At 32.7% G+C, this 547,994-nt stretch overlaps 16 protein-coding genes across 27 annotated transcripts; 8 read left to right on the forward strand and 8 right to left on the reverse strand.

Moving 5' to 3' along the window:
- Window positions 1–8,141: 8,141 nt before the first annotated feature.
- On the reverse strand, window positions 8,142–9,881 carry LOC143920245 (uncharacterized). 2 transcript variants are annotated; one of them, XM_077443042.1, is made up of 5 exons: window positions 9,793–9,881; window positions 9,332–9,534; window positions 9,064–9,248; window positions 8,572–8,720; window positions 8,142–8,483 (listed from the first exon to the last, which is right to left on the reverse strand). In XM_077443042.1, exons 2-5 carry the CDS (start codon window positions 9,522–9,524, stop codon window positions 8,291–8,293), a joined length of 720 nt encoding a protein of 239 aa, XP_077299168.1. In that variant the 5' UTR covers window positions 9,525–9,534; window positions 9,793–9,881; the 3' UTR covers window positions 8,142–8,290. The 2 variants fall into 2 exon arrangements, with proteins under 2 accessions (XP_077299168.1, XP_077299160.1); XM_077443034.1 differs by having other exon boundaries at window positions 8,974–9,248.
- LOC143920257 (uncharacterized) lies at window positions 9,663–12,184 on the reverse strand. 4 transcript variants are annotated; one of them, XM_077443053.1, is made up of 5 exons: window positions 11,419–11,705; window positions 11,049–11,252; window positions 10,789–10,973; window positions 10,475–10,644; window positions 9,663–10,347 (listed from the first exon to the last, which is right to left on the reverse strand). In XM_077443053.1, exons 1-5 carry the CDS (start codon window positions 11,444–11,446, stop codon window positions 10,155–10,157), a joined length of 780 nt encoding a protein of 259 aa, XP_077299179.1. In that variant the 5' UTR covers window positions 11,447–11,705; the 3' UTR covers window positions 9,663–10,154. The 4 variants fall into 4 exon arrangements, with proteins under 4 accessions (XP_077299179.1, XP_077299197.1, XP_077299189.1 ...); XM_077443071.1 differs by having other exon boundaries at window positions 11,049–11,314; window positions 11,640–11,691; XM_077443063.1 differs by lacking the exon at window positions 11,419–11,705 and adding an exon at window positions 12,009–12,184 and having other exon boundaries at window positions 9,664–10,347.
- A 2,721-nt stretch (window positions 12,185–14,905) lies between these two features.
- LOC143920220 (uncharacterized) lies at window positions 14,906–16,785 on the reverse strand. 3 transcript variants are annotated; one of them, XM_077442993.1, is made up of 5 exons: window positions 16,692–16,785; window positions 16,118–16,316; window positions 15,602–15,783; window positions 15,336–15,505; window positions 14,906–15,231 (listed from the first exon to the last, which is right to left on the reverse strand). In XM_077442993.1, exons 2-5 carry the CDS (start codon window positions 16,308–16,310, stop codon window positions 15,039–15,041), a joined length of 738 nt encoding a protein of 245 aa, XP_077299119.1. In that variant the 5' UTR covers window positions 16,311–16,316; window positions 16,692–16,785; the 3' UTR covers window positions 14,906–15,038. The 3 variants fall into 3 exon arrangements, with proteins under 3 accessions (XP_077299119.1, XP_077299137.1, XP_077299128.1); XM_077443011.1 differs by having other exon boundaries at window positions 14,909–15,231; window positions 16,656–16,761; XM_077443002.1 differs by having other exon boundaries at window positions 14,909–15,231; window positions 16,568–16,761.
- A 13,305-nt stretch (window positions 16,786–30,090) lies between these two features.
- LOC143920236 (uncharacterized) lies at window positions 30,091–35,642 on the reverse strand. Its single transcript, XM_077443023.1, has 4 exons — window positions 35,116–35,642; window positions 32,706–32,896; window positions 32,472–32,638; window positions 30,091–32,380 (listed from the first exon to the last, which is right to left on the reverse strand). The coding sequence occupies exons 1-4, from the start codon at window positions 35,297–35,299 to the stop codon at window positions 32,185–32,187; spliced, it is 738 nt and encodes a 245-aa protein (XP_077299149.1). The 5' UTR covers window positions 35,300–35,642; the 3' UTR covers window positions 30,091–32,184.
- A 1,419-nt stretch (window positions 35,643–37,061) lies between these two features.
- Window positions 37,062–139,207, forward strand: LOC143916663 (uncharacterized). The gene is made up of 14 exons (XM_077437866.1): window positions 37,062–37,087; window positions 37,444–37,636; window positions 99,335–99,396; window positions 99,604–99,771; window positions 101,729–102,522; window positions 105,755–105,926; window positions 130,205–131,561; window positions 132,039–132,172; window positions 136,068–136,215; window positions 136,705–136,834; window positions 136,904–137,070; window positions 137,156–137,275; window positions 137,766–137,836; window positions 137,914–139,207. Exons 1-14 carry the CDS (start codon window positions 37,062–37,064, stop codon window positions 139,205–139,207), a joined length of 4,836 nt encoding a protein of 1,611 aa, XP_077293992.1.
- Window positions 139,208–149,256: 10,049 nt separating this feature from the next.
- Rab3 (RAS oncogene family member Rab3) lies at window positions 149,257–157,932 on the reverse strand. The gene is made up of 5 exons (XM_077434294.1): window positions 157,826–157,932; window positions 153,131–153,248; window positions 151,068–151,186; window positions 150,822–150,993; window positions 149,257–149,820 (listed from the first exon to the last, which is right to left on the reverse strand). Exons 1-5 carry the CDS (start codon window positions 157,930–157,932, stop codon window positions 149,674–149,676), a joined length of 663 nt encoding a protein of 220 aa, XP_077290420.1. The 3' UTR covers window positions 149,257–149,673.
- Window positions 157,933–167,245: 9,313 nt separating this feature from the next.
- On the forward strand, window positions 167,246–351,852 carry LOC143915436 (uncharacterized). Of its 2 annotated transcripts, XM_077436094.1 has the most exons (17): window positions 167,246–167,362; window positions 167,796–167,895; window positions 195,856–196,863; window positions 197,596–197,778; window positions 266,435–266,543; window positions 274,587–274,809; window positions 276,743–276,907; window positions 284,770–284,850; window positions 290,702–290,899; window positions 293,233–293,361; window positions 293,454–293,531; window positions 294,803–294,871; window positions 338,166–338,326; window positions 342,166–342,281; window positions 342,529–342,696; window positions 343,264–343,341; window positions 351,379–351,702. In XM_077436094.1, exons 3-17 carry the CDS (start codon window positions 196,134–196,136, stop codon window positions 351,501–351,503), a joined length of 2,613 nt encoding a protein of 870 aa, XP_077292220.1. In that variant the 5' UTR covers window positions 167,246–167,362; window positions 167,796–167,895; window positions 195,856–196,133; the 3' UTR covers window positions 351,504–351,702. The 2 variants fall into 2 exon arrangements, with proteins under 2 accessions (XP_077292220.1, XP_077292227.1); XM_077436101.1 differs by lacking the exons at window positions 167,796–167,895; window positions 343,264–343,341 and having other exon boundaries at window positions 167,309–167,362; window positions 351,379–351,852.
- Window positions 252,604–253,809, forward strand: LOC143909258 (sodium channel protein Nach-like). Its single transcript, XM_077427167.1, has one exon. It carries the CDS (start codon window positions 252,604–252,606, stop codon window positions 253,807–253,809), a length of 1,206 nt encoding a protein of 401 aa, XP_077283293.1.
- Window positions 351,853–357,462: 5,610 nt separating the features above from the next.
- LOC143915463 (SH3 and cysteine-rich domain-containing protein 3-like) lies at window positions 357,463–358,718 on the forward strand. The gene is made up of 3 exons (XM_077436135.1): window positions 357,463–357,649; window positions 357,799–358,029; window positions 358,100–358,718. The coding sequence occupies exons 1-3, from the start codon at window positions 357,560–357,562 to the stop codon at window positions 358,241–358,243; spliced, it is 465 nt and encodes a 154-aa protein (XP_077292261.1). The 5' UTR covers window positions 357,463–357,559; the 3' UTR covers window positions 358,244–358,718.
- Window positions 358,719–388,190: 29,472 nt separating this feature from the next.
- On the forward strand, window positions 388,191–456,922 carry LOC143915450 (uncharacterized). Of its 2 annotated transcripts, none has more exons than XM_077436122.1 (6): window positions 388,191–388,585; window positions 406,605–406,716; window positions 454,018–454,186; window positions 454,378–454,592; window positions 454,663–454,851; window positions 454,961–456,922. In XM_077436122.1, exons 2-6 carry the CDS (start codon window positions 406,617–406,619, stop codon window positions 455,446–455,448), a joined length of 1,161 nt encoding a protein of 386 aa, XP_077292248.1. In that variant the 5' UTR covers window positions 388,191–388,585; window positions 406,605–406,616; the 3' UTR covers window positions 455,449–456,922. The 2 variants fall into 2 exon arrangements, with proteins under 2 accessions (XP_077292248.1, XP_077292240.1); XM_077436114.1 differs by having other exon boundaries at window positions 388,193–388,585; window positions 454,663–454,866; window positions 454,961–456,916.
- A 20,902-nt stretch (window positions 456,923–477,824) lies between these two features.
- On the forward strand, window positions 477,825–479,070 carry Gem2 (Gemin 2). Its single transcript, XM_077439807.1, has 4 exons — window positions 477,825–478,224; window positions 478,298–478,616; window positions 478,694–478,793; window positions 478,872–479,070. The coding sequence occupies exons 1-4, from the start codon at window positions 478,024–478,026 to the stop codon at window positions 478,978–478,980; spliced, it is 729 nt and encodes a 242-aa protein (XP_077295933.1). The 5' UTR covers window positions 477,825–478,023; the 3' UTR covers window positions 478,981–479,070.
- On the reverse strand, window positions 478,908–488,641 carry Cth (Cystathionine gamma-lyase). 2 transcript variants are annotated; one of them, XM_077439785.1, is made up of 8 exons: window positions 488,364–488,641; window positions 481,355–481,509; window positions 480,934–481,130; window positions 480,765–480,855; window positions 480,425–480,692; window positions 480,205–480,357; window positions 479,320–479,494; window positions 478,908–479,250 (listed from the first exon to the last, which is right to left on the reverse strand). In XM_077439785.1, exons 2-8 carry the CDS (start codon window positions 481,505–481,507, stop codon window positions 479,082–479,084), a joined length of 1,206 nt encoding a protein of 401 aa, XP_077295911.1. In that variant the 5' UTR covers window positions 481,508–481,509; window positions 488,364–488,641; the 3' UTR covers window positions 478,908–479,081. The 2 variants fall into 2 exon arrangements, with proteins under 2 accessions (XP_077295911.1, XP_077295919.1); XM_077439793.1 differs by lacking the exon at window positions 488,364–488,641 and adding an exon at window positions 487,419–487,679 and having other exon boundaries at window positions 478,915–479,250.
- Window positions 488,642–494,807: 6,166 nt separating this feature from the next.
- CaMKII (Calcium/calmodulin-dependent protein kinase II) lies at window positions 494,808–501,866 on the forward strand. The gene is made up of 2 exons (XM_077439818.1): window positions 494,808–494,988; window positions 499,946–501,866. The coding sequence occupies exon 2, from the start codon at window positions 500,043–500,045 to the stop codon at window positions 501,582–501,584; it is 1,542 nt and encodes a 513-aa protein (XP_077295944.1). The 5' UTR covers window positions 494,808–494,988; window positions 499,946–500,042; the 3' UTR covers window positions 501,585–501,866.
- A 4,566-nt stretch (window positions 501,867–506,432) lies between these two features.
- LOC143916823 (uncharacterized) lies at window positions 506,433–508,482 on the reverse strand. Of its 3 annotated transcripts, none has more exons than XM_077438106.1 (7): window positions 508,107–508,482; window positions 507,869–508,043; window positions 507,683–507,783; window positions 507,459–507,612; window positions 507,324–507,385; window positions 507,108–507,250; window positions 506,433–507,038 (listed from the first exon to the last, which is right to left on the reverse strand). In XM_077438106.1, the coding sequence occupies exons 1-7, from the start codon at window positions 508,218–508,220 to the stop codon at window positions 506,786–506,788; spliced, it is 1,002 nt and encodes a 333-aa protein (XP_077294232.1). In that variant the 5' UTR covers window positions 508,221–508,482; the 3' UTR covers window positions 506,433–506,785. The 3 variants fall into 3 exon arrangements, with proteins under 3 accessions (XP_077294232.1, XP_077294315.1, XP_077294394.1); XM_077438189.1 differs by having other exon boundaries at window positions 507,737–507,783; window positions 508,107–508,472; XM_077438268.1 differs by having other exon boundaries at window positions 508,253–508,436.
- A 13,893-nt stretch (window positions 508,483–522,375) lies between these two features.
- On the forward strand, window positions 522,376–528,854 carry LOC143918952 (putative cytochrome P450 49a1). Its single transcript, XM_077441117.1, has 12 exons — window positions 522,376–522,840; window positions 524,435–524,600; window positions 525,629–525,709; window positions 525,791–525,907; window positions 526,022–526,098; window positions 526,170–526,365; window positions 527,252–527,414; window positions 527,891–528,057; window positions 528,226–528,304; window positions 528,381–528,483; window positions 528,556–528,659; window positions 528,744–528,854. The coding sequence occupies exons 1-12, from the start codon at window positions 522,603–522,605 to the stop codon at window positions 528,852–528,854; spliced, it is 1,602 nt and encodes a 533-aa protein (XP_077297243.1). The 5' UTR covers window positions 522,376–522,602.
- A 535-nt stretch (window positions 528,855–529,389) lies between these two features.
- Window positions 529,390–535,060, reverse strand: LOC143916674 (putative cytochrome P450 301a1, mitochondrial). The gene is made up of 8 exons (XM_077437876.1): window positions 534,441–535,060; window positions 532,134–532,327; window positions 530,831–531,032; window positions 530,537–530,699; window positions 530,192–530,361; window positions 529,978–530,056; window positions 529,633–529,833; window positions 529,390–529,558 (listed from the first exon to the last, which is right to left on the reverse strand). The coding sequence occupies exons 1-8, from the start codon at window positions 535,058–535,060 to the stop codon at window positions 529,451–529,453; spliced, it is 1,737 nt and encodes a 578-aa protein (XP_077294002.1). The 3' UTR covers window positions 529,390–529,450.
- Window positions 535,061–547,994: the final 12,934 nt, after the last annotated feature.

Below are 547,994 nucleotides of genomic sequence, written 5' to 3' on the forward strand. Positions count from 1 at the left end.
ACGCAACTATCATTTTAATACACAAAAAAGGCGACAAAAGCGATATCAAGAACTACCGACCCATTAGTCTACTTTCAGCGGTCTACAAGCTCTTCACGAAGGTTATTACAGAAAGGCTGAAAAATATCCTCGACGAGAACCAACCTATAGAGCAGGCAGGGTTTAGGGCAAATTTCAGCACAATGGACCACCTCCAAGTAGTTGGCGAACTAATCGAGCGCGCCAACGAATATCAACGGCCATTGTGCCTAGGTTTCGTCGATTATGAGAAAGCCTTCGATACAGTTAGTCATAATGCAGTACTTAACGCTCTAAAAACACAGGGAGTGCCGGAACCCTATGTGGGACTGTTAGCTGCAATATATAAGAATGCCACAGCTTCGGTTAAAATTTTTTCAGGTACAGATAGATTTAGCATAGGAAAAGGAGTAAGACAAGGAGATACAATCTCGCCCAAGTTATTCAATGCGGTGCTTGAGGGAGTTTTCAGGAAATTGGATTGGGATACAGCCGGAGTAAGCATCAATGGTCGCTTTTTGAGTCACCTTCGGTTCGCAGACGATATAGTTTTAGTAGCTCGTGATTCAGCTGACCTACTTATCAGACTAACACAGCTGGACAGGGAAAGTAGAAAAGTAGGATTAAAAATTAACGTAGATAAGACTAAACTAATGTTCAATAGTTATTGCATGCCTGATAGCATCCCCTTAGATGATAAACCAGTAGAAGTAGTAAATAATTATTTATATTTAGGTCAAATAATTGACATGTCTGGTAGTAAAAATGAAGAGATAAAGAGACGTATGAAATTAGGGTGGAGTGCATTTGGACGGATGAATGCTGTTTTTAAATCAAAAATGCCACTCTGCCTGAAGAAAAGGATCTTTGATCAATGCGTTTTGCCAGTGATGACGTATGGATGTGAAACTTGGACACTGAACGCCAAGATGCAAAATAAAATCCAATGCACTCAAAGAAGTATGGAACGCTGTATGCTTGGCATAACGAGGAAAGACAGGAAGCGGAACACGTGGGTGAGAAATATGACAAGGGTAGTGGACATAGTGGATAGAGTGAAGAGATTGAAATGGCAATGGGCGGGTCACGTAGCTAGGAGGATGGACGAAAGGTGGACAAAAGAAGTGCTTGAATGGTACCCGAGAGAAGGCAAAAGAGTAAAAGGAAGACCGCAAGGAAGATGGGTGAACGAAATTAGGAAAATGTGCGGAATGAGATGGATGAGTGTTGCGCAAAACAGAGACGAGTGGAAGCGTGTTGGAGAGGCCTTCATCCAGCAGTGGATGGCGAATGGCTGTAAATGATGATGATGATGATGATATATATATATATATATATATATATATATATATATATATATATATATATATATATATATATTTACATATTTATTTTTTAACATGAATTCGTAGATTATAAAATTGTGGTGACAAATAGTAGGTAGGTGGATTGTCCATTTGGTAATGGATCGTTTCAAAAATGAAATCCCATAAATTGGTAGCTCTGACAGGTAATGATCGTCTTGAACAAATCTGCAAGTCTGACCAGCGGAACTGCAGAAATAGTCGGAATAAAATCTTTTCAACCGAGATCAAATCAGAACTTGAACTGGCTATATAACTTTTAAGTGCCTTAATTTTGCAAGCGAATTAATTAAATTTTCAGTATTTCTTGACAATAAAGTAAAGAAAATTAAATACTTACTATTTGATATTCAATAATTACTATGGCGATTTTTTTAAAAGCGTTCTAATGTCCATATACATAATAATAATAAAAATAATAACTTTATTCCAGACGTAAGGAGAATAGTATCCCATCGTCTATACAAATATACATATGTATGTTGATAATAGATAATGGATATTATGTTCACAATACATCTGGTCTATTATATTATAATTATTTTCTGCATTTTTTATTTGTACCTTTTTTTAATTTTATTTTTATTAGAATTTTAATATATTCTCTTTTTAATGTTAGTGTTTAAGTCATAATGGGAAAAAAGTAAAAAAACCTATTTGTTGTTTAGTTAGTTTTGTGACTGCGATAGCCATTTTTACTTTTTATTTTAATTTCAGCCCTCTTAATTTGACATTTTCAAAATATAACTAATTATTGTGATTTTCAAGTGATACCATGTTCTTAAAACGTTTTTACTTTATCTATGTATGTACGTACTAACAACAGAGGAATTTTTTTTGATCATTGGAAAATTCGAACTCGAGATTTTGGCTGATTCGAACACATAATCAATCACTGATCACGTTTTCATGATCTGTGTGTGCGTCTGTGTTTCTTTGTATTTTGGGAATTTTTTGAACACCGTTAGTTCTATCGAACTGAAATTTAGTATTGGTTACTGAATTTCTTATCGAGACAACTTAAATTTTTAAGTTGACGAGAAATGGTACCTCCCCTTATAGGTATCCTCTTTTTTAAGTTTTAGAATTCAATTATCTCCCAAACTGCTGATAAAATCGGACTGAAAGTTTTCACATGTAATATAAATTATAAATTTTATACGCCAATATTTTTAAAATATTTTTTTACTAAACTGGAAATAGTACTTTTACTCTAGAGAATCGAGGTTTTTTATATTTTTTTCTCAGAAACCTTTTGGTTTATTGAACTGACATCATATCTAAAAGTTTAAGCTGAATACTAAGCTGTGTATAAAATTTGGTGAGCATTAGTCAACCGGAAGTACCAGTTTACTGTTGTTCGATTTTTCTTCTACTATTTTTTTCGACCTCTTAAACAAGTGTGCTCTTCACCAAAAAATTCACTTATTATTCTTGTATCAATGTGATAGAATTAAAAAAAAAAAATTATAAAACGGAAGGGGGATTTTTTCCTCTTAGAAAGGTCAAAAAAGAGCGTATTAAGCGGAAAAATTATATTTTTATTCTTTATGTACTAACTTAGAGCTGATAAGGTTTTGGTTAGAATTTGTAAGCAGAAAGTAGTTTTTTTTTTTTTAATTATTTCATTATTTTATTTTGAACCTTTAAATTATTTTCTTAAAAATATTAAAGTTAGTCAAAGAGGTAAGGAAAAGGATAAATTAAATACTGAGTGACTAGATGAAGTAAAAATATAGGGGAAAAGACCTATAAAATTATTAAGAAGTAAAATTATAAATAATACTATAAATTTAAGGGAAATTCCTTTGGAAGAATTTGATAAATTTACAATATAAATTTAAATGTAAAGTATAAATTTCATTATTTAGAATTTTAAATAAATTGATTATTAATATAATTGACCGATTAGGAATTAATCAGAATATTAATGTGTATAATAATTATAGTGATTTTAAGTAATAATAAAATTTGGAACCCGACATTTATCCGACAACCCGAAGTAGAAATTTTTGTTTGTGTAAGTTTCTCTACATTTGCGGTCAATCTGTATCGAAAACTCTCCTATAACCGGTATGTGTGAACGTGTATGTATTTTTAATTATCAAATTTTGATTTGTGACCTTCTTATTTTCCTCAAATACATAAATAAAGTCAAGGGTTGATCACATCCAAATTTTTTTGTTAATCCAACTTGATTAAATAAAAAGAAGCATGTGTATTATAATATACACAGATATATACATGTATTTACTATTATAAAGCCTTTATTCTTTTCTTTTTCATTTGTTTTCCTTATATTTATCTTTTTCATTTTTTTTATAATCTTTGTAAAAATCTGTTATTGGACTCGGATGTTACATATATTATATATTTACTATTTGTTTTTTATACATATCTACATCCTGTTGTCTGTTGATTTTTCAATAAATAGAATAAAATAAAATAAATATTAAAATAAATTGTTTCAACTTCAGTCAATTTGTGTTATGCCGACGACGTAATAAATCTCAAATTTTCAACTTTGCATAATTACATTTTTGGAGATGTACATACATATCTATTATAAAAACTGTCTGGAGTGTATATATAAATTTATATGACATTCCAGTTAAAAAAATACCAAATTGATTCATACTTAGGTATAATGTAAATTCTCATTGAAATATTTCAGTGTTCTCATAAATCCTTATTATCGACGCACAGAAAATTCCCTTTCATTTCGTGGTTTTGTGGTCTTGTTAAATTGCATTATTCCTTTACATATTTTTGTTGTAAATTTTTCACAATTTCATTATGATTCGGCGGATTCGGAAAAAATGGATATTATAAACCGGGGAGCAAAATAAAATATATACAACTTAATTTTATATTATAACGGGATTTTTTTACTGCTTGTACTTACTTATTCATACATCCTAGATTTTGATCGCAAATTGCGATAATAACTCAACGGTTGCGTCACCCGATCCATTGAAAATGGGAAAATTTATCGAGTAGTCATTATCGTGGTTTTTTCAACTTTATTTTCTTAGTGTATAAAAGTTGTGCGTGAAAAGGGGGCTGGTCAATGTTTAGGGCAAACTTGATCTATCTTAGCACAGTTGTGGCATATTTATGACAGAGAAAAGAAAAATAGCGGGAGGCTGTTTGTTCTATGGCAACAAAGAACCACCCGCTGAGGTCACGAAAACAATTATGTTCAACATGCCTTAGGAGCAAACACATAAACCCAACAAATGATCACTTATTTATGAACCGTATAAAGCCTTTTTGGCCCTAATGAGCACGCTACCCATCGTGCAAGAGGAAAATTTTAACTTACGGCCATTCAGCTTTAAATACGCGCCTTAATCCCTCGTTTTCCTTTACACGGTGGAAAATCTGTGACTTTGTTTCGTTCTGTACTTTAATGCGAGGCTTTACGAGTACATATGTAATTTACAAATTTTAGATAAAATAATTAGGTGGAAATTTAAAACGTGGATATTAAAAAACTGATTTTTGTATAATACTTACTCTATTATTCTGTTTCAATTAATTACTTTTTGCTATATATTTGATTAATCTAAATATACTGTGAACTGGTGCTCAAACCTGTAAAATTCTTTTCTATCTATGTAATGCGTTACAATAAATTAATTTATTCAAAATTTTTGTTGTCTTAAATTTTTCATAGTAATTTTTACAAACTTTCATTTTACTAAGAATACATAAATTGTTTGAAGATTTTGTTTAAATAACTTTTTTTTAATATAATTTTTCAATGAGTGACATATGCATGTATGCATTAGGTAACCATACGTCTCGTTTTGAACGGGACCGTCCCTTTTTTAGGTAGCCTGTCCCGTTGTCCCCAAGCATAGCTTCGGGACGTCAAAATGTCTCGTTTTCAAAAATAGAGTATATTTATTGAATTATTATATATATATATATATATATATATATATATATATATATATATATATATATATATATATATATATACATATGTATCGCTGTGAAGTAACCAAAATCAATTTCGAATCATAGTCTTAAACACGAAAGAGCGCACACCCGTGCGCTTATGGCAATTACGTGGTTAAATAACACTGTTCGACAAATGACGAATTTTTTTGGTTCAGAGACGAGATATGACTTTTCTTATAGATCTATGCCCAGTAAACACGAATCTGGTAATAAAAAATGTTGATTGGCTCGAGATTCGGAGATATATGTGTATTTTAAATCGCGCGATTTTTCTATATCTTGGTTTTGTTCGGTCGATGTCTCAAAATCTGTCAATTTCCTGTTCAAAATGAATATTGGAATCTATAGTCGGGTATTTTACCTTTCATTTTTAGTACTTTTTAGCTTTCAAATCTCTAAGTAGTCGTCCAGTTCAAATCAAAAGTGAAAATTACGTATTTTCACTTGGGATTTTTTCCCACTGTTAATACTATTTTATATTGAGTTTTTTCTATTGAAACATGTTTATTGAAATAGTGTTCTGGTCAAACTATTTTTTGTTTTCGTTTAAAAGGGTTTATTGGAATTTTTTGTTAATAAATAAAAACTATGAAAAAACACACATTTTCTTGAATACACATACTATTACGTAAAAATTGGTAGACGTCCCGTTTTGAGGACAAAAATAAATGGTTACATTATGTATGCAGGCCCAGGATTCAGTGGTATTTTATATAGAATACAATTCCAAATTACCATTTGTAACGACGACAGTTTGCTGTTTTACAAGTTTTATTCTTGAGTCGTTGATATTTGACAGTCAACTTCTTGCGTTCTTCGTAAATTTATTTATCAGTATTGTCACTTCGAGTAGAAAAATTAAGTTGCATATAGAATGTTTTTTAAGTTCGAAGAAAGCCAAATTATCTTTTTTTATTTTTTCAATTTAATAATCAAAAAAAGAAAAATGGGGGTGCCTCACAGCGCCCATTGTCTATGGCGCCCTAGGCACGTGCCTAGTCTGCTGCACCTTTGAGCTGGCCCTGTATGTATGTATACTCGTACATATGTATGGATTATTTCAAGCATGAAGAATGAAATTCGTTTGTTAGAGAAATTTAAAGTCAATGATAACCTTTTAACATATGTTTGAGTATTTTAATATAATAATAAGATACTTATTTTAACCAGAAGATTAAGCAGTTTTAAATTATAAACATGGAAAAACGATACCGCTAGCTTAATGAGTATTTTCAATTTTCACATGTTTTCATTTGGAACGGAAGCAATGCAGGGGCCTTTTTGCGTGTTTTCATTTTTTTCTTTACCATTTTGCGGTATTTTTTTCCAGCGAAATGATATGAAAAATATTTACCCTTACGCCCAGTCACACTCACCCTTATTTTCCTCCTTTATCTCCCTGCTCAATGTCTATCTTTCGCGTCGCTCAAACGTAAGCGCGAGTTTCGCCAATTTTTCACGTCGTCCCTTTTTATTGCCGAAAAGTTTGATAAAATGGGGATGAAAAGTTAAGCGGAAAAATTTAACGGAAATACGCGTTCGTTTTTTGTACGTACGCCTACATTTAATATAAGTATAGTCATATACCTACCTCTCTCCCCGTGACGTTTGTTTGAAGACTTGATTTCAAAGTCGTCGTCTAAAGAAACAACTTTAATACTTATTAGAAACGATCGCTTATTTTTGCTTCTTCAGATTGTAAAATATTTATGTTAAATTTCAATTTTTTTTTTTGGACTTTTTTCTGCCCAGAGATTTGAAGATTTGATTTAATTAATAATGAAGATATGTACATATACATATGTACATTTAACACTGAGAGGCGCCGAGTTCGATCCCTTGAGCTGACCTCGATTGAAAAGAATTTTCTGAGTATATCTGTAATGCTGCTGGTCAGACCAGGATTTGTGACTCCTGGTTGATCGTTTCCTATCAGAGTTTGCCAATTTTCTCTGATTTCATTGTTGAAACGATTCCCGATTAAAAATTGGCTAAAAATCCTTCCTACCCACTATGTGACCACTATTTGAGTATGATTAATGTAAATATTACAATAAAAATGTATGTACAATTCATAGATGTCTCGTTAATTGTCGAGTTTAAGTCAGTGTCTCGTAATTAAGCGACTTATATAATAAAAAATGCTGTATTGTTTGTAATTTGGCCAGGAAGGCGCATTGGGGTTGACCTGTAATGCCTTCCTGGTATGAAATAAAAAAAAATAAATAAATAATAATATATATATATATATATATATATATATATATATATATATATATATATATATATATATATATATATATATATATATATATATATATATATATATATATATATATATATATATATATATATATATATATATATATATATATATATATATATATATATATATATATATATATGTAAGCGGAGTTTCCACGTACTATTAATTAATTTTAGATCGAATTCTACGAATACCAAAATAATTAATAATAATCAACACATTGACATTTTGTACTCGGAATTTTGAAGTAGATTTTGTGTTATCTGTAGGTATTTAGGAATTTCTTATATAAAATTAACAAAAATTTTAATTGTCTTCTTACTTTTTCAAAAATTTGTAAAAAATTAAATATTACCGACGTAAGTTAAGAGATATTTTAATTCAAATAATATTAATATGCAAAACAAAATGCCTAAAATTCTTTCGCCGCGACTTACCTACATATGTATGTATTATTTAACTTATTAAATACAATATGATATGTAAAATTACATATAATACAGTAATGAAACAATCTGAACTATCGATATGATTAAATTTGTATTTTTGGGGAAAGTAAAACTTAAGATATAATATTTTTAGTGTGCTAGTTTAATAAATTTCTTTCTCATACAGACATACATACATATGTATGTATGTATGTATGTATGTATATAATAGTCATAAATATGTATTATTCAAGTTTTAAAGTCATCATTTCACAGTTAACGCAGTTTTTGAATGGAAGTCCGGTCGCATGTCGAATTTTGTCATATGAAACAGACACATCGACTTTAAAACCAGCTTTATATGCTGCTTTTTGAGCAGCTAATCCAGTAAAATCAGTATTTGATATAGTTAATCCGAGCGATTTCATTATTGGCAATCTGGAAAATAAACATGTGGCGGTCAGATATATTATATTATTTTTTAATAAATAAAATATAACGAATATTTCATCTTATTTTTTAATACCTTGTTCTTAATATTTCAGAAGCTATGTTCATTCTGCGATATTCTGTACGTACACATAGTCCGTACGCTCCTAAATATTCTCCCACATTATACTTCTCAAAAACATCTGGACAGTGTTTAATGTATTCGTTAAATATTGCTAACAAGTCCTGAAAATTTAATTAATACCGTTGGAAATTTTAAGATAGTAATAATAATAATATTAATAATTCCACAAATTAACCATCAATGGATTGTCACTTTTGAATGCGTCTGAATATCAAATATTAAATTCATATTTGATTAAATTCAAATTTTACTTAGAATAATGGTTCCCAAACTTTAAGATATCACGAAATATTATCAAGAAATATAAGCATGTCTAAGAAACGAGTTACATATTTTCAAAATTAAAGTGTTTACGATTTCCGATTTAGCCACTTGACGTCTTTTAAATCGAGTCTCCAAATTTGGGAACCGTTTTGTCGGTATTGAATAAAGATGTGCTTTTACAAGTTGGTTGTATACTCCGACTTCAACTTTTCTCTTGACTCCCAATAAATTACATCCGATTAATTCGCCTGGTGAGTTTGCATTGTCGTCGTCCAAAACACAGATGATAGACAGTTTTTGTGGAAAAACATACTTTTGGACATATTCTTCAAACATTTGTATTGCAACTGAGTCGTTCGCCGTACCTATTTAAATATATCTCTAATAGTATTATACAACAATATATGTACATATTATATTATATTTTGTTTGTACATATTAATGTTACCGGCGTTAGCGCTCCACGGTTCATCTTTCATGTAATATTTCTTCATGAATTCTAACACCTCATAATGCATGTCTTCTGTAAGATCTTGCACTTTAAATTTTAACTTTTTTCCGTTTTTAATTGTTTTTTCAAAACGTCTCCAGACTTGGGGATATGGTATGCAAGAAGGACGTCTCCATTTGATCGAAAACATCGTTTGTCGGCTTAAATTTTTAAGATTGAAGTTTGAACTGTTAAAATAAATCTAATTATGTACATAAGTATGTTGAAATGTTCATATTATTTTTATTACAATATTATGCACGTATAATTGAATAGGCGGACGATTTTTTGGTATTATATTTAATTTGATATTTATGTTACAACTGAATATTAAATTTATTTATTACAAAAAGCGGTTGATTTATTTCAAAATAAACAAAATTCTTATAAAATGTGTTTCAATCAATAATTCTACGTACCTATGATTTTTTTTCGTTAATACTTATTAGCAATTGAGAACTCAATATTGTCACTTATGATTTAACTAGAGGTACACGTGTAATATTCATAGAGACACAGTGAAACTAAAATACTATGTATCGATATTGTTACATTTAATGTATAATGAATTTACAATATATTTATTTAATAATTTATTTCTACTTGGTGTTTCAAAGCAAAGTTATGAAAAAAAAGTATTTAAATCAAATGTTTTGATGTTGAAATGAAGAGGTTGATAAATGGGACTAAAATTCAGTTATTTTTTATTTACTTTAGTGTTTCGAGAAATTAAAATAGATTATAATAAAATTGGTATATGTATTTTGCTAAAATTTGCTATCTATTCAATCACCAGTGTCATCATTTTACAATATATGCAATTTTTGAATTGAAATCCGGTCGCCTTTCGAATATCTTCGTAAGACACTGAAGCATCCACTTTGAAACCGGCTTTGTATGCAGATTTTTGAGATGCTATTGCAGTAAAATCTGTGCTTGAAACCGATAGTCTGAACGCTTTTAATAAAGGTATTCTGAAATTTTAATATATTAATATTTATCAAAAAAAAGTCAAAGTATTCTAATTAAATTTAAATCGTAATTATGTACATAACGTAATTAATCACATACTCGTGATTGAATGCATGTACATATATTTACCTCGCTCGTAGTATTTCAGTTGATATATTAAGTCCTCTAAAATCTGGATGTACACACAATCCAAAAGCTCCCAAATATTCTTCTACGTTATATTTCTCAAAGGGGTCTGGACAGTATTTTTTAAATTCGCTGTATATTAACAAAAGGTCGGCAGTTTGTTTCGATTTTATCTGAAAATATAAACATAACAATAACATTTTGATTTGAATAAAATACATATGTACATACATATGCAGATCTAGATTTGATGGAGAAAAAAAGACAGACAGGACATAAAATGCCTTGAAATATTATACATGAAATATTAATCTTACAAATTGGCTGTAATCTGCTTCATCCTTCTTACAGCTGACTCCAAGTAAATTACATCCGATTATATCAGACGATGAATTCCCATCATCTTCATCCAATAGGCAAATCACTGTTGCTTTTTGTGGAAATACATATTGTCTCACATATCCTCGATACACTTCCAACGAAATTGGATCTTTCGATACGCCTGTTTTCATATTTTTCTCATGAGTATAATACTGATCAAATCACTGTAATATATAATCAAATGGATCAGCATTACCGGCATTGGAACTCCAAGGCTCTTCTTTCATATAATATTTCAACATGAAATCCAATACATCGTCGTGTCGATCGTCGGTCACGTCTTGCACTTTAAATTTCAATAGTTTGCCGTCTTTTGTTGTTCTTTCGAATCGTAGCCATACTTGAGGATGCGAAACTGATTCTGGACGCCGCCAGTTGATTGAAAACATTTTATTTTCAGCTGAAATTTATGCAAAAACACTCGATATATGTATGAGGACGGTCTCCGTGACGGGCCGGAATGTGAAATGCCGGAAAACGCAAATATCGGAAGGCAAAGATCGAAAATCGAAAGATCTTAAGTCGAAAGATAAAAAAAGGGTGCATGGTAAACGGTACATACTCACTTAATTTGCGTATTCTGCGCGTGCACATTAATACGGGAGGAAAAGCCTGTTCCTCTTGTTCCTGTTGTATCCTGCTCGCGCAAATTAAGCGAGTATGTACCGTTTACCATGCACCCTTTTTTTTGATCTTTCGACTAAAGATCTTTCGATTTTCGATCTTTGCCTTCCGATATTTGCGTTTTCCGGCATTTCACATTCCGGCCCGTGAGGTAGACCCGTATGATGAATAGCATGAATGCCGTCTGTGCATAGACGTTTGACACGACTGTGCTTGATTTTATAAATAGTTGGAAAGGAGATTAAAAATAGTCTTATCTAAAATTATCATTCGATAGCGTTCACAGCTACAAATGCAAGTGATAACATACATTTGTATATGTATATATATATATATATGTAGGTTCGTTTAAAAACAGCGTACTTTAGTGTATGTTTTTTAAATTAATGCTCAATATACAATGCACAATAGTTAATTCTATGTATATTCCTTCTACAATCTGTCAATCTATGTACATATTTTGAAAAACTAGTCTGAGAATCATAATACATATATCACATTGAAATAATGAATTGATTGAAATAATACTTACATTTATTGTGCACTCAGTTAAAGATTTATTTGATGTCAGATTAATTTTATTTTTAACTGTATCATGTCAATCGACGTGTTTTCATCCATTAAATGAGAGTGTGACTGAATCAATGTGACCCGGATGAGACCGATAACTGTGAAATCAGCTTGCTAACGTACTACATATGTATGTATGTACTAGGGCTTCCAAACCGGTTTAAACCGAAACCGAAAAGCCAGCTTTTTGACCATTTTTCAAAAAACCGAAAACCGGCTTTTTGGCTCGATCAACCGGCTCTTTAAGGTTTTCTTTAATTAATGTTTTTTTCCTCAAAATTAACAATTATGAATTTTAAATTTCTATGAAAGATCAAAATAAATGTGTATAAACGCTCTTAGGTATAGGCGTATATTTCTTTGAACAAAAAAAAGCTACACTTCTTTCTTTCTTGAGCGGTTTCTTTGAGATTTAGTAATGGACCAGGTCATAAACCAATAAAATATTATTGAAAGTATGTAGTTTCAATGGCCTACCCAACTTCAGGTATAGAAAGCATCCTTATCTATCGCAAATCCTTGTACTTGAAAACATCAAAAAAAGTAGTCAAATGATTTATGGCAAAATGCATAGGAATTTCCGAAATATAATTGATTTTTCTTCGAAGGAATTGCCCTTTAAATATTGAGGCCACATACCTACTTTTATTATGGATTTAAAGTGTTCGTGATCAAATGAATTTTCCGTTTCAAATGAATTTGTTTCCGAAATTTGCAACGGTTGCTTTTGGATTTTTTAAGCTAAAACAGATGCGTAAAAACAACTTTGAAATCTTTTTATCTATAATATATCTAGCTTATTTAAATCATTTAATTATATGTGCGTATTTAGGATCTGCCATTTTACGACTGTGATATATGTACATATAATACAAATTTTATTATTTGTAATATTTGTAATAATAATATAAAGTAATGATCTTATGAAAGTTCATAATGTTTATAACTTAATTTAATTTATAAAAAACTATTTTTTTTGCATAATATAGATATATATTATGCAAATATATACATATTTACATTTTTTTTTTCGATATAAAAATTTTAAACTTAAAAAAATCGTATTTTTCTAAAACTGGTGAAAGCCGGCCAACCGGCTTTTTATTTGTAAAAAAACCGAAAACCGGCTTTTTATTTCGGGCGGTTTTTTGGAACCCCTATGTATGTACATACATTTGTATCATATGTACATCAGCACCAAACCTGAAGTACAGAATACGTACCTCAAAATAATGTGCATGTGTATTCGTAGTGCTACTGGGTGTTACGGAAAATGTTCAAAGCAAGCATAAATTTCAGTATTGGAATATTCAAATTTCAAAACGATATTGTGATATTTTGCTTTTGAACTCGAACACTAACTGTATGCTTTCATAATGCAATATATAGTTTAAAATAATAATAGTGTACCTATTCAATAGAATTGTATTTGGTGTTTGTGGAAAGTTAAATCAATTTAAATTAAGGCCTTCATCCAGCGGTGAATGGATAGGGGCTGTAGAAGATAATATTCCCATTGACTTACTAAAATGTGGCGCCCCCCCCTCCTAATTAATATCTTAGCTAGGCTTTTCAGCAAATGTATCCAGAACCAAGCTATACCAGAAGGATGGAATAACGTAACTATCATTTAAATACACAAAAAAGGCGACAAAAGTGATATCAAGAACTACCGACCCATTAGTTTACTTTCAGCGGTCTACTAGCTCTTCACGAAGGTTATTACAGAAAGGCTGAAGATTATCATCGACGAGAACCAACCTATAGAGCAGGCAGGGTTTAGGGCAAATTTCAGCACAATGGACCACCTCCAAGTAATTGGCGAACTAATCGAGCGCGCCAACGAATATCAACGGCCATTGTGCCTAGGTTTCGTCGATTATGAGAAAGCCTTCGATACAGTTAGTCATGATGCAGTACTTAACGCTCTACAAACACAGGGAGTGCCGGAACCCAATGTGGGACTGTTAGCTGCAATATATAAGAATGCCACAGCTTCGGTTAAAATTTTTTCAGGTACAGATAGATTTAGGATAGGAAAAGGAGTAAGACAAGGAGATACAATCTCGCCCAAGTTATTCAATGTGGTGCTTGAGGGAGTTTTCAGGAATTTGGATTGGGACACAGCCGGAGTAACCTCACCTTCGGTTCACAGACGATATAGTTTTAGTAGCTCGTGATTCAGCTGACCTACTTATCAGACTAACACAGCTGGACAGGGAAAGTAGAAAAGTAGGATTAAAAATTAACGAAGATAAGACTAAACTAATGTTCAATAGTTATTGCATGCCTGATAGCATCCCCTTAGATGATAAACCAGTAGAAGTAGTAAATAATTATTTATATTTAGGTAAAATAATTGACATGTCTGGTAGTAAAGATGAAGAGATAAAGAGACGTATGAAATTAGGATGGAGTGCATTTGGACGGATGAATGCTGTTTTTAAATCAAAAATGCCACTCTGCCTGAAGAAAAGGATATTTGATCAAATGCGTTATATATATAAATATATATATATATATATATATATATATATATATATATATATATATATATATATATATATATACATATATACATATATATAAATATATATATATATATATATATATATATATATATATATATATATATATATATATATATATATATATATATATATATATATATATATATATATATATATATATATATTAAACCATAAGCCATACTGCTGGCTATATATATATATATATATATATATATATATATATATATATATATATATATATATATACATAAATACGGAATCGAATTTACCTTCGTATCAATCAGGGTACGACTAAGGGTTACCGATCCCGAATGAAATAAATTAGTATTTTAGAAATAGTTTTATTTGATATATACAAATATTTACAGTATCTCTACAATGTGTTATAAATTATCAAGATTTTTTTTATTTGAACGTAAAAAAAGAAATTTCATCAACTTGGTGATTTATATGTAGACAATTTATTTGATAATCAAGGTCATTTGCTCACAGTTGAGACAATTTTTAAACTCAAGTCCTGTAGCCTTACGAAGGATGTCGTATGATACGACAGCGTCAACTTCGAAACCAGCTTTCCTTGCACTTTTTTGCGATGCGATTGCAGTGAATATAGTATTCGATATGCCGATACCTATAGCTTTACACAATGGCAGCCTATAAAATATATTTAAATTTAAAAAGTATCAAATAATGAGTAAAAAGACACTTAAAGTGAAAATTAAATCAAAATAATTTCTTAATAAGAGCACTGGTATTACCTCGCTTTTAGTATTTCAGTTGAGATGCGAAGCCCTCTGTATTCACGTTTGACGAATAATCCCATTGCTCCTAAATAACTTTCAACGTTATATTTATCAAATATATTAGGGCTTTCCGCTTTATATGCTTCATACAGTATTAAAAGAGTTGTAGTTGCTTGGGTTTTTATCTATATGTACAATGAATAAAATGACGGATATTACCATATAACGTCTCTGAAATTCAAATAATATTTATTCGAATAATTTGAGTAATATTTTCATACAAATTCACCAACGTCTTCGATGTCATTTTTGCAACAAATTCCCAAATAGTTGAATCCTACTATTTTTAGCTTAGATCCATCTTCATCTTCTAATAAGCAAACTACGGAAACTTTTTGGGGAAATACAACCTTCATCATGTACTCCCTTACTATTGCAACAGATGCTGAATCGTCTGGAAATCCTAAAAATTCAAAATAAATTCGTAATGCCCTGTTCGGTTATTAAAAATCTGCGATAGCCAAAACAACTCCAGATAACAACACTTTAATAATGTAACCGAATCCGAAGCACACAATGTTAATCAATTTATTAATTCATCGTTAATGATTGATTCAATTTTCACATAATTATCGATAACAATTGATTGATTCTAAATACAGATTCACAGGATTGGATTAATAGTTGATTATGGAATGATTTTAATCTCGAAATTTTTGTACTTAAATAGATAGTTTTTTTTTCGTATAAACAAAATATGTATTTATATGTACATATGTATGTATATATGTACTTGCCTGTATTGGAATACCATGGTTCATCTCTGATGAATTCTGTTGTTGCTAGTTCTAAAATACCTTCGTAATGATCTTCAGTGACGTCTTGAATCTTCAACTGTAGCACTTTTCCATCATTTGTGGTTTTTTCAAAACGACTCCAAACTTGAGGATATTCAACTGACAAAGGGCGAGTCCAGGTCGGTGAAAACATAGTTATCTAAAATGCGTCATCGAAAACACTTTATCTCCATATAATTATGTATCTTACAGTGTATTTGAATTTGAACTTGTATTTTAAAGTTTTTATAAAATTAATTGTATTGCAAAACGAAGCTATGAAATATTTTCATCTAATGATCGTTTTGGAACAACTCTAATATAATTAAAAATTTATACAGAATAAATCCCAATTCAATGTCACTTTAAATTGAAACTTAAATTTATTTTGAAAACCGGAATTTGACGTACATATAATAGGTATGTATGTACATATGTAGTTCAGATTGTTAATGCTAATTTAAAATTTTGGCTGTTTTTCAAATAAACTGAATTTTACATTTTATACAAGGTTACAAAAATTCAATATTAATACGGTTTGATTTTGAAAATAATGCTCTCCAAAACAATGAATGTCAGCGGATGAGGCACTTGATGATAATGACGAGTAATTTTGACCTACCAGATCTATATATAACTCTGCATATGTATGTATGAGTATATGTAGTGGCGAAATTCAGATTACTCTTCGCTGATAATAGTGGGAATTGTTATTCAATTCCAATAAAATACGACTAGGTTTAGAATCAGAGCTTGACTCAATTATAACTTTTGACTGTGAAATATATAACATATCATATATATATAAAGACGGTAATCTGTGTGTGTGTGTGTGTGTGTGTGTGTGTGTGTGTGTGTGTGTGTGTGTGTGTGTGTGTGTGTGTGTGTGTCCTAACTCTCGCCGAACATAATGAATCAACCAGTATGGGGAACAGTTTTTTTCATTTTTTTCATTTTTTCAGTTTTTTCATTTTTTTCATTTTTTCAGTTTTTCAGTTTCCCAGTTTTTTCAGGCCCCGGGGTGCCGGAGGCATCGGCGGCGCTGGGGGTGAAGCCCCCGGGGTGCCGGAGGCATCGAGGGCGCTGGGGGCGAAGCCCCCGGAGTGCCGAAAGCATTGGGGGCGCTGGGTGCGGTGCGGCCGCCGGAGGTGTCGGCGGTGATGGGGCCGAAGGCCCCGGAGCGACGGAAGCACCGGGGGCGAAGGCCCCGGGGTGCCGGAGGCGTCGGCGATGCATAAAATGTAATTCGTAATTCGTAATCACTTCGTAATTTGTCATTCGTAATTCGTGCATCAATCTCTTTCCGAAACCAGTCGATTCAATACCTTTATTTTTATTCGAGTTTCAATTCCTTTTCGAAACCACCCGTTGAAATCAACGGGTCCAACACTAGTACATACATATGTACAAATGTATATTATATATTTTTTATTCCTTATATAAAATGGGTTTCAATTTATGGTTACAGATTATATAATATTTTAAGTTAGATCATCTGTTAATTCTGAAAGCATTTTTAACTTTTATCTGTACATTTTCCAGTGAATGTTGCGATGTTCATTTATTTTAGACATTATATTATATGCACATACAATGTCTTAAAATACCCGGTAGAAACATTGATAAGATAATCAATTCGGTTGATAAATCCGTATAATGATACAATTTTGTATAAATCCGCTATTGATAATAGCCGGCTGATACTGAAAACAGATATCCAGGATTAAAAGATACATTTTATCTCAAAAATCGATGAAAATTTTTTACGACTTAATAATTTATAATTTATATTTAATTAAAAATTTATATTTTTGGTATTGGTTTTTTGAGGTATCATGTTTTTTTTTTAAAAATGGGTATTTCATTTTAGGTATATTCAGTTATTTACAATGGTTACCGGATAAATGCACTCGAACAAACTTTCAAAGATGCTCAAGGAGAACTGACGCATTAGAATTCCACAAAAAAGCGTCAAGGGGTATCCGTTATCCGTGTGTGCTAACTTTTTTTTTTGTAGATTTCTATTGCGCAAGTTCTTTTGGAGTGCCTTTAAAAATTAGGACTTCTCGAAACTGCGCCACTAATCAGTGCAATGTTCCGGGAACCATTTACAATAAGATGGAAAATATGTTTCCAAAGTTAGATACCTAGCAACGTACGCCGATGATACAGCATTCCTAACAAGTAGTAGCGACCCCATGCTCGCATCGGAAGTGCTACAGGATCAATTAAATGGCTTCCAAGAGTGGATGAAAAAAATGGCGAGTGAAGGCTAGCACTGGCAAATCTGTTCATGTCACATTCACACTTCGACGAGGGAACTGCCCAGTAGTCAGACTGAAAAACGATGAACTGACTGAAAGTACCGCAGCAAAATACCTGGGTTTCACCATTGACAGGAGACTGACATGGAAAGATCACATCAAAAATAAAAGACAGGAACTCACCCAGCGGCTATACAAAATGAACTGGTTGATAGGAAGAAAATCCAGTCTAACATTAGAGAATAAAATTTTAGTATATAAGTCAATCCTAAAGCCAGTCTGGACATATGGTATCCAACTATGGGGAACGAGTAGTAACTCTAACGTGGAAATCTTACAACGATTCCAAAATAAAGCCCTTAGAATAATAACAAATGCCCCATGGTTTGCGAGAAACACTGAAATTCATGAGCATGTATCTATACCATCAATTAAAACGGAAATAGAAAGTTATACAAAAAACTACAAGCGTAGACTCGAAACCCACTCAAACAAGCTGGCAAAAGCTCTTATAAAGTCTAGTGCAAAAGACACTAGACTAAAGCGCCGCAGAGTGCTCGAGTAATGGATAAAAAGTTGGCAATTAATGAATTGCCAAATCTTCTGATAAATTAAATTGTTATAAAATCTGCTTATGACCGACGGGTCGATTGCAAATAACTTAAAAAAAAAAGTTATATACCTGTTTATCAAAAATTTGACAATACATGTACATTGTATGTATGTATGTACATATATAAACTCAAAAATCTTTTAAGTCCGTCTCAATAACCGTTGGTTCTTGTTTATAGTAAACATATTTACATAAATCTTTGAGTAAATAGTAAACATATTTATATAGAGATTTGAGTCAAAATCTAAAAAATTAAATTACTGATTTATTTCATTTAAAACTATTTTTATAGCTGCAAGTCAAATTATAAACAACTCCGTACATATAATATAATTAATTTTGAGTAATTGCATTGTCTTAAAATATCTCCCCATCTAGCGGTAAAACAGAAAATTTAAAGAAGAGTAAAATTGTATTTAGATACATATTTGTATATATCGGCTCGCAATTTTGTACACACAAACATACAAATATTATATAATTTTTAAAATTTTACCGCCATCTTACTTACAATGTATGTACATGTATTGTCAATTTTTTTTATTAACGGGGATATATATATATATATATATATATATATATATATATATATATATAATATAATCATATCATAATAATAATAAGCAAGAATACAATCTAGTAAATAAGGAAATTAAAAAGAGAATAGTCAGGGATTTTAACAGCAAGCTAATAGAAAATACCATTAAGAATAACCGTAGCCTGAAAAAGTGCTAACAAGATCTTTTCTTAGGCAAAAACCAAATGATCTCAATCAGACCAGAGAGCGGAGTAATAATTAGGAATAGATAAGAGATCATAGACAGAGTTTATACGTTCTATGCAAAACTTTACGAGAACAACAACGGTCAATTTCCCGCTCCGGTATCGACACACGCCCAAAGGGTTCCTGCAGTATTGCCTAGCGAAGTAGAGGCCGCGCTAAAAATTGCAAAGAACGGTAAAACCCCAGGGGAAGATAATATTCCCATTGACTTACTAAAATGTGGCGCCCCCCCCCCTAATTAATATCATAGCTAGGCTTTTCAGCAAATGCATCCAGAACCAAGCTATACCAGAAGGATGGAATAACGTAACTATCATTTTAATACACAAAAAAGGCGACAAAAGTGATATCAAGAACTACCGACCCATTAGTTTACTTTCAGCAGTCTACAAGCTCTTCACGAAGGTTATTACAGAAAGGCTGAAGAATATCCTCGACGAGAACCAACCTATAGAGCAGGCAGGGTTTAGGGCAAATTTCAGCACAATGGACCACCTCCAAGTAATTGGCGAACTAATCGAGCGCGCCAACGAATATTAACGGCCATTGTGCCTAGGTTTCGTCGATTATGAGAAAGCCTTCGATACAGTTAGTCATGATGCAGTACTTAACGCTCTACAAACACAGGGAGTGCCGGAACCCTATGTGGGACTGTTAGCTGCAATATATAAGAATGCCACAGCTTCGGTTAAATTTTTTTCAGGTACAGATAGATTTAGCATAGGAAAAGGAGTAAGACAAGGAGATACAATCCCGCCCAAGTTATTCAATGTGGTGCTTGAGGGAGTTTTCAGGAATTTGGTTTGGGACACAGCCGGAGTAAGCATCAATGGTCGCTTCTTGAGTCACCTTCGGTTCACAGACGATATAGTTTTAGTAGCTCGTGATTCAGCTGACCTACTTATCAGACTAACACAGCTGGACAGGGAAAGTAGAAAAGTAGGATTAAAAATTAACGAAGATATATATATATATATATATATATATATATATATATATATATATATATATATATATATATATATATATATATATATATATATATATATATATATATATATATAATATATATATATATATATATATATATATATATATATATATATATATAAATATAAATATATATATATATATATATATATATATATATATATATATATATATATATATATATATATATATATATATATATATATATATATATATATATATATATATGTATGTGACAGCAGGTAGGATGATTTTTTCCAAATTGAGGAACCGTTTCAACAATGAAGATAAATTGGCAAACTCTGATAAGAAACGATCGACTTGGAGTCACAAATATCGAACATAAACGCAACTACCGAGCCGTACTGCTGGCGAATCATTAATAAATGTACATACTTAAAATGAAAAAAGCCATATATTAAAATAGTACATTTTAAGATGTGTACATACTCATGTATGTATATGTACGTACGTACATATGTACATAGATACATAGATCCATATGTAAATAGCCATATATTTTCATTTTGCCAAATAAAATTTGATTGGCAGAGCCATTACGTTCACATCTTGAAAGCTTTTGTACTCAAGTACCCTTCCGAATTCGATTGATTAAAACCAATCAATTTATTATTTATATAAAGCAAAGACATAACGTCGGTTCGCTCCATTTTGCGTCTAACGTTTAGTTTTATTACTTACCTCTTATTTCCGTTTCCGCCTCAACTTAATCGATAGTCTGTGGCAGGAACATCTTTTTTGAATTGAAAAGTATCGATATCACTGAAACTAATACCATTATGACGAAGACGCCTCTGTAATGAAATTCCGTACTTTGCCTTTTTTCATTTTTATTTATTTTTTGCGTCTACCTGAATCAACAAATTTAGACACTGTAGCGTGATTTGCGTTACGTATTAAGTTGTCAAGTACATAGTATTCATATATGTATAGCTCGTGTTAAGGAAAAACGAAATATTGAAACGAAATTTTGTCGAAAGAAAGAAAAACTAATAATAAATCATCTGTTGTATTATTAATCCCTTATGTGGCAAAATTAAAACAGTATAAAATTATTAATTTCGTTTACGTCACGTATGTACATGTGTTGTATTCTAGTCCTAGGGCTATCTGCCGAGTATCGTTTTATTTTGTTTTGTATATTTTCATGTCATATTATTATAGCCCGGAAAGCTTTGAAGTTAGTATAAGTCACCTTTGCAAAATTAAATGTTACTTTCAGCTTTGCACACAAAGGAAGGTCTAAAAATGTAAAAAAGTCTGTCTCTCTATAATAAACCGATCTCGGTTTTTGCTCTGCCATTTCTTCGCTACATGTTTTTAAAAAACGTTCACTTTTATAAAAAACTAGTGTTGGGCCCGTTGATTTCAACGGGTGGTTTCGAAAAGGAATTGAAACTCGAATAAAAATAAAGTTAAAGATATTGAATCGACTGGTTTCGGAAAGAAATTGATGCACGAATTAGAATTGATTACGAATTACGAATTACGTTTTGTGCATCGCCGACGCCCCGACGCCTTTGCCCCCAGCGCTCCCGATGCCTTCGGCACCCCGGGGCCTTCACCCCCAGCACCACCGACGCCTTTGGCGCCTCCAGCGCCCACGATGCCTCCGGCACCCTGGGGCCTTCACCCCCAGCGCCTCCGTCGCTCCGGGGCCTTCGTCCCCAGCACCGCCGACGCCTCCGATGCCTTCGGCACCCCGGGGCCTTCGCCCCCAAAACCGCCGACGCCTCTGCCGACGCCTCCGCCGACGCCTCCGCCGACGCCTCCGCCGACGCCTCCGCCGACGCCTCCGCCGACGCTTCCGCCGACGCCTCCGCCGACGCCTCCGCCGACGCCTCCGGCGCCTTTGGCGCCCCCGATGCCTCCGGCACCCCGGGGCCTTCGCCCCCGGCGCCTCCGTCACTCCGGGGCCTTCGGCCCCAGCGCCGCCAACGCCTCCGGCGCCCGGAGCACAAACATGAAAAATATGAAAAAAATGAAAATAAAAAAATTTGTTCCCCATACTGGTTGACGGTTGATCGTCCGTCAAATACAAATATATATATTTAGCGACAGTCCGTTTCTATATATAGTATAATACATCTATTATGATTATTTTAAAATTGCCCAATTTAATATATGTATGTAATGCTGCGTACGGACCAAACCAACGACGATTTTGGGCCAAATTTTAAAACCAGTAGCGTAAAAAATATCGAAATAAAAATTAAATTAAAAAATTGAAATTAAATATCAAAATTAAGCTAAAGAGCGAGATTGAGCTAAAATTAGATCATCGTTGATGTTTTGAATTATGCTGCGTACGGACCAAACCAACGACGATTTTGGTCCAACGTTTTAACCAGCAGGATAAAACCAGTAGCGTACAAAATATCGAAATAAAAATTAAATTTAAAAATTGAAATTAAATATCAAAATTAAAACTATTATTATTATATTAAAATTAAATTCAAATATCAAAATAAAATTATAATCAATATATTAAAATTAAAATAAAATATTGAAAGTTAAAACAGAACATGCCCAATTTTAATAATTTTTCGAGATTGACCTAAAATTAGATCATCAACAATCACATACAGGTAATCCTCGACTTGTGTTTGTCGAAGATGTTTTGACTTACGAAGATACGCACTAAGATCGAAAAAAAAATCAAAGAATTATTATTTTTACTTCCCCATAATGCGCAGTTACTGAGAGTATCTCATGTGTAAGTATGGGTGACCGAGCGATGGTCCCAATCCGGTACGTTGTCGATTTATCAAACGAAATTTTTTTAGTATTCAATTGTTTCTCTCGTCGAAATAAATCAAATAATTAAATCCATCTCAGAGGTAAAATTTATCGGATAATGTGTGATTATTAATTTTATTTCGACGAAAGAAAAAAAAACCCTTTGACAAATCACCGACAGTTTTTTTGTTTAATGTCTCATCGGCGGCGGAAACACAGTAGTATATCGTGACGACTTTTAACCCATTTGAACCCACGCGGTCAGTTATGAACTTACACGATGTATGCCAGCGCGGTCGTTCACGGCATTTTACAATTTTGCGTCGTAAAATAAAGGGATCACTCAGGCCGGCCGTAAAACCTTTCGTTACGCTTGGTTAGATATTGGTTATGAATTTTAAGAAAGTCACACGAAATTAAATCAGTTCCTTTTGGAGTTTTGAGGGAATAACATCGAGCGCTTTTCGACTTGCAGATATGTCGAAGAGAAAACATACGTAAGTTTTTTATTTTTACATATTTTTTATTTATCTTTATGTTTCTAATACAATATGACTTATTGTATAATATGCATAAGAGAAATTGCGTTTACATACATATCTCATATTCCTGAAAAAAAAAAAAATCAAAGTCGACGGAGTCGTATATGACTCCTTGGGATAATGACACATATTTTTTTCCAGAGAATGCAATTTTACTACTGCAGAGATACGGGAAGAAATTGATAATTGGGACGAGTCTCAACTTCCGGATTCCATATACATACATACATATTACCACCCCTGGAAACTGATATTCGGTTAAAGAAAAAAGTAGGGTGGAAATCAATCAACCATTTAGTATAAATATGTATAATAAATATATGGGTGGGGTTGATCAAATGGATAACCATATTTCTAAGTATTAGAGGGAAAACATGGTACATGCCTATTCTGTTCTGGAACATCGATGTAGCTGTGAATAACGCTTGGATTCTTAGCAAAAGTTTTGGTTGCAAACTTGATAAATTAGGATTTATCAGACAGGTAACAGAGACGTTGTGCAAGTGTTATGGTCAAAAACGAAAACAATTGGTCTCATTCAGACCCGGCAAAGTTAATCAAAATCAATAGGAAGTTGGAAGACATTTGATATTGGTCAAACAGAAAAGGAGAAATTGTGGACACTGTAAAAATAAAATGTTTTCCGCTTGTGATAACTGTGTAATTCCATTGCATGACAAATGTTTTGTACCGTATCATAATAATTAATTATTTTGTCTTCATGTATTTTGTTTTTACGACTTTTGAACCCAAAATCTCGTTTATGACATTTCTTCTTTTAAAAGGGTGCACCCTTTTTTTTGTTGACGATGTGTATATGTCACAATATATGTACCTACGTGTGTTATGTTATGCGATTTGAAAATATCATTTTAGCGAAGAGATGCGTGTTTGTTATTTTTAAAATTAATTTTATAAATTTCATAACAATAAAATTACAAATAACCAGTGAGAAAATATTATAACTGATTATGTGACTCAATTATGATTTTTGTATTATTTTAAAAAACATGTTTCATTAGCCCCAAAGGTCGTTCACGACACCACCTTGAAAAAAATTAAAAATATTGAAAAATCAATTAATTATCCATCCCTATCCTATAAAAAATATTTCCCATGAAATAACTCAAAGATTTTGGAAAATAAACGAAAAAATAGTCCTGGGCACATGGGACATGTGTTTTCACGCGAGCTCTGGGTTCAAATGGGTTAATAAGAAATAACAACAAGGTTTTTTTCGCTCGTAGTCAGAGAAATTATAATATTTCTCTGGTTGTAATGCGTATCGTCGTAATTCAAAACATTGTTGTAATTCAAAACATCAACGATGATCTAATTTTAGCTCAATCTCGCTCGTTAGCTTAATTTTGATATTTAATTTCAATTTTTTAATTTAATTTTTATTTCGATATTTTGTACGCTACTGGTTTCAAAAGTTGGCCCAAAATCGTCGTTGGTTAAATTTATTTATTTATTTAATTTAATTTATTATTTTAAAATAATAACAACAATAAAATGACCAGTGTGACCTGACAGGTTGCCCCAAAGCGTCACACCGGTCTTACAAAAAAAAAGATAAATATAAAGAAAATAACAAAGAAAAAGCAATAAAAATTCCAATCATTCATCTCATTCAAATAGTCTCGTATTGAATCTCAAGAAACTAACCAGCTCATCAACATGACAGTTGAACAGGTCAAAATGCTCATCAATCACATTAAGGAACCGGCTAGCTTCCACCAGTGACGAGTTCTTGAAAGTAGACGTTCTTGCAAAGATAGGTTGAAAGAGTCGTCGATTACGCAGCGCTCTACCGGTCTCAGGAGCCCAAAACTTAAGCTCTGATAAAATCGAAGGATTGTCAACAACTCCATTTAAAACTCCAAAGAAGTATTTGGAAATGGCAACAATCCTTCTAGAAGCCAAAGAATTAAAGCCCAAGGTACCTTGCAGAAACGCTGTGGGAAATAAATACGGATAATACTCATACTTTTCCAAGTATAGGTATCGTAGAAATTTCTTCTGGACTCTTTCTATCAATAGAGATAATTTAATTTCAGTAGGACTCCAAATTACAGACCCAAACTCCAATATGCTCCGGACAAGCGAACAATAAAGTAATACCATTATATTCAGATCTTGGAAGTAGTGAGAATTGCGCAGAACAAATCCAAGCATTTTGGTAGCCCTACAGCACATATCTGAAATATGAGTCGAAAATTCGAAGTCACTCCTAAACAGTATACCAAAATCAACAGTTGAGTCAGTTCGTGTTAATTGATAGTTCCAAAGACTATAAGCGAACTCAATAGGGGAAAGAGACCTTGAGAAGGAAATAACATGGCACTTAGTAAGGCTGAATGGTAGATTATTATTTATAGACCATTCAGATAGTAATTCTAAGTCATCCTGCAATCCCACACAGTCGGAATGACAACTGATCGTTCTAAAAATCTTCAAGTCATCAGCAAAAAGGAGAAATCCAGAGTAATCAATCGACACACCAATATCATTAATAAACAAAAGAAATAATAATGGACCAAGGTTGGACCCTTGTGGTACACCAGATGAAGCGTGGTATTCATCCGATCTATGAATACCGCAAGAAACATATTGCTTTCTGTTCGCCAAATAATCTGTGAAAAAATGCACTAAATTACCAGATAACCCAAAATTAGAAAGTTTTCTAATGAGAATGCCATGGTCAACCTTATCAAAGGCCTTTTCAAAATCAGTATAGACAACATCTACCTGAAGTGAAGAATCAAGAGATTTTCCTATTATTTTGGAAAAGCATAATAAATTCGATACAACAGAACGAGTAGGACGAAAGCCGTGCTGTTGATCAATCAAATATTGGCTACAATGATTAAATATATATCTATGAAGTATTATTTCAAATACCTTTGCTGGTGCAGAAAGAACAGAGATAGGTCTATAATTTTCAACCAGATACTTATCGCCTTTTTTGAAAATTGGTGTTACTTTTGTAATTTTCCACATTTCAGGGAAGGAACAGGTTTTCAAAGAAAGGTTAAATATGAACTTGAGTGGGTTTATGAGGCCCCTCTGACATCCCTTCAACACAAAGTCAGGGAGAAGATCAGGACCACACGAAGTTTTACACTTTAGACGATCAAGTCCATACTTAATATCTGCATCAAAAAATTCTCCGATAATCAGCATAGGGCACGAAATATTGCTAGCGTCAGCATCCTGAACATACGACGATGATGAGTGAAAAACAGATCCAAAATATTCTGCAAATGCTTGAGAAATTTCATATTCTCCTTCAAAATTAATATCATCATTATTACGGATGGTGGAAAATTTGTTGGAAGCATCTTTTCGTGATGAAATATAATTCCAGAAGCTCTTTGGATTAGCAGAAATATTTTTTCCACAATTGTCAATATATCGACGATGACAGGATGCCGTCAGATACTTTATTTTGGTGCGCAAAATGGAAAATATATTAAAATCAATGGGGTTCCTTCCAAAGTGCCCAGAACATGCCCAATTTAAATAAATTTTTGAGATTGACCTAAAATTAGATCATCAACAATCACATACAGGTAATCCTCGACTTTTGTTTGTCGAAGATGTTTTGACTTACGAAGATATGCACTAAGATCGAAAAAAAAAATTTGTAAAAACATAATTTTTACAAATTATACACACAATAAATACAGAAGATTTGTGACAACAGGAAAGATGATTTTTTGCCAATTTTGAGGAACCGTTTCAACCATGATCGTTAAATAGGTACAAGTAATTATTTATTTGGTACTAGTTAGACATAATTACTTTTGATAGAACTGCCTATCTAGTGACTACATACATATACATACATATATGTAGGTATAATTACTTGCTAGCCATAGATTTTATATTTTAAACCCGCTACGTTAACGATCGACTATAGTCTAGATTTTGAATCAGACCCGTTTCATAATATACATATACATATATATGTATATACATATGAGCCGCTATAATTCAAAGTCCACTAAGTCCACTTTTCTTCATTTTGAGAAATATCTCTCACAACATTAAACATAAACATATGTTTTCTGTTTTACAATATTTAAAAATACTGGCGGCCTATAATATGTTTATTCTGCTTTTACAAGTTTTGGACATATCGAATTAAAATACGTAATAGCAATTAGTGAATCAAATCAAACAGAAATCTTATTTTTGGAATTGAAAATTTCCGTCATTTTCAAACATAACGGTTCATATGTACATACATATGTATGTACATATGTACATATGTACATATGTACTACGAAACGATAATAAAAAAGGATAGTTCTTTGAGATTATCAGTTTTTGTTGTTTCTACACAATTCTTAACATTCTTCATGGTTCAATCCTGTCATATGTAGTATATGTATATAGGGTGACCATACGTCCCGTTTTGGCCGGGACAGTACCGTTTTTTAAGTGCTTTTTTTGCGTTCTTCCCGTCATTTTCGTAAAATTGTTTGACTTGTCCCGTTTTGTCCATCCACTGATGCATAGAAGAATATATTTTTATTTATTCGATATTTTTTTTATTTCCATATTTTCCCTTCTTTTTCAAAATCAGTTTGTTACACAAAAACAAAAAAAATATTATATAAATATACATTTAAATACAGTATATTTATTTTAAAGTAACATTTAAATTATTTTTTTATGTTATACATTTTAAATTTTTCTGCAAAAAAATCGCTTTGCACTATTATTTTCATCATAATTATTTTTAAATAATTGTAAAATATAATATTAAACTAAGTATTCTTAATTATTTTAATCTTGTTTCATTTTCTTATTAAAAAGATATGTACGGTCTGGTAAAATATTATAATCGTATATAATAATTAATTGTCTAATGCGTGCGTGCGTGCGTGTGTACGAAGTACTCACTGTCCATTAACATGCTCCGTCTCACTTTCTCCCCTTGGAATCGTATATCATGGATATAAAGAAATATTCAGTTCCATAAAATTTTTGCATTTAAAAGAAACCGAGAATATCTTTTTGGGAAAATTTGTAGTGATTTTTGTTTATTAATTTTACACGTTCAAAAAAAAAATCAGCCTGCGGTGCATGAACGTTAGTGACTATATTAATTTTTTGTATCGTGTTTCTATTATATGTATACCAATATTGTACATTCTGAAAAAAATTATAATTCCTTGACAATATTATTGGTTATTTGAGGGAACACATTTTTTTATATTGGGGGGACGGGGACAAGCACATTTTTCTTGCGGTGCGTCCCGTTTTGAGTCCTGGGAAATATGGTCACAACAAGTGTGTACCATGTGTTCCGAATGTGCGAATGTGAGCCGTTAAGCATTTTCGAGTGCGTGGAACAATACCTCCAGTCGTTCCGGTGATACTTTCCACTTTGAGATAATTTATGGGACCATCACCGATCTTGGCACTAGGAGACGCTATCGGATAATTTGATTTATGCCTAGTGCTTCTGAAGCAAATTGAAGTACAAAGCCGGCGACGACCCATAACTTGGAGATAGTACGTGTCTGAAATCCAAACTCCATTTCGGTGACACCGCTTGATAAATATCCACGATTCGCTCCTTTTTCTTCGCTTTCCTCACAACGGTCTGAAAAATGTGTATTTATGTGATTATTTCGTCTTCGGGTTGTTCAACGCAAACATACATTCACGTATATTTGTCTAAAAAATTCCATTAGAACACAAACATCCATGCCTGATAATAAAGTACCAGCGGAGTGGAATAAATGGGACCGATTGAATCAATGAATATATTCACAAGTAGATTTTACACAGTTTTATTAATAAAATTTCACTCTAATGTAATATTTGTAATGCTATAATACAGGGTTGCCCAAACTTTTTCTGCAATGGAACACTTCGCAAACTCACACATTTTAACGGAATACTTGGCTTATTTTTTAGGTTGGGAAATTCCTACTAGTAAAAATTAAAAAAAAAATGTTATTAAAACATATTCTTTATTTAGTATTTTTTTTTAAATATAAACCTATAATATAATATAAACATAAAACTATGAATAAACAAAACATCTAATGACTTTGATGCATATCTTTTTGATATTAGGCATTAATTAGGCACAAAGTTGCATTCTGCACTTTGACTTCGTTGCAGAATTGTATTTTTTTTTATCAAAAGATGCAATTTCTTTTCTCTCGTATTAAAATTATAATACTTTTTTTCCTTGTAATGATAAGTTAACTTCATTACAGTCTTATATACCCATATGGTTTTCCGCCTGTACCTACATATGTACATATGTATGTAGGTACTTGACGCCATAAACATTAGTTGATGTTAATCATCACTCGCCTTTCAATATGAAGTAGAAGATCTTTAATTGTGTTGTAGTGTATAAAACCTTTCCAAATTGTCGCGGAACACCTAATCAGTTTCAGCGGAACAGGGGTGTTCCGCGGAACATAGTCTGGGAAACCCTGCTATAATACGTTGAGTGTACTCCGTTTCACCGACTTGAAATTTCTCGACGTTTTTGGTGTATTTCATCGTGTTTGTACATATAAAAAATAAACTAAATTTGTTTTACGTCGTGAAATATTTATTTTACGATGTAAACATTAACTATTAAAAATATAAAGTAAGAATTGATTTGTAAACGTTTTAAATATTTTAACGGTGTGTTTATAGCTTAAAAATCTATGAATAATCACAATATGTCTCGCATATTAAAGATATTACATACATTTTTGTATACAATATAAAAATTCCTATTCAAGCAGACGAAAAGTCGAAAAAACGAGACTCCAGAAATTTCAAGTCAGTGGAACGGAGCGCACCGAATACATTGTATGTAGGGTACATATGTACATATGAGCCGTTATATTTGAAAGTGGAGAAGTTCTAATTTTTAGTTCCAAAAACACTATTTATGTTTGACTTCATAAATTGTTACCACTTATTTTAATTCGATATGTCCAGAATCTCGGAAAAGCAGAATAAACGTATCACAGGTCATCAGTAATTTTTAATATTTTTAAACGCAAAACATTATATAAATATATATTTAACGGTTTGAGAGATATTTCTCGAAATAAAGAAAAGTGGACTTACTCCGATTTGAAATATAACGGCTCCAGTGGCGTGCCATCCATGGATGCTGTGGATGCTGCGCATCCCTTAAAATTTACGTCAAAAATATTTTCATACCGTTTGTTTTCTGAATTTCTTAGATTTATTTCTCTTACATTTATTTTTCATTACGTGATTATGATATATACGATCTTTTGTCTGATCCAAAATTGATATAAACGAGCATCCCCGTTGAAAGGCCGTAGTCGTCTGCGTGACCGATGCTTGTTTCACATCAAGTCCGTATCGCCATATGTATATGCTGAAGTTCTCTACAAATCCTTTGCGCAAGCGCATAAGTGAGCTGTCACTCTTGCCTATGCGCATGAGTGGGACAACTCTACAGTCGTCTCGCTCGCACGACACTTGCTCTGGAAGCAAAATCTCCTTTGCATGTATAGACTTTATTCGCATTTTTATTTATGGACTTTCGCTTGATTCGTTGATTGATATTTCGTACGTTGCGTCCCAAGTTATTTACTTTTATTATTTTATTGTAATTTATTACGTCCTAAATTATGGTTGAAAAGTCACCGCACGCCATTGAACGGCTCATATGTACATACATATGTATATGCTTTGTCCTAATATGGAAATAGAAAAATATCAGCCAAGTATTTGTGTTTTGGGATAAATTCACAACAGTCATTCAGATGACGGAAACCGATACAATAACGTGACGAAAAATTGAGGTACACAAAAATTTTATGCTAACCATATATTTTGTTCAGATGTTCCCATAGTAAATTACTTAAACATTTTTCAACAAAAAATATTTTTTATTCTTATTTGCCGTAATTTGAATGAAGACTGGGACTTTAATACTGTCTTTACTATTTGTTTAGTATTATATTTTTATTTTTTATAAAATACATAAAATCATAAATTATTAAAAACATTATGATTGGATACTGATAGACTTTGACGTTTAATGACACCTAGTGATCAACGTGTTACTTGACTACATAAGCCATTAGTTTTAAATGTTCCGCAGAGCTATTATATTTGGTTTTGGTGATTTCTTCTAACTTGTAAAACGGCACTTTTTGATATGTGTCGTAACCACATTTTTCAGCAGCTCTTTGTGATGGTAGACCAGTAAAAGACGCAGCTGAAACTTTAAAGCCAGCCGCTTTGCATAGTTCATTCCTGAAATTTAAATTTTGTTGGTATTCTATACGTATTTTTTGTATTTTCATTTTTTTATTTTTGTGGTGATTTTCTATAGAAAAATTCACACCTGGCTTTGAGTAGCTCGTGCCCGATTCCCAATCCTCTAAAATCGGGACGTACGGATAGTCCAGCGTCTCCCAAATATTCATCTACTTTGTATCTCTCGAAAACGTCATCTACGGCGTCCATTTCTGAGAAAACTTTAAAGAGTGTTTGCATAGCTTCAGATTTGACCTGTAAAAATAATTAAAAATAAATTATGATCAAGATTGAATATTATCGGTACGATTTTATTTGCGACCTTTTTAGGAAAATGTGCAGCATCTTTTCTAACTACGAACATTAAATTGAATCCGATTATTGGAGGCCTATTTGTGATCATATCGTACTCCACATTATCGTCAGGCAAACATAAAATCATCAAATTTTGATCGAAATATGATGATTGTAATTCATGAAATTCTTTTATAGCCAACTCATCGTATTCGATGCCTGGAATTAAATTAAAATCATTGTTAAATGTAAAGTACAAAAAATATTAACGGTTCGTAAGATAAATTTTGCTATATTACAGTTGGGAGGAAAGTTTTTCTTAATGTTTTTGTGTGTTTATTGTATTTATTATTCAAAACGGTGGCAAAATATGAAATTTTTGTATAAAAAAGTGAGGAATTTTACGACCGGATATTAAAGGATAAGGAAAAGGTCAAAGTATGCGACAGAGATATAGTGTATTAAATAAATATTATATGTAAAGAAAGTAGGTATTATATACTGTCGTTCGATATATTTGATTATTTCGAATCGAAAGGCGTCGCTAAACGCCATAAAATTATTTTCGTCCCAAAAAGGAAAAACGATAAAAATGGATCAAGAAGAAAAGTTTTGATTGAAGCATTACAGAGCTAGGGAAACACCAGGGAAATTTCACGATATACATTTCTTTAGCATTAAATAAATATACTTTTACGAGTCTTCAATTTGCCGCTTCTCTCTCCTATTTCCTATTGGAAATAAAACATCAGTTCATGCTTTTTTTTGAGTTCTGTGACAGTCTTATAATGGCCGTTCCGCATAACAACAACACAAGAAGAGAAAAATTGGCGAAAATTAAGAATATATTATTGTACGACCTTCAAAATATGCGATACGAAACATTGTACATATGTATGTATGTATATATGTAAATAACCGGTATTTTGTTTACATATCGACATTGTTATGATACACAGCACATCGCTTATTAAATTACGTAAAAGTTTAACGAGTAGTATAGTGAAAATGTGTATGTTTGTAATACATATTATGTGCATACAAGCATTTGGTTGTGTTTGGAAACGAATAAAATAAAAACAAATTGTGAGATTACAAATACATATAAAAGTAACTATGTAGATTAAATAAATTGTCGCCTATTACATATTATCGCCTATTACATATATTTTCTATGTTTTATTTATTTGATTGGGTCATAGAAATATTACAGGTGTCCTTAAATTCGTCATCATGAATCTATGTATCATACATTAAACTATAACGTGTGTATATATTTATTTATTACTAGCTGAACCCGGCATGCGTTGCAATGCCACAATAACGCATGCAATTCCCGTTCCCGTTCCCGTTCCCGTTCCCGTTGCGTTCCCGTTCCCGTTTCAAGTGATGGTTGGAGCTAAACGCCGTAGAGTAACGTCTCTTTAACGCCGTGCCGTCATAAACCAACCTGTTATCTTGGTTACCAACAAACACATTTCCTTGACTACACAATGGCGCTTCATACTTTCGCGTCGGTAAAACCGTAATAACGAATATTATTATTGAGAGATTTTTTCCCATTTTTTTTCACAGTAATCTTCCCGGACATGCATACAACAAATCCTGAAAGTTCCATCGTAATCGGTTCAGTGGTTTAGGAGCCTATTCGAGACAGACAGAAAGACAAACATTCAATTTATATATAAATAACGCAAAAATATAAAAATATCACAATAATTGAAAAAGAAAATATCAATATGATGATAAGATTAATAGAGATTACATTAATGCGTTAATATCAAATTCATAATTTGAATTACGTATCACAAACCACAGGAAATAAAGTCCGACCAATTGGAAAAGAAAATATCAATATGATGATAAGATTAATAGAGATTACATTAATGCGTTAATATTAAATACATAATTTGAATTACGTATCACAAACCACAGGAAATAAAGTCCGACTATTACACCGATAACATTAAATGTGTCATACGTGTGCAAATTTTGAATGTCCCAAGTTGGACCTACATAGTATAAAATCTCATCAAAATATGAAATTTTGTCGTGCTAATATTTAATACAATTTATGTATTTTTTTAAATTGAAAATTGTAAGTAAAACGGGATCATGAAAAAAAATGACGAATTTTTAAAGAGAGTGCTTCCGTCAAACAAATACTCGACTTGCATGGAGACTTTGAACTCCCGTTAAACAGTCAAAACTACTCACTTAAACTGATATTGATAACTGGAACGATTGTTAAAAAAAATGATCCAATCAAATGTCTCGAGTATGCATGTACCGGGAATTCCGAGTATTCACATATAATCCCTATATGTATATGTATATATGGTATTATTCCGTTTATACTATACTATTATGCGTATTATATAATACAATTCAGAAGCGGTTATGGGTAAATTTCAAAGAATGTAATTTCTTGTAATTACCAATGGCCTTGTTCAAGGTTTCGTCCCTCATAAAATATTTAACCATGAATTCCATGAGGTCTTCCTGCATCTCTTTCGACCCGTCCTGTATTTTCAATTTGACGACGGTGCCATCGGGTCGCTTCCTTTCGAACCTCTTCCAAACTACCGGAAAGGGCATGCCCTCGGGCCTTTTCCAGACCATTTTCGACGCGAAATTTGTCACTTATTCAGACGATACTATGGCATGTGCAAAATCCCAATCGGAACACTCGAATTTTTGCACTCTATCTACGTATAAAGCGTAGTGTTTGCAGGTCACTTGTACACTATTCGTTCGTTCTTGCTGATCGGCCACATCGTTTTTTAATCGTGTTCACTGTTGCTGCGTAACATTGCACGAGGTCAGCGATTTCCAAACTGTGATCGTCAACCGGGCCTTTTACGTGTGGTTACGAAATCGATTACAATCACCTCCAGAGACGTTTCGAAATGTGCCCGTAAACAGTCAGTTGTTCCGATGGATCGATGGGTAATTTGAAGTGACTATTTCTAATTATGTTGCGAATTGTTTTATAGCTTCGTTGGTATGGTGGGGGAAGCTTCTTATCTATAGATTTATAAAGGCTCACCCCCACTTCCCCGAAAAGCTGCGCATGAGCAACGGTCTGTATATGATCTTATCGTGCGAATTTTTCCGTGGAGTGGGGGTGGGACTTAATAAAAAGTGGAATGATTTCTGCTTACTTAATCAATCATATCACTACTAAGAATTTTTGATATATAGAATATATTGTTTAAAATTTTTATTCAACATCTAACTGGTGTTTTTTTATTATTGATGCAGCGTGTTGCATAAGCTTGTAATATTAGGTATACATTTTAAAACATGAATTATGTAGTACCGCGACAGACAAAAGCGCCCTGACATAAAGGCCCCGACAGCACCGCAAGGCGATAAAACCGTGAAACATAACCACTCGGCGACAAAACCGCGAGACAAAACCATTCGGCGACAAAACCACCCCAGCAAAAGCGCGCGTTGATAAAACTGCGCCAGAATTAATGATAAAATTAAAATATCAATTTCAACCGAGTTTTGTGGGAATGTCCAAAATAAAATCTTTCTTCGCGCGGTGAAGTCGGGGCGGTTATGTCGGGGCACTTACGTACCGAGCGATTTTGACTGGACACCGAATTATGTACGTATTTATATTTAAAATTAATTTTAAGAAATGAGATTCAGTAATTTTTAACTGCATTAAGATTTGACTCGTTTATTTTTTTGTATAATTTTAATAGCAACGTTTGCTTAAGGTATTCATTTCCTTATTTTCAGTGAGATCAAATTTTCATAAAAAAAAAACTTTATCGTGAATGAATATAAAATAAACCAAATGGTTAAAATTTTATTATAATCATTTAAATGTATGGCGAGTAATTCTTTATTTTTATTGAGCTAAGGAATTAACTTTCTAATGACGATTACCAGTCATGGCCGCCGAAGAGTTTATGGGATTTTCATTTATATACGATTATGCAAAAATATATTTACTATATTTACTTTCTTAATTTCCTCTTTTTGTAAATAATGAATCTATTATTATATATTTAAGAATAGATTTTCCATTAAATACCCAAAAAAAATTTCAATATGCTATGCATTAATTTTTTAACAGATAGAATCACTATATAAATATAATACAATATATGTATATATACAATATACATACATATGTACTTAAACAAACATATTTGAAATTTGACTAAATATATAAAAATCAACTTATAGATATTTAAGATACGTTGGTATGAACATTCATTAATATTCAATACGTGAAAAATCCTTGAATCCTCGTACATACATACATCATATGTACGTGATGTTAGTAGAAAGCATTTTCATTTAATGTAAATAACACAAAATAATTAATCTTTAAAGGCCAATTTGAAAATCAGCACAAATAATGATTGAGAACGAGTATGATAGATGGTAATTGATATGATTATTGAGTTCGTCTACTAGTCAATTGTACGATATAGCGCATACTTGTAAGAAATTGTCCATGTTTCAACATGGATGCGTAAAATAAATGCATTATATTTGCGCAAAGCTTGAATGCCGTTGGTATATTCGTGGCACAAGAGGCATATTAATAATATCCATTTGGCTTTACGACTCTTCTCCATCTGACGCAAAGACTTGTTTAGTGTATAAATAATAACTTTTAAGACGGAACACATAATATAATATACATATGTCTGGATGTGAATTTTTTACTTTATCTATGTATGTACAATGTACGTAGTAACAATATATGAAGTTTTGTTTTTTTATTATTGTTTCAGGTTCAGTGGAGAGTTGCTGGTTAGCGTCTGCAGCGGCTTGCAAGGGCGAAGGGCGGCTGCCCTTCTCGTCGGCGGCAGAAGTTCTGCTGCTGCTACAGCTGCCCTGGCTGCTGCTAGAGCTGGTCTACCTGTCCTTAGAGCTCCCCCAACCAACTATGCAGCAGCTAACAACTTCAAAGATACTCTACCCCCTGTGAGTAAAAATTCCATTCCTCAAATATTTTACTATAGGTGTAGAAAATAAGATAAAGTTCGATAGCCTAGTGTATTTTTACTCAGATTCTGGTAATCGGCCAACTTACGTACATACATATATATGCTCGTATGTTATGAAAAGGACTAAAAATAAATGTATTGAGGATCATTTAACAGAAGCTTCAATGGAATTCAAACACTGCCGTATACAATTTTTTTTATGTATAGCAGATATAAAATGAGATGAAAAATTCAATTATCTCAAGTAATATGACTAAGCAATGTATTAAAGGTAAAAATTAAAAAAAAATGCTGTCAAGATCTTGCTGATTAAACAATCTAGATAGACCGTCTCCTATCAAAATTGTACGGTTTTATCTTATACATATGTATGTACATATATTGACGCTGTGCTATATAAAATAGGCGTCACCAAAATCTATCCACCGAAAACATAATTAATTTCCACTTTCCATTGAAACGTGGTAAAGTGAAAAATTAGTGAAACTACATATGTAGCTCATAGTATTACGGGAGAAAATACGTAAAAAAATATATTTTTAACTTTTAAAATTCACTAGATAATTAATTATACGTATTTTAAAGAAATAAAACATCAAAATCTATAGAAAAAAATATCTGAATATTGATTCCAACACTTATTTTTGGCACGGCAATAATACATTTTGAATTAAAGACTGCAAAAGCCAAAAATCTGTAAAAAACGCACATATTTTAAAACGCTCATATCTCTTAAACGAGCATTATTGTCATATTCGAATTCAGTGGGTCAAACTTAGTAAATATTGATGTCTCCGCTCCGGTGTGTAGAAAACGTGATTTTTTTTGCTCAGTGTTATCAAACCCCTTGGGGTTCATCGGGTTTGCCACCGTTTTTTACTAACCTCTTATACGTTTCACATGGTTTTCGTGTAAGCGGTCATTTTTATATCCCTTATCTCTTATCCGATCGTTTTCATACTTTGCCATATTGCTCATTTTGGTCATCAATATAAGCTAAGGTATCATCCGCAATTACGATCGTGAAAAAATATCGTATTAGACACGTTTGAAAATACTGCATCGTATTACACGGTGACGTTTATCTGTCACATTCATCATTCACATCGGTAGTTTCATTACTTTTTCGGGGCCCCACGGGGCTGCGCCCCTTGTGGCGCCCCCTTTTGAGCCCCATGGGGCTGCGCCCCATGAGGCTGGGGCCCCACGGGGCTGCGCCCCTTGTGGCGCCCCTGGCGGGGCCCCATGAAGCTACTCGCCTTGCGCCCCCGCGGGGGTGAATCCATTGAAACGAAAAAAACAAATCGGCGCCCATGGATCGAAAAAAAAAAAATCGAATCACGTGTTCGATGACGTCACCGATCTACGGACGAAAACGACGAAAACGACGACCAAGGATACATACAAAGTCTCTTTCCAAATTATAGATTAGATACTAGCACAAATTGATGTTTAGCTAATATTAATTGACGATACGTTTGACTTATGATTTATCTTCACCGCAATTGCAATTCCTTTCAACGAATATATGTACATATAATATATTGAATTGAATAAATGCACTTCGCATGTATTCAATTGCCTCTAATTGCAACTATGTTCAGTTAAGAGGCAATTAGGATATGAGTGATTTATTTGCAATATATGTATGTATGTATGTACATAATGTTGGGTAGGGGTGAGTGAAAAAGAACGGCTGGAACACTTAGTGAACTGAGTGTGGATGAGCATGAGTTTCATTTTAGTATGGTTAGTAGTTATCCATGTACATTTCTTAATTTATGTTATTGCTATGAGTATATCAGATCTAGCGTTTGTATGCATTTTTATTAAATGTCAGGTAACAAAGCTCCATTTTCCGTACTCCAACTTCTTTGGTGTGTTCGGCAAGTTAACGGCTTGGGCACAGGACTGAAGTGAGAATACATATGTATATCTGTATGTCTGTACAAGTATTCTTGAGTATGTATGGTTGAGAAGGTGCACGTTATAAACATGCAGTGTGTATACAGCATGTCGATAAGTGTGGCTCGGAGGAACTCCAATAATAATATCGTTTGAAATTGAGCTGTCAAGATTGCTCGCGAGGTTTTGAATTGGACAAATTAAATCCGAGAGGTGAATCGGGGCTTTTTCACAATTGAATTGAATTAAATTTAAATTATCCTTCCCGCGTTGGGCGCAGCATTAAGCGGAGTTGTCTTAATTCCACACCGTGGGGGCCTTTTCCTAATTATAAAAATTAAATAAATTATTTTTCATTATGGCTCGACCTCGGAGAGTGCCAATTAGAATGTTACGTGCAAAAAATTAGTACCTTCTGAGAAAATCCTGGAAAAATGATGACATTGATGATATGATACATATGTATGTATCTATACATATGTACACCGTAGTGCACTGGTAAAGGTATTGCATACTAGTAGATAGATCGTGGGTTCAAATCCTAGCCAGATACGCCGTTGGCGAGTTCCTGTGGTTATTAAAAAAAACACGTATCGACCGTCTCCTTTTAGAATTTTTTTTACAAAGCTTTTATATGATACACTTTCTTAATAGTTCAGGCAATATTCCTACATTCTTCCGATTGGTTTGAAACTTTGCTATTTTGCGCGGTTTGGTCACCGATAGAAATTTAAATCGCTTCCGATATTTTATGGCACATATGATGTAAGTACAGGTATTCCTCGACTTACGACGGAGATACGTTCCTGAACCTCGGTCGTAAGTCGACTCCGTCTTAAGTCGAGGAATATATTTATATAGTTTTTTCGGTGATTTTACTTACTTTTATTAATGCAGTAATTCAAATGAATTCATATTTAAATTTAAAAAAAATTAAACATCTACATCATCTGTACTTATTAATTATAAATTATACATCCTCATCACTTATCACATAAGTACAATCCATTTCTTCATCTTCAGTTTGAGATACAGTCGTATGAGTTTTTTTGAAAAATGTGTCTAATTTTGTTTTTATAGTATCCTGTTTTTTTTCTCTATATATTTCTTGGTAGCATGCGAGATTTTCTTGAATCCTGCGGTTCACATTTGAAAATCTTTCACTGTCTGGGTCCATCATTTCAAACTTTTGTATTCCTTGATTAATTAAATTAAAAGCATTAGTCATTTCTTTCAATAAAAATTTTTTCAGCGGTTCCGCAGATGTGATTGATTCATTTTCAGCAATATTCTGCAACCATTTGAGTTTCAAGATCTAATAATTCTGCATTGGTTAGATCTTCTGAATCATTTTCAAGAAGTTAATTGATGTCTTCGTTATCTACTTCAAATTGTAGACGTTCACTAAATTGTACGATTAGGTTAGTAACATACTCGACATTTTTTTCTTTTTCGTATATGGAAAGAGAAACGGGTTCAAATCGATTGGTGAGTTTTTTCCATATTCCGTACATACATACATGCTGAAGTAACTTCTTTCCATCCCTTATCTATATTTCTTATAGCATGAAGGATATTATAATTTTTCCAAAATTCTTGAAAAGTTTTTCCTTCTTTTATTGCTTCAATGCCTTGCGCAAATGTAATGTTTAAATAATGAGCTTTAAGAGACGCAATGGAATTCGCTTTTCAATCTTGTCATCGATCCAAATCACTAGTAATTTTTCCATTTGTCGAATGGGTCCGAGTCTTTTTTTATTTATTATTTTAGATTTGATTGACAAGGACCCTTTAACGACTTTACGATTTTTTTCTTTATCTTTTAAAATATTGGAGACCGTTGAATGTGACAATTTCAAATAATTTTCCAATAATTTTCCATCACTTTTTTACCACTACCATATTGTTTTATCACTTCAAGTTTCATTTCTAAGTCTATCACCTTTCTCTTTTTTTTAACAAGAGTTTCTTTATCAGTCATTATCTCGTTTCTTGATCACACATTATAAATAAAAATTTGAGCACTAATCAACACGAAATTGAGAAAATAAACATCCTAAAACTATAACGAACAGTTATGTAACAAACGGTAACGACCGTATGAGTTTGCGACTGGTGACGAATCCCAAAGGAATGAGTGATAACTTAATATTTAAAACTACTGCGATGTTTCATTTCTTCCGAAAGAGAATTCCCCGTTTTCATAACTCACATCCGCTTGAGATTTATCAATCAATTTTTGAAAAATAATTAATTAATAAAAAATTTTTTTTTTCGGTCGTAAGTCAAGGACTACCTGTATGTATATATGTATGTATGTAAAAAATAAGAAAATTATTTGTTTATTCGTTTGAAAATATTATTTTAAGGTTTTTATAATATTAAAAATACTATTTTATTTATAAGATTAAATATAATTTAAAAACGAATATTCAAATATCAAACAAATACATGCCACACACGTACCTACATACATAAATAAGTGTGTAAATATAAATATATGGGTGGGTTTACCAAAATTTTACCAGTAATGACGCATGGATACGAAATTTGAGCCGGTATACTAGACAAAGTCCAATGCTCTCAGAAAAGTATGGAATGGCATGAAGAAGTGAAAAACACATACTACATATGTACATATGAAAAATACATAAGGTCAGCTCACATAGTGGAGCGAGTTCAGTGATTGATATATCAATGGTGAGTCACGGAATGACCTAACTATTAGAAAGGATGATAGGTGAATAAAAAAGTGATTGAAGTGTACTTGAGAGAATGTATAAGAAATATAATGGCCACAAGTGTGACGAGTGAACTAAATAAGAAAAATGTGTGGGGTTAGATGTAAGAGTTCCTCAATATAGAAGAAGAGCGTTAAAGAGGCTTTCACCCAGCGGTGGATGGTGAATGGCTGTGGATGACGATGATGATATAATAGTCAATTGAACAATTGAAGAAGATGATTTTTGCTGGCAGAAACGATTGCTATTCGGATTAATAAGCAGTCATTCGATGAAGTATTTGTTTGGCTGCAAATGCTGTTTATTATATTCGATACTTTTATAGCCAAAAGTCAGTAGGAAATACGGAGAAGAGGACATAAAGTGGTTTTATATATTTTTTCGGGTCGAGTGGCAAGAGAACGAGAGGAGAGGAAGGGTCTGTGAGGACAGTAAAAACCAAAAAAGCGACAGTTCGGTCGTACGTTTCTCGGACGATATCTTTTATAACCAAAGGGGGAAGAATTCTGATTTCCCTTGCGGTTCTTTCGCTTCGAACCGATTGTGTACTATTCGGTATAGTGTAGTGCTACACCCAAGCGACGATATGAAAAATTAAAGAGAACTCGAGGGAGAGAAATGTCGGTGGAAATCTATCCAATCTAGCTGTCCGAGATAAGATCACCCGGAGAGGGCGAAAAAAATAATACCCGTCGGTATCGGGAAGCACTTTAAAAGTGTCGGTAATTTATTTTTTCTATGCACGGAATGTATGAGTTTGAATGTATTTAACGAAGGAGTTTGCGGGGTTAATTGACCGGTTAAATGATGTGAGAAATTGCTTGTTACTCGACCAAAATGGACTACATACATATATCTATGTACATGCTTTATGCTTCAGCTTCGTAAGTATGCGCGTGAAAGGGGTTAATCTTTTTTAGAAACTTAATGGATGTACACGGTCGAACGATAAGCTATCTTAAGTGCTGGTACATCGATGGTGTTTCAGATTCACCCGGGAAATTAAATTTTGCCGTAAATTTCACAACAGCTGAAGGTGTACGTCATTTATTTTCAAAACTTTATAATAAAGGCTATGCATTATAATAAAAGTCAAAGCCATTTAAGATATGACATGTAATTAGATCTTATAATTTCATGTACATTGTACATACATATATGTACATATTTAGTTATAATCATTAGGTTGCTTTTGTACTCGTAGATATTTGGTTACAAATTAGTCTGTATAATATATATACTACGTTGAATATACGAATAGAGTAATTAATTAGAGTGTAACGACAGTTTCGTTCAATGGACAATTATAAGGTTTCCATTTGTTATATTTACTAATCATAGTTAGAGACATGAATTTTTAGCATCTATTTTTGCCAATTTTAGCATTTTGATTTTGTATTTTGGCGTTTTAGAACATTTAAAAATGTTTAATTTTAGCATCTATTTTTATTAGAATTTATGTAATTTCGAATAAAAGACAATTTCGAAGAATTTTTCATGCATATGTAAATACAATTTAAAGATAGCACAATTAAAAAATAATAGAAACTTACAAAAATGATTTCTAATTAAAATATAAGAAGAAAAATACAAAGACAAAAAAACTATATAAAACTATAAAAAAAATATCTTCCAGTATCCACATTATTAAATAGACACCAAATTGATCTTAGAGCAGCACTACAAAACTCTTCATATTGAATTTGTATTGCCATCAATAAGTGTAATATGTAAATATGTATGTATATCTGGGGTGGATCCGTTTTTTATATTATTTAATAAATTTTTGAAAAAAGGCTCATATCTTTTCAAACGTTGAGCCTCTGTTAATGCGTTAAATAACGGTAAGTTTTTAAAAATCAAAATCCTTTATTTAATATTAACGTTTGATTTTGAACCTGCTTATGTTTGGAATTATAAATTTTGGAAATGTTTGGAAATATCTATAAATTTTGTGATTTTAGCATATATTCGGCAATATTTCCCAATATTCGCCAATATTCATTAAATATTTATGATTTTAACATCTTTAATTAAGCAAGCACCTATGTATTGTTTCAACTTTAAACATCTATGTCAAAGATGGTAAAACTGCAAATCCTACCCGCTAAAATGAAACATGTAAGTTCTAAGGAGGGGGAGTTGCCATTTTTATAAAATCCTTAATTAAACATTGTCGCGTAATAACTCCGCCACTAAAAAATTTAGAACTAACCGCCATCGAACTAACAATTAACAACACCCGTCACATAGTAGCATCCGCTTACAATCCTCCCCAAAAACGATTATTGGCATCCGATCTTAACAAAATATTTAACATTGGTAGTTCGGTAGTGGTAGCTGGTGACTTTAATGCCAAACATCCGTTATGGAGTTGCGTAAACACTGACCAACAAGGCACAACTCTTTTTAAATACATTCAACTACCAGATACAATCTTACTTCATCCGGATACATACACACACTATCCCACAAATAACTCACAACCATCCACACTAGATCTTGTCCTCGTCAAGAACTGCCCAAAAATATCGACACCAAATGCCCTTCAAACCCTGTCATCTGATCATCTCCCGATAATCTTCTCAATCGACGGGAAACCCGAGGAAATCATCAAGCATAGTTGGGATTACGGGAGAGCTAACTGGCGAGAGTTCAAGTCGTACATAAATGACCAAACTATTCTAACTTCTACCACACTCACAAACAAAACAGAAATCGACAGCTCCATAATACACCTGACGGAATCAATAACTCGATCCAAACACCTTCACATACCTAAGACACAATACATTGAACACAAACTAGAGATAACTGACTTTGTTGCAAATCTAATTAAAAGTAAAAATAAACTCCGTAAAATTTGGCAAACATCAAAAAATCCAGCATTGAAAACATTAATAAATAAGCTCACATATCAAATTAAAATTAGAATCAAAGAAATCAAAAATGAAGCTTGGTCTAAAAAAATAGAAAAATTAAGCTCAGTTGATTAGCTAAAGCGATTCGCAAGACAAAAAACTCGATTCCTCCATTAGATGATGATGACTGCTTACTTTGAGGCTAATTTTGTATTTTTGAGATATTTATTTGTTTATCAATACGTATATAACTATGTATATATTTTGTTAATATTACAATTTCTCCTCTGGATAATGGTATTACGCCAGTTTTGACGCTCGTTCGGCAAAATTGTATTGGGGTTGGTTTGTTTTAGCGAAAGCTGGCTAATGGTAGACCCGATTTTAAGCCCGAGATAACATTCAAGGGTCCCAAAAGGAGCTTCATCAGTTCAAAACCGGCGCAAATACTTAATCCTCTGAATGGGGTTCAACTTAACCTCGTCGAGACTAGTCGAATGGAAGTAATTCCTAATTAATAATTAATAGAGACGTCTAGTGTGAAGGGGTGGACTTTCAGCCACTCTCCCGGGGAGCGCCAAGCGTTATTACGTTGAGATGGGGTCGACCGATTGGCTACCGATATACGAAATCTGTCCGGAGGATTAGCCCGTTTAACCCCCCCATACATCCATCATAACTTTAACCATAAATTTAAGTTTATAAAATTTCATCGATCCATTTACGAATATATTATAATATTATACATACATAAATTGAAATTTACATCTCAATATAATTAAAAACGAAATTAATTATTTGCGTTCTCGTACTTTGGTGTGGAAACACGAGTTTTTCTTGAAAGGTTTTAATGGTGGCTGTAACATTTTACGTCTGATAAAGCTGTAAATTTGCCACGTAGTACTAACTGTCTTGTTTTAACCCGACGTTCACGTTTTTACGCTTTTGCTGTCGCAGACAACGGCAAGATTAAATCGGAAACGTTTGCAACTCTGTTTGAAGGAAATGTTAATAAGAATCTGAATTTGATAGAAACTGTTAGTGCTTGAAAAAATATACAAGTTGACATTTTCATTTTTTTAAATTATTTATACAGAATTGGATTATTTACGATTGTAACTTTTGTATGACCTTGAATTATAGAAATTTACTATAATTTTCATTGCCGTTAACAAATATCTAAAGCCATTTTTATGTCAATAAAATATTATATTATATGATGATAATATATGTTTTCTATGTAATTACATATGTATTAATTACATAGATGAGCAAAAAAATTATAAAAATATATACACAAGCTTTTATTCTATAAATAAATACATACATTAAAATGTAAACATATAAAATTTCAAATGTTAATCATATAAAATATTTTAGGATCGAATATTTTTGGAATAGATTTGTGTAATGTTTTGTATGTATCGACAAGCGCGTACATATGTATGTATATATCGATGGTTTAGTGCACAGGTAATTTATGTGGTATATATAAATTACTTTGAAACGAAAAAGCTGAATTATTCCAGCATCTACAAACTTAAAATTCAATACAAATTCAAAAATGGATATACAATATCTGTGAACTAAGACATCGATATGAACCACTCGTTGATATATCAACGGGCAAAATACTAGTTACATAATACAAATTGACATTATATTAGCACTGTCCCTATCCGGAAGTAATCGATCTGACTCAATGACGGCAATGAGCTAAGGTCATCTTTTGTGTCTCAGCTATGTATGTATACATAACATGTATTCGAAAATGTGATGCTTATTAATTCGTGAAATTTGTCATACAGGCATATATTAGTGTTACGGTATTGGGTATTTATTTTTCCAAATGTTAACTGAATTATTAGACTCGGAGTGGGGATGGCATTAATTTAATTATCGTGTCACTTTTAGTTGCGTTGTTTTGTAACGTCACGTGACACTTTTCCGCGTGACGTCATGTGTGACGTTAACGCGAACGGACTATCATGGTGACAAAGGGGTCGCTTTACGTACAATGGAAATCCGGAAAATGAGACTACAGACTAGTGTTTCTTTTTTGAAATCTCATTAAGTGACTTGATGCGGGAGTGTTCTCGATATCAACGTCTAGAATACGATTTTTCCTCTGGAAATATTGAATATTGTCCAATTAAATTCCTAATTGCGACAATAATAGCTGCCATGTTCAAATATGTAGTATGTTATAAGTCATGAAAATGTCTTTAATGACACTGGAAATATAATATATTATTTAATTTGGATCAACATATGATGAAATATATTTTTAACAACATGGATTTTAAGGAATTATATATGGTTTGTTGAAACTTTTAGTTTGTGTTTTGTGTTTTAGCGATATGTTTAATTAATTAAAAAATGTAGAGGCTTGTCCGTGATAAAAAAATACTGTTCTTCCAATGAAAGGTGATAACTTAGAAATTGATAATTATGGAATTTTGAGATATTTTTTTAAACGTCCGTTCAATTTAATAACTTGTTCAAATATTTGTGCATACAACGTATCATATGTACACGCGTTGAAATATTGGACTTGATGTTACATAGCTCGATGGTTAGCTTGTATTGCTTTCAACTGAGTGGTCACAGATTCATCCTCTGGCCCGGTGCTGTTGGCCAGACCTAGGATATGTGACCAAGTGGATTGTTTTCTATCAGAATTAACATTTATTTTATTTTATTAAAAGTATAAATAAATATCAGTCACGTCCAGGGTTTTTTCATGCGAACTTTTTATTATTCAGTCCGATTTTTTTACGGCCGGCTTTCTTAGAGTTTTTCGGGTCCTTTCCCTTGGGAACTGTGCATGTTCAATGCACAATGTATTGGTCCAGAAATGTTCGTCCGAGTCAAGCCTGTTCCATATGTAGCAATGTGTAGTCTCACAGCAGTTTCAAGTGCGAACATGTCCTTTTTGTTCCTTTTATTCTACTATAGTGCTTTGTAGTTTTCAGTATTCGCTCGGAAAACTTTGTGCAAAAAAATTGTTTCGCTTATGATCGTTTGTACGTTTTTCTACGGCGAAAATTTAAACAGTCGTTTTAGATATCTGATAAACAGCGCTATTTTCTTTAATCCTGTGCATTCATCTGTAGTATAAAGAGAAATGTGTACACACATATGTATATTTAAGTCTAAATAAATCTTTGAATTATTTTATATTGAATTTTATTAATAATAACAGGTTTCCAACGGTAATTGGATTATTAGTCACATTGCGGTGGTCACAAAGACAATTTTTGCTATGAAAACTGCGAATGCGGAATATTTGGCACTCGAGTTTTTGTTAGTATGATAGTTATCGTTAGTATGATGGAATTTTCGGCTGCCAGATGTTCCGTTATAGAGATTTTAGTGACTTTTGTGACCAATGATAGCCGAACCGTTTCCAACAGGTCTCTTTTCAGGAGAACATGTCCTCATTTATGACACATATTTTTTTTGGTGTCTCTCTATTTCAATATGCTCAAAATGTTTTTTTGATTTAGCCAACTTTTTAATATTTTCTAATGATTAAATAAGCATTTACGTTTTTTTATAATAAAATTAGCATTCATAATAGTTTTTAATTTGGAGCATTCGAATTGCATAGTTCTTAGACTATTCAAAATTAATGAATGCGTTATTTCAATGTTTTCAAATTTTAAAAATTAATTTTAATTGATTACTTTTAATCTATGAATTTTAGCCTTTTTATAATGGTAAAGTGAAAGTGAATGCACTTACAATAAGGTTTTAAGAATAAATAAAAAAAAATTAGCCGTTTCGAATTTTTCGTATATTTTGAAAGTTACACTCATGATTTCAAATCACAATTCAATAATGATAATTAACCTCATTTTATCTAAATAATCAATAAAAATTAATTACCTACGAATAATTTAAAATGGGCTTAATTTATTATTATATTTCAAAAAAATTAGGGATGGGCACAAATTTCGTGCTTTGCATAAGGGTCCACACTGTTGTTGATAAGCCACTGAGTGCATTTCATATATGTACATACATAAATAAAATAGAAGTTTTTATTATTTTACAAATGTATCTTTATTTTTTATATATCTTTTTCAAAAGCTCATATTAGTAATCCACGGGATGTGAAATTAGGAATTTAGTGGTCTGTGAAGTCCAAAAGTGTGGCGACCGCTATTCTAAACAATCTTGTGCTAAATTTTGAAGTAAATAGTAATAGTAAGTTTTATTATGAATTTTTAATAAAATGATATATATAAAAATGGACACGATGTGTGTATGTATGCGGATATGTTCCAGACCGTGGACATACTTCCAATCAAAGCCAAGTAGTTGAGGAGACGTGGAAAAGTGAGGAGAGGGGGGGGGAGGGGGAGCGTCATGTGACTTCAGGCCGAGCGACGACAGGCATGTGTGATGGGTGACACACACACACACACACATTCATAATTTCAAATGGGTTGGATTGGTAAACGTGTAATACGCGCGCTTTTTATTACGATTAATATTACGTTTAATATTTATATATAACATAACTTTATTTTAATTCATGTATCAATTCCTTTCCGAAATCACCTGTTGAAATAAACGGGCACAACACTAGTTTTATATATGTTTGAAATATGTCCTCTTTTTTTACTTCCCCGTTGGCATCTCTATTTTAGGTTAAGTTGATTGAATTATTTTTATTATGTACCTGCATATAATTTGTATATACATGTCTAAAAGTTAGAATACAATGCGAGTTTGGCGGTTCTTGAAAATAAAAAGTTATTTTTTATATAATAGATAATAGTAAATGTAAGAATATATTAAAACGTGAAAATTTTTGTTGAAGGAAAAGTTGAACAGTATTTAAATAAATAGTTTTATCTATAATACATATTTGATGTTCAATGCGAAAGTTTTGATTTTTGATTTTTAAATGCTTTTTATTATTACTAAATTATGTTCAAAAGACATCTTATATCTATTTTAATAGCTACCGATCTACTGATAATTTTTTTTACTATTTTAAATTAATTTTGTTAGTAATCATAGTATTATATTATTATTATGCGAAAGTTTGCTTTTCATGAGGAAGTCCCGCGGTGTGAGATAATTTGCACCTAGCAGTAATGGAATTAAGCACATAGTTAATACACAACTAGAACTCAATTTGCTCAAACAAGCATTTGATTATAGACGATCTTGTCACACGTCGAAATAAACGAGGCTTAACGTTTCGTTCGGCTCATATGAGCAATTCATATCAATTGATTTGCGGAATGGGGAAATTGCTTTATCCCAGAGAGGATGAGTACGGGGAGGCACGCCCATATCGGTTTCTTTTCGCAAAAGGGTTAAGTGCTATCTAATATCGGGGGGTCTGAAAGCTTCCCACTTCACAAGATGATAAGATTCTTCTTTTTGCAGGTGCTAAAAGAAGATTCGCCCGGCCGGAGAGAAATGGGGGTGGTCGATGATATCTTAGGGGACGTCTCAGAACGACATCTGGCTAGACAGCTACGCGCTCTGAGAGATCGTATCTGTATTGTAAATGAGAAAGGGGAAGTGATCGCCCACCGAGAGTACGGTTTTAATGTATCCTATCGTTAGACAGAAATTTGTGAGGTCGACAGTCGATATTATTATTGCGAGACGAACCTATGTTGGTCGGTTGCTTAAGTGCTTTCCATAAGGGTCAATATTTGTTTTAGCACTTGACATACATATGTATCTATGTATGTACAGGGTCGCCGAGAGGAATCCCGGGCCCTGGAAAAAAAATTCCATACCCCATGGCAAACAGAAAAAAAATCTTATAGATATATTTTTAATATGCGAAAAATCTATCAGAACTATTAGAAAAATACCCATATATATTAAATTATATTTTTTCAAATAATCGAATAAGAAAGTATGTATGATATAACAGGTATGATTTCACATGGACACAAAGAATGCGCGGATAGAAAGATAATAAACATTTAGCATTAAAGAAATATATGTATTTGTATGTATAATAATAATCTATATAAAAACGGACGCGATGTGTTTATATTTGTGGGTATCTATATAGGCGTGACGATCGATCGTGTTGAGGAGACGTGGGGTATCGTGGAAGTGGGGGTTTGTGGAGCGTCTGACATGTGCTCCTGATATTGAGCGCCTGATTTGGAAAGGGTGGGGTCAGCGTCAGATGCGCGGGAGCGTATAAAAGTGAACACACATTCACACATCCACGAAGACACACACACACACATTCATCATTTCGATGTTGGCGAACGGATCGGCGAGCGTATAATGAGTACACTCGACTTCTTTTACTATTAATACGCACGCGCGCCTACAAATAATCTTACAATATATTTATATTTAACAAATATCTTTATTTTAATTCATGTATCAATTCCTTTCCGAATGTAGCCGTTGAAATCAACGGGCAAAACACTAGTATGACATATCAATATCGATCAGTCAATCGTCCCAAAACGGGGCCCTTCAAGTAGTCCGGGCCCTGGAACTTTAACTAACTTTCCCCCCCTCTCGGCGACCCTGACAATATATTTCCGATAGGCTATATTTAGATGAAAATACTTTAAATAAATTACAATAAGTACTTGTAAAACTTCACACTTATTTCTTTTTTAATATGTTTTTTGACAATGACGGTGGGTGTAATTATTTATTACAGAATTTGATTAAGTTGAATTATTAATATTGTTGTAATTGTTCCTGTTTTCATATTCTGTCAGAACACATTGATAACTTTTCAAAATAGCATCCCAAGTTTTAGCAACAATTTCAAATTATGTACGAATCAATTTAACATGAAATTTCTACACTTAACTTAATTTGTAAGTGTATCAAAATGCGTACAAAGAACTGAAAATATCATATCCAATTATTTATTTAAGTATTACGTTTGGACTATTGTGGCATTACAGAAATCCCCAATGCCCCACAAACGTCGAAAAACAATACAGAGATGAAAAAAATAAAAAAAATATATATACACACACAAACAAAAAGACATTCAAACACAATCATAAAAAAACCTAAAATAATTATATTGTTCTAATGTTAATGTAGAGCATAATAGGAAAAAGAGCTCAAGACCAATTTAAAATTCTTGAACTAATTTTTTGAACTATTATTTTATCAGCCTTCAAAAGCAAGAAAAATAAAGTTAAATAAGTTGCTGTTCCGGGTTTTAATTCCTTTTTCAGTTCCAGAAGGTTTTGAAATTTTGAATTTAAATTTCCTGTTCCATTCAAAACATTTTATTTTTAATTAAATGAAATAAAATACAATATTTAAACTAAAAATTTAATAAATTAAATTAAATACGGAGCGTTTTAACCTAATGTATTTTAAGGCTAATTTTAAAAGTATATCGTTCCATTAAAAGGCTCAATTACTGATCTCCAGGAGCGAAAAGAATATCGAAAAATTCTTTTGAGGAACTACGCTAAGAATTCTCTCGAAACGGTGTTTTTTACGCTTTAATACTTTAATACGCAACCCTGAACTCATATAACTATATATGTTTGTATATTATAAGTAGGTATAAATGGTATAGGTATAAAAGGATGTATGTAGTATGTATTTTTTTTGTTTTTTGTCGAGACATCAAACTTAAGTATGGAGATTTCAAAAAATAAATATAACATTTCATAAAGATTATAAGAATGCAGGTAAACATTATGTCTCATTATCGTTTTGTCGGGGACGATGTATCATTCAAGGTTTGGCCGGGGACGTTTCGTCGTGACACCGAAGCCACTAGCATGACAAAAACATTGGGTGTAGTTGACAATTCCTTTCCAAAACTTTAAACCGTTAAAATATCAACGGGCATGACACTAATATTTGTCATATTTGTAATAAATTATATGTTGATTATATAGGTATTATATTATATAGGTATCTCTTTACATTAAATTGACAGTCAAATATATGAAAACTCTTAGTAGATGTATGTATGTAGATATATGTATATGTATATTATACATACATACTTTTGTAAAATTGACAATTCTTTCGTATAATATTTTATAGAAAAAAAGTAAAAACCATGTGTCTTTGCAAGGGGCTAGAAGGACGATTTTTATCATTCATATTCCAAAATTGCCACGTGTGTAATATGCGTTAGGGTCGGTTTTACATTCGAGAGGTGCGATGTTTAACCCCCCCGGTCACGTTTCGCATTTGGCCAACGCTACATATTTGACGCGGTGTTACCGCAGGCGAATAATGGCCGAAATTTCGCAACACAAAGACCCAATGGCGAAGGAGACATCGTAAGATGGCTCTGTGGGGCCATTAGAGGATTTTTTTTTGCACTTTCCAGTCCCGTCGCTAAAATAATAAATATTTTAAGCGGGAAAATCGGCCAAGACGCGCGCACGCTAAAACCCAACCCCTTTTCCTCGATTATGTGGATGAGGCTTTCGTTCGTTAAACGTACCCTTTCCATTTCCCTTCACGTTCACTCCCCCCATTCCCCTCTCACTCCAATGATTAAGTGGCCACTTTAAATAATCTCCTCTGACAGGAAATTTATTTTTTGGCATACATTACTTTAAAATTTCCATATATTCGTTTTAAGAATAAAGTTGATTAATACATACAACAGCGTCTCGGATTAAATTTTGAAGAGTTTTATATTCATATTATACAATCACTACACTATCTGAATTAATAATTTAATAATATACATAGAATATGTGCTTGTGATGAAAAATAAAATATTTTAATAAAAATTAGATATGTATATTATGATAAAATTCACTAAAAGTTTTTGATAACACTTGCATTATCAAAAACATGTGAAAGATGGAAAAGGCGCCGAATTGGTAAAGTCAATGACTTTAAAAATTAAAATTTGATGAAAAAATCTATTTCATTTTCGAAAAAAAAATTACAAGAAGGCCCAAATCTTGGTTAGCACCTACATAATATATTTAAGTATTTTTTGTGAGTGTGATTATCGGCACGTTTGAGTAGCAATAATTGGCTTTAGAAATGGAAATATATACATAATTAGGAAATACTCTTTAATATGTGTACCTACTGTAAAATAAAATGTATAAATATAAATTTTTCAAGTTAGATGATCTATCATAACTTGATGAAGATTTGAAAAACTGTATGACTTTTGCATGCAAGATTTTGAAGATACAGATACATATGTAATATATAAGATACATATCATTAAATCGAATGCGTTTGACTATACACAGTGTGTATTTAAATTCTAAAGGTGCCGAAATTTTCTGTAATATGTATTTGGTAATGAAGATAGTATTGGGGATATTATTTCATTCAGATTAAATTCTTTTTTTATTGTAGTGACGCACAAGTCATTCACGCAATTTGCAGATAATTATGTGGTAATTATTATGTTATACACAATAATTGTTTTCATATTTTTTATAGCTTGTTCGTTACGGTTTTATTTTCGCCTGTTAATAATTTTATTTTCCAATTTAATTAAAATGTTTTCTCGGTCGTATTCATCTTACCAAACGACCGTTGTGCGCCACGTATTCAGGATTAAAACGGCAAGCTGCGATTACAAAATCCAAAACTATTTTATATGTTAAATAACCTTAACGCTTTAAGCGGTCCATTTCATCTCCCTTGGCGAGGTAGTTCCAACCCTATTTCACGAGTGGGGGTAATCCTAGATTTAATATACGAATTTTTCTTTCCAAATTTAACACTTTGTACAGCGACTTAACTCGGAATGAAATATTTCAACGGAATTGCTCTCAAACATCAAATGGTTTTACGCGTAAGTGATTGTTTGTTAAGTGATTTTGTGAATTTTTAATAAAAAGGTACGGTTGAGTATAATTTAATTCGGAATTAAGTGGAGGCGTTGAACGTAGGTAGTAGTTTAGTTATTTTTTTTATTTTTAATGGAAAAGTAGGAATGAAAAAGTTTTTTTCACTCGTTGAAGTGGATGCATGGAAGAGGAGACTGTGCGGAAGCTCGTAGTCGTTTCATTGTAAGTCTACAAAAGCTTTTGTATCACCAAACGGCAATTGTTCCATTCAAAGGAAAAAGGTCAGAATAAGCGTGCCAATAACTGAAAAAAGGACAAAATTAAGTTTTTCTATTTAACGACACGAAAATGTTTGTAGTCCGTTTTACAAACACTATGTAGGTATGCAAGACGATGGAAAAAGTTATAGCTAAAACACCGCTGCACAACTTGGGATAATATTGATGTATGCTAGATTTGTTTTAAAAATAAACTTTTACACGTGGTGGCTTTCCTACGGTGCTTGGAGAGTAATGTACGTTTTGAAACGTGTGACGAAAAACCGAACCCTTTTTATATTCATGGTGGCGGCTTGCTTTTCTGGCTTGTCGCAAACAAGGGTTGTTTTTGTTCTTGCTCGATTTGAATTGGGTCTGAAAGTTTCGAGTCACGTACACCTCCAAAGGCGTATTATAGTCTCGATTCCCTGAGGATTTTATACATCTTTATGTTTTGCTCTCATTCGGCAAAGTCACTTTTAAACAGACATGATTTGTCCAGACGTATTATAGACATCAAGTACATCACATGTCTGTGACAGTAAGGTAACTGTCACTCATCAAATCAAATAGTATAAATTTCCTCTCTTAAAATTCATGAATACACATTAAATTTAATCAATTTGTAAAAATTAATTTGATTTCCGGTACAATAAATCAACGACTGTGTGTATCAAATTCTCGTCAGTGTGAAATTACAATCTGAAATAAGATTAATCACAATATTCCAAATAAAATTCGAAGACAAATTCATTATTTAATCCGATATTTATTAGATCAGTAATTTGATATCAATGAAATATTTTGTATTTCGATAAATTTTGCTAAATATTGTATTTTGTATTTTCAATTTTATTTCCTTAGTCAAAAATATGAAATATAATTTGATAAAGGTATAATTGCTTTCATTGAATGAAGATCGATTGATTTTGTAAAATTTACGTGCTATCGCATTCACCCCCCACTCGACCCGCGATGGCCGACTACATTTCGTTTCAGTTTCGCATTGCATTTTGGTCAAGAAATACAACATTGTTCGTGGTGTATAGCAGTCGGTAGAATTTGACTTTTAATTTTTTTTTTGTAAGTTTTGAGTTCGTGTTTCGTATTTTGAAATATGTTATTTAATTAATAAGGTTGATATTATTCATTTATTTATGGAATACGTATATATATATATTATATATAAAAACGGACTGTCGCTAAATATATATATTTGTATATTTGTATATTTGTATATTTGTACATATGTATATATGTGACGGAAGATCAACCATCAACCAGTATGGGGAACAAATTTTTTTTTTTTTTATATTTTTCATTTTTTTCATATTTTTCACTTATTTCATTTTTTCAGTTTTTTCATTTTTTTCATTTTTTCAGTTTTTTCATTTTTTTCACTTTTTCAGTTTTTTCATTTTTTTCATTTTTTCAGTTTTTTCATTTTTTTCATTTTTTCAGTTTTTTTATTTTTTTCATTTTTTTCATTTTTTTAGTTTTTTCATTTTTTTCATATTTTTCATATTTTTCATTTTTTTCATTTTTGTGCGTCGGTGGCGCCGGGGGCGCTGGGGGCGAAGCCCCCGGGGTGCTGAAGGCATCGGGGGTGCTGGGGGCGCCGGAGGCGCCGGAGGCGTCGGCGGCGCTGGGGGCGAAGCCCCCGGAATGCCAAAGGCATCGGGGGTGCTGGGGGCGCCGGGATGCCGAAGGCATCAGAGGCGCTGGGGGCGAAGCCCCCGGGGTGCCGAAGGCATCGGGGGTGCTGGGGGCGCCGGAGGCGTCGGCGGCGCTGGGGGCAAAGCCCCCGGGGTGCCGAAGGCATCGGGGGCGCTGGAGGCGCCGGAGGCGTCGGCGGCGCTGGAACCGAAGGCCCCGGAGCGACGGAGGCATCGGGGGCGCTGGGGGCAAAGGCGTCGGGGGGTCGGCGATGCACAAAACGTAATTCGTAATTCGTAATCACTTCGTAATTTGTCATTCGTGCATCAATTTCTTTCCGAAACCAGTCGATTCAATATCTTTAACTTTATTTTAATTTAAGTTTCAATTCCTTTTCGAAACCACCCGTTGAAATCAACGGGTCCAACACTAGTATTTCATATTAATGGAAGTTTATATTTTATAGACGGTAAAAGTAATTGTCAACGTCATGTTATGGACAGCAATTTGAAATGTAACAATATTGAATAAATGTACATACCTATACATATGTATTAAATAATTTTTTGAATTAATATATTATAAGGTATTAATTTTAAATTAATTTTGGTTTATTGATAAGTTAATAAATTTTGCATGGTACGTTACGTTATAACAAACGGAACAAAAGAAAAAGGAAAACGAAAAGCACAATAAAGAATTTTCGCCAGTGGTTGTTTGTTTGATCGAAAAAGTGTTTGCTTTTGCCCTTTCCCCGTTTTCGCGAAAAAGTGGTCGGTTTTCCCAAAGCGTCGTCGCAGCATCATATCTAATTGGGGCGTTGGTTTTTCATCCGAGCATCACTATACTTATTCGTTTCTTTGTCGTATACACAATTTTGTGCGCAAATGCGGACCCCTGTCGTTCCTCTAATGACGAAACGCCATGTGACATCCGCACTTGAATTTTCCCACATAAAATGGACGCCCGTGAGGAAATTTCGAGTGACGACACTTCGCGCTATGTCGAAACGCATAATATTGCGACACTCTCTTTCCTTTTTTCATGTTCCATTACAATGTCAGAATCTTTGAGTATTTTATCTGTATTGAAAATGTTTTGACATATGTTTGTATGATGTTAACATACAGCGAAAAGTATTTCATAAACGATTCAGAAGTTATAATCTTAACTCGCGTAAATATGGGCCAAATTTCAAATTGGATCATTCAAGAAGATCTAAAACATGTACATATATATAATATGTATCAAGTGAATGCTTTTTAACGAAAAAACATATTTTGGCCGTCTGTCGACGTTTTTCCTTATTTTTTTTAAAAACATGATAGTGATGGCTATATATGTATATGTGGAATTGGGATGACGATTCAATATGCACAATGCACATCCGGTTAATCTCTATGGCTCATTACGGCTCTTCACAACATAATTCCCTCACATATCGATCATCTTATTGTAAGCATTTTTAATATAGTGGGAATTGTCTGACAATATATATATATATATATATATATATATATATATATATATATATATATATATATATATATATATATATATATATATATATATTTATATATATATATATATATATATATATATATATATATATATATATATATATATATATATTTATATATATATTTTATTTATTTTTATTTTATTGTTACAAATTAATACACACTCGACATTACAGATTTGCTCCAATGCGACGGGTGTACGTTAACGAAATACAGAATACATAAACAATCAGAATTCAGAAATACAGTAATACATACATATACAATCAGAATATATAGCATATAACAATTAATCAGAAATAATAATTATAGAGACATTTATGGATTATTTTTAGATTTTTTTTGTATACAATTTTTATAAAAATAATAAATACGAAATTATAGAGATGTCTATAGAGATATCTATAGATTTCAGATTACTGTGTATAATTATTACAAATTATACACAGGCAGATTTTGTGACAACAGGATTAGATCTAATACCAATTTTCAGGAACCGTTTCAGCAATGATCAGATAAAATTGGCAAACTCTGATAGAGAAACGATCGATTTGGAGTCACAAAACCCCCAAATCTAACCAGCAGTGGCGAGGACTCGAACCTTTGACCTTGTATATATATATATATATATATATATATATATATATATATATATATATATATACATATGTATGTATATGTATGGAAAGGTAAAATCCAATGCGCCTTACTGGGCAATTAAAAATATCGATAAACAATTTATAGAGTAAATTTTATAGAGCATCATCTATGGATACATTTTATAAATTTGCAGCATTCTTTATAAATCGCCGAATTTCGAGATGCTAAAAAAATGAAAGTTTGCGAAACAGCTATGTACAAATGTGCAGAATTTTATAAATCAGTGAATTCGAGATGCTGTAAGCTCGAATTTTGCGAGAAATAGAACAGGGTTTTCAATTTGTTGGAACCGTTTCAAAGAAATTAGATATATTGGCAAACTATGATAGGAAATGATCGACCTTGGGATTTGTGTTATTGTATTATTTTTAGTACAATATTTTAAGATATATTTTTTTAATGTATCTTGTTTACATGTTTCCGGTCATATTGGCGCTGTGTGGCAACCTGTAAAGTCACTATGGTCTAAATTTAATTTTAAATAAATAAATTTCATGATGAAAATGATGAGCTCAGCAAGTGGCAAAAATATCACTTCCACACGTACATTTTACAGCGGAATTCATACATTTCTCCGCTACTCGCGGTGTTTCAATTTATCATTTTTCAACGTGAAAATTTAAAACCTCCTATATGGCATATCGTTAAAGCGTACAGAAATGAACAGCACGTTGGACAAACCTCGAATTATTGGACATTTATAATTCAGACAGATGGGCACAATTTAATTATAGAGGATACCGAGCTTACGTCATCACAGTTTCCCGTTCGCTAAATAAACACGAATTAGTTTGCAGACACACACACACATATAGGGCCACATTCACATACACACACCCATATATCTGGAAAATTCGTATCAATAAACAACCGTTATTACGCTATCGTACGCTGGCACAGCCTTAAGTCTTAGGAACTTCTCGATTCGGTTAATTTAACAAGCAATTGATTAACTTGCGACGGTAAATCCGACTGAGAAAGTTATCGTCGCTGTGCGCGATTTTGCCTGAATTTTCACGATGATGTGTATATAATATTGTATGTTAAAAAATAGGTATGTAAATAGACTTTAGATGAAGTTATAGTATTTGCGCATGAGAGAAGTTTCTGTAGTTCAATTTCTCGCTGTTTTAATTTTGAAAGTTTAACAACGGGTGATTAAAGTTAACTGTGCTTTAAAAGGAAACGGGAATTGACAACTTCTACGTTCAAAACTCAGTCTATTCAAAACGCTACAAATGTTATCCATATCTAAGATTAAAACAACAATAACCATTTTAATAACCATTAATAAGCATTTTCCCTTTATGTAATATCAATCAAATCAATTATTTATGTAAATAATTGATTTAAATCAGCGTTTTCCAAACTGGGAGGCGCAAACTATTGATAGGGGAGGCTGTCTATTGTAGTGTTCAGTATTTTTTTTTAAATAGAGGTTTATTATTTAAAACGTGTCTATATTATTATATCTACTAAAAAATAAAAGGTAGGGAGGTGCGGAAAAAAAAATTTTTTTAGGGAGGCGTAGTAGCAAAAAGTTTGGAAACCGCTGATTTAAATGATATTGACTAAAATCATTCCTTCCAAGTCCACGATTTGTATTTGTGACTTTCAAACAAATCGGGCTCAATCGTGGAGATTTTCTTATTGATTCGATCTCTTATACTGCTTGAAATCATGACGTAGCATTGTATCATAGTTGAATATGCAGAATCGTTTTTTTTAAATAATAAATATGTATTTGTTCGTATATATCGCATACTAGTTGTTTTACACGGCTTCGCTCAGTATTTGTAATGTAAACAGCGTAAATATGCCAATCTAATAGTAAATATTCATTTGTTTTTTTATTAAATTTATTTGAATCGAAAAAAAAATCGACTCGTCATAGAAAACTTGTTTACGAAATTCTCAACCAAAGATACAAACTTACATACAAAGTCTCTTTCGAAATTATGTAGATATTATCCAGTAGCATAGCTCAGCGGTTAGCGTATAATGCTATCAACTGAAGGATCATAGGTTCAATCCCTGGCCCAGTCTTACTGGCCAGACCTTGGTTATATGTGACTCCAGGTCGATTGTTTCCTATCAGAGTTTGCTAATTTATCTTACATTTATTGTTGAAATTGGCAACCTATCCTTATTTGTCATCATTATTTAAAAGTTAAAATTTAAAATTTAAAATTAGAATGTTATACATTTTTATATGTAAAGTTGCATATGTATATACATATTTCACCATAAATATAAATTTTAAAAATAATAAAATAAAACACTGTCTGTATACTAGATGTATGAAAAAAAATCTAGAAACAGTTGATTGGGAATGCATTTGTATATTAATTTTTTTTTGTTTCTATTGAGGGAGGGCATGTTATTCGATAAAATTTACGCGTCGGCCATACCCATTTTTTTACTTAAGTTTTGTTCAATAAATATAGATATCCCTGTATTGGAAAATTTTATCTGCAAACTCAACAACATGTATACAATGCTTTCGGTCATAAATTTGAAAGAATTGCCAAGATTATACTATCAAACGAAACGTTTGTTTTGCTAGTGAAAGCGAACCTAAGCGAATTTTCAACACAGAGAGGAAAGAGAAGAAGAGAGACGAAACTGAAAACAACAAAATCAAACAAGAGTAGGATTTACTTTTAGGTTCTACCCATGCAAAAAGGCGAATAATATGAATTGAGTTTCAGTAAATTGGTAAATATAAACTTTCAGAATTTTTCAAAAATTGAATTATGTTTACACGTGTGATGAAAATTTACGTTATTGTTTGTACGCGTGTGTATAATATATACATATACATATGATAACTTCGCATGTTTTGTGGTTCTTAAGCGATTCGGTTCAGTGCTTCTTTAGTTAAAGGTAATCCCTTTATTTATTCTCCAAGCTGTTCTCTTCTCAAATTTCCTCTTTTATGATGTCGTGTTAGTAGAAAGCTTGTTTTTCGTTGCCCTGATACAAAGCGCGTGTAACACACAGCACACGTTAAACATCTCATATTAAAAGTTCAGCTGAAGAACTTTTAGATACAACGAGTGCGTTAGATTCCCTTCTAATTTTAGCCGACGCGACGCGACGTAGTGCTTTTTTTGCGCCTTTATAAAATTGTCGAAAATATTCGAACAAGAAAGGTCGCGTTCTCGCGAGGCTTTCATGCTACCACAGGGGATAAAAAAATGACAGACGGGGTTTTGGCTCACATAATATCCTCTTGAGGCGATCTATCACACCTGACAAATGATGGCGAAGCGTTACGCCACGTTTTTCTTTCCAGAAGCTGCAAACCGTGGTTCGCGTTAAACCTTTGATGTTGGCTGACGGCGATGAGATTGTGAATCGCCCCTGCTAGTTGTGAAAGAAAAACTAACGATTTTCTATTTAGTAAACGTTAGAAATTTATTTCAAAAGAAATTATGAGTGCTTTAACATAACTAGCGACAAATTACACTGTTCGAGACCAGATATGACTTTTCTTATAGATCTATGCCCAGTAATCTCCGATTCACAATCGGAGATTCGGAGATATGTGTTTTTTAAATCGCACGGTTTTTCTATGTCATCGTGTTGTTGTCGATGTCTCTAAATCTGTCAATTTCCTGTTCAAAATGAATATTGGAATCTATAGTCGGGTATTTTATTTTTCATTTGTAGTACTTTTCAGCTTTCAAATCTCTCTAAGTAGACGTCCAGTTCAAATCAAAAGTCAAAAGTACGTATTTTTACTTGGGATTTTTTCTCACTGTTAATACTATTTTATATTGGGTATTTTCTATTGAAATATGTTTATTGGGATAGTGTTCTATTTTTTGTTTTCGTTTAAAAGGGTTAATTGGAAGTGTGCTGTATTTTAAAATGTTAAAACTTCGAGCTCAAAGCTCGTACTAGTATTTACTCGTATTTACTTGAATTTGAATTCAATTAATAGGGATAATATATTAAATTGTCTTTATATGAGATATAGAATTAAATAAAATTTCATTTAGAAAAATCATATTTCGACTATTCTTGTGGATTAATAACAAAAATTCGTTTATTTTATCGAGGTAAGCCAGTTATCAATAGAATTTTTGTATATACATATATATATATATATATATATATATATATACATATATATATATATATATATATATATATATATATATATATATATATATATATATATATATATATATATGTATATATGTATATATATATATGTATATACATATACATATATACATATATATATATATATATATATATATATATATATATATATATATATATATATATATATATATATATATATATATATATATATATATATATATATATATATATATGTATATATGTATAATACCAACCCTAACAATCTCATCTTAAATGAATAAAACCAACCCTGAAAATGTAACTGGTAATGATTTCACTGAAACGTCAGTGAAAATATATTTTCGCTTGAAATATAATTTCACTGTGACATGTATACATTATTGATATATATATATATATATATATATATATATATATATATATATATATATACATATATATATATATATATCAATAATGTATACATGTCACAGTGAAATTATATTTCAAGCGAAAATATATTTTCACTGACGTTTCAGTGAAATCATTACCAGTTACATTTTCAGGGTTGGTTTTATTCATTTAAGATGAGATTGTTAGGGTTGGTATTATTTAAGGGTTAGGATAGGTTAGGCTAAGTATGGGTTGGCCCTATTCATATAAAATTGGGTTGTTAGGGCTAATTTTATAGAGTTAAAGGTTGTAAATTAATTTTTTGATTCATTTTCACTGCTGAATTGGTGAAAATATATTTTCACTACTAAAAATATATTTTCACTTGAAATATGCTATCACTGTAACATGTGTAACCGAATGAATACGTAATGAATTTATATCGAAAATTTTCGTCATTTATCGAAACCCTTGGCTTAGAAGTATTAGTAAAAATAGTATCGTGGGGGCAATGCTCAATTTTTTCGTAACGTATGCGTATCCCAAATGGATTCTTGAGAAATAGAGTACGGATAAAAAATGTGCAATACATCCACATTACTATTGTTATGATTATTGTTATTATTCATTTATTCGCATACGAAATGCGATACACAATGGATAAAATTGCGCAACGTTATTCAAAAACAAACTCGTACATATGTATGTACGTATGTACGTCCGGAAGTAAGAGTCGATATTATGGCGACTTTATACATATGATATACACGACATTAAGATAATATACAATTTTATTTGTAGTGAAGCTTCGTGGCTATACATCCATCCGAATATTAAGAAAATATTTTTATTTTGATGTTATATTCGCTGCTTAAAAGAAAAATGTTATACAATATAAATTTAATTCAACTTGATTTCAATCGTTTCTTCGGGTTGTCGGAACAGTGTGTTGCCATTTGCGTGAAACCTTCTCTGTGCGGCGAATTCTTGAAAATTCAAAGCGTGTGTATACATTTTACATAAGCTACCACTTTGACATTCGTCGAGCACTAATTCTGCGGTGGTGAAAATCGCCGTCTAATTTGGCGTGACACAGGAATCCGTAGATTCCGCTGATGAAATTGGTTGTTTCTCTATCGAGTGTTACAGCATGCGCGACAGGATAGGAGAAAATTCGGTTTGGAGTGTCGGGGTATGAGGGTATGTCGTGGGGTTTTCCGCGACCTCCCGCTTTTCCTCCTTCCCGTTGAATTTCCCGGCCGCCCCTATTCCGGTGAAATTAAACTAATGTGCGTTCACGGCACTCCGAACACCATTATTTATGACCGCCGAGAAACATATATTTTGTGAAGTGAGATAAGCATTTAGGTACGCGTAAATCCTCAATTCGATGACGGGATAAATTGTTTCGTTCTGTGAAATTTGACGCTAAGAAGTGACGTTAGTATTAAATGAAAATCGTGGAACTTGAACGACTTTATACATTTATTTTATGTACCTACGTACAGTTTGATTTTTTTTTTTACATATTTTGCCTCAGTGACTTTACATAATACTCTAAACGCGTTACTGTGACCAGACATATAAGTATTATATAAATACTATATATAATAATACAGACATATAAGCATAATACAAATACTATACATATATAAGAATTAGTGCGACATCTATCTTATACATAGATAATACATTTTTGGAATCATTCATATAGCGGTGATATACAGGGTAGGATGGCCTTTGCCAATTTGATGGAGGAACCGCTTCAACAATGAAATCAGATAAATTGGCAAACTCTGATAGGAAACGATCAACTTGGAGTCACAAATATCTAAGTCTGGCCAGCAGCATTTGGGTTATACTCAGAATAAATTCTTTTCAATGAGGGTCAGCTCACGGGATCGAACCCTCCGTGCTTTAGTATCGACCTCTTTAGTATTTAGTAAGCGACCTCTTTGTGCTTTAGTATCAACGCAACAACCGAAATTTTTATTTTAAAAACTATGCATGCACATATGTACATAGTTATTACATTAATGGAAAGTACATAATTAGTATTATATTATATTATATTAGTACATCATTAGTAATTATGTGCGTGGTAGACATCATCATTTGATGGTTGTACCTCCTGCTCGTACAGTTATTTTTCGAATGGCTCCTATTCCAATACTTATTTGACTTCTTAATGAAATCGTTGCTGCTGAGTCTGAATGTGATATTTTCCACCTTAGTGAGCGTAAATTGTCAGATATTATTCTAACCTATTTGTCTGGAAGTCAGGGCTTATCATTGCTTTTATAATTGATTGTGATTTACGAGTGGAATTTTGATTTACTCTCTTTCATTTGGGCCTCACAGAGATGTTTTGTATTTGCAGTTGGTTCTTATTTATTGGAACTGGCTGTAGGTGAAATACTTTCCTTATGTTATATTTTATATTTGATATTTTTACGTTATCTGCTATTATCAATTGCTTTTGTTTTTTTATGATTATGTATAAATGTATTTTTATCTGTGTACATATGTATATATTTATTTTTCTTTCTCCTTTTTATTTTATAATACATTCTCTTCTTTGTTGTTTTTTTTATAATTTTTAATTATTATAATAATTATCCGCTATTAATAGCTTATTATTTTTATGACTGTGTTAAATGTGTTGTTTGTGTATATGTATATACTATGTATTTTTTTTTTGTCATGTCTAATTTCTTTCATTATTATTTTGTTTCTTTTCTGTTATAGTTTTGACCATTGTGGTGCATTACGAATTCCTGTAATGCTACAATGGTCCAAACTTTAAATACATAGTAAATTATTATCATATAAAATTTTGTTTGACCAGCACAAATCTGGCAATGCGATGTTGATCAAATTACACAAATTTTTCTTCTTGAAATTTCGAACACATTTGGATTTTCGATGACGGAACAAAAAAGTATTTGAATCGTCAGCGGGAGAATAGAACTGTGATTGAATGGTGGTACTTAATTTTTTTACTAACAAAAAGTCCAAGTAAACAGTTAGGAATCTTCACCATATCATCATTTGTACTATTTGGCGCACAGCGAAGTTGTCCCCGGAAAGTTTTTTTTAACTTAAACGGTTTCCCGTTAATAATAGAAAGTGAGAAATAATAGAGAATGGGACTGGATTATGATTTCCGGGGGCTAGTAGGAATTTTGGTGGTGTCAAGTTTGGATGGGACTCTCAATAATTCTCGTGGGATAAAATCAGCAACGGGAGACAATTGATGTTAACTATATAATCATCCAGATATTACCAGCAACGATATATTATACATGTACATACATACATATATACTTGCTATCATCGAGATAAACTATTAAAATTTTTGATTTGGGTCGGAATTTGAACTTATGGACCACCTTTTAGCAGTTAAACAATTGCTTAACCAGTGAGCTACGTTGGAACTATTTCCATACCATATTGTGGCTGTATCCAAGGTACTTAGTGTGTACCTATGTGTATTTTTTTGATTTTTATCTTACGTTTTAAAATACTAAATTATGTCCACAATACATTTTATGTATATTTTAATAGCTACTGATCTACTGATCATTTTCTATTTTACAATTTTAATTTAATTTTGTTAGTAATCATAGTATTATATTATTATAATATTAATGTACATCATAATAGGAAAAAGAGCTCATATAATACATCATAATAGGAAAAATATTTACAATTCTTATAAACGCTCATAATACATATCCAAAGTGTATGATATGTGAGATATACTTAGAAAAACATTATGAATTAGGGAGGGAATTACATAGATAGCTATAGCTAAATATTGATATCGTATACATATTCATGAAACATATTTGAACCGTGTGATAGGTATTGTTTTATAAAATGTTAGCCTCGTTTATAAAAAGATTAAATATTAAATTTATATTTAATAGCATTATGAATATTCTCATCATGCATAACGAGAATTAAGATGCCTATATAAGTACATGTAGAACGAACGTGTTTATGATTTCCCGTCGAAATGAATTGCATACTGATGAGTCCCGTTTGGTGGAAACTTTGCGGAAATCGACCGTTCTAGTTTCTACGCCCTCAAACCAACTAGGCAGATAAACAGACTCTTCAAAAAGTCACATTCGTGGTACGGATTCGCGAAAGTGGAAGTTTTGCTCGTAAAATTGCAATTTTACGTGCGAATGAAAGCGATAATCCGTTTGTGCAGATTTGCCGAATCAAGAATAAATACGAAAGTGGGCGAGATTGCTTCGATGGGAAACGGAAATGATAAATTTTCCACCCTGCGCTGAAATCCGTACCCTGATTTTTCGTTGTCTGTTTTTAATTTCGAGACTTTGTTTATACTTGAATTTATAGCTAGGCCGCGTGCGGGTAACAAAGTACAAAGAGCGCACGTTTTGCAAAGATACGAATTTCCCCCGCGGACATTTTCCTCCGAATAAATCACCTTTTTGGGCTTTTCCTACTTTTCGCTCGGATTCTGTGCTCCGTCGTGAAATATTACCGTTTTATTAAGTTGGTCGCGATAAACTCGAACTTGAAGAAAAAAGCGCTCGTTGTGATGAAAACGAACCCATAATCAAGCTCTAATTTCGTAAAAATTCGTCAATGGCACAGAGTCGGCACAAAAGATCCACTAGGCTAATGTAATCATTTTCTTTACTCTGTACTTAAAATTTATATACAGAAACAATTAACATGTCTTTTATTACATTGAGCAACAAAAAAATAACATTTTTTTACTTACCGGAGCAGAGACATGATCCACTGAATTTGAATACGACATTGAATAAAACGCTTATATTCCATTTATGAGATACTAGTTTTATGCCCGTTAAAGTTTCAACGGGTGCTTTCCGATTGATACATGATTTAAAATAAAGTTACAATATGAATAGTAATAATTAATCGGAATCGAAACTGAAACAGAAATCGGGAATCGGTTATGCTATTTAAATTATGCAATAAAAAATAATAATAAAATTATAAAATCCGAAGTCGAAATCCAAAACTGGAATTGGATAATGTGAAAAGTACGTATTTTTACATCGCGTGACGTAAGCAAAAATGTATGTTTAATTTACAAAACCCAATACCCACATTACGTATAAACAAACCCCGGTCATTGACCTCGCAACCCTGAATATTATATATATATATATATATATATATATATATATATATATATATATATATATATATATATACATATATATATATATATTTATATATATATATATATATATATATATATATATATATATATATATACATATATATATATATATTTATATATATATATATATATATATATATATATATATATATATATATATATATATATACATATATATATATATATATATATATATATATATATATATATATATATATATATATATATATATACATATACATATATACATATATACATATATATATATATATACATATATACATATATACATATATATATATATACATATATATATATACATTTATATATATATATATATATATATATATATATATATATATATATATATATATATATATATATATATATTGTTGCGTAGGGGTGGGTGGAGGATCCAAGTAAAAGGCCAACAGTCGTTTCACAGCATTTATTGATGATTCAGGAGATACACGCACTGTCACTGCTCCGTCCAGAATGAATTATATCGCCTACGTACCGCCTTATAAAGGGTAGATCTCTCAGGACGCCTAATCTGTTTACCTGTTGTATAGTCACGTATTCGGATATGTATTTCCAAGACATTGGGTCTTCCCGTACCGATTCTGAGAACTAACTAATAACGGTCATTGTTTAGCCTAAATGCACTTAGAGTCCAGATATAATCTTTGGAAGTAAGTGCATGCATTTAGTTAACCGATAACTTCAGCGGAAACAAAAAACCTAATTAAGCATAAAAGGAATTTAGATAGGGATAATAATAAGCAAGAATACAATCTAGTAAATAAGGAAATTAAAAAGAGAATAGTCAGGGATGTCAGGGATTTTAACAGCAAGCTAATAGAAAATACCATTAAGAATAACCGTAGCCTGAAAAAGTGCAAACAGGATCTTTTCTTAGGCAAAAACCACATGATCGCAATCAGATCAGAGAGCGGAGTAATAATTAGGAATAGAGAAGAAATCATAGACAGAGTTTACACGTTCTATGCAAAACTATACGAGAACGACAACGGCCAATTCCCCGCTCTGGAATCGACAAACGGCCAAAGGGTTCCTGCAGTATTGCCTAGCGAAGTAGAGGCCGCGCTAAAAACTGCAAAGAACGGTAAAACCCCAGGGGAAGATAATATTCCCATTGACTTACTAAAATGTGGCGGCTCCCCCCTAAATAATATCTTAGCTAGGCTTTTCAGCAAATGCATCCAGAACCAAGCTATACCAGAAGGATGGAATAACGCAACTATCATCTTAATACACAAAAAAGGTGATAAAAGCGATATCAAGAACTACCGACCCATTAGTTTACTTTCAGCGGTTTACAAGCTCTTCACGAAGGTTATTACAGAAAGGCTGAAGAATATCCTCGACGAGAACCAACCTATAGAACAGGCAGGATTTAGGGCAAATTTCAGCACAATGGACCACCTCCAAGTAGTTGGCGAACTAATCGAACGCGCCAACGAATATCAACAGCCATTGTGTTTAGGTTTCGTCGATTATGAGAAAGCCTTCGATACAGTTAGCCACAATGCAGCACTTAACGCTCTACAAACACAGGGAGTACCGAAACCCTATGTGGGGCTGTTAGCTGCAATATATAAGAATGCCACATCTTCGGTTAAATTTTTTTCAGGTTCAGATAGATTTAGCATAGGAAAAGGAGTAAGACAAGGAGATACAATCTCGCCCAAGTTATTCAATGCGGTGCTTGAGGGAGTTTTCAGGAACTTGGAGTGGGACTCAGCCGGAGAAAGCATCAACGGACGTTTCTCGAGTCACCTTCGGTTCGCAGACGATATAGTTTTAATAGCTCGTGATGCAGCTGAACTACTTAACAGACTAACACAGCTGGACAGGGAAAGTAGAAAAGTAGGATTAAAAATTAACGTAGATAAGACCAAACTAATGTTCAATAGTTATTGCATGCCTGATAGCATCCCATTAGATGATAAACCAGTAGAAGTAGTAAATAATTATTTATATTTAGGTCAAATAATTGACATGTCTGGTAGTAAAGATGAAGAGATAAAGAGACGTATAAAGTTAGGATGGAGTGCATTTGGACGGATGAATGCTGTTTTTAAATAAAAAATGCCACTCTGCCTGAAGAAAAAGATCTTTGATCAATGCGTTTTGCCAGTGATGACGTATGGATGTGAAACTTGGACACTGAACACCAAGATGCTACATAAAATCCAATGCACTCAAAGAAGTATGGAGCGCTGTATGCTTGGCATAACGAGGAAAGACAGAAAGCGGAACACGTGGGTGAGAAGTATGACAAGAGTAGTGGACATAGTGGATAGAGTGAAGAGATTGAAATGGCAATGTGCGGGTCACGTAGCTAGGAGGATGGACGAAAGGTGGACAAAAGAAGTGCTTGAATGGTACCCGAGAGAATGCAAAAGGGTAAAAGGAAGACCGCAAGGAAGATGGGTGAACGAAATTAGGAAAATGTGCGGGGTGAGATGGATGAGTGTTGCGCAAAACAGAGACGGGTGGAAGCGTGTTGGAGAGGCCTTCATCCAGCAGTGGATGGCGAGTGGCTGTAAATGATGATGATGATGATATATTTATATATATGTATATGAAATATAATTTCACTGCGACATATATATATATATATACATATGTATATACAGTCTGGAATTTCTAATTTTACTTTTCAAATATCGTTAAATTATAAATATAAATTAATTTCAATTTCAATTTATATTAAATATATTTAATTGTTTAATATGAAAACAAAAAAAATGGTTCAAAACCTCGCTAAAAAAAATTATTATAATTACGTATTTTTTAATGGCGAGAACGAAAATTTTCAATTAACGTTTTAAAAAAAAAGCCATTTGAATAATCTACGATGGTTTCATCGCTAACTCATATAAAGTTTAAACTTTTTATCGATTCATTCATTATGTCCGGCTAGCGTTAGGACACACACATACACACACAGATTACCGTCTTTATATATATAATAAGCGTTTAAAAAATGCGCAATTGTTCCAGATATTTGGCTTTTACAGTTTTTAACTGAAAATCTAGTATTTGTGTCCAAAAAAAAATATTCAAATTAATAGTCAGATGTTTTTTTTATTGATTGTGATTTTTTATTACTTTCAAATACGCATAATTAATTATCTAGCGAATTTTAAATGTCAAAATGTATTTTTTGTTTTTAAAATTTTTGTCGAGCTATCATGAATTTCTTGGAGCAGTTCTACATTTCACGACGTTTAGGTGGTTTTTAATCTCAATATTTTTTTTATTTTATCTGAAAGTATTTGAGTGATAAATGATTTAAAATAACAATATAAATTGTTCTCGATGGGGCCGTTCATCACGTTAGCGTGAGATCGAATGGTTAGCTCTTCATTGTTCATCTTGCTCTTGTATCATGTATACGGTCATCTACAACAGCAATTTTAAAACAATTTATAATCATTATCATTTTTTTTCATGTTCCCGTGATTATTTTGGAAATAAATGTCTTTGATAGCTTCCAGTTTAATCATTAACCTTTAATCTGAACACAAAAAACTTCGATATTTTGCGTCAAAATGGGTTATTTTGACTTCTTGATATTTCAGCAAATTCTGTAATTTTTGTGTTAATATAATAGGTAAATCCAAGAAAGCTTTCAATGAGTTATATTTTAAAATAATCACCGGAACATAAAAAATGACGATTGTCTGAAAATAACGCTTCTTTGAGGGACTTTTTAACGAAACGGTGACTTTAAATTCTCGTTAATCCGTCAAAACTTATTATAATCGACATGATTAAACTTCATTGATTTTATCAACAAATCAAAGAATTGATGACATATACGAAAAAACATGATGTTAACATTATAATGGGAGATTTCAACGCCAAAGTTGGAGACGAAGAAACAATGGGTATAACTGGTCGCTTCGGACTTGGAGAAAGAAATGAGAGAGGAGACAGACTAGTTCAGTTTTGCCAGGAAGAGCAGTATGTTATCTTGAATACTTTCTTTAAGCTACCTAAAAGAAGATTATACACATGGAAATCCCCAATGGACTGTCCTGATAATATTGTGCGAAACCAAATTGACTTTATTTTGATAAACAGTAGATTTAAAAATAGTATAAAATCGGTGAAAACCTACCCTGGTGCAGACGTGGCATCCGATCATAATCTACTTTGTGGGAAATTGAAGATAAGACTGAAAAAGATTTTAAGAGCATCAAAACCTAAACCAAGATTGGATTTAGAGCTGCTTAAAAATCTTACGATCCACGAACAATTTACAAAAGATCTCAATAAAAATTTTAAACAAAAATGTATTGAAGAAAATAGTAATGTAAACTTAAAGTGGGAAGGTATGAAATCAGCAATGACCCAATCTGGGAAAAAGTTTCTTGAAACAAATCAAATAATTAATAAAAAACAACCTTGGATGACGGATGAAATTATACATTTAATGGAAGAACGTAGAAAACACAAACATAATAATCCAACACAATATAAAAATATTCACCGCCAAATTCAAAGGAAAATTAAAGAAATCAAAGAAAAATGGATGGAAAATAAATGTAACGAAATTGAAAAATTACAAGAAAAACACGACGAATTTAACGTACATAAAAAACTAAAAGAAGCAACAGGATCATTCAGAAAAAAAAATTTCATACTCCTTAGGAATAAAGATGGAAAAATCATTTTAAATATGGATGAGAAGAAATCAGAATGGACCGAGTACACAAAATTGCTCTTTAAAGACAATAGAGAAACCGGAGAGCATATTGAAGATCCAGAAACGGGACCATATATATTGAAATCCGAAGTGGAACATGCTATAAAACTAGCAAAGAGTCGGAAAGCTACTGGACCGGATCTGATTCCTGCCGAATTTCTCAAGTTATTGGACGACGATAACATAGAAAATCTAACAAAACTCTATAATAAAATATATTTATCAGGCGAAGTACCTAGCGATTGGTTACAATCCATATTTATCCCGTTGCCCAAAAAGAGTAACGCGAGGACGTGTAGCGACTTCAGAATAATTAGCCTAATGAGTCACACATTGAAGATAAATAGGATTAACTCCTACTAAAGATAATACAGGGCAGAATTTACTCACGGTGTGAAGAGGCGATTAGCAGAGAGCAGTTTGGGTTCAGACAAGGCTTGGGTACCCGAGAGGCCCTTTTCTGTATGAAAACACTACTCCAAAGATGCAGAGAAGTCCGTAAACCTGTGTACATCTGCTTTATAGACTTTGAAAAGGCCTTTGACCGTGTCCAACACGCTCGCCTGATGGAAACATTAAAAAATATTGGCCTGGATGACAGAGATGTCAGATTGCTACGAAATATTTATTGGAATCAGACTGCAGTAGTACGTGTCGATGATCAATTCACTGATGAGATTCCTATAGAACGGGGCGTCAGGCAAGGATGCATCCTATCACCTACTCTTTTTAACACCTACACCGAATCCATCTTCCACGATGCTCTCCAAGAGGCGGAGGGCATCAAGGTGGGCGGCGAGACGATCACCAATATAAGATATGCTGATGACACGGCACTAGTCGCTGAAAATTTAGCAGACCTGCAAAGATCTCTAGACCGTGTACATCAAGAAAGCAATCGAAGAGGTCTGCGCATAAATCTAAAGAAAACAAAATTTATGATAGTAGATAGAATGCAAACAGACACCGGGAATCTAACCTTGGATGGAGAGGTGATAGAAAGAGTAAAAAGATTCAAATACCTGGGTACCTGGCTGAATGAAGAGATGGACCCAGATGAAGATCTAAAAATCCGCATCGAGATGGCTAGAACAGCATTTGTACAAATGAAGGCGGCCCTTACAAACAAGCATCTCAATCTTCATACGCGGTTGAGATTCGCGAAGAGCTACGTCTGGACAGTATTACTACACGGATGTGAGACGTGGACTCTGAAAACCAAGATGATCAGCCGCATTGAAGCTTTTGAGATGTGGGTCTATAGGCGTATGCTGAAGATTCCGTGGACCAAAAAGATATCAAACGAAGCTGTCCTCGGCATGATGGGGAGAGGCAGGGAACTTGTTTCTGTCATCAAGCGGAGAAAGATGGAGTACCTCGGACACATGATACGGGGTCCAAAATACGAATTTCTCCGTTTGATAACCATGGGAAAAATAGAAGGAAAAAAATGGATTGGCAGGAAAAAGTTATCTTGGCTTCGAAACATGCGCATGTGGACCGATATGAGCGCCGAAGAGCTGTTCCGAGCCGCTGAAGACCGATGCGGATATATTCAAATAATCGACGAGGTGGTCGCCAACGTCCGGATGCGGACAAGGCATTAACAAGAAGAAGAAACTTCATTGAGTGAGTATTAAGTGTATATTTTTTTTTAATAATAAAACAATCATAACGATTCTAGAAAAATTGATGAAAAAAACCTACTTTTTCGAAAATTTTGTCGGGATAAGTCGGTTGGTTGGTAGCACAGGTCAATGTTTAAATTAACGTTCCTTTGACGACGAAAGTTGTCCACTAGGTCCATTGATGAAAATCCAAAATTTGCGTTGATCGTTAAGGCCTAATGTACATATGTACATATATCTTACATCACTGATTGGAATTTATCTACATATGTTTATACCCATTAACCTGATATCTTAACACTTTACTGTCCACTCACGCGTATATGCGTGAATAAAAACTTTGCATAGACGTCCGCTCACGCGTATATACGTGAATAAAATTAGCTTGCGCTTTGTGTACATACACGCACACAAAAGCAAATTCCCATACATATATGTATGCATACATATCTATATGTGTGTATGTATATCTATATGTATTTATTTTAACGCTGAGATGATCTGATCATCGGTAAAAGGTCATCTGAAAATCTTGATTTACTTTTTTTATATAATAAAATTTTTGAATTGAGAAAAAAAAATTTAAAATATTCTCATCATCTTAACGATATAATTAATTAAAAATTTTTGTTTAAAAAGCCTGGTTACCCTAGTCAAAAAATTATCATATTTTTAATTTTGAAATAATTTATATCACAGAGATGATGGTAATATTTTTAGATGTTTTCTAGCTTTAAAAAAAATGTTATATAAAAAGTTTGGTTACCCTACTCCAAAAAACTATTTTATTTTAAATGTTGTCATCATTTATGGCATTTAAACTATAGGAATATTTTTAACTTTTATTTTCAACTTGAAGAAATTTTTTGAATAAAAAAAGGCTGGTTACCCTAGTCAAAATATTATTATATTTAAAATTTTGCAATCATTTATAGCCCAAAAATGATTTTAATATTTTTTCTTTTTTTTCTGACTTCATCTGATTTTGTTGTATAAAAAAAGTTTGGTCACCCCAGTCCAAAAAATTATTTTATTTTAAATTTTGTCATCATTCATAGGCCATAGCATAAAAGCAATGAGAATATTTTTAGATTTTATTTACAACTTGAAAATATTGTTGCGTAGGGGTGGGTGGAGGATCCAAGTAAAAGGTCAAAGTCGTTTCACAGCATTTATTGGTGATTAAGGAGATACACGGACTGGCAGTGCTCCGTCCAGAATGTCTTGATATCGCCTAAGTACCGCCTTATAACGGATAGGTCTCTCAGGGCATCTTCAACGTCCGATTTGCTTGCCTATTGTTATGGTCACGTACTAGATGTCCCACGCTACCGCTGTGGGTTCTGAGAACTCTACCGGAATGCGACCCCGAGTTACCGCTACTCTCGCTAAGTGCATTCGGGGGAGATAATGCTCGAAACCAATTATAACGGTCACACAGTCTCTGGGATGCTACTCGGCCTAATCCGATTGCACTTACTCGGCCTAATCCGAGCGTACGTAACAATATTTTTTGTATAAAAAAAGGCTGGTTACCCTAGTCAATATTTAATCATATTTTAAATATTGCAACTTCTTCAGTGGGATTCATCATTGGTGAGTATGAATGTAAGTAATTAAAAATATGGTTTGTACGTTCAACCAGCTCACTCACTTCTGGGGTATGCTGGTATCACTTCTGGGGTATGGTGGATGCTGGTGTTGTCTAACACTAACCATACATTTTCAAGATTAATACTTAATCTTTGAGAAACACCGAGTTTAACATTATTATTTTGACATCTTGGTCTTGAACTTTCGCAATTTACAAAAAAAAAAATTTCGTCTCGTAATTATTAATGGCTAAAGAGTATTTTTTAAATAAAAAAATTAGAGAATCACCGAATCAAAATTGTTAATGTATTTACATAAAAAATACAGTTTGAGAATAATTCTTGGAAAATAAATTTTATGACCTCTTAAAAATAGGTGCCTTTTTTAAAACCTAAATATCGCTTTACAAAAATGCAAGTTAAAGAAACACTGGATCTTAAAAAAAATTAAAACACAGATGATACTGTTCTCAAGGATTCACTAGTTGATTTTGGATACTAAAAAAATATACTTATACTTTACAGTTAATTTAAATTAAACCCAAATATCCTATTTAAACATTATCCTAAGCAACTATTATTCCGAAGTTATCACAAATTGTCTCATTTTCAAATGTGTGAAAAATGATTTTATTCTTCACATTTTTGGAATTTTGATTTACCATGGTCTGTCTATTACTGTCCACTACTACAAACTTCAGTTTTATACTGTTTTTATATTCAAAGGCTATTCGGATGACATTTACGTAATTTATTATTTTTTAACATTAATTCGCGTACTCCAGTTTAAAATCCCTGGTTTTAATTTTTAGATGTTTGCAGAGTGATATAATGAACACTGTTTCAAAATATCACTACAATACGATCATTATTCTAGAAGTAATCAAATGCACAAAAAAGGCTTTTTTTCTATTGAAACTGAAATCGGCCCGGATTCTGGTGAAAATAGTCGCGCACATTTCCGGACATGGGTGAAAACAATCCACGCGTCAAAGCGGGCGGTAAGGTGTTAATTAAAAGCATTTAAATTTAAAATTATTTTTTTTGAGCGAAAATTAAATCCGTTGTATCGACAATGTATATAATTTATCACACTTTTTTACGTTATTTTTCGGGTTCTGGTATAAGATTTTACATAAAGGTGGATAATATCAAAAAATAACATGAAAAATATTGTTTTCGATCAAAACTGGATTTACTCGTCTTACAAGCTTTGATCACGACCTTTATGTTTCTAAAAAAATATTCTGGGGATCTAATAAGAAAAAATATTTTAACAAATAAATATCCATCCATTTTAGAAAATTAGAATACGATTATAATACACTAGTTGTTTTACCCGGCTTTGCTCAGTATTTGTAATATTAACAGCTTAGACATGGCGAATCTAATAGTTAATATTCATTTAATTTATTTGAATCGAAAAAATAATGATATTCAACCATATCGAATCGTCGTCATAGAAACTTTGATTTGTTTTCAATTACCAACAAACCTTACATATGTCTCTTTCAAAATTATATATTAAATATAGCCTATTTACAAAAATTTTCTATTTAACAATTTTTTTGTTGATATTTTGAAATTCAATATAATACGTTTTTTTGTATTATACTCGTAATATCTCATAACCATTAATTGAATAAGTAAAAGCACAATCTTTAAAAGCTCTTACCAGATTTCAATCCGAAAATAGCCAGTCACATGTAAATAAAATAAGGCGAGGAATCCGTTTGCCAAACTTAAATATTCAAAGCTGGCTACTTGTTTTCCCCAAATGACATTTCAAACCAAAATGTACCGTATTGTGTATGTATGTATGTATGTATTTACATACGTACCTATTTGTTCTGAACTCGTTCGAAGTCCCTATTTATATGACGGGACACACAATGCCAATTTTATAAGCCCCGGTCCGGTTTTGGGAACCCGCATTCGTCGCACAGTTGAACTAACCCTTAGGCCGCCATTCGCATCGAGTCTACCCGTATTGACCACATACACACACACACACACACACGTGCGCGCGCCTATTCCCGAAGTGTGAGGGGTAGGTTAAAACTTTTCCTGCAAACCCGTCGGAGAAAATACCGGAAGTGACGCGCTTAGCTATGACGTCACCGAAGATGGACGTGACGTCACGTGGCGTTTCCATGGTTACGGAGATAAGGAGAGAGCTAACCCTTGGCGCGCGAGGTCTACGACTAATGGCAGCGTCGGATAAGTGTGCCCGATTTGCCACTAGTGCAAAAAAATACCACGGTATTGAATATCGCCGGTATCAATCACGTCTTTCGCTTCTTCTTTCGTAACGATCTAATTTTTTTCGCTCCTGGGTAGTATCGTTATTGGGAACTCGCACGGTCGTAGGATGAGGCTTTCTATGAATTTACTTTTATACAATTTAAATTAACGTTTAAACAAATGTTTATATATATATATATATATATATATATATATATATATATATATATATATATATATATATATATATATATATATATATATATATATATATATATATATATATATATATATATATATATATATATATATATATAGTTTGTAGCTTTGGGAAGTTATGATCGTTAACGACCGGGATATTTTGTGACTGCACCACTAGGGTTGACTTTGACAATTGATGCTTGATTCTTCCTCGATTCCAGCATTTTCAGATAGCTCAGTCTTTGAAGTTAGCGGGGTGAAATCCTGTACAGCCTGAGCAGACAGCAGGGGTAACTATCCCTTGAATGCATTGTGCGGTGAGGTGAGCGCCGGCACATTTGACACACTTCGACTGCCGATTGCAGTTTTTCGCAGCGTGTCCATATTCTTGGCATCTGAAACATTGAGTAATATTTTGTGATTTACTAGTATATTTAACGACACTGACCTTTGTGTAACAGATGTACCGGATTTCTTTAATCTTCTTTGCCGATACCGATGGCTCGAAGAACACCAAGTATAGCTCGGTGGCGTTGCTCCTAGGCTCCTTCGTCTTCATCTGTATGACTTTGGTTACAGGGAATCCCTGTCTGATGATGTCATCTTTAATATCAGCTTCCGGCAATTTCGGCAAGCCACGTACGACACTTTTTATTTCCTTTTCCTCCTTCCTGGAAAAGGTATGGAATTGTCGGTCCGGTGTCAATCCATCCCGAAGTTTTTTAAAGTCTTCAAGACTTTTACATTGTATCTTGACATTATTTTGACCAATGTAAGTCATTGTGAAGTCTTTTAAAAACTTCTTGATCGACTCGATCATGCTGCCGTGAGTGCCAGTAGCTGTCATGATGATGGGCGGGATTCTTCCACCGCTTCTGGGGACATCGGAAACTTCCGAGAGCCCTTCAAATTTGTTTTACTCCTGAATTTTAAATTTAAATTAAATTAAATTTAAATTCAGGAGCAACATCTTTCACGTTCTTTGCCGTATGTTTTGGAAACTGCCACTCGGTCTCCACCTGAGCGGTCTGAGAGCAACCCGGTTGAGGAGCTTCAGTTGTAGCTATCAGTGTCTTCTTCAGTCGTTTTTTTAGGTTGGATCCTCGCATGGTGTCAACATGTTTTCTTTTGGTGTTCTTTTTGTGGGAGGTGTTTGTTGTGTATGTTAAAAGGTGTGGGTTTTTTGACGGTATGGCGTATCGCTGTATTATGAGCGCTCGCACAGAGAGTACGTCTTCGATACGTCCGTTCGCACGGAGCGTCGAGAGACGAGTGACAATAACTTATGAGTTGTGTGCATGTCCGTGATAATTTCTGTAAAAAAATAATCGCCCATAAACGGGAACGGGAAAAAAGGCACGAGTGGCATTGCAACGCAATAATTTCAAATGTGTTCGCGTCGCCACCTGCATTGTTAGGGTAAAATAAACAAACAATTGAATAATTTCAAATGTGTTTCGCCACCTGCGTTTTTCCGGCAAATTAGCATTACTGTAATTTAATTTGATTATTAAGTATTAATTTGAAACTGAAACATAGATACGGAAACGGGAACGGGAATTGCATGCGTTATTGTGGCATTGCAAATTGGGATCCCAAATATTCGAATATAATCGAATATCGAATATCGAATAGTAGCTTTAAATTTTTTAATTAAAACTTTAAGAGAATCATTATATGTAACATCAAATAGAACTAAATGTGCTGTAGGTTGAAAATAAAAAAATAAGTCCGTATAAAAAGTATTCGAATATTCAGATTTGGGATCCCTAATTGCTAGTTATAAATAAATATTATATTCGATATGCTAGTTTCTTTTTGATTTACGGCTATTTATTGTTGTCGAGTTTTTATACCGCATTCTGCATAGATAAAATAATTTTTGAACATTGTCACGTTCAGGCATGTTGCATTAGGAGCAGCGCGTACGAATTTCGGTTATTTATATGTACTTTAGTGTTTGAAATATTTCACCAATTTTTTACGTCACGCACGAGATTTAGTCACAAATGGCACTAGTGCGAGAAGAAAAGATTGCTTTTTAAGTCTCCATTAATCAACGCGAACGGTTCATAACGGACAAAGGGAAATCTCCTGTAAACAACGTAATAATTTACGAAAAGAAAACTTAAAGAAAATTAGAGCACACTTAGCGTTATGAAAATTGCTCATTGCCGGGGTCGGGTCCATCCCACCATCCACAATAAAATCCTCATTTATCCATTCATCTCATGCGAATGATAAATGTCCCTTTTGCTTAATCCATAATTCTGCTTGATATTTTTGAAGCTATGTCGTCGCCTCTTTCGAAGTGGTTTTTTACAGTGTGTCATGTGAAAAGTAATTTCGATAATTTTTTAAAAATATAATTAGAAATAGCTGATGCCGTTTCGGAGTCAGATAATCAGAAATCAAAACATCCCATTTATTTAGTAAAATAGCCGCATTGGTGACTTGATCGTTAACACTGTTAGTAACAGTCGATAAAACGGAAGACGTGACCATAACATCCATTTCATATCATTAGACAGATTTACTCTAAATCGTAAATTGGCTTGTTAGATTTCGCAGCGGTTAATCGAGCATCACCAAATGTTAGAACTTATTTGGGTAATTGCATATATAAAAACGGAGGACATTTAACAGAATCCTAAATTAAATTATTTAATGTCAGGAAAACCGAGATTTTCTCAGTAAAGGGGTATGAAGATATGTATGTACATATATTGTATATACATACATACATATATATTCTTCTAAAGTCAAATCTGTTTTCGGACGTAGGCGAATAACATGGACAGACATTACTTATAGCCCGTGCGAATTCTGCTCTATCATGGGAAAAGTTGAAAGAATTTCTCGAGTCCCAACCATGACCTGACGTTCCGGAGTCAAGAGAGTCTCTTTCTCCCAAGCCACAGTTTGCCTTCTACTCTCCTCTCAATGATTGTTTGTTTAAGGCGATAATTGGGGTCAAAATATTTCATTTTACGGCAGTTTACGGTGTCAACAAGCTCTCTTTTTACGAAGAAACTGGAGGATAACGTCACGTGCTTCTATACAGAGGCCCGCATGCTAATGTTAGTAAAAGGCCCCCCGTTAGTATTTTTTTCATTAAAATGGAATTGATAATTAACTCACATTTAAATGTTTTTCTTTGTTGATTTTTCACTAAAAATTGGTCAAGTTTTGATATTTTTTTTTTTATTCTTCAAGTTGTTTTTTCCATGTAATAACTATCTGAAAATCTTGAACGATATCAAAAGCGAGAATGTGTTTATAGCATTTCTGAAAGAAAACTGAAGACACAAATGAAACGAAAATGTTTTACTAACTATCATTTTTATAGATCACTAGTGGTTTTACCCGGCTTCACTCGGTATTTGTAATATAAACTGCTTAAACATGACTAATCTAATAGTAAACATTTTATTAAATTTATTTGAATAGTTTTATTTTATATAAATTTATTTGAATACTCATTTGTTTTTTTTCATTAAATTGACTGTCACGAAAAAACAAACATATATACTGTCTCTTTCGAAATTATATGTATACCAGAATCCGGCGCCTGCGTCCCTGGAGCCTGCGCCCCGGGCGGCGGCTGTGCCCCCGGAGTCTTCGCCCCCGGTGGTGGCTGCGTCCCCGGAGCCTTCTCCCCCAGAGGCTTCGCCTTCGGCGGCGCCTGCGCCCCCGGTGATACCTGCAACCCCTAGGGCTTCGCCCTTGGAGGTTGCGCCACTGGCGTCTGCGCCCCCGGGGACTTCGAATCCCTTGAATCGAAAAAAATTGAATCGGCGCCTATGAATCGAAAAATAAATAAACCGAATTTGTCTACGAACTACGAACCAACGAACGAAGGTTACATACATATGTACATACATACAAAGTCTCTTTCTAAATTATATATTAGATTGCAAACAATTATTATTACTGTACTATAACGGAAAACTATTAAATATCGTGAGTAGGAGTACAAAATCGTGAAAATTCGACACGCAATGTGTTGCGTATAAAATTTGCATTGTAAACTTTTAACAAGTGCTTCCTATTAGTCATATGAATAATTTTAAGAAAATTTTTACCTCTTCCAAGGTTTTTAATTTATTTTTTGAGCCCTTAAATCTAAAAGGCCCACATGTACCGTATGCCCTTGCGGCATAGTAGTTACGGGCCTGCTTTCATGCGATCTTCCTCCGACATCCTCCGGTAACACCACATTTCAAAGGACTCTATGTATATTGTTCAAGCTTTGCCACTAATAGCATCCACGTTTTGCATCCGTACAGCAACTGACCATAGGTAGCAATATACATGAGTTGTTATAATTGAAAAATGTCTCGAAAAACATAAAATATAATGTTTTGTATTTAACAATATTTAAAAAATACTTTTGGAATGTAATACGTTCATTCTGCTTTTCCGAAATTCTAGACATCAAATTAAAAGAAGTGATAGCAATTTGTTATTTAAGTCAGACAGAAATAGTGTCTTTGGGACTGAAAATTGGACTACTGCTACTTTTAAATATAACGGCTCATATAATAATATAACAATCAAAAAATCCCATGCATTTGAAATCAAAATAACGATTTCCATTTAGGTGGCCGATAACCGATGCCGTTACTCCATTTCCAATTTATGTTTATAAAGGGATGCTGCGGCACATTAAATGTATATGTACAGTCGATTGTAAAGCAAACACTACAAATATTTAGTTCAAATACGTTGGCACACATGTGTATATACATAGGTACATATAATATTATAAGCTGAGTAAACCACGTACCCATCATTGACACAAACAATGAATACGATTTCATATTGCGGCTAATTAATCGGTGCGATTGTGCTATGGGACCGGTTGCTAATACAAATGTGTTAACCATGGATTTATTAATGAAGTGGAAGATTATCGACATGTCATCAATAACTCTCATTTCGGTTGATCGAAAGGTTACTTTGGGAAAATAATGAATAAAAAACGCGTATAAACTTTCGACATACATATCGAATATAAACTTTTGCCAATATCAGCGGTTGCTGGTTTGATTTATGCTCACGCATCCTTCACTATTCATCTTATTTTGTGTACGCATAATTTGTATATACATATATGTACATAAATAGTACTGATAAAATATACATCGATGTTTGTACTACGTACTTGATATTGGTACTTTTTCAAATAAAACGGTTAAGTTTTTCTTCGCTCGCAGCGCATTGTTGGGTATTGTAAAGCTTTTAACGTAAAATAAGCTTCCAATATTTTTTTGCATTGTTTTTTTTTATGTATTATATACATATGTATGTGTGTATATACTATTTCATTTCTTTCATGAAATTTATTCATAGCCATAACGGCATTGTATATGCATATTTTATTTATATAATAGTGGCTAGTATTTTAGAATAATTCTGACATTAATTGGTGTTGGCGAAAGGATAATCCACACATATGTATGTATGTAAGTTAATAAACTGTTTTGTTTATTTCGCACTACTATGAACATTCGAGTTATAAACGAGTTTGTATAAAGTATTGTTTTATCAGTTTGGATGCCTACATGAATATTTACTTTATTTGTATATCTACATATATGTAAATATTTATATATGTTTGTAGTATCAACTGATGATGTATAATGATGGTAAGAAAATTTTAAACCAATTGACATATAAGGGGAGGTACCATTTCCGGCTAACTTTAAAATTTGAAAAAAGAAAATTGACATCGTATCGATAAGAATTTCAATAACCGATACTAAGTTTCAGTTCGATAGAATTAACGGTGTTCAAAAAATCCTCAAAATACACAGCCACACACACACACACACACACACACACATTTTTTTCTAGATCATGAAAACATAATTAGTGATCGATTCTGTGTTTGATTCAGTCAAAATCTCGAGTTCGAATTTTCGCATGATCACAAAACTTCACCTATTATTACTACGTACATATGTATGTACATACATACATAGATAAAGTAAAAATAGGTAGCATATCATATATGTACGTATGTACATATATTTTATTTATTTTGCAAAAGTGTCGTATGTTAGCAAGCCGTACACGGAAAATCGTTTTCCCGGGGCCAGATAAGAGTTTCAATGGGAAAAGCTTTCACCGAAAGAGTAATGAACCGTCATTAATTCTTTAGAACGTTGATTGATGAAAGTATTATGATTACGCGAGCAGAATCTGTCTTCGGCGAGCTCGCAGGTTTTCTTCTACGTAGTATATCTTGCAAATTCAAAACCACCATTTAGTATTTTTATATCTCCGGAAAACGAGGCTAAAATAAAATCAAACGTAATATTTTTAGCAGATTGGCAGATTATCGATACAAGGTGTGTTGATTTTAGCAATAAGATTGTCCTTCTTTTTATTTCTTGCTTTTAGATGAAATGGCTGACTTCCTGTAAAGAAATAAAATCGGTTATATTTTCAAAGGGATTCAAAGAATAGATTTATTGCTAAGATACACACGGCAGCTTCTTTGTTCGCGGCCCCGTTCCGAATGACGTTAGGTGGATAGATCGTCGTTGAATTTTAGACCTTACATACGTGTGGCGTAGGTTCTATTTTTGCATACATCGACTGACGTCGATCTCCCACGCCATATTGAAAAGTACCTTATACAGATTTTGCACGAACAACGATTTACGCTTTTCAAGAGAACTCGCGCAGCTTTGCAACTTCTTATAAATTCATTTTTATTTTTGTTATTGAGTATCAAGAAAACGTACTCGAAAATGTGCTTCGTTATTATTTATTTCTATTCATTGGATTCGTGTCTATCATTATTGCCGATTTGATAGATCTTCCAAATATATTTTCTACATATGTACCATATGTTCATAAATACATACATACATACAAATGTTTCTTTAATTTTTTCATTGCTGTAAAAATATATTTTTAATTTCACTTTATACATGTACAATAAAAATGAAATTCATTATTGAAATATAGAGAAAATGTGCGAAAGGACGAGAGTATTGTTATTTTTTTGGGTTAACGGTGCGTGAAATACATTTTTGTTGTGTAAAACTCGCGTTAGTGTGGAGAAATTTTTTTTAAAGCGAATGAGAACTAAAGAAAATTCATAAATCCTTGAAAAGGCAAGGCCTAGTTTTTTCCTTTGTTTTCTTTTATTTTTTCTGCACTAATCCGTAAGAATTTCATTCGATGTCGCTTATTGTTTTATATTATGTTATGAGTAATACTTACATACTTATCTATGAATCATTCTATACAGTTGGCAAGAAAAACTACATTTATCGTTTGAATGTTTTTATCTGTTAAACTAAGTATACTATTATAATGAAACAAATCAAAGTTTACGCATTTATATAATTTTCTACAAATATTAAGTAATATTATAAATATAACACTGGACTTTTTATTCTATCATATAAAAACCATGTGAACTGTATAAGAGGTATGTAAAAATATACGACATTCTCAATTCTACCTACATATACATATATGTATGTATGTCATTCTATATAAACATATAACCATGACTGTGAATTCAGAGTCGTTAAAAGTTCAATCGGCTGATTTCGTGCTTAAATCGCATTCATTTTTTTACTCAATAATGTATTGAATATTGAATTTATAGCTAAGAATGACTCACCAAATACCCAGACTCACCAAAATTTACAGACCTTACAGTCAGGATTCTCAATTATTCTTAGTTTTCAAATATTCGAATATCAAAATTTAATAGAAAATTGTTCCATTTTATACACTATAGCTATCTGCAGAAAAAACTATATGCAATAGTCAAAATTGATAAAATTCGATAATATTATATATATTATATATAAAAACGGACTGTCGCTAAATATATTTGTACTAGTGTTGGGCCCGTTGATTTCAACGGGTGGTTTCGAAAAGGAATTGAAACTCGAATAAAAATAAAGTTAAAGATATTGAATCGACTGGTTTCGGAAAGAAATTGATGCACGAATTATGAATGACAAATTACGAAGTGATTACGAATTACGAATTACGTTTTGTGCATCGCCGACCCCACGACGCCTTTGCCCCCAGCGCCCCCGATGCCTCCGTCGCTCCGGGGCCTTCGCCCCCCAGCGCCCCCGATGCCTTCGGCATCCCGGGGGATTCGCCCCCAGCGCCGCCGACGCCTCCGGCGCCTCCGGCGCCTCCGGCGCCCCCAGCGCCCCGATGCCTTCGGCACCCCGGGGGCTTCGCCCCCAGCGCCGCCGACGCCTCCGGCGCCCCCAGCACCCCCGATGCCTTCGGCACCGCGGGGGCTTCGCCCCCAGGGCCCCTGGCGCCTCCGGCGCCCCCAGCGCCCCCAAATCCTTCGGCACCCTGGGGGCTTCGCCCCCAGCGCCCCTGTTGCCACTATGAAAATATGAAAAATATGAAAAAAAAAAATGAAAAAATGAAAAAAATGAAAAAACTGAAAAAATTAAAAATATGAAAAAAACTGAAAAAATGAAAAAAATGAATGCATCGGGGGTGCTGGGGGCGCCGGAGGCGTCGGAGGCGCTGGGGGCGAAGCCCCCGGGGTGCCGAAGGCATCGGGGGTGCTGGGGGCGCCGGAGGCATCGGGGGCGCTGGGGACAAAGGCGTCGGGGGGTCGGCGATGCACAAAACGTAATTCGTAATTCGTAATCACTTCGTAATTTGTCATTCGTGCATCAATTTCTTTCCGAAACCAGTCGATTCAATATATTTAACTTTATTTTTATTCGAGTTTCAATTCCTTTTCGAAACCACCCGTTGAAATCAACGGGTCCAACACTAGTATTGAATATTATTCGTTCTCTGTAACATTCTTATAGCGGGAAATAGGCGTATGTGAAAATTGTATTTATGCTTAATTATGTGCATATTTAGATAAACGAACTTCCAGGAAAGCAAAACTTGGGGTAACCGTAGAAACAGACTTGTACCGTGATTTAGATATGTGACCTAATTCCAGAGCAGTATACATATGTACATACATATGTCGTCAATTGTTACCTAACAATATGAACAATGAATACACTCGTAGATTTGAATTGACGCCGACCTCATTAAATGCTTAAATATGTATGTATGTATTTACATACATATGAAAACTAGTACTCACTATTATGCTGGTGTGCTTCATGTGTCGCCAGTGGCGTAGCTAGGAATTTTGGGCCTCTAGTACTTTAAACTCTATTTTTGGTGTTTATTTGTGTTCAATAACCAGCAATGTGAGATTATTTAGTTTGGATTGTCTGATTGAGTTTCATTTGTAGTCTTTTATATTTTTAAATACACACTGTCGAAGTCATAGAGACTATGAACTAGTCTTCTGATTTGTCTACTGACAATTTCCAAGTGATTGGCTACATTTACGACGGTCATAATTTAAGCTGAAAGTCTTTAGTCATAAGTTATATTGAAAGGAAAAGTCGTCAAGAAGCACTTTATTCTGTCTTGATAACTCCAGATGTACCGACCTCGTGCCAAAAAATGCACTTTGAGTCCTGTAAATACATCCCACAAAAACGCCTTATCTCTCGATTTAAGATTAACAAAATCACTAATAAGTTCTTTAAGCTCCATTTTCGATCTTGTTTGGGTTCAAAGGCCAGAAATGCGAGACTATTTAGTATGGATTGTTATAAAGTGTATATATGTATATATGTATCTTAATATATAATTTCGAAGGAGGCTATGTATGTATGTAATTATTGTTGGTTCGTAGAAAAACAAATGATTATTCAAATATATTTAAATAAAATAAAACTATTCAAATATATTTAAATAAAATAAAACTATTCAAATAAATTTAATAAAATATTTACCATAAGATTGACCATCTTTAAGCGGTTAGTATTACAAATACCTTTTTTTTTTTTAAAACATATAGGTACATACATATAATGTATGGATATATTTGCTGTCGAGGCCTCTGTCAAGTTGGGCTTCTCATCTTGCTATGAGGTAGCTACCCCACTGTGTCGTATCTATGTAGCTGTCGATGATGTTTCACATGAGGCTTGGCATGGGTTAGAATATCAGAAATAATGCGTGTATGTAGGTTAAATAGTCACACATGCACTTTTTGAATACGAGTCATGAAATGGAACTGAATGTATTGAATGAATGAATTGTTACTGGGGCTTAGGAAAATCATGATGAATCCATCAATGAGTGCAAATAATGGATTTAATTTTCAAACGGCCAATGTACTTGTATGAGATATCGGGATATGACTTAAAATTTTTACACATTACAATGGGAAATCGTTTTGAAATGTGGTTTCAAAAGAATAGGACTCCTGTACACAAAACCAAGGCCACAACGAAGCAACTGTTCGGCGAACCGAAATTTTCCAGTTTGATTGATCGCCACGCATGTTCAACCCTTTAGCTTTTGAATTTTTCTAGTGAGAATATCGGAATGAACAGATTTGTATATTTATATTTTAAGTGACCAGCTCTAACAGTACGTTTATGTTAAAATTCAAGAGGCCTCAAAATTGTACTACTATTATTAAAAATTCAGTCGAAAGAGCCTGATTTTTTGAGATAGCAAACTTATTTAAAATATGACATATGCTATATTTAAAAGTAACAAAAATACATCAATGTGTATATTATTGATTGTAAAACACATAATCGAAATTGGTTAATTAATAAAAAATCGTAAATACAAAGTTAGATCAGTACGAGCTGTCAGAATGTAGCTTTTAAAATTTAATATCAGCATTATAATATAAACATTTTAACACTCATTATATAACCTATTAGTGAAGTAAAAATATATGTATATATGAGAGCCTATAATGATAATTTTATAAGATATAGTGTGAAACAGATAAATTTATATATATAAACGAGTGGGGGAGGGCAAGTCAAACAAATAAGGCTTTCTGGCCATGAGCTGTCATCGTCTCCAAATTTTTTGGATTCTTAAACGTGAAAGAAGGAATTTAAATTTCTATTGGTGACCAAAGTGGGCAAAATGGCAAAGTTTCAAATCGATCGGAAGAATGTAGGAAATGATATCACAGCAGAAGTCGAAGAAAAGCTAAAAAAAGCCTCGTAAAAAGTTATTGATTCAACTAATTCAACTTTGACATTTGGCTAATTCTGCATATTTATTTATTTTTATTTAATTTATACCAGGAAGGCCTAACAGGTATACCCAATGCGGCTTCCTGGCCAAAGAATATAGGTACATATGTATGTATGTAAAGTTCAGAATGGCTACTTATTTCAGTGAATTTTCAGGGAATAGTGATTGATGATTGTAAAACGCGAAAATAGTTTTATTAAAAAATTTGACAGAATTTATTATTTTTTTTACTGTTTTAATTTAAGCGAACCCTAGTCAAGTATCTGCAGTATTATTTGAACGTTCAAAGAGGAATGAAAAAAATAAATAATATAAGATTTTCCGGGAAATTTTTCATTGGACAGGCGCTGAAAAAGCAATTTATCTCAATCTTTTCCTGAATTTAGCGCCCGGCGAAACTTTTTAAATGGCGATCGAAATGAATTCGCGCACACATTAACTCCAGAGCTGATGAAACGTAACCGATTTCTCTTTCAGCTCCTTCTTTATTTTATTTATTATTAAAAAGGGAGTTTCCACTTACGCTGTCAAAGGACACAAACTTCGAAAAGGGGCGATAAACCTTACGTGACGTAATAAAAAGTAATCGCGATACCAGAAAAGATTGGACGTGTTAACTGCTTTCGTGAAACCCCTAATTAAGGTCATCCAAAAAAGTTAGCTTTCGGGAATTTGGAAAGTTTTAATCTGCACGAAAGAACTTGCCCTTACTTCGCCAGCAACTTTGTCTTTGGTACTCAACGACCGCGAAGGGTTAAAAACATTGAAAGCTTCGACCATTCGCAGTCGAACCTAATTTAAAGCAATACAATGCTAATTTTTCCACTCCACGAAATTGGATCAATTGGAAGGCATTCTTTTAAGCTGCGAGAAAACATTCTATGGATGTTTACGGATGAATTTATTATTCGTATTAATTTTTATTCGATGAATCCTTTTTCCTCTTGGTCCGAAGCGGGATAATCGGTTTTGAAAGTTGACGTTGAACTTTTCGCCGCTTAATTTCGCCGACGTAAGGCCCAATTGTCAGCCCATCCGGACTTTAATCTAGTTTTTGAAGTATCCGGTTAAAACGTGGACGTTGTTTAAACTTCCGTATAATTAAAAAACTTCAGCTAGACGTGCTCGACGTGCAGTCTGTATTGCTTTTATTGTACATATGTATATTCGATATATTTATATACATACTAGCTGAACCCCGGCATGCGTTGCAATGCTATAATAACGCATGAAATTCCCATTTCCGTTCCCATTTGTCGGAAAAACGCAGGTAGCGAACACATTTGAAATTATTGCGTTGCAATGACACTCCATTCCCGTTTTTTCCGTTTCCGTTCCCGTTTTTCCCGTTTTTTTTTCACAGTAATCTTCTCGGACATGCACACAACAAATCCTGAGAGTTTCATCGTAATCGGCTTAGTGGTTTAGCAGCCTATTCGAGACACACACACAGACATTCATTTTTATATATATAGATTATATAATATTCCTAATTATATGACAAAGCATACATATAAACATATACATTCCTATATAGATAAGCAGCTTCCCGAATAATTAAATTTTAATATTACAATAAAATATTGTTGAATCAAAATTATTTGTCAATTAAACATGTGTATGACATACACGTTCACACATGCCGGCTATGAGAGCATTTTCGATACAAATTGAGCGCAAATGTAAGGAAACTTACATAAGACAAAAGTTTCACTTCCGGTTGTCTGATTTTGTTCACATTTTTTTTATTACTTAAAATCGCTATAAATATTATACACATAAATATCAAGAAAATTAAAATAATTTAAAAGGTCAAATTAAAATAATGAAATATTGTTTTAAAAAAGTGACTACTTCTGGCTTACGAATTCCGACCAAAACATTATCAACTCTAAGTTAGTACGTAGAGAATACAATTATAAATTTTCTGCTTTATACGTTCTGGGGTGTGGAAAAAATCGTGTGGTCACAACATTTTTGATTTAAGAGGAAAAAACCCCACTTCTGGTTTATTAAATATTAGATAATTGAATTCAAAAACTTAAAAAATAGGGCACCTATAAGGGGAGGTACGATTTCCGGTCAACTTAAAAATTTGAAAAAAATTGAGGTATCGATAAGAATTTCAGTAACTGATACTAAGTTTTAAAAAACCGATAAGGTGTTCAAAAAATCCCCAAAATACACAGCACACATACTGACCCACACGCAGTGATCGATTCCGAGTTCGAATCAGTCAAAATATTGAGTTTGAATTTTTGAATGATCACAAAACTTAATCTATTGTTACTACGTACACAGATAAAGTAAAAAAAGTATATTGTACATATGCACAACATACGAGTAATTATATTGATCCTATGTCTCTTTTCTTCTATCGTCTCCTTAGTAAATTCTGATTTTTATTATATACCTCCTGTTACTTCGTCTTACGATAACGATTCAGTAAAACTGTTGGCTCTTATCCGATCGTTTTCATACATTGCCATTTTGCTCGGTTTGGTCATCAATATATATAAGTGGAAGTATCATCCGCCATTACGATGGTGAAAAATAATCGTAATAGACATGTTTGAAAATACTGCATCCTATTACACGGTGACGTTTATCTGTCACATTCATCATTCACATCGGTAGTTTCAGCTTCTTCTGATTACTTTTCGCCCGCCATCTCGCTGTCAGATTTTAATTGTTTAAACGCCTATAACTTTTTCTTTTTTCACTCTAAATTTTATAAAATTTGCTTTATAGGTTCTCATTATCTCTCATATATATTTTTAGTTCACTCAAGGTGTTAATAATGAATGTTATCGATATTGTTGTCGATCGAAATATCGATCGATATCGCTCTTATGGCCAAACGTCACTTTGACATTTCAAGCCTGACTGGCGAATGCATAGCTTTTGCGTTTACATAATTACTCCCACATTTCGCATTGATTTATCGTGTATGAAATTCATACACATACGCTATGAATGTACTTACTTTTTATTTATACCTATTTAATTACCAATAATTCAATAAATTGGGTTATATGGAAATTTTTTATGATTTTTTAATTCCTTTATGTATTTTCTTTTTTTTCGAAATCTATAATTTTTATTACTAATAATTTTATAAAAAATCGTTCAAGTCGGAAGCAAATCATAAAGAAAGTCGGAGTCGGAGCCGGAAAATTATAATCCGACTTCACAGCCTTGGTGCATACATCATTTTATTGTTTATAAATCATGTTCATTATACAAAATTATTAAGTAGCGTAAAAATATGGGAGTGGGATTTCTAGCCCATTCTAAAATGCATGAAAAAGTTACACTGCTAGAGTAGCATTGCTCTAGCCTATTTGTTACCAATAATCACTTTATATCAAACCCCCACGTCTCCCTCAGGATGCGTACAACACTAATGGGCGACTTCAAACGTAATATCGACATTGCACCGACCTGCAATTTCGTTCGATGATTTGTTAATTTGGATTGTACATATGTACATACATACATACATTATGGACCAGTGTCAATAATTTGTTATCATCCAGAAATTAATAAATTTAAGATTTTTCAATTTTATATGAAAATACTGATTTTGCCAATTTGCGTACTTCAAAATACCTACATACATATGTAGATACTAAAATTATGATTTAATACATTCGAATATCAAGGCTTAGAATGTTTTCCGATGTAGATGATCTTCGGTGACGGTTATATAATAATAGAAAATAGTAAAACTTTGTCTTCTGTATCGCCTACTGTTAAACAGACCCACCCTTCATCCAATCCCTCCACTCTTCGGAGGGCTTCGTTTGTGAGCAACTCCAGCCACTCGAATTTTTTTGACATCATAAATGCAACGTCGTATAAAAACAACACCACTAGGGGCACTTCGTTTGGAAGCATGAGTTCACAGAGTTGGCCCGCGGACCGAGCCCTTTATAATATTATGTTTATTTCAACAAATTTGCAAATTAAATTAATTTTTATAAAGAATTTTGTCTATTAATTTGTAATTTGCAATTATTCTTTTATTGAATAAATTAATATTCCATAACCCATGCGATGATACTTCATCGGGCTTATCCTTAGTATTGTTGCGTAGGTGGGTGTAGGATCCAAGTAAAAGGCCAAAGTCGTGTCACAGCATTTATTGATGATTAAGGAGATACACACACTGGCAGTGCTCAGTCCAGAATGTCCTGATATCGCCTAAGTACCGCCTTATAAGGGGCAGGTCTCTCAGGACATCTTCGACTTCCGATTCGTTTACCTATTGTTATGGTCACGTACTCGGATATGTATTCCCAGTTTCAAGATACCCTGTTCAGAAACTGATGTTCCATCGGCACAATAAGTATCTCAGAGAGAATTGGCCAACTTCGTCGTGCTTCTCGCTACGTTCTAATACTGGAAAGAACCTAATTGGAGCTTCCGGGGTAGCCATGGCGGCTGCTAGGGCGATGAGAGCGAAAACTGCGACCTAAAAATAAATGATTAATTTGATATATCAATCGCAATTTCCTTTAGTATTTTCAAAACGAGCGGAAATAGAGAAAAAAATACAAAGCCGAAAAACATATTTATCGGTGGACACGTCTATCGCAATTAGCTTCGAAAATTGTACTCTCCACCCTACACCCTACGGCCCACGGAAACCGTTTTTCATGAACGTTTTATATCCTATTGCGTCATTAAATGCAATTATAGTGGTATAATATGATTTCCTGTAGTACCACGATGGTCTAGAATCTAAATAAAAAATCACAAAGCGTATGGTGAAAATGTTTTGTGCTTTTAATATCCGGTCCATTATTTACTCGATACACCATTACGAATAGTATTTCAAATCTAAATAATGCTTTATCTGTTGGGAGACAAGATCCTCGTCGCTGAAGGTCTCACCGCACTAGGCGACACTGTGCGGCAATGTTAGGTAATCCGCATTTGAACTGTAGCGACGCGACATTACGCAACAAATTATGTCAATCATTCGCTTGGTAATCTCTGAGCAAGATGCACGAAATGGACACAATTGTAGTGTCTTTGCTATGCGAGGAAGACGAGACGAAGAAACAAGAAAAAACAGAAAATATGGCTATATGCAATTTCAAATTCACGACGCGAAGTGGCAAATATGAATTGAAGTATACGAATTAAATACGAATGAAGTGAAGTGAATATGAATTACCGATGTTATTATACCCTTTTGCCACGGCTTAAAAAGGTTCTGCACAGACACTGACATTTAATAACACAATACTGACCATTTTGTCAATAAAATACTGGCCATTTAATTTGTTGCCGTTGTTTAATTGTTGCGTCACTGCAGTGCAGTGACGCGAAAAATTCGGGTGTGACTAACCCATGACTTTATCTATGTATTTGAGGAATATAAGAAAGTCACAAAACAAAATTCAATATTGAACCTTACAGAAACATTCACACATACTGGCAGCATTATGAAATGTTAATAGCTATGACAGCATTTTCGATACAAATTGAGCGCAAATGTATGGAAACTTGCACAAGACAAAAGTTCTACTTCCGGCTGTCGGATTTTGTTCAATTTTTTATGTTACTTAAAATCATTATCAGTACACAATAAATATAAATAATATTAAAATAATTTAAAACGTCAAAATAAAATAATGAAATATTGTTTTAAAAAAAATACTGCTTCCGGTTTACGAATTCTGACCAAAACCTTATCAGCTCTAAGTTAGTACATAAATAATACAAATGTAAATTTTCAGCTTAATACGTTCAGGAGTGGACAGAATCGAGGCGACGACATTTTTACAAACCTCTTTTACGTTTTTGACCTTTCTAAGAGGATAATATTAAATTTAGTGATCACATTGATACAAGAATTATATTTGAAGTTTTTCGTGAAGAACACACATGTTTAAGGGGTCGAAAAAAATAGTGAAAGAAAAATCGTACAAGAGTAAACTGCCACTTCCGGTTGAGGGATGCTTACCAAATGTTATACATAACTTGTTATTACGCTTAAACTTCTAGATAAAACAAAACATTTCTGAGAAAAACATAAAAAGCCTCGATTCTCTAGAGTAAAAGTACTACTTCTGGTTCAGATAAAAATATTTAAAAAATATAAGGTTATAAAGATTATTATTACATGCAAAAAAAATCAGTCCGATTCAGTTAGTGGTTTGGGATATAATTGAATTCAAAAACTTAAAAAAAGAGGACACCTTTGTATAAAGGGATGTACCATTTTTGGTCAACTTAAAAATTTACATCGTATCGATAAGAATTTCAGTAACCGATACTAAGTTTTAGTTCGATAGGACTAACGGTGACATAGAGACATCTATGGATTTAGACTTGTATATATTTTTTTAAATACTGTAAATATGAATGTCAGTTTCCTTTCAGTCAAAACATTTATATTCCTAGACATTGATTTACTGTGAACTAAAGTTAGACATGTTTAAACTTACCCTCACGTTCTCGTAATGTATTCACCTGTCCAGTTCTGAAATATGTAGTCGTTTCACACCCCTCCCTCTTATTTCAGTCAGAAAGATGTATGTAAGGTCAGTTCCTTAAATTTTGACGGCGGCAATATATTATTCGGTTGATGCGAGTTAGAAACGAGTTGAAAATTCTGATCATTTGCCATTAACCATTCTCCAGCGATGGTTTTGGCTAGCGAGGGAATCATCATTTGAAGAAATTGGACTTCTGCCGATTATCCGAGGGCGAGCTTTCGGTTTCTTCTCGTGTTTGTATCCTTTTTCTCTGTAAACTTGTCCCGCGAGTGCCGTACATCGAGAATGGCCGTAACGACCGTTTCTATTTTACGAACTATGTATGTATGTATAATATGTAGGATCGCTCTATCGTGGTAGAAGAAACGTATAAGCGACCATTTAATAAATACGAAACAAACGAGCGACTGGGTTATAAATTTAAAAGGAGAGATTTCTTCTTCGAAATCGGGTTTTATTGGCAAGAGTCCCCGGAGCGTCACTATGGGAGCGTGCGAATTCGCATTAACGATCCAAGTTTGAGGCTTCAAAAGACTACGTATAGGCTTTGTTTGATTTCTTTTTTTTCTCGTGCTTATTTTCAAGATGGCCCTCGTTAAAAATGAGGGTTGCGAATAAAATAGTAGAATGTGCCGCTTTAAGTTCGAAGACAACGCTCAACAAATACTCATTGTCTACACAAAACATTTGGGATGAGATGTAAATCTGTTTTAAGATATTGTATGTATATGTATTCATGAGAAAACGAAGAGATTAAAAGTATCGAAAGGCTACGTATAACATTCTGGGATATTCCCAGGATGTATACCGGGAATGCCTAACAGGTAAACCCCAACGCCTTCCCAGATAATTAATTACAAACATTGCAGCATTTTTATAGCACAAATCGCTTTATTTCGAGAGGCTGACGAACATAAATTTAAATTTAATTAATTAATTAATTAATCCATAGAGACATCTATGGATTTAGACTTGTATATATATTTTTAAATACTGTAAATAAATCAAATTCAGATATTTGTGACACAGCGGGTAGTATGATTTTTGCCAATTTGATGGAGGAACCATTTCAACAATGAAATCAGATACATTGGTAAACTCTGATAAGAAACGATCGAATGAGAGTCACAAATATCCAAGTCTGACCAGCAGTATTAAAGATTAGCACGGGATCGAATCCGTTAACCTCTCGGTGCTAAACATAAACGCAACTACCGAGCCATACTGCTGGCTACATGTATCAATTTTGGAAATACTTATTAATTTACTGAGGTATGTAACGTTTTTTTACAAGTAAGATTTTTATTATTATTTAGCAAAATCTTCTATATACATATATTTATGATTCGATTTTAGAGCAGTTTTAAGCAGTTTAGTGGTAGGTGCTTGAGCGTAAGATTTAGTCCACTTTTGTACGCATATTGCGATTTCCGCTATTATACACGAATCGTGACGCGAATACTTACGAACAAGGGCGAGCGTTTCAATCTCAGAAATTTCCTTTTTCCGCAAAATCTCGAGGTTAAACGAAAACTCTCGCCTCTCCCTTGGAACTATCTTCAAGATTAATTGTCGTCGTTTTAACAAAGTCTCGGCGGACCAGTTTCTCCCGATTGATACATTGTCGCCGGGTCTATTGTTGCAGAATTCCATCAGACACTATTTTTGTGCGATGACCGAATCTATGACATTGTTCGAAGCGCTGTATTAATATGTACATATATGTATATTTCAAGCGGTTGATTGATCAACGCAAAAATAATTAGAAGAAGTGTCGTATTTTTTCTCTGAAAATTGTCGACGTACCGTGAAAAATCCCTCTTTATTTAATCATCTTTCGAAATAGCCGGCAGAGGAAAAGCCGGTGATGTATGTCTCTGTCGGCTAATTAATTTTGAGCGGGACAACGGGCCGTCATTGCTCGTAAAAAAGAAGAGCAAAAACGGTCAGAAAACGCTGAAAAAATATTGAACATTCGTTGAGCCTCGAAAAAATTCGTTAAAAAACGCACAGTACACGAAATGGACAATTCTGCTATGTAAAGCGTCCTTTACACGCGATGAAATGCGTATACATAATATAATTTAATACCATTTATGTACATAAGTATGATGGCGTATGGATGCAAAACTTGGACATCGAACGCCAAGATGTTACATAAATTCCAATACACTCAAAGAAGTATGGAACGCTGTATGCTTGGCATAACGATAACAGATAGGAAACGTAATACGTGGGTGAGAAATATGACAAGAGTAGTAGACATAGTGGATAGAGTAAAGAGAATGAAGATAGAATAAATAAATGGCAATGGGCGGGCCACGTGGCTAGAAGAATGGAAGAAAGGTGGGCAAAAGAAGTGCTTGAATGGTACCCGAGAGAATGCAAAAGATTAAAAGGAAGACCGTAGGGAAGATTGGTAGACGAAATAAGGAAAATGTGTGGAATGAGATGGATGAGTGTTGCACAAAACAGAGACGAGTGGAAGCGTTTTGGAGAGGCCTTCGTCCAGCAGTGATGGTGAGCGGCTGTAGATGATGATGATGATGTACGTACATACATAAGTGTAATAAATTTACTCATTCTTTTGTTGTCGTTGTTACAGGACATTCATCCGTTGGAAGTGCGTCTCGAAACAACCGCCAGAGAAACGTTTCACGCTTTAAGGTAAATTACACGCGTAGATTATTTGTGCCCTCTAATATGACAATGATCCAAGTCACAAAATAGGAAATAATGTAAATGTATCAAATCTCATGGATATTTCATCATTGCGAAACATTTTTTTTATGTTCATCCTAATTATCTTATTAGGTAGCTTAGACCACTGTCATATTTATCGTTTAATAATTAAGTAATGTTTATTTTGTTTAGATCGCTGCTCTTACATACACATTGGCATTCATTCACCGTTCTGGCCGAGGCTGAAGTCGCATCGAGTTTGGCGCTACGGAAGGACCTTTCATATATTATCAGTTCTTCACCCCTTTTACCGAAAATTTTGGCCTTACCACCAGCAAATATCGAACATGCCTTATTTAGGTAAGTGTGCTTCGTTTGTTGAGTAAAAAGAAAAATTGTCGACGAAAAAAAAATTCGACCTCTTTTTTTTTCTTTTGGCTTTGTTTATTTTACTCGAAACGTCGGCGAATCGCAATCTGCGCTCGAATTTCCCTCGTTTCAATTCAAAGTCAAAGAAAAAGCAAGAATATTCGAGGGGTGACTCGAGTGTCAAAGACATGTGCGCAAAAAAACCGATCGAACTGTTCGCCAACTGGGAAAAAGCCTATATTACAATTGAATATCACAATATTGTATCATATCGGTAATGTGACTGGGTGATTGTTTCGTAATTTATTTATTTATTAGTAGCTTCTGGATGTGACAAGAAAGAGTCGATTTGTGTATTTATTAAACTATACACTTGCATACATACATACTTACATTGAAATAAAAGAATATTCGCAACAAAATAAATGAATTATAAATAGAAAAAAAATGAATAAGATTAAAAAATAAAATAAAGGCGAAAAATAAATAAAAAACATACTTCTTTAAGAGATTATTATTATTATACATATGTATATTTATACATAAACATATTAATATAAATACAAATTTTATATTATATTTTACATAATATAAGCCTTTCATCTGATTTTCAAGGAGGCAATTTATACTAATCAAAAGATCGTTAATTGTCTTATTTCCCGTTATGAAAATTTATGAGGATTTAGATTTCAACGGCGAATTCATCGGTTTTATCGAGCAATCAACTAATGGAACGGATTGTTAAATTATTATTGTTCCATTTATTATGTGATGAAATATACAATGAAATGGCCTCTAATTAATCGAATCATAAAAATATACATAATTTTTTGAAGGTAACGAAACGATTTATATGAGCTTCCTTTTGAGATATTTTCACTCAAAACCAACTGGAAAATTTAGCTTTGAGAAGAACATATCATCATTATCATTATCTACAGCCATTCACCATCCACTGCTAGATGAAGGCCTCTCCAACACGCTTCCACTCGTCTCTGTTTTCTCATCTCATCTCACCCCATTCTCTCTGGTGCCATTATAGCACTTCTTTTGTCCATTCTTCTAGCCACGTGGCTCACCCATTGCCATTTAAATCTCTTCACTCTCCACTACATACATATATCCACTATCCTTGTCATACTTTGCACCCACGTATTCCGTTTCCTGTCTTTCCTCGTTATGCCAAGCATACAACGTTCCGTACGTCTTTGAGTACGTTGTACTTAGTGTAGCAACTGTTTCACATCCATATGTCATCACTGGCAAAATACATTGATCGAAGATCTTTTTCTTTAGGCAAAGTGGCATTTTTGATTTAATAATCGCATTCATTCGTCCAAATTAATACCTTCCTAATTTCGTACGTTTATTTATTTATTCTTTATTACTAATGGACATGTCAATTATTTGTCCAAAATATAAATAACTATCGACTACTTCTACTATTTTAGAATCTATTGTGATGCTATGAAGCATGCAATAGTTATTGAATTTTAGTTTAGTCTTATCTACGTTCATTTTTAATCCTATTCATATTCATACTTTCTGTGTCCAGCTGTGTTAGTCTGTTCAGTAAGTCAGCTGGATCGCGAGCTACTAAAACTATGTATATCGTCTGCGAATCGAAGATGACTCAAGAAGCGATATATAACACAGAAAATGATTATATGTATATATATATATATATATATATATATATATATATATATATATATACATATAATCATTTTCTGTGTTATATATCGCTTCTTGAGTCATCTTCGATATATTTGGCAAATATATAGTTAATTACAGTCAAAAAGCCTGTAGCGGAGATCGATAAAATTAATCATCAAAATCTAGAATGCAATAAAATGTGATTAAATTAAATATAGCATATGAAATTAATCCATATTATAGTGTACATGTACGAATTAAGGAAATCTTAACCAGGTTTTTATGTTTTTAGACGCCTTGCAGACGTGTCACGCTCAACGAGAGGAGTTATAGTCTTGATCAGCGATGCTGAAACGGCTCAGAGGGTCCTGCAGCAGGCCAAGAGATTGAACATGTTGGACGGACACTTCGTGTGGCTTTGGATAGATACAACATCGACAATGAACCAGGTGAAGCAATCCAATCAGCTGCCCAATGGAACGATGTCCCAAACGCCCCAAGGGCCAGACACCCTGATAGAGATGGAAATAGAGAGGAGGGCCAAGGGAGAGCGTCATGCCGCCGACCACAGGGAAAGGCACGGCTTGGGTAGAAGACCCGATGACTTCGACAGATACAAAAGGGACGAATCCGCCGAAACAGGCCACCGTGATATTAATCATAGTTTTAATGCTAGCGTTAATAGTGTTGTTAATAAGCGAAGCGATTTTATATATAGCAAAATAAAAAATGAAGGCGTTGAAAGTTCTAAAATGATGCATAATTCAAAATATACGACATCCGCGATAAACGATACGTATAATAATATTATTATAGCAAGTAATAGCGACGAGCACAATAATTATAACGAGAGCAGTGTGTATATAGGGGACGGTGTTAAGTTTGTCGATAGTACCTACAGTAGCGTAAGCGAGATGAATAGGTTAAGTCGCGGGGGGCTAAGAGTTGCTGAGAAGAGGGCGGAGCGACTTTGGGCGTACAACCGCCCTTCCAAGGACGATGCCCCATCTGACGCCCCCAACACCACCGTCCTGGACGCCTTTCCTGTGGGCCTGCTGGCTCTCAGACCGGTCCCCATGAAAACAGGTAATACACATACGGGTCTACATCACGGCATCGAAAGGTCAAAAGATCGAAAAAGCAAACATCGAAAATCGAAAGATCAAAAATAATGTATGCATGGTAAACGGTACTATGTATATATAATATATATATATATATATATATATATATATATATATATATATATATATATATATATATATATATATATATATATATATATATATATATATATATATATTAATATACAAGTATACCACAGAGTCTTTACAGGTCACCCCAATATATATATATATATATATATATATATATATATATATATATATATATATATATATATATATATATATATATATATATATATATATATATATATTATCTCTCTTTTCGTCGTACAGCCTTGCTTAATGTGCGCGGGCAGTATACGGGATGAAAAGCCTGTTCCTCTTGTTCCTTGTTCGATTTTAATACCCATTTATGAATTTCGATTGTTATGCGTTTACAAATATTATATTTTTTGTTAATTTGTAATCGTGTTTAAAATATGTATAATATTTGTAATTGTCACTTCAAGTGAGAATGAATAGGCTGTTTGCATTTAACGGCCCGTTTCTGTTTCTATTTTAATTTAAATTTTACTTAGAAGCGTTGGTATAATTTCGTTTCTAACCTCGGATTTGCGGTCATGACTGTAAAAACAAATATGTTTCAAAAGTTTAGCAATTAATCAACATTTGTGTCAGAAACGGTTATGAAAGTGAACCTCAAACGAGAAACTTCAAGGTTTAAGCTCAGAATTATACTGCTTTCGACAAGTAACCGCACTACTTTATGTTACACTTCCATTCGATCGTCGATTACACTCGGAAAAGTGAAAAAACATTAAATTAATATTTAAAAATGCGATATATTTACATGCATATATGAACATGTGTATGTTTGTGTATATCCTGGTGACTATTTGAAAGTTTTAATAGCAGCATCCCACGCTCTCGTCGTATCTGTCTCTGATACGGGTACAACATTTAGCATGTCACTTTCGAGCAACCATTTCAACTTTGCTCGTTTCGTTGATTGTAAACAAGATATATCGCTATGTAAATTCGCTATTTACTCTCAAAAGGATGCTTGTTATACAATACACAAACGAAATATTCTGAATAAAAAATAGGCCTCCATAATAGCGGCTAATTATTATAGAAATAATTCTGTGTAAACCTACATACAAATGTAATTATGTATGTACATACATATGTATTTATGTACATAATTACATAATTACCAATAGAGTTTGTGAAAACCGCAATTTTCTTTCGTGTATTTTTTTAAATTTACATCAGCTCCATTTTAGTAGTTTATAAAATTCACTTCATCATATATGTATATAAATGTAATAATTCTACATTAGAAAAACTTCACATGTGATATTTCTTCGGATTACTAAGGTATGAAAAAAAATCTGAAAGGCTTAACAGGTAAACCCCAATGCGCCTTACTGGCCAATTACAAACAATGCAGCATTTTTATTACACAAGTCGCTGAATTGCAAGATACTGAAAAATTCGAAATTAACGAGACGTCTATGAATTTTCAAACCTGTACATAAATTTGATTGTACATTAATCATACTCAAATAGTGGTGACATAATAAGTAGGATGGTTTTTAGCCAATTTAGGGCAGGAAACGTGTCAACAATGAAATCAGAAAAATTGGTAAATATCGACCTGGAGCACAAATATTCAAGTCTGACCAGCAAAACTACAGACATATTCCGAATAAATTCTTTTCAATGGAGGTCAACTCACGGGATTGAACCCAGCGCTTCTCAGTGCTAGACAAAGGCTCAACCATTGATCCATGCTGCGGGCTATATATTTACATATGTATATATTCTTATTTGGTTTAAAAATTATTTGAGCATATCTGTAAGATTTTCGCTGCTTCCAATTAACAAATACGTAGTAATGAAATTGAGTATTTTCTATGTCTTCATGACTATGTATATAACTATGTATTGTATCGGTGGCCGTCACCGCATCGAAAGTCGAAAAATCGAAATCTTTATTCTTGTCCATTTACCATGCATACATATGAAAAGCGGGTAGTATATATGTATGTATATCAGTGGTGTGCGGTAAAATTCTCTCTCTTTTTGTCATACAGCCTTATTTAATGTACAAGATGTATCCTGCCCGTGCACATTAAGTAAGGCTGTACGCAGTGGTGTAGTGCTAAATAAAAAAAACCAGGTCGGTGTTTAATTTTAACACCCCCCCCCCCCCGCTTTTTTCCCTACTAAAAAAATGTTGTATCCTAATATTGGTAGTTGAAATATTTATAACAAAAAAATCAAATAATAATTAACAAATATTCTTACTTGTTGAAATTATGTTGTATATTTTTATATTTTATAAAAACTTCCATAATGCACCCTCTTCAACATCTTTGATTTTGCAAAACTCTTGTTTGTGTGTCAACAGCAATATTTGCTTTTGGCAATGCTAAAACCATGAAGATACATATGTATGTATGTCAAAAAACTATCAAATTTTAACATGTGACTTTAGAGATGACTATTCATTTAAGCTGAGTTCCCTCATTTTATTTATCCTCAAATTCCGTCATTTTATTTATGATGAATAGTTCAAAGCATGTTTTCTTTAGAAGTTTTGGGTGGTTTTAGATAAAAAAATCCAATAAACTTCATTAAACGTCTTTTAAGTTTTGAATATACTCAGATTACTATTCGATTGTGGTCATCGAGTGTCAGAACGAGAGACTGCTCACAATATTTGGAATACAACAATTTATATGAAATTTTAGTCAAAATATGTTTTAATTGTACTCGAAAAACAATGTTTATATCAATCAAAGTGCCAGGGCGGCGACCTGGCTCAAAAAGAAGTACCAGGGCGGCGACCTGCCCCGACCTGGCCCGACTACACCACTGGCTGTACGACAAAAAGGGATAGAATTTCACCACACGCCACTGATATATATTATACATATATACATACATAGTACCGTTTACCATGCATACATTCTTTTCGATCTTTCGATTTAAGATCTTTCGATTTTTGATCTTTGCTTTCAGATATTTGATTTTCGATCTTTCGTCTTTCGATGCAGTGAATCAGACCCGTATTGTGTATGTGTGTTTGACTATGACATGTTTCATTCGGAAGACTTTTAGCCATGTCGTACTTATCCTACCCTTAAGTATACATTTAAAAATATTTTCATTTGGGTTTTCAGATCGACAATTGGTGAGGGGCGCCGTTCGTACTATGGGCGCAGCTTTGAGAAGGGTCTTGTCCTACCAAGACGACAGACCAGCACGAGCCCTTTTCAAAGACACGACCTTTGCCAGTTGCTGGACCGACCATCCGCCCCCGCAGTTCGACGATTTTTCAGACGCATTCGTCAGGTGAGGTCCCCCAATATATGCACATACATATGTATGTATGTATGTATAAGTATGGCATTTAACCCATTTGAACCCAGAGCTCGCGTGAAAACACATGTCCCATGTGCCCAGGACTATTTTTTCGTTTATTTTCCAAAATCTTTGAGTTATTTCATGGGAAATATTTTTTATAGGATAGGGATGGATAGTTCATTGATTTTTCAACATTTTTAATTTTTTTCAAGGTGGTGTCGTGAATGACCTTTGGGGCTAATGAAACATGTTTTTTAAAATAAAACAAAAATCACAATGGAGTCACATAATCAGTTATAATACTTTCTCACTGGTTATTTGTAATTTTATTGTTAAGAAATTTATAAAATTAATTTTAAAAATAACAAACTCGCATCTCTTCGATAAAATGATATTTTCAAATCGCATAACATAACACACGTAGGTACATATATTGTGACATATACACATCGTCAACAAAAAAAAGGGTGCACCCTTTTAAAAGAAGAAATGTCATAAACGAGATTTTGGGTTCAAAAGTCGTAAAAACAAAATACATGAAGACAAAATAATTAATTATTATGATACGGTACAAAACATTTGTCATGCAATGGAATTTCACAGTTATCACAAGCGGAAAACGTTTTATTTTTACAGTGTCCACAATTTCTCCTTTTCTGTTTGACCAATATCAAATGTCTTCCAACTTCCTTTTGATTTTGATTAACTTTGCCGGGTCTGAATGGGACCAATTGTTTTCGTTTTTGACCACAACCATTGCACAACGTCTCTGTTACCTGTCTGATAAATCCTAATTTATCAAATTTACAACCAAAACTTTTGCTTATAATCCAAGCGTTATTCACAGCTACATCGATGTTCCAAAACAGAATAGGCATGTACCATTTTTTCCCTCTAATACTTATATTATAGTTAGAAATATGGTTATCCATTTGATCAACCCCACCCATATATTTATTATACATATTTGTACTAAATGGTTGATTGATTTCCACCCTACTTTTTTCTTTAACCGAATATCAGTTTCCAGGGGTGGTAATATGTATGTATGTGGAATCCGGAAGTTGAGACTCGTCCCAATTATCAATTTCTTCCCGTATCTCTGCAGTAGTAAAATTGCATTCTCTGGAAAAAAATATGTGTCATTATCCCAAGGAGTCATATACGACTCCGTCGACTTTTGATTTTTTTTTTCAGGAATATGAGATATATAAACGCAATTTCTCTTATTTATATTATACAATAAGTCCTACTGTATTAGAAACATAAAGATAAATAAAAAATATGTAAAAATAAAAAACTTACGTATGTTTTCTCTTCGACATATCTGCAAGTCGAAAAGCGCTCGATGTTATTCCCTCAAAACTCCAAAAGGAACTGATTTAATTTCGTGTGACTTTCTTAAAATTCATCACCAACATCTAAGCAAGCGTAACGAAAGGTTTTACGGCCGGCCTGAGTGATCCCTTTATTTTACAAAATTGTAAAATGCCGTGAATGACTGCGCTGGCATACATCGTGTAAGTTCATAACTGACCGCGTGGGTTCAAATGGGTTAATATGTAATAGCTGATTTCGGATGGAACGAAAGGTGTTTTCTCGTCGCGTCGGGACAATCTCCCTTGACGTAGATCGGTGCCTATTTTTCTCGTCTAAATTGATCCATTATATATAGCTGAAGTGGTGCTGAAAGTGAAATGTGCTTGCTGTGTGTTCGACTTGACCTTATTTCGCCGGTAATGTTCTCCGCTGAGCTCTCCGGGTCGCACTGAAAGGTTCGTCCATTGGCGTCCGCCTGCGTGCATATATGTATTCTACATATGTGCAAATATGTATTCTATCATAATAATAAACCGAACATACATTTAACGAGGGACGATTAGGATGTGATTTATTGTGCAAATTATATACTTTTGGATAATTTAATTTAATATAAAAATCATAAAAATAATCACAAAAATATAAACGATCGAGTCGTTACAGCGCTGGGGGCGAAAGCCCCGGAGCGTCGGAGGCGCCGGGGGCGAAGGTCCCGGGGTGCTGAAGGCATCGGGGGCGTCGGCGATGCACAAGACGTAATTCGTGCATCAATTTCTTTTCTTTATTCTTTAACTGTATTTTTATTCGAATTTCAATTACTTTTCGAAACCACCCGTTGAAATCAACGGGCCCTAAACTAGTGTTATATATTGAAGAACAAGGTACGTAATGGTAAAATGTAGGTACTGTTTAAGCATAAGCCATACGATCAATAATATTTGAGTAACTATCGAAATTCCACTTTGATAATGATTTGATTTTAATATTTACACAATTAAATGTTTTATCACAAAAATTGATGTCAGTGTTCCATTAACTCCGTTTTCCGGCTATGCGACTGATGCTAAAATTGGACATTTATTTTTCAACGTTGTAGCAATTTTCCTTTATGTTATCAGTTATTGAGTTTCAAACACACACATACATATGTATATATGTACATAGTACTTTATTTGTAACGTTTGAATATTTAAAAATAAATAAAGCAAAATCTTTGTTTTTAAATTTAATTGAAATAAATGTCGTATACTCATACACACACATATATATATATATATATATATATATATATATATATATATATATATATATATATATATATAATTGCATAATATTACATTAAAAATCGATGCAAACGGCGTATTGTAGATTATCTTGACTGGAATTTGAATATTTTCAGTATTAAATGTGGCTATTTCAAACTGATAAATTCACCGGCAACACAGACTAATTAAATTGTTATAAGTGTGATCAGATGGTTGTTTTAATTATAATGGAAACTTTCAAATGGTTCAAACTTTAAATAAATAAATATGATTGCTTAAAAATAAACTGATTTATTATTATGAATTTATTTTAATACATTTATATGAAATTATTCACCTGAGATTTACATGTATTTAATTACTTACGATTCAATCTAGGTTAACGTTTTTAGGAAAAGTAACCAAAAAGTTATCTAACAAGGGTAAATACCGGTATACCGGTAGTAGGAAAAATCATTTACCGTTTACCGGTTTATGAAATTTGACGGAAAATTGCAATCCCTAGTCGAATGTCATAGGTCGAAGAAAGGTTTTATTTTATTCGAGTAAAACCATTATTATTTAGTTCATTATAATTGTTGGACTCCGCCGCTGTACTAGTTAAGTTCCGTATAAGCGTTAGAGATTATGAAGCAATGATAGCGGCTGAAAAGGCGTCTTTAATATTCAAGAATGACCTTGGCCCTTCTTCAAGCGTCTGAATATTGCCTATGGAGTACGTAAGTATGCTAGACATTGTTCTAAATTGCCAGTCACTTGATTTTGTTGTTATCTTAGAATTCCCTTAATATTAGCATCATATTTGGAGAACGAATTTTTTGTATTTTTTTGTGTGCGTTCGACGTGAATACAAAATTTTATTTCGCATGTTTGGAAATAATATGTACATACATATATTATGTTAGCGTTACGGAAAAAATGTGAAGAAGAAATTTAAGATTCCGGTAGATCAAAGTATTTGAGCTTAATTCCCGCGGTTTTCCCGTATTTTCAACTTTCTCCGCGCGGCGGGATTTTACTCTGAGTAAAATTTTCCCGACTGCGATGCTGCGGTTCGTACGTCATTTTTTTGGCAATGGATGTTTTTCAGTTTTTGTGGAACGACAAAAAAAATTTAAGCAAATATTTGCGAATTTTATCCAATCGCGTAAGAGATGTCGTTCTCCGAGGAAAAAAGATCAATCACTCTTCCCGTTCGTCCGTAAAACGATTTTCCGAAACGCTCGGCGCCATATATCTAAAGAGAAAAGTGGAAAATATTTTAAAAAGTAATGGCATGTATTAAGTATACGAAATTATTTTTATCTTTTGCACCAAATATCACCACCCTCGCTGTCGAACATTCTTATCCCAAGCACTTCTCCCTTGACGATAAAATTGATCTTCATTAGTATAATATACATTTATAAAATATGCCATTTTAAAATATTCATCGTTTTTAATTATCTTAAAAACATATTTAGCATTATTTTATATGTATAAGGTAAACGTACGTAGCTCCGTCAGTGACCTACTCCTTGTCACTTGTTTTATTTCACAATCTTTATTAATAATTTTAAAAATTATTTAAAATATCAAATCTTTAATTCCTGTGTTTCATCCCATTTTTCTAACTCAATTACAATAAATATTGGGTTGTCTGATAATAGTACAGATTTTAACCACGTATATCAGTACTCTGAGATCAACACACGTATTTAAAATATCAAAATACATTTAACACTTCAAATTGAGTAAAATACTATAGTTTACATATTTATAGCAATGTTCTAGTAAGACGTTTTCATAAACATCTTACTAGAACATTTTCCAAATTAATGTTCTCCGACGCTAATTTTCCTTAAAATAACTGAGACTGGGACATTTTAAATACATATATGTACAAATATACAAATATAATAAATAAAAAAATGACAATACTATCAAAGAAAGCGACTTATCTTATCAAATTTTCGAGATTTGTACAGATTTCATACACGAAAAGTGTATTTCATCAGAGAACGAAAACATCAACACGTGTATCAGTGGTTGTCTTCAAAGCTGAGAATCTGACAGTAAGCCAGTCCCGGGGCTGTGCAGTGTATCCTGGGAGATAAGACGATGTGCATTATTGAAATGGTACAAGTAAGGTCGAATCGGAAAATACCTTACAAGGGAAAATACCGAAGTCAAAGCTGCTGTACGATACACGATGCAGAAAATGTGAGGCTTGAATCAAATACAAAAACGAATCACTTATTCAACATCTGATAGTATTACATATATTTATTCGTACGAGACCTTTGACGAATATCATCGCAATGTTATTTAATATTTAAAAGAGTTTGTATCAAGCATCGAGCTCGGATTGAAGTATACATTTGTATGTATATTGAGTGAATATTTTATCGGATAACTTTTGGCAACATACCGGGGGGATAGACAAAAGATGTCCTGGTTCTCATTCGTAGACAATGGGACCAGTTTCTGTGTTCGAGTTTGGGTACTGCTAATTTCTCGGGACCCACAAAGCACTGATTAATTATCTGACTAATAGATCTGGCAAATTGGTCGTTTTGCTCTAGTGGTGTGAACGGATCCAGCTCTCGAGTTTATTCTGAGCAAATCCATCTCCTTGACTTATCAGTTCCTAACAGGCGTATCTCGAAAATATGTAGTTAATCGACACATTTATACAAATGTACTTATATTATACATACAATGTTGTTTTTTATTGGACTATTTCTGTGACAAAGCAGCCATGATTTGCCAAAAGTAAAGAAGTAAAGAAAATCATTTTTTTTCAAATATTAATCAATATGATTCGTTAGTTGCGAGGTTTGGATGCAGTTTTATAGTTAAATATATGTATATACATTGATTCATATATTGAATTTTATCTTCCTTAATCGAGATGATTCCACGAAAAATTTCATTATATTTACGTTCCTTCTACTGTCTTCTTCTTGTTAATGCCTTGTCCGCATCCGGACGTTGGCGACCACTTCGTCGATTATTTGAATATATCCGCATCGGTCTTCAGCGGCTCGGAACAGCTCTTCGGCGCTCATATCGGTCCACATGCGCATGTTTCGAAGCCAAGATAACTTTTTCCTGCCAATCCATTTTTTTCCTTCTATTTTCCCCATGGTTATCAAACGGAGAAATTCGTATTTTGGACCCCGTATCATGTGTCCGAGGTACTCCATCTTTCTCCGCTTGATGACAGAAACAAGTTCCCTGCCTCTCCCCATCATGCCGAGGACAGCTTCGTTTGATATCTTTTTGGTCCACGGAATCTTCAGCATACGCTTATAGACCCACATCTCAAAAGCCTCAATGCGGCTGATCATCTTGGTTTCCAGAGTCCACGTCTCACATCCGTGTAGTAATACTGTCCAGACGTAGCTCTTTGCGAATCTCAACCGCGTATGAAGATTGAGATGCTTGTTTGTAAGCGCCGCCTTCATTTTTACAAATGCTGTTCTAGCCATCTCGATGCGGATTCTTAGATCTTCATCTGGGTCCATCTCTTCATTCAGCCAGGTACCCAGGTATTTGAATCTTTTTACTCTTTCTATCACCTCTCCATCCAAGGTTAGATTCCCTGTTTGCATTCTATCTACTATCATAAATTTTGTCTTCTTTAGATTTATGCGCAGACCTCTTCGATTGCTTTCTTGATGTACACGGTCTAGAGATCTTTGCAGGTCTGCTAAATTTTCAGTGACTAGTGCCGTGTCATCAGCATATCTTATATTGGAGATCGTCTCGCCACCCACCTTGATGCCCTCCGCCTCTTGGAGAGCATCATGGAAGATGGATTCGGTGTAGGTGTTAAAAAGAGTAGGTGATAGGATGCATCCTTGCCTGACGCCTCGTTCTATAGGAATCTCATCAGTGAATTGATCATCGACACGTACTACTGCAGTCTGATTCCAATAACTGTCTTCAGTGCATGACAAATGTATTTATAGACCTAAATGAACACAAAACAAAATGTAGTATGTATGTTACGTACAGGTATATAAATTTCAACGGGCACAACACTAGTAATAATATATATAAAAATGGTGTGTCGGTATGTATATTTGTATGTGGCAGAACGTGGGAACAGTATCGAGAGCCAATCACAGTCGAGTATTCAAGACGCCGGGAAGCGGGAAGTGGGGAAGTGGGGGAGGGAGGGTGTAGAGCGTCACTCGCATTTGCGATGTTCCTGGGGGGCCGGGATGAGGAGCGGCGGCCCGGGGGCGCCAGAAACGCCGGGGGGGCGGGGGGGGGGGGCGCCGGGGACGCCGGGGGCGCTAGGGACGCCGGGGCGATTACTGTTTCAGTTCCATTTCCGATTAATTATGACTATACGTATTGTAACTTTATTTTAAATCACGTATCAATTTGTCTCCGAAATCACCCGTTTAAATTTCAACGGGCACAACACTAGTTATATGTATATAATAGTCAACTCTTCTATATCGCGTTGGTTTAGTTAAGCAAAAGGGGGTGAACATATTTTTTTTAATCTTTTATTGATGTAAAAAAAACTAGCGCGTTATAGAAGGGTGGACTTTATTAATTTAATATGTTATAAAATGTATTACGAGCGATGCGATAATGCAAAAGCCCACATTTCCCATTATTTAATTATGATTTAAACGAAGTGATACATATTCATGAAAAATTCAAATCAGTCTCACTTTGAAACCTTATTTGTATGTACAATATAAACAGAGTTAAATTCAAACGTTATATTTAAACCTTTGCGGTTCGGCAACTTTGACTCGCCTAAGTCGATATGATTAATTTAGATATTCTATTACTTATTTTAACTATTTATAAGAATAAATTTTGATGAATCGAGTGATTTTAATATACTATATCAACGGGATGAAAATTCGGATTTATTATTATTGATTGTGGCGAAAGCTTTTTTGAGTGTGAAGTAATGAGTATGTGTACTTTTTTTCGGTATAGTTTATAAAATTTGATGCCAATGAAAACCTTGACTTTTCAATTCGAATAAAATACGCGGAGTGAATTAAACATGAAATAACTGAGAAAAGTGTAATCGAGATGTTACGAATTTTCTCAAGCTGTTTTTGCCGTCGTTAAACACACCTGTTCTTCGCTAATGACCTTCATTCACAATAGTAAAATTTACGTAACATAACGTTCGTTTTCTTTTGTGCCGAAATTGTAATCACTACACAGAGAAAAATGCTATGGAATTACCATTGGATGCAAAAGTTTATAGAGACCTTTTACGTGACGCCACAAAGAAAACGATGAAAAGCGCTTTACGGACGACTAACGAATTTTCACACAAACGAGAAAATGCATAGCTATACTCAATCTGTCTTCAAGAAAAAAAACCCCCATTTGGGACAATCATTTCGTGAAACGCTTTATGTCATATTGGAAAAAAAGTTTTTCCCATCTTTGAGCGTACTTAATTATTTATACAATACATTGAAAAACTTGTGTGATTATACATATGAGTCATTATATTTGAAAGTGGCGGTAGTCCAATTTTCATAGTCGTTAGAAAATTCGTTAGTCGTCCGCGTGCTTACGGTCTATTTAAAAAAAAATACGTGCATAGTTGCACAGAAAATATCTTTCTCATAACGATGATGAATTTTTTTTAAAAATTGGTCTAGTTTCGGAGGAGAAAATAGGAGAATACGAAACCTCGATTTTGTCAATTTAAAATACGTTTTATCTGGTCGAAGCGCAACTGTCGCATTCACTCAATATATATATATTGATATATATTGTCGCATTCACTCAATATATACATCGAAGAAAGGAACGGCAACAAAATTAAGGTTACGGGTGTACAGCCCTCTTAAACGCCAAAAATTATACATACATATTTACGTTTTGTGAGATATTTCTCGAAATGAAGAAAAGTGGAATTATGCCACTTTCAATTATAACGGTTAATAATATTACATTCTAAATTATACATTGTATTATTTGTTATTAGAATTGTTTTGCATTATTGCATACTCAAATCTATACGTATTATATTTAGAAGCCTTACGCACATTTACATACAATACGAATTAATTATTTTTCTTTGATTAAACATGGGTGCAAATAGAAATCTAATTAAGTTTGGCAATACTGCTGCGTCATACGACATACATATGTATATATGTATGTATGTACATATGTATATACATAAAGGGTTGTGTCTTGGTCACACAAAAACACTAATTCAACACGAATCCTACATTTTACACGAAAATGGGTATTCGATCTGTGTATAGGTAACGGTTTTTGGGAATATAATGTGAAGTTATGGTTGTGTGAACCTTTTTCGATGACCCTTTTCAAACCGTATATTTATTTAGTATTACGTTTTTCTTCCATTTTACAGAATAATAACACGCATCCTTCAAGTACCCATTGCAATAGTGGGTCAAGTCGGTGCGGTTTTTTACTTCGCTCACTTTTGTTTTTATTACGATAAACCGGTCATTTATTTAAAGCTTCCGAGGGTAAAATTCCAGCTCAATTAAGTGGCGAGCTTTCGCGTGGTAAAGAATGAGAGGTGGCACACAGGTAATCGGGTGGGATTATGTTTAATTTTGCGCGCTGAAAACAATGGGATTATAATATGAAAGGTTTTTCTGCAATTACTTACGTACATTCAGTTCTGCTTTGATCTTCATATAAATATATCAAACTTTTCTAATTAAACGGAAGGAAAATCTAATCCTACCAACATTTATCAATCAGTGTTCTACAGACAAGCATATGTACATATTTACATAAACTTATTAAATATATAAAAGTTTTTTCAATAGACGGATAAAAATATTTACCCGTATTTTTATCTAATAAATAGATAAAAAAATATTTCAGATGCAGATTTCAAATGCGTCTTACACGATATTTTTGCACCATCGTAATGGTGGAGGATCCATTTACTTACGTATATTGATGACCAAATTAGCAATATGGCAAAGTATGAAAACGATCGGATAAGAGGCAAACTTTTTCCTGAATTGTAATCGTACGTGAAACGTAAAGGAGGTTTGTAAAAATGTTGATTGGCTTGAGATTCGGATATATACATACATATATGTATGTGTTTTTTAAATCGCGCGATTTTTCTATGGTCGGTGTCTCAAAATCTGTCAATTTCCTGTTCAAAATGAATACTGGAATCTAAGTCGGGTTTTTATCTTTCATTTGTAGTACTTTTCAGCTTTCAAATCTCTCTAAGTAGTCGTCCAGTTCAAATCAAAAGTCAAAAGAACGTATTTTCACTTGAGATTTTTTCCCACCGTTAATACTATTTTGTATTGAGTATTTTCTATTGAAACATGTTTATTGGGATAGTGTTCTGGCCACACTATTTTTTGATTCCGTTTAAAAGGGTTAATTGGAAGTGTGCTGAATTTTAAATCGGTAAAATTTCGAGCTAAAAACTCGTACTAGTATTTACTCGTATTTACACGAATCTGAATTGAATTAATAGGGATATTATATTATATACAAAATGCTAAAATGATGCATAAAAATGTTGAAATTGGAAAATATATATATAGTATCTTGCTCGCGCACACGTAAGTGAAGCTGTGCGATAAAAACGTAGAGATTTCCACGACACGCCACTGATTCATACATATGTACAAATAATGCTTAAACATGGGTTTCTAATCGTAATCATCAATAGTCGTCATTTTGACAAAGTGAAAAAATAGTTGCACTATAGGAATTTATAAGAAATTCGATGTACCTATTTGAGATTTTTCCTTTCATTGGATTTGTGTGTGTATACCTACATATACAATATAGTAAGAACCTCATTATATTCACACCAATTACTCATTTTATTCAAAAACTTTTAATCACATTAACTACATACATTCAAATTTCATCCAAATAAAAGAGTCCTTTGATGTATCGTTGTATGTATGTATGTATGTACATTTATTATAATATTTTTTGTATATGCTTATAAGATTGTTTTTTGTATTTGAAACATAAATTAAAATATAAACTACACTAGAACTCACAGCATCCCTATGGTGACGTTCGCGCACATACACATAGTAGGTACTATGCCACTCGGTACTTTGTGGTGCATGCCTTTCAGACACTAACTAACATGTACTCCTTATTATCATTCTGCATGCTCCTTCGAGAGCTTTCTAACCACTATTATTTCAAGTTTCCTTGAAACCCTTTCTGTAACCTCCTTGTATAATGACCGACTTGGTCGCTTATTTAACAATATATTTTTTGACTCCCTGGAATATGAAACTGAATAAATTTATACAGAAAAATTTCCTGCTCTTAATAAGATTCACATACAAAGTTCATATAAAGTTTCAAATTCATAAATATTATAGACTTTTTTCAGATACGTACATATGTACGTATCTGAAATTTTTCCTATGTTAACTTTTCCTATGTTAAATCTACATATGTAGATTTAACATAGGAAAAGGAGTAAGGCAAGGAGACACCATCTTGCCCAAGTTATGCAATGCGGCACTCAAAGAAATATGGAATGTTATATGATTGGCATAACGAGGAAAGACAGGAAACTTAATACGTGGGTGAGAAGTATGACAAGGGATATAGTGAAGAGATTGAAATGACAGTGGGCGCGCAACGTGGCTAGAAGAATGGACGAAAGGTAGACAAAAAAAAAATGCTAGAATGGTACCCGAGAAAATGCAAAAGGTAAAACAAAGATCGCAAAGAAGATGGGTAGACGAAACTAGAAAAACGTGTGGGGTGAGATGGGATGAGAAAACAGAGTTGAGTTGAAGCGTTTTGGAGAGACCTTCATCCAGCAGTGGACTGTGAATAGCTGTTGATTATGATAATGATGATATGTTATAGGTTTTTGTAAAAAAATAAAAGTAATTTTAAAGCTCTATATCGCTTAAACCACGAACCGCCAATGGGTAAGAATTGAGGTAAAACTTGTTAAATAAATTTAAATAATAAATTTAACGCTACTCAACCATAACTGAAACAAAGTGCATAAAATGAACGTTTGGGGTCGAATCTTCTTCTCAGCTTGCGATTTATTTAAAAATCCGAATCCCCTTCCCCTCTGAGCATGTTCTACAAACAGCAATTATACATCGAAAGTAAACACACTGGGGAGTTAAATCGCCAAAAATTCAAAATGCTCGTTCATTCGTTAACCGCGCACTTAAGTATTGCTCGTTTCAAAAGACAAATAATAATTTGTGTTGCTCGTGTTGGGTAAAGTTTCACCGAAAAGTCGAGCGTTACGCTAATACGTTTAGTCGGGAACTTTTGCGTGATTCGAATTAATATTTATTACTGCGCGCTACTGACATACAGTGGTGTGCGGCCAACTCGGGAATGTAACAAAATTTCGCATGCGGAAATAATGGTCAGTTCACGGAGATGGGATAATAATCTCATTATCATGTGACGCAGTGTAATAATAATTTGAAATTTGATCATTTTTCAATCGAATATCTGCAATTTGACAGACATTCCTGCGATGGTTCATTGTTCGGTGTCAGAAGAAAAAGGGAAACGGTTTATAGACGTATTTTTAATGTGCGTATCATACACTCGAGAGGTCGGTGAGTTCGATAACCTTTTTTTGGGTCATAGGACTAAACGTATTTTATTAAGATGACAATTTTATTTGTGTAAACGTAAAAAAATCACCCATATGAGTATATTGCCATATAATAAAGAGTATAGCGTATTTAGAGGGTATTTAAATGATAGATTTATATGTATTCATTATTAAACATATTACAGTTTGGTATACAAATTTTATATCGTCTGTCTTTTAGTGGATTTTTCGTTTCATCGTTTCGACATTATCATACATGATGATGATAATGTTGAAACGATGTTTACACTCTGAAGTCTTAGAATAAGTAGTCTAAGGCAACGTTCTAAAAATATGTACACTGTATATGGGTGAAATTCTAAATTTAACCAAATTTCAGTACGCCGTGTTGTTTTTGGTATTTATTTTCAGTATTTACAAAATCCGTTCCATTGTTCGCAGTTTTCTCTGAACTCAAAAGTCGTAAAATCAAGTTCTCGAACAGATAATGACATATATGAATCATGTACACGCAGAATCTATAAATAACACATACATATTTGGATATTTTCAATGTATCGACTGAAAATCATTTTGAATTTTTACGTTAATACTTGAAATTTGAAATACCCGGATCCGATGGGTTTTGGCGGAGAAATACCCGAATCCGGGTTTTAAGTCATTACCCCGCCGGGTTGAGTCCAGAAACCCTATCTGTGAGGTCCGAATTGTTGGCCACCGCTGATCTAATGACATTTGATTACTTCTAAAAACAGTACCAGGGCGCTGCTGTCTATTGGCCGATTCCGTGCAATGAGCAAATATTTTTTGCCAATACACGTAAAAGGTAATTTCACGGATTCGGCGTAACATATATAAATACATACATACATATGTGGACATACAAGTGGATCACAGCTATGTATGTACATAGATATACAGTGTATCTGCAACAGCCATTTGATAGACCGACCGGTTTGATATGTGGACTTCCGATAATTGAATTCGATTAACTGAAATCGATTATCAACTAGGTCACAAAGCGTACACGTGCAGCAACCCATCTTACACGCGATTTATCCGTAAAAGTTTACCAAATATATCAATTGTTGTGACGGTTAACGCCGTGTCGTTGGACTTCAACGGGTTAAATGCAAGAAGTAAATTCGCTTATTCTCGCCCTCTAGGAGAGGCTTTATAAATTGCCGGCTCCCTACCATAGAATTACTTTATAAATTGAGCCATTTATAGTTTTATTGCTGAATCCATTAGAGACAGGACCTCGCTTAAGCTTTGGACTTAAGCAAGACCGACACTCTTAAAAAACCAGAAGTACTATAGGTATAATGCTTTCACGCTAAAGGTTCCCAAATATGGTTTATAGTAGATATTTTTATAAAAAAATATCTACTGTAATTGTAGGTAAAAACTAATTAACAGTAGGTATATAAAAGCGGAAGGCAGGTTGAAAATTTTTTAAGTTTCAGTTGGAAAATGGTCTCATGAGTTGGTATACCAAACTTATTATCTCTTGATACTCTAACTCAGATTATACATAGATGGGTTTGTCAACTATGCAAATCTACGGTTTAAATTTAAAACAACCAAATTTTACAATTCCGCACCGGCTAGTCAAAGTTTGTTCAAGTGACAAAAATGTTCCTTTGAACGATTGCAATTTTTTTTGCTGTATAAAAATTCACAAAATTCAGATGTGAATTTTTCCGATGTGTCGTTTGTGTGTGTGCGTTTAATGCGAGAATTTAAAGGCTTTGAAAGTCTTACGATGAAGCCTAAGAAGTTTACCCACTTAAAGCTCCGGAATAATTCATCAAAGTTTGTCCATACTTTTCTTTGTCGAAAGAGTTACGGCGTCTGGGAGCTTTTGGTTCCGTTTTCGACGAGCTTTCTATCCTTGTCGTGTTCAATAACAGAGTTTAATATACAATTTAGTATACCTACTACTAGCAGAACTATTTCGGAAGTCTATACTCGAATATATGTATGTACATACATAGGAATACATTGTTTCAATATACATATGTATTATAAAATATGAAATTATACTAGTGTAATGTTTTACTGCATACTGGTTTATCGTGTTTTCGACGGCGCACAAAGGGGCCAAATACCCGATTCTTTGGAATAAATTATTTTATTGAACTTTTAATAAGGAAAGTTTAATCTAGAAGAATATTTATTTATTTAATTATTCATTTATTAAGGCCAGATTATTTTTTCATACTGTCGAATAAGATAAATTAAGTTATAAAAACTTTATTTGAACTTGATTCTAAAAGAAAAATAACAAAAAATATATTTTTTTATAAATTTACTTCATTTTTCTCACTTTTAGTAATGAGTTTTTAAGCATCACTAAAGAAGTATCTTGAAGCATGGTATTCAACTATCAATTTCAATAAATATTGGTACCAAATTGCATTTTTTTATTTAATTTTTTTTTATAAAACAAAGTTTTAATATATATTTTTTTGTAATTTTCTGTGAATCCTACATGTTATCAATATAACGACGTGATGCGTGAAGGTGACGACGTGAAGGATATGATGTAGGGATGTATGTACTATGAGTATAATTGAATAATATGAGGGAATCCTCTAAATTCCACGTTCGGGGAATGTGCTATAATAACTGCTAAACAACAAACCTTTGAGAATATTTTACGATTCTTTTTTTTTTATTTGATTTTTTATTTAGCCTTAGTACATATGTATATAAAATAAATATTCAAACATCTTTGATCGATTCATCTTGCATGAACTTCTATCAGTGAAATGTTTTGTTTGAAACCTCAACAATGAAATGTGGAATTAAGAATATTTTAGATATCCTTAATTCCACATTCCCCGTCACATTTCCCGTTACATTCCCCGTTACATTTATATACAAGAAATATAAAATAGCCACTGTCAATTAGGTTTTTTTTGACATTTATTACGAAAAGTTTCATCTTCCGAATATCTTTTTTTGTAATATTTAAAATCGTTCGCAATGGTTGCTTGGAGCAAAAAGCTTTTTGTCCTGTGCTGAATTACATTGGGTTTCGATCGTTTTCAGAGAATCCATTATTTACGAGGGGCCAGTCGCAGACCCTCAGGCTCCAATCCTGGAGCTGGGGTTGTGTCGCAGCCAGAGGGTTTTCTATAAAAGCCTCCCGGGGAGATAGCGAGACATTTGAGCGCACAGAGGGAAAAAACTTATTTCGAAGGGTAATAAATCATTGTTTCCATTGATCAAGCGGATGCGAACCGAAATATACGATGGAAACTTCAACCGCAAAAAGAACTGTGTAAAATATGTAAAACTATAAAAATACCTCACAAAGAATATATATATATATATATATATATATATATATATATATATATATATATATATATATATATATATATATATATATATATATATATATACATATATGTATATACGCATAATAGCATGAAAAAAACATATTTTTTTGACTTTTAAAATTTGCTAGATAATTAATTATAAGTATTTTAAAGCAATGAAATATCACAATTAATAGGAAAAAATTTGACTATTGATTTTCAATACTCATTTTGAACACAAAACTACTAGGTTTTGATTTACTGACCACAAAAGCCAAAAAATGGAAGTTTTTTTACATTTTTTAAATTGCTTATATCTCATAAACGAGAGCGAACCAACAAAAATCATTTTTTAGTGGGTCAAACTTAGTAAAGATTGATGTCTCGGCTCTGGTAATTTTTTTTGTTGCTCAGTGTTATTTAACAATGAAAATGCCACACTACTGAAACCTTAATCAAACTCTGATACAATCAACTTGGAGTCACAAATATCCAAGTCTGAAATACTTGGAATAAACTCTTTTCAATTGATGACAAACCAGGAATTGAACCCGGCAACCTCTCGGTGGTTGGCATTAACGCAACCACCTTCTATACTTCTGGCTAAATTCGTATTGAAAAATTGTGAAATTTTTAAATTCTAAACATTTATATATGATTCGCATGTACAAATCTGCTAATGAAAATGATTATAAAATGAGTATAAAATAGAATTTGTATAAAAATAGAAATATGTTATCCAATATTATGAATGAAATTCAACACCAGAATGAATATTCAATAAAAATATAATTCAATATCATTTTCGGATTCGGTGGATATTGTCTCATTATTTAAAAACCAAATTAACAAATTTATATGGAATTTATACATATATGTAAAATTTCAATTTTTACTTTTTTTGAGTAGGTACAAATCGCAGTAGTTGTAAATCTATTTATCAATATTCCTGTTTTCATCTTCTGTTAGAACAAAATTGCACATATTCCAATCACCGCTCGATTTGAATATACATACATACATACATATAGCTGATCAGACGGACATCGAGATATTTATATAATGTTACTTTTGGTCGGTTTATAAGATCCATTAAAAATATTGTTTTTCCTTAATATACTATTATCATTTAACTATTTTTTAATTTCTATGTTATATGTATTTTGTCATATACATAAGTATGACATGTGATAAACCGCATATTATTGTTTTCATTACCTTTTCTATTGATATTGTTTTCTTTTATTGTTAATTTTTATATTATTTGATTTATATTATCTTTTATATTTTATGATTTACTTAAATGGGTTTTTACCTGTACAAATAAATAAAGCATAACTTTATTTTCCAATCACGTATCAATTCTTATCCTAACCTAACGAACCTAACCGACCTAACGTCGAAATGTCAACGGGCAAAACACTACATACTACATATTTTTTATTTCATAGAACATGAAAAATCGCCCTCACAGATCACTCCAAATCGACGAGTGCACAGATACAATACAATCAATATACATACATACGTAATCATTTTTATACAATGCGAATTCATACAAACATTCACAGTGACATACATACAATGGAGAAATGTTTGCAGCATTTTATAATCAAATTGGCGGATCTTAAGATGCTGAATAACTTGAAATTAGCAAGAGAGATAGGAAAGGAAATTAAAGGAAATTTCAATTTTACAGGAACCGTTTCAATGAAAAACACAATAATTGGCAAACTCTGATAAGAAACGATCGACTTGAGGTAACAAACCAAGGTCTGGCCAGCAGCGGGACTCTAGTGGGACTCGAACCCGTGACCACTCTGCTCGAAAGCATAATATGCTAACCACTAGTATATGCTGCTGGTTAAATAATAATAATAATTGCCTTTTTATTCGATATACATATATGACGATATATGTGTGTAGAGTGTAGACATAACAAAAATGAATTAATCCGGATTGAATTTATTGTCTGTGTATATATTTTTTAATATTTACAAAATGTCGCTCGTTGCCGAATGTGGCGACAGCTGGAGATATATTGTTCGCCGATTTCTCGCCTCAGTGATGGCCAACTGTGTGCGTATTTGATGCGTGCGCGTACAACGGAAACGCGATATATCGCACATCATATGTATACCAGAGATTGTAGGGGTCTGGAAGGAGGAAGGGGAGGGGGGAAAGGGTGGAATAAACGGGGATGAGGAGATATTTTTTTGTAATGTTATCCCGGCGTTAGAATTATGACAGGATACCGCCGAGCAAGCGGCGGCTCGTGATTAATTAATCTCCGTTTTTAATTAAATTATCGAATTCGTCCACGGAGCCATAACGATGCGATTTTATCGCCTGATAAAAACGTATAACCCTTTATATCTCACTTAATTACAGCTCGGACAACGGGAGGGAGGGATCCACAATCTTTATTACGTCGGTACGTATGTACAATGTACGAGTATGTACATATGTACATATATGTATGTATGTATGTATGAACGAAGCGCGTGCGCGCACTTAAGAGGGTTAACCGCGAAAGTAATGCTAGGTCAAGTGCGAAATTACGAGAAAGTGATTTAATTATTACGTATTTAAATATATTGAAATGCTCTCACGCTTGAAGATAATACGAAATTAAGGCCTGAAGAGAAACTGATTGAAATACTCTTTATCTGCGAGTTTGATTATATTAGGGCGAAAACACACTGAGTGGGACGTGGTAAGTGTTTTTTTAGATGCTTTTAAAAAACGCAGCACCATGTCGGCTGCATATTCATAAGGGCGAAAACACACTGATTTGTATGGGACGTCACGTTTCCCTGGCTTCCCATTGTGCACGTGCAGAATACATTTGATTGGGAGTATGCATATATATGTATGTAGTGTTGTAAGTCGAGAATATTCTCAGAGAATATTCTCCAAAAGATTATTCGCCGAGAATTTTCTTTTTTCTTGGTTATAAAAAATCTCTAGATAGTTTATTAGCTTTTTAGATTATTTTTTAGAATATTTTTGGAACCTAATAGGAGTAATAGGACTTTCAAGAATGTCTGGAATGACATTTTTTTATTCTGACGACACAGAACGTGTAATTTTATTGACTCTGGAAGCAACATTGTACACATTTTATTGCTTTGGTGAATATATTCCAATGAAATTGTTCCAACTTACTGATTTAATCATTCTTTTAAACTTAATTACTGTTATTCATTTCCTCCCTCATCTTTAACGTTCACATGGATTTAACAATTTACTTTCATAGTTTTCGACGAAATTTTTTAAGACGAATTTTGTATGGGTTTGTGTATTTTAATTGTTATTTCACATCAGTGCGTACTTTTAAAACACATTACATAATATGAAATCGTAAATTTATTAAGTTTAGAAACGATAAAAATTGGTAAATAAACAATGCGAGTTACCATTAACACTAAAATATCAGTTGGTTTTTTTTTTGCTTCCAGATCTATAAATAAGTTGCTTTGAGTTTTTCTCGGAAATCGTTAAATTGTTAAAACACAAACTACATAATAGGCGTAACATTTCTGTTGTGTTTCGCCACCTGCTCAAAAGTTACATTTGCTTACCCTCTCTCTGTACATATATGAAATGCAAAATATTAAAAATTATTTTTAATTAATTTTTTGCATTAGTTAATTAATATTATTCGTGTCTTCCTTCGTCTTATTGTTCACATGAATTTATCCATTTTTTTGAAATTAACGGAATATTATAAAAGCCCTCCAGATGCTCTAAAACAGAATATTCTTGAAAATTTTACAACACTATGCATATCCTAATGTGACCGACAAGTTTCTACTACATTTCTTCAAATTTGAGATTCACCGTTATCGATCACTGTCAAGCAAGGATAAATACAAGTATAGAATATCACCGAAAATACTCCTGGGGGTGACATTTGGGACTGTGTACCATGATTCGGTGATTATTCCGCATAAAGTAATCTCGCGCACGTCACTAAAATCTTGATCACGGAACATCTGGAACCTCAAAACTCGAAATATTGTACCAACCGGAACTCGAGTGCCAGATATTCCGTATTCGCGATTTTTGTGGCAACTATTGTCGTGCGCGCGATCGCAATTTGCGCAATAATCCGTTTACCGTTTACCATGTATTTGGGCTAGGGGTGCTTCGTTTTTTTCACATGTTTAAAATTATCTAAAAAAAAAACACGTACCACGTAACACTCAGTGTGTTTTCGCCCCAGTATTGTACAGGTTGCAGTAACTCTCCAGATTTCGCTCAACTAAGGTCTAGGAAAAAGGAATTCGAACTCGAACTTGGAAATCGATACGGGAAATTAAACCCAGAAGCAGACATCGAGGAATTGAACACTGTAATTAGTTCGGTTCTAACCTCAACAGATAAGAAATTAGTTGGACTCAGGAAACAGATTAAGCTAAGCAAAATTTCAGAGGAAACCAAAAATCTAATTAAGCATAAAAGGAAGTTAGATAGGGATAATAATAAGCAAGAATACAATCTAGTAAATAAGGAAATTAAGAAGAGAATAGTCAGGGATGTCAGGGATTTTAACAGCAAGCTAATAGAAAATACCATTAAGAATAACCGTAGCCTGAAAAAGTGCAAACAAGATCTTTTCTTAGGCAAAAACCAAATGATCGCAATCAGATCAGAGAGCGGAGTAATAATTAGGAATAGAGAAGAGATCATAGACAGAGTTTATACGTTCTATGCAAAACTTTACGAGAACAACAACGGTCAATTTCCCGTTCCGGAATCGACACACGGCCAAAGGGTTCCTGCAGTATTGCCTAGCGAAGTAGAGGCCGCGCTAAAAACTGCAAAGAACGGTAAAACCCCAGGGGAAGATAATATTCCCATTGACTTACTAAAATGTGGCGGCCCCCCCCTAATTAATATCTTAGCTAGGCTTTTCAGCAAATGCATCCAGAACCAAGCTATACCAGAAGGATGGAATAACGCAACTATCATTTTAATACACAAAAAAGGCGACAACAGCGATATCAAGAACTACCGACCCATTAGTCTACTTTCAGCGGTCTACAAGCTCTTCACGAAGGTTATTACAGAAAGGCTGAAGAATATCCTCGACGAGAACCAACCTATAGAGCAGGCAGGGTTTAGGGCAAACTTCAGCACAATGGACCACCTCCAAGTAGTTGGCGAACTAATCGAGCGCGCCAACGAATATCAACGGCCATTGTGCCTAGGTTTCGTCGATTATGAGAAAGCCTTCGATACAGTTAGTCATAATGCAGTACTTAACGCTCTAAAAACACAGGGAGTGCCGGAACCCTATGTGGGACTGTTAGCTGCAATATATAAGAATGCCACAGCTTCGGTTAAAATTTTTTCAGGTACAGATAGATTTAGCATAGGAAAAGGAGTAAGACAAGGAGATACAATCTCGCCCAAGTTATTCAATGCAGTGCTTGAGGGAGTTTTCAGGAAATTGGATTGGGATACAGCCGGAGTAAGCATCAATGGTCGCTTTTTGAGTCACCTTCGGTTCGCAGACGATATAGTTTTAGTAGCTCGTGATTCAGCTGACCTACTTATCAGACTAACACAGCTGGACAGGGAAAGTAGAAAAGTAGGATTAAAAATTAACGTAGATAAGACTAAACTAATGTTCAATAGTTATTGCATGCCTGATAGCATCCCCTTAGATGATAAACCAGTAGAAGTAGTAAATAATTATTTATATTTAGGTCAAATAATTGACAAGTCTGGTAGTAAAAATGAAGAGATAGAGAGACGTATGAAATTAGGATGGAGTGCATTTGGACGTATGAATGCTGTTTTTAAATCAAGAGTGCCACTCTGCCTGAAGAAAAGGATCTTTGATCAATGCGTTTTGCCAGTGATGACGTATGGATGTGAAACTTGGACACTGAACGCCAAGATGCAAAATAAAATCCAATGCACTCAAAGAAGTATGGAACGCTGTATGCTTGGCATAACGAGGAAAGACAGGAAGCGGAACACGTGGGTGAGAAATATGACAAGGATAGTGGACATAGTGGATAGAGTGAAGAGATTGAAATGGCAATGGGCGGGTCACGTAGCTAGGAGGATGGACGAAAGGTGGACAAAATAAGTGCTTGAATGGTACCCGAGAGAAGGCAAAAGAGTAAAAGGAAGACCGCAAGGAAGTTGGGTGAACGAAATTAGGAAAATGTGCGGAATGAGATGGATGAGTGTTGCGCAAAACAGAGACGGGTGGAAGCGTGTTGGAGAGGCCTTCATCCAGCAGTGGATTTCGAATGGCTGTAAATGATAATGATGATTGTACATGCGTGACCTCTCAAGCATACGCATTCTGCACGTGCAAGTACACCCAGATTCGATTTTGGGAACAGCCACTGTTTACGGTCACAGCGGGAAGTTGAAGCAAAAAAGGATTTGACGTCCCATACTAATCGATGTGTTTTCGCCCTTATTCATAGCCGATGAACTCCTCATTGGGCTCGCTTGATATTGGAAATACATACACGTCATTAAACAATAATATCAATTGCATATCAAAATATGTATGTATGTATGTATAACAAAACCAATAAATAAAATTGTATCATGTATGTATACATATATTAGGGAGTTCAATTTACTGTAATATCCGTTGATTTTTTAATCCAAAAAATAAAGATTATTTATTATTAATACTAAGATATACAAGTGGCAATGAATTCTTTATTAATTAATATTTTATAAAAGATTATGAAAATATGTATTTTTTTGTTTGTCGTTTAAGAAAATAGCAGCGAAGAAAACATAATTTATATAGTTGTGTTTTTTCAGTTTTTTTTAATTTCATCGAAATGATCATTTCCTTCCTCAAAATTTCTTTATTTTTTTTCTTCTGTGTAAGGTCCCTTTCCCAAACTTAATTCAGTTTTATTTCTTGTATAGAGTATATATTTCACCCTGTTATATTATATTTTGGCGAAAATTTCAGAAAAAATTTAGTAGGTAGTTATTTTTGTTTTTCGTTCTTCGTTATCTTTGTTCTTCGTTATTATGAAATTTATAAATCAATTTGGAAATTCATAAGCAAATAAATATGTATTCAACCAGAATGGTACATTGAAGCAATCTGTTAAGTCATTGTGGCATTAATTTTGTATAAAGTGAAATAATACGATTGTAGCTTTTAAATTTATTGAATTTTACGAATTAGAACCGTGATTTTTATAATAGACACGCAAAATAATGTTAAATCTAATTTGATCAGAACGGATAATTTATATCGCTCGCCTGGTAATGTCTATATAAGTTTGTTATACGATCGATGGAAACCGTAATGTTTTATCTAGTTTTGTTTGATTATCATCAGCTGAAAGTTATTCTCGAATAACGAAACCCGATCCCTTACGACTTCGGCAGTGTTGACTTACGTGTGGATGATATCGACCCATTCCCATCCTGTGACATCAATCAAATTCACTTTAACTTATGTTATATCTATCCCTCGCAAGCTGTTTCGAAATATATCTACATATGTATATACCTACGTATAATATATTATCCTATACATCCATATATACACATGGAGTCCAGTTTCGGTAGCGACTTGGGAAGGACGCGTTTCTCGTTTTTAACCCGAATTTTGTACGAATTTAAATCTTTAACTTAACCAACCACTTGCATACTATACTAACTGCCCCCCAGTGTATTTTTAGAGTATAAATAAACAACAGATCGATTGTTAAAAGTATTTATATACATACAAGTGACTTTGTAAAAGTGATGTTAAAATCGAGTTCGTAAACTATCGTTCATGGACCATATTATACCTGAATCTGTGTTTCTTGCCCTAAAATAACAAAAAAATGACTATAAATTAAATTCTTCAGGGCGAAATACCAAAACTTGCATTCATCAATGGTAACACACAGTAAAAATTTCCATAAATTTTGTACTTAACGCCTCTTATACAAATTACATATTAACGAACTTCGCGTAATAGTACACATGTACTTTGTTTCTCAACTATTATTTAGTTTTTTTGCATATTTAATTAATTCTCGAAGTTTTATACTTTAAATAAAGTATTAAATTTCAAATTACATTTCTTCCTTGTTTTCAAAGAGGCGTTTTTCGATAAAAGGCGATAAATGTCTGAAAAAAGTAGCATATTAATTGTTAAGCTATTATTAACAAAGTAATCCCATTAAGTGGCATGTTATAACTAAAGAGCGGACCCAGAGCGCGGTGTTCATTGTTCACTGTTAAAGGTTTGCCGAACCTTTTTTACAAAACATTTACAATAATGGAACAATAGACGGCGCGCTTCCGGTCCTACCTCTAGTTATAACTCATATGTATGTAAGTGCATATCTAAACCCAGAGAAAGGGTATGGCCTATGTCTCGACTGGGCTCAAATTTCAAACACCATCCATTTATAATTATTGTTTTGTTATTATAATATAATTTTTATATTTCTTTAGTTATTAAGTTTTCATTTTAGTTATTATAATATAATTTTTGTTCTGGCAGAATATAATAATTATACACTAGTTGTTTTATCCGGCTTCGCTCAGTATTTGTAATATAAACAGCTTAAACATGGCGAATCTAATAGTAAATATTCATTTGTTTTTTTATTAAATTTATTTGAATCGAAAAAAATATATATCGAATCATCGTCATAGAAACTTTTTTTGTTTTTGATGTTCCCAACCAAAAATACTTACATAATTATATACATACAAAATTTGTATTAGTACGATTCTATGGTCGATTTTAATAAATGCATTTTTCTATTGTTACAGTGAACTGCACGATCTTATTGAAGACTCTATGGCCGGCAAGCGGACGTCGCAGGATGGTAATGAAAAATTAGAAAAATCTCTTGTATCCTCGTTCGAAATTCTCAATTTAGTGCCTGACTCTGACAAGTCAAAAGAGTCACCCAAAGAAAGCGTCCAGTTCGGGGATCAAGACAAGTTGAAGTGGCGGTCGGTAGGACACATAATCGGCAGGGGCGTGCAACTGGATACAATCGTCTGGCCTGGAGGGGACATTGTTGTATCTGGACTATCAGCGCAAGCCAGGAGCGTCTTTAGAATTGTAACAGCCCTGGCACCACCTTTCGTGATGGAGAGCGAGCTGGATGAAGACGGCCAGTGTCTCAGAGGATTACCCTGTCACCGTGTCCTCACCTCGGACAAAGACAACTTGACTCTAGTCTTCAATGAGATGGATACTCAGGAGAGGATGGAGGAGGAGGCCGAAACAGACGAACACCACCAAGGCTCATTCTTTCCACATCTAAAATACGAGCCTTTTGAAAAGTTAAATCCATTTCAAAACAAATACAAGTACAGGACCAACTGCTGCTACGGACTCACCATGGACCTGCTTGAGAATATCGCTCAAGAGCTGGAGTTCGATTTTCATCTTTACATAGTGAGTGATGGATTGTTCGGAACTCGGAAAATGTCTCGTAAATATACAAGGAATAGAGAGTACAGTACGACTTTCAGAGAAAGTAATGGAGGCAAGCCAGACTATCGGCAAGAGTTTCGCGGCAAGTTTCCGACCATCTCCACGAAGAATTTGCTTAACGATGTTGGAGAGCAGGTCTCAAACGCTGAAGAGGACATGAAGTGGAACGGTTTGGTTGGAGATTTGGTTTCAGGAGCGGCTCACATGTCCTTTGCCGCTTTGAGTGTGTCCAGTGCTCGTTCTGAAGTGATCGACTTCAGCGCGCCGTACTTCTTCAGCGGAGTGTCCTTCCTGGCGGCTCCTCAGCAGAAGTCCGAAATTCCACTTCTGGCCTTCCTCCTTCCCTTTTCTCCGGAGTTGTGGATTGCAATTTTCACATCTTTGAACGTGACCGCCATAGCAGTGGCTATTTACGAGTGGCTCTCGCCGTTTGGGTTGAATCCGTGGGGAAGGCAACGTTCGAAGAACTTCAGCATGTCGAGCGCATTGTGGGTGATGTGGGGTTTGCTCTGCGGCCACTTGGTAGCTTTCAAAGCACCCAAAAGTTGGCCCAACAAGTTTCTCATAAACGTCTGGGGTGGATTTTCCGTTATATTTGTAGCCAGCTATACTGCAAACATCGCAGCTCTCATCGCCGGACTGTTTTTCCACAACGCGGTCGATAACTATCACGATCGAAGTGTAAGTATCTATATACATACATATCTACATATTTAATTTTAAATTAGGTGTATACTTCTATACAGCATGTTTTAAAATATAAACGATCAAGTTTTTGTCAAATTCATCATAAAGTATTGCTGATTATAAAATGCTATTCTTACAAGAGTCTTATATACATATATGTACATACATATCATGCGTTATTGCATAAAAGTGTCGCACAACTTCAGAACGAGGCAAATTAAGAATTGTTCTCTTAGTGTGGTTTTTGCGAGTTTGCGAATAATATTTATAAGTAGAAGCAGGCGTATAAAACTTTTTTTACTTGGAAAAAGTTAAGAAACTTCCCCACTAAACGTCCTTTCCTACGTTTAATAAGCCTTTACATCCACACAAAAACGAACCTTGTTAGTGCTTGAATTGTTCGTACTAAGATTGCAAAATGCGAAATGTGTTGCATTTTACTTACATACATGTTCCCTTTTATGTTTACAGTTATTATCTCAACGTGTAGGAGCACCGAAAGCATCTGCTTCCGAATATTATGTTCAGAGAGCAAACGACCATTTGTGGGATCACATGAAGAGATATGCTCTCGCCGATGTTGAAGATGGCATAAGGCGATTGAGGTTTGTTACAAGCAGAGGCTTGTTGCTAAATTGTTATCTACCGACTTGATTTTTAAAAGCTAGATTTCAGTGGTTGTTATTCCATAATTTTCTACCCTCCCTCCCTCCCACTCACGTAAAAAAATTAAATGTATTAAAGATATACGGAAAAATTGAACCACTATAAAAGGAAAGTACGTGCATTTTAAAGATTTAGGTGTTATACACGATTCTAGAATGCTTTTTGATATGCATGTTGATCAAATCGCTGCGAAGGCATCTAAAGCATTAAAGGTTTTATTATCCGATGCTCTAAGGAATTTAGATCAATTAAAACCATCAAAATTTTATACTGTGCGCTAGTTAGAAGCCATCTTGAGTATGCCAGCCAAATTTGGAACCCTCATTACATTATTTATATTGATCGTATTGAAGCTATTCAAAAACGTTTTCTTAGGTATATATCATTAAAATTGAATATAAAAGAAATGAATTACGAATCCCGATGTCGTAGGCTTCATATCCTTCCCTTGTATTATCGATGCAACGTAGCTGATATAACTTTTCTTTCACGGATACTACGAGGTGACATCGACTGCTCTGCTATCCTAAGTTTTATTTATATGTACCAAATCGGTACCTACGCAAATGGCCCCTTTTGCGTGCTTCCATTGCCTCCACTAATTATCGTCGAAACTCTTATATCGTCAGAGTGTGCAATTTTTACAATGCCTTAGATGTGAATATTGACCTATTTCATGATAGTTCAATTACTATTAGGAACTTATTTGCAAGATTGTTTTTTTTAACCCGTTATTTCTTTTTTTTGTTTTGTTTTTTTTTACCTTAATCCTTTTTGATTAATTTTCTACTGTTATTCACCATAATCTATTATTACTTTCTACTATTATTTACAAATTTGTCACTATTTTCTTTTTGTATTGTTATTTTTTTTCTTTTTTATTGGCCTTCATAGCAAGTTCATTTTTCATTTTTCATTTTTATGCTATTTGAAGAAACTTTTAATTGGCTTATGTTTAACTATTTATTTTATTATCTTGGTTTTAGCTGTAAGTTTCTCTCTGTTTATTAAATAAATAAAAAATAAATTAAGTATTTTCGCCAATATCTTACATGGAAATTTTCAAAATATAATATGAAAAATGTTAATATGAATTATTTTCGATAAAAGAAGTATTACACTATCAAATAAAATGTAAGACGTAAAGCTACAGCAAAATGTGTGTATAAAAATAAATAAAATATACTAACTTCACTGCAACCTAAAAAAGTAAACATTATATTTGAAATTACCATATATCATCTCATACATATATATAATATCGCTATTCTGTCGGTCTATCTGTCTGTCTGTCTGTCTGAGATAACGCTCGCCGTACAATAATAGTCGTTTTGATTCGACATATGTACGTCATAGCTAAACCACTGCCAAAACGTATACGAAGATATAATAACAAAAAAAAACTTCTAGATATACTGATCGCTACTACTGATCCTCTAGGCTGAGATTTTACCGCCATCTATTGAAAATACATTTAATTAATTTTTGTATCGATGTTTTATACTGATTATATTTATTTAGGTAGATAGTTTTTACCATTTTTTTTCATATTAAATAATTAAATATAAATATATTTAAAAGGTATTTGAAAAAAATTCGACCCCGTGTTTGGATTGAACACAGAACCGACACATGTCTTTTAATTTTTTTTTAATTCATAGCTTAATATGCCATGACCCATGTGTTGATATTCCATTGGGTACAACACTAGTTATTCAATAAAGTTATATAGCAATATAAAACAACGTGGAAATTCACCGGCTGTATTATGTCTCCATAGCAATAGTTTAAGCGCCTTTTGTAATCATCTTCTTCAATACACATTTAAAAATATAACACTTTTTTTAACAAAACACTGATACTTATGATTTTTGATATCATTTAGAATTATTTCAAACATTTTTAAAGTTTAAATTCACTTTTCACAAAAAAAAAGTTTAATTGTTTAATTGAAAATATTAAAACAACTATATAATTAAAATTATCATTGAAAATATGCACTTAAATCACTTTGTAACACAATACTCAGCTAATAATCACTAGTAGTCGGTGGGAATGATGATTTATGTGAACAAAATACGCAGATGCTGCATACGAAGTATGGATTCGCAGACGATAGTATTCAATTAAACTATAGTCGACACTCGAATTGTAATTAGTATTCTTGAAATTTTTAAGACTTTTAGATAACATTGAATATTCGCGTACATCTAATATATAATTTGGAAAGAGACTTTGTATGTATGTATGTATGTATATATGTATGCATATATGTATCCTTCGTTCGTCGTCCGTATATCGGTGACGTCATCGAACACGTGATTCGATTTATTTTTTTTTCGATCCATAGGCGCCGATTTGATTTTTTTTAGATTCAATGGATTCACCCCCGCGGGGGCGCAAGGGGTGTAGTTTCATGGGGCCCCGCCAGGGGCGCCACAAGGGGCGCAGCCCCGTGGGGTCCCGATGGGGCCGCAGCCGCATGGGGCGCAGACTTATGGGGCGCAGCCTTATGGGGCGCTGCCTTATGGGGCGCAGCCTTATGGGGCGCAGCCTTATGGAGCTCAGCCGCATGGGGTCCCGAAGGGGGCGCAGTCTTATGGGGCTCAGCCACATGGGGCCCCGAAGGGGGCGCAGCCTTATGGGGTGCAGCCTTATAGAGCTCAGCCGAATGGGGCCCCGAAGGGGGCGCAGTCTTATGGGGCTCAGCCGCATGGGGCCCCGAAGGGGGCGCAGGAGGGCGCAGCCTTATGGGGCGAAGCCCTAAATAGCAACTGATCATGGGGGCGAAGCCCTAGACGGCATTTAATCTTGGGGGCGCGGAGGGGCGAAGCCCTAAAAGGCATTAGCTAAGGGGGGCGAAGCCCTAAACGGCATTTAATCATGGGGGCGTGGAGGGGCGAAGCTCTAAAAGGCATTAACTAAGGGGGGGCGAAGCCCTAGACGGCATTTAATCATGGGGGTGCGGAGGGGCGAAGCCCTAAAAGGCAACTGATCATGGGGGCAAAGCCCTAGATGGCATTTAATCATGGGGGCGCGGTGGGGCGAAGCCCTAAAAGGCATTTTTTTCATCATGGAATTTTTTTTTTGATTTTTTTTAAATTTTTTTAAATTTTTTTTTTAATTTTTTTTTTAATTTTTTTTTTATTTTAAATTTTTTTTTTTAATTTTTTTAATAAAATGTTAACTATTAGATTAGTCATGTTTAAGCGGTTTATATTATAAATACTGAGCGAAGTCGGGTAATACAGCTAGTATTAAATATTTTTAAATATTCGTGTACAATTTTTGCAAAGTGTGAAGCTCGTCCGTTATTCGTCGACTGAAATTGAATAAAAATAAATAAGTGAATTACATTTATTTATTTCAAATTCACGTATTGGTGTGTATTTATTTTAATGCTTTATTTTTCTTTAGATTATATTTGACAAAAACACAGTGAGACTGCTTCTTACTGTTATAACTACTATATTAATTAAGTTGAAACGTCTTTCAGTTTCTGAACAACTAATTATAATTGTTCTTGCAATTATTTAAGCCCTTAAAATTATATGAGGCTACTGAATATTTTTTGGTGGTACGTTAGCATCAAGATGAACATGAAAGTAATTCATATCAATTTTAAATTTTAAAACTTTGCCTAGTATCCAAAATGGCAAATGGCTCGCCGATTTTCGAAGATCCTTAGTCTTAGTAGTTGGTTTAAGCAAGACCGCTCCGGCACACTCCTGTTTACAAGTCATAGCATATAAAAACAAAAAAAATAAATGTTTTATTTTGAAAATTCTCTATCTATACAAATACATTCATATGTTGTGATTTACCTTTTTTCAGGAATGGTTCGTTGGATTTGTTGATAGCAGACACACCTGTTTTAGATTACTATAGAGCTACAGATCACGGATGTAAACTACAACGAATTGGTGACACAATTAATGAAGATACATATGCAATAGGAATGGCAAAAGGCTTCCCACTAAAAGTAATATAAATACATTTATTATATATGTACATATATAACATCACTTATAACTATGAGCTATTTTTTACAACCTATGTATATACATACATATGTATGAAATGATTATTAATTACATACATTAAATATGATTTTATAAATATGTATTACATAAAATATAAATTACATACATGTTTCAAAATTCCATTTAAATTTAAAGTTGAAATTAAAAAAAATGTATTTGAAACAGTTCTATTATATAATATATTTTATATGTACATATGTAAACTAGGAGTGTATGATTTAAATACATGCAATTAATCGTATATTTGTAATATAAATACACGTATGTATGGAAATACATATATGTAGATATGACTTAAACTAACTATAATAAGTTTTGATACTTACATATGTATATAATTGTACAATAATAAAATATATTATAGATATTTTCCCTTATAGTCTAAATTTATTGAATCGCTGTCATTAAATTTTATATTGAAATTATAGGATAGCATATCAGCTTTAATATCTAAATATTCAGCTAATGGATATATGGATATTCTTCAAGAGAAATGGTATGGAGGTTTACCATGTTTTAAATTGGCCACAGATTATGGCATTCAGCCAAGACCTTTAGGTAATGTTCAATACGCCCAATGGTTTTAATTGTGATATAAATATAAAACCAAATTATAATTTTGTTCAGGTGTTGCTGCCGTAGCCGGAGTTTTTATTTTGTTGGGTGTTGGGATGGCAGTGGGTTGTTTAATACTTTTGGTTGAGCATCTATTTTATCGATACACATTGCCATTGTTGAGGCACAAGCCTAAAGGAACAATTTGGAGAAGTAGAAACATTATGTTTTTCAGTCAGGTAATCGTATAATATACAATTTAAAGAATATTAATACATTTTACATACCGTTGGATTTGACTTAATGAAATATTTTGATTTATAGAAGCTGTATAGATTTATCAATTGTGTGGAATTAGTGTCTCCACATCACGCCGCAAGAGAATTGGTACACACTTTACGCCAAGGACAAATCACTTCACTATTTCAAAAAAGTGTAAAACGGGTATGATTTTTTTTTTGTTTGTTTCAATTATGTTTGCAGATTGACTTACATATTACATATTACATATGTATGTTCTTCTCTATTTGAACATAGCAAAAGTCTCAGAATTTTGATAAATTTCTTATATTTTATGTGAATATAAAATGTAGTGTTAGGAACACAATGTCTTTGAATATTTTGAGAATTAAGATGAGAAATATAAATAGTGAATGAATGACAGAATTAAGAAATTAAAAACAATCCATATTGGTAATTGGTATATGTTGTCAATTTGAACACAAAGAAGTTATACGATTAAATGTAAATATTTGAAATACAGATTTTGAATTCAGTTTTGAATATGCATATAGTAAAAATGACTAGAATTTAAATTAAAGATAGTAGGTTAGATAGATATTTGGGTTTCTGGTTTATATTGTTGGTACAAGTTTTTTATTATTATTATCTAGTGTTATCATTGGGTTTCTGCTATGTTGCACCTTTGTTTCAGAAGGAACATGAACAGCGCAGACGGAGAAAAAGTAAAGCACAGTTTTTTGAAATGATCCAAGAAATCAGAAGGTAATTATAATTTAGTTAGTATATGTGCTTAGAGTATGTATTTTTAATTTGCCTAATATAAATTTGATTTAATTTAGGGTGCAACAAGAAGAACGTGATCAACCGTTGGAATCCGTCACCGAAATAGATTCTGAACCACCGTCACCTCCAGAAAATAACTCTGTATCTTCACCTCCGAAAAAGCAAAATTTCCTTTCATTTTCTGGACACGAGTCAAAAGTTAAATCACCTCTGAAGTCGAAACTGTTTAGCAAAGACATTTTCAAAAGTCCGCGAGCCAAAAACAAAAAACGAAAACAAAGTGCGAGTGGACTAAACGTGCGAAGGTTTAGTACTGACAGTGTCTTTAGTTCTAACTCCATGTTGAGGTTCGAAACCACGAGTGTCGCTATTGGAAGAAGACTTAGCAAGGATACATCATGTCTGACGAACAGTCCGCCGGACATAAACAGCAGACGATCCAGTTATATGGATTTTTCAAATTTTGGATCCCGAAGTCCGAATGTGTCGAGCGATAGCCTTGAAATTGGAAAAAAACTGGCAACTATTCCTAAATACAAAGGCAAGCAATTCCTGGATTCGTCACCCAATGAATTTTCTAAACATTCTAGAAGCAGGCCTCCTATAGGATGGTTATTTGGAGCGAACAACGACGGAAACTTCAATTTGGAAGCGAGATCATTTCAAAATGTGTCTGGGCACGGTTCCGTAGATTGCGAGCTGGAAACATCTAATAGTGCTGGAGATTTACATTCAAAGCCAGACTGTCCACAGTTGGATCTACAAAAGAAGCACAAGAAAACCTTTGAAGAATTACAAGAGCATTTAAATTCAAGGGGTGATTCCAAAAAGTCGGCAAAAGTTCCTGTAAGACGATGTTTCAGCCAACAGACTGAAGGGAATGGGATAAAAGGACATCACCAAATTAAAATACAAATAGAAGATCACTCTTCGCCGTCATCTAAAGAAAGATACCTAAGACAGAGGCATAGAAGTTTGGAATCTGAAGACAGTAAGGAGGACAAAAAATATAGGCCGAGAACGCCCGAATGCTTTCCAAAAGATACCAATAGAAAAACTTTAGAGAGAACATTCTGTGAAACTGCCGAAGGTGGTAGGGATCTTTCAATTCCGACTATAAGATCTCGCAGCGGATCAAATAGCGACCAGAGTTGCAGGTCTGTTTTCGAAGATCATTTGCCTCCAGCACCACCATATCCAAATGTAGCTCCGAGGAACTCAGACGGTAAATCACCATTGGAGAGATTAACCAAAGACGAACTAGTTTTACTTTGGCGAAGCTCAGAATCTGAGTTGAGGAGTCACCTATTGACGGCTTTGAGGGAGAAGGAAAATTCGGAACCACCTTGAAATTTAATTTTCACAAAGTTGAAAAGCTTTATTGGAAAATTTGTTGACTCGAAAATGGTATTTTTGAGCATGGTCAGATGTTGTTATTTATAACAGTCAGTAAGATGAGATTTTCCAAATATTTTCGGCATCGAATAGTGCATGCTTTTAAAATGCTTATTCATATTTAGAATTGTCAAACAATTGACTGAATTAGATGATGATTTTTGGTATTAGTCTGTCGATGACTTTCCTAGAACGTATTTTATATTAATTTGATCGATTGTTCATCTTTTACTATTTAACAAATTATATGATAAATGATCAGTTTAAATGTAAACCTTGTCACTGGAACGAATTCATCGTTCCATTGTCTTTGAAATTTGAACTTTTACTTTGAAATTTGTAGATGATAAATAACAAAAGGTAATGTACAATTATGTATATTATTTAGTTATGTATGTATGTATATTAAAAATCATTGCCTCTATGCAAAGTTAAACTGAGAAAGATTTCTATTATAAACAGATTTTTTTGAAATATGTTCATTCGTATAATGATTAAAAATAAAGTTATATTTAGGAAAATTAGCGAAGTTGTAAATTTCTGGAATTTTAATTTTTTTAAATATATTGATTTATTTCGTAATTAATAATTATGTATTAACTTTTATAAAAAGGATTGTAATTTTGCTTGGTTTTCATTTGAACTGATCATCGTATTTGATATTACATACATATATACATATGTATGTATGTATATTGTTTACAAAATGTCAACGTCAAATATTTGTTGATTAAAGTTGTATAATAATTGGGGTGACCATATTTCCCAGGACTAAAAACGGGACGCTCCGCAAAAATAGTGCCCCCCTTTTTTTTCAAAAAATGTGTTGCACGTTCAAAAATATTATAATTTTTCCCTAAAATAACCATTAATATTGTTAAGGAATTATAATATTTTTTTCAGAATTTACAATTCTTGTGCAGAAGCAAAATAGAAAGAAGATAAAAAATGTTTTATTATATTACATGATGTTCATGGCCCGCAGGCAGATTTTTTTCTGAATCGTAAAATTAATCACTAAAATACTACAAATTTTCCAAAAAGAAATTCTCGGTTTCTTTTAATTGCAAAAATTAAGTGAAACTGAAAATTTTGATTTCTTCTTTTGTTAAGTAGTATAATTTTTACAGAACGTACAAAACTTTAACAACAGAACTTTAAATGAAGAAATTGAATATAATATAATAATGCATTTTACAGTTATTTAAAAATAATTATGATGAAAATAATAGCACAAAGCGATTTTCTTCTTCAAAAAAATTATTTTGTGGATCAAAACGGGACAAATCAAACAATTTTACGTAAACGACAGGACGAACGCAAAGAAAAGTCCTGCTTTAGCTATCCCGGCTAAAGCGGGACGTATGGTCATCCTAATAATAATATGCATATATGTACAATATCCTATTCTAATCATTTTGAAAACGTTGGTTTCAAATGTATTTTTCTGACGATTAAAAAGTAAACTGCATAGACTTAACTAGAAGTGCTTTCAAAATCTTCGAAATTTATATATGAGTAAATAATTCGTTATGACCTTACGAAGTAACACTCATAAAATATATTATACATACATATATAGTCGTGAATTGTTGTTAGTAAAAAGAAAACATTAAATAAATAAAATTTTATCAATATTATTTTAAAAACATAGAGAACTGTAACGTTAATTTTAAATAAAATAAAAAAATTGAAACTGCCATTTTAAAATGCTTATTATTTAAAAGTGTTAAGCAGACAAAAGCAAACACTTAAAAATCATTAAATTTAATTATAGCAAATGATACTCTAAGTAGACAATTTAATGTCCAACAGTATGTGAATATTGGACCAAAACATACGAAGAAGTATGTGCGATAAATACTTGTTGAATATTTTATGAATGTGTTGTTGGAAAGAGTAATAAATAAATTGTCTAGTGATACTTGAAGTCTTATGCACCATTTTCCGATTATATCTAGTTAGAAATACAGAAATGTTAAAAAAATATGAAATATTTATATACATATGTATACATATGTATATATATATATATATATATATATATATATATATATATATATATATATATATATATATATATATATATATATATATATATATTTCTATACATATATGTATATATATATATATATATATATATATATATATATATATATATATATATATATATATATATATTTATATATATATATATATATATATATATATATATATATATATATATATATATATATATATATATATATATATGTATATATTTATATATATAAAGTAGATTAATTATAATAAAATAAAACCTGAAATTATCATGGTTGAAGATAAATATGTAATTGTTCTGGAAAGTTCTCATAAAAATAATCAAATTCTTGATAATTAATTAATATTTTATATTGTGTGGAATTTCTTTGATCACAGACCATAAATCATGAACTCAGGATAAAGTCATATCGATATCAAACTAGGAAGATTTTATTACAGCAAATTTTCGATCATTCTATATGTTTCATATTTTATCATATTTCACAAACACAGTTTTTGGGAATTTTTGATTTAATAGAGAAAATTTTCTCTCAGACACAAGTTCCAAAAATATAATTACTTCAATATTATATTAAAATATGTATGTTTAATTTATTACATTTAATTGTAATTAGTTACTGTCAGACTACACATGTTACACACAGATTACAAAACTTTTATTGGAATCATTTTCAAAATATTTCATTTATGTTTCTTTCATTTTATAAACACACTAAATAGTACCACAAGTTATAGAAAACAATAAAAAATATATACTTATAATGATTAATGATTAATGAAGAATTTCTTCGATCTCATTTCACTGAAATACCTACTCCGGTACGTGTGTAACGCTGTAAAGTTGAATGCTGTTTACTTTTTTTAAAGTAAGCTTAATAGGAATTTATAATATGTATTTATACTTTAATCAAATTATATTATTTTTATGAATTTAAAAAGGAAAACACGATATTACATGTTGTAAAGTACATATTGAAAATTTTACCACAAAATGCATAATATTTATATTAAATGTTATGATTGATTAGATGTATTTATTATTGCGGATATCTTTGTGAATCTTAAATGAGCGAAATTCACTTTTTGCATATATGAAAACTTATATCTTTACAAGTCAATGCACAATTTTGAATTTATTCCTTCCATGAACATTATAATGATTGCAATTTTATTTTTAATTGGGCTTTGTGCTTAATTTAATGGTGCTCTCATGTTTTCTATTTAGATTTTAATGTTAGGAGCCGGTCTCAAACAAATATATGTACATGTCTCTACATAGATTTATATACATACTATGTACTCTCAAAGTAAAAAAAGTTTGTTTTTTATCGATTGCCACATTTAAAATTGAAAAAATGATCATTTTTTGGCAAAGCATAAATTTCCAAAAAACAATTTTTGTTTTTATTGTATGTATATACATGTTGAAAATTACAAATTTTTATGAAAAACAATTATATTATATACATATGTATATTCTTTTAAAATAGAAATTTGTTTCAAAAACGGTATAATGCATATAAATATTACTGTAATTTATTTCAGAGATATTAATTATTGAAAGTCTGTTATTACCTTATATTATGTAATAAGGCATTTCAAGATTAATGTTCTTAAACTCATTTCTTTGATTATTTGACATTGAGATGCACTAGGATTATACAAATATTGTGTTTAGTATTTTTATTTCAATTACATATATTACATACATAATTAGTAAGTGCCTTTTATATTGTATTATTTTTTTTTTCTCTGATCTCAAATCATATTTTTTTACACATATGTACATACATACATATGTATATGGTATATGGAAATAAAAATTGTTTATGATTGAATATCATTTTAACCCACAGTGTTGCACAATCCATGGCTCAATAAAATATTTGACTAAAACAAAAATTGTAGACAATATTGCATCGGAACTTTGGGACATTTTCAACAAATTCGTATAATTATCCTTTTATGTTACTAGTTTAAAAAAATAACCACTAGAAAACTGAAGAACTTTGGCATTTTGTTTACCTTTTTTATAAAAAAATTTGGATATTTTAGTTTAAACGTATCAAAAAAATAAATACATACAATTCGAAAATATTTAAACTTGTTTTTTTTTAACTGATATCTGATATTTCCATAACTTCAATTGCACCCAATATCATTAAAGACATATGTATGTATAATGATGTCATAATGTAATTATTTTCTTCTAAAAAATAAACAGGCACAAAAATCGAACGTTGCACTGGATCTGTAAAAAACTAGTGATGGCACTGATTAATCTTCTTGTGGCTTCTGAACAATTAGAAATTGGATAAATCGGCTCTAATGATAAAAATGTTGTGACAATGCTTTTGAATATCTTTCACTCTGGTATGAAAGTATAGACAAGAAATGAAAAGTATTCAAAATTTGGCACTAAAATTTATAAAGTGATTATTACAATCAAAGGAATGAATTTATACAAGCGGATATGTCATTTAATTTTTATGCTCTTTCAATGTCTTTAACAGATAAAATAAAATAAAAATATATTTTAGTTTTACATGCATATCAATAATCATGTTAGGTCATATAATACTTTTGTGCCAGAAATACTTGCATAATATGCATTTTGTTTGCCCTTTGATACAAACAGCTTTTTACTTTTTATACACATATGATATTTTGAAAACTAACTTATTAGTGTGTATTGATTTCTGATTCAACAAAAATTCATTATGTAGGTGTCATAGAAATCTATAAACATAAATGTATATAATATTTTAAACACGATTTCATTCATCACATTCATTTATTATTATAAAAAAATATGTAAATTCAAATAAAAAAATTCTTACTGTGAGATATTATTAAATTAGTAGACATTATAGATTTATTTCGAAATAAAAGTACATTCACAGATATATATATATATATATATATATATATATATATATATATATATATATATATATATATATATATATATATATATATATATATATATATAAAAGTAAAAGTTATATGTGTTTGTTGAAACAAAACCGAAGAGGAGTAATAAAAGCAATAGACTATTTATGGTTTTATTTTCCCTGTAATTTCGTAAAAATAAAATGCAAAAATTAAATTATAATTGATTTATTTCAGATATTTGACAGTATATTTAGTATTCTACTTAATCGATACTATAACATTATTATTAATGCTCATATTATACAGTGTATTTTTAATTAATATTCATTCAAAGTTAAACAATGCAACACTTACAATTATGACATTAATTAAAAATCATCAAATTAATCCAATTATCTGGCGCGTGTCAACTATTAAATTAAAAATAAATATCAAATATCATTGATGTGCGCAACGAATATGTAATAAGATATTAATAAAAACCAAAATTAGAGATGAATTTTAACTATAAATGAAAAAAATTATTACATTAATTATATGGCAAAATATATATTTATTTATGGGCTAAATTGAAACTGGAAATTATCTACATTAAAGAATTACACTTATTAAGGTCTATTCATATAAGCAAAGCACAGAGCAGCAACTGCGTGTATCGAGCAAGGTCTGTACTGTGCTAATATGAATAGAATTTTAAAAGTAGTAATACAATAAAATAATGGTTGTGGGTATTTGCAGGTACTTTGTCTGCAAATTATTGGGTATTTGCAGGTACTATATCTGCGACAGGCGCAAAGCCTTCTGCGCATGCGCGTGAACTTAAAATCCGATTATAATTTCTTACATTTAATGAATGCTAGACTTGTTTAATCAATCGTTCATTATACATGAGGCAAATAAATTCGCACGTTATTATAATAGATTTATATCATTTAGCTAGTTCGCGGCTTTTACTTGTATGTATGTAGGTATTATACGTTGTATATGATAATAATTTTCTAACAATTAATAATATTACATAATTTGAATTATATTTTTTACTCTACGTCACTTTACGAGTTGGAACTAAATTTTAAGAAGTTTAAAACAAAATTTTAGCAGTAAACACTCTGACGGTGACAATTCACGCGCATGCGCAGAAGGCTTTGTGCCTGTCGCATATATAGTACCTGCACATAGCCAATAATTAGCAGATATAGTACCTGCAAATAGCCACAACCTAAAATAATATGAATTGGTGAATTTAGATTTAAAACATTTTTTTTATTTCAATAGACAAAGTAATAACCTATTTGTTACTTACATAATGATGGTGAGTCCAGACAACATTTTCCAAATGAATTACTATTATTGAAATTTATTTTGACACTAAATTTAAATACATACATACATTCACTTGTATTAATAGTATTCGTTTTTAGTTTTAACCATTGGATTAAAATAATGAAATCAACGTAAAAAATATAAAGCACATTTCAACTCAGACATAATACATATATAAATAAGTAAAAATACATTTTTATACAAATACATTATGACTTCAAGACTAGAACAATTCTTATGTGACCTATCCGATATGCCAACACATTATTTGAATGTTACACATTCATTTTCTAATACATTATAATCCGACTAAAATCTATTGTTTTTGATTTCTCATGACCATAACAATTAATCTATGTACACACACACACACATATATGTATATATATATATATATACATATGTGTGTGTGTGTGTATGTATATATGCATATATATGTACACACGTATACATATGTTCGTGCATAGCACTGTAAAAACTCAATAATTGGTAAACACTAAGTTTTGCCCGTAAATCAGAGTAAATCATAGTGAAGTAATAAAATCATAAAATACTCGTAAGTACTTGCATTTCAGGCTATTACCGAAGCATTTTAGTAAATGATCGTTAAAAATATATATCCACTCGGTATATATTATTTGTTCCCAGTACAACATATGTACATACTGTGTTTCTGTGGAAATAATGCCAATAAGTAAAAATTGAATTTATAAAATTAGGCAAGATAAATTAATGACTGTTAGAATATTTAAAAAAATAAAAGCTCTAAGAATAAATACATATTAAAATTAAACCTGTGCTCCCTTAAAACTCACTAATAGGAGTCATTAAATATTCCTTTGTAATGAAACATTTTCTTAAAAATCCGAAATGGAAGCGTTTACAATTAACTAAAGACTTCCACCTCACTGACAAATACTAGCATTTACCAAAGAGCTTTACAGCATTATATAATATGTATGTATGTATATAATTCAAACATGAATATGTGATAAAAATCCATCAAAATACCTAATGTTACAATTTAAAACACCCAAAAGCTTAAGTATTTATTTGCAAATAATCGAATATACTCTGTTTATGACATTGATTATGTACAGTAAAAAAAGTAATTAGGAAATTACAAATACGTTGACTATATATCAAAATATTCCTGTTAATATGTACAAGGTAAGAGGCTACTCAATTTTGTTTTAAATTGAGAAACAAGGAACAAGGCATCGTTATATTATCTTCTTATTGTGTTTGTGAAATATTTTATTTTCCATACATAAGTACTAATTTCAGCACGGATAGCATTAAATAGCCAACATAGAAGATTTAAAGTCTTCAGATGAAAACTTCTTTCATTCGGTGAATTGTTATACATATATAAGTTTAGTGCAAAATTACTTGGGCCATCTAAAAATCTACGAAAAAAGAAAAATAAATAAATATGAATTAGTGAATTATCTAAAAAAATTAAATAATGACCTATGGAATTTTACATACATTTAATTGACACGAGTGTATATTTAAATAAGAAAATATTTATAAGAATAAAAAATACTTAAATTAATCCTTGAAAACTGTGTATTATAACATTTCAATCTATGTATGGTCACTTTTTATAATACATACAATTAACATTGTGAAATGGGATAATTTACAATATTACATAAAAAAATGTTTGAAAATAAGTATGTAATAAGCGATTGCATCCCATAGTCCGTATTTCATTACACAAACATATGTATACTGAAGCAGTTTTATAAGTTGTAATATTAAATCTAGGAAGAAAATATGGATGCAGGTATATTTGAATAATAATAATAATCAAACACTTATGAAATGTACAAATTATGTGATAAAATAGTTCATTGATAGTCTCACAAGTGAAGTGATTTGTAAATTGTATAAATATATGTACAATTGTTTCTGACAAATAAAATATATAGATACACACAGCATATTTATATGCACATATATATATATTTAGATATTTTTGTATTTGATATTGTCTAATCCCATAAGTGAGAGTTTACTATCTAAGTGAAAATGCTAGAAGCAATATAACCAGAACGTAATATAATAAAAATATACATATATTATATATATTTTTTGTTACACATTCACAATACCAACATTTATTCTTTGGAATAATTAATTGGTTTACAATAAATCTATTTTTCATTGGCGTGTGTTAGTTATATTTATAAAGCAGCAATTACATCTTGCATTAATTTTTATACACATACTAGTCATTTGTTAAAATTAACTAACATATAATAAAATTTAATGACAAATGCTCGTTTAGTACGATTAACTTTTTTTCAAAACTATTTTATACTCAATATGAAATAACGAATAGTGGTAGATTATACAGAAAGCATATTTTAAATATTTTTTATACATATGTTTTAAAAGTCGTGCATTGAAGTATTTATGAAAGGCATAATTGTTTACTCAAATAAAGTCATGTGGGTCGTATCAGATACTGTAATAGTACATGCATTTAATTTCTATAATAAGTCAGACACATCCATAAACGATTACCCTTATGATCCTACATATATAACTCGACTTTTGGAACATCTGTATATGATCCTAAAAATACTTTTGGACATGCAAACATTTGTAACTTATATTCAATGAAAATTAAGTGATTTTTTAAAATTTGCATGTGCAAATTAAACTCAAAAAATAAATGTACATAAATATTATATCGAGTATGATTACAAATACTTTAGAAAAATTTTCAACTGCACATAAACTAACACACATATTTTAAATCTAAAACAAGTTTTGTTAATTCAAAGAAAATAATTACATCAAGTTTTTTATATATAAAAAATAAGCTGCCTCAAAATGAATGAATACGATTATTTAAAAATAATACATAAGTTTTGAAATGGTTGAAAAGGTCTGATATCAGAACAAATTGGTATACACAGGGATGTGCTGCTATATGTAGGTTCGCACCAGCCCATTAGTGCAGGTTGCTAAAATAATTTGAGTTGGTAAAATTGGTTCCTAAATTCTGGAGCAGAATAAATGTGTGTGTTCCTTTGACAATTAATTGAAGAGGCTACCTTATTACACATTTTTTAATAATTTATTCATAAAAATCGCCACAGCAACAATGAAAAGACAAACAAAAATTTTCGTGTCTAAATTCTTATTGAAAAAAAATAAAAATTGATGAAAATTTAAGTCGTTATGAACAACAGTTAACAACACCAAGCGCCAGTATAATAGTCACCGAAGCTCAACTTAAGCTAAAAGAGAGCAATGAAAATATTGTAACGCTTTCACAATCTGAGATAAATGATTTGAGAGATTATTTTGTTAATATCCTAAGAAATAATCGCAATAAACTTCCTGAAACGGTCAGAAAACCTAAAAATATTATTAATACAATTTCAATAAGTTCTGCAGAGGCGGAACGAAGATTTTCGCTCATAAATACCATTCATATTACAGAAAAAAGAGTTAATTTAAATACCAGGCACATATATCGGACTAAATGAACATAAATTTGATAGGTTTGCCACAGACTACATGGGATCATACACCACTCGCTAAATCATAGTTCAGAAATCACCATCATATGGTAGATGATAAACGAGTGAGACCCGTCACGGCGAAATTAAAATACTATTTGGAATGAATATATATATATATATATATATATATATATATATATATATATATATATATATATATATATATATGCAATGTAAATAAAAAATTTTGAGGGTGGGGGAGGGGAATTTTTTCCAGCTGGTAAATCGAATTTTAGCAGCACATCACTGTGTATACATATATTATGTTATAAAATATATGTGTATTTATATGCTCAATATGTATAACAGAAGCCTTGTAATGCTTATAGAAAAACAGTATTTAAAGCTCAATGAACGAAGCTGAAGCTTCTAATGAAACATTAAGTAAATTTGGTCTCAAGTTTGCAACGCACCAACGGTAACATGATGATACTCAACTTGAAGTTCCGTAACAATAAGCGTGTTCAATTCTTCGATATTTGTAATTCCAGAAGCATATATCAATGACATCCATCAAGTGATTCAAGGAAATCATATTATTGTGTATAATACGTGTTTAGTGATTTTTTGCCAGCCATATCGGAGCGTTTGAATTCTATGTCTGGGACATGAATATTAGCAGTTGCAATTGGCGTTCTGTGGACCCTGCGGTGGTTCGGTAAGACGTTGTCCTTTTGCACCACCAGCCATCAAGTTTGGATCTGAGTCGAGACTCTCAGACATTTTGTCGCATATTATGTCCACTAACCTTTCGAATACAGCCTGAAAAAAGAAAATACAATGTAAAATATAATTATGAAAGAAGTTATATGATATGTATGGGTCTACGTGACGAGCCAGAATGTTAAATTACAGAAAACACAAATATCGGAAGGCAAAGATCGAAAATCGAAAGGTTTTAAGTCGAAAGATAAAAAAAGGGTGCATGGTAAACGGTACATACTCACTTAATTTGCGCGAGCAGGGTACAACAGGAACAAGAGGAACAGGCTTTACCTCCCGTATTCTGCGCGCGCACATTAATACAGGAGGAAAAGCCTGTTCGTTTTGTTCCTGTTGTATCCTGCTCGCGCAAATTAAGTGAGTATGTACCGTTTACCATGCACCCTTTTTTTTTGATCTTTCGACTTAAGATCTTTCGATTTTCAATCTTTGCCTTCCGATATTTGTGTTTTCTGTAATTTAACATTCTGGCTCATCACGGAGACCGGATATGTATGTACATATAAATTATTCTAACGTTGCATTTGAAATGTTTTTCCACTGATTTAAGACATTTTGATATTTATTACACAATGGACTACTGCTTGACAACTGGACCCATCTCGGAGACAACAAAGATTACAAAGCTTTTACTTGAAATTTTACTAGCACATAAAAAAGAAGATTTTAAACAATTTTAAAATATATAAAACAGATAACAAAACTCCTTGACTATTATACTAATGACGATTTGTAGCTGTTTTGATGGAAATGAAAAAAAAACAAGCTTTGGACTTCTTGCGACTTAAAAATACGGGATTTATACCAATTAAAAGTGTTAATAACACTTTTATTTAAATAAATTAGAATTAACTTATTTGACAAACTAGATACATGTTGTACTAATTTCATATATGTATGTACATAAAAGTTAATGAAAATCATTAAACCAAAAAAATTGATGAAATAAATATCGATGAGCTTTTGTGATTTTATTTATAATTTAAGTTTATGACCGTAATAATTTATAAAGAATAAAAGTGAATATGTATGTACATTACCTTAACATTAACATTTTCTTTTGCACTTGTTTCAAAGAATTCTACGCCGAGCTGATCGGCCAACTGCTTACCTCTTTCGAAGCTAATAACTCTCTCCTCTTCCATATCACACTTATTTCCCACCAGTATTACTTGAGCATTATCCCACGAATATGTTTTTATTTGAGTAACCCTGAAATGAGTGTAACGTTGAATCTTCAAGACATATTGTTAGATTAAAAACTTCAAAATGACATATGTAATTACCAATCTTGAACACTGTTGAAACTTTCTTCATTTGTGATATCATACATAAGAATAAAGCCCATTGCACCTCTGTAATACGCGGTAGTGATAGTACGGTAACGCTCTTGTCCGGCAGTATCCTTAGATATTAATTAATATTAATCAAATATGTAATATATTAATATACATATAAATATTTAAAATTTATATTTTTTTATCATATATGTATAATACATACATATAAACGTTGAAGTTGAAATTTTGTATTTAAAATAAACATAATTGCACATCTCGTAAGCCTGACATATGTACATACAAAAATGAAATATGTATGTCAAGAATATGTCATTGTCAGATTAACCACCACGTTTGCTGACGATTTGTCTTGAATACGATAATAGATATTCATTTCAATTGTCAACAAAAATGTCAGCAGAGTTTCTATGTATATTTCTCATGAAAGCTTTGATAATATTATTCAATCACAGTCTAATTGCTCAAAATATTGTAATTTTCAAATATCTTGAGCAATTTAATATATGTATATACATACATATACTATATAGTATACAGATGCAGGCAAATTCATGCTATTTTTTTTCAATATACATATAAATGTATGTCATTACTATGTAGGTGTACTAATATTATTGAAAAATTAAAAAACTTCATTAACACTATGTAAACATGTATGTATATATGTACATATAAGCATCGTTCAAAATTACAAAATATACATATAAAAACTCTTTTTTTACACATTGCCAAAATAACAGTTTCGGCGTTGTGTATATAAATTTAAACCTTTATATATGAAATGAATATAAATTTAAACCTTTATATATGATATAAATATATACACACATATTTATGTATTTAAATATTTACATATTTAAAGAAGCTAATATTTTAATAATATTATATTTATCATCATCAACATCTATAGCTCTTCACCATCCTCAGTTGAATGAATGCCTCTCCAACACACTTCCATTTGTCTCTATTTTGTGAATATCCAACTAACCCCCACAATTTTTTCTTTTGCTTTTAATTAAGTCATCTCACTCGTTCCACTATCCTTGTCATATTTCTCACTCATATGTTCCGTTTCCTTTTTTTCCTCATTATTCCTAGCATTCACATTCCATACGTCTTTGAATGCATAGAATTTTGTACATTTCTGACATTCAATGTCCAAGTTTCGCATTCATACGTAATTATTGGTAAAACACGTTGATCTAAAACTTCCTCCTTAAGGCCACTTTTTCAAAGAGAAGGAAGTTTTACAATTATTATTATATAATATTTATCTACAAATAACAATTTTATATATGAATTACAATAAAGAATATAATTTGATATATCAATTACAATAAAGAATATAAATTGATATATGAATTACAATAAAGAATATAATTTGATATATAAATTACTTTCTAAGATTACAATAAAGAACTTTCACCTTTTCCCAAAATGGAAAGCATTACAGAATGTGTACTTCAAAAAGATGTACGGGTGAGGGAGCTACGTTGACGATAAAATTGACAGATAATGAAAAAGCAAATTAGTTCACGACCTCTTGCTTATGTATTATTCATGCCAAAAGCGATCCTAGGAGATTCGCATAAAAGTATTGTATGGTGATGGAAACTCGGTCGGAAAATTTAACCATTAGGTAAGTATTAACCACACCGAAAGGATGTTTTCCGAAGTAAGTGGAAAGAAGCGTGGTTAGGTGAGATTATATGTAATATAAATATGCATACAAATGATTTAATTTAATTATCCAAAGAATATGTACATTGATTTACATAATCTTATTTTGTTTTAAGTATTTGGCAAAAATGGATATCCTTCACTTTCACTTAAATAAATTAAATCCAGTAGTGCAAAATAAAAACCATTTTATGTATAAAAATACAGTCTACATATCTAAGAATATGAAAAAAATAAATCAAATAAAAAAAATTGGTTGCCTGTTGCTAAATTGTGCCATATTTTAATTATTAGAGTAATTAGGTAGTTTTGTAGTTTAATAGAATACATTAAATATTGCCAATATATTAAAATTGATTTTAAATTACCCATATTTGAAGTTTCACTCTCTTGTCATGGCGAAAAACAGTTTTGACTTTGAAATCTATACCGACAGTTGACACGAAGGCTGATGTGAAGGAGTCGTCAGCGTAGCGGAATAAAAAACTGAAAAAAGCATACAAAAACCAATTTATAATTTAAATTAATTTATTTATTGAACATTACAAATTAATACCATGCATATGTATATATGGTTGTGTACATATATTACAAATCATGAAACTATCACAAAATGCTTAATTTATGAATGGTGCAATTTCATGAAATGAGGAGTTTCACAAATTTAATATAAGAAATAAATTTAAATATTATTATGTTCATATGTACATACATATGTACAATGTATATGAAGTAAAGGCATAATAAATTCAATTTCGCAGAACACCAAGATATTTGAAATTAAAGGTCGAATATTTTCGAAAACTTATATTATATCTGAAGCTGAAGTATTAAGCTCATCATCAAAAAAAAAAAAAATTTAAAGCTTCATCAAAAACGTTTAAATTAACAATAAATATTTTCCCAGGATAATATATTTTATATAATGTTAAAGTTAGCTTTTATTTTATTTTATTCTTATGCCGTTATCAATATATTTTATTTACGTATTGTATCAGTGTTTATTTCAAAAATATAAAACATTTGTAAATATATGTATTCTGTAATATTATTTTGTATAAATTAAAATATTATTTTATATATTTCTATCGCACAACTTTACTTTGCATGTGTGCCAGCGGGACGCATGGCCATGTAGTCAGATGATTCAGTATTATCGAAAGTAAAAGCTTTAAAAAACGCAATCTCTACATATTTAATATAGTTGTAATATACATAAATTTCAGTTAGTAGTGAAACATTTAATGTTATATTACATCCATACATATGATCATATTATGTAGAATTTAAAATGTACCATAAACTATCCAGAGTCTAGATAGTATTATACATACATATATGATTTAATACATTTGATATGAAGTATTATTGCGTGTATTATTTTGTGAATTGAGTTGTTTATATATATACTTTAAAATATGTGTACCCGTTTGAAAAAGTTTATAAACCTCTGACTTTGAGAGTATATGTATGTATATTTTTGAGATGTTCCCTGACAAAATACTCGACAAGATCAAAGTAATTTCCATAGAATTTCTCTCGCTTGCTTCAAAAGCTGCTTGACATAAGAGGAAGTTTGTTCAACGATAGGGGTGAATTTTCCCAGAATACAAAGCTTGTAAATTTTCCTCAAAGTCAAAAATAAGCAAAATGAAAATCCAAACTTCCCCCCCCCCCTTTCGCTAACTCTACATTAAAAAATATTGCTTTTGTTTAAGAGCATCATTAGTCTCGAAAACTTAAGTCGCCCTAGTATATGTACAGAGAGTATATATGTATGTAACTTGTGGCTTTTGAACCTTAAGAACACGGGCACCCAACCTATGTATATGGGTCGTGATCCCATTCAGTAGGGTTTTAAGTAGAGTCGCCAACTAAATCAGTAGACTAAAAAATCTTTAGTAAAAAAAGGTTTTTTAAAAACATACCTCTTTTTGGTTTTGTATATAATTTTAAGATATATAAAAAAACTCAAGTAAAAAAAAATAAATGTTTATAAAAAACTTTAGTAAAAAAACTCATGTAACAAAATAAATGTATATAAAAAGTAATGTACTAAAATATAAAAAAATAAATGTATATAAAAAACTTTAGTAAAAATACTATATTAAACAAAAGTCAAGTAAAATAAATGTATATAAACAAATAATGTACTAAAATATAATAAATTAAATACAATCAATTTATTAAAATAAAAAGGCAATTTAAACAATATTTCAACAACAAATGTACAAATGTGTGGGATTAAAATTTCAATCAAAATGATTTCAATGATTGGGGTTTCAATCAAAAAGATTTCAATGATTGGGGTTTCAATCAAAATTATGATCCCGGCTTAAACTAATGTAATTAAATATATTACTAAGAGGTATGGGCCGCCTTGGTATGTATGTGATGATCTAAAAGGGTTCCCGGAAAGGTTGCTCGAAAGCGGTACCCACACGGGAAAATTTGGCTATTGTCGCAACCCACTATGGACAACTCGCCACTGCGATCCGCACAGAAACCGGGTTGACTTCTCGCCCGTCCCCACAAACTCTCGTACGCGTAGGTAGCAAATTTGACTGAAATACTATTGTCCCAATCGCCCATCCCCACCTATCGCCATATACACACCATTGAAAGTTCAACTGAAATACTTTTCGCACTCGCCGAAATTTTTCCCTAACGCATACATATATAAACGCGTGAATTTTTGTTTGTTTTCTCGTCACTAGTTTGTGTGGTTTATAGTTAGCCGAGTATTTTTATGGTAGGATACTATAATATTAACATATGTACTTACTACTTTTTTATATTTTTTATTCGATTTTACATTCTAGTTGATTTTCAATTTTGTATTTTAAACAACAATTAGCGGTGAAATTAATATCAGCCAAATATCATCGTATCCTGTCCAGTGGCTCGGCATTTGGGGTGTCTGGAAGTAACCAGACTGATTAAAATATAATATATTACATTGGAATTCGATTATTTTTGTTTTTTCTTGTTGATTTCTCAGTGGTGCATTTTTTTTATACCTGCTATGACCGATAATCGTTCATCGTACGGCGGCCCATTTTTTTTTTGTTTGCAAAAGCTTATCTCAAGACAGATCTTTAAGGATGCAAACACAAACTTTATTTTAATTGAAATATGAATGTGCTTTTTCACACTACCATAGTGTGAAATAACCAAAGTTGAAGTACATAGTATATTTAAGGGCTATTGGCAAATGATAATAAATTCGGGTGATGCTTTTAAAATTATAAATTTGTATAAATTTTATTATTTACAAATTTTCGAAGCAAAATTTGGTTCAAAATACAATAGTATTTCAGTCAAATTTGCTACCTGCGCGTACGAGAGTTTGTGGGGACGGGCGAGAAGTCAAACCGGTTTCTGTGCGGATCGCAGTGGTGAGTTGTCCATAGTGGGTTGCGACAATAGCCAAATTTTCCCGTGTGGGTACCGCTTTCGAGCAACCTTTCCGGTCACCGTTTAAGTGTTCAAATAATATTAAAAAAAATATTTTCCAAATGTATTGGGGTTGCGGATCACTTGGCTCTTCTAAAATGGGGTCGCCACCCAAATAAGGTTGAGAGCCTGTACTTTAGAGAGTTCACAGACGAGATTTATGAGATCTTAAGATCCTTGAAATCCAATGTTTATATATATATATATATATATATATATATATATATATATATATATATATATATATATATATATATATATACATATATATATATATATATACATACATAAATATTTCAAAGTGAAAATTAAATCAGATTTTTAGATTTATTTTGATGATCTCATTAGAAATTTTACCATTTAATAAGACTAAGCCAATACAATAAAATCGTATTGGCCTTATTGTAGGGCCAATACAATTTTATTGTATTGGCTTATGGTATATTTAATATTTTAATAAAGAGGAAAGTTTGATTAAGACATGAGATATTTTTTATAATATTTGAGTAATCATCGAATAAAGCTTTTCGAGCTTTAATCAGGATGTGACTGATTTGAGAATGAATTTTAATTAAATGGATTTTGTTTTCTTTTGAGCTATTAAATTTACATATAATGATGTCGTAATAGTTGGTTTGATGTTGTTTAATAGACTTTTCTTTCGTATAGATCAGAGCATCGTAACCTTTGGATATTTGCGGCACCCATTGTTTACGACTCGTAGAGTTTGTCAGCTACGTACATACATATGGACTTCATCGGCAGTCGCTATTTATTCTGTATATGCATAGGGACAAAACACTAACTAACATCGGTTTTCTCCCTCACACGTGATCTCACTCGCACGCATTAGACCAAAGTGCTGTTCGGAGAACACATATTACCGCGGTGCACAGGTTACGATGCTCTGGTATAGATCTACATATGTACATATGTACCTCGGTCCTCGATATGTATTTATATTATACTAAGGAGTGAAAAACGTGAATTTTGAATTTTCATCGATGGACCTAGTGGAAAACTTTCGTCCTAATATGGATGACCTTATAATGTACATATGTATATACTCGTATATATACATCTAAAAATCATTAAAACTATAAATTATGACAAACAAAATTACAATTTTTAATACGGTTTCGCAATGGTATTCCTCTGTGAATAATATATTATGTATTTATAGGTATATTAAATATTATGTATTCTAGACCTGGAAAGTAATTACTTTATAAAATATATGTATAAATATTATGCTATGTATTGTAATCGTAACTTTATATGTACTTATAATCTTTGCATGTTACATACATACATGTGTCGTTAATATTTTCAGAATTTAGTTCTGAAATAGTAATATGAAAATGAAACGTCCAATATATTGTGACATTTCAGTATAATTATGTAATTGGATATAATTAATGTGATATTTAAGTTGTCGTCGTACTTCCGTGAATTTAAAATGAAATATGTATGTACATATGTAGTAAAGATAATAATAAATAATATTCTACAATGTATGCTTCGAGACTGAAGTTTTAACGGCAAATTAATCAGTGTTGTTGAAAACTTGAAATATTGACACTTGACATATTTTATGTATATCTTACCTTGTTTTACCGACCGAACTGTTTCCGATGATTAGCAATTTGAACATGTAGTCGAAGTTTTGATCTGCGGCATCTTTCTGCCATTTCGGATCTGCTCCACCAGCCATCTGTCAAAAATAGCAAAAATTAATAAAAAATGGTAAAATAAATGCAGTTAATAGTTTATACAACTTTAATACTTCTTCTTCGTCTTCTGAGCTTTTGTCAATCATGGGTATTTCGCTGATTGATATGAGTCTATCGAACTGTCTTTCCACGGCATAAACTTCGTCTGACATTCTCGATATTTTAGCGAAATTTATGCAAAAAAAGTGTTACTCCTAATTTTAAGTGCACGTCATTTTAAACTCGCGGTTGCAATTATACTGAATTACAAGTAAGCCGGTATCGCTTTTGGTTTTCCGCATCCTGAATTAGTCAAAGTCTCGCGTTCTAATTTTATACAATAAATTACATTTATAAATATCCATGACCATGTCATATATATGTATATATATATATATATATATATATATATATATATATATATATATATATATATATATATATATATATATATATATGTATATATATATATATATATATATATATATATATATATATATATATATATATATTTATATATATTTATATGTGAATTATGAATAAAATAAAATGCCTATATATGTATATAGGCATTTTATTATTTCAATTTTGAATTATAGTACATACCATTGCGGATTCGGAAACCGGAACACTTGTGATTTTCCGATTTTTGGGCAATAAAAATATTGTCCGTTTAGATGTGTGGTTTTTAACGATCGGGTCTTTTAAATATGATTGTTTTCTACGATTTGAGTTCAGTTTAGTGTGAGTTTTCAAGGTGTACGGATCAAAATCGTTGAAAATAAAAATACCATGCAACAATACACTCAACTATAATTGGAGGAGAATATAAAAATCGCGGCTTTGGCAGATTCTGGATGTTGCGATCTATTTCTCAACAAATGGGACGTTCTGTATCTACTGTGTCAAGAATAGTGAAAAAGAAAAAGGAATCTGGAACTTTTGCACGTTAGAAGGGGACAGGACCGAAAAGATGCACATCCGAGAGACAAGATCGCCTGATAACTCTATTATCTTTACGGCAACGGTTAAAAACTAAAAAACGAAATTAGTGATGTAACCTTAAGAAAATGACTCAGAGAAGCTGGACTGCACGCTCGGAAACCTGCGAAAAAACCATTACTTACGAAGAAAATAATGAAAACCCGATTAGAGTGGTCGAAATATCACGAAAATAGGACGAAATCGGATTGGCGACAAGTCATATTTTCTGATGAGTCGAAATTTAACCTCTTCAGCTCCGATGGTTTTCCGTATGTTCGAAGAAAAATTGGAGAAAGATTCGACCAAAAATGTACCCTGAAGACAGTGAAGCATCCCCCAAGCCACATGGTTTGGGGATGTTTTTCTTATTATGGAATTGGTCGAATACAGTTTGTGCAAGTTTCCATTAACGGAATAGCATATAAAAAAATTCTAGAAGAAAGTTTTATCCCATCAATGGAATACCATCTTTCAAATTCTGATGATGTCATATTCCAAGATGACTCTGCCCCTTGTCATCGAGCTAAATTAGCGAGTATTGTTTTTATTTAATGATATTGAATGTAATTAATAATATTTCGATCAAAAAACTGAAATATTTTTGTTACTTTTGTTTAGGTTCGGATTTATTTGCAGGAATTGGGTGTAAAGACATTAACATGGCCTGGGAATAGTCCCGATTTAAATATTTTGTAATGATAAGCATTTACGTTTTTTTTTGGAATAAAATATGCATAATATATTTTTTTATTTTATTCAATCAATCAAAGTACACTCGTCAGTACAGATCGCTCCAATGCGACGAGTGTACTATACACATCAAGAAATTATATATATATTTTTTTTTAATACATAATCATTACATAATTCCAAACCATACATGAAATATACGGCCAGACATTTTTATTTTACATTCGGCCACAAGGACCATTTAATTAATTTTAACAATTAATTAAGTACAAAATTAATCCATTGCGACATCTATGGATTTTAGAGTGTGTGCACAATTATTACAATTTATACACAGAATAAATACAGATGATTATTGAGACATCTATAGATTTAGATTTTGTGCATAATTTTTACAAATTATACACAATAATATTTTTTGTGACAACAGGAAAGGATTTATTTGCCAATTTGAGGAACCGTTTCAACAATGATCACATAAAATTGGCAAAGTCTGATAGAGAAACGATCAATTTGGAGTCACAAAACCCCCAAATCTAACGAGCAGTTTTGGCGGATCGCATGGTGCTAAACATATACGCTACCATTAAGCCAAACTGCTGGCTATATATAAATAAAGACTGACGCGATGTATGTTTCTGGGTATGTACAGTGCATCGACAAGTATGTAGATTTCAAAAAAACAAATTTTAGAATTTTAGGGTGTGGCGTGACGCTCGATCGTGTCGAGGAAACGCAGGGTAGTGGGGTAGCGGGATAGTGGGTGGGGTGTAGAGTGTCTGACATGTGCTCCTGATATTGAGTGAGTTGGAACGGGTGAGGTCAGCGTCAGATGCGCGGGAGCGTACACACATAAACACATCCACGAAGACACACACACATTCATTCAACATTTCGACGCGGGCGAACGACGCATTATGTAATACGCGCGCGTGCCTATAAATTACCTTACACTATATTTATATATAACATATAATTATATTTTAATTCCTGTATAAATTCCTTTCCAAAGCCACCCGTTGAAATCAATGAGCGCAACACTAGTATATAATAGTGTTCAATTTAGAGTGGAATTTGGATTATTGAAAATCAATGAGCGTATTATTTTGATATAATATACATACATAAGTACATAAACATTTACATGCATATGTACATATATTAAGGGTATTAAAATAAAATAAGAAAAATTAAAATCTTACTTAATTAATATTTCTTTTTATTGATTAATTAATTTTTAAAGTGTGTTAAAACTATATACATAATTCACCTTACACTATTTTGTAAAACAAAACGCTTTTTAGTAAATATAGATAATTTTTTTTCTAATGTTTGAGTGAAAGTGAATACACCAGCAAATATGCAATGACATTTCAAGAATTAGTAAAAACTTATAATTTTATTTTGCTAATCATATTTTTTGTAAATTTGAGTTTATATTTATTTAACTCGCACCTACTTTTATTATGAGATTGGTCCACAGTTTTTAAAATAATGAATTTAGTGGTTCGTGAGGTCCGAAAAGTTGGCGACCACTGTTTTTAATGATCGTATGCTAAATTTTGAACTAGTTCTTAAGAGGGCTGGATCCCAGCGCCTTGTCCATACAAACGTATTAGACTTCTCCCTTCCTCAATTATGGCACTAGAGAAATTATTTTTTAATATGCTATTTATATCCACCATTATTTTTTTGATTAATAAAAAAAAAAAATTGAAACATGCTTATGGTTGATATCCATAGCGTATTAAAAAATAAAGTCTGTAATGCCATAATTGAGGAAGGGAGAAGTCTAATACGTTTGTATGGACAAGGCGCTGGGGTCCAGCCCTCTTAATGTCCAGGCTTTATTGTGATTTATTAATAAAATTGAATATTTTTTACTTCCCAGTTGGCAACCTACTGTATGTATTACATTTAAGTATAGATTTATAAAATTTGTTCATGAAACTATTTAGCATTTCGAATAAGTGGGGGTTGGCTCGACAACTCGATAACATTTTAACGCACTTCAAATATATATGTACATCTATATGTACTTATGTATGTATGTATATACATACATACTTGTGTACATGTATCTGAATGATGTGAAAGACAGGTTGTCATGCAGGAGGGTAGATAAGCGTACAATGGCTGTGGCCCATCGGAATAATTGCACGTGACAGTAAAGTAATGCACCTCATGCAGAAACGCAAAAAAAAAAACCCACTAACATATACATACAAACATAAATATAATATATACAGTTTTGACCCAAAAAGCGGTTCGTTACCGTGTGAAATAGTTACCGAGCAATCAAACGCACCGGATGTGTTAAATATGCGATAGTGGACGATGATTACCATTCCCTATCTCGAGTATTGTTTAACGTTTTAATTTTTAATGTATGTACATACATACATACATATGTGTGTAAAATAATTGTTCATTTACTTCGCTGATCGGTCAGACAATATTCATACATTCCTCCAATCGTTTTAAAACTTTGCCATTTTGCGAGGTTTGGCCAAAAATATAGATTCAAATTGCTTACGCTATTTCGGTGGTGAAATATAATCGTAATAAACACGTTTAAGATTCCAAAAATTTTGGAGACGATGACAACTAGTCATTTTCCATTAGCCTTATATGTTTGACTTTCCGCCCTCCACTGGTTTTATCGGACTTTAAAAAACCTATAACTATAACTTTTTCACACCATATCTTATAAAATTTCGATTAAAGGCTCTCATTATCTCTCATATATATTTTTACTTCACTAATAGGTTATATAATGAATGATAAAAATATGTTTTTATAAAATTAATATGGCCGTGGGATGTTTTTATGAATTGATGATGTAATATTTCATATAAATTTGTATGTCCATAAATATACAAATACGTATATTGTATGTATAAGGACGATATTGTGTAAATTTGAATAGTGGGCTATGTGAATAGTATTTTTGTGAAAAAGGCTTTTGTTTGGATTCGAGACAAAGTTAAGTACTCTCAATTTTATAACGATTTCATACAAGTAAAATGTATTGTACAAATGTTTGTAATAATGTAGAATAATAGAAGTAAAATAGTTGTTTGGCATGTAATGTGACAATTATGTACATATGTATGTATATTGTTAGTGTTTTTATTTGTATTCAATAAGTAATTTCGTTATGGGAAAACTTATTATATTTATATGTATGTACATACATACATATTTACATCTATGTGTATAGGTAAAATAAAATTCGATAAAATTTTTTGTCAACGCGTTGAGATTTTGACGAATAATTGCGATCGCTTTTTCGTTATATTCTTCTTTGCTACGAAGAGGAAAAATACTTTTCATTTTGGCATTTTTTTTCGTCCTTTACGTTCATTGTAGACGGCCATTGTGTTCGTCTTCCTTTCGATCAAGGTTTTATTCATCATTTTTCATTCCTTTCTTAATAAGATTCGCTTACATATGTATGTACGTAAGTACTGTTTATGTAAACAAATCAGTTATTAATTTATCGAATAAATATTTATTCAATTTTTGGCTCGTGACAACTAATTCGTTTTGGTGTATGTAAAATATTATAAAAAAAAACATATGCATGATATTTGTATACATGTATGCATGTATAAGTGTTGAGTATGAGTATCGCTGTTGCTGTTCATAATAAAACTTGTCAAGATGAAGAATAAGGTATTTTTTTCAAGTGTTTGAATAACATTACGGCAGCATAAATAAATTAAGGCAGTGTAAAAATATATATTTTTGTACATAAAGAATTCTATTATGAACATATATAAGCTTTTGTGATATTCAGTGGCAGTGAAACCCGCAATCTGAGATAAATCGATTTTGAAGTAGACAAAGTAAAGCGTTAATTGTTTCACAACTTACAAAAATATAATATAATAATTTTCAAAGTGGAATAATTAAAATATTTTCGTGTGGTGATAAAGTTAATAAAAAAAATAATCAAATATGCTAAACGTCTGTTTTATTACTAATAAATTTACTTAAGCTTACGTAAGTAAAAAGCATATGTAAAAAAAAAGTTACAGCAACGTTTGAATTATTGGATCGTTTTTTCAACGTTAACTGTGGCAATTAATATTGATTTTATCAAGTGAACAATATATAATTGAGTTTTTAATTAATTAATTAATTGTTTAGATAGACATAAAAATATTTACCGAAGTATAATATATAAATTATCTAATTATCCACATTATTCATAAATTTTTTTTATGAATTCATTATTATACAATCAATGTATTTGTATTGAAAATAATATTTATGAATTTGCGAACACATAATAAGTTACATACATATGTATGTATACATATATAGAGGCTAAAAATTTTTACGGAAATATACTGAAGCACATGAGGGTACTATTTTCATATTTTAAATTGAACCATGTTTGCAAATATGAATATATTACGGTGGATATTTGTTTTGGAATTTCTAGTACTGTTTAATGCAAATTCTTTTTTCATTTACATTGCTGGAATCGATAATTTCATATACCTACATGATATTTTTAATGAATAAAAATAAATCAAGACCAATTTTGATTTTATGTAAATTTACACATGGTTTATTATTTTAAATTTAAACAAAATTCATGATATATTGTAAAAGGTAAAAGCCATTCTACGTTGATACATTTAAAAAGTCATTCTAAAAATACACATCGTATGTACACAGATATATATATATATATATATATATATATATATATATATATATATATATATATATATATATATATATATATATATATATATATATATATATCTGTGTATATACGATAACTAGATTTTCGAGTGAATTGTATATACAAATTTACGAATATCGATTTTATGCCATATGGGCATGCACTGTATTTGTACTGGCGAACGCACAGTGCGCCGTTTGACAGACGCACGTTTCGCCTAAGAAATTGATTTTTGATTTTACAAACAGACTTAAATTTTAAATTCACCGTCAAATAAAGAATATGATTTTGGAAATCGTCAAATCGTTTCACCGACCTTTCAGGGTTGCGTAAATGGTGCCTATATATATATATAGAGCTGCGATGTGTCCGTCGCTCTACGGCGTTCAGGCCACTGACTAAAATTCAACAGTATTAGTCGCTCCACGATATCGATTTTACCACAATCCAATCCCCGCATCGAAGAAGTCATGCAAAAATCGGAAAATTTCATTGAAAAGTCGGAAAATAAGGCAAAGTCACCTTTTATTGAAGCTGTCGGACGATCGAGCAGGTTGTTCACTTGAGGTGTTAGTTTCTCCGAATGGTTTTTACGATTGTCGAAGCGATCGATCGTTGCTAATCGATATGCGTGTTTATCTGCGAATTTCCTGATGTGTAAGCTGCTCGGTTGCGTCGGATACTGTCCGAGGAAAATTCAACATGGATCCCAGTGCGCGCGTGCGCTCAGTGGATTTTCCGCCGGTCTCGGAAAAAGCTTCCGTCTCCCTCAGTCTGGATGTATCCGTGTTTAGGTGCGATAGGGACACTAGATTCGTTCCTGAGAAGGTTTCGAGGGGTTCTTGGGGTTATTTTTATTCGCGCGTAGGTTGCTCCTCGCTACATTCCCAATTGTCGACAATATTCCACGCCATGTTCTGGCTGGAGTGCAAAACACCAATTTTAGATTTTACATTGATGGACCTAGTGGAAAACTTTGGTCATAATCAAATTAAATAAATCATTGATTTTAAACAGTGTCCTGTGCCTATAACCAATCGATTTATCTCGACAAAAATTAAAAAATTTTTACCTCTTTTAGAGAATATATTTGATTTTTTTACCATTTAAAAAAAACGCTGATTTTGATAAGTCTTGACTAATTAACGAGAATTCAAAGTCGCCGTTATACTAGAAAGTCTCCATATAAAGAGCGCCGAGCTCGCAATGGGTATTTGTTCGATATGGGGATGTACATACATTATTACAATATATAATATTGAGAAAATAAATATGAAATTTCTAATATATTTTCCCCGAAACTTATGTTATTACATTGGATTTTTTTACTGAAAAAGGATATATCATATTCTTCAAAAAGTCTTTATCTTAAAATTATTATTAAATTTTCAAATTTCAATACAAAAGCCAAAGTATACATTATTAAATATATAAATATATAAACATCATAAATTTAATTTATTAAATTATATTAATCTATCAAAACATGTGACCTTACCTACCTGGTTCCATGTTCTTCTACGTATGTACATCCGTATAATCCTCAAAAAATGCATCGGTAGGCTACCAATGCATTTTCTACTTGGAAGCAAGTGGGTAATATCACTTTTATTTGGGTTAAAATTATCCTAAGATACGTATAAGTTTAATTCCGATATCAAACGTAAATATATATTGCCGTATTTTTTGATGTTTCATTATTGCCTCATTTCATATTGTACAGACGGTATTGTGCATATCATGTGTACAATACACATCTCAAGAATGATTATATCTGAGAAAAGCAATTTTTTTAAAGATAATAATATGATTGAATGAGTTTTCATCTCCATTACACTCTCATTACTGATGCGGAAGCTATCATCCGAAACCGATATTTATGCATTGTAGGGGTACATCTAATAAATTATAAATACCTATATATAACTAATGATGAAAGTTTCCAACATAATATGCCAAGATCAGTTTTAATAAACATCATACAACAGTATTGAATATTTCAATATTGTGATCAAAATGCCCAATATAAATTCAAATTACTGCAGATTGGACTAGTGCCATTTTCAAAGTAAATGTCTCAATAAATAGAGATGAAATAGTTTGAATAATAATGGTTGGACTTCAGTGAAAGTACATTGTATATATGTATGTGTGTATGTATTGGGGCTGTGGTATGTATGTATGTATGTCTCAGTCGGGGTGGGTTTGTCTGACCCATTTTACGAGACGACTACCCTTGCTGGGTCAACCAATCTCGGGACGAGCCCCAGAGAGAGTCTGACCTAAATATATGTACACATGTGCCGAATTTCTCGCAGTACTTTGAATTATTAAACCACGCCTGACATCTATATCTACATCTACGAATACATTGGCGAAAATGTACGTTCTGGTTATCGAATAGGTCGTTAGTTAGCGGCAGCACCGAATGTTGCCGGTAATTAAAAAAATGAAAATAATATAAAAATACATTTTTTAATCTAATTTTTATTTATCACAACTGATATTTATTTAAATTGATTTTTAGCTTTTTGATAAATTTTATTTTACTAGTGACATCTATGATAGAATTTTCTTATTAAATTTACGAATTAAGTATGTAAATTAATGGAAAATAATTCAAAATGAATTTTAAAATAAAATTTATTTTGATTAATTATGTAGTTTAAAATTATATTTAAAAATGATTAATTTCATATATATATATAGTTATAAATATGTATGTATAAACATGTATGTATGAATGGACGTACATACATTGTATTATCAATACGTTGAATGTGTGCGAAATTTCTTTTTCAGTAGGTTTGATGTGTAATCAAGTGCGATTACAGTTTCATCAATAATATGTTAACATCGAGCGTTCATGATGTTATAGGTTTTTTTTTTTTATTTGTGTACTTTTTTGCCTAAGCGTGTTGCTAGGTCGTGTAGATAAGGACAGTCGCTAGGCGTCTCTTTCGGAAAAGCTACACTAATTTTCCCCCGCTTTTCCGACGCTCAGTCGCCAGCGAGACGAGCTCGGTCGCGGACCGTCACCCGGGAAATCTATTTCCGTACGAAAACTCGACAACCAAAACGAACGATTCTGAAAAGCAGTTTTTAACCTTTAATTTCACACGAAGGCCATCTTTTTCAAATTTTTCATTAATTCAAAATCTAATCTTTCAACAGTATCATATTGTGTGAATTAAAAAATAATAGAAAAACACATATTTCATCTCATCAAAAATGTGATTGTCCAGAAAATTTTCGTCGATTTTGACTATTTTTATACACATACGTGTTGGAATCAAAATATAAATATACATACTAAACGACACTAATAAGATCAATATTTTTCCAATTGAAACTATTTTTTTTAAATGTACACAAACAACACGTTTCAAGCACATACAACCTATTTACTAACTTTAACTATATACAAATATATATAAAATATCTTGCTGTTCATAATAATTGTATTAAAAAATAAAAATAAAATCAAAGTATACGGTGTGCTGCGAGTAACTCTATTTTGTTTTAAAACATATTTAATAATCTTTCGTGTCCCAGACAAGTTTGTGTTTGTGTGTTGCAAATTAAAACAGTAAGTTAATCGTTTTGTATTTTTCACTTTTTATATAATAATTATTTATATTTGTACATATATATATATATATATATATATATATATATATATATATATATATATATATATATATATATATATATATATATATATTTGTATGCAAATTTTAAATGTATTATTCATATTCATTGTATTTTCAATGTTCGATGTTGTATCATCTCTATATAGTGTTGTAGTTTGCGGGCGTGGGTGCTGAAGCACGATCTTGCACGCACGAAATTATCTCAGGTTATGAATAGACACTCAGTATAAGAGACACTGTCCAACCAGAAAATCTCAAGGCAATGCATCCAGCTTAAACTTCTCCCCTGCTGATCAAAATATAGCCATTAAGTCATGTTTTGTCATCGCAAAAGTTAAAAATTCGCTGTGATTATTAGAGCGCTTTCACTATAAGGTGAATATATGTATTTATTGAATGATCATAAAAATGAGAATTGAATTTGACACACTTTTATTTCATTTTTATCATTTTTACTATAAAAATGGGTATTTGATTAAAAATATACAAAAAAAAACACAATGAAATAAAAATGTATCACAAAGTTCTTGGGAAATTTTTTTCGGATTTATTTATCTTACGAATTATGAGAAAATAATACAGTCTTCTGAAACGATATATATTTAAAATACGGCAACCTCGAATTTTTATAAAAAAAACTACATTTATCTTCCATAAAAAATCAGAAAATATTTTCTAAATAAATTCCGCATGAAATTTTAGTATTTTATCGATAAATTGTTTTGTTGATATTAATTCTGTGTACAATTATAATATCGAAAATCATTATTTTATACATATGTATATGTATTAAATATATCATATTAAGTATATATATATATATATATATATATATATATATATATATATATATATATATATATATATATATATATATATATATATATATATATATATGTATATATATATATATATATATATATATATATATATATATATATATATATATATATATATATATATATATATATCAATACATATGTATATGGATATATCCACCTCGTTTCAATTAATTTGGCAGAGCGAAGAAAAACTATGCGATTCTTATTGGTCTCTAGATCTCGATTCTTATTGAGAATCGAGATCTAGAGTTTGGCGGCTGCCAAGTTATATGAAATGTATTATATCTAACGTTAACGACATCGATAAGTTTGATAGCTCGTTAAAATCTAGTGCAAACTTTTACTACCCACTTATTTATTAAGGGCATTTTCCGGGTCCATTTTCGAAAGTAGAAATTTCGAACTTTACAAAGTCAATTATGATGCTTGGTTTAACAATAGTAACACGAATGTGCATCGCCAAAAATTTAAATGGCCAGTATTTAAATCAATTTCGATAAGTATATAAATCAGTTTTCGTCCAGTATTTTCTTACAAAAATGGTCAGTATTATATTATTAAATTTCAGTACAAATAACAAATGGACAATAAAAAAATATGACGTACATTCGGTAGAACAAATAGCAATTTCAGTTGGATGGAATTGTCTATCAATATCGTACCAATCTTATGTTGATACCAATCAAAAAGTAATACTAGCGATTCGTCAAAATAAAACATAAATACTGACCATTTATATTTAAAAACTGACTTTTTATTATTTATATTGAGCACTTGTATACTGAATGATGGATACTGGCCGTTTAATATAAATAGTGACGGTTCATATTCAAATACTGTCAAAAATAGACTAAAATACTTACCAGTAAAATACAAGCCTTAAACATCAAACTCATGAATACTGTTGTGATAGTATATAAAGGTATAATGTAATAGCTTTTCGATTAATTTCTCCGGTCAATTAAAGTGAACTGCGACAAACGAGGCGTGGAAGTATTCCGGAACCGCTGGGTCGGTTGCTTCTTGTTCGTTTTCAATTATATAATATATTCGTTATGTTTTTGCAAGTAGGCTTTCACATAATCGAATTACAAATCCCATTATATTTACTAAGGCATGCATTAAATCGTAATTTGTTTTACCCTTCCGCGCGTAGGGGAGCGCACGATACGATTCCCACGAGGATTCTATACGCAAGTTTCGAGCAATAAATATAATATAAGGCTAAGTTACGATTCACACTGTTCATTTTTACTACAAGGTGTTGTTATTAATTGTATATTGTATTTATTGTTGTTAGTAGGTATACGTTGCCTTTTATTGCGAGAAAACTTTGAAATAAAATGAATTCGAATGCGTTGAGTCGGCGGAGTATTCAGAATAAAAATGAGGTGAACCGGCCTTTTTTTGGTAGAGATAAAAATAAATGTAATAATACATTTACATATATATGAAAGCTGATTCTATGTGTAAAAAAATCGTTATAATTTGAAAAATATTTGAAAAATATTGAAAACTCTCAATAAATAACGATGAATCCGATTACAGAAACCTTTCATCATAATTACAGCATTACGTTCACCGCAAATACCTATGTTTATACAAAGGTATACATACTTATGTATTAAATATAAATACATACATAAACGAACCAAAAAAAAATCTTTTCAAAGAAAAATTCTCCATCAAATACATACATCCATCATAAAAATTAGAACATTCTTCTTTTAATTCATAATATTCTATTAAGAGAATATTTTTTTTATATTTCAGACCGCTTTTAAAATAAACATATTTTATAAAAATATTAACCAGAAAGATGGTTTTTACAAATACTCTTTTTGCTAATATAAGTGAAAAGATAATATTCAAAAATAGTTTTCGTAAGGTATATTTAAACAAATTGATTAAATAGCTTATTGTATTGGGATTTGTTCCATAATCGCACAATGAAATTATTTAGTATTTGAATATATCCGATTATTTAATTTTGTTGAAAAGTTGGGTAAATTTCGTTATATTTACGCTAGCCGTTTGACGACACGTATGAAAAATCTCATAAAGAACTTTATTATGATAAGGACAGTTTTGGTAAATACATAGCTATTAAAGTCAACGCGAGATTAAAAAGAAACCTCTGAGAATTACAACCAACCTATTGAGTATACATACATAAATACATATGTATGTATATATATGAAAAGCAGCGATATTTAATACGAGGCACGTGCACCCACACGAACTTGAAGAATATTACCGATAAAGTGAAACAGGGTATAAAAAATTGGAATTTTGTCTCTTGAAAAATTGGAAAATCAACTATTGAATTTTGAAATTGATAATATATAGTATATTTACAAAAATAGCAATAATAATACTACGTTCATTCTAAAATGAGGTACATATGTATGTACATATATTATATATATATATATATATATATATATATATATATATATATATATATATATATATATATATATATATATATATATATATCATCATCATCATCATTTACAGCCATTCGCCATCCACTGCTGGATGAAGGCCTCTCCAACACGCTTCCACTCGTCTCTGTTTTGCGCAACACTCATCCATCTCATTCCGCACATTTTCCTAATTTCGTTCAAACATTTTCCTTGCGGTCTTCCTTTTACTCTTTTGCCTTCTCTCGGGTACCATTCAAGCACTTCTTTTGTCCACCTTTCGTCCATCCTCCTAGCTACGTGACCCGCCCATTGCCATTTCAATCTCTTCACTCTATCCACTATGTCCACTACCCTTGTCATATTTCTCACCCACGTGTTCCGCTTCCTGTCTTTCCTCGTTATGCCAAGCATACAGCGTTCCATACTTCTTTGAGTGCATTGGATTTTATTTTGCATCTTGGCGTTCAGTGTCCAAGTTTCACATCCATACGTCATCACTGGCAAAACGCATTGATCAAAGATCCTTTTCTTCAGGCAGAGTGGCATTTTTGATTTAAAAACAGCATTCATCCGTCCAAATGCACTCCACCCTAATTTCATACGTCTCTTTATCTCTTCATTTTTACTACCAGACATGTCAATTATTTGACCTAAATATAAATAATTATTTACTACTTCTACTGGTTTATCATCTAAGGGGATGCTATCAGGCATGCAATAACTATTGAACATTAGTTTAGTCTTATCTACGTTAATTTTTAATCCTACTTTTCTACTTTCCCTGTCCAGCTGTGTTAGTCTGATAAGTAGGTCAGCTGAATCACGAGCTACTAAAACTATATCGTCTGCGAACCGAAGGTGACTCAAAAAGCGACCATTGATGCTTACTCCGGCTGTATCCCAATCCAATTTCCTGAAAACTCCCTCAAGCACCGCATTGAATAACTTGGGCGAGATTGTATCTCCTTGTCTTACTCCTTTTCCTATGCTAAATCTATCTGTACCTGAAAAAATTTTAACCGAAGCTGTGGCATTCTTATATATTGCAGCTAACAGTCCCACATAGGTTTCCGGCACTCCCTGTGTTTTTAGAGCGTTAAGTACTGCATTATGACTAACTGTATCGAAGGCTTTCTCATAATCGACGAAACCTAGGCACAATGGCCGTTGATATTCGTTGGCGCGCTCGATTAGTTCGCCAACTACTTGGAGGTGGTCCATTGTGCTGAAATTTGCCCTAAACCCTGCCTGCTCTACAGGTTGGTTCTCGTCGAGGATATTCTTCAGCCTTTCTGTAATAACCTTCGTGAAGAGCTTGTAGACCGCTGAAAGTAGACTAATGGGTCGGTAGTTCTTGATATCGCTTTTGTCGCCTTTTTTGTGTATTAAAATGATAGTTGCGTTATTCCATCCTTCTGGTATAGCTTGGTTCTGGATGCATTTGCTGAAAAGCCTAGCTAAGATATTAATTAGGGGGGGGCCGCCACATTTTAGTAAGTCAATGGGAATATTATCTTCCCCTGGGGATTTACCGTTCTTTGCAGTTTTTAGCGCGGCCTCTACTTCGCTAGGCAATACTGCAGGAACCCTTTGGCCGTGTGTCGATTCCAGAGCGGGGAATTGGCCGTTGTCGTTCTCGTATAGTTTTGCATAGAACGTGTAAACTCTGTCTATGATTTCTTCTCTATTCCTAATTATTACTCCGCTCTCTGATCTGATTGCGATCATTTGGTTTTTGCCTAAGAAAAGATCCTGTTTGCACTTTTTCAGGCTACGGTTATTCTTAATGGTATTTTCTATTAGCTTGCTGTTAAAATCCCTGACATCCCTGACTATTCTCTTTTTAATTTCCTTATTTACTAGATTGTATTCTTGCTTATTATTATCCCTATCTAAATTCATTTTATGCTTAATTAGGTTTTTTGTTTCCGCTGAAATTTTGCTTAATTTAATCTGTTTCCTGAATCCACCTAATTTCTTACCTGTTGAGGTTAGAACCGAACTAATTACAGTGTTCAATTCCTCGATGTCTGCTTCTGGGTTTAATTTCCCGTATCGATTTCCAAGTTCGAGTTCGAATTCCTTTTTCCTAGACCTTAGTTGAGCGAAATCTGGAGAGTTACTGCATCCTTTTATTAATTTCCTACGTTCGCAATTTATATTAATGGCCATCTTGGCACGGACTAATCTGTGATCGCTACCTATATCTACTTTACTTAAAACACTAACGTCTTTAACGGAGTGCAGGGCATTTGTTAGGATGAAATCGATCTCGTTTCTGTCTCCTTTAGGACTCTCCCAAGTCCACTTATATATATATATATATATTTTCAGGAAAAATATATATATATATATATATATATATATATATATATATATATATATATATATATATATATATATATATATATATGTATATGGGTGACCGAAAAAATACCACCACTCGAGATAGTTGCACTCTCGAGACATCCAAACTTTCAAAGATGCTCAAGGAAAATTAACGCAATATAATTCCACAAAAAAGCGTCAAATGGTAGTTGTATGCGGTCTCCGTGCAGGCTTTTCCTCCCGTATTAATGTGCGTGCGCAGAATACGGGAGGAAAAGCATGTTCTTCTTGTTCCTGTTGTATCCTGCTCGCGCAAATTAAGTGAGTATGTACCGTTTACCATCCACCATTTTTTTTTTGATCTTTCGACTTAAGATCTTTCGATTTTCAATCTTTGCCTTCCGATATTTGTGTTTTCTGTAATTTAACATTCTGTCTCGTCACGTAGACCCGAACCAAAAAGTGCAGATAAAATGTGTATATGCTTTCTTCAATAACATTACAATTTTTATTATGGACTAGCTGAACCCGGTATGCATTTCAATGCCACAACAACGCATGCAATTCCCGTTCCTATTCCCGTTCTCGTTCCCGTTCCCGTTCCCGTTCCCGTTCCCGTTCCCGTTCCCGTTCCCGTTCCCGTTCCCGTTCCCGTTCCCGTTCCCGTTCCCGTTCCCGTTCCCGTTCCCGTTCCCGTTCCCGTTCCCGTTCCCGTTCCCGTTCCCGTTCCCGTTCCCGTTCCCGTTCCCGTTCCCGTTCCCGTTCCCGTTCCCGTTCCCGTTCCCGTTCCCGTTCCCGTTCCCGTTCCCGTTCCCGTTCCCGTTCCCGTTCCCGTTCCCGTTCCCGTTCTCGTTCTCGTTCCCATTTGTCGGAAAAACGCAGACGGCGAACACATTTGAAATTATTCGATTATTTGTTTATTTTACCCTAACAGCACATGTCGCGACGCGAAAAAATATTCGAAATTATTGCGTTGCAATGCCACTCATTCCCGTTATTCCCGTTTCCATTCCTGTTTTTGGCCGATTTTTTTCACAGTAGACTTCCCGGACATGCTGAAAGTTCTATAAATCTTGAAAGTTCCATCGTTCCATCGTACAAAGGCCCATGCAATTCCCGTTCCCGTTTCCGCTTCTTGATGCGTTTCGATAAGTGAATGTTTCAGTTTCAAATTAATACTTAATAATCAAATTAAATTGCAGTAAAGTATAGGAACGCATACATGACAGACAGACACACATTGATTTATATACATATGTAGGATTGTTATGAGTGGTACGTAATGTCAGGTTGGTATGAGTGGTACGCAATATTAAAATATAAACTTTTTTTGGTAAGGAAAAAAGTGGGGGGGGGGGGGTGGGGTCGTAAAAATTAAACACCGACCTGGTTCTTTTGTATTTAGCACTACACCACTGGTTATAACATACTTTCTTATTCGATTATTTCAAAAAATAGCATTTAACATATAGGTATTTTTCTAATAGTTCTGATAGATTTTTCGCATGTTAAAAATATATCTTTTAAATATTTTTTTGGTCCATAGGGTATGGAGCTATTTTTCCAGGGCCCGGGATTTTTCTCGGCGGGTCTGATAACAGATACGACTTCATATGGACACAAAGAGTGCGTAGGTCGAAAAATAATAAACATTTAGCATTAAATAAATACATATATGTATTTTTTTGTAGACTAATATAAAATATCAATGTCGCACAGGGGACCCTTCGAGTGGACCGTGCCCTGGAAATTTGACCCCGCTCCCCCCCCCTCTCTGTATATACAATATAATTTTAGCCATGTGATCCAAAACGCTGTTGTAAAAAATAAAATAAAAATCCGTATTGTATTGTATTGTATAAAATGTTGTATATTTGTAGTGCATATATATATATATATATATATATATATATATATATATATATATATATATATATATATATATATATATATATATATATATGTATATATCTACGTAAATACTATGTATGTACATATGTACAATGAGCCGCGATGCGTGTGTAAACAAATGTAGAGTTGGGATGGAGTCGGCGCGCGTTTCGATTTATCCCATTCGGTCAATGTCAATGCTCTGTCAGCGGTCGTGTCTTCAGCATGGAGCATCATCAGGGAGTTGGTTACATTTTTCGGTCACTTAAATACATCACTGAGTCAGTGTCGCCTGATCAAACGGTTTGGCACACGGTCAAACGCGCCGCTAAACGTTACTAGGGACTGCCGTTAACAATTCATCATGTCCAAACGTCTGCTTCGATAAATGATTTCTTCGAAACAGATGGATATCGATGTGGAGTCGTACTCAGTGACCCCCAAACGACTTTCTCCGTGTATTTAGTTTAATTTGAACCCGATATTGATGATCAATGTACAGTGTATACTCGATTATCCGGGCTAATGCTGTGGAGTACGAGACCGGATAATTGAAACACACGGATAATCCGAAGTATTAATTTTTGATATCGTTTCTATTGTTATATACCTGCACCAATAGAAACAATATCCAATATCATTATTATGTATTGAAAAACCCGGATTGTTTGAATTGCGATCAAACTATGTACTTCCTCGATGTTTTTCCGATCAACATTTTCCATTATTCTGTATATTTCACATACATACGTGTCTTGCTTATTTTAAAGATCACTTGACTGGATATCTTTACAATCCGATAAATTCATTTCTTATTGTTAAGAATCTTTCTCTATGATCAAACTATCGATCAAGATTTTGCTCTTCCGTGTTTAGCGCCCATTAGAGTTTCGAATCCAAGTACTCGAATACTCGGATTTCTTAGGCTAATCGATAATATTTCAGCCAAATACTAGGATAATACGCAGTAATTGATTTTGCACAAAAAATCGTAGACAAAATGTGTTTAAATATCATCTATTGCGACGTGCGAAAGTACAATAAAACAAAATGATATAAATATCAAAAAAGATTTTATGATACTAAAAATATCAAAAAAGATTTTAAGAATTTGGAAACTCTCAAAATAAGACCAAAAGTGTTGGACATTCTACATATTTAAAAAAAAACTTTTAACTATAAAACCGAAGTCAACGGACGAGGAAAGATTCCACAGAGAGAAACATCAAAACTAAATATTAAAGCGTTTTTATTATTTTTTTTGTATATATATATATATATATATATACATATATATATATATATTTTTTTTTAATTGAAATAAATTTAGTTTTAGGCCGATTTTATTTTTTGTATAATTTTAATGTTCTAAATTAAAATAAATTTTATTTTAAACTTAACTAATAATTCTGCTCATTTCAGTTGCAAAAAAAAAATAATTCGGATAGTTGATAAAGTTGAGTATTTGGAAACTCTAGGGCCCATACACCAGAAATTTATCAAGTTATCTTCTCAGCAAGAGTTTTGAATTTCAAGACTTTCATTGATGAATTAGACTTGTAACACTAGGCGGGAAAAATTGTCTTTGTTTTTAATATAATTTTATTCAGATGAATAGGAGCGTTATCTATTAACAATACAATGCGATTTTATGAGGCAGCCCTTTCAGTAAGGTATATTTAATAAAAACAATTATATGAAAATATTTCACTTCAAAAACCCATTTAGTCTTGAACCAATCTTCGAAGATCTCTCGTTGCGTTGAAGTTGCTTTCTAACTTTAATGGAAAAACTTACCTTGGTAACTAAATAAATAACTGAACATACATACGTACATATCTAACCAAAAAATACCACTGATCAACCAATGCTTCAAATTTACGCACTTGCAATTTGACAACAGACGAGTATTCTTATTCAAAAACAATGAAATTTAAAAAATACACATTGAATTTATGTATTTCAATCATGAATAATCAGCAAACCGGATAATCTGCTCCCGGGTAATCGAGAGTACACTCTATAATGAAACATACTATGCTAGAAGTCAAAATTCACCAAAAAAGCCATAGTTTTGATTATAACTGCCATAAAACTTTATCAACGTAAAAATATGTGATCGTTTCTTGAACGGTTTCGAACAAATGCATATTTTATCATTGTTTTATTTTAATTATCCATGCGTTCTGCTTACGAATGAAAGGTTTAAAGGTTAATCTCATATCAACGTCCTTAATATAAGCCCTTAGCCCTTTTAATCCCACAGGGCCGATTAATTGGCCCCTGTTTTCGAACAAATTTTGACGCTATATTCATATATGTATATTGTTTATTTAGTATCGGCGAAAATTATTAAATTTAAAGCTATTTCTCTGCTGCAAATATTGAACATGTGAAAATAACCAGATATCAGTTTTCAAATAATTTTATTGTATATGTACATATATATGTATGTCCAAAAAAGCATTTTGCAGAAATTTGTTGCGCTGCATTAGAATTTTTGACCTTCCTTGTACTTCGTATTTACAAATAATATTCAGTATTACTTCAAAAGTCGTTCAAAATTCAAACTTAAAAATACCTATTTTATAAATATATTTTTCTATTCATCCATTTTAATTTTTATTTATTTGCTTTACAACATATACATACATATATAAATATTGATTATTACACAATACATATTGGAGATGACATCACAAAAACATTAATACTGAGATGAGTAATAAAATAAAGAAATTTTTTTTCGAGAAAATGCCTTGGGATTCATGTATTCTTTGTTTGACCACTTACTGAGCCGCGTTAACCTAATCCGGGGTCTATATTGTTCACCCACGAATCCACTTAGTGTATATTGTCTCTCATGTTCCCACGTTACAGTACTATTTACAGCTGCTAAATCATACTTTGGCAATTTTACTTGTTCCATCAAATACTTCGAAGCTTAATACTTCCACCACGTCGCCATCCCTTACTTAAATATTTTCTATTCTCTCCATTAAGAATTAGAACATCCACTGCAGAAGTACCCTCCCTAAGACACTTCATGACATTAAACATGGTTGTCATGGTGAAGCAACTATGTACATAGTACATTCGAATTTGACCATGTATGTACATACATACATACATACATATTATCAAGAAAAAAATTCAATAATTATTTTTTTTTAATTCAAATAAGAATTTCATTCCATTTAGTCTATTCATTCAATTTTAGAATATTTTTACATATTGTTGTAAAGTTTCTATAAAATTTGTTTTCTTTTCTATCAAATGGAATGGAAATTAAATGGATATATGTATGTATGTACATACATTTTATATATACATATACATATGTATGCATATGCCTTTTTACAAAAATGTTTTAACCCAACTTCAATGGTTACATGGAATGAATTGTGTTTGAATTCAGAGGTCACCCCTTTTTTGCCGATATGTCGGGTATGAAATTATTTCAATATAATATTTTGGTACGATTGCAAAAATTTGTTCTGCAGGGCGTATTAAACTTATGGAGAGAGGTAAAGAGAAAATCAAAAAAAAAATAGGCAAAATCTCGTAGTTCAATGATTTATTCATTTTTTGCGGCCAACTCGGCACATACGTAATAACTTATTTATTTTTCAGCATATGTATAATATGCGTGTTTAGCGTGCCATGTGATTTGTGGCAGTATAATACTTTGTATTCGCTCGTTTACCAAATGAAAACATTATTTATGAGCCGTGTGAGGAAAATGTGTGATCGATTTTTTTTTAATCCAATTTTCGTTAATCGCATTGTTAAGGTGTGAAGAAGATGTGCAAATATACGACGAACGTGTATGTACATGACATAATTGGATGATTGAGTCAATGATCAATTTTGATTTTTATTCCCCTCTTTTCTTATCTGGAATGTACAGAATAAAAAGTAATCTAAAAGTAAACTAATACCGTATAAATGTTGGCCAAGTTGCGTCGTAAATCAATTGTTTCGATAAATTGCTTATTATTAATAAAGTTATGCGAGCGAGATTTGTGTAATAAAATGACACGTTTCGTTTCAACGACGATACGTTTTACGTTGCGAGGATTTACGAGGCTTCATAAATGGACGACATCGATTCAATTAATTGCCGTCTTATAATAAATATTTCATATTTATAATGACTGATTTATATAGCAATTTTATGATAATCTAATACTAGCCGAAAAAAATAATACATAACTCAACCGTGCCACTTGAATATATCTATAGATAAATAATCCAAGTACATACATACAATTTTCTTCATGATGAGTACTATTTTCATATTTTATTGTATTATATCGTTTCATTTCCAATTAATAATCAACTCGATCTCTTTTATTATAAATTGGTGGATTTAAAATTCAGCACACTTCTAATTAACCCTTTTAAACGAAAACAAAAAATAGTGTGGCCAGAACACATGTTTCAATAGAAAATACTCAATATAAAATAATATTAACAGTGGGAAAAAATCCCAAGTAAAAATATGTACTTTTGACTTTTGATTTGAACTGGACGACTATTTAGAGAGATTTGAAAGCTGAAAAGTACTAATAATGAAAGATAAAATACCCAACTATAGACTCCAATATTCATTTTGAACGGGAAATTGACTGATTTTGAGATATAGAAAAATCGCGCGATTTAAAAATAACATATATCGCCGAATCTCGAGCCAATCAACATTTTTTATTACCAGATTCGTGTTCACTGGACATAGATCTATAAGAAAAGTCATATCTCGTCTCTGAACCAAAAAAAAAGTCGTCATTTGTCGAACAGTGAAATCTCTTTTCAATCTACAGCACATTTGATTCTATTTGATGTACCGGAATGGGATTCTTTTAAAATTTTAATAATACCTTTACCTTTCTAGAACTTAATCTTAATAATTTAAAGTGCTGTTCGACATTCGATATTCTAATATTTGATAACCCTGGTAGTTTAACATCATTTAAACTCATGCTGTATTCAATCAATGGACATATTTACCGGCATATGCACAAATATGTATATTCTATGTATTTTAACTGACAGACAGAATAATTCAAATCTTGAATACAGCATCGGAATAACAAATTTCATGTACAGTTACTTTTATATACATACATACATATTTATTTGGATGGACCATTAAAATGTACAGCATATTTGATGGAACAGACATATCTAAAAACGTAAATCTTGTTGCAATAATATTAAGTTAAAATATATTGCGAGTATAAAATATAATCATGGAGATTAATTAATAATATTGAGTCCTCATCAAAGTCATTACAAAAGCATCATCCGACTGATGTTATTGTGTTAAAAGTAATTTTAAAAGCATTATATTTTGGCGAACAAGCTGATTATTGCTGACGACAGACATATCGCTACCAATATTTGCAGTGGTGTAGTGGGGCGGGTGTAGAACTTTTTTTTGAGCCGGAACGTGCCCCTCTTCTTTTAAATGTAAAACTTATATTTTTAAATAAAAACTTTTATTTGCTGCAAATTCATTTTTTTTACGCATTGCATACACGCATATGATTTCTATTTTCACATATGTGCGACTAGTGAATCCAATCCTGAGCCAAAATTTAAAACCCGGGATTTTGGAATTACAATTAGGTGGAAAACACACTGAGTGGTACGGGACGTCACTTCCTTTGGCTCACCGCTGTAACTGTTTCACAGTGGAGGTTCCCCAAACCGAATTCGGGTGAAGTTGCACGTGCAGAATGCATATGTTTGGGAGCTCAGACAAGTTTTTTTAACATTTGTTCTAAACTGTTATCGATCACTGTCAAGCAAGCATAAATACAAGGATAAAAATATCACTAAAAACGCTCCAGGGGGATAAACATATCAGTAAAAACTGTGTACCATGTACATGGACTAAGGGTGCTGCGTTTTTTTCGCATGTTTAAAAGTACCTAAAAAAACACATAGCACATACAACTCTGTGTTTTCGACCTTAGTCGATCCCGAGATGACTAATATAGTTTGGTCCATGATTTTATTATTTTATTTTTATACAAATATGTATAAACCAGGAAAGGCCTAACAGGTAAACCCCAATTGTGCCTTCCTGGCCAATTATAAACATCGATAAGAAATTTTACAAAGCATCATAGAGGATAAATTTGACAAACATTTTTGCATAAATCAGCAAATTCGATATGCTGAAAACTCGAATTTTGCGAGAAATAGGACAAGGTTGCCAATTGCATGAAATTAGGATGGAGTGCATTTGGAAAACGAAAAACAACTAGGATCCTGGATTTGGATTTTCTATGTGCGACCACTTTTGCGAAATTTTAGGAAATCATCATTCATCAATCGACTTTCGAACGGCTTCGACACGTCCGAAAATGACCAAGTGCAACAAGTGTCCCACAAAAAATGTAGAACAATAGACAACCCTTGCACGTGCCACAACAACCCCTACGCACCAGATGTTTATCGTCTACACACCTACACTTCACATAGACGCGCATACAACTAATGGAATTTCAGCATCAATTCGAGGTTTTTGTTAATATTTAGGCGGAGAGGCGGGGGGGGGGGGGGAGGGTTATACTTGAGACACTTCTACACCACTGAATATTTATATCCAAATATATATATAGACAAATCTTTCCACCAGTGGTTGACGTAGTATTGGTCTTGAGTTTTGGTTTAATTTATAAAATTTGTTTGAAGATTTCATTTCAGTGAAAAAGATTAAAGGCAGAGTTTTCATTGTCTATGTGAGATGAACTCTTTATAATATCACTTTTCTGTTTATCTGAGTCAAATTCGATAATTCTAAAATGCCAAAAAAGTGGGTGGAAGAAAAGATCGTGGGGTGGATCAATTTCGTGGGGTAGATCTAAAGCCCGGACCCAGAGGGTGCCGCGTATTGTTCAAATGTTGTAAATGCATTGTTAAAGGTTTGCCGAACCTTTTTTACAAAGGATTTCCAACAATGGAACAATGAGTGGCACCTTGGATATCCTACCTCTAGGTAGATCAAGTAGACCAATCTTATAAACTAAGCTATTGCAGAGATATCTTTGTACTATGAAATTTAAAAAAATCATAATACATTATACAAGTTCGACTAGCTCATCTATCAGGTAGACCGATCCAATCGGACCAATTAACCAGAGCAAGCATCGTCTCGGTCCAATGTCATATCGTCAGCACCAACATGCTACCAATTGGCATTTACGTTGGTTTTAAATGCCAAAATATTGCCATCATCGTGACGCATCTCTCAGCGCATCCCAGAGGATGATTTCCGTGACGTCACAACACTAGCGATCGTAAAGTTTATTTTTTTCAGCTCAAGTTCACTTCCAAGTGTTGTTTTTTTGCGAAATCTCTTCGACCGCTTTAATCCGCTAAGCTGTCGTAGTGTTATTATTGGATGACCACGTTTTTAATTTTACGCAAGCTGTCATCCAGATATAACGCGAGCGCGCGCGTGAAGAATCTCTCGCCGCTGAAATAGATTAAAATTTTTACTGGGGTTTCAGGGACAACTCTTGCGACATCGTTACGTACAAACTTGGCCAATTCCAAAAAAAAAAAAACGATAACAAAAGACATCCATCACAGTCAATCACAATTCCGACTCCGTACTTACATGTATACATATAGGTACAATATAGGGTTGCATTCTAAAGGAATACAAATTAAATATACATACTACATATATATGCAAGTACATTCTTTCATAAGAAAATATTTACAATCCACCAACTCTCTCTTTAAGGGATCACATATTATACAAACATACATATGTATGTATGTACCTGCACGTGTACCACTGAAATTTATTAATGTGGATTTGACAAATGTTTTAGCGGATAATTAACATTGTCTTTGATTAAAATGAGATGTGAAATTTTATGATATATTATTCAATCAATGTACACTCGTCATTACAGATCGCTCCAATGCGATAGTATTTTTGGTTCTTGAAAGACGGAAAACGTTACAACTAAAATCTTTAGATTGTAACGTTTAATTTTTAGTTGTAAAATACTTTACAACTAAAAATCTTTAGTTGTAACCCCACAATTTCTTCTAATTTCGACTATCCACCTTCCATGTGGTCCTCCTTTTATCGTTTTGCATTTTCTTGGGTACCATTCTAGCACTTATTTTGTCCACCTTTCGTCCATTCTTCTAGCCACTTGGCCCGCCCGTCATTTCAATCCCTTCACTATATCCACTACCCTTGCCATACTTCTCACACACGTATTTCGTTTCCTGTCTTTCCTCGTTGTGCCAAGCATACAATGCTCCATACTTCTTTGATTGCATTGGGTTTTGTATAGTAACATGGCGTTTAATATCCAAGTTTCACATCCATACGTCATCACTAGTAAAATAAAATTGATCGAAGATTTTTTTTTTCAGGCAAAGTGGTATTTTTGAATTAAAAACTCCATTCATTCGTCTAAACTCTAAATGCACTCCATCCTAATTTAATACGCCTTTTTATTTCCTCTTCATTACTACCGGACATGTCTATTATTTGTCCTAAATACATACATATGTTTTTACATATATCTTGAACCACTTTTTGTCTAATTGAATGGATATTGGATAGTATTTGTTATCAATGTCGATGTCGAAGGTCGTCGATGCGAAAGTGTTGTCTGTAAGCCTTGCCAACAATATGCGACATTGGCAAGAGGGTTGTTCGAGTCTTCGGCCAAGTATTCCTAATCATATGTAGATGTTAAGGCCGGTCATCCCAGGAAATGAGTCGCTAAGGTCGGATAGAATCTAGTAGCCTCCACTCAGCTCAAATGAAATATAAAAGCGTTATTTTTTATATGAAAAAAGCATTTAAGACGATAATTTCAATGTGACGCCGCAAATTTATCTATGATATATGAGTTCGCTTATTTCGCTGGTTATGTAAGTCGCCTTTTTCTCGTTTTTATGTGTTATATATGATATCAAAGTTTCATTTGAGATTTATTTAAAAAATAAATTGCTCATTCATTTATTTTTTAAAATCAAATTTGGTATTATTAGGAATGATTACAATTTCGTAGTGTAGTAAATGTATTATTCGTATTTATTGAGGCTCTGAATTATTTTATTATTACGTATATATTATATACATATTTATATTTGATATGCCTATCTCTAAGCATGACATTTCAAATGATTTATCAGCCCAGTAGTTGTCGCTCCTTTGCATCCAATGCTTTTACCACATTTATTACATACGGTGAGGGGTGAATTGTGTTCCTTTCTTTTAAAATAAGCCCGAAATTCTGATCGCTTTGACATGGCTAAAATACATTAATTAGTTTTCTATTATTTTTATGAAAGTAAATATCTTCAGAAAATCATTAATTACGGCTATTGCAGAGAGGAATTCAAAATTACAACTCTGAGTGTCACAATTGCATCGATTTTTAGAAATTTTCACGTAAATAAGTAAATAAAAATGAAATATACATAATACGTCAGTCATCATATCAAATTAGTTTTTATTCGTCTCACGTATTATAATTATCAAAAAACCCAAAAATTTTCACATAACACCTTCAATCTCGATGATTCGCAATTTTTATTTTTAATTCATATATTTGAATGCCTTTAAAGATATATACATATATGAATGTAGATGCTTTGATTTATAATTTCCATTGATGGATAAGTACAAATAATTTTCAAGTTCTACAAAAGTTTACGCCACAGCTGCATATCCATTAGTCGGCAAATCCAAAATATATTTTTTTGATATTTCATATTGTTTGTTGCTGTTAATAAGATAAGTCGGGGAACACGAAGACACAAAAGAAATTTATCCGTCGAATCCCATTAACATAGCCAACGACCAAAGTTATGCAAAAAAATCATTACTTGATAGTACCGCTCTAAGCTACATTGTATATTTAGGGTATAAACGCCGAAAGCAATTATTTTTGTTTTTGAAATATTTTACTATTTTTGATTTTCGAGTATTAATCGAGAAATTTTCAAAACATTCGATTATCGAGAGCTTAAAAATGGACGAATATACTCAGTATCGAGTATTCAAATTGGAGACCCAACTGTCTATATCAGACTGATTAGCAAAAATATCACTGAAACATCGAATATTTTTCGTAATAACTTGATTGATTCGAATTTGGATCACTTCCTGCACAGGCGCCATTATTATTTGAATTTCATAACAATCAACATCATCGGCTTAAAATCAATTTTTAGAATTGCACTGGTATACATATGTATGTATGTTTGTATGTTTTCCAACGAATGAGTGGTCGGATCGAAATAAATTCCCGGAAAAATTTCACACGCACGTACTCGTAAGCTTTTCAACTAAATATTCGATTTTTAAATTAAAAATTCAACACAGCAATCAGCGGTCACAGTCGATCACGTCTATTTTGTACCACTAACGTTACCCAGACGCTCTTGGCAGTTTTTTTTTTTAGATAATAAATTAAAAAAGTAAAGAACGCATTTCATTAGCGGGAGAGCTTCGATTCAAATGCTGACCTTTTTTCCGAATTGGATTAGTCAACTTTTTTTGCGAAAGGTTGTGTAAATAAAACAAACTTAACGGCCCCCAAATAGTAGTATACGTTTCACGTGTATTTTAAAGCATGTACATAAAATTGGAAACGTTTTAAGGCGTATCGTAAATTGATTACGGTCGCATTGAATTTAAATCAGAGTTTGATTATTGTTGCTGCGGTAAATTTCAAAGAGATTTATGGGTTTTCACATAGTCAAAAATACGTAGATACAACAATAGTAGGAAATCTGCAAACATTTCATCCATTGAACGAACACGAAAATTTACAAGCAGAAGAATAAATGTATTGAAAATATATTGAATATAAATAAATAAGCCTGATTAGTATGATTTGAAAGTCTGCCTTAAACTCAAAATTCATCAACCTAATGTGCTATTATTCACTTTTTCAATTCAATTTGGAAAGATACTTTGTATGTATGTATGTATGTATGTAGCCTTCGTTCGTTGGGTCGTAAATCCGTGACGTCATCGAACAAATAATTCGATTATTTTCGATTCAAAGGATTCGAAGTCCCAGGGGGCAAAGGCGCCGAGGGCGAATCCGCCTTCGCGCTGGGGGCGAGCCCTGGGTGGCGCAGGCACTGGATTCTGGTATACATATAATTTCGTATACATATAATTTTTTATAAGAGACTTACTATATATGTTTGTTTGTTCGTGACAGTCAATTTATTAAAAAAAAAGTATTCAAATAAATTTATATAAAATAAAACTATTCAAATAAATTTATATAAAATAAAACTATTCAAATAAATTTATATAAAATAAAACTATTCAAATAAATTTATATAATATAAAACTATTCAAATAAATTTAATAACATGTTTACTATTAGATTTGTCATGTTTAAACGGTTTATATTACAAATACCGAGGGAAGCCGGGTAATACAGCTAGTTTATAATAAATAGGAATCTTTGATCAGTTGAGAATATTGTTTACGTTGAAAATGCCACGGTTTTATTTTAATTTTTAAATCTACATACAAAGATGATGTATTTTGCGTTATCGTATAATTGTTTCATGTCGTGTGGACTAGTGGACTAGTGGTTTCAACCAGTAGCGTGGAGTAGTGGTTAGCAAATACATATGTTTTCGAACATGGTGGTCACGCGTTCGAGTCCCACTGGTTACTGCTGGCCAGATCTTCGTTTATGATTCCAGGTCGATCGATCTATCTGATTTTCATTGAAATGATTCCAACAAATTGCCAACCTTTACCCATTTATCGCAATTTTCGAGTTTTCAGCATCTCGAATTTCTCTCAGTCGTATAAAAATGCTGCAAGTTTGTCCATAAGTGTCTCGCAAATTTTCGAGTTTTTCAGCATCTCAAAATTTGATGATTTTCATTAAAAAAAATGTTCCAAAAATGTAAGTTTAAGTTCAAAAAATTATCCATAGATATCTGTCTCTATGTTGCTGTATTAAAATTATTCTAAAAATTGTATATCGTTATATGTAATTGACCAGGAAGGTGCATTGGGGTTTACCTGTTAGGCTTTCCTGGTATATACGTGTATATAAAATTAAAAATAAAATGCGTTATCCATTAAAAAATATAGTTAAAAAAAGAAAAACAAAAAAAGGTTATAATTAGGTTGAATTAGATTCATTTCAAGTTTTCCAGCAGCCCAAGAGCTATTTTTAGTCGATACTTATCATTTAGTAGCTACTTATCATTATTCCCACCTGCACTCTTAATGTTTCTATCTAAAACTGATATTTAAACATTACTTGTGTTATATTTTACTTGAAATAATCAAATCAGCAGCATGGACTAATGTTTACCATATAATAGCTTTTGAGAGGAGTGGTCACGGCTCGAATTCCACTGGTGGCTGCTGTCCAGACCTTGGTTTGTGACTCCAGGTCGATCGTTTCCTATCAGAGTTCCTGCGAACTCTTCTTTCCAATCTCTCTTGCAAATCTCAAGTTATTCAGCGTCTCGAGGTTGCCGATTTGTATAATAAAATTCTGCAAAATTTCTCCAGAGATATCTCTGTGGATGATGATCGTATAAAATCGAATTGTATAAATGCTTGTATTGATCTTATTGTATAAATGTTTCCAGTGGTACTTTGAAATGTTTGACCAAACGTATATGTCTTAAATAATAATATGTGATTTATTTATTTTACATATATGTATGTATACCAGGAAGGCCTTCCTGGCCAATTACAAACAATGCAGCATTTTTATTACAAGTCGTTGAATTACGAGACACTGAAAAACCCGCAAATTAACGAGACATCTATGAATTGTATATAAATTATATTGTACATTAATCATAGTCAAATAGTGGTGACATAGTAGGTAGGAAGGATTTTTAGCCAATTTTAAACTGGAACCGTTTCAACAATGAAATCAGATAAAATTGGCAAACTCTGATAGGAAACGATCGACCTGGAGTCACAAATATCCAAGTCTGACCAGCAGCACTACAGATGTACTCTTATTATTTTATTACTAAAATTATTTTCAATCGAGGTCAGCTCATGGGATCGAAACCGGCGCTTCTCGGTGCTAAGCAGAAGCTTAACGACCGAGCTATGCTGCTGGCATAATAATTAAATATGTATTATTCAAAATGAAAATTCTGCATTGAATTTCAAACACACACATACATACGTCAGATGAACCTCATCAATGCAACTGATAAATTCAAAAATAGCTTTAGCTAGTTAACTTTAACCATATGGCGAATGGCTACCACGCAAACCGGAACCGAACAACACACCCGGGCCGAAGTTTCATCGTGCCAATCATCACACCCGGGGCATTAAAGTTCAAGACTTGAACCTTGGGCTTATGGACCAACATCGGCGAGGTTCTTCGACTTGAACTTGGTGCGGTCGAAAATAATCGACGGTGATAATGACACGTTTTTTTCTCGGCAAGGCCGGCTGGGCTGGCAGCGAGAGTGGCGCCCAAACTGCTCTCCGAAAAATAGAACGACGACCCCGGGACCGTTTTATTTTCATGCCATTATCTAATTTTTTGCCGCGGTCGCCGATCTATTTTGCGCCAAAAGGGTTGAGAGCGGGCCGAGCCTAATTGGCCGTGCATAATTAATTAGAGGGTTCGTTCTCCCGGCAACCCTTCATAAATTGTACAATTTGAAAATACTGAGTGTACTGTTTGTCAATCACAAATACGTAGAATTGGTGTTGGAGGATTTTTCAATTTGGCTTGCGTTCGGATGCTGGGCGGGCCAGCGTCCTGTTATATGTTTGTATACGCACGATGATTTAACTTTCCGTGAAAGCGAAGTGAAAGTGTAATATATGTATGCACATACATACGCTTCCTTATGGTACAATTGAGGTTAGTTCATAAGCAATGGTGTCATCTAATTTACTCAGAAGCTTATGTACAAAAGTCTAAAATAATTAATAAAAATTACATATTGTTAGAAATCCCTGACAACTCCGTTTTTTTCTCATAATATCCAATTTGTTATAAAATTTATCAATGGTAATTATAGCAGTACTAGTATTGTACCCGATGAAATATCATCGAATGGGTGTTGGCATATTAAATTATTAAAAAAAAAAAGTAAAAATAAAAAATAAAAATTTCAAATACCTTTTAAATATAATATTTATATTTAATTGTTTAATATGAAAAAAAATACCTACGTACCTATATATAAATAATATAAAACACCAATAATTTATTAATAAAATTTTCAATACATGGCAGTAAACGCTCGGAGACTTAGCGTATATATAGAAGTTTTTTTCTTTTGTTATTATATTTTTATACGTTTTGTTGGCAGTGGTTTAGCTGTGACGTATGCACATACATATGTATGTCTAATCGAAACGACTATTATATTACGGCGAATGCTATCTTACACAGACAGACAGAATAGCGACATTATACACATATGTATATGATGGAAATGTCTATTGCACAGGCTGTTTTGGGGGTTATAATTGAACAAGTGAATGTTTGAGACCCGCATATCTAGACCCAAGAACTCGCTACTGTTTTCTTCTTCTATTTGTCTTTTCTTAAATTAATTTAATTTACAATCAGTCAAAAACAAGTTGTTTGAAAGCATATTTATATTTATGAAAAAAATAAGTTTCTGGAATTATTTAATTTTAAACAAAGAATTTTGAGAAAATCCAATGGATCACAGAATGAATATTAAAATTGCGATTTTTCATATTCACTCCAGTTCAGTTTTCTTTAATTCCATTGACTTACGTTTTCTGACAGTGTTTTTCCGGTGGTTTTGAAAAGGAATAAATAATAATAATACTTTGAAAGTGTTGATGTATGTAGCTTTAGCATCTAACAAATACGAAATTAAAAATAAATACTAATTTATGTTTGTGTTATTCATGGAAATAACGATATTTTAATTAGTAATTCAAATTTTATATTTCACAAACTTATGAATTTATAAACGCAAAAAGTAATCCGGTGTATTTTCACTTCAATTATTTTATATCCATACAAATTTAAATTGCTTTTGAACTTTTCAAATGTAACGAATAACCTATACACGTATAATGTATAGGTATAAGTGAAGTTTGGAAAAAAATGTTTTAGTATGTATATGTATTATTAAAGAAATGAATTTCGGAAAAGATATTCTAATGAGTAATTTGAGTAAGAAAAAGTCGATTAATTCTCGCTGAACTTGACAGCACAGGAGTAATTTGATATTTGACACTGGGGGGTTTTGTACGTGCAAAAAGGATAATGGCAATCGCCGGTAGAAATTGGGCTGTGAAACTTTCGAGACGAGGCTGAAAATGAATCTATTCAGGTCAAAATATCCGCTCGTTAAAATTTTGCATCTATGTATAAAATATTCATTTCCGAAAGTCCCAAAATAAAGTTTTCATTTGAAATAGTTAGGGAACAATGAACCATTTAATATATAATGGAATATAAATGGCTGTGAATACATATGTACATACAGAGTTACTTGGAATGTTTGTTCAAATTTCAAACGAGTAAACAAAGCTGGGGCCACAATGAAGTGAGACGCGCTGAATTTCCTGCCAAGTGTGTTTTAATAATGGACACTAGATGTGATCTTGGACTGTTTGAATAAACAGAATATCTTGATTGTTTATAATCAGATATGCTTTATTCGTATAACGTTCAAAGGCAAAAGAGATCGTGATAATCTAGACATGTCGAATTAAATGAATAAATCCTTTCATCGAAAATATGGAGTTCATTGCCTTAAATTCTTAATTACTGGTAAATTAGTAATTAACCCAAAAAAGTGCCAGTGTGTTTATCGGCCAATCATTGCTTGTCGATAAAATACTATGAAAAATTCATGTTTTTCAAAAAATATATGAATTTTGAACAAATATTCAAAATAAAATTTTTATTGTAATCCAATTTGTGAAACAAAAAGAGGTAAGCGAAAATTAAAAAAAAATTTAATGAAAATTTCTATTGAATAAATAAAAAAAATAATAATAACTGAAAATCAAATTTCAACAAATCCGAAATTCTGGTAAATGGAAGTGACGATAACTTTGAACTTCCTGATATAGGGAGTACCCTAGAACACATTATATGTAAAATATTGGTAGGACGGCGAGTACCACCTATGTTTTTAAAGCAAATTTATAGTTGGACACAGATAATAAATAGTACACAAAAAAATAATTTTAAAATATATAAATTATTGTTTATATTCTTATGTAAAATTAACGTCATGGTTGCACCTAGTGATTCTGATTTCTCGATGATTTTCATTTCTCGAGAAATTGGAATTCTCAATTTAACTTCTTAAATTTCTCGAGAATTCTCAAGAAATTTTGATAAATAAGAAAAATTTTATAACACAGTAAAGTGTCGTTTATTCGACATTATTATTATTTTAATTATAAAATATATTTTTTATAATTAAAATAATAAAATATATTTTTTATAATTAAAATAATAGCTCAATTTCAAATCATTTAGCTCCAGTAGGAAAACCTAATACTCACTTCATAGCAAACATCATAAATAAAATCCGATGCGCTTGGAATTGGTTATTTATTAAAAAATGTAAATTATCTGAATTTATAATATTAAAAATAATTTTCGTTCAATTTTCCGTCGCGTCAGCTCTTTTGCATGAATATTGGCAGACGATTATTATCAAAGTTGAATGCGACTATAGCCTCATTCCATTATCGCTTGATGAAATTTTATATTGCATTTATTATACATGTATACATATATACAGTATGTACACAGCGTGAAGCTATTTCGATAACGTTAGCCGAGCTCTATAATCAAATTTGATAGCGTCAGAGTGGGTTATCTCGCCGGAAAAGTTTGAGATATCCTGTTTGTGACGGGTGATCCAGCGTCGGTTACAAGTGTGACGTGCGCCCCAGGTCAAACGTCAATACACTTCATAAATTATTTTTATCTCGAATTTGAATTTTCGCAAATACGGAGTGAAATATTCACTCCAAGTATATGGAAAATAGGTGGATGGAAAATAATAGAAAATGTTTCCTAGGATTTTCGCGCCTTCAACACCATAAATATGTATTAACATGAACTACGACGACCCAAATGTGGAAATATTTACTCGTACTTAATGAGAAATGTGTCATGTACATATGTTTTCACGTCTGTCAGACATATTTCTATTGAATATATGTACATACATATATGTATATATATATATACATATATATATATATATATATATATATATATATATATATATATATATATATATATATATATATATATATATATATATATATATATATATATATATATATATATATATATATATCGGTCTCCGTGACGAGACAGAATGTTAAGAGGGCTGTACACCCGAAACCTTAATTTTGTTACCGTTCCTTTCTTCGATATATATATTGAGTGTATGTATAAATTGAGTGAATGCGACAATATATATATTGAGTGAATGCGACAGTTGCGCTTCGACCAGATAAAATTCTACTATTTTCTCCTCCAAAACTGGACCAATTTTTAAAAAAATTTCATCATCGGTATGAGAAAGATATTTTTTGTGCATCTATTGGCGTATTTTTTTTTAAATCGACCGTTAAATAACCACGCTAGACTCTTTTCGTGGGTGTAAAAAAGAGGCGATTTTATAGATGTTTGGCGGCTCCTAGCTCCTATAAAAAATAATTAATCAAAAAAATAAAACGATAGATGCACCCCAATGGTGGATATCCATAGCATATTAAAAAATAATTTCTCTAGTGCCATAATTGAGGTAGGGAGAAGTATAGTACGTTTGTATGGACAAGGCGCTGCTGTCCAGCCCTCTTAAACGACAGAAAACGCAAATATCGGAAGGCAAAGATCGAAAATCGAAAGATCTTAAGTATCGATCCCGGGACATATGTAAAAAAACATATTTTTTTCAATTTAATATATTTTTTATTAATTAAAAGTATAAAATATAAAAAAAGTAAACAATACATAATATATCCATTAACTGGAAAAATGTATATAAAATTAAACTTATTTAAAGTAGCTTCTTAAGAATACTAAAATATTTAAATTAGAACCGTTTCGCCTATTTCTAGATTTGATACAAAAATGCTCAGCAATGGAAAAAACTCTTCCAGTTTCAGTCGGTTGGTTTTATTGGTAAAAGGGACGAAAAATTTTTTTTTCAATTATCGGTTTATTCTCCTGATAGCCTGTATATTTTAATTTATTTTTTAAAGTCGAGGTTATTTTTATTTACGTTATTTTGTATACATATTTGTCTTTGATAACTTCCATTGTGGAATCTTTGTGTTTCTTCCATTGTGGAATCGGCAATACAAGAAGGATATACTCGCTTCATAATAGTTTCACCGTAGAATATACATTCGCTTTTATTACAAAATTTAAATAATGTTTTGTTCGGTATTAAATTATAATTATTTAAAATTTGTGTTAAAAAAATCAGTTTTAGGCTTCTCCTTTCTTCGATTTTAATTTTAAATTCTCGGAATGATTCATCGGTAAGTTGAAGTCCTTCGCTATTGAGATTTTTCAAAAATAGAATTACAAGAAACGATTTTGGCCAAACGCACAGAACCATTATGCTCATAAAACTTCCACGTTCGGGAAATGCGCTGTACTTATGAACTGCTAAACAACAAACCTTTGAGAATATTTTACGATTCTTTGTGTATTTGATTTATTATTTCCCTTCGTGCAGTCGTGAAAATTTTGTATATTTTCAAGACTTTTTAAAATCCAATTGCAGGGATTTGAGATAAGAATTCTCGGGACACGGGACAACAAAATTTCCGTGAATTCCCGGGAATGTCTATCCCGGGTGGACCCGGGTCAGAAACCCTAGTACCTACTCTTATAGGTCCCCTCTTTTTTTTAGTTCTTGGATTTAGGTGAAACTTTTTTACATGTAATTATTATGATAAATTATATAAACTAGTTTAATTTTACTCCGAAAATTTCTTACTTCTGAATTTATTATTCGATATTCGAATAATTGAACTTGATGAATATTTAGGAACCTACGTAAAAGATAAGCCTCAGCGTATAGGCATCCTATGTACATACATACATATGTATGTATGTGTCTGTATATCCAAACTACGTATGGAGTTTAATCTGAGTAAACATAAAAAACCACAATCCCTTTTTTTGATCATTAATTTCATATCAAGATACGAGAATATTTATTTATACCATGGCGTAATTTCAACGTCACATTTATTTCCATTTATGGCGGGCTCTTAAAGCGATATCAGTTTAAGAGCCTTCAAAGTGAACTTCACTTGCGTCTTGTTTTCACATATATTTATCAATTAAAACAATAATTTCTTCGTAGTGAATGAAAGCACTCAAAAGTTTAATTAGCCACTCCGCACTTTATACATGACAACGATTTATGACTATGTTTATATTATTGGATGAATTTGATAATGGACAGATTTTAATAATTAAATGTGGTTCATATAAATATAAATTTTGAATTTATTTAAAATGTACAATATAAGCAATGATTTTAGTGCGCCAAGCGATGCTTCAACACCTAACCGCAAATTTGCATGATTTCTGTTTTATATAAAATATATATTATATTATTACACGTGTGCAATCTTTCAATAACAAGCATTGGATTTTGATAATTATATGAAAAACACTCTAAATTTCAAGATGCACACGTTGAATCAAACTTCATATATGTACATATATGTATAGTCAGAAGTCGTATATCGAACAAGATTTACCTGAAATATTTTTCCATTTGAAAATATGTCTTTACTATCGAATATGTACATATACTTATACATAGATCCTTATTCTATGTGTAAAAAAGAATATTTCATCTTTTCGAATATACGAAAATTGTCTATACATTTTTGACGAAAAAACTTGAGATTTGACCAAAAATGACAAGTACAGTATACATCCAGAGTAAAGTGAGTTAATGTATAGGCTTTTTACGTGTTGGCTGTGAACAGATATAAATATTTTAATCGATTGACATTATTTATACTTCCACCTATTTATGTATTTATAAAATAGCTCTACATAATGTCATTTTCTCAAATTTAAGTAATTTAATACAAATATCTTTTCAAAATAAAGAACCACTAATTTTGATATTATATATTATTATTTAATATGATATATTTTTAATAAAATAATACCTTAACAATAATTCCACACAAAATTTAATTTTCCTCTACTTTTTGAATAAGTTTTTCTGAAAATATTATTTTATGTGTTAAATTTATATATGTATGTATTTTGGGAATAAAATAAATCACCGTTTATACATTATGAATCAGAACCCATTTCATTATTATTTTTATTATGAAATTTTATGTTTTTCGTATTATTATTTCTCACAGTTCAACATCAGTAATGGAGGTGTACAGGGACAAAAAGCAATTTTCGACGAACACGCAACACTGAAACAACAATGATCCTATACGAGTGCATAGCTAACCGGTCGAAGCTCAGTGCAAACTTAATAATCTAAAATAAATATATCACACGCGAACCGACACATATAATTCGGTAGAATCGACCGAGGGGAGTGTATCCGATATAAATAATTTAAATATAGTGAGGGGTACAGAGCAAGGAGGCGAGCTGGCCACATTGGCGCGATGCCGTCTCCCCAGGAATGTATGTGATATTCCCTGCAGACGAAGTAGTATATTTCACATACGGCACCCAATCGCCCCTAGTGAGGCCTCGCCCCACTCTGGACCACCTGCACGAACCCCGCGTCCCCCTGAGACCCCCAACCCCCGATTCATCCCCAACGTCCACCACGGACTCCTTCAAGGATAGAGACTACTATTACACCGGCCCGGATGTGAGCGCCAACAGGACTTCAGCCTCCTCCCCACCCCTCTCCAGACCCCCATCAGCAGCCTTCAACCGTCAGTCCCAACAATTGGACAAGCCGAAGGAGAAGAAGCACCGTTTCCTCAGACTCAAAAAATCCGAAGATCCCAATTTTGGTAGGACTCAACGTTCGCCCAACATATACAACTATGAGCAGCCTATGCCCCTGCCTACCCCGGCTTTCTCTAAAAAGAACATCTTTGATCATAACTTCGATGCCCTCTTTGAAGTGTCCAATGCTCCGGAATTTACCGAAAATATTCGCGTGGTCACGCCAGAGCCGCCGAGGCCGAATTCGTTCCAGGATCTGTTGTTGGAGGAGGCGACCACGCCCGAAGATATCGAAGACGACTGGAGATTGAGCGATGAAGTTACACCCATCCCTTATAAAGACTGCCTTAAACCTCCACCTTTGTCAGCACCCTCCACTCCGAGATCAGAAAGAAAAAATGCAAGAAACTCCAGGAAAACTCCAGCCATTGACAAATCTTCCTCGCTTGAAGGTTCCCATATTACATATAATATATCAAAGTGTGAATTTTTACCGCCTTTCAGATTTAACATAGAAGAGTGTTGGTTTTCTTTTAACATTCGACTATAATTTCAGCCCCGTCGCTCATACGTATGTTTTATCGCTAGAAAACAAAAAACACATACATACATAGAAGCATAGGTTTGTTTTGTTTTTATTTTATACGCATGATTTTCGCTTTGTTTTTTGTATGTTGTTTGTTAATTAATTTAGACAGGAGCGCTGTTCGGTCACATACAATCAATTGGCTAAAATATTTAATTCGTTTTGCGTTTGCTATTTGAAACAAGATACGTTTCTAATAAGTCAAAGTTGCAAACGAGGCCAACATGCAAATGATGGCAAACAAACTTTCGTGCGTCATTTGTTTGTCGATTTTATTTGGCTACAGTCATCAAATATCAATTAGAATTGAAGCAAAAATATTAGTCGTTAAACTATGTATGTTTTAACATTACAATGATAATTTTTATAATGAAAGATAGGAATAATATTTTTTTTTTTAATTTACTGTATTTTATTTATCTTCTATTGTACATATGTACATACATATGTAGTATTTTGACTTGATGACGTGATCGATTTTTAGAAAAGATTCATATGTTTATTTAGTCTGGTGTGACTGAAAAGCCTAAACTTTTATTATGTCATTAGATACTCATGATTTCATGAATCTTAATGGTAATTTTTTTGTGATACACAGAGCATTCACCACGCAAGAAGAGCGGATTTCTGTCCCGCATCAGGCGCGTGTCTTCGGAAGGGCGTACAGCAAACAGGATGGCCTCAGGGCAGGGAGAGGCTGTACTTAGAGAACTCACCCATCCTAATTTGAACGAGCATCTCAAAAACCACAATGCCGTCAGCTTTAAGCTCGTCAAAACAGGTAATCCCGGTTGAAAGTTGCAACAATCTCGATTTATCCCTCAGGCATGTCACGACCACTACAGTAAATAATCTTGAACCTAAATCGAATTTGCCCGACCTTGTATTTCCGAAGCTGCTAGAACACATACATATGTATATGTATGTGTATACATACATAAATACATGTAATATAGTTGGTGTATGTCTCTATAGATATGTATCTGATATTATTCAATGCTTTTCATTAGTTATTCAATACTTTTCTTCTTTCTTTTTATTTTTTTTCTATAGTTGTAATTTCGAAATATTTTGGTGGTTTCTGGTTTTTAAAATAAATATCACTATGGTATAAAATACTTTTTATGTTAGGTCATTCAAAAGTTAACATCCAAGTCGAATACATTCAGTTACATTTAAAGATGTTGATTGCATTCAAGATTTTAATTGCCTACGACCAATCTGTTCATTAAACTAGACTAGTTATTCGACTGAAATATCGAATGGAATCACTCTATGGTTCAATATTGTGTGATTTTCAGTTTGATTTTGATTTTTAAATGCTTTTTATTATTACTAAATTATGTTCAAAATACATCTTATATCTATTTTAATAGCGACTGATCTACTGATCATTTTCTATTTGACAATTTTTAATTAATTTTGGTAGTAATCATAGTATTATATTATAATAATGTTAATATGTACATCGCAATAGGAAAAAGAGCTCAAAAACATATTTACAATTCTTATAAATGCTCACAATACATCTAATACATAATATTAATTAAACACTCTCTAAAGTCGATGACCTAAAGCAGATTGTGATTAGGTAATCTGTGTTTATACCCGAAGGGTATAGATATTTTGTTTTAATCACCGAGACTCTTCACTAGTGTGTTAGTATGGTTATTAGTGACTCTGTCATAGAATCTACTGGTTAGTTTGTTAGTAATGTGTGTAACAAACGGAATACTATATATGGCATGCAGTTTTTTCATGTTAGTATATATGGGTGTATTATAAATTATTTTTAGGGATTTATTTTGGATTACTTGGAGCTTGGAAAGGTTAGAATTCGAGGCTTTATTTCATATAGGTGAAGCATAGATTAATAATGGTAATATGAGCGCGCGATATAATTTTATTTTATTTTGAGTTGATAAAGAACTATGTCGATTAAATATTGGGTATATTGAGGATAAACCCCGCATCGCCTTGCATTTCGCTGCCTCAATGTGAGGTGCCCATCTCATTCTTTTATCGAACGTTACTCCTAAATATTTTATTAGTGACTGCCATTTCAAACTTTCTTCTTCTTCTTCTTCTTCCTTATTCCTCTCCTCGTAGGAGGTTGGATATCATGACATATATCTTCTCTCTATCCATGGTTGCCCTGAAAAGTGTTGTGGAGTCACATTGGTACCATCCACGGAGATTGCCCATCCATGAGATGCGTCTTCTACCAACGCTTCTTTTCCCTTGTACTTTCCCCTGCAATATGAGCTGTATGATTTCATATTTCGGAATTCTCATCACATGACCCAGGTATTCGAGTTTTCTGCGCTTTACGACGCTTAATAACTCTCGTTTTCTTTTTATTCATTTCAATACTTCATCATTTAGGACTCTGTCCACCCAGGGGATCCTCAACATTCTCCTGAAACACCACATTTCAAATGCTGCCAGCTTTTTCTCTGTAGCTTGAGTCATGGTCCAGGATTCGACCCCATAAAGAAGTACTGATAAAACGTAGCAGTGAAAAATTCTCATCCTTAGGTCAAGATTGAAATCTCTATTGCAGAGGAGATCACGCATCTTGAAGAAAGCGTTTCGCGCCATCTCTATTCTGATTTTAATCTCTTGTGAATGGTCCCATTGGTCGTTCAACCAGCATCCTAAATATTTATATTGATGCACTAGTTCAATGTTTTTGTCATTTATTTTTAGTGGCGTGGGAGGCATTTCCAGTTTTTTTTTTATTTTTGGTAATAATCATAAATTTTGTCATCGCTGCGTTCATTCTTAACCCACTGTTATTACTAGCCACTGTTATTACACTTTCTTCAGAGGGGATTTTTAGATCTGAACTTGGCTTATGCTTTCTAACACTTAAGAATATATGTAGTGTCTGTTTTGGTTCGATTGATTTGAATTTTCCAATTAGTTGTGTTCCATCATTGTTTTAATTGCAAATTTAAGATTTTTACGAATAGTGTCTGGTTTTTTACTACTTGTGAAGCAAGCGGTATCATCTGCATAAAGGGCTATGTGACAGTTTTTTGGAATAGGTATGTCATTTTTATATATATGGAGAATAATAGTGGGCCATGCAAGCTCCCCTGCGGAACGCCAGCTGCGATTATTTTTGGAGACGATAATTCATTATTTACACTAACCACTAGCTTTCTACGAGTTAGGTACGATTTGATGATGAGAATTAGGTAGTTTGGTATTTTGTTAATAAGGAGCTTATGAATGAGTCCTTCATGCCAGGCCGTATCGAAAGCCTTTTCTATGTGGAGACATATCATTCCGGTACTTCTCTTCATATTAAAGTTTTTCGTCACGTGTTCAGTTTTGTTAGTTGTTGGGTCGTGGAATGTCCAGTGCGAAATCCAAATTGTTCATTTAGTAATTTCTTATTTACGACTTTGAGTAAACGAGTGTAGATTATTTTTTCTATAATTTTGGAAAGCGTGCAAAGGTATGCGAATTACGTTGGCTGTTTCCAGTATTCTGGGAAATACCCGGTGAGTAAACATGCGTTGAATATTTGAGATAATGAGGCTAGGGCTTTAAATGAAAGTTGTTTGATTATGATATTATATGTATATTGAATCTCGCGCAGGTGCCTTTTTATTTTTTAAATTACGTATTATATTTTGGATTTTACACGGATGCACCAATTTTATATTTTTAGTACTGTTAGTAGAAGTTTTTGTGATGATTTGGACCGGTTGACATTATTATGCGTTTGTATATGATTGTAATGTTGTGTGAGTGTGTGATGTTTTTGGAAAGATTTTGATATTAGTTCTGCTTTGTCGCAATCACGCGTCACTGTGATTCTTTCATCGTCTTAGTAGAGGAATCGAGTTTGTTGTCCTGCGAATCGCTTTAGCTAATTTCCATAGAGAGCCATCAACTGGGCTTAATTTTTCTATTTTTTTTAAACCAAGCTTCATTTTTGATTTGTTTGATTTTCAGTTTAAATTCGATTAAAATTTGAGGATATATGTATGTATATCCACGATGAAAAATGAACTGACGAATTTGACTAAAAACCGACGAGCGTAAAATGATTTATTTCACCAAAAATATATTTTTGATATTTAATACATAAATAAGTAGGCTTAACTTTTAGCGTAAGGTAAAAAAAAACAAATCGGTATACATCTTTCAGTAGTAATTTTATCTACACTTTTAGAACAAAATTGTGCGAATTAAAAGACATCATTCTCAACATAATTTAAAAATAAAATATCAAAGTATTTAATAAAAATATCAGGCAGATGCGCTTAATTTTGTGATTTTATTAATATGCATGTATCTCGAACTTTACTCGTGGAAATTTTCCAATAATGGAAAGTTACCCATACCTGTTTCCAAAGTGTGTCCAACTCAATGTAGTCAAAAATTAAATATTCAGCTGAAATTATATTAAATTATAAATGTACATACATATGTATGTATTGAATTCCACTTTACGAAAGATAAGAGGCAACATTGATTAGAACCTTATTTAGCACATCCAATTAATTTCAGAGGGGGGATGGACAAGCGAAGCTCCACGTTGGCAAAGTATCGTATTTTCATTGTATAGGTATTTCAAGGTATTCGTTGTATGTATGTACATGCATAGATGTGCCTGGTCCAAAACGAGGTTTGAGATAAGACACGATCCCTTTATCAAAGGGAAGCTACAAGTATGCGCCAGTTGTGAAGGTATGTAGACACTTTGTGTTCACAGGTACGCATATATGTATGTATGTATATACACATATCTTTGTACATATATACAATATATCCTTCATGTGGAATTTACACAGCGCGCACGTGTATGAATGATCTAATTGGTCATTAGATCATTCATACACGTGCACGTGTATGAGTGAACTAATCTCTTGCTGTACACAGCGTGTACTAGTTAACAAGTTACGAAATTAACTAGCAAGAGCTAGTTAATTTTAACTTTTGTCGTAGATTGAAGCTTTTGGATACGGATAAATTGGGCCGGAAAAATAGTTTGAGTTATTTAAATTGATGCTCGTTATCGGTTATCGCTGCGCATGCTTTATAACGTGAAGCCTTACTTATTGTTAGCTGGATTTGGTTTGTTTGTAGTATCATCAAGAGAATAAATTTTCCCGTCACTGGATTCTTTGTTTTCAGACGGCTAATGAACTCGGTGGACACTTCGTCGGAAAATTTTACGTATTTTCATTTACATTTCATTTGTCATAAAATTATATAATTTACAATATGCTATCTACAAGAAATATAACAAAGATTATAAACTACATATATGCAGGGGGGGAGGGTATGCAAATAGCCCGGGACCCGGCTTTCAAAGGGGGCTTGGGGCCCCCGCAAATAATATGTACATTTTTAGCAAAAGTATAAAAGCATTATTTGGCCTTTATACTCTTAGAGTGTTTTGGACACTAAGTAAAATGGTAAAACTGTTTTCGAGTAACGGATTTTACCCACATAAGTAAGTAAAGTATTTCCCTAAATTTTATTATGCCATAAGACATAATAAAATTTAAGAAAAGATCCGTTCTGGTGTTCAGAATGGTCAGTTCCCTCGTCACAATATCCAAAACAAATTAGCAAAATAATCCTTGGCCGATTCAAGCAGGTAAAAGGCAGATGGTTAAAAGTACTAGATTAGTGAATTTTTACATCGATAATAAATATAAAATCTTTCACATTTACCTATTTGCAAATTTGCTATGAAACTTTTAACTTAAAATAAATTGCAAATGTGATGTACGTGCTATTCCTAGAATAATTCAACAGAAATATACTAATAAATCATTGATTTTAATCTTTAAAAGTATCCGTTTATCTTTCGACTTTAGGAAAATAGGTTATTAAATTTTTTTTAAATTTTGCTGTATAATTGCGAACGGTAGACTGGATTTAGAATATTTCGAATCAAAGTTAGTTTTAAAATTAATAATATTTGTCGTTAACAAATTCTTTTTTATTATTCAACTGTTTTCTATGTTGATTATTTTAACCCATAATGAACATGTATAAATCTGAAGTATGTACATATATAGAGACATTTTAAAAAGCTGTCACAGAAAAAAATATCCAAAATTCAAAACATTATTACCTGTTTTTCCATAAATAAAATAAATTGATATTTTACGGTTTTTTTATGTTATATGTTTAATTTTTATTTTATTTATGACGGCATTATTTTTTTAAAATGAAACTACTTTTTAACGTGTGTATACATTGTTTTAATTATTTTATTTTTCATTTTATGTGCTGTTATACATAGTTTATTGTTGTATTTAATTAATTTAATTTGTTTCTCTGTATTGTATTTATGTATATAAATTAATATGAAATATATATTAATTAATTGAAATACCCACATAATTTTATTTTTTACTAAAATGGTTCAAGTGGGGAGCCTGATTTTCAAATTTGCAACGGGGCCCGGATTTTCTCTCTACGGCCCTGCATACATACATATATGTAGTACATACATACATATGTATTTGTTGAATATTGCAACAAGTTATACATATAATGTTAAACTAATAAGTTATACACTAATGTTAAACTAATAAGTTATACACTAATGTTAAACTAATAAGTTATACACTAATGTTAAGACTTTTTCAATACATGCCAAAAAATTTTTGAGGAAAAACGTTGTTGGGTAGGTAAAAAAGTAAGTTAGGTATATCGAAAAAACGTTGATAAAAATCACATGGGAGCTCTAGGGTATCACGATTTTTCTACAGTTTGGGAATAGTTCGGGTCATATCATCATCATCATTTACAGCCATTCGCCATCCACTGCTGGATGAAGGCCTCTCCAACACGCTTCCACTCGTCTCTGTTTTGCGCAACACTCATCCATCTCATTCCGCACATTTTCCTAATTTCGTTCACCCATCTTCCTTGCGGTCTTCCTTTTACTCTTTTGCCTTCTCTCGGGTACCATTCAAGCACTTCTTTTGTCCACCTTTCGTCCATCCTCCTAGCTACGTGACCCGCCCATTGCCATTTCAATCTCTTCACTCTATCCACTATGTCCACTACCCTTGTCATATTTCTCACCCACGTGTTCCGCTTCCTGTCTTTCCTCGTTATGCCAAGCATACAGCGTTCCATACTTCTTTGAGTGCATTGGATTTTATTTTGCATCTTGGCGTTCAGTGTCCAAGTTTCACATCCATACGTCATCACTGGCAAAACGCATTGATCAAAGATCCTTTTCTTCAGGCAGAGTGGCATTTTTGATTTAAAAACAGCATTCATCCGTCCAAATGCACTCCACCCCAATTTCATACGTCTCTTTATCTCTTCATTTTTACTACCAGACATGTCAATTATTTGACCTAAATATAAATAATTATTTACTACTTCTACTGGTTTATCATCTAAGGGGATGCTATCAGGCATGCAATAACTATTGAACATTAGTTTAGTCTTATCTACGTTAATTTTTAATCCTACTTTTCTACTTTCCCTGTCCAGCTGTGTTAGTCTGATAAGTAGGTCAGCTGAATCACGAGCTACTAAAACTATATCGTCTGCGAACCGAAGGTGACTCAAAAAGCGACCATTGATGCTTACTCCGGCTGTATCCCAATCCAATTTCCTGAAAACTCCCTCAAGCACCGCATTGAATAACTTGGGCGAGATTGTATCTCCTTGTCTTACTCCTTTTCCTATGCTAAATCTATCTGTACCTGAAAAAATTTTAACTGAAGCTGTGGCATTCTTATATATTGTAGCTAACAGTCCCACATAGGGTTCCGGCACTCCCTGTGTTTTTAGAGCGTTAAGTACTGCATTATGACTAACTGTATCGAAGGCTTTCTCATAATCGACGAAACCTAGGCACAGTGGCCGTTGATATTCGTTGGCGCGCTCGATTAGTTCGCCAACTACTTGGAGGTGGTCCATTGTGCTGAAATTTGCCCTAAACCCTGCCTGCTCTATAGGTTGGTTCTCGTCGAGGATATTCTTCAGCCTTTCTGTAATAACCTTCGTGAAGAGCTTGTAGACCGCTGAAAGTAGACTAATGGGTCGGTAGTTCTTGATATCGCTTTTGTCGCCTTTTTTGTGTATTAAAATGATAGTTGCGTTATTCCATCCTTCTGGTATAGCTTGGTTCTGGATGCATTTGCTGAAAAGCCTAGCTAAGATATTAATTAGGGGGGGGCCGCCACATTTTAGTAAGTCGATGGGAATATTATCTTCCCCTGGGGTTTTACCATTCTTTGCAGTTTTTAGCGCGGCCTCTACTTCGCTAGGCAATACTGCAGGAACCCTTTGGCCGTGTGTCGATTCCAGAGTGGGGAATTGGCCGTTGTCGTTCTCGTATAGTTTTGCATAGAACGTGTAAACTCTGTCTATGATTTCTTCTCTATTCCTAATTATTACTCCGCTCTCTGATCTGATTGCGATCATTTGGTTTTTGCCTAAGAAAAGATCCTGTTTGCACTTTTTCAGGCTACGGTTATTCTTAATGGTATTTTCTATTAGCTTGCTGTTAAAATCCCTGACATCCCTGACTATTCTCTTCTTAATTTCCTTATTTACTAGATTGTATTCTTGCTTATTATTATCCCTATCTAAATTCCTTTTATGCTTAATTAGGTTTTTTGTTTCCGCTGAAATTTTGCTTAATTTAATCTGTTTCCTGAAACCACCTAATTTCTTACCTGTTGAGGTTAGAACCGAACTAATTACAGTGTTCAATTCCTCGATGTCTGCTTCTGGGTTTAATTTCCCGTATCGATTTCCAAGTTCGAGTTCGAATTCCTTTTTCCTAGACCTTAGTTGAGCGAAATCTGGAGAGTTACTGCATCCTTTTATTAATTTCCTACGTTCGCAATTTATATTAATGGCCATCTTGGCACGGACTAATCTGTGATCGCTGCCTATATCTACTTTACTTAAAACACTAACGTCTTTAACGGAGTGCAGGGCATTTGTTAGGATGAAATCGATCTCGTTTCTGTCTCCTTTAGGACTCTCCCAAGTCCACTTATTGTTGGTGTTTTTCCTGAAAAATGAATTAGTGATGAAGAGCCTGTTGTGTTCTGCGAATTCTATGAGGCGATCGCCTCTGTCGTTTCTTTGGCCGGTACCAAAATTGCCTACTGCTCTTTCTGTGTTTGCCTTTTGTCCTATTTTTGCGTTAAAGTCGCCCATGATTATTTTAAAGTGGTGGCGGCTATTATCGTATGCGCCCTGTAGTTTTTCGTAGAAGTCTTCTATTTCCTCGTCTGGGTGGCTAGATGTGGGGGCGTACACTTGGAAGATTTGACAAGTGTACCTGCTCGAGATTCTTAATACTACATAGCATATACGTTCCGATATGTCGTTTATTTCTATAATATTTCTTTCTATTCTCTTATTGATAAGAAACCCTACTCCTCCTATTCTACCATTTGGTAGCCCTCTCCAGTAGAGACAGTTACCACTTTTTAGGATTATTTGGTTTCCCTGTTTTCGTCTTACTTCGCTAAGTCCTACTAAATCCCATTTGATACTTTCTAGTTCATTCTCTAATGCAAGCACACTTCCTTCACTCGATAACGTTCTTACATTGTACGTGGCTAAATACAGGTTTCTATTAGCTAAGCTATCATCCATCGTCACTCTTACCTTGTTGGAGGTTTGGATATTATTTTTCTCGCATTTATCCAAGATGTGTTGAGAAAAAGGCGGTACTTGAGAGAGATTTCCATTCAAGGAGTGAGTTCTTACCGCCATAAACTCTTCTCTGTGGTCAGCTTTGACAGATAGTCATCCTAGGTATCACTTGGATCACTTATGAGTTATTACATGCCATTTAACAGGGTTACTTTGTAAGTGAAAGTAGTTAGTTATGATAATAATAGATTAGCAATTGTTATACTACTTTTTTACAGATCTTTATCGTGAGACGCCTCTTTGGAGACAACGGATTTATATATGTGAGTGCGGTTTGCAATTTAATATTTTAATAATAACTTTAGTAAAGTATATAAAATTACACGAATTACTTTAATATAATTTAAATATGAAAAAGAACTGATAGACAGTTGGGAAACACCGTTTCTGTTTGCTATTATTCTATTAAGTAAAGTTCGTTAAAGATTTTTGGCTGGAAGCAATTATGTGGAAGATTTATTGCTTCTGTGGGACCGACTTGGCTGGCGAAGGACCCTTTTTTTGTATTCAGGTAGGGAGATGTATCTCGTTTGACACCGATTTGACACAAAAATTAGCACAAAATTTTTCGAAATAACTGATATAAAACCGCTTTTTACGACCGATTTGCTGTTTATTTTTACACTTAAATTATACTAGGATGCAATTAGTAAAATAAGTGATTAGATGGTTAAGTTAAATTTCGTGCAATAGCCGGGTTTAAGCGAGTAATAGCGGGAGGAACGCAGAAGCACGTCCTCCTCACATGACACGAAAGACCGAACTCCCTCGGGTCATATATTGATTTATAACTAACTGTTCACAATGAGAAGTTTCGTCACCCTCCGATTATTTTGAAAACATTTTTTTCATGTTATATTTGAAAGGGCGGAAGGCCAATTTTCAGTTCCAATCACACTATTTCTGTTTGACTTAATTCACAAATTGTTATCACTTATTCGATATGTCCAGAATCCCGGAATGGCAGAATTGATATATTACAGGTCACCAGTATTTTTAAATATTGTTAAAAGCAAAATATTATATTTAATGTTATGCGAGATATTTCCCGAAATGAAGAAAAGTGGACTTTTGCCACTTCCATTTATAACGGCTAATATGGACATACATATATTGATTTTATTGTTATTGTTCTCTTCAACGCCCACAGTATTTTGGGCAGTTCGTTGTTTGAGTTCATGTTTACGTCTTTGTTTATAAGAAGAGACAGCGGGTAAATTGACTTTGATATGATTAACTCCAGGTGATTGATCTTTTAACTCCGTGGATTTAAAAAAAGGTACTAGGCAAAAGGCACCAGACCACTCACTAGTTTAAAATAGTTGAATAAAAATTGTCGAGAATTGGGTCGTGTCGGTGAATGTTACCGTTACTTTACGTTGGCCATCAACGTGGCTTGGTGTTTGCGTTAATACTAAGCACCGAAAGGCCGCAGGGTTCGATCCCGTGGGCTGATCTCGATTGAAAAGAATCGAGAATAAAGAAGAATTATTCTGAATATAATTTTAAATGCTGCTGGTCAGACTTGGATATTTGTGACCTCAAGTCGATCGTTTCTTATCAGAGAATGTCAATTTATCTGATTTCATTGTTGAAGCGGTTCTTCCATAAAATCGGAAAAAAGCATCCTACTCACTATGTCACCACTATTTGAATATGATTTCAAAATTATATTATCTATATTATAGATTCTATAACATACATGTTTCGCTAATTCTTATTTTATTTTTTCATAGATATATACCAGAAAGGCCTAACAGGTAAACCCCAATGCGCTTTTCTATACAATTAATTACAAACATTGCAGCATTTTTTATTACATAAACCGCTGTATTTCGAGAGGCTGAAGAATACGAAATTAACAATTAATTAATCCATAGAGACATTTATGGATTTAGACTTGTACATACATTTTTACATATTGTACATGAATCAAATTCAGATATTTGTGACATAGCGGGTAGGATGGTTTTTTCCAATTTGATGGAGGAACTGTTTCATCAATGAAATCAGATAAATTTGCAAACTCTGATAGGAAACTCTGAACTCTGAGTCACAAATAGCCAAGTCTGACCAGCAGTATTAAAGATGGAACCCGGTAACCTCGCAGTGCTAAGCATAAACGAGCCATACTGCTGGCTGTAGTATTTGTATTAAGCTTATATATCTGTATTCTTGTATATAGTATTTGTATTATGCTATTATGTCTGGTCATAGTAACGCGTTAGAGTATTCTGTAATGTCACTGTGGCAAATATGTTAAAAAAAATAAAAATAATAATAATACATATGTACACATGCAGGTACGTACTAGGGCTCCCAAGCCGGTTTAAACCGAAGCCGAAAAGCCGGCTTTTTGACCATTTTTCAAAAAACCGAAAACCGGCTTTTTGGCTTGATCAACCGGCTTTTTAAGGTTTTCTTTTATTAATGCTTTTTTCCTCAAAATTAACAATTATGGATTTCAAATTTCTATAAAAGATCAAAATAAATGTATATATCTACATAAACTCTCTTAGGTAAAAGGCGTATATTTCTTTGAACATCAAGTACTTAGCGGTTTCTTTGAGATTTGTAATGGACGAAGATAAAATATTATTGAAAGTATGTAGTTTCAATGACCTACCCAACTTCAGGTAGAAAACATTATTATCCTGTTTGTGATGAATTTGTTTCCGAAATTTGCAACGGTTTGTAAAGCTTTTGGATTTTTAAGTAAGTTAAAAACAACGAAAGATTCCACAATTATAGTTTTTCTGCGAGGTTACACATTATTTTTTTAATAATATATTCTTGATAGTAGCTTATTTAAATCATTTAATTATTTGTGCGTATTTAGGATCTGCCATTTTACGGCTGTGATATACATATAATACAAATTGTATTATTTGTAATATTTGTAATAATAATATATAATAATGATCTTATGAAAGTTCATAATGTTTATAACTCAATTTAATTTATAAAAAACTATTTTTTTGCATAATATAATACAAATATTTACATTTTTTTTTCGATATAAAATTTTAAACTTAAAAAAATCTTAATTTTCTAAAACCGGCGAGAGCCGGCCAATCGGCTCTTTATTTATAAAAAAACCAAAAATCGGCTTTTTTTTCGGACGGTTTTTTGAAACTATTGAAGTATTCTATATGTATGCATTTGGTGGACGATTTTATTGCACATGTACATACGTATGTATTTATTTTATAGAACGTTTCCGGGTGGAAAAATCCTCGTTGTCACGTGGATTGAGCCTATATATACATATGTAGGTATAGGAACAGTGCGATATGAAAAAGTCAATTGGTGGAGACTTAGCGCTGGTATTCGCATACATCATTCAGAGGCTGGGTTGGTGCGGGGAACGAAAGCCGAATAAAGCCACATCGCCACCCCCCTGCGCAACGACCCACGGGGCACTCATCCCTTTCGGTGAATAATAAAAACGAGTGTGGGACGGGGCTATACGTTTGTGTAAAAGTCCCTTATTACGAGCGACTTCGAATTTTACGCGCCGACAGCGAATGAATATTCAAGTCGTCGCGTAGCTTCGCCTCGTCTTTTGCTTTCCCGTTTAGTTTGTATGTATAATATCATATATACATACATATGTACGTTTGTATTTGGACAAGTCTCTCACATTTAATGCCTTGTGTAGGGGCACCATATCACTATTCAATTTGACGAATACATTGATGTTTAAAATTTGTAAAATTTCAGGCAGACCGCGATCGACGGAATCGCAAAATTTCGTTTTAAATTTTATGGAAGATGGAAAGCCGAAATAAAAATTTTGAATTTTGGATTTCCCACGATCGATCTTCATATGTTTGGTGAAATATTGAAATATCATGATAGTGTATACCTACATATACATATAATATCGCTATTCTGTGTAGCTGTGTAAGATAACGCTCGCCGTACTATAGTCGTTTCGATTCGACTTACATATGTACCTATACATATGTATGTACGTCGCAACTAAACCACCGCGAACAAAACTTTTTTATTCGCAGTGGTTTAGCATTTGGTTTAGAAACATTTGCATTTGGATTTGTATATAAAAAATATACATGTAAAATTTCTGTATATATAACAGCAAAAATATAAACGTAGATGTAATTATATTTACTCATTTAATTAGCAGGCTTTTCAAAAAAAAAAATCCAGTACAAAGCATACCATTTTATTAATTAAGTTATTTTTAAGGGCTAATTCATTGAAGTCCGAAAAATGTTTCAAATGAATAAACATAATATTTCGTCATGTATTTTCCAAGTATTTTCTTTCTCAAATTACGTTATTAAATAATGTATTATTATAATTATTATTATTTTTACGTCGTTAGAAGTTCCTTTTGTCCATTTTAATTGGACTAAAACGTTCACTATCGATAAATACCAATCGATCAGAAGTTACATTTGACACGTAACGTGTGTTCCCAAAGTACAATATAAATAATTAAATTAAATTGGAGTTTCAACAATTATAATATACATACATACATATGCTGTTTCAGACTTAAAAATCAATATCCCATATTTTTTTGAAGAAACTTTTCGGAAGAAATAATTAACATTAACACACTATCTCGTCGTAAACGTATTGACGTATTATTCTGTGATTGCTTTTGAATTTCAATAAACACACACAAACACACATTATGTGTACATATATATGTATATACACATTATGTGTACATATATATGTATATACACATTATGTGTGCATATATATGTATATACACATTATGTGTGTGTGTGTGTGTGTTTATTGAAATTCAAAAGCAATCACAGAATATTTGATGAATAATACTTATGTACATTAATAAGTTATAATTAATAAAGTTAATAAGTACATTTATAAGTTAAGTTAAGTAAAAAAATAATATACATTTTATTTTATTTTAAGCTCGGTATTAACATCGGATGATTAATTTATTCGCTTGCAAAGTGGGTGTATTTAAAATGAGAGATTTCTTCCGAAAAGATGAGGGTTAATGTACAAAAATTTATCACGATTTTTCGTCCATCAATCATGTTCTCATTTTATCTCTGACCGCTCTTCTTTTTCCATTGCCGAAATTAATAAAGTGATTGTTGGAAGTGGGATGGAGAGAAAAATAACACTGGTTTTCGACCACAATCGAGCCTTTTAATTTAACGGTTGGTCGGAAAACGCGGACAACACTCGATTTTTCATACTTTTTCGAAAATACTTTTTTGGATAAATTTAATGACTAAGAACAGTGGTGTGCCCCTCTACTTTTAAAGTTAAATTTTGGATTTCACGTTTCCAATATATTTATAACAACAGTATAAAAAATATACATATACAATAGCTCTTATTTGTTGTAAATTTATTTATTTTTTGCAAAAGTTGTACGATCGCTTTGTTTTATTTAACATATGTATGTATGGGCGTCCACTGTTGTGAAATTTTTTCTTCCTCCATTCCATTTTTATTGCAGTTCATGACATTTTACCCTGGAACCGAGATTGGTACAAAAAAAGCGTTTCGTTTTACATTATTTCAAATGCTGTACACGTGTTTAAGAATCCCTACTTTAGACTATTCATATGAAACTCTCAGGTTACAACAATAATTAGTTTTGTTTATAAATTTTTCATGGAATTTCAGCATGAATTGGACGCTTTCATTATAAATACCTTTTTTGTACCTAGCTATCACTTTACGAAACGTTTCTTAATTCGTGACCTTTTAATTCTCAAAATTGAAAAACTGATAAATTTATGTTTTTATTTAAAAAAAAAATCCGCCAACGGTGCCAAATTTTCCTTGCATTATAAAATAATACATTAATTAAGAAAATGCACCTTTAAATTATCTAATATACATATATGTAGGTATATTTTTTTTCACAAAACATTTATGATAATAAAAATTTTCGAAACATTATAAGGGGGAGATAAGTTCAGCCCTCCAGTACTTATTTTGTAGCACTACACCCAGGGCCGCTGAGAGGAGTTCCGGGCCCTGGAAAAATAATTCTACACCCTAGGACAAACCAAAAAAATCGTATAGATACCTATATATTTTTAATATGCGAAAAATGTATTACAACTATTAGAAAAATACCTATATGTTAAAGGCTATTTTTTGAAATAATTGAATAAGAAAGTATGATTTAACAGGTAGGATTTCACATGGACATAAAAATGCGCGGATCGAAAAATAATAAACATTTATCATTAAAGAAATGTATGTATTTTTATGTAGAATAATATAAAATATCAATGTCGATCAGTCGAACTTCACAACACGGGGCCCCTCAAGTAGTCTGGGTCCTGGAACTTTAACCCCAGCTTTCCGCCCTCCCGGCGGCTCTGACTACACCACTGGCTACGACAGACTTGAACGATTAAAGTAGAATGTTTTACGAATCACAATATTAATTCTTTTTTTTTTCAAATTGCGTATGTTGATATATTTCGTCAAAGGTAAAGGTCATACTAAAGTTAAATGTAATATTAATTTTAAGGGAATTTAAAATTGAATTACCAAGTTTATTTTTACTTTGATCGTTCGTATGCAAAGTTCATTATTTGTTTGTCTGGTCGTGACTCTCGTTATGAAGAGGAAAATAATATTTTGATTATGCATATGACAAATATAGTGCTATCTCGAGTAACTCACATTTTATAAAGTAAAACATATAACAAAGCCAAACAATAAGCGACTATAGGTACAATAGACCATAATAAGGTACAAAATTAAATTAGTATCTACTATACATATGTGTGTATATAATTTTTTTATTTTATTTTATTCCACTTCTTGTTTGTACAGACGTTACACCTACGTTGTATTCAGTGACGGAACTTCAAATTTTGGGCCCCCCCGCAAAAAAAATATCGGCACCCCCCTCATATAAAAAAAAGATTCTCATATTATACAAAAGTTTTGTATAATATGAGACTCGTCTGAATTTGGTTTTTTTAAAAATGTGGTTAGTTTTGGTTGTTTAGAAGTAGCTTCCTTTTTTTTTTTGCCGCACCACTGGTCGTACTTAGTGTTTTATCCATTATACATAGTATGTTTTCTAAAAATATTTTTAATCATTGTATTGCAATAATTACGAAATAAATACGTTATAGGTGATATGAATTAAACAGAGTATTAGCTCATGCTCTGTGTGTCTCGAATAGGCTCCTGTGTGTCTGCCTGTGTGTCTCGAATAGGCTCCTAAGCCACGAAACCGATTTTGATGGAACTTTCAAGATTAGCTGTCCGGGAAGATTACTGTGAAAAAAAATCGCCCTAAAACGGGAACGGAAACGGGAAAAACGGGAATGAGTGTCATTGCAACCCAATAATTTCAAATGTGTTCGTTATCTGCGTTTTTCCGACAAATGGGAACGGGAACAGGAATGGGAATGGGAACGAGAACGGGAACGGGAACGGGAATGCCGGGTTCAGCTAGTGTAATAATAAAATGCTACATTGTTTGTAATGAATTGTCCAGGAAGGCGCATTGGGTTCTTCCTATCAAGCCTTTCTGGTATATATATATGTAAAATAAAAAAAATAAAAAATAAATAAAATACCTCAAGTCCTCAATAATTGAAACAATCACCACTGTCTTTCAACAAAATAATCCACAACAATCACGATACTTACGTTGGAAAGATTTGAACACAACTAAGAACTTTTTGGGGTAAATTTTGTACGTCGGGTCTTCGGGGTGTGGCATAAACCTTTCATAATTACAGGCTCTCCCAGGAATTGTTGAATTTTTGTTCAACGCAAGACGGGAAAATCGACAAGCGGCTATATGTACATACATACATATGTAGTGTCAAAGGCGACGCTGCGTGGTCTAGCTAGCCGGCATGGCCTTTTAGTCACCGTTAGGCGTTACTCGCAATTATCTGTTTTCAACACATGTTTTAACAAGTGGTCACAGAATAATGTACCTAGATAGAATTTAGAATACGTTTATTTTCAAAAAAAAAAATATGTTTCACTGAAAATGGACTCCCTCTGGGGACCGGGCCCCCGCACTGCGGGGTCTGCTACCTCCAAGTTCCGCCACTGGTTTTATGTATATGTACAATGCGCATGCGCAGTCTGTCAACTGAGAACACACGTTCGAACACATATTCCAATGACAATACGCAGTTTTATTTTATACGGGCTTCGAATTTAGCATTTAGCATACTTGGGGCAGGCGGCAAAGCCGATAGACAAAAATACATTTTACTCTGAACACTCAAAAAACACCCTATTATTTGTGTGTGCGTGTGTACATGTACATACGCTAATACTTGTATGTGGAGGAAGATAAAGATACGTTTGTATTTTCCTTTCAAAATGAAGAAATGTTGCACAGTTGCACCCTTTTAGTCCTCAAGTACATTTGTCGACAAAGTACAACAGAACTATTGATTTTTCACTCGTGACCAAGTTAATATTTGTGTTGTTCTATTTAAAAAGAAACCAACTTTGAAATAGTTATACCTACATACATATAATCTTGATCGTTTCGAAAAAAAAAACATTAACTGTTCTTTTAAAGACATATATGATACGTGTATGTATTTCTATTTCAATCTATTTTTTTCGTAACTGATAATCTAGAAGAAAAATAGATTATTGGCAATAAAAGTATAATATAATTTTTTTTGGTTACATACTTGTATTACAATAGAAAAACAACTCGGAAACTTAAAAGTTTGTTCATTGTTGAACGTAGCGTAGTGATCATGTTTTCCCAAAAACTTTTCTAATAATGAGAATAGTCTTTGTAATCCCATGCGTATCTTTTATATACATAAATCAAATTTTGAATAAACTTTATTCAAAATCAAAGTTATCTCAAATTAAATTAACATTGTAAGGTTGTAGAGCAGAAATTGATCAAAGTGTATATAAAAATTTTTAAAATTGAAATCATTCGTTCTAAGAAAATATTCATCTAAAAATGAAGAAATACGACGAATATGTAAATACATACATATGTTATTGTACATTATGTATTTAGAGAAAATTTCATTCACACAATATTCCAATGCTTTAATTGAAAACTGCTACAACTGAACGGATTTATCTATAGCTATAAATTAAATGGATTTTGACAGTTCAATAGCTTCAAAATCAATTAAGAAACATGGGAGGCAATGTAGTTCAATTATTAAATATAAATATATGACAACCGATTGCATTTCAATCAGAAAATCCTTAAAATCAATCATGTCTGTAAATTCTACAATATTAAAACTTAATCGGACGATCGACGATGCTATAAATTTTCCCCCCAAGCTTCAAATATGAATTAATGAAATTGGCAAGCTTAACCCAATTTAAAAGATGTGATCCTTTATAACCAAATAAATAAAACATTCGTTGTAACTATATACATACATACATACATACGTATGAAATATATTATACGTTTGTTAAATACTACAAAATTTGCAGACACTATAGTAATACATATGTACATACGTATTTAGCAACCAAACCTTAAACTAGATCAACTGGTACGATTTATTGGCAACCATCGAGAATATTGAAGTTTTGTAGGCATTAATTTGAACCCTAGAAATTGTAAATTTTATAGTTCTAAATTGTAAATTTCATAGTTAGTCTGTAAATTTCACAGTTCCAGTATCACTTACCATCTACATATTACACGCAAAATGCCAACTTTGTATTAACGCTTATCTTCCAATACTAATTACCTATATAATCAGCTCAACAATAAGAGCCTATCTTCTGTCATATTTCGAAATGAAATTATTGAAGATCAATGATTTTTGGCGTTACTGTTGCGGGTCTATTGGTGTAACATTTTCATTTTTCGCCCCGGTCTTTGTAATATAATATTATATATGTATGTATGTAGGTACGTATATATGTATGTACCTATATGTAAACATTTTCGTTTAACATTCGATTGAATCATGGAACGAATTAATCAAAGCCTCGAATTTGCGTCAAAATTTTAGGTCTGAACTGATGAAACCCGAAACATGAAGATCCCGAGACCAGTGTATTTTACGTAGTTCCCATGTAGAGATGTACATACATATGTACATATGTTCATAGAGTGAATGTTTGTCATTGAAACATCAAACAAAGCATCGACGCCGCAATTGAGAGAAAACTTGGAACAGTCCGACAGTGGACTTGGTTCACTTTTTGAGGGACACTTTGTGGACGCGTGTGTGGTATATACACCAGGGAAACAATGGGGTTCGGTAACCTGGTGGCGCAGCGCACCGCAAGGGTCGCAGTATCGATTGTGGGGCGACAGCAACAGGTACTGGCCGCAGCGCTACGCCCCCCGGGACTCCACCCCCATCCTGACCCCTTAATTATTATACACACAGACATTGCCTCGCGTCCCCTCACCCCCATGTCAGCATTTATTAACAAGTGCAGCAGAGTTGATGCAATTACCGACGGATTGTGAGTGTTGCGACGTTAGGGTGGCCAACACGAGTATCCGATATCCAGTATATCGGAAATTAATTACTGTTTTCGATATGTCAACTATTCAGTGTTGGTTTTAGGGGGAAGGGGTCGGGTGGCACCGAGTAAGTTAGGGCGCCAAGTAAGTGAGGGCACCAAGTGAGTTAGGGCGCCACTTGATGCGCCAAAGTAGCTCAAAATTTAAAATTAGAGTGCCGAAGGCGCTACAAAATTTTAAATCAGAGCGCTAAAGGCGTTCTTAGTTCAAACATAACATATTCATGTTCAAACATTGGGATCTACGTTCTTAGTTCAATATTCTATTATGCTTATCAAAAAAATTAGTTTCACATTTCACTGTGGCATTCACAATTTAAATTTTGTGCTATATGATGGTGAGAAATCTTTTATAACATTAGCCAGCAGCATAGCTCGGTCGTTAAGCTTCTGCTTAGCGTCAAGAGGCGCCGGGTTCGATCCCATGAGCTGACCTCGATTGAAAAGATTTTTTCTGAGTATATCTGTAGTGCTGCTGGTCAGAACTGGATATTTGTGACTCCAGGTCAATCATTTCCTTTCAGAGTTTGCTAATTTTCTCTGATTTCATTGTTGAAACGGTTCCCGGTAAAATTGGCTAAATATCAATAAAGTACAATAAAATGTATGTACAATTCATAGATGTCTCGTTAATTTGCGAGTTTTTCAGTATCTCGTAATTCAGCGACTTGTATAATAATAAAAATACTGCAATATTTGTAACTAGTGTTGTGCTCGTTGATTTCAATGGGTGGTTTCGAAAATGAATTGAAACTCGAATAAAAATAAAGTTAAAGATATTGAATCGACTGGTTTCGGAAAGAAATTGATGCACGAATTAGAAATTACGAAGTGATTACGAATTACGTTTTGTGCATCGCCGATGCTCCAACGCCTTCGCCCCCAACGCCGTCGCCCCCAACGTTTGTTTTTTATCTTTCTCATATTCCTCAAATTCACGGATAAAATCGTAGGTGGTCACATCCGAATTTTTTTTTACCGTGAAAATATACAGCTATGTATCGTATCAAATTGGTATGTGCAAGATAAATACACTTTTATAATGGGACTTAATAGAAATATAATATAAGTTAAATTTCGTATTATTGTGTTTTTATTATGTTAAAGATTGAGTATGTATATGCATACGTATTGTTGCGTACGGGTGGGTGGAGGATCCAAGTAAAAGGCCAACAGTCGTTTCACAGCATTTATTGATGATTAAGGAGATACACGCAGTGTCACTGCTAAGTCCAGAATGAATTATATCGCCTACGTACCGCCTTATAAAGGGTAGATCTCTCAGGACGCCTAATCTGTTTACCTGTTGTATAGTCACGTATTCGGATATGTATTTCCAAGACATTGGGTCTTCCCGTACCGATTCTGAGAACTAACTAATAACGGTCATTGTTTAGCCTAAATGCACTTAGAGTCCAGATATAATCTTTGGAAGTAAGTGCATGCATTTAGTTAACCGATAACAGATATCCGTTGGTCCAAGTACAATTCGCTCAATCCACGGCGTACGTAACAGTATGTATATGAATTCATAGCATAGATTTTATGGAATCGACGGGGTTATCTGGTTTCTTAACAAGCTGTGTCATTATTTCTTGAAAATATTTCAAAACTCTGAAGGGAGGCCGTATAAAGAAAGCACTTGAATGTTCTTGAGAATTTAAAAATACTTTAAGAATTTCTTAATAAGCGAACGACATTTTCTTCCACTTCGCTGTTGACCTTCTCTTTCGAAACATCAACACGTAAAATGAATTTATCTGATTCAAGCGTATTTGAATAGAGTTTAGAGTGCTTTGAATTAAATTTATTGATAAATTGAACCGTTTCTCTTCTCTGAAATTCCTTTTTTTTTACTTTGATGACTTAATTTTAATTACATAAGCTCGCTCTCAAGAATCTGATTCTGAAAAAAACTAACCTAACCTAAAGACACCACTAAATTTATTTGTCACCACTATCTGATTGAGTATATATTTGTAGCTGCATATTTATATGCACATATATGTACAGTTTTGGGCATAAATGTCAATTTGGGGCGACCCATCAAGGCACTAATGAAATAAATAAATGAGCATTGCAACTTTATCTATATTTTTGTGTGACGTCAAAGGAAAATTGAAGAATTTTATAATCGCAAGCTTTGTACGAGTAGAAAAAAATTTAGATGTATTTGAAATATTTTTTTTTTATGTATTTGAGGAATGTAATAAGTTTAACAAAACAAAATTTGATAATTAAACATACATACACGTTCACACATACCGGCTATGAGAGCATTTTCGATACAAATTGAGCGCAAATATAGAGAAACTTACACAAGACAAAAGTATACACGTTTCACGTTTTCGACCTTTAATTGTTGTTGAATATTTTTTTTTGTAATAAATCGATTCTTGGGAACAAGCCTGGCGATTTTTCGATCCACACGAGGGCCAAATTTTTTTTTAGTACCACTATTAGCTCGCCGCTTGAGTGTGGGGTCACAATCAGTCTCCAGATTTTGTTTTATTTTTCTAATAGACGCCCTACTAACACCCTCCATTGTCGCGATTTTGTTTTGATAAAACTTTCCTGTATTTAATAATGATGTAATGCTTGCAATTTTTTCTATAGAAAGATCTGATTTTCTACCCATCTAAAAAAATCCAATAAAAGTTTTACAAGCAATTTAAATCATAAAAAAAAGTTAAATTTCGAGATATTAAATACCAACTTACCTTAGAAATATGATAAAGTTGCAGTAAAAGAGAAAAAAACACAGTGCTTTTCACAAAATAATGAATGATTTTAACGGAAACGCACGTCAATATTGAACAAAATTCAGACGCAAACCGATTTCAAACATCTTTCTTTTGTTTTTGAAGACCTTATGAGGGATAATCCACCGATATTTTTTGCTAGTGAATAGAGTTGCATTTAAGGATAAGATCACAAAAAAAATGAGGCCAAAAGCTCCCATAATGAGTTATTTACGACCGTGACAAATTTACCCAAACGCATCTCGAGAGGGGTGGCGTAATATTCTGGTAAGGGACTGTATATATATATATATATATATTTTTTTTTTTTGATTTTTAAATGCTTTTTATTATTACGAAATTACGTTCACAATACACCTTATATATATTTTAATAGCTACTGATCTACTGATCATTTTTTATTTTACAATTTTAATTTAATTTGGTAAGTAATCCTAGTATTATATAATTCTAATGTTAATGTACAGCATAATAGGAAAAAGAGCTCAATAACCTATTTACAATTCTTATATCACATTGATACAAGGACTATACTTAATTTTTTTCGTGAAGAGATCACATTTTTTATTGAAAGGGGTCGAAAAAAATAGTGGAAGAAAAATAGAATAAGAGTAAACTGTCACTTCCGGTTTTTTTTTCTAGATAATGATCAATTCTAAGTTCGAATCACTCAAAATCTCTAGTTAAAATTTTCGCATGATCATAAAAATTCATCTATTGTTACTATATTAAATAGATAAAGTGAAAAGAACCCGTATGTATGTATGTAAAGCTACATACATATATGAGTTTCATAATTTTATTTCTCTATGTTTTGAAAAATATTTGAATAATATGTATAAAAATTTAATAAAAAAGTTGGATATAAAATTTAAAACGAAACGAATTAAAATTCTTGATGCTATTGCAACATTTATTTGAAACCGTGAAACTATTTTTTGATTATTTAATGAATTGAGTCAAAATTCACTTATTTATTAATTACAGATTAAATTTGGGGCGTGTGCAATTCTATTTTTACATCTTATGTAATTTACGTTGATAAAGGATTTGCGAGCACAATAGTTACTAAGGTTTTCTCAAATAAAATTACTCTAGTTTTACAATGAAAAACTTCGTTAGAGGCATTCATTGTTTGTTTCAATTGGAAACCCGAAGGAAACACATTAATAAATTAAAATTTATGAAAATGCGAAATTCGAACGAGACCATTAAAAAATTCTGTCACTTTCGTCACGCAATTAACTTTGGAACAAAAATAATAATAATTGTACAAAAAAGCACGCAAACATAATTACACACACACGAACAATTCTCATTGTTTTTCCATTATCCACCGAATGTGTTAGTATAATACGTATATACTAACACATTCGGTGGATATGTACACATAGGTATGTACAGTAATAAAGTTCGTGTTTTCGTTTTTCAAACGATCCTTCGTAGTAACGTAAATGCACCAACGTATTCAATACATTTCCCTCGATGAGATTCTAGTACAGGTTTCTAAATATTGATCAATTTAGAGATCTAGAAATAGCCGAGCAAACATCTACATACATAATTAGTTGCCCATGTATTTATTTTAAATCATTAAGTGTTGATAAATGAGTACTTTCACATACGAAACATTTATTTAAAATTAAATTATGTACTATTAAAATGCGTTTTTTTCCATGCGGTTTTTTTCTGTTTTACCATCTTGAAATTGATATTAATATATAGGTAATAATGGTTGAAATGAAACAGTAAAATACGAAGAAGATATTGGATATTGATCCATCTCATCCATTTATTTCCTTTGGGAAATCAACTTATCTTGAAACTTCTATAATTAAACTGTAAGTGGTTTGGTGAGTTCCAGTATTATATTGATTGTATTTTATATAATTGAAAAATTATGATGTTGAAAACAATTCAATGAAATAACTGTTTATACATAATCATTTGTAATTTCATTTACAATTTTAGAATTTTTTTTACGACAAATTTCATGTAGAGATGTATGAATTTATGATCGATTGAATACTTATTATATTATTATTGCTACTTAATATGCATTAGTTTATGTGTACGTGTACATTTTTTGACTACATGATATTCATCGAAAATATAAAAAAAAACATGGCATACATTGTTGTCAGTGAATAATATTATCAAGGAAAAAATGAATGCCAAAAGAGAATATAAAATGATAAGAGACGTTGCTGTATTTTGAAATATACAAATTGTTCCAAGAGGGAAAACTGATATATTATACATAAATTTATCTGATTATGTAGCGATTCCTTTTTTCTTGTGAAGCTTACGCTTACGTCTCTAAAAATAAAAAAAATATGTATTTCACGAAATAAAAGGGTATACATCAAGATTTGGTAAATTTTTACGGAAGATGTATGTAGTACATGTATTTATGAGTCAATTTTTTTTTGAAAAATCTCAACAACTTGATAGGACGTTTTAATTAATATTTAAAAATATACGCGACCCTCGACGTGATTAAAAACGATTGTGTTTTGAACTCGAGCCAGTTTTTTCATCGATTTATTCGACGTCTTTTATTTCACACCGTGTGAAAGCGCTGTGAAAATCTTGAGAAAAATTGACACGAAACACGCTATTAATATAATCTGTTTATAATAATATATTGATTTACTCTATATACGTATACATCTATAAATGTATAACAAATATAGATAAAAAGTCTATGAACTGTATTGAATTTCCGCATTCGACGGCGGCATTGATACTGAAATTGCATTTCTCAGTCACTATTGATACTGAAATTGCATTTCTATTACGATATAGAAAGTTTATTTATGTTTTTGCTCAAACTCGGTGTTTCCTTTGTACACATTTACTGATGGTAACATTTTAATGTTGTAAATATTTACTGAAGTACAATACCGCAAATTTTGCAAGCGATCGTTTAAGCGCTTTCGTTTGTTGAATTGCTATTGAAATAGCAAGTGCTTTGAACTTTTTCAGTGTGATTATTTTGACAAAATGTAACGGCTCCTGAATTTTATTAGGTACAATTAATAAAATATTGATAGAATACGTCTAAACTAAGCTGCCTACAAAATATGATTGTTAACTACTGCGTAGTTAAAAGAAATTCTCGTTTCGATGCCCGAGTAAAATTATATTATACTCCAAATTAAATGTAAAAGCGTGAAAATATTCAAACTTAAATGTAATATTATAAAATAATTTAATAATCTATCTGGAAAGACCTGACGGACATAATATTTCGAGTTCAACCCCTCGTATAAAGTCTGTAGACATTTCGTGCCATCATACTGAAGTGACAACTTCGTCCGGTCCGAATAGACAAATTTTTATACAGATTTTATGAAAGCTCAACAATGAATTACTTAGAAGTAAGTGTATATGTATATGTACATGTACATACATACGATATTTATATATTAGACCTGAGCAAAAAACGCGAATTTTGGATTTTCATCGATAGACCTAATCGAAAACTTCACAATTAAAAATTACATCGATTACACTGAACAACAAAAAAAATTACCAGAGCGGAGACTAACAAATCTTTACTAACTTTGACCCACTGAATTCGAATATGATAATGATTTTTGTTGGTTAGTGATCATTTACGAGATATGAGCGTTTAAAAAAATGCGCGATTTTTACAGTTTTTTGGTTTTTGCGGTCTTTAACTCAAAATCTAGTATTGTTGTGCTCAAAGTGAGTATTGGAATCAATAGTCAAATGTTTTTCTTATTGATTGTGATATTTCATTGCTTTAAAAATTGGATGCAAGCGAGACGGCATGTAATCCACCTCACAGAGTACAGCGGTCGGACTACATGCCATCTCGCTTGCACCCAACACATTTCGCGTAACAACCGTATACACAACGAAAGCATTTAAATTGCAATTACCGCTTGAGTTAGTACGTTTAGATAAAAAATAAAAATATTGAGATAAAAAACCAATTCTTATAAACGTGGTGAAGTAAAAAATTTGCCAAATAATTGAAAAATAGCACGAAAAAAATATATATTTTTGACTTTTAAAATTCGCTAGACAATTAATTAGAAGTATTTTAAAGCAATAAAATATCACAATCAATAGGAAAAGCATCTGACTAATGATTCCAATACTCACTTTGCGCACAGCAATACTAGATTTTGAGTTAAAAACCGCAAAAGCCAAAAAACTGTAAAAATCGCGCATTTTATAAAAGCTCATATCTCGTAAAACGATCACCAACCAACAAAAATCATTATCACATTAGAATTTAGTGGGTCAAAGTTAGTACAGATTGGTTAGTCTCCGCTCTGGTAACTCAAAAACGTGATTTTTTGTTGCTCAGTGTTATTAGCAGTATTCTGTGAATACAAATAATCGATTTATGTATCTCGATGAAATTTTTTTTGATTTATCTATTTTCAGAATAGTTTAAATTTTTTTATTATTTAAAATAAAATAAAATGCTCAATATTGCATTTTAATTGAGTTGATTCTATATTAAGTTTTGACTGATTAAATTGAATTCAAAGTTGCCGTTTTTCCAGAAACTCACAGTCGAAGTGTGCCACGCATACAACGGCTTTAGCCATACAAATTTGTATGGCTGAAGCGTTCTTTTCAGATTATTTTTTATGTTCTCGTCATTATTTTGAAAATAATAGTCATCGAAAGCTTCCTTGAGTATACCTTTAATTTGAACCAAAAATGCCGAAAAAGATTATGAAATTTTAAAAATAGGTATGTGTATAAGCAGGCCAAAATGTCATATTTTAAATCATAATAGTTCATTTTGGTCTCCTTGAAAGATGCAGCCTGCCTAAATTATCATCAATCTTTCAAACCATGTCAAGGTTCACATTAATAAAATTTTATGTGATAAAAACATAAGTAATGCATTTTATATTCATTAAATTAATTTAATTGTTTTAAAGTCATATAACATATCTTTTTTTGGGTTACGTATCTGTAAATAAAATGAAATTAAAAGCATTGCATACAATAGACGTGGGTATTTTAATACTTTTAACACTAACGGAGATGATCGTGATAAAACTCTTGTTTAAAAGTTTCCGAACAAGTCTTAAAGAGTCCGAATCAAAAGTTTCCCTAGTTAAATGAGAACAACCCACTTTTGTGTACGTAGTCTTGGAATGCTATTGTTAAATTTAATATTTAATATTTATATAAAATTGGAATGTTAGTAGCAAAATATTCAACAATTATGAAAGTAAAATATGTGCCGCAGTCAAAATAATATAAGCACCTATATAATTATGTTTATAAATGTATAATTTATAAAAAGTTTGGGTTTTTTTATGTTAATTTGTGCTTAACTAGGTCGAGTGTGATGCACTTCGTTAGATCTCATTCTCTTCCTTTTATTTTATTTTAGATAATTACATTAATAGATAATTGTAGTACAACCAGCAGAATAGACTAGTGGTTAGCATATAATGCTTAGAATAGGGTGTTCACGGGTTCAAATCTCACTGGTTTCTGCTGACCAGACCTTGGATTTGTGACTCCAGGTCGATCGTTTCCTATCAGAGTTTACCAATTTATCCGATTTTCATTGAAACGGTTCCAAACAAATTGGCAATTTTATCCATTTTCTCGCAAAATCTTGAGTTTTCAGCACTCTCGAATTTCGCTGAATTGTATAAAATACTGCAAATTCACAAATTTGACCATAGATGTCTCTTTGGATATTAATTGATATGTATTATGTATGATACTTTGTATAATTTTTAATTATAATATTTCTATCAAATGTACAATGTTTCTGGCCAGGAAGGCGCATTGGGGTTACCTGTTAGGCCTTCCTGGTATAAATTAAAGATAAAATAAAATATGAACGTAGTAACAATAGATGAAGTATATATGTTAGTATATTATTTTGTAAGTACATATACATATGTGTGTGTGTATTTTGAAGATATTTTAAACAACGTTAGTCCAAATCAAACTGAAACTTGGTATTGGTTACTAAAATGCTTATTGATACGACATAATTTTATTTAGTTGAACGGAAAGGATACCTACTCTTACAGGCGTCCTCTTTTTTTAATTTTTGGCTTCAATTATCTCCTACACTACTAAATGGATCAGACTGAATTTTTATATGTAATAAGTATGATACATTACTTAACCGGAAGTATGATACATTACTTAATCCTTTTACTCAAGAGAGTCCAGACTTAATATTTTTCTCAGAAACCTTTCAGTGTATTGAACTAAAATTTCACATCTAGAAGTTTAAGTTTATTAACTGTAACGAAGATCCGTCAACCTGAAGTATGTAGTAGTTATCTCTTGTTCGATTTTTCTTCCACTACTTTTTTAACCCTTTAAATATGTGTGCTCTTCACGACAAAATTCCAGTATAGTCCTTGTATTAATGTCATTTAAATAAATAAAAAAATAACACATGTGGTAAGCCGGGACCGGTGTTTTACCTCTTAGTAAAGTCAAAAATGTTGCGACACACAACTGAATGTATTGAGCTGAAAATTTCTATTTGTATTCTTTGTCTACTAGCTTAGAGTTAATAAGGTTATGGTTAGAATTCGTAAACCGGAAGTAGTAATAATATTTATAATATTTATGGTGATATTTTAACTAGCAAAAATTTTTTAAACAAAATCCGATAGCCAGAAGTAGAATTTTAGACTCGTGTGAGTTTCCCAATATTAGCGCTCAAACTTGCATCGAAAATGCTTTCATAGCCGGTTCTGTGTACGTTTACAGTGTGTGTCATTATCAAATTTTGTTTTTTATATTCCTCAAATACATAGATAGAGTCATGGTATATGGTGTGGCACTGATATAAATGGTGTGGTTACACTGTTAACTTACCAGTGCAAAGTTCGCAATGAAAAGGACGTTGAACTCGCTTCGGAAGATGTAAAATGGCGATTCGGCTATCGCCAAATTTTCCAGTTTGGCAACCAAGTCGACTTGTCGCATATCGTTCGCTTGGCACCCACCAATACACTACACAGGAAAAGTTTGAGAGGCCCTGAGTGTGTCTGAATACGTAACGTGATCTCGATTGTTGTTTGCCGGTTATTATTAGAGGGTTATTGCGGCAGGCTACCGGTACGAAAGTAGCGCTTTCTTCGGCAGCTGAGAGTACGCAGAGCTCACTCCAAATGCGATGGCCCATAGATATATGTATATAAGCATTTCAGGGTCTTTTTATAAAACTGGGTAACTTACGTACTTCAACTAGTTTCACCGCAAACGAAGATGAACCTCGACAAATAGTTTCAACTCGTGACAAATGTAGTAAACAACTCGTGGAAATGCTCCGTTTGGGTTCAAATTATGAAATAAATATAGATCGGGGCTTAGCTCCTTACATTGGCAGTAAATACGCTTCAATAAAATGGAAACTTCAAAGACGAATTTGTAATTTCAACATCAAATGAAACCGTTATCTACATACGTTGATATTGATTCGCCTACTTACCTTGGTTGAGTTATTCAATTCGGAGAAATTTTTGTTTGTGAAATTTTCACTGAGTGTGGGTAACAAAAAAGGTTTGAGCATTATACAGTTAGATTATCTGGTTTAATGGTACATACATATATTGCTTTTGCCATTGCTTTTAATAGTACGTATGTATATTGAGTCACTGAAAGACTCTTGTTTGTTGTTATCTACTACGAAAAATCGGTAAAGTAATGACGATTTAAAAGCTGTGTGTGGTTTTAGAAGTAAGATGATCCTTTCTGATGAATTTAATTAAGATGATCCTTTCTGATAATTTAGCTCGTATTAAAAAAATAAAGGATTTGAATGGACGAACTGACAGTTTTGAAATTTGTTCGTTTGACAGCTTCCATTTTTGAACTTGTGTTTAATGAAAAATAAAATCATTTTTATGTTAAAATCAGATGATTTACTTCCCTGCCAATGCCAGTGGGATATCATAGGAGTGTCTTTCCAAAGAAAATTTCGCCGGAAAGTTTTACTATCCTTATCGTCGAAGGAAACCGCCATAAATATTATTTTATGTTCGCCATTAGAACAGCTTGAAAATGTGTGACCAACACACAACATTTTTCATTTTACATATTATATGTAGGTATACATACATACATACGTATATACATACATATGTAGGTGTAAATTTAATCAGACGGTCTCGTACCATCCATTAAATGTACGTATGTTTACAAATGTATATAATATATCGTATACGTATGAAGAGAGATTTTCTGGAGTCTAGACTAGACATTTCGCAATGATGAATGACAAAAATATGTATTTGTCGAAAGATAAAGAGAAAACGTTGAAAAAGAAGCACGTCACTTTCAGAAGCCGCTTTCAAAAACTTTTCTCTTTTTTTTTTTATTTAATTTGTTTCATCTAGTAACACTCGTAAGTTCACACACACATACACACACAAACACACGCGAAGATATTACGATAAACTTAAAATTAAGTACTCTGCCAAAATAAAGTTTACATATTGAAATTAGTAAAGTTTAAAAACGTGAGGGTAGATGTATGTATACTTGATTTTTTACTATTTCAGCTTGTCCAGCAAACCGAAGTGAGTGCTTCTTCAGTTTTTATTTTTTTTTATTATTCGTATTGTTATTATTCGTAAAAAATATTATCGATACAGATGTACAATATAGAAAATACCAATAGATTTTATAATACTTACGAGAAGTACAGGGGTTTTTAGTCATTTCTCGGCCCGTTAAATTAAATCGAAGACTCGAGAGATGGACTCCCAATAATTTTAATTTCCCAAATTTATAAAAAATTTTTACAAAAAGGTCGTTTAAAAATTTAGTCAGGGTGTCGCGGTGAACATATGCATGTACATACAAATTGTTTGTATGAATAATATCTATGAAGGCTAGCCAAGATGCTCGCAACATTGTGTGATAGTATGAAAACCCGACGTCCCCTGTGGATTTTCCTTCTTTATTTGTATTTTACATTCTCCAAGTTGATGTGAGTTGATCAAGAGAAATGATTATTTCATGACATGTCGAGTTGGCAAGAAGCAAAGCAGTTCCTGTCATTTCATCGCCGTTAATTTCATCATTCACTATTAATTATATCACCGGTCAGGTTAATTAAAGAACCCATTTCCTAAAAACGTAACATAAGTTCACTAATGTTTGTTATCCGTTTCTTATAGTATGTATAGTGATATATTAATGATGGACTTAATAATATAAGGATATAATTGCACTATTTTTATGTTGTCTCTTCGTGAAATAGCGTATTATAAAAAATAAAGTAAAATTGGTTGAAAGCTACTGTATGAAATGATGCAGAAGCCAAAATTTTCGAATATGAAACATTAATAATGGTGCAAATCCTTCAGCATCTAATTTGTGACTTTTAGTAGGTTCATTTTACTTATTTATTTGTATGCCTGCAACGACGAAGCCTTAAAGCCTCTGTTGGACATCTGATGTCTCCACGGATCGGTGATTAAGAATCCCTGAAATTGTATGTATTACATAGTACTACATACATACATATGTACATATCGATCGAGAGGGTCGCCTATCAAGTGAGAGGGTTGACGAGCCGTAATTGAAGTAGACGTCCTGAAAATTGGGTCGCAGAAGTCCTACGATAAAAGCGGGACTGATTTTATCGACACGGTCATATTATGTACCCCCTGGTTCTCTCATCCCTCATCCCAGTTCTCTCGGGTGGGTGTCCTGAACGATCGAAACTATGCCGTAGGCCGCAAATGTACCGTTAATGACATCTTGATACCTCAGTAATTGCAACCGTGCATTTACTATATTCACATTTTGCTGGGGTTCTATTACAGGAGAGGTCGCACTTTGAATTAAATTTTGGTATTTGTGTATATTTTTTGGCGTTTGGAAAATTTAATTTTCTTATAAATAAAGAGCAGCTGGTCTCTAAATTGGTCTACGACCTTGATAGCCGAACGACACTCCTGCCAAGTGCACGGTTCTTGTGACCATTGTCCGGTTCTGATTTCCATTAATTTCTTTTCCTTTTCCCATATAAGAATCATGATTTTTTTGTGTTTTCTGTATTTCTCTGCAATATTATTATTTTTTTTATATCTAATACATACAATGTATGTATGTATATGTACAAAGTCGATGTATACGTATTTGTTTGACTACAATGCGATTCTACAATGTTTAATTTAAACCATCAAATTTGGTATAATATAACACTGTATTCTCAGTCGTTTCGATCCTTTTAAATCCAACAAACATAAAATCGTATATAATAATTTTCTATTGCTTGCGTGTCGAGTGTGTATGAATGTAGTCGATATGCGCCGTCTCTCGTTCTCCCCTTGGAATTGCATATCGTGGAAAGAGACGCGGCATAGTATGGGCTTTGCGCATTCGCGATGCGATGCGATGCACTCACTCACCATGCTCCGTCTCTCTTTCTCCCCTTGGAATCGTGGAAACAGATGTGGCATATAATAATATTAATAATAAATAAATTAATACTTTTTTATAACAGACATGTTTTTACGCGACTATCCCAAAAAACAGTTCCTCAACAGTAACCGCACGTCTACATGAAGAAGTGGATGTTGAAAATATTCAATATCATTCATAGTTCATATTTTGCCCACAACATTCTTTAGTATATATCTTGACGAGGAAACTAATTTATAGTTTATTCAATTTTTATTACTGCAAACTGTGGAAAAGCTCTGCGGGCTGGTGGTTGAAAGCTACTGTCTTAACTTATGTAAAATGCAGATGGTTTTCGCCTCAGGGTCAAAAGGTCTCCATACAAAGTTTTGTGAAACGTTCCATTTTCTTTCAACTCTCACTCGCTCAAGCAACACCGTGAAATTTGGCTATATGTACATACATACATACATACATGTATATATACAGAAAAATATTCAGTTGAATATCTGTTTAGATATTGTATTATATTTATAAAGTAAATTATTATGTATTGTATTTATAAAGTATATTTATTATATTTATAAAGTAAAATATTAATTTTGGAAATGTTAAATCTCCGTATAATATAAATACATTTTAATATGATATGTTTTTTTAATATGATTAAAATTTAATTTTAATATAATTATATTTTTATTGATAAGCATGTGTATTATTATTGAATAAGTTTCTTTTATAATTTTTTATAGCATTATTACTTTATTGTTGTTATAAATTAACAATTGATCCATTTTTTAAAATAAATATAATACATAATATGTATATCCTTTTATCATCTACGTATTTATTTATTACATACAAAACTTATTGTATCAACATACACACATACATGTTAAATTATATTCGCAAAATATATTCTAAAGTTAACAATGGAGAATCGCATATAGGACACGTAAGATTTTTTTCTAATGTTCGAAGATATTTTTGCTCCTCCTTGTGAGAGTTTATAAAGACGTCAAAACGGTCACAAAATTTTCTCAGACGTACATACATACAATATAATCAAAATATTTTTGGACACATTCCAAAGTTGTACTGATCTGAAAAATTTTACTACGCTCTTTTCTGAACGACTTTATTGTTTTTCAAAGACTATTCATGTCGATGGAATATTGAATTTATATTGAACAGTAATGCAACTTCTCGTTCATCGTGAGAAAAAGTGTTTTGATTTTTTCCAAAATAAATTCCCATATTATAAATATTTAGTATATGTATGTATGTATGTATATATTATATATTGACCCACCCCGTATGACTTATGTAATTGTATACATTTACATTTTATAATGTTTACCGTCAAATAAAAATATTAACTCTCTATCTTATGGCTATAAAACCAGATTTTAAAATTAGCAACGAAAATATACATAAAAACGAACATACACCATAAAAACGTATCCGGGTTTACTAGGGCCGAAAAATCGAATCAATGAATTAAATTTACCAAAAGAGTAGAAAAATTCGTTCCAAAGTCACAAATTTCCGACGTGTGAAACAATTTGGTATTAATTAAAATAATGATTGATTTGAAAATATTACACGATGGATTCAGCTTTAACAATTGGGCTAAATTTTCGTACATGTCATACAGTTCAATTTTTGATAATTCAACGCATATATGTGCTGAAATAAAATAGTAAAATAATTCGATGTAGACTTGGTATATACATTTTATACTGATTGGATATATGTATGTGTTTATATCTGTATCTGTATAATTTGCATAAGGGATGTTGCGATATAAAATTTGAAACATAAATTTGAAGCTAAACCGAACCTCTGTTTCTAATTGTATTGGCTATTGAATACGGTCAGCGAATAGACGGACTCTTGGGAAAATTTAGCTAAATCCACTTAAGGCATATTTATAGAACCACTAGTGGTGCTGCCCGGCTTAGCTAGGTAAATGGATATTAAATGAAAATCGTGAAAATAATCTTCATTTGTTTTTACTTTATCTATGTTTTACTCAATTTATTAGAATAGAAAAAAAATAATATTATTAACGACCGACCAATCACAAACGTTTTTGACTAATCCAGCCAATCAGAAACGACTTTGACGACAGTCAATCAGAAGCGGTTTACAGACAACGTTTACGTTTTTTATTTCCACACAAAGTTATACTCTCGCAGTACATTGAAAATACTTTTTAACATTTAGTTTTTGTGCTTAAATAAAAAAAAGCAATCATTATATGTAATAAATAAAAAGGTCTATTATCCAAGTGCTGAATATTTTACATAATTTCAACATTTGAAATGGACTTAATTGCCGATCAAACGCAACGATCTTTGCAAAACGGACCGTTTCTTTTAATGATATTCGTTACGTTTAGCATAACGAGTCAGTGCAAGAATAAAATACGCGAGTTTTCAACTTGAAGCATTTCAATAAAGTGTTAAAGTGAAAAGAATTTTCTTTACACAATATCAAAGCAAAAATTCATAGAAGAAAAGAGAATAAAATGAAATAAATTGTATCTGTTTACGTCAAAGACTGAAAATATTAGATGTACGTAGAGATAAGATAAAACACATCAGCGTCTTTTTTTACACGAGTGCAAAATTATCTTACTGCATAGCGAAAGAAGCTTTTAAATCCTCACAAATTGATGCGTCCATTACGTTTGCAACTACATAGAAACATTTACATGTCAAAGTGCTAGAAACTCGTGTCGAAGGCGCTCAAAATGTGCCGGAAAGCACGCTGCCAAAGCTCGAATTCGCAATTTACGGTGCGATTTCGCCAAGTCTCTCGTCCTGATCCCTTGACTGCCGTCGAGAAATCGAGAAAAAACCCTTTTACGCCTTGAGTTTTGGATTTCCGCTTTGGTGCATTTTAAATGCCGCCTAAGCAGCTTTCGTCTTGCTAGGCATCGGTACACAAAGAAAAATTCTGAATTTTTACGTACCAGTTTAATTTTATATGATCCGTTGAATAAATATTTCGTCACCATATATATCTATGAAATTTTTATTTTTTATACATATTCCGGTTCACAGGGAGTAAAACCATATTTGGGTCAATTGAGTTTTGTGAATGTATGTACATATATGTATGTATGTATATATATTAAAACAACACTGATTCCAATTATTGTAAAGATTTCATATGAAATAAGATTATTAAATTAAAATGGAACGTTATTGGATTGACATATGTACAAATATGTGATGTAATTAATTTTTAGTCTAATTATAATATTTGTCAGTAGATGCATACATACATTTGTATAATATGCCGTACTAATACATACATATTATATATATACATATATTAAAAATATACTCCCATTCCAACTTGAACGATTTTAGAAAGATCGGCTTTTCTTACCAACTTTTAAAATTGTTAGTAATAAAATAATAGTGATTTTCAATATAAAAAAAATTAAAGGAATTTAAAAAATCACTTAAAATTGACATTTAACCCAATTTATTGAATTATTGCTGATAAAATAGGTATAAATAAAAACTAAGTACATTCATAGTGTACATATGTGTATAAATTTCATACACAAACAAATCAATTTGAGACGGCGGAAATAGACGGTTTTTTGCCATACCACAAAATACGTTTTTAATAGAGAAATTATTATATTCAAATTTATTAGTAGATTTACTACAGTAAAATTAGAGACTATAAGTTGACACATGCCGTTATAATATTAATTAAAGAAAATAGTAAAAATTTGTCGGAGTCTGTTGATTTTTTACGACCCCGATTCAGGACTCCACATCCATGGTTCTAATATACATACATATATATATATATATATATATATATATATATATATATATATATATATATATATATATATATATATATATATATATATATATATATATATATTATTTTATTTTATTTTATTTTTTTTACATATATACCAGGAAGGCCTTACAGGTAAATCCCAATGCGCCTTCCTGGCCAATTACAAATACAAATGCAGCATTTTTATTATAAGTCGTTGAATTGCGAGACACTGAAAAAACTCGCAAATTAACGAGACATCTATGAATTGTACATAAATTTTTATTGTACATCAATCAAATTTCAAATAGTGGTGACATAGTAGGTAGGAAGGATTTTTAGCCAATTTTTTTTTCCGGGAACCGTTTCAACAATGAAATCAGAGAAAATTGGCAAACTCTGATAGGAAACGATCAACCTGGAGTCACAAATCCAGGTCTGACCAACAGCATACTCTGAAAAATTCATTTTCATTCAGGGATAGAACCCGGCACCTTCTTGACGGTAAGCAGAAGCTTAACGTCCGAGCTATGCTGCTATATATATATATATATATATATATATATATATATATATATATATATATATATATATATATATATATATATATATATATATATACATATATATATATATGTATATATATATATATATATATATATATATATATATATATATATATATATATGTGTATATATATATATATATATATATATATATATATATATATATATATATATATATATACATGTTTACTTTAAATGAACTTTAAATGAATTATTAAGTGTGTTGTTTTATCGATTTATTTCGTTATTGCAAAGCTTAATAGCGCTAATTGTGCAATTATTCACCGTTAATAGCGTCGGGCTCTTAAGCTATGCTCTAATACCCGGTTGAATATTCCACTCTTCCTGGAATAAGCACATCATTAAAGAAGCTTAGAGCAATAATACAAATCTCGATGAAAACGACGGCGATTTCATTGATTTGATATTTAATATTATAGGTATTCGTGTATATCTCAAGTCTACCAAACTAAATCTTTGGTAGTACATTATATGTATGTACCTGCTTGTATAGTACTTGAAAGACGTACGTACTATTAACATTTTATATAATAAATAAATTTGAAGATAATTTAATTTTACATCATTCTGAAGCGATTAAATATACGTATATATACAATGTATGTATATACACTCGAATTATTAACTTATATTATTTAATACAAAAACAATACATTACTTTCAAAATAATAGTATTTTAAATCTATACTGTAGCAAATCTACAGTATTTTCAAGTGCAATTAAATTTTACTCTTAAGATAATAACAGTATGTAATGACTATCTGAAAAATGAATAATACACCATATTTTTAATTTACAGTTAAAAGAGGTGTCAACGTAGTTTTTTTTTTCATTTTGAAGTCATTAATTGTAATACTATTCGACATCTTGCGTGAGTCCAAAACCTAAAGCTTGTACTTATAAATCTGCATCGAGTGTTAGAGAACTTTGTTTGAATATAAAGGGCCCACTTAGGCCTTAACCGTGTTGTTATGTCGCAAGAGGAGATTAAGGTGACAGGTGACGCGAAACGAAAGTTTATACCAAGATATCCAACGAATTTTAATGCAATCAAAAGGGCTACATTTGTATTATGCAATGATCCTTTTGTTATTATAATGAAGCACGTACATATGAACATACAAAATTTTTATAATTTTATTTTTAATTTTCTTTTTTAAATGGTATAATTTATTATATAACCGCTGTGGCGAATTGGGGTAACTTGTCAGGTCACAGCGGTATTTAATTATTGTTATTATTATTATTGTAATTGTAATAATTTTAATAAATATATAAATAAATTTACATATGTTTGTATATGCCAAGCCAGGGGCGTTTAAATTAGAGCTTATTTTACCAATATTTACCAGAATTTAACATACATTCTGGCTGAGGTAACAATGATTTATGTATGTCCAATGTATAACGATATGTAAAATTATTGAGTCATACGCCTAAGGGGAAAGTGGACGCGGCGAAAATAATGTTTGGCGATGCGGTATGAATAAGGGCTGATTGCATCAGTGTGACTTGAGATATGAAAGCGAACAATACCTTGTTATATAGCTTAAGGGCAATAAATCAGATCGGTGGATTATTATATCAGTTTGTAAGGGTGGCAGTTAAAACCTAAAACATTCAGTTCAAGGATTCAAAAAAGGTATTTTCAGATATGCTGGAACCCGAACGGAAACAAAATACAGGTCCGGTTAAAGAAAACGAAAGTTTTCTATGAATGTGTTTTGCCAGTAATGATGTATGAATATAAAACTTGAGCATTAAATGCCAGAATGATGCAGTCCAATGATTCTTTGCACTCAAAGAATCATATAAATTTGTACAAACATAAATATTTTATTATATGCGGATTTTATTATATGTCATTTCAAGATTCTCTTCTTCTTGCCTTATCACAGATATCCACATTGGGAATTTCTGTGATAGGGCAAAAAAAATCTTGGATTCGTAATCCGTAATTCGTCAGATCAAGGGCTTACTACCTCTTATATTATACATTAGTTCGCAGTGTGCTTGAGTCTGGCTCTATTATATGGTCACCATATCAAGGTCGATACTATCTGATGTTGTAACAAGTTCAAAGAAAGTCCCTCAGATTTTTATATCTGAAGGCATTTGGATTTTATCCGTATCTGTAATCTAGTGCCTTTATCTTGAGATCTTTGGGGTTCAACTCCTTGGCAAAGAGAAGAGATTTATTTCTTGGTGAACTTTTCGTAAAATTATTAAGAGGAGAGATTTATAATCCCGTTATCCCGCTAACTAAAATTTTTGGCCCCGGAAAATCATAGGGTTTTACGAAAGCATGATATCTTGTTGTCAATTAGGACTAAAACAAACGTGCTCACGAACTCAACCCTCTCGAGAGCTGTTCGACTCCTTAACTTACTGGCACATTCCTTAGATATCTTCAATGCCAGTTATGTTGAGTTGGTCAAGAAAGGTCAAGCAAGTTGGTAAATATCCTACATATAATTATCAATATTATTTATTTGTTTTTTTACTATACATATTTCTTACTTTTTGACATGCTTTTTATTTTTTTACTATGTTTGTGTTATAGCCACGGTGGCACTTTGGGCTACCTCTCAAATCTATGTAGTATTGATTTTTTTAAATAAAATAAAATATACGTATGTACATATTTGGGATAGCGAAGATAGTTGTAAAATATGTATGTACATCACAGATTAAAATATGTTGAAAATGGGTCACAATGACTGAAAAAATGGACGAAAGATGTACAAAATAATTACACGGATGGTACACAAGATAATTGAAAAGGGTGCAATACATTAAGTGAGGTGGTTGGATAAAACAATAAAAATGTATGTAGTCAGATAGACAAGTACTACTCAGAATATGAATGAAAGCGTGTTAGAGAGGCCTCCATCTAGCAGTGGGTGTTGAATGAGGATGACATACTCACGACTAGGGATTGCAATTTACCGTCAAATTTCAAAAACCAGTATACCGGTATTTACCGGTAAATGAAAAAAACTATTTTTGGTTACTTTTCCTAATAACTTTAACCTAGATTGAAGTAATTAAATATATGTAAATCTCAGGTGAATAATTTCATATATGTAAATGTATAATATTAAAACAAATTGGTAATAATAAATCAGTTTATTTTTATCCTATCATATCTATTTATTTAATGTTTGGACCATTTGAAAGTTTCGGTCACAATTAAAACAACCATCTGATCTCATTTATTATGATTTGGTTAGTCTATGTTGCCAGCGAATTTATCAATTTGAAATTGCCACATTTAATACTGAAAATAAACAAATTCCAGACAACCTAATTCACAATACGCAGTTTGAATCAAATTTTAATGTAATATTATGCAATAATATGCCTGTATATGTACTTAATTCGCGATAAAATAGTTAACGGTAAATTTTTAAATTTAGAACTTACCAGTATATACCGATGGCAAAATTTTGTCGATTTACTGGAAAACCAGGAAACCGGTATACTGGTATTAAAACTCGGTCCGCTCTATAGTATAGTCGATCGTTTATAGCAGATTTTAAAACATGAGATCGTTTGCTCATGTTTTACTAATGTAGTTAGGCAGTTCGATCACAAGCAATTTATGTAGTACTAATTAGATAGCTTGTGAACAAACTGCCTATCTAGTAGCAACATAAATATTTACTTTTTAATAATCGATCTCATGTTTTTAAACCTCCTAGCAAACGACCTATGTAGTATATTCTGGAGCAGACCTTCATTTACTACTTAAACTAAACGAGTAGGTATATGTATATTCAATGGTTGAATTTTATAGCCACTGTCATAGCTAAAAGTTCGACAGCCCATGTGTAAAATTTTTTCATCATTTCATTAAACACTGTGATCGTGTTGTGACGCAATAACCGGCCAAATATCCGTTCAGTGTTTGAACCGCAGCATTTTATAGACCTACATATACATACATATGTACATTCACACACATTAATTTATACGCAAAGGGGGAGCCATGTGCTATACTTCGCCTACAGGCCAATAAATAACCGATTGACAAGAAATTGCCTGTAGGCTATTTGCAACCGTTTTCGCGAAAAACAGCTTTCGAATTTGACGTTGAGCAGAAAGTGTTTTTCCTGCGGTTTTCCGCGTGCAAAATAAACAGCTGGCCCGCGAGCCTCGCGTCGTAAACACATTTCTATTTCATTTATCACGAAAAAATTCAAAAGAGAAAGTTCGTAAATAAATGTGAAATAAGTTCAAGAGAAATTTCCGTTTTTTTCTGTTCACTTTTTCGTTTATATATGTAAATGAACGCTTTCGTTTTCCTCGCGTTTGAATTAACGCGTTCGCAATATAGGAGAGGCTCGAAAAGCTTCTTAATTAACAGCTTTGAAATTTAAATATGCAAATTCGCGACCCCTCGTGGATGAATTGACTCAAAATGGATTTTGATGATATTTCAGGTCAAGTCATAGACCAGCGGCTTTTAATTTGATAAACTCCACCTCTTATAAGCCAATCATGCGAGATAATTAAATTTTAGATAATTGGCGAAAATCAATTTACGATTTCATTTTAAAACGAATTACATAATAGAGTACTTATTATGATATCATGTGTATATATCAATGCTTAATAATAGCATTTTGTAGATAAAATCTGTATAATTGATATACATATATACATATATGAATAAAAAGAGCTCGCCCACGCAAGTAACATAATTCTACTAATGTTCGAGAATTTTTTGTACCATGATTATTATTATATTTTCTTTTAGTATTAAATTTTATTATCCAGTTATATACAAGTTTTATTAGTATTAAATCATTGAAACATATGCATAATTCCATATATTGATATTAGTTGTATATACAACTGGTATCTACAATTCAAAAATACCTGACCAACTTCAAAAACACTTGAAGAAAATATAAGGAATTTGAAGTCCACTCAATCATTATAAGACAAAATAATTGGTTTGTTCGCTTAAGTGTTTTCAGAAAATCTGGAATAGAAATTTCACAAACTTTCGACAAATCACTTCAAATTTTGGATTTTTACGTCGAATAAGGACGATGCGACGAGGCGTTATCGATCGGTTGCGAGAAAGTTGACCAAATCCACACGAGTATAAAAAGTATCCACACTTTTTCTTGCAATTCAAAACACCCATTTTGGCTTAAATATGGTTTACTGTCGTGAGAGCTCGAAGCACCACCCGAAGAACTGAAGTCCTGGCCTCGTCATTTTAATGTGTGACTCTAATGAGGCGTTAATTCGTCAGAGGTAACAATGGACCAGACCCCCTCCTACAGGGTCGGAACCCTATCTCGAAGAGCCGAGAGTAAAAGCCCTCGGCGCACTTAACTATTTCCACGCGGAGCCGTAATTAAGACCCACCTCTTATTGCGATGAAAATTACATGGTAATTGGGGTTAAGACTGAGGGTACATTCTTGCAAATTGATTTACTGCAAATTTTCCTCGATGTATTGTTTCTTTTTTACATATACATATGTATAATCAAATTCTATGACTTGAATTGTTTTCTTGCTTATTCTACACACACTTTGAATTTTAATATGTATATCCTCGTATATACTTTTTTTGTAAAAAGTTACCATTGAGAGTTCCACAACGTTCTGATTTAGGTTTCTATTATTTCTCATTTATTTTTATACTAGCTGTATTACCCGGCTTCGCTCAGTGTTTATAATATAAACCGCTTAAACATGACTAAGCTAATAGTAAACATTTAATTAAAAAAAAAAAAAATTAAAAATAAATTTTAAAAATTTAAAAAAAAAATCAAAAAAAAAAATAAAAAAAAAAAAAAAATCAAATCAAATAAAAATTTTTAAAAAAAAAAATTTTTTTTTTGCCTTCTAGGGCTTCGCCCTCGGCGCCCCCCTGAGCCTTTGCCTTCTAGGGCTTCGCCCCTCCACGCCCCCATGAGCAATTGCCGTTTAGGGCTTCGCCCCCATGATCAGTTGCCTTTTAGGGCTTCGCCCCTCCGCGCCCCCATGATTAAATGCCATCTAGGGCTTCGCCCCCCTTAGTTAATGCCTTTTAGGGCTTCGCCCCTCCACGTCCCCATGGTTAATTGCCGTCTAGGGCTTCGCCCCCCTTAGTAAATGCCTATTAGGGCTTCGCCCCTCCGCGCCCCCATGATTAAATGCCGTCTAGGGCTTCGCCCCCCTTAGTTAATGCCTTTTAGGGCTTCGCCCCTTCCGCGCCCCCATGATTAAATGCCGTCTAGGGCTTCGCCCCCCTTAGTTAATGCCTTTTAGGGCTTCGCCCCTCCGCGCCCCCATGATTAAATGCCGTCTAGGGCTTCGCCCCCCTTAGTAAATGCCTATTAGGGCTTCGCCCCTCCGCGCCCCCATGATTAAATGCCGTCTAGGGCTTCGCCCCCCTTGGTTAATGCCTTTTAGGGCTTCGCCCCTCCACGCCCCCATGATTGAATGCCGTCTAGGGCTTCGCCCCCCTTAGTAAATGCCTATTAGGGCTTCGCCCCTCCGCGCCCCCATGATTAAATGCCGTCTAGGGCTTCGCCCCCCTTAGTTAATGCCTTTTAGGGCTTCGCCCCTCCGCGCCCCCATGATTAAATGCCGTCTAGGGCTTCGCCCCCCTTAGTAAATGCCTATTAGGGCTTCGCCCCTCCGCGCCCCCATGATTGAATGCCGTCTAGGGCTTCGCCCCCCTTGGTTAATGCCTTTTAGGGCTTCGCCCCTCCACGCCCCCATGATTGAATGCCGTCTAGGGCTTCACAATACTTTCAAGTGAGTGAAAAGGATACGTGTTCGTAGTCTAGTTCAAAGAGATAGGTCCACACGTAGAGGTCAGGTTCGCATTCATCCAACGATCAATTGATCTGACAGCCTACGGGGCCATTGTTAGAGATTTTCACATGGATTCTGAGGCTTCGTCGGTTACCCCACCCACGATAACACTGATCGACACGAAGAATGGTTCAGAGACGAGATATGACTTTTCTTATAGATCTATGCCCAGTAAACACGAATATGGTAATAAAAAATGTTGATTGGCTTGATATTCGGAGATATATGTGTTTTTTAAATCGCGTGATTTTTCTATATCTTGGTGTTGTCCGGTTGATTTCTCAAAATTTGTAAATTTCCTGTTCAAAATGAATATTGGAATCTATAGTCGGGTATTTTATCTTTAATTTGAAGTACTTTTCAGCTTTCAAATCTCTCTAAGTAGTCGTCCAGTTCAAATCAAAAGTCAAAAGTACGTATTTTCTATAGAGAATTTAATATAGAGTACTATATAGAGTATTTTACATATATAGAGTAAAAATACTATTTTATATAATTTTATAGTATACTAGCTGTATTACCCGGCTTCGCTCAGTATTTATAATATAAACCGCTTAAACATGACTAAGCTAATAGTAAACATTTAATTAAAAAAAAAAAAAAAAATTTAAAATTTATAAAATTTAAAAAAAAAATCAAAAAAATAAATAAAAAAAAACAAAAAAAAAATCCTGCACCCCCTTCGGGGCCCCATGGGGCTGCGCCCCCCTGCGCCCCCTTCGGGGCCCCATGCGGCTGAGCTCCATAAGGCGGCGCCCCATAAAGCTGCGCCCCATAAGGCAGCGCCCCATAAGGCTGCGCCCCATAAGACTGCGCCCCATTAGACTGCGCCCCATAAGGCTGCGCCCGATAAGGCTGCGCCCCATAAAGCTGCGCCCCATAAAGCTGCGCCCCCCTGCACCCCCTTCGGGGCCCCATGGGGCTGCGCCGAAAAAAATCGATCGAAAAAAAAAATTCGAATCACGTGTTCGATGACGTCACCGATCTACGGACGACGAAGGATACATTCATACATACATATATACAAAGTCTCTTTCCAAATTATAGATTAGATATATAAAATATAATATATAAAATACTATTTTATACTATTTTATATTTTCTATTGAAACATGTTTATTGGGATAGTGTTCTGGCCACACTATTTTTTTTTTTCGTTTAAAAGGGTTCATTGGAAGTGTGCTGAATTTGAAATCGGTAGAATTGCGAGCTAAAAACTCGTACTAGTATTTACTCATATTTACACGAATTTGAATTGAATAAATAGGGATGATATATTAAATTGAATTAATTTTACCGATTAAATAACTGACTATAGATTTCGGTATTCATTTTAAACAGGAAATTGACAGATTTTGAGACATAAACCGGACAACACCAAGATATAGAAAAATCGCGCGATTTAAAAAACACATATATCTCCGAATCTCGGCCAATAAACATTTTTTATTACCAGATTCGTGTTCACTGGACATAGATATATAAGAAAAGTCATATCTCGTCTCTGAACCAAAAAAAAAGGCATCATCTGTCGAACAGTGTAATTATTTACCTTTTGCCCGAAGTCGTTCTTTTTTTGCTCCTCCCAAAAATTAAGAAATTTGCAGGTCGAGAATGATATACTTCATTAGATCTCATTTTCTTTCTTTTATTTTGTTTTTATTTTAGTGTACTAAATCCACAAGACAAAACATAAACTCGACTTGACAGATAGCGAGGGATTGTTTCATCAAATTGTGTTGTGTTGGTCGAACGTTTTTCCGAATCGATTTTTTGCTTTTTATTATTTTTTTGTTCACATTAGATTGAATGACAATATTTTGTTTTTGACATTGGCAGTCCATTTTCATGAATTTTATCTTTCGCACTGGGAAAATTATTGTAATACATAAAACCGTGTAAAAACACTTCAGCTTTTATTTTTTAACTGTTTTATTTTTTATTTTTTATATATTTATTCTTTGTTTTTATGAATTTCTACATCTGAGGCCTGTTGATTTTTCAATAAATAAATCTTTTCATTATTGGAAAACATGACATATTCGCAAGCAAACTCTGAATTTCGATTACTTGATATAGTAGGCAAGTAAAAAGGTGCCACTTTTCAATATAGCTTCTTTCACTCTCGCTAACGATTCAATGACTCTGTACATGAGTTTTTTGAGAAGAGTTTAGCTCTGATGGAAAATTGAATTACTATTGGAAATAATTAAACAAAGAGATACATATATGAAAAAGCCTACTTTTTCTAAATTTTTGTCGAGATAAATCGATTGGTTGGAGGCACAGAATATTGTTTAAAATCAATAAAAAAATTTTAACGTTTCTTTGATACGATGAATGTTTTCAACTCCGGCTTAATGTACATATTATAGAAACTTATATTATTTATAAATTTATACACATTTACGCGTATATATAGGTACATGTGTAGTCTGAATGACGTTCACAAAAAGTTTGCCTTATTAACCTATGTTTCATACAAACCTTTTTAGAATTATCTGGGTTTGGCTGAAAAAAAATTTCTTCAAGTGAGAATATAAGTACCGCGACAAATGGTACTTTTTCAACCTTCCATTTCTGAATACATTGTTGGATTTTGTATAAAGCTAGCAATAAAGGCTCTGCACAAAAAGTACCAACGGCGAGCGCACTCTTGAGTTATAGCCTGCGGCTTGCCTCGACTCTTATCTGAATTTTATGCTATTTGCAAACGAGAGCCATATTTCATTCCATTATTTGGTATTATAAACTTACCGTTCCTAATAATCAATAAATATCATTATTACAAACAAAAACATCATGGCATATGCTGCTTTTACTATATTTTCAATGCGGAATAGGCTGAAAGACATAATATATGTATGCATTTATATATAGGTACATTTGTAAATATACAGTTGCAGTAAAAAAAATGTATCTACTTAAAAGTGCGTATTTTTTTAAACGAAATTCGAAATTTTTACTTTATCTATGTACATACATACATACGTAGTAACAATAGATGAACTTTTGTGATCATTAAGATAAATATGTGTGCTCTTCACAAAAAAATTCCAGTATACTCTTTGTATTATTGTCATACCTACATATGTAAATGTGATGAAAATAAAAAAAAATAATTAAATTGATAAGCCGGAAGTGGGATTTTTCCTCTTAGAAAAGTTAAAGCTGAAAATTCATATTAGTATTCTTTATGTACTAGCCTAGGGCGAAATAACACAACGGTGAATGTGGCACGTGGTTTTTTTTTAGATATTTTTAAACATGCGAAAAGAAATCCCTAGGACGGGCAGCACGTGTCGTCCCAAAATGATCCTCTGGACCTTTTTCGTTCAAATTGTATGCTTGTATTTATCCTTGCTTGACAGTGATCGACGTGGTATCCCATATTTGAAGAAATGTAGGAGAACTTGTCGATATAATAAGATTGTACGAAATAAAAATGACATTAAGGATTTCAAGCTTTAATTCTTTAATAATTCAGTTTTAAACTTAGGTTTAAAAATACTCATTTGAAACGCCATTCATAAATAAACGGAAAAGATGTGTTCTGCATAAAGGGTTCTAAACAAAACTGACAACGGGATGTAAAACTTTTGTCTTGTGAGAATTTCCTACATTAGCGCTCAAACTTGTATCAAAAATGAATCATTATTGAATTTTGTTTATCATTCTTATATTCCTCAAATACATAGATAAAGTCATAGATTAATACATAGATAATTTTTTTTCTTTATACAATATTGAAATAGAATTTAAATATGAATAGGTATATTTGAAATGTTTTGACATCGCTTGATGTTTAATTTAATGAAAATTTAAGGCTTAATCCAAATAAATGCAATTTTCACTCTCAAAGTTTAACTTTGATTTTTTTGACTAAATTATATTAACATATGTATGTATATACATACATATATGTAACATCGAATTAAAACACATTATTTAATATTTTGTCATCATATCAATCCCTTATTGATTTGATTTGAATCGAAAGCATTGATTATATCAATTCTTTCATGTAATCTTGAGTTATTTTGTAATACATACCACATGTTTTCCGATGAATTTTTGAGTTATTTTCATTGATTTATAATACACATAGATGGGCCCTGACTTGTGATTTTGGTCGGAGATCTTGTCTTCTCTAACTGAGGGGTGCGGGGGGTTTAACTAGCGGAGAAGTTGGGAAAAAAATGTTTTTTTTCCCTACGACGCAGCGGTACCTACCTACCTAATAAGAGAAACTGTGCATGCGCCATGTATTTTGCATGCGCCAAAAGGGAGACCAGTATAAGACGTGAGGGCGGATCTAGTGTATTATACATCAATGGTTATTATTTATTGGAAGGCTTTTTTTAATTAATTGGTATCAAAAAACTAATATATACCTTGTAAAAATAGCAGTGTTCACGGATTATGAATGGTGTTGAATCATCCTGGAAAATTCACTCCGTTTTATGTGCAAAATGCATTTTTAACGATGGGCTCAAACTCTTTTTTAAAATGTCTATATATATATGTATATATACGTATGTTTTTGCGTTGACCGTTCCATAGATAAATGCCTGATGTATGGATTTTCAGCCAAATTGGTCTGTCTCAGTTTCCTGATCCTTTCTTTCGTTTTATAGGTGAAAATTTTGATCTCCCTTTATCCAATTAAGTACCAACATCCTAATGAATCCCACCTGACTAGCGACGGTCCACGAACTGGCGTTTTTTGATGCTATAGTCAAAATATCGACCTTTTGCACCTAATTCAATTTTGTTTGGCATTTTTTCGGAAGAAAATAATGGTACCGAGCCAGAAAGTGCTCAAAACTGATAAATGGATCCCAAATATGTATGTATGTACATATATACATATTGCGCATTTTTCCAAGTTTTACTCTCAATAAAGATTTATTTTTATTCAGACTTCAGATATTTTTTATATTATTTTGTATGGAAAGTATAAACATAGCTTATGGAAAATAATATGAAAATATAATTATTTTAATAATTTATTTTGAGAGGAAATTTTAACAAAGATTTTTTAAGGCAATAAGTTTTTTATCACACAGACGGTCGGTTCCTTGCTAAAAATGAAATAAACAAGTTTATTTGTTGGACTTCGGTAAAATCGATATTTTCAGACTGTTGTCAAAAAGTTTTGCGCGAAACTTTTCACCCCTCGTTTCTACGGTATTAAATATTTATTTAGTGGACGAGAACCGCCTGACTAAAAGATCAAAACACTACCTTAATAAAACTTGGAAAACCAGATTGATGAATAAACATTTTTTCAATCAATCTGCTTCTAACTAACTAATACAATTCGAATTGGTGTGTGTATGCACGTCATACATAGTAAAGATCTCCAGAAAAATGCTCGCACGTAAAAATTTCAAGCTTCCTAATCAAAACCAATTTGTCTTCATGAAATTACCTGCCACTTTTGCATACTCATTTTTCTTAATTAACCCGGTGGTGTTGTATTGGAGGGGACGATGACTGGGTACGAATATCTCACGAGACTAACTTCCCTTAGGGATACCAATAACATTAAATTTCCACGCAAAAAAATACTCAATCCAAACATTAAAAAAATATATGAACAGGTATGTGGAGTAAAATTACAAAAATATTTCTATGTATGTATGTATTTGTACGAAGTTTTTTTTATTTAATTTTGATGATTTGATGGATTGCATTGGAAAAAACAATTCTCAGTTCGTATCAGTCAAAATCTCAAGTTCGAATCTTGTCATGATCAAAAAACTTCATATATCTATTGTTACTAAGTCCATAGATAAAGTAAAATCAAATTATATCCTATGGAAAAATTCGACTCGAATGTCCTCTACTATTTATTGTATTTAACTTACTAATGGATTTTTTTCATTAAATACGGTAATCACTCAACTTTTAAAATTCTAAAAATTCGATATTTCGAAAATACTCAACGAAATATTCTCCAATAGATTATCCTCGAGGATTTTACAACACAGGATGTGAATATAATAAATACTATGCAAGCTTTCGTACTTTAACGAACGGGAGCTGCAAACGCGAATAATAAAGGCTAGAGAGGATTTCTTCAGTGATTCACTAATGATATACTACTTTGTAACGTCATACCATCTTCTTATACGTACATATGTCTCAATGCAATCTCTAATGATCGTATATGTGTATGTATACATGTAAATGTTTATATAAGTATGTACATACAATATGTGCAAATACCTGTCTATGTATCTAGGTCGACATTTGATGCTTTAGATTTCACAGTTTCTGTTAGAAACGAGTTAAATTGCCAGCATTCGCGCTAAGTGCTCGAATCACTGAACCACGAAAGCTTGTATATACGTGTGTATATTTATGTATATATATATATATATATATATATATATATATATATATATATATATATATATATATATATATATATATATAAATATATATATATATACATATATATATATATATATATATATATATATATATATATATATATATATATATATATATATATATATATGTATATATATATATATATATATATATTTATATATATATATATATATATATATATATATATATATATATATATATATATATATATATATATATATATATATAATATATATTTTTTATTTTTTTATTTTTTCAATTTAATAATCAAAAAAGGAAAATGGCGGTGCCTTGTAGTGCCCCTTGTCTATGGCGCCCCTATACAGTTGCTTAGTCTGCCGCACCTTTGAGCCAGTCCTGATAGAAGAAAAATGAAACGATTTAGAACATATGTATGTATGTATGCAAAATATGGTAAAGCCCCCGGAAATTTGATTCCTGGGATTTTTATAGTTTATATAAAATAAATTGATTTTTATAAGTACAAAAGTATATTAGATGATTGCATAAGTTTGTGCAGTAAACCGTTAAAAATGTTTTAATGTAATAAAATCGGACGTGAACTTATGGATAACGTACACATCTTATATATTACATGTGTAGTTTTTCCCTTTTTACATAATTTTAGAATATATGTATGTACAATTTACATATATGTACATACATATATTTATAAAAATATGTATGTACAATTTACATATACATACATATATTTATAAAAATATGTATGTACACATATGTATGTATAAAGTAAAAAAAAAACTTTTCAAATAGATGAAAAGCTAGCTTTGAATTTGATTTTTACAACTGCGATTCAAAATTGATAATAGAGAAAACAGTTCATTAAATGGCATGAAAAATTTTACTGTTGCAATTTGTTCCCATCCGTCCCATTTCCTGTTAAATAAGCGGAAATGGAAGAAAACGCCGACGTTGGTAGATGATAAGAACGAACGATATAATTTCAAGAGACATTCATAAATTTCATTATTCAGTGCTGGTTCTGTGTCCGATCATGGTGTTAAAATTAAATCAGTAGAGCTTTTCCGACAGATAATTAGTGACATCTACAAATCTGTTAAACGCCAAAAAAAGAAAGTGATTCGCTTCAATGGGAATACGATTTGACATTTTCAATAGTGAAATATTTCATTTTATAAATTAAAATTTAAACATTCTAGAATATATGTATGTGTGTATAAAAAACCTTTAAAAATAATAAAATGCTTGTAAAAATACAACATGAAAAAATAGTTGAAACGCCTTAGAGTTCGTGAAAATGTATAAATCGTCTAAATTATTAATCGACTCACTCAATACCCTTCTCTCATTCAAATTTCATGTCGATCTCGAAATGGGATCTCGCATGATGAAAACGTAATCAAACGTATGGATGTCGACAAAGCCGTATCAATGTAACAAAATATAATATCAAATAGGCACCCTTTTAATTTTTTTTAATAGCTAAATGTTAAAAACATAAATTTTTTTTTTTTATTTTTTTTTTATTTTACATATATGTATACCAGGAAGGCCTTACAGGTAAATCCCAATGCGCCTTCCTGGCCAATTACAAATACAAATACAGCATTTTTATTATAAGTCGTTGAATTGCGAGACACTGAAAAACTCGCAAATTAACGAGACATCTATGAATTGTACATAAATTTTTATTGTACATCAATCAAATCTTTCAAATAGTGGTGACATAGTAGGTAGGAAGGATTTTTAGCCAATTTTTTTTTCCGGGAACTGTTTCAACAATGAAATCAGAGAAAATTGGCAAACTCTGATAGGAAACGATCAACCTGGAGTCACAAATCCAGGTCTGACCAACAGCATACTCTGAAAAATTCATTTTCATTCAGGGATAGAACCCGGCACCTTCTTGACGGTAAGCAGAAGCTTAACGTCCGAGCTATGCTGCTGGCACTTTTTGTAATAAAATTAAATAAATAATTTTATTACAAAAACTATTTTTTGTATTAAAATAACGTTATACAAAATTATTTACTCGCAATACTAATTTAACTATTCATACTTAAAAATTTAAATACAAAAACGCAAATATAGTTTTATTTTTCTCGCATTTAAATTAGAAATATCGTAAAATTTTAAATCATTCACTATTTTTTTGTTCTATTAACAAAGGCTTAGATCTGTAATTTTTGATTATTCCGAATTTTTTGAAAGTTCTTTCAGGCGTGGTTTTGTCAGAAATATGTGTGTATGTTGTATATGTATAATACTTTAATAATAGTCTTGTAAATCCCACTCGCTCAGTAAATTCAAAATACATGTTTGAGAGATAATGCTCGGATCTTTATCTATATACATATATATATAAAAATCAATGGTTATCTGTCTGTCTGTCTGTCTTGAATAGGCTCCTAAACCAAAGACCCGATTACGATGGAACTTTTAGGATTTGTTGTATGCATGTCCGGAAAGATTACTGTGAAAAAAAAGGGAAATAACCTCTTAATAATAATATTCGTAATTACGATTTTATCGAAGCGAAAGTATGAAGCGCTAGTATGTAGTTAAGGAAATGTTAATGTTGGTAACTAACTTGCGCGCACGCATTGCCAACGTACAAATACATTATGCACCACTCATACCAACCTGACATTACGTACCACTCATAACAATCCTACATATCTATATAAATCAATGTTTGTCTGTCTGTCACGTATGCGTTCCTATACTTTACTATAATTTAATTTGATTATTAAGTATTAATTTGAAACTAAAACATTCACTTATCAAAACGCATTGAGATACGGAAACGGGAACGGGAATTGCATGCGTTATTGCACGATGGAACGATGGAACTTTCAGGATTTATTGTATATATGTCCGGGAAGCTTACTATGAAAAAAATCGGCCAAAAACAGGAACGGAAACGGGAATGAGTGGCATTGCAACGCAATAGTTTCAAATGTTTTTAGGGTAAAATAAACAAATAATTGAATAATTTCAAATGTGTTCGCTGCCTGCGTTTTCCCGACAAATGGGAACGGGAACGGGAACGGTAATGGGAACGGGAACGGGAACGGGAATGGTAACGGAAACGGGAATTGTATGCGTTGCCACGAATGCCGGGTTCATCTAGTTTTCTAATAAAAAAATATCTGCTTGAATGATTACCTACTAACTAACGGTCTTTAGTGAATGCATTTTTCATATTGTATTTTTCATCGTAAGAAAGTTTTGTTTCACGCTCCGAGCGCCCTTCAAATTTTTGAGCCCTTGGAAAATATGCCGTTGCCAATGCCTTGGTATGGTTCTCGATGTCTAATGTACACATTTTCTATGGGTGATTTTTCCACATTGAAGAAATCAAAAATTTTCAAGAATGATTGAGTCATACATGTAAATACATATACTATCTTCATACTACAGACATATATTGCGTGTATTCCCCTTTTTATTATTATCATGGTTTTTCTATTTCTATTAGTAGATTAGCCTACATATATAATCTGTATTAGTCCTTATCAGTTCAGATAAAACATTTTATATATAATATATAAGCAATTGGTTGATTAATTCCGGTACTAAAATTTACTATTTCTTTGGGCGTTGCTATTATCTCAAAACATTATATTCACTATATATTTTCTAGAAATCAAAATTATTTTAATATACATATTATGTAAAGACACACTAATCACATGAATATATAAAACGATTTTGGTTTGTCACTAATGGACAAAATCTATTACGTACAAATTTATATGTATGATATCATCTGTGTATCATTTGAATCTAAATTGATATAATTGAGATCAGTGGTTGACAACTATTTTTAAATTATAATACCTTAATATTTTTTATAACATACGTACAAATATTTTTTCCGATATTATTTCATACATATTTCAATACTAGAGATCTATGTTCATATGTAGTTGTATTTTTCTTCTCAACATAATTGAAATAGTAACCCAACTAGAGATGATTTAAACTTGAGCTTAAATTTTCCTTGTATAAAGTTTAATTCGTTTTAATTTTTTCGGTGCTGTTTTTAATATAATATATACATATTAAGCAATCTAATATATAATTTCGAAAGAGACTTTGTAACTTTGTAGGTATGTAAGGTTTGTTGGGAACATCAAAAATTAAATCAAAGTTTCTAAGACGATGATATCGACATCGTTGAATATTATTTTTTTCGATTCAAATAAATTTAATAAAAAAACAAATGAATGTTTACTATTAGATTTTTTTGCCATGTTTAAGCCGTTTATATTACTAATACCGAGCGAAGCCGGGTAAAAACACTCGTATTATATGTATATAAGCAATACTTATTATTTATTAGTTATTTGTACATACATAAATGAGTTTTATTTTAATTTCTCAGCGGACTTATGACACAATTGTTTGTTGTTTACCCCTGAATGTACATGTACGTTTCGATGATTTCCGAATTAAAGCAAAAATTTAGTATTCAATAGAGATTGGTATAAGCTACACGTAAACTCAAGGATAAAATGTCGAAAGAATCAAGGAGATTGAAGAAGTTGAAACGCAAACTGAAAAGTATATTCACAAGAGTGAAGTTCATCTGCGAAAACAGTACCATACATGGTCTCCATTTTTTGGTGAAAGATCGTAGCTTTACTTACAAGATGTTTTGGTTGACTGTAATCGTTATATCTTGCATGTGTATGTTTTGGATCCTGCTGACAACCTTGGAGTCCTTCTCCGATCGAGTCTTGAGCTTTACTGTACAGACGACTTACTTGGGCTGGAACACTACATTTCCTGCCATCACACTTTGCGAACTGTTCAACAGTGAAAAAGTTTGGGATACAAGCTCAGACTTACACGATGGAAACATGAATAACTATAACGATTTCATCGGAGATATTGCCTTTTTCTACGGCACATGTTTCACATGCGAACACTGCATCGCTGAAGATAACTGTCCTAAGAATTTTACCGAAATTTCTCTTAACATTAGATCCAAATGCAACAACTTCTTCGATCAATGCAAATGGAATAATGAAACGATCGATTGCTGTTCAAATTTCTTACCACTTGAGACTGAATTTGGAATATGCTATTCAATAAATTCGCTACATACTGTAAAGCTGCCAGAATCACTGCCAACTCTCATATCAAACGAAAAAGTAGGATTGGGTAGGCTTTATATCAAAGCCAAAGAAGATTATCAAGCGTTCATACATCCCCAAGAAGACGTACCTTACGGGAACGTAGAATCCGACATGAAATTAACAGTCTTAGAAAGCAACAGAGCATCAATGACTTTTACAATAGTTGAAGTAACGAACGACCCAGAAGTTGATGCGATTCCTATCAATACAAGATTATGTCGATTTCCTTACGAGAAGCCTGACAATTTATACGCCTATTCTATCTATAGTTATTCAGGTTGTATCGCTCAATGTCATATTGATGCGCAGCTTGAAAGGTGCAATTGCACTCATCATTTGATGCCGTCTTATTACAAGGATTTCTTCTGTGATATAAAGGGTTTGCAGTGTCTCACTGAGTACTATACAATTTTGGCTTCGTTAAAAGTACCAGGTTCAGATGCGTTAGGGTTAGAATGTCAATGTTTGCCTACGTGCACCGAGCCCGAATATAGTGTTGTCGATGTTCAACTAATTCCCGCTAATGAAGATGATGATGTGAATATTGCTGAATTCAAGCTCTGCAGTCTGCCCAGTCTCAGGTATAATAGGCAGGTTGTGAGGACTTCGTTGGATTTGGTTGTCGCCGTTGGAAATGCTATAGGACTCTTTTTCGGTGCTTCTATATTAAGTATTGTTGAAATTTTTTACTATTTAGTGTTTAGAAAATGGAATTAATAGTTGAGACAAAAACACATTGAGATAGAAAACCAATCCTAAATACGGTGAAACAAAAAGGCGAAATAAACTCATGGAAAAAAATGTGTAAAAGAGATTTTTTTTTGATTTTTTAAATTTAAATTTAAATTTAAAAAAAACGTATTTCAAAGCAATAAAAATTCACAATCAATATAAAAATATCTGACTATTGTTCCAATACTCACTTTGAGCACAGCAACACAAAATTTTGTGTTAAAGTTATCTCATAAAAAAGAGCGAACCAATAAAAATCACTATCATATTCGAATTAAGTAGGTTAAAATTAGTAAAGATTGGTTATCTTCGCTCTGTTAAACACGTGACTTTTGTTGCTAAGTAATGAGTATATTTCTTAAATTAATGTAAGTAAGAATTAAATATGTAACTGGACAATAATTCGGCCTAATAATGTTCATTGTATCGTAGCATAATATAATTTCATTGTTTCGAGAAAATCGAGTTTGAGGTTTTGAAGATTTTTGAAATATTTATTAATCTTAAATTGTAGTGTGAAATTTTCTTTTTATTTTTATAGCGAAAATAAAGATTGTTTTACATATTTTTTATTAAAAAAAATAGCAAAAAAACGTCGTTAAACCTTATTTCAGCACTAGTGGTATTTTTACAGATGTTTCGATTTTGCACCGCAAAGATTTGAAATATGTACATATACGGTTATTTTTGCGTGCTTAACTCAAAATTGCCATTATTATACGGTACATTAGTATGTATGTATGTACATAAATATGATGAAAAAAATGTTTTTAACTGTATCCTTGTATGTTTGTATATACATATATGTACATATGTATGTGTAGTATCGATATATTTTTCTTTATAACAAGCATAAAAATAGCTTTCTTTCTTATTCTCTGTCAGTTTTCATTACGTAAATATGTATATGTGTATGTATGTTCATACAATACTATGATACATACGATAATATGTCTTGTATTTTCCAATGTGTTGGTATTATTATTCTGCGGTGTGTGAGCTTGAAATATTCGTGTAAAGGATACCAAAATAAATATTTTATAAAAAAATTCTATATTGTTTTAATAAACGAAATTCGTTTAGGCTAGATATATACGCATCTCACGTTTCACCAAAGAAGAGTTATGGGAAAAAAATATTTCATTTACAAGGAAATTTTCATAAAGTGATTACTGCTCGCCTCTGGCTTTGTACGCTTTTGTCGTTTGCGACGAAATTTTTCAGCGTTTTAATTTGATACCAAAATGGCACTAAAGCGAAAATTTTTAACTAACTATGTAATTGTACGTGATGAGAATTTATTAAATGATTTCTTTTCTCCGTAAAATATATTTTTGTCCATCAATCTACATTTTATTTGTTTAAAATAATTGGAAAAGACAGCATATCCTAAAGGGTTTCCAACATGTCTCTTTTCAAGAGAACATGTTCTCTTTTTTGGAAAAATTATTTTGTTCTCAAATGAAAATTTGTCCAATATGTGTGCTTAAATGTTCTCTTTTTTATCTAGCCGACTTTTAAATATTTTATTATGATTAAATAAGCATTCATGGTTTTTTTTAATAAAATAAGTATTTAAAATTTTGTTGTATTGCAAATTTTGTTGTATTTTGTTTTGTTGCAAATGAATGCAATTGCATTCATTTGCGTATTATTTTTGGTGCAGGGTGGTTCAATCTAACCCACGAATATTTGAATTATTGCGACTTTTTTAATTTAATAATTTATGTAAAACAAAACACTTTTCTAATGGAAAAGCGAAAGTAGATGCACAAGGAAATAACCAATGAAATTTAAAAATATTAGTAAAACAAATTAACTTACATATATTGCCAAGTACAATATTATTTTGTGATCATAATATTTGTAAATTTGAGTTTGTATTAAGTTAAACTGGAACTTTATTTTAATACCTGAATTATCCGTATGTTTCGAAAGCTACAATACCCCATGATTTCAAGTTACGATCTGTGATGATGTTTTTATTTTTATGTGTACATGAAAATATTTACATATGCTAAAAACATTTAATCTTAAATTTTGAACTACATATGTAAGTATTTCTTAATATTAAGACTTAATTGTTAATTTTTTTAAAAATTCAATATTTTTGAAGAAATTTCCTCTTTTCTTTAATTTTCCAGTTGGCAACATAGCCCACACTACATATCTCGCATTTACCCATTTAAGATTAAAAAAAAATCATTTAAAATGTGCTGTTGATTCCACGGTGTTCTTATTACTACTTTTTGTTCAAACCGATTACCTAACTTTATGTTGGCATGAAACGCAGATGACTGGCAAAGCATATCAACGAGACGTTTTTATGGCATCATGTATTCATGTTCCCTGAAGTATTCATCGGTATCACCATTAGATAAAAATGTACAAGGTGTCCCGATTTTCATCTTATAGAGTAAACAATGTGTGCCAAAAAAAGGGATGGAATAAAAAGAGATGCGTCCCTCACGTTTGTATATTTCACTGAAAAGACACCCTGGGGTTTTCGCCAAATTGGAATTTATGTACGTGTTGAGAGAGAGAAAAAATTAAATTCATATTAAGGGGCAGAGCGAAAATCTCATGATTGCTTTGTAATGTCAACCCATTGCGAACTGTGACCTTTTCCACTGATATTAATTATCGAAATAACCCTACCTTTTTCATCGATGAGATCCGGGCCTCGATGCCGTGAAATTTCCGAAAGCATTATAGTAATGAATATGTTGAAAGCAATTTGTTTCGCGTTATCGGAACAAAAAAAATGTAGACAATATGTAAATGATACAAAAGCACAAACACGATTATAAAATTGATTCCTTTATATATGTATATGTACATATGTATGTATGTATGTATGTACATAAAAAATTATGTTTTAGTCCAATGTTCAGTAGTTGTCAAATATTCATCTCCTTTTATTGAAATTGTCCACAAAGTGGATAAACAAATCTATTTACAGATGTATGTATACCTTGATACAAAATAGAAATTTATAATTTATTCCGCTTAAATATTCAATGCTATTTTCAAAAATTATTATTTTAAAAGAGGCATTTATGTCGTTGCCATTTTATACCATCATATTGTAAATAATTCTATTAAGTATTATTAAATATTATCATATAAGAAAAAAATGGTAAAAACTACCTACCTACATACATATAAAAAATATAAAACACCAATAGAAAAATTAATTAAATAAATAAAATTTCAAAAGATGACTCAATAGATGCCCAGAGACTTTTTGTCCTAGAGGAAACATTGGTAGCAAATAGTGTATATTTTATTTTATTTTATTTTAATATACACATATATACCAGGAAGGCTTAACAGGTATACCTCAATGCGCCTTCCTGGCCAAAGTAGAAGTATTTTTTTGATCTGTTATTATGTACTGTTACATTCGTGGGTGATGTGTATTTTGTTGTTATTAATATTTCCGCTGCCACCAAGCGTTTTTGCGGAACGCTACTCCGTAAATAAAACTCACTTTATTTTATAAGATGATTATCTTCTTTAATAGTAGTAAGTATACACGAGATTAGTTAGTATTACACGTTACTAGTTAGTAGTTTACTAGTTAAGTCGTCTAATCGCGAGTCACTAGTTAGACGGTTCAATTGTAAGTCAGTGATTAGTAAGAGACGGTTCGGTTGTAAGTCAGACGGTTCGATCGCAAGTGATAAGTAAGAGACGGCTCGATCGCAAGTGACGTTCCATATGTTTAACATCAGTATATATTTAATAGACGTAAAAATTTGGACCAATCATAGTTCGTGATAAAATAGGGGGGAACTCGAGTTAAGTAAAACAATATCTTAAGACTTTAATACTTTGACCCTTGAGTGTATCGAGAAATGGTTTTCACACAATTAGTTACGCAGCTTTAAAAGGGTTTTTGAGGGAATACGATTCGAGTCGAGTCGTGTGAAAAATGCTGGTAAACTAATTAAAGACAATATTTTTAGTGTTTGCATATGTATCCCTTGAGGGTAGATTTCACGCAATTCGTTGTGCGGATTAAGAGTCGTGAGAATAATGCAGAAAAGCGATAAAGTTAGTTGAAAAACGATATTTTTAGTGTTAACATATGTGTCTTGAATGTATCGAGAAATGGCTGAGTAGATGCATGCAATTTGTTATGCAGGCTTAAGAAGGGCTTTGATATTTTTGGGGGAAACAATTCGTCTCGCAGATTGATTTAAAGGTCGTGGGAGTAGAATACAGCTAACATAAAACAAATAAAGACTTATGGAGATATAACAGTACGTACGTTTTGTTGGCAGTGTTTTTACATATGCCGAATCAAAACGACTATTATAGTACGGCGAGCGTTATCTCACACAGACACATACAAAGAATAGCGCTATTACATATACATATATATGAATATGATAAATATGAAATAAACATTGACAATTTTAATTTAAAGTCGTTGATGTATGTTTGATATCACATATTTTGTTGGTAATACATATGTAAGTTTGTGATTATTTTAATAAAATAAACACTGAAGTAATGAATTACTAGCCGTTAATATATTTCGTCAGATAAATTGAAAGGGTCTGTGTAGTTTGACCAAAGCAAAAGATAAACTTCAAACTAATGTATATTTTATAATACACCTACCTGTTTATGTATGTGAGTTCGGTTATTATGTGAAAGGCTATTCAAACATATGTACTACGTAGATTGACAGTGAGACTTTCTGCATCCTTTTTAGCTAACTTTGAATAGGAATTCAAAATAACCCGTCTACATATGTATATATATGTATATATATATGTATATATATATATATATATATATATATATATATATATATATATATATATATATATATACATATATATATATACATATATATATATATATATATATATATATATATATATATATATATATATATATAAATATATATACATATATATATATATATATATATATATATATATATATATATATATATATATATATATATATATATATATATATATATATATATACATATATATATACATATATATACATATGTAGACGTATATATATATATATATATATATATATATATATATATATATATATATATATATATATATATATATATATATATATATATATATATATATATATATATATATATGTATATATATATATGTATATATATGTATGTATATATGTATATATATGTATGTATATATATATATATATATATATATATATATATGTATATATATATGTATATATATGTATGTATATATGTATATATATGTATGTATATATATATATATATATATATATATATATATATATATATATATATATATATATATATATAATTTTTTTATTTTTATTTATCATGTTTACCATTACGGATTTTGCTGATTTAATATATGTGGCCACTTCAAGCGGTAATTCAAGAATAGATATTACAAAATAATGTGAGACCAAATTTTACTAGCAAGGAGCTATTTAACGTTAACGAACAATACGATTATAATGAACAATACGATTATGACAAACAATACGATTATGACGAACAATACGATTATAACGAACAATACGATTATGTCGATGGAAATTACTTTTATGATAATGGACCCAACGACGGGTTCATAGATAATCTTACAGAACCTAATATTCATACTAATTTAGAGCACTTCGTAGACAATGAATTCGGAGATGAGGATTTTCAAATAAGAGCCTTAAAGGAGCAATCGGGTACTTGAAATCTAATAATCATGACGATCGAATACTTCCACACATTAATATCGCAAAAATGAAATATCCACCATTAAAATTTCTAATCGATACAGGAAGTAGTGTAATACATATGTATGTATATATACATATACATACATGTATATATATATATATATATATATATATATATATATATATATATATATATATATATATATATATTCAACACAAGATATTTCAACACAGCTCATCAAAATCGTTGCACTAATATACGGTAGGGCATATAGACATATGCACACAGCACTGAACCGTAATCACTGAACACACACAAACACAATGATGCTTTGTAGGTGATCAGCTCTCGATGAAATCATCAGTCATCAGGATCGTCTTAGAAAGTCATTTGCTAATGTGGTGATGGTCATCGGTCATCAGTCATCTTGGTAGTCACCACGTCACTGCGGTTCTCAGGATCGTCGTAGCTAATCGTCCGTAGCTACCGGGCTGCAATGACGCGTCCGTTAATACCAATGGAATATTCTCCTTCTGTCAGATCGTTGGCGTCGTCTCCGCAATCTTAATCTCTATCCCGGACGAGCCCCCATTTTATAGGAAGTCCGCTGGGTAGTAGAGAGGATTGCAGGAGAGAGAGACAAGTTAAAGCGATCTCAATTCAATCTTATACGTTTATTTGAGAAGATTACTCGATGCGCATACGCATCCGGTCGCGTCAATGCGCGACTCTACTACTGTCGCTCCCGGACCAGGCTCGGGAGTACCAACCTTAACATTAATACATATGTGTATAATACCAACTGTTCGGCATGAGCCACATCATTATACATAATTATAATCATTTTATATTAATATCCTACACACAAGTCTTAAACTTAAAGAGGTTTTAAACAAAATTTTAACAGTTAAACAAATTTGACAGTTCACGTTCAAGTGCACGCGCATGCGCAGAAGGCTTTGCGCCTGTTGCAGATATAGTACCTGCAAATAGCCAATAATTTGCAGATACAGTACCTGTAAATAGCCAATTATTCACAGATACAGTACCTGCAAATAGCCGATTATTCGCAGATACAGTACCTGCAAATAGCCACAACCTTAAAGAAAACCTAATAAAGCCGGTTGACCGCGCTAAAAAAGCCGGTTTTCGGTTTTTTTGAGAAATGGTCAAAAAGCCGGCTTTTCGGTTTCGGTTTAAACCGGCCTGGAAGCCCTAGTTTCTAGGTAACCGAGTAACTCCCGTTTGTAAGAATGTAACCGTTTGTGGACTTTTTTAAATTAAATTTATGAAGCTGACTGACTTTTTGAGAAAACTGACTAGTTAGTAAATTGACATTCTAATGACAGTATGAAAAGATTATGAATAATATTTACTTAAACGATGTTATCTCTAATTATAATTGTACTGTATTCAGTATAAATGCAGGTGTTTCGTTCGAATTACAAGAAGACGACATCGGATGCTGGATGTTCGGTTCGCAATGGCGGACATCCGTCAACGCGATTAATTCCCTCAAATAAACAGAGATTACGTAATGACAAACGGACTGTCATTTGTCAGGCTTGTCCCACGTGCCCGCTTAATTTGCCCCAAGGTTTGTGAAAAGTTGTGGAAAAATTCCCAATGTAAAAAAGTGAGAGATTTTACGTCCGTGGTCTGAAAATTCGACTGACTCGAAAAATAATCTGCGAGTTTAGGGTTAACCGTAGAGTTTTAGCCAAGTTTTTACGGAAGTAAACTGAGACACATTATTCACGGTTTCGCTATGCGTATTATATATACATACATTTGTACATAGATAATACTTAGTTACGACATTTTCGTTAATTTCGGCAATTCGAATAAAAGACGAGACACAAGACCAAAAAGTAGTCACCATAAGTGTTTTTGTATGTTGTAATTTTTGACTGATGTGACCTTTTCATTACTAATAATATACATATACATACATACATATAATATATAGAGTTTTGAAAGAATATCATAATTTGACACAAATAAATCTTCGCAAAATAAAAACACTTAGACTTAACTGTTTGAGACACAGCTTTCAATTATATTGAACCGAAAATAATTTTAATAACATTCGTGTAAGACATCGCAGTCGACAAGATTTTGCTCAGAATCTCCTTTGGGAAATTAGTGAGTTTGTTCTTCCACCAAATTTAATTTTAAATTTCGTTTTCGTTCTCAAATTACGACGCAATCAGTCAATGTAATATTGTATATGTATGTATGTAAATCATATCAAATTAAATCGATACAATTTAAACACAACATTATTTTGCTTATACACATCAAAATCCTAATATACATATGTACATATGTACATATGTAGGATACAATGGACGGCTTCTATGTAATTATTTTAATTATTCGAATATTAAAGCTGAGTTGAGGGTTTGACGGATATCGTATACCCTTCAAAGTCGAAAGGTCAATCCATCTACGGTGGAATTGTGCGTGAAATGTTCTTCTATTATTGAAGTTCCTTCTTTGCATGCCTCTGCGCTCAGACCACAATGAAAATTCCACGACTTAACTGCCTGCTGAATTTGCCTTCGGAATTTTCCGGATGGATGGGAAAAATCTCTTCCGCCAAACATCGTCTGCCGTTCATTGCATTAGCTTGGCAAAGCTTCTGTACAGGATTTCAATTAATACAGTAAGGAAGATCCAATTTCTACTCACGTTTGGTTAAAATGAGCTTTTGCAATGTGTGTACATAGACTAGAGCAGCGTTTCCCAAACTATTTTTTCCGCGACCCGGTTATTTTAACATTTCTCCTTCGTGACCCATTAAATTTGCTATCGCCTATACTTCCAACCTATAGGTAAAATAAAACAGTATATTATCATTTACAGCCATTCACCATCCACTGCTGGATTTAGACCTCTCCAACACGCTTCCACTCGTCTCTGTTTTGCGCAACTCTCATCCATCTCACCTCGCAAATTTTCCTAATTTCTTCCAGCCATCTTCCCTGCGGTCTTCTTTTTACCGGTCATTGTCTCGGGTACCATTCAAGCCCTTCTTTTGTCCACCTTTCGTCCATTCTTCTAGCCACGTGGCCCGCCCATTGCCATTTCAATCTCTTTACTCTATCCACTATGTCTACTACCCTTGTCATGCTTCTCACCCATGTGTTCCGCTTCCTGTCTTTCCTCGTTATGCCAAGCATACATACATACGTCTCTTTATCTCTTCATCTTTTCTACCAGATATGTCAATTATTTGATCTAAATATAAATAATTATTTACTACTTCTACTGGTTTATCATCTAATGGGATGCTATCAGGCATGCAATAACTATTGAACATTAGTTTGGTCTTATCTACGTTAATTTTTAATCCTACTTTTCTACTTTCCCTGTCCAGCTGTGTTAGTCTGTTAAGTAGGTCAGCTGAATCACGAGCTATTAAAACTATATCGTCTGTGAACCGAAGGTGACTCAAGAAGCAACCATTGATGCTTACTCCGGCTGTGTCCCATTCCAAGTTCCTGAAAACTGCCTCAAGCATCGCATTGAATAACTTGGGCGAGATTTTATCTCCTTGTCTTACTCCTTTTCCTATGCTAAATCTATCTGTACCTGAAAAAATTTTAACCGAAGCTGTGGCATTCTTATATATTGCAGCTAACAGCCCCACATAGGGTTCCGGCACTCCCTGTGTTTTTAGAGCGTTAAGTACTGCATTATGACTAACTGTATCGAAGGCTTTCTCATAATCGACGAAACCTAGGCACAATGGCCGTTGATATTCGTTGGCGCGCTCGATTAGTTTGCCAACTACTTGGAGGTGGTCCATTGTGCTGAAATTTGCCCTAAACCCTGCCTGTTATATAGGTTGGTTCTCGTCGAGGATATTAGAGGATAGAAGAGCTTGTAAACCGCTGAAAGTAGACTAATGGGTCGGTAGTTCTTGATATTGCTTTTATCACCTTTTTTTCGTATTAAAATGATAGTTCCTTGTTCCATCCTACTGGTATAGCTTGGTTGCCATTTGCCGAAAATCCTAGCTAAGATATTATTTAGGGGGAGCCGCCACATTTGAGTCACAAGTCAATGGGAATATTATCTTCCACCTGGGGTTTTACCATTCTTTGCAGTTTTTAGCGCGGCCTCTACTTCGCTAGGCAATACTGCAGGAATCCTTTGGCCGTGTGTCGATTTCGGAGCGGGAAATTGTCCGCTAATGTTCTCGTATAGTTTTGCATAGAACGTGTAAACTCTATCTATGATCTCTTCTCTATTCCTAATTATTACTCCGCTCTCTGATCTGATTGCGATCATCTGGTTTTTGCCTAAGAGAAGATCCTGTTTGCACTTTTTCAGGCCACGGTTATTCTTAATGGTATTTTCTATTAGCTTATTGCTAAAATCTCTGACATCCCTGACTATTCTCTGTTGAATTTCCTTATTTAATAGATTGTATTCTTGCTTATTTATTGTTATTATTGTCCCTATCTAATTTTTCTAAACCTTATTTGAGCGAAATCTAGAGTGTTACTGCTCCTTTTATTAATTTTCTACGTTCGAAATTTATATTAATGGCCATCCGGGCCCGGAATAGTTTGTGATCGCTACCTATATCTACTTTACTTAAAACACTAACGTCTTTAACTGAGTGCAGGGTATTTGTTAGGATGAAATCGATTTCGTTTCTGTCTCCTTTGGGACTCTCCCAAGTCCACTTATTGTTTGTGTTTTTCCTGAAAAATGAATTAGTGTGTAATTTTTTTTCAAATTTACAAGTTGACCAGAAATGATATAGGTGTCCTCTTCTTTTTAAGTTTTTGAATTCAATTATCTCCCAAGCTACTAACTGAATTGGACTAAATTTTTTTTTACATGTAATGGAAATTATAAATTTTATAACCTAATACTTTTTGAATATTTTTACCTGAACCGGAAGTAGTACTTTGACTTTAGAGTAAAAGTAGTACTTCCACTTTATTTTTATTCCACTATACTTTTACTCTAGAGTAAAAGTAGTACTTTACTTTACTAGTAGTAAAATAGTACTTTCACTCTTTTTTTATGTGTACCTTTTGGTTTATTGAATTGAGATTTCATATCTAGAAATCTTTTTAAGCTTAATACCAAGTTATGTATAAAATTTGGTAAGCATCCGTCAACTGGAAGTGGCAGTTTACTCTTGTTTTAGTATATATTTGTATATTTTTTAATTGAAATAAATATAATTGTAGGATGATTTAATTTTTTTTATTATTTTTATATTCTGTAGGCAATATATATAAATTTGATTTTTCGATAATTTTATTATTTTTTTATTACTTTTAATATAATTCTACTCATTTCAGTTATAAAAAAAATTAATTAGTCGAATATACATAACTGGATATTCGGTTATTTTCAATTTTTACTACTGATACTTAGTTGATAGTTGATGAAGTCGAGTGTTTGGAAACTCTAATGTATATGCATATGTAGACGTATAGGTATAATATGCATGCATTTTCTTAGAGATTTTGAATATTTCCCTCAATTGTCCTAATTTGAGACTCTGTGTACTTCTCTTCACTGAATTTCACTCGCGATCAAATATTAACATATGTATGTAAACTTCGAACGTTGACGCATAACGTCGAATTCGAAATTGATGCACATACATATATCTACTTCGACTTGTGTGTGCGTGTATGTATAAATGGGGCTTAGGGAACGAAACGTTGTATAATTTGCACAAGGCGATTGTGTTTGTCTAAGATTGAGAGAGCAGACTAGATTATCCCAAAATTCATATCACCCAATTTGATAATCTCCGTCACAACATTTTGTTCAATAACATTTAATCCGATTATCTCCCTTAAACATCTAAATATGTACGTATGTACATATGTACATATGTACATACATACATATATATATATATATATATATATATATATATATATATATATATATATACATATATATATATATATATATATATATATATATATATATATAAGCCAGCAGCATAGCTCGGGCGTTAAGCTTCTGCTTACCGTCATGAAGGTGCCGGGTTCTATCCCTGAATGAAAATGAATTTTTCAGAGTATGCTGTTGGTCAGACCTGGATTTGTGACTCCAGGTTGATCGTTTCCTATCAGAGTTTGCCAATTTTCTCTGATTTCATTGTTGAAACGGTTCCCGGAAAAAAAATTGGCTAAAAATCCTTCCTACCTACTATGTCACCACTATTTGAAATTTGATGAATGTACAATAAAAATTTATGTACAATTCATAGATGTCTCGTTAATTTGCGAGTTTTTTCAGTGTCTCGCAATTCAACGACTTATAATAAAAAATGCTGCATTTGTATTTGTAATTGGCCAGGAAGGCGCATTGGGATTTACCTGTAAGGCCTTCCTGGTATATATGTAAAATAAAAATAAAATAAAATATATATACAAATATGGCAAGGGAATTGGCTCGCGAAACGATTCCCTCAGAACAAATCAGTGCGGAGCGCGCGCAAACAAATACATAACGAGGCCTTAGAATTTGGCATTCTCGATCGATTATTCTACGTTTTGAAGACAAACAATGTGTTATTTAGAAAAGTAGACTAGTGAGAATATACGAGTACCTGTTATCACAAAAATGAAAAATTATACTCAACACTTCAAGGCAGATTTTTATATTTCAGAAATTAAAAATATTCTTTTTTATATATATTTTTTTGTCTATACCTAGTCCCTGTTTTAAAAGTCACGGCACCCCACTGACAGGTACATGCATATGTAAAAAATACTTACTTATGTATAAATAAGAAATGTTTTCTGTAATAGAAATAACCTTTATAAATTGCATTTTATTATAAGCTCTTTGAGTATTGGTTTTATCATTGTATCTAAAAATATATTTATTTCTTTCCAGTTTCCGATTTTACATCACAGTTGTCCCAAATGTACGAGCAGCAAGCGGGAGAGCTCCAGATGCTTGTGGCTACATATAGAAAAAAGAACAACGAGCTCAGAAAGGAAAGGTGAAAAACACATTTGTTTTGTCTTCCGTGTCGTTCCAAAATTTATACGGTTATTATCATACCGTTTAGGATCTAGGTCGTGGGAAAAGGGACGGGTGGGTAGCAAAAGTTGTCACATGTAAAATGTTGCTTTACGTATGTACATTTTATGTACATATGTATGTATGTACATATATGTATACAAACATACATATTTATTACATGTTTACCCAGGATAATCTTATAAATCCTTAAATGCGGATGCTGACGAATGCGGCGCTTCCTGCACCTTTACCATATATTAAAAAAATAAAAATAAATATTTATATAAATTGTTCATCCTTTGGGCAGTCGGGCTTATCGTAGTAATTTCCTTTAGCTACACTATTACTTCCTTCTGACATCAATTCCACTTATTACGCCCCGCATTTATGTATATATGTATGTACGTAATGGTGTATTCTAATTTATTATTATACATTTATCTACATAAGAGTGATTCATTTCGTTTACAGAATTTTATACAAGTACACAGCAAAATAACAATTACAGTAATTGGATATGTACATATATACCATAATATAAATAAGGTTAATAATTAACTTTAATTTTAACTTTAATTTTGACTAATCATCAATTTCATAGAAATAATGTACACTCAAAACAAACATATCGCACGGAAAACAAATTATTCAACTATAGTTAAATGTATTCAACATTAGTCAAATATATTCAACATTAAATACATTATGTAATGAAAAAAATTATTATCACTGAAATCAATTTATTTACACCCAAAAGTGGATACTTTTCACTTTAAAACTTCTTAATCACAGGGACCTCTTTTTAACTGGCAACGTTGTTTTAAAAATAAAGTAGAAAAATATATAAATGTTTTAAATGAAAATGTTTTAAAAAAACAACAAACTGGATGTAAAATCACATATCTATGGACAGCTGGTCAAAATAAAATCAAGGCTTATCTATGATGGCAAGAGAAATTATGTACTGACTGTTCCTGTTCGTTGTGTTCCGCTCTATTGGAAATATAGTTGTGCCAAGTGAATAATATCTAATTTTAAGTGTAAAGTAGACGAATTAAAGTTCAATGTATGTACTTAGTGATTACTATTTAAAATAAAGTTCGATTATATATTCCCCTATAAATAATTATTATATATTTATCTTTTTCATTTTTGTAAAAATCTATTATTGGACTCGGATGTTACATATATTATTTATTTACTTTTTGTTTTTTTTTATACCTATCTCTGTACATCCTGTCTGTTGATTTTTCAATTAATAAAATAAAATAAAATATATTTCACTCCTTAAAACATTTAAAAAATGTAAAGATAATATCATATATGTATATATATATAAAACCGAACGCGATGTTTGTAAGTATGTATGTATGTTTGTATGTACATACATATGTATGTGCGAGGGCATCGACAAGTATGGAGATTTAAAAAAAATAAATTTTGACTTGTGCTCTTGACATTGAGCACTTGCGTTGAAACGGATGACGTCAGCGTTAGATGGGCGGGAGCGTACACACATACACCACGAAAACACACACACGGGAGTGCTCACTTTTTACGATTAATACGCGCGCGCCTATTAATTACCTTACACTATATTTATATACATATAACTTTATTGTAATTTGTGTATCAATTCCTTTCCCAAGCCACCCGTTGAAATCAACGGGCACAACACTAGTACATAATATTTTATATAACAATTGGAATCAAAATCCATTTCCATGTGACATGTGTATGTATGTTTATACTTAATTGTATAATTAGTGTTTTAACCCGGCTTCGCTCGATATTTGTAATATAAACCGCTTTAATTATTTCTAAAATTCTTTTTCCAGAATTTTTTTTTTTGATAATAAAACCTAACTCGATATTCAAATTTTTAATTTTCACAATAGCATAGTCAAAATTTGATTTTAAATATTAGCAAGTGAATTAATTTAATTTAAAATTAAAGGTCTTTAAATTACACTCTAATACAGCGGTTTCCAAACTTTATGCTACTACGCCTCCCTAAAAAAAATTTTTTTTCCGCGCTTCCCTACCTTTTATTTTTTAATAGATATAATTATATAGACACGTTTTAAATAATAAACCTTTATTTAAAAAAAAAATACTGAACACTACAATAGACAGAATAATAAAAAGGTTTTGCTATATCATAAATTTATACGAACACGTATATTTATTTTTATATTAAATTACTAATTAAACTACATCTAACACATGTTGTTTAATGACACAAAGTTTATCAAATCTTGGGGGCAATATGGAGAGTGCCACTCGTAACTCCTTTTCGACTATTAACCTGGTTCGATATTTGGTTTCCATTGCGGCTAGTGCCGAAAAGCCCGTTTCGCATAAATAACACGTTACAAACAGTGCCGGCCTTATACCCAATGGCCCCCTCGGTCAATTTTTTCTAAACACCCTTAGAAAAAAATTTCGCCTTTGGCGCTCTAATCTAAAATTTTGTATGGCTTTTGGCACTCTAATTTTAAAATTTAAAGCGCCTTTTACGCAACGATCAGCGCCCTAACTTATTTGGCGCCCTCGGGCGACGCCTGACCCAGCCCCCTCCTAAAACCGGCACTGGTTACAAACGGTAGAAGCACTTGCATTGCTTTGCAATACAAAGATTCATACTCTCCACTAAGATTCATCCAAAATTTAATTATGGATTGATTTTGCAACTTTTGTTTTAGTGAGCTATCGCATGATAATTCTATCAATTTTTCTTTTTCGATGGTTGTCAGTTCAAATTCATCTTCTTCATTGTAGTTAAATGGATTCTGTATACACAAAAACTTTGAGAAATCAAGGTCTTTGAAATAATTGGAAAAAGGCAGCACTTAACCATCCAAGTGCTCAGTAAAAAGATTTTTACTTGCTTCAATATTGGCTGTGGCCCAGAAATATTTGGAAAGTGAAAACATATCCAACTCATTATTTTGTAAATTTGATTTCCATAACTTCAACTTTTTAATGAAAGCTTTTACTTTGTCTTTTTGAACAAGTGGATGTATTTGTAATACCTGCATTGATTTATTTAAACCGCTCAATTTTCCAAAAATTTAAACCAAATAGGCAAGTTTAACAATAAAATTATCGTTCGTCCAAAAATGTGCCTTTTTTGTTAGTTTTCTTCGAGAAAGGTTGCAAATTAAATGTGTATATAGAAATGAAAGAAAAATAAAAATAAACATTCATGCATTGAATTTTTACTGTTAAGCTACGATATGAAGTTTTATTTATTTGTAGATATTATGGTATGAAAATTATTTTTTTATTAAAAAGTTTTGGCGCCTCCCCAGGGAGGCGCGCCTCCTAGAAATAGTCCGCAAAATCAACCGTCACAATACGTTCTAAATGACTTAACTTCTACATTACTTACTAAACATACCATCGAGTGTTTTCCTTCGAGCCAAGCCTTTGAATAAGATATGAAATTTTCTCCGCTATTTGCGGAATTATTGCGCCATTTTGTAGCTATAGAATGCGTACCGCAAACCAAATTGCCTTACCAACCTCACAAAATATTCTACCGTTTTCTATTCCCATTCCGCGAATATTCGGTTACTCTACACTGGATCTTATTCTTTCTATTTCACCGGAATGAGATACGTGAAGCTAAGAAGAAAAGGTGTAATTGCTATGAAAAGAAACGCATCTCGAATTTCTAAGTACCAATCGCCAAATCGACGAACCCTTAACCGGGGAAGGGTAAAGTCCGCGTCCCACTTTATTTAATTTACGTGTCGAGTTGGTCGCAGACCGCATTAACTCGTCGGGTGAACGATCGATTCCTGAATAATAAATAGCGAATCGAATACATTCAAATTTTAATACCCAACATCGACCTAGTCATTCAAGTATTTAAGGCATAGGTACATATATATGGTCGTGATTTCCGTTGAGTTGTGTGACGACAAGGCTATTATTAATTTTAGCTGCCTGGAGATTTAAATTACTCGTTTGACGAAGGCGTTCTCCGCGTTTGGCAATTAATAAAAAATTAATTCGACGGATAAAAATTTATCCGTGTCGTTTGTTCGGTGATTTGCGCTGAAAATCTGTGGTGTTTTAATTGAAAAATGCGCCGACTATGCGACTGATGTGAAATTGGATGGACATAGAGAGATTCGTAATTAACGGTTCGTGGAGTCTAAATGGATAAATTTAGACATAATTTGTTATTTTTTTCGACTGCGAAAGACTGAGTTCGAAAAGCTGTTTTTATTTTTGAAAAAAAAAATTAACCCTTTTTTTGTTCCTGATAAATTTGGGTTATGAAATGAAAAACGCCTAGTGGATAATTATCATCGTATCAAGAGAACGTGACATAAAAAAATCACCGATTTTAAACAACGTCCCGTGCCTCCAACCAATCGATTTATTTCAAAAAAGTGGGTTTTTTTCATATATCTCTTTTTCTAAATCTCTTTATTTTTCAAAAAAATAAAGAGTTAACACAATTTATTTAAATAACACAAGTTATTTAAGTTCAAACGAGCTATTTCTGATCAGTTTTGGCTGATAGATGAGAATTCAAAGTCACCGTTTTGCCCGGCGTAATGGGAGTTTGTATAGAGGAACCGTTATTTTCAGATAATCGTTTTTTTTTTGTTCCCGTGATTATTTTGAAAATAAATGTCTAAGAAAGACTTTTGTCTTGTAAGAGGGGTAATTGCTAAGAAAGACTTTCGTTCGGTTTCCGTGAGCGTACACCAGAAACGTTGGTGCAAATCACAATCAATAGAAAATCATCTGACTATTGATTCCAATACTCACTTTGAGCACAGCAATACTAGATTTTGAATTAAAAACCGCAAAAGCCAAAAATCTGTAAAAAGCGTGCATTTTTTTAAACGCTTATATCCCGTAAAGGAGACCCAAACAACAAAAATCATTATCACATTCGAATTCAGTGGGTCAAAATTAGTAAAGATTGGTTAGTCTCTGCTCTAGTAACTCAAAAACGTGATTTTTTGTTGCTCAGTGTTATTAATCAGCGAACTAATCTAACTAATAATCACTATATATGAGTCGTTAAATTTGAAAGTACAGAAGTCCACTTTTCTTCATTTCGAGAAATATTTAGCAAAACATTGAATATAATATTTTGCATTTAACAATATTTAAAAATACTGGTGGCCTGTAATACTTTTATTCTGCTTTTCCGAAATTTTTGAACATATCGAATTAAAATAAGTGATAACAATTAATAAATTAAGTCAAACAGAAATAGTGTTTTTGGAACTGAAAATTGGACCGCTAGTTTCAAATATAACGGCTCATATGTAGTACATATGTACATATAATATCTTTTATTATATAATCACAGGCAAATTGATCTCAATAACTGGAACTTTGATTGAATTTTCCTGAATATACGGATAGACAGCATAACATTTTTTTTTTATTTGGTCCATTTTTGATCCCGTAATTGCAATAAATTTTGTGGATTTTTAATCAACAAATGTTATTTAACTATATTTATGAACTTTTATCAAATTATCGATTTTACAAAAACATAATACATATACTGTTCTGTAATTTTGAGTATTTCTAAGTGTTCATATTTTAAATGTTTTCTTAAAAACTTGTACACATTAAAAAATAATCAAAAACTTTTAATATATATTTTGTTGAAATTTTTAATTTTTAATTTTTACATATTATATTACATTAAATATGTAAATCTCAAGAAATTTTATTAATAATCTCAATTTTCACAATCTAATTGGGCCTCTCAAGTTTCCTCGCCTCATTATTTACAGATTATGTTTATCGTATGTTTAACGGAGAGCTGAATGAGGTTGATCTATTTGGTATTTCCCTAGATCAATTCAGGTCTAACATCAAGAGAATCTTGACCGATTGATTAATTTCTTCTCCTATTCTATTTTATAACCTTTTTCCAATATTTCCAATATTTTTATACTTTAGTTTAGTTATGTAATGTGCTATTTAATCATATTATAGCTTTCATTCTTTTCCTTTTCATTTGTTTATTTTGTATTTACCTTTTTCATTTGTTTTATATTTTTAAATTTCAATTTCTTCTTATATTCTATTTTATAACCTTTTTCCAATATTTTAATACTATAGTTTAATTATGCAATGTTCTAGATATTTTGTCATTTGTTCTTTTTCATTTGTTTTCCTTATATTTATCTTTTTCATTTTTTTTATAATTTTTGTAAAAATCTGTTATTGGACTCGGATGTTACATATATTATATATTTACTATTTGTTTTTTTATACATATCTATGTACATCCTGTTGTCTGTTGATTTTTCTATAAATAAAATAAAATAAAATAAAAATAAAAAATTATACATATACATATATATGTAGGTATTTAAACAAAAAGAAGTATGTGCATATATGTATTGAGGTTTCTTAACACGATCATGCCATTCAAACTCAAGGTTGTATCCTTTCTATCAGACGACTTCAAACAAGTCGCCGAGAAACCTTTTAAGGCTCGCCTTTGCGTGATAATGAGGCTTACATAAGTGTCAACCCGGAATAACCATCAATGTCAACTCTACGAATATTACAATCAAAACAAACCCCTACAGGCTCGTCGAAGCTGAAAATAAATATTCTGCCAGTGAATCGTCGAATAAAATAACACTTTTGGTGTTGCAAATGGCCCCATACGTTTTTCGCGTAACGGCCGTTAGTTTACGCGCCGTTTCAATATAATATATCGTACATTTCGCGTATCGTTTGGCCGGCTAGCACGCGTTATAAAAAGTATAAATAATAAAGATATAATGTAAACGTTGACGAAATCGCCGTACTTATTTCATTTTGTTTTGATAACCCTGTCGTATTGTGCGCGTTCTAATAACAAAAGGTTTTCCCATAAAAAGGGAACGAACCGTCACTCTGTCGCGGAAAATACGTGTATTTTGGGGCAGTCGGGTCATATGACGTTAGTATTTATTTTATCTTTTCTTACTTCACGCACACGCAGCCTCTCGATTGTATCAGTATGTGTGTATGTGCGGTATGTATTTCTGGTGTGATGTTTTCATCAATTCACAAGGTAAAATTTGTGTATGAAAACATCTCATATCCGGATTAACGGACTTATTTCTCTCCTCTTTTGTAATATTTTGTTTGAATTTTTCTATACACAGAATAAAACTTAAGTAAAAAAAAATGCACACGAGTTTTATAAAAAGCATAAAAAATAAATCAAGGATTGATTCTGGACATGTATCATTCAAAATCTCAAAGGTTGAATTTTCTCGCGAACACAATAAATCTATCAATATTTCGTATACATTATATTACATATATCATCATCGTCATTTACAACCAATCACCATCTACATACTACTGGATGAAAGCCTCTCCAACACGCTTCCAATAGTCTCTGTTTTGCGCAACTCTCATCCATCTTACCCTGCAGATTATCCTAAATCCTGTTACCCTTTTGCATTCTTTCGGGTACTATTCTAGCACTTATTTTATCCACCTTTCGTCCATTCTTCTAGTCACGAGGCCCACCCATTGCCATTTCAATATCTTCATTCTATCCACTATATCCACTACCCTTGTTATACTTCTCACCCATGTATTCCGCTTCCTGTCTTTTATCATTATAAAAATCATGCAGCATACAATAATATCGAGAAAAGGGACGTTGATTGAACCGTATTAGTGACAATAATTGTAAACTTTTTATGTATTAATTACATATTTTATAAGTTTTTTTCTTTGAGTGAAGAAAATATGCCCCTTTTGTATAGCTAAAAACAATATATCGTGTGTTTTACCAATATCAATAAACAAAATACTTAAGGACACTTTTGTTGTCCCATTGACGTAAAGTCGTCGAATCATGCGAAAAGCTCGTTATATATTAAAGTTGTAGATTTTAGCCCGCACAAGCTTTTGCACTTCCGCCTCTAAGCTTCGCGGTTTTTTTTTTTTTTTCACCTCGTCTTCTCGAGGGAAATTCAATCATTCCTTTTTGGTGATGTTTGTGTGGATTTTTCAGACCGGCTTGTCCCAGTTCGCTGTTTCACACATGGGAAACGCTCCTGCAGGAAGTGGAGACCGATTCGCAAGCGCACAGTGATGTAGCTTTGGCTCTCAATCGCCAGGTGTCCAGGCCCATGGTCGAGAGGACGTTTTACCGGAAGCTGCAATCTAGAAAAGTGTTCGCGCACAGGGAAAGCTACGAAACCATTATATCAAAAACCGAAGAAAAGCTAACCAAGGTAAATTTTATTTGTATAATATAAAAATATTTACTATCTTAAATACCTTGTTTTACTAATAGAACTTCGTGCTGTTTGGATTCTGCGGTTCTTTAAAAACCATCCATGGCAAAATTTATGAACATGTTTTTAGCAAAGTGCATACATTTGTCGATAATACAATTTGAGTACTCCGTGAAAAATGTAAAATAATAAACCAAATTCATTGCATATAAATTACACACAAATCCATAGTAAATTTATTCGAAAATAGATCTTGTGATGGATTTACTTGCGGATTCGTCACTTTTTCCGCACCGATGATTTTTTACGGGACAGAACGTCTTATCCGATTTTCTCAACAGTGGCGTCGAAAGTTTTCTCGCGCCGAATGAGGGGTATTTTAATTTTTCCAACAGGAATTCCATCCGAAGAGAATAAAATAATTTGATATGTCAACCGTCGACCGTTGTGGCATAATTTTATGGCACATTTGCATTTATATTGTCCTTGTGCCATTTTTTGTCTGTTTTTTTCTTTTGCTCCGCATACGCTCTTTTCTATATACATATACATACATACATATTTATGCGTTATACATAAGATGCGTTCGGAAAATTCGATATTTTTATCGACTTTGACTCCCAAATCGGTACATTAATCTGCTTGAACTCCCATCTGGATCCACTAAAAATAAAGCAATATAAAATAATCGAGTTTGATTTTACATTTTTGTAATTGATGTACTAGCGTCATTGCATAGATATACGAATATGCTAATTAAGGATTGAAATTCACCGTCAAATTTCAATAACCGATAAACGGAAAATTATTTATCTTAATACCGGTATACCGATAGTTACAGGTAAATATAAAAAACTATTTTTTCGTGGATTAAATGACTGTTTGTAACTTAACTTTTCATAAAAACCTTAACCTAGATTGAATCGTAAATAATGAAAAATAAATATCGGGTGAATAATTTCATATAAATTAATTAAAGTAAGTTGGTAATAAATAAATAAAAAATAAATAAATCATTAATTTTAATTTATTTAAAATTTGGACCATTTGAAAGTTTTGATCATAATTTAAACAACTGTCTATTTATGTAAATCTCAGGTGAATAATTTCATATAAATGTATAATATTAAAACAAATTGATAATAATAAATCAGTTTATTTTTATCCAATCATATCTATTTATTTTATGTTTAGACCATTTGAAAATATCGGTCACAATTAAAACAACCGTCTGATCTTATTTATTACGATTTGGTTGGTCTGTGTTGCCAGTGAATTTAGCAATTTGAAATTTCCACTATTAATACTGAAAATAAACAAATTCCAAACAGCCTAATCCACAATAGACCATTTGCATCGATTTTTAATGTATTTGCAATATATAATGTGCAATAATATGTCTGTATATGTACTTCATACGCGATAAAATAGTTTACGGCAAATACCGGTAAATTTTAAATTTCCGGTATCTACAGATGGTGACATTTCACCGATTTACCGGTAAACCGGTATTGCAAATCCCTAATGCTAATAAATTAATTATTTAAAGTTTATATCTTGATTTTATTAATCAAACCAATCAAGGAATGTTTATAACGAATGAAAATCAAGAACTTTTCTCACCAATAAATGAACATTATCAGACAGTTTTAAGAATTTATATAAAAAATTCAACTAATCAAATAAATTTTATAATAATTACCAAATCCTAATTTTTAAAAGTTATAAAATAAACCGAATACAAAAAATTAATGTTAATGCTTCGTCCATAGTGTATGTCTATCTGAATGTGTACAAGTGTATAGATATCCTAATTAAGCATGATTGATTGGCATTTCATTTACGCAACGGGATCAAATCTTTCGGAGTATAGTCAGCGTGGAATTTCCGGTAATTTTTTTTTTATCATCGAATCTTTTTTCCATTTCAGTGTCGTCAGGAGTACAAATCAGCTCATCAGGCATACGTTCAATCGCCATCTCAGGCTACTCTAGTGGGTTACATGGACGGACACAATGCGTACGTCCAACAATTGCATGCTACTAACGGCATGCTTGACGAGTACAACCAGGAAACGCTGCCTCAATTACTACAGGTAAAATATCTATAAACTTATATTTTGAATACAAATATATCTATGTGTGTAGAGTCTATCTACAATAGGTCCTATTATAAAGGCTAATTACGTTCGAAAGCCGAGTACAATAAGTGGATATCCATTTCATAGACGTTAAATTTTAAAGACAGCTATTGTTTTTTACTACAGCAATATGTATTTTTAAGTACAATAAATATTGATGTAGTCTGATCCGAACAGCAGTCAATAGATTGGCTGCCAAATTTCATATATAATATGTAGTTGGAGAATAGATATGTAGTTCAATATCATAAAATGATAATTAAGAAATATGTAGAAGTAACGTATCCGCCCGTTCGTGAATAGGTCATAGTTAAGGGTGCTGCATATTTATGCAATGGGGTCAAGGATGCACAAAGATGCATTCAAAGAGATGCAAACGGCAACAGACTGCACTCACGTGGAGTGCTATGGTATATGTAGGTACATCTAATACATACATAAATAGAGGGTGTGTTGTTACCATTTAGAATTATAATAATTATTTTTAAAATATGAATTCACAAAAACAAATGAATTTATTTTCCACCCGCGATGGAAAATTTCAACGCAAGTTCTTCTTCTTCTTTTAATGCCTTTTCCGCATCTGGATGTTGGCGACCACCTCGTCAATTGTTTGTAGATATCCGCATCGGTCTTTAGCGGCTCGGAATAGCTCTTCGGCGCTCATATCGGTCCACATGCGTATGTTTCGAAGCCAAGACAACTTCTTTCAGCCAATCCATTTCCTACCTTGAGAGAAATTCGTATTTTGGACCGAGGTACTCCATCTTCGGAGAATGGTTTACTCCAGAGGTGTTCGAAGAAAGATTTATTTAAATGCGCACATACTAAATGAAGATTATTCGGTGTAGTGTGTTTTCATCATCAAAATTAATAATAAATAATTAATAAATGTATGTTGATAGCAAACTCGTGTCTTCCGAATTGATTGCTGGAGGCTACACAACTAAATACTAACTCATATAACAGTAATTAATCCACCATGTATGTATGTATGTATGTATATTCATATGTATTTACATATGTGCCTATTAAGCTTTTCAGATAGTTAGTGAACGTATTAATTCCAAAATTTTCTACGTTCAAAATATTATTTTAAAGAAAATTTTATAAATAATGTAAAAATCAGATTCAGAAGAATTGAATTTGGGAAAATAATGGGTGGGTAGCAAAATTTTAGGAACGAAGTGTCATAACTAGGGATTGCAATTTACCGTAAAATTGCATAAACCTGTAAATGGTAAATGATTTTTCCTACCAAGGGTATAACGGTATTTACCGGTAAATAAAAAAATCGTGAATTAGATAACTGTATATGGTTACTTTCCCTAAAAACTTTAATCCAGATTGAATCATATAATAAATTTAAAGTCTCGATCATAATTGAAACAACCGCCTGATCGCATTTATTACGATTTGGTTAGTCTGTGTTGGCAGTGAATATATCGATTTGAAATTGACACATTTAATACTGAAAATAAATATAATTCCAGACAAACTAATCCACAATTCACCATTTGAATCGATTTTTAATGTAATACTATGCAATAATATGTACTTAATTTATGATGAAATAGTTAACGGTAAATACCGATAATTTTTCAAATTTATAGATATTTAGCGATGGCGAAGTTTTGACGATTTACCGGTAAACCGGTATACTGGTATACCAGTATTGCAATCCCTAGAAACAACACTTAAGTTAGATAGCATTGGCTAACTTTATCGGGAGAGCGGATCCAGATTTTACCAGCAGTGATGAGCTTACTCGTAATTATCGAGAAAATTGAATAAATTTTAAATTTCATATGGGACCCATGAATTCTCTATTAGTATAAAATAGCCTACGATGTGTCTTGCATGTACATTTGTATACTCAAGCATGTGCGAACATATGAAGTGTAGATTAACAATATAAATATGTATGTATTTAGGTAATTATAATATACAAAGACCAAAAATAGCACAACTGCAATAATAACTTTTATATAACCTATGTATTTTAATGATTAATCTTAATTTAATTACATTTTCCACAGAGATATCCATAGATAGCACCCTTCAAGAAGGCACTAATATATTATATCCTCAGAAAGGGTATCATAGATTTGAACACCCCCGTGGAAAAAACCTCCTGCAGTTCTTATAAAATACAAATACATATACATATTTTACAATACAAATGTGATTTGAATCAACTTGTACAGTTTTACTTCGGGCTTATTACGAAAAGCACAAGCAAACCGCAACAAATGTATACAAAATTAGAAAGAACAATTTTTTTACTTCAATAGCAAAAAAACGACACGTGTTCATGTTGATTAAACATGCGTACAGAAAATGCGAAAATCCTGTACTTCCTCTGACCGCAGTTGCGAAGATTCATTTTCATTAGTAGATTGATTTATCTTTTTTCGGCACATGAAGAACTAACTACTAAGCTTGATTTTAAGTCAATACATGTACATATGTACATATAGGAAATACTATAATACATATACATACATACATACATATATTTAGCCAGCAGCATAGCTCGGTCGTTAAGCTTCTGCCTAACACCGAGAGGCGCCGAGTTCGATCCCATGAGGTGGCCTCGATTGAATTGATTGAATTTTTCTGATTATATCTGTAATGCTGCTGGTCAGATCCGGATATTTGTGACTCCTGGTCGATCGATTCCTATCAGAGTTTGCCAATTTTCTCTGATTTCATTGTTAAAACGGTTCCCGATTAAAAGTTGGCTAAAATCCCTCCTACCTATTATGTCACCACTATTTGAGTATGATTAATGTACAATAAAATTTATGTACAATTCATAGATGTCTCGTTAATTTGTGAGTTTTCAGTGCCTCGTAATTCAGCGACTTTCCGGAATTTGATTAAAAATGCTGTATTGTTTGTAACTGGCCAGAAAGGCGCATTGGGGTTTACTTGTAAGGCCTTCCTGGTATAAAAATGTAATAAAATAAAAAAATATACAATATTGCCTGATAGCATTTAATTAGATGATAAAACATTAGTTAGTAATTACAGGTATATATTTAGGCAAAATCATAGACATATCCGGTAGCAAGGAAAAGGAAATAAGGAGACTTTTGAATTAGAAAAAGTGCACTTTGACGAATGAACGCCATTTTAAAATCCAAAATACCACTTTTCCTGAAGAAAAAGATCTTTAATCAATTTGTTTTACCAGATATGACATATGGATGTGAAATATTGACATTGAACGTAAAAGTGTTACAAAAATGAAGGAATGCTGTATACTCGGTATAAAAAGGGGAGATAGGAAACGGAAGAATGGGCGTGAAGTATGTATGATAAGGGGAGTCGACATAGTAGTGAGATTAAAATGGCAATGGGTGGGTCACGTGGCTAGAAGAATGAACGAAAGGTGGACAAAAGAAGTGCTGGAATGGTACCCGAGAGAAATTAAAAGGGTGAAAAGAAGACCGCAGGAAAGATGGGTAGACGAAATAGGAAAATAAGTGTGAGGTGAGCTGGATGAGATTTGTGCAAAACAGAGACGAATGGACGGCCATTTTCATTCAGCAGTAGATGGTAAATGGCTGTAAATAATGAAGATGATGATATAGAGCAGCGTTTCTCAACCTGGGTCCACATGGCCCCCTTGGGAGGCCCAGGCCCTCTCAAGGGAGGCACAAACTAAAATTCTACTTTTGGGAAGGCAAGGCACAGTCAGAATGAAATTATAAAATTTTTATATTTAAATAATTTCGTAAAATATACTAGCTTGTAAAAATATACTATGTAGATGGGGGCTGCTTCAATGGTTGGCAAATATCGAAGATTTATAGTATATTTGAAAAAGGATGTGCGAAATATTTTTTAAATAAGGTTGAGAAGGCGTTTACATTAATCTGGATTTAGTAGAGTTATGCATCTCCTTTAAAAAGCTCCTAGCCATCTTGATGTTGTAAAATGAACTCGCTAGTTTATGTAGGCACAAGGATCAAACTAAATAAAATTATCTTTCAATTTATTACTTATTTTCAATTTATTACTTATATTCAATTGATTACTTATTTTCAGTTCATTACTTATTTTAAATTTATTAATTATTTTCAATGTATTGCTTATTTTCAATTAATTATGTTTAAAAATAAATATCACGTATGTATGTTAAAATTTGTAATTATAAAATAAAGTTTATATAATATATAATATTTTTAATGTGTACTTCTATTATCGAAAAAAAATTTTAACCACATATGAAATCACGTGCACAAACTCGAAAATTCGTGTAAAAAAATACCAGTCTGTTATAAATATAATCCGAAGATAGCTCGACATACTTTTATACTTATAATATTACATCATTTGTAGAGTCTGGTAAAAATTCTTTAATCACCGTAAAGAACAATCCAATTTTGATATTTTCGGTTTTATGCGCTTTCAGCCTTTATTGTTTGAGCAGACAACAGTTTAATTCGAAAGCCAAACTGAAAATCTTCGACAAGACTGTTATCTCAAGCTGATGTCCCATCATTTCCGCACGGACAAAATCGCGCCGACATTTCGGCGCAACGTCATTTACAGGCATCAAAAAATTAAACCAAACAAATGAAAAATAAATAAATATTAGAGTATACCACCACTATCCGGGCAAATGATGAAAACATGTTGAACGAATAATCCGAACTACATAGTATAGAATAAAAGTCAATATTAGGAAAAACATTGTTAAAAGAAGATCAAGATCTATATGAAAATTAATTATACACCCAGCGCAAAGCGAAGCTTATCAATTGCATCACATGCAAATAACGATATATTTTAAAAGATTAGGAAAGGAATTTAAAATAACAGTTTTCGTATTACTTTCTACAACTCCTCTTCATCAATATGCAGCAAAAAAAAAGCGATTTGTCAATAGATAACATTATGAGGGGAATCATTGTAATTTTGGAGTAAAAATGAACATTTTTTTTATATTTGGAGTATATTTCATAAATCAAAAAATCGATAAAAACGGATTTTTTTTCTTTTTCAAGCTTTTCAACATATCAAGGGGACTTCAAATAATAGTAGGGAATACAAATAAAAATGTTTTTTATTTTAATATTTAATGGGACCCCTTTTTATTTTTAAATAGTTTTATTCGTTTAAGTAGTGATTCATATTATTTTTTTAATAATTCATCACTAATTTCATTGTAGCATACATCATAAATAATGTATTATAATTATTTTATGGTTTTTGGTTTCTTATCTCTAATTTTTTTGCCTATTTTGCTTCAAATATTTTCGATTATATTTAGATCCGAGATGTTTCCTGGCCATTCAATGGAGTTAATAACTAAACTATCTTTATCTTAATCGATATTTAAAAAAAAACCAAATGGTGATATACCAATGCATTAAAAATAATTTAAATTAATTGTGAAAACAATTTGAATACTCTCAAATTTTGAACGATGCGCCGGTGCTAAATCATCGTGAAAGACAAGATCCTTAACCATTTCCGGTAAGCCTTCTAATGTAGGAATAACGCTTTTGTCGATGATTTTTTTATACTCCTGTGAGTTGACTATCCCATCTAGTTTAATGATTGACCCAACACCATACCGTGTGATGGCCCCCAATACCATATCATGGCGAACTTTAAACAGTCAGCGCTAAGCACGATTTTTTATAGCGTTCGCCTGATTTTCGTCGTACTAGCGCCATCCCATCTGATCCAATCAGGTTGAATTTGGATTCATCTGAAAAAGTAATCATCTCCCAATCTTGAACTGTCCAATTTTTCTTCTCTTTGGCCCACCAAAGACGAGTATCCTTCATTTTCTTCGTGAGGAGGGTTTTTTTTTGCACGGCGCCGTTAAAATAGACCAAGTTCATTTAGTTTATATTGAACTGTTATAAGACTTACTGTTTTTTCCAACTTCAATGAACTCAAACCTAATTTCTGCCGCAGTTTTGAAGTAAAATTCTCTTTAAAATCCGTTCGTCTCGAGAATTCAGTTTTTTGCCATTTTTCCTCTTTCGACATGTGTTATGTCCATTGTTTTTTTATACTTCTTAAAAAATATAGTTATTGTAGGTAGAATGTATCCCCGTTCGTCAATAAATTTCCGTAAAAGAATAATTTTCCTCCCAGAAAGTGACAATTTTGGATTTCTCGGCGATCGACAAAAATTAATATTTTACGTTCAACGCTCACAACACTAAAAAAAGACACGCACTACTTGAAAGTCCGGGAGAAACTGACCTTAAAACTTTTTGTCAACAATACGTTGAGGTATGCTGAAAATAACTGTAAAAGTATAAAAACAAAATTGCCAGAAGTGAGACCCAATAGGGCGAAAAATGGGCCATTCCGGTAAAATTTGTGACTGATAAGCTTCGCTTTGCGCTGTGTGTATAATTAGCTAGTGGAACAAGAATTAACGTGAAATGATGAAGGACTGCGGAGGGAACTATTTTTACATTTGAATAGGATCTTGCTTAGTAAATAAGGATTTTTAACCCTTTGAATGCTGACTAACGCCAATCGGTGGTTTGCCAACAAGTCCAAGAGCCTGAAATACGATAGGCGTTGTTTTTTGAGTATGTAAAAAATAAACAAGAATACTACCCGCTAATCATTCATTTGTCAACGTTCATAAAGACTGGTTTACACTGGAATTTCTGAATTAATAACCATAACAGAATTTCCCGATGGAAATCCCTAGCTGCTGAGCATTTCAAATTGTAAGGATAACATTTTAATAACAATGAAGAAGATGGAACTAGTTTTGGAAAAATACATTCATTAATTGACTTCTTTTGTTTATTTTATATTGTTGCAAGATATATTCGAGAATTTAAGCACACCTTTACAAAACTCGAAATCCTCGGCGGTAGTTATCTAGGGTAGTGATCTAGAGTTTGTTTGGATTAACTACAATTTTTATACCTGATTTCTATTTGATTTCTAAATAATTCTAGTTGGAAATGTTGGCGAAATTTTCAGCGTGGCGGGCTTTCAACAGAAAAGACGTCAGCATTCAAAGGGTTAATTATATAATTCAAATTTACTTTTGTTTAAATTTTTGATCCCCCGAATAATGCCGCGCCGAAATAAAACCACGCTGAAATGTCGGGGTACTCTCAAGCTACACACACGTCTTTATGTAAGAGTAGACCGCGGTCTTTCTTCATCAAAACGAAAAAAAATATCCATCGGTACATATAGATGCAACTTCTAAATATAATCCCTAATTTGTCTGATATCATATAAAATGTATACATATGTAAGTATGTATGTGTATTTGGAGTTGCGTGAAAACCGTGCTATTTTTCAGCACTAAAACCTTTGGGGCTTATTCGACGCGCACATGATTTATAATGGCTTCTACGCTAGATCCTTTTAAGAATAGAACCGAAACCTCAAACATACGTGAGCTAGAATATTGCGAGTATTTATAATAAATTGACATTCTGTATTTATAATAAATTGTGAAACATTTTCTCGTTCCCTCTCTATCATGCTCAGTGCAATGTGAAAAAAGGTGCGTTTGGTGACATTATTTACTGTCCAAAACTTACATTAATCATATGGAAAATGAAAAAATTTTCCCAGAGTATTTTGCTTAATATGTGTTTCGAAGGTACCTTTTCTTTGTCGCACGTGAAAAAAATGAAGCTGAATCCACTTTTTTTCAATTTGTAAAGTTTTCCATTTTACTAACGGAAAGGATTTTCATTTTAAGATAGTTCTGTTTTGGTTGAATTTCATGTGTAATGAATATCGAAAAATTGTTGAAACATCGTAAATCTATATAAATTAATTTTAATTGCTTTTTTTTGCAGGAATTGGAAGATATTTACAATGATGTTTGCGTTACGTTATCGGATGCAGTTTTACAGGGTGCTGAAGTAGTTGCTTCTAGGGTAAGGAAATGTATTGATTTTTAATTCATTTTTTTATGTTAAAAAGCTTTTAATTATCATGTTCACAATAAATCCATCCTAATAATATATATAATATCGCTATTTTGTCTGTATTTGTGTGTCTGTGTATCTGAGATAACGCTCGCCGTACTATAATAGTCGTTTCGATTCGACATACAAACACATGTACGTCACAGCTAAAATCTTCAAATTCAAAGCCAGTTAATTTTTCTTACATATTGAAAAATAATTTTTCCTTTACATATTTTAAATTATTAATATAAATGAAAATCTTTAAAATCCTTTTTTTTATATTATCCTTCACATCGAAAATATTATACGTCAATTGTGGTGGATATTAAAATTATTAAATAATTTTTTAATGGGCTTACATGATTATTGCATGTCTGAATATATTTGCTCAACGTTGAAATTACATAATATAGATAGAAAAATGCGTTTTGAAATACATATGTCTACGTTGAAGTAACACTTTTCAATAATCTTTAAAGGAAGATTTTCTATAGAAATTCCTAAACTATTCTAAACTAATAAGAAGTAGATATATATATATATATATATATATATATATATATATATATATATATATATATATATATATATATATATATATATATATATATATATATATATATATATATATCATCATCATCATCATCATTTACAGCCATTCGCCATCCACTGCTGGATGAAGGCCTCTCCAACACGCTTCCACTCGTCTCTGTTTTGCGCAACACTCATCCATCTCATTCCGCACATTTTCCTAATTTCGTTCACCCATCTTCCTTGCGGTCTTCCTTTTACTCTTTTGCCTTCTCTCGGGTACCATTCAAGCACTTCTTTTGTCCACCTTTCGTCCATCCTCCTAGCTACGTGACCCGCCCATTGCCATTTCAATCTCTTCACTCTATCCACTATGTCCACTACCCTTGTCATATTTCTCACCCACGTGTTCCGCTTCCTGTCTTTCCTCGTTATGCCAAGCATACAGCGTTCCATACTTCTTTGAGTGCATTGGATTTTATTTTGCATCTTGGCGTTCAGTGTCCAAGTTTCACATCCATACGTCATCACTGGCAAAACGCATTGATCAAAGATCCTTTTCTTCAGGCAGAGTGGCATTTTTGATTTAAAAACAGCATTCATCCGTCCAAATGCACTCCACCCTAATTTCATACGTCTCTTTATCTCTTCATTTTTACTACCAGACATGTCAATTATTTGACCTAAATATAAATAATTATTTACTACTTCTACTGGTTTATCATCTAAGGGGATGCTATCAGGCATGCAATAACTATTGAACATTAGTTTAGTCTTATCTACGTTAATTTTTAATCCTACTTTTCTACTTTCCCTGTCCAGCTGTGTTAGTCTGATAAGTAGGTCAGCTGAATCACGAGCTACTAAAACTATATCGTCTGCGAACCGAAGGTGACTCAAAAAGCGACCATTGATGCTTACTCCGGCTGTATCCCAATCCAATTTCCTGAAAACTCCCTCAAGCACCGCATTGAATAACTTGGGCGAGATTGTATCTCCTTGTCTTACTCCTTTTCCTATGCTAAATCTATCTGTACCTGAAAAAATTTTAACCGAAGCTGTGGCATTCTTATATATTGCAGCTAACAGTCCCACATAGGGTTCCGGCACTCCCTGTGTTTTTAGAGCGTTAAGTACTGCATTATGACTAACTGTATCGAAGGCTTTCTCATAATCGACGAAACCTAGGCACAATGGCCGTTGATATTCGTTGGCGCGCTCGATTAGTTCGCCAACTACTTGGAGGTGGTCCATTGTGCTGAAATTTGCCCTAAACCCTGCCTGCTCTATAGGTTGGTTCTCGTCGAGGATATTTTTCAGCCTTTCTGTAATAACCTTCGTGAAGAGCTTGTAGACCGCTGAAAGTAGACTAATGGGTCGGTAGTTCTTGATATCGCTTTTGTCGCCTTTTTTGTGTATTAAAATGATAGTTGCGTTATTCCATCCTTCTGGTATAGCTTGGTTCTGGATGCATTTGCTGAAAAGCCTAGCTAAGATATTAATTAGGGGGGGGCCGCCACATTTTAGTAAGTCAATGGGAATATTATCTTCCCCTGGGGTTTTACCGTTCTTTGCAGTTTTTAGCGCGGCCTCTACTTCGCTAGGCAATACTGCAGGAACCCTTTGGCCGTGTGTCGATTCCAGAGCGGGGAATTGGCCGTTGTCGTTCTCGTATAGTTTTGCATAGAACGTGTAAACTCTGTCTATGATTTCTTCTCTATTCCTAATTATTACTCCGCTCTCTGATCTGATTGCGATCATTTGGTTTTTGCCTAAGAAAAGATCCTGTTTGCACTTTTTCAGGCTACGGTTATTCTTAATGGTATTTTCTATTAGCTTGCTGTTAAAATCCCTGACATCCCTGACTATTCTCTTTTTAATTTCCTTATTTACTAGATTGTATTCTTGCTTATTATTATCCCTATCTAAATTCCTTTTATGCTTAATTAGGTTTTTTGTTTCCGCTGAAATTTTGCTTAATTTAATCTGTTTCCTGAATCCACCTAATTTCTTACCTGTTGAGGTTAGAACCGAACTAATTACAGTGTTCAATTCCTCGATGTCTGCTTCTGGGTTTAATTTCCCGTATCGATTTCCAAGTTCGAGTTCGAATTCCTTTTTCCTAGACCTTAGTTGAGCGAAATCTGGAGAGTTACTGCATCCTTTTATTAATTTCCTACGTTCGCAATTTATATTAATGGCCATCTTGGCACGGACTAATCTGTGATCGCTACCTATATCTACTTTACTTAAAACACTAACGTCTTTAACGGAGTGCAGGGCATTTGTTAGGATGAAATCGATCTCGTTTCTGTCTCCTTTAGGACTCTCCCAAGTCCACTTATTGTTGGTGTTTTTCCTGAAAAATGAATTAGTGATAAAGAGCCTGTTGTGTTCTGCGAATTCTATGAGGCGATCGCCTCTGTCGTTTCTTTGGCCGGTACCAAAATTGCCTACTGCTCTTTCTGTATTTGCCTTTTGTCCTATTTTTGCGTTAAAGTCGCCCATGATTATTTTAAAGTGGTGACGGCTATTATCGTATGCGTCCTGTATTTTTTCGTAGAAGTCTTCTATTTCCTCGTCTGGGTGGCTAGATGTGGGGGCGTACACTTGGAAGATTTGACAAGTGTACCTGCTCGAGATTCTTAATACTATATATAATACTATATAGCATATACGTTCCGATATGTCGCTTATTTCTATAATATTTCTTTCTATTCTCTTATTGATAAGAAACCCTACTCCTCCTATTCTACCATTTGGTAGCCCTCTCCAGTAGAGACAGTTACCACTTTTTAGGATTATTTGGTTTTGCTGTTTTCGTCTTACTTCACTAAGTCCTACTATATCCCATTTGATATTTTCTAATTCATTCTCTAATGCAAGCACACTTCCTTCACTCGATAACGTTCTTACATTGTACGTGGCTAAATACAGGTTTCTATTAGCTAAGCTATCATCCATCGTCACTCTTACCTTGTTGGAGGTTTGGATATTATTTTTCTCGCATTTATCCAAGATGTGTTGAGAAAAAGGCGGTACCTGAGAGAGATTTCCATTCAAGGAGTGAGTTCTTACCGCCATAGACTCTTCTCTGTGGTCAGCTTTGACAGATAGTCATCCTAGGTATCACTTGGATCACTTATGAATTATTACATGCCATTTAACAGGGTTACTTTGTAAGTGAAAGTAGTTAGTTATGATAATAATAGATTAGCAATTGTTATACTACTTTTTTATAGATCTTTATCGTGAGACGCCTCTTTGGAGACAACGGATTTATATATGTGAGTGCGGTTTGCAATTTAATATTTTAATAATAGCTTTAGTAAAGAATATAAAATTACACGAATTACTTTAATATAATTTAAATATAAAAAAGAACTGATAGACAGTTGGGAAACACCGTTTCTGTTTGCTATTATTCTATTAAGTAAAGTTCGTTAAAGATTTTTGGCTGGAAGCAATTATGTGGAAGATTTATTGCTTCTGTGGGACCGACTGAAGGACCCTTTTTTTGTATTCAGGTAAGGAGATGTATCTCGTTCGTATATTTTTTTTTTTTTGCTCAGATTTGACACAAAAATTAGCACAAAATTTTTCGAAATAACTGATATAAAACCGCTTTTTACGACCGATTTGCTGTTTATTTTTACACTTAAATTATACTAGGATGCAATTAGTAGAATAAGTGATTAGATGGTTAAGTTTTTAGATTAAATTTCGTGCAATAGCCGGGTTTAAGCGAGTAATAGCGGGAAGAACGCAGAAGCACGTCTTCCCCGCATTATATATATATATATATATATATATATATATATATATATATATATATATATATATATATATATATATATATCGAACTCGAACTTGGAAATAGATACGAGAAATTAAACCCAGAAGCAGACATCGAGGAATTGAACACTGTAATTAGTTCGGTTCTAACCTCAACAGGTAAGAAATTAGGTGGATTCAGGAAACAGATTAAGTTAAGCAAAATTTCAGCGGAAACAAAAAACCTAATTAAGCATAAAAGGAATTTAGATAGGGATAATAATAAGCAAGAATACAATCTAGTAAATAAGGAAATTACAAAGAGAATAGTCAGGGATGTCAGGGATTTTAACAGCAAGCTAATAGAAAATACCATTAAGAATAACCGTAGCCTGAAAAAGTGCAAACAGGATCTTTTTTTAGGCAAAAACCAAATGATCGCAATCAGATCAGAGAGCGGAGTAATAATTAGGAATAGAGAAGAAATCATAGACAGAGTTTACACGTTCTATGCAAAACTATACGAGAACAACAACGGTCAATTCCCCGCTCTGGAATCGACACACGGCCAAAGAGTTCCTGCAGTATTGCCTAGCGAAGTAGAGGCCGCGCTAAAAACTGCAAAGAACGGTAAAACTCCAGGGGAAGATAATATTCCCATTGAGTTACTAAAATGTGGCGGCTCCCCCCTAAATAATATCTTAGCTAGGCTTTTCAGCAAATGCATCCAGAACCAAGCTAAGCCAGAAGGATGGAATAACGCAACTATCATCTTAATACACAAAAAAGGTGATAAAAGCGACATCAAGAACTACCGACCCATTAGTTTACTTTCAGCGGTCTAAAATCTCTTCACGAAGGTTATTACAGAAAGGCTGAAGAATATCCTCGACGAGAACCAACCTATAGAACAGGCAGGATTTAGGGCAAATTTCAGCACAATGGACCACCTTCAAGAAGTTGGCGAACTAATCGAACGCGCCAACGAATATCAACAGCCATTGTGCCTAGGTTTCGTCGATTATGAGAAAGCCTTCGATACAGTTAGCCACAATGCAGTACTTAACGCTCTAGTATAAAATTAATTCGCTAAAAATAGTTTCCGGCGATAACCGGTAAATTTTAAAATTTACCGGTATTTACCGATGGCGATATTCTTATGGTTTATTATGTAATATGTTATATCTCAAGGTTCGCCGGGGTTCTCTCCATATATGTCGCTGTGGATGATTTGTTGTATAAATGTTTGTTGATCGTATTGTATACGATGTTTACAATGCACTTTGCTATGTTTGACCATATGTATATGTCATTTATAAATTCGAATTATGTAATGATTATGTATATAATTTCGTGTGTTTGATCTACATATATAGTACACTCGTACTACATAGATTCAGAAATGTACTAGAATCTAGATTACACGTGCCCATAGATATAGACAATTGCGGTGAGCACTGAAATATGTATGTCCGATATCGGTTATTGAAATTGATTTTGAAATTGCTTCCAGGCAACTGATCAGACGCGCCGCTACGAGACTTTGGGGGCGCAATGTCGGGCCGTAAACGGAACTACAGATTTGGCACACCTGGCTCGGGGGCTACCACAGCCTGCGCCCTCGAGAGGCCCCCGCAAGCCCTTCGCCCCGCCATTGGGGGTGCTGCACCACAACGACAACGACAACGAGAACGTCGACGCCATACAATCTGTGAGTATCCCAAACGTGTGATTGATAAGCATTCCAAAGTTCGCATCCCAAAATAATCAGATTCGACCAAAATGGAATGGGATGATATGGGTCTGGATGGATTTACGGTGCGGACGGATTCCCCCATTTCCACCTTATCCCCCCCCCCCTCTCCACAATATGAAATTGCAGAGGAGGGGAGGGGGTAGCTTCGATTTCTCCTGAGCAGGACTGACCAACATAAGGAGAAGCAGGCGGATATTAATAAATACAGAACATATGTATATTAAATTACTAGGACTACCCTTAGGCTTATCGTTCACAATATATTATAAAAGTTATAGCAGCACGGTCGCGGTTTTGCCAGCCCTGATTCAGGGCGTCAATCACTTACCAGATATTTTGCATTCGTCATTACTGGGAAAATGTACATTATATACTTTGACCTTTATGTACATAAAGGTCAAAGTATATTAAGATCAGTAAGTAAATTATGAGAAAAAATTGAAATCATACGCATATTTTTTTCTATATCTGCGAATATGGTGTCCAAAATTAATACCAGAAATTTAATTCATGTTAGTCAACAGTACCAATCGACAATCTTCTACATTTGATTTTGAATGAAGTCCATATTACTTAATTTGTAGGCCAATTTAGGTTCACGCTTACAATATAATATAATAAAAGGTTCTAACTAACATTTAGAATAGGTGGAGTTAGAACTCTTTCAAAATAAGGTAAAGATATGTAAACGAATAAATATCTTCTTATAGATCATTCGAGGAACCCTTGAGTTTAAAATGTCAAATGTCATCTCTAAATGATTCCAGGACGAATAAATCTTTCGAGTTTGCTCACTAGGAGCACTGGTTATTTGACGCTTGATTTTTTAATGTACATAAACAATCAATATATGTATGAGCCGTTATAATTGAAAGTGGTAAAAGTCCATGTGGCAGAAATATTTCACAAAACATTAAATACATATAATGTTTTACTAATCGATTTATTCGAGTATTTTCTATTGAAACATGTTTATTGGGAAAGTGTTCTGGCCACACTATTTTTTGTTTTCGTTTAAAAGGGTTAATTGGAAGTGTGCTGAATTTTAAATCGGTAAAATTTCGGGCCACAAACTCGCTACTATTATTTACTTTAATAGGGATAGTATATTAAATTGTCTTTATATGAGAATTGAGAACTGCACACGAGTCTCCGATATTGTTTATAACGTCCCAAATATTATATTTGGATCAAAAACCCTCTTTCTATATTAATTGTTTCGATAGCCAGGTTCATTATTCTCCTCGTATAGTACCGCTTAAAAGAAAGTATACATTGGTGTACATACATAGCTATCACTGTTTGATCTATGTACATATATTAAGCCTATGTAGGTTAGAAAGTTTGTTTTGAAGGAAGAAACACAACATTAATATAAAGGTTAAAACAAATCATTATATTAATAACTTTATATTATATACATATATGTACATATGTATATATACATATATATATATATATATATATATATATATATATATATATATATATATATATATATATATATATATATATATATATATATATATATATATATATATATATATATATATATATATATATATATATATATATATATATATATATATATATATATATATATATATATATATATATATATATATATATCAGTGGCGTGCCGTTCATGGATGCTGTGGATGCTGCGCATCCCTTTGAATTTCTAAGTTTTACTTCTATTTAATTTATTTTTGATTACGTGCGGCGTGGGGTGACTTTGGATGCTATATTATATATGTGTATATATATACATATATATATATATATATATATATATATATATATATATATATATATATATATATATATATATATATATATATATATATATATATATATATATACATATATAGCATCCAGAAATATTACATGTACAGCATTATATATGTATGTATTTATGTATAAAGTGGTATATTTTACGATCCAATTAAACGTGTCTAATTCGCACGCTGATAAAGTGCTCACCGAGTTTTCCTTTGCGGCAAATTTTGATCAAGGCACAGGAAGGGCATAAAAGCGTTTCGAGTACGAATTCGTCACACAGAGCTTTTGAAAGCTCGATGTAACACACTTAAGCTCTCTTTGAAAAGAGGGAAATGTACGTCAATGTTACCTTTAACATTCTCAAGGACCAAATATGTCTACAATTCTCCGCCTTACCATTCATATTTTGAAACTCGAAATTATTTATTTACTTTTTTATGCACGAAGAATACCATTTCACAAAACAATTTCCGAAACATTATAATTTTTATGTTGTGTCATTTTAGGATAACGTTCCACCCGCTTTGAAAGATGAACTAGTTCTGGAGAGATTGGGACCAATGCAAATTAGATCCAATTACGACTCGTTGAAAAAAGAAGCCTTAGATCTTGAACTGCAAATCAAACAACTACAGGTATGATTTTTTTTTTTTTTTTAATTGAAAATTTCGATTTAACCATACTATGCATTTATAAACGTGACTGAAAAATTCATATATTTTTTTAGGATTCATTGGATAATATGGTTCGATTGCAACAACGCTCAATTGAAAACCATCTTTTCAATAAAGCAAATGAATTACAGGTAAAAAATAATGTAACATAAGTAGAGTTAACAATTGAAAATGGACAATTTTGTTTTAAAAATTAGATACGTATATCGATTCTAATGACGGAATCGAATTACATATGATTTTATCTATGTATGTATGAAATTGGGATGGAGAGTATTTAGACGAATGAATGCCGTTTTCAAATCAAAAATGCCACTTTGCCCGAAGAAAAAGACCTTCGATTAATGTGTTTTACCAGTGATGAGTAGTCACCGGACCCAGAAGGTGCCGCGTATTGTTCAAAGGTTGTAAATGCATTGTTAAAGGTTTGCCGAACCTTTTTTATAAAGGATTTACAACAATGGAACAATGGATAGCACTGTGACTATCTACCTCTAGTATGACGTATGGATGTGAAAATTGGACATTCAACGTCAAGATGATATACAAATTCCAATGCACTCAAAGAAGTATGGAACGCTGAATGCTTGGTATAACGGGGAAAGACAGGAAGCGGAATACATGGGTGAGAAGTATTACAAGGATAGTGGATATGGTTGATAGAGTGAAGAAATTTAAATGACAATGGGTGGGACATGATGGACGAAAGGTATACAAAAAAGTGCTAGAATGATATCCGAGAGGTGTCCAATAGCTGTAGATGATGATGAATCATCATCATTGATAATACATACGTATATCGGTGCATACTTCATATATTCCTTCTCATGTACGGACAACATATGTACAGATGTATTTTATATGTACCTATACATATGTACATAAAGGTGCTATGAAGCAAGTAATAAGTGCAAGGCCTTAAAGTGATGATAGCTCATATACATAATTTCGAACATTTTGAGCCACGCATACATTAGTACAAAGTCTTATGGTTTATTTTTAATTTAATTTTTAAAGATTTTTAGAAAAAACACCAAAATCTCACAGTTAATTGTTAATACTGCCCAAGTTTAAAGTGGTATGTTAATAAATTATTATTTTTTTTGTTTTTCTAATGTTGAAAAATGTGAAAAAAAAATACTAGAGGCCCAATAAGTTTTTTAAAAATTTGTCAAGTAGGAAAAATTCATTTTTTTGTATTATAAAAAACTGAAAGGTTTTGTACCTTTATGTTATGCTATATTGTTATGTGTCGTTCAAAATATTCTAAATGATATGAGCTATCATCCCTTTAAGGCCTAATACTTAGCTTTGTTGTTTACCTATACCTAATGTTTTAATTATATTTTAGTAAAGTAAAGATCGCTTGTTTTTATTAAGTTTATAATTTTAATGATTTCAGGAGGATATATCAATGAAGAAGTTTGATCTCCGCGTAGCGCAAATTCACCTTTCAGCCGTTAAAGCACAGGTAAAGTAATTATAAAATATGTATATACATATGTATGTTGTAGCTGTTTGATGGACCTAAGGTTTCAGTTTAATTTCGAAATCGTTATCAAATCAGTTCATTACATGCAGAAGTAATGGAATGTTGTATGAATATTGAAGTATTGAATCTAAATTATTTTTTATAATTTAGATTCAATACCTATATTTATAATTTAAAATTTTTAGATGCATCAATTATATATGATTTTAATTTAAGTTCTAGCAATATACATACATATGTATGTACATAAATATACCCCCTTTTACTATGCCAAACATATTTCTCTTTGAATTTATAGCTATTCTGTGAGCGGCTTAGGTTAAATTAAGTTGAATGTTTTTAGTATACATATGTAAATTCTATCCAATTTGGTACACAAATGTATGTTCATACCGATGTATTTTCTTGAAAAAGTATTATTATGAACATATTCCTCATGAACTTATTCCTCTTGAACATATTATCCTTATGAACATATTCCAATATGTTAAATAGTATTTTCTATTTGTATGGATCTAATGAAGCTTAAACCTTAAAAATCCTCAAAATGAGGCGTTTTCTTTAAAACTAATTGAAAAAATTATGAGAATATTTCTATATTCTTCACTAGTCACTAGTGGTAGTTATGAATTATAAGTTGGAGTGAGGAGTCTGGAATAAAGAGAGACTTCTCTAGAGTTCTCCCGAGTGTTTTTGAGACGTCTAAAAGCAAACTTGGTGAAAAAATTTACCACAATGAATTTCTTTATGGCACATTGTATACAATAGACGTGATATATGTACTATGTACATACCGGTCTCCCTCACGGGCCCGAATGTGAAACGCCCGAAAACGCAAATATCGGAAGGCAAAGATCGAAAATCGAAAGATCTCAAGTCGAAAGATAAAAAAGGGTGCATGGTAAACGGTATATACTCACTTAATTTGCGTGAGCAGGATACAACAGGAACAAGAGGAACAGGCTTTTCCTCCCGTATTCTGCGCGCGCACATTAATACGGGAGGAAAAGCCTGTTTCTCTTGTTCCTGTTGTATCCTGCTCGCGCAAATTAAGTGAGTATGTACGACGGGGGGGGAGAAACCCTTTTTTTTATCTTTCGACTTAGGATCTTTCGATTTTCGATCTTTGCCTTCCGATATTTGCGTTTTCGGGCGTTTCACATTCGGTCCCGTGAGGTAGACCCATGTACATACATACATATGCCAGAATCCAAATGTATGTATAAATTTGACGGCGCATTATGTGTATCGCTCGCACTTGAGAAAGTAGTTCGCCTTGTAATTTATCGTTTGGTTGTGGCATCACTTGAAAATTTCCTGAAAGCTTCGATACACACAAGTACATGAAAATGTAATCTATCTCATGTTTTAGTACGCAATTTTACAAAACAGTTGTCGTCAACTTTACTTGTAGATCAAAACGTCGAAGCTCTCCTCAGAAAATGTTAAAAACTTGTTAAAAAATGTTAAAAACTTGCGAAACTTAATTAGGTAATTCATTTATTTTTTATTAATATAAAATTTATTTATTTACAAAATATTCAAAAGAATTAAACAACATATCTATAACGAGAAAAAATGTAATTATAAAACGAAATTAATTTGAAATAGCTTCAAGAATAATATAATACTTTTTTTTTATTTTTAAATGCTTTTTATTATTACGAAATTATGTTCACAATACATCATATATACATATTTTAATAGCTACTGATATACCGATCATTTTCAATTTTACAATTTTAATTTAATTTTGTTAGTAATCATAGTATTATATTACTCTAATGTTAATGTACAGCATAATAGGAAAAAGAGCTCAAAAACCTATTTACAATTCTTATAAATGCTTGTAATACATCTAATACATAATTTTAATTAAAGACTCTCTTAAGTCGATGACCGAAAGCAGATTGTGTTTGGATAATCTGTGTTTATACCTGAAGGGTATAGGCATTTTGTTGTCCGAGACTCTTCACATGTGTGTTAGTATGGTTATCAGTGATTCTGTCATATAATCTACTGGTTAGTTTGTTAGTAATGTCTGTAACAAACGGAATATTATATATGGCATGCAGTTTTTTCAAGTTAGTACATATATATGGGTGTATTGTAAATTATTTTTAGGGATTTGTTTTGTATTACTTGGAGCTTGGAAAGATTAGTATTTGAGGCGTTATTCGATACAGGTGAAGCATAGGTTAATAATGGTAATATGAGCGCGCGATATAATTTTATTTCATTTTGAATTGATAAAAGAACTATGGCGATTAGATATTTGGTATATTGAGGATATACCCCGCATCGCCTTGCATTTCGCTCCCTCAATGTGAGGTGCCCATCTCATTCTTTTATCGAACGTTACTCCTAAATATTTTATTACTGACTGCCATTTTAGACTTTCTCCAGAGGGGATTTTCAGATCTGAACTTGGCTTATGCTTTCTAACACTAAATAATATGGCGTTTGTTTTGGTTTGAATAATTTGAATTTTCCACTTAGTGAAGTGTTCTGCCATTGTTTTGATTTTAAATTCATGATTTTTACGAATAGTGTCTAATTTTTTGCTACTTGTGAAGCAAGCGGTATCATCTGCATATAGGGCTATGTGACAGTTTTTTGGACTAGGTATGTCATTTATATATATGGAGAACAAGAGTGGGCCAAGCAAGCTCCCCTGCGGAATACCAGCTGCGATTATTTTCGGAGATGATAATTTATTATTTACGTTAACCACTAGCTTTCTACGAGTATTAGGTAGTTTGATATTTTGTCAATAAGGAACTTATGAATGAGTCCATCGTGCCAAACCATGTCGAAAGCCTTTTCTATGTTGAGACATACCATTCCGGTATTTCTCTTCATATTTAAGTTTTTCGTTACGTGTTCAACAGTCTTGTTAGTTATTGGGTTGTGGAATGTCCAGTGCGAAATCCAAATTGTTCATTTATTAATTTCTTATTTACAACTTTGAGTAAACGAGTGTAGATTATTTTTTCTAGAATTTTGGAAAGCGTGCAATGTAAGCTAATGGGTCGATAATTGGCCGGGTTTTTTAAGCTTTTGTCGGCCTTAGGTATGGGAATTACGTTGGCTGTTTTCCAGTATTCTGGGAAATACCTGGTGAGTAAACATGAGTTGAATATTTTAGATAATGAGACAAGGGAAAAATATTTGGCAAAAATAATATTTGAAAAATATTTGGCCAAAATATTTCCAGCAATAGATAAAATCAGTTTCGGTCGAAGCTGGTTGTTTTGTTTAAAAGGACGAATTTTTTTTTAAATGATCGCTTTTTTTCTCCTGTCAGTGTGTATGTATGTATTTTAATTTCTTAATTTAATTTAAAAATATTTATTTTTTATATACTGATATCTATACGTCAACTAGAATTTTATTTTCAAATTGGTTTGTATATTTGCTGAAATATAAAGTATTTTATATATCACAAATAGATGTCTCTAACTGAAAAAGTTACATAATGTTAAATTTAAGTTTAAATTTTAAAAACGTGATGAAGACACATTTTTAAAATGTGCACTTTGTAGTGTTGAGTGAGTGGGAATAACTTAAAAATATCACCGTAAATATTTTTCTGCACTAAGATGCATTTTTTCGTTCACGTGCAAATTCAAGGTTTGCGCATGCGTGTACGTAGCGCAGTGAGCGCGCCCAAGGCATCTGTCTACTGCTCATGCGCCACACCGGCTCACGGAAAAAACATCGATAAAGGAAACATGGACGGTACGTGAACTATTCCAAGTATTTTATTTAAATCCAGGTCAATCAATGTCAATATATTAGAATATAATAGCACTGTCCACAAAATTCAATATGTGCATGTACGTCATGCAATATTGCAATCATTTCAATAAACTGACTTCACCCATTTTATATAAATACATATTCACGTAATTACATGTGAACTATCGGCCCGACATAATTTACCGAATTACCAACAAAATATGTCGGTCACTAGTGGATCCAACAAAATATGGCCATGGGGGGAGGGGAACATTCAAATTGAAAATTACATATAAACACATAAAAAAGATCTTGTAAAAGCACTAGAGCAGGCGTCGGCTTTTATATAGTATTTTTGGTAGTATGCGGGTCAAAATCATTCAAATTGTGACTATTAAGAGGATGTTTCGGGTCAGTGGGTATTTTCGTGAATAATAAGATGAATTTTATTAAGAGAGAAAAACTCATCCATTCCTAGTACATTTTCAGAATTCATTATAGGTACTGGTTAGAGACCCGTATTTTGGGCATCTATTTTTGTCAATTTTAGCATTTTCATTTTGCATTTTAGCGTTTTAGGGCATTAAAAATGTTCAATTTAGCATCTATTTTAATGAAGAGTTTAATTTTAAATAATAAAAAATTTCGATGAATTTTAATAAAATTAATATACATATATACAATTTAAATACAACACAACCATTAAAAAATAATGGAAAAATTCAAAAATGTTTTGAAATTAAAATTATGTACAATAAAAAAAACATGAATATAAAAATACAAAGACAAAAAATATAAATATAAAAATATAATACCAATTAAAATTGATTAAAACTTAACATGGAACATATTTCTACAGATTCTTTTTTGAGATTCGTACGACGATCGGTAAGAATTATATTGTATTTACTAAAATACCTTTCAGCATCCACACTATTGACGGGACACCAAATAGATTTTAGAGCTGCACAACCAAACTCCTTATATTTAATTTTTGTTGCCATCAATAATAGCAATATATCCGGCGTGGATTCACTTTTTATATTCTCTATTAATTGTCTAAAAAGTTCTGATCTCCTTCCAAACATTGAGCCTCTGTTAATACATTAAACAATGGCAGGTTTCTAAAAAACAAAACTGTTTCTTTAACATTAATATTAGATTTTGAACCTGCCACAGATGGATTGAATAGTTAACTCAATGTTCGGAGGAATAGATTTGTCTCATCTAGTTTTAAGACGCTTTTTTGAGCAGGCTTTTGGATACACAGCTCCAACTGTCTTCTTTTATTTGCAGTAGTAGACAAAAGCAGTTGCTTGGTTTCGACAGGAAAAACACCGTCAATGGTAAACTGCAAGCTCTGTTTTATCCCCTCAATTTCTTCACATAATAAATGGGCAAAGGGATAGGAAGACCCTTCTAAATTGTCTATTCATTTTATAAATTTTATGCAAATTTCACTTTTGTTTGTTATTTTAGCATCTATTCGCATATTTTACGAATTTAGCATCTATTAGCATCTATTCCAAATTTTAGCATCAATTAAGCATTAGTAGCAAAGTGCCTAAAATACATGTCTCTAGTAATGGTGTTCAAGAACAAAACTCTTAAAAACCAATGTTTATCATTAGAGTTCGAGATAGTTTTCAATTTTATCGATTTCGTTAAGAGATATTTGTATGTCATCAAAACATCAAAAATCTATTAAGAACTTTGCCTAGACTTCACTATTGTACATATTTCAGCATGTAACAGCTAATCTTGAAATTGGTATTCAATTTCTTCCAAAAAAGCTTTGAAGCGCAGGGTGTTAATACAGATCGTGCTACTATTTTGTTTACGATCTTAATAACCTTTTTCATTACATCCTCAATTTGTTGCGTATTTGCCTTTTCAAATAAATTATCTTTCACGCAATGCTAATTACTAGCCTTAGGCGTTGGCTTGGCGATCGTCAAATAACAATAAACCACTCTATCAGAATACAAAAAAGCTTGTTTGACAATGGTGAACCAATTTTTTGCCAACGCATCATCCCAATGGCAATCTTTGCTAATCACTAGGGACCGGCGCACAAGATGCTCGACGGCTTAAAATAATGGTTCATTATTATCGATTTCTATTTTCAACCATTTTTTTTACTCTCCTGCTTTCTCGGACAATGGAGAGATCTATTGTTATTTTATGGCGGCAACTTGACCGCCAATCTCTACTGTCTTAATCGGTTAGTTCAAGTGGGGCACTTGAAATTGTGAAATGAGTCACTTGGTGACCTGCGAGTCATAGGTTTCCGTAACTTGTAAGGATTTTTTTTGCATAGATAATCGCACGAACGGTCAATTTGAACTTGCATGGTAAATGGACTATTTCAATAGTTGCCACGTGAATATCGCGAATACGGAATATCTAATACTCGAATTCTCGTTAGTGTGGTAGTTCGCGTGTGTGACTCTCAGTGGATGCAGTACCGGTTTTAGGGGGGGGTCGGGTGGCACCCGAGGGCGCCGCTTGATGCGCCGAAGGCGCTTCAAAATTTATAACTAGAGCGCCGAAGGCGCTACAAAATTTTAGATCAGAGGCTAAAGGCGCCTCTACGTTCTAAGTTCAAACATTTGTACTCCGCAAATTATATTTATTGGGCGAAGGCGCATTCCCTTCAATATTCTATTATGCTTATCAAAAAAAAATTGTTTCACATTTCACTGTGGCATCCACAATTTAAATCTGGTACTATATGACGCTGAGAAATCTTCTGTAACATCACAAACTTTTTTCGGTATTCTCCAAAGATTTTTTACCCTATTTCCAGCTTCAATACATCGCTGGAAGATTCAACTGATCAAGTGCAATTATATTCCTGAAAAATATAATTTGAAATATGATGGGAAGCGAAAATAGTAAGTTTCTGCTAAAGATTTAGCAGTGGAATTACAAATAGAATCTTTATTTAAACAATTAAAAAGTGAAAGGGCAATTTGATGAAAATACACAAAACGAGAAATAAATAAAAAATATTATAGTTGGATGTCGAGTTTTTTAATCCTCTTTTAATGCTTTCTCTAATGTAAATGAAAGAAAGATTCGAGCAGTTGAACGTATATTCAAAGACGTGGGGTTTTTTGTATTTTGTAAACAATCTACTGAAAACGAACTTCGTAGATATTGTGCCGATCTTCAAAATAAGTTCAAAAAGCCTATCTTTCAAATAAAAGGTAAAATTAATCCACTCATTGTTTTAAATTTCAGAAAACAAAATTTACAAGAATTATATCCGAACATTTGGGTTGCTATGCGACTTTTGTTGACATTGCCTATAACTATAGCGTAGTTAGGTGAGCGTAGTTTTTCGGAACTTTTTATTAAAATTTATCCCCGGTCTACAGTATCACAAAATAGACTTTCCAGTTTGGGAACTGAATCTATTGAAAATGATCGTTGAAAATCTTGATTTTTCAGCTTTAATTATACATTTTGCCGAAAAATTAACGGGAAAGTTGACTTCTGAAATCTAATTACTAGTGAGGTTGGGAAACCTTGCTAACCACTTTTCTGCCGGTCCCAAGCCCGGAAAAACGAGGATGGTAACCCATTTTTTAATATTTTTTCTAGGGGAAAAAAATTGTCAGAGGGCACCATAGGGTGTATGTAAGGCCGGCACTGAGTGGATGGAATGGATTCGAATGCCAGATATTTCGCGTTCGAGATTTTAGTGACGTATGCGAGATAAGTAGTCACCTTATATCTATAAATTTAAATTCGTTGAAGGGAGGATCCATAGCATATGTGGCACCTCCCTTAGATCCGCCTATGAAAGAGGTAGTTGTGAGTCTAGAACCTCCAAATATTCGTAATTTCGAACAGTTCGAATATAGAATAGCAAATAATAAAATATTCCAATATAGGGGTTCCAAAAAACCGCCCGAAATAAAAAGCCGGTTTTCGAAAAATACGATTTTTTTAAGTTTAAAATTTTTATATCGAAAAAAAAAATGTAAATATGTATATATTTGCATAATATATATCTATATTATGCAAAAAAAATAGTTTTTTATAAATTAAATTAAGTTATAAACATTATGAACTTTCATAAGATCATTACAAATATTACAAATAATAAAATTTGTATAATATGTACATATATCACTAAAGAGCGGATAGAGAGCGTGCTTTTTCCAGGAATCACGGCATTTTGGGTCTATTCACAAAGCCAGAGTGCAATAAAAAAAGGTTCGGCGAACCTTTAACAAAGGTTCATCATAAAAATGAACAATGCACAACGAACAATAAACAAAGAACGGCACGCTTCCGGTCCGACCTCTATATATCACAGTCGTAAAATGGCAGATCCTAAATACGCACATATAATTAAATGATTTAAATAAGCTAGATATATTATAGATAAAAATATTTCAAAGTTGTTTTTACGCATCTGTTTTAGCTGAAAAAATCCAAAAGCAACCGTTGCAAATTTCGGAAACAAATTCATTTGAAACGGCAAATTCATTTGATCACGAACATTTTAAATCCATAATAAAAGTAGGTATGTGGCCTCAATATTTAAAGGGCAATTCCTTCGAAGAAAAATCGATTATATTTCGGAAATTCCTATGGATTTTGCCATAAATCATTTGACTACTTTTTTTGATGTTTTCAAGTACCAGGATTTGCGATAGATAAGGATGCTTTCTATACCTGAAGTTGGGTAGGCCATTGAAACTACATACTTTCTATAATATTTTATTGGTTTATGACCGGGTCCATTACTAAATCTCAAAGAAACCGCTCAAGAAAGAAAGAAGTGTAGCTTTTTTTTGTTCAAAGAAATATACGCCTATACCTAAGAGCGTTTATACACATTTATTTTGATCTTTCATAGAAATTTAAAATTCATAATTGTTAATTTTGAGGAAAAAACATTAATTAAAGAAAATCTTAAAAAGCCGGTTGATCGAGCCAAAAAGCCGGTTTTCGGTTTTTTGAAAAATGGTCAAAAAGCCGGTTTTTCGGTTTCGGTTTAAACCGGTTTGGAAGCCCTAATTCCAATATATTCGTGAAGTAAAATATTTTGAATGATAAATGAATAGATACATATTAAAAAAAAAAAAAATTGTTCTAAAAATAAATTTTAATTTTGAAAATACATTTAAGCAAACACGTTGTGATCAGAGATCGGTGGCTGAGGATGCTTTTATGCACAAAAAATTTTTCAATTACTATTGTAAACCATTTTTTTTGCTCTATTGCTTTGTAGGGTAATGGAAAGGTCTATTGTTATTTTATGTTGGCATCCTCGGCCGCTGATCTCTAGTTATGATCAAACTCCGTCGCTGCACATATGATATTACCCGGAAACCATAAAAATAATTTCTAGAATTTTGATAATTACAAAATCTTTTGTATAGAACTTCTTCTTCGTCGGCTTAGTGTTTAAGAATTCCGACTGTTGTCGTAAATAAAACACAAATTCGTAAACGAAAGAGCCGACCAGTGTGCTGTTTGTTGTTTTACTTTATCTACATAGTAACAATAGACGAAGTTTTGTGATCATGCGAAAATTCAAACTCATTTTTGCTTGCAATTTGTTTTTAAATTGCTGGGTGCCTAGTGCATGCTAGTTAATAAAATATTTTATCATTATTTTGTATAGAACTAAAATTATAAAAGCTGACTCCGAATTTGTCATAAATAATAATGAAAATAGAAAAAGAAATTCACAAAAAAAAATGGGACTTTGGATTATGCTGCAGTGCAATTTCCGCGAAACATCCAGAATAAAAAAAATCGTCTACCTAAAGTGTTCTAATAGGTACACATCCAAATGTGAACACAGTTTTTCGTTTTAAAATTTCAAAAGTGTTTTATTATAAACATGAAATAATACTTTATAAACAGACGAATTTGGAGGCTCTAGTCGTGACGACAGAATCGGTGAATGTACGCCCATAAATAGTCATTTCACACTATGTATGTATTGTATGTTCTTGTGCGACAGATTTAGTTATTGTAAGACTAAAACGTCAATAAAACGAGGTATATAAAAAAAATAAATATCGCTAAAATAAAAGAAATACTATTTTTAACCCTTTGAGTACTGACGTCTTTTCTGTTGATAGTCTACCACGCTGAAAATTTCGCCAACATTTCCAACTAGAATTATTTGGAAATGTTATAAAAATTGTAGCTAATCCAAACAAATCCTAGGTCACTACCCTAGAAAACTACCGCCGTGGTTTTGAGTTTTATAAAGGTGTGTTTAGACTCTCTAATATATCTTGCAACAATATAAAATAAACAAAAAAGTCTATTAATGAATGTAAATTTTCCAAAACTATTTCCATCTTCTTCATTGTTGTTAAAATGTACACAATCTTAATTCCAAGCCAAAATCTAAAATACTCAGCAATTAGGGATTTCCATCGACAAATTCTGATATGGTTGTAAATTCAGAAATTCCGGTGTAAACCAGTCTTTATAAACATTGACACGGATTACAAAACCCATTTTCAATGCATTTTTTTCAATGATACCTGGAAAGGCTTAGCGGGTTGTATTCTTGTTTACTTTGTACATGCTTGAAATACGACGCCTATCGGCGTTTTTCAGGCCCATGGACTTCTTGGCGAATTAATCACTCAATTCAACCACGTAACTTTTGCGATTTCTTGATTAAATACATTATTTTAGTCTAGGTCGTCTTTATTAATTATCAAGGCGTATCGAATTTATATGTAGATAAGTTTATGTTCGCCACGCGCCGCCCTAGTTTATCTGCAACATCAACTCACACTACAAACGAGTCCGAATAAAGTTCACACGCTGCGTTGTTATACCCGCGCTGTTTTTTCGGAATATTTCGACATCTTTCATTGTGATTGAAATTGCATTCTTTTTATAAATCATGTGCACGCCGATCTAGTAACGGGTGCCAAATGAACCAACGGGCGATATTGTCCTCGTCAAGAATAATATGGGCTGGTTGAAAATACGTACACAATTGGTGAGTTTCGTTTCCGTTTAACTTTTAACAATGTCCAATATCGGGAAGCCTCGTTTTATTCTATATTTTCGGTGTGCAATTTTACATTTTCAAAAAATACGTAAATTAGTGTCGACAACTATGTGCATATGTCGATTTAGAGATGTAAATAATTATGTCTATATATGTACATACATGAGTTTGTTTGTTATTATTTATCATTTATGTATCTATACATACATATCTACTTATTTTAGTGCGTATGTGAATATTTGTGTATAATTTATAGATTTTTGGCGTTTTGGTGGTTACCTTTTGAATGTTGCTTTACAATTCGATCATAATATGTACATATTTGTGTACAAATAGACAATTTTCATTTGGATTCGCGATGATAAGACATATATTGATTTACTATGTTTTTTTATTAAGATTTTAATCGTATAATATAGGTAGGTACAATCAATTTTCATACTATTATTGTGCATATGTTACACCGAATCCGTGAAATTGTCTATTACACGCATTCGGCAAGAGAATTGCCGAATGCGTGAAAAATGCAAGCGCGTTGCCCAGTTCACGGATTCGAAAAATTCTTTGGCGAATTTTTTACGAATTGTTTTTTTTTATCGATCTTCGATGGTGGAAATACAGTAACATCTCGTGACGACTTTAACAATATTTTTTTTCGCTCGTAAGCAGAGAAATTATAATATTTCTCTGGTTTTAAATGCGTATCGTCGTAATTCAAAACATTGTTGTAATTCAAAACATCAACGATGATCTAATTTTAGCTCAATCTCGCTCTTTAGCTTGATTTTGATATTTAGTTTCAATTTTAAAATTTAATTTTTATTTCGATATTTTGTACGCTACTGCTGGTTAAAAAGTTGGCTCAAAATTGTCGTTGGTTTAGTCCGTAAGCACCATTACACATACGTACATACATGCAGTGGTGTAGTGCTAAATAAAAAAACAGGTCGGTGTTTAATTTTTATGACCCCGCTTTTTTCCTTACTAAAAAAAGTTGTATCCTAATATTGGTAGTTGAAATATTTATAAAAAATCAAATAATAATTAACAAATATTCTTACTTGTTGAAATTATAATGTATTTTTTTATATTTTATAAAAACTTCCATAATGCACCCTCTTTAACATCTTTGATTTTGCAAAACCCGTGTTTGTGTGTCAACAGCAACATTTGCTTTTAGCATGTACATATGTCAAAAAACTATCAAATTTTTACATGTGAATTTAGAGATGACTATTCATTTAAGCTGAGTTGCCTCATTTTATCTATCCTCGAGTGCGTATGGTCAATAGGGCAAAGAATGTTTTCTGTTGGGTGGTTTTAGATAAAAAATCCAATAAAGTTTATCAAACGTCTTTTAAGTTTTGAATGTGCTCAGATTACTATACGATTGTGTTAGAATGAGAGTATGCTCACAATATTTGGAATACAAAATTTTATATGAAATTTTAGTCAAAATGTTTTTAATTGTACTCGAAAAACAATGTTTATATCTAACTTTAAATAAATATATATATATATATATATATATATATATATATATATATATATATATATATATATATATATATATATAATATATATATATATATATATATATATATATATATATATATATATATATATATATATATATATATATATATAAATATATATAGGAAAGAGACGTATGTATGTATCCCTCATTCGTTCGCAGGAGCGCAAAGGGCGCAGCCACATGGGGCCCCGAAGGGGGCGCAGGGAGCGCAGCATTATTATACGCATAAGAGAGTTTATTATTTATTTTGATCTTTTGAAATTTGAAATTCATAATTGTTAATTTTGAGGAAAAAAAACATCAATTAAAGAAAACCTTAAAAGCCGGTTGACCGATTTTGAAAAATGGTCAAAAAGCCGGCTTTTCGGTTACGGTTTAAGCCGGCTTGGAAGCCCTAGTACCAATCCATCAGCGGGAATCATAAACCAAAACATCAGTATATTTTTAAAGGCATTCAAACATAGATATGTATGTATGTATTCAAAGTAAAACCAGTTATTTGCAAATCATCGAGAGTGTTAGAGGTGTGTGAAAATGTTCTGGCCTAGACTTGATAATAAATTTTAGGTGAGACAATTAATAGCTAATTTGAAATGATTGAATAAGTGATAACTAACGTATTACATGAAAATTTTTTAAAAAACCTTCTAAAAATTTTTACAATTAGGACTGCTAGAGCTATAATATTTCATTCCCCGTGTGCAAGCAATAGCTGATAATACTGTTCGACAAATGACAACTTTTTTTTTGGTTCAGAGACGAGATATAACTTTTCTTACAGAATTATGTCCAGTGAACACGAATCTGGTAATAAAAAATGTTGATTGGCTCGAGATTCGGAGATATACATACATATGTGTTTTATAAATCGCGCGATTTTTCTATATCTTGGTGTTGTTCGGTCGACGTCTCAAAATCTGTCAATTTCCTGTTCAAAATGAATATTGGAATCTATAGTCGGGTATTTTATCTTCCATTTGTAGTACTTTTAAGCTTTCAAATCTCTCTAATTAGTCATCCAGTTCAAATCAAAAGTCAAAAGTACGTATTTTTACTTGGGATTTTTTCCCACTGTTAATACTATTTTATATCGAGTATTTTCTATTGAAACATGTTTATTGGGATAGTGTCCTGGCCACACTATTTTTTGTTTTCGTTTAAAAGGGTTAACTCGAAGTTTGCTGAATTTTAAATCGGTAAAATTGCGAGCAAAACGGTCGTACTAGTGTTTACTCGTATTTACACGAATCTGAATTGAATTAATAGGGATAACATATTAAATTATCTTTATATGAGAATTAAATAAAATTCAACTTAGAAAAATCATATTTCGACTATTCTCGTGGATTAATAACAAAAATTCGTTTATTTTATCGAGGTAAGCCAGTTATCAATAGAATTTTTGTTATTAATCCACAAGAATAGTCGAAATATGATTTTTCTAAGTGGAATTTTATTGAATTCTCATATTTTTTTTTTATTTTTACAAATCAATATACACTCGCCATTACAGATTTGCTCCAATGCGACGGGTGTACGTTAACGAAATACAGAATACATAAACAATCAGAAATCAGAAATACAGTAATACATACATATATGTACAATCAGAGTATATAGCATATAACAATTAATCAGAAATAATAATCATAAAGACATCTATGGATTATTTTTATATTTTATTTTTTTTGTATACAATTTTTATACATATAATAAATACGAAATTATAGAGATGTCTATAGAGATATCTATAGATTTCAGATTACTGTGTATAATTATTACAAATTATACACAGGCAGATTTTGTGACAACAGGATTAGATCTAATACCAATTTTCAGGAACCGTTTCAGCAATGATCAGATAAAATTGGCAAACTCTGATAGAGAAACGATCGATTTGGAGTCACAAAACCCCCAAATCTAACCAGCAGTGGCGAGGACTCGAACCTTTGACCTCAGTGGTGCTAAATATATACGCTACCACTAAGCCAAACTGCTGGCTAAAGATAATTTAATATATTTTCCCTATTAATTCAATTCAGATTCGTGTAAATACGAATAAACACTAATACGAGCTTATTGCTCGCAATTTTACCGATTTAAAGTTCAGTACACTTCCAATTAACCTTTTAAAACGAAAACAAAAAATAGTGTGATCAGAACATCTCAATAAACATGTTTCAATAGAAAACACTCAATATAAAATAATAATAACAGTGTGTGTGTGTGTGTGTGTGTGTGTTTGTGTGTGTGAATGAATTGATAAAAATCGATAAATTCATTTTTCGACGAGACGACTTTGTCGTGACTCGAACCAGTCATCTCAAAATAGCCTCAATATAGGTCTAAACTGAGCTAATGGTCACGAACATCACGCCAAATCTAATTCTTCATTTCGCCTTTTTTTTTAAACATTAATTGAAATTTTCCTTCTTGTCATATAAAAATACGTAATTATAATAATTTTATTTAAGGTTTTGAACCATTTTTTTTGTTTTCATATAAAACAATTAAATATATATTTTTAATTGAAATTGAAATTAATTTATATTTTAACGATATTCGAAAAATAAAATCAATTCCAGGACGCCGAGTTGAACCTACCCCCTCACGCCCCGATCAATATACGCTGTTCACTACACCATGATACGGATACAAAGAGTGCTCTAAATAACGTTAATATTCAATAATCGTACAGAACGTATAGGCAACCAATCAAAACGGAGTAAAGTCATATCTTCGGTAGTTGTCGGGAGTGGTCGGGAGCGGTCGGGAGTGGTCGGGAGTGGTCAGGTGTCATGGATCGAGTGAATCGATTTCGATTTGTAGTATCGCTCGGGGCTATAGGTAATAATAATAGAAAAAAATAGGAAGTCCTTAAATAAAGAATTGAAAACTCTCAATGGGAGTCTGCGTATTTTTAAGAATTGAAAATTATTACAAATAAATAAACCGGAACCGGAACCGAAAATAACGGTTCCGGTAATTTGTTATATGTAATAATAATATTCAACGTTACGAGGTCAATGACCGTTTGTGTATAATCGGAAAATATTACATTTTGTTAACTTTAATTAACATTTTGTTAACGTTAACTTTAAGAATTGAAAATTATTACAAATAAAGAATTGAAAACTATCTATGAGAGTCTACGAAAATAACGGTTCCGGTTCCGGATTTTTTTTTTAGTTTTATACGAGTATATAATTATTTTATACCCATGCTATGATGTTTCATCGGGCTATTCACTAGTTCAGTAGTAAATGTGGTAAAATCATTGGATGCATTAAAATAATTGAAAAATTAATCGCTATTTTGGTACATTTGATAAATTATCGAGTATACTCGATAAGAAATTTTACCAAATGTATGTACTAGGGATCCCAAGTATTCGTCGAATTCAAATATTCGAATATCGAATAGTAAATCAAGAGCTATTCGAATATTCGAATATATTCGAAAATTAAAAAAAAGGTAATTACATATGTACCAAGTATAAATTTGAATGAATCGTCTTATCATAGTTGCCATCGAATTCCACCTTGTTCTTACAGCCAATAATAATTCATTATGATTTCTTGTAAAAATGTATATTTCGCCGGTGACTCTTAATATTCGTATTATTTTTCTATTGTTTTCTAAAATTTCGTAGAGATTATTATCGGTCAAAAAGTGATTTTGTTCAAACATTTCCGTATTTAATGAATAAAAATCCGTTTCTTCACATGTAGACATGTAAATCTTCTTCATTATCTTCATTTTTATCACAATTATCCCAATTACATATTTCATTTTCTTCATAATCGTCGGCTTCTCTTTTATCACTCTTTTCATGTTGATTTTATGTATTTAGTTTATAAAAAAATTATATACACGAATAATATTCGAATAGTTGATGAAATATTCGAATAACGAATGGCCGAAAAATCAGACGAATAATTCGAATACTCGAATATTCGAATATCCGATTGGGATCCCTAGTATGTACTCTAGTACAGTGCTACTCAAACTAGGGTCCGCGGCCCAGTACTGGTCCGTGTACCGGCGTTAGCCGGTCCGTGCACAAAGAAGTAAATAAAAAATTAAAACAATAGCTTATTATAACGTATATATAAATTAATTTGGAATATAAAATAATTGATCTGACTACAAATGAAGAATTAAAAAAATGTTTTGAAACCACAACTTCACTTGCGTCCTTTTAGATCAAATTGAAAGCAGAATTCTTCCCAGATATTTAAGAATATGCACTAAAACTCTTTTACCTTTACGAGACTGGTTTCTCAACCATTAGTTTAATAAAGACAAAATATCGTAATATGATAGATATTCATGATCCATTACGTGTGGAATTAATTGTCTTCGATAAAACCACGACTGGATAAGTTATCTAAATTTTTTTTTTTTTCATTTTTCATCTTTGTCTAAGTACATATATGATATATAGATATTGTACTTCTTTGAATTCAACAAAATAAATTTTACTACTTATATTTAATATTATTTTTATTTGTTTTATGAACAAATTTTCACTCATATTCATATATAAGTTTTTTATTTAAAAATATGATGCTGGTCCGTGAGAATTACTGAAAAATATATGCTGGTCCGCCAACTGAAAAAGTTTGAGTAGCCCTGCTCTAGTACATATTTTAAGATTTTATTATTCAATACTCGAGTAGTTGATGATTTTGAGTAATTGGAGACATTACATAGAAAATACTTTTCTTCGAGCTCGCCCCTCTACTTTTAAATGTATAGTGTTGATTTCACGTTTCCAATATTAAAAGAGTATTATATGACGGGCTGAAAACCAGACTGGTACAAGTGACATTTTTAAAAAAACCTGGATTATGCGCTAAAATAATATCATTTCATATATGTTATTATTTTAGCACTCAAACCTGATTTTTTTTTAAATGTTTCTTGTACCAGTCTGGTTTTCAGCCCGTCATATATAACTTTTATTTGTTGTAAATTTATTTTTCCAAAATATTTTTGACGTAAATGTTTCGATTGCTGCATATGTGCATATATAAATATGTACATAGTAGCATAATTTCTATTTAAAGCTATATTTTTTTATTTCTATTTTTAATTTCTATTATAAGCTATACTTTTGCGACAATTTTTCTTCCTCCGCTGGACTCCATTATTGTTGCAGGTTAGGCCATTTTTCCCTGGAATCGAGGATGGTATAAAACACGTTTCGTTTCACATTATTTCAAATGCTGTAAACGTGCTTACGAATCTCTACTTCAGGCTATTCGTTTGAAACTTTTAAGTTACAATAACTCTAATAGAATAAGAAAAAACTTGTCATGAAACTTTAGCAATACTTCAATGTTTTCGTTATACGTTTTTTTTACATGGCTGTGTAATAAACTAATTAGCTGTGCCTTTCCATTTAGTTGAGAGACTATGTATGTAGATTAGTAGAATTTGTTGATTTTTCCTTTTCGCCGGACCAATCTGGTAGCTATTGAGAAACGGTGCTGCATAATTAATCGGTGTTTCCATAGTATGACTTCGTGAGTTTTATTGCTATTTCTAACGAAATATGTACATATGTATGTAGTTACTGCCGTCAGATTTGGGTTGAAAATTTAAGCATTGATAATTGACTTACTCGGTCATATGTTAGCGTCGTCTACTCCATCTGTCGAATTGGGTGGTCTATATTGGCCGACTTCACTAGTAGATCCTTCGTTCGATTCAAAGTCAGAATCATAGTTTTCTCTTGTTTCTGTGGCTGTGTTTTGACCTGTAGTCGTGCATTGACCTCCCTGGTTCTTTTCTATCTACGGTCCTATGGGGTCTTCAGAAATTGAAGCATTTTCAGAATTGACAATATTCAAGTGTTAAATAAACGTGTTAATTGTTTTTAATAATATGGGTTAGTCTTATCGCTAATGATTAACAGATGACTCGATTGAAACGTGTCATCTTAGGTGTGGAAAGTTCGATTATGTTGAAGGTCTGGGTTAGGGCCGGGTCGCACCGCTCAACTCGCGAACAACTTGGTTGAGGGCGACCAGACCAATGCATGCAGGTAGATGGGACATGCCACACTCGTCAACTTGTTTGTCGCACAAATTTCTATACATTTTTTCGTGTCACGCAACATGTCGGCCGACAAATTTGCACGGTGCGGCCCGGCCCTTAGACCGTACCGGGCCGGGCCGTAACTCGAGCAACAAGAGAGCGACAGTCGCCCTCAACCGAGTCGCTCGCAAGTCGCACGGTGTGAAAATCACTCTACATATATATAGGAGATATAAAAATAATGTTGACTTAACACGATCATAAAATTTTAAATAATGAAGAAACATATTCTTCAACGTTCGTATGAAATTAAATTAACAATTTATAAAAAAAACATGTACGTATCCATAGAGACGTAACAATAAGTAAAATTAAAAATTAATTAAAATAAAGTTAAGATAATACGTTCATTGAATTACATATGTCAGAATCATCGATTCTACGAAAAAAAAGGAAAAAACAATAATAATAAATTCCATTTATTACATTTATTTAACAATGTAATTACTTAGGTACAGACAACGTATCAAACTCGTATTAATTATTTTATAGAAATTTACTAACGATTTTGCAAAAATTTTTCGGGACAAAAAAATATCACTACAGTAATTTTACAGTAAAAAAATATAACAGTATTAAATTCACAGAACAGCCAATTAACACTTTTAACGCACAAATCATTTTCATTGTTGTTCTTAACATTTTCAGTGAGCCGCACTCTTTGAATCTGAAAATATGTTCCCGCACCCCCTTGAAAAATGAGTTTTGGAATCTGTAATTTAGAAAAATACATTTAGTGCAAGTTTTTTTCTTAGCGCACAGATATGCCACTTGATAGGACACTTTTGAATTGATCAAGGGCTTTTGAATTGTTGCGCCACATAATTTTGTGGCGCCAAATTGAGCCTTCGTTGACTTTAAGATGTTCAGACTATGACCTGCACCTTCACCACCATGCACATTGATTGTATTTCCACTGGCGTTTTTTTGACATGGCGGGGTTTACTACGGTCAAATAATAATTAGAAAGAACGTATATAATAATAATAATATGTACTTCAAATTTTGCGAGAAAAGTTCTTACGTTTGTGTGATTATTATATCCTTTTCGGGCTTTAATCACTGAACAATTAAGTATGTATTTGTTTCTGCTTTAAAATGGTAGATAACGTTTCCAATCCAACTTTCATGTATGTACACATGCTAGTCTCAAGAATTTTTTTGCTATCTATCTGTCTATCTATCTATCTATCTATATATCTATCTATCTATCTATATATCTATCTATCTATCTATATATCTATCTATCTATCTATCTATCTATCTATAGTTTTTTGCTATCTGCCGCTGTCGTAAAAACAATTGTAAACTGTATACCAGTGGAGATGACGGTGTGCAAATTCTGAGAAAACTGTCGTTATTATTTGCGAGAAATGAGGAGAGAGGTTGACGCGATATCTTGCCATAACTTATATTATTTTAGTTATAGCTACCCAAGCGCTTTAGACACGAAAAAAAATGGCCCATGTCATCGAATATTAAAATAGTTTTTGAAATATCACAAAACTAAATTTATATTGTTAGAAACGCCACCCGCACCCCCTGATATGCCTTCTCGCAACCTATGGGGTGCCAGCACCCCCGGTTAAGAACCACTGTTGTTGAAAAACAAACAATATAAAATAAAAATTCATTAAAGATTATCTTTAAGACAACGAGACGTAGAATAATCACGCAGAAGTCATTTTCAAACCAAGAAAGATCACTTGCATAATATGTAACTGCGACGAAACTTTTAATATTTAGAGAAGTATGTACATACATGGACACTCTTTCAATAATTATAAATTAGTAAAAAGTTCCACACTCTTGACAGATATCGAAAAAATAGACGAACAAGACAAATAAATTAGAGTACATCATATAAATAAAGTAAAAAATAACCATAGAGGAATTTAATGAAACTATTGCTCATATAAAACGTTATGTAGATATACTTTGATAATTTGAAATCGAAAATAAAACAATAAACAATTTCGAAGTTTGTGTAAACAATAAATACGAACTTTAACCCACTAAGCAAATGTTTATATTAACAGAATCACCAGAAAAACCTTTAAAAATATTACATGTAGATATTTATCTAAACGTTCTTACAGTTCCAGATTAATTCAGTAGATATGCTTTTGCTCAAAACTTAGAGTCTAGAACTATTATATATGTACTTAAAACATTAGCCATCCATTGAGGATTACCAACAAAAATAATAACGGACAATGGGACGGAATTTACTTCTAATATGTTTAAAGACGCATTGAAAAATTTTAATATCAAACATCACATTACTACACAAAGAAACTCGACAGGAATCTCACCCGTAGAGAGATTACACTCGACGTTTACTGAAATATACAAAATTATTACACAAACAAATTATAATACAAAAACTAAGGCAATTTAAATGTCTGAAACATTAATAACTCATAATAATTCGATAAATTCACTAACGAAATTCACACCTTACGAAATAATTAACGGACATCTAAAAAGAATAGGTATACTCACAGAAATTCAAACGAACACAACACTTTGTGAATACGTAATGAATCAAAAAAGTAATTTCGTTAAATTAATACTAATAATAATGAATTTTTGATCGAAATAAAAAACAAAACGATAAAATAATAAACAAATTAAATAAAACGCAACCAGACCCCAACGGATCCTACTGAGAAAATGAAGTAGTTTATCAACGCGATAACCGTAGAAAGAACTAAGTTCTATTGTTTAATAAACATATAGTAAAAAGGAATCTCGATAAAATAATTAAAACAAATATTAAAAATACATAAAACAAAAATAAAATTTGAATGTAAATTTGAAAATAAATATTAGTCTCAGACGAAATTGATAACTTGAAAATTCACTTTGAGAAACAAAATATAAATTTATTTTCTCATGAACATATTTACGAGCTAGTTGAATTACAAGCCTATTATAACGATTCCAATATAATTTTCAACATAAAAATTCCAAATTTATACGAAGAACCCAGCAAAATATATTACATACGATCAATTCCTGTTAATATAACCAAGACTAAGACTCAAGACTCCTAAACCTTTTGTCTTCGTGATTGATTATAGCTTTCAATATTTAGATACACTATGCGTAAACATCGGAAGACATATTTTTGTAAAACAAATACATATGTTAAAGAAAAGGAGTAGCGAAATGTGTATCATGAAACTGATATCAAGACAAAACGCACACTGTGAACTTGGGGAAAACAAAGGATAACGAATATATCGAAATAATTTAACCGACTCATCACATTACCATCCAAAGCAATGAATCGTACATTTTATTGCTCGCTCCGTCAAATTTTTAATGTACTTTGTGCATTAAAAACACATGAGCTCTGTTCCTCAACTATTCCATAGTTACTTTCTATATTTAATTCAAATTAAAGTAACTATTGGAGTTTTGTACTCTTTATTATATTATATTGTCGTGTAGTGTCGTATCGAGTGTCACATGCATACATGAACCTGATCTCTTAAATCAACAAAAAAAGGTTAGGTCGAAGGCAAAAACCGAATTTTGCATTCGTCCACAGTGAGCCATAAATCTTGTACTAATTTGTTCCCAGAACACTTTTAACGAACTTAGTGATCCCAACTATTTTATAGTTTTCCATATTAATTTAATTTAAATTAAATCTTGGAGCTTTATACTCCTTATTATATTTCATTATTAAAATATTGAATTGCAAATTACATTCACATATATAAATCCGCTGCCTCAAAGAGGCGTTAAAGATCTGGAAAAGTGGTGTGACAATTGCTAATCTATTATTATCATAACTAACAACTATCATTTACAAAGTAACCCTATTAAATAGCATGCAATAACCCATAAGTGATCCAAGTGATACCTAGGATGAACAATCGAACTACCTGAATCCAGCCCTATGGATGGTGTGGCCCACTCCTTGAACGGAATTCTCTCTCAAGTACCGCCTTTTTCTCAACACATCTTGGATAAAGGCGAGAAAAATAATATTCAAACCTCCAACAAGGTAAAAGTGACGATGAATGATAGCTTAGCTAATAGAAACTTGTATTTAGCTATGTACAATGTAAGAACGTTATCGAGTGAAGGAAGTGTACTTGCATTAGAGAATTGATTAGAAAATAATAAATGGAATCTAATAGGACTCAGTGAAGTTAGACGGAAACAACAAAATCAAATAATTCTAAAAAGTGGCAACTGTCTCTACTGGAGAGGGTTACCAAATAGTAGAATAAGAGGAGAAGGCTTTCGGATCAATAAGAAAATAGAAAGAAATATTATAGAAATAAGCGACATTTCGGAACGTATATGTTATGTAGTATTAAGAATTTCGAACAGGTACACTTGTCAAATCTTCCAAGTGTACGCCCCCACATCTAGCCACGGAGACGAGGAAATAGAAGACTTCTACGAAAAACTACAGGGCGCATACGATAGAAGCCGCCATCACTTTAAAATAATCATGGGTGACTTTAACGCAAAAATAGGACAGAAGACAAATACGGAAAGAGCAGTAGGCAATTTTGGTATCGGCCAAAGAAACGAAAGAGGCGATCGCCTCATAGAATTCGCAGAACTCAACAGGCTCTTTATCATTAAATCATTTTTCAGGAAAAACACAAACAATAAGTGGATTTGGAAGAGTCCCAAAGGAGACAGAAACGAAATCGACTTTATCCTAACAAATACCCTGCACTCAGTTAAAGATGTTAGTGTTTTAAGTAAAGTAGATATTGGTAGCGATCACAGATTAGTCCGGGCCCGGATGGCCATTAATATAAATTGCGAACGTAGCAAATTAATAAAAGAATGCAGTAACACTCTAGATTTCGCCCATCTAAGCTCTAGGAAAAAGGAATTCGAACTCGAACTTGGAAATAGATACGAGAAATTGAATCCAGAAGCAGACATCGAGAAAATGGACACTATCATAAGCTGGGGCATAACCTCAGCAAGTAAGAAATTAGATGGATTCAGGAAACAGATTAAGCTAAGCAAAATTTCAGCGCAAACAAAAAACCTAATTAAGCATGAATTTAGATAGGGATAATAATAAGCAAGAATACAATCTAGTAAATAAGGAAATTAAAAAGAGAATAGTCAGGGATTTTAACAGTTAGTAAGCTAATAGAAAATACCATTAAGAATAACCGTAGTCTGAAAAAGTGCAAACAGGATCTTTTCTTAGGCAAAAACCAAATGATCGCAATCAGATCAGAGAGCGGAGTAATAATTAGGAATAGAGAAGAAATCATAGACAGAGTTTATACGTTCTATGCAAAACTATACGAGAACAACAACGAACAACTTCCCGCTCCGAAATCGACACACGGCCAAAGGGTTCCTGCAGTATTGCCTAGCGAAGTAGAGGCCGCGCTAAAAACTGCAAAGAACGGTATAACCCCAGGGGAAGATAATATTCCCATTGACTTACTCAAATGTGGCGGCTCCCCCTAAATAATATCTTAGCTAGGCTTTTTAGAAAATGCATCCAGAACAAAGATATACCAGAAGGATGGAACAACGCAACGATCATTTTAATACACAAAAAAGGTGATAAAAGCGATATTAAGAACTACCGACCCATTGGTCTACTTCCAGCGGCTTGCGAGCTTTTCACGAAGGTTATTACAGAAAGGCTGAAGAATATCCTCGATGAGAACCAACCTATAGAACAAGCAGGGCTTAAGGAAAACTTTAGCATAATGGACCACCTCCAAGTAGTTGGCTATCGAGCGCGCCAACGAATATCAACGGCCATTGTGCCTAGGTTTCATCGATTATGAGAAAGCCTTCGATAGAGTTAGCCATAATGCAGTACTTAACGCTATACAAACACAGGGAGTGCCGGAACCCTATGTGGGGCTGGTAGCTGCAATATATAAGAATGCCACAGCTTCGGTTAAATTTTTTTCAGGTACAGATAGATTTAACATAGGAAAAGGAGTAAGGCAAGGAGATACAATCTCGCCCAAGTTATTCAATGCGGTGCTTGAGGGAGTTTTCAGGAATGGGACATAGCCGGAGTAAGCATCAACGGTCGCTTCTTGAGTCACTTTCGGTTCGCAGACGATATAGTTTTAATAGCTCGAGATTCAGCTGACCTACTTAACAGACTAACACAGCTGGACAGGGAAAGTAGAAAAGTAGGATTAAAAGTTAACGTAGATAAGACCAAACTAATGTTCAATAGTTATTGCATGCCTGATAGCATCCCATTAGATCAGCGGTTTCCAAACTGGGAGGCGCGCCTCCCAGGGGAGGCGCGGACTATTGTCAGGGGAGGTGCCAAAACTTTTTAATAAAAAAATAATTTTCATACCATAATATCTACAAATAAATAAAACTTCATATCGTAGCTTAACAGTAAAAATTCAATGCATGAATGTTTATTTTTATTTTTCTTTCATTTTTATATATACATTTAATTCCTATAAAAAATTATCCGGAGAAGAAGATTTTAAAAATTGCGCCTTTGCAAACGCTCTGTTTTAGATAAAGATGCCCATTTAATTGCATATGTTCGATATGTCGCGAATAATAATATATTAGAAGATATATTATTTTGCAAACACATTCTTGGGAAGACCACATCCATTGAAATTTTTAATATAATAGACAGTTTTTTTGAAGAAAACGACATCAAGTGAAATAATTGCGTTGGACTGTGTACCGACGGAGCTCACTCAATGTCCGGACACAAAGCAGGTCTTAAAGCATTGGTCAAAAAGAAAGCACCACATGCTATCTGGACACACTGTATGATTCTCAGAGCAGCTCTATTATAAAAAAAATATGAGCGGGGAACTGAACAGCATTTTTACAAAAGTTATAAAAATTATAAACTACATTGAGAATAGTCCTTTGAGAGCAAGGCTGTTTGCAAAGCTGTGTGCTTATATGGAAGCTAATTATACCTCACTTTTGTATTATTGTGAAGTTCGCTGGCAATCTCGAGCAAAAATGATTCTAAAGGGTGTTTGGACTCAAAGAAGAAATAGCAACCTTTCTCGAAGAAAACCAACATGAAGAGGCACATTTGTGGACGAACGATAATTTTATTGTTAAACTTGCCTATTTGGTTGAAATTTTTGGAAAATTGAGCGGTTTAAATAAATCAATGCAGGGATCACAAATACACCCACTTGTTCAAAAAGACAAAGTAAAAGCTTTCATTAAAAAATTAAAGTTATGGAAATCAAATTTACAAAAGAATGAGTTGGATAGGTTTTCACTTTCCAAAGATTTCTGGGCCACAGCCAATATTGAAGCAAGTAAAAATATTTTTACCGACCACTTGGATGTTTTAGTGCTGCATTTTTCCAATTATTTCAAAGACCTTGATTTCTCAATGTTTTTGTGGATACAGAATCCATTTAACTACAATGAAGAAGACGAATTCGAGCTGACAACCATCGAAAAATAAAAATTGATAGAATTATCATGCGATAGCTCACTAAAACAAAAGTTTCAAAATGAAACCATAATTAAATTTTGGGTGAATCTTAGTGGAGAGTATGAATCTTTGTATTGCAAAAAAATGCAAGTGCTGCTACCTTTCGTAACGTGTTATTTATGCGAAACGGGCTTTTCGGCACTAGCTGCAATGAAAACCAAATATCGAGCCAGGTTAATAGTCGAAAAGGAGTTACGAGTGGCACTCTCCATATTGCCCCCAAGATTTGATAAACTTTGTGCCAATAAACAACAACATCCTTCGCATTCAATTTTGATGTGTTAGATGTAGTTTAATTAGTAATTTAATTTAAAAATAAATATATGTACGTGTTCGTATAAATTTATGTTATAGCAAAACCTTTTTATTATTCTGTCTATTGTAGAGTTCAGTATTTTATTTTTAAATAAAGGTTTATTATTTAAAACGTGTCTATATTATTATATCTATTAAAAAATAAAAAGTAGGGAGGCGCGGAAAAAAATTTTTTTAGGGAGGCGTAGTAGCATAAAGTTTGGAAACCGCTGCATTAGATGATAAACCAGTAGAATTAGTAAATAATTATTTATATTTAAGTCAAATAATTGACATGTCTGGTAGTAAACATGAAGAGATAAAGAAATGCATTTGGACGGATGAATGCTGTTTTTAAATAAAAAATGCCACTAAAAATGAAAAAAGATCTTCGATCAATGCGTTTTGCCAGTATTTATTTATTTATTTATTTATTTGGAAAATTTACAGTTTATTAAGTTACATAGATTGATAGTAAAAAAAATATAATTATGTTAAGTAAACCATTAATAATTTTCACATATAGGTAAAAAAAAAGAAAAGCTCAAACATTTAAAATAAGAAACAAAAATGATAATAGAGTAAGATAGTTAAAGAAAACAAAAAAAGAAAAAAAATAGAAATAACAGTATAATAAAAATATCAAAATAATAAGAATAATAATATGATAAAAATTATGAAATAATAAAAAAAATATAATATATAACAAAAAACAAAAAGACAAAATAAATACATCAAAATAAAAATTCATAGTCACAATCGTAAATTTTCATTAAAATTAATCATCGAAAAACAAATTTGCAATAATTACTCTAGCTTGTATAGCATTAATATTAAATAAGTCAAACATAGAAATTGTTAAGATTAGTGTGTTGACGGTGGAGCTTGCACGCCAGATGAATGAGCTTCTTCCATAATTAGAAAAAGTATTAGGTATGTAAAGGAGCTCATTACATCTAGTCATTCTATTTGGTACACGCAATGATAGTTTGCTCCATAATTGAGGACAGTCGATCGAGCCGTTAAGGATGTTCAAAATTGTTGAGATGTCAGCTATCTCCCTTCTTTTGACAAGAGGAAGTATATGCTGACACCTACAAGCATCTTCATAGGAAGTATAGGTTAATCCAAAACGGCTACTGACGTACCTCAAGAATCTCTTCTGAATGCGCTCCAATCTGTCTCTTGCACCAGAGTACTCTGGGTTCCAAACTTGGGATGCAAACTCAACAATACTTCTTACGTATGCACAATATAGTATTTTGTATGATTTTATAGAAGTAAAGCATTTGGAGGACCGGATGACGAACGTATGGATGTGAAATTTGGACACTGAACGCCAAGATGCTACACAAAATCCAATGCACACAAAGAAGCATGGAACGATGTATGCTTGGCATAACGAGGAAAGACAGGAAGCGGAACACGTGGGTGACAAGCATGACTAGGGTAGTCGACATAGTAGTTAGAGTAAAGAGATTGAAAGGGCAATGGGCGGGCCACGTGGCTAGGAGAATGGACGAAAGGTGGACAAAAGAAGTGATTGAATGGTACCCGATAGAATGCAAAAGGGTAAAAGGAAGACCACAGGGTAGATGGTTGGACGAAATTAGGAAAATGTGCGGGGTGAGATGGATGAGAGTTGCGCAAAACAGAGACGATTGGAAGCGTGTTGGAGAGGCCTTCATCCAGCAGTGGATGGTGTATGGCTGTAAATGATGATGATGATGATGATATATATATATATATATCATCATCATCATCATCATTTACAGCCATTCGCCATCCACTGCTGGATGAAGGCCTCTCCAACACGCTTCCACTCGTCTCTGTTTTGCGCAACACTCATCCATCTCATTCCGCACATTTTCCTAATTTCGTTCACCCATCTTCCTTGCGGTCTTCCTTTTACTCTTTTGCCTTCTCTCGGGTACCATTCAAGCACTTCTTTTGTCCACCTTTCGTCCATCCTCCTAGCTACGTGACCCGCCCATTGCCATTTCAATCTCTTCACTCTATCCACTATGTCCACTACCCTTGTCATATTTCTCACCCACGTGTTCCGCTTCCTGTCTTTCCTCGTTATGCCAAGCATACAGCGTTCCATACTTCTTTGAGTGCATTGGATTTTATTTTGCATCTTGGCGTTCAGTGTCCAAGTTTCACATCCATACGTCATCACTGGCAAAACGCATTGATCAAAGATCCTTTTCTTCAGGCAGAGTGGCATTTTTGATTTAAAAACAGCATTCATCCGTCCAAATGCACTCCACCCTAATTTCATACGTCTCTTTATCTCTTCATTTTTACTACCAGACATGTCAATTATTTGACCTAAATATAAATAATTATTTACTACTTCTACTGGTTTATCATCTAAGGGGATGCTATCAGGCATGCAATAACTATTGAACATTAGTTTAGTCTTATCTACGTTAATTTTTAATCCTACTTTTCTACTTTCCCTGTCCAGCTGTGTTAGTCTGATAAGTAGGTCAGCTGAATCACGAGCTACTAAAACTATATCGTCTGCGAACCGAAGGTGACTCAAAAAGCGACCATTGATGCTTACTCCGGCTGTATCCCAATCCAATTTCCTGAAAACTCCCTCAAGCACCGCATTGAATAACTTGGGCGAGATTGTATCTCCTTGTCTTACTCCTTTTCCTATGCTAAATCTATCTGTACCTGAAAAAATTTTAACCGAAGCTGTGGCATTCTTATATATTGCAGCTAACAGTCCCACATAGGGTTCCGGCACTCCCTGTGTTTTTAGAGCGTTAAGTACTGCATTATGACTAACTGTATCGAAGGCTTTCTCATAATCGACGAAACCTAGGCACAATGGCCGTTGATATTCGTTGGCGCGCTCGATTAGTTCGCCAACTACTTGGAGGTGGTCCATTGTGCTGAAATTTGCCCTAAACCCTGCCTGCTCTATAGGTTGGTTCTCGTCGAGGATATTCTTCAGCCTTTCTGTAATAACCTTCGTGAAGAGCTTGTAGACCGCTGAAAGTAGACTAATGGGTCGGTAGTTCTTGATATCGCTTTTGTCGCCTTTTTTGTGTATTAAAATGATAGTTGCGTTATTCCATCCTTCTGGTATAGCTTGGTTCTGGATGCATTTGCTGAAAAGCCTAGCTAAGATATTAATTAGGGGGGGGCCGCCACATTTTAGTAAGTCAATGGGAATATTATCTTCCCCTGGGGTTTTACCGTTCTTTGCAGTTTTTAGCGCGGCCTCTACTTCGCTAGGCAATACTGCAGGAACCCTTTGGCCGTGTGTCGATTCCAGAGCGGGGAATTGGCCGTTGTCGTTCTCGTATAGTTTTGCATAGAACGTGTAAACTCTATCTATGATTTCTTCTCTATTCCTAATTATTACTCCGCTCTCTGATCTGATTGCGATCATTTGGTTTTTGCCTAAGAAAAGATCCTGTTTGCACTTTTTCAGGCTACGGTTATTCTTAATGGTATTTTCTATTAGCTTGCTGTTAAAATCCCTGACATCCCTGACTATTCTCTTTTTAATTTCCTTATTTACTAGATTGTATTCTTGCTTATTATTATCCCTATCTAAATTCCTTTTATGCTTAATTAGGTTTTTTGTTTCCGCTGAAATTTTGCTTAATTTAATCTGTTTCCTGAATCCACCTAATTTCTTACCTGTTGAGGTTAGAACCGAACTAATTACAGTGTTCAATTCCTCGATGTCTGCTTCTGGGTTTAATTTCCCGTATCGATTTCCAAGTTCGAGTTCGAATTCCTTTTTCCTAGACCTTAGTTGAGCGAAATCTGGAGAGTTACTGCATCCTTTTATTAATTTCCTACGTTCGCAATTTATATTAATGGCCATCTTGGCACGGACTAATCTGTGATCGCTACCTATATCTACTTTACTTAAAACACTAACGTCTTTAACGGAGTGCAGGGCATTTGTTAGGATGAAATCGATCTCGTTTCTGTCTCCTTTAGGACTCTCCCAAGTCCACTAATTGTTGGTGTTTTTCCTGAAAAATGAATTAGTGATAAAGAGCCTGTTGTGTTCTGCGAATTCTATGAGGCGATCGCCTCTGTCGTTTCTTTGGCCGGTACCAAAATTGCCTACTGCTCTTTCAGTATTTGCCTTTTGTCCTATTTTTGCGTTGAAGTCGCCCATGATTATTTTAAAGTGGTGACGGCTATTATCGTATGCGTCCTGTATTTTTTCGTAGAAGTCTTCTATTTCCTCGTCTGGGTGGCTAGATGTGGGGGCGTACACTTGGAAGATTTGACAAGTGTACCTGCTCGAGATTCTTAATACTATATAGCATATACGTTCCGATATGTCGCTTATTTCTATAATATTTCTTTCTATTCTCTTATTGATAAGAAACCCTACTCCTCCTATTCTACCATTTGGTAGCCCTCTCCAGTAGAGACAGTTACCACTTTTTAGGATTATTTGGTTTTGCTGTTTTCGTCTTACTTCACTAAGTCCTATTATATCCCATTTGATATTTTCTAATTCATTCTCTAATGCAAGCACACTTCCTTCACTCGATAACGTTCTTACATTGTACGTGGCTAAATACAGGTTTCTATTAGCTAAGCTATCATCCATCGTCACTCTTACCTTGTTGGAGGTTTGGATATTATTTTTCTCGCATTTATCCAAGATGTGTTGAGAAAAAGGCGGTACTTGAGAGAGATTTCCATTCAAGGAGTGAGTTCTTACCGCCATAGACTCTTCTCTGTGGTCAGCTTTGACAGATAGTCATCCTAGGTATCACTTGGATCACTTATGAGTTATTACATGCCATTTAACAGGGTTACTTTGTAAGTGAAAGTAGTTAGTTATGATAATAATAGATTAGCAATTGTTATACTACTTTTTTACAGATCTTTATCGTGAGACGCCTCTTTGGAGACAACGGATTTATATATGTGAGTGCGGTTTGCAATTTAATATTTTAATAATAAATTTAGTAAAGAATATAAAATTACACGAATTACTTTAATATAAATTAAATATGAAAAAGAACTATTAGACAGTTGGGAAACACCGTTTCTGTTTGCTATTATTCTATTAAGTAAAGTTCGTTAAAAATTTTTGTCTGAAAGCAATTATGTGGAAGATTTATTGCTTCTGTGGGACCGAATTTTGACTGGCGAGCAGGGACCCTTATTTTTTTTGTATTCAGGTAGGGAGATGTATCTCGTTCGTATACGCTTTTGTAACTGACACAAAATTAACACAATATTTTTCGCAATCACTGATATTAAAAACGCTGTTAACGGCCGATCGTCTGTTTATTTTTACACTTAAATTATACTAGGATGCAATTAGTAAAATAAGTGATTAGATGGTTAAATTTTTAGATTAAATTTCGTGCAATAGCCGGGTTTAAGCGAGTAATAGCGGGAAGAACGCAGAAGCACGTCTTCCCCGCATGACACGAAAGACCGAACTCCATATATATATATATATATATATATATATATATATATATATATATATATATATATATATATATATATATATATATATATATATATATATATATATATATATATATATATATATATATATATATATATATATATGCATATGTGTATATATATACATATACATACATATATATATAGGTATATATATATATATATATATATATATATATATATATATATATATATATATATATATATATACATATGTAATGCCTATAACAAATGGAATATTATTTATGGCATGTTGATTTTTCAAGTTAGTATATATGGATGTGTTATAAATTATTTTTAGGGATTTATTTTGTATTATTTGCAGCTTCGAAAGCTTAGTATTCAAGGCGGTATTCCATATAACGCCTTAAATACTAATCGAATAAGTGTCATATTAGTGTGAGAACTGTATAATTCGTGTGGGGTCCGTATTAATATGTATATGTGATGTCACGATACTTCAACTAAATTCACTTTGCAACTGTCACACGTCCGAGCAAAGCTGGTCAGTTCCAGCGATTAGCCGACAAATGAACGGGTTGAGTTAATTTAATTTCGAATTTCGAAACAATGAGTTTGACCGCATTGTTGAGTTAATTAAAAAGGATGCACCATAAAATCGCATTCACCGGAAAATTGTGTGGACAGTAATGTGATAGTTCACTTCAAATTTTGGGATATATATATATATATATATATATATATATATATATATATATATATATGTTAAACAGATATGTATACATCCATGTGTATGTAGGTAATAATTGGAAATATATATATGTATATATACATATGTACATATATGTATATAATATAAAGTTATTAATATAATGATTTGTTTTAACCTTTATATTTATGTTGTGTTTCTTCCTTCAAAACAAACTTTCTAACCTACATAGGCTAAATATGTATATGTACATAGATCAAACAGTGATAGCTATGTATTGTTACGGGGTCGAGAAGGAGATGGTGTACAAATATTATAGTCACAGTTTTTTTTTATAAGATCTTCTTTAATAGTAGTAATTATACATGAGATTAATAACAAGTTTGTATTACACGTTACTAGTTAGTAGTTACTAGTTAAGTCGTCTAATCGCGAGTCACTAGTTAGACGGTTCAATTGTAAGTCAGTGATTAGTAAGAGACGGTTCGATCGCAAGTGATCTTCCATATGTTTTACATCAGTATATATTTAATAAACGTAACAATTTGGACCAATCATAGTTCGTGGGAAAATAATATTTTTAGGGGGAACTTTAGTTAAGTAAAACAATATCTTAAGACTTTAATACTTTGACCCTTGAGTGTATCGAGAAATGGTTTTCACACAATTAGTTACGCAGCTTTAAAAAGGTTTTTGAGGGAATACGATTCGGGTCGAGTCGTGTGAAAAATGCTGGTAAACTAATTAAAGATAATATTTTTAGTGTTTGCATATGTATCCCTTGAGGGTAGATTTCTCGCAATTCGTCGTGCGGATTAAGAAGGGTTTTGATATTTGAGGGAAACATAATTTGTCACGCTGGTGGCGTGTGAATAAGAAATAAAGTTATTTAAAAACGATATTTTTAGTGTTAACATGTGTTTTGAATGTATCGAGAAATGGTTGAGTAGATGCACAGAATTCGTCACGCAGATAGCATTGAGTCGTGAGAAAAATGCAACTAAAACAATAAAGATTTTGGAAGTCTCATAAATAACATTAAAGGAAAATATCAATTAAGCGTACGTTCAAAGAATCAAGATAACAAGCGGGAATAAAGAGTAATATAAGTACATACATAAGTTGTAAGATATTCACAACATAACAGTATGTACACCAATGTATACTTTCTTTTAAGCGGTACTATACGAGGAGAATAATGAACCTGGCTATCGAAACAATTAATATAGAAAGAGGGTTTTTGAACCAAATATAATATTTGGGACGCTATAAACAATATCGGAGACTCTTGTGCAGTTATCAATTCTCATATAAAGACAATTTAATATATTATCCCTATTAAAGTAAATAATAGTAGCGAGTTTGTGGCCCGAAATTTTACCGATTTAAAATTCAGCACACTTCCAATTAACCCTTTTAAACGAAAACAAAAAATAGTGTGGCCAGAACACTATCCCAATAAACATGTTTCAACAGAAAATACTCGAATAAATCGATTAGTATAAAGACATTTCAATAAATCGATTAGTTAGAGGCACAGGTCATTATTTAAAATCAATGATTTTGTTTACTTTACGTTCTCTTGATACAACGAAATATGTCTACTAATGGTAATCCAAAATTCGCGTGTTAAAATGTATATACGTATATGTATATAAATATGTAGGTCAATTTTCATCATATAGTATACGTATCGTCAAGCCACACGATTGCGCGCAGGACTGCTGAGTTTATCGCGCGGTTTATCCCTTCCCGGTCCAAGATCTTTACACGCGCACTCTTTCGCGCACGATTTGCTATTTCACGAGCAATAGAACGTCTGTGTAAAGGGGTCTAATGTTTGCTATTGTCGCTTAGTTACAGACTACTACCCCCCCCCCCCCCCCCCCATTGCTAGTCTTCATAGTGCTACTGCTACTACCAGTCAGTTGCAACGGGGCGGCCGCGGAAGCCGCCCATGAGATCGGATTCGAAATATAGTGCTCAATTATATTGTATATATGTACATAGATACTTTATAGAATCTAATTATTGTCGATTTAAATATCATTTCATTTTTTTTTTATTTTTATATATAAATATAAAAATAGTTAACCTTGTGAGACGGTATTTGACTAACTTTTCTAAATTTTTTCTTGACTGAGTGCAACAAATTATTTACAAGTCTGGTGAACGTAAATTACATATTACGATTACCAAGTCGTGGTTGCAATAAAAGTTCATTGCATTGCATTAATTTCTGCGAATAAATTTTCCTTTGCTTATTGTATGTTGTTTTAAATGAAAAACTTTAATTTTATTTAATCCATAATCAATACAACAGAATTTTATTTTAAAATAATATTATACATAGTCTTTTAAATTTGACCGTTTTGATCTAGGCATCATTGATAATTCACGCTATTTTCCCATTTTTAGTTATTGATAGGAATTGTGAAAACTTTATTAAACAAATAATAAAAACATTCATATCAAATTTCAAATTATTATTATATTATACTGTAAAATTTGTTATTTATATTGTACAAAATCAGTTGTTCATAAATAATGTGAATGTGTTGTGAAAATATATTATATGATACATATATGTACATATAGTATTATACATTTCGGGTTTTTTTTATAAAAAACATATATGTTTCCAATTTTATGGAAAACAACAGGGTTATTGAAAATTTCGACAATAATTGCTCAATTACTATCATAAACGAATCGAAAATTTTCCAAAATGTTATATCGTTGTAAGTATATATATCTGACCCAAACGGCTTCCCTGAGAAATCCAGTGGAGCAAATTCTCCCTAAATCACCTCGACGATTATATAGGTCTACGACTAGGGATTTAACCGCAATTGAATATCTGCAGGGTTCAAGTCCCATCTCTCCTGGAAACAGCCGAGACACTGTCAAGGTTTGAAAAAAAAAAGTTTTTTTTCTGTAATTTGTACAATATATACTTAATATAAATATATATACTATACTTATAGCTGAGCAGATTTTGTACCAGAACTGTGGAGTCGTTTTAGACCCTGGTTTTAAAAGTTTCAAATCGAAAAAAGTTCAGTTGTGACCAACTCTTAGTGACATTTTCTATGTATGTACTTGAGGAAGAAACATAAGTACATATGTAATATCAAAAACAAAATTCGCTAATAATGTACACATACATATGCATACACAAATAACGGGTGTGATAGCCTTCTCGATACACATTTGTGCGTTAGCGTAGGGGAACACATATGTACATATATACATTTTAGGTTTTTAGCTATAAAAAACAAAAGCTCTACTTTCGGTTATAGGATTTTGTTCATAATTATTTTAAATCACCTCTGAGATAATACGTATATAAAGAATACAAATATTTCACCTCGATACGCTTAGCATTGTGGAAAAAATCACGCTTGCGGTTTAATTTTGTTTTCATTTACATGATTGTAATTTTCTAGCACAAGAACGCACATATTCAAAGTCTCGAAAAAAATATTACAAGAAAAAGTACACTGCCACTTCCAATTGAAGAATCTTCACTAAATTTATCATGTTACTTATCTAAAGTTTCAATTTATAGAAATTTTATATCTATAAGTTGAAACTGATATACATATATTAAATTTCATTTAATATCTTTACTTTTCATTTACAGTATTCATCGGGACTTGCTAATGAGCGTACGTGCCCTCTCGTTTATAATCAATCAATCCAGTGTTTCTTAACTATTAATTACAAATTCTATTTTATTTATCGAATATTGGCTTTATCACAATATCACAATGTTTAAGTGTGCGCGTTTTAATTCTGAAGGCTTAGAAGGTGTTCTATGTGGTGGATGTAAATTGAAATTTGATTTCCCTTGTTCTGGTATTACCAAAGCGGGCTACAATAGACTCGGAGGGGATCGTCAGCTCCAGTGGAAGTGTGCTTCTTTGGAGATGGCCCATTCCTTAATAAATGATTTTACACAGAAGATACATAAACTAGAGTCTAGGTTACTCTAGAAAAGACAAACCTTGAGACAGCAACTATCCATAACAAGATTGATCACCTTGAACAGAAATTAAATGAGAAGGAACAATGGTCAAGAAGAAATAATATTGAAATCAAAGGGGTGCCACTCTTTAAAAGTGAAAATCTGATTGACACCATTGTTAATCTGAGCAAGAAAATTAATTATCCCATAACCCCTAATCAAATTAACTTTGTTGCGCGGGTTCCTTCCCGTATTAATAATAATTCTAAACCGATTGTTGCCTCTTTTAATAACTATCATCTTAAAGAAGAATTTATGCTAGCAGCACGGCGTTTAAAGTCACTTTCATCTAAGGATCTCGGTTATTCCGATGACAAAAGGATTTTTGTAAATGACCACCTGACCGTTTCGAACAAAATGCTGCTGGCAAAAGTGAAGGCCCTGGCTAAGGAAAAACATTTTTTATATGTTTGGGTGAAACACTCAAAAATCTTAGTACGGAAGAACAACACCTCACCGATCACAGCTATATACTCGGAACGAGATCTAATAAATATCCAGTGAAACAATCATCTAAAATTTTACATTTAGTCAAATCAATTTTTCAAAGGTTGATAACCATTTGCAAATCAATTAGTTATTGTAGTATTGTTGCCATTCTGACGGTTATGACGATGGTTGGTTTTGGTCGATGTGAGCGGGTATACTATCTAGTGTCAGAATTGACTGCGAATAAAAATGACGGGTTTCATATATAATGAACTAGATAAAAAAAATATTATTGAAGAAAAAATATATAACAGCTACAAAGAATACTGTATCCAACAAAACGACATCAACTGCAGTCCTTTAATTCTTCATATGAACATTAGAAGCATAGAACGGAACATAGATGAATTTTTAACAACAATTCATAATGATCTCAAGAAGCCGGCATGCATAGTATTAGTATAGTATAGTATAGTATAGTAGAAACTCATTCAAATAGTGAAGTGACGTACTATATACCGGGATATACTTATGTATCAACTACTAACCGTATAAATAAAAACAGTGGGATTGCTATGTTCATATTAAATAATTGTGACATATTATGCGAGGAAGAAATTCATATAAATGGAACAAACTGCCTACATGTACAAATTAAGTATTATAACAAAAAAATTGATATTATCCCTATATATAGAACGCAATCATCTACTGTCTGTTTGTTTATAGAAGAACTAAGACAAATATTATTAAAATTTAAAAACGCAAATGCAATAATTTTAGGTGACATAAATTTAAATATATCACACGATTACACATCGAAGAACAAAGATAACTACCTAAACATGATGGCGGAATTAAATTTTGTACCGTGTATTTACTCTTACACTAGATACATAAATGGGCAACGTCCATCGTGCATCGATCATATTTTCACAAATATAAAAGATATAAATAATATAAACTCGGGAATTATAAAAACTTCAATTACCGACCATTACATGACTATGCTACATTATATTTCAATGACACCTCAGACGATAAATCAACATTACAAACAAACTGCTAATACTAATAATGAAATATCTGTTATTAATAATGTATCTTTGATAAATAAATTGTCATCTGAACTTTGGTTAGATATTCTTCAAAATGATAACGTTAACGAGTGCTGTGAAATATTTGAAAATAGATTAACAAAGTATATTAATTGTATAATGACTCGAAAAAAATTATTCAAATATTTTCGTAAAATCAAATCGTGGATAACACATGGACTAGTGGAATCTATAAGACATAAAGAAAGGCTTTACAAAGAAACAAAAAAAAAACCACTAGATATAAAATTAATTAATCATTTTAGAAAATACAAAAATAAATTAGTTTCTCTCATAAAAAATACTAAAGAAAAATATTATAAAAACAAACTTGATGATTCTGAAAACGACAGTAAGAAAGTTTGGATAATAATCAATGAAATTCTGGAAAATAAACAGAAAACTAAAAGTAATACCATTAAAAATATAATACAAAACAAAAATATAATAAACTGTACTGAGGAACCCAAAAAAGGAGCAAACGCTTTTAACGATTTCTTTGCAAATGTTGGAAAGAATCTAGCTGATAAAATTACTGTAAAAAAAAAAAATCTATAAGTTGAAACTGATATACATATATTAAATTTCATTTAATATCTATAAGTTGAAACTGATATACATATACTAAATTTCATTCAATATCTATAAGTTGAAACTGATATATGTACATATATTAAATTTAATTTAATATCTATAAGTTGAAACTGATATATATTACATTTAATTTCGATACGCTGAAAAGTTTCGTAGAAGCACATAACAAGCCTAAAAGCTCCAAGGTAAAATTTCTACTTCCGATCGAGGAAAAAATATTTAAAAAATAATTGTGTATGGACACACACACATATTTCAAACTTCATATTCAAATTGTTTTACTATATATGTACATATAAAAAAATATATATTTGTTTTTCTACATCGTGAGATCATTTTCAATTCAATAGTTTCAATTTCAACGAACAAATTGCCAAATAAGCTAATTTTATAAATTCGAGATTCGTAACATTCGGTGTTGATAATTCATTCTCGTCGTAAATAAATGAAACCTTTCACATTTGTCACTTATTCAATACGCACACACATTGTTCAGTCAGTTTCAAGTTACGAAAACACAATTTAAATATAAAAAATAAACTCAACAGTCAAGGGATTCCGGCTCCTTTTGCATTTACTTATTTTTATCTTAGGCCTATTTTGTATCCAAGTAATTTTATTAGTAAAGAATAAATTATTTCGACGGATTTAAAACCTGTAGAAGCTTATTTAGTATTATATATTTTAACAAATGATCGTTATAAATATATTACAGATAAAATCCATTATATTTGTAGACAACAAAATATGTACATATTTAAAGCTAGATTTATTATATTATATATAATCAAGGATTGCACATTTATAAAATACTAATCTGGTAGAAAGATAAGATTGAATAGATAAAATTGATAGGACTGTTTCCGCTATTGATATTTATTACGTTTTATATTTAATGATGAAAGCAGTCATATAAAAAGGGTGAGATAAAAATTAAAAAATAATTAAAAAAAAATTATGTACCCGAAGACAAAATACACTATACTTACGGTGACCATACGTCCTTTATTTAAGAGGACAGTCCTGTATTTCACTGCCCTCTCCTTTAGATTTATTTATTTTCTAAATTTGTCCTTTATTTTGTAATATCGACTATCGCTAAAAATAATAACGCTGAATTATTTAAAGATGCAATTCATAAAATTTATCAAATCTATTGATTACATTGAGCCAAATAAAATCACCGGAGCGGAGATATCAATATTTAAAACGAAGTTTGATCCACCTTAATTCGAATATGACAATAATTTTTGTAGGTTTCTTTTTTTTGTTTATGAGATATAAACGTTTAAAAAAAACGCAATTTTTACAATGTTTTGGCTGTTATAGTCCTTAACTCAAAATCTAGTATTGCTATGCCAAAAGTAAGTATTGTAATCAATAGTCGGATGTTTTTCCTATTGATTGTCAAAAATATACTTTTTTTTACACATTTTTTTCCGTGATGTACATATGTAATGAGTTTATTTCGCTAATTATTTACTATTCCACATTTATAAGGATTGGTTTTGTATCTCAATATTTTATCTAAACCAGTGGTTCTTAACCTGGGTTCGATCAAACCCCAGGGGTTCGGTGGGTCAGTCTCAGGGGTTCGGCGGAAATTCAGCAGAGCCAGGTTCAACAGCAACTCTTCAGAACAACAACGCTTTCAAACTTTTTGGTGTCAACAAATGGTAACGAAGCCACACTGATTTGCAGTAAATATTCATTATTATGTTTTTGTTTTTGTATGAAAATCATGTTTTAATGGTTTTGTTCTTTGAACACAGTGATGTTGATGCACGATTCATTTTGTGTACCAGTAAAATATATACCTACATATGTTTTGAATTTGAAAAAAATCATATTTTATTTTTCCAATTAGGAAGGGTTCGGTGAATGCGCATATGAAACTGGTGGGGTTCAATACCTCCAATAAGGTTAAGAACCACTGATCTAAACATACTAATTCGAGTGGTAAATGTCTTTAAATTTCAATAATGTGTAATAAATATTATTGTTTAAAAATTCAAAATATTAACTGATTGTCTATATGTCCTTTATTTACTCGTCTAAAAATACTGTCTAAAAAGTACTTAATGTTATCGATCCTTCTACCATAATAGTTTGACACGCCAGTGTCAAAATTTGCCCCAATTTATGAGGCTTAGATGTAAAATCGATACACAGACAAATCATTTACACAAAAAACACACACCCCCTCATACAAAATCTCTTTAACGTATCAGTAAAAATGATCACACCACAAACGACTTTCGCTTCTAGGAACCGTGGTTATTTTTTATGGCGATGATATCAATTTTCCCTTAATATGAGAAAAAAATGAAAATTATTCTAGTATTATTTTATTAAATTTGTATGCTGTCACAAATTTAATAAAATAATACTAGAGTAAATCACATAACAGTCTTGAGACAATCAAGGTATTGAAAGTCTCGTGAATAATAAGATATAAAATTAAGAGAAAACATCAATAGTGATTAAAAATGAAACGAAAGTTGAAATAGTTAAAAGTAGACAATACTTGAGGATAAAGAATATTGTACATAAATACATTCAATAGGTTGTAATATATTTACCACATAATAATATGTACGTACAAAGATAAAGTAATAAAATGTATCTTTTATGATAAATATGCGGGGGCTTAATTAAAGGAAATTTTAATTAGTTTTCTAAAATAAAATTATCTGGGTCTCTTAGAATGATATTATGTATTATATTAAATATAAATAATAATTTAATAAATAATTGGTATGACTAATTCAATTAGTATTTCTGACAAACATCGTGGCGGGCAGGCGATCTTTGTCTTTGGGTGGATGATGTACAAATTATAAATTTAAATTTAAATATCTCTCTCCCATGGGTTCGATTGTAATTCATTTCTAATCGTACGATCTAATCTAATTTTATTAGCGGTAGATGAAGTACATAGACCCACAACCTGGAAAATTGCATTTTCTGGTTCTTTATTATCGTAAAAAAATATATATATTTTTAAATACATTTACTATTATTAATATCATAATTATATTGAGTTATAATATTAATATTATATTATAACTCAAGAAAAAAGATTTTGAGCACATTTATTCTTCAAAAACACTATGTACCCACTGAAAACTGAAATTGAAGCATTGTTTAATACTATAATACCACCAAACAAATTTCAATTGTGACAAAACTTCAAATATATCCTAATACAGTGCTACTCAAACTATTTCAGTTGGTGGAACAGCATTTATTTTTCAGGAATTCTCACGGACCAGCATCATATTTTTAAATAAAAAGTTTATGTATGTATATGAGTGAAAATTTGTTCATATAACAAATAAAAATAGTATTAAATATAAGTAGTAAAATGCCATGGGTGCCATGCCCCCCCCCCCCCTCCCTTGGGACGAATTTAATTTCATATATACTGTAAATTTTTCATATTTAAATATATATTATATTATTTATAATGGGTTTATATTTTTATAAATATTAATTGAAAAACATTTCTTCCCCATTCTTTTAATTTATTAACACATATTCCTGAATGGGGTTTTACATCATAGTAGTTTTCTTTAAAAAAAATAACTACAATGTTAGTATCATATCTACTATAATTTACATATATTGTAATGTTACCTAAACAAATGTAAAATCACATAATTTTTAATTTTTTTATGTTCAATTTCAAAATGGCCCCCTCCTTGACCATTTTCTGGAACCGCCTATGTTATCCCTTGACAACTAACGTATGGCAGCATGCGATAATAGTCGTTTATAATCCGCGCCTATATCTTGGCATAGTATCCCGAATAATCTCGAGTTTGTAGGGCATGTCTTTATATAATTTATTATATAAAATGGATGAGATGATGCAACGTTATCATAAGCTATTGTTTTAATTTTTTATTTACTTCTTTGCCCACGGACCGGCTACCGCCGGTGCACGGACCATAGTTTGAGTAGCACTGTCCTAATATGATATGTGTGTATGTATGTATGCATGTACATATGTACATACGTGCAGTGGCGGACTGGCCATACAAGCGAACATGCCCGATGGCATGTGGGCCCCACTATCTGTTAGAAAATATGGGCCCTCAGTAAAATTAAATAACTTTTTAACCATTTCACGTGTGTAAAAATTTATAGGATATTGCACTTTGGGACCTAAAGTTTGGGTATTTCAACAAAACAAATTTCTTACGATATACACAAACAACTAATACCTGCTTTAACAGCCCAAGGATCGGTTAACTTTAAAAATGATCCAGTACAAATGTTTTTTAAATACATATATCAAAACCATTCATGGAGGATTGTAATTACGTGAGAATGTACGTATTAGATTTACATAAGATTCACTTGAAATATACATATGTTTGTATGTACATACACGTGACAGTTACAAAAACAGTGAGAATACACTGTTTACACTGTAGATCGCGAAATATCTGGAGACGACACAGAGAACATTTATTTCCACGTAACGGCAGTTATGTGAATATACAGAAACTTGATAGAAATTCATGCGAAAATTCTTTGCAAAATCTATGAGTCACCGAACGTGGCAGTAGTGAGAACCTCTACCACGAATCGACCGATGATGTAATCAAATATCAAGGGCAAAATCTGAAAAGGCAAGATTCCGCGAAAAATCAATCCGACCTTTTCACTGGAAACAGGCGGTCCCCGAGCGAAATCATCGACACGCAAACTAACTGTGTATCTACATACATACATATGTATGTATGTGTTCGTGTGTAGTACTAATTAATCAATCTAATGTAATTTTGTCATTATTTTGTTTTACAGAAAGAATTATTCGCGGCCAAGGCTGACCCTGCTGACGTTGATCGCAAGCTATCTTCGTCGTCATCCGGTAGCATGAAAAATAAATGGTTGAAAGCTTTCAAGAGCTTAAAGCCTACCAATGCAACGTCACAGTCAGCGCAGTCAGCGCAGAATATTGACAAGTGAGTTGATTGATTTTTAAAAGTGTTTACTTATTTTATAAAATATTTATAGTTACAATGCACCGCCGATACGATACAATTAAATTCAAATCAAATTGGTTATAATGCACAATCGCTTATGCGCCCGTTGAAATATGTATAGGTACCTACATACATATGTATCAGGGCAAACAGGTCACACGTTTCAGTTGCATAACGGGTGATTTTTCATTCGAGAGTTTATCACTGAGCAGCAAAAAAATTCACGTTTTTAGTTATCGGAGCGGAGAGTAATCAATGTTTAGTAAGTTTGACCACTGGATTCGAATAAGACAATGATGGCTCATCGCTGTGAGCCCTCGAGTGAAGTTGTACGATGAGCTAGAGTATGAATCTCCACTTTTCATCTCGCTCTTGCATACTGTCATCAATAACTGCATTTTTAAACTAAATGTAAAATCAATTACGGCTCGAATTAGTATTTTTAAATAAAAAAAAGTTCTGAGATATAAACGTGATAAAGTGAAAAATTAGCGAAATTATGAATTGTGCGACGACCAATTATAAATAAAAATTACATTTACTGAAATATCTTTCAGCATCTACACTATTAACTGGACACTAAATTGATCTTGGAGCAGTACAACTAAACTCTTTCTATTGAATTTTTGCTGCCATTAATAATTGTAAATTATTTGGGGTGAATCTATTTTGTATATTACCTAATAGTTATTTGAAAAAATGCTCATATCCTTCTGAACATTTAGCCTCTGTTAATGCGTTAAACAACGGTAATTTAAAAAAAATCCATTTCTTAATATTAATGTTGGATTTTGAACCTGCCACATATGGATTGAATAGTTCACCCAATATCTTTAAGTATAAATTTTGTTAATCAATTCTCATCTTTTTCGAATTTCGAATTTATTAACATCTATTCCGAATTTCAACAAAATGCTACGTGTCTACTCATAAGCGAGAGCAACCCGCCAAAAAGCATTATCATATTCGAATTCAGTGGGTCGAACTTCGTAATTACTGATTAGTCTCCGCTCCAGTATTTTTTTTTGTTGCTCAGTAAAATTAAGAAGCTGGTTTTAGAAGCTTATAATAAATTCAAGAGCATCCAAATAATTGGGGACAAAAATTGAGAAACTGACTGACCAAAACTTGAAAATAAATAAGAATATTACTAAAGATTTTTAATAATTTGAAAATTTAGTATCAATACGACTTCAACATTGCAACATCAGCAAAATCAAATTTCTTCCTCGAAGTTACGTTCATCAGATCACCCTTTTAAACGAAAACAAAAATTAGTATGGCCAGAACACTATCGCAATAAACATGTTTCAATAGAAAATACTCAATAAAAAATAGTATTAACAGTGGGAAAAAATCCCAAGTGAAAATACGTATTTTTGACTTTTGATTTGAACTGGACGACTACTTAGAGAGATTTGAAAGCTTAAATGTACTACAAATGAAAGATAAAATACCCGACTATAGATTATAATATTCATTTTCGAACAGAAAATTGACATATTTTGAGACATCGACCGACAACACCAAGATATAGAAAAATCACGCGATTTAATAAACACATATATCTCCGAATCTCGAGCCCATCAACATTTTTTATTACCACATTCGTATTTACTGGGCATAGATCTATAAGAAAAGTCATATCTCATCTCTGAACCATTTTTCGTGTCGAACAGTGTAACTAGAATCAGCTGAAATTCTGATGAAGAATTTTTTGTTGAAAATTTTGCTAGCTATGATGAACGATGTCACTGTGAATATCAGGCATTCTTGAATAATCTGATCAAATGTTGTTTTCAGTGCTTTTACGTAATAGAACCCAGGACTTTCAAAATACCTGTAACCGCATCCACAATTTACACATGAAATGTATAATTTGGTTAAGCCAGATATGACTTATGTACGTCCTAAATTCATACATATCTACATTCATACATACATATGCACATATATACATTCGTGTATATGTATGTATTTACATATAAACATATATAGGGATGTAGAAGACGTCAAAAATGAGCCTCTATTTTCTAAGATCAGAACGTTATTGATTCTCTAGTAACAGTTTTTCATAACGAATTTATTGAAAAATACCTGTCGTCTAAAGGTAGCTTAAATTTTTTATTTCTTTATAAAATCGGTGTTTCCACCTGTTTCGATTGTTTTATCATGCCGTATTCAACTTGATATCATAATTTAATGGTACTTAGTTTTAATTGACAAATGTATACATACAATTGTATTGATAATAAAAGCAAATCATATGTATCATATGTATCATACATGATACAAAAAAATTAAATGCGTAACATTTTACTAAGTTATAAATTATAATAACTTGGGTTTTGTGCATACATTTATTTATTTTTATTTAACTAAAGATATTTGGCGTATTTTTGCGATCATTTTATTTGAAGCTGAAATGGATTATCATTTATCTCAATCGGGATTAATTGCATCATATTTTTTCTTTTGTTACAATCGTTACCATCCATAGAAAAAATCAAATGTACCACGCCGTCTCAACAATCATTGCAATGAGGTAAATTACAAAAGAAAATGAAAACTTAGCACTATTATATGTATATGTATGTATATATACATAGGTACTTAGTATTTACATATGTAAATCGTAACATGTGTATTTTTGTAGTATATCTAATATATTACTTCACATAAACATGCTATGAAATATACTAATCGTGCCTTTAGTATTACATATACATATGTATATACATTACATAAATATATTCTCTGTATGTTTCAAAAACTGCATAGAATTTAGAAAACGTCTCGCTATGATGGCGTGTGACGCTAGACGCACCTCTGTCTTCTATTACTGTCCAATTTTTCCTGTACCTCACTTGAATTTTCCTAAAAATATGCATTTGGTACTACCTATGAGCTTTTTCTCACCACCAACACTCTCAATGTTTTTTTCACTTTTATATAATTTCATCTTGATTTTCCCGCTTAAAAAACATAGCTTCTTGTATTGACTGTAATCAAAGTACGTATATAAATCTGTTGTCATTTTTTTATATTTTTTTTTTCACCGACATGTATGAATAACTTTCTCTAGACTCACTCTAATGATTTGCTACGTTTTTTCAATTATTTCTAAAAAAAATTCATCAACTACCTTTAGTTTGGGCATGCCTCTTTGTTAAAGTAATTGATATAAATATACTTGGTTCTAGCTTAGCAATGAAAAAACGTAGTAAAAAGTGTGCATAAACACGTGTAAATGTATAATTGTTTACTCACATACACAATATATGTTCTATTTACTCAAAATAGTATATTAATGTAGTGACAGCTAACCTTCGAATTAGAAATCAGGTTATACTTAATTGGAATCCAGTGCTATAATCACAATATTATACATATTTGATGAACAAAAGCGTTTAGAGCGACTTTTAACGCTTTTAATTTTCATATGACTCGATCAATAGACTCAAGTAATTAGGTGTTTCACTGAATTGCATGCATATTTAAGCTTAGGCTTTATCGAATTTTAAGTAATTGAAATAAATACCGTTGAAGATTATTTTATAATTTTTGAAAAAAATTGTTCCAAAATATCACACAACGTGCACTATTCACAAACATACATATGTACATAAATAAGTCTGATTTTAATGAAATTTTTTATATGCACGGAGTGGTTAAAATTCAAAAACTTTTTGAATTTTAAGTTTAAGAAAAGTTTATGTAACATGATAGATGAATGTATCACATAAATTGCAAAAGACACCTTCTACATGCTACATCCAATTTATTTACCATGTGTTAAATTAAACTTTGGTGTGCAGGAAAAACGGATCTGGAAAAGACTTGCGGTCTTCTGGAGATATGGAAAGTCACAATTTCCTCGAATACACGTACAAGAAAATAACACCGTGCGATGTTTGCTCACAAGTTCTGAGAGGTAATTTATTTGTTTATTCATCAAAACTTAAAATTTATTTATTATTTTAAAGTTTGAACATAAGCATTTTACGTCCATCAATTCAGCATGAGGTATTGATCTTAAAATACTGTTGCGTGCTTCATATTTGACCCAAAAAGTGAAGAGGTTGATAAAATTCATGTTGAGTCAAAAAAGTTCACTTTTGACTGATTTCTATGATATTGCCAATATAACCCTAATTTTTTTACATATGATTTACAATTAGGTCATACACGTCAAGGACTTCGGTGTAGACTATGCAAAATGAACGTACATTCGGACTGCATGGGGTCTTCCGGAAAATGTCAGACTAAGTCAAAATTATTAAGACGACAAAAGAGTACGTCAGAGCTCGAGCCTCGCCTACAAGACATACAACACCAAGACGAAGACAGTAAGTAGATTTTTTCTATCTTTCTTTATGATTTTTACTCAGTACGTTTTGATTATTTCGTATATCAGATTGAATTGTCTAATGTAAGAGTCGGTATTTCACAAAGTGTGGCTCTTCAGCGATAGTTCTATCAAAACTGTTAAAAGTATATCTATCGGGCTTATCAATACACTTTGGGAAATACTAAATAATTTAATAATATAATATATCGTTAAAAATACTATGCTTTCTATAAGATTTTAAATTAAAAACATAATTTTTTTATTCATAAGATGCATTTTTATTAATTTATACTTATTTATCATACATTTTCTTTTTTATTTTCTTTATTTATTTACTTTTTTTGTAAAAATTTATATTTTTTAATTTTTGTTTAATTTTCCCAATGTGTTTTATGTACAAATGTACGTATAATATATCTATATAATTGGCTTCGTGAATCGATATTTATTAATGAAACGCGATTTCATTTTCTTCGAACAACATAAATATAGTTACATAATTACGACATAAAAAAGCCTCAATTGTAAAATGAATATATTATTTCCTGTGTTTCCGGAAAACAAGTCGACACAGAAGGTTGGATTCCTGGTCAGAGGCTTGTCAGAACACTTTCCTTCAAGGAATCCATAGAATTTTTAGACGGTATAGACCATAAAATTTTATCTTTTATTTGTCCCTAGCGGTATCATAAACCTGAACGTGTAAAATTATCATTCATATACAAATGTATAATCCTTTTCCATTGAGTATCGTTTGAGTGATTTTTCTTTCGTGTATTATTTATTCTGTTATACCTACATACTACATACAGAGAAATGTTATATTAATAGAAGTGGCTTTAGGCGTCATATCGTTGTTATCAAGTGACCATTGTCCACAGACAATCCTAAATAATATTAGCATCAGCCGTATTTGATGCTTGGTGGTCGACTTATGTCCAATAAAAACTGTTTCTCTGTTTGTTTGTATTACTCGCAAAATGGGCAAGCATCGGTAAAAATTGCTCAGTGCACTAAAAAACACCCAATAAACAACATGGGATACATTTTTATAAGTAAATTTAACCGATTGTATTCCGTACGTTGTAGCGTATTTATAAAGACGTACCGCGCAATATTAACAACAATTATTTATTGGTAAGGGCCCTTCTATTATTATTACATTTCTCTGCATACATACGTATGTATGTATGTATAGATGTTTTACAACAACCAAATGGTATTGGACCGATCATCTCAACCAAACATTTTCCTAGAAAGTAATTGTACTAAAATTTTATGGCGAAACTGTCAAAAGTATAAATTTCATTTGAATAACACTATCACACTTAGCACTCATGTCGCACATCGTCGTACTACCAAATCACTCCTACTAACAAATTTTCTTAACCCCATCGTTGCGTCCTCCCACAACTCTGACATGAAGAGAGTCCAGAGGTTGACGCCACGTATCAGGTGTTGAAGCACGCCAACGAAATGTCGCGACCCGGAGCCGTTCTGGAAAACCGATCCGGAATCGCCGGTCCATCGAACCGAGCCCCCACTAGTCTCTCAGTCCATCAACCACAAATTGCCTCTTGTTCAGGTGTGTGTGTGTGTGTTTGTGTGCGTGTATACCATTAAATTTGCATATCAAGTAGGTATCGATTTGAATTGGTTTAAAAATAAGAAAAATTATTCGTTTAATTTTGATGTAGTGCATCTGTTGTCGTAGTAGATTATTTGATCAACTCTTAATTTTATTTATTCATACTTTTATTTTATTTAAAATTGCACATTTCAGTATGTAGACTTCGTTCTTTCACATTTTATCAAGTATATTGGAGAGTATGTATGTATATAAGTAAAAATACATACATACACGTACACATATAATATATTACCCATACCAATTTCACTTTGAATTGAAAATTGATGCAAATGTTTTATTATTCATTTTAATAGTAGATTAGTTATTCACTATATCGTTATAATTGTATTCACACAATGCTCATTCTATATATTTTGTTATTCACTTTTATGCATTATATTATGTTAAAATTGTTCAGTCACATGTCACAGGCACAACATTTCAACGGAAACTTTCTTTGGGGATAAATTCGAGATTTTGGTATAAAAACTTTTTTCACAAAATATTCTTACGATCCTAATATTTTTTTTTTTTTGTTGATATTTCGTTTGTTTCTCTTAAGTTTTTTCATATATTCGTTCATAATCTGCAATAATTTACATCGATAACATCAGTCGAAAGCTTTCATACCATGCCCAAACGACTATAATTACAGATTTAGAGCATCCAAATAATTGGGGACAAAAGTAGGATTTTTTGTACACAAAAATTGAGAAACTGACTGACCAAAACTTGAAAATAAATAAGAATATCACTAAAGATTTTTAATAATTTGAAAAATTAGTATCAATACGACTTCAACCTTGTAACATCAGCAAAATCAAATTTCTTCCACGAAGTTACGTTCGTCAGATCACCCTTTTAAACGAAAACAAAAAATAGTGTGGCCAAAACACTATCCCAATAAACATGTTTTAATAGAAAATACTCAAATAAAATAAATAATATTTTTTCCCACTGTTAATAATATAAAATACTATTAATAGTGGGAAAAAATCCCAAGTGAAAATACGTATTTTTGACTTTTGATTTGAACTGGACGACCACTGTTGAAAGATAAAATACCCGACTGTGCTCTACTAAAAATCTGTATTAGTAGAGCACTGAAAATTAACAGATTTTGAGACATCGACCGAACAACACCAAGATGTAGAAAAATTGCGCGATTTAAATAGCACATATATCTCCGAATCTCGAGCCAATCAACATATTTTATTACCAGATTCGTGTTTACTGGGCATAGATCTATAAGAAAAGTCATATCTCGTCTCTGAGCCATTTTTCGTGTCGAACAGTGTTATTAGTAGACTGCGGATAGACACCGTGCTTTTTCCAGGAATCGGGGCGGTTTGTCTCTATTTACAAAGCTAGAGTACAAAAAAAAGGTTGGACGAACCTTATACAACAATTGAACAATAGCATTTACAACAATTGAACAATAAACGGCGCGCTGTGGATCCAGCCAATAGCCTATTAGTAGTGCTTCCAATCCCGGAAGATTACTTCAGCACCGGTTGAGGTGCTAGGAATTTCCAATCCCGGGACACCGGTGCTAGCACCGGGAAATCAAATATATAACAAAAAAAGTAAAAAAAAAATTTAATTTGCATATTTTCATATTTCAAAACCGTTCAATTGCATTTTGCAAACTCTCCCGATGTTTCACGCAAAAAATACTCCAAATATTGGCGTTCTTGTTTTGAGAGTTTGGATACATTCTTTAAATTTTCGGTTCGCATCCATAAATTTCTAAGATTAAATAAAATACATCCTTTAATGTAATCAAATAAAGTTAAAACATCACTTTGATTCATTGATTCGTATTTTACAAATAGTTTGTAACGTATAGTAATTATTCATCGAATCAAAAGAGTGTGGATAAGAACCCACATATTGTCAGACGAAAAAATAAAAGGAGCTGAAAAGAGATTAGTATAAAAGAGAACACCTATAATGGGAGGTACCATTTCCAGTCAACTTGAAAATTTGAAAAAAAAATTTTACTAAAACAGTCCGACGTGGCCTGGGCCATAGAACACTTTTTACTTTAACAATCTCGTAGTCACCTCTCACTCATAGGTTTAACCTAAAATACATTTAATTAATATGTACAATACACTCGATCAATAAGTAACTTTTAATAGGTCTTTGACAATTTTTCTCTATTATGCTGTACATTAACATTAAATTAAGATACTACTATAAATAGTACTGTAAAAAAAATTCTAAAATAGAAAATTATCAATAGAACAATTACTATTATAATAAACCCAAAATGAATTCTGAATATAATTTATTAGGAATAAAAAACATTTCAAATCAAAATAAGTCTCTTTGTTTAATTTAAATATACAATTGTAAGTTTCTGTAACACGGTGGCTGTAGACATGCGATTTAAATTATAATTCGAAGTATCCCATTAATTATATATTAGAGTACTGTAATGATATTACTTTGGAAAAAATATGATTTATTAAATATATTTCGAATTGACATACGACGGGCTGAAAACCAGACTGGTACAAGTGAATATATTGATAAGTTATAAGTAAGTACATATGACGGGCTGAAAACCAGATGGTCTGAAAACCAGATGATTTTTTAAAAAATCTGGTTTAAGTGCTAAAATAATAAATAGCATATGTATATGAAATGCTATTATTTTAGCAATTAAACCAGCTTTTTTAAAAAATCATCTGGTTTTCAGACCATCTGGTTTTCAGCCCGTCATATGTACTTACTTATAACTTATCAATATATTCAAATACTACTTTTAAATATAATTCATTTGCATTAAATAAATACTTTAAATTTGGTGCATTTCACAGGAGTTGTTAAAGTGTAAAGAATTAATGATAAAAAGTAATGGCCACTAGAAATGATGTACTATCAATTATAATTGAAATTTAATGGAAGAGAATTATGATATATATGGCCTAATTTTATGCTGGTCAATGGAAGATCAAGATATTAAGAAGTGAACAAAGCAAATTCTATCTGTGACGGTGGAAAAAGTTGCAAAAATTGTTAAAATTTTTAATGTTAATTTATATCATTTAAAATTATCTACTGTGTATGAACACACAGTCAGTTCCATTGTATTTTTGTGTTATTATCAACTACATATTTTACAGTAAAATTTATTGGGCCGCAAAGTTAAAGAAAATGTTAAGTATGTAAATCTTTTGCCACTTCAATCGCTCTTTTTGAAGTAATCCCATCCTCTTAATATTATACATATTAGAGTATTGTAATGAAATTTAAATATAAATTTGGAAAAAATATGATTTATTAAATATATATATATATATATATATGTATATATATATATATATATATATATATATATATATATATATATATATGTGTGTGTGTGTGTATGTATGTACATACATACATACATACATATATGTATGTACTACTTCAAAGGAATTGTTAAGTCTGTCGTTTTATCGTTTCATTTCTTAATTACCCAGCTTAATTGTGATAACTGCGCAGTTATCAATCATCCATAGCTTCAGGCTCTAATACCCCAAATTAATATTCTACTTTTCCTGAAATAAGCACATCATTAAAGTAGCTTAGCAACAACAAAACGCCCTACGAAAACATGGCGACTAGACTGATTTAAAATTCAATATTATAGGTATTTTGGTTTATTATATTTATGTTATTATATGTTACTTGAAAGACTTACGTACTATGAAGATTTTATATAATGAATAAATGTGAAATTAATTTAATTTAATAGAATTTTGTGGCAATTAAAATAACGTAGACATACAATTTATATACACTCGTATTATTAAGTTATAATACAAAAGCAATTTATTACTGTCCAAATAATACATATACATAAAAAAATGGATAAATAAATACATTCTAATTGGAAAAATCCCTTTCGCTTACACTAATACATAGTTTGTAAATGATGGGTCGTGAACCAAAATTGGGTGGATTGACATATTTAATGGGTCGCAAAATATTCTCAAGATAAAAATTCCAGTTAGGGTTTATCGCTAAAACCAAATTTCGAAACAGACCGCATCCTAAAATAGAAACAGGTGCAGCCCGTCTGATGTAGCACCGATATTTAATTTCTCAAAACTTATCCAACGCCACGACTCGAATAATAATATCTAATGTTATTACTAATATTTTAGTTCGTATTATCAAAATACAATTAATTTTTGTTTGTACGTGCTATTTTACTCATATTGTTTGGGTCGCGAAACCAAAACTATTTCCCCTAGCTAGGTCACGGCTCAAATTCCCTTGCCTACACTATGTATGTACATAAGTATGTATGTATGCACGGGTGATCGTAAAAAAGTCGACAGTGAAAAAGTCAAAAATGTTCGTTTACCACGCATACATATGAAAAACGGTTAGTATATACATATATATGTATATATCAGTGGCGTGCGGTAAAACTCTCTCTCTCCCCCCGTCGTACATCCTCACTTAATTTTCGCGCGCACATGAAACAAGGACAAAGTATGTATGTACATACATATGTATGTATTGCACAAACAAAATATGTATGTATGTATGACAAAAAGAGAGATAATTTCACCGCATGCCACTGATATATGTATATTATATATATGTACATAGTGCCGTTTACCATGTACCCTTTTTTTTTGATCTTTCGTTTTTCGACCTTTTACATATTTACATACATATGTAGGCAAAAATAAAATTAGTACGAGGTTTCTGTGGATTTAAAAATAAAATACGAATTTATTACACTTCGGTGGCCTTGAAACATGACATTACGTTTTTTTGAATTTGGATTATTCCGACTTCATCTTTTTTTTCTATTTTTTTAGTGAATGAAAATCTTCATTTTGTAACGAACGTTTTTACGCGCGCTTATCTGATCTCGCTGTGGGAGGTCCATAGGGCGTTTACTCCGTTCTTCCAAGGGTAGGGTTATATGGAAACGTGGACTAACCTTGGGATAGTGTTATATATATAGTCGAGGAGGTTCCTGACTGCAAATCGTCTTCGTTGATAACAGCTTCCTCGTGGTCGGGAAGCTGGCTCTGCGGTCCTCTTCTCGTTGAAGCACCGCTGGTCGGGTCACAGCAGCGGGAGGGGGAGGCAGGAGACAAACTCCGTAATGCCTCGTGTGGACACAAGATGGTGATCTCTGGGCGTCTCTGAAGACGCTCGGCGGAGATGCTGGATAGGGAGGTCCTTCCCGGTTGACGGCTGGTGGTAGAGAGAATCGCTCTCGATACTGCTCGAGAGGAGTATGGTGTTGGCGCGGTAAAGTCACTGGTGTCACCTTAAATATTCCTACCGCTACCAACTGAAGGGACACTCGGGAGAACGTCGCGTTACAATTTTTTTTATATCTCTTCAACAAGCTTCAAAAAGTCAAAGTGTGGAAAATAAAAATACGTTTACTAAAATTTTTAAATTCGCGAGAAACATTGTTTTATATTTTGACAATTAATCACAATACATAGCTATCTACTTAGTAGTCAGTTTAAGAGTAAAGAGACGAACAGACATACAGACGGACCGAAGGCTTGGTATTGAAAGCTTTGTACAGATGTGTAGTGTGTGGCGTATGGAACAGGTGGAGGTATTCGCGACATGCGTATCCGTAGGCGCCTTTTTGCTGGGGTCAAGAGCATCTCCATGTTCGGCTCACGGTCCAGGAACAACTCTCCACAACACAGGTCCATCTCGCTGCCAGAAAGTACGGAATCGTCTGAAAGTTTCATGTATTTAAATGTGAATCCCGCGAGAGAACGTTGCGCCACAGGTGTGGGCGCCCTCTTTAATGTGCCTTGTGTGTTGTGCCACTAGACAGAACCGACATCCTCCACAAACCCTCACAACTCCTTAAAAAAAAACCCCCTAGTGGCGATGTATTATACGCGGTGTTGTCAAAAAGTTCTGAGCCCCTGTACGGTATCTTGAAGGTGGTCATTCACCTCTAAATGTGTCTGCAAGCAAATCGACGGACAAGTCTCTAGAAATTCGTCCGTCGTAGCAAACTCTGACACCAAAAACTTGTTTGGCGAATCGTTATAGACTTGTCTGTCGATTCATCTGCAAACAAACGCATACGTGAATTGCTATCTTAAAAGTATAAAAGGGCTTGTTCCAATCAAATCGACGGCTCGCTCGAATCAGTAAATACATGTGATGAAATTTTATATCACATCCATAATGATACATGTATCGAATGACTAACATAACAGTCGCCAATCTTTTTGATTTCACGGCGCAATAATATATATTTATAGTGAAAAAAACGCCAAATATAGAGCACGATTTACACAGTAGTGACAATGTTATTGTATGTAAATACATTTTCGTATGCGTTGTACTGCCTTTAGTTAAAGGTTGAAGAAAAAGTTTATTGCTTTGATGGAAATAAAATCGCTCGTACAATAATACAAAAGTGCCTTAATAAGAATGTGTCTTTACTATATGTATAGTAGATATTGGATGCTCAGTATTGATAATCCAATATCTTATTATAATATAGTTGAACTATCCTTTTATAGAAAATATTTTTATAGTAAGCATCGCAGCAGAAAATCATAACAATTCTTCACATGTATGTATATGTACATACCTACATACGTACATATACATATATATATATATATATATATATATATATATATATATATATATATATATATATATATATATATATATATATATATATATATATATATATATATATATATATATATATATACATATACATATTTACATATTGATAATCAACACTAAACTTAAAAATCTCTTGTTCACTCAGTAATATTCCGAGCTTTCCAATGCATTTACATTTACCGTCATGATTGCACCTTGCTTAACCCTCTTCTTAGTAAAACAATTCCTTTTTATCATTGTTGTTTTAATCCCTCTCGTCCTACATCGGTGTAAATTATATATGTAAGCTTGTGTTTTCATGTTCATTTATATGTCTACTTATATGTTTTAGTGTATTATTATTTTGTTTCCGTTTATTATTCAGTGTCGTTTCAATATTGCGTTTGTGGTCATGTTATTTTACAGAAATCGCCAGCACAGGAACTAGACCATTCGGTCAACCCCTTTGTTTCGTGCAAGACGTCGAAGAACCCCCATCCCCCGTTAAAACGAAAAAGAAATTCCCGAAAACTGTGAACAAAAAACCATAGCAGTCGATCCGTCAATTAAAATTATTATTATTAATAATAATGTATTACATTAATTCCTAGTTATTGTTAATGACTCGATACTTTCCCGTTTTCTCTATTTTTTTTAAACTTCTTAAACTTTTCCCATACTATATTACAACTGCACAGTCAATTATTATTAGTTTGTAATTAAATAATTAGAAATTTGCTCAAACGCATAACGCGCAATTGTATATTTTTTTATATTGTATGGATAAAAAAAAATGTATGGATAAATACCTAAATATACGATAAACCATGTTTTTGTCATCTGTGATAATTGTTGCCTTAAAGTTATTTAAAAAAAATCAAATAAAAATTATTTATTTTCAAAAACGAATATTTTCTTTAAACAAAATGATAATTACAACATTGAGAAGTCACAGTAAGTATATAAATATGGATTGCGCTTTATACTTTTTTCGGATTTATTGTGTGCATTTATAGTGTGCATCTTGCTTTTTTATTACATAATTAGGTGAATGCATATGTACATATGTATATGTATGTATATTACGGTCAAAGTGACGAATTCAGTTATTATTCGTAATAACCGAGAATATTGGTCAATTTGATAACTACATTTATTATTTTAACCGGGGGCTTAGTTAATTTGATCAAATATATGCTTAATCTTAAATACTTCTTATTCAGTCGGTCCTCACGTTCTTATGAACGCGATGAAAGTTTTCAACTAAAACTCAACGCGATTCGGCTTTTAAGGACCAAGGAACATCTGTGAACCTCTTGACTCGATGGTTCAACATGTTGGTATGTAATTTCCCTCGATTTGGGAAATTTATTTGGGTACAAAGGATGCACATTCTTTGTCTTCGTCACTATTTCCATCTTTCACTTCCGATAGACACTAATTTTATATTTTGCAGTTTATCTTTGGCCTGGTTAAAATTATACATGTATATTTGTTTGGATCTCATTTACCATCGAATGACGGTAATATTATATTACTAACTAACTAATTAATATGAATTATTTTAACAATGATATATACTGGTATGTATATATCGACCATAACATATAATATATACATATGTACAATATATAATATTATATTATTCATATTACATTATGCCTAAATTAAGCAGTAAATCTAACTGTTTCACTTAAGGAATTGTTGTGAAACGCTGATTTACAAAATTTTGCATGTGTTTTGATTGTCTTTGAATTAATTTTAAATCTGCATTTTGATTCGTGTTATGTAGTACTTACATATATGTACTTGGGCATTTTGTGTATCTACATATATTTTGCATACAAATTAAACCCTCTTTTAATAAAAAATATACTTGGCATCAATTTTTATATTATAATGATACTAATTGCACTGTTCGACACGAAAAATGGTTCTGAGACGAGATATAACTTTTCTTATTGATCTATTCCCAGTGAACACGAATCTGGTAATAAAAAGTGTTGATTGGCTCGAGATTCGGAGATATATGTATTTTTTAAATCGCGCAATTTTTCTATATCTTGGTGTTGTTCGGTAGATTTCTCAAAATCTGTTAATTTTCTGTGCTCTACTAATACAGATTTTTTGCTCGTAAATTTACAGATTTAAAATTCAGCACACATCCAATGAACCCTTTTAGCCGAAAACAAGAAATAGTGTGGCCAGAATACTATCCTTATAAACATGTTTCAATAGAAAATACTCAATATAATATAGTATTAACAGTGGGAAAAAATCCCAAGTGAAAATACGTAATTTTGACTTTTGATTTGAACTGGACGACTACTTAGAGAGATTTGAAAACTGAAAAGTAGTACAAATAAAAGATAAAATACCCGACTATAGATTCCAATATTCATTTTGAACAGGAAATTAACAGATTTTGAGAAATCGACCGAACAACACCAATTTAGAAAAATCGCGCGATTTAAAAAACACATACTATATCTCCGAATCTCGAGCCAATCAACACTTTTTATTATCAGATTCGTGTTCACTGGGCGTAGATATATAAGAAAAGTTATATCTCGTCTTTGAACCAAAAAAAAAGTCGTCATTTGTCGAACAGTGTTATTAATTATAGACAAATTTTTTATCTTTAGTTTTTAACTTCAAACATATAGGTATACATACATAGATATGTTTATACATATATTATATCTATTTATCTATTTATCTATATATATATATATATATATATATATATATATATATATATATATATATATATATATATATATATATATATATATATATATATATATATATATATATATATATATATATATGTATATATGTATATACATATACATACATATAACAATTGCTTAAACAGTCTCGATTTTAAATGCCTTAAGTTAGGCTTCTTGTCTAGTATACACAGGCCCGGACTGAGGGTATATGGCGTCCCTTGGCTTTTTTTTTCAGCGCACCCCCCCCCCTCCTTTTTTAAATTTTTTAAACGACTAATAAAATATATTAAGAAAAAAAGGTAAAATTAAATTTAAAAACTATGTATGTATGTATCTTTCACCCCATTAACATTTGTACCGACGACAGTTTATTGTTGGACAAGTTTTATTCGTGAGTCGTTGATACATACATATGAGTCAACTTCCCGCCTTTCTTGTAAATTATAATATTAGCAGTCAGTATTATTACTCCGAGTAGAAAAATGAAGTTTAATATAAAATGTTTTACAATTTTATATCAAAAAAAAAAAAAAAATGCGGACGCCTTGCAATGCCCTTTGACTGTCGTGCTCCTAGGCACGTGCCTAGTCTGCTGCCCCTTTGAGCCGGCCCTGAGTGTACATATACATACATATTTTATATTTTTTTATGAAATTAAACTATTTTTCAATTATCACTTGAGCACGTTCAGCCTTTTCGAAGCGATCATTTCGATACATTCTTGTTACATTCTTTGTGTTACATTCTTTGTTCAGGTAGCACAATGAAGAGCTCCACCAGTGCTCTAATAATGCGACAATCCGAGAGCGCCAGTCCAATAGCCGGTATTCACAACATTTTTCCATAATCCAAATCACATTTCCTTTTTAGCTATCGATCATCTCGATTGAGGACCTTTTCACTATATTTAAATATAAACAAATATGTATGTAACTTTTACTGTAGTATGTGTGTAAATACTATATATGTACATACATATATACTAGGTTCAGACAGACATAAAATATGAAATCAATAATAATACGCGCTAAAATATCGAAAAATTGCCGATTTCATATAATGATTTAGTGTTCAATATATAGGCATCATACTACATAATACTATAGAAATATATATATATATATATATATATATATATATATATATATATATATATATATATATATATATATTATTTTCACATTCATATATACATATGTATATGTGGCCTATGACCTTCGTCTCTAATCATACAAAGAGAAATTATACGCTCAAGTACACGAGTATAATACATATAATACATATGTGCATATGTATCATATGTATTATATTTTACGATAAAAGGTTTTTTTAATAAAATATCTTTCTTGATTGAAATCAACATTTGTATTTTTAAATGGAATCGGCAATTCATTTTAAATTTCAAGGACTCAATCTTTCCAAGCCTGTGATTTTTAGATAGTACACAATGCACAATATCCTGTTATTATCCCATTAAAATAAAATACATTTTGTTTGAATGGTACTTTTTTTTCTGAAAACAGATGAGCACCAAATCATGCAAATCACGAAAATTTCTTAATTGTTCTATTATAATATTTTCAAAACAATATTTAATATTGTAACATTACAAGATTTATTCACACGCCTCTCCATTAACCCATTAATATATCCACACGTTTGAATTTTGGCATTTTTATTTTAATATTCCAGAGAATTTTGTGTTGATTTTTTTTCGCACTTTTATAATTTGTTTTCATGCGAGCACTTCAATAATGTGTGAATTTTATTCATACAAGTACATATGTATATTGCATGAAATTTGTTTTTAAGACATCCAATACATGACATTTTTTAATTGGTTGCTGTAAAAGAAGATCAAGTATTTAGAGCTTTTTTTTAATAGCTTGATCAACCTTTGCAAGCAACGGTTTTTTATTAAATCATTTTATGTATGTACACATAGTACATATGTACATTTCAAAATTTCGCCGAATGCAAAATCGATTTCTTTATTGTCACCTAATCTTTAGAAACAAATCGAAATGAAAAATGAAAATTTTGACTTTCCACAATAGACCTATTGGAAATACATACATACATATGTAATATATGAAGCGACAAATCTAAATAATGATTTTTTTTAATATATCTTAAAAGAATCCGATAAACGACAAAATTATATAGAAAAATACCTATATTATTATTTGAACGAATGATAATTGAATGGAATGACTTCCCAAGTTGAGAATTGTGGATTTGTAGAGCAGATAAATTTTTTTTTTATATACATATATGTATGTACTGTATGTACAAACCATACATATGAATTGGGTTCGGAGGAGCTCGGAGCCCTCGTAAACGTTTTTATTTTTTTCTCATTTTTATCCGCCCTAGCAATGATGGACAATTTATCAGTGTATAATTTTATCGTCTATCTATTTTTATCGATGTTTTTAAAATTGATGATTATTTTTATGTGACATTAGTGTGACACGACATTTCCATCAAGTCTATCATGGGAAAGTTAATATTTTTATTTTTCCATGTAAATAGAATGTTGGGGAACAATGGTTCCTTGGACATTCAAACTCAAATTAAAACAGCGAGAAATCGTAAATTTTGTGTTTGGGTCTGAATGGTGTGGAAACTAGGTAAAAATTTGTTGAAATTGTGGGCATTATAGCACCTCATTCGCCAAGAAGACATAAGCTGAACCTGAGGATGAAAAGTCTTTCGTTGGACTCCCCTGAGAGCTCGGAACAACGTCGTAGACCAGGCACCAGGCTGGAGACACAAGGTCCTGGACCCTTGTCGGGTCCCAGCAACACTCTGGGACAATCTTTGGGTCTGAATTCGGCTCGACTTCACTGTACGACTAAATGAATGTCTAACAGCGTGTGCTTTATATTCCTATATTCACAGTTTATGTTTTTCACTCGCTTTTATACTCGCTTTCTACAAACCACAACAAATAAATTAAAAATTCAATACCTCCGATTCTTAATCAATTCTTTTTACATACGCTTTTTAGCAAGGTTTGCTACTACAATGGAATTTTTGAACTCATACTATTTGTATTTTTTCTTGCACAGATCGTAAAAAAACAACGACGTGTTTTTTGCACTAACATACTATAATACATACATATGTACAAGATCTTTGATACTAGTTTCAAATCATTGAAAGCACACGAAACAATTCACACATTGACAAGCGCATGATTTTCGCATTTCCAGATCTAGGATGCACCCCGGTGAATAAAAAAATGACATCAATAACCTTAGTAGTTTGAAAATGAAAATTAATCTTCCCAGGATGGCAACCAATCTTTCCTATTTCCTTTTTTTTGTTTTCCAATATTCTACTCAAATATATATATATTTTGTTTTCCAATATTCTACTAATTATTTATCTATTACATGCAAATTCATGTTATATATACATATATGTATATGTATATATATATATATATATATATATATATATATATATATATATATATATATGTATATTTTACACACCTAATAGAAGCAATCGCTGAAATACATAGGCTTGCATGGTTTGTAGACGTAGAACACACATACATACATACCTACATATGTACCTATATGTACATATACATAAAGCATGCGCCTTGCAACAAAATTTGTGTAAATTCTAAGTCAAGTGCAATATATCTTACATATTTTACAAAACGAGCATTTTCACATACTTAACATTAACTATTACGTGCAAAATCTTTTTTTAGCACTTTCCTTCACTATCGTCGTTCATTATTACGCTTCATAGCAGTTCTAAGAGTAATTGCAACAAAGTTTAAGCGTTAACTTCTCGTGTTTTCAGCGCCTTCGAGTCCCGTTCACAACAGACGATTGCTCAGTGCGAGGAATATGAGAATGAGCAGTGTAGAACTTCCAGATGAGCATGAAAAAAGCTATTCTTCTGCAAGTGCCAGTCCTTGCCCTTCTCCGGTAAAACAGGTATATACATACATATACAAATATACGTACTATACTTTTTTTTTCATTTTACACAATAAAAGCATAAATCCTAATTTATACTTTCCATTAAGAAGATACCATACATAAAGATATATTTAAACGGAGTAATATTATTGAACTTATTTTAGAAGCCACATCGATTATTGCCCACCAATCTGTACGTGATTTTGTACAATTTCACGTCTCGACATCAAGATGAATTAGATTTAAAAGCTGGGTATAAAGTTACAGTTATTGACACTTCCAATCCCGACTGGTGGAGGGGAAAGTGTTTGGGTAGAACCGGGTTTTTTCCATCCAAATACTGCACAAAGCTTCAAGCCGGGGAAAAACCATTGCAAGTGACGTACAATCTACAAGTAAGTTTAAAGCATTTTGTATTAATGTATGTATTTGGATTCAAATTAATAAATGTTTAATTGATTTCAGGTATCCGACGGTGACAATGGACTGATGCTTTTACGCGATCAAATCGTAATACAGGTCGGCGAGGAAGTGGACGGAATGGTGATGATTAGATCGGGAGACAACCGCCAAGGAGTTTGCCCAACGAAATTTTTGCAAGAAGTGTGACATGATAGTGAAGACAAGAAAAAAAGTCGACATTTTTTACACTACCCTTCTAGTAAAAAAATGGTCGTACCCGTTTCCGTGGAAAGAGTTTCCACTTCTTCCTCTGTTCATAGGAGGGAGAATAATTACTCTTTTAGATCTAGTTCCCCGCGTCCAGACAAAAGTTCCCCGCGTTCAGACAAAAATGCGAATACCACATCCAAAATATCCATTAAAATATTTGGCAGTTTGAAAAATTCCAAACCAATTTCTACAAATTATTCCCAGCAAAATTACCGCTTGAACGATAGTAGGATTTTAGACGATGGATTTTTTCCTGGTGACAGTGATATTCCTGTATATCAAAAATCTAAACTTTTCGATTACCCTTCGCCGAGTAGGCACTATTTATTCAATTCCGGAAATTTGAATACTATATGCGGAAATAGCGGAATTTTATCAACTTACTTCTCTTCGAGAACATCGCAGAGAATAGAAAAATACCAACACAATCAGATAGCGAACGAATCTAGATTCTCCCCGATTAACAATTGCAACTATATAAAGTCATCGAGCTATGCTGTGACATCTACCAGCAATATGATGATGAAAACGTCAGTTTATAAAGGTGATGGGAAGAATATGAGAAAAATTCCCATACTTTCATCGACGCGTCCGTTGAGCTTGAACTTCCCTACTCCCAAAAGGATGGTCAGTCTGATTGGCAACAGGAAGATATCCAATTCTCAAGAGAGGCCCCTTCTTATGGGTTATCAGACAGACGTTGACGACAACGAACGTGGTGCTTCGTTCGAGATCATTCCCAATAAAAGTGGACTGAAAATATCACCGGTTTCTGCCGCCCACGCGTCATCTTCTAGTAGCGCCTTTCTAAAGTATGACACTCGAAGTAAACTGCACTCGTATTCGAGACCGTTACTTTTCATGAAACCATAATAATTAATGTTTCTCCTGTTGATTTTCGCCTATTGATTGCGATTCGAAATTGATCTTATGCGTACATACTATACTTGAAAAGTCAACAATTTCAACTACGATTCACTGAGCTTTGTATACGAATTAATTGCGTATATAATTATATTCTATTTTTTATGCATGTACATGTATAATACATACATATATGAAAATCCGATTTTCGCACTAAGCATTTAAAATATTCTCGACTTTCATTCCATTTTATCTTATATTATCATCCTATTATTGTATTATCGTAAGCAATTATCAGATATTTATGTAATTAATAATATTGGGACCGAATATTGCCTAATGCAGGAATCGCAGCATCCGATTTGGTGGACCGATACAGTAAATTTAGAGTGGCGCTGGTTAAATATGACGCCAATTTAGTACTGAATTTCGACACTGATGTCGAAATATTACTTTAAATTTTCCAAATCAGATGGTGTGCTATCAATGTTATCACTAACCTTATGATGTATTCTTGTCGCTTCAACTTATTTTTTTTTTGTATCCGGAAGTTATATTTAACCATATTATTTAAAGTGAAATAAATGGCTCTAATTATGTAGTTCTGCAAATTATAATTAAATATTTATGTAGATAGTCCTAACATTGCGAATTGTATATTATATATAGAAATTGTTTCTATAAGAAATAGTAGATATACATATATTATTATATATACATACATATATGTATACGTATGTAGGTATATATCATTTAAATATTACTATAGAAGTCGTCTTTAATTCTTTTAGCGCTGAACGTAATTTGAATTCAAAAAAATCCTATTGAGTTTAATTGGAATAAAAAATTTATTTTCTACTTAAATTAAAAAAAAAATGATAAATAAGTATTTGACCCATCCGTCCTTAAAATATTTATGTAAACAGTTATACTATCACTACTGGTATTCAAGCGCACTTTATGAAATCATAAATTTAAATGAATTATACAATTATTATTATTATTTATTGAAGTCTTAAAGAATTTAAAAACAGACTATTATTATACATAAATTTAATGTATTAAATATATACATACGTATTTTAATTATAAAATCTATAATATTTGACATATTTTATATTATATATATGTATATGTATATATATATATATATATATATATATATATATATATATATATATATATATATATATATATATATATATATATAAAAATATATATAATAAATATATGTATGTATATATTTACATGTATATGTATATATATATATATATATATATATATATATATATATATATATATATATATATATATACATATATATATATATATATATATATATATATATATATATATATATATATATATATATATATATATATATATATATATATATATATATATATATATATATATATATATATATATATAAATATATATATATATATATATATATATATATATATATATATATATATATATATATATATATATATATCTATATATGTATATATATATATATATATATATATATATATATATATATATATATATATGCATACTAAATAATATATATATATATATATATATATATATATATATATATATATATATATATATATATAAAAATATATATAATAAATATATGTATGTATATATTTACATGTATATGTATATATATATATATATATATATATATATATATATATATATATATATATATATATATACATATATATATATATATATATATATATATATATATATATATATATATATATATATATATATATATATATATATATAATATATATATATATATATATATATATATATATATATATATATATATATATATATATATATATATATATATATCTATATATGTATATATATATATATATATATATATATATATATATATATATATATATATATATATGCATACTAAATAATATGTACATAAATACATGTATGTGTGTATATTATAGTTTAAAATATATCCGCAAATATTTTAAAACAACAATGTGATAAAATTACGAATGGCGTCGCCTATTTTGAAATGAAAATTTATTTATAAAAAATATTTAAATATATTCAAATTGTATCTTATGATCTTAATTATTTAACACGATATAAAATTATACTTACATATATATTGTCTAAAGTAATTAATTATAGCTGAAATATGCGTGTTGAAAATTCAACCTACAGCCATTTAAAAATCACACAGCCATTGATAGCTAAATCGCTTATATTATTTGACGTATAATTAGCAATACCCAATAAAATGTATCTATACATATTTGCATAAACATTTTTAATTAGCCAACTGACTTTTAGATCATATCTTAGATCCCCTTAGTGTCAAGTGAAATTATGAGTTGTATTTTTATTTAAATTTTATCACATGTTTCTTCAAAGGTGCTTGAAATCTATTTAAAATTGGTGTATTGTATAATATTATACATTTTAATGCTTATGATTATTTGTACGTAAATGATTAGGTAATTGATAAAGTTATTAAATCGCACAATCGAAGTGAATCGTGGAATTCTGCCCACCATGATATTGTAAGTGTCCAATAGTTTATCAACGCTTGACAGTTGTTTAGTGTAAGTTCAAGGCCGGCTCTTATATAATCTAAGGGCAACGAATTTATTTTATGTCTGATAAAAATAAATACACAATAGGCTCTCACATGCCATATTCATCATAAATATTATGTAGTTATGTATATGTATGTTAAAATTATTTATATTTGTCGCAGTGAAATTATATTTCAAGTGAAAATATATTTTCACTGACGTTTCAGTGAAATCATAACCAGTTACATTCTCAGGATTGGTTTTATTCATTTTAGATTAGATTGTTAGGGTTGGTATTATTTAAGGGCTAAGATAGGCTAGATTAAGTAAGAGTTGGCCCTATTATTTAAGATTGAGTTGTTAGGGTTAAATTTATAGAGTTAAAAGTTGTAAATTCATTGTTTGATACATTTTCACTGCTCGAATTGGCGAAAATATATTTTCACTTGAAATATATTTTCAAGTGAAAATATTACATATACACATAATATGTAATATTTAAAAGGGGGAAATTTTGGAAAATTTTAGAATATAAGTACCTACATACATACATATATGTTCTCAACCAAAAGTTTTTGTCAAGTCATTGATATTTAAAAGAAAATAAAGGTTTTATGTGATATATTTTTAATTTTAAACTAAAACATTAAAAACGAAAGGTTTTCAACTTCGTATTATATTTTTGATACATTAATAGAGCAAAAGTAACTTACATACATATAATAAAAGCGTGATTTTATTAATATATTATTATTTTCACACATTTTCAGGAATTGTATAATTTATTTTAAATATTACAGCAAAAATTCAAATTTAAATTTTATCCCAAAAAATAAAATTTTATTTTATTTATTTTCTTTTACTTTTACATACAAATATATACATACATGTATGTGAATTCTACTCACACACGTATGATACTTTATAATTTGAATGTAAAAATAGTTAAATTACACTTAGCAGGTCATTTACCAACGATATCTGTGTTTATGTGAAAAGAAAATAGAAATGAGAAACTTAAATTTAAATATATGTGATTTTAAAACATTCTAAGTGTCACTGTAGGATTTAGCTCTTATAAATTTAAAAAAAAATGTCATGTAAGAAACTGACCAAATTATAAATGGACGGTGAAATTCTACTACATACATACATTGTTATGAAATTAATGTTTAGCTTAATGTATTCCCCTATAGAACTGCTCCTATTGTTACAATCTAATTAAAAAAGTTTCCCAAATAACATAAAATATACATACATACATATATATATATATATATATATATATATATATATATATATATATATATATATATATATATATATATATATATATATATATATATATATATATATATATATATGCGTGTCGTCTGAAATTCAAAATAATCGTTGGTGTATTCAAGTTATAGCGTTCTAACATGTATAATTACGATTGTTCAATCATCGCTGTCATTATAATACATAGTTTAAAATATTATATAATACAATATATACATATGTATATTAAATTTTAAATTAATGTCGTGTTGTGTGTGTAGAGTATTCGGATGTTGAACACGTCATTACACATGTTTCACTTGTGTCCCAATTTCACCAATTTCAACCAATTTCAATTATCAATTTTATGGATATTATATGAAAAACCTTAGAATATATTGAAAGTTGCATTTAATGCTGATTGACTGGATCTCCTTTATAAGTAAAAATGAAGTAATACATATAAAATTCCTCTCCTATAAGGATTGACCAATTCGGAAATACGTTATATAGGTTTTATATATTTTTATCAAATATTAATAAATATTTTTTACTTTATTTCATATTTATTCATCAAATGAATTTAAAAACGCGATTAATTTCGCTTTCAACTGGAATGAAAGAAAAACGTTACAAGTTGTTGCCGGAAAAGCTTAAAAACGATATAAAGATTTTGTATGAGAGAGATAATGCAAGACTTAAAAACTATAGTAGGAAATTTAAAATAAATAAATAAGATATGAGAATGCCGTATGTATAGATAGAAAGAGTTGAAATTCAAAGTAAATGAAAATATATTGCAACAATCTTTTACCTGAATATGTATTATTCTATGCAAGCCTCGGGTAGGCTTGAAATCCTATAAATAAGTTGAATTATATATTGAGTATATACCTGTTGAATTATTTATTGATTCTATTGTCTTTGATTTGTAATAATCCAATACATTTAACGAAATATGTGTAAAATCCGTGTAAAATGCATGTTGTGAAAATTTTTGTATTATGCAGTATTCAGGCATACATACATATACATATAATATGTGTTTCAGTGTTTATATTATATAATTTATTATAGATATAATACATTTAGCAACCAAAGAGTTATAATAAAAGTTTAAAAATAACATTTAAATGTATCTGCACTGTATAAACAATTATTTTAAATCGAATTTGGCTTTTATTTCAATAACCAATGCTTACTTCCATTTGTCATTCCCAATGTAAGAAGACAATCTTAATGTTTTTTTTCTACTCGAAAAAAGTATCTTTCACTTTATCCAATACATCTATAGATCTACATATTATGTACATGTATATATATTGTTTATGTATATATGTACATATGTGTTTTGTTTTTGTTATGTCTAATTTCTTTAGTTATTGTGTTTCTTTTCAGTTATATTTTTGACCATTGTGGTGCATCAGGAATTCCTAAATAACATATATACATGCATACGTAATAAATAACATATGTACATATGTACATGCATATGTAATAAATAACATATGTACATATTAGTGCTTCCAATCCCGGAAGATTACTTCAGCACCGGGATTGTGGTGCTGGGAATTTCCGATCCCGGGATCCCGGTGCTAGCACCGGGATTTCAAATGTATAAGAAAAAAAGTTCAATTGTATGTTTTCATATTTCAAAAACCTTCAATTGCATTTTGCAAACTCTCCCGATGTTTCACGCAAAAAATACTCCCATATTGGCATACTAATTTTGAGAGTTTGGCTACATTCTTTAAATTTTCGGTTCGCATCCATAAATTTCTAAGATTAAATAAAACACATCCGAAAATGTAATACAATAAAGTAAATAACATCGCTTTGATTCATTGATTTGTTTTTTAAAAATAGTTTAATAAAAAACCCAATATAAAAAAAACTCCAATTCACATTCACTTTATGTAAAAAATTCGGATGTGACCAACCTACGACTTTATCTATATATTTAAGGAATATAAGAAGTATAAAAAACAAAATTCGATAATCGAACATATGTATGTACATATGTACACGTTCACACATACCGGCTATGAGCATTTTCAATACAAATTGAACACAAATGTAGGAAAACTTACACAGACTAAAGTTCTACTTCAGTCTGATTTGATGAGTGGTTTGGGAGATAATTTAAATCAAAAACTTAAAAAGAAAGAGAACACCTATAAGGGGAGGTACCATTTCCGGTCAACTTAAAAATTTAAAAAAAAATTACGGTGTATTGATAAAAATTTCAGTAACCAATACTAAGTTTCAGTTCGATAGGACGAACAGTGTTCAAAAAATCCCCAAAATACACTGACACACAATAAACATACAGACACTCACACAGAAACACAGACACACACGCAATTTTTCTAGATCATGAAAACGTGATCAGTGGTCGATTCTGAGTTTGAATCAGTTAAAATATATTTCAAATATCATTGCGGTTGAGCACAATATCTGCGACAAAATACAGGCTGTTCATACCATTTCGTGGAAACGGCAAGCCGGCGTCGAAACGGGTGGCAAACAAATGGACAATGACTGTCATTGCTCATCCTACCATTGTTTATTATATAATGTTGTTTTATGTTTTTTCTATATTATTTTTGTAAGAATAATTTTTTTAAAGAAATTTCTGCCAGCACCGTAATCCCGGTATTGAGACTAGTTTCAGCACCGGGATTCACGGTGCCAGAAAACACCGGGATCCCGGGATTGGAAGCCTTAGTACATATGTACATGTATATGTAATAAAAGACTCTTACAATTTGTATTTGTTTCTTATGTAAGTATATGTATATATTTACATAAAAAAACCTACCCTATTGAATTATTTATATACTAAAAACATTACGCGATAAGTTTTCAATATTATACTGACGTCATAAAAAATAAAAATATATTTATATTCACTAAAATTCAATTTCTTTCCATGAAAAGTGAATATAATCATTTAATGTATTTGTCTCGTATGGATGACTCCAAACAGGCCAGGAACATATGGTTACACGACAATTGGTGCAAGTCCAAAATGTTCAACGACAAAATGTACCCGAAAATTAGTGCACTGACAAAATGTACCCGCGACAAAATGTACCCGCGACAAAATGTACCCGCGACAAAATGTACCCGCGACAAAATGTACCCGCGACAAAATGTACCCGCGACAAAATGTACCCGCGACAAAATGTACCCGCGACAAAATGTACCCGCGACAAAATGTAAACGGAAAAAATGTTCAAGCGACAAAATGTTCAAAAATGTTCAAAATGTTCAACCGTATCCAATATTTTCTTATTTAAATTGAAAAAAAAAAACTTTCCGAGCGTATGAACTGCAGATTACATTGCATTAGTTTATATGGCAGGGCTTCTCAACCGTCTCCAAAATTTACTTTATTTCAAATGAATAATTTACTTTTATCGTACACATCGCGGGCGTTATTAAATTAGTATAAATGACAGGGGTTCTCAACCGTATCCAATATTTACGTATTTAAATTGAAAAAAAAAACTTTTTAATCGTATTGCAGATGTCATTGAATTATATGTATATATATATATATATATATATACACCACCAGCAGCATAAAACGGAACGCTTGTGAATTTTGCGACATACGTGTTTGTTCTAATCATCACTTCGTTATTTGTAAATTTATCTTAGTTATTTCTTCTGTATTTTGGTAAAAAAACGTAATTCTCTTTAACTATGTACAAAATACAGTTATCTTGTATGTATGCAAAATAAAACAGACTTAGGTACAAAAAACCCGTAATATACCTGCTAAGGGTACGCCTTTGTTCATTGTGCGTCAAATGCTTTCAAACATTGAAAAGATCATGCTCAGCTGAGACCTTTTGCTGTATGATTGTTCTAAGGGTAATTATGGGTTTAATAGTTTTTATTTTATAAAATTGATGGATTTAATATTTAATTTTGAATTTTTAAATTAACAATATCGATTCTTCAGAAATTGGTCGCTGCAGGGATATTTCCGCCGAAAAAAAACTTTGATTGCTGCGTATTTGAAAGCGAAGAAGGTGTCCATGCGAAAAATTGCCAGAACAGAGGTAAACACAGTTTCAAGAATAACTCCGGAGTTTAGTTCTTGTACTAACTTCTCGGTTTTGGCTTGGAGACCTTGAAGGGCTTTCAAGAACTTCCACAGGTTTGGAAATTGGGCTCCAATTGTATAGCCAACTTTCATATGGAAGCCTTCCACTTCGTTGTCCGTTTTTCCATAATTATGTAATATTCGGTCTCGAACATTCCATATGTCTATGGAAGCTACACGAGGTTCACGTTTGACATATGGCCAAATGCGCAAGTAACGGGTTGCTTTTTCCATCTGTCCCAAAGTACCTACAGAAAAATCCAGGAATTGGGATTATCTGAATTTTACGATAATCAGGAAAATGCAATTAAATTTAAAATGGTATTGGCATTAGCATTTGTTCCTCCAGAAAATGTAGTCGAAAGCTGGGAGGAACTCCTCCAAATTCTCAACCCATGGCTATTGGCACAAGAACGAGAAATCCAACAGAAGGTCGATGATTTCCTCATGTATTTTGAGGTTAATTACATTGGGAAAATCATTTAACCAACCCTAACTACATAAAAAATGTTAAGATTCCTAGAAAAAGATTTGGTCGAAGCATATGCGCTTCAATACTTCGAAGACAATAGGTTATTTTGAGCTGAAAAATAAAATTCGATTTACAATCATTTTATTTTAACCATGCATTTTTTTTCTCAACGTTTGAATTTGACTAGCAAAAAGTTGAATTTGATTTACAAAGGAGTGAATACGTAATAAATAATAAATGTAATTATTTAAAAATTCATCATTATCAGTATATAATAAAAAGAAGACAGTAGACATTTCCATGTTTTAATATTCATATAAATTATTGATATATTAATTATCTATTAACATATGTACAGTCCATCCTAAAATGCCGATGTAACACAAAACCGGACTACGGAATGACCTTAAAAACAAAATTAATTATGGTTGAAAATTATAATACATTGCTTGAAAGATAGTCTTCTTGATAAATATTGTGGTTCTAGCTTATTTGCCATAATTTTAAAGCCTATAAAATAATTTTTCGTAAACTGGTCAAGTACGGTTTGCATATTGCAAGATAAGGTTTTTTCTATATTCATTGAAGCTCAGGGTGCTGTTAGTGCTAAATTAAAAAGAACCAGGTCGGTGTTTAATTTTTACGACCCCCCCCCTCGGTTTTTTTTTTACTAAAAAAAATTCGGGTGTGACCAACCCATGACTTTATCTATGTATTTGAGGAATATAAGAAGGTAACAAAACAAAATTCGATATTGAACTGATGACTATGATAGCAATACAAATTGAGCGCAAATGTATGGAAACTTGCACAAAACAAAAAAAGTTCTACTTCCGGTTGTCAGATTTTGTTCAAATTTTTTTTATTACTAAAAATCACTATCAGTATTATACTCATTAAATATCAAGAAAATAAAAATAATTTTAAGGGTCAAAATAAAATAATGAAATATTGTTTTAAAAAAAAATACTACTTCCGGTTTACAAATTCTGACCAAAACCCTACCAGCTCTAAGTTAGTACATAAAGGATAGAAATATAAATTTTCAGCTTAATACATTCAGGGGTGTGGACAGAGTAGTGGGCACAACATTTTCAACCTTTCTAAGAGAAAAAAACCCACTTCCGGTTTATAAAATTTAATAATTTTTTTTTCTTTTCATCACATTGCTACAAGAATTATACTTGAATTTTTTGTGACGAAAACACATGTTTAAGGGGTCGAAAAAAATAGTGGAAGAAAAATCGTACAAAAGTAAACTGCCACTTCCGGTTGACAGATACTTACTAAATTTTATATATAACTTGGTATTAAGCTTAAACTTTTAGATATGAAATTTAAGTTCAATAAACCAAAAGGTTTCTGAGAAAAACATAAAAAACCTCGATTCTCTAGAGTAAAAGTACTGCTTCCGGTTCAGATAGAAATATTTAAAAAATATAAAATTATAAAAATTATTATTTCTATCATATTTAAAAAAAATTCAGTCTGATTCAGTTAGTGGTTTGGGAGATAATTGAATTCAAAAACTTAAAAAAAAGAGGACACCTATAAGGGGAGGTACCATTTCCGGTCAACTTAAAAATTTGAAAAAAAATTACGACGTGTCGATAAGAATTTCAATTACCGATACTAAGTTTCATTTCGATAGGACTAACGGTGCTAAAAATATCCCCAAAATACACACACACACACACACACATTTTTTCTAGATCATGAATACGTGATCAGCGATCGATTCTGAGTTCGAATCAGTCAAAATCTCGAGTTCGAATTTTCGTATGATCACAAAACTTCATCTATTGTTACTACGTACATAGATAAAGTAATAAGTTGTATCCTAATATTGGTAGTTCAAATATTTATAAAAAAAATCAAATAATAATAAATATTCTCACTTGAACTAATCTCTTCAACATCTTTGATTTTGCCTAATCCTCTTCAACATCTTTGATTTTGCAAAACCCGTGTTTGTGTGTCAACAGTAACATTTCCTTTTAGCAATTCTAAATCCATGTATGTCAAAAAACTATCAATTTTTAACATGTGAATTTAGAGATCACTATTAATTTAAGCTGAGTTCCCTCATTTTATGTATCCTCAAGTGTGTATGGTCAATAGTTTAAAGAATGTTTTCTTTCGAAGTTTTGGGTGGTTTTAGATAAAAAAGCCAATAAATTTCACTAAACGTCTTTTAAGTTTTGAATGTGCTCAGATTACTATTCGAGTGTTAGAACGAGATTCTGCTCACAATATTTGGAATACAAAATTTTATGTGAAATTTTAGTCAAAATATTTTTTAATTGTACTCGAAAAACAATGTTTATATCAATCAAAGTGCCAGGGTGGCGATTTGATTTAAAAGTTATATTATTAAACTTTCTAGCCATAACAATAAAACAATAACAACAAAATATTTCTTAACAATAACAATAAAACTTGACTCTTATATATAGTTCAATTCACGACATTTTATAATACATACACTTTTTTATAACACGCTTTTCACTGTGTCAATAGAATGCGAATTGCGCTCATCTGATGAACAAGTATTGTTGATGGTGAACAAGTATTGTTGATGGTGAACAAGTATTGTTGACTTGATAACCTTATTAGAACTTTATAATACCAGAGTAATGTCGAAAAAACTAGAAGGGGTCGAAAAAAATAGTGGAAGAAAAATCGTACAAAAGTAAACTGCCACTTCCGGTTGACAGATACTTACTAAATTTTATATATAACTTGGTATTGTTGACTTGATAACCTTATTAGAACTTTATAATACCAGAGTAATTATAAATTAATTACATACATATATGTATATTTTTCTATAATAAATGTGATCGAGCTTATCAACTGTGAATAGCTAAAAATTATTATTCCATTGCTACAAACCGACGTTGAAGAGGACATTGAAGAGATTTCGAACTCACCATTTGCCTATTGTCCTAGGGTTTTACGCAAAGAAAATGCATTCAATAGCCTCTAACATGAGGGTAGTAAAATTTTATAACCCATTTGTCTTTTTACATATTTTCGTCCATTTGTGTAGACAATTCATCTGTCAATCATAGAACTAATTTCAAAATATATTATTGTTTTGCCATCTCTATTCAACGCGCGTGATTTTTTTTACATTTACATTTTAATTGTCTTTTACATGTCAAAATTAAATTTTGTATGCAACCCTTACGCATAATAGTTAGTTGTAAATGATGCAATATTAATGTGAAACATAAAGGAGGTATGTAAAAATAATTTTAGCTGTAAATTTCTAATGTCTGCCTTTTTTACATACCTCCTTTTTTCTACAATACAATGTCCGATTCATACATTTGTTTTTTGCTAAACACTAAGTAAAATCTCTCCATCGTTAATCCGAATAGTCATAATTCGAGACTTGACTGTAAAATAATACATTAAATTTATCTAAATTAATATTTTATATTCTTGCCTTATAATTGTATAATGAAATATTAAGTTTAAAAAAAACTTTCATTATACATATAGCTTGCGAATGTACACTAGAAGACTTATTTGCAGAAGAAATAAAATAATTGCATTTTTAAACAAAATTTTGGAAAAAAATTATGTGAATTTGATTTGGAGACGCCGTAAAGGTCACATTCAATGTTAAAACTCGAAGTACACGTGACCGCTGGCTGGGAACTGTTTTATCAAAATAAAACGTGGCGTTCAACGTTTATTTATTTATATATTATCGTAGCTATAAAGCTAATTTTAAAAATACATGTTAATTACTTAACTCTAAATAACTCTAAAATTTATAATTATCTTATATGTACTGTCCCTCACAGAGGTCTTCGCACCTCTGTGAGGGTGTTAAACTAATTCAATGACATACGCTTAAAAAGTAATTTTTTCAATTTAAATAAGTAAACATTGGATACGGTTTAGAACCCCTGTCATTTATACTAATTTAATAACGCCCGCGATGTGTACGATAAAAAGTAAATTATTCATTTGAAATAAAGTAAATTTTGGAGACGGTTGAGAAGCCCTGCCATATAAACTAATGCAATGTAATCTGCAGTTCATACGCTCAGAAAGTTTTTTTTTTCAATTTAAATACGTAAATATTGGATACGGTTGAGAACCCCTGTCATTTATACTAATTTAATAACGCCCGCGATGTGTACGATAAAAAGTAAATTATTCATTTGAAATAAAGTAAATTTTGGACACGGTTGAGAAGCCCTGCCATATAAACTAATGCAATGTAATCTGGAGTTCATACGCTTAGAAAGTTTTTTTTTTCAATTTAAATAAGAAAATATTGGATACGGTTGAGAACCCCTGACATTTATACTAATTCAATGACATCTTAAAATGATATTCAATGAGTCACAATGACATTCGCTTAAAATGTAATTGTTCAATTTAAATAAGAATATGTTGGTACGGTTGAGAACACCTTTAATTTATAATAATTTAATAACATCCGCGATCTATACGATAAAAAGTACCATATACATCGATAAATATAATACAATAAAAAGTTACTTTTGCCATTAAAATAGGATAATTTAGGATTTTTGAACATTTTGTCGCTTGAACATTTTTTCCGTTTACATTTTGTCGAGGGTACATTTTGTCGCGGGTACATTTTGTCAGTGCACTAATTTTCGGGTACATTTTGTCGTTGAACATTTTGGACTTACACCAATTGTCGCGTCCCCGGAACATATTATAGGTTTCCAATCTTTTTCCCCCGTGGACGCCTTGCCATTCTTTTCATTCCCCAGCCTACCTAATATTATGCGAGATGGCACTCTCATTTGCCGTCTCGCTTGCACAAACGCTTCTGTTATATGCATTCGGGAACTGAACGAAAATCTTTCTTAGGCAAAAACCACTCGAGTTAGTGCATTTAGATAAAAAATATTGGGATAGAAAACCAATCCTTATAAACGTGGTGAAATAAAAATTTTGCCAAATAAATGAAAAATAGCACGGGAAAAAAATCCGTAAAAAAAAATATATTTTTGACTTTTAAAATTCGCTAAACAATTAATTAAAAGTATTTTAAAGCAATGAGTTATAACAATTAATAGGAAAAATATCTGACTATTGATTCCAATTCTCACTTTGAGCGTAACAATCCTAAATTTTGAGTTAAACACCGCAAAAGCCAAAAAACTGTAAAAATCGCGCATTTTTTTAAACGCTCATATCTCGTAAACGATCACCCACCAACAAAAATCAATATCATATTCGAATTCAGTGGGTCAAACTTAGTAAAGATTGGTTAGTCTCCGCTCTGGTAACTCAAAAACGTGATTTTTTGTTGCTCAGTGTAATTTGCAGAAGTAGTACTTTTACCCTATAAGAACGAGGTATTTTTATTTTTTTCTCGGAAACTTTTCGACGTATTGAACTGACATTTCATATCTATAATTATAAACCTAATGCCAAGTTATATACATATATAAAATTTCGTGAACACCCGTTAACCGAAAGTGACAGTTTACTCCTGTTGGCAGTTTACCGGATTTTTCTTCCACTATTTTAATCGACCCTTTAAATATGTCTGCTCTTCACGATTTTATGTATAATTCCTTGTATCAATATGATGAAAATATAATAACAAAAAAATCATCAAATTTAATTAACCAGAAGTGGGATTTTTTCCTCTTAAAAAATTTAAAAAAAAATTTACCACACCCCTGAACGTATCAAGCTGAAAAATTATATTTGTATTCTTTATGTACTAAATTTGATAAGGTTTTGGTCAGAAAGCAATTTTATTAAATAACTAAAACTTTTTTTGAACCGAATTCGTTACACATGAAGTTTAAATCCATCTCATTCGTTGTTTTGTGAGAGAATGGACGTCTGCAAATACATAAAATAAAAATACGAGAAATAAAATCATCTGTGATTGAACCGATTCAGTAAAATATTAATTTAAATTTTTTCTTGAAAACAAAAAAAACTTTCGGAAAAATAAACGTTACACATCTGTTTTTGAGACAAAATAAAGTAAAGGGAACCTTTCTAACGATTCGCTCCATAGAATGAACAATTTCTAAGAATTTTACCCAAGGCTTACCACTTAAAAACCAAAATATACTTGCTTTGAAATAATTTTTTTTTTTCAAATCACATTATTTTATTGGTTACCCAAAAGTAACATTCATAAGAAATAAACGTAGCATTCATAGATCCGTAGTATCTCATTAATCATTAAATTCATAATATTTTCTAAATTCACACTATTCCTTAATTTAGGGGGGCGAGTACCCCCCTATCCCCCCCCCCAAATTACGTCCCTGAAAACAATGCATAATATTTTCAATTAATGTTAATCGAAAATCGGGATTTTGGGGAGGGGGCCCCTAGCCTATATTTCTATATACATGGATGTGTCTAGATTATGAATAGATTTTATAATCGGAAACTGTTTAAAATTGTGTATTTAAATCTTACTATATCGTCGAAGTATAATCAAATGTTATTTTGAAAGTATAAAGTAAATTTAAATCGCTGGTTGATGATGAATCGTCCTATCAAAATTGTTTTAAGCAATTCAGTTTATATTATTCACGGAAATTTGTTTACTCCCATTTTTATTTCAGTAGGTAGTTGTTACATAGGTATTGGTATATACATAATATTGAGGTTAGAAATGGGCCCAGCAAAAGGGCCCACGCAAATGTTGAAACTTACATTTCGAGCCTAATAAAAAAAGTTAACCGATCCTTAGGCTGTTAATGCAGGTATTAGTTGTTTGTGTATATCGTAAGAATGTTTTGTTGAAATACCCAAACTTAAGGTCCTAAAGTGCAATATCCTATAAATTTTTACACACGTGAAATAGTTAAAAAGTTATTTAATTTTACTGAGGGCCCATATTTTCTAACAGATAGTGGGGCCCACATGCCATTGGGCATGTTCACTTCTATGGCCAGTCCGCCACTGTATGTATGTATGTACATAATACACCCGCAAATGTAGGGAAATTGATTTTGATTTTTAAATGCTTTTTATTATTACTAAATTATGCTCACAATACATCTTATATCTATTTTAATACAGATTGATCTACATACTGATCATTTTCTATTTTACAATTTTAATTTAATTTTGTTAGTAATCAATTTAGAGGTAGGATAGTCACAGTGCTATCCATTGTTCGGCAAACCTTTAACAATGCATTTACAACCTTTGAACAATACACGCCCCCCTCAGGCTCCGGTGACTACTAATCATAGTATTATGTATATCAGCGTTTCCCAACCTTTTTTGACTCGCGTACCACTTGGTAGTACATAACGCTAAATTGTACTACCATTTAAAAATGATTGTATTTCATGAAATTTGTTTTTGCAAGTGTAATTATTATATATAGTATTTGCATAGTAAGAAATATGAAGATAGGATACACGCAATATGTATATCTGTTTTGGTAAGAAGTTTTGTGGAAAAAAAGTTATTTGCGGAGTCACAATTATAATATGCTCAAAGTTTAATATATTTATCTACTATCTTGTCATACTTGTAATGTAAATCATTCATTCCTGCATGTCCGCCATTACTGTTTTTTTTTCACGTACCACCAACCATCAACCGCATACCACCAAGTGGTACGCGTACCACAGGTTGGGAAACGCTGATGTATATTATTCTAATGTTAATGTACAGTATAATAGGAAGAAGAGATCAAAAACCTATTTACAATTCTTATAAATACTCATAATACATCTAATACATAATATTAATTAAAGACTCTCTAAAGTCGACGATCTAAAGCAAATTGTGTTTAGGTAATCTGTATTTATACCTGAAGGGTATAGACATTTTGTTGTAATCACCGAGACCGAGATGTTAGAATGGTGTGGTCATTTATGTACGACTTGAATTCACGCTAGTTAGCTCTGCCGTAATCCCAACTGTGCTTGTTGATTTCCTTGGGTTTCCCGTCAATTGAGAAGATTATCGGGAGGTGATCAGACGACAGAGCTTGAAAGGCCTTTGGCGTCGATATTTTGGGCAGTTCTTGACGAGGACAAGATCTAGTGTGGATGGTTGTGAGTTATTTGTGGAATAGTGTGTGTATGTATGTATCCAGATGAATTAAGATTGCATCTGTTAGTTGAATGTATTTAAAAAACGATCGGATAAGAGATAAAAATGACCACTGACACGAAAGCCATGTGAAACGTAAAGGAGGTATGTAAAAAGAGTTGTGCCTTCTTGGTCAGTGTTTACGAAATTCCATAACGGATGTTTGGCATTAAAGTCACCAGCCACCACTACCGAACTAACTATGTTAAATATTTTGTTAAGATCGGATACCAATAATCTTTTTTGGGGAGGATTGTAAGCGGATGCTACTATGTGACGGGTGTTGTTAATTGCAGTTAGTTCGATGGCGGTTATTTCTATATTTTTAGTGGCGGAGTTATTATGCGACAATGTTTTATTGAGGATTTTATAAAAAGCCATGTGAAATGCAAAGGAGGTATGTAAAACTCCCCCTCCATGCTGTTCTCGGTCTTCGCGATAGCAGTTAAATTTAGGTAGGTTAATACGGATATGAGGTTATAAGTAAAGCGCGGACCCAGAGCGCGCCGTCTATTGTTCAATTATTGTAAATACTTTGTAAAAAAGGTTCGGCAAACCTTTAAAAATGCATTTACACCATGTGAACAATAAACGGCACGCTCTGGGTCCGCTCTTTAGTTATAAGAAGGTCTCGGAGATTAGAACTATGTCAACACAGTATCCACCGATTGCCGACTCTAGTTAGTCTATCTTATTTCTAGTCCACGAGCATTCCAAGCTAGTATGTTCAGGCGCCTCCCGTTAATCGAAGACATCGAGATATTCGACAAGCATGAGTGCCAGCGGTAGTTTGTCGGTGCAACCGCTGGCGTTGGCACGAATCTCCTGTAGGATCTTCAACATATTCGCCATAGACGCCATAGAAGTTAGGTCTGATGTTGGTTGAATGTTGGGATTTGTTGGTTGATGAGGTTTTTTGGGGATATTTGGTGTAGGAGTTTTAATGGTCGGTAGCTTTGGGAAGTTATGATCGTTAACGACCGGGATATTTTGTGTTGACTGCACCACTGGGATTTTCCAGGGGTTAGCTTTGACAAGTTTTGCTCAATTTTTCTGCGATTCCAGCATTTTCAGATAGCTCTGTCTTTTCGGACACTCTTTAAAGTTGGCGGGGTAAGGTCCTGCACAGCCTGAGCAGACAGCAGGGGTAACTATCCTATGACTGCAATGCCTGGCGATTGCAGTTTTTTGACGCGTGTCCGTATTCTTGGCATCTGAAACATTGAGTAACATTTTGTGATTTATTTGTGTACTTAACGACAATGACCTTAGTGTAGTAGATGTACTGGATTTCCTTTATCTTCTTTGCGGATACAGATGGCTCGAAGAACACCAAGTATAGCTCGGTAGCGCTGCTCCTGGGCTCCTTCGTCTTCATGTGAATGACTTTGGATACTGGGAATCCCTGTCTGACGATATCATCTTTAATGTCAGCCTCTGGCAATTTCGGCAAGCCACGCACGACACTTTTTATTTCCTTTTCCTCCTTCCTGGAAAAAGTATAGAATTGTCGGTCAGGTGTGAATCCATCCCGAAGTTTTTTAAAGTCTTCAAGACTTTTACGAGGAAGGTGAAGTATTTTATAAACTTCTTGATCGACTCGATCATGCTACCGTGAGTGCCAGTAGCTGACATGATGATGGGCGGGATTCTTCCACCACTCCTGGGGACGTCGGATACTTCCAATAGTCCGTCAAATTTGTTTTTCTCCTGAATTTTAAATTCAGGAGCAACATCTTTCACTTTTTTGTCGTTTTTTTGGCACCTGCCACTCGCTATCCATCTCAGAGGTCTGAGAGCAGCCTGGTTGTGGAGCTTGAGATGTAGTCATCAGTGTCTTCATCCGATTTTTAAAATTTGATCTTCGCATATTGCTGACATATGATCTTTTTGTGTTCGTTGTGTGAGAGGTATGTGTTGCGTATGTTAAAAAGGTGTGGGTCTTTTGAAGATATGACGTATCGCTATAATATGAACGCTCGCACGGAGCGTTGAGAGACGAATGAATGTAGGAAAATCATTAAGCGCAAATGTAGGGGAACTTACACAAAACAAAATTTCTACTTCCGGTACTTGGATTTTCTTCAAATTTTTTTATGATATCATTATAAATATTATAAACAAAATTAAACTGCCACTTCCGGTTGACGAGTGTCCACTAATTCTGTATATTGTAACTTAAAATTAAACTTAGACTTCAAGATATTAAATTGTAGTTCAATACACGCATAAGTTTCTGAGAAAAACAATAAACCTCCATCCTCTAAAAAGTAAAAGTACTTCTTCCGGTTGTGGTGAAAAAATTTAAAAAAAATGTAAGTAACAAAATTTTTAATTTCTATTACACGTAAAACAATTTCAGTCCGATTCGTTGAGCGGCTTGGGAGATAATTGGATCCAAAAACTTAAAAAAGAGAGGACACCTATTAGGCGAGGTACCATTTCCGATCAACTTAAAAATTTTAAGAAAATTTACATTGTCTGGATAAGAATTTCAGTAACCGAAAAAAATGTTTCAGTTCCATAGGACTAACGGTGTTCAAAAAATCCCCAAAATACACAGATACACAAACACATTTTTTTCTAGACCTTGAGAACGAGATTAGTGATCGATTCCGAGTTCCAATCAGTCAAAATCTCAAGTTCTGATTTTCACATAATCACAAAACTTCATATATTGTTACTGGGTCTACGTGACGAGACAGAATGTTAAATTACAGAAAACACAAATATCGGAAGGCAAAGATCGAAAATCGAAAGATCTTAAGTTGAAAAATCAAAAAAAAATGATGCATGGTAAACGGTACATACTCACTTAATTTGCGCGAGCAGGATACAACAGGAACATGGTTTTCCTCCCGTATTCTGCGCGTGCACATTAATACGGGAGTAAAAGCCTGTTCCTCTTGTTCCTGTTGTATCCTGCTCGCGCAAATCAAGTGAGTATGTACCGTTTACCATGAACCATTTTTTTTTTGATCTTTCGACTTAAGATCTTTCGATTTTCGATCTTTGCCTTCCGATATTTGCGTTATCTGTAATTTAACATTCTGTCTCGTCACGGAGACCGATTGTTACTACCTACATAAATAAAGTAAAAAATTTAAATAATGAACGCGCAGAATTTATCAATACAGCACAATCAACTATCAATTATCAATTAATTGTCACTGTCGGCTGACTCTGGAAAATGCCCACAAAAATTAAGATTTAACGACATTAAATTTTTAATATTATTTTAAAACGTCTCGTCACTTCTAAATCATAGGTAAAGTTCATTGTATAATTAAGTTTTTTTATAATGTGCATGAGTTTTATTTTTTTTGCACTTGCCTGGTTTTTTTTTTGATAATACTTTGTATTAAAAATAATTATAAAAATATTAAAAGTATATGGAGGGGGAGGGGTAATCTAAGCTTAATTGGACGCGGGCGGCTGGCCCCTTGGATCGACCCTGACTCCAAACAGTAAAGTACATATTATGTACATATGTAATGTACCAAAGGCGAGTTGCGAGCAGTAAACTATGTACATACATACATATGGGTACAGCCTTCGGTTGGGCAACCGTGCATGAACCAGAAACCATTTTACCCTATGGATTTGCGTCAACGAACCTTAAATCACTTAAAACTGATCTTTTGAAGGCTTTTTTGATACCGTCATATTGTATATAATTTTATTTTTAATTTATCTATAATATACACAATATGTACATATACTGATACACATGTCCATACGTACGTGAAGTAAAAAATGTCATGGGAATTTTTACTTTATCTACAATATAATACATATCATTTATATATTTATAGTTTTGGACCGTTGTGGCATTACATGAAGAACCTAATACGCCACAATAGCCTACATAAGAAAACAAGAGAAAAAAAATACACACGTATAATAAAAAGAAAAAAGCAAAAGCAGAAAAATATGATAAAAAGAAATAAATGAAAAATATTATATTAATTAATATCCTATATAAAAATTTTCTAATTGGCATTTTTGATTTAAAAACAGCATTCATCCGTCCAAATGCACTCTATCCTAATTTCACACGCCACTTTATCTCTTCATCTTTACTACCAGATATGTCAATTATTTGACCTAAATATAAATAATTATTTACTACTTCTACTGGTTTATCATCTAATGGGGTGCTATTAGGCATGCAATAACTATTGAACATTAGTTTGGTCTTATCTACGTTAATTTTTAATCCTACTTTTCTACTTTCCCTGTCCAGCTGTGTTAGTCTGCTAAGTAGGTAAGCTGAATCACGAGCTATTAAAACTATAGCGTATGCGAACCGAATGTGACTCAAGAAGCGACCGTTGATTTCTCAAGCACCGCATTGAATAACTTGGGCGAGATTGTCTCCTTGCCTTACTCCTTTTCCTATGCTACATCTATCTATACCTGAAAAAATTTTAACCGAAGCTGTGACATTCTTATATATTGCAGCTAACAGCCCCACATGGGGTTCCGGCACTCCCTATGTTTATAAAGCGTTAAGTACTGCATTATAATCTCTTAATATCTTTATATCTGCATTATAATCTGTCTCATAATCGACGAAACCTAGGCACAAAGGCCAATTAGTTCACCAACTACTTGGAGGTGGTCCGTTGTGCTGAAATTTCCCTAAACCCTGCCTGTTCCATAGGTTGGTTCTCGTCGAGGATATTCTTCAGCCTTTCTGTAATAACCTTCGTGAAGAGCTTGTAAACCGCTGAAAGTAGAATAATGGCTCGGTAGTTCTTAATATCGCTTTTATCACTTTTTTGTGTATTAAAATGACCGTTGCGTTGTTCCATCCTTCTGGTATAGCTTGGTTCTGGATGCATTTGCTGAAAAGCCTAGCCAAGATATTATTTAGGGGGGAGCCGCCACATTTTAGTAAGACAATGGGAATATTATCTTCCCCTGGGGTTTTACCATTCTTGTAGTTTTTAGCGTGGCCTCTACTTCACTAGGCAATACTGCGAGAACCCTTTGGCCGTGTGTCGATTTCGGAGCGGGAAATTGACCGTTGTTGTTCTCGTATAGTTTTGCATAGAACGTGTAAACTCTGTCTAGGATCTCTTCTCTATTCCTAATTATTACTCCGCTCTCTGATCTGATTGCGATCATCTGATTTTTGCCTAAGAATTTACAGTACCGTGCAGAGAAATCGCTTCACCTGTAAATACTTTGAATTCTTGGAATTTCTCAGTAAAAGGTCCCCTAATTTCTAAAATACTCTTTATTTATTCAAAAGGGTAGTATTTCGAACATTTTGAGGTATTTTATTAAGTTATTGTGCGGATTTCAAGTGAGTAACTGCGATTTGTGCGAAACATGGTGAATTGTGTGAAACTTGACGTGACGAAAAATTGGCAAATAATTTCGCTATCTTCAAAAGGATTGTCCACACAAAAAATTACGTTGAAGTTGAGATGTCAACGGATAAGTTTAGCACATTTCCTCAAAAATAATCGAGAAACGGAACCCGGTATTTGCAAGCCAGGTAGACTTACCGCAAAAAAACAACCCCTCAAGAAGATAAGATGATAAAACGGTCGTGTTAAAGGGATAGTTTAAAAACTGCCCAGGATATAAGAGGAGAATTCAGTCAAACGAATGGAAAAGAGATCATCGTCGAAATTATAAGGACACGCCTTCGACAAGTAGGACATGGCGCACGACGAATAGCAAAAAAACCCTTTTTAACGGCAGTTATATGGAAAAAAATGGTTTTATTGCGAAAAATTCCACAAAATTTGGACTGAAAATCATTGGGAGAATGTAATCTTTACTAAAGAGAGCAAGTTTAATCTTGGCGACTCCGATAGAATAAATTGGATGAGGAGAAAGCCGAACGAACATTTCATTTATCATTGTGTTACTAGAATAGTTGAAAACCGGGCGGCCAAATGATTTGGGGATGTTTTTCGTATTACGGCATGGGGGTACTACGTTTTTTCAATGGCACTGTGAAGATTACAGACTATGAAAAAAATTTGGAAATTTTCGCCGCCTTCCTATTGAGCAACATCTTTCAGAGTCAACCGCCTTTTCAAAGTCAAACGAAATTTCAGGTCGATTTTGCAAATTATCATCGGGCACAAATGATTTTTTTTTTTTTTTTACTTATATACCAGGAAGGCCTTACAGGTAAACCCCAATGCGCCTACCTGGCCAATTACAAATTTACAAATTATAATTCAGCATTTTTTTTATATAAATCACTGAATTACGAGACACTGTAGAACTCGTAAATCAATGAGACATCTATTAATTTGTACATAAACTTATTTATTGTACATTAATTAATAACAAATTATAGGTGACATATCGTATAGGAGGGTTTTTATTATTTTGCATAGAATTGTTTGTCGGCTTCAGAATTTTGTAGCTAAGTCAGAACTAGTCATAAATAATAATAAAATAAACTTAAAAAATATATTGCGGCGATCTTTGGATAATTGCGCAGTACATTTACACCCAGAAAGTCTACCCGAACCGGAAGTGTTTCTAATCTAAATAAATACATTGTTCGTTTTATAATCTTATTTTTGAATTTCAATTTCAAACTTTTCTATTATAAGACTTTACTTTTACTACTCAACTACTAAACGTACTTCTAGTGTTACTAGCCTTTTCTGATTTTCTTTAACTCGTTACTTCTTTGCTCGTTTTGGATAGTCTTCTGTTTCTATACAATGTCGTATCATAATTCTTCTACGCCACTTAATTCTCCATCACTTGAAGAATCCATATATTCGCTATCAGAATATTCTACTTTTATAATGTCAGTGAAATTGTCCGTTAAATTATCGAGTTTTGGTTCCAGTTCAATAAATTTTTCTTCATGTTTTTTTCTCTGAATTTATTGTTGCGTAGGGGTGGGTGGAGGATCCAAGTAAAAGGCCAACAGTCGTTTCACAGCATTTATTGATAATTAAGGAGATACACGCACTGGCTGTGCTCAGTCCAGAATTACATGATATCGCCTACGTACCGCCTTATAAAGGGTAGATCTCTCAGGACGTCTAATCTGTTTACCTGTTGTATAGTCACGTATTCGGATATGTATTTCCACGACATTGGGTCTCCCCGTACCGATTCTGAGAAATAACTAATAACGGTCATTGTTTAGCCTAAATGCACTTAGAGTCCAGATATAATCCTTGGAAGTAAGTGCAAGCACTTAGTTAATCCGATAACAGATATCCGTTGGTCTAAGTGCAATTCGCTCAATCCGCGGCGTACGTAACAGTATCAATAGTGATTGACTATGCTTCTTTCCTAAACAGCTCTTCAACGACCTTTAAGCCAAACATGACATTTTTTGAAGCTACTTTACCCTTAATAATGCCCCACAGTAATTCTATAGGGTTTAGTTATGGGTGGTAGGGTGGTAGGCGTAGTACATGAGTATGTCTTAGGCGTATGTCCGTGAGCTTCCAAGATTTTATCAAGTACAAACTCTTGATGATTTTGTTTATTGTTTTTTTATTATTTCATATAAAACGGGCTTTGTGCATTTTTCTGGATAAGGCATATTCTATTTTCTTAACCAAGCTAACATGTCAGCTTTTCTGGAATTAGATGTGGGCATAGGTTCTGACATGACATTATGGTACGACGCATTATCAATAACAATTACAGATTGGGGTTGTAAATTTGGAACAAGCTTTTCTTTAATCCATTTTTGGTAATTAATCGCGTTTTAATTTTAGATGGATTTATAAGTAACGCATTTGGAATAAATCCTTTTTCAGAACAGGCGTGAACTATTATTAGCATATTACCCTTATAAATCGGTACTCTGCAACCTTTGCTAGTTTCATCGGACCATGATTTTGGCATCGTATGTGAGCTTTTTATATAGGATTCATCCGTGTAAACTATAGGGCGGCCTTGCAATCTATACTCTTCTAATTTGGAAAGATACATATATGGATCTCTTCAGTCGAATTACACTTGAATTTGTTTTCTTGTCCCCAGTGTATGGTATCAAGATCGTCTGTATGTACATTTCGTCTACATTTATGTACTATGTACATATTAGTGATGCATTTCATCGCGTTAATAAAATACTGCTTGTTCTCGTTAGTCATTCGTTAACATGAATTTCTATTCTATTAAGAACGTCTGCGTTTGTGTTAGCTTTTCCATTTTTGTATTCGATTTTATAATCAATCTGTTCTAATTTGAGTCGCCATCTCACTAATTTAGAACCTTTCAGTGACATAAGCCATTCTAGAGGTTTGTGATATGTGATTAATTCGAATTTTCTTCCGAATAAGTAAGGTCTAAAATATCTCGTTGCCCAAACAATAGCTCATAGTTCCTTTTCTATTGTGGAATAGTTTTATTCAGTTTGTGTCAACGTTCTACTAGCATAACATATTGATTTATCGCTTCCAATAGTGGCTTGAGATAATATTGCACCTCAGTGGTGTCACCCCTATTTTGGAACAACGGGTTTCCAAATTTTTTTTCAAATAATTTATTTTGAAAATATATACAATATATACATTTTTTTTCGACCAAGTCACTATTACATGAAAGTTCATTAAATTTTCAAGATTTGTATAATTTTTGATAAAAATTATATGAATTTTTAGATTAAATAACGGGTTTCCGGAAACTTTTGATTTTTAACAACAGGTTTCCGGAAACCCATGGAAACCATTAGTGTGACACCACTGCTGCTCCTAAGGCTATGTTACTGGAGTCAGTTGTTAAAACAAATGGTTTAGAAAAATCTGGGTATTGAAAAATGGTATCATTACACAAAAGTGTTTTACAATCTTCGGAACATTTAATGTATCGCTCGGTTTATATTACTTTCGCGTCTTTCCTTGGTTTCATTCGTAAATTAGTAAATTCGGCTATCTTGGGTGCATTTATCCAATCACCATTTTTGCCGTCCATTTCGGCTGCGGGCTGCAGACTCCCAGTCTATTTATGCTGACCATACGTCCCTTATTTAAGAGGACATTTCTATATTTCACTAATCTGTCCTTTTGGACAGTTCTATATTTCACTAATCTGGCAATTTTGTAAAAAAATTGCCTTTTGGTCTTTTATTTTTTAAAATCGACTATCGCTAAAAATATATTAACGCTGAAATATTTAATGATGCAATTCATGAATTTAATCAAACCCATATTGATTATTTATAACGGGGGCCCCAGGGGGGCCCAAAGGGGGCGCAGCCGTCATTTTTGATTCATAGATCGATTTATTTTTTAAAAGGCAAAGGCTCAGGGGGCGCCAAGGGCGAAGCCCTAGAAGGCAAAGGCTCAGGGGGGCGCCGACGGCGAAGCCCTAGAAGGCAAAGGCTCAGGGGGGCGCCGAGGCCGAGGCCTAAAATATAAAAAACAAAAAGAAAATTAATTTTATAAATTTTTTTTTTTTTTTTAATAAAATGTTTACTATTAGATTAGTCATGTTTAAGTGGTTTATATTACAAATACCGAGCGAAGCCGGGTAATACAGCTAGTCTAATATATAATTTCGAAAGAGACTTTGCATATACATACATACATACCTTGGTTGGTTGGTTCGTAGACAACACATTCGATTTCTTTTTTCGATTCATATGCGCTGATTCGATTTTTTTCGATTCAAAGAATTCAAAGTCTCCGGGGGCGAAGGGGCCGGGGGTGCCGCCGGATTCTGGTATATATGTATGTACATATAATTTCGAAAGAGACTTAATATAATATATATGTTTGTTTGTTCGTGACAGTCAATTTAATAAAAAAAACAAATGAGTATTCGAATAAATTTATATAAAATAAAAAGAAGCCGGGTAAAACCACTAGTGTGTAATAAATATGATTGCTTAAAATTTAAAATTGTATATGCTAATATTTTATAATACATGTTATAAACTTATAAAGCAATTTTTTAATAAAACGATTCTTTATCTGTATGTCCCCTATTTTTTCCAAAAAAATTTGGTCACTGTAAGTACAAATGCACGCTATTTTTGTTTGCATTCGGTCACCGATGTGGTCAACGAGCTACTACGGCCCGATTCATCACTGCAGCTCCTCCACTATAAATTCTCAAGAGCAGGGCCGCGCCTACCATATATAAAAATGTGTGCAACGCACACAGGCGGCTGAAATAAAAAGGTGGCCGAAAGAAATGAGAGTCGAAAAAATTATATTCCTTAAAAAATACGAAACAAGTCATCGTACGTTTTAAAGTGCATTTAGGTTTTCTTGTTGTATACTTGTGGATTGCTGTTGCAAGTAACAACTTGTAACACACCCAAACTATAATTCGGGGAAATAACGGGATAGCAGGTATAGCTTCGGTCCGCATAGAGCTAGATCTTTTATGTTCTATTATCTTTGCGATCTAATGTGGGAAAAACACCATATTTTCATGAATTAATTTGAAAACGTTCAGTCTCTCTTATCGTCTGGTCCTGATCAGAACTAAACCTTCTGGTTTTCTGTATGTTTTTCTGGTTAATTTTTATTGTGATTTAAATTTTCAACACTATATTTCTCACACAATATTTTTCACAAGGCAGTTAGGGATGATGTCACCTGGTCCGGTAAAACAAAATTTGAAAAAAAAGTAAATATTTATATACATATATAACTTCAAAAATTAATATGTTGACAACTAATGATATTAGAGACTTCATAAAATAGCCCCGGAAATCTTTAAGACTTTAAGTAAAATAGTAAATTAAAAGTTAAGCGCAAATGAGCCAAATGAGTCAAAAAGAAAAAGGAAATGAGCCAAAAAGTATTGATATGTAATGAAAGTAACGATACGTCAAAATAAAAAAATTCGGGTGTGACCAACCCATGGCTTTATCTATGTATTTGAGGAATATAAGAAAGTCACAAAACAAAATTCTATATTGAACCGTACAGACACATTCACACATATCCGGCAGTATTATGAAATATTAATAGCTATGACAGCATTTTCGATACAAATTGAGCGCAAATGTATGGAAACTTGCACAAGACATAACTTCTACTTCCGGTTGTCGGATTTTGTTCCATATTTTTTTATTACTTAAAGTCACTATCAGTATTATACACAATAAATATCAAAAATATTAAAATAAATTAAAAGGTCAAAATAAAATAATGAAATATTGTTTTAAAAAAAAAATACTACTTTCGGTTTACGAATTCTGACCAAAACCTAATGAGCAAGTTAGTACACAAAGAATACAAATATAAATTTTCAGCTCGATATGTTCAGGGGTGTGGACAGAATCGTATTTATAACATTTTTAACCTTTATAAGAGGAAAAAATCCCACTGCTGGTTAATTAAATTTAGTGATTTTTTTTTTATTTTCATGACATTGATACAAGAATTAAAAATATAGTGGAAGAAAAATCGAACAAGAGTAACTTGCTACTTCCGGTTGACGGATGCTTACCAAATTTTACACATAACTTAGTATTAAGCTTAAACTTCACACACATACACACACACGCACACACGCACACACGCACGCACGCGCACACACACACACACACACACACACACACACACATTTTTCTAGATAATGAAAACGTGATCAGTGATCGATTCCGAATTCGAATCAGTCAAAATCTCGAGTTCGAATTTTCGCATGATCACAAAACTTGATCTATTGTTACTACGTACATATGTAGATTAAGTAACTAGTAACTGGTACAAAGTGCCCTCCTGCGAAACTTGAGGAATTTTAAAAAATTATCAACAATTTAAAGATTATTTACAATTATCAATAGTTCACATATAATATTATAGAAAGCTATTTTTTGGTAAAAAATGTAAAGAAATATTTGGCATGAAAACCTGGCCATAAGGCCAAATATCACTCTGTGCACTGGTTAAAAAAGTGCAGGGAAAGTGCGGGGATCATTGTGATCAACAATTTATTTTTGCTACTTTGCAATCATTTTCACGGTATCGTTTTTGACGAGTGAAGGCACATCATTACATTATATGTACATATATATGTAATCGGTCTCCGTGACGAGACAGAATGTTAAATGACAGAAAACGCAAATATCGGAAGGCAAAGATCGAAAATCGAAAGATTTGAAGTCGAAAGATCAAAAAAAAAATGGTGCATGGTAAACGGTACATACTCACTTAATTTGCGCCAGCAGGATACAACAGGAACAAGAGGAACAGGCTTTTCCTCCCGTATTAATGTGCGCGCGCAGAATACGGGAGGAAAAGCCTGTTCCTCTTGTGCCTGTTGTATCTTAAGATCTTTCGATTTTCGATCTTTGCCTTCCGATATTTGCGTTTTCGGGCGTTTGAATTTCGGTACCGTGAGGTAGACCCATAATATATCGATGCGCGAAGTAAATGATCAGCAAAATGTCTTTGCGTAAACTTAGGAATTTTTCACGCTGTACACCCCAGACATGGAGCGATCGTTTTTCGCAGTGGCATCACTGTAAATAGTCAACATTCCTCGCGTGCCTTCACCGCGCCGCCGCTCAAATGTCAAACCGGCGCAATTGATCGGCGGTTGCCGGTCTGGTGAGACGTGTGTTTGCGAGCGCGCGTCACGCGAACAGGACGTGTTTGCGAGTCGTGACGAGTATCGATCGTGAGGCGCGGCGCATCCTGGCAACCCCCCCCCCCCCCCCCTCAAGGCAGCCCTCGTCTGTCGCTGCGCCCCCTCGGCCTCCGCCCCCTGCAACCCTCTCCTGTCGCCCCCGCGCCCTCCGCCACATTCGCATTCCTGAACGAAACACCGCGCGCGCGCATATTTGTATTTGTGTTGCAGCGCCTAAACGCTCAAACGCCCGGGCCTGACGCCTAACGCCCAAACGCTAAGCGCCTAAACGCGCGTTTCAATCTGTCGACAAAATCGATACATCGCATCGCACCAGTCGTCGCTGAAAGGTAAGCACATTGTTTGTAATCAACATTACGACGTCACTGTTTCTGTTACTGACGCGCACGTGCGCAAACTCGACCCAGTACGTACATACAGCGTTTGACAACTTTGCCCTTTTTTATTTATTCTTTTCTTTATTTTCACCGTCCCATTATGTAAAGTTGAATATAATATTGTCATACGAATGCCATGCGTTGAGGAATGTGTTACCGGTTTCCATACTGTTCAACTTTGCGATCTACGACCGGCGCACAGAGTGGTATTTGTCCTGAAAATCTGGCCAAAAATATTTTTTTACTAGAAAATAACTTTCTGTACTATTTCATGCCAGCATATTTTTATTGACGATTGTAAACAATCTTAAAATTGTTGTTAATTTTTCGAAATTCCTCAAATTTCGCAGGTGGGCACTTTGTAACAGTTACTAGTTTTTTTCTTCTCAATCTTTGAATTTTTGAATAAAAAGCCTCTCGATGCTTCCTATTATTATATCATGTAGATTAGCGTTTCCCAAATATTGGGTCACGACCCGGTACAAAAAACTTAACCTCTTTTTTCTTCACAAAAAACTTAACCTCTCCATCTTACTGTTACTAACTTATAGTTGAACTGTATTTTCAGTTGTGATATATTTTAACCAGTTGGAATGTAATTCGCTATTTGAATCAACTCTCGTGGGTTAGACGGAATATATTCCAACTAGTCAAAATATATTACAATTGAAAATACACTTCGACTATAACGGCAGTTGGTACCAGGTTAGATGGAATATATTACAAGTGTAAGATACACTCCAGCAACGTTTCCCAAATGATGGGTCACAAAAAGCAAAATGCCGGGTCGCCGATTTCCTAAAATAAATAAATGATTGGTACATTTGATTTCTTTATATTATCAGAGTATAATAACTAGTCACCGGACCCTGAGGGGCCCTTTTATTGTTCAAATGTTGTAAATGCATTGTTAAAGGTTTGCCGAACCATTTTTACAAAGCATTTACAACAATTGAACAATAAACGGCACGCTTCCGGTCCTACCTCTAATAATAACATAAATAATGTCGGTAGTATAGGCAATAACAAATTTAGTGGGTCACGAAGGAGAAATATTAAAATAACCGGGCGCGTAAAAAATAGTTTGAGAAACGCTGATGTAGATGCTTTCATGTCATAGACATGACAATCTTCAGGAGAACTGGAATATAAATTAAGTTTAAGGGGCAAATTCGGGCAAACTTTGTTTCACTAGAATAAAAGAAGAGATCCTAAAGTTTCATATCACAAATGACAGGATTCGACCGCGACTACATTTGGCTAGTGAGCTTAACCCAGATAAGGACTCCACAGTGAAACGTCATATTTATCTACCCGCTTTGGGACCCCAACATATACTCAATTTGTGAAAATTTGAATTTTTAATTTTTGGCCAGCTTTTGAAGCAAAATACCAGTATGTGCGGCGTTTCTCCGACGCAAGGCAACTGAATCGAATAAATACATATGTGTATATATTTTTATTTTTACATACATATATACTAGGAAGGCCTGACAGATAGACCCCAATGCGCCTTCCTAGACAATTAATTACAAATATTGCAGCATTTTATTACATAAATAACTGTATTTCGAGAGGCTGAAGAATGCAAAATTAACAATTAATTAATTAATCTATTAAGATATCTATGGATTTAGACTTGTACATAAAATTTTACATACTGTACATAAATCAAATTCAGATATTTGTGACAGCGGGTAGGATGAGTTTTGCCAATTTGAGGAACCGTTGCAACAATGAAAATCAGATAAATTGGGTAACTCTGATGAGAAACGATCGACTTGGAGTCACAAATATCCAAGTCTGGCCAGCAGTGTTAAAGATTAGCATGGGATCGAACTCAGTTATCTCTCGGTTTTCACAATCTCACAACTTCATACTTAAAAAAATCAAGGAGTCGCTCGAATTTTTTCAAGGTTTATATCAGGTTTTCTTCGTTAACGACTCTACAGTCCCCAAATAAAATACACATTGCAATTAATGTGTAATTAAAATTAAAAAATTGTATGCATTTGTTTATTTTTGTTATAAATCTATAAACGTTTGAAATTTGCTATCGTTTCGTTTGTCTTTGCCTACACTTTGTTATCGAACAAAAATTTTTCATTGGTATTGGTTATACGGGCGCATCCGAGCATCGAGTATGCACTATTGATTGCAATACCGGTTTACCGGTAAATCGGCAAAATTTCGCCTTTGTTAATACCAGTATCTTAATTTAGTTTTTTCCAGAATACTCACTGAGATTAAGTAAATAATTTAAAGTTCATGTAAATTTTCATTTTCATTTCACCTCAATAATTTTAACATAAAAATTAAAAAAAATGTTTTTTCGGAAAAATAATTACAAAATTTGTAATATTACTATTCACAAAAAAAAAAAATTTTAACGCAGAAGCATACAACCTTTGCGCCCATATATATGCAAATAAATGCATAAAAACAACAATATTTATTTGCATACGATATCGTTATCCGGACCTATGTACATACATTTATGTGTAATTTCGATCCCATACAATGTCACATTAGTATTGAAAGAAATTCCACATTGTGCGGACGTTATCTATTGTCAGCCAGTCGACCGCAAATATTTGAAAATTTTCAGATAAACTGATACCGGTAATGGCCTCTCTCGAAATACTTTTTTTGGTCAATTACACTAACGTGTACATGTAAATGTTTAATTGTCGTTGTATAATCGTAACGAAAAACGCGGTTGTTGTTCATAAAACCACGAGAGCTGAGCGTTTTGGCGCAGCTGCCGACCCTCGCATGCGTCCACATTCCACACACACAAAAGGTTACATATCCCACTCGGCTTCACAACCAAAACATGCTAACTGTGCTTTGTGTAATGCCTAAACGTATCCCCCTACTCTTATTTTGACAAAAAAAAAAATTTTTTCAATTATATCCCTATAAGGAGCTAAGTTTCCGTTTGGTTCATAATTGGATAAATTCAACAAAAAAATTCGAATGTGACCAACCCATGACTCTCTACATATGTATTTGAAGAATATAAGAAGTATAAAAAACCAATTTTTTACAGTGCTTGATGTCACCTATTTGCTCAAAGTTTTAATGTTGCATAGAATTTCAGAAGTTGATGATAAAATAGAAGAAGTAGTAAATAATTATTTATATTTAGGTCAAATAATAGACAAGTCCGGTAGTAAATAAGAAGAAGAAATAAAGAGACGTGTGAAATTAGGATGGAGTGCATTTAGACGAATGAATGTTGTTTATAATTCAAAAATGCCACTTTGCCTGAAGATCTTCGATCAATGTGTTTTGCCAGAGATGAAGTATGGGTATGGCACTTGGACATTGAACGCCAAGATGCTACACAAAGTCCAACACACTCAAAGAAGTACGGAAAGCTGTATGCTTAGTATAACGAGGGAAAAAAAGGTAGTAGATAGAGTGAAAACATTGAAATGACAATGAGCGGGCCACGTGGCTATAAGAATGGATGAAAAATGGACAAAAGAAGTGCTATAATTGTAAAAGAAAGACCGCTTGGAAGATGGGTAAACGAAATTAGGAAAATGTATGCGGTGAGATGAACGAGAGTTGCGCAAAACAGAGACGAGTGGAAGAGTGTTGGAGAGGCCTTCATCAAGGAGCGGGTGATGAATGGCTGTAGGTGATGATGATGATCTCTTAATTAAATATCCAATTTAATTTAAATAAAATGTATTTTTATCGTGTTTGTATTTTATTGTGTACAAGCATTTATTTTTGTTTTGACTTTTGTATATTTTATTATTATATTATTATTTGTAAATATATTATATTTAATATGTACATATTAATTATAATATATTTATATGTATCAGAGGAAAATAAATGTTTATTTAAATTTTCATATTGAATACTTGCAGCGGTACTTTCTTATTGTTTGGTTAATTTTTAAGCATCTATATTTTAATAATTTGATTTACTGCTCAAAGTGTGTATTTATTTGTTTTTGATTTTGACACTTTTTATATAATATTTTAATATCTTAATATACTTGTTATTTTCAAACATAATTAATTTTTTTCCAAAGAAAATTATGTTAAAATAGTATCTTCGATGTTTTCCATTGAATCACAGTTGCATTTTGTTTTAAAATTTGACTCATTATATTTACAAGATAATGATGCGATACCGCTTGATTCGGTATCATATCTCCGATCTATGATGATTCAGAGTGATGTAGAAAATAATCTATTATGGCATACATTTGTACTATGTATTTTAAAATTAGCAAATGTATTAGTTCATGTTTACTTCTGTTTATTATAAGTTAAGCATTTTCTAGCGGCGTATCGCTGCAATTATTATGAATGTTTATTCTATAAGAAGATAGTATACCGTCGACCCCATTCTCCGACATGTTAACCCGTTATCAATCATCACTACAAACATTTATTAGCCTTTGTCAATCGATATACTGACGTAGCTTTGTTTATTAAAACTTAACCATATCGATAATTTTTAAAATATTTCAATATTTAAGAAAATATTTATTTTAAACAAATGATTTTTCAACGCATGCATACATATATTTGCTATATGCAAATATGTATATCACTTATCACACAAAAACTATGGCTAATTTTCTGCAGGTATCATAACTTAGAAATCTCTTTTTAGAAAATATCCGTCTATATGTACATATATTCAGGGCCGCCGAGAGGAAGCCTGGGCCCTGGAAAAAAATTCGGGCCCTATGACACACTAAAAAAAAACTACATCTATAGATATATTTCTAATATGCGAAAAATCTATCAGAACTATTAGAAAAATACCAATATGTTGGTTGTTATTTTTTAAAATAATTGAATAAGAAAGAATTATATAATAGGTACGATTTCACATGGACACAAAGAATGCGTGATTGAAAAATAATAAACATTTAGCATTTGATAAATATATGTATTTGTATGTATGTAGAATAATATAAAATATCAATGTCGGTTAATCGAATATCCTGATACGGCGCCCCTTGAGTAGTCCGGATCCTGGAACTTCTCCCCAGTTCCCCCCCCCCCCCCGCTCCTCTGTCGTCGGCCCTGCATATATTCAGGGCTATGTTAATAATTTGACTATTATAAATTTGTGGTTTGGATAAAAGACAAAACTATATATGTACATATGTATGTATGTACCTATGTACAATATTTCATTGCCAGTTTATTTTTTATTTTTTCATGCTGGTATACAAAAATTGCAACGATTCATCCGACATATTATTAATCTTCACTTTGGCAAGCGTTTATTAGATTAGACCAGTGACAAAGATTCATCTCATTTATGTGTGTGTCCGTCCGTGCGCGCAATTACTCTTTTCTTTGTTGTGTGAACGAGTAACACATTCCATTGCCAGAAAAGCCCACTCGTCGATGTGAACTAACCCACTTTTGTACACGGATTTTATTCGTCGGCTCTATTCGATGATAAGAATGCCGATTGTGTTATGTATTGGATCTTTATGTGGTTTTAAAATTACAGTTATTGGGCTTTTCTCGCAAACCGACACTGACTTCTTTTCCCTAACGGCGAGTGACTACCGTTTTGCAGGATGTGTTTTTGACATGTGCTCTCGTTTTAAACCCCCCCCCAAAGTTCTTATTCTTCCCCTCGTTCTTGCTGTGGGGGAAAACCTGTCTATATTTAAAAATATCCTTTCGATATCCATTCCATCTTTGTGGAGGAATTCTTTTTGAATCGCCATTTATTATATACATAATACAAACCGTAGTTTCGTAAATTTCGTAGACAATTAATGTGCTATAATATGTACTTCAATCGACGATTTAAATACTACCAATGAGTCGTTATAATTGAAAGTGGCATAAATCCACTTTACTCTATTTCGAGAAATATCTCGCAAAACATTAAATATAATGTTTTGCTTTTAACAATATTTAAAAATAATGGTGGCCTGTAATACGTTTATTCTGCATATCCAGGATTCTGAACATATCGAATTAAGTCAAACAGAAATAGTTTCAATTAATTCGATATGTTCAGTTTATTCAAAAATAGTTTTTTGGAACTGCAAATTGGACTTCCGCCACTTTCGAATGTAACGACTCATATTTGTTAAAATTAGTTCTGGCTCGTAATTTTAATTTTAATGTAAATCCCATCTGAGCATATACTGAACGGTTCGGTGATTATTTCGCAAACGTCGTTAAAATCTCGATCACGGAATATGTGGCACTCGAAAATTCCATCCATCGAAAGTCACATCGCGAAATATCACACTAAAGAGAATTCGAGTTCCAGATATTCCGTATTCACGACATTCGTGGCAACGATTGTCGTATGCGTGATCGCATTGTGCGAAATAATCCTTTTACCACACGGAACATGCCTGCATTTTCGATATTTACTAATTTTTCATATGTATTTTGAGTTCAAAATCAATTGACGGAAATTAACGATGATTAACAATTGTGGTATCAGTTGCAACTATTGATATTTAAGTGAAGAGTGAATAGCCAGTGTCACACAAACCGTTTGTATTCTAATTTTGTACTTAAATCAATATATGCACATACTTAGAGTGCCCGTTTTAAATCATAAAATAAGAAAAATATATGATTTTACTTATTACAGGCTTTGTATTATTTTACTTGTGAGATCAGTTCTCAAGTGTTCTGTCGCATTTCTGAATACTCTGGTATGTGCGGTACGATTTGAATGAACAACAGATTGGTACTTGATCGGAAACTTTCTACTAAACAATCGTTGAAAGGATTCTTAGGGTATTTCAAGTACAATGTGGTAGAATAGGTACCTACTCACAGTTGATATATTGATACGCCTTGTACATACCTGTATACTTAAAAAAAATTCGTAATACGAACCTGAATTTTTTTCTTGCACCTTAAATATGCATACACCTGCTGTTTGTTGCACCCGGCCTTTTTTGTGGACGCGAGAAATCGTCAATAAGTTCATTTCTTATGATTATGTAATATGTACTTTTTTCATGAATTTTATACTACACTAGTTTTACCCGGCTTCGCTCATTATTTGTAATATAAACAGCTTAAACATGGCGAATCTAATAGTAAATATTCATTTGTTTTATCATTAAATTTATGTGAATCGAAATAAATATATATGTATATCGAATCGTCGTCATAGAAACTTTGATTTTTTTTGGTGTTACATTACATACATACTTACATAGTTACAAAGTCTCTTTCGAAATTATATATTAGATTTATAAATCTGCTTTCTTATACACGATATTCAAACCATATCATCACTAATTTTCATTATATATGTAAATAGATTGTTTGTATTCTATCATATGTAGTTAGGAAAAATTATTACGCATTTTATCATGTTTTTGACACATAAGCTGTTATATTTGAAAGTGGCGGAACTCCAATTTTCAGTTCCAACAACACTATTTCTGTTTGACTTAATTCACATATTGTTATAACTTCTTTTAATTCTATATATCCAGAATATCGAAAAAGCAGAATAAACGTATAACAAGCCACCAGTATTTTTAAATATTGCTAATATTTCTCGGAATAAAGAAAAGTGGACTTTATTCTGTTTATATCATCATCATTTACCCTCATTCGCCATCCACTGCTGGATGAAGGCCTCTCCAACAACGCTTCCATTTGTCTCTGTTAGGCGCAACTCTCAGGGCGCGAACACACAGCGAGGGATGCGGTATCTTGTACGTGGGATATTTTTTTTAGATAGTTTAAAACATATAACACGCGTATACGGTGTCGTATACAAGGTATCGTGCAGTATATACACGGGATCGTCTATTCATTGGAACGGTCTCGTTGAAATTCTATAGAATTGTTTATACTAACTTGACGGTGATATATACCAATTCGACCCTTCGGACGGGGCTTGACGACAAAGTGGAACTTCTGATTTAAAAATCGCATTCATTCATCCAAATGCACTCCATCCTAATTTCATACGTCTCTTTATCTCTTCTTTTTTACTACCAACCATGTCAATTATTTGACCTAAATATAAATAATTATATACTACTTCTACTATTTATATATACATATATATATATATATATATATATATATATATATATATATATATATATATATATATATATATATATATATATATATATATATATATATATTCTTAATTTTTGGCAAATATGAGATTGACTGATAATTTGAGATAGTTTATGCAGTTCTATGTAAATGCCACTTGATGCTAAAATAGCGATTGGTAATATTGAGATTTTTATAACACAATTTTTACATACATACATATATTTTAAGATAATTCAACGCAATGAATTTGTTTAATTTACAATGTTTTGTTTTTACGTTGCATTTAAAGAATGCATTGTGGTTTATTAATAGTTGATTGCATGAATATGAGTACTTTTTACTTTTTTTAATTAAATTTAGGTCGCGGTTTCTTATCGACATTTCGACTTAATTTACGTTAATGGTATTCTACACATGCATAGCGTATTTTTAAAAAAATGTAAAATCCCATTTCAAAATTTTCAAACTAAAATAAGCAACGTATTTATATTTGTCTCTTGAGTCTGTTGTAGCCAACGAATTATTTGCCAACGAATCCTTAAATTGATTACTTTAGATTTGAATGCTGGACAGTGAAACAAACTGATGCTTTTATTTGGATAGTATAAGAAGAAAAGAGATTCATACAATTATGAACGTTGATAAAAATTACTCAATTTGTTTTAGATATCTACATATTTATGTATATGTATTAGTGAAGATTGTGTTTAAATATTATTGAATTTCGTTCCAAAAGTAGTAAAAACAGTTCAATTTCGGTTCAAATGTATTCGATCCTATGTATTCGATCATCAATCACTAGTACAAAAACATCGAATTTCGATGCGGTACAAATGTTGCAATCGTTTGGAATTGAATGCGCTTGGTGCAATCTGACGGGAATGCGCGTCTTCGATGAGGATACGTGCGTTTTGCGCGTGCGTAAGTACATGTACATATGCAATCCTAAGTGGGTGCACTCAGGTTTTCTTCGGCGACAGTCAGTGGAGTCCCATGACCGGATCAAGAATGTGAAGGTCGCTCAGCATCATCACGCTTTCGGACTTTCGAACTGCACTGCCAACTCTTTTATCCATTGTTTTGATCGACCTCTCTCTCACTCACTAATGGGCAGTTGCATCTGTCGGCGGGAGGGACTGCTTGTCTGTTGCCAACGCTTGCAACTCTCGCGGTGGAATTCTTGAAATTTATTTGGCAAAACTGCTGTCCCACCAAATGTAGATGATGATCATACATAATTGTAAGATCCCTTATCTGGTTTTTGTCGTTTTGTCTTCCAAATATCATTTTTCTTAATGGAACTTATGTATGTAGGTGCAGTATACCTATTCTTAAAATTTTGAGGTTGATCGACTGTACACCTTTTCGTTAGAAACCCTTTTGATTTTTACAAACCGCCTTTACGTTTCACTTTTTACTTTATCTGTGTACGTAGTAACAATAGAAGAAGTTTTGTGACCATGCGAAAATTCGAACTCGAGATCGATCACTGATCACGTTTTCATGATCTAGAAAAAATGTGTGTGTGTCTGTGTATTTTGGGGATTTTTTATCTACCTATCAAACTGAAACTTAGTATCGGTTACTGAAATTTTTTTCAAAATTTAAGTTGACCGGAAATGGTACCTCCTCTTATAGGTGTCCTCTTTTTTTAAGTTTTTGCCGCTAACTGAATCGGACTGAAATAATAATCTTTATAACATTGTATTTTTTAAATATTTTATCTGAATCGGAAGTAGTACTTTTAATCGAGGTTTTTTATGTTTTTCTCAGAAACCTTTTAGTTTATTGAACTGAAATTTCATATTTAGAAGTTTAAGCTTAATAACAAGCTATGTATAAAATTTGGTAAGCATCCCTCAGCCGGAAGTGGCAGTTTAATCTTGTTCGATTTTTCTTCCACTATTTTTTTTTACCCCTTAAATATGTGTGTTCTTCACGAAAAAATTCAAATATAATTCTTGTATCAATGTGATGAAAATAATAAAAAAAATCACTAAATTTAATAAACCAGAAGTGGGATTTTTTCCTCTTATAAAGGTAAAAAATGTTGTGAATACGATTCTGTCCAGACCCATGAACGTATCAAGCTGAAAATTTATATTTGCATTCTTTTTTTATTAACTTAGAGCTGATTAGGTTTTGGTCAGAATTCGTAAACCGGAAGTAGTATTTTTTTTTAAACAATATTTCATTATTTTATTTTGACTTATTTCAAATTATTTTTATTTTCTTGATATTTAATGTGTATAATAATTATGGTGATTGTATATAATAAAAACAATTTGAACAAAATCCGACATCAGGAAGTAGAACTTTTGTGTTGTGTAATTTTCCCTGCATTTGCGTTCAATTTGTATCGAAAATGCTCTCATAACCATGAACATGTATGTATGTTTAATAATTGAATTTTGTTTTGTGGCGTTCTTATGTTCCTCAAATACATATGTAGATAAAGTCAAGGATTGGTCACATCCGAATTTTTTAATACAATTTTCTATGAATATTTCAACTGAAAGATTTTTTTATTTATTCTTTATCTAAAAACCTCCTAATTTCGTTTCTGAAAATCTTTTGTAAATTCAAATTATAAATAAGATCACTCACATTAACAAAATTTTCGAGCGATCGTCATAAATCTTTATTTTCGGTCCATTATTTTAAACCCTTGAATGATTACATATTGTATATAATATGTACTGTCATTCAACATTACCTATATACATACTCTTGTACATATGTACATAGATTACCAATATATATATATATATATATATATATATATATATATATATATATATATATTTATATATATATATATATATATATATATATATATATATATATATATATATATATATATATATATATGAGTTCGGTCTTTCGTGTCATGTGAGGAGGACGTGCTTCTGCGTTCCTCCCGCTATTACTCGCTTAAACCCGGCTATTGCACGAAATTTAACTTAACCATCTAATCACTTATTTTACTAATTGCATCCTAGTATAATTTAAGTGTAAAAATAAACAGCAAATCGGTCGTAAAAAGCGGTTTTATATCAGTTATTTCGAAAAATTTTGTGCTAATTTTTGTGTCAAATCGGTGTCAAACGAGATACATCTCCCTACCTGAATACAAAAAAAGGGTCCTTCGCCAGCCAAGTCGGTCCCACAGAAGCAATAAATCTTCCACATAATTGCTTCCAGCCAAAAATCTTTAACGAACTTTACTTAATAGAATAATAGCAAACAGAAACGGTGTTTCCCAACTGTCTATCAGTTCTTTTTCATATTTAAATTATATTAAAGTAATTCGTGTAATTTTATATACTTTACTAAAGTTATTATTAAAATATTAAATTGCAAACCGCACTCACATATATAAATCCGTTGTCTCCAAAGAGGCGTCTCACGATAAAGATCTGTAAAAAAGTAGTATAACAATTGCTAATCTATTATTATCATAACTAACTACTTTCACTTACAAAGTAACCCTGTTAAATGGCATGTAATAACTCATAAGTGATCCAAGTGATACCTAGGATGACTATATGTCAAAGCTGACCACAGAGAAGAGTTTATGGCGGTAAGAACTCACTCCTTGAATGGAAATCTCTCTCAAGTACCGCCTTTTTCTCAACACATCTTGGATAAATGCGAGAAAAATAATATCCAAACCTCCAACAAGGTAAGAGTGACGATGGATGATAGCTTAGCTAATAGAAACCTGTATTTAGCCACGTACAATGTAAGAACGTTATCGAGTGAAGGAAGTGTGCTTGCATTAGAGAATGAACTAGAAAGTATCAAATGGGATTTAGTAGGACTTAGCGAAGTAAGACGAAAACAGGAAAACCAAATAATCCTAAAAAGTGGTAACTGTCTCTACTGGAGAGGGCTACCAAATGGTAGAATAGGAGGAGTAGGGTTTCTTATCAATAAGAGAATAGAAAGAAATATTATAGAAATAAACGACATATCGGAACGTATATGCTATGTAGTATTAAGAATCTCGAGCAGGTACACTTGTCAAATCTTCCAAGTGTACGCCCCCACATCTAGCCACCCAGACGAGGAAATAGAAGACTTCTACGAAAAACTACAGGGCGCATACGATAATAGCCGCCACCACTTTAAAATAATCATGGGCGACTTTAACGCAAAAATAGGACAAAAGGCAAACACAGAAAGAGCAGTAGGCAATTTTGGTACCGGCCAAAGAAACGACAGAGGCGATCGCCTCATAGAATTCGCAGAACACAACAGGCTCTTCATCACTAATTCATTTTTCAGGAAAAACACCAACAATAAGTGGACTTGGGAGAGTCCTAAAGGAGACAGAAACGAGATCGATTTCATCCTAACAAATGCCCTGCACTCCGTTAAAGACGTTAGTGTTTTAAGTAAAGTAGATATAGGCAGCGATCACAGATTAGTCCGTGCCAAGATGGCCATTAATATAAATTGCGAACGTAGGAAATTAATAAAAGGATGCAGTAACTCTCCAGATTTCGCTCAACTAAGGTCTAGGAAAAAGGAATTCGAACTCGAACTTGGAAATCGATACGGGAAATTAAACCCAGAAGCAGACATCGAGGAATTGAACACTGTAATTAGTTCGGTTCTAACCTCAACAGGTAAGAAATTAGGTGGTTTCAGGAAACAGATTAAATTAAGCAAAATTTCAGCGGAAACAAAAAACCTAATTAAGCATAAAAGGAATTTAGATAGGGATAATAATAAGCAAGAATACAATCTAGTAAATAAGGAAATTAAGAAGAGAATAGTCAGGGATGTCAGGGATTTTAACAGCAAGCTAATAGAAAATACCATTAAGAATAACCGTAGCCTGAAAAAGTGCAAACAGGATCTTTTCTTAGGCAAAAACCAAATGATCGCAATCAGATCAGAGAGCGGAGTAATAATTAGGAATAGAGAAGAAATCATAGACAGAGTTTACACGTTCTATGCAAAACTATACGAGAACGACAACGGCCAATTCCCCACTCTGGAATCGACACACGGCCAAAGGGTTCCTGCAGTATTGCCTAGCGAAGTAGAGGCCGCGCTAAAAACTGCAAAGAATGGTAAAACCCCAGGGGAAGATAATATTCCCATCGACTTACTAAAATGTGGCGGCCCCCCCCTAATTAATATCTTAGCTAGGCTTTTCAGCAAATGCATCCAGAACCAAGCTATACCAGAAGGATGGAATAACGCAACTATCATTTTAATACACAAAAAAGGCGACAAAAGCGATATCAAGAACTACCGACCCATTAGTCTACTTTCAGCGGTCTACAAGCTCTTCACGAAGGTTATTACAGAAAGGCTGAAGAATACCCTCGACGAGAACCAACCTATAGAGCAGGCAGGGTTTAGGGCAAATTTCAGCACAATGGACCACCTCCAAGTAGTTGGCGAACTAATCGAGCGCGCCAACGAATATCAACGGCCACTGTGCCTAGGTTTCGTCGATTATGAGAAAGCCTTCGATACAGTTAGTCATAATGCAGTACTTAACGCTCTAAAAACACAGGGAGTGCCGGAACCCTATGTGGGACTGTTAGCTACAATATATAAGAATGCCACAGCTTCAGTTAAAATTTTTTCAGGTACAGATAGATTTAGCATAGGAAAAGGAGTAAGACAAGGAGATACAATCTCGCCCAAGTTATTCAATGCGGTGCTTGAGGGAGTTTTCAGGAAATTGGATTGGGATACAGCCGGAGTAAGCATCAATGGTCGCTTTTTGAGTCACCTTCGGTTCGCAGACGATATAGTTTTAGTAGCTCGTGATTCAGCTGACCTACTTATCAGACTAACACAGCTGGACAGGGAAAGTAGAAAAGTAGGATTAAAAATTAACGTAGATAAGACTAAACTAATGTTCAATAGTTATTGCATGCCTGATAGCATCCCCTTAGATGATAAACCAGTAGAAGTAGTAAATAATTATTTATATTTAGGTCAAATAATTGACATGTCTGGTAGTAAAAATGAAGAGATAAAGAGACGTATGAAATTGGGGTGGAGTGCATTTGGACGGATGAATGCTGTTTTTAAATCAAAAATGCCACTCTGCCTGAAGAAAAGGATCTTTGATCAATGCGTTTTGCCAGTGATGACGTATGGATGTGAAACTTGGACACTGAACGCCAAGATGCAAAATAAAATCCAATGCACTCAAAGAAGTATGGAACGCTGTATGCTTGGCATAACGAGGAAAGACAGGAAGCGGAACACGTGGGTGAGAAATATGACAAGGGTAGTGGACATAGTGGATAGAGTGAAGAGATTGAAATGGCAATGGGCGGGTCACGTAGCTAGGAGGATGGACGAAAGGTGGACAAAAGAAGTGCTTGAATGGTACCCGAGAGAAGGCAAAAGAGTAAAAGGAAGACCGCAAGGAAGATGGGTGAACGAAATTAGGAAAATGTGCGGAATGAGATGGATGAGTGTTGCGCAAAACAGAGACGAGTGGAAGCGTGTTGGAGAGGCCTTCATCCAGCAGTGGATGGCGAATGGCTGTAAATGATGATGATGATGATATATATATATATATATATATATATATATATATATATATATATATATATATGTATGTACATATGTACATACTCTTGACAGACAATTTGCTACGATCGTAAATTGCATGTAAAATCGACCTATTTTAGTACTAAGTTTTTGAAACACGTTGAGAAACCCATTTGTTTTTCGTTCTTAAAAATCTTTGTACTAGAAACCAATATTGTTTTATGCACGATTATCCATCCTCATACAAATCTATGCGTTTTTAACCGTTTGAAAAAAAAATTAATTTTAGCATTGAATTAAAATGCATTGAACATGGGTCGTATAATCCATGTCATCCATTTGTCAATGTTTATAAAGGCTGGTTTACACCGGAATTTTTGAATTTATAACCATAGCAGAATTTCCCGATATAAATCTCTAACTGCTTAATATTTTAGATTGTAGCTTGGCATTTAGATTGTGAGCCTTATAATTTAACAACAATGAAGAAGATGGAACTTTGTAGTTTTGGAAAAATACATTCATTAATAGACTTCTTTTGTTTATTTTATATTGTTACAAGATATATTAGAGAATCTTAAGACACCTTTACAAAACTCGAAATCCTCGGCGGTAGTTATCTAGGGTAATGAAATAGGGTTTGTTTGGATTAGCTACAATTTTTATACCTGCTTTCTATTGGATTTCTAAATAATTCTAGTTGTAAATGTTGGCGAAATTTTCGGTGTGGCGGGCTTTCAACAGAAAAGACGTCAGCACTCAAATGGTTAATTACCTAAAATTTGAATTGCAGTTGTTAGACTTTGACTATACCCAGGTGCCTAGGAGATGGGAAGGGGCAATGTTACAAGGGCCCGGTCCGAAATGGTAAACGAAGCCTGCAAATTCCCGTCTGTTAGCGGTGACGAATTCGTCGACGAAATTTGCCATAAAAAGTCAAGTACTTACAAGTATTACATACTAGTGGTTTTACCCGGCTTCGCTCGGTATTTGTAATATAAACCGCTTAAACATGACTGATCTTATAGTAAACATTTTATTAAATTTATTTGAATAGCTTTATTTTATATAAATTTATTTGAATATTCATTTTTTTTTTTATTAAATTGACTGTCACGAACAATCAAACATACATATATATTAAGTCTCTTTCGAAATTATATATTAGATAAGAACTTAGTAAACGCATTATTATTTTTCTCGCACTCTTTTTCTTGGTCACTAAATAAAAAAATTTCCCAGACCTGAGTTTTCTCTCGGCGCTTAAGACTACCTAATGATTAGTTTGAATAATTACCCAGGGTCTCTTGTGTATCCACATCCATTTCAATCCAAACGGACTATGACACGAGATGTTTGCACGTCCTTCTCATCGAATTGGATAAGTGAAATCGCTCATAAACGAAACGTTCATCAGTCAATTTTTTCCTGGTCTCTTCGACGATATAGCACAGTGGCGGCTCGCGATCATTTGCCCCTCACGGCACAGAAGGGAATTCCTACGCGTACTATAATATCGATGGTCAACTGCCAAAATATTTTTCGAAGCTATCTCGTGTATAATAGGCCCGAAAGAGAACGGCAAGTGTTTGAAAATACCTTTGATCAGCGATCGTCAACCATAATCAGGTTGATACTATGCATGCGTTAAGCTGTTATCCATAATCTACCATTATATCCTAAACATAGCCAGGAGGACTTAATCCCTCATAAAATCATCCTTTTTGTGTTTATATGAACGTTATGCCTACTAATAACGTGCATAAGGTCCTTAAGCAATGCCCCCCCCCCCTCCCCCTGATGAAAGTGAAGATGAAAGTGACCATTTGCGCTATTATTTCAGCAAATCCTCATTTCAACTTGCAAAAACTTAGTTCTCACAATTGGCTAGGCCATGCAGCATAGCCAGCAGCATAGCTCGGACGTTAAGCTTCTGCTTACCGTCAAGAAGGTGCCGGGTTCTATCCCTGAATGAAAATGAATTTTTCAGAGTATGCTGTTGGTCAGACCTGGATTTGTGACTCCAGGTTGATCGTTTCCTATCAGAGTTTGCCAATTTTCTCTGATTTCATTGTTGAAACGGTTCCCGGAAAAAAAAAATTGGCTAAAAATCCTTCCTACCTACTATGTCACCACTATTTGAAAAATTTGATTGATGTACAATAAAAATTTATGTACAATTCATAGATGTCTCGTTAATTTGCGAGTTTTTTCAGTGTCTCGCAATTCAACGACTTATAATAAAAATGCTGTATTTGTATTTGTAATTGGCCAGGAAGGCGCATTGGGATTTACCTGTAAGGCCTTCCTGGTATATATGTAAAAAATAAAAAATAAAATAAAATGTACTCTTCACAAGATTTTTTTTATGTATTATGTTTTAAATTTAAATGCCTCCCTCCATCACTTTTTGGATCTGCTAGTGTTAGTGTTTCTTAACCATATTGAAAGAATCGCCCCCTTTTCCGCAGGAAAATTATCCAACCCCCCCCCTCCCTAAAACAAATATTTATAAAATGACGCCTTTCTCTATGTATTTCCTTCAATGGATTTCCTATTACAAATAAGAAATACAATTAAAACACATGACATTATTATAATATGCAGAAGTTCTTAAACATTATGTATTTATTGCCATATAAGTCATATTATCATTTCAACATTTTATTATTTGAATATAAAAGTAAATGATACAATAGGAAATGTGAAAATTTTATTATAAAATAAAATAAAAAACAATGAGATCCCTGAACCTTATGTGACTGCGCTATTTTCGTAATATTAGGTTCAAGTTTAGTGAAATACAGTCTCAAATTCCCCCCCCCCCCCCCTTTAGAGGGTATAAATGGTGAAAACTGACCCAAAAAACGTCAATAATATTGATAGAATATTATTTTAGCTTCAGTCTTTTTTTGGCTCAATAAACTCTACATCGGATAAAAATGGATTAATTACCCAATCTAGTATTACAAGTTCATGCAAGTATTTGATCACATCGCCTACTCGAATTAATGTAGCGCCCCCAAATGCTTAAAAAATTGAAAACGCCCCCCCGCCCCCAGATCTCCGAACTAGTTAGTCTTTATATTCAAAAGTAAAATGCGCACGCCCTTATCTGTCGAGTGGATATATTATACATATTTTAGTATGTCCCATTGACATTACTATGTACATATGTATGTATAGCCATTGACCCGAAATTAAGAAAAGTAGTAGGTACATTCCACAATAGATTCAGAGCCAAAAGTGTGGGATGCGAGTGTGTATCGAAACAAAGATCATCGCGCACGTGCTCTTTCTGGCTTATTTCCGCATTTTATCACTTTTTAGTATGCGTATATAGTAAATAATATTTTTTTGTACTTTATATTTTTCAGGATTTTAAGAACATGGAAAGCGTAGAGTCTCCTCTAGAGGTGCTCTCGCGCGCGGCAACAATGGTACAACACTGTCGGAAATACTCCAACTCAGAGAATACGGACGATGCTGGTATGTAATATTTTTGCTATTGATTGTTGTATAAGATGATTGTCGAATGTTTAAAGTATGTATACCGAATCGGATTCTCCCAAATTGCGCGTTTAAAAAAAACCGTTTGATCAATTAATTCTAAGACCGCTACATACGGGGTTCATAAACGAACAATAATTATCACATACATAACAGAACAACGCATTTTTGGATAATTGATCCCGCATCGGAACTATGTAATAGAATTCTATTGGCGTGCTTGAACAATATGGTTTACTTTAGGCATCACTTACATTTTACATTAATTCTTATATACATTAAAGCGATGTCGTTTTTGATTCAGCTAACTGGAATTAATTTTAATCAAATATAATGAAAATTCAGATACTTTAATTTAAATTTATTTTACATTAAAATATGATGGATATTGTTCTGTGTAGCCTTTTTACTATCCTCTTATACGTTTCACATGGTTTTCGTTTGTTTACTTTATTTTGTTAGTACTTGACTCATTTTTCTGCAAAGACCGATTCAGAATGTTTTCATGGTAATTTCACTGTATATATGTATATTTAAAACGGGATCTCAACCCCTGATAATCATCACATTGTGCGTGTACGCTTTAACTAATTTAATATCATTAGTGAATGTGATTACAGTAATTATTAATGTGATATAATCTCCGCTAAATTACATGTTCGTGTCGCTGCGATGAAACTATCATCAGCCATCATGCTGAACGCGATCTTATTTAATTGCTTTGAAAATTTGGTATTTTTACAAAGAACCATAATAAAAGATCTTTTCTTCATGATTTTTATCTTATTTACTTTGAATCATAATGCGGCAGATGTCGACGAAAACTAGTACGGGTACTTTGAGCTCTGAAGTAATCATGACTTCTCACACTTCCCATTGATGTGTAGTCATGTGTGCAATGCTAGTTTCAATGGAAAATGCAACCGTTGTTCCAGGAAAAACACCGTTGATTCCACGATTGTCTATCTCGGTGCATGTGGTTATCTGAGTACAATAGTTGTACAGCTCATGAAACACGTGACACATCCTCATAGGCATTTATGAGGTGTGTGTATGGGTGTATTTATATAGTTTTCGAAATACGTATGTGTATATATCCGGCAAGAGACTAGATAACACGAAATAATTTCATATATGTACTTGTGTTTATACATATCGGTGTATATGTTTGTGAAACTCTTATGGGAAATCTGGTTAACTCGTTCTACACCTCCTCCTCCTCTTCTTCTTAAGACAAATTCCTACAACATTCCTCATCCCACGAATGAACTGATTATTATATCTGAAAGCGTTTTCTTATGCTTTCGTGCGTAGTTTATTGCCGAGCTTTGAACTCTATTGTGTTCAGTTTAATGGCTAATCTCTCATGTTTTTAAAATTTAAATTGCTCTTTACATTCGCTGTACGATTATATGATTCTTAAGTCCTTAGATGCTGTCCGTTTTATAGGAAGATTGATTCTAAAGTCGGGCCAAATTAATCCGTACCGACCAAATGACGCATGTCCAGTTCATTTCCTGTGACTACTCAAAACTGCTTATTATGCATCTCAAGCCTTTCTTGTTGTTTCATGAATGACTGGGATTATCAGCGCCATATTCAATGTGGATTTGTCAGCAAGTATAGTTATCCCCTACTACTCAGTATTTTTTATGTATTTTCTGAGGCCAAAATAAATGTCTACCTATAAAATAAATATGACGTGCCTTCATTGGACTGGAGGGATCAGTCTCCTAAACTTTAAAAATATTAAAAATTTAATTACAATCAATTCAAATCGTTATTCATATTAGTGTTCACTTGGATTAGCGATGTTCAGAAACTGGAATCGGCACTACCTGAGGTAGTGGGTGCTAGTGGTAGTGGACTGTTATGGTATGGTCCGCTACGTCGTTCGCTTGCACGGACTCGCCGTCTCAATTCTGTTCCCTTCGTGGGACTGGTGAATTTTTATGTATGGGCGTGCCATCGAAGACAAAACATTTTTAAATATACTCGTCTCTTCAAGCATTTGTGGAATTCTTCTCTAAGAATATTCTGATTTATGTCTATCAAACATAATTTTGAACTATTTTTTTTCGATAAAATAACATTTACCCATTACTTGAGAACAAATATGGCAAAGGACTCGGCTCACGAAAGAATTCCCTCAGAACAAAGCAGTGTGGAGTGCACGGAAACAATTAACGACGCCTTGGAATGATGTATTCTCGATCGATTGTTCGACAAATCATTCAAAAGATTGAGCTTTGAAAACAAAAAAAAAAATGTTATTAAAAAAGGTAAGCTACTTAGGATATTTCTACTTAGGATATAAAATGAAAAATTACACTCACCCCCTGCCCCCTGTTTTAAAAGTCATGGCACGCAACTGGTACCTATAGTTGAAAATTTAAAGTATTAAAATTGTAAAGGCTAAAATTCAAATATGTTCTCATTCGTTCACTATTGACTTTGTCATTGTTTAATAAAGTTAGGGCAGAAGAAAAATAATCGACTTTCAAACGGTTTCCAGTGCAAAATGATTTAGCGTGTTTAATATTTTTGTTGCCTTTCTTTTTCATTCATGTTCAAAAATATTCCGACTACTTGAGCTTGCTGAAATGATGCCTACGTAGTCATTTGAGTATTTTGAATTCAAAGATATTGCCCTTAAGTTCCCTATTTAATAATTTGGTCACCAAAAAGTGACCCGATAATATGAAACGTTCTATAGCTACTGCATAAAAATATTTAAAAGTCGACTAAATCATACAAGAGAATATTTTGAGCATATTTGACAAAACAGAGAGAACAAAAGAAATTTTTCAAAAAAGAGGAACTGTTGGAAACCCTAGTTTATTGGAATCTTAATTATTTAAGTTTTTCATTGTCACAAATGCGTATTGCACCATTTGGAAACGGTCCAATCTTGAATATCAATCGCTGTAGACGTTGTGAATTCTTGTATACTACCACTTCTATGTTGTATGTACTCATAATAGGTATACATACTGTATGTATATGCATATTTATGGTGGCCAAACTACAAAAACATTTATAAATAAAAAAAATTCTCGTATACCTGAAAAATTTGGGTTTGATCACATTCATTTTTCAATCTTGGAAGAATTGCTACCTTGTTTTGTAGATTATTAATACCTATCGAATATATCGTCTTGAAAAAAAAACAAAAATATAACCTTCCCTTATATTTTCACAAATTTTGCATTATTCATTGAAAAAGACATCGTCTGTATGTACGTATGTATATATGTACATACTACATATGTATGTATGTACCGGTGGAATGCCGTGGAAATCACCTTGCTTTTGTCGGACAGCCTTACTTTACTACAGCCTTAAGCAAACAAGATACGAGGGGACTAGGTGATGTCATACCGATTCCCCTATATCCTGGTCGCGCACACGCTAGTAAAGCTGTGCGACAAAAATAGAGTGATTTCCACCCCACTCAAATGACAAGCGATCGCAAACAGCATCGAATCGTTCAATAATTAAAATAAATAAATAATTAAAAAAAAACTTGTACTTTTTAGTATATGTATTGTTACATTCGAAGTGTATTTTCAGTTGTAATATATTCCAACTGGCATTTTAGGTCATTCATATTCGAATACAATTTAACTACTACATTATATCTCTATAAACGCAAATACACTTTCAACATTGTGCGACAGTTGTAATATAACAGTTGAGTTTTGCCAGCTCTGATATTTTTACGAATGCTTTAATATTTGCTATGCGAATAAAGAAACGCTTATCTATAGCATATACAAACTGATTATATTTATGAAGGTAAATGTAAAGGTTTTCTACGCCATTTCTAAATTGGCATAGAAAAATCAAACCAGGTGACAAGTATCACTGTAAGAATTTGATTATTAAGTATAACAATCGCATTGCTGAAAGTTGGGAAATGTTGTATTCAGAAGCGATATCCGCTGAGCAAAGATCTCTATCGAGAAACTGGGTTATTCACATAAGTTACACATACTACATACACATATGTACATTCTTGGAGAGAAAACAGGATAATGTGGGGTCACATCACTGTTTGTTTGCATATATTTCCATTCAATATTGCCTGGATAAATTTGCGATCTGTTCTGCCGAATCAAAAATTCTAATAAGTTGACCCATATACGCTCGCAGCCTCCCTGGCTGCCGGGTCATTATTGTGATCTCGCGGCACCTCTACGCTCGGCGTGCTCTCCGTTTGGTACAATGGCGTAGCGTTCCTTTTGTCGCGTTATCTTTTTGTACGTTTGATTTATAGACAATTCGTATGTGCGAATTTTAAATGAATTCTTCTGCAAATAGATCAAATCTTGATAAAATGCCAGTGTTAAATCGAGGTCGAGTACACTGGAAAATAGATGAAATCTGACACGTCCGTAGCGGTAGTGTGTCGTTACGAAATCTCATTTACGAATTTGCACTTGGACGATGTTGGGAAGTTGTTGAACTGCATGGAAAAAATTAAATGTATTTTAGATCGTCGCCGTTTTCTAGGGTGACCAAACGATTCGACGAAATAAATTGTTATTTCATTAAATATTCTATTGGATATATGTATATTATTACCGAATTCATTTTTTTTTCATACTGGATTTTTTTTTTTATATCCTCTTTCCCGTTTCCATAGTAAACACGTCATAGTGTATCAATAATGCCTTGGACTTAAACACTTACGAGGTAAGGCATTTCTTCAAATCGCTTTAAAAAGAAATGTATTTTTATCGTGTCTAGAAAACAGTGTAATACTTTGTATTTCTCGATCGGAAAGTAATTATACTCAATGATCAGTCATTCTCAACTCGACTTTTCTCACGACTGCCATGTTCCCCTTATCGGAATGCTCCAGCACAAACGAGCCATTGTTTCGCCATAAGACTTGCACAGATTTCCCAGGTTCCAAGATACTAATCTCCCTTGATTCGTACCAGAATAGATACTGTTTTTCAAATTAAATCCATCCACCGAAACAAACTATACATTAGTACACATATCTAGGGCTCACTTTCAAACCGTCGAAATTCAACTGAGAATTCTTTTATTTTTTTATTAAGGACAATATGTACATCCGGTCGCTTCGAAAGCATACGTAAATAATTAACATCACAAGAAGCAAATCGTCATAAAAATGCACTTTTTATGTGCCCACATCTGAGAACCGTCCCGCATCCGGTGCGTGCACTATCCGAACGACCCGTAGATTATTATGTGTCGGTGCATCCTCTGCATTTCTTTAGTCCCCTCCTGAATTTCCTCAAATATTTTTTGTCCACGTGTGAGATATATCCGAAAACATCCAGATGTTATGCAGTTGGATATGCTACGTGACACGTACACATGTGCGATGAACATTCTTGCAATAGTCGCGTTGCGATTTCAATCAGTTGTTGCTCTTGCACACATACACGAATCGCAGAAATTCCATCGAAATTTGCACCGCTGTGATAAGTGATATTCTCGCGTTAAATTCCACATAATTCGACTCTAATTAAATAATCGTACTTTTTGAAAATTTGCAATTTTCGTGTTACGTGTGCGGCGCCGTATAGTCGAATAATGCATGGTATTGAAATTAACATTGATTTGCTTTATTATGTGAAGATACAGGTTATTTGAATTTGAATAATTTTTATTGTATTTGCATCTACTACATATTTACAAATTTATATTTAATACAAGATTATCTGTCCCTAAATGATAAGTCAGTTGAAACAAAAAATTGCGTTGTAAATATATTATATTCGTAACCAAGTCAAAATTGTATCTGTATATGTATATATACAATGTATATATATATATATATATATATATATATATATATATATATATATATATTTATTTATTTATGTGTTTACATACATACATACATATGTACATATGTCACTCTTCCATCATATTCGGGTCAGATTTCTCACTCTTTCAACTACATATTTCTTGTTGAAATATGTTTTCAATAGCTAAATGTTTGTTTATCACAGCTGCACCCATCGAAAATAACTAAAATCAATCTTGAATGTTCGATCTTAATCAGGTTTCTCCAGATGAACCTAAATATATCCCATACTTTAACCGATTAAACTTGTGTGTTTCATGACCAATTAATTACTAGCCAACTCTTTCTAGTCCTAGGCTTCCTACTAGCCTTTTCCATTTCAGTAAAGCCGATGAAACTTTCTTCGCAAGTCTTCTTTCACTTAACCATAAACATACCCGAGACAACTTAATTGAGACGTCTCTATGAAGGGGGTTAACAACTCTACACCCGGTGATTTTCCTATAAATACATATGTATCTTGTATCTGCGTTTCAAATAATTTTCTAAATATATATGTATCTGCATTTCCAATCTCGTCTATAATACTTATACTTACACCTTACACCTCGGCAGTATTATTTATGCAGTTTGTGCACTGTTGACCTAATGCTGTATTCAATTATCCAATTTCATTATATATTTAATAAAAGATTAGTTCACTGAAAAGGGATTTATGTTCCTGATTTGGAAATTTTCGCACATAAAACTGAATTTTCTATCATCAATTCAACTTAAGATTGTATTTTTTTTTTTCGTTTGAGCTACAAACTTTTTGAGAAATTCATACCATCAATTTTTGATATAGCGAAATTCCACCGCGAAATACTTCTATAAAAAAAAAAATTCCTCCACGTGCGGATCGAACACATGACCGACACATTTCTTGTATTTATTTTTTATTTAATAATTTAATATGCCAACCACCCATGCGATGATATTTCATGGGGTACAACACTAGTAATTGCATAATACTACATTAAAAATCTATGCAAATGGCGTATTGTGGATTATGTTGTCTGGAATTTGTTTATTTTCAGTATAAAATGTGGTTATTTCAAATTGATAAATTCACCGGGAACAAATACCAACTAAATCGTAATAAATGTACTTGCAAATGGTCCTAACTTTAAATAAATAAGTATGATTAGTTAAAATAAAGTTTATTTATTTTTACGAATTAACTTTAATGCATTTGTATGACATTATATATATTATAAACCCGACATGCGATGCAATGCCAGTATAAGGCATGCAATTCCCGTTCCAGTTCCCGTTTCAAGTGATGGTTGGAGCTCAATGCCGTGGAATAGCGTGTCTTCAACGCCGTGTCGTCATAAACCAACCTGTTAACGTGGTTACCAACAAACATATTTCCTTGACTACACTGGCGCCTCATACTTTCGCTTCGGTAAAGTCGTAATTACGAATATTATTATTAAGAGATTTTTTCCCGTTTTTTTTCACAGTTATCTTCCCGGACACGCATACAACAAATCTTGAAAGTTCCATCGTAATCGGTTGTGTGGTTTAGGAGCCTATACGAGACAGACAGATAGTCGAACAGACATTCAATTTTATATATGTATATGTATATATAGATATATTCACCTGAGATTTAGTTTTAATTATTTACTATTCAATCTAGGCCAACTCTTTTTGGAAATGAAACCACCTATAGTTATCTTATTCATGGAAAAAACTTTTTTTCATTTACCGGTAAATACCAGTATACCTACCGATAGTAGAAAAAATCATTTCACGTTTACCGGTTTATGAAATTTGACGGTAAATTTCAATCCTTATTACACTATCAATACGGATCGCGATAGGCGTGGATCATGCGATAATATTGATAGTGTAATATGCCCCATTAGGATGAAAATAATAATGATTCGCTAAAAATCATAGCAATCTATACGATGCAATTCCACTGCGTGAATTTCAGGCGTAATCAAAACAAGCGAATATGATCGTTAAACTGAAAAAGCATAAGACATATATTGCTGTGGTGGTTGTACACGCTTGACGCTACTGCATGCGCGAGCGAAATGCGATCTTATTGCATCGGAGTTAAAGCCATAATCGCGAGACGTAGTCTTTGCGTTATGAAGTTGAAACGTTACTGCGTGCGGAAATAAAGCAACAATCATCCTCGATTTTTGTAGTACGAATACCTCCCTTATGTGCATATGATTCAAGGGTCTTTTTCGTCTGTGTCTGTGCGTCGCTTACGATCTTCTGGATGTGACGGTCGATGCCGCGGCGGACCGCATTCCAACCTTTGGTATGCGGTCACCAGGCGCATTCGCCTACGTTCTTTGCGGCCAGCTTCAGTCGCCGACATCTACGTTGCGTTTTTTTATTTTTATTTTAGTTATTTGTCAGCTTTTCTAAATTATTTGCTAATTTAGCAAAAATATGCGCGTATTTTTCGTTTAAAAGGTACGAAAATATATATATCTATGGTGCATAATTATGCCGACCTTGCGCGCGCCACTGCGACGACGAACGCGATCACTGACTGGCTTATCAGCGTAGTTCTGTACAGTTAAAAGTGAACCAAGTCGGTTTTCATTGCATTTGCACTCCGAGACGTATAAATCAATACCGTTCCTATTGTAATTTTTTTACTAAAATAATGTTTATATACCCTCTAGTTCAGCGGCTCCCAATCTTTTATGACTCGCGTACCACTTGGTAGAGCATTTCGCTAAATTGTACCACCATATAAAAATTATTTTATTTTATGAAATTTTTATTAAAAGTGTAATTATATAGTATTTGCATGGTAAAGCAGGTGAAGACAGTGTAGATGCAATGGATCTATTTTGTTAAGAAATTTTATGGAACAAAAGTTATTTGCGGAGTCACAATTATAATATGCTAAAAGTTTAATATGTTTATAAACTATTTTGTCATACTTATATTACTGATAAATAAATGCTTTTAATAAACACACAAAATTTCAAAGTACATATAATATATTTTCTTTTCTTAATTAAATCTCCTTACAAAATAAATTGAATGAGATTTAATGGATTCATCGATACGTCGACTATGATTTATTATAATAATATTTATTAATTATATAAAAAATATTTCTATTTATGATTGTAAATCATTCATTCCTGTATGTCCGCCATTACTGATTTTTTTTCGCGTACCACCAAGTGGTAAGCGTACCACGGGCTAGGAACCGCTGCTCTAGTTGATCATATTTGTTTTTGTTTTTAGTAAGAATAAAATTCATAACTAAGCTTCGGCGCGACCCTGCGCACCATTGCTAATTTTTATGGTGAACCTTTTTTTTTGCTCTCTAGCTTTGTAGTTTGCCCTCTTTCCTGGAAAAAAGCCCCCACGCTTCCTAGCCTATCTCTGTTCATAACGGTACAAACTTATAAAATAATAGAAAAATATCCAAACAATGTCTCAATTCAATTGTCAGTAGGCAAAATAGATTATTATCATTATCTTAGGTATGACTGATAGATTAGTCATGGAAGCTCAATCTAAAAGGAATTAGACTACTCGAACTGCATAACCCAATCTGTTCAAAACCCAATCAAGCATAATATGCACATATTCCACAATATGAGGAAGGTAAATTAAACAGGAAATGAAACATTTACTCCGTCTGAAAAACCAACTTGTTTCAATATACGTACGTATGTATAAATGTAAGTGGCCATGGTTCAGCATGTCCGGACATTTCGTCGCATGACCATTTCATCGCGGGGACAACTCATTGGCGGATGTCATGCAAATATTTTTTATCAAACAATAAATTATTTTTACAAAACAATAAATTATTTATATTGTTATAATTTTTTTACTGCCGTATAGTATAATTAAAAAGTAGTTGCATGGAATTTGTCGGCGACTTGGCCCCGCGATGAAACGGTCGTGCGATGAAATGTCCTAGAATCATGAGGACAGTAGACTTTACAAAAATTAGAAAGTCGCTCATGTCATCTTCTATCTATCCACACATTTACTTTACACTCAGTTTACATAGCTTAGGACAGGGCTCGAAATGGAAATTTTCACGAATAGCAGTGCTCGATAATTTTGATTTTTTTATTATACCTATTATAATACATTATATGCCATTGATATCAGAGCCACTTCAATAAAAAAAAATCATTCAAAATTCATCAGAGAAACATTTTACGAAGGGTACGGAAATATTGGATCGTTCACGAGAGGGGTTGCTACGTTTCTGGATTTCACGAAAGGGAGCGGTGTTCCCATCGCTCCCACTAGAGCTAGTCCTCATCGTTCCCATGCTCGAGCTAGAGCCATGCTTTATCCAATTGCTTCACAGAACGGTACGCAAATATTGTCACGTTACACGTTTTGTGATATCATATTGTCGATGTGGTTTAATTAAAACATGTACATATTATGTACTATGGATGTATCCCAATTTAAAGTATGCGGTTGAAAAGCATCGAAAGAAGTCCATGGTCGCCCACTAGTACTGGCGAATACTTTCCTATACGTTAAACCTGCCAAATTTTCTTTCACAACTTGCAATTATTCCACTTACTCTGATTACCAACCGTTAGCAGATGACCTTTGGTGGATAAGCTATCATGCTAATCTAGTGGCATGGTTACCCACCTAACTTTTAAACATGTATGGAGAAGTACATACATATGTATGTACATTAGGCTGGAGCGAAAAACGCAAATGTTGTTTTTTCATCAATGAATCTATTGGAAAACTTTCGTCGTAACAAGGGAATGTTAAATAAATAAAAATCATTAATTTAAACAACGACCTCAGACTCCAGCCAATCGATTTATCTCGACAAAAAATTTGAAAATGTAGGCTTTTTTCATATATTGCTTTTTTGAGAATGAATTCTGATATTAACGTATGTACCTACATGATTGTGTACTTTCGTAGTATATGTATAATACAAATATATTATACAGTTTACCATAAATCGGGTTTGATTCACGATACATTCACATTTTTTCAGTAATTGATGTCCACCTTTTGATGATTGATGCACGCTAATGGTATTCCAAATTTATTATGTGATTAAATTTCTATCAGCAATATTTAAATTGCACTAAAAATAATGAGCATGACGATTTTTTTATATTGGTATAATATGTATGTATATTACAACGAAGCTTAGCTTTTTACTCTACAAAATATACTCGAAAACGAAGGCAAAAGATTTTCCTCTCGTAGGGTCTGTCGGGCGTTTGTCATTTCTCGAGAAATGAGAAATTATTTGAATTTCTCTTATATGAAATAATGTGTTTGAAATATATACTTACTTATGTACATGAAAACCACTAAATAAATTTACAAATACCGATAAGACGTTAACCTTTTTTGCCCCGATGGTTTTCCGTATACATTCAAGAAAAGTTGTATTCGAAGAAAAGTTGAAAAAAGATGGTCCCTAAAAATAGTGTTTAAATCTTCCAAGTTAAATGGTGTTTTTTTTTTTATTTGATGTTTGTCAAATAAAGTTTCTTCAAGGTGCCATTGACAGAAAAAAATCTTGAAGAAAATTTCACTCCATCGATGGAAAATCACTTTTAGTATACTGATGACGCCATATTCAAAGATGACTGTGCCTCCTGCCATCGAGCTAAATTGTTGATTATTATTTTTTTTATTTAATGGTGTTGAATATAATTAATAATATTTCGATCAAATAACTGAAATTTTTCATTAGTTTTAACCCATTACTTTTTTTTTGGTTTGAGATTATTTGTAAGAAATGCGAGTCAAAACAAACCATGACCTGGGAAAAGTACCTATTTAAATCCAATTGAAAACTAGTGGATGGTAATCAAATATAGGATATGTAAAAGCAATATATCGAATCTTAAATTATTATAAAAAAAATTGAAACGGTTTGGTACAACGATTTCCCCACCAAAATTTTGCATAATTTAATCAGGATAAAATCAAAAGGAGCTAGCTGTAACGAAACATTAAGTTACCCTTTAAATAGTATTGTGTGATTAATAAAATTTAAAATGTTGGCGAAAGTCATTTTTTTTTTAATCCCAAATTTCATTCTTCTATTCATGGTAAATACTGTCTTCAGAAAGTATTTAGTCGTATCAGTCTTGCATTAAAATTGTTCCTAGCCCATTATTTTTTGTCCTTCTAACTTTTGGTGTTCAAAAAATTAACTATAGTCTAACTTAACATTTTAATGACTTTGATTATGGATTTTATTTCAGATCCCCGAAATATTACGCAAAAAAAAAAATTCTATAGGGTTCCGGTTTATAAGCGACAGTTGAATCGGCTATCCTCATTCTATTTTTGTAAAAAAATTCTCTTATTTTGAGTCGACGTTGGCTCAATCAACATGAGGGCATCAAATAGCAATTGCAAATTCTTTGTCCTCTTTCAAATACCTAAAACTCTTTTTATAATCGCAAATCGTTGGTGTTTTTAAATAAGTCTCTTTGAGTTTGGGGGATCTAGAAAATGCATTAGTAATGAGGGAATTTCCACTTGAAAGTCCGTGTTTATATACTGTATGTTCTTTATCGTAATCCCTACGTTTAACAGCAAAAGATCTATGATCTAGATCTGTTGCTGTTAAATAAACGATATCAACATATAAGTATGATACAAAACGTGTTTACCTTTATAATTGTAATAAATCGAATAATGAATAAAATATAAGCCATATTTTTTATTTAAACAAGTAAATATTGTTTTGTCGTAAACGAGTAAACACATATCCTTGAAGAATCGAGCAAAAATGGCATATTTTTACGCGATCGTCATCTCGAATGACTTGGCGCCTAGGAATTTCGTGAGTTGAAAATTGCATATATATAATTGTATTCTCAAAAGTGACGTAGGTCCCCTTGAACTTTCACTTCTCGTGCAATTTCTCTTATCTGGTTGCACTTGCATAGTAATGACGACGTTTGTGGTTGTATCGTGCGTGCACCTCCAAGCTCCTATGCAGACAATGATGTTCGAGTAGTAGTCATTGTTGCATCATCTTGCGAACAATACCAACAAGATTGGTGCAAATAAGCGACCTCGTCCATCTACTTATCACTCAACATCGTCCGGAGGGCATCACTCTATCGGTGTAACAACAATGGACCGATCTATCCAACGAAACGTGCAATTTGCCACACTGATCATGTTTACTTTTTCGTTTTGTTTGTTTTCAATGTTGAATTCGCTTTACGTAGTGGGTCTGTCACGTATAACGATCTCGTATGTATGTATGTACATATGCACATATGTACATACAAACATAATACGTCCTTGCATATCTTTGCGTCTTCGCACTTCTATGATAAATAGAACGCTTGGTGATCGGCTGTGTGCGGGTCATTGTTTATGTAAAGTTTGTGTACGTATGTATGGTCATTCGGTCATATGTGACCTTATCATACATATTAAATTGTAAGTGCTATTGTACATATGTCGTCTTTTGAACGTACATATGTATAATCAAATGCTGATTTTTTTCAATATTATTTGATTTGTATCAAATGACGACATGAAGTCGTTAACATAGAACCACTGTAGAGATAGAAGGTTATAAGTAGACATCGACGGACAAGTTGCTCTCGTCAAAAAATGGTTCACTATTGTCAACCTTTTTTTTATCCCTTGTTTTATAGGACGATAGTAATTGAAAATAGCATTTTTTGTGGGCAAAAGAAACTTGTCCGCCGATCTATGGTTATAAGTAGAGCGCGGATAGAGAGTGCTTTGGCTCTATTTACAAAGCTAGAGTGCAAAAAAAAGGTTCGGCGAACCTTTAACAATGCATTTACAACAATTCAACAATGAATGGCGCGCTCTGGGTCCGCTCTTTAGTTATAAGCAAAGATCGGCGTTGGAAGGATGCTTTTTAAATAACAATAGCAAGAGAGCAAAAAGCGTGGTTTTCCTAAGAAAATTTTTTTTTTGTGAAAAGCATCCATCTACCACCTAACACTGGTTATTTATTTATTTATACAGGTAAAAACCCATTTAAGTAAATAAGAGTGTATAATACTGAATCAGTTAAGACCTCATATGCCTACTCATCCAGTGCGTTTCCGGAAACCCTATATTTGATAGTCATCGACAGTGAAGATCATTAAATAGTGTTACCGTATTACTTGGGATTGGCCAAACACCGGTATTACTACATACATATGTGCATATAACCATGTTTCCAAACTACATATGAGGTATAACAATTGGTATGTAGGACGAGTGTATTCAAACTATCATCGCATAATGGTTTTTTTTTAATCGACATTTATACTTCTCCATACTCGGATCTTCAGGCAGAAATTTGCAAATGGACTGTAATCGTGTCCAATTTGTGATAGGAATCCATCGACTGTATAGAGGGTCACAAATATCCGACGAATTATTCTGGCAATTTAGCCTCGCAATTTGTGTCGATTTGGATCGCGAGTCAAGCTAGCAAAGAGGATCTATTCGATGGATCGTGGTCGAGAGCCGGTTTCGACAGTCCACAAAATATCAGCATTCATTGCAACGATACAGTGTCGTTCGATCATTGTGTTGATGACCAAGATGGTCATCGGAACGATCCGCAGAGCTCGATGATTGCAGACAACAAGGTCGCATTCCTACGCGTTTTCAACGACGCGGTCCATCCTGATGGTCTGCGGGGACGTTGCATCGGTGGTGATGAAATGATATTGACGACACATTTAAAATTTCTATTATACATACATACATATACATATTACATTTGTAAGTGAAAACCACATGGTAATTCACTGATGAGTGTATTTTCCTATCGGCTTAAATTCCGGCTGATATTATAAAATCCACAAAAATAATTGTCCGAGTATGTTGATATTATCTAACTTTCATCATTGTCAGGTACATATATTTCATATGAAAGATTAACGTTTAAATATATACAAATGTATGTATGTACATTAGAGTACATCTAAAACAGCGAATTTTGGAGTTTGGAAACACCTCTAGTTGGAAAAAATGTTTCATCTCATGATGAATCCGTAAATAATAATATAAAAATTCGAAAAAGAATATTTGCACTCCTGCCAACCCATTCAAGTTTGTGAATATCGTAAATTTTACCGATATTCGAAGGTTTTTTTTTATTTAAGCTCAGTTTTAGTAGTTTATTTTTTTCAATTCACCTCATCATATAAATGGAATATTTTACGTTAAAAAAACCTCATATGAGATGTTTTTTCACATTGCTAAGGTACGAAAAAAAACTGAAACTCTGGGTGAAAACACACTGAATGGTTTTCGTATTTTTTGTTTGTTTGGTACGTATTTTATTTTAGACACTTTTAAACATGCGAAAAAAATGCAGTACTCCTATATGTATCCGTACACAGTCCCAAATACATGGTACACAGTCCCAAAAATCACCCCCTGGAGTGTTATCGGTGATATTTTAACCTTGTATTTATCCTTGCTTGACAGTGATCGATAACGGTGAATCCCATATTTGAAGAAATTTAGGAGAAACATGTGCAACTACAGCGAATTCAGCTGTCACAGCGTGGAGACAAGAACGTGACGTTCCGTACTATTCAGTGTATTTTCGCCCTAAAGCGCGCTCCAATCTATTGTTGATGTTCATGAAACACCGTTTCTCACGTCTATGTACTATTTACTAATAAATATATTATTTTGAAATAATTTTATATTTTGATCGGTTTTGAAAAAAAGCCTAATTTTTTTCGAAAAAATTTAAGAAAAATGTGTCCGCAAAGTTCGTATCCGGAAACATTCTATACGGAAAAATTATCGAACCGTGCGAATTTACCTGACCATGACATTTTGTCGTATAATTCCTCCTGGATGAAATCCAAAAACCAAGATGCCGAACCAAGATGTGATTATGTTAAAACATTTTATATTTAAATTAAGTCTTATCAACTTTTTTCAAACAGCTTAAGTATGCAAATTAAAACACTATTCTAAAGTTCGTTACTTAAAAATACGTAAGCAATACAACGTTACTTCGAACGTTCAATTACATAATAGGTAACAATAGATTGACATGAAATTTTTCCTCCGAATAATCTCGCATTAGAATTTTTTATAATATATTTTGAAATTACTATACATGTGAAATTAAATGAGGCAACACTGAAAAGCAGGTTGAGATTCCAACCCCATTTACAACAATATTGTACAGGTATATGTATTATATACTCGAATTTTATGCGGCATCTGCCTAGTATAGAAAATTAGGAATTGTTCATAAGAATTTTTGACTTAGAATCTGTTTAGATTCGATACGGATATAATTCTCATATTCTTAGTGATTACCAACTTATTGCGATCGAATAAGACACCTTTCATTCTTTAGCGTTACTACAAGCGTTTGTTTGTCGTCTGTGAAAAGTGCAATAAGTCTCGTTGAAGATTAGTCCGCAATACCGTTTTAAGTTTACACTCGTGCCACATATGTATATACATACATGACGATAATCGATTATTTATGACTTTTTAGCAGTTAGCCGTATGGATTTTAATAGGGCCATAATAATTTTAACGTGAGATCGTTTTTATATGCAATCGGCCTTTATCACCGTAATATGCAAACATTGCTCTCACTTAACCAATGTACATATGTACATATGTATGGTGTATCAAATTTAATATAACGAATTATAATGAAATTAATGAAGTGGCAGCCGTCATTAATTTCCAAGATGCAAAACCCTTCAAACGGTACGTCGAGGATGTTAATTCAAGTTATGAGTTATGTATCGTTGCACAAGGGAAAATAAGAAAAACCTCGTAAAAGTCTCCTTTGCTCAGTTTTAAATAAAATTATATCATCTTTCTTCAAAAATATCTCAAATATTCAATTGAAAGTTAATGATAGTATGTCACAATTTTCAAAATTTAAGTGCATAATATTTGACGTATCTGTATTGAAAATAAAGTTATGGTGTACCAAGTGAATAGTATATATTTTAACGTTAAAAGTATTTGAAATTAAGTTCCGTGTACTTAGTGAATATGTACTATTAAAAATAAAGTTCAATGACATATATATACATATATACCCCAAATTAATTTGGCTTAGCTTTTTACTGTTTCTACATAAGAGAGATCTGTAAATTTAAAATACTGAAAATCACTGCTTTAAAGCCTTTTCATACACAACGTTGCAATAGTTTATGACTAGTGAGCGGATCGGAAGCATGCCGTTCATTGTTAATTGTTTGCGGCGCTTTGTTAAAGGTTCTGAACCTTTTTTTTGTACTCTAGCTTTGTGAATAGACCCAAAACGCCCTGATTCCTGGAAAAACACGCTCCCTATCCGCCCTTTATTTATGACTAGAGGTCGGAATCTGAAGGGGCCGGAAACGTGCCGCCTATTGTTCCATTGTTTTAAATCCTTTGTAAAAAAGGTTCGGCAAACCTTTAACAATGCATTTACAATCTTTGAACAATAAACAGCCCCTTCAGATTCCGGGCTCTATTTATGACTTCAAATTTGATGACTTTTCATTCATTTTGTAGTCGTTTTACTTTCGCATTGACGGCGAGGTCTTTGCAACAGTTTAAATGTGATAAATGGTTTATTGGCCGATGGTCCGGTACAATTCCCAGCCGGTCGGGACGACTAGAAGCGCCAGCTTCACATCTATTATTATTGAAGAACGCTATTTGAGGAATTCCATTGTGTTGACATTCTTGTTCTACTTAGCGTTCGCGAGCCGGAATCCATCGCAGTGGTCGTCGTCATCATCGCCAGGTGTCGACAACTCTATCTGAACTAACTGCAGGTGATGGCCGACGATCTCGATGGCTCGTTTTTCCTCTCTGGTGTTTGTTGCATACCTAGGCGTTGGCGCGGAATTCGGTTGGCGCCAATAACAAACTGTTTTACGATAATCACCTCGCGAATCGCGTCTGGCTCGAGATCCATCACATAAATACGCCGCCGTACCACGGCATGCACATTTATCAAAACAAACAAATTCCTGCTCGACAACGATGTCGATTGAGAAAAAATCAGGTACTCTGCGAATAATCGTTGAGTGCCAATGACGAACTGAAGATCCAGTGGCCCACTGATCTTCATGTAAAAAACAAATAAGCATTTCCAAATATTTGACAAGGATCGCCTTGTGATTGGATAATGGCTAGAGACACGTATTTTGGGCATTTTGCTATTAATGCTTAATTGATGCTAAAATTTGGAATATACGCTAATAGATGCTAAATTCGTAAAATATGCGAATAGATGCTAATATAACAAACAAAAGTGAAATTTGCATAAAATTAATAGACAATTTAGAAGGGTCTTGCTATCCCTTTGCGCATTTATTATGTGAAGAAATTGAGGGAATAAAACAGAGCTTGCAGTTTACCATAGACGGTGTTTTACCTGTCGAAACTAAGCAATTGCTTTTGTCTACTACTATGAACAAAAGAAGACAGTTGGAGCTGTGTATCCAAAAGACTGCTCAAAAGAGCGTCTTAAAACTAGACTCGCACTCAAGACTAAATGAGACCAATCTATTCCTCCAAACACTGAGTAAACTATTCAATCCATCTGTGGCAGGTACACAGTCTAATATTAATGTTAAATAAACAGTTTTGTTTTTTAGAAACCTGCCATTTTTTAATGTATTAACAGAGGCTTAATGTTTGGAAGGATATCAGCACTGTTTTAGAGAATTAATATAGAGAATATAAAAAGTGAATCCATGCCGAATATATTGCTATTATTGTTGGCAACAAAAATGAAATATTTTGGTATATTTAAAAATTAAATAGTTTGGTCGTGCAGCTCTAAAATCTATTTGGTGTCCCGTCAATAGTGTGGATGCTGAATTGTATTTTAGTAAATACAATATACATAATTCTTACCGATCGTCGTACGAATCTCAAAAAATAATCTGTAGAATTATGCTCCATGTTGAGTTTTAATATTTTTGAATTGGTATTACATTTTTTGTCTTTGTATTTTTATATTTATGTTTTTTTTATTGTAATTTTAATTCCAAAACATTTTTGAATTTTTTTATTATATTTTAATTGTTGTGTTATCTTTAAATTGTATATATGTATATAAATTTTATTAAAATTCATCGAAATGTTTTATTATTTAAAATTAAACTCTTCATAAAAAATAGATGCTAAAATTGAACATTTTTAATGCCCTAAAATGCTAAAAATGACAAAAATAGATGCCCAAAATACGGGTCTCTACCAATGGCATTTCAATTAGTAGTTTCAATTATTGTAAATAGTCAATTAGTACTTCTGTCCTGCGCACAAGTATAACATATTTTGATTTTAATGAGCCTATGTCTTAATGATCCAACTTATTTGAAAAAAAAATCCTGAAATCGGATATATAAAAATAATGTTCATGTTCGTTTTATAGTCAATGTTGAACTAAATATTGTATGCTTGGGGTTCGGTGAATATTCCGCACAAAGCAATCTATATCACAAAACATCTGGCACCCGAAAAAAACACGCGAACTTTCATACTAACGAGAACTCGAGTACTATTTATGCCGTATCGCGATTTTCGTGTCAGTAATTGTCGTGTGCGCTATCGCAATGTGCGAAATAATCCGTTTATCGTATAATTGGAATATAAACAAGTATATTTATCTACATTTTTGGAAGGCATTAGTATAATTATTATTTTATTATGTAGGCTATTGTGGCGCATTAGGTTCTCCCTGTAATGCCACAATGGTCAAAAAACGTTAAATAAATAAATAATTCTGCTAATGGCGAATGCTTCAAATCTTAATAGTCAAAAAATGTTTTCAATTTTCATCAATGGTTACTATGTACTATTAGCACTGACACGGTTTTTTCTTTTCCTATTTATGTACATGTATTGCTATAATGGTTTCTGACTCTGGCTGAATTTGAAGATTTTAAATACAAATCAAAATTTTACAATCATATTGGTTTCAAAATAACATTTCATTTTTAGCAATACAATGTATATACCTAAGCGTTTCAACTTTAATTTCAACGAAACGAAAATTATATTATAACTAGTGTTGTGCCTCTTGATTTCAACGGGTGGCTTGGGCAAGGAATTGATACACGAAATGAAATAAAGTTATATATATGCGTATTAATGTGCTGTTCACCCGCATCGAAATGATGAATGTATGTGTGTGCCCTCCCGCACAGCGCATCTGACCCTTACGCCACCCGTTCCGAGTCAGGTTCTCAATATCAGGAGCACATGTCAGAGGCTCCAGAACCCTCCACTTCCCTGCCACCCCGCGTATCGACACGATCAATCGTCACGCCACATCCCTATGCATAACGTATACTCGTGGTATTTTAAAATTTGTTTTTTTGAAATCTAAATACTTGTCGATGCCCTCGCACATACATACATCCCGTCCGTTTTTATATATATTATATACAGATAGCTAGTTGAAGCAAATTGAAAATGATCATTTTTATATTCAGTTCCTGATTTATTACAATCTGCCAAACGCTTCCTTAAATAATTAAGTTTCGTGAATATCCTAATTATGCAAGGAAGCATTCCAAAGTCGCAATATGTACATGAAATCTATTACCGATGTTACTTCGGGGACAGTTATTGGCTATTCAATATTAGTATATCCTAGTCTGAAGAATTAAGCAAGAAATGAAATATATTATATCGAATTGATGAATACATTTCAAAAGGTTGACAATCTCCCCATATCCACATCCGCACTAATTCAATTAAGTCCGTTAATTCACATTTAGTCGTCTTCGAGTTTTAAATTGCCCATAAATACGTAATTACCTACATATATCTCGCGTGAAACAATCCTTATCGCACTTTCGTACTCCATCATCTGTAAAACCTTTCGAACCGATAGAAAATTCTTCTCTCCCAGCTACACATTTAGATGGATTTCAAACTGATTACCGAAAGCATTTTTAGCTCGACGGTCAATTTTTCCTCTCGTTAATTTCCCGGATTCCGACGATGAACTATCGCATTCCACACGCGCGCAAAGCTCTGGCTCACACGAATGTGGAGGCTAAAATCACTCGTACGCGTTCCATGTTCAAATCCCGAAAGCGTGTCAGAACTAGTCTAGTGGTAGGGGTAGGATTAATTAAATAATTAATTAATGAAAAGCGAATCGTCTCGCGTTGTGGGCATAGGCGGTGAACGACCATAATGACCGTGGAGAAGAAGTTCACGCGTGCACGCTCCTATCCACATTCCTACATTTTGGACCCTAATCCATTGAATTCAAAATGATAATTCTTACATATATATGTATCTACATCCAATAGTCTCACTTACTTACACTGAGGAACAAGAAATCACGCTTTTTACTTACCGGGGCAGAGACTAATCTTTACTACATATATTTGACCCATTGAATTCGAATATGACAATACGTTTTGTTGGCATACTCTCATTTAAAGGATATGAGCGTTTAAAAAAATTTGTGATTTTTACAGATTTTTGGCTTTTGCAGACTTTAATTCGAAAAAATATAGTATTGCTGTGCCAAAAGTGAGTATTGAAATCAATAGTCAGATATTTTTCCCATTGGTTATGATTTTTTATTGCTGTAAAATACGTGTAATTGATTATCTAGAGAATTTTAAAGTCAAAAATATATACATTTTTTCCGTAATATTTTGTGCTAATTTCGCAAAATTTTCACTTTACCATTATTATAAAGGTTGGTTTTCAATCTAAATATTTTATCTCAACGTACTAATTCGAATGGTAAATAATTTTATATTAAAATATGAAATACTTTGGGTGGTGAGTAAGTAGTAAGTAAGCGTGAGCGAGTCAGATGGAGTGATGCGCTCTTCATTCTTCATCTCGCTCTTGCATCTTTGCTGGGGTTAAAATCTACAGCATTTTTAACTCAATTTAAAATCATTTAACGCTCGAATTAGGACGAAAAATATTGAAATAGAAAACAAATCCTTATAAACGCCGTAAAATGAAAAATTAGCTCATAATATTGCGGAAAAAAGTATATTTTTGACTTAAAAAATTCGAAAGATAATTAATTATTGGTATTTTAAAGAAATAAAAATTCACAATCATTATGAAAAACATCTGACTATTGATTCCAACGCTCACCTTTGGCACAGCAACACTTTTTGAATTACAGACTGTAAAATTCTGACCAAAAATCTGTAAAAATTGCCAATTATTGTAAACGCTCATATCTTTTAAACAAGAACAAGCCAAAAAAAGCATTGTCATATTGAAATTCAGTGATTCAAACTTTTTTTTGTTGCTCAGTAATTCGAACCTCGAAATGAAATAAACAATAATATAATAATAATAATACTGAAATAACTTTATTTATATGGGCGTTGGGAATTGCACTATTCTCCCTATCGCCTGGAATAAAAAGTAATTATTATTATTATTTAACACATATTTTATGGAATTAAATATACATAACATATGTACATAGTTGAGGATAAACTTTTAGGATATTCACATTCTTTCATTGGAAGTCTTAATACAACCAAAAAGTCCACATTCTAATGGACGCACAGCTCACTATCATAGTCAAGATTTATATTGTGTCACAATTTCCTAATATTATTTGACTTAATTCTTAAGATATGGACCATTAATTTCATGTCTCTTCATTTCAATCAGACTGACAGACTAGGCGGTAAACACTGTGACGACCTGTGAATATATGCATCTCATTTTTTTACAAGGCTTTTATACATATGTTTCATTTAAAGATATGTACATACATATGTATGTTCATGTATCTCTTCGATTCTCAACATCAAATACGTACATGGCTTGTCGCTGCTTTTCTCCCTATCTTTAATACATGATATTTTTCAACTGTGCTGATAGGGAGGTGACAGTGATTGATACCGATGCGTACACATGAACTCTGACCAACTTGGATAGTGTCCTTATCTGTAAACCCGAACAACCCCCTACGACTCGGATTACAATAAAATTAGATTCCCTCAAGCGTCGAGATCTATCTGGTTGTGCCTTCAACCGTGTTAATAGTTTGAAAAATAAATATTTGGGTTCTATTCTGACGTTTTGGTCGTCGTCTAAATTGTAGGGCATCTTCGGATCCTTTGGTTCCTCTCATCTTCTGATTTTACTGCTTCTCCTAACGAGTGATCCAGCATCTTGATTCTTTTGCTGTCACCAACTTTCCAAAGTAATTAAAAGACGGCCACTGTCACTTTCATCATTGTGTCGTCGCTTGCGCAATCTTGGCCCGTCGTCGACGATTCACCTTAGTCAACAACAACAACTTCGATTGGAAGCATGCAATGTTAGGAATGTCGAGGCATTTGCTCTTCACCATCGAATCACTTTCGCTTGTCGCGTGTGTCGCGGCACGCGTACATTATGCATGTGGAATTTGATTAGCATCATCCAAACAGTCTTCTTTTTTTTCCTCGATCGTCTTCGTCTGGGTTTTTTTTTTGCAAAGATCTTCGCTTTCGAGCCTGTCGCTTTTGATTGCTCTTGTTTTGCATTTTTTTCGATGTGATTTCTCACTTCGGTGAACGTTTCAAATCTTGTAATTTATCCGTTATGCTTTGACCCGGCAACTGTTTAAAAAGTAATTATCGTATAATATATACCATTTATGAGAATTTTCAATAATTAAACTCATCTTTTGGGTATTGCTCACCTTATTCCCTACTGAAACTGCTAGCTTTTCTTTTCACGAAACCTTTATTTATGTTTCTTATTTTAAATTATTACAATACATAATGTATATATTATGGGTGTACCTCATTTCACCGACTTGCAATATCTCAAGACTCGTTTTCCCAACTTTTTTCTGTGTATTTCGTCGTCGAGTTTATATATTATATATGTATATACAAAACACATACGAAATTTACATACTAAATACTTATTTTACTAAATACATATTTTTACATACTAAAATACTTATTTTACGAGATAAAAATGAACTATTAAAAAAATATACTAATAATTATTTTTAACACGTTTTTTAAAGGCGTGTACACAATGGCCTAGAAGTCTGTGAATGATCACAATATGTCTCGTATATTAAAGATATTACATACATATATACAAAAAAAAAAAACATTTTTATATACATATACAAACTCCTGTTTAAGCAGATGAAAAGTTGAGAAAACGAGTCTCGAGATATTGAAAGTTGGTACAACGGAACCCACCGATATGGTTAATACCATACCGGAGCTTAGAACAATGATATTGGTGATCGTTTAATATCAAGAGGCCATATAACCGCCCACATATTCCATTCTTGCTTATCGTGTAGACGTATCAATTCAAACATAGCGGAATGGACAGTCCTATGGCCTCCTGAATGATGTGGACTATGTATGTACATACATACATACATACTCGTACATACAATGAACCTTCATAGGAGATCATATGATCTGTTTTTTTTTATATAGAGGTTATTACTTTTATTATTTTATATTTTATTAACCTTAAAAATCTTAACGAGTCAATCGATATTAGTGCTTCCAATCCCGGAAGGTTACTTCAGCACCGGGATTGCGGTGCTGGGATTTTTCGATACCGGGATTTCAAATGTATAAGAATAAAAGTTCAATTGCATGTTTTCATATTTCAAAAACGATCAATTGCATTTTGCAAACTCTCCCGATGTTTCACGCAAAATATACTCCCATATTGGCATACTAATTTTGAGAGTTTGGCTACATTCTTTAAATTTTCGGTTCGCATCCATAAATTTCTAAAATTAAATAAAACGCATCCGAAAATGTAATTAAATAAAGTAAAAAGCATCACTTTGATTCATTAATTCGTTTTTTACAAATATTTTGTACCGTCTAGTAATTATTCATCGAAACAATCCACATAATATAAAAAAAAAACTCCAATAACATTTACTTTATGTAAATAATTCGGTTGTGACCAACTTACGACTTTATCTCCATATGTATTTGAGGAATATAAGAAGGATAAAAAACAAAATTCGATAATCGAACATATGTATGTGTATATGTATATGTATACACGTTCACACATACCGGCTATGAGCGTTTTCAATACAAATTGAACACAAATGTAGGAAAACTTACACAAGACTAAAGTTCTACTTCCGGCTTACGAATTCCAACCAAAACCTTGTCATCTCTATGCTAGTACAAAAGGTATACAAATATAAATGTTCAGCTAAATATGTTCAGGGCGTGGAAAGAATCGTTGTCACAACATTTTTGACTTTTCTAAGAGAAAAAAATCCCACCTGTTTTATTGTATCTAGTATTTTTCGCAAGCCGGCGTCAAATTGGGTCAGAGAAAACAAATGGACTATAATTTTCATTGCTCATCCCACTATTGTTCATTATATAATGTTGTTTTATGATTTTTCCTTATTATTTTTGTAAAAATAATATTTTTAAAGAAATTTTTCCAGCACCGTAATCCCGGTATTCAGACTAGTTTCAGCACCGGGATTCACGTTACCAGAAAACACCGGGATCCCGGGATTGGAAGCCTTAATCGATATTGTTTATGCGTTTTCTCAACATTTTTATCTGAAAATAGATACAAGTATTTTGAATTGTCGTAACTACGTAAATTGAATTGTCTACAAACACTTATACAACACTATAATGAATAACAACATTTTAATTATGGAAAATTGCCTCTAGATGCGTACTGAGAGGCTAAATATAATACATCACATAATTACTGCGTACCGATTCTACTGAAGCTAAATGTGAATGGAAATGTGTTTCATTGTGAATTGGATTCCTTTTTTAAATTCAAATAGTACACCGACTGTGGAATTCTTGAATTGAATCCATTGTTCTTTTGTTGCAAGATAGAAAAATATTCATGCCGATTTAACTGTTTTTATTTTTGTATACATTTATTATTATTATCACTGTGCAGGCCGCAAATATCTCAATTCAAACCGCGATGTGTGAAATTCTGCAATACTCGAAATAAAAATCCGAGTGCGTCGAAACGACAGGTTCTGAAACTGTTTTCATGTCAGTTTTATTTTTTTCACGTCTGTAATAAAATAAAACTAACCTCGTGTGAGAGGCACATAGCACAATACCATAGAAAACTTTCACCGTCGTGCGTATCAAATAACTAGTCACATTCTTTGCAGTAATCGACACCTAAATAATTTTTACATCGTGTGTTTATGTGCAAGTATTGCTTCCCCATACTCGAGAGAAATCTCTATCAGTAAAATTATGCAAATGTGTTTTATTATGTTTTACATGTCGATGGTAATTGGACACTATCCGAGTATGTGTTCCTAATTTCTTTGCTTTCCGTCGAGTGCTGGGAGTTATACATATAAGTAAATACGCCAACTTTACAGTTACTGTTGTTCGATTTTTCTTCCATTATTTTTTCGACCCTTAAATGCGTGTGCTCTTTACGAGAATATTCTAGTATAATCCTTGTATCATGTGACGAAAAGAAAAAAAATATTAAATTAAATCAACTGGAAATGATATTCTTTCCCCTTAGAAAAGTCAAAAATTTCATGAACACACGATTTTTTCCACACCACTGAACGTATCAAACTGAAAATTTATATTTGTATTCTTTATGTACTAACTTTGATATGGCTTTGGCTAGAATTCATAAACTGGAAGTAGATATTTTTAACATTATTTCATTATTTTATTTTGACCCATCCTATTATGAAAAATTAAGCTGCTACGCATTATTTTTATTTTTCTGAAAATATTTACTAGGTTGCATATTTTGTAATGGACCATTTTCTCACATTAGTAAAAAATGGTCCGCTATCTGTAAGATTAAAAATTCCTGTTTTCTTTCGCGCCATTTTACCCCATTGTTTTGGCGGGTATTTCACCTGTTGTGACCGTCACGGTGTCGATTTACGGAGTATAGTTCCGGTGTTTGACGTTTGACGACGCGCGTAACGACGTCACGCTACGTCGGCATTTTACGTCTCGGTAACTTTCTCGGTTTAAAATTTAAATTTAGAGAAATAATTACAGGGACTACAGGTATTTCACGCGCCCAATCTGATACTGTACTAAGTTTAATCTGAAAAGACTACAAACTGTGGAAGATCTCACAAGTAAAATAAACCCAATATATTAATTTACTACAATACATACATACATACCTTGACTTGATGCATCATGTTATATACATCCATATACATATGTATAAAGCTATAATAATTTACTTGGGCAATCATCTCTATGACCATGACTCGTGTAAAAAATGCACCTGTATTTGAATAAGTATGATTTTTATTGTTATTTGAGAACCATATCAAATCAATTCAAAGTGAAACATAAACATCGATATCTTATATATGTATAGCAGTGGCGTGCAGTGACTTTTCAAAAAGAGGATGCTGTCAAAAACACGATCAGTTTATTTTTTTTTTCTATTTATCATATTTATATTTATATGATTATCATATTTATATTTATTAAAATGTCTTTGATATATTTTCGTTTTATAATGAATATTCAATATAGGTGTGGGATTTGGGCTCTTAACAATAATCCCTTTCATTATATGGTAGAGAAGCAAATGTCCTTTTTAGTACATTTTTAATTAAACAATTTCAATTATTGTTAACAACGGCGATAAATCCACTTGCATTGTGACTTTGGCTATTTATATTTATAGCCATAATAAATAATAATTTAGGACGTAATAAATTACAATAAAATAATAAAAGTAAATAACTTAAGACGTAACGCACGAAATATCAATCAACGAATCAAGCGAAAGTCCATACATATTGATGACCAAACCGAGCAACATGGCAAAGTTTGAAAACGACGGATAAAAACCCAAACTTTTTCTCACGACCAAATCGTTTGCAAGCTAAGAAGAGGTATGTAAAAAGCGAATCAAGTCCATACATACGCAAAAGGAGATTTTGCTTCCAGAGCAAGTGTCGCGCGAGCGGGACGACTGTAGAGTCGTCTCATTCATGCGCATACGCGAGAATGACAGCTCACTTGTGCGCATGCGCAAAAGATTTGTAGAGAACTTCAGCATTCATGGTAATACAAGCTTGATGGGAAACAAGCACCGGTTGCGCAGACGGCTACGGCCTTTCAAACGGGATGCTCGTTTATGTCAATTTCGGATCGTTTATGTCAATCAGACAAACGATCGTATATATCATAACCACGTAATCAAAAATAAATTAAAAAAAAATAAAACTAAGAAATTCAGAAAACAAACGGCTTGAAAATATTTTTGACGTAAATTTCAAGGGATGCGCAGCATCCATCGACGGCACGCCACTGATGTATAGGTACATACGTACATGCATAGAAGGATCTGCGACTTCTTTAATGGAAAACTTTTCCATGAAACTTCAATTACAAGACTTTGTAATAATCTCACTATTTAAAGACTGAAATTGAATCTAGCAATCTAGCTTTGTATGTACATACATATTTGAGTAAATTTAAGACGTAAGTAAGTAACCGCTTTCTGTACTCTCAAAAAGAGATAATTTTACTTATACACTAACAGTAAATAAATGAAAACTCTAGATTTTTAACGTAAACTACACATTTTATAATTGGGGCCTATTTTCTGTTGGTCTTTTGACTGTCAATAAATTATTATAGCAATTTAAATTACAATAAAATCATTTTATAATGGCATTTATATATCTACTAATAACCTCTACCCTTTGAATCACCAAGGAGACTGCGCCACTGTATACGTTTGAAATCAATATTGAGAAAAAAATAACTTAATAATTCGTAGATGTGACTTTGTATCCTAGAATCATTGCCGACTGACACACTTGAAATTTTCACCTCAATTTTCCATTGAGTCGCTGGATATTTTCAGATTATTATGTCCAATCGACGTATCGTACTTGAATTCTTGGTCGTGTGCATCACTTCCTATTCCCATTTAGCTATTCCCGTAAACCCAAATACCATTGCTGTTGCAAATTTCTATTCGAATTCTTCTACCGGAGTGTGAGACAAATTACGCTAGCGCTAGTATCGGATGACCCGGCATTCTCCGGTCACTCACAAAAGAGTACCGACTCGGTACTACTACTAAGTACTCCCTGTCGCTATCCGATTCAATAAATTCCACTCTAATGCCTCCATACATACTCGGACACAGTATGTATGGTGCCTGAGTCGGGCACGCGTATCAAACCGGTAATGTGTAGTGTGTAATCAGAAAACAACGCGATTTTAACATTGTTGTTATGAAGCAAAGACGTACATCGCGTTTTTGTATTGATTACATTTCATTTGGACGCAACATAACATTTTAACGTACAAATACGTGTTAAACACAAATGTTTACAAACATTGTTATCAGCATTCATAATACCCGCCTTGTATAAGACTGTCGATAAAACAGCGGCCTATTGGATCTGTAGTTTCCACTTATGTACATAGATGTCTATGGTAAGAAACACTAATTTAATTTTAAATAAAATTTTAAAATTTAAATGTACATCAAATAATTAGTTGCTATTTATTTTATATATTTTAAATATCATTTTAATCACAATTTAAGTTTTTTTAGTATGCGAGAGATGTAAACAGTATTTTTATTAACAGTACTTTAAATATCCATCCATAGGTGTCACAGTATTATAATTTTTACCAGCGACCCGAACCGATATTTTTTTCACTCCGGTTCGATAAAATAAATATATCGGTTCAGTTCTGGTAAATGTAAATACACATACACCGTCTATACCTCTCTTCATACGGCTTTTCGCTTTAACTTATTGTGATCAATTATCAAAATAAGTTATAGCGAAAAAGCTGTACATATGATCACTGATCATTAAAGGCCGGATAACCAAGGTGCCGTCTTGAAAAAACGGACCCAGAGGGTGCTGTGTATTGTTCATTGCATTGTTAAAGGTTCGCCGAACGTTTTTTTTTTTTTACTCTAGCTTTGTAAATAGAACTAAACCGCCCCGATTCCTAGAAAAAGCACTGTGACTATCCGGTGTCTACTGATCATATACAGGGCCGTCGAGAGGAATCCCGAGCCCTAGGATTCCCTGGGATTCCAAAATAATTCCAGGCCCTATAACAAATTTCAACAAATATATTATAGATATATTTTTGATATACGAAAAATCTGACAGAACTATTAGAAAAATACCCATATGTTGGTTGTTATTTTTTTAAATAATTGAATAAGAAAGGTAACGATTAAAAGTTACGATTTCCGACACTATAAAAAATACTATTTTGTCTAATAATACCCATTGTTCTCTATATTCGAAATCAGCGTTAATTTTTCAATTGCCAATATGGATTTTCTTTGTCTTTAAAAATTGAATAGATATTTAATTAAATAAAATACGAAGAAATACTAATCATTGTGTAATGTAAAATCAGCTATTCTGCGAGCATTTTTTCTTTTGTATTTTTTTAATAATAAATAATTATAATTTTCACGCATGCTCTTATTATATAAATCGTACGAAACGTTGTTGTGGTTTTATCTGCTATAATATGTATATATATATATATATATATATATATATATATATATATATATATATATATATATATATATATATATATATACATATATATATACATATATATACATATATATATATATATATATATATATATATATATATATATATATATATATATATATATATATATATACATATATAATTTATAAATCTAATCACTCTTAAGAAATTTAATAAATCTCGATTATATTCTTCACGGCCGTTAACTAAAATTGCAAAATGAATGCAGTGTTTTGATCAGAAAACCGGAATTTCGGCCGATTGCGTTTTCAGCTTCACAGGAAGATCCTGTGAAAAACGACGATATATAATAAAATTACATGATCCTTTGAGCTTTTTATCCTGTCCTGGGTGCAAACATCATAAAAAAAGTAATCACGAATAGAAAAGGTTCAACGAAAGACGCTTTCCGATTTTTTTTTAATCAATGCCAGGTAACTTCAACCGCTAGTACTATTTTAATTGAAACTATCTAAATACAATCGCTAAAATAAATACTTAAACCTATCATAAATTAGAAAATTTTGCCTCACATGAATAATTATTCATTATTCTATATACAAACATATACATATATGTATATTCAATCCCGAGTTGAACTCCTCTGGTAAGTCTGCTACAGTTTATACCAGTTGTCTGGAGGCTGGTGGTACGGCGCCGTTCGATCTTCTCAACTCCTCGCTCACCTGAACTATCTCAAACCCGCATACCTGACGCATTATACTAATGACGATATCGTAGGGTGACCACATTGTAAAATACCATATGAAGTTTTGAGCCTCATCGAAGTATTTCTCAAAGTTATCATACATATTTATTTATTATTCATTCATTTCTACCATAGGTGCCATGACAGGCTGCCCCAAGGCGACACCTATGGCCAAAATTTTTTACATACGTACTAAACAATACAGTACAATTATTATACAACTAGTGTTATGCCCGTTGAAATTTCAACGGGTGCTTTCCGATTTATACACGATTTAAAATAAAGTTATAATATGAATAGTAATAATTAATTGGAATCGGAAATAAAACAGAAATCGGGAATCGGTTATGCCAATTAAATTATGCAACATCGAAGTCGAAATCGGAATCGGGGATCGGATAATATGAAAAGTACGTATTTTTACATCGTATGACGTAAGAAAAAAGGTTTATGAGCTATGTATGTTTAATTTACAAAACCTAATACCCACAATTATGTATAAACAAACCCCGGTCATTAACCTCGCAACCTTGAATATTATAAATTACATATATGCATATGTAGATCGCCATTAAATTATGTGCTATTTAGAACGCTTCCTTTATCAACCGCAATGGTCTACTGGTCTAAAGCACAGTCGAGCAACAGATCGGCCCGGGTTCGATCCGCGGTCCGCGACTTCAAATTGATTTTATTTTTCAAATATCGTTAAAATATAATTAATTTTAATTAAAAATATATATGTTGAATTGTTTAATATAAAAACAAAAAAATGGTTCAAAACCTCGCTAAATGAAATTATTATTACGTATTTCTAATGGCGAGAAAGAAACAATTTTAATTAAAGTTTAAAAAAAAGGCCAATTGAAATTTTGACGTTGGCTTCGTTGCTAACTCTCTGAACTCAGGTACACCTATAAGAGGATATTTGTGTTCGCGCGAGGGTACGCGGGTTCGATTCCGAATGAATTTATACAAAGTTTAGGCTTTTTATCGATTCATTATTATGTTCACCTACCGTTAGTACACACACACACACACACACACACACACACACACACACACACGGAATAGCGTATTTATATGTATATGTATGTATATATATACAGACGTTACTCATCGAAGTATGGACACCGCGCGGATTACGCAAATTCTAAATTCATCGCTTTATTGTGAGAAGTAGGTTCGTGAAATTAAAACAAATATGTGTTTAAAATGATGATACATCGTTTATTTATCATATTATTACAAAAAATATATAAAATAATTAATATTTTGTATGTCCACCCTTATTGTTTAGACACATTGCTATTCTCTTGGGCATACTCTCGATACAAGACGCAATGGTTGATTTTATTTCAGGATCCCCCTGCCACACAGAAATTATATTTTCTTTAAGGATTGATTTATTGGTACAAGGGAGTTTATTTAATTTAGTTTTAAGGACATTCCAAACATTTTCAATAGGATTTAGGTCAGGGGAATTGCCGGGCCAAGGAAGGAGTGGTAAATTGTGATCGGACATGAATTTTTTTACTTTTTTTGCTGTATGGCAAGGGGCATTGTCCTGCATGTAATAAAGTGCATCCCCATTGTTGATTTTATCTTGTATCGAGGGCAAAAAAGTGTCTTGCAATACTTTAATGTACTGCAAAGCATTCATAGACCCTTCAACAAAATACAATGGGCCTGGACCCTGGGCGCTAATGGAGGCCCAAATCATTAATGAAGGCGGATGTTTCACCCTTGTTTGGATACAGGATGCTTTGTACTTCTCATCAGGTAGTCGACGTACATATTGGTGAGTCTGTGTCACCATACAGATCGACGATTCGTCAGAGAAGTGAACCTTAAAAAATGAAACAAATCGATTAATTTATAGTACATTCAAAAAAGTAAAGAAATAATTTTATTCCAATTAAATTACCGTTTTCCAATCGTCAAGGGTGAAGTGTTGATGAAGTTGAGCCCAATTTAATCTCGCTTTTCGCATTTTTTGGGTTAACAGTGGTTTTTTTACTGGACGTCGACTGTTTAACCCAGCTTCGGCGAGGCGGCGTCGGATCGTACTGACCGAAATATCAATATTCGATTCCCCCAAAGATGTTTTTATCCCTCTTGCTGTAATAAACCGATCACTGTTTACGACCCCGACGATTTTTCGATCAATTCGGGGACTGAATTTTCGAATGCCACGACAATTCGTCCGCCGGGTGACGGTGGGGTCATCATTATTTTTCAGCCTGATGCTGATTTTATGCACAGAACCATGACTTATCTGCTCTTTTTTGGCAATAGACCGAAGAGAAAACTGTCCAGTCTTTAATAGTGCCACAACACTGCTGATTTTCTCTTTCGATAAATCTTTATTCCCCACCATCTAAAAACAAAAACAACAACACAGAGGGGGAGTTTTACAAGCAATTTTAAACTAATAATAAATTTATTTTAAAAGTATAAACACTTTAACTTACTTGGAAAATACCGTAGAAATGCAGGATAAAAAAATATCTTCGATTCAATCTTCACAAACACTTTTTTTTCGGAAGGAAGCAAACGTCTCTGCTGACCGGATTTCGGACACGAAGTGAGCTTTTACACTCAATTGGGTTTTAAAATATTTGTATGAACAATACTGCACAAAATGTTTTGTAGACTAATACAATAGGATACTATGCATCCTTTAAAAAAAAAAGGAACCTAAAATCTCATTCATAACGGGCGCAGGTACATAAAATACGCTTTTCGGACCGCTGTATGAACTTCGATGAGTAACGTCTGTATTTTCTTACAAGCAACAAACAAGTAACTCCAATTGCATTATTATCACTAGAGGTAGGATAGCCAAGATGCCGCTCATTGTTCCGTTGTTGTAAATCCTTTGTAAAAAAGGTTCGGCAAACCTTTAACAATGCATTTACAACATTTGAACAATACGCGGCACCCTCTGGGTCCGGGCTTTAATTTATCACTTGTTACTACATTACTAGTGAATGACATAATTTGCTCTAGTAAACGTTGGCTGCCTATATGATCACAAGAAATTGGATATTAAATTGGGAGTTGTATTAAGTAGACGTTTCTTGATTCGTGAAGAAGACTGGTCACCGTACACTCAGCATTACTTTCTTGAATGGAGATCAAACGATTTCTGCCTGAATGGAGGGGAGTTATAATCGGTCGAAAAGGATGAGGAAAAAAAAAGAATCATGTGAGATTATATCGAACACGAACCAGCGCCAAAGCCTGTCCATCCACCTTGAGAGAACCTCAAAATAACCCTTAAACTCGTGGAATCCATTCATAAACGTGCGCACGATATCTACCACACCCATCACACGCAACACGACACGTTTGTATCCGAAATATGTAACTTTTAAAATTAGGCATCAAGATTTCGTATAATAACAATAATATTGTTGTATGGATACTATTCGTTTACTATAAAAACTTTTCCGAAAAAAATATACATTCTACTTGTATTTTTCAACATGTCTACATATTTACATATCATTGTTCAATTTTCACTGACGTTTTTGTTTCAGATTTCTGTGAATAGAGTTTATTTGTTTAAGAAATCATAAAATCACTGTCAAAGTGGCAGGAAAAATATTTCCAGGATCTCAACACTTGTGGAACAATTTTTACTTTATCTATCTACATACGTCGGTGTTCGCTAAGTGAGCTCATTTAGGGCGTAATTTATATGTTGGGTATGAACCTTATTTTTCGACTAATAAAGTACGAATACTAGTCAAGAAATGAATATGAAATTTTAGTACCTGCTCTACCTGTTCATTGAGACTATTTTTGTATGAAATTACTGTTAACTAAATATTTTTTTCTCTAAACGATACGTTAATAATATAACATTATTTACCTGCGAGCAGGCATGTTAAAATAATACTCTCAAATAAGCCGAATGGTTCAAAACAGGAAATAATTTTTATTACGGATGGACAGACCAATGTCGTTAAATGTTGCAAGCCTAAATAAAATCTGTAGCTCTTAAATGTAAATGTAGGCCTAAATTAGGTAAAAACGAACGGAAAAAGGAAACGACAAATCTTATCTAAAATATTGACATTGGTATGAATTTATTTTATTACAATACATAGTACTTGTTTGTATATTTTATTCAAATAAATATAAATAAACATTGAAAACCCCTGTCAACTACATCTATAGAAAAAAATAAGCTAATAGGATAATCCTGGAAAAATGAACTACGCCCAAATATAGCTCGCGTGGCGACCAGTGATGTACGTAGTAACAATATATGATATGAAGTTTTGTGATTATGCGAAAATTCGATTTCGAGATTTCGACTTATTGGAACTCAGATTCAGTTTTCATGAGTCAGAAAAAAATGTGTGTTTGTGTATTTTGGAGATAATTCGTCTAACTTTAATCCTTCCACACCGAAACTTGGTACTGTTTACTGAAATGCTTATCGCATGGCGTATTTTTTTTTTAGGTGCCATTTAGAATGTTGTGACTAAACCGAATATAATCTTAGGTTGACATATAGAATAATACTTAAAATTACGCGTATTACATATATTATTATGATTTTAAACTGTATGGAGCTGGGATTTTCCGCTTATACACTAAAACTTTATAACCACTTAATCGCCATGCGTTTGTAGAAACCGATCCGATTATTTTATTATGTGTGTTTAGTGCCAACCCTTGAATATATCACAAACTAACGAAACAGCTCTTGAATATATCACAAACTAACGAAACAGCTCTTGAATATATCACAAACTAACGAAAAATATTGTTTTTTTTCAATTTCATTAGTATCACAGGATATTTTTAGATGTCACCGTAAAGAAACCAAGATTAATTTCGAGTCAATACGAAGAAGCGCGCACCGGTGCTCTTATGGCGATGAAGTGGTTAATCATAATTGAGAGCTTCATTAGATCAATAGTTACGAGTATCCCTATATATACATACCTGTACATAAATCTAGATTAATCGTCGTACTGTACTTGCCGATTTTATCGGATTTAATTGCTAGAACGATTCCATATTAAAATTGACACCACAAAATCCTTTCAGACAACAACAGGAAACCAATGTAGAAATACTATGATCGAGTTAGTAAAATTCCACCTGTGATTTTTTGCTTTGTTTAAAATTTCGGTTTAATATCCACTTCATAAAAAACACCCACCTTAGCGCCATGCTTACGAATATTTTCGCGTGTCCTTCCGTCCTTTTTTCCTTCGACCTGGGTAGTAAAAAACGTCAAAGAACACAATCAACAATGGTGCATTGTGAAGATGGACTCCTATAAATATCCTCGTCGGGGGTTTCGAGAACAGTCCCAAAAATTTCTCGCGGGCTAAACGCATGATGATGATAATAATGGCGTGCCACCATAATTTGTTCGGCTACCGTAATTTTTTGGCTCACAAATCTGGGTTGGTCAGCTCGCGGCGAAGCCTTCTTCTCGTGGTCCTCATCTCCACCTTCTTCCATCACGCAACCGACCCACCCTCAAAGCCCTCGAGCTACAGACCGGGCCAATTAACCAGTCCCAAATAACCGACAACACAACCTTACCCAAAATTATCGTTCACTAGAGTTCCTAGATTGTGCTTCGTCTTGCGTTGATAACTAGAAATCGAGATTTCATCCTGTTCGTGAGGCTGAAATCTCAATGTCGCAGATTACTGCATGCTTCTATCGACCTTTTCAGTAATAATAAAAAGCTTGTGATGAAAGTAAGAAGAGGCTATTTAAAATTAGTATCATAAATTAGATATTATCATTGATAATATCTAACCATTATCTTTCTAGACCTCTCCGATCCTTTTCCATACCTGTTTTATGCCACCGTATGATCTTTTTATGTCACACATTGTCTCTTTATAACGATGACTTCTCAAATACACCTGAATGTTTCTTATTTTCATATTCTTAATATTATATGTACATATTTTAACCCATACATATATCTCCTTAACCAAATGAAAATTTTAGCATATGTACCCACATCAAACATGTTGTTGAGCTTTGAAAAGTTTCATAACAAGAAATGTTGCATTTATCGAGCAACAAATCGCTCGATTTGATTTCTGAGAATCTTGTTGAACCAAAAATTCGTTTATCCAATGAAATTTGTTGCCCTAATAATCTTAAGACAAATCGCAACATCACTAGTTGAGCCGATATATTTAAAAGTGGTATAAATCCACTTTGCAAAAAATTTTATATGTTGACAATATTTAAAACACTGGTGGCCTGTAATACGTTTATTCTGCTATATTTCGAGATTCTGGACACATCGACTTAAAAAAAGCAATTTGTGAATTAAGTCAATCAGAAATATTGTTTTTGGAACTGAAAATTGAACTTCCGTCACTTTCTAATATAACGGTTTTTTACTGTTCAAAACTTAATTTAATTACATACCTAATTTCCTCAAACTGCATACCTATGGAAAAGGTACCAAACTCTACATATTAACAATCCATACATAGTAATAGGCAACAAATTAAATAGTCAGTATTTTAATCAATTTCAGTAAGTATATAAATCAGTTTACAGCCAGTATTTTATTAACAAAATGGTCAGTATTATATTATTAAATGCCAGTATAAATAACAAATGGACAGTATAAAAATCTGTTGGATGGAATTATTTATCAATATCGTATCAACCTTATGGTGATATCAACCAAAAAGAAATACTGGCCATTCGTCAAAATGAAACTTACCATTTAACATTAATACTGACCTTTTATTATTTACACTGAACGATAGATACTAGCCGTTTAGTATAAATACTGGCCATTTAATATAAATACTGACCTTTCATTTATTACCTTTATGACCTTTATTTAAATACTGACAAAAATAGACTAAAATTAGACTAACCCATATTATATGGCACTCCGACATAAGCGCGCACGACTTGAGGTCTGTTCATACCTAGTCAGCACGTACCGACTTCAGCAGGTATCCGACCGTACGAAAAGTATTCTTTGGTACATTTTGTATGGGTATATTCATACCAACCGTCACGTTTACGCCACGGCAGGCTTACAGCAGTACCCGACATTTCCTGTTCATACCTTTCAGCAACATCCGTCAACGTATCGAATCCGTTTTTCTGGCCATCGTGGAAATATACACGCGAATTACGTGCCATGATTCTGCCGCTTTGCTGTTTTGGACCAATTATCGATAGTGACAGTTAACAGCTGTTCAATCTTTCGACATGGTTTTGGCGCAAATATTTAAGAAAAAAATAATTTTTTTACGTAAATATTTAAAAAAAATTTGTCCATCATCCACAAGCTCCTTATACAGTGTCCAAAACTATCCTTCGGTTTTTCTATTTTTTAACATGGGATGCACATTAAAACGCCTCCGTGCTTTTTTATTGCCTTCTTGAGCTTCTTCTTCCAACAATAACGCAATTATACATAATTTTTCGTTCGATAAACGTCGAAACATTTTTGCTGACTTGTATTCTGACGCGTAGCTACGAATGCACGTGTATGCATTCATATTGCAAGTACTCGACAATACGACGTAAGCAATATTGCGCCGTATCGTCATGGCCTCTAATGTATAAGTAAGCCGATTTTGCCTTGCACTCGGCCAAATTGCTGTAAACGTGACGTGACCGCGACGTGTAGGTAGATATGAATAGAAATGTAATAAAATGACATATTTGAAACGGAGTCGTGCAGTGCTGAAGCCGTGCAGTGCTGAAGTGGTGCAGTGCTGTTAAGTATGAACAGACCTTAGAACGTACAGTACCCCGACAAAAGCGCGCCGTCATAAGAAGAGCCCGGATAACCAAGGTGCCGTTTATTGTTCAAATGTTGTAAATGCATTGTTAATGTTTTGCCGAACCTTTTTTACAAAGCATTTACAACAATTGAACAGTAAGCGGCACCTTGGCTATCCGTATTCTAGTCATAAGCGCTATAATATTAAAAATAAAAACTATAAAGTAATGAAAAAATAAGCATTTTATCATTTTATTTTCGATTTCGCATTGATTCATTGCTTCTAGCATACCAAGCAAAATCACCTTCGATTAATGGATTAACACGTGGGTAGAGGTACCACTGTGTATGTACATGTATATTGTAAAATTAAGAAATAATAAAATAAAATACTTGCAAATTTATGTTGGCTATAAATAACTAGCTTTTCTTTCCGATCGACCTTTTATTTATGATTTTTTCGCGTAATTAGTATGTTTTGCTTTCAAAATACTTTTTAAATAAAAAAAATGGGAATAAATAATTTACTTTATTAAATATTGCGCGCTTTTGTCGGGACACCATATTATATATGTGCATATTTTCCGATTAAAATACGAGATAATTAGAGCTCTTCGAACGATTCGACGTATTCGGTTAACAAAATTAAAACAACATGAGGAAAAAATCGTAACGACGATGTTTGAGAATGTAGATAAACACCAGTAGCACATTGTTTCTCAGCGAGAAGTCCTCTCTTGTGCCCGGTGGGTTATTTATCGTTGTTTACATACACATACATACATACATATGTATATAACAGCGTACCAAATTATACACTTCGCACCCGCATTACGTATTCTTTTTTATGAAATATGTATTCCCGCTTCCACTTCTCTCCGGTCCGAAAGTTCAAAAGAACCGATGCAGCCCAACGGTTTAACGCTTACGGCCAAAACTTTTGCATTTTTCGCGCGCTTCTGCATACATACATACATACTTTAAACGCATCGAATAAATTTAAGCGCCACAAAAGTAAATTTCAAAATAAAATTTATAGCACTAATCAATCTTGTTTTTTCGAATTGCACATAAAATGTTAGCTGCCGAATTTTCGCAAGTTTCCTTTTATTTTTCACCAAGGATTGATAAATTATTATATTTGTGGCCACAAAAATCGCGAATACGTAATAACTTTCACTCGAGTTCTCATTAGTACAATATTTCGCGATTGATGGAGTTTCTGGGTGTCAGATGTTCCGCGATCGAGATTTTAACCCTTTAGATGCGAAGTGCGGATAAATCCGAATCACTGTGCACGGCTCTCAAGTGCGAGGTGCGGACTTATCCCACGTCTTATAAAAAAACGCGACTACAATTTTTTTAAAAACATTTTTTTCATTTCACCCTCCTTTTTTTAATGTTTCATTAAATTTTATTGAATTCTGAATGTAAATGTAGCTGAAACAGAGAATAACTATAAGCATTTAAAAAATTGCAATTATATCTTCAACTTTAATTTTTACTGAATAATTGACACATTGCATGACTTTACATGAAATTTAATTGCGCACCCGAAGGGTTAATGACGTGCGCGAGATCGGTTTTTGCGGAATAATCACCGAACCAAACTTTATACGTAGACGGCTTTAAATTTGTGCCCATGAAAAGAAACTTTTCGTATAAACCTTCTTCTCTGACTAGTTGACTATGAGCAATTCTGACGCAATCTGTCGATAGTATTACTGTTTTCCTGTTTGGTAGGAGAAACAAATTGCTCGTTTCCCTCTCCATCCCATACCCAACTCTTTGGTTTTTCTAATTCGCCTAGTGTGCATTTAGAATTCGCAGAATGGAAAACTAGAACTAGTATCAAAATCGATCTCTTCTTCGAAACGCTTACAAAACGATCCGATTATTTTCCTGACCACGCCACGCCGAACGTCGATCGACTTCTGGAGTATGATTGCAGGTGTAAATAACCTTTCCACCTGCAGTGCCTTTAGGGCAGATGAGCTAAAATTCACATTTTGTATTATTATTTTAATATTACCAATAGTAATAATATTTGGAGCCGATAAATTATATTGAAGCATAGGGGGTCGACCGGATTTGCAGAGACGAATACTTTTTAATTCGTTTGAAAATATTACAATATGGAACTAATGTCGCATCGGTATCCATCACTGATGTCTCCCTGTCAACTCACATGGTTAAAAAAAAATCACCCAAGAATATGGAGAATTGCAACGAAAAACCATCGACATATTTGACGTGAGCGATCAGCGTTAAATTGCAAAAACCTACGCAGAACATCGACCGTTGTCATTGTGCCCTTTAAGTTCATAAATATGTTTTAATCAAAAAAATAAATAAACCAATGTACATATTATAAATGTGGTTATTGTGCACACGCGTGATAAGTGGTGTAGTCCGGCCAGGTCTCCGCCCTGGCACTTTGATTGATATAAATATTGTGTTTCGAGTACAATTAAAAAGTATTTTGACTAAAATTTTGTATTCCAAATATTGTGAGCAGACCCTCGTTCTAACATTCGATGACCACAATCGAATAGTAATCTGAGCACATTCAAAACTTAAAAGACGAACCCATTTTTGCCCGAATTTTTTTTTCCTCAAAATTTATAATAATTTCAACAAATCATAATGTTATATGATACATAACATTTTTTTTTTTCTTTTTTTATTGCATTCGTATTGGTTTTATACGAGTTTTTCGAGATGTTCCAAATTTGGAACACTGGGAATACAACGAGGTAGCGTTATAAAACTAAATTAAAAAATAAAGTTTATTTCAACACAAGCAACTTTATAAAATAGTTTACATAGATAGTCAAGTTATGTAAATATATGTAATATATATACATGAATTAACGAAAATGGAAGGTTTTAAAACATCCTTCATACAAATTTACACCACATTTTTCAAAACATTTTGTGGCATGTTTTTTTACAAAGTGCACATCGATTTTCTTTATCAGCTGGAATCGTCCAATGATCTAGCCGATCATATCGAATATTGAAAGGCACCCTGCTAGATAATTCTTTTGAAGATTTTGGCTTTCCTCCCCCTTTTACGGGATTTCCGTTAATTTTTAAGTACAGTTGCACTATATTTCTTCTAAATTGCAAGTAATAACTTTATATTTTCTGGATTGTTTCATTATTGTTCTTCTATAGCCGTACCCAACAATTCTTCAACAATTTCTTCCATCTCTGATGTTGTTAAAAATCTGAGGAAAAAAAATTCAATGTTGCTATAATCCCAGTGTTCCAAATTAGGAACATGGATAATATTGTGAATAAAAAAGTTACATATGGAAAAATTAAAAAAGTAATACACATAACGAATCTATAACAATTAGAGATTATAATAAATATGGTCAATATGTAATAAATGTGTTATAAAAATGTGTAAACTTACTTGTCAGATGATATTTTCTGTTGAACGTATTTGATGCAAATAAAAAAACATTGCTCACTCCCACAGGTACTACACGAATACTACACGAAACGATCCCCCACACTTGCTAACTGTAGACTGATGCAATCTAAACTTTTATTGCGTCATGCATAATGGAGTGGGGGTAAAAATACTAAATGTTCCAATATTGGAACACTGGGCAAAAATGGGTTAATAAAATTTATTGGCTTTTAAATCTAAAACCACCCAAAATTTCGAAAGAAAACATTCTTTGAACTATTGACCATACGTACTTGAGGATAGATAAAATAAAATGAGGGAACTCGGCTTAAATGAATAGTCATCTCTAAATTCACATGTTAAAATTTGATAGGTTTACATATTTATACATGGTTTTAGTATTGCTAAAAGCAAATGTTGCTGTTGACACACAAACACGGGTTTTGTAAAATCAAAGATGTTGAAGAGGATACATTATGGAAGCGGGGGGAGGGTCGTAAAAATGAAACACCAACCTGGTTATTTTTTATTTAGCACTACACCACTGCGCGTGATTGATCCGATCTCCATATAAATAGATTTCCGTAATATAGTAAATTCATTGTCTTATGTTGTCTAATAAGATTAAACCGAGATAATACCAATATTCGATTAAGCGAGGGTATAAGCTATTAAACTTAATCGGCTTAAGATTAATTTTTCTTCTCATCTTATTTATTTTATGATTCATTATTATTATTTAGATTTTTTGCAAACATCAAAAAATGCCGATTGTTTGAAGCACAGATTGTGATTTTTATCATCTTTGAGAAAAGGTTGCCGATCTCTGGTGCATCCTCGACGATGCTCTCCTCTTTTTCGTGCTCATTTTTTCCTTCTCATTTGTTCCTTCCTAATGTTTGACTTTTGTTTAGTCGGCGCTGAGCTTTACCTGGGTGGGGACGTCGAAAGGCACCTCAGCTTCAACATTAATCTACTTTACATACTTCAATTTCTTTTCTGCGCAGTGTCGTGAATGATAAATTGATAACCGAGTGTTTATAGCAGTTAAATTGTTGTTCTGATTCGTGTTCTCGTGTTTTGGAGTATTGTGTTATTACTTTTACGTAGTATGGAATTGTCTCCATACTTAGTGTTATTGACAAATAAACCTTACTATATCAGTGATTTTCCACAATTTCCCATGGAGCCACCCAAATCACCGAAATTCAACGTCACACTATGGCAACCGTGGCTTATGGAAAAACAAGGTTAAAATTTATGTATTATGGCCAAAATATATTATACAAAAAAACTTTTCCAACTGATTTTTTTATATCGGTAATTAAGGCTGAAAATTTACCTAATATTAAACTGAAATTAATTGAATTTCAAATTATGACCTCTTTACTTGTATACAAATTATTACATACAAACATATGAGCCGTTATATTTAAAAGTGGTCGAAGTCCAATTTTTAGTTCCAAAAACACTTTCTGTTTGACTTAATTCACAAATTTTCATCACTTACTTTAATTCGATATGTTCAGAATCTCGGAAAAGCAGAATAAACGTATAGACCACCAGTATTTTTAAATATTGTTAAATGTAAAACATTATACATACATTCTTGTTTAATGTTTTGCGAAGTATTTTTCGAAATGAAGAAAAGTGGACTTATGCCACTTTCAAATATAAAGGCTCATATGAGCCGTTATATTTGAAAGTGGTATATGTAAGTCCACTTTTCTTTACTTATATTTAGTTTTGCGTTAAACAATATTTTTAAAAATACTAGTGGCCTATAATGTGTTTATTCTGCTTTTCAGAGATTCTGAACATATTGAATTAAAAGAAGTCAAACAGAAAGTGTTTTTGGAACTGAAAATTGGACTTCCGCCACTTTCAAATATAACGGCTCATGTATTGAAGTTGAATGTATTTAGCATAATGAAATAATGTGGTATAATATTTTTTTCGAAAGTACATACAAATGTATGCTACATTACACACCAATAGAAAACATTAATTAATTAAATAAATTTTTAATAAATGGCGCTAAATGCTCAGAGATTTACCGCCGTACGTACACTCATATTCAAATCCTGGAATCAAATTTTCCTTAGGTACGCCTTAAGCTTTTCTGAAAATATCAAACATCCACTTATAAATTCTTGCAGAGAATAAATATTTTAATTATGTGCATGGATCTCTGAAATGTGTTCACCTACCGGGAAAAATGATTTCGAAGTAAACAATATCAGTTATTATTTACGACTGCAGAATATGAAAACCGCAAAGCGTTCTCATAATGGACGCATACACACACGCGTGTGAAAATCTGTGTATTCTTATTATCGAATCGTTCAATAGAAAATTGTCTCGTGATATGCATTGTATATTGAAATCACAATTTTCATAGAAATAAATAAATATTTTTTATTTGAAAAATGTGCGTATGTCAATCTTTAGTTTATTTTTATTTGTATTATACATATGTATGTAATGTACATACATATGTGTGCGAATTCCCGTGTTGAATGATACGAGTGCCGACCGAGCTTTGAACGCGCGCGCTTACAAGACGTGAACGAAACTTTTTGCACGAAATTCTCAGAATTCTCAAAGCACCCAATGGAGAGAAAGGAATGGAATCCGACAGTCGGCATGTCAACGCCGGATTCAATAAATATCTCGAGAAATTCTTGCGAATATATTTACATCCGTACATGTATGTATGTATGTGTCTGCATGGCTATACCGTTTGGTCGCAACTTTTTATAAACATACATATGTATACGGTAAAATATAAAATGTATATATTGATATTGTGTCTCTCGGTGGGTGGAGTTTTCGAATGCCAGATATTATGTGATCGATATTTTAGCGACGTGTATGACATCGCGAAATAGTCACCGAATCATTCTCATCTTATGTACCTCAGTTGCAATACTTAAACCTTTTTCTGGTAACTAGATTGCGCTAGTCACAAAACAGGGGAAAACGATAGACAGTTTTGCTGGGAATATTTTTGTCAATAGTTGATGATAATGTGAATGACGTGGGTACTAACTCCATTGATGACTCCTGCATAATAAGTAATAACTTATTAGAGTGCGTAATTACTAATAAGAATCAGCTATTGTACGCAGACTTATTACAATTATTTGTAACCAGTCTGCGCACAGAACACAAATTAGAATTCTTTTTAATGTCGTTTCTTTTTGCTCTGGGGTTGCAGGTCGTTGATATTCCGTTTTTCGTTTTTAAAGTCACACTGAAGTGAGGGTTTGCTTTCTGTACAATTTTAGGTCTATTGTCTTCCTATTGCCATGTGTTTGATATATACATTTGGAAATAAATATTGAAAGTTCCCCTGAACGTTGAGATTTCGCGGCAAACTAGTCGGCAGATATGTTTTTCTATTTGTCTGCCTTAGCAGTTTGTTAGACTCGGGCCACACCGTGCAACTTTATCGGCCGACTAGTTGCGTGACCAGAAAACATGTATGGAAATGTGAGCGGGTATCAAAATTACGTATTTTCACTTGGGATTTTTTCCCACTGTTAATACTATTTTATATTGAGTTTTTTTCTATTGAAACATATTTATTGGGATAGTGTTCTGGCCACACAATTTTTTGTTTTCGTTTAAAAGGGTTCATTGGAAGTGTGCTGAATTTTAAATCGGTAAAATTGCGAGCTAAAAGCTCGTACTAGTATTTACTTGTATTTACACGAATCTGAATTGAATTAATAGGGATAATATATTAAATTGTCTTTATATGAGAATTAAATAAAATTCCACTTAGAAAAATCATATTTCGACTATTCTTGTGTATTAATAACAAAAATTCGTTTATTTTATCGAGTTAAGCCAGTTATCAATACAATTTTTGTTATTAATGATTCCTGGTCTTTTTATTAATAAATAAAAACTATGAAAAAAGACGCGTTTTCTTGAATACACATACTATTACGTAAAAATTGGTAGATGTCCCGTTTTGAGGACAAAAATAAATGGTCACATTAGGCATGCCCCGTCTAACTGCATACATTGGTCTTATCGCCTTCAACAAAGTCTTAGAGACTAGCAAGTTGTCCGCCGAGAGATGATTCTTTGTTCACAAAACAATACAATCTGTGTAATTCTTAACTCTCCTATAACTCCTCTCGAAATCGAGAGATTTGTTTCTCATTCGATCTGGTCTCTAGCTGCAAATACAGATGGTCGCAATGGATCATCTCCACTCTAGTAGTTTAAAGCTTTATTATAAATCTAGCATCATTCATTCCGAGCATTATCCCAACGATCTTTAATTTTAATACTATATTAAGAATTTTATTTCTTCGAGTGTTCTTCTGGGACGTTTGAACTTTATTTGAATCGTATTTTTACTGTCTATTCTAATGAAATTGTCGCTCCTATAATCCCAAGTAGTTTCATAGTATTTAGTTTCATTTAATAACTTCAGCAATATAATTTCATCGAACTCCACGTGTGCATAAACATACATGGTTCGGCGTATCCTCTGTCGTCACTTCCGTTCTGTTCATTGAACACTGCCGCTCCTTTACCTGGATGGAAGGTGGCCTTGATCGACCTTCAACCAGTCTGTCTATAGAGCAGCATCGCAAGCTAGAGAGAGATCCAGCTACAAACCTGTTCCCTTGTTTTACTTTTTTTCTATTTATTATTTATTATTGCCTCGGGAAAGCCACGTCGGAACACCCGTTGAGATTTTATCTTCGAGATCAATCATCAGCATCATAAATAATTTATATCTTTGCAAAGTGTACAATTATTATTATGACTTTTGAATACTTTTTACCATAACAGTTTTTAAATGATCCATCGATTAAAAAATTTCCTAAAGAGCAGATAGTATTATATAATATATTACAATTGTGTATTTGATGGAAAAAAAAGCTCCAACCCACGTAAATAATATTTTGATTACATGAAAACTATTTTATAAAAAGTAACAGCAAACTCGCAAGTTATATAATAATAATAGTTAGGTCTGTTTTGCATGTCGTCTTCAATAATAATTGATTTTTTTTTCTTTCAGAAAGTGTCAATGGAAATTCACCTTGTGGTTCAAATGCAAGTGCAAGTCCTCCTAGCAGTAATGAAACAGTATCTTCTGGAATTGATGCAGCATCCACAAAACAGCTGTCATCGTCCAAGTGGCGTAGAGAACGACGCTGTACCACTAGGATTCCAGATTATAAAAATAGGTTCTTAATAAGCACACACGTTTTATTCACTTCAAATTATTCTCAATATCATATTTTATATAGAAACATAATGAGATTTAAGAATAAAAAACAAAGTCATATTAAGATTTACATTGAAGTAGAAAAGAATATTTTACATAGTCACTTATCTATATTTCGAATTAACCCTAGCTGAAAATATTTTTTTACAGAGAAACAAACTTGGTCGGCAACAAGGCATTAAGGTCACAATCATTCAACGACAAGTCTTTGTCAAAAGTCCACTTGGAGCCGATAAGTCGAACAAGAAGTGGAGACAATAATCTTCATCACAGCGATAGTGATCTGTCTAATTACGACGACAAAATTAATTCTGACCCTGATAGTCCAACTTCAAAGAAACCCACTTCATTCTTATCCCATAAAAGTAAGATTTAATCTATCAAAAATCTACATATTAATATAGTGCGACTTTTATATGTGAATTATGTCTTCAGATACTTCATCGTTGAAACCACCGGAATATACCGAAACACCCTTGGACATGAGTGTAAAAATGAGAAGTTCACCACCATCTTATTCACAGTCAATAAGTAACAGTCTTCTTTATAGACCTAGTGTTATTACTCAAGCTACAAACAATAGTGTTTCCACGACTCCTACATCTCCACCGATTGCTGCAAAAGGTGAATATATACCAGGTCAGTATTTTCAAAATACTGAATGCCTCCTTATTTAAAATAAATTTAATAATTCGAAGCACATATCGTAACATTACATGATTTTTATTTACAGGATCAATGTCGATGTGTGATCCTGTCATTGACGAGCATTTCCGACGGTCGCTGGGTGCTGACTACATGTCACTTTTCGGAAAGAATAAAGAAGGCAACGGTATTGCAAATGGAAAAACTCAAAAGGTCGCTACTAAAGATCGAGGCAGCAGCCCTATCCGGTTTCCGAGCGACCCATGTTCTAAGTTTTTGAATCCTAATGCAACCAAAGACACAACAGATTCAAAGACTGCAGTGAAGGAGGACAAAAGTGATGAAGAAGACTGTAAAATGGACGTGGATGAATCGGAAGGTCTCACTGTGGACGATCACTTTGCAAAAGCCCTTGGTGACACTTGGAAGAAACTGCAAGAGAATATTCAAAAACCGGAAGTGTCAAAAACTTCAGATAACATTCAGAAGAATCCGTCGTTTGCGAATTTAGATGATAGAAAAGATTTAGCTAATTCGAATCATGACAAAAAACATTCGAGAGGCATAGTTATTTAAAATAATTTCACATTCAATATTTATTTAAGTAAATAAACTTTGTATATATTATGCATTTAAACATAATCTGTTGAAAAAGTGTTGTCTTAACTTAAAATTAAAGTCCCATAAATACATGTGCTTATTTTTAAGTATTATATTAAGTCACGTGCATAGCTTTTTGGACTTCATTTTAATACAGAAATTCTTAACTATGACTTCCTGTACAAAATAAGTATAATATTTAAAATTCTGCACTAGTATACTTCTGAAAGAAGAATGATATTTATAAGGCACACTTTTTTAGCTCTCTGCGTAGTTTTAATAGCTTTGTAAAATGCCGCCAATCAATCAGTACTAATTTACGTTTAGTATAAGACAATTTATATTTGTAAATATATTGCTCTAATATTATACACATGTATGTATGTATTTGTTAATTTTGCATTCACCTCAAATTTATTTCCTAATATATACTAGTCTGGTAAATTTAGATCAATTCTGTTCTTATTGAAAGAACAACGTTTTTACATTTCCTTAAATTCGATCAAAAATAATATGCATTAATTACTATTAAAACAAGTTACATCATAAGTTTTGATTTTTTGCTGTTTATTTCACTAGATTATATTATTTTTTTCAATTATTTCTCAACTATCCAAAGTATATTTTTTTACAAATATGAAAACATTGGTAGTTAAATGTAAAATAACGTTGGGTGTGCCTCATCTTCCTTATGAAGAGTTTATTATTATGTATGGTTGCCCATTATGTGTGATTAGTGACCAAAATGTGGCCTTTTCTATAAAATTACACATTGCACACTATAAATATATATGTACATATGTTTACATATGTATGTGTATATACATATTTAGGCAGTTTTATATTTGATTCACCCAACTGTAAAAATTATTTTCTCACTCTCTTCGTTATCACGATATTATTGTATGTGTACACGTTTACCTGAATATTTTTAATTAAGATTATTTGTATAATTTATTATTACAATTTAATATTTGTACCATTCGCTATTTTAAATGCACTGTAAATATTTGAAATCAAATAGGACAACTTGATGTCGAACCACTATTAGTTATAATTCCTTAATTTTAAATATGTGTAGTTTTAATTGAAAAATCCTTGCTTCTTTTATGTTACTGTAAATACATAACATACATTTTTTTTTTTTTTAATTTGATTATCTCTAGATATTTTAATTTAAATTATTAAAGAAATTCTCGTATTGTATTTACCCAAATATTTTCAATGTCATTTTTCTAATTAATATCTCATATTTTCCATTAGGATAATATTTAATTATGTTTTTGAATTCAACAAAACTATGTATAGTTAAAGTTATGTATACTAAAACGCTTATGATAATTTTACCTCATAGTGGGGTTGTTGGTAAATCATTTTGTTATTATATCAACAAAATGTGCACTTATGTATGTATATATAAATATATGATTCAAATAAAAGAAATGATCTTAACATGAAATTTTATTATTATATTTTCAATTTTCTTTTATAATAATTAAAACACATATAGCAAAATATTTCAAAATTCGTTTTGTATTGATGATTGTCTGATTTAAGCACTGAATTCGACTGGTGCTAGAAATTTCAGTTATAATCTATTCACCCATCGAATCCAGTTCTCAAATTTTGACATGATTGCACGATGAAGTTTAGTATCAGGTTTTCACACGATTTTAGTCCACAAATCTAAAATATTTAGAATAAAATCAGTTAATCCTCCATCAAATTTCCAAAATAATCAACATCTTTTTCAACACTGAAAAATCAATGCCAGAATACAGATTAAATAACACAAATAATTTTATGAATATGTAAACAGGGTCCATAACAGCACTAATAGCAATTTAAACAAATTGTAGAGTTCCTAGAATCACCTTTGCGCTCCAGATACAATGGCAACTCAGATGGTAAATTTACGAAAAAATCATAGATAATGTTTTCATGTGGTTCAATCAAAAGCAGTTATCTGACCCATTATTACAAGAAATAAAACTAAGAGCAGCCTTATAAAAATGGATATCTTCTCTCGATTATCCGGATTTTTCATTACATACATATCTGCGACTAACTCGATCCTCGTTTAGTCCAAATAATCAAGGTTCTAGTGTATTTAAGCTGAAAATACAAAAGAAAAAAATAAATTTATATTGATTATCTTTTGTTTCATACATTTTTGATTTCTTTGGGTTGTCAATTTAAGTTTAAAAAGAATGTTAATATACTTTCTGAAATCTGGATGCATTGAATATGCATTATTCACAAACATTATTTAACACAAAAAATATGTATATGTGTATATGAAACTATACATTAAGTTTAGCTATATTTTTTATAAATAAGAAACATCAAATTTGAATTATGCTTCTTTTCAGTGATGCCAGCATACATTAAATACTAAATACATATGTATATAATACGACCATATGTAATATTTTACATGTGGAAACAGTCGGCCAATGTATAGTTATTGACGACTTGAACTTAAACTTAAAGCAACAGACTAAAATAACACATTTAGAAGTAGATAGAAGCACTATCGAAGAAATATAAATGACACTGTTCGTTTACCCGTATATCGCAATTAAGCTATTTTTTTTACAGAATTACACTTAAACACTCAAAGATGCACTTTTTTACACGAAATAAAAATGCTGAAACTTTTTCACCTGGTGTCACGTTGTCCAGTTGGGACAGAAGAGAACTGATAACAATCTGTCGTCGACGTCGGTTTAAATCCCAAACTGTTGTCACAGTCGAGGAGTCTTGAACAATCCTTTGAAATTCACACCAATGCCCCAGCCAGTTTTTGCGCTTTTGTCACCTACATTACCTTTGTTCAAAGCTGAAAAGGGAACCGCTAGGACTGCCTCAGATAGACAATGCATCGACGGGTGGAGTTTGTAGGCGAAAGACGCGATAAACTATGAAAGGTGAGATCTTTTGTGGCTTAGGTGAGGTAGTTATGTAGTGTATGTAGTTATTGCGGAAGCGGTCCGTCGCCATGTTGAAGTGGCGTTGGGGGAGAGACTCACGATAGGAAGAGGCGCGAAACCTGATGCCTTCCCCCGCCTCATGCTACCTTTTGCTTGACTTTCGAACTTTGTTAGTGTGTGTGGTGCTTATTCAGCCAATCAATACATTGAAATGCACATGTAATTCAACTGACCCACACAATACGCGATTTATTCAATTTACGAGCGTATGTCCTAGGGCTATTGTATTTATACTAGTGGCCTGTGTGCACATACTTGTGCACTCGGTAAAATATCGCAATTCGAATCAACGGAATTAATAATTTAAAATTTAATTAATTTTTTAGAAAAAATATTCTTTTGTTTTTGTCGGTCGATCGTGTGAAATAAGTGATATGCCGCGTCTCTTTCCACGAAATACGATTTCAAGGGGAGAACGAGAAACGGAGCATGTTAGCAAACATTCACACGCACTTTTATGCACGCATTAGACAATTATTATATACGATAGAGATATTCGTATGTATGTATGTACCTATGTACATTGTATATTGTTTAATCGAGGCTTTTGTAGATTACTCTGATTTATGCCTAAATAAACATCAGGGGTGACATTTCAGCTTTTCCCAAGAGGGGGCAAAATTTTTGGACAGTAAGGAATGACTTTCAGGGGGGGGGGATGGTTTATATTAAAAATTGAGTGTATATGAATTTTAACTATTTCTTTTAATCATTTTTGTATTTATATATTTTTGTCAATAAAATTAATAGTAAAATAAGTTTAAAGTTTAATCGAATTTTACAAATATCTTTCAAAGCAAGACAAACAACAAAACAAAATATATTTGAGAGGTAACATTTTTTTTCTGAGAAAAATCGTCGTGTTTATACCTGACAGTGTTCTAAATAATTTCAATATTCTATTTTTGTTGGTTTAGTATTTTAATTCAAATTCATAATAATGCATTAAAAAACGTGGATAGTCCCGTTCAAATCTAGCGGGGGGCGGTCCCCCCCCCCAAATGTTGCCCCTGCTAAAAATACATATTTGATATTAAACAAATTTACGTAACCTTTCATAATAGTTAAAGCCAGAGTTATAAAATTGATACAATTTACTGAACATTTTTTATATAGTGGACATTTTATTTATTCTACTTACCGTTACCTTACCAATCATTTAGACCCATCATATACTCAAATATAAATACATGATTAATTAGCAAAAAAATAAGTTTTAATTGTAAAAATTTTATTATTAGTATCAATGTGTAATTAATTGTAAATATATCTGTATCAAAATAAAACATGTATATTCTGTTAACAAAAAGGACTATGATTTCTGTAGTAAATATATGATAACTAGAGTTTGGCGCCTCAGTGCGCTAAATAGTTCACTATTGTAAATTTCTATTGTTAACCTTTTATTTAGAAATTTACAATAGTGAACCATTTCGCGCACTGAGGCGCCGAACTCTAGTGATGACCCTGGTTCTAATTGTCACAATTCTCCGTTTAGCTTTAGACCCAATCCTTGAATAACATACTGTATTAGCATTTTACTCACTCAAGACAGATCTACTGATGAGAAGTTTATTTTTTTTGTCAATATGACCCAATATTGCATTTGAAAAAATAAATTTTTGTTTGACAAAATACTCTCAAAAACGAAGTGGATAAATTTGTCTCTCATAGAGTTGGTAAAAAGGGTTGAGCCTAAAATAATTGAGTAGAACACATCTGGCTTAACTTAATTATACTTGATGTTTTAATTTATTGCATTTGAATCCTTAATACATTTACCACTATCTTCGCAAATTCTGTGTATATAGTTTTGTTCTATATTATTATATATAATAATATATTATAAAATGTCTATTTATCGAATGTAAGTGACGCCAATTAAATTTGCAACATTTATCAAAATAATTTATATAATAGATACATATACATGTATTGTAACATACGTGTATTGTAACATAAATTCCATTATTTCTCAACATAATTGTAATAAAAATTGCTTGATTTAAAGTATGTATCTAATTTCTGTGGCGGAAAATATTGAAAAGTAATTTTAACTCGGCATCTAGTCCCGGATTAGGCGAAAACGATGTTGGAGACGCAAGGCACGCACAGACGAACGCGGTAACACAAAACATCGCCTGCCGAACTTAATGGAACACCTTGTGTGTTCGTGTTTGTCCGTGTACTTCTTGCGTGTCCGTGCTCGTCGGTGCGCGCTTAAACTGGATGCAGCTTAACGTGAACTCGAGTAAAAACGTAAAAAGAGAATATTGACCGAGGAAATGTGTGGTGGGTTTGCTTCCCTACGAGACCAGTCAGAGACATTCATGTAATCCAATATTAATCTCAGATATCAAGTGTTGCCAGCAAGTAACTCGATATTATTAAATATGGCGGCCACGCATACACAGGCTATGCAAACGCGCGCGCACATACAAAACCATTTGCACATGACAAACCCATCCCTATGGTTTCAATAACTCCCCTTTTGCTCAACGCACTTTAAATAATCCCGATTAACTAAGTATAACGTGTGCCCAATGTCGGTCAGTTTAACAAAAGAAAATCAGGTTTTAACGGTGTTTTAAAAATATAAAGTTTCCCCTCCCCTTTTCTCAATATATTGTAATATTTTTTAATCATTGTTGATTTCTTTAATATTCAAAACAACTAGCATTGAACATTTATTAATTTTAAATTATACGTATGTACATACATACATGCATACATTAGTAAAATATGCACATTAAATTATATAATATACATTGTTAATTAATATATAGTAAATCAAAAAATCAGATAATCTTAATGCTAAAATGTTGTGACTACGAAAAAGAAAAAATCAAATTCAAATAAAATAAAGGAAAAACGAATTACCCAAGCTTGTTCCAATTTTTAGAATTATCTTCAAGCACATATTTAATAATGTAATAAGTAAAATTCATACTTATCATTATCAATTAATAAAAGTAAAAAAATAATAATTACATATTCTGATTTCGCAAATTCACAAATCACTATAAAAGTTTAAATAATTGTTGTAAATTGTTTAGTAGCACAATTAGATGTACAAACATATACTACCGACGTTCAGCTTGAACGAACTGGTCTGTATTATATTTTAGATGCATATTCCACAATCAGTATGTGCGATTCAGTGATTCTCAAACTATGTGATTTATTTTTTTTCTACCGAAATTCAACAAAAAATATTTTGCATGAAAAGTTGAAAATAAAAATTAAAGTTTCAGCTGAAGATTTTATTTTAATATATTAATGAAGCATAAATTATTTTTTATTGTACATATGTACATATGTATGTATATATAACATACATATGTACATATGTGTATGTACAATTAAAAGATTTAAGTGCTGAAAAATAAAAGTAATTCTTATTATATTTTGATACTCAAAAATAAAACCAAAAATTGAAAATTTTATCAATAAATTTAGAAAATATATAAAACGAAATTACGTTTAAAAAACACTGACTTGCGAACCCTTAAAAATAATACCGGGCGATAGAAAGGGACAGTGCATCGGTTGCATTGTGCTAAAAGGGACGAGGAGTAAATAAGTGCATTTTGCATCATTGGTTTTGGTGCAACGAGGAGGGGGGAGACGTAGGGAAAGGGGGAGGGACGTCATAATGCGATTTTTAATGTGGCAAAACGAGATGTAGTTTCCAAATAAAAATCATGAAAAACTCAACCACAGGAGGACCAAAAAAACATTATGTAAAAAGTAAAATTAATAATAATTATTTAGTTGAACCACTCATTTTAAACTTTGCCGTGATTGTGGAATGATCTTGACGAATAAAATCACTAGGTCAATGTCTATCATTCATTAGGCATACATATATGTATTTCCATAAATTATAAATAGAGTATAGATATGTAATAATAAAATTATCATTCAACATATTTCAATCTTGATTATAGTGATCTGGAATACTAATCGAGCTAGAAAGATTTTTCCCTAACCGGCACTATTTATTACCTGTCGCGACTAATCTTATAATAAAAAAAATCTTGTAAAGACTCGAATAAGAAAATAAATTTTACCAATAAGTATCAAAGTTATTTAATCAATAAGTATCAAGGTTAGTAGTAGCATCACTAAATAACCTTATTAATAAAATAAATAAAAGTAATTTTTACAAACTAATTTGGCGGAATGGAATTGATATTGGAACTCTTATTATTACCGAGATTTTTTATAACCGGTAATGGGGGGCGGGGGTTACCGTTTCATTGCAATTAAATGTTTTAGTTTTTATGAAGGGCGTATTTAATAAATATGTAATAAATTAATAATACATACTTAAATAATTTAATAATTAAATAAACGGTCTGTTTATGTGGATTAGGGTTTCTGACCCGGGTCAACCCGGCGCAGATATTCCCGGGAATTCATAGAATTTTTGATGTCCCGTATCCCAGAAATTCGTATTTCGAATCAATCCCAGAAAAAATATTTCAATCAAAACTTTCTTTAAATATAATATATAATTTCGAAAGAGACTTTTTAAGTTTGTATCTTTGGTTGGGAAATTCGTCAATAAAACAAAGTTTCTATGACGACCATTCAATTGGTTGAATATTATATTTTTTTCGATTCAAATAAATTTAATAAAAAAAACAAATGAATATTTACAATTACATAGAATCGCCATGTTTACGCTGTTTATATTACAAATACTAAGCGAAGCCGGGTAAAACAACTAGTGTTATAATAAAGACGAATGCATATCGTACAATGAAACTATTATAAAGCCAATGTATCTTGTATTAACGTTTCCACAATGATAAAGGAAATATGCTGACAGAAGGAAAAACAGATAATTTAAAAAAAGTTTTTGTCGGTTTTAGATATAAGAGTATAAAACCAACTTCGACCGAGACTGAAAGATTTTTTTCCATTGCTGGAAATATTTGTACTGAATCTAAAAATAGGTTTTCGATTTTTATTTAAATATATTATAGTGTTAAGAAGATATTTCAAATAAATTTACTTTTATAATAACATTTTTTCCAGTTAATAAATATACTGTTTCCTGTTTTTCATATTTTGTAATGAAATAAATAGATATTATTTTAATAAAAACAAAATTAAATAAAAAAAAAATTAACATCACATGTCCCATGATCCCGGGATCCTGGGAACGATCCCATGCTCTGCACTCTGTAACGGAAATAGAAAAAGTCCGGGAAATCTTAAACCCTAATATGGATCACATGCAATAATTATATGCAATCAAATCGAATATTCAGGATGGAAGTCAAATTTCTGGGTTAAAATCAATCCGTTAGCAAAATATCTAATGAATGTCTGAAAAAATCAGTTACTCGAAATTCAGTGATTGAGCAAAATAATCGAAAAAGTTAACTTACATTTGAAATCATTAATCAATTCCTTTTCAAAACATGCAATATGTTCATATGTATGTACATATAAATTTAGCAGGCACGGCCGTAGCCAGGATTTTTAAGGGGGGGTGGTTGAAGCACAGGCTCAACTCCTTCCTCCCCCCCCTCTCAAGTGTTTTTTAAAAAGAAACATTTTATGCTTTTTTCGTTCCTAGAATTTATCGAAAATTACGGTAGGTGTATAAAAATACTATATTAGGTACATATTTTTCGGCACATTTAAAATAAATATTTATCCATTGAATAAATTATGAAAATATGTGAAATTTACGACCAAAATATCGTGTTGAATAGAATAGTCGACTTTTCGTTATTTTTATGACTTTTTTGGACTAAATTATCAAATTAATTAATCATGTTATTTTTTCAAAAAAGCTATACTCCCGCGGCACTTCGTATAGACAATTAACTATAAGTATTTTAAAATAATAAAAAATCACAACCAGAAGAAAAAACATCTGACTATTGAATCCAATACTCACTTTGAGCACAGAAATATTAAATTTTGAGTTAAAGACCGCAAAAGCCAAAAAACTGTAAAACTTGCGTATTTCTTTAAACGCTCATATCTCGTAAATGAGAGCAAACCAACAAAAATCATTATCATATTCGAATTCAGTGGGTCAAACTTAGTAAAGATTGGTTAGTCTCCGCTCTGGTATTTTTTTTTTTTGTTGCTCAGTGTAATTTGTTATCATCCAGAAATTAATAAATTTAAGATTTTTCAATTTTATATGAAAATACTGATTTTGCCAATTTGTGTATTTTAAAGCAATACAATATAACAATTAATAGGAAAAATATCTGACTATTGATTCCAATACTCACTTTGAGCGTAACAATCCTAAATTTTGAGTTAAAGACCGCAAAAGCCAAAAAACTGTAAAAATCGCGGATTTTTTTAAACGCTCATATCTCGTAAACGATCACCCACCAACAAAAATCAATATCATATTGGCTAGTCTCCGCTCTGGTATTTTTTTTTGTTGCTCAGTGTTATCAATGAGAAATTGATTAAATGTTTTTATATGCACGTACGATTTTATATGTATTTGTATGGTTATATGATTAAATGATTTTGTAGTTAGTGTGTATTCCTTGCAAATGGGGTGTGCTCCGGTAAACGAGAGTAGTTGTGCCAGTTTTTTGAGGGCACAATGGGGTTCAACAGTTTTTCGGGTTTTGTTCGTCACCCCTTTGTTGAGATTTCTCTGGCCTCGAGGAACACTGGGGGCTGTTCTGCTGCACACGGCTGCAGTGCGTTACCCCCTCAATTTCAGAGCTTCACAAAACTCATTTGATTATATAATATATTTATCAAATTATATCTGAATTCGATTAGCTTATCCAAATTTATACTTATAATTATTAGGTCAAAAATAAAATTGACCTTTTCCCTTATACATAGTACATATGTATATGTAATACATACATATTTATAATGTAAATAACGAGTTTGAAAAAATCGAGCTAGTATTTCGTAAAAAAAGTATGAATTTTACATGTAACACAGAAATCAACCTATAATATAAAATTTGATGGCACATGTTGAGAAATTCACCGTGAAATTAATAAAAAAAAATAGAAAATTTGGAACAGATGCTGTAAACCCACTAACTATTTCATTTTTGTGATTTATTTTGTATCATTCGTATACGATAATATAGAGGATATACAATACGCGTGCTTCCTAAAACAAAGGATTATATTTAGTTTTTGGTTATTGAACTTAAATGTATTTGGGGTGAGACAGGGGTAGACTTTAGAAATCAATTCAATTCATGGGCCCCCATATATGTCGACATGAATTAAATGTCGGTTCCAAACAATGCAATGGTCCAAAAAGACAACGTATGCTACGCAGTCTGAGAAAAACCGTTAATTTTTCACATGGGAATACTGCATTTGAAATCAACAAAATTACACAATTTCAATCACTCAATATAAACATAGTACTTTTTTCTGCATTAAAATAAAAAATGAAGCTTCTAAAAAAAAAGGTTGTGAAATAATACATATTACATATAGAAATATTCACACGAATCTAATCTATAATTTGGAAAGAGACTTTGTATGTATGTAAATATCCTTGGTCGTCTTCGTCGTCTTCGTCGTCGTCTTCGTCGTCGTCCGTAGATCGGTGACGTCATCGAACACGTGATTCGATTTTTTTTTTTTTCGATCCATGGGCGCCGATTTGTTTTTTTCGATTCAATGGATTCACCCCCGCGGGGGCGCAAAGCGAGTAGTTTCATGGGGCCCCGCCAGGGGCGCCACAAGGGGCGCAGCCCCGAAGGGGGCCCGGGGGGCGCAGCCCCGTGGGGCCCCAGCCTCATGGGGCGCAGCCCCATGGGGCTCAAAAGGGGGCGCCACAAGGGGCGCAGCCCCGTGGGGCCCCGAAGGGGGCCCGGGAGGCCCAGCCTCATGGGGCGCAGCCCCATGGGGCTCAAAAGGGGGCGCCACAAGGGGCACAGCCCCGTGGGGCCCCAGCCTCATGGGGCGCAGCCCCATGGGGCTCAAAAGGGGGCGCCAACAGGGGCACAGCCCCGTGGGGCCCCGAAGGGGGCCCGGGGGGCCGAGCCTCATGGGGCGCAGCCCCATGGGGCTCAAAAGGGGGCGCCACAAGGGGCGCAGCCCCGTGGGGCCCCGAAGGGGGCCCGGGGGGCCCAGCCTCATGGGGCGCAGCCCCATGAGGCTCAAAAGGGGGCGCCACAAGGGGCGCAGCCCCGTGGGGCCCCGAAGGGGGCCCGGGGGGCCCAGCCTCATGGGGCGCAGCCCCATGGGGCTCAAAAGGGGGCGCCACAAGGGGCGCAGCCCCGTGGGGCCCCGAAGGGGGCCCGGGGGGCCCAGCCTCATGGGGCGCAAGCCCTAATAGGCATTAACTAAGGGGGGCGAAGCCCTAGACGGCAATTAATCATGGGGGCGCGGAGGGGCGAAGCCCTAAAAGGCAACTGATCATGGGGGCGAAGCCTTAGACGGCATTTAATCATGGGGGCGCGGAGGGGCGAAGCCCTAAAAGGCATTAACTAAGGGGGGCGAAGCCCTAAACGGCAATTAATCTTGGGGGCGCGGGGGGCGAAGCCCTAAAAGGCAACTGATCATGGGGGCGAAGCCTTAGACGGCATTTAATCATGGGGGCGCGGAGGGGCGAAGCCCTAAAAGGCATTTACTAAGGGGGGCGAAGCCCTAGACGGCATTTAATCATGGGGGTGCGGAGGGGCGAAGCCCTAAAAGGCATTAACTCAGGGGGGCGAAGCCCTAAACGGCAATTATTCTTTGGAGCGCGGGGGGCGGAGCCCTAAAAGGCATTAACTTAGGGGGGCGAAGCCTTAGACGGCATTTAATCATGGGGGCGCGGAGGGGCGAAGCCCTAAAAGGCATTAACTAAGGGGGGCGAAGCCCTAAACGGCAATTAATCTTGGGGGCGTGGGGGGCGAAGCCCTAAAAGGCAACTGATCATGAGGGCGAAGCCTTAGACGGCATTTAATCATGGGGGCGCGGAGGGGCGAAGCCCTAAAAGGCATTAACTAAGGGGGGCGAAGCCCAAAACGGCAATTAATCTTGGGGGCGCGGGGGGCGAAGCCCTAAAAGGCATTTACTAAGGGGGGCGAAGCCCTAGACGGCATTTAATCATGGGGGTGCGGAGGGGCGAAGCCCTAAAAGGCATTAACTCAGGGGGGCGAAGCCCTAAACGGCAATTAATCTTTGGAGCGCGGGGGGCGGAGCCCTAAAAGGCATTAACTTAGGGGGGCGAAGCCTTAGACGGCATTTAATCATGGGGGCGCGGAGGGGCGAAGCCCTAAAAGGCATTAACTAAGGGGGGCGAAGCCCTAGACGGCATTTAATCATGGGGGTGCGGAGGGGCGAAGCCCTAAAAGGCATTAACTAAGGGGGGCGAAGCCATAAACGGCAATTGCTCATGGGGCGTGGAGGGGCGAAGCCCTAGAAGGCAAAGGCTCAGGGGGGCGCCGAGGGCGAAGCCCTAGAAGGCAAAAAAAAATTTTGATTTTTTTTTTTTTGATTTTTTAAAAATTTTTTTTTTAATTTTTTTTTTATTTTTTTTTTATTTTTTTTTTAATTTTTTTTTTGATTTTTTTTTTATTTTTTTTTTATTTTTTTTTTTAATTTTTAAATATTTTTTTAATTTTTTTTTTTTTTTAATTAAATTAGCTTAGTCATGTTTAAGCGGTTTATATTATAAACACTGAGCGAAGCCGGGTAATACAGCTATCTATCTATTCTCTATTCTAATCTATAATTTGGAAAGAGACTTTGTATGTATGTAAATATCCTTGGTCGTCGTCTTCGTCGTCTTCGTCGTCGTCGTCGTCCGTAGATCGGTGACGTCATCGAACACGTGATTCGATTTTTTTTTTTTTTCGATCCATGGGCGCCGATTTTTTTTTTCGTTTCAATGGATTCACCCCCGCGGGGGCGCAAGGCGAGTAGTTTCATGGGGCCCCGCCAGGGGCGCCACAAGGGGCGCAGCCCCGTGGGGCTCAAAAGGGGGCGCCACAAGGGGCGCAGCCCCGTGGGGCTCAAAAGGGGGCGCCACAAGGGGCGCAGCCCCGTGGGGCCCCGAAGGGGGCCCGGGGGGCCCAGCCTCATGGGGCGCAGCCCCATGGGGCTCAAAAGGGGGCGCCACAAGGGGCGCAGCCCCGTGAAGCCCCGAAGGGGGCGCGGGGGGCCCAGCCTCATGGGGCGCAGCCCCATGGGGCTCAAAAGGGGGCGCCACAAGGGGCGCAGCCCCGTGGGGCCCCGAAGGGGGCCCGGGGGGCCCAGCCTCATGGGGCGCAGCCCCATGAGGCTCAAAAGGGGGCGCCACAAGGGGCGCAGCCCCGTGGGGCCCCGAAGGGGGCCCGGGGGCCCAGCCTCATGGGGCGCAGCCCCGTGGGGCCCCGAAGGGGGCCCGGGGGCCCAGCCTCATGGGGCGCAGCCCCATGGGGCTCAAAAGGGGGCGCCACAAGGGGCGCAGCCCCGTGGGGCCCCGAAGGGGGCCCGGGGGGCCCAGCCTCATGGGGCGCAAGCCCTAATAGGCATTAACTAAGGGGGGCGAAGCCCTAGACGGCAATTAATCATGGGGGCGCGGAGGGGCGAAGCCCTAAAAGGCAACTGATCATGGGGGCGAAGCCTTAGACGGCATTTAATCATGGGGGCGCGGAGGGGCGAAGCCCTAAAAGGCATTAACTAAGGGGGGCGAAGCCCTAAACGGCAATTAATCTTGGGGGCGCGGGGGGCGAAGCCCTAAAAGGCAACTGATCATGGGGGCGAAGCCTTAGACGGCATTTAATCATGGGGGCGCGGAGGGGCGAAGCCCTAAAAGGCATTAACTAAGGGGGGCGAAGCCCTAAACGGCAATTTATCTTGGGGGCGCGGGGGGCGAAGCCCTAAAAGGCAACTGATCATGGGGGCGAAGCCTTAGACGGCATTTAATCATGGGGGCGCGGAGGGGCGAAGCCCTAAAAGGCATTAACTAAGGGGGGCGAAGCCCTAAACGGCAATTAATCTTGGGGGCGTGGGGGGCGAAGCCCTAAAAGGCAACTGATCATGGGAGCGAAGCCTTAGACGGCATTTAATCATGGGGGCGCGGAGGGGCGAAGCCCTAAAAGGCATTAACTAAGGGGGGCGAAGCCCTAAACGGCAATTAATCTTGGGGGCGCGGGGGGCGAAGCCCTAAAAGGCATTAACTAGGGGGGGCGAAGCCCTAGACGGCATTTAATCATGGGGGTGCGGAGGGGCGAAGCCCTAAAAGGCATTAACTAAGGGGGGCGAAGCCCGAAACGGCAATTAATCTTGGGGGCGCGGGGGGCGAAGCCCTAAAAGGCATTAACTAAGGGGGGCGAAGCCCGAAACGGCAATTAATCTTGGGGGCGCGGGGGGCGAAGCCCTAAAAGGCATTAACTAAGGGGGGCGAAGCCCTAGACGGCTTTGAATCATGGGGGCGCGGAGGGGCGAAGCCCTAAAAGGCAACTCATCATGGGGGCGAAGCCCTAAACGGCAATTGCTCATGGGGCGTGGAGGGGCGAAGCCCTAGAAGGCAAAGGCTCAGGGGGGCGTCGAGGGCGAAGCCCTAGAAGGCAAAAAAAATTTTGATTTTTTAAAAAAAAATTTTTGATTTTTTTTTTATTTATTTTTTATTTTTTTTTTTGATTTTTTTTTTTATTTTTTTTTTATTTTTTTTTTTGATTTTTTTTTAATTTTTTTTAATTTTTTTTTTTAATTTTTAAATTTTTTTTTAATTTTTTTTTTTTTTTAATTAAATTAGCTTAGTCATGTTTAAGCGGTTTATATTATAAACACTGAGCGAAGCCGGGTAATACAGCTAGTTATTCATATTTATGACTTCGTAGTACTAGTGTTGGACCCGTTGATTTCAACGGGTGGTTTCGAAAAGGAATTGAAACTCGAATAAAAATAAAGTTAAAGATATTGAATCGACTGGTTTCGGAAAGAAATTGATGCACGAATTACGAAGTGATTACGAATTACGAACTACGTTTTGTGCATCGCCGACCTCCTGACGCCTTTGCCCCCGATGCCGGCGGCGCTGGGGCCGAAGGGCCCAGCGCCGCCGACGCCTCCGGCGCCCCCGACGCCTTCGGCACCCCGGGGGCTTCGCCCCCAGCGCCGCCGACGCCTCCGGCGCCACCCCAGCACCCCCGATGCCTCCGGCACCCCGGGGGCTTCGCCCCCAGCGCCGCCGACGCCTCCGGCGCCCCCAGCCCCCCCGATGCCTTCGGCACCCCGGGGGCTTCGCCCCCAGCGTCCCCGATGCCTTCGGCACCCCGGGGGCTTCACCCCGAGCCGACGCCTCCGGCGCCCCCAGCCCCCCCGATGCCTTCGGCATCCCGTCGCCCCCAGCCCCCCCGATGCCTTCGGCACCCCGGGGGCTTCGTCCCCAGCGTCCCCGATGCCTTCGGCATCCCGGGGGCTTCGCCCCCAGCGCCGCCGACGCCTCCGGCGCCCCCAGCGCCCCGATGCCTTCGGCACCCCGGGGGCTTCGCCCCCAGCGCCGCTGACGCCTTCGGCGCCGCCAGCGCCCCCGGCAATGAAAAAAATGAAAAAACTGAAAAAATTAAAAAAATGAAAAAACTGAAAAAATTAAAAAAATTAAAAAACTGAAAAAATGAAAAAAATTAAAATTATGAAAAAAATGAAAATTATGAAAAAAATGAAAATTATGAAAAAAATTAAAAAAACTGAAAAAACCTGAAAAAAACTGAAAAATATGAAAAAACTGAAAAATATGAAAAATATGAAAAATATGAAAAAACTGAAAAAATGAAAAAAGTGAAAAAACTGAAAAAATGAAAAAAATGAAAAAAATGAAAAAACTGAAAAAATGAAAAAAATTAAAAAACTAAAAAAATCTGAAAAATATGAAAAAACTGAAAAATATGAAAAATATGAAAAAAATGAAAAAAAAAAAAAATTTTGTTCCCCATACTGGTTGACGGTTGATCGTCCGTCACATATATACAAATATACAAATATACAAATATACAAATATACAAATATACAAATATATTTAGCGACAGTCCGTTTTTATATATATTATAGCAAAATGTTATCTATTATTTTATACTAGTGAATAGCCCGATGAAATATCATCGCATGGGTATAAAATTATTATATACTCGTATAAAACTAAAAAAAAAATCCGGAACCGGAACCGTTATTTTCGCAGACTCTCATAGATAGTTTTCAATTCTTTATCTTCTAATCTATAATTTGGAAAGAGACTTTGTATGTAAATATCCTTGGTCGTCGTCATCGTCCGTAGATCGGTGACGTCATCGAACACGTGATTCGATTTTTTTTTTTTTCGATCCATGGGCGCCGATTTTTTTTTTCGTTTCAATGGATTCACCCCCGCGGGGGCGCAAGGCGAGTAGCTTCATGGGGCCCCGCCAGGGGCACCACAAGGGGCGCAGCCCCGTGGGGCCCCGTAGGGGGCGCAGGGGGGCGCAGCCTCATGGGGCGCAGCTTTATGGGGCACAGCCTTATCGGCCGCAGCCTTATGGGGCGCAACCTTATGGGGCGCAGTCTTATGGGGCGCAGCCTTATGGGGCGCAGCCTTAGGGGCGCAGTCCTATGGGGCGCCGCCTTATGGAGCTAAGCCGCATGGGGCCCCGAAGGGGGCGCAGCCTCATGGGGCGCAGCCCCATGGGGCCCCAAAGGGGGCGCAGCCTCATGGGGCGTAACCCCATGAGGCCCCAAAGGGGGCGCAGCCCCATGGGGCCCCAAAGGGGGCGCAGCCTCATGGGGCGTAGCCCCATGGGGCCCCGAAGGGGGCGCCGCCTTATGGGGCGCTGCCTTATGGGGCGCCGCCTTATGGAGCGCAGCCTTATGGGGCGCTGTCTTATGGGGCGCAGCCTTATGGGGCGTTGTCTTATGGGGCACAGCCTTAGGGGCGCAGCCTTATGGGGCGCCGCCTTATGGAGCTTAGCCACATGGGGCCCCGAAGGGGGCGCAAGGGGGCGCAGCCTCATGGGGCGCAGCCCCATGGGGCCCCAAAGGGGGCGCAGCCTCATGGGGCGTAGCCTAATGGGGCGCTGTCTTATGGGGCGCCGCCTTATGGAGCTTAGCCGCATGCGGCCCCGAAGGGGGCGCAGCTTCATGGGGCGCAGCCCCATGGGGCCCCAAAGGGGGCGCAGCCCCATGGGGCCCCAAAGGGGGCGCAGCCTCATGGGGCCCCGAAGGGGGTGCAGCCTCATTGGGCCCCAAAGGGGGCGCATGGGGCCCCGAAGGGGGTGCAGCCTCATTGGGCCCCAAAGGGGGCGCATGGGGCCCCGAAGCATTAGCCGCATGGGGCCCCGAAGGGGGCGCAGCCTCATGGGGCGAAGCCCCATGGGGCGCAGCCTTATGAGGCGAAGCCCTAAACGGCAACTGATCATGGGGGCGAAGCCCTTGACGGCATTTAATCATGGGGGCGCGAAGGGGCGAAGCCCTAATAGGCATTAACTAAGGGGGGCGAAGCCCTAGGCGGCATTTAATCATGAGGGTGCGGAGGGGCGAAGCCCCAAAAGGCATTAGTTAAGGGGGGCGAAGCCCTAAACGGCATTTAATAAAGGGGGCGCGGAGAGGCGAAGCCCTAAAAGGCATTAACTAAGGGGGGCGAAGCCCTAAACGGCATTTAATAATGGGGGCGCGGAGGGGCGAAGCCCTAAAAGGCAACTGATAATGGGGGCGAAGCCCTAGACGGCAATTAACCATGGGGACATGGAGGGGCGAAGCCCTAAAAGGCAACTGATCATGGGGGCGAAGCCCTAGACGGCATTTACCCATGGGGACGTGGAGGGGCGAAGCCCTTATCGGCAACTGATCATGGGGGCGAAGCCCTAGACGGCATTTAATCATGAGGGTGCGGAGGGGCGAAGCCCTAAAAGGCATTAGCTAAGGGGGGCGAAGCCCTAAACGGCAATTTATCTTGGGGGCGCGGGGGGCGAAGCCCTAAAAGGCATTAACTAAGGGGGGCGAAGCCCTAAACGGCAATTAATCTTGGGGGCGCGGGGGGCGAAGCCCTAAAAGGCATTAACTAAGGGGGGCGAAGCCCTAGACGGCTTTGAATCATGGGGACGCGGAGGGGCGAAGCCCTAAAAGGCAACTGATCATGGGGGCGAAGCCCTAAACGGCAATTGCTCATGGGGCGTGGAGGGGCGAAGCCCTAGAAGGCAAAGGCTCAGGGGGGTGCCGAGGGCGAAGCCCTAGAAGGCAAAAAAAAAATTAGATTTTTTTTTTTGATTTTTTTAAATTTTTTTTTTTGATTTTTTTTTTTTGATTTTTTTTTTTATTTTATAAAAAATGAAAAAATTGAAAAAACTAAAAAAATGAAAAAACTGAAAAAATGAAAAAAATGAAAAAACTGAAAAAATGAAAAAAATGAAAAAAATGAAAAAACTGAAAAAAACTGAAAAATATGAAAAAAAAAAAAAATTGTTCCCCATACTGGTTGATGGTTGATCGTCCGTCACATACAAATATACAAATATACAAATATACAAATATATATATTTAGCGACAGTCCGTTTTTATATATAGTATAACAAATTACGTGCATATACATATGATGTGTATTTACAACACGTATTCTGGGCGAGGATATGGCGTGCGGCGCGGGCTCGTGAGAACATTTCGTTTGGATCGGAGGGTCCGAGGTTCGATTCCCGGCGCCCGCGGTGAATGAAATCAATTTTTATCTCGAATATCGTCAAAATATAAATAATTTAAATAAATTTAGATAAAAATAAATATATAAAAAAAATGGTTCAAAACCTCGCTAAATGAAATTATTAAAATTACGTATTTTTATATTGGCGAGAAGGAATATTTCAATTAGTGTTTGATTCTGAAGCAGTTTATTATGTTATATACATTTTATTATTTACTTACTACATTACTAAAATGCTTATCGATATGACGTAAATGTTTTTCAAATTTTTTAAGTTGACCGAAATGGTACCTCCCTTTATACGTACATATGTATATGTAGGTGTCCTCTTATTTTAAGTTTTTGGATTCAATTATCTCCCTAACCGCTTACGGAATCAGACTGAATTTTTTTTTACATGTAATTAGAAATTATAAATTTTATTCACTAATATTTTTATCTTAAATATAGTACTTTATAGTAGATTTTTTATTATCATTATTTATTAGTACTTTTACTCTAGAGAATATAGGTTTTTTGTGTTAGTCTCAGAAACCTTTTGGTGTATTGAACTAAAATTTCATATGTAGAGGTTTAAGCTTAATACCAAGTTATATATAAAAATTTGGTGACGGGTGTCAACCGGAAGTGGCAGTTTACTTTTGTTCGATTTGTCTTGCACTATTTTTTGCGACCCTTTAAATATGTGTGCTTTTCACGAGAAAATTAAATTATAATCCTTGTATCATACCAAACCGGAAATGGGATTTTTTCCTCTTAGAAAAGTCTAAAATGTTGTGACCACACGATTTTTTCCACACCACTGAACCTATCAAGCTGAAAAATTATAATTGTATTATTTATGTGCTAGCTTAGAATTTATAAGGTTTTGATTAGAATTTGTAAACCGGAAGTAGTAATTTTTCTTAAAACAATATTTCATTATTTTATTTTGACCTTTTAAATTATTTCTATCTTCTTGATATTTTATTTGTATGGTATTTATAGTGATTTAAAGTAATAAAAAAATTTGAACAAAATCCGACAACCGAAGTAGAACTTTTGTGTTGTGTAAGTTTCCCTACATTTGTGCTCAATTTCTGACGAAAATGCTCTCATAGCCGGTATGTGTGAATGTGTATTATGAAATGTGGTTTATGATCGAATTTTGTTCTGTATACTTCTTATATTTCTCAAATACATAGATAAAGTCGTGGGTTGGTCAAATTCAAAGTTTTTATCATATTTTTTTGCGCTTTTGCTTTTTACTTTATATATTTTTATTCTACATCTGTATTTTTTTCTTGCTTGTATATTTTGGCGCCATCGTGACGAATTTTGATATTGCTATAAAGCCACAATGGTCCGAAACTATAAATCAGTAAATAAACTATATTAATTTAAGATGAGGGGGAGATTGGTACAATGTTGATGGTTTCATAGGTCAATTTTAATGACCTTTAAAACGACTTGATAATAATTAACGATGACTCATAAATGAAAAAATCTTTAAAAGTCCAATATTTTAATAATTATTTTTTTTCTTCTTAATAAAATAATTAAATATAAATAAATACAGGACTATTATTTTATTATTCTGTTCGGAACAATGTTTGTATTGAATATTTAAATATAAAGTTAATATTTATTGATATGAAATTTCACATATCAGATTTTTGTATAATTTCATTAGGGGGCTTGTAAATGAGAAACATTTTCACGACAATGTATTGTCAACGAGTATTGTATTGTATTGGTCATGTAGCCTGATAATATAGCCGCATTGCCAACAACCATTGTATCATCATCATCATCATGTATGTATATATAATTTCGCTATTCTTTGTCCGTGTATCTGTCTGAGATAACGCTCGCCGTACTATAATACTCGTTGCAATTCGACATACACGTGCACGTAAGCTACACCACTTCCAACAAAATGACGTACAATGTATGTAATACGAATAATAACAAAAGATAAAAAGTTCTATATATACTGTTTGATACGAATATTTCCGCTAGGCAAATAGACGAAAATAATTTAGAAATAATATCTATTGAAAATTTATTTAATTAATTAATTTTTCTATCGGTGTTTTATATTATTTATATATAGGTAGGTAGGTAGCTTTTACCATTTTTTTCATATTAAACAATTAAATATAAATATATTTAAAAGGTATTTGAAAAAATTGAACCGAGTGCGGATTGAACTTAGCCGTGGTGCAGAAGCGGGAGCGCCGGGAGTAGGGTTGCCAGATGGTATCCAAAAGGAGGACATGTCCTCCTTTTCCATGTTTTGTCCTCCCGTCCTCCCTTACCTACTGTAAGTCCTCCTTTTTGCTAAACATCGGGCGAGACTGGCGGGAAGCGAAAAAGGGTGTAGAGATTGCCGATGTTAAGCTACACGATCAATTTTGTAACTTGATTTTATTACTTAAATCAAAATCAGATGAAGATGAAGCATATTATGATTTGAAGTTGCACGAGCAGTGGACAATCTACTTCAAAAGTGTTGAATGTTTCTGAGAACTGTTCAAGATCTGCGAGTTTTATTTTTGTATAAGCGCACATAACGCAAATGTGGAAAGAGTTTTTTCACTGATTTATACTCAGTGGAGCAAAGAGAGGAATAGACTAAGTATGCAGTCAGTTAATTCTTTAATTCTTACTCAATACAACTTCAAAAACATGACATGTGAAGATTTTTATAATTATTTGTTAAAAAACCAAGAACTTCTTTCCAAAATTGGCAGCTCAGCTAAATATGATTAAAATAAAGTAAAATAATATAAAAAATTCGTTTAATTTCTGAATGTCCTCCTTTTTTACAGAAAATTCTTCTTTTTAGACCCATCTGCCCTCCTTTATCAAATTATCATCTGGCAACCCTAGCCGGGAGCAGTCACCGTCTCGCTGCGCGGGAGCATGCGCCAAGTCGCCACGGCTGTGTTCGACATACAGGACCGATAAATTTCTTTTAATTTTTTTATTTATTTAATAACTTAATATTCCATAACCCATACGATGATATTTCATCGGGTACAACACTAGTTTTATAATATTGCTGCTATATAGTCAATGTTGCTTTCCATAGGAAAATACGCGACAATATGCGTATTTTTCTTTCTCGCTTTGTCGAATATGCGGGTCTCAGAATTTTACGACACTACACAAGACGGAGAATACTAACATATTATTTTTTCATAATACCCATTTCTATAATTGGTCCAATGAAAAATAAAGTAAAAACACTCGTTTTCATAATTCATTAATGATATATACTTATATCCGGAGTCGTGGAATGTAGAAGTCATTAATTATAGAAATAAAGACAAAAAAGAAGATAGTTGGACGTACATAGACTTGGACGGTCTCGTAAAATTAAAAAAAAGATAACTATCTTATTGTATTTCTTGCTTAAGAGGAGTCAATAAATTGTGGGAATGTGGGTAAGGTCTTATCCACATTCTTTAATTATTTTTGTCATTTTATAATATGACATATGCAGCAGCCACAAAATCTTCAGTGTCATCTATAATGCCCGAGCACATGGCCCATGTAAACGCAAAATCTGAATAACAACAAAATGGCAACTAATTGGTGGAAATAATTGAGCCACATTTGTGCATGTTATGCTAAAAATATTGATTTAAGATATCGAGAAATATTGCTGGCAACATTGCTTAAAAATATTGCTTGTTTACAGGTCCTTTTAGAAAGATTGCAAAAATTTCTTATCATGGTCAGATTTGATGCGATTTATTTCTCAATAGATAAAATGTCTTGCTTGGACCAAATTATAAATAGCGCTACAACTGTCAGTTGTCGGGGGTAAATAAAGCCGGCTAAGTTGTCATTTTACTGTAACAATACAGAATTAGAAACTTTTTTGTATGATAAAATTCTTACATAGATTATATGTAGTGCGTAATTTGTAATTGAGTTAATCTGATTCCAAAAATTCATAATGGACTACTTTGAAGAAGATACGCTACTAAGTCCCGCCTTCGAAGTCGATCAAGCACTTATTGAACAAGGTGTCATAACATCACCGAGAGATGGATTACAATTCTTAGCCAATGTAGTATTGGAACGGCGAACTTGTCAAGATGTCGTTACCGCTCCTTTGACGAATTCTGTAAACAACCAAAACATATTTGCCACTGAGGTATTCATTTACAGTTTCGAAATTTTACATTTTTGAATATCTATGTCGGTGGCTTAAATTGCTTATTTTGCAGCCACCAAAAATGATGTCAGCCCCCGAATCCCTAGTTCCAACGTTGGAGTGGCAGAATTGTCAAGTGACTGATTTCTCCGATATCAGAACTCGGGTTTCGAAAATGTACGACAAACAGGAATTCTGGGTACACACTGTCAAATGCCCACCGATCGATGCTAAAAATTCTAGCGAACTATGGAAAAATTTTCTTGAAAAAAATATGCCTGACGCCAGTTTAATTTTCACAATGAAGCAATTTATCTTAGAATTTATATTAGATTTCTTAATTGAAAGTTTAAATGAAATACCAGATGGATCGGGAATCGATTCTATGTGTGGTGAGTTTTCTGCTCTATGATTTTTAAAACGTATAATATTTATGTTATATTTTGATAAATTTGTACTTTTTTATTAGGGAGGTGGATATTTGCAGTTTTGGGTGTCATTAAATTACCACTTACGCCCGACGCTTGCAGCTCGTTAAGAGAATTAGCTAGAAAGTGTAGCCGTATCAGGTAGTAAAAAATTTCCTATTTTTTAATGTTAAAAATACAGACATATTGTTGAAATTTAAAACCATGCTATTTTTTCAGAGGAAAATTATCAATGGATGACGTAAATGTTTCAAAAAAAGTTGCACCGCTAAATTTATTTATATGCCTGACTGCACGATACTTTAGACAAGGTGATTTAGCAGATTAAAAGACTGTTGTTGTTGTCAAAAATAATTCATGTCTATTAAATTCATATAAAAGAAAAATAAATTGAAATTATAATACTTCCAAAGTCTATATAAAAATATTTTAATTCTTCTTTGTCTCGGAAACTTTAGAGGCAGCGTCCAAAGCTTGGAGTAAGTCTTCAATTAAATCTTGTACATCTTCCAAGCCGACTGATAATCTAACGAGTGAATCAGTGATTCCAAGTTCCATTCTTTGTTTTTCTGGTACGGACGCGTGTGTCATTACAGATCTAAAATTTCATCACAGATATTACACTTATTCTTAAATAATTACATAACTGGACTGTTTGTGAACTTACGGTAATTCGGCCAAACTTTCATATCCTCCGAGACTCTCAGCCAAAGTGAAAACCTTCAAGGACTTTAAAAACTCTGATGATTGTGCGGCTCCACCCTTAATAAAGAATGCTAACATTCCAGAATGTCCGTAGCATTGTTTCTTAGCTAAATCATGTTGTGGATGTGACGATAAACCTATAAACACGAGAATACATTTAAAATTTGATTATATTTTATTTTTCATTTAGTATATTTATTTTCAAATTATTATTTGGGGTTTTGCTCATGATCTAGCTGAAATATTTAAAAGATAGAGCCCAATAAGGTAAGTAGTAAAGTAGGAATAAGCATTATGTACACAAAACCTCATATTACAACTGTTGTTTTTATGGCTTTTTGGGTTCCGATTAATATGGCTCCTCATACAAAGTCGAACACGTTGGAAAAGTTTTGTTTTTTTTTTTTATTATCTATGAATGTATTGTGATTTTTGTGTAAAAATTCAACCTTGAAATTTTTACTGATTTTAATTTAGAATCAATAAAAAAATTGTGTGTGTATGTGTTAGTATATGTATCTGTGTATTTTGGGAATAATTTTAATACCATTAATCCTATCAAACTGAAACTTGGTACATTTCAGTTACTAAAATTTTTATCGTCAAGTTGTAAATTTTTTTCAAAATTTTAAATTGGTCAGAAGTGGTATCTCTTCTTATAGTTCTTCTCTTTTTGCTATTTACTATTTAAATTGCGATCAAAGAACACTTTAGAACGTTATAAGGACTAAAGGTCTATTCATATTGACATAGACCGACAACTGCACGTAAACAGTACGAAAAGTATTCTTTGGTACATTCTAAGAGCTTTTAAAAATAATATTTATTTTAGTTGTATAATGTTTACCTGGATGAATCACTTTATCCACCATTGACTGACTTTCCAACCATTTTGCTATGAGCAAAGATGACTTCTGGTGCTGTTGCATCCTAATCGCTAAAGTTTTCAAACTTCTATTGACTTGATAGCAATCAAATGGCGCTGGTACAATGCCCATAGCTAAAGATGTGTTTTATAACATTAATAAATAATTTTGTCATTCGTAGATACAAAAAAATCAACACACCATTCTGTAAAAATCTTAATCTTTCATGAAGATCATCCCGGCTGGTCATAGCTGCCCCCATTATAACATCAGAATGGCCGTTCATGTATTTCGTCAGCGAATACATGACTATATCGGCACCCAACTCGAGCGGCCGTTGAAAATATGGCGTCAAGAAAGTATTATCAACGACAAAAATAGTATCGGGATACTCCTTGAGTATTTTCGAAATTGCGGCAATGTCAAAGATTTTCAATAGTGGATTTGTTGGCGTCTCTATCCATACCATCTAAAATTGCACATCATTTACTAACGTTACTATTTTTTTATATGATATATTCGCAATTGAAAATATGCATACTTTAGTGTTGGGTTTTATAACTTGTGTTAAGTTCGTTGCATCTTGCAAGTCTATGAACGATAATTCAACACCCATGCGTGCCACCACATTCCTGAATATTATAAGGAATAATCATTTAAATCGTTTTAATTGATTTCGTTATTTTTAATTGTACAAGTGTGTATTATACCTGAATAACCGATTGGTGCCCCCGTAGACATCATCACCGCATATTATGTGATCTCCTCGACTGAGCAATGACGAAATACAAGTCGTAGCTCCAAGACCCGAAGAAAAGCATAGGCTATATTTCGCTTCCTCCAAGCTGGCTAAACATTCTTCCAAAACGTTTCTTGTTGGATTTCCAGATCTTCCGTATTCAAACCCCTATAAAATTACTGATTAGTATTGTAGCTTTTATCTGATGTTAATTTATGCCATAGTGTTATTATTTTTTGTTTATAATAAATTTCGTCATATTGTATGTAAACATATAGTTATGTGCGTCAACTCACTATCACATATTGTAGATAATGTAACAAATATCATTTATTTATTTCAAATGATTTTGTTTGAATGTAATTAATTATGATAATGTATTATTTTTTTACTCTGTGTTTTGCTGGAGCCTCTTGTTTAAATGTTGTAGAGGTTACTAAAGGTGGGACCACGCAGTACGAATTCCAACGCTCGGGCTCTTGTCCTACATGAATGGCTCGGGTTGCAAATCCTGGAGCCTGTTTAAGAAATCCATTTTCAGCCATTTCTGAAAAATTTTTAACATTATAGTTTAAAATTACTTAAAATTCAATATCGTAATAGTTTTAATATTGTATTTTAACAAGATTATATGTACATCATGGCCCGCACATCCCAAGCCGGGGCCCTGGGCTAGCATGCTTGAGCCCCTCCCCTCTCCCAAAAATTTCAAAATTGAAATCGATAATCATTTCATCAATATTTTTCAATACACATTAAGGAGTAATAAGATTGAGGATCACCTGATAAGTGATAACATATATTTTCACAAGTTTCAAATATGTAGAAGTCATAGTGTAAAAATAATAGCTAAGGTATCGCCGACAAATTACTACTTGAACATAACTACGAAGACGAAAGACACTTCTCAATTTCGTAACAAATTAAAAATAATCTATTTCAGTGCTGGGCCCCCTCACGGTCCGAACCCCCGGCTTAGGGCCGGGCCACACCGCAAACAACTTTGTTGACGAGTTTTGTTGCTGGAAAGTCTGCGAGTGCGGTCTTCCTTTCAACTCGGGGACGGCCGCACGTGCTACTAGTTTTTTCACTATAGAGACTATAATACAATACAGACGTACAATACCGTAATACATACAATACGCATTTAACGCATCTATTGTAATTTATTAGGATTTTCAACATGTCTATTATTTCAATTGTTAATTTTACACGACACAGCCACACACCCTGTCCATTTAAAATAATATACATACTCATGCTTTATTGTCGTCGTAAGCAGGTCGAAAAAGTCTTACTTACCGTTCAGTATTATCTATTGTAATTTATTAGGGTTTTTAACATCTCTATTATTTCAAATATTAATTTTACACGACACAGGCACATCCTGTCCATTTAAAATAATATATATTAGAGATTTCAATATGATACAATGAGTAAAGACGATACAGTACAGGACCTGTTTAGAAATCATTGTTCAGAAGATTTATTGCAGCAGCTCTATGCAAGTGTTGCACATGTCCGAAAGAAACCGCTGTCTATTGTTAAATACACAAGGACACTGTTATTTACATTATCCACATAATTTGTAGACCACATATTTTTTTTAATTTAACTAATTGTATTTCGTCTCTTCTTCCTCAATCTCCGGCAAATTCCATTGTTATGTTGTTGTTATTTCAAATTAATGTTTATTGTACTCGATAGATTTAACAAACTTATTACGTGCAATAAATGATATCTGAATCAAATTTTAGTTCAATTACCTCATATTGAGCAATTAATTGAGAAATTATCTCATAGATTGATCATTCATACAATAGAGGCATGTCGTAGATTGCTCGTGCGGTTGTTGACGTGTTTTTTTATGTATGGAGTTTTTTTGATGGGTCTGGCATGTCGATCGTTCAGATCATAAAATCCATGCGACCAGACCCAACGGCTTCAACTGATATCAACCGTCGTCAGGCTTTATTACCCGAGAGACCGACATGTTGCAGGGTGTGGTCCGATGACCCCATACAATGTGTATGGGATCGGTCATTTTGCAATTTTAGAACGACACGTCGCGCCAACCAAGTTGTTCGCGAGTCGAGCGGTGCGGCCCGGCCCTTAGAGTGTAAATAATGTAAATACATACATACATATGTATGTAATTCAATTTAATTGTGTAATTATACAATATAAATAATGTGTTGTTTTTTTAATATGTTATGAAAAATCTACTGACTATTTTTTTTTTATATATGAATGTTATTTTTATGATGCACATTTTATGAAAATTTTCATATACAAATACAAAGTTTAAAATTTGTCATATGTACGTTACAACGGACCAGGCTTAAGTTATGTATGTATGTGTATCAAGATGTAATAACGTACAAATAAATAATATCTGATCAAATACAGTTGATCGTTAAATCGTCATATCAGTCATCGTCACGGTATGATAAAATTTTACATACTGCATAAAAATATTTATATTCATACTGATAATGGTCTGCACATGTATGTAAATATTTACTCTTGCCAGGTGTAAAATGTCGTAAAACTTTATTTAAATTTACATACTTCAAGAACGCTATCTGCATTTATTTGTATTGTGCTTATTATTTTATCGCAAATTTTTTTATAAAATACTAGCTGAACCATCATGCGTTGCAATGCCACAATAACGCATGCAATTCCCGTTGCTCTCCTGTTCCCGTTATCGTTCTCGTTCACGTTCCCATTTGCATACATTCCCAGACATACATATAACAAATCCTGAAAGTTCCATCGCAATCGGTTGAGTGGCTTAGGAGCCTATACGAGACGGACAGACAGAGAGACAAACAGACATTCAATTTTATATACATATATAGATAAATATTAACAGAATTCTCACTTTCTAACGAAAATGAGAATGCTGAGTGGTATATGTACATACATATGTATGTACAATATGAAGTAACTCAAACTTAAACCCGTAAATAATTTCACCGTGGAAGAAAATATTTCCAGATGTAGAAAGGGGTATATTGGATTCTGACGAACCTGAGTCAGGTGAATAATTAACGGCAAGTTCACAAGATTTAAAAAAATGTCAATAAAGAAAACATCAAGAAGTGGTTAGAACATGATCTGGGGTTTCGATATACAAGTGAAGAAGAAATTATCAATATGCAATGGTCACAAACACAACAATGATTTCTACATTCTTTACATTTTGGATATTTCGACTAATAAGGATTCGAATATAATAGTATATTTTTTTTTTATCTGCAAGGAAATTATTAATGAAAAGCTTCACAAAAATCATAGACTTTCTTATTAGATAATAAAAATTAATAGCAGTACCAAAAGTATTCTTAGGTATATACATATAGAATGTACCAAAGAGAATGTTTCGTACTGCTGGTCACGTGTATTTGCCGGTCTGTGCTGCGTCGGTATGAACGAACCTTGAAACGGATAATCCTGTTAAATGTCCACATTGGAAGTATGTTATCGTGTTTTAAAATGGAAATTTAAATTATTGATGTTTTTCGATTATCCGTGCTTCTCTTTTCCATTTATTAACCCAGATTATCAAGAATATACAGTATTGTAATACTAATATGTACATACCTACATATATAGAAACGAATATCGATTTTTTAAATCAAAATTTGTCTATTTCAGTTTGTTTCACAAAAAAATTTGACTGACTAAATCATTAAAGCTAATTGGATTGTCGTTTCTGAAACTACTTAACTTTCCCTTTATTGATTAGCATGTGAACCTTTTAGAAGCTAAATAAACGAATCTAAGTTATTTATATGTTTATATTTGTGTTTTTTGTTATGAAGTTTACTGAAAGTGGTTAGTTGTTTTACCAGATTTAATAATAAACAATTTCCAATAGTGACAAATTATCACTCAATTATCAACCAATAAATGGCTAATTATTTCTGTTTGAGTGTTGTCATATCACTTAGCAGTTAGCATATATTGATTAGAAATGTTTAAATGTACCGAGTAGTCGGGGAATTCAAATATGTATACAGGTTAAGCTAAAGTTCAAAAAAATTATATCATTATTTAACAAAATTGAACAATAGAAATTTTCCTATTGTGTTTTGCTTTAAAATGAAAAAAAAAATCAGCGCGAACATTTTTACCCTATAAAATAATACAATATTCATGTATGAATGCAACGCTCTATTCAAATTATTAACATGACAATATTTTTATCAAATTTATGGAAATATCATCATCTTTCGGAATTTTTGAACCAGCCAAAAAAATATTTCTTCTGTTATTTAAATGAATGTCTGCAAAAATTAATAGACAATGGGACAAGCACTATAAATAAACGTATTCCGAGGAATATTGCGTTGCACCAAAGTGTCTGTCGCTTTGAAATACTTTCTATATTTAGTCTGCATCGTTTGCGATTTCTTTTACACTGAACTTATCAAACTTCTTAAGTCGTCTCGATTCTAGGACTTCTGTTGCGTGTTTGCAATTTATCACTTCCTTGTAGCTCAATTTTAGCAAGTCATTGCTCAATAGGCTGACAATAAGAATGACCAACAATTGTCGTCTATTGAACGAATAAAATTGTGCTTAAAAAATGTCTAAGTTAGCTCAATTGACTAATTGAGTCGGTACGTGATCGTTTCATCTTGCCGAGCTTTGCAAAAATAGGAAATGTAAACATTACAAATACTTGTACAATTTCTGCATTTTCATGCAATGAAATCCAATGTTTTAAACGCTTTTGTTATATGCAATATCATATTATATGTATGTACTAAAGAACAGACTTCTATAGATCTAGCAGTTTGATTATAAACAAATATGATATTGAGTCTCTGTATATCAATAAAATCAATAACCATAATAAAAAATGTAGTGTTTATTATGTAAAGTTAACTTTTTTGATTTAAGATTAACTTATTTGATCTGAACGCGCGACAAATTAACCCCCAAAGTTGCCCGCAAGTCAACCGGTGTGGCCGGGCTCTTAGGTTTAAAATTAAGACACACATTAATTAATTACAGATATCAATTAGTCTATATACACAGTAACATTAGATGAAGTTTTGTGATTATGAGACAATTCGATCTCGATATTTGTATCCAATATTGATTTCGGATTATGTTTTCATGCTTTTAAAAAAAATGTGTGAGTGTATTTTGGAAATAGTTCAAACACCGTTAATCCTATTAAACTGAAATTTAGTATCAGTTACTGAAATGTTTATCTTTACGTTAGAATATGCAAACAAGCAGTAATTTTTTTTAAAACGATACATTATTTTATTTTGACTTTTTGTTGTTTTATGCTTATATCTTCATAGTAATATTAAGTAATAAAAAATGACACTGAAAGTAGAACGTGTTTCCCTACATTATCACTCAAACGTGTATCGAGAATATTTTCATAGCCGGCATGTGTGCGTCATTATCAGGGCCTGCCAGAAAAAATTCATATTTTTTCAGGGCACAACCGAGACACTTTCCCCCTTTTAAAAATCCAAAACCTTGGGAATAAAAAACACTTTTTAAAATATATCATTTCAGATAAATCTAAATTACGTGCTATCTGGAAATTTATGTTTAGCGTCGCCAGTCCATTTAGTCGCTCTTGATTAATTTGTTGATCGTACAAAATTTGTAATTCTTTTCAGTACTGTATTATTATATTTCTCCTTACAGCCAATGTTAAAAAAAATCGAAACGCAATCGCTACATTAGATAACATGTTCAGGAATCTCATATCGATCATTTCTTTAAAATTGTGTAGCTCACAACAACTGTCCCCCCCCCCCCCCTTTCTGATTCGGACTGATATGAGTATGTATTTAATGATTTAATAGCAGGTGTGGCTCGTGATTTTAAAAACAGGTGAGGCACGAGAACGCTAACCCCCCCCTTCCTCCTACATTTTTTTTCCAAAAAATGAAATGTTTATATTTTAAGTGACATTGAATGCAAAGAAAATGACTTTTATTAACAAATTATCGACTTCGTTCATTATGTGTACCGAAAAAGCAAAAATGTAATTAATAAAAAATATTTAATGATAAGATTGTCATATTGTAATTGACAAGTTTAGCATACCTTCTAAAATATAGTGGAAATGTCGAAAAACGTTGACGGTATCGTGTATTTTTCGAATCTCATAGAGCAGAGCATCGCAAGGTGAGTGCGTCGGCAGTTTTCGCCGACGCAGCACTTCGATCTAACGCGTGTGAGGGAGAAAACCGATGTTAGTTGACGTTTTGTCACCTATGTATGTATGGACTAGCTAACGACTGCCGATTAAGTACATACATATGTATGTACGTAGCTGACAAACTCTACGAGTCGTAAATAATGTGTGCCGCGAATATCAATAGGTTGCGTGGCTCTGGCATAGAGCATATAGACGACCGGGGCTGACGTTTCTGCCCCAAAGAGACCTTAACACAGCCAATTTAAACTGACCTGTATACGGTAATACGGATATTTTTTATCTGCTTCGACTGTCTACACAGTGCCAGAATAGCAGGTAAACTGAAGCCGGCGACCACGGGACCACGGCAGATAAGCGACTGCCCTGAACTGAATTACGAACCGGTTCTGCTCACAGTGGTGGTGTGCGGGATAAATAAACACTTGGTGTCTCTTGACGACAAATTAACAACATGCAAAAATTGTTTTTTTTTTTATTAGGAGTGCTGTGTGTGGGGCAGTGCCCCGGTTGCCCTTAAAGACGAGCCGCCACAGTTTAATAGTATTAAGTGATAATATTATTGTTAGTGGCACATCTAGTGGGGGGGAGGTCCCATTCCCCCTTATGATTTCTTAAAAACAGCTAACGAAGCAATTTAAGAGGCTTGCAATAAATCCAGAATTTTTTTATTTAAAAAAAAATTACTAACACAATTTTTTCTCAGTACGGATATTTCTATTCCTTCATGCCCCAAATTAAATCCTAGGTCCGGGTGTGTCATTGATAAAAGTAATTTTGAAAATTGCTGCTTTACAGAATAATTTACACAGTATTCAAATCTACCTACTCATTCACGCAAAGCTTTCAAATTACTAACTAGGCAAGTCGATACTTCAAACAATAACGGTACCCATGTACTCGTACATACATACAATGTACATATGTATGTATATATACAGACAATATAGTCACCTAGCGTAATTGACGCCACAAGACACGTGGTAATATCTGTGATATAGTATATTGAACATTTATACGTCACATTTCTGTAAATATTGTGGACTATATTTTTGAATTTATAAATACACACGAGTGACGAAATTTTCTATGCACACGTCGCGGCGAGTGGCGTGCGGAGTTTTTCCAACCAGTTTTCCCGCGTGGAAAATTCTCATCGGTTTTTCTACCAAACGCGCGACTATAGATCGGAAATATACCTTTTATCTTTCAGGGATTGGATTGCGATATAATAGACTGGTGACTTCGTGCGCCTCTTACGAAACTCGAAATAGGACTGATCGGGAAGTTGCCCCATTGCCAATGTTCGGCCGCGACACGTTCAGCGTTTCTTCAAGTTTTGTACGGGCTGAGCCTCCTCACGCCAGGGTTCGACAACCGTTCGCTTATCTAATCGAAATTCGCTCCAAGTGTCTGAATTTGATGAGATCAAACGGGTCACGAGAGGGGGTCACTGATGCCGTGAGAGTGTCGCATCAATCGATAATTTGTCAAGGGCGTATCCATGGGAGAGGCGGGTATTCGAAAACATAATGAAACGGCAGTATATTTCGTGCAGGACATGAGTGTAGTCATTAATCATTGTGAAGAAGTATTAGGATTAATAATAACCAACTGTGATTTAAGTGCTAGTAAGTTTCCAGTCATTTAAGAATACATTTCCACACTTGTAAATGGTTCTTAACCTTTTTGGGGTAACGGTACATCTTTGGAGGAATATTATAAGATATTTATATTTGAAATAATAGCTCTCACATTCACTCAAAATTAATAAAAATAAAAGTATATCTAACTAATATACACAAAAGTGAAAAATAAATTAAATTTAAGTGAATTCAATTTAGATTATTTTATTTTTTTTGAGAATACACATTATATTTAATTCTTCCATCAGAGTGCTAATTAAGTAACTGTTAACTGATCTCAATAATTAAACTCCTTCCAATCTGGAAATTATTTTTGTCTATTAATTCCATTGAATTGGTGAATATTTCAATTTGTCTAAATAATTTATTACCTTTAAGTTTTTAAAATGGAGTAAAAATATTCTATATTATATGCTGGTTATTTATTATAATTGAGTATTCTGTTTAAACGAAATGATAAACGGACTATATTGCACATTGCAATCTCGCACCCAACAATCGTTGCCACGAAAATCACGAATACGGAATATCTGACACAATCGAAATGTATATATTATATTATACCCTTAACCTACACACATGTGTATGTGTATTGAAATATTCTCAATTCATCTATCGGTTTTCTAGTTTTCAATTTTATGATGTTTATAAATACGCATTTATAACTTATGTATAATTATAAGTATACTAAAATATAAATCATTTCTAAAATTTTGTTTTACATTGAAATCACTGGTTAAAGTTTGTTTTTCGCATACGTGCTTAAAATATATGTGTACTTACTGTTAATGGACATCTTAATTACGTGGTAAAATTGAGTTTTGAGAAATGGCAATTTCGCACTTAAATTTTGGCACGTGGCGTGACGTTGATGTCGGTAAAAATCGCAAGTTGAACACACCCAGAATTTTATTTTGCACTTGATTATTATCGCACTTCGTGTTTATAGAATTTATCGCTTGTATTATTATGTGTAGATTAATAGGCACTTAAAGATTATACATACATACATATATGTATGTATTTCCTGATAAAAAAAGGAAAAAAAATGTTTGTCATTATTGGTATTTTTTAAATAATTTTCATATTAAAATGTTTTCACATATTATCAATATTTATTTAGTCCATATTTATTGTTATGTTAAAAGGAAATCCATTGACGTAATGTAATAATGCTAAAAATCATCAAATTTCTGATTTAACTGTTGAATTTGGCGTGATATTATGTGTGTAAAATGAACGATGTTTACAGTTTATTGCGAGTGTTTGATATTCACTGACATAATTGGGGGTTCCAAACTGGTGGACTGCATTCCGCAAAAAATTGAATTTCAATGAATCTTGTCGAAGTAGAACTCTCGAATCGATCATTTCATCAACACTTTCATACATACATATGTATATATCTACTATAAAAAAGATTGCAAAATATATGATTCACACAAGATTTTATTATTTCCTTGTATCATCATACACATTCATACCATTTTTTAATTTTTTTTTATCACAATAACTCTGTATAAAATAATAATACAAATAGTTGTATAAATTTATATTTACTAAAAAAATTCACAAAAAATCAATAAAATTTTTGTCTGATAAAAAATATATGTACGTATAAATTAACATTTACAAATAAAATGTATATTTTCTTTCTATTACGTTTACAAAATGTAAATGTTTAGTAATATTTTTAGTTTTTATTACATATTCGACGGTTTTGTACAAACATTTTTAATCTAGTATTAAAATTTAGAGTTGGCCTTTTTATATCGTAGCTATGTAGTTAAGATAAATAATAAAAGGATTGACCTAGTTTCTTGTAATCAGTTTCACGTCTGAGATCACAAATACATGCATACATATCGTATCAAATTTATGCGGTTTATTACCACATACATGTACATATTCAACAGTATAGTACATATACATAGAATGAGATTCTTCACTTTATCTTGCTTTTTATAATAAAATTTCGTGAAAAAGTCGCGTGGTGTCCGCCCTAGATTCCTTGTTTACTATATTTTACTGCAACGAAACTAATCAATATGTAAGTATAGAGCGGAGCTTTTGTATGTAAATCTGTAACTGAACGGAAGGTACAATTGCATTTATTAAGAATTTTACAATATGTATTTGAATCAAAATTCAAGTCATTATTTTTCAATATCATTATCGAATGGCAATATGGTGTTCAGTGACGTCATCAAAATGATGGAATCTTCCCAGTCCACTTGGTTGTAGCAGTCCTTACAATGGAATTGATGACGCAGTTCTCCTTGAGAATTTTTCTCTGTTTTAACCATGAAAACGTTTTCTTGACGGATGCATTGATTCGAGGGTCGATTGCTGCAAGATGTGTCACTCTTGGTAGTGGTTGAAAGGAGTTCTGAGGAGGATTCGGTGCTTTTGCAAGGATGGCAAGAGTGTATGTTCATTGCTGGACAAATGGGTTGAACAGGTCCATAACATTTGTTCTGTTTTTGCTTCATGCACTCATCGCACATGCCCAAATGATGAAACATGTATTTCATTATGTTTCTATAGCAAAATCCACAATGTCTAACCACCTTGCGGGTCTTTTTTTTCGGTTTTTCTGATTGCTGGGCTGTCTTCATGGCATGTTGCTTCAATGTTTGCTGAGTTTTATTCATTTTTATTCCAAAATTAGAATCCGCTACAGCGATGATAATTTTTTTCTCAATTGTGTGACACGTTTAAAGGTTCAATTGTTTAATTTATTTGAAAAATATCGATTCGTTTGTTTACGGTAAAAATCCGATATACATATATTATATAATTCGATATTACATCGAGATATCGGCGGCCAGGATTCTTTAATGCACAAAATACTACAATGTTCTACAAAGCAAGAGAGCAAAAAAAATATTGGCAATAGTGAACCATTTTTGTGCCCCTAAGAATCCTGGCCCACGATCTTTGGATATATGTAACAACACACCAAAAGTAATGGTAGCACATAAACGTGAAATTTGCAAACAGCAAGTAAGAAATCTCGCGTACCTCTGTACTTCTTGCAAACAAATTCATTTGAAATTTGTAGTATTATTATATGTGTTACATATTTCTTCATTTAAATTGAAACCACCATGAACTAACAGTTACATGTATTTTTCTCATTCAGTGTCATCACCTGGATGGTAATACCCGGTGCGCTCTACAACTCCCGCACCCCCCTAGTGACACCACTGGCTATAGTTGTCGGCCATTCTTACTGAGTCTTTAACCACTTGAATTTTAATTAGAAAATAAGAGCCCCGTGAATTTAAGAAGTATATTTTATGTCCTCGGTGGTTTTCACGTTCATTATCAAATATTTACATTCATAATAGTTAAATGTATATTCATTTACCGTCAATTAGTCAATTGCATTATTCTAATCAAAATATCGAACGACTACATAATGGTTTATCTACCCATTGTCATGACGAAAGCATATTTTTTAATAAATGGAAGCCTATTTGTATCCAATAAGAACGTTTTAATAGGCGATTCATCACTTAATTTTGATTAAAGCGTTAAGTGTAGACCGCGCCCATCGAAAGTGTCAAGTATCAAAAGAAAAACTACGAATTCAATCATTTATCTCTGGGGACTGGGTCACTGCATTGAAAGTCGAAAGATCGAAAAGAAAAGATCGAAAATCGAAAAATCGAAAAGAATGAGGCTGAACGTTTTCAACTTCATTCATGAAAATATAGTGTTTTCACCCCCAATCCCACATTTAGGACATTGTTCTTTCAATGACCAACCAATACGCAACATTCTTAAAGAAATATATCTGGCAATCGCAAAGATAATAGAACATAAAACACCTAACTCTATGCTGACTGAAGCTATACCTGCTATCCCGTTATTTGCCTGAATTATAGTTCAAGTACACAACATGACAACATAATGCATTTTAAAGGTCTGTTCATACCTAGTCAGCACGTACCGACTTCAGCAGGTATCTGGCCGTACGAAAAGTATTCTTTGGTACATTTTGTATGGGTATATTCACACCAACCGTCACGTTTACGCCACGGCAGGCTTACAGCAGTACCCGACATTTCCTGTTCATACCTTACAGCAACATCCGTCAACGTATCGTATCCGTTTTTTTGGCCATCGTGGAAATATACACGCGAATTACGTGCCATGAGTCTGCCGCTTTGCTGTTTTGGACCAATTATCGATAGTGACAGTTGACAGCTGTTCAATCTTTCGACATGGTTTTGGCGCAAATATTTAAAAAAAATTTAAATTTTTTACGGAAATATTTAAAAAAAAATTGTCCATCATCCACAAGCTCCTTATACAGTGTCCAAAACTCTTCTTCAGTTTTTCTATTTTTTAACATGGAATGCACATCAAAACGCCTCCGTGCTTTTTTATTGCTTTCTTGACAACAGCGCGATTATACATAATTTTTCGTTCGATAAACGTCGAAACATTTTTGCTGACTTGTATTCTGATGCGTAGCTACGAATGCACGTGTATTCAAGTACTCAACAATACGATGTAAGCAATATTGCGCCGTATCGTCATGGCCTCTGATGTATAAGTAAGCCGAGTTTGCCTTGCACTCGGCCAAATTGCTGTAAACGTGACGTGACCGCGACGTGTAGGTAGATATGAATAGAAATGTAATAAAATTACATATTTGAAACGGAGTCGTGCAGAGCTGAAGCCGTGCAGTGCTGTTAAGTATGAACAGACCTTAAAAAGTACGATGTCTTGTTTCGTATTTTTTAAGGAATATAATTTTTTCTCCTCTGATTTTTATTGATAAAAATATATACATATGTAAATAAAAATGTCATTCATTTTTTAGTATAATACACCCCTCCCCCTAGAAAATCATTTATTACTGGTCAAAAATTTTGCCCCTCTCCCCATGGGAAAAGCTGAAATGACGCCCCTGCTATCAGGATTACCACCGCTACGAAAACCGTTCGCGCGGATCTCCTGTTGCACAGGAAAATTGCCCAAATATTGCTCAAAAATTTCCCGGGGGGGGGGGGGGTGATTACTAGAGGTAGGATAGTCACAGTGCTATCCATTGTTTGGCAAACCTTTAACAATGCATTTACAACCTTTGAACAATACACGGCCCCCTCAGGCTCCGGTGACTAGTGATTACATCCCAAATGTGAAAACTGTCCTGTCACACAGAAGAATTCCCGTACCGAAAACCCAAATATTGCTGAACAAATGCTTTTTTATACGAGATTTGGGCAGTTTTCTGTACGGTAATTTTCGTGCGACAGGAGATCCGCGCGAGTGAATTTGTAGCGGCGGTTATGCTGGTAGCGATTCACATTTGGGATGTAATCACCGAACCATCAATTAAAAAGACGGTAATTGGATTATTAGTCACATTGCGATCGTCCAGAAGACATTTTTTGCCATGAAAATCGCGAATTAGTATTATAGTTATCGTTAGTATGATGGACTTTTCGGCTGCCAGATGTTCCGTTAAAGAGATATTAGTTAATTTTGGGCGAGCGCTTTGTGACCAATAATCACCGAACCTAACGGCTACGTCCGTACTACCGATATCTATACTCGATAGATACGAAATTTTCCATATCCAGTTGCCATATTGCAACCTGTGGTTGCTATATGGGAACTAGTTATGGCAAATTTCGAAAATATCGGGTGTAGATATCGGTAGTGTGGACGTAGCCAACAAGGGCTCGGTGATTACTGGTCACAAATTACTCGTTACAGAGTCACTAAAATCTCTATAACGGAACATCTGGCAGCCTAAAAGTCCATCATACTAACGATAACTATCATAGTAACGAGAACTTGAGTGCCAAATATTGTGTATTCGCGATTTTCATGGCAAAAATTGTCTTTGTGACCACCCCAATGTGACGAATAGTCCAATTACCGCCAACAAGACATGTGAAAAGTCTGCTGGTGTTGCCATCGTACAGGCAGTGGTCGTCGGGCCGGCCGGCGAGTGGCAAACTAGCGAGTGGCGTTAGTCGGTCGGTGGTGGCCACACCGGGCTCGGATTGACCTCAGGCTGCGGCCGCTGCGGCTGGAGCCTGCGCCCCGCCCCACCCCGCCTCACCCGCCCACCCACACGCCAGCGTCTTCGAGTCGCCCCACCGCTCGCGCTCGCAATTGCACTCGCCCGCGCCCGCGCCCGCGCCCCCCGCAGGTCAGTCCGCCACTCCGCCGCTTTTCGCCCCGCCCCACCCACCCACCCACCCACCCCACCCCACCCCACCCCGCCCCACAAATTGCAGACCGGTGATTGTCGTGCTGCAGGTCGCGCGACTGCAAGTGCAAGTACAATTGCATGTGTGCATCGTGCATCGTGCATCGTGCACCGTGCACCCGTGAAAGGGCGGCGCCACATACCGCATATCGATTATAGCGGGTTGGCTGTTTCGCTGTTTCGCTGTTTCGCTGTTCGCTCTTTCCCTTCAGTGTCTCCGGAGACGGCCCGGCGAGTGGACGCGCCCCGCCTCGCCCCCCCCCCCCCTTCCGCCGCTTCCCCCCCCGTTAATTCCGCCCCGAGGCCGAGTCGGCGGTGTCTGCAGTGTCTGCACTCGCCTGCAGGCCGTTTGCGAGCAACAAGCTGTTAGGGGCGTTGCGGATAAGCGACACTCGCCCTTATGCGCCCGTTCGTAACGTTCACTTTCGCATGCGCTCCTCGCCCAATAAGAATTCGGTTCGACCCGAACCCTCATTCGCCCCGTTTCGTCTATCGCTCTCGATTATTGCACTTTTTGTTGTTATCGATTTTCCCTACATTTCGATTCGCCGTGATGTAATTGCCAAAAATGTACTCTTATTTCGTGTGAAATTTCATTTTTGTACTAATTGATTCATGTTGAAAAACTGCCCTTAATTAATTGCGACCTCGTTTGACATATTTTTGTACGGAATTTATTTTAAATTGACAATATTTAAGATTGCATAATCCATAATTGTGTGTCGAAAAATTTTAATACTAATACGTTCGTATGGCATAGAATTCATGGCAAACATTTACGATATACATATATGTAGGGTTGCCAGATTTCTTCCAAGTCAAACCGGGACCCCCCCCCCCCCCCCCCAACCTGAAAAAATCAACAATATTAGACCACTTAGTCTATGTCTTTCATTTCCATTAAATCTCCATTAACGAGAATATTCGAGAATATAATTTAACTACCCATTTTTCCATTCCAATTTGGAGATTTTAATTTTCTTTTCAATATATTGTTTAATGGAACAAATTGATTGAACAATTATGTGTCATTTTTTATAATATTTTTCGTATATAAATATTCAACTAGTTTTTCAATTTCTAGCTACTCTGGTATTTTTTCCACACTCATCCAGGAAAAACGCAGAATATTTTTTTAATGTTATTGGCCATTGTTTCAAATAATCTGTCAATGTTTCATAAAATTTGCTACTTCTTCAATTTGTCCCTGAAATTGCTTAAAAGGTATGCATAATAGAAAATTTTTAAAACTGGGAATTTTGGGCGTCCCGAAAGGTTCAGTCGGAACACTGGGACAATCCCGATTAATCAGGACGCCTGGCAACCCTATGTATACACATATATAAACGAAAAGATCGTGTTTTTACATTTCATTAAATAATATATGCAATTTATTTTCAAATTATTTTACGTTATTCATAATAAATGTACATATTTTTATAATATACATTTTTTTTATTTTTGAAAAAAAAAAAGGTTTTATTCTTCAAAGCCTTTTCTTAATTTACTGTGGACCCCCAGCTTGCCTAATATTGAATTTTTCTAAACTTCAAATGTGGACACAATTCTTCCCATAGGTTTATGAATCTGCAAGTATACATATGTATATGAATCCCTGGAGGTCCATATGGACCATTTTAATGCTAATTTTTATAAAATTTTCATTCACAGTTGCAGTTACTGATATTTTTTCAACAATTATTCACGAAAGTAGTACACTTATTATTCATCGAAGTACAGTAAGTAGATGCAAACAATTTTCAGTACTTATTGGTTATACGGGCGTATATCTTTGAATGTTGAAATATCTGAAAATTAGGTACTTATTGGTTATACAGGCGCATCCGAGCATTATAAAATTATTTGGGAATTACTTTTTCGATTTTTATCGATATTATTCGTCAATCACCTAGAAGCCGTTCATATAAATTGCTGTGTATTTTTTTTGGTTATACTCCATGCTCGGATACGCCCGTTTAACCAATAAGTACCTAATTTTCAGATATTTCAACATTCAAAGATATACGTATTATACATGAAAATCGTTGCACTCGATAGAATAAAACGAAATTGTGGTTATTAAATATTTCTCAATTGGTTGTTTCCATTAGACGAAAATACATCCACATGACATAATTATGGATTTGAGCTCCTCAAAATAGCCTTTATAATTGTGACAGTCTGGCCTAACTATGTATTTCTTACCATTTTCAAATCACTATCTGGTACAACTGAAAGGCTCAATTATACTACTCCTTCATTCACACAAAGAATTTTTTTTAATTGACTTAAATTTATTCTGGGAATGAGCTAGCTCACATGTCCATGTTCATGGTCATCTTATTAAAAAAAAAAAGCTAAAACGCTAGGCTGACTTTTTTCATTTTTACCAATAATTGGATTTACACGCAACTATGTACTTAAATTTCGCACATGTAAATGATGACGAATTATGTACTTCATACTATTTGCAATTTTTTTTTAAACATAATTATTTTTTACTTACATATGTACACATGTGTGTATATTATTTGTTTTTGACGTGTCATGTATTTAATTAACATTATTATGAATTTTGATGTGTTTGTAAGTTGCTAGATCATGATCAACTAGCTGAGGAGAACCTCAGGCTAGTTTTGCAATCGTCATTTGACTTGATTTGTCTAAAATTTGCAATGTAACCTCTAATGGGTATACTGATAATGGGTTTTTAGAGTATTTTCATATGAGAAATTTCATAATATCTGAAGGCTTTTAAAAATGTATGGATGCACATATATTCAGGACCGCCGAGAGGGGGGTGAAGCTGGGGTTAAAGTTCCAGGGCCCGAACTACTTGGGGGCCCCGTGTTGTAACGTTTGACTGATCGATATTGATATTTTATATTATTCTACATAAAAATACATATATTTATTTAATGCTAAATGTTTATTATTTTTCGATCCACGCATTCTTTGTGTCCATGTAAAATCGTACCTGTTTGATATACTTTCTTATTCGATTATTTTAAAAATAGCATTAAACATATCGGTATTTTTCTGATAGACTTTTCTTAACTTAACATCGGTTATAGGAAGCGTCTTGCGTGCCACCCAAATCCATTGGCGTATGGTGTGCTAAAGGAGACATCTATGAAAAGAGTAAAAAGAAACAGCCTTTGATAAATAATAATTAATTCCTTATAAAGGACAATATCTCCAATGGGAGATATCCTCCCCAAAATGTAGCAACTATCAATCAAACAAACTAATAATGATCTTAGTTATATTTATATTAAAAAAAAAATTTTTTTTTTTTGGTTTGTTATATATTTGGGTATGAAATTATTTTTCGAAACAATTTAAACATCCATTTTATAAAATAAATGTGCATTAAAAAAAAAATTCTGTACATTACAAAAAAATTGTGTGCATTTTCTAAATGACGGATACAGATTGCATTAGAAACTTTGCTTTGATCATTGAAAAAAATATTTACTACAAAAAGCGGATGTTTGCTACTTAAATGTGTATTACAATGACCAAAATACGAACCGACAACGACCAACGCTTCTCTCTACTGGATTCCTTCGTTTTTACTCTTCGGCTTGCGACCTTCGACACCTACGACCTTGGCTTCGACTCTACGACCTGACATCATCATTCATATTCATACGTAATACGTAAACAAAAGTAAACACTTTTGACAGTTGTCAATAGCGGAACATAGCAAAGTTGCCACTTTTTGTATCTGATCTAATGCTAAAATCTATTTTTTCGAATGATCGTTTCATATTTTTTAATGGTCACTTTATAATGCCAAAATATTTTATTCGATTCACAATATGCACAATATTCATAGATTGTTTCATGCACCGAAAATAATGCAAATTTTTAATGCACAAACATTTTTTTTAAGATACAAAGTATTTACTAGTCTCAATGTACCGTTAAATCGTACCCATTGCTAATGATAGAAATTCGATCAAATTTAAAATGTTCTTTGTTCGTTTTATACGATTTTTTTAATCGTATATTAGACTATTCCCATCAATAATGCACTGTTTAATTATATGAATGACAGATAATGACCAGTCAATAGCCCTCATTCGCAACGAATCCGTGATGACATTTTTTGCAGCCACTTGGACTTGTATCGAAATAAGAACCAGGTTTAATGAAACGAGATCAGTAATTTGTGTTTTTTTTGTGCAATTGTGGATTAACATTGAGCGCTTGAGTATTATGTCATTTCTAATCGAAGATACGTGTACAAAAATAACGTGTTAAATAAATTAACAAATCGTTGGGCGTATTTAGCTGATCGAGTAATTTACTAATGGCTCTGAAATAGACACATTTTCATTTCTAAAAGACTAATTTAATTAGTTTGGTTGAAATAGTAAGTTTACATAATTGTTTTTGATAATTTGTAGCATTTTCGAGTGCTACGATTTTTAAAATATTCATAATGGTCGAAGTCTTCTTTAAATTCAGCCGTTACAATTGTGTCCGTCTGGGATTAGATTGTGTGCAGGAATGAATTGATTATGAAGTGAATCGATATATCTGTGCGACACTGATTTAAAACGACCCTTATGGATACATCGTTGTTTGTTACATACATGTATATGTGTATAAAATATAACTATATTTGTATTTAGTATATTATTACCATCACTAATCTCGATTATGCACAGTTCCACTTTAACATGCACTTAATTACATTACAAACTGGTTGTTATCGTTTTGAGTATCAGAGAATCCTATAGCTTATTATATATTCGATGATATGTTGCTAATTACCGGTTAAATGATTGACGCGAAAATAAATGGTTATCGAGTAATATTTTTCGTACTAAACATTTTGAATACGTAACATGATTTCAGTAAGCATTTGTAAATTTTATTGTTCCAGATCAGAATCTCGACGAGTCACAAAAGGAGGTTTGACGGAAGACTGTACTTTTGGATCTCAATATATTCGTGAAATCTCATATTAATAAATCATCATCATGACTACACCTTGCACTCGTTTTTCCGACAACTATGAACTCAAGGAGGAATTGGGGAAGGGAGCGTTCTCCGTCGTTAGAAGAAGTGTGCAGAAGTCCACCGGATTAGAGTTTGCTGCAAAAATTATCAACACCAGAAAACTCTCCCAACGCGACTTTGCAAAACTCGAAAGGGAAGCAAGAATATGCCGCAAACTGCAACACCCAAACATAGTCCGTCTCCACGATTCCATTCAAGAAGAGCACTACCATTATTTAGTGTTCGATCTAGTCACCGGTGGGGAACTCTTTGAAGACATTGTCGCCAGAGAATTCTACTCTGAGTCTGATGCTTCGCATTGTATTCAGCAAATTTTGGAATCCGTGCATCATTGCCATCATTACGGCGTTGTTCATCGCGATCTGAAACCTGAGAATTTACTGCTAGCGAGCAAAGCCAAGGGAGCTGCTGTAAAATTAGCTGATTTCGGTTTGGCAATCGAAGTTCAGGGTGATCAGCAAGCCTGGTTTGGCTTTGCTGGAACTCCTGGCTATCTATCGCCAGAGGTTCTCAAGAAGGAACCGTACGGAAAGCCAGTAGATATATGGGCTTGCGGAGTAATTTTATATATTTTACTTGTCGGCTATCCTCCTTTTTGGGATGAGGAGCAACATAGATTGTACAACCAAATAAAAGCCGGCGCTTACGAGTATCCATCGCCCGAATGGGACACTGTCACTCCGGAGGCGAAAAGCCTCATCAATCAGATGCTCACCGTGAGTCCTAACAAACGAATTACTGCATCCGAGGCTCTCAAACACCCATGGATCTGCCATCGGGAGAGGGTTGCTTCAGTCATGCACCGCCAGGAGACCGTGGACTGCCTCAAGAAATTCAATGCTCGTCGTAAGTTGAAAGGCGCCATTCTCACCACCATGTTGGCCACCCGTAATTTCTCCGGCCGCTCAATGATAGCCAAGAAAGGTGATGGCTCCCAGGTGAAAGAGTCCACCGATAGCAGCACCACTATCGAGGACGACGATGTCGACAAGGATAAAAAAGCTGGAGTCGATCGTTCGTGCACTGTTATCTCTAAAGAACACGACGATGAAATGGCTCTGAGTAAGGCTGACTCGTTTGGCAAGAACACTCGCTCAGCAGAAGGCAACTCGGCTCAATCGGCACGACGACAGGAGATCATCAAAATCACGGAACAACTCATAGATGCGATCAACAACGGGGATTTCGAAACATATGCTAAAATTTGTGACCCTCACATTACAGCGTTCGAGCCCGAAGCTCTGGGCAATCTGGTCGAAGGCATGGATTTCCACAAGTTCTACTTGGAGAATGTGCCCGGCAAGACCGCCAAGCCGATGAACACTACAATCTTGAATCCACACGTCCACTTGTTGGGTGAGGAAGCTGCGTGCATTGCATATGTGCGGTTGACGCAGTTCCTCGACGAGCACGGTCACCCCCACACCACTCAGACGCAGGAGACGCGCGTATGGCATAAACGTCAGGCCAAGTGGACCTCGGTCCATTTTCACCGCTCCTAATTCCCCCTCCTCTCACCTCCTATTGGACCGTTAGACTATCTTATTTATTCACCATGATACGGACAGGTTTCCATATTAGTCGACACACACCCACATATATTGTGTAGAATTGTGGATAAATTTAGAGAATGTCTGGTGTGAAATCATATCAAACCGATAGTCAGTGTCGAAAGCCTTCATTTGGAAACTCAGCTGAATACATTGCATCCTGTATGGTGAAAACTGATCCTGATACTTTTTATGATTATATTTATTAAAATCAATATATTTCGCACTCAAATCAAATGCACCTTTGGCTTTAGCGTGCTCAAACTCCTTTTTTGTAATACAGCAGCTGACAGCTCTGTCGCTGTGTTCCATGATCTTTGACTAATTTATACACACATATATATATATATATATATATATATATATATATATATATATATATAATATATATATATATATATATATATATATATATATATATATATATATATATATATATATATATATTCATATTTATACATTATTATGTATATAATGTGTTTGCGTGTGTGTGTATATGTTAATATATATATATATATATATATATATATATATATATATATATATATATATATATATATATATATATATATATATATATATAAATAGTATTTTTAATGTAATACAGATCTCTATCTAATATTTATTCGATGATGGTAGAAACCTACAGCCATGACTTAGGTTTAATTAAAATTCATTATTTATTTGTTTAAAAACTATCATCACCTCATACAGAACTGATTGACAATTAGAAATTTTTTAGGTCGCCTTTATACTCTTATGATTTAAGCATTAGTAATTTATTACCGCTTATATTTTGTACAGTTACTTTTTTTGAGATTTTCGTTTTCATGTTTTCTTTTATTATTTCGATTTTTGTAGTTTTAATTATTCGGGCTTTTCATCCGTCGCTAATATTTATATAACATGAAGTGCTTTATTGGTATTGTGTATAAAGTCAGTTTTTACAGAATCCAGTACTGAATATTATACAATTTTACATAATCTAAAAAAAAATGCATTCTGAAGTTTTTGAATATCATTTTCAGAGTTTATACATTATATTGGAATAGTAGATTTGTCACTTTGCCTTTTGCAGGTGTATGCTTTTTGCAGTTAAGATGATCTGATTTTTATACTATACATACATATTTATATAGTTGTTCTGATGCTTCATAGTTTATATTGACATATTATTGTGAGGTTTTTTTCTTGTTTGTTTTCTTGTGTGGTTAATAGTGATGATGTTGAAATTTTTCCCCCCTCGTTTTATGAATAATCGAAGTTACGGTCAACGAATGCCGAGCAAGTTTGGCTCACATGACCTGGAGGTACAACTATCAAGCTCAATATAGGACACAACTGAAACCATTTTATTATTTATTTATTTGCAGTGGCGCTTCAGTTGTCACTTTTTTCTAGATAGAAATACTTTAAGCACATTCTTTATTAAAAAAAAAAAAAAAACAATTTGTCTCTCTTTACATGTTATCTATAAATGTTTTTTGTCGTGCTTAAATTGTACACAAGGTGTTCTTAATCATGTTTTACTCTGTGGATTGTTATTAAATAAATAGCTCTTAAGGATTATTATTATATATTATTAACAAGTGATAATATGCAGTTATTGGCACTACGCACGTATACACACTACCAAGTGTCAACTTCGAGGAGGCATCTCCTCTAATCTGGATATATGTATTCTGCTTTGGACCTTGGCGTGTTTGTACTTCGATATCACCCTGCCTGTTGGGGATTTTTCAAGTTTATTTGGGAATATTACGACACGCATTCAACAGTATTCTAAGTCTAATTAATGATTTACTTGCCAAAAGAATCAAATAATCTATTTTAAAAGTATTATTATATTGAACTGTTATTTGTATATGTTATTTGTGCCATGCAGATTTAGTGCCAATAGCTGTATGGGTTGTCTTAAAAAAAAAAAAAACTGTCTAGTCTTTATTATTATGGCTATGTGAAGTGGATTTAGAGTTTAAGTATTAATCCTTTTTTTGTATTTTTCAGATCTTTACCTAATATTAATATATATAATATTTATAAAAAATGATGATAATGATGATGATGATGATGATGTGCTGGTGACTGCAGGGTTTAAGAGTTGTAGCTCTAGTGTGAGTGCGGTAACATCCGCGTGCCGGGAATCTCGGCAAGTCATCAAACGTTTGCTTTTTATTATCATATATGTAAAACCAAAAAATTGTTTATTGAGTCCTCGCCCTTAGGCCTAAATTTTTGGTCCGCAACTCAAAATCTTTTCAAATCGACACACTCGACTTTGTGTGAAAAATGGTTTTTTGAATATAAAAAAAGTGTAATTTGTTTATATTATTAAGGTTTTATTGTAGGTTGATATGTACGCATTTTTGCAAACCAATTTTGGCGCATTTTTTTGAGTCTGAACCTATACATGTGTTTTAATTGCAATATATTGTTAGTATTTATGACAATTTTTATTTATTTATATTATGATATACATTTTGTTGATACTTATATTGATTTTTTTTTTTAATCTTTGACATATATCAGTCCATCACTTTTGTGACGACTTTAATTAGTGTATAAGATCACGCCAGATGTATAGTCTTCTTTTTTGGTAGATATCTCTTAAAATCCATTGTCAGCATTTCTCTACTTCCGAATATAATATGTAATGAAATTATCTGTAATAAATTCTTTTGGTCTAACAAGTGACTTTTTAATACGAATTATACAATTCACCTTCACACACCGGCTTTCGTACTGCACTAATTTTAATTTGCAGCACTTACATGCGATTGGCAAGGGCGTTTAGGTCACATTGCACTGCATACGACCTCTATCGGGACCTACGCTTGAATTGTTGAACCCTGGCCAAACTGTTATACGTTTACTACGACTCTCATAATGTTCTTGTCTTGACTTTACACTTGTATGTATGTTCGATTACATTCAAACCTACCTCGAAACCGAGTCTCCTGCAACTTTTTCATTTCTATGCATGTGGATTTCTCCTGTAACCCTATTTTTCATGTATTTGTAAACTAAGCTATAACGTACGTATAAGTAAGTAGCACCCTTAGCTTTGTCAATACCCACTTTTATAAATTAAAACTAATTAAAAAATAAACAACATTCAATGAAAATGCACCACTTTTATTTTTAGAATTTGTTTTTATTAAACATTACATATAACCACTCATTGTACATAAGTTACATGCATATGTACATAAATTATAAAATTGAGTCATGTTAAAATGCAGCCACGCATAAGCATTAACTTTGAATTAATTTCAAAGATATATATATATATACATATGTACGTACATATATATTTCGATTATTTATCGATACATTAAAATAATATGAATTATATAAAACAATAATTCAGAATTAGGTGGCTTAACACGTTCAATCCGGCGTGTACCACCGGTGGCCACGCGGATAGTACTATAGCAGGCTATAATTTTACGGTTCCACTTCATTGAGCACCCCAACACTAAAATTCCTATAAAATTATAAAGATTTAGGGACAACTAAGATTGTACGCCGTCACGCGTAATTGGGTGCCGATACGCGTGACAGTGCCGCCACATGGGCAAATGTATGAAATCATGCGCCGGGCTGAATGTGTTGATTCATTTTCGTTTCAATGAATGTCTCAGGTACAAAAAGGTAAATTTACAATTCTTAAGTTATAATCAGGGCTGTGTAGTCAGAGTCGTAGCATTTCAAGCGGAGCCAGAGTTGTAAAAAATCAATTGAATCCTGACTCCTTTTTATTATTTTCTTTAATATGTATTACGGAATGTGTCAATTAGAGTCCAATTTTATTGCAGTAAATGCGATAATAAATTGAAATTAAATAATTTCCTTATAAAAATCATGAATTTAAATTACATTATTTATTTATTTATTACAGTTAAGGTAGTGACATTACAGATATACTGCAGGGCGTCAATATTATAAATAAAATCGTTAAATTGCACTATTTTGATGTGTTGTGGCCGAAACTGATTGTTTCCTTCGTCTCATCCTTTTTTTTATGAATGTTCTTACTTTTTATTTATACCTATTTCATTACCAATAATTCAGGCTTCATGTGAATTTTTAGTGATTTTTTTAATTACTTAAATTTTTTATGGGTACGATTTAATGTTGCATTAAAAAAAAAACTGCTCCTTAGAACGAATTATTTGCGCATTAAATTAATATATTTCTGTTAAGTAAAAAATATTACATTGAGCAATATTTTATTTGTAGTATGAAATAAAAAAAATTGTTTTGATCATTTAACAATCAAAATGTACAGCTAAAGGTAAAATTGAAAAATTCACATGATTTCAACTACAACAAATTAGCAGTTTAATCCACCAATTCTTAGCTCGCGAGTTACTTAGATAAAATACCTATTATATGGAGTGGGCCAAATTAGACGGTTGCCGATCCTATACGTGAGATATTTAATGCTCAGCGTTAATGCGCATTTCATCCGTTTTAAGTTATTTTATATTTGACGTTCCCTTAATACGACGAAAGTTTTCCACTAGGTCTATCTATGAAAATAATTTTTTTTTCTGTTGTGAAAGTGACTTATCAAATGTCTGCATTTGATATTAAAATGCTGACCTAATTAAAACAAGGATTTGTAATTTTTCAAATGATTAATATAAGTATATTTTCTATTTTTATTTATTAGAGATTTTATATTTTTAAGTGTAGAAATATTTTACTGAAGAAATATAAGACTTTTTGTGTGTTCTTTTGTTTTATAATCTAATTATACTTTTTTTCTATTACCGTTTTTTTTTTTTTATATAATATATCAGAAATTATTTTTAAATTGTACATATATTTTTTTAAATGATATAATATTTTCTTTAATTCACACAAATTTTATGAAATGCTTTCAATAACTACTATGTATTTGTTTTATAAAATGTGCATTTAAATTGTCTCAATTTTTAAATTTTGAAAATCACTATTATTTTTATTACTAACAATTTTACACGTTGGCGAGAAAAGTCGATATTACTAAAATCGTTCAAGTCGGAGTCGAAGCATAAGGTAAAAGTCTAGAGTCGGAGTTGGCAAATTTTGAAGCGACTCCACAGCACTGGTTATAAAACACTGTCGAGTGTTAAACACCTTATGAGTTTTTAAATGAAATCGTTTTAATCTACATTTGCTGCTGCAACTGCTTGACTGGTTTTCTCAACCTCGCTCGACGATTCCATTTGAGATATTTTTAAATTGATAGTCGTTGGTTTTTGCACGTACGATCTACAGATTAAGTTTTGGTGCAATTTGCGGTGTTTCGACAGCGAACTTGGATCTGAATATTTCTTTTTACAGATATTGCATTGGAATGGTCTTTCGCCGGAATGTTTCATGGTATGGTTTCGGAGATCGTTTAGTCTAATGAATCTGAAATTTGATAAATTACAGTAGAATGTTACTCAGCATTCGAGTATGGTGGGTATGGAATGTTTTTACCTTTTTGAGCAATACGAACAAGAAAACTTTTTATCGGTGGTGTGAATTTTGGTATGCCTAGATAGAGTTGAATTTTCTGAGAAACATTTTCCACAATGCAGGCATTGGTAATGTCGTTCACTTGTATGTATTCTATTATGTGACTGGGAGGAAAATGTACAGATCAACTTATATCCTCATTATATAAAATTAAATTTAGATAACTATAATAATTACTAGTAAATGGTGATGAACTCTGAATGTTTTACCGCAGATGGCACAAACAAATGGCTTCTCGCCTGGAATGTATAAAGCATAATTTGTACATGCGATATGAAATATTTATTTTTATATTAATTCATAAAAATAAACCAGTATGGGTTCTAATGTGGACGACAAGTTGAGAGTTCTTGTTGAATATTTTTCCACACGTTTCACATTGATGAATCGGTTTATTTTTCTTCAGTATGTTTTTAACATTTTTTGTATCCTTATTCGTCAAACTTTGTATGGGTTTTGAATTAATCTAAAAAATTTCAAAGTTACATAATTGAAACATTTAAAGACTTCCTTACAATTTTAGGTAATGCTTGTACTGATTCAATCAATGAAATTTTTATATCATTAATATGTGAAGATTTTCCCCATACATTAAAGTGGTCAACATGTTTGTTATCACAAGAGGTATATTCGAGATCTGTAGAAATACATTTAACATTGATTAAAGTGTATTTATGTGCACACATATATTAAACTTTAGCTGACAAGAATAATGGTGTAACCTTTAATGAAAGAATTGTGGATCTCAAATATCGTTTCCTTGGAATACGTATTATTCAGTTGAATTCTTAGAGCGTTGTCAGAATTTTCACATTGTTTTCTGAATTCAAAAGCAGTTTCCAATTTTTCGCTGCAAACGGAACATATAAATTGTGGCATACTGTCGTTTTCAAAAACCTGTAATAAAAATAAAAGTGTCACATCCATTTAAAAAGCATCGTTTGAATTATATGTACATACGTGTATTTTAGCACACGACATGATTTTGACGTGCAATAATGGTTCTGAAGAGAAAATCGGTATCAGAATAGCGTCTGTATTTTCTGATAGACATATCCGACAACATACCCCCATTTTAAATCACTAAACACAAATGCAGTTATAACCTCAAATACAAATGTCATTGACCACATTTTGAGGAGAAGTGCATGGTCAAATTTTGGTTCGGTGATTACTAGTCAAATGTGAACCGGTCGCTCTAGATCGGTCACACGTGGTCACCTGTCACACTAAAACTGGTCACACCCTAAAATCGGTCACGAGAAAACTGATTGAGCGATTTTAGGGTGTGACCAGTTTTAGTGTGATGGGTGATCACGTGTAACCGATCTAGAGCGACCGGTTGTCCTGTGACTGGTTTACATATGACTAGTAGTCCGTTTACTCAAATTTTGCTGTTATTTACAATCAATGGTGGCTTGTTGAAAATGCTTTTGGGGTTACTGTATGTCTATGGCTTTTTCGTACAAAGACCGGTTTGGTTGGGGTGCTGCAGTACTGCTGGTCTTAAAATTCTCTTGAATAATTTTTCCAAATTAGATTTTCCAATTTAAAATTACACAGTTTAAGGCTGAACTGGTTTTTTTTTTCTTTCGTCGAAATAAAATTAATAATCACACATTATCCGATAAATTTTACCTCTGAAATGATTTAATTACTTGATTTATTTCGACGAGAGAAACAATTGAAGAATAAAAAAATCCGTTTGATGTGACCGACAACACACCGGGTTAGCAAAAATCGTTGGATCACTAATACTAATACATGATATATTCTCAGTAGCTGTGCTTTACGGGGAAGTAAAAATAATAATTCTTTGATTTTTTTTCGATCTTAGTGCGTATCTTCGTAAGTCAAAACATCTTAAGTCGAGGATTACCTGTATGTGATTGTTGATGATCTAATTTTAGGGCAATTTCGAAAATTTATTTAAATTTTTAAATCTGACTCTTTTCTTCAAAATGTATTAGTTAATAATTATGATATTATCTGTCTATCAGAAACTTGGCTAAATGACTCATTCAATAATAGTGAGTTTTTTGATGCCAGATATCAGGTGTTTCGACGTGACAGAGATTATTCTCTTCATAACCAAATATTTGGTGGTGGTGTAATCATAGCTGTGAAAAATAATCTACCCTCTGTCATTCAAAATAATTGGTTAACTTCCACAGAAGACCTTTGGATTACTATTACCACTAAATTTTTTAAACTGAATATCTGTACTGTCTATATTCCTCCTGGTAATTCTCACCAAACTCTATTAGTTACCCATTTAAATAAAGTATCTGATCTAATAACCAATTATCCAGAGGATCGATTCATTTTACTCGGTGATTACAATCTTCCCACTATTGATTGGACAAAATACGACTCAAATCTGCATCTATTTCCTTCCAATTGTATTAATTTTTCTTCCCTTTCCTTTACTCAATTCTTATCTTATAATAAACTTTATCAATACAATTATTTGTCAAATACTAATAATCGTATTCTTGACCTAGCTATTAGTAGTTTCCCCTTATATATTTCTCGTGCTGACTCTACGCTAATCCATGAAGATTCTCATCATTTATCCTTTTGCATCTCAATAATTTACAACAAATCTTCACCCTTGAATTATAATTATAATAAAACTTTCCTCTTTAGAAAAGCTGACTATGCTACAATTATTCCAATTTTAAGCGATATCAATTGGAATTCACTTTTGTCCAATTTAAATATTGATTTAGCTTGTAAAAAATTTTACGATACCTTACAAAATATTATTGAATGCCACGTCCCTTTTACTCTTAAATCTAAGCGTACCAAATATCCCCCTTGGTTTACATCGTCTCTTATTAAAATAATAAAAGAAAAAAACAAATTCCATAAAAAATTTAAAATTTATTCAAATCCCTTAGATTATCAAAGTTTTTCACTATTAAGAGCTCGAATTAAAAAATATTCTTTAATCTGCTTTAGAAATTATATTTCTCTTATTCAAAATAATATTAAAACTAATCCCAAATCATTTTGGTCATATATAAATTCAAAAAAAAATACCTCCTCTTCATATCCTTCCGTAATGTATTATGGAAATAAGTCGGCTTCACATGGTTCTGAAATCTGTACCATTTTTGCTGACTATTTTGACTCCACTTTCAATAGTGATTCTACCATTAACCTTTCTATCTCTAATACAGATACTTCTTCTTGTAACTTATCTACTTTTCATTTTGACTTATCTACTGTACTCAGTCACATCAACTCTCTCAATGTTAATCTTGGTGCGGGTTGTGATGGTTTGCCTTCTTTTTTCCTTGTTAAATGTGCTGTCCCATTATCTCTTCCCATAACAATCCTTTTCAATCTTTCTATGTCGAACGGTAAATTTCCTGACTATTGGAAATTATCTTACATCACCCCTATTTTTAAAAAAGGTGATAAGAATCTTATTGAGAATTACCGTCCTATATCTAAACTATCTGTCATTAGTAAAATCTTTGAAAAAATTATCTATAATTTCCTTTTCTCCAATTTCAAAAACTACATTATACCTGAACAACATGGTTTTTTTAAGGGGAGATCGGTAGAGACTAACCTGCTTAATTTCACTAGTACTCTCACATCTTATATGGACAAACGAATCCAAATAGACGTCGTTTATACGGATTTCTCTAAAGCTTTTGATAAAATCAATCACAACCTTTTACTCAATAAACTTTGGTCCCTTGGAATCCGAGGAAATTTATTTCGTTGGATCTCTTCGTATATACTAAATCGTCACCAAATCATAATTCTCAATGGTTTTAGATCATCACTTAGACATATTCCTTCCGGTGTCCCACAAGGGTCGCATTTAGGTCCCTTATTCTTTTTACTCTATATTAATGATATCTCATACATCTTCAAACATTCCTTTATACTTCTTTACGCTGATGATTTAAAAATTTACAAACCTATATACACCATAGACGATTGTCATAAGATACAAGAAGATCTAGATAGATTCTCTATATATTGTTTAAATAATGATCTTTTTATTAATCTAGAAAAATGCTCTATTTTAAATTTCACTAGAAATAAGTCAATTATTACTAATCAATATCAATTAAATCATTCAATCCTTAACACGTCATCTTCTATTAAGGATCTTGGTGTAATACTCAATAATAAACTAGATTTCTCTGAACATATTTCTTTTATTTACCAACAAAGCATTTAAATCTCTTGGATTCCTACTCCGCTCAACAAAACCCTTTAATGATCCTTATGTACTAAAATTACTTTATTTTTCCTTTGTAAGGTCTCACCTTGAATTTGCCTCAATTATCTGGTCACCTTTTTATTTATCCCATATTAATTGTATTGAGAAAGTTCAACTTAAATTTATTAAATCCTTACGCTACCTTTTTCCTACCTATACCCATTCTACTGTTTCCGACATTTTAAAAATCCTTTCTTTTAACAATCTTTCTGTCAGGCGACGACATTCTGATGCTATATTCTTCTTTAAGCTCATAAATGATTTCCTTGATTGTTCTGATTTACTGAATAAGGTTAATTTCAGAATCCCAGTTCGATACCCTAGACGCGTTACACTCTTTTCACTTGATCCTTTCAATACTAATTCCCAAAAATATTTTTATCTGCAGCGCGTTTATCGTATGTTTAACGGAGAGCTGAATGAGGTTGATCTGTTTGGTATTTCCCTACATCAATTCAGGTCTAACATCAAGAGAATCTTGACCGATTGATTCATTTTTTCTTCTATTCTATTTTTCCAATATTTCCATTATTTTTATACTTTAGTTTAGTTATGTAATGTGCTATTTAATCATATTATAGCTTTCATTCCTTTCCATTTCATTTGTTTATTTTGTATTTACCTTTTTCATTTGTTTTTTATATTTGTAAATTTCAATTTCTTCTTATATTCTATCTTATAACCTTTTCCAAATATTTTAATACTATAGTTTAATTATGCAATGTACTACATATTTTGTCATGCCTTTATTCTTTACTTTTTAATTTGTTTTCCTTATATTTATCTTTTTCATTTTTGTAAAAATCTATTATTGGACTCGGGTGTTACATATATTATTTATTTACTTTTTGTGTTTTTTATACCTATCTCTGTACATCCTGTCTGTTGATTTTTCAATTAATAAAATAAATAAATAAATAAATAAATAAAATAAATTGTGCATGTTCTGTTTTAACTTTCAATATTTAATTTTAATTTTAATATATTGATTATAATTTTATTTTGACACTTGAATTTAATTTTGATACTTGAATTTAATTTTAATATAATAATAATAGTTTAAATTTTGATATTTAATTTCAATTTTAAAATTTAATTTTTATTTCGATATTTTGTACGCTACTGGTTTTAAAAGTTGGCCTGTGTTCGTGAAAAGTTCGTTGGCTTGGTGCGTACGCACCATAACACATTGTACAGATCTTTTAGTCCACGAAGTAACTTGTTATGTATTGGAAACAAATGCGTGTAAATAGCATACCGACAGAAACATCATTAAGCCAGCAGTATATTTTGTTCAGTTTTATTTCATGGTACACATTTAAGCATATATGTAATTAAAAAAAAACTATAATTGATTAATTACTTTGTGGTAACCCCTAGGTTACCCTAGATTACTAACACAGTCGTCTCACTCACCCTACCCCCATAACTTCATATTTTATTATAAAATGTAAAATAAATAACATTTCACACAAAAAATCGGTTCGGTGATTATTGTTCACAAAGCGCTCGCCCTAAAGTTACTAAAATCTCTATAATGGAACATCTGGCAGCACTTGTGGTAAACGGACTACTAGTCATATGTGAACCAGTCACAGAACAACCGGTCGCTCTAGATCGGTCACACGTGATCACCCGTCAACACTAAAACTGGTCACACCCTAAAACTGGCCACACCCTAAAACTGGTCACATCCGAAAATTGGTCACGAAAAAACTGGTCACACCCAAAAATTCGACCAATTTTTAATTGAAAAAATTTAGATATGGCCGACGATTTCAATAGAATAATTATTTTCGAAAACGCATTTAAAACTTGTTTAAAAAATTGATTTTGCGGTGAATTGTCCGTGCGCTGAATTGTCGTGCGCTGAATTGTCTGTGCCGAATTGTCGGCGCTGAGGTGACGTGCGCTGAGCTGTCGGGGCGCCGCGGCGCCTTCAAAATTCAAAACATCTATAATTCACATCTATATAAAACATCTATAATTCAAAAGAAAAACAATAATTGCATTTAACAATAATTAAATAAAAATTGTAAATTAATATATTTCCTTATTTTCAACATCTTTAAATCAATAGACAAGCTCCCATAGCTCCCGTTAAAGGAATATAGCTTATTATTATAAATAATTTTAAATTAAATGAAGCAAGTAAATAAATTGATAGTATTTTGAGACATCTGTGAATGAAACAAAACAATAATAAGAAGAGGCTACTAAAACTTAATTTAATTATTTTGAATATTATTATATATCTTTGAAATGGTAGCACGGCATAATCATTAAATTAGTTTAAAAAAATATATCATTTTTCAAGCACGGATAATTACGGATAATCGGGAGTTTACTGTATTAAAAAAAATAAAGTAAGTTAACTACTGATATTTTGAGACATCTATGAATGAAACAAGATAGTAAAAATTTATTTAATTTTTGTTAATTAATATTAATATTTTACGCCATCTATGAGTAAATGGAAAAGCATTAATTTAATCGGGATTTTGATGGCACCAATTTATGTTTATATATTGGTTCATAGATGTCATAAATTATATTTTTATCATTAATAAAATTAAAGTTGAATGGCTTTTTCCGTTTATAATTAATGAATCTCCACCATTTTCCATGTGCATATTTTTTCATGTCCGCTTTTTTCTGTGTCTGATTTTTTACAGTGCAGAATAATCTCAAATCCCAGTAACGCCTAAGTGTTAAAACCCCAATTCAATTAAAGCCTATCTATTGATTCATAGCTGTCGTGAAATTCTACCACGTTAACTAAATTAATTGCTTTTTTAAAATTTTGTTTCATTCATAGATGTCTCTAAACAAAATAAGTGGTATGTCAAAGAGAATATGAATAAAAAATTTCGGAAGTAACCAACTTTATCTATATACATATGTACATATATTACACGGTGGCATAACAAATCAGCGCAAACCAACTTAGCGCCGACCTTTCGGCGCAGACAACTCAGCGCAACGACAATTCAGCGCAAAATCAATTTTTTCAATAAGTTTTAAATGCGTTTTCGAAAATAATCACTATATTGAAATTGTCGGCCATATTTACATGATAATTTCATAAATGCGAATAAATTTATTTGATACTCTTTGTGCCTTGAAAAATGCTATCCAAACTTTAACGTATGCAGGGTAATATTAATCAATGGATAATAATAGGATAATAGGATAATAGGATAATTTAAATCAATGGTCGATAAATAGGTCAATACATACATACATACGTATACGCGTACATTTTAGATATGAATAGCAAAACCCATGAAGACGGGCTTGCGAACCTTGATCTAGAATCCGTTCATACGTAAGATTTTTTGCTGTGGTATGCTGGTGTGGAAACTCTTTTTAAGAAATATTTTTTGCGGAACTCATTTGAGAAACCTTGAATACGTAGGATTTTAAAACATAATTTTTGAGGAAAAAACCGAAAACCAAAGATCCTCCCATTTTTATCACAAGCAAAGCCCATAGTGACGATGAGCGAACCTTGGTTTATAAACCCTGCATACGTAAGATTTTGGATAATTAAAAGGTAATACGTAAAAAACCTTTTTTTTTTTTTTAAATTTAACTGCCTGGTTTAGAAACGATGCTAAAGAAAAAAAAAATTGCGGCCTTAGTTTAGAAATCTTGCTTGCGAAATATTTCGTGGACCCCAGTGATAAAATCATATAGACACCTAAATATAATCAAATAAATTTATTCGCATTTTATGAAATTATTTTATAGATATGGCCGATAATTTCAATAAAGTAATTATTTTCGAAAACGCTTGAAAAAAAAAAGATTTTGGCTGAATTGTCCGTGTGCTGAATAGTCCATGCGCTGAATTGTCGTGCGCTAAGTTGTCGTGCGCTAAGTTGTCGTGTAGTGAGTTGTTCGTGCGCCGAGTTGTCTGCGCTGAGAGGTCGGCGCTGAGTTGTCGGGCTACCTCGATTTTTATCACCATAAATATTATAAGCAATGAGTATTGTTGCGTAGGGGTGGGTGGAGGATCCAAGTAAAAGGCCAACAGTCGTTTCACAGCATTTATTGATGATTAAGGAGATACACGCACTGACAGTGCTCAGTCCAGAATGACATGATATCGCCTACGCACCGCCTTATAAAGGGTAGATCTCTCAGGACGTCTAATCTGTTTACCTGTTGTATAGTCACGTATTCGGATATGTATTTCCACGACATTGGGTCTCCCCGTACCGATTCTGAGAAAGGCCTAATAACGGTCATTGTTTAGCCTAAATGCACTTAGAGTCCAGATATAATCTTGGAAGTAAGTGCAAGCACTTAGTTAATCCGTTAACAGATATCCGTTGGTCCTAAGTGCAAGCACTTAGTTAATCCGATAACAGATAACCCTTGAACGGTCACATAGTCTCTGGGATTCTATTCGCTTAATCCGCGGCGTACGTAACAGTATCAATAAGATAAAAAGTCATGTAATATTGTTTAAAAAAAAAAAACTATTTCCGGTTTACAAATTTTGTCCAAAACCTTATCAATTCTAGGTTAGTATATTCATAATACAAATATAAATTTTCAGCTCAATACGTTGAGTAGATAGAGTGATAAAAATCGTGTGGTTTCATGACATTGATTGAATTTTCTAGTGAAAATTACGCATATTTAAAGGGCCAAAAAAAATAGTAGAAGAAAAATCGAACAAAGGTAAACTGCCTTTTTCGGTCGACTGATCTTCACAAAATTTTATATTTTACTTGATATTTCGGTGAATTACTCAAAAAACCTCGACTCTTTGGAGTAATAGTAGTACTTCCGGTTTAGGTAAAAATATTTTTAAAATACTAATTTTACTTATTACATGTAAAAAAAATCGATCAGATTTGTTGAATGGCTTAGAAAATAATTGAATCCAAAACAGAAACTGATAGTAAGTAAGTTTCATTTCAATAAGACTAACGGTGTTCAAAAAATCTCCAAAATATACAACCACACAATTATCATTGAAGAAAAAAATAAAAATCAAGCTCTGGACTATCATTGTGGTTCATTTATACTAAAATGGGATGTTCTACATCGACAAGATCGGCAAGATCGTCCAATAAAATAGCCCGTTATTTTGCGGCAGGCAGGGCTTTGAAACTGTAGAAATAAAAAGAAAATTTTTCATTGAAATCAGTGATTCAACAATAAAAAAATGGAGACCCAGAGAAACTGGACATTACGCCTGGAAATTGTCGACAAGTTATATTTTCCAAATTCAGCTCCTTCAGCACCGATGGCTTTCCGAATTTTCGGCACGTGATCTGGGGATGTTTTTCCTGGTTCGGTGACTACATATTTCGCACACGTCACTAAAATCTCGATCACGGAATATTTGGCACTCGGAAATTTCACCCACACTAACGAGAATTCGCGATTTTCGTGACAACGATTGCTGTTTGCGAGATTGTAAGTTTACTGTTTTCCCTATCATGGAACTGAAAGAGAGTAATTTTTGATAGGTGCCATCGACCGCAAAATGTATTTAAAAAATCATACATACAGTATTTAATTTGCCTACGGTAATTTTATAATCCGGTCGTACAAATAGATAGGCATAATTGCACTTTCTCTTTTACAATATAGTAATTTTTTGCGTTACATTTAACAAATTAACAAACTGGACTAATAATTTTGCCGGAAGTATGACGGTTGAATTTAATCCATAGTTTTTTTTAACAATCAGCTTGTGCTAAATTTAGCATGTAGAAAGTGAACTAACAATTACGTAGGTAAATCGATTATTTCCGTTTTGCACTACTCCTCTATGTAAAATAGTTCCTCTTTCATAAAGAAAAGCCTACAATTATAACCATGGATATTTTTCATTTTAACAAAATGCTTAAAACCGGTTACAATAGATGGGTGGAATCAGGGCCGTGCCTACCATATGTACAAATGTGTGCAACACACACAGGCGGCCGAAAGAAACGAGAGTCAAAAAAAAAAAAATTCTTAAAAAATACGAAACAAGACATCGTACTTTTTAAAATGAATTTAGATTGTCTTGTTGTATACTTGTGGATTGCTGTTGCAAGTTACAACTTGTAACACACGCTATAATTCGAGGAAATGACGGGATAGCAGGTATAGTTTCGGTCCACATACAGCTAGGTCTTTTATGTTCTATTATCTTCGCGACTGCCAGATGTATTTTTTTAAGAATGTTGCGTATTGGTTGGTCATTGAAAGAACAATGTCCTAACTGTGGGATTGTGGGTGAAAACACTATATTTTCATGAATGAACTTGAAAACGTTCAGCCTCTCTTTTCGTCTGGTCCTGTTCAGATCTTCTTCTTCAACAATGTTGAGTATTGGTTGGTCATCGAAAGAACAATGTCCTAAATGTGGCATTGGGGGTAAAAACACTTTATTTTCATAAATGAATTTGAAAACGTTTAGTCTCTCTTGTCGTCTGATTCTGTTCAGAACTAAACGTCTGTTTTTCTGGTTACTTTTTATTGTGATTAAAATTTTCAGTGCTATATTTCTCACACAAGGTATCACAAGGTAAGATTTTTGCACTACTCGCAGGCATTTTTTTTTATTAATATGATTTATACAAATGCTGATAAAATTAAAGAGCGGCCGATTTAAGTTTAAACACAGGCAGCTGAACTCCTAGGTGCGGCCCTGTGTGGAATGTTTCTAAATCATACAAATCTCTATAGCGTTAGTGCTGCAATTGTGAAATCTTTCAAAGAATGTATGTACGTACATACATACATAAGTGCATTCGTGCATGCAATAATTATTATCCAGTGCTCTGCGCCGACTTTTTCCATTTTGTTAATGATTACAATCGTTTTTTGTTTCAAAACATTTGTCGATAATAAGAATTAATAACATAGTAATTATGTATAATATAAAAACTGAAATCTAACATGTACATATTTATATAGAGGAAATTATTTTGATTTCAGCATGTAGTGTTTATTTACAGTGACTGTATTATTATAAATGATAAATAATTTAATTTTTCTAAAATGCAATATCATATTTGATTATTAAGAATTAATATGTCAATTAAAATATACACATTTTACCCACAGGTTGAATGTACATATGTAGTTTGGCCAAGCATAGTATAAATGGAGCACTCACCAGCCAATTTATCGAGTGATAAGTAGAGATCGGACCGGAAGCGTGCCGTTCATTGTTAATTGTTTGCTGTGCTTTGTCCAATTTTATGAAGAACCTTTTTTTTTGCACTCTAGCTTTGTAAATAGACCCAAAACGCCCTGATTCCTAGAAAAAGCACGCTTCCTATCTGTCCTTTAGTGATAAGTCGCTTGTTTAATTGCTTGCTACGATAATTATCGTAGTAGGTGATGCCATGTATAAGTGACCCTACAGTAGAACACTCACCGGAAAATTTATATACCAGTATAATACACAATAAAACTCATTGTTTTCTATCCATTGTGATGATATTAAACTTCAACAGAAATTTAGAAGTATGTGCAAACACGTGTTATTAGGCACATTCAACATTGACCAATTTTAAACATAACAGCGACACTTATAAAACCACAGATTTCTTCACCGGTGCTTCATATTCTTTGTAAAATGTTTTTAAACGTACGTGTACATTTATCTGCTGCAGATGTATTACAATAGAATCGCGTTTTCGTAAAAACCATGATAATTGAGGAAATGCATCATTATTTCCTAACCATTTTAATTATTTATTTATTTAACGTTTTGGACCATTGTGGCATTACAGGAAGAACCTATTGCGCCATAATGGCCTACATAATGAAATAAGAGTGGGAGAAAACAAAAAATAAAAAAAAAATTAATAGATAGAACAAAAAGCAAAAGCAAAAGCAAAAAATTAAGATACAAAAAATTACAAAAAAAAGAAAAGTAAAAAATAATACAGAATTTTTTTACAATCATAAAAAAATGTAAAGTAATAATTAAAATTAAAATAAGTAAATACAAAGAAGGGAATGTCTTGCACCTGCAGTCTGTTCCGATAAATAAGAACAAGCTTCAAGTACAAAACATCCCTGCGAGGGCCAAATGGAAGAGAGTAGATTAAGATTCCACACATGCATACATCACATTCAAATTGAGAGAATAATGATGAGCGTAGGTTACCAGATAAATATGTTAAAATAATATCCGATGATCTACGCTCACTTAGGTGGAAAATATCGCATTCAGGCACGATTTCATTGAGAAGTCGAATAGCTCTTGGAATAAGAGTAGGGTTTCTGATTTCCCGGACTTTTTCAATTCCCGGGACACGGGACGGAGCTCGGGAGTGTTCCCGGGATTCCCGGGATCCCGGGACACATGTAAAAAAACTTTTTTTTCAATTTAATATATTTTTTATTAATAAAAAAATATTTATGTATTTACAAAACAATACATAATATATATGTATCTATTAACTCGAAAAAATGTAATTTTAAAATTAAACTTATTTCAAGTAGCTTCTTAAGAATACTAAAATATTTAAATGAGAATCCGAAAGTCTAATTCTAGATTTGGTACAAAAATTTCCAGCAATGGAAAAAACTTTCAGTTTCGGTCGAAGTTGGTTTTATTGTTAAAAGGGACGAAATTTTTTTTTTAAATTATCGATTTTTTCTCCTGTCAGCATGATATTTTAATTTCTTCTTTAAAGTCGAGGTTATTTTTACTTCCGTTATTTTGTATATTCGTCTTTGATAACTCCTTATTTAATTATTCATTCATCGTCAAACACACAATTGTTTCATCTTCAGCCGAATCTAAAAGAGTTTCTTCCATTGTGGAGTCGTCAATACAAGAAGGATATACTCGCTTCATAATAGTTTCACCATAGGATATATGTACATTCGCTTTTATTACAACATTTAAAGAATGTTTTGTTCGGCATAAAATCAGTTATTTAATTTTACGATTCTTTGTGTATTTGATTTATTATTTCCCTTCGTGTAGTCGTGAAAATGTTGTATGTTTTCAAGATTTTTTTTAAATCCAATTCCCGGGATTCGAGATAAAAATTCCCGGGACACGGGACAACAAAAATTCCGTAAATTCCCGGGAATGTCTGTCCCGGGTCGACCCGGGTCAGAAACCCTAAATAGGAGCCATTCGAAAAAGAACTGTGCGAGCAGGAGGTACAACCATCAAATGATTATGTCTACCACGCACATAGTTATCATGAAGAACATTTCAGAAATTTACATTTATATTACATTTTATATTTATTTATATTACATTTATCTGCTGCAGATGTATTACAATAGAATTGCGTTTTCGTAAAAACCATGATAATTGAGGAGATGCATTATTATTTCCTAACCATTTTAATCATGAAGTACAATGTAGAAATTTACATTTATATTACATTTTATATTTATTTTTATAACATTAATATTACATATATCTGCTGCAGATGTATTACAATAGAATTGCGTTTTCGTAAAAACCATAATAATTGAGGAAATGCATTATTATTTCCTAACCATTTTAATCATTAAGTACAATGTAGAAATAATAGAAGTGTGTAAGGGTATTTCTTAATTTTCTTTTAATATAATATTAAATTAGTTTACACATATACGTATGTACATACTAGCTGACCAAAATTGATGAATCAATTTGTTTCAATAATTACTTTTCATCCACTTAAAAATCCTTTGTGTGGAGCATATAACATTTATTTTTAATCAAAGTCTCAGAATATTTTTTTGAGATAACATATGTACATCGGTACATAGTGTTTATTTTTTCGGTATAAGTGTTTTTATGGTATATTTTTAATTAAATTAAAGTTATACATCCAAGGTAGCTCTCAACGACTTTTATTTTAAAAATAATCATGGGAATACGAAAAAAATTACGATTTTCTGGAAATAACGCTTCCTTCATACGAATACCCATTATTTCGGGGACCTTCGAACGAAACGGTGACTTTTAACTCTCGTAAATCCGTCAAAACTTATTATAATCGACCAAAATAAACTTCAATAGGATATTGGGTGGTTATTTTTTTAAATAGTAAAAATATCGAAACTATTCTCTAAAAAGAGATATATGCAAAAACCTATATTTTCAAAATTTTTGTCGAGGTTTGTCGATTGGTGGGAGGCACAGAACATTGTTTAGAATCAATATTTAAAATAAAATTTTCAACATATATTTTTTAAATACAAAAGAAAAATAGTAAAAAAGTAAGATTTTATAATTCAATTCTTGTTTAATGCAAGATTTTAATTTTTTATCAAATATTCATTTTTTTACAATAATTTTTTGATCTAAAATTTTAACAATATTTTTTAACAATATATTTACAGTACATTTCAAAGGCTATTGAATCTAATATATAATTTGGAAAGAGACTTTGCACATATGTATGTATGTATATAACCTTCGTTCGTTGGTTCGTAGTTTTTTTTTCGATTCATAGGTGCTGATTCGATTTTTTCCAATTTAAAGGATTCAAAGTCCCTGGGGGCGCAGCCGCCGAGGGCGAAGGCTCCGGGGGCGCAGGCTCCGGGACGCAGGAGCCGGATTCTGCTATACATATAATTTCGAAAGAGATTGTACATATATATGTTTGTTAGTTCGTGACAGTCAATTTAATAAAAAAAAGAAATGAGTATTCAAATAAATTTATATAAAATAAAACTATTCAAATAAATTTAATAAAATGTTTACTATTAGATTAGTCATGTTTAAGCGGTTTATATTACAAATACCGAGCGAAGCCGGGTAAAACCACTAGTAATTTATAAAAGATAATATTGATTAATTTGTAAAGTATTAATATTCACAGTTCTACTTCACTTGTCTGAACATGTGAAAATATAACAATGTAAAAAGAAAATTCCATAGAATTCCCTTAGAACTACATATGTTATGTATACAAATGTCATGTTTTCACTTCATCGTAGTGTTTAACTTTCATTCATACATAGGCTGTCTTAGAGTGCCATCACGAATGGCGGCTCAGTTGACTCGATTTACTGTAACGATCAACACGCCTCGACCCTGTGTCAGACTCTTAGACCGAAAAAGTTTTTGGCAAGTTCATAAATCAACGTTCAAATCAAAAATTGTTATAGATAAATCATGAGCGGTCATTAGATTTGTTTATGTGTCAATCGGTGGTACTCACAGTTAAATTAACTATTGTATTTCGGGTATGCATTGATCGATCAACGTGCAACCTGACAAAATGCTTTTAGCTAAATTAACGATGAAAAATTATTATAAATTACTGAAAAATTTCAACGGAAAGTGGTTAATGCCCCGTGGAAAATCTACGGCAGCTACTCACATCCTGTTGAACCAGGAATTTTCTAAGGAAACTACCGACGACGCAGAATGGAATAGTGCTATTCCGTATGATAGAGTTCCTGGACCAAGCTCTATCCCTATTTTAGGAAATAATTGGAGATTCCTTCCCATAATAGGTAAGACAACATACGTCTTAAAGGAAGATTATTTTAAAGTCGATATTAATATTTTATGATTGCATAAGTTCGAACTCTTTTACTGTTGAGAAACGCTTATCGCTCCGAAAATCGGGTACGAACTTACATATGTAACCATACAATAACTATTTTACTATAGTTAAAATACACAATTCAATATTTATTTCGTTTAAACAAAAAGAAAAATACATTTTAATTATACAATATCAAAATTACATACTAATACATTTACATATATGAAAATAAAAAAATCATTTTTCCTCAATCTTGTTAGGATTCTTTTACACATCTTATAATTACGGAATGCAATTTACTGTTGAATTAGATAAACCAGTAAACGGTACATGTTTTGTCTTACTATCGGTATACCGGTATTTACCGGTAAATGATTTTTTTTTAAATTAGGTAACTGTATTTGTCTACTTTTTCTAAAAATATAATAAATCTGAGGTGAATAATGTCATATAATTGCATTAAAGCAAATTTGTAATGATAAATAAAATCATATTTATTTTTGTATTTAAAGTTTGGACCATTTGAAAGTTTCGATCGTAATTGAAACAATCGTCTGATCGAATTTTTACAATGGTTGGTCTGTGTTACCAGTGAATTTATCAATTTGAAATTGCCACATTTAATTTTGAAAATATAAACAAATTCCAGACAGCATTATCCACAACACGCCATTTGCATCGATTTTTAATGTAACATTATGCAATGTTATGCCTATACATATATGTAAAATATATGATAAAATATTTCCCGATAATTATCGGTAAATTTTAGAATTAACCGGTATTTACAGATACCGATTTACATTTTGCCGATTTACTGGTATACTGGTTATATATTTAATAAATACAATAAAAGAAACTAGAGGTTCAAAATATATACATATTTATGGTGAATAAAATTAATTAACAGGATTCATTTCGCGAACTCACCTTTGATGCAAATTAAATCACAAAAACGCGAGAAACCTTAGAAAGAGCTGTCTAGTTAGTCATAGTGAATAAATTTGTTGAATGAACGCAGATTTCGAAAATAAAGTTTCGAAGTTGAATGCGTGTGCCAATTTAAAATATCAATAAAACATCATCAGCCTCGCCAGTTTTTAGCATTTTTCGCAATGTCAAACGTGCGTAGTATAAAATTTCAAATTTGATAGACATTTTTTTCTTTAGAAAGTGAGTATTTATTTATCTTAAACACGTTGCATTTGTTGGTCTTGTACCAATGTCGAATGTAATCGCTTACGAAATACCGGTAACGGCCTGAAATTGTGGCATTGAACTTGATATAACGATCAATGATTTTTAATGCATCGTTTTTGTAACTCTGAAATTCAATCACATTTAAATAAAATGTACATAAAATCATAATATATGTATTATATCGTAAAAATACGTAAAAAGCTCAATCATTGTTGCAACATACAGATGTACTTTAGTACATGTACATATGTAGTCCGTGGCTTAAAACATTTTTTTAAATATTTTTTAAGTATTAATAATTGATCATCTTTTGTTGATAAATTTTATTATTCAATCATGCTTTATTTTCTATTCTCAAGGTGATTTTCAAATAGAGCATATCGATAAAGTTTGTAAACGATTGTATGCAGAATATGGCCCGTGTGTCAAAATCGATAGGCTTTTGGGAAGGCCTGACATGTTATTTGTTTTTGATCCTGATTCTATCGAAAAGGTCTTCAGAAGCGAAGATCAATTACCTCACAGGTAACATACATGTTTTATTATTCTTTACTACTTGTAAATTTACTTTGAATGCATTACATTTCCATAAGCATAAATTCTTTTAATACAATAAAAAAATAGTAGAGGGGCTCCAAATTAGATATTTGCTAAGGATGACAAAAATATTGCTACAGATCTGATCCCGTATATATTTAAATATATTATAAATATTACATACAAAGTTATCAATTGATCATACTATACTTTTCCGAAGCAGTCATACATGTGCATTCGCATGAAAGTAGTACAAGTATCAAAATGTGAATGTTTCACGAACGATGTAAACTTTTCCTACGATTCAAAATGATGTCATTAATTTCTTGTTCTTTGCGGTTAACTCAATTTAACCGAGAAGAGAAAGTCCACTGCAATTGAACCAGTTAAAAGAGAGTCAGCTCTAGTGGATAGTCTCAGTTTACTAGCACGTTATAATGTAATCACGGAAATTTTATGCAAACGTTCATACACTTCCGATTCCAAAGTATGTAAGAGTAGTGATTATTAAATTGCAAATCATCATTTTAAATTCCCTTATCTAAGAATCGTGAATCGTAAATCATCAGTTCGTGAAATAGTTATGGTTGCGGTTAACGATGTAGCAAGCTATTTTAATAAGACTTTCTCCAATTCGTGATTTAATTTTTATGTAAGTAGGTATTCATATTTTTATACTATACGATTTTTTTTGTATATAAAATTTTATCGAGTTTTTTAAAAAAAAACTCATTAAAAGTTAATTAAATCAAAACAAAAAAATTTTTTTTTTTTTAAATGGAAAATTTTATTATTAATAAAATAAATATGTTATTTATAACTACGATATGTAAATCCATTTACAACGTAATCATAAAACGACATCACAAAATTAAAAAATATATTTCTAAATTTTAACGCATGAAAAATGTTTATATAATATAACATGTAAATCCCATTACTAATACTATTATCGGTACATGTAAATGGAAAATCTTATTTAGTAACTCAAACACCTTTTTCTCGATTTCTTACAGGCCGTCCATGCCATCTCTCAACTATTACAAACACGTGCTCAGAAAAGATTTTTTCGGTGAAAACGCTGGTGTCATAGCTGTGTAAGTAAACAGTAAAAGTCTTTGCGTTAAAACAAACAAATCTGCGATCAAGTTTTTATCTTAAATCAATCTTATTCATAGACATGGTGAGGAATGGAACAGGTTTAGATCTAAAGTTCAGCAAACGATGCTCCAGCCTAGAATAGCAAAACTTTACGTCAATCAAGTAGAAGAAGCAGCTATTGGCTTAGTCGACAGGCAAGGACAGTTTTCGTTACACAATACTATTTAATTCTTATAACGAAACGACATGAATTCGTAATGAATAATTGAAACGCGCTATCGATTCTATATCAAATTTATGTGTTACAGAACTCGCTCTATAAGAAATGAAAGTTACGAAATGCCCGACGATTTCTTGAACGAATTGCACAAATGGTCTCTCGAATGTGAGTTTAGCAAACAATAACTTGTTCCTTACACGGAATAGAATAATTTATAGTTATTTATTATACCACAGCTATAGCAAGTGTCGCCCTTGACACGAAACTTGGATGTTTCAATTCTCAAATGTCTAACGACACTCAAGAGCTCATTGATGCTGTTAACGATTTTTTCATATTGGTGCCTGTGTTGGAGTTAAAGATATCACTTTGGAGGTTGTTTAGCACGTCCAACTGGAAGAAGTATGTCAATGCACTAGATACAATAACAAGGTAAGGCTTTCGACGATGTCCACTTAAGTTTATTTAAATTTGATAGAATATATTTATACTGATCAGTCATTCAACTCTATATATGTATGTAGTGTTATTGGCAAATTACATACAAATGTACATACATATATGAAGTCGAACGATGATTGCTAATATAACGTTATTTGCATTATGAATTTAAACCTACTTCATTTTCCACGTTTGAATATTCAGATAGTGTGAATTGAAATAAAGATTTGCAATTACGCATTGAAAAATATGTGTTTACCCTGAAGTTCCATTCAAGAATGACAATGATCCATTAAAAAAATAATAATAGTATGTATATGTACATACACACACACACCCACACCCACACACACACACACACACCCACCCACACACACACACACACTGACCACACACATATATATATATATATATATATATATATATATATATATATATATATACATATATATATATATATACATATACATATATATACATATATATATATATATATATATATATATATATATATATATATATATATATATATATATATATATATAATATATATATATATATAATATATATATATATAATATATATATATATATATATATATATATATATATATATATATATATATATATATATATATATATAAATATATGTATGTAGGTTCCGGATGTGAAGGATTCCAAGTGAAAAGCGCAGATTCGATCAATTCTATTTATTATATAACATGTCGTCCGGCTTGTTATCCAACAAGTGCCCATAGCAACACGCATCCGGTCTCTCCCATGCATACCACATATATATATATATATATATATATATATATATATTGTCAATTTTTAATTCGAAATAAAATTATTTTAATATTAATTTGAAATTACAGGATAACAATGCATTATATAGAAGAAGCAATGAGAGCTGACGAAATTAGCAGCAATGATAAGAAAGAAATGTCTGTACTTCAGCGATTGATTACTTCCAACGATGGTGATCCTCGTATCGCAGCTATAATGGCGATAGATTTATTTTTGGTTGGAATTGACACGGCAAGTCAACTCAGTTACATGTATTGATTATCAAAACAAAACATTAAAATGCAAATTGAACGACATTATTAATTCGTTTTTGATGCGATATTATGAAATTGATATTAACACTTATTTACAAGCTGTTAAATTATACGATTTTTATTTATAAGGAAAAATTTTCCATATAATTATATGCATCAAATTTTGTACGTACAAACTTTATACAAATGTGTTTTTAAAAGGGGAAAAAATGTTTTTGTTTATTCTCCTAATGCATTGAAAAGGCATTTATTATGAATCTGATTGCTGTTATTCGTAAACAGTCATGTAATATTTTTTTATCAAAGGTTTATCCGTTTTTAACGTCACGGTCATTTATAATATAAGGAAAATTTTATTATAAGGATAAGTTTGTTATAAGAGAGTTAAACAACGTATGCAGGAAAAAGTTACAAATAATAATTTTGAAATTATGTCTTACTGATTTTTTGCAGACATCTAATACCGTCGCTTCTATTCTTTATCAATTATCACAACACCAAGACGTTCAAGAGAAATTGTATCAAGAAATATGTGATGTTTTTCCGCAAAATAGTTCAATGACAGCTACAAAACTAGATTCCATGACATATTTAAAAGCCTGTATTAAGGAAAATTTGAGGTTACTGTTGAAATATTGAGATATTGATAATATATTAATTACATACATATATATATATATATATATATATATATATATATATATATATATATATATATATATATATATATATATATATATATATTTATTATATGTATGTATTACGTCAGATAACTCATGTTTTTTCAGAATGTATCCTACTGTTATTGGAAATGGTCGTTGTTTAACAAAAAATACTGTTATAAATGGATATCAAATTCCTAAGGGGGTGACTATGAGGATAATTTATGATAAATTTGGTCTTTAAAATTAAAAAAAATCTTTATATTCTTCTTTCATTTTAGACTCAAGTTATATTTCAACATTACGTGATAAGCAATCTTGAAAAATATTTCAAAAATTGTTCAAAATTTTTGCCTGAAAGATGGATCAAGCAAGAAAATGTGTGTTTTTCTAACCAAAACAAGGAAAGAAATTCATTCGATTTGATAAATTTAAATGAAAACACAAGAAAAGCAGTTTGTCAACATCATCCCTTCGCTTCTTTACCATTTGGTTACGGTAAAAGGATGTGCCTCGGGAGAAGATTTGCTGAGTTAGAAATACAAACAGTGATTTGTAAAGTATGTAAATAAAATTTTATATTCCGACTTGTTTAAGGCTAAACGAATATAAATTTTAGCTAAAAGTCTATTTATTTATTTCAGATGGTGCAGTCTTTTAAAATTGAATATAATTATGAAAAGTTGGATTACTTTATTCATCCAATGTATACACCAAATGGTCCGTTAAAATTTAAGTTAACTGATAGATGTTAATATTTTTTATATCCTTAAATTTATGTTTACATTTATTCGAATATCAATGTTGTAGATTTTTTTAAATATATTAATTATTTAAATTAATATCTTTATATAAAATAAAAATAAATGTAATATTCTCACATATATATTATAATATGAAATTAAAATGACTTTTTCCTGATTTGTTTCAAGTTTTATTAAAATTATACCTTAACTTACACTGCTATAATAAATACAATTTACACGTGTATTTGAATAATCAGATCAAGATAATATAAGGTAAAGTTAATTGAAAATATATAAAAGATGGGTACTCAAACAATATAAATAAAAATTTTAAGTGTATACAAATAAATTGACATCGAATACTTAATTTCAAACAAACAAATGCACTTAAAAATATTTTTAAAATGCAAATTCGCTTCAAAATAATTTATTTGGTAAATTAAGTATTATATAAATATATACAAACATATGTACATATGTACATATATGTATTTATGTTTGTATATATTTATATATACAAACATAAATACATATATAGGTATATGATACAAATTAATGAAATTCAAATTTGTTGTATATTTTTGATATTGAATTAAATACAAAGATTATCGCTTAATCATCCTTATTTTTAATTCACCTTCAGGGGCATACATGAAACTTACAGCATATTTAAGAGGATCATGATGAAATTCTAAACGATACGATCGAATTAGCTGAAACAAATAAATTGCAATATTATGTTTTGCGAATATTGTAATATATGAAATACGAATGTTGGTAATTTTACTTTAAGGAGCAAAATTTGCATTTCCAAATCTGCAAATCTTCTTCCAAGGCACATTCGAGCTCCATGTCCATAGGGCAATGATGCAAAAGGATGTAATTTTCCCTGGAAACCTCTCATCCATCTTTCGGGTCGAAAAGATTGAGAATCAGTCACATACTCCTCCATATTTCCCGTTATGATCGTAGGAAAGACCGTTTGAACCTACGTATGTAAAGAAGACGAAAAAACAATACTTAACGACCAATAACCCATTTATTTCAAATAACAGTTAAGACAAACTCGTTTTCATCGAGCTAATATTTTATCAAAAATTTAAATTTATGCCAGTATTAAGTTTCCTTTTACCCCTTTTGGAATTCTATATCCACATATTATGGTGTCTTCATGAAGCGTTCGACCATTTCCAATGACAGTTGAATATACTCTGGAAATTGCAATTACGTCATTGTTAATTATCGAAATGTAAAAGTATGGTGGAATTATTTTTCGTCAAAAAAAAAAAAAATAGAATGGTTCTAGCATACATTTAAGCGTGCTTAGCTAAATTTTTTACGCTCACCTGAATACTTCTTTGATAAAAGCTTTCACATAAAAAAGATTATCTAAATGATTGGAGGTGACGGGCGTGTTCGGATCCGGCAATACTTTGACCAGTTCTTGATACATTTTCTCCTGTTCATCTGGCCGAGTTGCCAGCTGGTATAGCATCGAGCACACAGCCATGGAGATCTTCGTACATAAAGAACAACATGCGTTGAAATGCAGACAGGTCAGTTGGAATTTAGGTCAGAAGAAAGTGCATTCAGTGTAAAAATCATAGTGTTTTTTTTTTTACCAATGCAGCATTAATACAATACATAAGTATATGTATTTATGTATAAGTACATTAATCATAGACACTTACCGTGTCGATGCCCACTAAAATCATATCCAATGCCATTATACAAGCGATTTTAGTGTTCTTCTCTTCCTTTAGCACTCTTTCTAACAAAGAAAGGTCACTATCTGAAGAAATCGTTTTCTTACTCAAATTTTCCAATGCCATGTCTATATATTTTGAACAAATCCTGTAAGCGATAAATTTTAAATCACCAAGGTTGCCATTAATTTGACGTCAGTAGCATTCTTCATAATCGTGTAATATTATGGTACACATTGAAATTTATGTTGCACTAACTGTCAAATTCATAGTACTTACTCAACGAAAAAGTTCATGTTGTTGACATATTTCGTCCATAGTGGTGTTTTGACGTATCGCCAAAATGGTGCTTTCAATTCCAACGTGGCTACATTGCGAAGAGCATATTTGGCTGCGTCTATTATTTTTTGGGGTTCCGAATCTGCAGATAGTTTTGGATCTAAGCAACCCAATCTTACGTCTAATGCGACTCGGCCAATGCCTGAAAATAATATAAATAAATATGTACATAAAATACACGATATCGTATAGTATTCGCACGATCTATGTACATACATACAATGTACATCCATTCATAATTACAAACATGTATCATCCGGATGTAATTTGACTGCCTTTAAATTTTTAAACGCATGATAAATATTTGTCCATTAAATTACCATAATATTGTTTACTTTGCGCGAAACAAACAATTATTATCGCTATGGTGTTTAGATAAGTGTAAAAAAACGCGGAATATTTACTTTTTTTTTAGAATGTGTACCTAAACATCAATCAAATATTATATATATATATATATATATATATATATATATATATATATATATATATATATATATATATATATATATATATATATATTTATATATATATATATATATATATATATATATATATATATATATATATATATATATATATATAAATATATATATATATATATATATATATATATATATATATATATATATATATATATATATATATATATATATATATATATATATATATGTACATAGATATAAGATATTCACGATGAGTTGCAAATCGATTTCGAACTTTAAATTTCACATAATCTATATACATACATGTGTATGTAGATTGAGAAATTTTTCATCAAATTATTAACCTCAATTTCAAATTCTTTCAAACGTTTTTTACTATAATATGTCCATATCATGGGATAGAAAAGTAGAAAATATATGTACATTATACATATGATATAAAAAAATATCCCCGAGGATGTTCTCGTATTATTTATTATAAATAATATTAGATATAACGAATTCATAAGAGGTAAAATAACACAATTTTTTTTCATTTATGTAAGAAAAAACATAAAAAGCTATAATTATTACACACTTCTCGACGTGGTTACAAAGCCGTGTGAGATTACTCGAGTTGAATGAAGGTCGATGCTCCCTTCACTTGATGGAACTATTCCGAAATGCAGGTTAATTCAGATGTTACAAACCATTTTTTAATTATATCAATATATTTCATAACATGTTTAAAGGTAAACTACTATTAAAAAAAGAAATAATTTCTTCAAAATTAAATAAACCATTACATATGTACTTACATTCCAAGGACCATTTGTGGATTTCATTATCAAAATCAGCTGGCATGTCATCTTTATCATCTTTCATCTCAACCATTCGCTTAATAAAGTCATTAGTGACGTCTTCAATTGGCTCTATATATTTCTTAACAGTTTGTATTTGTAGGACGGGCTTTTGCACTTTGGTTCTAAACAGTCTCCAAGGTTCACCGTGACTAAAATATTGAATAGATATTAAATATTTACATGCATACGTTTTTTTATCGCATGAAATGTAAAATACACTGGAAGGAATCTCTCACGATACAACAAATTCTTTTATAAAAAAAATAATCTTTAATTATTCCGTGCGTGTGAAACATGTTCCATTCGTTTACTTCAGTTAAAGAAATAATTCAAGTTTTTCAAATGTATGCACCATAAAACATTTCATCATGAAAATTACATAAATGTAGTATAATTGTATTCATTATTGTTTCGGTGACCCACAAAATTTAATATGTATGCTAATGTCAACAGTCAATATGAAGCATATTTATATATGAAACCTTGCTCTTTATAGAATCGGTTATTTCAAAACTCTTTTCGATAACTGGTTTTTTTTTATTCAATGGACACACTAATAACGATACGTAATTTGAACTTGGCTGTTAAATGAATTACATGCTCATATGTATTTAAAAGCAAGGCTAATTTTCCGTGGACACATTATGGATCGATAACGCCTCATTTAATTTATTTTGATTAACAGTATAAATTTTTGAATATTTTATTTAGTTAATTTTTATCATATTTAAAATGATCTGTATTTGGACATATTTTACTCTATTTAGCATGCACTCTTTAATTTGAAAAAATCTTAATTTATATCAAGACACATGAACATTATTGTATAATTGAGCAAAATATTTCAACCATTTTTGGATTGACTAAAAGCTAGTATTTGGTGCCCTTGTTCAGTTTGGTTTTTAACCCCCCCCCTTTTTTAATATTTTTTTTTTATAAAAGATACATGTTGAAAAAGAACATATTAAGAAAAAATATAAAATTAAATATAAAAATTTGTATCTACAACAGGCACGTGTGATTTATTTTTTTAAATCTATATTTATTGAAAAAGTAAAAAAACGAATTCATTTCAAGATTTTGATTTAAATTTCAAAATAAAATTATGAAAATTTGGTTATGGCGGGCACACCTTGACTATGGGGCCTCCTAGGCTTGAAGCTTGGTGTGCTGCTTCCTAGAGTCGGCCATGCCAAATTATATTCTAAAATTCACAACAAATGCTAATTGGTGGGAAAGAGAGATTTAGAATGTAATTTTGAAGATGTTAAAAAAAAGAAAAGTCTTCTCGAGGTTTGATCGCTTTCAACCTTATTAAATTATACTAACTCATTTTTTGGAATAGATATTAGGTGAATTTTTTAGCCCATCTGTAGTGGATTCAACATGAGGCAAAAACGTACGAGAATTATACTCACTATTTAATTTGTTATTTTTTTTTATTTCTACATTAACAGATGTTCAATATTTGGTGAGAAATTTGCATTGTGATTTACATTCTAATTCAGATACATATTTATTCGAATAAAGCAATTATACCTACTATTTACGAATATATCAATTGATTGGAAGTCATATTCGATTGCAACGATAGCGTCATCGGGTGAAACATTGATTCGTTTAATAATTTAATCACGTAATATCTATGAAGTATGTATACTAAATACAAACATACATACCTATATGTATATACACACATTAAAATTGTACACAGTTTTGTATATATATATATATATATATATATATATATATATATATATATATATATATTATTTATAATACATACCTGTAAATACCTTTCGCTCTGTTGTCTTCGAACTTTGAGAAATCAAGTGTTTATTCAATCTCAAAAATTTGAACATATATATACATATATATCGCCTTAATATATATCATTTTATTTTACTATGTGTATTTACTATATGTACATATGTACATAAGTACGCATTCGAGCCAATTCACTTAATATGCTTAAAACTTTGTACATATTATATAAACTCGCCCAAAGTCGTTTATGATCATATTAGCACATTTGCTATTTAACGTGAAGATTCTAACTCAACACTACATACAATTACCGCATTTATGTATGTACGTAGTCGTGTTTATGTATATGTTTATATTGTGATACTTGCAACGAACAAGTTAAAGCCCATCACGTACGATCGCACAGAATGCACTTTCACCGTAACAGTTAAAATTGAATAATTAACTTTCATTTTTCAAAAAGGGAGTGAAAAATAATAATAAAATAGTACTTACACTCCAACTACTCCTGGTAGGTCACCAAAGAAATCTTTTCTAATCTCGCTCTTGTATTTCACTAGACATGGCATTGAAGGTCTGAAAGGCGTGGGGCCTTCTCTTCTGTAGATCTTTTCGATTTCGTCTGCATCGTATATGAATAATAGATCTGGTCTACCTATGAGGTTTGAAAGTCTGACGATCTTGCCATATTTGTCATAGAGCATTTTACACACTTCAGCAAATTCCGATATTTGGTATTGTCCTATGTAGGGTATCAATCTCCAAGTATTTCCGAGTATCGGCATCGGCCTAGGACCTGGTAATTCACTATAGGGCTTCACCGTTTCTTGGGCATTGTAAGGACACATATTATCAGTCGTGATTAACTCTTGAACTGAAGATCGTTTCCTTGTTTGCATGCGCGCATCACTGATATCATTGGAATTCGAATTGTGGGATAGTGGTAGAAAAGTGTCTTCAACTTTCGTTGAATACGTTCGAGTTTTAAAATTATCTCCCACGGCAGTAATAGGTGTGCTTTTTAAAATCGATTTAATTTTATTTTCAACTGATTTTAACGGTTCGTTCGCGTGTTTCGACCTTATTTTGGTTAAAAATATCCGCACAGACGACATGTTGGCCCGCGGAGTGCCCGAAGTAAACTACGTGCTTTGCGTTGCGACTAGTTGAAGAAATTCACATATCCCCTTCACTACGTTAACTGAGGTTAGATACAATTCGAGAATTAGTCGTAATTAAATAACTTTGTTTCAAAATATAATATTTAGTTTCAACAATAATATTTAAACAAGTAACATTATGATGGGATATTCCCAAGAATACAGACAGTTTGCATTAAGAGGAACGTTTCTATTATATAATGCTATCTACAATTAAAAATTTTGTATACTTACATCACATAAAACACATTTGTTATATATGGTTATAATCAAATTCATCTTAAATTAGCCGCTTACATACATATGTTAACTGTATTAAAAATATAATTTAAATTATTCCGTTTCACTTTATGCATATATGTATGTACAGAGTTAAATAAAATGATATCATACTGATTAGAGACACGTATTTTGGGCATCTATTTTTGTCAATTTAACCATTTTCATTTTGCATTTTAGCGTTTTAGGGCATTAAAAATGTTCAATTTTAGCGTCTATTTATCATCTATTTTTATGAAGAGTATGATTTTAAATAATAAACAATTTCGATGAATTTTAATAAAATTTATATACATATATACAATTTAAAGACGACACAACAATTAAAAAATAATAGAAAAATATTTTGTAATTAAAATTACTAAGAAAAAGACATGAATATTAAAAAACAAAGACAAAAAATATGAATATAAAAATATAATACCAATTAAAATTTAATAAAACTCAACATGGAGCATATTTCTACAGGTTATTTTTTGAGATTCGTGCGACGATGGGTAACAATTAATTAAATTGCATTTACTAAAATACCTTTCAGCATCCACACTATTGTGACGGGACACCAAATAGATTTTAGAGCTGCACAACCAAACTCTTCATATTTAATTTTTGTTGCCATCAATAATAGCAATATATCCGGCGTGGATTCACTTTTTATATTCTCTATTAAATATCTAAAAAAGTGCTGATATCCTTCCAAACATTGAGCCTCTGTTAACACATTAAACAATGGCAATGACATGTATTGACCATATACAAAGGCCATAGACCAGGGTTTCCCAAACTATGTTCCGTGGAACACCAGTGTTCCGCTGAACCTGAATAGGTTCAATTTGGAAAGGTTTTATATAGGTACATTGCAACACATTTAAAGATCTTCTACTTCATATTGAAAGGCGAGTGATGATCAATCTCCACTGATGTTTAAATTAAATTTTATAGTAGATTCCAAACACCTACATATTTTGAAAACATCTCGTTTGCAATATTTTCCGAACACTAGTAAGGACGATTCCTGGTTTCGGAAATTTTAAGCATCTATTCCAAATTTTAGCATTTATGGCAAAGTGCGCAAAATACGTGTCTCTAATAATGATACATGAACATTAATATTAGTTATACCATCATTTTGGTTTTTTCCAGTTTGGTATCGAGAATATTTAGTATCGAGAGCCGAAATTTTTATTTATTTTATCTTTGGATTTGAAATCTCGATTATAATAATAATAATAATAATAATAATAAATTTTATTCCAGATGATAGGGAGAATAGTGCACTCCCATCGCCCATATAAATATTATTGAAAGATAATAATAAATTTAAAAAAAAATATATATACATATATACATAAACATATTATATACATAATAATGTATAAATATGAATATATATATATATATATATATATATATATATATATATATATATATATATATATATATATATATATATATATATATATATATATATATATATATATATATATATATATATAAATAATAATAATAATAAATAATAATAATAACAATAATAATAACAACATTAATAATAAGAATAATTAATTAATTAATCAATTAAATTATGAAAATTCAAATAGCAAATAATTTATAATATTAAATATCTATACTATAGATATTTAATATCTATATATATATATATATATATATATATATATATATATATATATATTTTATTTTATTTTATTTTATTTTAAAAAATCAATACCACAGAGACTTGACAGGTTGCCCCAAAGCGTCAATGTGATTTTAATACAAATAATAAAAATCATAAATAAATTATATATATATATATATATATATATATATATAATAAATTATATATATATATATATACATATATATATATATATATATATATATATATATATATATATATATATATATATATATATATATATATATATATATATATATATATATATATATATATATATATATATATATTATCCGATAAATTTTACCTCCGAGATGGATTTAATTATTTCATTTATTTCTTTATTTCGACGAGAGGAACAATTGAAGACATTATCCGATAAAGTTAACCTCTGAAATGATTTAATTAATTGATTTATTTCGACGAGAGAAACAATTGAAGACTAAAAAAATTTCGATTGATGTACCGACAACGCACCGGATTGCGACGATCGCTCGGTCACCCATACTAATACATGAGATATTCTCAGTAACTGCGCATTACGGGGAAGTAAAAATAACAATTCTTTGATTTTTTTTCGATCTTAGTGCGTATCTTCGTAAGTCAAAACATCTTCGACAAACAAAAGTCGAGGATTACCTGTATGTGATTGTTGATGATCTAATTTTAGGTCAATCTCGAACATTTATTTAAATTGGGCATGTTCTGTTTTAACTTTCAATATTTTATTTTAATTTTAATATACTGATTATATTTTCATTTTGATATTTGAATTTAATTTTAATATAATAATAATAGTTTTAATTTTGATATTAAATTTCAATTTTTAAATTTAATTTTTATTTCGATATTTTGTACGCTACTGGTTTTATCCTGCTGGTTAAAACGTTGGCCTAAAATCGTCGTTGGTTTGGTCCGTACGCAGCATAAGTAAAGCTGTGCAATAATTATATTGATGACCAAACCGAGCAAAATGGCAAAGTTTGAAAAGGATCAGATAAGAACGCAAACTTCGTCAGACGACAAAATCGATTCTGAACTAAGAAGAGGTTAGTAATAATAAAAAAAAAAAAACATAAAGATTTCCACGACACGCCACTGACGTACAGGTGCTTTTATCACACGATTCGCTCTAGTAAACGAGTCATATTTCCCCCCCTCGAAAAGTGTTCTCATCAGTTTATTATTCGATGTAAAAGGGACAGTGGAAGTTTTTAAAAATAAATATCGCATGTATTGCTGTGGTAAAAAATAATTATGAATAGCGTATTTCAACATTTTAAGCCTGATTCTTCTGAATTTTGAATATTCTTTGATTATATTAAACAAATAGCAGAATAAATATTGTTCATATGTATATATGTACATAGTATGTATGTATATGCACAGAGGTTTTTTTTTTTAAATATATGCCGGAACTCACTTCTTGTCAAAATTTTTCCAAAAGAAAATTTATATTCAAATATCATTTAAATTAAATTATATTATGCCCGCTTCACCTGAAAGCCGCCATACAAATCGCGTAGGGGTCCTGATGTATGTTAGTATGAGGATTTTTCAGAAAATTGTCTTTTTTTTCATATATATGAAATGGCAACATTGAATTCTCGTTTATCAGCTAAAACTAATCATAAACGACTGATTTTAACTAAAATAGATTACTGATTAGATTAGATTAATATAGATTAAAATAAATAATAAATTAAAATAGATTAATAGATTAAAATACTGTTAACTGTATATATATATATTTAAATACTTTGGAAATCTAAACTATTCTAGAAAAAGAGATATATGAAAAAAACCCTTCTTCTTCTTCTTTTTTATTCCTCTCCTCGTAGGAGGTTGGATATCATGATATTGTGGCGGCTCGCTTATACGACATGGTCGAGTTTGGTTGCCTTCCTGCGAGTGGGGACCAACCCGGCTGGGTTCGGAGAGCCGCTACCCACTCTGTCTTCAGCTGTCATATAATAAACACGTGCATTAACATGCCAGTCGTCTCATTCGTTCATCCTCCATACTGGTGACCCCCGACATCGAGTCACGCAGCCTCGATCAATTTCAACATGCCGCTCATCCCTGCCTCGCCGAGCCAGGCGGGAAAGCTACCCGCCGCGCCCCCATCGCCATCAACACGCGTCGCGGCCCGCGGGTGACAATAAACGAGCAGACACGGCTACCTACCTACCTACCTACCTACCTACCGACGTCCAGCCACAACGTCGATGACAGGTGCTTTAAAAAAATGGGGGAGCGAATGAGACGACGATCTTGACAGCTGGATGTGGAGTCATGCGCGATCCACTACACATAGAACGGTCATCCAGCACCACAAGATTCATCACACACCACCTCAGCACCATCATCATCATCATCATCAAGGCCCCGTCCGTCCCCACGAGCGTCGTCACGCCGAGACGGGCGGTAGCGCTACAACACCTCCACGAGCCACAACGACTCACAGTCCAGCTCGGAGTATCATCAACCACATCGATGCCCCTGCCGCCCCCGCCGCCCCACCAACCGACATCAGCCTCGGAAGAGCGGCGCCGCCGCAGCATCGCATCGCATCGGCGCGACCATCGGACCACCCACCGTCCTGCTCGCGACGTCACCGCCCTCGAATCTACCGACCATTCAGGGCGGTACACCTATGTACACAGCGGATGACCCACGTCAACAATTTTTTTTCTCCCCACGTAATAATTTTTTCTCTTTGTGTAACAATAATTTTTTTCTTTTGTAAAATTTGTTTCTTTGTAATTTTGGTATCGCTGATGCTGGGGGGGGAGTGATGTGGCGGCTCGCTTATACGACATGGTCGAGTTTGGTTGCCTTCCTGCGAGTGGGGACCAACCCGGCTGGGTTCGGAGAGCCGCTACCCACTCTGTCTTCAGCTGTCATATAATAAACACGTGCATTAACATGCCAGTCGTCTCATTCGTTCATCCTCCATAATATACATATATCTTCTCTCTATCCATGGTTGCCCTGCTTCGTACATTGTTCGGACGTTCCATGTTGCTAATTTCATGATTGACCCGGAGATTCTTAGCACCCTCTGACCATCTAAGGCCTGCCGGGGACTGAGGGCCGTTGCTTTATTTTTGTCAATCATGATATTTACTTGGAATATTTAATGTGGTGGTTTTCCGTTGCCTTCCACATCGCAGTTACACAGCCGTATCGTTGTCACAACTCCGCCTGTGTATGTCTGGTTCTAAGCTTTTTCGATTTCAATAATAAGTGTCGTTCGTGTCGTGATCGTGTACAGACGTTGATTACGTGTGTGGCGATTTGGACAACGAAATTGTAACAATTAAAAAATTAAAAATAAATTTGTAATATATAATTATGTGTACGTTCTAAGTGTATAATAATGGCATCAGAACGCATAAGTGAAGTAATAACAATTGAAAAAAAAATTATGGACATTTTGACCACAAAAACTAACAGTATATCAAATGACAATAAGACATTTTTAATTACATCAGTAAAAAAATTAGTTGAATATATTTGTGAAAATGAAAATAATGATAAGGAACAATTTTTGGATGTAATATGTGAATTAAGAAGTGAATTTAAAAATTTGAAAAACAATATACAAAAAGACATAAATATAATAAAAACCAACAGTGAATTAAACATTTTAAAAAGTGTAAATAAGAGTGAAAATAGTTTAAGTTATGCAAATGCACTTAAGAAGAATAATAAAGACATAACAATAATTGTTCCGAAAAAAATCCAAGAAACGGACAAAACAAAGGAAGAATGCAAAATTTTAATAAAACCCAAGGAACTAAAAATAGGAATACAAGGGGTTAAAAAAATCGGTAAAGGGGGCATTGCTGTAACGTGTAACAGTGCACAGGATAGTATTAAATTAATAAAAGAAGTAGAAAATAAATTAGGGGAGAATTATAATGTTAAAAGAGGGGAATTAAAAAATCCCAAAATTAAAATTGTAGATATGTCGGAGGAACTTACAAGTGAACAGTTGGCTGAGTGTTTGATGAATCAAAATCAAGAAGTTATAAATGATGGTGAACTGAAGGTGTTAAAAATATGGAAAAGTAGAAAAAATAATAAATATAATGCGATAGTGGAAGTAGATTGCAATACATTTAAAAGATTTATTGAAGATGGAAAAGTAAATATAAATTGGGATAGATGTAGGGTTTTTGAAGAAATTAATATTCTAAGATGTCTAAATTGTTACGGATTTAATCACAAAGCGGTGGATTGTAGAAACAAGGTGACATGTGCGAAATGTGGAGAAGAAGGGCACAAAAGCGAGGGATGTAACAATAAAATAATAAAATGTAATAATTGCTTTAAAAGTAATAATAAATTAAAATTAAATTTGAACACAAATCACGGACCGTTGGACACTAAGTGCAGTGTATATAAAAGAAATATAGAATTAATGAGAAATAGAATTAAGTATAATAATATATAGCAACCACCAAAAGGTATCGGTATAAATGTACAAAGTTTTTTTGCTCACAAGGATGAGGTTTGGAGTTTAACTGTAAGTCAAAAACCATTATTTATAGGTTTAAGTGAAACGCATGTAACTAGTGATTTTGAAGATTTTGAGCTGAATATAGATGGATATTGTGTTTTGAGATGTGACTCTAATTCTAGACATACGGGTGGGGTACTATTGTATTTAAGGGATGATTTAAGTTACGGTAATGTAATAGTTAATAAGGTTGATGGTGAGTTTTGGACAATTGGTGTGGATCTGCTTGTGAATGGAGTTACTGTGTTTTTGCTAGTAATTTACCGCTCTCCGAATGGTAGAAGTGGAAGATTTCTTAAATTTTTAGAAGAATTGAGTGAAAGAAGTATAGATGTGAGTAAAAATATAATTATGTTTGGGGACTGGAATTTTAATTGGTTACAGACAGAAGAATTTTATGTAAAAAAGTTGAGAAATTGGGTAAATGAATTGGGTTTTAAACAAAAAGTGACGGAAGCAACGAGAGTGAATAATTTATCAAGCTCTCTCATTGATTTGGTTATAACAAATATAATGGATCTGCGGTGTGAGGTGAAAGATGTACCGAAAATAGGAGACCATTCTATTGTCAACATGTTTTTGGGACAGCGGTTTAGTAACGGAGGACTTAAAAATATGCAGGTGACTGAAAGAGAAAACATTGATTATCAATTGATGAATGAATTGTTAAAGGAGTGTGTATGGGGAAAGGATGGTGATAGTGTGAATGAAATGTGGGAGATAATGTATCGTAATATAACATATTCTAAAAGTAAATGCGTAAAAACCACAAGAATCATGCATAAGCATAAGCTGAAACCTTGGTTTACCAAGGAAGTAAAGGAAAGCTTAGTTGATAAGAATGTTAGTTATAAAAGATATAAAATTATTAAGGCTATGGATGGAATCCAATTAGAAAAGGCTTGGTTAGAGTATAAAAGAAAGAGGAATAAATGTGTGAATGTTTTACGTAATGCGAAGAGGGATTGGCATGAAAGAAATATTGATGGTGCAAAAAAAGATCCCACAAAAATGTGGCGAATAATTAAAACTTTGATTTCCGGGGGAAAAAATGTTTCTTTGAATGAATTAGAAGTCGAGGGAGTAGTATATAATGATAAAGAGGATATGGTTGAAAGATTGAATGAGTTTTACATCAATAGTGTGAATGATATAGTTAATTCAATACAAACAAGGCATAATAGTGTGAATGATGATATTAATTTGGGTTTAAATAAGTTTGAAAGGTTTAAATTAGTGGAAATGGAGGGATTAAATGGTGTATTGAAGGGCATGAAATCAGTTTCTAGTATGGATGGATTGACTCTAGATATTTTAATCAACACTTGGGACATGGTTGGACCTCAGTTACTGAAATTAATAAATGAATCGTTAGAAGTGGGATCCGTCCCGGATGCATGGAAGGTGTCTACTATTGTACCGGTACCAAAGGTTACGGGCACACATAAAGCCAGTGAAATGAGGCCCATCAATATGTTACCAATTGTTGAGAAGATGCTGGAGGAAATCGTTATGATTCAATTGAAAGAGTTCATTAGTATAAATGATTGTTTGGTTGTGGAACAGTCTGGATTTAGAGTGAAACATTCAACAGAAACCGCTATCCAATTGGTGGTTTCTGATTGGATGGAGACGATGGATGAATCTAGCATGGTTGTTGGAGCAGTTTTTCTAGATTTTAAGCGAGCGTTCGAGACAGTAGATAGGAATATTTTATTACAAAAATTATATAAGTTAGGAATAAATGGTATAGTATTAAAGTGGCTTCAATCATACTTAAATAATAGAAGGCAAAGAGTAAAAATTGATAAGGTGTTATCCTCTGAATTTGTAACACCTCATGGAGTGCCGCAAGGGTCCAAATTGGGACCCTTATTATTTATATTATATATAAACGATATTGTTAAGGTAATTAAGATGTGTAAAATACATTTGTTTGCAGATGATACATTGATATATATAATTGGAAAGAATGTTGATGTAATGTCTGAGATTTTAAATATAGAATTAAATTATGTGAATGACTGGTTGTGTGAAAATAAATTAAAGTTGAATGTGAATAAAACAAAAATGATGTGGTTGAATGGTAAAAATAAAAATATATTGAATGAAATTAGAATTGATGATAAGTTAATTGAAAAAGTTGAAAATATAAAATACTTAGGTGTATACATAGATTCAGGACTAAATTTTAAAATGCACGCTGACTATATAATAAAAAAAATGGCTAGAAAAGTTGGTGTATTATGTAGATTAAGAAATATTTTAAGTAAAAAAAGTAAAATTTTAGTGTTTAATTCAATTGTCTTGCCACATGTGGTTTATTGTGCCACTGTGCTTAATTTGTTTAGTGGCCAAGATTTAGAAAAAATGCAAAAAATACAGAATAAAGCTATGAGAGCTATTTTGAATGTGAGTAGATTTAAGAGTATTGGAAGTATGTTAGATGAATTAGGATGGATGAGTATTAGAATTAGTCTAAATATTAGTACATTGTCTTTTGTTTATAAGTTAGATCATAAGTTATTACCTAAGTATTTTGATGATTATATAATAAGGAATAGAGATAAACATAGTTTTTATACTAGAAATAAGGACAAACTAGTTGTAAGTAGAGTAAGAAAGAATAAGACGGCTGGGGGTGTTTTTCACAGGGGTGTGCTCATGTATAATGCCCTCCCTGAGTGCGTCAGGTCTGCTAAAAACATGGATGCATTCCTGCGAGGTGCGAAGAGACACCTCTGTGAGGGACAGTACATATAAGTTAATTATAAATTTTAGAGTTAAGTATAATAATTAAGATGTATTTTTTTTTAAATTAGCTTGATAGCTAAAATATATATAAATAAATAAAATAAAAAATAAATCTAAAACCTTAGCCCAGTACTGGTAAGTGCTGCTGCTCACTACCAGGGATATCTAGTCATCCCGGGAAAAGATAATGAGGTAGTTTTCCGTTGTTTTCCTCATCTCAGTATCGCGGCCAGTGAAGTCGTCATTCAACTGCCTGAAGATTTGAATGAAGTCGTCATTCAAATCATTTGCTGCCCGCGAGTGTCAGAAAGTGTGCCGAGCTATATGATACGCCATACATCGCCACACCTCTGTACTACTGCAGCTGATGACCTGCAGTAGGGGAGTGTTTGTTTAGTGCAGTGGTTTCTCCCTTACCTTCTGCGTCGCAGTAGTTCTTTTGAATTTCTTTAACTTGTCAATGCTGCTGCCCATTGACAGGGATTTGAAAAAATCCCACTTTTTCTAAATTTTCTTTGAGATAAATCGATTGGTTGGAGGCACAACATATTTGGTAAAAGTGAGAACGCTCGACAGGAAAAGTGGGGCTAGATGTTGGTTGCCATTGGAGTCGAGCGTTCCCACTTTTACCAGATATTTAAGATTTTTTTTACTTAACTCTTAATACGAAGATAATTTTCCACTAGGACCATCGATAAATAAATAATAATAATCGTAAATAATTGTGATAAATAAACAATAATAATAGTAAATAAATATACATATATACATATACGAATATAATTATTTATGTATATGAAAATGTAATTTAATAATTTAATAACATAAATAATTTGATTACTTTTTAACTATTAGTAAAGTTAGTATAGAGTCATCTACGGAAAAACTTAAATACTAAGATAAAATTTTAGTTTCGACTTTAAAGTGTCTCAACTCAAAATAATTTTATTTCGCATCGTAATAATTAGCTGGAGTATTAAATAATAATATGTAATCATTTTATTTTCAAATATACATATATTAAATTTGGTAGCACGACAACTCAGCGCACTTCAAATTTGTACCGACCTTTCGTCGCCGACAACTCGGCGCGAAAATTATAAACGGAAAAAGCCATTCAACTTAAATTTTATTAATGATAAAAATATAATTTATGACATCTATGAACCAATATATAAACATAAATTGGTGCCATCAAAGTCCCGATTAAATTAATGCTTTTCTATTTACTCATAGATGGCGTAAAATATTAATATTAATTAACAAAATTACATAAATTTTTACTATTTTGTTTCATTCATAGGTGTCTCAAAATATTAGTAGTTTAGTTTATTTTTTTTTATTACAGTATTCTCCCGTTTATCCGGGTTATCCGGTTTGCGGATTAACCGTAATTATCCGTGCTTGATTATGTACTAATTTAATGATTATGTCGTGCTGCCATTTCATAGATATTTAATAATATTCAAAATAATTAAATTAATTTTTACTAGCCTCTTCTTATTATAGTTTTGTTTCATTCATAGATGTCTCAAAATACTATCAATTTATTTACTTTCTTTTTTATTTAATTTAAAATTATTTATAATAATAAGGTATATTCCTTTAATGGGAGCTAAGGGAGCTTGTCTATTGATTTAAAGATGTTGTAAATAATGAAATTTATTAATTTACAAATTCATTTACAATTTTTATTTCATTATTGTTAAATGCAATTATTGCTTTTCTTTTGAATTATAGATGTCATGAAATATTATTTTTTACGGCACCCCGACACTCGGCGCACGTCACCTCAGCGCCGACCTTTCGGCACAGACAATTCAGGGCACGGACAACTCAGCGCACGACAATTCAGCTCTGGGGTCCAGCCCTCTTAAGGGTCGGATGATAATTAAAGCATGAATGAAAAAATGATAGCTCCAGGGGCTGAACTAGGTAATTGCTTTATAATTTTCAAGGAATTATTATAACAAGAAGGGAACATTATTCTGGTTGTACCTACATATATAATAGCGTTGTAGTAGCACGCTATACTAGCGTTGAATATTTTTTATAAATCGCTAGTACCAAAATTCTCACTCTAATGAAATAAAATAGTGCATGTGCTCAATCTCAATGTTTATTTATATTATCCAAACGCAAAAATTCAAACGGTAAATGATTTTAAATTACAATATGAAATGTTCTAGGCACTCGTCATCACTCGAAAGCGAGCGTGAGCGAACGAGATGGAGTGATGCACTCTTCATTCATGATTTCACTCTTGCATCATCCCATAAAACAACATTTTTTTCATACTAACAACAACAAAGTTTTTCTCAAAAATGAAACAAAAGTAACTTAATTTTCTAAATTTATTACATTTTATAAATACACCATATAAAAAAAAACAAATTCAATTAAAAATCCAAAAAAGTGCAATTAAAAATCCAAAAAAGTGCAAATAAAAATGCAAAATATAAAAAAATAGTTACTATAAATTATTCCGTATCCGACCAATCACTATCTGAATTCAAGTCCGAGGAATCCGGTGTATCGTTGACAGTAAATGCAACGAACCGTCGTCAGCCATTTTGTCCATTACATGATCATTTTTCATATATTGGTCTTCTACTTTTATTACGTGATCACACACATTTTTCCACTCGTCTAATGGTGCGTACGAACCAAACCAACGAACGGCCTCTAGGCCAACTTTTTAAACCAGTAGCGTACAAAATATCGAAATAAAAATTAAATTCAAAAATTGAAATTAAATATCAAAATTAAAACTATTATTATTATATTAAAATTAAATTCAAATATCAAATATCAAAATAAAACTATAATCATTATATTAAAATTAAAATTAAATATTGAAAGTTAAAACTGAACATGCACAATTTAAATAAATTTTCGAGATTGACCTAAAATTAGATCATCAACAATCACATACAGGTAATCCTCGACTTAAGATGTTTTGACTTACGAAGATACGCACTAAGATCGAAAAAAAAAAATCAAAGAATTATTATTTTTACTTCCCCGTAAAGTACAGTTACTGAGAATATATCATGTATTAGAATGGATGATCCAACGATCGTCGCTAACCTGGTGTGTTGTCGGTACACCAAACGGATTTTTTTATTCTTCAATTGTTTCTCTCGTCGAAATAAATCAAGTAATTAAATCATTTCAGAGGTAAAATTTATCGGATAATGTGTGATTATTAATTTTATTTCAACAAAAGAAAAAAAAACCCTATCAAATCTTGTTCGATCATGGAAAAAGATTCTTCCTGACATGGAACAGATTAAATGGATTCTGAAGAGAACGAAGCAAATGATATATCTGAAATATATGGATTATTGGAAAATTTAAAATGTTTTGAAAACGTGGATAAGGAAAACATCGAGGAGTGGCTCAATCATGATTTAAGTGATCCAGGTTTTAAGCGCATGGATGATGCAGATATCGTTTCTTTTGTTTCTCAAGAGAAAGAAAATGAGAGTGACACTACAAGTGGAGAAGATATCAGTGGTTACATTAGTCATAAAACGGTACAGCACTAGTACTAACTACTAACGGCCACTAATCTGCTTTACTATGAGCGTTTTTCTTAATAAATAATGAGTATTAAAATTATGAATCAAAAATTTGTGTTGTAAATATGA

The sequence above is a fragment of the Arctopsyche grandis genome, chromosome 1 (genome assembly GCF_051622035.1).
Source record: "Arctopsyche grandis isolate Sample6627 chromosome 1, ASM5162203v2, whole genome shotgun sequence".
In the NCBI taxonomy this organism is placed as follows: domain Eukaryota; kingdom Metazoa; phylum Arthropoda; class Insecta; order Trichoptera; family Hydropsychidae; genus Arctopsyche; species Arctopsyche grandis.

Bases quoted from the DNA above. Each gene is read 5' to 3' on its own strand.
- LOC143920245 (XM_077443034.1), bottom strand. From the start codon at position 9,524: ATGTTTTCGATCAAATGGAGACGTCCTTCTTGCATACCATATCCCCAA. The intron at 9,249-9,331 runs GTAACATTAATA...ATATTTAAATAG, and splicing joins ACCGTGGAGCGCTAACGCCG to GTACGGCGAACGACTCAGTT. The intron at 8,721-8,973 runs GTAAACACTTTA...TTAAATTTTCAG, and splicing joins AAGTGGCTAAATCGGAAATC to GACTTGTTAGCAATATTTAA.
- LOC143920257 (XM_077443053.1), bottom strand. From the start codon at position 11,446: ATGTGCACGCGCAGAATACGCAAATTAA. The intron at 10,974-11,048 runs GTAATGCTGATC...ATATGAAAACAG, and splicing joins GCCTTGGAGTTCCAATGCCG to GCGTATCGAAAGATCCAATT. The intron at 10,645-10,788 runs GTAAGATTAATA...TTATATTTTCAG, and splicing joins AAGCAGATTACAGCCAATTT to ATAAAATCGAAACAAACTGC.
- LOC143920220 (XM_077442993.1), bottom strand. From the start codon at position 16,310: ATGTTTTCACCGACCTGGACTCGCCCTTTGTCAGTTGAATATCCTCAA. The intron at 15,784-16,117 runs GCAAGTACATAT...TTGAATTTTTAG, and splicing joins ACCATGGTATTCCAATACAG to GATTTCCAGACGATTCAGCA. The intron at 15,232-15,335 runs GTAATACCAGTG...TATATTTTATAG, and splicing joins ACTGAAATACTAAAAGCGAG to GCTGCCATTGTGTAAAGCTA.
- LOC143920236 (XM_077443023.1), bottom strand. From the start codon at position 35,299: ATGGTCTGGAAAAGGCCCGAGGGCATGCCCTTTCCGGTAGTTTGGAAG. The intron at 32,897-35,115 runs GTAATTACAAGA...ATTTAATTCCAG, and splicing joins AACCTTGAACAAGGCCATTG to GCATCGAATACGATGAGTTG. The intron at 32,381-32,471 runs GTGTGAATTTTT...TTTAAATTTCAG, and splicing joins CACGAGCTACTCAAAGCCAG to GAATGAACTATGCAAAGCGG.
- LOC143916663 (XM_077437866.1), top strand. From the start codon at position 37,062: ATGATTGAGAACGAGTATGATAGATG. The intron at 99,772-101,728 runs GTAAGTGTGCTT...TTATGTTTTTAG, and splicing joins ATCGAACATGCCTTATTTAG to ACGCCTTGCAGACGTGTCAC. The intron at 102,523-105,754 runs GTAATACACATA...TTGGGTTTTCAG, and splicing joins ACCGGTCCCCATGAAAACAG to ATCGACAATTGGTGAGGGGC.
- Rab3 (XM_077434294.1), bottom strand. From the start codon at position 157,932: ATGGCTGGTGGAGCAGATCCGAAATGGCAGAAAGATGCCGCAGATCAA. The intron at 151,187-153,130 runs GTAATTTAAAAT...TTAATATCTAAG, and splicing joins GAGTGAAACTTCAAATATGG to GATACTGCCGGACAAGAGCG. The intron at 150,994-151,067 runs GTAATTACATAT...CACTCATTTCAG, and splicing joins TTCAACAGTGTTCAAGATTG to GGTTACTCAAATAAAAACAT.
- LOC143915436 (XM_077436094.1), top strand. From the start codon at position 196,134: ATGTATGTGATATTCCCTGCAGACGAAGTAGTATATTTCACATACGGC. The intron at 266,544-274,586 runs GTGAAAAACACA...TGGATTTTTCAG, and splicing joins AACGAGCTCAGAAAGGAAAG to ACCGGCTTGTCCCAGTTCGC. The intron at 342,282-342,528 runs GTAATTTATTTG...ATTTACAATTAG, and splicing joins TTGCTCACAAGTTCTGAGAG to GTCATACACGTCAAGGACTT.
- LOC143909258 (XM_077427167.1), top strand. From the start codon at position 252,604: ATGTTTTGGTTGACTGTAATCGTTATATCTTGCATGTGTATGTTTTGG.
- LOC143915463 (XM_077436135.1), top strand. From the start codon at position 357,560: ATGAGAATGAGCAGTGTAGAACTTCCAGATGAGCATGAAAAAAGCTAT. The intron at 357,650-357,798 runs GTATATACATAC...AACTTATTTTAG, and splicing joins GCCCTTCTCCGGTAAAACAG to AAGCCACATCGATTATTGCC. The intron at 358,030-358,099 runs GTAAGTTTAAAG...AATTGATTTCAG, and splicing joins AAGTGACGTACAATCTACAA to GTATCCGACGGTGACAATGG.
- LOC143915450 (XM_077436114.1), top strand. From the start codon at position 406,617: ATGGAAAGCGTAGAGTCTCCTCTAGAGGTGCTCTCGCGCGCGGCAACA. The intron at 406,717-454,017 runs GTATGTAATATT...TTTTTCTTTCAG, and splicing joins AGAGAATACGGACGATGCTG to AAAGTGTCAATGGAAATTCA. The intron at 454,867-454,960 runs GTCAGTATTTTC...TTTTATTTACAG, and splicing joins AAAAGGTGAATATATACCAG to GATCAATGTCGATGTGTGAT.
- Gem2 (XM_077439807.1), top strand. From the start codon at position 478,024: ATGGACTACTTTGAAGAAGATACGCTACTAAGTCCCGCCTTCGAAGTC. The intron at 478,225-478,297 runs GTATTCATTTAC...CTTATTTTGCAG, and splicing joins AAAACATATTTGCCACTGAG to CCACCAAAAATGATGTCAGC. The intron at 478,794-478,871 runs GTAGTAAAAAAT...CTATTTTTTCAG, and splicing joins AGAAAGTGTAGCCGTATCAG to AGGAAAATTATCAATGGATG.
- Cth (XM_077439785.1), bottom strand. From the start codon at position 481,507: ATGGCTGAAAATGGATTTCTTAAACAGGCTCCAGGATTTGCAACCCGA. The intron at 481,131-481,354 runs GTAAAAAAATAA...GTAATTTTATAG, and splicing joins AGGCTCCAGCAAAACACAGA to GGGTTTGAATACGGAAGATC. The intron at 479,495-480,204 runs GTAAACATTATA...TCGTGTTTATAG, and splicing joins GGATAAAGTGATTCATCCAG to GTTTATCGTCACATCCACAA.
- CaMKII (XM_077439818.1), top strand. From the start codon at position 500,043: ATGACTACACCTTGCACTCGTTTTTCCGACAACTATGAACTCAAGGAG.
- LOC143916823 (XM_077438106.1), bottom strand. From the start codon at position 508,220: ATGGGGGTATGTTGTCGGATATGTCTATCAGAAAATACAGACGCTATT. The intron at 507,386-507,458 runs GTTTATTTTTAT...TATACATTCCAG, and splicing joins CCACATTAGAACCCATACTG to GCGAGAAGCCATTTGTTTGT. The intron at 507,039-507,107 runs GTAAAAACATTC...ATCAAATTTCAG, and splicing joins TGTTCGTATTGCTCAAAAAG to ATTCATTAGACTAAACGATC.
- LOC143918952 (XM_077441117.1), top strand. From the start codon at position 522,603: ATGCTTTTAGCTAAATTAACGATGAAAAATTATTATAAATTACTGAAA. The intron at 526,099-526,169 runs GTGAGTTTAGCA...ATTATACCACAG, and splicing joins GCACAAATGGTCTCTCGAAT to CTATAGCAAGTGTCGCCCTT. The intron at 528,058-528,225 runs GTTACTGTTGAA...ATGTTTTTTCAG, and splicing joins TGTATTAAGGAAAATTTGAG to AATGTATCCTACTGTTATTG.
- LOC143916674 (XM_077437876.1), bottom strand. From the start codon at position 535,060: ATGTCGTCTGTGCGGATATTTTTAACCAAAATAAGGTCGAAACACGCG. The intron at 530,700-530,830 runs GTAAGTACTATG...TATCGCTTACAG, and splicing joins AACATGAACTTTTTCGTTGA to GATTTGTTCAAAATATATAG. The intron at 530,362-530,536 runs GTAAGTGTCTAT...TTATGTACGAAG, and splicing joins TTTTAGTGGGCATCGACACG to ATCTCCATGGCTGTGTGCTC.